Genomic DNA, 568,327 nt, shown 5'->3' with positions numbered 1-568,327 from the left:
CTGGTGTTCTCAGAGAGAAAAGGCCACTTTTCAAATGTGTGACCACGAAGCCATGTTAAAAAAAGTAATCGTTCATCGGGGTCAACCTCTGAGGAGAGTGTGCGCTTGAAAGCAAAGCCCATGAAGTTTATATGCAATGAAAGGTTATTCAAACTAAGTTATATATTGTTATATATGGTAATAACTAACACAGGTTTTATCTTGTGCCCATGCAGCTGCAGATCATGTGCAGGGGTCCACACGAGGTTTGAGTTTTTAAGGCGTATGTGCAACATTAGGTTATTACATTTATCTCAGTCATGCTGAACTCACGTTTCCAATAAGTAACAGCACAAGACTCCACCATAGTCTGTAGGACTAGGATTACGTGCCCTCTCATAACACAATTATCATTTATATGTTAAATGGCTGCATGTTATCCAGGACCAGCCAGGGCGGGCACTGTTCCATTGTGTGCAGCATAACACCTCGGTCTCCAGCTGAAACCTGGTTCCTCAAGCTCCTGGGTGTAAGCCCCGAGACCGATTTCATCAGCCAGCCCTGCCGCTGCAATGATACCGGCATAACGCTAGGGGCGCACCAAAATGTGACCAACTGCGGACATTTGTGACAATAAAAATCATGCAAACCCACTGTAATAAAATAAGCAGTCATTTATCAGTATAACATTCTACACACTACGTCACACTAGACCGGAAAATCGTACATTTAAGCAGGGTGAATATAAAAGCATTCGCTTCAGAGTGGAAAGGAAAGCGCCGAGCACGTCGTTTAAAAAAAAAGTGAGATTAAAATGAGGCTAGCTAAATTACATTTTTAGAGCCGGTGGTCGCACTCACCTCGAGGCGGACGTGTGAAGTCTACAGACTTGATGCTGGGCGTGTTGGCACAGTTTCCTGAGAGTCCTGATCGCTGCCATTGTGGCTGAGGGGAGAAGAGACACCGCGGCCGGTTACGTAACGGAGCAACAGCAGCAGCCGGGCTGACAGAGCGACGTCTGTGGAGGAGGAAGGCGCGAGGCGGAAGGGCTTTATATGCTTCCCCCCGTGCACGTACGGTGCTTGCGTCACTGGTATCTGCTGCCACACCTCTACAGTCACGGTAATTTTCCAAAGGCATCAGAGTCAGAAAATGTCAGTTGTGAAGTTTCAGGTAGATTAAATTGTCAAGTAAAGTGCAAGTAACTCAGAGCTGTACTGTAAAATTGTAGGTTGTTTACAAAGTAGTATTCACACAGTTTAGGCCTACTTATGCAAATGTAGTAACTGTAAAAATAAATACATGAGGAAATGTTTTCAAAATGGAAATGTATGCAGAATATACTAAAGATTATATATTGAACTATTATTAATTATATATTAACGTAGAGACACAATTTAGCTGGACGAGATGGAACTTATTCTAACTACTTTTAAGTACACACACCAGAGTGCACACAGCCCCTGGTTCTTTACTTTGGAACATGTGCTGTGTGACGACAATTATAATCATAACTACAATTACCGGTATGTCTTAAAAGCAGGTGCAGAACCTACATTAGTCTATTGCCACAGTGTCAATGAAAATACCTACATTTTGGTTCAGATGCACTTACATAAAAATCATTCTTGTTACAAAAATGTATAATATCTTTTAATAAAAAATGATCAGGTTACAGAAGTTGGGCATCAGATTAATATGGCGTCAGTGTGTAAAAAGTAGGCTTCTGTGTCTGTTCCCTGTATGCGTGACAGACGTGATATTAGTGAGTTCAGTGAGTCTAGATGGAGAGTGCAGGAGCTTCCTGCAGCCGGGAGGGGGCGACAGTGCCTGCTGCTGGGCTTCTACAGAGAGAAGCCGATAGAGGAAGAAGATCCTCTGTGGGTGCAGCTCATGTTAGCCGAAAGAGCGATACTCTTAGCAGGCATCGCAGACAAGTGGCTCCCCCGTGTCCCGTCGTCAAAACAAAGTTCCGCTTCTTAAACCAGAGCACTAGCTGTAACCGAGGCCTCTCCGACGACTGCTTCGCCAAGATGGCCTTCCTGTTGTAAGTAAAGTTAGCAGTCGCTTGCTAAGTTGCGGACGGAGCCTGCGGTCAACGCTAGCTAACGTTACGAAGTTACATCAAGGGAAGTAAACTGGCGTCAAAAGTAAGACAGCGGTACAGAAAACACGTCACCCGCACTGTACGTTTATCCCGGTACATTTAGGTTAAACTCAATCTGCCCGTTTTTACAACGTATTTGTCGTTTTGTCGTCATTGTGAGAAGGGGGAAGCTGTGTTTATTTTCGTCTCACTGTGCACTCGCCGTCGTTTTAATTAGTTAACTCCTCACTCGGCTAGCACGATAATTAAAGCTAGCTCACGGTTGGCTAGCTTACTCAACACTAGCTCATGTTCCCCCATTAATTCAGATAAGACGAAACATGTTGATGTGAGTCATCGGTCACACCTTCGCTGTCTTGACTCCCGTCGGGAGGTTTCTTAAACGCAGACTTAATGTGATTAGATAAGTTAACGGGTCCGTTGTTTACAGTGACGCCGTCACATTTCCTGTCTGTCGCACCAACTTCAGCAATCACCGCCATAACTTCAGCTACACGACTCGGATTGTACGCAATTGTCACACTGACAACAGGCTGACAAACGTTTGAACATATGACACACGTGGCAGCCATTATCCCCAGTTTAAATGTTAATTTAATAGATGTCCACCATAATGCCTTCCTGCAGCTGCTGATTGCACACAGTAGACAGAAGGGAAACCCCCTAAGAGAAGCGTCTACTCTTACAGGAGCCTGTTTTTTAATGTCACTGTCCTGCCAGCATACAGACAGTTGCTCAGCTCCACGCTTTGTTTCTTCTTCTTCTTCGCAGTGGCAGTCGCTCATCCAAGACATTCAAGCCAAAGAAGAACATCCCAGAGGGCTCCCATCAATATGAGTTACTGAAGCACGCCGAGGCGACACTGGGCAGCGGAAACCTGAGGCAGGCCGTCATGCTGCCCGAGGGAGAGGATCTCAATGAGTGGATTGCTGTCAACAGTGAGTCGATGAATGCTATAAGCCTATTTATAGAAAAACATCACTCGGTCCACAAAACTTAAGTGTTCCTTGTACAGCGGTTGGAACATTTGCATCACCTACTGGTAAAAGAAGAAAAGTGTTTATCAAATGAACGCACACGAGCAAATTGGTAAATTATTGGTCAGAGAATTGTTTATTTACAGAACAAGCGTTGGCAGTAGCAGCGGAATTATTTAAAACAGAAATACAGGACAGATCCATCTTGCATACAGATGCGTAAATGTGGTAATATATGGTTGTGTTCATTAGATCTACAGAAGGTCATACATATGTGCAGGAATTGACAGAAAAACACCCAGATTCCTTGTGGCTGTAGATAATACATAATTCCAATTATAAACTGTCTACATTGTGGGAAAAGACCAGATAGAAAACTTAGACTATTTACGTTCTTATCATTACAAGCATGAACCTTCCTAGGGAACAGAAATATAATCAACCCTTTCTTACAGCGGTGGACTTCTTCAACCAGATCAACATGCTGTACGGCACCATCACAGAGTTCTGCACGGAGACCAGCTGCTCTGTGATGTCTGCTGGACCAAGGTAACGGACAACACTGTCCTTTTTACGCATACAGCTACAGGGCTTCTAACGGGTAGACATTTTGACTTTACCCACAAGGGAAAGTACAGATGTACGACTGATTTCAATCTAGCTGCTTTGTTGTTTGGGTCCTGGTGTCGTGCATGCTGACTCGCTGTCACACTGTCTGGCTCATTGAGACACTTGCATATAATGAGTGGGGTGTAAGGGGCCTTCCAGGACCGCTCTTCAACCCCAACTGAATTATCTCAGTGATGCTTTTGGAAGACTCGGCAGAACCAGATGAGAATGTGCACTTTAATGTACTAAACCTCATGCGTGTACTGGTTCGTCCCAGCCGGTCCATCTCTGTCGGGCTTATTCTCTAGAATCTTCACCCCACTACTTCACAAAGACTCTCTCTTCTGCTCTTTTTCTGCAAGAGAAATAATGAAATTATGTTGAAGTGAGTTGGGTCATGTTTAAGTGTAATTACCGCAGTGTAAAATAGAGAATAATGTTTATTTATGTTCCCTCTGCATGTGTAATCAGGGCCTAACAATTTATTTGAGCTGAAATACTCTGGTATCTGAAAGATCCACATACTGGTTGGCAGTTTCCTGGCAGAAATATAAACCATGAAAACATAATCTTTTTAGTCAAAAGGTCAAGGTAGATGATGAGATAGATGGTAAGCAGAAGACTTATTTATTTATTTTACCAAGACAGTGGCCCCATATGTATATTATTTAATATGTAACATACAATCTTGATCTAATGTGATGCAGCTCAAAATAGGCTAAATGCCATTTGGCAAGTTCCATTGAAACAAGGGAAACGTTTGGGTTGCTGTATGCGTTCACGCAATACAATAAAATATGGAACTTGACACGAGTTGGCCAAGACACGAGATGTGTCTCACGAAGCTGTGAAGAACATTACAAAACGTGGGAATCAATGATGACAGATCTGGGGATGTACAGGCAGTTAAGCATGGCCTTCCACCAGAGGAGAACAGGTTTTAAGGATCAGAAGGGATTACATGTCGTTATGTTTATGGGCTACATATGATCTTTACCTTTTTCATTGTTCTCGCCACGATGAACATGTTTTTAACCTGAGGAACCGGAGCTGAGATGTACGCCTGGTTGATTTATGATTACAGGCGTTCATGAAACAATGGTGAAGAGTCAAAGTACTGATCAGTATTTAATTATGAGTGAATGAAGGTTATAACTCACAGATGTAATACGCTACCATGTGTTGAAAAAAAGTCAAAATAAATCTAAGACTGAACCAAAATGTAGAACTGAATTGAAGCCCTGTGGACTAAACTAAAATGTATCATCTGAGTGTCACATGAGGAAAACAGGAATGACACTTTGCATGCGGCCCCTGTAGAGGCTGTTTAGTTAGAATCTACATTTGGCACTTCCTCTATCCTCTCTCCTGCCAAGACCGTCTGTATTCAGTCTGTAATCAGGAGGAAGAGACCGCGTTTCACTTCCTGTTGACATCACCGCCATCAACAGTATGATTGTAGATACTTGCATGCATTTTTCCCCTCTTGCTCTTTTATTTTTAGCTTGTCTGACTGGAAGTGCGTGTTATCCATAGAGCTTTCATGTTCACGTCTCGTATGTAAGTAAATTACAATTTCTTTTGTTGCTTCTCTGTAGATATGAGTATCACTGGGCTGACGGCACCAATATTAAGAAGCCTATCAAATGCTCCGCGCCCAAGTACATTGACTACTTGATGACCTGGGTGCAGGATCAACTGGATGATGAGACGCTTTTCCCCTCCAAGATTGGTGAGTTTGTAAACAAGCCTTCAGTTAAAACTTTTTCGGGATGATTTTTGTTGCAGTTTTACCTTTTTTGTAAAAACTTTACCTTTTTTTTTACTTAACATTCACCCTTTGCTTCTGCCTTTTTTGCTTCTTCAGTACTCCGTTTATTACTGTCCAACACTCAAGAATCTCATGTTTGTCATTTGATATTTACTGTATGTTCATCTGTGGCGAACATATAAAGTTTCTTTTCTTTGAGTATTTGTATAAAATGTGGGTTTGGCTCATCAAGGGAATAAAAGCTGGTGCATTTACAGGATATAAGAAGAGTGCTAGTATTTAGATGTTTGTGTAGGTCTCATAGCTTGTTTATACATAGTTCCATGCAGAAGAGCTATGATCTTGAACATGCAGAAAAGGCAACCAAACGTAAACAGTGTTCCAGTGTAATGTTTGTTATTGATTCGTTTGAGCCGGTCACCTGACTTCAGTACAGCTGAGCATGTGTCTCACATGCTCAAGACTGAAACTGAGAGCCTCCAAACCAAAAAAGATAAAAAGAAAAAAGATGCCTGCAGTATATGTGTCGTAGACTTCAGATGGAGGTTCAGTAAAAAATACAGGCTCCAAAAAGTCCTGGCACAATAAATCACTATCGACTTAACATGCAATATATAGACATGACCTCAATCATTTTTGCTGACATCGACATTGCTCGTTGTGTTTACATGCGTGTGTGTTTACATGCGTGTGTGTTTACATGCGTGTTTGTTTACATAAGAATGTCACCAACATTTTAGTCAACATGATCAGAATAAACAGCAGGGTTTTCCCTACCATTAACATTGTACATGGCCATTAACAGTGCCAGAGAGTCCATTTATTTTCTTATTTTGGTCATGTGATTTTATTTTATTTATTGAAGATATTTTAATGGTTTTCAAATTCCAATTTCTGAATGTTTTTAAGAATTAAAAGTTCAGCTCATTGCCCTTTTAATAGCGTATACTTGCATTGTTATGCTATTATATCAGCGGCATAAAAGACTCCCAAAAAATGACAATGTAGAAATTGTGGAAATGAAACGTATTCAAACTGAAAGTTTCATTCGATGTGGTGGAGTACGGAGAAAATTCACCACAAATATGTCACTGCTCTAATAGGTCAGACAGCTCTCACTGTATCTCCTTTCTGCAGGCGGTGCATATTACTCAAGTCACTAGTAACTTTGTGTGGCTGCAGTGATTTGTCTGCTACTGAAACGGCACTTCTCTTAACATCAGCGTTTTCCACCACCTTCTATCCCACAGGAGTTCCCTTTCCCAAGAACTTCATGTCCGTGGCCAAAACCATCCTGAAGCGTCTGTTCAGGGTTTACGCTCACATCTACCACCAACATTTCGACTCTGTGATGCAGCTGCAAGAGGAGGCCCACCTCAACACCTCCTTCAAGCACTTCATTTTCTTTGTTCAGGTGAGATAGTCTTGCTACAATGCAGGGTTAAGTCACTGCTGTGTATCTGAAGCCCCCAGTTTCCTGAAGCAGCAGACATGACTGAGGATAGAATTTTTACAAGTTACACTCCTTTTGTTATAATTGCTAAGAACAAGATAACTATACATCTTAATGGGTGTGGCAGTAAATCGTTTTTTTTTTTTACATTATACATAACGTGCTGCCAAGTCCGATCTTTGTCAGATCTAAGTTATTATGCTGGTATGAAACTGGAATAGTCAGGTTTGAACAGAGTCGGCATAGATCTGTTCCATGTGCACGAAGGCCAAAAAGCCAGGACTTGAACAAACAGATTAACTCAGTAATCCCAATTATATCCTCATTCTAAATGATTCCCATAAGGTTGTAAAGATTAGAATTTGGCACTGCAGGTACACTTTTGCATGTGGGGTGTGATAAAGTGTCTATTTACACTATTGTAAGTGAACTACAGTGTAAGTATTGGTATTGAGCCTCTAAACATTTTAATCCTTCTACTTCTATCCTCTTCTTATTTTATACATGTATACAGAACCACGATATCATATTGTGTTCAGGCAACAAAAGGTGTCATTTGAACTCTTTTGAACCATATTAAATGTTTTTTTTTTTTTTTTTTTTTCTTGTAGGAGTTCAACCTTATCGACAGGCGAGAGCTTGCTCCCCTACAGGACTTGATCGAGAAGCTTGGGTCCAAGGACAGATAGACATTTCATCACATCCTCCCCTTTTTTCACAGTTTCTTTTCCTCCTTAGTCCTTCTCAAAGACCTCTGCTACCTCTACGACTTTTAGTCTCAACTCTTAAAATCTGTGCCTTCTACTTTTTTCATTTCATTTTCATGAATGTTTGTACTGTACTTTTCCTTTTACTCCTCCTGACGTCTTTTATGCTGTCTTTGAGCCCTTTTTCCCATTTTGCCACTCTAAATCATTTAAAAATAGTGTAGCGTCGTAAGATTATTTTTTATCAGGACTGTGGTTAACGACTCTGTAAGAGCAACCTAATGAATTTTATTTTGGACCAAGGACATTTGGAAGTTGAAGTCAAAACCGGCTGTTTTTCTTTCAGAAGTTTGCATATAGTGTTTTGATTGTCTAAACACTTTTTTAGTTATTGATAGGTTATTTCCTCTTTGATAACTTTTAGCTATTGGAATTACAATGACTGACCAAATATCCCAGTCTTTTTCTTCCTGTTAGTGTGTTGAGACTAAAGATGGCAAGAAAAGTAGTGACGTGAAACAGGTCTTGGTTGGAAACACGTGACAATACAAATGTGTGGAAGCTTTTTTCAGTCCAACATGAAGATGGGCACAAAATGCACTGGTATATAAAATATAGCTCTCTGTCACAGGCTGGTTGTGTATGTGATATCCCGCTTGCTCCCACATGCTTCCTATTGACACGCTCTTAGACACCGTTACATGTGAAGAGATGCAGTGACAGATGGATGTGAGATGCCTTTGGTATTGCCATTACAGCCATTTAAATTTGGTCATACATTGTGTTTTGCATTTTCTTATATTTTCAAAATTAAAATGGTATGATGCAAGATATGGTGCTTAGATTGCTACTTTTAAACCGCTTGATAGTTATTATTAATAGCCACTCATAGCTTTTGTAATCATGACCCCATAAAATACTTGTATAGTAGAAATCATCCTGTCAACAGCAATAGTCTAATGTGAATTTATTTTTGTTTTACTGTCATTTTAGTTAATTTTTGTGGTGCCGATTTAAGTTTGGAACTTTGCATATTTGATCCGTCAATGCTGGTACTTTTCTTTTTTTTTCTTTTCTTTTTTTCTTAAATATTTTCCCCATGATTGTAAAATAGAGCAATAACTATTGCAACAGTGCACGGTAAGGATGAGTGACCTGAGGAGTAGTTTTTCCTCGGATGTAGTCTTGGTGCATGTATCAAGGTCATTTCCTGTGCTAAAGTCTGGCTACAACAGCAGGGCTGTTTGTACTGCCATCCTTTTATAAACGAATGCAGCTAGTATTCCTGATGAATGTTTCATTTGGCGAACTTCCAGCAAGGGTATTGGTCCAAAACCTTCTTCTCCTTTGACATAAATTCATATCAGACAATCGTGTAACCAATTACGAACTGTTAGATAACGTAATGAATCACCAGGATCCAACCAATGTGATTGGATGCAGTGGCGTGTTCATTTTATGATGTACTACTTTTTAAGAAGTTTTTCAACAATGTGGAAAAAAAAAACATGTTTTTACATTTTAATTAAGATTTATTCACTTTTAGGCCTGTTAACTGCTTGGAGGAGGGGCAAAAACAGTTAGTTATTTCAAAGTTTTTATGTGAATAAATAACTTGTCCTTTCTTTCAAGTCACATATTTTTGAGATGTATTGCTTTTTTCCTCACAATTGTTTTCAAACTTTTGGCATGAATTTACATTTCATATTACATTGTACAATACATTGTTGACTTTACCTTTTCAGATAAGGAACAAGGGCTTTGAAATTAATTAAAAGTTTTATATATGAACAATAATGGTCCAATTATTGGGGTTCTTTTTGACTGGGAGGACATGCAAGGTGTATGTACTGTGCTCCAATTTGCTGTTGTTACCATGAGTGTTTTATCTGAACAAAACTGTGCCTTCCAAGAATGAAAATGTCTGATATGACGGTATTGGTAGATAAAAAAAACTCAATAAACACAAAAGACAATATTGTGTTGATTTGAATCTTGTGTATACTGAATGTTAGGGGGACTGCATACTTGTGCAGTAGAGAAACTATGTAATATGAATTTTACGGATATTTCGAGTAATTTGTTTCTTCTTGGATAAACTCTAATGCATGTCATAGTGTTTGGAAGTAACTAGTTACATCTGACGGTTAGTTACATAATTAAAATACAAAATAAATGTAATTGTAATTAGTTTGCTATTTTTTAACATTCCGTCCACTACACACTAATGTAAAATTGTGAGGGGCATTTTATAAGGCTTTAAAGAAGGTTGAATATTTAAAAAGATTTGATTTGAAAGATAAATAATACACAGAATATGAAAGATGTGCAATATTTTACGGTAACATTTTGGAATTAATTAGATGCAATTTCCCATTTTCCCACACCCGTTTCTTTCTCATCTCCACCACCTTTTTTTCGTTTTCTCCGTGCAACTTCAGAGGGAAGTCAGATTCATGATTGTAAAATCAGAAATTAAAATATCACCGATGGCCAGTCCGCCCCTGTTGCTGGTGTCAACTCGTTGACCAAGTAGCTGCATGAAGCAAACTTCCTTTAGTGCTCGTGAGTGCTGCGGGTGTGTATGTGTGCAGGAAACCAGGAAAACACGGAGTGGATTCCTATTGCTGTGGGTATTCTCTTACTGATAAAGTGGAACGGATTTGATCGTGAAGCAATGAAAAGAGCAATGAAGAGAGCGTCATGCACTACACTACTCAAGACAACTTGTTTCATAACATCACCTTGCTATATACACACACATAATAAAACTATAATAACACAAATCCCACATTCCGACCAGTCACCTGACTATTTAAACAGGAACATGACCAGTTGACGTATGTCAGAGTTGAGCAGCAGAACTGATCTAATTAGCGCCGCTACGTAAATAGGCGGCCGATGTGTGTCAGAGTGCCTCAGAAGAAATAATATCTTCTTCCAGCCCTGACGGTCCTTCACTCTCCAAGTTCTATCATAACACCGGTGAGATATTTGCTCAAATGCAGGCGCAAGCGATCACAGGCCGCATACGTCAACAGACACCATCCTTACTTCCGGTGTGGACAGGAAGTTATAAAGCACAAAGTTACGCAGTCGGAGCACTTGCTCCCTGAAACGATTGTTGTAAGGTCAAGAATGTACATCATTATTACAAATAAAAGAAAATGCGTAGGTAATATAAGATATCGGATAGAGCATTTAAAAAATACAGGGGTGTCACCCGAGATGATTTTAGAAGCGCACGGTTTTTACTCAGCCAATCAGAATCGAGCCTGGAGAAACAGAATGTATAATTTGCCCTGAGTTTGGACTTAGAGTTAGCGTTAAACCCTAACCTCTAAAATATGTAAGCACTGTATGCACTTAGATCACCAATCTATGGCTTTGTGACTAAGTGTAATATTATAAATCGTTACGGTAGGATATGGTTTGGTTGCGCCTATATTAAAGGAGGCGGATGGATGTCTACGTAGAGAGCCTGAAAGGCTGTACTTAGGGTTTAATCACTCATCCCAATGGACAGACCAAGGAGGAAATAGCGAACTGTTTTCCAAGATATCATCCAATAGTTAGCAGTCGCCTGGGCTTTATTGTTGGTTACATATTCTACAGAGGTGAATTAATTGACAAACGTTTACATTGCGACGACTGTCCTCGTTTTCCGTGGACCGGGCGGCACATTAGCCTATCGGGTTGGTAGCTACTTCGTAAAGAGCGTAGCTTTAAAGTTAACGTTAGTCCGGTTAGCTAAATAAACGCTACGTGGTGGTTCCAAACAGGCATTTAATGCAAGTTGCGTAGCTAGCTAAAGGCAACACGGTTAACGTTGTCCAACTTTTTTTGATGTGGTTCGAGATGCTTGTTGATTTAACGGTTAACGTTGACGGGGACTCTCCTTGTTAATCCAGGCCATCGTTGTCAGCTAACGTTAGCTACCTTCTTGGAAACGCTGGGTGAGCAAACCGGGAGAGCTGTCAACCAATCTCATGAAGCTAACGACAGTGGTAGCTATGTGCTCTTTACATTAGTCCTGTTGATTCATTGGGCTGTTTTAAAGGGCGCAGTAAACAGATGTCGGTGCCAGTTCAATAAACGACCGCATATGAACTAGTTATACACATTCGTAAAGATCACCAAAAACGGAGTTAGGCCAAGTGTCACGCTCACCTGACATGTCGTCAAGCTATTTGTGTCATTAATATATAACGTTAACGTTACACTTTGTCCATAGGCTTAGGTAAAGCCATGGCAGATGAAAATACACAGTTCTGTGGCAATTGGTAAGTATGAATAATGTACATTGTACCTACAAGTAATCATTCAATATGACATGGAAACTATTTTTACTTTTATTTTTTTTTTTTTTTTTTTTTTTTTCTAGCAAACATGACATTCCAGAAGCTAACTTTACTACCCATGAGATCCACTGCCGAAGAAACATTGCGTTGTGTGATGTTTGCCAGGAGCCAGTTCCACGGTCAGACCTGCACGAGCACAAACAGCAGGAGCACACTCAGGTAAAATCTGAACAGCAATAATGGAGACTTTAATGTAATTCCTACCACAGAGGTGTGCTGCTTTAAAGAGCAGGCCTAATGCCAAAAAGTGGGAGCTAAATGTGTTATCAGAATAGCCTGAAAGAGCTAACCAAGAAACCACTTAACTTGTGTCTCAGGGGTAAAACGTTTGCCTATTATTTGTTTTCAGCAGGTGTACATGTGATAATGGAGCAGAACAGGGCAGGAAAACACTAGTGGAGTTTGTTAGCTCTGCCTTGTAATCATTTATTATATTGTACATTCTTGTGGATTGCTAATTATTATTATATAGCTATTTATTTTATTTTATTATTTTTTTAAAGAAAACATAATCAGATTGCTACTGGATTGTAACTTTTTATTTTCATTTCAGATTAATTGCAAGTGTGGTTTGAAGATTGAGAAGAATCATATTGATGTTCACCAGGTATTTCTGAAGAGCCCTTCTCTTTCCTATTCATAATATATCCAGCCATTTGTTTTAAATTAAATAATCAAATTGTGTTTCTTCATGGTTGTCGTTTCTCTCAGAGCTCTGAATGCTCTCAGCGGCTGGTCCCGTGCCAATACTGTGAACTGGAGATTGTTTTCAGTCAGTCCAAAGAACATGAGGATTACTGTGGCACGCGCACCGAGCCCTGCCCACACTGCAAGAGCAACGTCATGTTAAGGGAACTAGCTATGCATCCCATCCTATGTGGAAGCCTTACACCGCCCCAAGAGAGGAACAACAGTCGAACAAGTCGCAGCCCAGTAGAATCGCAGCCACCGGGGGCCTGGTTCGAAGCACACTCCATCCGAAATCTCCTCAGAGCCCAAGAGAGAGGCCCAAAGAATAATAACATCAGTGCAGCAGAGCAGCTGGCGTTTCCTCGGCCATTTGATGCCGGAGAATATAACACTTCAAGGGGACCTCAAGGCCCAGCAGACTGGAAGAATACGGCACCAAGAAATACATTTAGCCAACGTGAGTTCATCACTGATCTATTAATTATTACATTTGTTGTGGGGAAGAAGTACATTATTTTATTTGAATAGATAATTATGTATTGGTCAAACGTACTAATGTTGCGTTAAAGGACTCTGAAAGCAATTTAAATGTGCCCTGTGGGGTTTTCTTGTAAACATACATGTTATGTTTACATCCCGTTTTCTTACCAAAACACATTATGTGTATCCATGACGTGTAACAGATATGGTGAAGGAATTTCCTTTTGTCTTTTGTTGCTAGCCATCTTCTTTACTGACTTTGAGGACGTTAGACTTCTTTGCATGTTCTACCACCATGTGTATCGCAACACCAGAATGTATAATACAAACTAAACAGGGACCCACATGTAAAAACATAGCTTCATGTACTACTAGTGGTCAAAACCCCCCACAGAGTACCATTACGCACCAAATTCTTCTACAGTATCGCCTTATTTGAGAAAAACCATGTGTCTGCTACACAAAACAATATCTGACATCAAATGTCATATTTTTCTTCATGTGAGGCCATTTTTATAAGATATGTTTTGTAGGTGGAGGAAGACGCAGTAGATGCCCTGGAAAACATATCAATCAATATACATTTAGAGAGGTTTTAATCATCATAAGGCAAGAAGGTCCATAAAAGAAAGAATCCATTGCATGTTGCTAACCTTGATTTTGTGAATTACAATGTTGTCTTATCAGCAATAGTTAATAAAAAGAACAAATCCTGAAATATTTCTAATGAAAGATTTCCCCCCATTTCTGTGCTTTAATTTGCAGTTAAAATTGTTTTCTGGAATAACTCTTTTTTTCTTTTCTTTTTTCTTGTAGTGATGGAGCAGAGTGATTTCCTGAATAGCAGCAGCAGTAGTGCGTGGCCACAAAGCAATCTCACACTGAACGAGGATTCATCAGGCCTGGACTACATGCTGGCTCTCAGCCTGCAGAGTGATGGAGAATCGGTGGCTGGAGGTGTCGAGGGGAACCTGTGGAGTGGTATCTGGGACCACAAGATAGGGAAGACTTCAAACACCTCTGTAAGCTCTCCGTTCACTCCGCCCAACAACAACTACCCAAACTTCACTCCAGGCACAAGCACAAGTGCAGTCCAGGAACACGATCAAGCAGGTAGATTGGTTTCGATTAGAATACGTTTGAGTTATTGTGTTGTCTTTTTCCTTAATGATTTAAAAATCATTTTTACAGATACCATGCTGCCTTGTGAGTTTTGCGAAGAATTGTTTCCTGAAGAGGACCTAATTTTGCATCAGGTGAGAGATGTCATTTTATTCTTTTGATCGTTTAACATGATGTAAAACAGAGAATCAAGTGGTTGACTAAATGTTGCTGCTATTAACAGAAGAAATAGGGCGTGAGTTTAAAAAACATCTTCCTCTAGAGTAATTAAAGTAATTTGGATTGTCTATATACACACATTTCATGGTTTTTGTGTTTCAGTATATGACTGAAGAAGGACCAAATGCTTCAGATTAAATTGCTTTTTATCCATCCATCATATCCTAGATTTTTTTTCCAGCTGGGTAACAAATGTTTTGAGAATCCATGTCCACATTCAAGTAAAACATACCTATAATGTTAGAGGTAAAACCTGTCTAACCACACATCACTGGACAAAAAGACAAGACCATTTTGTAAGTCCAAGTTAGTGTCATATCTGCATGCATGATGACACCAGGAGCGAAAATACAACCAGAGCATGATTGACAGATAAACCAGCCTTACAGACCCTGTTCACTCTGCGTCATGCAGAAGGCTCAGATCCAGTCAGATATCACATGGCATTCAAACATTTGCATAGCTTTCTTTGTCTTTGTTTCGGATGGTTCACAGTCCAGTTACAGCCTTTACCCGTTTAAACAAGAGGCCCTCACCTCCATTTAGTTAGGGGCATGATGACCAGATTAAAGCAGGTCTCTCAGAGATTTAAACCCTTTTGTTTAGCCCAACCTTCTTCTCTTTGTTTCAGACTGGATGCAGCCCCGCCTCCGCTTTTGCGTCGTACAGCAAGCAGCCTTTGTCTCCACCTAAGGAGGACAGGATGGGCAGGAATACTTCAGGGCTGATGCACAACCTCCCTGACACACTCGCTTCAAACATTCCCACTTTCCCTCGGTCCGTCTCCCCAGCCTCCTACAGTCCTCCAGCCAGTCCTCTAGAGGGCGATGTGGTCATTCCGTGTGAATTCTGTGGCGTTGCTCTGGAGGAGGCAGTTGTTTTTCACCATCAGGTATGTCACATTATTGAAATGACACAAGTCAATGTTAATTTTTGGGCCTTTTGAAGAGAGTTTTTGGTTGTAAAGTTGTAGGAATTTTTAATATGTGTGGTTGAAAAAAAGCAAATAGACATATTTGTAATTGCATAGTGGCTAATGGCCAATCTAATGTGTTTTCTTCTATCTAGGACAAATGTGATATGCGTCCTCAGAATGCCCATCCACTGAATAATCTAACAAAAGCATCTGTTAAGAAACCACTGAGCCCTGCTACAGACACCTTTGGTCAGATGTCTCCAGATTTTCAAATGAGAATGAAGTCCCAAGGTATTGTATATCATTTATTTTGAATATTAACAGATACAAATTTGATGAGAGAGAAAAAAAATGGCATTCCATTCAACACCATCTGTACCAAAGTACAACAGTCGACTTCTACTAAAACATTTTTGCATGCTTTAAATGTGCAAAAACACATAATTATTATTACTGTCTGTCTGAATGTACGTGTATTCAGCCTCTTTCTGCAACGCTGTGTTTAAAGGCCTGTCTCTTGAAGCCCTCCTTTCTGAAAAAGCCCAGTTTATATATAATATGGGACTCCTTTGCACCAGAAGAGTAAAAAGAAATGTCACGCGCCACTTCCCGTCATATCATTGGAGTACAACACATGTACAATAAAATCTGGTTTGCACTTGGAAGGCTCATTAGCTGGCACACAAAGCTGGCAATGTTTGATTTGGAGGTTTTCAGTGTTAATTCACACATATTGTGTGTCCTGTTCCACATACAGCTGACTTCGTAGATGCAAACTTTGGATTCGACAGAGAGACACCACCAGCACTCAACCAAAGGGAATGGCAGAGTGGCTACATTGGACGGCCAAGTCAAAAGAAGACATCAAACTGTGATGCTTCAGTGAAAAACCGACCTCTGCAGGGCGGCCAAGCAGAAGGGGCTCATTCATCTTTCTGTGACGCTGAGATGTCTGGCTCTGCATCGATGAAGGGGTAAAAGCAATCGGCATGTCGTATGGAGATTATTATTATTTGTTTTTCAAATAGGATGGTTGAATATGTTGTTGATATTCTGATTTGAACGTTTGTCCAACAGAGTACATCTACCAGAATATAAGGACGGCAGAGGGAACAGAAGAAATTCATTAACAAAGGTACACCTAATCTTTCTTAAATCACGCACATTCTGTAGGGTTGATGTTACTTTTGTTTGTATGGGGTTTGTGCCTTGACAGTGACATAACTAAACTACACAGTATACAGGCTCTACTTCTTTTATTTGTCCATAAGTGTGAAGCACGTTTGTGTGTATTTCTTCCATTCACAGCTGCCCAAGAAGCAGAATGAAGAGCAGCAGGAAGAGTGAGAGCATGTGGAGAAATACAGAAACCAAATCTCCTTCTTGGCTTTTCATTTATCTCCTTGCAAACCTTTTGAAGACGAAACATAAACCTATATGATAAGTGCCTGTGTGATTTAGTTATCTTGCAGTTTTCATTTTGATGAGTTTTACTATTAAATTTGAAGTAAGCAATTTGGTTTATTAATGCATATTCTGCTTTATAACATGATTCGTTTCAAATGTTTGTTCGTCTAACATCAAGCCTTATAAATTATAAAATGATTTTTTATTTGCGCCGAATTTGATTTGATTTTTCTTTTAGCGTGTAAGTTATGTCACGGCTCGTTAGGAACATTGAAAACATCAAACTCAGACACATGACTTTGTTGGGGTGCGTTTGCATTAACTTAATCTTCATTTTGATACTTCAGCCAGGAGCATTCGGTTTTTACCCCTGTTTGCCAGTTCCTTCAGGGTCCTTCAGCGTTCCTGTTGGTTTCTGCATCTTTATGTTACCTAAAGCACTTTGATAGATTATTTTGTTTAAAAAAAAAAAAAAAAAAGGGCTTGAGGAACAGATTTGATAAATTTATGCATCTTTGACCACGAAAAGAAAAACCTGTATAATTGAACATTTGTCTTTTTATACTGTTGAACGTTTGTCTTTAATACTCCAGTAATATGTAGATTCTTAAAATAAATCATTACTATACATGTGTTGTTGTGATGAGATGGCTTTCGAAGCAGTGTCTCCTGTCCCTTCTGCTCGGAAATAGTATGAAAAATGTTGTGAGCTGCTCCTCCAAATAGGATTTAAGATTGATAAGATGTATTTTGTGTGTAACATAGGGTCCACTTTAGCAATATATATATAACATAGGCAACCTTGTGCCACAAATGGGCGAATCCTTTTAAGAGTATATTCTTAATGAACATGGTAATCAACCAGACTAGTGAGGAGTACATAATCAGTGAAATCTCCTCCTGTGGTGTTTCGTTGGACTTCAGACACTCGCGGCACACGGCTGTCTATTCCTGTTTAAGAACAACTGTCTTGATGCTCTTTGTCTTGTGTGGCTATTAAATGTTTAATAAGGACATCCATGGCTCCAGTTTGTATTCTGTCAGTGTTGTTTCACACCTCCTTAATATGTCATGTTTGCCAGTCATGGCACCAAAACTGCATACAAGTCAGGCTGAAATATCTTATTTTTTCTTTTGAGAAATACCACAGAGGAGGAGAACGAGCTTTGACATTGATGAAGCTATTTTAGATGTAGCTGATGGTTATTTCGGCCTCATTAGGGTAGAGCATAGTATGTTTGTTCTGTTATTACAACTTAAAATGACAGAATATGAAGAGATCGGGATCTTAATCATAACATTAATCAGACCTTATGGCTCCATTAAATATTTAGGACCACATGGGCATAAACGGGGCTAAAATAGATGCTGCCTGAGAAGGCAAAATGGGGAAATAGAATTGAATGGATGCGTGTTAAAGTGGCGTTTATCTGAAGTATTCCACAAGATCGTGCAAATCAGCAATGCAGTTGCCTTCGGATGACTAAGTCTTTAGGAGTTATAAAACAGCAAATGGGACCACTTGTGAAACAGTTCAGACGGGCGGAAGCTTGTTACCACTGAAGACACTTAGGTCATGTCCTGTGTTTATTTTCTTTTTTCTAAGAATTTACTTTCTCCTTTGTAATTAGTTTAAATTTGAATACCTCAGGACAATAAAACATAAATAAACGTACTTTCCACCAGATGTTTATTTCTGGCTTCAAGGATTTGAAATAGACTTCATATAAGGAGATACAATGCTATTGGGTTGTTTTCCAGTGTCATCATTTCCTTATACCTAATCTGGAAAGAATTTGATAGTGATTAGAGGGGAATTAGAGACATGAGTTAGTTTTGTCACGTTTATGAGCAGTATTAAAAAAAACTATGTTAACGACAATATATAAAAGTACTACAGAATGTTAATATATGGCTAAACTGTTCTGTGAAGGATTATACTGCCTGTATTTCTTTCCACACACGCGTCAGCAGTGGCACTAATTGCCCCTCATAGCCTGACGCTGTTTTGCGTCTTCCCACAGAGCGGCGCGCTTTGAATGAGCGCCGGGAGAAGCCGGCGACGGAGAGGGGCGGGGTTACACCTTTCAGTGGGAATCCTCGGTTCAAAAAGCTGCCAACGTCCCCTTTTGAGAGACCGTGGTGCTGTTTCTGCTTTCACCGCCGACTCAAGACGACCAAAGAGCACCGGGATATTATGCTTCACACGAGCGGCACGCGGGCTCATTTCCGTTAGGAGGTTTCTGCTCGTTAACTGCGCTGAAGTTTGAGACAAACTTAAAAAAGAAAAGAAAAAAAAACAGGAGCGAGTAGTACAGGTGGCAGACACCACGTTGACCGCGGGAAGAAGATCACTTCAAGACCCAGCGTCCAGACTTCTAGTCTCACCTGAGCCCGACAGCAGAGGTCAACATGTCCGTGGAGAGTTACTCGTCGCTGGATGAGTCGTCCCTCCGAGCCCTGGTGAGATGCTCCAAGCCGAACGTGCACCACTGTGGTGAACGGGGATACCTGCACGGGTTCGCATGTTTACTGATCAGTTCCTTCATGCGGGAACGAGGTCTTGTAAGGAAAAGTGATGTAAATGTATTTGATCAGCTTGATTCAAGCAGAGCCAACATGTTTGAAATGAATAATATTTAAATAGACTGTTCATTTGATAATTCTGAGTTCTCTTACTCCTCCTTTTGATTTTCTGTCACTTTTTTTCACCATTGTTTGATAAATTGAGAAAATAATAGGCAGATTTAAGGACAATGAGAGTAATTGTTAGAAGAGGATCTGATTAAGTGTGTCTGGCCATGAGAAATCTATCAAGTGGTGAATTTTGGTGTGTTATTGCAGCACCAACAGTGAACTATAGAAGACCATAACTCAATTAATCGATGAGTGAAGTTACCAACAAAAATGCCAAACCCTGAACTCATTCCGATGTCTCGAATCTGAGGATTTGCTAGATTTTTTTTCTCTCTTCATATAATTTGAAATTTAAAATCTCTGGGTTCTCGACCAGTAAATGTCTCCCTGTACTTGGACACGTTATGCTCTAATACAATGATGGATCGATTAATCAAATAAATAACTGACACTGATCCATGAGGAACGGTAGTAACCAGAACTGAATCATGGAAAGGTTATGATGACACATAAGTATACATAGTGTATAATTTCACTACGAGGTGATTCCCAATTATATATTACGTCTTGGTCATAAGTGAAGTAGACACTTTGTCACAAGTGTGAGCAGGAAATCTGTAGTAATACAGTAAACGATGGAAGAAAAAAAGACCTTGGTTCAGTCGCATTACTCATGGTGTTGTAATTATTTCCCGAGGCAGAGGAAGGTGAGACATCAAGAGGAAGTGAGACAGCAGTCTGCCTCCCGTATATCATGACACCTGTAACACAGACACGTTTACGAGGACGTGTGAGTCAGCCCGTCCCTGTTTAGACATAGTTACACTGGGTTGGTCTTAATCACAGTTGCACATACGCGGCAGTCGTGCATGAAGCGTCTGTGCAGCGACGTCACGTTTGATGGTTCCTCATTGTGGAACAATGACTGTTATGAATCCTTAATGACCATTAAAGTCATGGTAAATACAGATGTGTTTAAGACCACATTAGATGAAATTGCACTGTTTAACTTTAAGCTCATCATCCTCACCGGTTGCTTTCCCACGACTGTGCACTTTTAAGGAGAGGTCATCTCAGAAAAACACTTTGATTTCTATCCTTATAGATCAGACGAGCAAAGGCTGTTTACTTTGGAACAAGGCGAGGTATAAATGTAATGTTTTGCTGACCTGCCTGAGGCTATTTCAACATTATTTCCCCTAAAGTCTGGAATTGTCTGGCCAAGAGCTTTCTACTCATAAATCAGACTTTTATCACAAGTGCCATTATTATAATAGTGGGAGAACAGGAGTTTATTGAGGAAATAATATGTTCTTTTGGCATAATGATTTAATTTTAACGAGCGGCTGCTTTGATCAGTTAATTTATGAGTTAAGAAACAAAGCGGGGAGGAGGGAGTCGAAAGGAAGGACTCAAAATTGCCATTACACATTTTGGCAGTGGAAAGAATGAGGACATCTCAAGTGTTTTGCTGGCTGGAGCTCTTTAGTTTTATTAAAATGCTGTAGTTTTATAATTAAGTGAGTGGAGCTTCAGATTTATGTGTGTGTGTGTGTGTGTGTGTGTGTGTGTGTGTGTGTGTGTGTGTGTGTGTGTGTGTGTGTGTGTGTGTGTGTGTGTGTGTGTGTGTGTGTGCGCTCAGTGATATTGTATTTCCCATGAAATTAAATTATGAGGTTAAAAACCTGAGCTTTGTCTAAATCTTCCCACGTGGCCTAAATCCTACAAGATAAAAATGCCGGCATTGTCTGAGAGAGCTGCAGCAGCTGTAGAATATAATTCACCGGGTTCATCACGGTGTGAGGCCGACGGGCGACCCAGTACTGAGCTGGATCTCTTATTAGCAGTGGATTCATGGAGTCGAGCGTCTCCTCCTCTCGCTCAAACTTGACCACCGGCTACGAGGTCGCACAGATCCCACATTTTCACTGATGATGTTCGCGGTGACTCGAGTGTCAGGGTTTTCCACCGTGAACTCAAAGGAAACAAACTCTGATTAAACTCTGTCACTCAGAGGGGAAGTTCACCTCCACAGAGACATGAATGCAGCCTTTTGTGTGTGTTTTTTTTATTAAATCTAACACCCTGTACTGTGGTGTTTTTTATGTAGTAGTTGCTGAGTTTGGAAATGAGGTTTTTCAGGCCTCTAGTAAAGATGATGGACATTCAGAGGGTTTAATGAAACGGCTGGTGAAGCCGAGTGGAGGAGCTTCTGAGAAACAACAGTTGGATAACGAACACAGAACACATGAACTAAAGAGTCAGAAGGTCATATGGCCGCCTCTCTAACGCCACTAATCCCTCCTCTACACTTCTATTCAAAGCCCTAGCTGCCTTTTTATATTGCTCATTTAATCCCCTCCCTGGCAACCAGGAAACGCATTTTCTTTTTTCTTCTCTTGGCCATCACATATTTAAATATCCACAAAAATAATCAGTTGGTGTCCCAGTTTCTTATGGAGATGTTTGTTGTGGGTCGTCTGCCCGACTGGTTGCTTAAGATCCGCAGACACAAAAAGACGAACGCTTTTTTTGGGCCGTTGGAGAAAAGCTCTTTCCGACCAAACCGCTCCAACCACCATTGATTTATAAATAGATTTTAGGATTTTTATCAGCTGATGATTATCAGCTGTTACAAAGCCGCAGGTGTCTGTGGTTGTGGCACCTGTGCTCCTGCCCACTTAGCCGAGATTAGACTTCAGCGTCTGTCAGCCGCTGCACGCTCTCCCTTCTAATTATCTCTGGAACGCCTCAAACTGCATCGTTGGAATGCAGGAACGGTCAAAGTGTGACATCTGACGAGCTCCCATGTGTCAATATATGCATGAAATATTGTCCTATACAGTTTATGGTCTGCTAATGCACAAGTCTGCCTTTTTTTTTTTCCTATTAATTGACCCGACCGCAGGGAGACATGTCCATCAGTGGCGCCTCCTGGGCTGATTTACAAAGCTGGATGTCTCACGTAATGATTTGTAACTAGTCTTGCCAGTCCTGTGACCGTCCGTTCTCCCTGGTGATCGAGAAGCATTCACACATGTTTAAAATAGCAATTTCTCTCTGTGGTCTGACCCTGTTGATATGTGGCCCCCGCGGGCCTTCGTTTTATGGCTCCCTGGACCCTTTGTGCGTTGACAAGGACTCGGCGGTTACAGTCGGAGGGGAAGAATGGGGTTTCTTTTGTGGGCTCTCAGTAAAGTCCCAGGTTCTCCTCACCCCCTGGAGACATGGTCCAGAATGTCAGACTCATCATTAGGAAGAAATAAATCGAAACAATTGGGACTTCTGGGACCTTTTTCAGATATATGTGCAGTTTTATTTATACTGACACTTGACATTTGTTTAAAAATGTCTTCTTTCTTCATTGTTTTTAATCAAGGAATTGTTAATTTTTCCCAAATGTGAAGATTTGAGACTTTGTCATACATAATATTAAACTTTAATATGTGAAGGCACATTTGAACATGTAATGTTGGCCTGTGGGAAACTGTCACAGCACCTAAAGTAACATTTCAAGAGAACATCTTTTGGGAAAGCACTAAACTGCAAGACTGAACCTGAAAACCATTTTATTCAGCCTTCAAAGGGGCTACAGACTGTTTGGGATACAAGCTGTTGCATGCAACAAATCTCCCTTTTGATAATGGCCCCTCCTCGCTTTGCTATTCACATAAAGGGTTTTATGCTCCTGACCGTTGAGGACACCTGCTGCTTCTGGGTTTATGCTGGTAGTTGGTGAACTGCCTTTGACCTCCAGTGGAGGTTTTTGAAAGCGTTTCTGTCCTGAAAAACGAAAAAGCACAGCCTTCACATTGCACACCTGATTTCTCCTTCTTCTGCTGAGTCTGTCATCATTCTTTCAGGTGATCACGCCCTTCACATTTTCCGCATGGCATTTCCTGTATGGTTCGGTTTCAAAAGCGAGGAGCCAATGAAGAAATGTTCCTCCGTCTAAGCCGACACAGCAGTTATCTCCACTTCTGCAGGCTAGTTTAGTTTCAGACTTCAGCCTCTGAATATCCCGCTACACTGCCGGGGGCAGAGAGATAAGGACTCACTTGTTTGTTTGATAAAACAGGAAACTTTTGTTACTGGACACGGCTTTAAATAGGCAGCGACTTTTGGCTCTGAAAGGATGAGAAAGGAAAAGCAGTGAACTTTGGGATGATGTGCATACGAAAGTCTATTTTTGGGTCTGTGGCCTTTAAGTAGTTTGTTGCTCTGGAACAATAATTCTGAGTAAGAGGAGCACACGCTGCGATGTATTTCTGCAAACATTTACTCCATGTTTGAAGTTGAAGTTGAGTTCAGCGTGTCATATTTCCTCATTAAAGCGGACGCTTGATATTTGTTTTGTCATTTTTTTAAACGATGCGCTGGAAACATGAGCTGGCATTTGAATACGAGGAGCTCTATTTCATTAATAAGCAGGAGGCCAGACAATGTTTTGTCATTTTTTAAAAGTCACAAAAGAAGAATGTGGCAGTTTAACGCTTAGTAAAACAGTTGTGAGTTATTGTTAACGCCCGTCGCTCCTCCGCAGTCCAAATATGGTGACTTCTGTTGCAAAAATATGAGATGGCGGCGGGTAAAATGCCAAAATCTACACGATGCCATGTATCATCTATGGAGTTGAATTGCCAGTTTGCAAGTGTGTCAGCATTGGTGTGCTTGATACAACCACTGGTGAAAACATCCCACCTCTAGTGGTGGAAACCACCATGGAGCACTTTTCTTTTTTTTAAGTAGTGAAAGTCAGTGATGAGATGAAGCATGATGGAGGTTAGAGCAGCAGAACTGACCTGTGGTTACTGAGGGAGACCAAAGAGTCACAGTTGGACAAATAGAGGCGAGGATAATTATTGTAAGCATCAGATATGAGACGGAGCTGCTCCGGTATTTTTCGTTTTGTGTGGTAACTAAGTGATCCAGCAGAGAGGGTTTCTATCACTGAGCTCCGTCTGTCTGGATCATCATCATGCCAAATGGAAAAAGGGTCTGGATAAGGGATTGAAGGTGGGTTCCTTCGCTGCCACCAGGCGTCTCTGGCTACAGAAAGCCCACTGCTAGAGTGTGAATGCTTTAGGTGCTTTGGCGAGGGTTTTTGTGTGTGTGACAAATCCTCCGAGCTGCTGTTGAGACTGTTTTCCAGGTGTTTTATAATCAGAAGAAACACTTTCCAGATGTGTCCAATCTGCTTTCTGGCGGCTGTTTCCGTGGTTTCCATGCTCGATCTATGATGTCCCTGTACGGCTTTTTGTTTTGCTCTCATCAAAGAGGATTTAAAGATCAATATTGATTAATTTGTTTAATTAATGTGTGCAAAAATCATGGCACCATTACCTGAATCGAGCTTAATGCCCACTTTAAATGAGGGGAAGAGAACATTGTGACTCACGTAATTGCAGAGATGCTATTAAAGTGCCTTTTGATGTTCAGCACCCGTTAGCTTTGCCCAAACTTTCTGGGCTTTCAGCAGTCTTTGGCTTTACATTGGAATAAAGGTGTGGCTCTGTTTTATAGAGAAACGTACAGGAAGCTGCATCGGCACTCTCCAGGATCAGACGTGTCTTGGGTTTTCTGCCAAGTCACATACTGGATCAAACCAGTAGAAATAAAGCTGCATGCATCACATTGCACAAGCTTAGGAAAGGATGGTACTTTTTTTTTTTTTTACATAAAACAGATGAAAGCGAAGACACAGAGAAATGTAGAAACACTGTGGTGTCTGTCTCTTCTGTGTTGATTCCCTCAGGAAAGAGCCATTTCCTGAGATCTACTAGAAACTGTCCTGCGGATGTTGATGTTTTTCTTTCCTGACCACTGTTGTTAATGTTGTGGCATTCTTGAGATAATAACAGCTGATCTGTTAAATATTGTTTGCCTTTGTCTGTCCGTCACTGTGCGACTCTCTCTCTCTCTCTCTCTCTCTCTCTCTCTCTCTCTCTCCTGTTGTTCGAGGTACTGCAGACTTTCAGAGTCAGCATCTATAGAACAAACGGTCTCTGCAGCCTCCCAAAGTGCTCTGACCACCATCTCTGTTTACTCCTGTGGGACTTCCCTCTCTCGCCTCCTTGCTCTTTGCTCATTTAACCACAAGAGAGGGTCACGCAGGGCTTCAGCTTGACCGGGCGATGTCCCATATTCCATTTCATCACGCTCCAGCTCCTGCCGTGACCTGGCTCTGCTCACGGGACACGGCCAGCTGAAGGGCAGCATCCAGCGTAGTCTTTTCTTATCTTTATTAATGACGGCTCCTTCCTGATGAAATCTGTCAAACTGCATCAGAACTTCTGCTTCTGACCACGAGGTACTAACAAACTGGACTGCTCCCTTCCTTTGTGGGTCTCCTATGATTAAGTGCGATGAGTTAAAATGTTACACGAAGAAGCTTTGAGGAAAAGATCCTTCTTTGGGGAAAAACTTCTTGGATCAACCTGGAGAAAACAAACAAGATCCCAGAGTGAAAATCCCACAAACAAAGTTTGTTGTCAAAGTGAATGCTAAAGTAATGTCTGCGTGTCGGGGTTAATAATGTATTGTACAGCGCCGACAGAATAATGAGACCTTTTTGCTTACGTTTGGCTGATATGAAACTCTTTTGTTGAGGCCAGCTCCAGAAAGTGGGGCATGGTTGTCCCGACCAGGCTGTAAGTGACCTGGATCCTCTCTGTGACGGGACTCGCGCCTCTGAAGCGAGACACATTCAGAGAGCTGAAATGGGCCAGAACGTCTCACGGAGGCAGCCGATGGAGTGAAAGCTGTTCCGCTGTGGACGATGAAGAGATATGCATCAGCATTGCTAGATATGAAGCAATGCTGCATGATTGGAAATTACTTTTGAAGTCCACAGAGCTGGAAAGGTCACTATTTTTGCAGTTTCTGATCAGAGCATTGTCCACGTGTGGGCTAATGAATCCATCAGTGCACTAATGTAAGACTCTACTCGGAGCATGAGGCCACGTCATGCACACGTGAGTTCAGATCTGTCTTCAGTGCATCATTACAGTCCTGCAGAACACAGTGATGCCTGTACCTCTGACCCACTTGCATTCCTCCATGCGTCCGTTCTTTATGCCTGCTACCTCAAGTGTAAAGGGGACACTGTTTTCCCAGGTCTGCTCTGGGCCTCTGTCCTACCATCCGCTTATTAATAAAGGTTAAGCCTTCCCACACGTGTGGCCGCACTCCCATTGCCACATGTGCAGTAATCTTTCTTTCTCCCTTGGCTTGGATATGTTACAGGTACTCCCTCTATTTGAGACGATGAGTGTTCACTGTAGCACAATGGCTTTTAAGCTCGAATCTGGTTCGTTTCTTTGTTGCATTTTTTAGCCGAGAGGTGATTGAAACTCCCACTTCTGAGAATCCAGGAGTCCCATGTCATGCAGGGCTCTCATGTATCCTGATTCCATGTCTCATTATTGAGTGGGTGTGGTGTGCAGCTCCGCTCTATTCCATGCATTGTTTTCTTGAGTCGCTGAGAAAACGATTTATGGGACGACAACCTGAATTCAGATTGGAGGCAATAAAGAGATTTCACGCATTTTTGAACTTTCTCACCCTTTCAGTCCTTCCGGATTTGTTTATTTACGTCCGTCTCGATGTTTGTACCACGCCGGCTTCCTCGGTGGCAGCTGGTAATCCACTTCAGCTCTGCTACCAGGACGGCCTTATAAGGGCAAACTCACTTGTGGGCTTGACACAAGTGAGTTTAAAAGCACTGATCCGATCTGCTGCCTGGCTGCACTTTAACCTTCAGCCTGCTCTGGAAATTATTACTGTAGCCCTCATGTCATGCACAAACACACAGTATCCCCGTACCCGTGCACGTGGAGGAGGTATACATACTGCTTTGTGTCGGGGAATTTGCTCGACGCGTCATCGATCACAAAGTAGAAGTAAGTGTTGGGGGCAGAAACAGCAAATGAGACACATGGACAGCCATTAGCAGTCAAAAGGTCGGGTCTCGGCCTGAGGGGTCATTGTGCTCCCAGACAGGGGTGTGTGTGTGTGTGTGTGTGTGTGTATGCTGACCACATACCAGGCTGTGATGTTTGACCTGACCTTTGTAAACCATGACACACCCACTGGGAAGATGCTTATAATATGTTGGACTGTTTTTTGTTTTAAATTTCACAATAAACTATACTTTTACTACTTTTACTCCAGTAGTCACAAGTTAAACATGAGTTTTAATATTTAAACCAAAGTAATACCTTTTAGCGTTTGCATTTAGCTCAAATGTGGGGGGGCAGAGCCACTACATGGTAGCTTAGTGTGTTTTCACTACCTGAAGAACCTTGACTTCATTGACCACATCTGAGGCCGTTTTCCATGTGTGGCACAATAAATAAAAGCAACCACACCGACTTAAATCTGATTCTTTCATGATGACTCTCAGAGGGTGTTGCTGTCCCGAGGAGTGTGTCACCAGCTGGTCGGGATTACTGCTAAACCATGAACGCTCTAATTGACTGTGATTGATCGGGCTAAGTCAGGCACATGTCTTCGGATGTAGGTCTGAGGTTTTGACTCCATAGAAAGCTGCCGGCCGACAGGAAGTGACTCAGCGGTACAAACACAATACAAGCCTTAGCTGGCCCACTTGGGAAACATTCAAACATTTCTTTGTCTCTTGCGCCACCCCGAAGTACGATTCCTCCTAAATGAGATTATCATCTTCTGGTTTATATCAGTAAAGTGAGGCGAAGACACATCTGTAAGAAGAACCACCTGCTCTATCCTGTTCCAAACACTGGATACCACAGACAGCCAGGTGACTCAACCAAGCAGCTTCCTCATAGACCAGACTATAAGGTGACACCCCCCGTCATTAAAGGTGCTGACAGCCTGGGGATGACGGCATCGTTTTCAGGAAAACATTTTTACATGTGACCTATTTTCTTTTTGTGTGTTAGCCTTCTGTCTGGGTATAACGGCTGCTCTCCGGGTCACAGGGCTGTCGCTGTTCGGAGCCACAGTGACGGTTGGTCTGTGGCTTGGTTTGAAAAATACCTCCAGGGACGGTCAACGGTGTAAAGTGCTGTTACTGTGTAACTGCATGGATGATTGTTTTCCCCTCCCACTGACCCAGCAGCCTCCCAGTAAAGACCAATGCCATGTGGAGGGTTTGTCAAATGGACTCTGTTAGTCTGTGTTTCCGTCTCTGGTACTTTTAACGGTCACTCTGTTTTTTTTTTTTCTTTGGCAGCCAGCCAGCTTTAAGGTGTGTTTTATTTGCTCGGGTTAAGCCCACTCATCACCTTCCCGTGCAGGGACGCTATTGGTCGGCTTTTTTCCAGTCTCCTCTTTTCAAACCCGTAAAGGGAAAAGTCAGTTACGGCCGCTGGACTTGTGCCAGTTGATTTTAGTGTACAAATGTTGCGGCCAATCCAAACTGACTCGACACGCGGCCATCTGTGCACTGATTGGCCCGTTTTATAACTTGGAAAAAAATGTGTGTTCGAGCAGGTAAAAAGTCAAAGTGCTGACGTGCACACGTAGGGTTTGTTTTTCATCTGCCCCTTTCACCACGTCAGGGTTTTAATTCCCCTGTGCGTGCATTTAAACAAGATCACTGTGACTGATTTGGGCAGTTTGTCACATTCTCTCTCTCTTTAGGAGACGACCTTGTCTGTTGAACATTTTCTTATGTGATTTTTGCTTGATGTTTTAAACTGATATGAACAGAAAAGGGTAAAAAAAAAAAACTGCAGCCTGGTTTGAAAATGCTAAGCAGAAGTTATTGTTTTAGAGTGGAGGCCCAGGCCTGAGGCTGCTCTGTTATATCTCAATAGTGAATAAATAAATCAGTCAGTCCAAAAAACTTGGCAGCGTCCTGGCTGTATAATCACATCATGACATTCATTCAGCAGTAAGCTTGACAGTGTGGTAACAGACCGCTCCCCCGGGTGTTTGGCTTGTGTGTGTGTTAGTGTGTGTGTGTGTGTGTGTGTGTGTGTGTTTGAGACACTGGACAATAACAGCAAGTGTGTTCCCATTTCCTTTCTCCTCTCTGAAACTCTGACACTCCTGAGATCATCATCTAGTCTCACTCCTGGGTTTTGACCCGAACCCCCGTTCCTGATCATCCCATTTCACTTCCATCTCTTTTCCTAGTGAGTCAGCAGGAATGTGAGGAATGACCTGAACGAGGCCTGGCCCTTTCCCACCCAGCTCTCATCTGCCCATTTTTAGGCATACCCGAGTCCAGCTTCTCTTTCATTTGACTCTTTTTCACTTTGTCATCCTTTCCCCCCTGTTCTTCGCTTTACTTTCCCCTCTTATCCTTCTCCTCCCTCATATGCTCTCTCCCTGCCTTTTTCTGAACACTTTCTTCTCTTACCCATTATTTTCAGTCAGCTCAGCACTTTGAATTTCCACAAATTATAGTACATAGGAGAGCCCCTCTAAGCTAGCGTAGCTCGGGCTGCATATTTTGTCAAACCGCAGTGAGACCTCAAAACCACTGGCCCTCTTCATCTCTTGTGAGACAGCCCCCCTCTTCCTCCTCCAGGCCCGGTAGGGGGGAGGCACATCAACACAACAACCCCCTTTTCAACCCACCAGGGTGCAAAGCTTAGCTTAACAACCACATCCAGCTTCCTCTACTGGAAACCAGTCGGCACACAAGGGTTGGTTTCTCCACTCGGCAGGTTTTAACTGGTGCAGCAGGAGTGTGTGTGTCTGTGCGTGAAGTGTATCAGGAAAGCCTGCCAGAGGGACGGCTCATCTCTGCATGTGTTGACAGGTTTCCCGCTGTCGAGCGAAAGAGAGATCTGTCTCTTGTATGGCAGGAGAGGGCTCCCTCCGCCCTCGCTAGGCTCGCGGCTGTCGCTGACATGAAAGCATCCAGCTCGCCCGCTGGCGTGTCTGTCTCCAGGCGTGCTTTTATACACACACCCGCACACCTTAATTACTCCTGCTGGGGGGAAAAAAGAAACCCTTTAACTAATAGCCACTCGGAGCGATGAAATGGCTCGGTGAGTGTTTTCAAGTGAGCCGTTTCAACATCTGAGTCTGTGAGGCCTCCTGCAGCCCGGCTGCTACTCAAGAGTAAAGACACCTGATGGACCCGGGGAGCTGAACACACTTCCTTCTTATAGCCCAGGACCAGCTGTTGCCGTGCCTGTTTCTCATCCTCGGCTTCCTGCTCAGGTGGTTCCTGTCTTTTCACATTATGGAAGTCGGATCACTTGTCCTCACCAATCGATAAGCCGCTCATCGCCCCCTGCTGACCGCGTGACTCCCAACCACACATTTAAAACTAAGCCAGGCCCCGTTTAATGCTGTCTGGAAGTCGAGTCACACACCTGAACGTATGTTTGTTATCCGTCAGCTGTGACTCTGGTTAGCACAGCATGACCTTAAGCCCACATCAGCACACTAACATGTTCACAATGTCGAGGCATCCGTCCAATAGGGATTATGTTTCAGTCAGCCGACACACCGACATCGCCGTCCCCGGAGCCAAGCTGCAACCACAGGCTAAAGTCACAAAATAAGAGATTTTGGCTGGACATCTGTATGTTTGGCTACACCGTCCCCCAGCCTGCTCCTTCTTGTGAAGAAATGCGTTATTGTCCTTGTTTGACAACGTTAATTACAGAGGCCAATAGACGACCTCAGGAAATCGGAGCAATGACTCTACGCTATGGGCCCTACAGTTCTGCTTCTCCACTGCCCTGTACTTACACTGACAACAAGCCTGTGTTGTGCTGCTGTAGTGGGTTGTTCTATAACAGTGTGGCCGTGTCCTGACCATGCTTCTGCGGTGTAGGCTACTCGCTCATGGATGCAATGATGGCATTATACGAGCAACAAGTGGCTACACTTTGCAGCCCAAATATGCGGCGTCCTGCAATGTGCACGCTCACATTTGTCTTCATGCCCTTTTTTTTTTGTGTGTTTTTCCTTTTTATGTTGCAGCTGGATGGAACCGTGGATCTGGACGAGAGGCGCGTCATCCGTTCAGCCATCCGGGAGTTAAGGAGGAGGGAGATCGAGGACATGGAGGCCGCTCTGGCCAGCAAGAGATTTCGCCCCATGCGACTCAAACAGCAGGAGGACAAGGAGAACCAGCACAGGTAAGACCACACACACACACACACACACACACAGACGTGTCTCTAATGACAAACACCAGTCCAGGTGAATTGGAGATGCTGGGAAAAAAAACACAAAACCCAGATGCAGCATTCCTCGACTCCAGTGGGAAAACGAGAAATGTCTGGAAAAGTCAAGTCAGGAAATCATAGGGGACTGAGAACTGCAACCACAGCAACTTTTCCATTTTCCATTGTGTATGCAAGATTTCACAGAAAATACATTCACTTTTAGAAAGTGTCCTTATGTCACATCTCTTCTCCTGAGATTCAGATTGAACCACTCGGTTCACTTTGTTTGTCCTCATTGGTTTTACATGGAGCTTTCTCTGTGTTTTTCCACTTCAATTCCCAGCTTCTGTCACTCAGCTGAGGAATGTGGACAAACTGATAACTCGGCTCTAATTCCACCTTTGCCATTTTGTCAATAAACACTTTTTTTTTGCTTACACACTGAATGAGAAACAGGACAAACAGGCTCTAGAAGAAGATCATCTTGGTGTGAGTGTAAACATTTGTACGGCTTAGTATAAAGTCTTCATAAAACCTAATTCTTTTAGTACAAATATTTAAGATAATACAATATTTGAGTAATTTATGTAATAAACTTGCACAAAATGTAAAATAGTATGAGAACTTAAAGCTTTTAACTAAATGAGATGAGCTCTGCAGGTCAGGATGGACTAGGTCTTGTAACAGGTGTAAAATAATAACTGGTAATACCTCGAGTGGAGGTGAAGAATTGCAATAATAATACTTCACGATGCTGCTACAGAAAGTAGGTATGCATACCTACAGTAGCAAATGTGTTAAGACACACGTATTATACACATTACCCGTATGAAAGTTGCCTCTCAGCGGTGGAATGTGAAATATTCCACTCTGGCGTGCCACACGTCCTCTAATATCTAGGTAATGTGGAGAACTGGAGGAGGCTATGAGTAATAGAAACCAGAATAAAAGTGAGCAGTGAAATGGAGAAATATGAGGCTGAAATGATGGGAGGATGAGTGCAGCCTTTTTTTAGGCACTGTGTGTCATTGCTGTCAAATCTATTATGCCAGAATATCACTTTTTCCACACTGTATTTGGGAGCGTTTTCTCCCGGGCTAGAAAGCCGCGCGTTATCTCCAAATTGTCTTCTGTTGCCTTTCAAAAGCACAGAGAGGCCCGACGAAAGAGTCAATGAAGCCCACAATTTGTATTTGTATTTTAATATTCTGTGAAGTTAATGGTAAGACATAATGAGCACCATTATAACCACTTAAACGTCTCTCCCTCTCTCAGGTCTGAAACCAACGACAACTTGGACGTCCTGTCACGAAAACTGCAATCAATCCAGGACATCGACGAGCTCACGAAAATGGTGAGTATTAACATTAAAAAATGAGAAATCATGTTATAGGGTGACACCGCATGCTTGTCCTGCGAGCACTGACATCACGTGTGTTTGTGTGAAGCTCCGTGCCGCCAGCGAGTACGAGGAGAGGAAGATGATCAGAGCGGCCATCCGAACCATCCGAGATGAACAGCAGCAAGGTGAGCTCTTCTATGATGATGATTGTGTCTGTGAGATATAATCCCTGGAAACTTAGAAAGATGCACATTTTCACTGATTAGAAACTCATATGTGAGACCAGCTGTGGGATCGTAATGAAACATTTCAGGATGATTCATCTGTGTTCTGGCAGCTCACACACTTAAACTGACGATGATGCTGTAAATATCAAGTTATATAAATGTAAAAACATATAAGGATGTTATATTCTGCTTTAGTCTGGATGAAAGGAACTATGTGGGTAAATACATAGTGTCAATGTGCATGCATAACTCAAAAGGGAGCGATGGAGGGCTGTCTGTGGTCGCCATAGTTACTGAGGCAGATCTACCTATGATGCTGGATCAGATAGTGGATTCCTGTCATTCCTTAGCGCTGTCTGGTTTGTGTGAGGCCCCTGTCACTCTGATCCTCCTCTGGGGCCGTGTCGGGACACCTCAGACAATCTTCTTTGCTGTCAACTCGGCTCGTGTCCCATCTGTGTTTTCTCTTCTCCTAATTTCACAAATGACCGGAGGTTTGACATCAGATGGGATAACCAGCCCCGGCAACTTGGTTGTAATTATTGTTCTGCTGCCGTGTGTGTGTGTTCTTTAGGGACTGTGGAGCGGGCTAAAGCTCTGGGTCGCTGCCTGGAGCCTGAGAGCGTGGAGCCCCGGAGCAGCATGGGAACTGGGGTGAGTAGATCAGAGTTAATAGAGCGGTTTCGTGGGCGGAGAAATTATTAAATATCACCGCATTATCCTGATAACGGTCTGAACGTCACATTTCAACTGACGGCTCCCTCGTCTAATGACTACTTGTGTCGACTTCCATTTGCAAAGCCGAACGGAGCGCGGACCAATTTGCGGGTGTTGAGTTTGTTTGCGTGGCAACAATGACCACTGAGGTTTTTCTCTGCTGCCACAATGAAGAATGCAGCAAACAACAACCGGCATTGTGACTTGAGTCACACACTGTGTCATGAATGTGGCTGGACCATATGTAAATGCACACACACACACACACACGCACACACTTTGGCTGCCACGGAGCAAAGAATGTGCTTTTGTTTTTTACATCCTCTTCCAGATTTGGCCAAGTATGAGCAGAAAGATAAAAAGTGCTTTGAGCCCGGTGATTAGAGAAGGCAGTAAATAGTTTTTGACAGGGACAGTCTCCCAGACGCTGTCATGGTCACATGTCTTTACAGCCTTTAACACTTTGAGACAGTTGAACAGAGAGACGAGAGGCTCGGAGACTTTGAATCTAATTGAATCTGATTTGATCAAATATTTGAATGGTTTTATTGCGTTTTGACGGCCAACATCACATGTTTCTGAATCCCTCTTTGGCTCTGGAGTCTCCAGAGACGCCTCTCTCAGCCCTCTAGTGGCCGATGAATGACTGTGTCCTCAGAGTTGAACTAAACTTTTTTCAGCGTTATTATTGTCAGTGAACATGAAGCTTGCCTTTTTGGGAGAGTCTGCTAGGAGCCAGATGTTATCTTATCTGCTGTGTGTGTGTGATCGCAGTTTTTTGATGAATGCTCTGTTTCCAGTGGATGAGATTTGGAGGAAAAACAAATTTACCCCTTGTATGTGGCCACCCCTGCTGTAACTCAAGCCTTTAGAGTGATGGAGGTGAAGGAACAGCTATCTAAGCTTTAGAGGAAAATACAATCAGTCGCATTATCAGAGTTCTGGTGGTTCATGTGAAAGCCAATTTTTCCCGCCACAGTGACGTAAAAGGGAGCCATTAGTATCCGTCCCATTGTCTGTTGAAGCCCACGCTTTGCTTGTGTGCATTCCTTGTGTGTGTGTGTGTGTGTGTGTGTGTGTGTGTGTGTGTGTGTGTGTGTGTGTGTGTGTGTGTGTGTGTGTGTGTGTGTGTGTGTGTGAGCGCGCAATGACAGCATGCTGGCGTCACAGGAAGCTTTAACATTCAAGCCTTGTTGCCTCACTTCCTGTATGATAGCTGAGCTGTACGGCGGTGGAGTTGTGAGCTACAGGTGGCATGATGGATCAGGGGGGCGATGGAGGTCTGGATGTTGAGGAGGGGGGGGCAGACAGACAGACAGACAGACAGACGGGACAGGCAGCCCACCAGCTGTGCCTCAGCAGCCTAGTCTGTGCTGGAATGGGGACGTGGCCAAAAACAACATCAACCAGCAGCAGCAGGACTCCTTCCACTCACATCACAGCAGCGGATCTCTTTGAGCTGCGCTCAATTGTCCTGTGGCAGATGGAGGTCCTAGATAGGCCTCCGCAGCAGCCAAACACACACACACACACAATATGTGTATACTGCCAGCAGCTTGAGACAAACAGCAGCTCAGAAACTGAAGTAACAAAAATGTATCATGGAAAATATACCAGTGTGTATGCATGGTCAATTGGTGGATTAATGTCGCTTACCAGAACACATGAGAAGGTGATTTATTTAATGGCCGTGTTTTAATGACACACAAGTAGAGCTCACGTAAGTACAAGTTTCCTTTAGCTCATTTGTGAGAAACCATGCTGTAACTGTGGCTTCTAAAAAACTTTAATTATATGTATGGAGCCAAAAGTGCCAGTAGCAAAAGGTAAAAAAAAAAAAAAAAGTGCTTAATATTCAATAATGGAAAATAGGTTATGGTAGAGTAAAATATCTCATCTTGTCCTAAAGAATTAGGTCAAAACACAGTGAGTCAGACGTTAATGTGTCAAGGCACAACCCTTTAACCTGTGTGTGTGTGTGTGTGTGTGTGTGTGTGTGTGTGTGTGTGTGTGTGTGTGTGTGTGTGTGTGTGTGTGTGTGTGTGTGTGTGTGTGTGTGTGTGTGTGTGTGTGTGTGTGTGTGTGTGTGTGTGGGGGGGGGGGGGGGTCAGATCCCTTCGGAGACAGAATGGGAGGCAGGGGAAGTCAAGGGAGTGGCTTGTTGGTATTATGTGTGTGTGTGGTGGTGGTGGTGGTGGTTGTGGTGTGCCTGTTTGTGGGTGTGTGTGTGGGTGTGCGTGAGAGAGAGAGAGAGTGTGTATGATGTGACTGAGGGAGTAGAGCGACAGAGTAGAGGACGTCCTGACTCCAAGAGGGTTACTGCTGGGAGAGAGAGAGAGAGCGATAGAGAGAGAGCCGGGTCAGTGAGAGAAGGTAAATGTCATTCAGATTGTTTCTGCTGTCACAGACCAAACGCTCCTCTCTTACTGTCCTCCTCTTTCTTTACATTGAACCATTTCTCCTCATCAATCCGCGCTCGTTTCCGTCTGACTGAACAATGAGACGTACCTGCCTCTCTGTTTACCTTTCAGGTTTGTGCACTTAATGATTTATTGCTGAGCTGGAACATATTTGTTGATGGTTAAACTTTTAAGGAAGTAGACGACACCTTGATGATGCGTGAGATGAAACTGGGTCACTTGTAGAATTGTGAAGTAAATGTAAGAATAAGGATTCTACAAAGACATCATCTGGAATATTTAACATTGTATGAGTATTTAAGTCATTTAATGCTGTAATTTGTCTGTGAGGCTTCAGGTTTGCATGCCGGCCGGGTGTGAGCTCAGGTAGGCTGTTCCAGACAGAGTTTTGTTTGCTCTCTGATCTCATCATTAAGTTTCTATCTTACCGGCTTATAGTATTTGCAATATGTTTAGCAGACTTGGAGATGAGTTGTGCTGGAGGGGGAAAAGTACAGTAGACTCATTCTTTTTTTTAAATATCGTAAAGCTCAGATTGGCAAGTGATGACGTGCAGTAAGTACAAATGGGAATGAGGCTAAGGGCTGAGTTTTTTGTGGGTTGTGTGTGTGTGTGTGTGTCTGTGTGTGTCTGTGTGTGTGTGTGAGATGATTGCTACTTCATTCCAGCTACTGGATTTCAGTTATTGGAGGTGAGCCGAGTGTGTGGCTCCTCAGGCTGCAGTAATGGAAAAAGAGCCTCCAGTCATCTCCTCTCTCCCATGTGGAGGTATATGGAGGACCCTCAAATGGTCCGACCATATTCCCGGCGCAGTGATGGGTTTAACTTCCGTGGAAAACTGGGAGCGTTGAAACCCGGCGCGTTGATCTCCAGCTGAACTCTGCTGCCTGAGCTGGTTGGTTGAAGGAGGTGTGCGCCCTCGGTGCTGGCTCGGCCTCATTGTTGTTATTTTTTGTGGCGTTGAGGGTTCGGAGGAATCCAGATGGCCGACGCCTCGCTGTGGTCGCGCAGAAAGGACAGTTGTTTTTGTGTTTACGGGTTCGAGCTTTTTCGCAATTACAGTCCAAAGCAAGCAGGCTCCTGAGGCCACATGGGATGAGTGGTTCGGTGTGGGACGGTGTTCAGGTCTTCACCGTCGGGGCCAGAGGGAAGCCGCTAATGACAGCATTGGTGGCTGGCAGCAGGTTCGGAGCTCTGCTCCGCGTCTCCGGTTCCACTTTATCTTCCCCTTTTTTTCCCGCTCTGCCTCACTGTCTGTGAGAAATATGTTCCCTGTGGTTTAGTGGGAGCTGTGAAATGATGGCTGTCTGTCTGACTCCTGGTAGGAGCAGGAGAGGGAAGAGAGGAGGGCCGGGTGAGGAAAGGCTTGTCCTCTCTAATTGTGTTTATGGCTCAAACGTGATTATCTCCCCCTGTGACTCTTTGATTGAGTGACTCCACTCAGAAGCAGAGTGCCCTTTGTGTGTGACCTGACCTCTCGCGTTATTACACTGTAGTGCCTACAAGTCCTTTGTGTTGTTGCAGAACACCGTTTGTGTCCTCCAAACTCATCAGACGCTGTAATGACTCATCAAATGAGCATTCCACTCAATCCCCATTCTAATTGAGCAACAATTAGCCTCGGCTTTAAAAGTAGTGACTCCTTTTTACACCCCAGAATTTGTGCTGATACTTTTTTTTTTTTTTTGTTGCTCCATATGGAAAAAGTGGAAGGCACCTTCCCCGTAGATTTACACTGCTATGATGTCATATTTCAGTTGTCTACCTTTTTTTTCCTACCAACACAGATTGATCTCTCCCTGAGGATCGTCACTGCACTAATTCAACTTGTTGTTATTTTAATCTCATCTCGCTACATGATGTGATCCACTTAAGTTAATAACCAGAGCGGTGCCGTTCCAGATTCACCTTTCCTGTTTGCGCTCCCGTAACAGTGTCTGATTACATTTTCTCTCAGCGATTGGGCCGCTCCGCCCTGTAATCTGCTCAAGGTGGAGAAGGTCACAGTCGACGGAGCAGAAAGCCTCCCAGTCCGTTCTCACCTCTGCCTCTGGGCTTGTTGTGTTTGAATCCAAGCAGGCTTTGTGTACGGCCTCTCTCTCTCTGATCACACACTGCATTGATTAAATGCCTTTCTAAAAACACAAAGGTGTGACGATTAAGAATTTTCACTGTGCCAGTTCGTGAATGATAAGGTAGTTTACACACAGACGACTGATTGTGAGTGTGTGATTGCGTGTGGCCTTTCTTCGCTTGCTTGAGAGCTGGTGAATATGGTTTTCAGAAGCTTTTTGTAGTAATAGCAGGCTGTAAATCTGGTTTCTATGTTTTTTCAGGATCCACCCAATTTTTTTTTCGCAGGACTATTCTTACACCAGATGCCTCTTGTAAAACACCTTTAAGGAGATTTTGTGGCGTGATAGTTCGTCATTGCAAATCAGCTACAGAATGACGCATACCACCTAAAGCTCCACACGCAAGAGGTTTTTTTTTTCGCCCTTTCAATAGAAAAGCAAGTCCTCGGAGCGCTGTGGATTACAAATATGTGTGGGAGTGATTTAAAGCGTGTGTGCACACATGCTCAGAGGAGCCTTATTTGTGCAGCTGATTCTCCTGTAGAGTGGTTGAAGGTCAGGCACCAGAGGCCCAACAGTAGTACCGGCATCTTCATCTCCCCCCACTCCGTTCTCCCCTCCACACCTCTCCCGTTTCCTCTCCATATGCCAAAATACTCCCGCTTCTCCTCCGAGATCTCCCCCTCTGCTGCCACTTTCCTCTATCAGTGCAGGTTCGGGCCGCAGAAAGGTCTGTATAACGTGCTGAATTCAGACTGAATGTCAAGTATTGGCTTTTTTTGGCACTGAGGGCGTCTCTGTCTGTCTCTCTCTGACATATACAATGGAAAATGAAACAGATCTTTACTTTTCCAGCTGGCCAAACATGTTGCTCGTCATGGCTGGAGCGTTTGACCTCAACCCCCCAAAACAAAAGACTGTTGTGATCACCAGCTGACCTCAGATGATCGTAGGGCTGTTTTGATCAGAGGGATGGGTTGGCAGCGTGTGCTGAAGGAAAAACCTGAAGACATTAAAGGGCATGATACGTCCGGAGCTTGATTGAAAATACTCATGCGTGGTTTTCTTCTTTTCCAGGAGACAGAGCGGGAGAGTTACAGTGAGCAGGAGCATATCAGATCTCCGATCCGGGAGTTACGCGACCAGCAGACACAACAAAGCAGAGAACTGCAGACAATAGGTGAGGAACACTCGTTCAGTGCCAAACTGCCGTTATAACACGTTGTCTGTATGTTATACACACAAAGTTTTTTGGAAAACACAAAATCTTCTGTATGCTGTAAACATTCCCCTAAAGGTCACGTATGGGTGATGGCGTGTAGCTGGAAGCCAACACTGACCGCCTCTGTTGCGTTTACGTGACTGCAGACGTCCACCTTGATGCAATTTCCTCTTTGCTGCCTGTTAAAATAGTCCGCTGAAGGAGCCATTCTCCTGAGGTGGCGGTCAGGAGGTCATATTAGTTCAGGGTTCCTTCATCTGACTTTATTAACCATTAGGGCTCACTCACAGCCATAGGCTTAATGACATTGGCTTAAGTGTGGAGTCATTTCATTAAGTTAGCCCAACCATTAATGAAGAAGTATGAATGCTGGCCTTCAGGAGGTGATGAATGTGCTTCGTTCCTGGAACCCGTGACACTTTGCAGGCTGATGCTGATGAATAGCTTGTTAAATGACAAAAGTGCATTTCTGGCAAGTCATTAAAGTTGTTACAAACCTTCCTTTGACGCGTCCAATTTAAACACACCGGGACAAACAGTTGATTTGACAATCCTCTTCATATGGGACGCCGCATTTCACTTTGATCATCCTTGGCTGTAGATGAAAGTTGTTTTTCTGAGCCCGGATGACCTAAACTTGGCCCTGAGGCTGACAGCCATAATAATGTCATTCTGTGTGGCCTGGCCTGCTCTGGACTTGGCATCCAGTGTTCCCCTGATGGTCCTGGGGTTGGTGGTGGCGTTATGGGAAGAAACGGAGGGAAACCCAACAGCCACACCTCTGCTAAATAAAGCTGATACCAGAACAGAACCAAGGCCCGGTTGACTTGGCGGAGAAATTTCCCACTGTTCCTGATTTAACCTTACAATTTAAACCAGGGTGAAGCTGGGGTGAACAAAAAAAGACCACTATAGAAAAGCAAAGGAGGTAGGTGGTTTTTTAAAGTGGACACCAATCAACAAAGACAGTATGGTTGGGAAAGGCTGGTGGTTCTTGTCGTTTCAGCAGAGGGACTTGGATGGTTCTTTTTGGTCTTTGAACACATGCATACCTCTACTTTCTTCAAAAAAACGTATATTTACAAGCTTTACCTCAATGACCGTGCGTCCAGCTGTACTGAATCCTAGTGTAAACTGTAACTTGTAAGGCTGTGATTTAGGAAATGAAATGTTTGCAGTGGAATGTCTGGTCTTAAGTTCCCAAAAGAGAGAAACGTGTTCACTAATGGCGAATCACAAATGTGTGGGAATTGAAGGACTGAACACAGGTCTGCTGCTATACCATAGAATAGTTAACATTGGTTCCCTACATGGGGGTCGAGAGTGGGGTCATGAGATAAATCTGAGAGGAACACGAATGCAACAGCTTGAATGATACACTTGATTTGTAAATAAAAACAATAAATCTACTACAGAAATCTCATCTACCTGTTACGCCGAAGCGGAGGCGTGATGATGTCACGCCCAGGTCTTCAGCAGGCGAGGGCGGAGTCAAACAAACCTGCGCTGACCCGCCTGCAACACAAGCTTTCCCCGGGTCATTGCTTCACTGTGACGGAGGGATAAAGAAAAGCCTTAGTTTAGCCTTTGTTTGTGTTCTATATATTGAGAGGCTGCTTCTGTAGCTATTTCTGAGCTAAAAGCAAGCCTCTCATTACCCAGCAGCAGCAGGGATTTTCCCAGAAATCTCTGCACAAAGGCCATGACAGCTTCCCGCTGGCAAAAACATGGAACAATAACGTGAGACTTTGTAGCAGAAGCATCGGCGTGTTTTGGCCTTCGCTTCAGTCGAGCAGTAATTGAGTTTAGGTGCATCATTAGATGTAGACACTGCTGTTTAGTGGACTTTAGTGTCACATGGGAGAATGGCAGCCAGTTATTGTCTTAATTGTGTATCATAATCACGTTTTCTATTCAGACTGTATTACATAATCAATCTGAATAAATTGATTGTGCACAATTGAGCATCTTTTTTAGGAGGTGAAAGATTTAAATGAAGCGGTGAACGTCTGCTTTCGATTGTGTCTTGACGTCGAAAGAGATTTCTGCGGCTGCCGGTCCGACCCTTTGATTTGGTTTGTAAATAACAGGCATGCATTCTTGGTGAACCCCGTTTGCAGAGTTGGTGTAAACACCGGTCAAACAGAAGTGTTGTGCACGTGGGATGTGGGATTTCGATACACTCTTGGTTTTGTCTGTTTTCCTTATCCGTGGGTACGTACACAACCTCAGATATTCCATCACTACGTGGGGTGTGAGAGGTAGACGCTGTCGCAGGAGGAGGATGTGGGCAGCCGTGTTGTTTGGAGTGTGGTTTCCTGAGGAGAGAAGGAGCGGTGGAGGAGCTCGGACAGAGGGGACGGGAAGTATTTGTCCCAGTCTCGATTTCACTCCCACTTCCTCCTCGACTTGCCTGTTGAAAGCCACATGCTCCCTGTCATTAGTTGTGACCCCCAGCTTCTCTTTCATGCAAAACCCCTGACACAATCTCACACATCTTGCTCAGGAACTGAGGCCCGTTTGGAGGAAATGCCAACATCCCCTCAAGTCTCCACGTGCCTCCTCTGTGATCCCGGGAGATATTTTCGAGGCGGGGCCTCTTATGAGGGCCTCTGTGCCCACACATGTATTTCATTTCCATCACTTCAATCTCAAAAGTCACCACCTACTGCTTCCTTTGCTCACATACAGTAACACCCTCTTCACTTAGGTTTGCTACTGATGTGAGAGGAAGCATAGAAGTAATATGAGAATCTGTTTTTTTTAAATCGCTCATCTTTCATTTGTGTTTTGTGTTGCAGGCTCCAACTCAGGCATGGTGTTGGTTCTCGATCACCTGGGGAAGGACAATGTCCCCGGACCTCTGCTGATCCAGCCTCAGAGAGAGGCTGTGACCACAGAGCCCGAACTGGTCCTGTCTCATCGCCAAAGGTCCGACTCTTCGGCTTCAGACCGCAGCGTGACCTCTGTGCTTTCCAGGTCCAATCTGGATTCCGTGTCCTCGGAGAAGAGTCTGGGCTCAGCCTACAGAGGCCGGCTGGACTCTGGAGCCTCAGACAGGAGCCAGAGTCCCTTCCAGCGTGTCCGGCTAGACTCTGGGGCATCAGAGCGAAGTGTCGGCTCCCTGTCCTACGTCAGGCAGAGGCTGGGCTCGGATGTCTCCGACTCTGGCGTCCGGCCCCGTTTGGGCTCTGGAGCTTCAGACAGCGTTGGGCTTTTGTCAAGGAAACGGACTGACTCTGGGACATCTGACCAGAGTGTGAGTGTGTCCTCTGAAGGGAGGGGTCCGACGGAGGAGGTGGAGGTAGCCACGAGCGGTTCAACTTGCAGCACCGATTCAGAAACCGAAAGCGGAAGCCAAGGTCCAGCCAGCCTCCAGGCTCAGCCCAACCAGGACCGCATCATTGACCAGGAGCAGCCTGATGGGGCTGTGTTATCCCGGAGAGACCCTGCAAATGGCCTGCTCAACGGCAGCGCCAAGGCAAAAGTGGACATCGACAAAGAGAAGGTACAATGCTCCGTCCTTGATCCATGAATGTCCTTTGAGTCCTGAGTATACAGACAGGTGACAAATTAAAGGAAATCCTGACTACAAAGTCGGAGAAACACAATAAATGTTGCTTCCATTCAAGGCAGGAGGGGTCATTGTCTGGTTTGAAGCCCTTTTAAAGTCCAACTGACGTTACGTTTATTATTTTTTTCTGCCACAGTGTACATATCTGCCCATGATATATAGGCTACAGCGCCAGTTTGTTTATTCCAGTTGGATAAAGAGATTCTCAACACATCTGTTAGACAGACTTGTTTATGCTAAAAGACATTGTAGCTGTCACGACACTGCATGTTGATTCTTCATCTGTATCAGTTTGAGCCAGCTGACCACAGGATGTATCTCAACTGCACCACTAGAGGGTGTTGTTGAGCCACATAGCCATGGCACCACCTGTTCAAGCTCCCCGTGTCTTTCTTCCCATTTGATTGTCTCCTATGAGGAACCCCCGACACGCCATTCTTCAGTGACACCCAGGCCTCATCTATAAACTCAGCGTGCTGAGCTCCTGTTAGGTGCTGTTTAACTTTGCGTCACTCGGCAACACAAACAAACGGTGCACCTGAAGTGTCTCTGCTTCACGTCAGCGGCGTGTCAGTCTCACCTGCTGTCAGAGAGGGATGGACGGCGTTACGGCCCAGAGGTTCTGTCTCTCTTCAGCCCAAAGTACGGAGAGCACACAAACTGCTCTAACATTTCCCATGTCGGGGAGGGGGGGGGGGGGGGGGGGGCTCAGGTCACCATGACGCCGTTGTGTCGCCCCTCTAAATGTGTTTACCCAAGGTTGGCCCCGGACTTCTTTTATTGTTCCCTGCACTATACGGTGATGTTCAGTCTTCTGAGAGAAATGTAAACACTCTGGGGCCCATCATGGCCCCGCTGCCAAAAAAAGAACAGAGGCCCACTGCTTCACTCCAAACACCAATGTTACATAATGAAAACACCACCGGCTGATTCTGTATTTAGGACTGTGAGTGTGAGTGTGAGTGTGAGTGTGAGTGTGAGTGTGTGTGTGTGTCTGTGTGTGTGTGTGTGTGTGTGTGTGTGTGTGTGTGTGTGTGTGTGTGTGTGGTTGTCACCACAGCCATCCATAGTCCCTCGTGAATGTGCATTGCTGCCTGTTAAACATGGAGATGTTCAGTATTGCAGCTCTGCGGTTGTCAATCCACACACGATGCATGTTAACCCTTAATCTGCCCTGCTTCCTCTGCTGATGTTCTCTCATGGGTTTTTGTTTTTTTCCCCCCCTCTTTAGATGACAGGTAACAGTGATCTGCCCTTCACTAATGGCAAAGCAACAGATTCTGGTGAGAAACTAGTCCTTTCTTTGCTCTGACTTGTGAACTGCTTGAATAAATAGAAAATCAATCCAAACATCAGTTTTCATAATCGTTTCAAGGCATTTATCAAAACATTTGTTTCCAGCTCCAGAAATGTGAGGAGTTGCTGCATCTCTCTTGTTTGAGGCATTGTTTATTGAATAGAAAACATTGCGATGGGCATATTTCACCATTATTATTTTTTTATATATATTTTTTTTTTACTTAAAGAAACAACAGATTTATGGATAATGGAAGTGATACTTTGCAGCTCTTATGATTTTATAACACACAATATATATACTTATATGCACAAATTACTTTGGTTTAGTTTAAGGACACAAAAGTGTGTGATATTATCACCAGGTGGTTCATAGCCTGTAGGACTCCAGTATATGGAGGCAGCCATGAGTGTGACTGAGCCACTCACAGGAGAGCGTGCTGAGAAAAGGGAATGTTATAATATACATATTGTTTCTGTTTCCAACAGACAGTGCTCTTTGCTGTGACCACTGTACTGTAAACGGTGGTTTTCCTCGTGAGCAGCACATCTTTTTTCCCTTTGTTAGGATGACCTCAGTGAATATCTTCTCCTCTAATCACTAGTGTTTTTTTCCATTGGAGAGTGTGCCAAATCATGAGCTTTGTACACATTATCTGACGGTATTAGGGATCAGAGAAAGGAAAAAAATATCCATGTGTAGAAACATGTCCTGAAAAGTAAAAAAGATAGAAACTGAAAGGCAGTGAAACTGGGAGGATAAGTTGATTAAAATAAAGGGGCTGGAATAAAACCTAGAATGAGGAGGAAAGGACGAATGGGATTTATAAAGGGCTTTTGATGTAGAGGAGGAGAAGATGACTCTAAGTCAGCTAAATTCAACCTGAATAGTGGAAGGGATCTCTGCTGTACTGAGAGCTTCGCTGCGATTTCAACTCCCATCCTGCATTATGTCGTTACAGCACCCAAGCAGAAAGATGTTGTATTGGAGCAATTCAACCGCACCAACTCCGTACGCGATCGAATGCGCAAGTTTGCGGAGCCCAGCCAGAGCCCGAGCGTACCAGCGTTGAAGAGAGCTCCTCTGAGGAACGGGACCACCTCCGGCCAGACGAACGTCTCCAGAGCCACCGAGCTGTTTGCACACACAGCAGCATCCCTCGGCACATCTGGAGACAGGCCAGCAGGGCCACGTGTGGACTCCACGTCTCACACCTCAGCCGCATCCCAGAGTCATCAGCCAAGAGGCGTGGCCACTAAACCTCTGTCTTCAGCTGGCCAATGGCAGAACTCGATGGGTGGGACGAGGCATTCGGCTGAAAAAGATGTGCATGCCTCCAGTAACTCAAAGGAAGACAGGACCCCAGGGAGAGCAGCTGCACAGCAGGTCACCCAGGGAGAGGCAGACCCGGACATGAAGACTTTCCTGACCATCGAGATCAAGGATGGGCGCACCACGACCTCCTCCACGTCCTCCTCTAGGGGCAACATCGTCCCCATCACCAACATGGCCCCACGCATCACCACCACTAATTCTCTGGGACAGAGAGCAGGTAGGAGCAACAACCTTATCGTACTCAAACGCTCAGTCAGCTCAAATAACTCCCTTAACGGGACACCAAAGTATTAATTCAGGATTTTAAATGACAATAAAATGGAAAATGTAATGGTTTGTTTGACCACTTGGCGTACGGTGCCTTTGAAGTGAAACTTGATTAAAGATCACTGTTGAGTTGGAACAGCATGCAGGTCTGCAACACACTGTGTTTCGGTGTTAAATTAGCGACTGCATGTCTGACATCAACTCTAAGATCACAATGGAATCCCAGTGGTTGTGGGAGGCAACGGCACCAAGGAACCGCTCACAAGTGGGATGATGACGAGCAAAGCACGTGGATGACTGGGGATGGGTGTTACTGCTGAATGTGAAACAGCGTGAATGTACTGAAGGGTATTTGTTAAAGAGCGGGCAGTGCAGAGGGGGCGAGGTCAGCGGTCAACAGAAGCGAGTATATTGGGACAAAGGACACAATAATTGGCTCTCAAGCCAGACTGAATAGTAATACTGTTGTAGTGAAGATGAATCAGCCTGCTCCTCCCACAACACACTACAGTGTTGGGTTTGTTCTATGCTGTGCATGTTTCCGTCCCTGTTTTATCTAAAATGGCACGTTCTTGCATCATTCACTGGTGTGTGCTGTGTACTGCTGTCAACTATCAACAAAAGGTGTTCATGCATTGAATTGTATGTACTGTGAAGAGCAGATGACAGGAAATTAGGGAAGAAGGTAAAGGACATGCTACATCCACGGACCGGACGCTAATGTTGCAGTTTTATGGTCAGCGCATTAAGCTCTAAACCAGCCACAGGGGAGTCCTGTGGAAAAATAACTTTAGATTATCAATAGTTTAGATTAACCCTGTTTTCGAATTAATGAACATGGTTAATATCACTGTGCAGCAGATCAATGCATGGTCGCTCCCCTGAAATAGTTTAAAAAATGAATGTATGGTCTTCATCAGCGCTATTGACCGGACAGCATCTGCTTTTTCTAAATTAGGGAATCTCCATGACACTTTTAAATACAAAAATAAGCAGCATTTTAATTTGGGTCTCTGTATTGTCAAATAAACAATAGGCATATTAAGCAGCAGGACATTAAAAAAACACATTGTACATGTAATCAGAGTGCAAACAGTACCAGCAGGATTCATTAATTGCAAAAACATGAATAGCTGTTTCAGAAGCAGAGCTGCTACAGCTGCTATTATTGCCTGTCCAAACAAGATGTCTTAAGTTTCAGCTCTTCCCAGCAACCGGGACCTCCAACCCAAACAATTTATTTAAAACTCAAGCTGGACCTGTGCAATTACAACCATCACCCCCGGACTCATTCTGGCAGCCCCACTGGGCTCCTTCACAGAGATCGGCTCAATTTTCTTTAATGGTTTTGTGCTCCTTTTTTGGGAACCTGCCTGTCTCCCAACTGACTAAAGGCAGGCCGGGATCGGGTGTGTGCATGGATCCTGTATTTTATGATGTACCTCATGTGTGTGCGTGTGTAGAGACGGGGTGGGGGGTTTGACAGCAGGTCCAAGGACCTACAATACACCATGTGGACGAATAAAGAGATCTGTTTATATGAAAGGTGGCGTCATCTACATTTTCTCGCTTGTCTCTCATTAGACATGAGGCCATGTTGTTTATGGTACTATGGCAGCTTATATAACTGACTAATAGCTACTACCAACTCCGTGCAAGACCATGCACACAACGGGACCTTTTGTTTGACCTTTGTTCTTATTCAATGCATAGCTGTGCACTATAGCTACCTAAATGTTTATTTTGTGCTTTGTGTTAATCTGTGTCTTCACTACGTCTGTTTCAGAGCTGACCCTTGGCCTCAGAGCGACACCATTCAAGCTCTCCTCATCCAGCCTGACCTCCGGATCCTCCATCAAGGTACAGTCTGCCTTTGCAAATTATAATCTGGTAAATGGTCAGAACATTGGAGACAGAACCATGTCAAACATGCACTAAAAGAACATTCCCAGTTCCGTCCATCCATTATCGATCGATGATCGTGGGTGGGCTTGAGTCGATCCCAGTTGAGATTTGGGGCGAAGGCACAGTACAACATGGACAAGGTCGTCAGTCTATCACGCATAAAGACAGACATGGAGACGGACACATTCCCATTTCCTTTCTAATAAAAGATGAAATTTTCCTTCTCATCTATTTCATTCCCAACTGACTCAGTCGAATACCGCTGTGTTTTTGCTGCATCCATGTCATAGCAATCACCTATAAAGGCCTGAAAAGCGAGTGAGCCGGGACAGTGAAAGACAGAGTGTGAGAAAAAGGAGGGGAGCCGAGGGAAGAACCATGTTTATCAAACACGGAGTGGGTAGCCAGTCACATCTGTCCTTGTAGGGTATGTGAAGGAGAGAGAGGGAGAGGGAGGTGCTCGGGGCATTCCTCGTTTTCTCCCGGCAGGACTTTGCCCGCTGAGATTTATCTGGGAAATATTTTCCCAAATCACACCTGTCCCTCTTCATGCGCTGCATCGGAACACATCTTGACTTCTTCATTGCAGCTTTTTCTTGCATGGCCAAAACCTAAAGAGCTCTCGCCTCGCAATTTTTGTGTTGTAATAGGCTGAAAGTGGCCAGAGTCCATCCCTCTGTCACCTCCGGGGTTAGGAAGAACATCCAAACTCCCATGCCTCATTCCTTAACATCCCTTGCTCCTCCATGAAAGGAAGTCTCCACATGAATGGAAAGTGGGGGATTTAGAGGCTGAGGAGAGACGAAGCGGTGTCCTGTTTACTCCTTAATGGCTGTGTAAACCCCCCCCCCCCGTGTCGAGCACAGCTGTAATCTTGTTATGGGATCAAGGAGCTGGTTAATAAGGGCTGGGAGGAGGCTCCACAAGGCTGCAGGGTGAATTTAAGGCCTCTAGTTAGGCCCTTATTGAGACACACACAGGGGCAGGTACAAACTCAGATAGCTTAGCAGAGACTTTCTGGTCGAAAAGGGATTTTGCAGGAAGGGGACAGAGATTCTGCAGGAGTTGAGGTTTTTACTTGTCTGAGCTGAGTGCTGTTACGACCTTACCATAACGGCATGCAGGTAACGGCTTTGTGTGTGTGCTGACATGTGTGACATTACTAAATGTATTTTAAATGATTCTAACAAAAATATATGAAAAATCTACATCAACAAAATCTTATTTTATTTCTGATTTAAATAGTTTTTTTTACCTGCTAAGACCTCCTGGGGGGTCAAGGTGTGTGAGAGGTCCAGGGAGGATTCCTAGTAGTTTATGCAGGTACCCTTTTCACATAATCCATGTATTAATTATAAGAAGAAGAGTGTGCAGATATCAAGGTGGTGTAACACGAGTTAGTGATAAATTAATCCTATTTAGAGGTGCTGATAGTTTGTTTATTGACCACAGTGGTTCCTGTCTGGGACTCTGATCTGTCTGGGTGGTCTGAGCTTCTCCTCGGTGGTCTAACTTGAGCATGCGCAAGTTTTTTTGTCGTTGTTTTTATCCCAATAAAACATGTTCTTGCAGCTTATTGCTTATAAATTACAATCTATTTGAGAGTCAATGGAGAGAAACATGTTCAGATAAAATAAACAATGGAAATACTCTAAAAGAGCTGCTCCGTTTTATTTATTATAAAAGCACGATTACGATCATGTTAATGGTAAGGTCTAGATGGCTGTAGTGTTTCAGTGCAGTGATGACAGTTGATTTTAGACAGGTGAGGCCGGCAGCTGATTATTGATACCTCATGCTCCGAGTTATCGCAGCTGCTGCTGCTCATCTCAGCTGCCCGTCCACGCTCGGCCTTGAACATAAATACAATTAATACCTTAGCTTTATTACCAGGGTGATGACCGGACAGTCACACAGGCAAAGTGCTGTTGTGTGAACATGGACACACAGTCAATGAAAGATTGTCTTACTGTCACACACAGAGAAAAGGACCTCCATTGTTGACATGCTGCTAGTCACACAACCAGTTTACATGTGTCGCGGATTTAAGCCTCGTCTGCAGACATCTGTGCAAACTGGGGAGAAAAGTCATCTCAGAGTTAGATTTTTCCCTCATTGCAATGTTGGTTCTTCTTTTTTTGCTGTGTGTTGGAGCTTTGATTCAAGGTAAGACTATAGTAAAGTCCTTCTTGGGTTTTGATCCATTTTCCTTGCTACCAGTCACATTTCTCTTCACTCTCTTCTTCCTGTCAATATCAGGAGAGACCACTTTTTTCCTTTTGTCAAATTGTTCTCCATTGCACTTTAGTTTAAGTTGAATTTAGAATTAAAGGTTCGTTCTCATTTTGCTATAATCACACCGACTACCACGATACAGTATGTACAGTATCATTTGGTTTCTCTGCATGGTCTGCAATCATCCAATAAATCGCCAGTAGGTATTTAATTGATGCACTTGAGCATCTTACACTATGAACAACATACAGACACAGACTTCTGTCGGCACACTTGGAAAGCTCTTAATCTGTCACCAAAGCACTTGAAGCATCCACATGAGCAGCAGCTGGGCTCCTGCTGCCCTGTCAGGAAGTCTGAACCAAAATCTTGGAAGAGCTACGATGTCCTTCCCAACATCCTTGCCCAGAGACGTGGAGAAGCGGGGCCCCCGGGTCCCCCACACTGGTCAACCAGACTGTTCGTGGCCCTAAACTCCACTCTGTCCTCCGTGGACTTCGATCACAGTCATATAACACAGCTGACCCCATTAGTCCCAGTGCAGTTGCATTTTATCAGAATGCAGGTTTATGAGGTGCGAAACACTAACATGTAAGGCCTAAACTAAACCCTTGTCGCCTGATAATCGAGGTGTGAAGGACAATGGCTGTAAATAAAAAAGGATAGTTGGAAGAAGTAGGGCAAGTTTTATTGTTGCCACTATCACTCCCCCTCCGGCCTCCACCAGTGCCCTAGGACTCACTGGCTCAGTGGAATAATGGCAGGGCTGGAGATAAATAGACGTGTCCACGGCACCTGGAAATCAAGGGGTGGGGCTACTGCTGCCTGGGAAACAGGATTCCTTGCATGCTCATTGGCTGTCAGGGTGTTGACTGAGATTTGCTGGGGCTATAAAAAACTTGCTTTGTTTTGAAAGTCTCTGTAGACAGACGGAGAGCGTGGACACCTTCTACCCTCACGTCTGAGTTTTTGCGACACAAGAAGATTCAAACCAAACGGATTTTAGAGTGTCATTGGGTGCAGCTGGACTTGCCATGCCCGGAGTGAACCTGGACTTCCTCCCAGCCTCCCAGGCTCCAGAGGCTTTGGGCAGCCCAGATAGTCTTTGTGCCGAGTCTGGCCTGGAGGAAGTGATAGGCGATCTGTTCGCGCAGGAGGAGGCAGATGATGAAGAGGAGCCATTTTGCCGGAGCAAATTTGAATTAACATTACAGTGTGCAGTGGGGGAAGTCCATTGTGACCTGCAGGCCTTTGGGAAGAGAGTGGATGCCCGTCTGGAGAAGGCAGCAGCTCAGGTGGATCCTCTGGCCGAGGCCGTTGCCTGGCTGCAGGAGGAGAACCTCAGGCTGAGGATTCAGCAAGAAAGTCTGGCGAGGCAAGTGGAGGCCCTGTGCCAGGTGATGGGGCTCCCCGGTTCCTCGCTAAATGTACTGCCCAGCAAAGACGGCTCACCTTCAGTTCCATGTGAAAACCAAACACCATCTGGTGATTTTCCAACGTCATGCAGTGATTCTCCAGCCTGCACGTCCCAGGACACTGCACCACATGGTACTTCATCCTGCACTCCCCAAGATGTTCCATCCAGTGGGGGCATTCCAGTTCCATCAAGCATACTAGAGGAGCCTTCATCATGCCTCCAGGACTCAGACTCTGCAGGGCCAAGCACACCTCAGAATCCAGAGCCTTCACCTGTCCCCCACCCGCCCACCTTTGCAACCTGCCGCTCCCTCTCTGCTCCCTCTCTGATGGCAAACATTTCTTGCAACAACAGCACGGTACTGCTCTCTGTTAATGGGTCTGTGTGTTATTATCACCTCCCCCCTTTTAAATAAGCTGCACGAAGAATGGCAATGTCTGTTATTCCAGCGTTGACAAGCTTTTACGTGCCATGTCACTGGCTGTTCTTGCTCACATACTTGTCGAGCTGCCGTTCCAACGTTGGCTTTAATCGTACGTTTTGTCCTCACTTCCTTTTTACAAAAAGCTTCCGACCATCTCAGCTGTCAGTCACTTACAACAGATTGTGTTTATGTGGAGGTATTCCAATCCTCTGCCACCATTTGTTTGTGATCCTAGCAATCACTCATGTGTGTCTGTATGCAAGTGGTCAGCTGAGTGGATGCTGATTTTGTGGTGGAGGAAAACATGTTTTTATGAGTAACAGTGGTTCTGGGCTATAGTTTACCATCTTCAGAACATCCATGTTCACTTTTCAGTACAGCTTCATGGCTGACAGGATAACCCTCTCTTTAGCCTTGCTCTATGTACTCTCATACAAATCCCATATAAATCACTGTGTGTTTGTATTCAGTGTTCATATTCCTACTTTTCTACTAGTTTTCCCCCATGCCTTTGTGAAATCTACTATTTCTCTCATGTCAGCGTTTAATAATTCCGCTGGGAGAGACTGTATTGTAGGTCAAAGTGATGAGTCAAAATGTTTTGATTGTTTTTTGTAGCTCGTATTACAGAAGAACCAAACAAAAGAGCATGTGTGTGTCACAGTGACTCAGATGCTGAAGCTGAATTCAGATCGAGCACGGAGGTTATCTTGGATTTTCACACCCCACTCACATTCCCCCCGTTGCCTGAATCAAAGCGCTTGTTTGGGATGTTGTGTCCCAAAACATTCCTCATCGGTCAAGTGCCTCTCAGTCCAGTCTGTCTCGTGTCCAGAAGAGTCTTAAAACCAATGGCCAACTGTGGTCGCTGTGGCCGTGCTGGACATTGTCCCTCCCTGGTGGGATCTGGCCCCGATCGGGCCCCGCGGGGAGGAGGGCTGGGGAGGCTGTGGATAGGGACAAGGCCAGCTGTTTGAGCTATATCTGGACGTGGACTCGGTTACAACAAAAGCATTGAAGCCCCAGCTAGAGCTCACGGTGCGCCACAGGCATTCAGAAACATATGGAAGGAACGTTTAAGAGGTGTTTTTCTGTAGGATTTATGGTGACTGCAAATATGCTGGTAGACGTCCAGGTTTATATCAACAACCTATAATGGTGCGATTGTCCTCTTGGTGCTCTACTTCCTCTTCAGCCTACTCCCTCCACTCCTTCTGTGGTGAACATACCTTTACCTCAGAGTTTATATCTGCTAATGCATTGTTCCAATCCTCCAGCCCTAATGGTGTACCGTACCTGTCACATAAACTCGTGCTCCGCAGCAGCTCAGTATCATTTGGACACTCGGCGTGTCAGTCACACTCCATGAACTACGTTAACAGGAACCTGGCAGCGCTGCTCTCCCTCTCATGTGCTTACTGTCGCCCTCTCTTGCGCGGCTGGGAGGCGGAGGGGGTGGAAGAAATGATGAGACGTGGTGAGCTGGCAGTCTGGTTACAAAAAGAGATTATTAGTGAGTCTACTTCACGCACTCAAGCCTATTAAGGCTGCAGTGTGTTAAACCAGTGTTCTATTGTGCTTTTTACATCCTAAATGTCGACCTAGAAGCCTGAGCTCCAGGTTTGGAGATTCTTCCTGCAGGAGCTCTGAGACGGCAATACACACATCCAACTAACAATGACACACAATCCCGTGACTGTGCTTTATTTTGCATGTCTGGATGTTGTTGCTCACTGCATGTGTTCCTGTTATGTGTCGTGTGCAGATGGAGACGGAGCCCGTCGTGGCCTCTGAGCCGGTGTTTTCGGTTGGACCGTCTGCCCAGGTGGTGTGTCCCGTCCCGGCCATCCCCAACGGCTCCGGCTCTCAGGCCAAACTCGACGAGCACTCTGGAAAACTGACTGCAGAACAGCTGGCTGCCATCGAGGACGAAGAGCTCCTTGACAAAATGGTACTTAACACCCAAGATATGATTCTGCTTGAAATCACCAAATGTAACAAAGTGTATTAACACTAAATCTCACCAGCTATATGGCGGCCCCTGCATGCATAAATACAGACATGCCACTTTAACTTTTTGCGAGGAATGACCTCATTGTTTCCGTTTGTGTTTTTTTTTTTTCTCTCTTCCACAGTTAGATGAGTCAAAAGACTTCGAGGAGAGGAAGATGATCCGTGCAGCCATGAGAGACCTACGTAAGAAAAAGAGAGGTAACAGAACAAAGAAGAAAATCTGTTCTTCCAACCACATGACATTTTTGCTTCTTTTCCCAAATAAAAAAAAACATCAGATGATTTTTAATTTACCAGCCATTTCTGTATGATTTCTATCCATTCTGCCTTCAGAGGCCAAGCTGGGATGTACTCAAGAAGAAATAGGTAGGGCAGGTTGGTGTGCAGTGTGTATTAACTATTGATACGTGCCTGCGTTTGTCTCATTGTGTGCACCATCCTGCCATTGTCGGATCACTCAGACCACTTTAGTAGATGATTGATGTGTTGACGGTTTTCTTAACGTGCATGCATCCTGGTTTCACACTCACCTCAGTGTCCTGCAACGTTGTTATTGAAACGTCCACCACGTTTAGTGCATTCTCTGTTTTGCAGTGAGCACTCACCATGTGGTTTCACCAGGTGTCTGGTTGCATCGAGCTCACAGCTGAACCTCGCCTAATTGGATTCCCAGATCTGTACAAGTTCAGTGCACTCGCTGGCATGGAACATAGGAAGGGCAGGGAAAAAAAGATATATATGGACAAAACTAAACAGAGTGTCTAAGAATAACTGTCTGAATAACTGCGTTGGGTGTTTAATACATTGTCGTGTAAAAGCTGGAGGAAGCACTGCAGGTGGGGAGGTATCTGTATTCTGGACACGGCGCTCCACAGGGAACGATCAGAGTGTGTTTGCTTCTTTGCTCTGTGATGTGCAGCACATATTACTTTGGCTCGGCTGCGATCCTTCACCTCAAATTTGGAAAGCCCTGTTTAAATCCGTCTTTGTGGCAGTCGGATGAGGTGCTGTCAGTTTGTTTAGGACCTTTTGTCCCCCTCCTCCTCCTCCTCTTTTTCCACTGACATCATCTCTCTACCTCTCTGCCCCTTCTCTGCCCCTTCTCTCTCCCCCCCCCTTCAGACCAGAGAGAAAAGGAGCGCGAGACCCGTCTGCAGGAGCTCCGGCAGCAGAGAGAGGAGCGAACGCAGAAAGGCCGTGCTGGGGTCGGAGCCGGAGAGACTGTGATGAGGAAGGTGGAGAAGTCGGCGGATGGCTCCAGCCTGAGCCAAGTCACCAAGACGGACCGCTTCGCCTCGTCTGGTAGTACTCTTCTTTACGTTTCCTGTGCATTTCTGAACTTTGTTTGAACCTTTCTTAGAACCTGTATTTAACCACCTGAGAACAAAGAAGTGATTCTAGTCATTCATACTTTAAAGACACAAAAGACATCTTGTGAGGAAAAAGTAAACAATAGAAGATGCTGACAGTCTGGAAACGGGAAATGTTGAATATGTATTTAATTTAAAGTGTGTGTTTTTGGTTTTAGATGATGGGAGCAGATCGACACGCAGCACTATGGTCGAGGCCAGTTATGTTCAGAAAACAGACAGTGAGTCATTACTTTATTTTGCCCTCAATACTGTATCGTAATTATATATATGTATATAATATATTAATATGTCTGGTTGTTATTATCTCAGGAGGGACACTCCAGTCAAAATCATACAGCTACAGCTCCTCGTCATCATCATCCTCCTCCAACACAAATAAAAAAGTGGGCAGGTAGGTGATGATCAGCACAACGACACAAAATTTAAAGTCAACGCACTTTCACAGATTAACTCCATGTACGCCTCCCTGCCTCAGTGTGTTTGACCGCGAGGATGACGCGTCGTCTCGAGGCGGCAGCGGCGGCTTGGCCGCGGTGGAGCGGAAGCAAGCGGAGCGGCGCAAAGAGCTGATGAGGGCTCAGACTCTGCCGAAGACCTCGGCCATGCAGGCCCGAAAAGCCATGATAGAGAAGCTGGAGAAGGAGGGAGGCGGGTAAGAATTAACGGAGAGGTGTAACCACCAAAGAAAGAAAAGGAGCGGGTCGAAGCATGTAAATATTAACACAAAGCTCGTCTTTCAGCCCTGGAAATCCGGCGGTCGCCAAGGTAAACAAGGTCCAGCGTTCCACCAGCTTTGGTGTACCCAACGCAAACTCCATCAAGCAGATGCTGCTCGACTGGTGCCGCGCCAAGACCCGCTCGTATGAGGTGAGCCGAGCAGCAACGGCAACCAACTCTGTGTTTGGTGCTCATCTTTAATGTCAGCCAGGGAAGCTGAGACTGAACCTGACGAGACAAACCCTGAGATAATATTTTCCTACTCTGGGAATGTTTCCATCACTTATCTACCCGTGATAGATCCGTATTTATTCTGTCTACTCTGTCTTCTCCCTCCAGCATGTGGATATTCAGAATTTTTCATCCAGCTGGAGCAACGGCATGGCGTTCTGTGCCCTGGTGCATAATTTCTTCCCTGAATCCTTTGACTACGACTCCCTGATCCCCAGCAACCGCAGGCAAAACTTTGAGGTGGCCTTCACCACGGCAGAGTGAGTACACAGAGAACATCCCGTTTGTCCTAGTAACATGTCCACTAACCACATCGGTTCCACTATTTTGTTGAAGTTTTGACAGCGAGCGAGAGCGGCAACCAACCTTTTGTTGCAGAAACCACATCAACAGCAGCGAACCTTTTGTTGTTTTGTTAAGCTTGGCAGAGAGAATGTGCAGGATATTAGGAGAAACCAGCGGAAGAAGCTGCTGCAGCCTCTTCTTGTTTTCCCAAACCGTCACATTTCTCCCTTTTTTTTTTTTGCATCATACAGATTTTTCACATGCTTCTCTCGTTAAAAAATCCACCTCCAGCTTTAATTCAGTGTTGCTCTTCGCCAACATGTGCTCGAGCCCGAAGGACAGACGGAAAACACGTGGAAGCTCCTCGACTGATGTCCCGGTGTTAACTTTCCCCCGTCTCTCCCAGGTGTATCGAACCACCTCAAGGCTTCTCCTCTAATTACTCCACCTCTAAACCTCCACTCTCCATCTGTCCTCTACTATGAGTAACTGCTGTGACACCCTCCGTCTGCTCTAAACCAGAGACCCATGAGCAAACCCTCCCCAAACAACCACCAGGTTAAAAAAACGAAACGGACGAGCTCTCGGCTACATCTCCCCTCCTCTTTTTTTACTCCTAATCTCTCTCCTCTTCCTCTCTCTTCCTCATCCCTCTTGCATCACACCATTCTCACTTTGTGATGCCGCGACCCCCCCACCTGTATGTGTGTGTGTGTGTGTGTGTGTGCTCACATGCTCCCAGTAGGATCATGTCTATGCTGATGATGATATTCATGCTCTGAACTCCAGACTCTCACCACAGCCCCCCCATCTTTCCACCTTCTGTGTTGCACTATCACTCCCTTCCCTGGGCACCCCGACCCTCCCAGCAGTTATCTGGATTCCCGACACACACACTGTTTTCACACACACACACTTCATCCTGTGCACCGGTTTGTTTTTAGAGTCACCATTATGTTTTTGTCTTGTGTGTTTTGTTGTGTTGTTTTTTTTGCAGAATCCTTGTTGTTTTTTTCATCGTGTCTTGTGTGTCTGACGGAACGTCGTCAGATCGAAAAGGTCAAAAGTCGCACAGAAAAAAACAACAACAAACAAAAAGGCCAAATGAGCATCACCCGACGCTCATTTGACGTTTTGTTTTGTCTCATGTATGTGTGTGTGTTTGCCACATACTGTATGTATCGTGATGTTCATGAAGCATGTCAACTCATGGATATATTTGTGTACACAGAGAATGTAATGTTATTGTTTCTTTTTGTGTCATTTCTCTCTCCCTCTCTTTTCACCCTGACTCTTTTTTTTTGTTTTTTTGTTTGGCTGCTCACTGCTCTGTTTTTCTTCCACTCTTTCCCACACTTTGTCCACTATCTCTGTCCTGTTCCTTCTCTTCTTCTTATCTGTACGTCACTCTCCTCCTCCTCCTCCTCCTCCTCTTCTTTGTTTCTATCTCTTTGGGTCTGCCTTTCCTTCCTGTCCTCGTCCTCCCCCGTCTCCCCCCCCCTCCCCTCCTGCCGGGTGCGGACACAGGAAACTGGTGGACTGTCCCCAGCTGTTGGATGTGGACGACATGGTGAAGATGCGCGAGCCCGATTGGAAGTGTGTGTATACGTACCTACAGGAGTTCTACAGGGGTCTGGTGACGAAGGGCCTGGTTAAAACCAAAAACTCCTCCTAGAGTCGCACCCCACCTTTAACTGAACCCATGGTGAGAGAGGGGGCAAACCTGCGAAGAAACCTCGCTTTGGTTCTGAGAGATGGGATGGAGGGGGTGTGTGTTTTTGTGTGTGTGTGTGTGTGTGTGTGTGTGTGTCTGTAACTGCATGTTTTAAAGCAGCTGTTAGGATTTAAATCAAGCATAGTGTTTCAGAAAACTCCTTTATTGGCCGGTTTTGGCTATTTGATCCTTCATGTTAATCTGAAGCCACTCAGGCCCAAAGTACCAAACATGGTATGTGTGTGTGTGTGTGTGTCCATGTGTGCATTTCTACATAGTCAGACTATGGCTCAGGCAGAGAGCCAGGACCATCTGCAGCTCAGCGCTTTAAAAGGAACTGCTGTATCACAATGTTTCAAACAGAGAAGTGAAGAAACAAAGCAGAGAACGGAAAGGCCGTGTTGTCCACTGACTTTTAATCAAGCGTGAGTTTACAGGTGTTTATGCTTGTAAAGCCTTATAAAGATAGTGTCACGGTGAAGTACAGAATGACCTCCACGTCTGCACTTAAATTACAACACCAAATTTATGTTGTTGACATTAGTTTTATTTTTTATTTGAGACATTTGCCCTCATGCTGTTACTCTACACTGTTTGTGTAGGACGGCTCACAGGGTTTACAGTATGTGGAGATATAACGCCACCCTGTGGTCACTCTCTGCGTTGCTCACTTGTGACGTCTGTTCCTAAAAATGTTTATTGAAACTGCATTACTGAAGTTTATTTAGAGAGCTTTTGAAAGGGTTTCCACACCGAGTCAGATAAGGATAAGAAGAAGAGAGTCTTCTACCAGCCTGTGTGTTATTTCTCATACTGTCTGTATGCCGTTCCTCAGGACCTACGCCAACTGCATGCCTTTGCTGGAAGTGGAGGACATGATGATCATGGGCAACAAACCCGACTCCAAATGCGTCTTCACCTACGTACAGTCTCTGGTCAACCACCTGCGCAGATATGAGATGTCCATGGGTCGGCCCTGTGACCTCTGACCTGTGCTCGGTGAGCGTTCCCCACCCAGCTCCATCTCCACCTGCTGACCGCCTCCAGGCTGCGTCACAGAGTTGCTCATCTCTGATGGACAAGTCGGGGATTGTGTGTGTGTGTGTGTGTGACAGTTTGCTTATTATCTTTGTTGGTCGTGGTGAAGTGTATTCATTGTTTCATTAACACAAAGTTCAGCTTTCTCCTTCAAGAGAGCGCCAAAGTTTTTATAAGACTACCTATAAAGCTTTAAAAAAAAAATGTTTTGTACTCTGCATCTTTAACATGCAGCAGCTGTCTTACTACGCTAGTGTACTGAAAAACACATCAAGAGACAAAGGACAAATATTTTTATAGTATTTTCCCTTTTAAGTTATTTATACCTACATTTTTCTTGGCTACTTTTTTTGTAATCTGCTCGCATTGCTGTTGGTAATTCCACCAAAAAAAGAAAAATACACCCAACCATATGATGCAGTATTTGGTTTTCATTTCGGTACTTTTTTAACTTTTACCAAACTCTGGCTGCTTGAGGTATTTGAATTAAGTTATTACTATCCTCATGTTGATGTTATCAATTAGCATATTCATATTTAAAACATGAGCACAGGCAGGTTTTCTTCATTGGTCAATAGTTATGATTAATCTCACCTTTTACTCTACAGTGCTACTGAGAACGTGTTTCACTGTATCTTCATACGATTCTTTTAACAGGAAAAATGTTTGCAGTCAGACACGTTTTTATTCCACTAGGAAGAAAACAAGAGTGTGTTGTTGAGCTGAATTATATCATGACTTGCTTCTTGGTGATGACTGACAGCATACAGTATGTCGAGTACAGCGGAGCTGCCATCATCCCTGACTTGCCCTGCCAAGCGCACTCACACAGCTCTTTTTGAGGACTCTTTATTTATGTTTGAGTAGATTTATTTCAAATATATTAATTTTTTATTTCGTTAGTGTGAACATGACACTTTTAAAAGCTTTGTTTAACGTTGGTCAGTAAGCTGAAGATGTTGCGATGTTTTGTGAAACTAATCCGGGTCACATTTTGGATGAGTTAATGGGCCCGATGGAAGCCGGCTTTCTGTTTAAGACGTTCGTAATCATAATTGAACCTAAGTGCAAATTGTATATTTTACAACGTGAAGCTAAAGAAAACATTTTTAAATACTATTTTTTTTTTTTTTCTGCTTGTAAAATGAAGATTCCTTTGAGATGTTGAAAATCGGATGGTTTTGGAGCTGAATGAGCTTGATGAAACTTATTTCTCAATGCTCTGTTTTAGTAGATTTAGGGATATTATTTGAGAATTATTCCACCGCTGCTCACGGAAAAACAAATGCCTTCCACAGAGCAGCGAGTGCTGTAAATACATGCTTAAACACATTATTTCATATTTCTGTGCACCACAGTTAAATGTGAATTAAAATTAAACCAATTTGTGAACTGATTGTGTTTGTTGCTCTGAATTGTCTCATTTAACGTTTGCATTTTCCACACCAGATTATTCTAGAGTGTCAAACATGCTTACATTCACGCATACATGCATGCAAGAATCAGACATGAGAACATGAATATTCAACACAGCAGGGACAGGGGATGATTTTTTTTTTTTTCAAATATTTTATTGTTTTCTTATTTTGCAATGCTTTCGCTTGAATCCTCTTGTGTGCGTCAGTCCAACCCACCAGAACATGTAGCATCAGCCTCAGGCCAGTCAGGCAGTTTTCAGCCCGAGGCTTCATTCAGTTTCACAGCAGGTAGGAAGCAATCAGACACAAGGGGGAGTCAAGTGAGGCAAAGACGCTGGAGACAGTTGACACATGATGGACCAAAATAAAAACACACACACTTACAATCTTTGTGTAGAGAGTAGAAAAGCACTCACAAAGCAGCATGTTTGGTTATTAATGCTGCAAAACAAGAAACAGCAAGATTCATATGTGCAAATTCAGACCGTGGACCTTTTTAAAGGCCTTTTGCTGATGCTAAGATTGTGCCCTTGCCCAAGCGCCGATCCACGATCTGCTGGTTTTATTTGGAAATGACATGCATTTCTGTCATTAACTGCAATAACCAGCCGGTCGTGGAGCAACTCTGGGGCTTAGTGGTTCGGTGAGATTCCTACTTTTCTCCACTCTGGAGGGTTATAGGTCGGTATGCTTGGCGTCTGCACTGGGCTCCGAGGAGGCGTTTTCTGTGACAGGAGAAGAAGTGGAGGGCTTGTACTCGGGCTCGTCTTTAAACGGACTGTCTTTGGCAGGAGAGAAGCGGAACACCTCCGGCACCTCGTCCTCAGGTTCGGCCTTCTTGTAGAAGCCCAGATCCGCCAGCAGCTTGTTGATCTCAGAGCGGGTCATGTCGGACAGGTCGATCCTCTGGAGGACACACATTCGGGTTAAAACACAACTCCAAAACACGACGTTAACGCTGATGTTGCTCTGTGTCTGCTGGATGTGTTAATTGGCAACAGTTTGTGAGCAAATTTGGCATAACAGCTGTAAAACGTGAAGTCAGATGTAGGTTTACAGCTTGGTGTGGAGTCCTGACCCCCAGTGGCCAGAAAATGGTCAATGCAGCTAGGATTTCTTCATGTAGTTCACTTTTGGAAAGTGAAATAACACAGAAAGCTGTTTTAAAATGATGCTTGAAGGCAAATATACTGCGAACATAAAGACTCACATCCAGCTCTTCATGATAGTGGTTCAGGAGGACGAGCTCAGGGTCGGCCCCAGGAATGTGCTTCATCACCAGGTTATGGCTGAGGAAGGGACAGTCAAGGATATTGACATGGAGAGAAAATGCTGCACACATGTATAAAGCAGTTAAGAACAAGTGACATTAGGGCACTTGACTCAAAAGGATACTAAAGAGGAATATCCTGGACCACAAAGGCTTTGACCTGCAGACAGGGGTGGGGGTTAGTGCTGGGTTCAGATCTGTGGGGGATTATGTGAGACTCCATACGTGCAATATAAAATGAGCAACGGCGAGGACTAGGCTTCAGTCTGGGCCCGCAGCGTGTTGTCCATTTAGTTTCTGTTGATCACATGGCCGAGGGTAACTCACCTCTCTGAGCCTGTTCAGCTGTCATCCACCGCACGTCTGGAAAGAGAACAGAAGATGCATGAAAGAGCCACAAGCAGATCTCAGACGTTGAAAACTAGGACATGAGCCACTGAAATGTGCCTTCAGGCGTGTATTTTCCTCATGAAGGTGACTACAACTCTTCAATTAGCCTCCCTGTTCACTTCAAATCCCTTGTGTTCTGGTGTGATTGCAGCGTTGCTTTGAGAGCATCTAGATCTGGGATCCTAACCCAGTTGTGTAGAAATCTGAGCCGTAGGTATCGAGTCGCAGCAGGTGAGTCCAACCCAACAATAGGAACAGATAACACCCTTTTCTTTGATGATGATGATGATGAAGATGATGTGTGGTGATTCGGTGACACCCTGGGGCAACAAGGGTGTCACACAAAAACGAGGGTTGAGTTTCAGGAACTTTTGTGTATGAATCAGAGCTCCAGTTTCACGCTTCAGTCCATTTTCTGCTCAACTACAAATGCCTAAGTCGATTCCATTATCCTCACACGAGATAAATGTATTGTCTTAATTGGGGAGCAGACTCCATGCATCCTCTTCCTCCCCGGAAGAATCACTCACGCATGCGCACAGCTCGGGAAATTTGACGAATTAAAAAAAAAAAAGGCATCCATTCACACATTTAACACAAATCTGAGTGAGAGAATGACGCCGCGGCCTGCCGTCTCCTCCGTGTGATGGACGGTGTTACTGTACCTCCACCCGCGCCCTCGCCATCCCGTCCAGTTTCTCCGCGTCCACGTCGTAGGCCGAGGCGCAGCGAAGTAAACCGGCCAACACGACCAGCCACATTGTGCCTTCTGGTTCAGATCGTGGGACCGGGACCAGTTCTGCTCCAAGACCAGCACCTGCAGATGTCTGTCGGGTAAGTAACGTAACCGAAGTGAGGAGGAGGGGAGGAGTGTGTGTGTGCACGGATGTCACATCCGGATCTCTTGCCACGTCAAGCGCTTCTCCCAGAGGAGAGAGAGAGGGAGAGGGAAAGAGGCGGGGAGAGAGCGCCCATTGGTTATCCGCGAGACCGCCATGCCCATCAGAAATTAATCCTACAGATTTGATAAACAATCTATGGTTAATCCTCACAAATGTTAAAAGGGAAGAAATCACTTTCAAAAGATGACTTTTATATTTAGAAAAAATATGATAGCTACTGTAATAAACATATTATACAAACATTACAGCATAATTGTGAATGTGGTAAAAAATCTGATCTAGAGGGAAATGAATCAGGTGTTATGTTCAGGAGGCTGTCATGACATGTGATCTTTGCCATATTCAAGGACTACATGGTCATATTAGAATCTATGTTCAGTCAATATGTCATATACACGCACAGTGGCTGAAGATTTCAGTGTAATACGACAACAACTGCCTTAAGTGGAAGCTTTGATGAGTTACAAATGAAGATGGAGTAAAAGAACACTGAAGAGATATAATGAGGAAATTATAATAACCACGGCCGCAGCACTGACCTACATACTGCACAAAAGGCTGTGCTGTTGTCAGGTGTGTGATTCATCGCAGAGGAGAAAGACATACGGCACTGCTGGTCCACAATACAATAGGCCCATTGAAAGGATGAAAGACGATTTTAAAAACTCGGATTTTAGCATTTGGCTTACTTCTATAGTAATTTAACTTAAAGTAGTAGTTTAGTAACTAAAAGACTACAACAGCTTTTTGATGTACTATTATGTACTCCATACTTTTTAATGAGAAAACAGGGTTGGAAATGCCTCATTAGTATACATAAAAAATAAAAGCAACAGGCATTTTAGAGATCAAGGAGACTGAATCTGTACTGTACCACCAGGTGTTGCCACGGCAACATCTCATCCCATGCTTTAGCTCAGTGTAGAGATGTTTTTGCACCCGAGAAATAAACTACTGTCAAAAAACAAAGATTTTAATGGTTATATATGACAGTAGGTGTACTAGTTATGTTCTTATTTAGACATGTTTATGTGCAGTAAATATAACAGTATGTTGGTTTATAATCATCCATTAAACTGAAAACAAGCTAAGTGTAGAGGTTACTATATTTATTCAAATTAAATAAAGGTGGTGCAAAGTACAAATTGAATGAAAGTGCAGGTTACCAGTTACAGTGGTCCAAATTACAAGCAAGCAAATTTGATTAATTACTACATCTCTCAAGGGATTTTGCGCCATTAAAGTACATTATCATCCAGAGTGAGTCCTGCAGGAATAGCTAAGTTTGGGCCAGGTCTAGTTTGAAGAGGATGAAGGTGTATCAGCCAATACAAACAGGGTGTCTTAACAGAGCACAGATATGTGTGTATTTGTATCTAGAGCAGGTTTATAGTAAGAGGTTTTTAAAAGCTTATCATTTAGATGAGGACTTAATTTGGGACTTACTGGAGGCCAAACAGGCAGCTCCCTGACATCTTAAGTAAGTTCACAGTGTAGATTTCGCTCACACAATGGTCATCAAGCAAATCTAACTTGACCTTTGACCCAACATGGTGCTCTTTTACAAACTGATCTTATGTCCACAAACATAAAACTCTCACTTAGGGGTTTTCTGACCAAGTGTTACTACAAAGGGCCAATGAAAAATGCAGGAGAGGCTGTAAGGCCAAAGAACATCTTCTGTAATTATACCACGTACTTCGCCGCACTGAACACTAGGCGGCAGTAGTGCTTCACCACTCACGACTCATGCTATGTAGAGCAAACCATTCAAATCGGCACTGTTGAATAGTTAATAGGCAATTAGGCTCGCGCCCTTAACATAGGCTAACGCTAAGTTGTGGTTATGTAAAGCAGTGTCGAGTCGGCGCGTGTAACGGAGGGATTGTCCTCTCGGCTCACAAACGGAAGTCGTGTTCGTCTAATTGCTGGTGTATTTCCTGTCTACCTACTGTAGTTCTGTCAGCCTGGTTACTGTCCTGATCAACCGAACATCAGTGGTCGCTCATTCACGGAATCGCGCGCGCGCTCTCTCTCTCTCTCTCCCTCTCGTGCCGCTCCGGACGTCTTCTTTAATTTGAAGGGCACGAGGAAGGCACGGTACTCACAGGCGTGCGCGTGCTGCCGCAGCCCGTGTCTTTGAACGCAGGAGGAGACGTTTGTGTGTCTGATATTATGTAGCGAATCTGTCCGCCAGCATCGCTCCAGAGACACCTGTCATCTCCCCGCCGAGGAAGGAGGGAAGGCGCTGGGATGCCGATGGTTTCATCGACTGGGAAGGAAAGTTCAGCGTGTTTGCGGTTAACGTTTCACTTCTTCTTCTTCTCCTCGTGGACATTGTAGCCTAAATGCACATCCTCCACCGAGGCTGACTGGACGCAACATTTGTAGAAACGGTTTACTCGAGATCCATCAGCTGTCAAGATCCTCATCACAGAAGAACCCAACACAGGTAAAGGTGAGGCGTGTTGGTCTTTATAATGTAACGGGACGTGCTTCGGTTGTGGTGACAGCAGAGACACCAACACAGGAGAGATGGTTTTGTTTACTTTAGTTTAATCCTGACATCACCTGTAAACATGATCCCTGAAAGCCGATCCTCATACTGGGTGTAGGTGTCCACACGAGAAGGGATATTGATACTGTATACAGCATTTTGTTTGCAACCTAAAACCCTCCTTTTCTTCAGTGCTCTAGATCATGCTTATGGCACTGGCATTTTCCTCCCTCATCTCTCCACACACACACAAATACAAGCGCACGCAGGCACCCATGTGTCTCAGTCTGATGGCAAAACACTGACATAAAATGATTTGGCTTCCTTTTCAGCCAGACACAAATAAAATGCCCTTGAAGCAGGGGTGTAATTAGGCCAGATACTGTGTCTATATCTGCTACTGTCCTCGTTCAGCGGAGGCATCAGACAGTTCAGTATGTAAATATGAACATCTACCCATAGGGCCAAATACCAGTGTCCGCTTCCCTGATAGCAACTAGAACTAGTGTTTACATAACAGAGAATAACCTATCACATGACACCTCCTCTCAAAAAGCCTTCACTTGGCAGTGAGGAATATTTGGATAAATGTGAAGCCAGAAGCTGATTACTGACTCACTCATTGTGCTCTGAAATGGTATAAACATATATGCTTTCCCCTTGCAGCCCTATAGATTTTAGTGCTTGGGGGGCATTTAGATTGCAGTTACATGCAATAATGTAATGTAATGTGATAGATGCACTGCAGGCGGATTCAGCTGCATTCATTACAATCTGTAGCCAAAGCTATTGCAACAGTTTCCACATATTTCTTAATTCTTATTTTAAAAAAACAGTAACTGGGCAGGAAGGAAATTGTGTGCAATGAACCGACCTCACTATAAGATAGTGTTGGTACATTGGGCCTGTTTCACATGCTACTCCAGCCTCTGTAGATTTATTTTTATCGTCCCTAATGAGTTTTTGTCGTTGCGTTTCATTCCTGCACACAGATTACGTTGGGCCGAATGAAAAGCTTTATCCCAATTACTTGACATTGTGCAATGTATGCATGTCAATTATTTGGTGAACCAGATGCTGCTTTCTGCGTCTGATAACAACACGGTGACCATTTTCCTCCACAGCGGGGCTTTTAAACAGAAGCCAAAGTAAATGTTTCCATTTTGCTGATTTCTATAATTGTTAATCGACAGAATCTGAACTTGCATTATAATTTTGCAGTTTCAGACAATATACTCGATGTCGTCAGCACATTCCTTCAGAGTTAAACTGTAAGCACAATCATTTTGACATCCTACAGCCTCGGCTGTGAGCTGATCAGAAAGACGAGCCCCCCTGGATACAGGGGAGTGATGCTCGGTGGCACTAGGACCCCGGAGGAGCCGTTTACAGCTGTGGCAGCAGCTGCCGGAGTCATTCTGTCCGGGTCATCATTAGTATCCCTGTCACAGGGGCATATGGCCCTGGAGGCCCTGAACACCAACACTCTGCCTGGCTGTAACCTCAACATTAAACATCGCAGAGGTCGGCAAAATGTGATCAACACTAAGGTTGGAATCGCTGTAATGCAGCCACGCAAAGCCAAGGATTTAAGATCAAAGATAATGCAAGTATATAGGTGCTTCCCTTTGACATTACCCTCTAAATAAAGAGACATGAAACATGGCTTCTGACCCCTCAAGAGACTCGGTCATCCAAAACTACCAGTGTTGTCAAATAACCCCCTCCATTAGGCTGGCGAGAGCCGGCTGTTTGGGTTCCACTACATCCTTCCTGCCCGGAGGAGGACGCGTGTAAACACCATGACACATTTGTTATGATCAAATCATTCCGCTCTCTTTTCGGTGAATGAGAGTGGAATAAGTAGTGGTGCTCTGTCCTCGCTGTTACCAGAAATATTTAGCCCTTGCTCTGCCATACGTGAAGAATATTAACATGTTTTGTGAGCAAAGGAATAACTGCATTATATGTCGATTTTGGCATGAAATAAGAAGTGTCCCTCCGTGTGCTATTTCCACCTTAATCAGTGTCCATGCAATGTTTTCCTTCTTTCATTTTCACCCGAGTCCGACATACTCTACCTCCCCTTTCTCCAGTTTCCCCCCAATGTTCCTGAGCATGTTGCCACTGATTATGATCAACATTGTTATGGCGGTGGCTGCTGAGACTGTGGCGATGACGTCATTAATAGTGACGGCGAGGTGGTTGGCTGAAGGAAACAATGCAGAGATTGTCGCTGGAGGAGCACAAGTGTCACCTCAGAGTAAGGGCTTGGTAGGAGAGGAAAGGAATGAAGTGATTTTAGGTCAGGAATGATGTAGGCGCTCCTATAAACAATGTAGGATGGGAAGAACTACATTGGTGGGATGAGCAATTCAACGCAGTGAAGGTGGGTAAGAGGGAACAACGGAGTCTGGGAGAAGATGAGGAGAGAGGAAGGATTAGAGAAATGGGATGATAAGAGAGAGAGGGGCGGGGGATTAAAGCTGGGAAAAATAGACAGCGCCAGAAGGAAGTGTGAGAGGATCAATTTAGAGACGTTGTGCAAAGAGACAGTGTTGTCACTGAATGGGCTGTCTCGCTCGGCTCTCGTTTTGCACCCACCCCCTCCCACGTGTGCCCTGCCACCCTCCTCCGCCCCCACCCCCACCCCCCCACTAAATGCCATACATGGACCATATGAATACATTATGCCCAGCCAGGCACCAGGTTATTGGTGGACTGAGAGACCAGCATGTTTCTGGGCACATGTGGAGCACAGAGGGCAGCCTTTCCTCTCGGCATGAAAGCCATGGCCTCCGTCTCTTCAAGGTCGTGTGAATAATTATGCGAGGGCTCTGTTGTTTCTCCATCCCCAAGGAGATAACCCGGTCTCCCTCCTTAACGAAAACATGTCCCTGATGTCGAGGACATCATTCCAAACCATGTAGAGAAGATAATGGGTTAAGGCACCACCTGATGACGAAAGACTAGGTGTCATCTCACCCTCGTAAAAGACTGAGATCATTTTTTCTCTTTCTGTTTCACTCCTACTATAACCGACGGATGGGCTGCTACAGTTTTGTGCTCAAATCAGCTCAAGGATCAAGGATCAGACATATCCACGAGCACAAGGCCATGTCCCCGTCTACTGTATGTGGCTGTTTTTGGTTTGAGGGATTTAACATCTGAGCAACCCTTGCTAGATTTAACTTTGATGATGAACAAGTGAAGTAAGTACAGTGCTCCTTCTTTTTTCCCTTAGATCTTCTATTCACTGTATGGCCATATTTATTTCTTAAGTTCCACTCACTCACCATCTCTTCAACCTTGTTGGATATCATCATAATCACCAAGTACGTTATTGATTTTCCATCTATTCATTGGAGCCGTTACGTCCAATGTAAAATGCTTTATGTTTTTTGCATTTAAGTCGGACATTTTAAATCTATTGTAAAACAAGGTGTGCTATTGAAAACAGAAAAAAAGCAAAGCATTAATTTATTCCTACGATAATTGAATGGATTGTTACTTATATATATATGGGTTTAAATTGCACCTTTATTTCTGTCCTCCTACTGATCTCTCTTCCAGTGTTGTGGTTTGTTCCTGTTGTTGACTTTTGCCGTTCCGGACCGTGCAGCGGTTCCTCATGTTAGTGTAGCAGGTGCTCTGAGCTGATATGAACTGACTGAGTCTCCCTGGTTACTGGAGGACTGGCAGGCAGCTTAGACACGAAGAGAGAGGATGATAAAGTGTGCAGGCTTGCATTTCTTCAAATCGCCCCAACCGAAATAGAATAGGACAGAAATGTCTTCTTCTGTCAATATGTTCGGCTGTATTCATCTATCGTTTTCAAGGCCAAACGAAGGCAGGTAATTGAAAACACCCGATGGTTGGTGCCTGAATGACTCACTCGGAGTCTCATGACAGTCCTGCACTCATCAGCTGAACTGACCTCTCATTTGTGAAAGAGGCTGCATGTCTTCTTGTCCAGTGTTTAGGTGGTAGAAATCCTCTCTGTACCTTCTACTTTCCATATTACATTATATCAATATTTTAAGGCTACAGAGACTCTGCTCCTATTTCTTAAATGAACCCCTCCATATAATTCTGATACTTCAAAATCAGGGTAAGTTGTATATTGGTGTTCAATTCCAAAAATGCTACTCCCTCCCTCTATTTTTTCTTTGCCACAGAAATTGTAAGAAATGGACCAAGACAGTCCGAGCCAAAGCCAGACCCAAGAGAACAACCCAAAGGAGGCAGCAGAAGCTTCAACAACAACAACTCCGGCTCCGGCATCAGATACAGCGGCTCCAGCCACAGATTCTACTGCCGAACGGCCTGCAGCTCATGCCAGGCCCCGACGGCCACAGAGAAGTGCCAGAGTAGAGGGTTCTGTGGACATCTCTGAGCCCAAAGCGGAACCCACTCCATTGGCTACCCAGGACAAGTGCACTCCTGATGGCATTGTGGCAAGTCGCCCAAAACCCTCTCGCCCTGGAGCAGTCAAACCCTCGGGAGAGTGCACCAGGTCCAGCCCTAAGCCTGGACCCAAAGGGCCGGGTCACCACCCGGTTAGGGCTGTCTCAGTCCCCTACCCGCCCTCCAGCCAGTCTGTGGCCCCTCACCTGAACCCTCATGCACAGAGAGCCCTCTCTGTCGCAGGTACAGCTGACACTCAGGCCCAGATTGTGGAAGACTTCAGGCAAGTTCCCAACATTCATGTCTCGGCATGTCTTAACCGCAGCTTTCTTTCCCAGCTGAGAAAAGTGGCACACATGTATTTATATGCACTGACGGTTGACACTGCAAAGCTAAATGATTACAGTGAACACGGAGCCAAACTGTGGTGATTTTTAAAAATTAATATTCCATAATTATTCAACACTGATATTTTTTGTTAAATACATATATTTAGTACTTTTTCTTTCTTTTTTTTAAAGACCAAATAAGTCTAATTCAAGCAATTCTTTATTATTAATAAACATTATCCCAAATGTTGTCAGGATACATATATGTTTTTCTAAATGACATAATGTGATCCACTTTAGAGACAATAACGTTTCCAAAGTGGTGAAATATTTTCACTGTCATACCCTGACTAAGGGTTGTGTCTTTCTTTCCCGTGGGATGTTCCTTCTTTTCTATGGGTGTGTCTATAACCACTTCCTGGTTCGGTAGGTAGTGAATCACTGCATAGTAATCTGGATTTGTTTTTGAGAGAATTAGGTTGCTAAATTGCTGGGAAACCTTTTCACAGAAGTGTCTGCCACAGAAAATAAAGCTGCAGATAATGAGATTGATTGAAGTCTGATTTAATGTCATAATATAACTCATTATATAAGAAATATAAATGCGAATTCAGAAAACCTGAATAGCATTGTTGCAGTGATGTCAGCTCCAGCATGTGGAATGTGTGTGGAGTGGAGAAGGGTGTGTATGAGGTAGAAGTTTAACGATAACACTACATGCACACTGAGCTCACAGTTTTTTATAGAACATTTTTGGAATTGTCTTGGGAGCAGAATCTCAAGGGCCCTGGAACAACTGTGACACTGATGACCCCGAAATGTCCTACATCCTGCTCCTCTGCCAGGAGCCAGCAAACAGAGAAGAGCTCCGTGTTCATTCACGTGTTTAATTTGGGGAATTATTCAATCCCTGCAAATACACGATGAATGCACATTTACACAGGCAAGGTGCACGCTGCACAGGTTTATCACACAGCCAATGTACTGTATTTATATAGACACCCTCGTCTTCATGTTTATATGGTAGATTTGACCTTTAATGACCTATTTTGGCTTGGAGGCACTATGTTCTCGGGTTGTCTGGCTGTATGAATGACGTTTTATTCTTGTGAACATATACAAATACCATATTTGTATGGTATTTGGTGTATCAGAGATGAGGGTTTTTAACACATGTTGCCTCACACGCTTTTTCAACAGGCTGCACATCATCACTTGGAACGTGGGTTCGGCCACGCCACCCGATGACATCACTTCCTTGCTGGGGCTGAATGTGGGGGATGGAAACACAGACATGTACATTATCGGGTGAGTGAGCCTCCTCCGCATAAACGCTGATGTGTCCACTTATGTACACTTGTCCAGCATCGACACAAGACGAGTTCTGAACCACAGTGACGTCTCTCTCCTTACAGCTACGATTTCCCTTCATTCCTTAATCCACAATTACATTATCAAAGCTCGCACTCATCAGCATCTCTGTCAGCTGTTGACCCCTTGTGTGTTGTTCTCTGTCGTTTTTTCTTCAAGGCTGCAGGAAGTGAACTCTATGATTAACAAAAGGCTGAAAGATGTCCTCTTCACAGACCAGTGGAGCGAGGTCTGCATGGAGAGACTCAGCCCCTTTGGTTATGTGCTGGTCAGTAATGGCTTTTTTACCATCAACACATATGCACAGTAATGCTCAACAGCTTCGGTTCATACGCATTTCGCTGATGAGAGCTCCGCTTCGCCGCTGCTGTTTCAGGCTCATTTGGTTCCCTGAGCAACGGATGGTGTGATAATTCATAACAGGCGTATAATGTCAGCGTATCTGCTATCTTCCGCTGTCTGCCAAGCTCTTGATGCAAAGTCAGGGCTCGCACTGTCTCTCGTTCTCCCTTCTGTGTGCCTTTATGACTGCATACTCATACCCCCTGAGGGAAGATGGGTTTAACTTAATGCACATATTGAATTTGATTTAGCAAATACTTCCCACTACGTATTCCACATAAGCTGTAAAAGTGGGGATTTTTATTTTCTAGAGCAGTCTGGCGTGCTGGTATCTTCCAGGTTTTTCAGTTTTAAGGGCACATACCATAGCTGCGGTTGGTGTGTGTCTGGCTACGTCTGAAACGATGCTCGGCTCTGTTGGCATGGTGAGCCAGGGAGTGTGAATCAGCTGTCGAGCTGAGAGAGCTACACAAATGTCTCCCAGGCTGCTGTTTTATTTTTGGATCACCGTGTTGTCAGCGTTGATGGGCCTCTGACAGTGAGACTGATGCTGCCCCCCGGCTATACCTTGGTCTGCTATGTTAGCTCAAACTTCAATCAAATCACTCCAGTCTGACCTTTTAGTGTACTCCATGAGGATATTAATGCTGTTAACAGGTTAAAGGCATGGGTTAGTCAGAGTTTTCCCTGAGTAGAGGGAGATTGTGGCGTCAGTAGGAATGGATCTGCTCATGACATGGTGGACAGACGCTAAGCAACAAGACAGCCCATTGGTTCCTTCTGCTCTGCACCAAGACTAATTGTCACGTTCAAACTGTAACTGCTGCTGCAACGCTTACTGCCCTTCACTGCAGGAACACACACTTTTATTTTGGCTATTCAACACACAGTTGCTGATTGTCACTATAATTAATTCATGTTTGAGTAAGAGATATCATTTAAATACAGAAATGAGCAAAGGCTCTAATCTCTACTTGACCATCTCTACTGAATGTGTTACAGCAGGATTTCTGGTATGCAGTGTGATTTATATTATATTATATTATATTGCAGAAAATATTTTTATAGCATGTATGATTAATGTTTAGGTAAGATCACAATTCATGGATTTATAGACACTGCAATAACAATGACCTTCCTTATAAGGACACCAAGAATTAACATGACATTTAAAACACTCACTTGTTAAGCACATATTTCAATAAATCAATCTATGTTTCCTCAAAAGCAAGTGAGGTCTAATGTAAATATAGTGTGATGAAAAAGGAATGAAGATGTTTCTCTGGTGGTCATCATTATTAGAGCCTGGAAAGGGTATGCTGTTATTTTGCACTGAATTTCTTCCTTCTTTCTTTCTCTTTGTGTCCTGAAGAAGGTAAACAACCCCCCCCCCCCCCCCCCCCCCCCCCCTACTCTCTCCCTCCCTCCCCCTCCCCCCTTCCCTCCCTTCCACACGCACTTGTCTTTGGACTCAAGTGACTTTTCGGTTCTAACCCTATGTAGCATGGCAGCCTTCAGGAGCTCTCCCATTGTTCCCTGATGTTGATAAGAAATGCTTTTCAACCACAGGACATGGGGGCAAAGGTGCACTCTCTCAGACTTCACTCACAGATACACACACTCATTGACAGTGTCCGCGCAGTAAAGTTGGTGCGCTTTACGGTTCAGTTGCCACCGTTACGTAACAAAGTTACGGTTAGTATACAAGCGAGCGGGTCTTCTGTCACGTGCAAAGATGTGTGCCTCCATTTCTGGCCACAGGGCATTTCAGGCGGGGTGTGATCATGCTTCTTCAGCCTGCAGTGGGGGGGTTGGGATGTGCGGACCACTGGAGAAACAGAGAGGGAGGGCTGAACGTAGATATCTGATGAGGAGTTTGACACAGAATGCAAATACCTCATCTTGCCTCACAATGCACGTGTCATAGTCCTGCCCTAAATCACATGCACTTCTTTTTTTTTTTAAACCAGTACATCTACACACATTACATAGCAGAACAAGAAGCAAGAGCATAATGAGATGATGGAGGGCTCGGAGAAAGGAAAGGTCTGACCATCAAGTGCCTACAGCGTGCACATCACATTTCCTCTACAAAGTGGCGTGTCGCCACCGCCAGAGTAGACCCTGAGCTATGGCCTCCTTAATGTGAAGTAGTGGGAGAGCTGGGCCGTCGACTCCTGCAGCTGCAGGGCGAAACAGCATTGCAAGCGGGTTGAAAGAGGAGGGATAGAGGATGGGTCTGGAAAGTGAGGCAGAGCAGCATAAATGGGCACACAGCGAAGTCAGACGCATCTCAGAGAATTTGTTTATTGAAATTTTAGCGCACGTTGCAAAGATATTAATACAGTTCCCCTGAACTTAACAGATGCTCTCTTTTCAGAGTTATGCAAAGTGCCTGCTCATAACTCTCACCATGTACCTTTTTCACGTTATCATACTTTGTTCTTCATGTCTGTCTCTCAGGTCACCTCCCAGCGGATGCAGGGTTTGCTGCTGCTGGTCTTTGCCAAGTACTTCCATCTGCCCTTCCTCCGCGGAGTCCAGACTGAGACCACCCGAACGGGCCTGGGGGGTTACTGGGTGAGACGGCTGAGTTGTGATCAACACTGAGTTATGGACATTTTACACATGGAATTTTAGCTGTTAGTCAAAGATAACGACGTGCTTTAAGACGGCGCTAAATGTTCCCTGAAATGTTATGTAGCACTTTTGTGTTTTAGAGGGTCAGAGCTGTTGGGAGAACAGGGGGAGGAAACCCACAGACTCATCCTGTCCCCCCACTGTGCACTTTACTGTTAGCATTAAATATTGATGAAGCTCCTCACCGGTCCTTAAGGCGTAAACTTCCTGTTTTTCTGTGGCACAGACACACAGTGAAAACGCTGTATGACCAACTCCTGAGGCACTTTTGCCTCACTGACGATAGTGATTTAATAAGTAATGAGGTTAATTATATTATTTAACCTACCTTGTGATTGTCTGTCTCACAGGGGAATAAAGGTGGAGTGAGCGCCCGCATGTCAGCGTTCGGCCACACCATCTGCTTCCTCAACTGCCACCTGCCGGCTCACATGGAAAACTCGGAGCAGCGCATGGAGGACTTTGAGAGCATCCTGCAGCAGCAGCAGTTTGAAGGCCAGTCTGCCACCGGGGTTCTTGACCACGAGTAAGTCAGCACAAACCCGTGACGGGCAATCCCACTTGTTTCCTCTGTGTTCGTGTTTTAAGGGTGGAAATCGTGTTGTTATCAGCATTGCAAAAGGACTCACATACTTGTTTGAATTCATGGAGACACTCCTTGTTTCACAGTGTGGTGTTCTGGTTCGGTGATCTCAATTTCCGCATTGATGACCTGGATATGCAAGTGGTAAAATCCGCCATAGATAACAACAAGTTTCCAGTGTTGTTGGAGAAGGATCAGGTAAAAGATAAAAAGGTTGTCTCCTCTGCATGTGGTATGATCAAATATCTTACTTCTTATCTGGTGGTCTATGCACTGTGTAGGTGACGCCACTAGATGGCACTAGAGAAACACATCCTTTTGTGCCAGTGCCAAAGAGATTCAGTTGAGTGAGTGATGTCTGCCCAATTTTCATTGTTGCAGCTCAATATGGCCAAAGACAGTGAGACGGTGTTGGAAGGTTTCCAAGAGGGGCCACTGAAATTTCCTCCCACCTACAAGTTTGACGTTGGAACAGATACATATGACACAAGGTTGGTGATGCCAGGGGGTGCTGTTAAGGAATTCTAGGCCACTGACCAGATATCACAGCGCCAAGCTGAGTAATATTTATACTGCCCTCTCTGAAAGGTCCTCACTAGCCCCGGGGGAAGCATGAAAGTCTTTTCTTCTCCATGTACTGATCCCAGACAACTTGGTATTTACTTTCCCTTGCTCCATCCGTCTCGTTCTGTCTCCCCATCCAGTGGGAAGAAGCGTAAACCGGCTTGGACCGACCGGATCCTGTGGCGCCTGAGGGCCACGGCTACTTTGAGCGGTGCAGGGAAGCGTGGCTCCACTTTGGGGCTGAGCAGTGGGACCAAAGTGACACAGCACTACTACCGAAGTCACATGGAATACACCGTCAGTGACCATAAACCAGTCTCCTCCATCTTTACCCTGCAGGTGAGGCACAACGGGACACTCTGATAAGATAATAAATCACTTGGTTTGACACTCAGCCCTTGTTATCACTTGAGTTTACCTGAGAGACTTCTTTGTACTTTATAAATGCTTATGGTATATTTTCTTTTTAGTTTCCGTATAAGGTGGATGTCCCCTTGGTCACAATCATAGTGGAGGATGAGTGGAATAGTATTACTGATGCCGTGGCAAAATTCAAACTAGTGCCCAACTACCCTCGCAGCTCCTGGGACTGGATCGGACTCTACAAGGTAGATAGTCTGTACTGGCCAAATAACACGTTAACTCTGAAGAATCCACGTCAGCTAATGATCCTGTTGCATAACAAATATTTCAGTGCGTTACCAATTTGCCCCCCCCCCCCCTAGGTGGGTTTCAAACACCATAAGGACTACGTGGGATATGTGTGGGCCAAGCAAGAGGAAGCGGACTTAAATCGACAAGAACAACAGGTAATCTGGTTGCGTGCTGAATTCTCTTCAGAGACCATTTTCTTTCACATTAAATAGATGTCTGACTAACTGTTTTCCAGGTAACCTTTACTGAGGAGGAATTGCCCAAAGGCTCAGGGGACTTCATCTTGGGTTACTATAGCAACAACATGAGCACCATTGTGGGTGTAACAGAGCCATTTCAGGTATGTATGGCACTCTGGAACTGCTTATCTAGAAGTTAAAACAATCAGTTGCATTAGTAACTCAACACTTTTCATTACCGTTACCAACATCGTGCTGCTCTTTCACTGTATTCTATCCCCCACATCTCACACTCCTGTGCTCTTCTTCATCTGTCTTAAGATCCAGCTTCCCACTTCGGGTCTTGATGCCAGTTCCTCAGACAGCTCTGACGTGAGCTCGGAGGACGACAGCACCGTTGTCCTCATGAAGACTCGGTCCCGCAGTCCCAGTCCACGCAAGGCCAAGCACCGCAGCCGTCACAGCAAAAGCCGTGGCAGTCGCAGCCGCTCGGGCAGCCCCGCACAGGCCAAAATGAAGGTGCTCAACGTCACCGATGAGCCATCCATCACCACGACGACAGGAGAGAGTCGGTCCACAGGATGTCCAGCAGATGGCAGCAGCAGCCAGTTGTCTGCTCCTGGGGAGAAAGAAAAGGACACATAGGGTTCAGGAGACACAGCCGAGCCCTGCTGTTGTCACAGGTCACGCCCAACTGTTGTGTCTTTTATCATACATCCACTACACGGTATGTTTTCTCTAATGAAAATATGCCGTTTCTGATGCCATCCTTTTCAGGAACGGCCGTCTGGTTTGTCCAGAAGGCTTACTTTGCCTTGTGTTGTTCTCTTATGCTGTTCATATTGTATATTTTTGATTTGTAAACCTTTCACCCTGTCCTGTGTTTCTTCTACCTTTGTCCGTTCTCAGGTGTGGACAGTACAGGGAGCTGTCACCTTGCATTAGGAATACTCAAGGATGTTATGTGGAGTGGTTACGCTATACTTTTATAGAAACCATCTTCACCATAATGAGAAAAGAAATTCTCTGCACTGATGTGTTAGTCATATCAGCTGGAGGATGACATACTTGATGCAGACATTGCTCACAAATCATTTGCTGTAGTTGTCAAATATGTATCTATTATGAAACAAATCCACTAAAGGGCCATAGAGACATAGAGAAAAAAGCATTTTACTCCACAACATCCAACGTAAGCATCACCAGCTCTGTCACCAATCACTCACTTTATTCCTTTCGGCAAATCTGCGAATGGAGATAGCCATGAAATCTGACTTGGCGGTGTGCGTCTACTCTTGGGGATAAACCCCTGCTTTGGTAATTAATTAGACAGCAACATGACACATAACAGGCAGGGAGCATTTCAAATGATCCACCAATGGGAATAAAGTCCCTCCAGGGTCCATGAAAAAACCAGACAAGAACCAAAGTAGGTGGGGACAGGTTCAGGGGGCTCAGCTACCAGTGATGGCTGCAGCACAGCACATGTCAGCTTAGAAAGTGGATGCGTGGAGGCCTTTAAATAGATGGACATATCAGTGCGGTGGGATGGGATGGGATGGAAGGTTAGCTGTCAGCTAACACGGCATAGCTGCCTTTCCAGTCCTAGTGGATTACTTGTTGGCCACTAACTCTGCTTGGACACACATATCTTTATGTGATTTAATGAGCATTATTTAACTCCTTTTTTCTTCTTTTTTTTTTAAAGCACAGTATCAAGTATTAAATAAAAATGTGCATGTTGGTTTCAACACAGAAACAAGTAAAACTCTGATAATCAATCTGGATATCTCTGAGGAATGTGAGCAAGAACTCTACTATGTAGAATACAGGGCTTTGCATTGTACTGTAAGTAGTATACAAAGCTCCGCCATTGTGAAATATCACAAAGCTAATGTGATATTTCAAATAAATGATATGATCCTATCTAATGCTTTATTTTTTTGTGTAGGATTTTGACTTTCTTTTTTTTTTCTTTGTTGTTTTTGTGTTTTGTTTTGCTCAGATCATCCCTCACTGACACTGATCCTGGTGGTTAGATGACCGTGACAATAGTCACAATAGTCATGTTGCATTGTTACAGTCTGACCTCAGACGCACCATCGTTGACATGTTGTACTTTTGGGCTGTTAGCGTAGGACAGTGTATACTGTTGTAGCTGTAGGTACGTGTGTATGTGTTTTTATGGACGTGTGTGTATGTTTTGGATGGTGTGTGTGTGTGTGTGTGTGTGTGTGTGTGTGTGTGTGTGTGTGTGTGTGTGTGTGTGTGTGTGTGTGGCTACTGTAGCTATGCCATTGACTGGAGTGTGACTGTGTTTGCATGGTTTGCTGCTGGACATACTCTACATTCCGGTACTGTGATCTTTGTGCCGTAAAGTGCTGTTTTTGACTCCTCTTTGTTATAATCGTGGATGTGAAAAATGTTAGAAAAACTTAAGGAAAGTGTAAAAAAAATGACCTTTGGTGTAAGTGTTAGGTGAAAAAAATGCAGGACAGTTACGCCTGCATCAATCTGAAATTGTTCGAAACATTTCATTGTGCATTCATGTATTTTCTTGTCTTTGAAAATGAAAAATCTAATGGACCTTTGTTTAGATTAACATGTTTAAAAAATGATTAAGATTGTATGACTTTGTCCTACTTTAGGTAATTTAGATAAGTATGGTCAGTTCTGCTGTCATGACCGGTGACTATCTATTGTGAAATGTTAATGAAGAAAAAAAATACTGTCTACAGAATGTTATTGTTTTGTAATATTGTGGCTAAACTAGATGAAATATGTATGTAAAGAACAAATGTTAAGTATGGTAGAAAATACAAAATAGGAGACAATCTATGCCACAAAGATTATTTTACTTAAATTATGTATTTATTTTCTTATTTAATTGTGAAATGAGCCTGAATTCTGCTGGCCAGTGAGGGAGCATTATATCAATGGATATTACAGAATATTGATAGATATTTTCTTGTTCTATTTGGGACTACGAAGAGAGAATCTGATTTCTGCAGTTTCCATTTTAGTAAATCCAGATCACATGTTGCTTTTATTGTGTAGATTGTTTAGTCCGCGGGTCTTTATATGATTGTGAATGAAATGACAAAAAAAAGATATAATCTGTGAGATATTAATTGTCGGTTTATGAGAAATATTGTAATAATCTGATCCGTGAGGTGAGAAGGTTTTTTTAGGGGTTGCTTGCTTTGTTCTCCAACCCCAAAACTAGTGCAACACTGTCCAAAGAAAAAATATACTCTCCTTCAAATTGTGCTGTCTGTGTGTTTACTGGCTCTTCTCATACTTATTGTCATTGCTTGAAAAAGTGGTAATTGCAGCTCTAAAGAAACAGTGATTTAAAACAGAAATATAATAAATGTGCCCCTGAGAGAATGCAGTCTGTGAAAACCTAAGTGCAAGAAATATTTCCATTATTGTAAAAATAATGACAACAGTACTTTAGATGCATTATCTTCAGAAATGCATTCAATGTTTCCAGTGTTGGAATTGACTTCCAGTGTTCTGTAAGCCATCTTTGGACAAAGCATTCAGGTCTTTGTGGTTTATTATTGGACACGGGTAGACGTTGCTTTCTATTTTAGATTTTCTGAATAAATGGGGGCAACAGTCACAACAACACATCCTGCAGAAGGCAACAGCAGGTGCATCTTGCATCATGCTTTTGGACTCTGAAAAGAAAGTGTCCACCCCTGCAAATTCATGGTGACAAATGACTGTACCAATCTGATGCAACACTGGTCAGGGATTGAGCTGCTAGTTTTGGTGACAATGAAAACCATAATAATGTAATTAAATGAGCTCAATAAATGGGCATACACTGGTAATACTAAAGTCCATGTAATGTATATGAATAGCTTATTCTATGGACTATCCATTACAATGTAAAGGTTTAATTGAATTATAAAGCAGGGTGTGTGTGTGTGTGTGTGTGTGTGTGTGTGTGTGTGTGTGTGTGTGTGTGTGTGTGTGCTGAAGGGAACCTATTTTTCTTTTACCTTTTATATCTTGTATGCCACCTGTGTGTGGAATCATCCTTGTCAGTACTGTTAGATATTAATTCTATCTACTTCTTTATCTAGTTTTATGATCATAGAAATTATTCAACCATTTCATATAGTATCTAACCTTCACAGTGACTGATGATTGACCTCAGTTTGGGCCCAGGAACATGTCCTCAGTGTAGGTCATGTTCATATCCAAAGATATGTCAGAAATTCAAAATGACAAGCAGTAGATGTGCATGTGGTCTTGGTAGGGCGGTGGCGGACCACATCCCAATTTCAACATCAGATTATGGACTTTTTTTCTGGCTAAAACACAGGGACCAGAAATGAAACTCAAACTACTCCTCTTCTCAAATTAATAAAATGGTCCTGCTTTGGAGCAAGAACGGCAAAGCAGTCCTTGTAGTGACATTAATTCAATACATCTGTTGCCTACAAAAGGTACAACATGTTCACAATCAGACCTTTTGATTATATTACACAGCAGTACCCGAAGGGTAAGAGGGAGATGGGAGCGTTTTTAGTAATAATCAAGTTATGTTGGGATATAATATCTCCAGCCTCTGCTCTTCTCTCCCTGTCCAGTTTGCACTTTATTACAAATGTGCTGTATTTGCAGGTTAACCTGGTTGTTTCACCGAGGGAACATGCTCAAATGAATGCAGTTTATCAGATTAAATGTAGGTTTATAGAAAACTGTTATGATGGTTTCTGGGAAATATTTACTTGTTATGTGAAATACACTTCTTGTACGAACAAAGACAGATGTTTCACACAAGAAGTCACATCCTGTGGCTGTCAATTTTCAAAACAAATACCACCTAACACAGTGAACTAGATCCTTAAAAGCTATGCAGCCTTTAAACGGAATGTTCCTGTATAAACAACGACAGCCAGCCAGCTCTACTTTAACCTGCTTATCCTGATCATCCCCAACTTCTTATAGAAGCTATTTTATGTTTAGGTATTTCTGTAATTTATTTTATCTTACTGTAAGTATGGAGATTAGGTTCGTTTTTGGGTGGTGGAGAAGTTTGTGATTAAAATCCAGTTGACATCTGAAGTAGGCTACGACAACACGACAAAGGGTGCAACTAACTCAAATATTGCGTCACCACTGTAATCTCACACACACACTAAGGTGCGATGAGGTTATTGCTAAGGTAAAGTGTGCTGATTGGCTGTAATGTTTTGGTGGCACATGGTGGCTGTATGATTCTGCGGTGCAGTCTGGTTACAGTATGTTACAACCCCTCCATAGGCTCAGTGGTATGGTCCGGCTCGTGACGTCAGAGCCTCTGCCTTCATGCATAAATACTGGAGCTCTGCGCCATGAGGCTTAAGCTCGAGGATCAATACACCGAGATACTGAAAGACTGTCCTTTGGTAGAGGAGGAACACGCCGAGACATTGCAACTAGAATAGATACAGAGTGAAATAGTTTTTAACGGGGGTTTTTTTTTTTTAACGTACAATGACAATGAACGGCCAAATGAATGGTTTTCATAACTCCCTCATTGACGAGGACTGCTTCTTGTTCACCTCGGAGTCGGTCGGAGAAGGACATCCCGGTAAGAACCTGATTCTAGGCACCGTTCTAACGAGTTTTCTTTCTGAGAAGCTAAGTGTATAACGGTGGTTTTTACGACGTTGTTTGCAAAACGTACTGTACTTTTCCCCACGCGTCACTTTGATTTAAAAACTGGTATGTAACGTTGCATCATTAAAAAATATATATGTACGTTACGGCCTTTTCCGCTACGTAGCTGGGCCGGTGTCGGGAGCACGCGCTGCTAGCTAACTTTAATGTTAGCAAGCTAGTCTCCGATGAATAGGCGATGCTATCACACGACTGGTCTAAAGACGGCGAACATACCAGCGTTTGAGTCGAGATATTGTAAACGTTGATCTACGTGAATGCTCGTCTCATTACCAAATATGTCTAACATTGTCCTGAATAAACGGGGCTGTTCCTGATGCACAATGACTGCTGGCGTTAGCCGTTCAACTGAACAACAGCCAACGATCGTGGGTGTTTTTATTTTACCAACGTTATATCGTCGCCAGAGGACATTTGTTAGATGTTAAAGTATTGTGTCACGGTTGCCTTCCGGTCCCTGGTTTTTAGTTGCGCGCCTCTCTTCACCACCACATGTGCACATGCTGAAATGGCGACTGTGTTGGAGGCTCCGAGCCCCACCCACCGAGCACGAGACGGATTGGTTTGGCGCTAACGTGCCACAGTTTACACTCAGCCCCGGCTGTGCTCCAGTTATTGTGGCTGCCTCATTGTTGTTCTCGTTTTCGCTTCAGACAAGATCTGCGACCAGATCAGCGATGCCGTTCTGGATGCCCATCTCAAGCAGGATCCTGATGCCAAAGTTGCATGTGGTAAGAAAAACTGTGGTTCCTTTTTTCCCCCCTTTTCTACATTTATGTTGCTTCAGATCAGAAGTTAAAATCTTCCTTGCTTCATGCAGAGACTGTTGCCAAGACTGGGATGATCCTGTTGGCTGGTGAGGTGACATCACGTGCCACAGTGGACTATCAGAAAGTTGTCCGAGACACCATACGGCAAATTGGATATGATGACTCATCCAAAGGTGTGGCATGTTGTTGTGGTACCTTTTTGTTGGCTTCTCTGTTGTTGTCTGGTATGTCTTGTTTTTTTTTTTAAAGTGCTGCATTTTGATCTGCTCCCCTCTGTCTTGTGCATAGGCTTTGACTATAAGACCTGCAATGTTCTTGTGGCCTTGGAGCAGCAGTCTCCCGACATCGCTCAGGGTGTTCATATTGACCGCAATGAGGAGGATATTGGGGCAGGGGACCAGGTCAGTTTTGCCTGTCGACATTGTGAGCTGGCATGTGTGTTCTGGAGTTGGATTCCTCTAGTAAATGTCTCTTTCTCTGCAGGGCTTGATGTTTGGATATGCCACTGATGAGACGGAGGAGAGTATGCCTCTCACAATTGTCCTTGCTCACAAACTGAACGCTAAGATGGCTGAGTTGCGCCGCAATGGCACCCTTCCATGGCTCCGGCCAGACTCTAAGACACAGGTAAAGTTGTTATACTTTTACTCTACTATCAAATACTACTAAGTGTTTTTTGGGAGGATTATTATATTTATATCAATCATTTTTTTTAAAAGGTTACTGTCCAGTACCGCCAGGACCGTGGTGCAATGCTTCCAGTACGTGTGCACACAATTGTGGTCTCGGTTCAGCATGATGAGGATATTTGCCTGGAGGAGATGAGAGACACCCTGAAGGAGAAGGTTGTCAAGGCTGTTGTTCCATGCATCTATTTGGATGATGACACAATCTATCATCTGCAGCCCAGTGGGCGATTTGTTATCGGAGGACCACAGGTAAATATCAAGAGGGTGTGGCTTCAGGACATATTTAGCATTTGAGTTACTTAACTGTGACTCCTCTTCTCAAAGGGTGATGCTGGCCTGACGGGTCGTAAGATTATCGTTGACACTTATGGAGGCTGGGGAGCCCATGGTGGTGGTGCCTTCTCTGGGAAGGATTACACGAAGGTGGACCGCTCTGCTGCTTATGCTGCACGCTGGGTGGCCAAGTCTCTTGTGAAGGCTGAGCTCTGCAGGAGAGTGTTGGTCCAGGTGAGTTGAAGAACCCATGATGATGATTTAGTGAGAGGGGCTGCAAGACACCTGAAGTATTGTGTATTATGCTTGATATAATACATGTGTATATGTTGTATTAGGTTTCCTATGCCATTGGAGTTGCCCATCCCCTTTCCATTTCAATCTTCCACTACGGAACCTCCAACAAGAGTGAGCGGGAGCTGCTCGACATTGTGAAGAGAAACTTTGACCTCCGTCCTGGAGTCATTGTCAGGTAATGTATACCTGAAGCCACCCGTTCTTAGTGACACTGCAGATCCTTCCCGTTTCCCATGCCTTTAGCTTTTTTTCTTTTTTTTTTAGTTGCACTGCTGAGGATTTATAATTACTTTTTAATGTGTTTTAAAAATCTACAAACTGGTACTTTTTCCTTTTTTACAACCGCTTGCATTTTGTGTGGCTTCTGTGATCACATGCGTTGATAATGGCATATTGCTTTCTACTTAATTTGATGGCATGGTGTCGGGAGGTTACTTTTGTAATGAAGCCCCGTGGCTCATAATTGGGTAAGCATCCTTTTTTATGTAAATCGTAGAGTGTGGTTTCCAGCTGCTGTCACCACACTGCTCAGCGATGGGTTTTGTTTGTCAGGGTAAGTGTCGAAGCTTTCCTTTTTACCAGCTGGTCGAGCCGCTAATTTTTTTTTTAAAAACATTTTTTTGGGTGGCTCTCGACACTCCACTGGCTAGTGTGAGCATTGTGCTTGTGTGAGTATGACTGTGTGCATTTACTGTCGCCGAGTGTGACTGTTGCTAAATATGTTGATTATGTATTCCAGGGAGCTGGATCTGAAGAAGCCCTTGTATCAGAGGACTGCAGCCTATGGCCACTTTGGCCGTGACTCCTTCCCATGGGAGGTGCCCAAAAAACTCAAATACTAAACATGTTAAGCTTTTCCCCTCAGGCCTGTTGGTGTATACTACAGAGAAGCCTACAAGGTTCCGGGGGTGAAATGCGCTTATCTCTCTCATAGTAATGGTATCGTTAACACATGACTCCCATCCTCACTCCAAATCCCTCCTTTTTGTCTTCTTGCTGTCTTCTGCTGGTTGTGGTATCATACTGGGTCGTAGGAGGCAAGCCTCAGAAACTTGATGTTTAAAGAATTGGGTGGGTTCCATGAACTCATGCACCATAGTATATCTTGTTCTCCCACGTCTTCAGGCTCCCCTGCTTCTTGTCTTGTTGTGATAGACCTGAAAAGCTGCATTCGGTTGTACTCCTTTTTGGCATTCCACACTTGTCAGCCTTTTATTCAGTGTCAAGGTGATAGCATATTAGGCTGTGTGCGAGACCCCTCTTAATTCACTGGTGCTACTGATGTAAGGAGCCTGCGCAACATCTACATTTTCCTACTACATTTAGAAGCATAATTTGATGGTCGAAGTGTTCTCTGAACTGGCACCTTTCCAAACAAGTTTAGTGTCTTTCTGAACATTCCTCCTTTTGTCAGTCTGGTACAATTATTCTCCGACCAGTCCGTTTTCTTTATCCCTTTTTATTGGCTTTAGTCCCGTCCTTGTGGAGGATGCTAGAATGGCACAATTAAAATTTAAAGTTTGTTGCTGTTTTCACACAAAAAAATGCTATGCATTGCAGGTTAATGGGTGAACCAAATCCTAATTATTAAAGCTCTCAAATGAGTATAAATCCTCAGATGCCCCTACAGACCGTTGCTGTTTTCTGATGTAATACAGAAAAGTCAGAAGCTGCTATGTCACTGCTCTGGTCTGCGGAGGTATTTGTTATACTTGAAAATCATGGCATAAAATGGATTGAATTTTAAATGAGTCCTCTTTTTTTAAATGTAGTTTCACTTGTTTGCTCTTTTATGGTTTGAAGTGAAATAACGGTCCTCTTTACTCCTTCAGTGTATTGATGGCAGGTGTAGCTACAGAGAAACCTGGTCCCATCTTTATTCTTGAAGGAGTGTGTTCTTTGCCACAGAGTCTTATTGGCTTAAAGTCAAACCTTAACACTATTTATTTGTTCTCTGAAACCCGGCGTGGATACAGAGAAGCCGTGGTTTCAGAAGGCAGCTTTCAACACACATGGCTAATGAATCTTGAATTCCTTTTTTGACTTGACCATTATTCAGTGTTTGACTTGAGGCTCCAGAGTGTTGTACAGAAAAGCTTTGGTCCGCCTCAATGACAAAGTGTCACTGGCTACTGTTAATGACTATTTTACATTTCATTTTTTTTGGACTATAGAGCATATTTTTAAGTGGGTTGGTTTTTGAAATCCCGTTAAAGTTTCTGGTGCAATTCTGTAGCGCTTACCTATCCACAATGGCATGGCAATATTTGGTTGGTGTAGTACAGAGAAACCAGCCTTGTTTACATAGCCATCCCATGTGTGGGATAGGTTCAAGTTTTGGTTGTAGTCCCTTTTTACCACTCGGAGGTCATCCTGTTGGCTACAGTAAGTGTAAGAGTGCCTTTTCTATTTCCTCTACTCCCATTTGCTTTTCTCCCTTCCTACCAACATGCGCTCAACTTCCAGAGGATCAAGTTGCTCATACTGTATTGTGTTTCATGTCTAAACTGGGTAGTTTCCTTATGCTCTGTAATAAAGAACTACTCCTTTAAAAGTCTTGATGTGTAATCTTTTTAAAATATTTATTTCACAGGGCAAACCGCACAACACTTTCTTTGTGGGATGTCTTTCTGTTATCCAACTCAGAATTATGCCCGTTTCTTGAATGTTGGCGTTTACAGTTTCCCCTCTATCAGCAATGAGGTCCCGAGTAGCATGCATTTTGGGACCAGTTTTGAGATTAATGGATACAATTATAGTAATGGTGGCAAGAATGCAGGCAATAACTGCAGCTGTATCCTTTCTCTCTTCAGTAACATTCAATCTTCTCTTTCCCATTTGGTGGAATCGCAATGAATTGCAGATAAGACAAAGAAGAATACAATTCTAATATTTAAAGGTATTAATCTATAGTAAATGCTTCTGTGTTATGTGCTACCAGTCAAAGGGAATGCACATTCTGCTTGGTTTAATACAATAGAAATGACTGCTGGTGCTGTACAATTTAGTTTCCACCTTAAAATGAGGTATTAGCTTTCAGTGATAAGTGTGATCATAAAAAAAAAAGAGAGGGGGGAGTTCAGCAGTGCATCTTGGTGCTTGTGGTGCCAATTTGCTTTACAAGCTAATGTTTCCCATGCATTGTGATTTTTTTTCTTCCTTTTTTGGTTATTGGAGTGGAATTCTTAATTGTTCATAATGTCTCTACAAAACAGTGTTTTCTCTGACTTTGAAGTGTAATTATTTCCTTCAAAATGGACACGGTCATGTGATGATAAAACACTGAAGTATCACTATCCACAGATTACAATGTTGCAGTCTATCAATAAGGGGGAGGTTTGCAGCCACCATGCACTTCACTCAGTGATTGTGATAAGTGGAAGTTGTTTCTTAAAAAGGGTTTGTGTTGAGGCCCTAGTGTTTCTTCTTGCCAGAGGCAAAGCTTTTATAGACTTAACAGCACCACCAGCTTTCCGGCAGGCTTTTCCTGTTAATCGTGTCAGGCCGCTCAACTAGCAACTTGACAGAATTAAGGAGTGTGTTTTTTTTTTTATGTATATAGATCGTGTACTGCAATAATACTGACATCAATCTGTAAATGTCCTGAGCATAGTTTATCATCAACAAACGGCCCTTTTTAACTTATCTACCTTCTGAGATGGGGCCAAGATCCTGCAAACAATGGAGTCTGCCTTTATTATCTTTATGTAACACTTAATGACCGCCTTGCAAAACACACATTGATTGCATACCGTAAACACATAAAAAAAATTAAAAAATTCCCTCTCTGAATACCTACTTTAGTCGCATGTAAATGGAAACATGCAGTGAAATTACAGGTGGTTTGTGTATTCACAAACATGAGATTGGCGCTGCATTTAATCCATCCTAAATCTTAGTGCATGAAGCAACTTGGGGTTTAGTGTCTCGCTCAGTGACACTTTGACAAGCGGACATTTGGAGCCTGAGATCAAAACATCAACCTGGTGGTTAATTAATTACCCACTCTACAATAAATGGTTTTTCTCTGATCACATTTTGAAGAGGACTTTAAAAATGTAGCTTTAACTGACTGTCCCGAGACACCATGTTCACAGAATGTCTTTCAGTTAATAAAGAATCATATAATCCCAAATACGTGCACATTCTTACAGGCTGGCCTTCAGATCCCAGCAGACAATGGACATTGTAATTATTTTAGTCTAGTTGTTCATTTTTCAAACGCTTTTCAAGGTTGTATGCCGTCAACCTACAGCTAGGAACGGGAACGATGGGATGGGATTCTGGAGTGACCTTTATACCGGAGGAATTCCATTGTGTCTAAGGTGAATTGATAATGAGATTAGACACAACAGTGCAGATATGCAAGTCTGTTGCCATTTGCCTAGAAGCACAACGTGTTCTTAGTGGCCTTGGTGTTAGTATAGCAAATGTTCCTGTAACAAAACAATACCAACCAGTTTCTCAAGACGGACACTAATTTGAGTAAAGAGTAAAGCAAAGAAGCTCTGTAGACATCCAGTGATCTGCTGGATTCTCCTCATATATAGTGCTGAAGACTTTTCAGATGATCTGCTAGACCTGCTTGTTCAAAAATGATATACAGTACCATCAGCACATAGCCGTGTACTTAAATCAGAAGTATAGACACTAAATTCCTAAAATGCTTGTACCAAGTAGGCACTTATTGGTAGTTGGTGCACCCCATTCATGACAGATGCTAGGCTTTTTGTATAGAGCTACACAGAATGAACAACGGGGAGATCTTAGTGGGTTATTTTCTTTATACAAACCAACACATTCCTTGATGAAATTAAATAATAACGATAGTTAGCTGTGAAAAAACTGAATTCACAGATAAAATAAACACCAGGCATTCCTGTATGGACTGTACATAATTAAACCCTTAAAGTGCAGCAGCTCAATTTCTAGATACTGCCACTTGAGCTTTGAACATGTTGCAGCATATCTTAACCCTAAAATACCTTGCTCACATATTTTAATTTTAACAATCCTACTGTAGGCCACATGGAACTGGTTTGACTGGTTCCAGAAGATTTAAAGATACAGTGTGTTTGACTAAGCAGAGGTAAAACAACGAGGGAATACATTTAGGGAAATATTAGACAAAGGGATTGCACACCAATAAAATATTACATTTCCCAGCAATAATGATTAGACACTTTATCGATAAATACAAGAAGATTTACAGAAGGAAGTTGAACTGTATTTTGAATGCAAACTGCAAATAATATTGTGCAAAATGAACCCACATCAACACAAAACAAATTTGGGCTTTCAGCAATGCTTCCATCTGTTTTTCACATCCTGACTGAAACTCATTTAGTCGGAGAGATTTTAGCATCTAATCCTGTTCTAGCGAAAGACCTGTGGAGCCTTTTCAGTGTTAATCCAGTGAGCTTTTTCACCATAATTGGCTTTGTCACTGTGCCACATAAACCCTGCAGCTTTGTAAATTAATGAGTGGCCGGTTTTATGGGTTTTATGGTCTACACGTGGTCGCTTTTATTATAAGCATGAGTTTGAGTGTTATAGAGACCTGCATACTTCAAGCTATTTTGCCTCCCATTGCAACAACCAAACACTCCGGCAGGATGACACACGCCCACTTCAATTATTGCTAATTATTATTAATTTTGAAAGGGAGTGATTTTTACCATTACTGTTTGTCAAGGGTTGTAATTTCATACATAAACTGTCATGGTTTTCCTATTTTATTTTGAGGTTTACTCCTCGTGAGTCATGTTTGATTTGGCTTCTTGTCTTTGTGAGTTTCCCCACCTTTCTAGATTGTCTGTCCTGAAACGTTCACCTGTCCCTCATTAGTCCTGCACTCGTCTCACCTCCTGCTCACCTGTTCTCACTTTCCTTGTCAGCCAGTCGATATTTATACCACCTCAAGTCCTTTGTTTGCTATTTGTTTGTCTTTCGCCTGTATCTGCCACCTCTACCTGCCGGCCTCCTTGAATCAGTAAGCGTCTTGTGTTATTAAAATCTGCCACTCTCTGCATTTCCTTCCTGCCTGTCGCCCTCCCTGCACCTTGACTCAAGCCTCAATGTGAGGCTGTATTGAAGTGGGTTTTTGGGAGGTTGAATTACAAGCCCTATAAAACTAGTATTACAAATGTCTAGAAGTCCTCCTTGCCTCTGAGAGCTGGCCCAGCTCATTTTACAAAGTACATCACTACAGTTACAGTATATCAGGCAATGAGCAGTATTCACACCCAAGTAACGTCATAGAATTCAGACCTTAAATCCTGTCTGCAGTTTGACTACAGCAGCTGTGCATTTCATCAGACACCTGCTCAGTCAAACGTCTATATATAACTGAGGGGGGTGTTCCACTTTCACAGCCTTGAATGGGCAAGATCATTCACTACTGAACCAGTAACCCGGCACTGACGAGGGACAGCTACACTACACTCACCTTGTGAGGCGACATACCGACAAAGCGTCAAACCTTTACATGCAGAAGGCAGTGCACTTGTCTTCTGGCCCAGGTTTGATGGCTATGTGTAGTACATCTTTGTCCTAGCAGCAAACCAAGATCTCAGAGGACACCACCTGTGCTCTGCTCACATTTGAAAGCAAACAAAGTACCATGGACACCTGAAGAGAGAGAAAAACATTGTTACAGGCCGAAAAGATGTTTCTCACAGCCAACATTCATGAGCCCAACAGTGTAGGGAGTTGTCAGTGCAAAGGGCAGAGGCCAGTCAGCTGTTTGAGGGAGGTCAGTGGAGTTTGTTGTAAGGATTGGATGACAGCTGATGCAATAGCTGTGGGAACTTACGTTTGCTCTACTGTATTTTTGCAAGTGAAATTATAGCCACACTTTTTTTTTTGCATGTGAACTACTTAATTTCTCCTCCGAAATGATTAACATTTAAAGTTTCTTAATTCAATAAGTCATTTGATTTGGGTGTGTTGACTAATAATACCGTAGCACGATATCAACCTTGTTAAAAAACAAAATGCACCTGAGTTCACGTGGCCCAGAACCGGATCTAGACTGTTATTAAATTGACATTAGTCAACCAATTCACTGCTCCCAGCCCAGCCTAAATTCTTCAGAATGTTATCGTCATTCAGTTGAGGATGTTTAAAAAACACTTATGGCGTATATAGACACGTTGACCCTATCTTAAAAAAACTCCAAAAGGTGTGTTTTTGTTTCACCCGATTTTCATGAGCATTTGACAGAAGTTTGAGTTTAGCTCCGTTAAAAAAATAGAGCAAAATCAAAAGATAATGCAAAACGATGAAGGAAAAGGGCCCTCAGTTTGGAGTGGCCATTCTGATCAACATAGACAAATAAGGGTGCTGGATAGCTCAGTCTGTAACATATGCTATAAATGATGCAATATTCACAGACAGCCAATTAACTGCCCGTCACAACAGGGACATCCGTAAGGAGCATGGTTAACATTCTAAACATTTGATAAGTGTTTCCTGGGCGTAAAGAACTGCAAGACCGGTTGTGTGTTATATAACATAGTTAATGCGCACTTAGAGGGGAAGGTATGAAGGTGTGAGCTGTGATTGGATCATTTTCAGCCAATTGAGAATGGTGAAACTGGAGATTCTCTGGCAAGCAGTGGAGGGTGTGACAGGGGAATGTGTCTCCCTGCTCAAAACGTCAGTCATGTGCTGAGTGGGAAATGGAAAGTGAGCAGGAGAAGGGCGTCGACAACCTAAAGGGGAGTGTGTCTGTTGCACCAATAGCGTAGCGGAGACCGCTCCTCCTCTCCTCCTCTCCTCCTCTCCTCCTTGGTGAAGCTTTGCATAACAATGGAGTCTCGGCTGGAGTGTGGTCACAGGATAATCTTTGCATATTTTAATGTAAACAATGAATGAATGTCCACTATGGTGTGGATCAACAGTCCAAATGTGAACTCAAATTAGATTTGGGAATCTGTTTGATCGGCCTTACATCCATTAAACCTGAGTGCTACTGTGTGTCCTGCTGGTCTGATCCACAGCCAGACATCCTTCTCCTTTACATCTTGTTTCAGAGATTCTGAGATTTCGATTGGAGGGGGGTATTATTCTGTCCCAAGTGGGTTGTAACTCTCTGGGTTTGTGCTATCTGACAGGTTGTAGGATGGTCAAAGCAATATCCAAACAGATTCCCAAGGTTTAGCTTTCCAGTTTGTCTCTACCTTTTAGAGTATGAAGTGTCGTCGCCCATAGAATGTGAGTTAGGTAGTGACATTTCAAATGATTGACGGCAACTGTTCATGTTCATGTATAGTAAATGGCCATTTTGTCTTCAGATTTGAACACATTGATATAGTAGTAGTATATTATAGTATGTAGTAGTATAGTATGCATTACTTCGATAATCTAATTTCCATCTCGGCGTGGCTCTGCCTGCTGCTATGGACTACTACTATTGATACTATTGCTTCTGTTAATACTACCACTACTGCTAATGACTATACTACTACCAACACCAAATGCAGTTGGAACCCAAGGGCCTGGGCTGCACGAGATTTCGGCCTAAAAGCCTATTAAGGCAGTTTTGTCTCGCCACTCTCGCTGTAGCGCTTGCCCCTGGGTTGTGTTGGGACTTTTGAAAATGTATTGACTCAAATCTTGAGCGTATTCTAGCTCAATGTTTTAAGTGTCCTGAGATTATCTCTGTCATAGGACACTATACATAAAATTGAATTGAAATTGAATTTGACCAGACGAGAATCTTATTTGATTTAAGATTAAAACCAAAATGTAATCCTAGAATCCTAGAAGCTAGGCCTGTGGATTTGAAACGCTGATTCATACTGCCCCCTGCTGAGGACACAGGAGACTACAGGAGGCTACAATATTTTGCTGTCTCCTCAATACTACCCATGTTACTTTCCCCCACAGATTTGAGCGTTTTTACAACACATCAAAATGCGAAGAAAAAAGAATTCACATTTTATGGCTTTTAAATTCCATAAGTGCACATCCAGACACACTTGGACAGTAATAAATGGCTTTTATATATATATTCATTTTTATACGAAATTGTGTCTTCAAAAAATATTACAGTATCAAAAATAAAAGTATTTCAACAATCCAAAATAAATTAGAATACTGAAGACCATGAAAAACAGTTGCCACACAAACACACTATCATGGCTACATCCAACTAAACTCAAAAAGCAAACAATTTAGATTCTCACATTTCTAAACATAGAACCACTGAGACTGATGTTCCTTTCACAGCATTTACCCCCAAAAAAGTATAAATCCTGTTTATAAAAACTAGATCTTTGTAAACACTAGAAACACAGGACATGTTCAACTGACGAGGAAGGTTAATAATGGTCTCTGTCAAAGAGTCCCTCCTCTTTTCTGCGTTTAATCATTTTACGGGTCCCGTCAACTTGAAGGTGTACGAGGTGTCCTTCAAGTTATGAATGGTAATGAACGAGGTAACAATCCAAGATGAGAAAAATGTCGTAAACATGAACCTGACAGTCACCTCCTATCATACTGTCTTTGAGAAGTGCTGCTCCTCCTTCCTCCAGAAGACATATCGACTGTGGGTCATCAAGTTGGATCTCTGCTGACAGTCACTGTTCATGATCCCGGAGTCCTCATTACGCCCCCAACAATGTCAATAGTGTTCGTTCATTGCAGAACTGCAAATGAAGTATTGCTCCTCTTTGCTTGTCGCCCCCTTTCATCATAATCAACCGTTTGAGAATATCACTCAGCGTTTGTCTCGTCTTTTGTCGATTTCCTTTCGAATTCGATCCACTAGAGCCGCCCTCATGGCCGAATCCAGTATGTTCTTTTCTGTGACACGTTCCACCACCTTCTCGGGCTTATCCTCCTTTAGAAAAAGAGAGAGAGCATGAAGTATTAAAAACAAAAGAAGAAGAAAAAAGCCAGAAATATCAGTCGAAGGGATCTGCATTAACCTTGTGCACAAGGACGGAGGTAATTGAACCAGAGTCCGCCTGATAGTCGAGCCAGAAGAGTTCAGTACCATGGGTCTCTGGCTCTGTGCTAGACCCGCTCTCATTAGACTCTTCAGCCTCAGCACTGGCCCCTGGCTCTGACCCATCTAGAAAATGAGAACACACAGGCATGTTCTTTACAGGATTTACTGTTGGCAAAAACGGTATAATTTTACATACATACATATGTTCACATTTACATAACAAAGCGCATCCAGCTTACGTCTGCGTCGAGGATGGTACACCTGGATATCAGGTCGGCGGGGTCGTCTAGGGGTGGTGGTGTGCCTCCGCCGCTGAAGCTCTTTGGCTTGCTTCACCTCTTTGGCTTGCTTCACCTCTCTATCATAGTCATCTCTTGGAGTCCAAATAAATCAACATTTTGTTATTGCATGGAAATGTACAATATACCATACACGTTTAAAAAAACACATGCAGTACAGCATATCCCTGAGCTTCTAGTCAACTTAACAGCAATTAGGTAATGCTCTTGTTTTACTTTGCAAAAGGATTATAAATTACAATCTGTCCCTGAAAACAAACAAAAAACTGTTCTCCAAAATATATTCATAAGTCTAATTTTACATGCAGTACATTTCTTCAATACGACTATTATCATCTTCTACCAACAACAAGGTATAGTCAAAGTGAATAAATGATATATTTTGTATACATATGGTTTAGTGAAATGCATTTTGAAGACAACTTGTCATTCTCAAATGCATTTTTCTCTGATTAGCTATGCTGTGTCAACGGTTAGTAACAAAGGCAATGTTTTTCAAACACAACATACTCCTTAAAATCGGACGCAATCACCAAACTTTAGAGATAATTATAGCATGAACGATCAGGCTAGCACCAGAATGCTTTATCCTTTTTATTGATCCATCAGTTCCTGTCTGAAGAACGCAGCCGAATCGCCTCTTCTTTTGATATTTTGCAGTAAGAGGTTGACAACAATTTGTTGTTTTGCCCCCATTAAACTAAAGCAAGTATAACTTTCACTGTTAGGCCTGTGCGACCTGTCTTTATATTTCCATTTTGAGCGTCAAAGAATGTGCACAAATCTCCAAGTGACCTTGCCCTCCTACTGAACATTTGTTCACCCAAAGATCAACTTCTATATATTATAAATGTGCGGTCGCAGCTCTAGAAATCGTTGCTGGATGTGGTAAACTAGCCAGTATGCTAGCTAGTAGCATTAGCCAACGATAGTTGAGGGAATCACCTAGCAATCTGGTTCCTCCGGATATGGTGCAGGAAGCCGTGGCTCATATCCAAGCGGCCCCCGCGTTTGTATTGCAGATCGACTTCATCGTCTCTTAAAATATCCATTTCATCAAATAGTTCCAATGTGGTGACAGTATTTATAAGCTAATGGCGCTAATGATTGCAACAAGCCCGAGGCAGATCCACAGACACCACTGACAAAACGCTACATGCTAGGTAATGGTAAGCTGTTGTCCAAATGTAACTCTCCCGGAGTTTAAACATTAGTGATTGAAAATACACACTATGTTCATTAACAATAGTTCACGGTCGCACCAAAAGACAACATGTCCATACATTGATATTAAAAAAAACATCATGTATGCTTTCAAAAAATCGCAAGTTGTCATATTGATGTTGGCATTGAGCTGCTCGTGGATCGATGTTAGCTAGCTTCAAACCCCGTGTTAGTTTTTAGTCTGCTCCTGGGTGATCGCGCGTCCTACACCCGCTGTACCACCGCGAGTTTCGACGCGCACCGTGCTTCACCCATTCATTTTCTTCCAAATAAAGTTGTGCACACTCCATTGTTTGGATATCAAGCTCGCAAGCTAACCGCTATGATGGTTTCTCTGAAGCGAGAAAGAGAGGCTGAAGTGGACGACGATGACAACGAAGACCGGGGTAACGTTACGTTTACTATTTCTAACGTCCGCGCTACATTTGGCTAGCAGGTAGCTCACGAATGCTACTTGAAGCCAGATGGAAGTGCGTTACATTTATTCCACGGGTCGGTCCAGTGACACGCACACACATAGAGGTCAGCAAGTACCACTACTGTATAAATACTTAACTGGCTAAAACGCCCTTGTACTATTTGTATCAAATACATCACCCCTAACAACCTCAATGCTAGGTCAGCTAGCTTACACTCAACTGGTCTGGTACGACTGTGTTCCTTTTGTTTTTGTTTTGCAGTGGCAGCCAAAATAGGCCGAGGACGTGTAGCAGAAGACCGGAGGAGCCGCCACTGTCCTTACCTCGACACCATTAACAGGCAAGATACAGCTGAATGCACATAGCTAATGTTGGTGCTTAATGCTAGTTAGCCCTGCTACTCTCCAGCTGATTCCCTGACTTGTGTGTTTGTCAGGAGTGTGCTGGACTTTGACTTCGAGAAACTGTGCTCCATCTCCCTCTCCCACATCAACGTCTACGCCTGCCTTATATGTGGAAAATACTTTCAAGGTAGGTGAATGATCTGACGTTCAACCGTGGATCAAACACGTTGTTGTGCTCGGACTGATTCACTCGTGTATGCGTCCATGCAGGTAGAGGTTTGAAGTCCCACGCTTACACTCACAGTGTCCAGTTTACCCATCACGTGTTCCTGAATCTGCACACTCTCAAGTTTTACTGTCTGCCAGACAACTACGAGATCATTGACTCTTCACTAGAAGATATCACGGTGAGTAAAGTCATACAGTATATTATAGATCATGCATCACTCTCTGATGGCAATACTTATTTATTATTATTATATTGTTTGAAATCATCAAGGGTCATACTCAGTATCACATGGTCAATTTGAGGTGCTGCTCCAAAAATACTGTACTAGTGTCCACACAGTATCTTTGTGTTAGTAATATGTTGACACTTTCTCTACAGTATGTGCTGAAACCAACATTCACCAAGCAGCACATTGCAGGGCTGGACAAGCAGGGTAAACTGTACCGAGCCTACGACGGTACGACCTACCTGCCGGGCATTGTAGGGCTCAACAACATCAAGGCCAATGACTATGCCAATGTGGTCTTGCAGGTATGAATAACTGCCACAGTGGACCTTCTCTGGACTTGGTCATAATGGTTTTAAAACAATACCAGTCATTTCATGTTTGCCTCTTCTACCTAGGCGTTTTCCAATGTTCCCCCACTGCGAAACTACTTCCTGGAGGAGGAAAACTACAGGGGAATCCGCAGACCACCGGGGGACATCATGTTCCTCTTGGTGCAGAGGTTTGGTGAGCTGATGCGCAAGCTTTGGAATCCAAGAAACTTCAAGGCTCATGTGTCTCCACATGAGATGCTGCAGGCAGTTGTGCTGTGCAGCAAAAAGAACTTCCAAATTACAAAGCAAGGTAAGGCTTCAGTTGCCTGAAAGTGTACTACTGTAGTGTACAATGCTATGGACATGCTGCTCGATGGAAAATAGGGTTGCGATGCTGATTGATTGTTTTCTGTTGAACAGGAGATGCTGTGGACTTCATGACTTGGTTCTTGAATGCTCTGCATGGTGCTCTGGGAGGCACAAAGAAAAAAACATGTGAGTAAGAAGAGAATCAAAGGGGTTTGATCCCAAATTGTTAGGTCATAATATATGCAAATACAGTCTTTATTGTGATATTCAGTTAAGTATTTGGCAATTTAATGGTAAATGCTTCAGAGATGAAGAAAAAACAAATGTAAATTATGTATATTTTTCTATCTGTAAGGGGGGATTAAGAAAGTTTTGTATATTATTGATTGTTAGGAAAATGCAAATCAACCCCTGTCCTCATTTTCCCTCATAGCAATCATTACAAAAGCATTTCAAGGCTCCATGCGGATCTTCTCCAAGAAACTTCCCCACCCAGATTTAGTGAGTTTACTACTTCTTTTACTGGAATATGAAGGATTTTACTAATAGCATAGCTCAGGCTTATTCAATTATCTGACCAGTTTACTAGATATATGTGTTTAGAAAGGCTTATTTTCATTCTGAATTGAACAAATGAAGGCTAAAACAAATCAAATATTTTGCACATTATTAATTGTTTGTTACTTAAAACTTTCTGATGAATTTAGTTTAGTTTCTCTGAGACAATGTTAAACACTCAAAACATGAGTAGGAATAGAAAAAACCTCAAGTGACGGATGATGTTATATTCAGATACAAGGAAAAGGGGCAGAAACAATACAATATCCACATGCTCTTAAACTTAACAGACAATTATTTTTGTTTACTGTGTATACTATTTCAGTTCAATTTCTGTGAAAACATGATTAAGTCCTTTGACAGAATCCACTTCTTTTTTTTTTTTTCAGACACCAGAGGAGAAACAGGCATTGCTTGTCACAGAGGAGTACCAGGAGCAGATGTCTGAGTCCACCTTCCTGTTTCTAACCCTTGACCTCCCAACAGCTCCACTGTACAAGGATGAGAAGGAGCAGCTTATTATCCCGCAGGTCCCTCTCTTCAATATCCTGGGAAAGTTCAATGGCAACACAGAGAAGGTACCGATGGTCTTAAATATATTGTCCAGTATTAAATACAAGTGAGGGGACTTAAAGCTATGTTGCAATGCAGTTAATGCTTTGGTGTTGTTCAAGTATGTAGTCACACCTAGCAACGTTTTTAAGTGGGGGCAAAAGTTATGCATCAACAACTACTTTGCATACACGCAACACATTTCCTACACAGTTTAACACAGGTGATAATGTGAATGGGCACATACCTGCTCCACCTTTTTATATGCGCTGTCAGTTTGTGCAGCTATATTTCCTCTGCCAAGCAAGCCCAATTTTACAATGTTGTCCTGCTGCTTTATGTTTGTTTGTCAAAGATGCCTGAGAGCTTCAAAGCCTGTTGTTGACAACCTAAACAACACACAGGAAGCAAAAGAAGATGACAAACTAGTTTCCTGGAGAAGAACTCCATGTTCTATTGTGGTTTGGTTTAAATATCCTGTGTCTGGTGGGAACTGAGGTCTTTAATCAGGTTAAACTTCAAAAGGCAGCCTTTTAGTTTTGTGATGTAGAAGATTATTCCCATCATTCATGGGCTTCATATGATCTTAAAAACTAATTTCTGACAACTACCAGCAGATGACGACATCAGTACTTTGTTAATCGTCAGATTGCAGCCCCACATCAAATCTATGCTTCCGCTTTCATTGAATTATTATTTTTTTATTGAACACCCGTGCCTGCTTTCCCGTCTCATTTACATTCAGGAGTACAAAACCTACAAAGAGAATTTTCTCAAAAGGTTCCAACTGACCAAACTGCCTCCATACCTCGTCTTTTGCATCAAAAGATTCACCAAGAACAACTTCTTTGTGGAAAAGAACCCAACAATTGTCAACTTCCCCATCACGTAAGTGCTGTTCATATCCCTTAACAAGAAATCAATAGCATTGATCAAAGTGCTTAAAGAACCATGACGTGCTTGTTGAGAATACTAATGAATGGTTATTATTGTAAATCTTGTGAGAAGTTAAGGACGTGTGTTCGTGTGTGTTGTTCTCAGTCAGAATATGCATTTGTTCATGTTGTCCCTTCATATCTGCTTCAACAGGAATGTGGACCTCCGTGAGTACTTGACAGAAGAAGCTCAACTCACAGAGAAACACACGACATATGACCTCGTCGCCAACGTAGTGCATGATGGGAAACCCACCGAGGGAGCGTACAGAATACACGTTCTGCATCATGTAGGTTGCAGCTGGATATTTCTGCATGATTTCTGGTGGCATTTGTACAAATAAACCTGGTAAAGCATCATATTATGTATGTTATGTTGTATGTTTTGTTGTGTCATACGTTCAAGTAATGTCTCTTTGTGTTGAATCAGGGAACTGGGAAGTGGTATGAGATGCAGGACCTGCAGGTGACTGATATTCTCCCCCAGATGATTACACTGTCAGAGGCCTACATCCAGGCAAGTCCCCCCCCACTCCTCCTGTGCATATCTGAAAATGTCAATATTGCAGAAGCTTGGCTCCATACGTTTCTGGTGCAACAAGCAAATTGCATCAAAATACTGTATATATAATAATACTGTATTTTTCAAAAAGTTGTACCAGTTGAATTGTTCTATTTATACCACATTGCAGTTTTAAATAATTATAAAAAAATAATAATCATTTGGCTTTTTTCCTCTCTTTAAGATCTGGAAGAGACAAGAAGGTGACAATGACACAAACAACCACACAGGGGTGTAAGTGAGGCGGATTTTCCTCAGTGAGAACGGACAGAAGTGGTGTCACTATATTGGAACGAACTGGGTATTTAAGTGGCAAAAATAACAGCATAAAGAAATTAATTGCAAAATATTTTTTTCTTTAAAGCCACCTATAAAGGTTAAATAAATGTAAATGACTTCCGTGTCTTTTTTCACTGTTTTATGTTTTTACTATGTGGAAGTTTCCAAATAAACAAACTCAAAGACACACGTCTGTCTGAATGTTGAATTTTAATGACAAGCCTTTTGATTGTAAGTTTTAGGAGTTTGTAACAAGATAATAGAAGCGGCAGCTTTGTGGCTTAGTTGAGTCTTCATTCAAGAAGTCTGTCTTGCATGACTGACTACTGAAAGCTCATCCTATGTAATGAACATTTCTTTTGCAATTTCCACATTCATAACATACATATAGCAATGGATGGAATACCCCCCACCCCCACCCCCAACAAAAAAAATTATAAGTGCAATGCATTTTTTGCATTTTTTTTTTACAAGTTTTAACAGGTGATCAGTGCAATAGATGTATAAAAAGAAAGTAGTTCATATTGTGCACACAGGCTGGCAGTTTGGTTCATTCCTTCCACATGTACTTCTCACAGAAGGCCTGGTTCTGCAGACAGAAACACAAATTGAATTATTCACAAAATCCCATTAGTTCTTTTAAACTGTTTTCCAAGAAGTCACCAGGTCAGTCTGGGGGAGTATTTGGCCTCCATGCAGACCTGATTGTATCACCTGATTACTATAAATACTAACTCATCCACCATGGAACTAAACATTGAAAACAATCCTGGATGAATAGGCTGAAATCTCTACACTAGTGTACACTGTTTTCTTGAATTGAACTTACTCCACACTTCTGAGCCGTTTGAATGTCTTTGCACCAGTAGCTCGGCCCCCAAGTGCACGGACTCTTTCCCAGTGGCTCCAGCTTTTTTGAGGCAACGCACAGATCGGCTCTCTGTGGGACAAAAGATCCAGACAGAAGAATGTTCATGAGTGGCTATGCTGTGATTTATGTCGTGTGGACCAGGGCTCATTATACTGTTGTACATGTTTAAGTCTCCAAAAGAACTGTGCTGCTAGTTTGCTTTATTTGTTAATTGTAAACAAGTTAATTCTTACCTCACAAGCATGTGGGATTTCCATCTGGTTTCCAAAAACCTTCAGCAGTCGGGAGCCATAGATTTTGGTGAAAGCCTCACACTGAAAAGAGCACAAGAGGTGTTTACATTCATGCAAAGTGACAGATTTTATTTTCTTAGTCTACCTGATTAAAAACGGCTAAAAACACTTGACTGAAAACAAGGAGAGTAAGTCTTTAGTAATAGTGATTTGTGTTAGTCGGGAGCAGTAGTAAGGATGGTAAGTTTTAGTGGGAGCTGAGGGTCACACCTTAGGGATAGCATTGGGGTGACGGATACACACAGACTGGAGGAAAGAGGAAGTCTGAGGTTTGGTGGAGTTGACGCCCAGGTGGAGTCGGCTCAACACAGCCAGCGTGCGGCACGACTCACAATCCGAGGGGAGGAACGCCTCTGTGGAATCAGTCGGGTTAGACTTGGTGGCGGAGGTGTGAGTTTCAGGTCAAAAACCGATGGCCAAATGTATTAATTCTGAACGTGACTTACCTGCAAGGGGCTGCTCCTTGAACAGACAGAGGTGCAAAAGAGTACATATCGTATGAGGCGCAGCAGACGATAAGAGGAACTCGACTATCTGCGTGCCGTATTTGTCAACGAAATCATCACATTGGTCCTTGTAGCTGTGTGGCATGAGATCACAGACCTCTTCCATGATCTTCATCAAAGCATCCTGCAGGGCAGAGAGGATGTTTGATGTGACGTATGGTGTATAACATACATATGTTCTTGATTTAATACAAAGTGAAATGGAAAAAAATGGAGTCACCTCAGTCATGTTTTTGGGCAACAAGGTCTCCAGCTTCTTGATAATATACAAACACAGGCTGCAAGTTGGGTTGAACTGCCCCTGGAGAGAGGATATGCTGTTAAGAGGGCCGTATACAGTATGGTACATACAGTACACTTCTGCTTTCTTACACTCACGCGGTGGCTGGTGGCGGAGCCAAGTGCAGAGCTGGATCCGTCTTTGCTGGTTTCATGGTGGGGAAGGTTCAGCTGTTCCTCCTTGTGTGCAGCGCAAAGTCCAAAAACCGTACAGGTCTCAACTGGTTTCTACAGAAACACATCACCTTGGATTAAAAGGTTTCCCCCCACGTGTCTCAGAAGAAGCCTCAATAGAGGGTCGACTCACCAGGTGACCAGGCGTCTGCTGCATGACTTCTGGCAAATACATCTTTACCTGTAAATCACACTCTGATGCCTGTTCTCTTGGGAGGCGTCGGCACAGAGCATGCAGGCTTTCATATACAGCCGCCTGCAAAGGGGCCGGAGTTAGTGCATAGTCCGTGTTGTGGCAAGAACACTGGGTGTAAAGTATAAAGTACAAGGCAGGCGTGTGAAAAATAAAGCCACGTTTCATCACCTCAACATTAGAATATTGTAATTTCTCTCATTGAATCCGTGATTACAACAACCTCGTTACTAATGGCCATTTTAAGGTTTAACAGCTGTCGGGTGCGGCTGTGTCAGTTTCCTGATTAACCAATTCTGCAAATCCAGCACATGTGGTCAGTAAAGTGAAGTGAGAGTAAAAAAAAACCAGTGAAACTGTTGAGCGAGTGAGTCATCTACATCCTCACCTTGGCGTCTGTGCTGGGAATCATGTTGGTGGACAGCTGGATGACTTGGGTGCACTCTGGACACACATCCAGCATCTGATCAGGGGAAGCAACAGTGAGACTGTTTGTGTTAAAAAAGACATTCACGTCAGCAACATTTCATTCACACGTGATGTTGTCAGTGTTCCTGTGGTGATCGATGGCTCGCGATGAACACAATGGAAAGAAATGGTTGTTGCTGAAGCACAGTAGCCGTTGGTGATAATAACATCACCTTGGATAATAAATGCATTCACTGTTAAACACTTGTGTAAAAGGAAGTATTTTTTAATACAGTTTATTTACAGTAGGTTTATTTTTTTTTAAATGAATATAGTATTAGTATGTTGGCCATTGAAACATCTGATAAAAAGGTTATAATATAGAAAATAAAAGTCAGGCTTACGAGAGATGTCTGTTTGATGAACAAGGAGTGTCCTTTAAGGCAGGAAGGGATTCAGATGGAGAGAGAAAGATCGACCATTTTGAAATGTATTTAAAAAAACATATTTAAGCACTGGTCAGAATATACAGTAGCTACACCTATATATATATATATATATATATATATATATATATATATATATATATATATATATATATATATATATATATATATATATATATTTTTTTTTTTTTTACATATACGTGTTTGATTGTAAGTTGCTCCGACAGTGATATTAATGGCGACTCGTCAGGTGACGCCGACATGAACGCTGATCTTACCGGGCCACACGGACACGGCGAGGGTCGCCAGCAGGAAGCCAGACGCTGTCATGGTGTGAAGAAGCATAAAGCAGATGTGAGGAGATGAACAGATGATTTTTGTCTATTATAACATCCCTGCTGCTGCTGCTGCTCTTCTTTGGGAGGGTTTGTACGGCGGTTGTCAAACAGCGCATTAGCCGCATTACCGCCACCTTGTGTGTGGCAGCTGTATTGCAAAAACACAATAATAAAATCTAAACCTGGTTATGATTCCACTGCTCTGCTAAATATTTATAGGCTACAAGTGAAACAATGACCTCAAGTCTGATCACATGTAGGCCTATATTATACTAACTGTATGAGTTTAAACCTTTATTTAATACATAATATGCTACATAGACAAAACTACAGAGCCCCGAAGAGCCCATCCGGAGAAAAATAATATATATTGAGACCACGTTTTACTACACTGAGCGGACGAGATACAATTTGTTTCCACATTTTAATTTGTGGCCACGTTTTAACCAATTAGTTCCCTGTTTTAATAATTTTTTTGTCCATGAGATAAGATTAATTTGTGTGCTAAAAATAGTGTGAAGAAAGGACCAGCCTTTCTATCTGGAACATACCTGCACCTACTTTAAAAGCGTAATAAGTTACGTTTGTCATTAGCTTGCAAGGCAACAATTAAGCTATCAAATTAAGATATGAAAGAGATGACTGGGTTTAATGTGCTAATCTAATTATCATCTGTGTGTGTGTGTGAGCGTGTGTGTAAATGGTAAATGGTCCTCATTTATATAGCGCTTTTATCCAAAGCGCTTTACAGAAATGACTGACATTCACACACCGACGGCGGAGTAAATGGTCCTCATTTATATAAATGGTCCTCAGTTATATAACGCTTTTTATCATTTCATTGTCACCATTCCTGCACACATTCACACACCGACGGTGTGTCAACCACGCAGGGCGACAGCCAGCTCGTCAGGAGCATTTAGGGTGAGGTGTCTTGCTTGAGGACACTCAGCTAGGAGGAGCCGGGGATCGAACCAGCAATCTTGCGGTTACCAGCCAACCCTCTCTGCCTCATGAGCTAATCCCCCTCCCCTTGTGTGTGAAACGTAAATGTAACATACCGTTTTAAAGTAGGTGCAGGTATGTTCCAGGTAGAAAGGCTGGTCCTGTTGTGTCAGTAGTCCTGTCTTCACACTATCTTGAGCACACAAATGATTCTTATCTCGTGGCCACAAATGAATTAAAACGTGGGAATGAGTTGTATCTTGTGTGCTCAATGTAGTAAAATGTGGCCTCAATATATACAAAAACTACTTTTAAAATATTCACTAAGATTTAGCCATACTTTCTGCACATATTTGGAGTTTGTGAGATCTATACTGGATGGTAGAGGAATGTGTTTGTACTTCTATTATTAACTTATGTGCACAACTTCCTGTAGAAACCACCAGCTCATGAAGGGTTCCAATAGATGGTTTTGTTGCCTTGCCTTGCCATCAGAATGTAGAATAAGGCCCCTCTGAGATGTGACAAAGACCTGCGGAGCTAGTTGACCATTTTAGAACAGGTACTCCGAACGGTCACATCCTCAACCGGCATGGCTCTAGAATTCTACTTCAGATTGACTTGTTGCATCGGCAAGTTAATGTCATAATGTTAAACAAAAACAAGAAACAATGCACATTGATGAATTATTCTGTAATTAACAGTTGCACTAAAATCTTTGAGAGCTGCACAGTGGTGTAGTGGGTACCACTGTCGCCTCACAGCGAGAGGGTCCCGGGTTCAATTCTGGGTTCAGCTTCCTTCCGTGTGGAGTTTGCATGTTCTCCCCGTGTAAGCGTGGGTTCTCTCCGGGTTCTCCGGCTTCCTCCCACAGTCCAAAGACATGCAGGATGGGGATAGGTTCATTGGTGACTCTAAATTGCCCGTAGGTGTGAATGTGAGCGTGAATGGTTGTCTGTCTCTACATGTCTCCCTGTGATAGACTGGTTACCTGTCTGTCTCTACATGTCGGCCCTGTGATAGACTGGTTTACCTGTCTGTCTCTACATGTCAGCCCTGTGATAGACTGGTTACCTGTCTGTCTCTACATGTCAGCCCTGTGATAGACTGGTTACCTGTCTGTCTCTACATGTCAGCCCTGTGATAGACTGGTTACCTGTCTGTCTCTACATGTCTCCCTGTGATAGACTGGTTTACCTGTCTGTCTCTACATGTCGGCCCTGTGATAGACTGGTTTACCTGTCTGTCTCTACATGTCGGCCCTGTGATAGACTTGTTACCTGTCTGTCTCTACATGTCAGCCCTGTGATGGACTGGTTTACCTGTCTGTCTCTACATGTCAGCCCTGTGATAGACTTGTTACCTGTCTGTCTCTACATGTCAGCCCTGTGATAGACTGGTTACCTGTCTGTCTCTACATGTCAGCCCTGTGATAGACTGGTTACCTGTCTGTCTCTACATGTCAGCCCTGTGATAGACTGGTTACCTGTCTGTCTCTACATGTCAGCCCTGTGATAGGCTGGTTACCTGTCTGTCTCTACATGTCACCCTGTGATAGACTGGTTACCTGTCTGTCTCTACATGTCTCCCTGTGATAGACTGGTTTACCTGTCTGTCTCTACATGTCGGCCCTGTGATAGACTGGTTTACCTGTCTGTCTCTACATGTCGGCCCTGTGATAGACTTGTTACCTGTCTGTCTCTACATGTCAGCCCTGTGATGGACTGGTTTACCTGTCTGTCTCTACATGTCAGCCCTGTGATAGACTGGTTACCTGTCTGTCTCTACATGTCACCCTGTGATAGACTGGTTACCTGTCTGTCTCTACATGTCTCCCTGTGATAGACTGGTTACCTGTCTGTCTCTACATGTCTCCCTGTGATAGACTGGTTACCTGTCTGTCTCTACATGTCAGCCCTGTGATAGACTGGTTACCTGTCTGTCTCTACATGTCAGCCCTGTGATAGACTGGTTACCTGTCTGTCTCTACATGTCAGCCCTGTGATAGACTGGTTACCTGTCTGTCTCTACATGTCACCCTGTGATAGACTGGTTACCTGTCTGTCTCTACATGTCTCCCTGTGATAGACTGGTTTACCTGTCTGTCTCTACATGTCGGCCCTGTGATAGACTGGTTTACCTGTCTGTCTCTACATGTCGGCCCTGTGATAGACTTGTTACCTGTCTGTCTCTACATGTCAGCCCTGTGATGGACTGGTTTACCTGTCTGTCTCTACATGTCAGCCCTGTGATAGACTGGTTACCTGTCTGTCTCTACATGTCACCCTGTGATAGACTGGTTACCTGTCTGTCTCTACATGTCTCCCTGTGATAGACTGGTTACCTGTCTGTCTCTACATGTCTCCCTGTGATAGACTGGTTACCTGTCTGTCTCTACATGTCACCCTGTGATAGACTGGTTTACCTGTCTGTCTCTACATGTCACCATGTGATGGACTGGTTACCTGTCTGTCTCTACATGTCACCCTGTGATAGACTGGTTTACCTGTCTGTCTCTACATGTCGGCCCTGTGATAGACTGGTTTACCTGTCTGTCTCTACATGTCACCCTGTGATAGACTGGTTACCTGTCTGTCTCTACATGTCACCCTGTGATGGACTGGTTACCTGTCTGTCTCTACATGTCAGCCCTGTGATGGACTGGTTACCTGTCTGTCTCTACATGTCAGCCCTGTGATAGACTGGTTACCTGTCTGTCTCTACATGTCACCCTGTGATAGACTGGTTACCTGTCTGTCTCTACATGTCACCCTGTGATGGACTGGTTACCTGTCTGTCTCTACATGTCACCCTGTGATAGACTGGTTACCTGTCTGTCTCTACATGTCACCCTGTGATGGACTGGTTACCTGTCTGTCTCTACATGTCAGCCCTGTGATGGACTGGTTACCTGTCTGTCTCTACATGTCGGCCCTGTGATAGACTGGTTACCTGTCTGTCTCTACATGTCGGCCCTGTGATAGACTTGTTACCTGTCTGTCTCTACATGTCAGCCCTGTGATAGACTGGTTACCTGTCTGTCTCTACATGTCAGCCCTGTGATGGACTGGTTACCTGTCTGTCTCTACATGTCAGCCCTGTGATAGACTGGTTACCTGTCTGTCTCTACATGTCACCCTGTGATAGACTGGTTACCTGTCTGTCTCTACATGTCACCCTGTGATGGACTGGTTACCTGTCTGTCTCTACATGTCACCCTGTGATGGACTGGTTACCTGTCTGTCTCTACATGTCACCCTGTGATAGACTGGTTACCTGTCTGTCTCTACATGTCACCCTGTGATGGACTGGTTACCTGTCTGTCTCTACATGTCACCCTGTGATAGACTGGTTTACCTGTCTGTCTCTACATGTCACCCTGTGATGGACTGGTTACCTGTCTGTCTCTACATGTCAGCCCTGTGATAGAATGGTTACCTGTCTGTCTCTACATGTCGGCCCTGTGATAGACTGGTTTACCTGTCTGTCTCTACATGTCGGCCCTGTGATAGACTTGTTACCTGTCTGTCTCTACATGTCAGCCCTGTGATAGACTGGTTACTTGTCTGTCTCTACATGTCAGCCCTGTGATGGACTGGTTACCTGTCTGTCTCTACATGTCAGCCCTGTGATAGACTGGTTACCTGTCTGTCTCTACATGTCAGCCCTGTGATAGACTGGTTACCTGTCTGTCTCTACATGTCAGCCCTGTGATGGACTGGTTACCTGTCTGTCTCTACATGTCAGCCCTGTGATAGACTGGTTACCTGTCTGTCTCTACATGTCAGCCCTGTGATAGACTGGTTACCTGTCTGTCTCTACATGTCAGCCCTGTGATAGACTGGTTACCTGTCTGTCTCTACATGTCTCCATGTGATAGACTGGTTACCTGTCTGTCTCTACATGTCTCCCTGTGATAGACTGGTTACCTGTCTATCACCTGTTGAGTCGCACTCACACCCATCATCACAAAGTGCTTTGAAAAAATAATAAGAACCAACATCTCCTCTGCACTCCCCCCTGGTTTCGACCCCAACCAGTTTGCATACCGAGCTAATAGGTCCACGGAGGACGCCATCGCCACAGCTCTGCACTCCACCCTGAACCACCTGGAGGAGAAGGAGAGCTACGTAAGGCTGCTCTTTGTGGACTACAGCTCGGCCTTCAACACCATCATCCCTGACAGACTGGTGTCCAAACTGACAGACCTGGGCCTGTCAAGCTCATTATGTCGGTGGATTATGGACTTCCTGTCTGACCGCCCCCAGAGAGTTAAGCTAGGCTGTCACACCTCCTCCAGCCTTAACCTCAGCATCGGCTCCCCACAGGGCTGCGTGCTGAGTCCTCTGCTCTACTCTCTATACACCCACGACTGCACCACCACCCACCCCTTCACCTCCATCATCAAGTTCGCGGACGACACCACCATAGTGGGGCTCATCACTGCAGGAGACGAGACCAACTATCGACGCGAGGTGGAGAGGCTGGCAGCATGGTGCAGGGAAAACAATCTGGAGCTGAACATCTCCAAAACCAAGGAGCTGATCATCGACTTCAGGAGGAAGAAGAAGACAGACATTCAGCCCCTGGTCATCAACGGAGATGAGGTGGAGATAACCTCCAACTTCCGCTTCCTGGGCGTCCACCTCGACGACGACCTGTCATGGAGCACCAACACCTTGGCTATCCTTAAGAAAGCACACCAGAGGCTATACTTCCTGAGAATCCTCAGGAAGAACAACCTCTCTAGGGAGCTGATGGTGTCCTTCTACCGGTGCTCCATCCAAAGTGTCCTCACATACTGCACTGGAGTGTGGTTTTGGAGCTGCACAGCTGCAGAGAGGAAGTCTCTACAGAGAGTCGTGGACACTGCCCAGGAAATCATCAGATGCCCCCCTGATACCCCCCTCCCCTCCCTGGAGGAACTGTACAGCACACGCTGTCTCAGGTAGGCAAACAGCATCCTGAAAGACCCTACCCACCCCGGTCACAGACATTTCGAACTGCTGCCCTCGGGCAAAAGATACAGAATATACCCTGCATCCACAAACAGACTGAAAAATAGCCACTATCCCAAAGCCATTAAAGCGCTCAACTCGGCCGCTGGAAATAGCAGAGGGAGCAGATAATGCACTATACATGGACAACTGAGAACTAAGAAATTAAGGAACTGTGAACTGAACATACACACTGAACATATATTATATTTAATCCCTGAATGTAAAAAAAAATGTGCAATAACAATGTGCAATAACAACATCTTGAAATAACTGTCCCATGAATATGCCTGATGCCAATAATGTATACAATGTATACCTCTCTGCACTCATCCACTTTTTATTTTTATTCTTATTTTTATTTTTATTTTTCTACATATATATATATATTTCTATATATATATTTATTTGTAAAGTTATGTATAGGTTGTTATGTACATTTTGAAACTGCACCTTGGGGACTGCTGTACATAATCTCGTTGTTCCTGTAACAATGACAATAAAAGCAAGTCTAGTCTAAGTCTAGTCTACATGTCAGCCCTGTGATAGAATGGTTACCTGTCTGTCTCTACATGTCTCCCTGTGATAGACTGGTTACCTGTCTGTCTCTACATGTCTCCCTGTGATAGACTGGTTACCTGTCTGTCTCTACATGTTGGCCCTGTGATAGTTCAGGGTGTACCCCGCCTTCACCCAATGTCAGCTGGGATTGGCTGAGGGTGTGTCCCGCCCCCCCTCCGACCCTGAATACAGGATAAGACTAAAAACTTGACTGACATTGACATGTAATTACTGTATGTGTTTGAATTTGAGTTTGAATGTTCAAGGGTGTTGCTGTAATAATAAGGCATATGAGTGCTCAAACCTCATTAAACCTGACTGTGTTCTGTACTTTTATACTTGGCTTGAAACACAGTTTCATTGTGAACAAGGAACAAACAGTCCACAGTTTGAGAATTTGCATGCACTTATCGATGCTCACAAAAGGCGTTGTTTGAGTGCACATCATTGTTCACCAAAAATCCCAGTGTATTAATAAATCTGTCACTTCTTAATGAGAAGCTCAATCTCTGTAATGAATAACAAATAATTTAAAGTTGTACATTCTTATTTCTCCATACTTTGTCCAAATTTCCAGCCAATCTTTTCCTTTAATGAAGTATTAATCAATAATAATTATAATAATAATCAACAATCTCATCCTTTGGCATTTAAGTATGAGTTTTACACTGCGGTTTCTTTTGAAGCCTCTCTCCATTTTTGTTTTGTTGGGTTTAGTAAATACATCCATTTTGTTTCTTTTGCTGCAGAAATTCAATACAAAAAAATGAATGACCCAACCCAGAGTAGCTTTATAGAATGTACGGTTTATGAAAAAAGAAGACAGAGACACAATTGCTGCAGTTAAGGCTTATTTACAACAAGACATTACAGCAATCATATAGGACTCATCCTCCTCTCCCTTGTCCTGGTACTTGTCTTCCTCTCCCTTGTCCTGGTACTCGTCTTCCTCTCCCTTGTCCTGGTACTCATCCTCCTCTCCCTTGTCCTGGTGCTCATCCTCCTCTCCCTTGTCCTGGTACTTGTCTTCCTCTCCCTTGTCCTGGTACTCGTCTTCCTCTCCCTTGTCTTGGTACTCATCCTCCTCTCCCTTGTCCTGGTACTCGTCTTCCTCTCCCTTGTCTTGGCACTCGTCTTCCTCTCCCTTGTCCTGGTACTCGTCTTCCTCTCCCTTGTCCTGGTACTCGTCTTCCTCTCCCTTGTCCTGGTACTCGTCTTCCTCTCCCTTGTCTTGGTACTCATCCTCCTCTCCCTTGTCCTGGTACTCGTCTTCCTCTCCCTTGTCTTGGCACTCGTCTTCCTCTCCCTTGTCCTGGTACTCGTCTTCCTCTCCCTTGTCCTGGTACTCATCCTCCTCTCCCTTGTCCTGGTACTCGTCTTCCTCTCCCTTGTCTTGGTACTCGTCTTCCTCTCCCTTGTCTTGGTACTCGTCTTCCTCTCCCTTGTCTTGGTACTCGTCTTCCTCTCCCTTGTCCTGGTACTCATCCTCCTCTCCCTTGTCCTGGTACTCGTCTTCCTCTCCCTTGTGCTGGTACTCATCCTCCTCTCCCTTGTCCTGGTACTCGTCTTCCTCTCCCTTGTCCTGGTACTCATCCTCCTCTCCCTTGTCCTGGTACTCGTCTTCCTCTCCCTTGTCTTGGTACTCATCCTCCTCTCCCTTGTCCTGGTACTCGTCTTCCTCTCCCTTGTCCTGGTACTCATCCTCCTCTCCCTTGTCCTGGTACTCGTCTTCCTCTCCCTTGTCTTGGCACTCGTCTTCCTCTCCCTTGTCCTGGTACTCGTCTTCCTCTCCCTTGTCCTGGTACTCATCCTCCTCTCCCTTGTCCTGGTACTCGTCTTCCTCTCCCTTGTCTTGGTACTCGTCTTCCTCTCCCTTGTCTTGGTACTCGTCTTCCTCTCCCTTGTCCTGGTACTCGTCCTCCTCTCCCTTGTCCTGGTACTCGTCTTCCTCTCCCTTGTCTTGGTGCTCGTCTTCCTCTCCCTTGTCTTGGTACTCGTCTTCCTCTCCCTTGTCCTGGAACTTGTCTTCCTCTCCCTTGTCCTGGTACTAGTCTTCCTCTCCCTTGTCTTGGTACTCGTCTTCCTCTCCCTTGTCTTGGTACTCATCTTCCTCTCCCTTGTCCTGGTACTCGTCTTCCTCTCCCTTGTCTTGGTACTCGTCTTCCTCTCCCTTGTCTTGGTACTCGTCTTCCTCTCCCTTGTCTTGGTACTCGTCTTCCTCTCCCTTGTCTTGGTACTCGTCTTCCTCTCCCTTGTCTTGGTACTCGTCTTCCTCTCCCTTGTCTTGGTACTCGTCTTCCTCTCCCTTGTCCTGGTACTCGTCTTCCTCTCCCTTGTCCTGGTACTCGTCTTCCTCTCCCTTGTCTTGGTACTCATCTTCCTCTCCCTTGTCTTGGTACTCGTCTTCCTCTCCCTTGTCCTGGTACTCGTCTTCCTCTCCCTTGTCCTGGTACTCGTCTTCCTCTCCCTTGTCTTGGTACTCGTCTTCCTCTCCCTTGTCTTGGTACTCGTCTTCCTCTCCCTTGTCTTGGTACTCGTCTTCCTCTCCCTTGTCTTGGTACTCGTCTTCCTCTCCCTTGTCTTGGTACTCATCTTCCTCTCCCTTGTCTTGGTACTCGTCTTCCTCTCCCTTGTCCTGGTACTCATCTTCCTCTCCCTTGTCCTGGTACTCGTCTTCCTCTCCCTTGTCTTGGTACTCGTCTTCCTCTCCCTTGTGCAGGCATTTTTCTTACTTTCTTTGTGTTTCTCTATATTGTTCCTTTTCCACACAAGATCAGCCCAAAGAGGTCTTCGTTTGCTGTACTATACAATGTGGTCATGCGATTGAATTAACCTCAACACCTGAATGTGTTTCCTAGATGGGATTCAGCTGTGATTGATCTATTTGTATAACTTTAATCAGCTGTTTCTCAGGAGTAAAGGAAAAAATACAGAGGATATATGTGTGTTTCAATCTACAATATAACAATAAGTTGTTGAACATGATGTTATCTGTTCTGATTAAAAAAAAGAGTTAATTGTATAGCTTGCACAGACAGATGTGCTGCTAACTGTGTTTTGGAAAATTGTTGAACAATGTAACAAGCTGTACAGAGATCAGCCCATTGTCCTCTCTGAATCAGATATGAAACAACACAAATGACTCACACGGCACCTGTTTGTTGAGGTGAGACCTGTGAGACAGGCGTCTCTTAGTTCAGCACATTTTTTGTCATAGCTAAATGGATTAATATGTAGCTGCAGTGAAATGTTTGGCAGAGAGTACTATGAGTCATGAGGTGAGACGTGACTGTTTCCATTACTCATACTTTCTCTTGTCTCCAAGATTAAGGCAGGGACAATGTCATGCTTCTTTAACTTTGAATACATTAACACCTTTTACTTTTATATAATGAATAGTATAATGTGTATAGGCAAGACATGTTGTGTTGCATTACAAAAACAAACAAAGCTGTGTCAATTAACAGGATGAAGCATGAGCATGGAAATATGTCATATGCGTTATTATCATCCAACATGTTTCCATTATTTTTAAAGACACGTCCTCTCTGACAGAGCTTCCCCTGCTTGCTTCTTTACTTTGCCTGCAGTCTTCCTTCATCCTTCTGGTGCCATTTCTTCCTGGTTGCACCGGTCAGGTTTGAGCTGCAGGTCTACTCTATTTCATAAGAAGCATGATTCATGACAATTGGCATTGTGCTCTGATAAATGTGCAGACCAAACGAAAATTGAAGTTAACGAATTCCACAAATGTTAATTTCTAAACAAATGTATGTATGTGTTTTTCATGTAACATCATATGCACATTTTAATTGTCAACCTAAATGGGGAATCACTTTGCAAAGATGTTGAAAAACCTATCAAAGCAACAGGAAAAAAAACGTGGGTTCAACTTCTCTGCATGAGCTGTGTCTGCCGGCAAATACAGCAAATGCAGCTCCTTCTTTAATTTCAAACAAGCAGTTTGTCAGTTTTAAGAAAGTACTTCTTAACAGAGGTAAGTCTTTACTGCTGATGAAGGCAGATGCGATCAAATATGAGGAAGAACTACAAACCAGTGGACTTTTATGTAACACATAATTGATTTCTGATAGATGAATAATTTATCGGAGAACCAACCTGCACTGGAGAGGGTTTTTTTTTTAAACAAAAGAGCAGCTTGACAGGTATATGTTAGGACGTCTTTGCAAGATAAGTCTAACAGATGAAGGAAACAAACTAGGTGATGTTCCCATTCCATCTACCCAGAAACATGCACCGCAAACAAGAGAGAGACAATGACAAAGGAGTGACAAACCAAACCAGCACACAGAGTCCAAGTGTAAGTTGATAAACCACAAACGCGTAACAATTCCCAGAAACAACACACAGACACACACGCACACACACACACACACACACACACACACACACACACACACAAACACACACACACACGCGTCTGTGATTATATCACAGCCTGACGGCTTGGGTGGGCCAACACACAACACAAAGCAATTATTAATTACTCACAAAACCACACGTGTGCTTTTGATCTCTCTTGACAGTAGGCCTATAGGCTGGGCAAGGCGGAGGTCAACAAAACACACAGTTTTAGTATATTACTTAAATTTAAAGTCTTTCAACAATCAAACATACTTCTTTACACACTCTTGCACATGCATATTTTTTAAATTAAGTTATTTTAATGTTTAAACATGTTAAAAAGTTCAACCCATCATTTCATTGGACACAGATACGTCAGGTGATATTATTATTAAAAAAAAAAAAAGCTTAAAAAGGGCCAGTATTTTGAAGTTAAAAATGTGTTTGTTACCTGAGGGCAACACCATGGGTTCAGTGCTGTTTTCTTAACATGACTCTAAGTTGCTACTGTGATCACTTTTCTTTTGTTGTTCTAAACATGGCTTCAAACATGAAACATGGCACAATATAATCACTACTCCATATATCTGGTCCATCCATTACAATGTGGCTAAACCAAAATATTTATTATTATGACGGAAAGCCTCATGTTGTTCTGCAGGGCGGACAGCAGCAACAAGATTCAATATCAGCAGCAACAAGATTCAATATTTTATTCTTCCTGGAAAACTATATATGCTGCATCAGCTTATTCCAACCAATAATACCGTGACATCAATCAATCTACAACCACATCTCTTCCCACGATCAAAACAAATTCCTCTCACCTGCCGATCAGGTTTCACTCAGAAACCCCACACGGAAGCTACATACCGCTTTTGTTCCGAGCTGTTCAACCAGTCAGCTCACGGAGGAATTTCTGAGATGATGTATGAGTGTTTCCCTCCTTGTGCTCACTAGTGAGTGGCGATGTCGCTATTTTGGTAACCTGTAGATGAGGTTGTTTATTGTTGTTATTTGTTTTATTGCAACCTGTCAGTCACTACAAAAGGAAAAAAAAGTTTAAAGTTAAGTTTGCAACTTTTCAACCAAACAACATTGATTATGAATCAGTTTTTTGCCTTGACAATGTAAGAAAAGTCTTTAAAGCAGTAATCCATCTATCTCTCCTCTCACAACATAAGTCTTCTACTAGTAAACCTGAACATTCACTAGTGGAAAAGCATTTATAGACTGTATTTCATCTCTTATTCCATCCGTTTATAATTTTTTTATAACGTTCAAACTGATCATCTGTTGAACGAAACAAATAGCTAGTGAATACTTTGTTTCTGAAAGATGATTGTTTCTCATATAAAATGTGAATGACGTTGATGGAAGGAATAATTTATCGTTTTAGGGAAACATTTGATTTCTTGTGAAGAGTTGGCGAGAAGACCGATACCACTTCCACAGTTAGTCCTGGAATCATCAGGCTGCTTCCAGTCATTGTCTTTGTTTAATATGGACGTATGACAAAATGTTTTGTAAACAAGTCTAATTGACAAGTGCATTGTGAAATGGAAACTCCTCAGAGCTTTTCAAAGTAAAGCAATTAGTCATTATGCAAACTTGAACTTGAGCATCTTGTGGTTTTGTCAGAGTGCATGAAAACGGAGGCACACAACCTGGGAGGACTATGCTCATTTAATAGACTTAATTGTTTACTCAGAATGATGGATTACATTTTTACCGTACTATGCACTCTTAAATGAATGACTCACTCACTAATTACAGTCTCATTACTTCGTAATGCACGTAAATCAAATAATAGTTGACATGTTCTTTAACAATATTCAATTCTTTATTGACATTTCTACATCACAACATGACACACAACATTTATTGAAGATTTATTTTTGCTCATAGGTTGTATTCATGTTAATGTGTATTTTTGGACATATTTGAATTTTTGGAAGAAAAATACACTCAACAAAAATATAAACGCAACACTTTTGTTTTTGCTCCCATTTTTCATGAGATGGACTTAAAGATCTAAAATTCATTCTAGATACACAATATTACCATTTCTCTCAAACATTGTTCACAAATCTGTCTAAATGTGTGATAGTGAGCACTTCTACTTTGCTGAGATAATCAATCCCACCTCACAGGTGTGCCACATCAAGATGCTGATCTGACATCATGATTAGTGCACAGGTGTACCTTAGACTGTCCACAATAAAAGGCCACCCTGAAATGTGCATTTTTTTGCTTTATTGGGGGTCTGGGGACTCAGAACCAGTCAGTATCTGGTGTGACCACCATTTGCCTCATGCAGTGCAACACATCTTCTTCGCATAGAGTTTATCAGATTGTCAATTGTGGCCTGTGGAATGTTGGTCCACTCCTCTTCAATGGCTGTGCGAAGTTGCTGGATATTAGTGGGAACTGGTACACGCTGTCGTATACGCCGGTCAAGCACATCCCAAACATGCTCAATGGGTGACATGTCCGGTGAGTATGCTGGCCATTCAGCTTCCAAGAATTGTGTAAAGATCCTTGCAACATGGGGCCGTGCATTATCTTGCTGAAACATGAGGTGATGTTCATGGATGTATGGCACAACAGTGGGCCTCAGGATCTCATCACGGTATCTCTGTGCATTCAAAATGCCATCAATAAAATGCACCTGTGTTCTTCGACCATAACAGATGCCTGCCCATACCATAACCCCACCACCACCATGGGCCACTCGATCCACCACATTGACATCGGCAAAGCGCTCACCCACACGACGCCACACACGCTGTCTGCCATCTGCCCTGAACAATGTAAACCGAGATTCATCCGTGAAGAGAACACCTCTCCAACGTGCCAGACGCCATCGAATGTGAGCATTTGCCCACTCAAGTCTGTTACGGCGACGAGCTGGAGTCAGGTCAAGACCCCGATGAGGACGACGAGCATGCAGTTGAGCTTCCCTGAGACGGTTTCTGACAGTTTGTGCAGAAATGTTTTGGTTATGCAAACCAATTGTTTCAGCAGCTGTCTGAGTGGCTGGTCTCAGACGATCTTGGAGGTGAACCTGCTGGATGTGGAGGTCCTGGGCTGGTGTGGTTACACGTGGTCTGCGGTTGTGAGGCCGGTTGGATGTACTGCCATATTCTCTGAAACGCCTTTGGAGACGGCTTATGGTGGAGAAATGAACATTCAATGCACGAGCAACAGATCTGGTTGACATTCCTGCTGTCAGCATGCCAATTGCACGCTCCCTCAATGCTTGTGGCATCTGTGGCATTTTGCTGTGAGACAAAACTGCACATTTCAGAGTGGCCTTTTATTGTGGGCAGTATAAGGTACACCTGTGCACTAATCATGATGTCAGATCAGCATCTTGATGTGGCACACCTGTGAGGTGGGATTGATTATCTCAGCAAAGTAGAAGTGCTCACTATCACACATTTAGACAGATTTGTGAACAATGTTTGAGAGAAATGGTAATATTGTGTATCTGGAATGAATTTTAGATCTTTAAGTCCATCTCATGAAAAATGGGAGCAAAAACAAAAGTGTTGCGTTTATATTTTTGTTGAGTGTAGTTTGGGATCAAATAATTTCTGGGATCCCCTGCAGTAACTCTGCAGCAGTGTTGGTAATAACGGCGTTACTAACAGCGTTATTTTTTTCAGTAACAAGTAATCTAATGAATAACTTTTCCCATCGTTGCATCGCCGTTACTGAGCATGTAAAGTGGCTGGGTGGGCGGTATGCCCTGCTCACGCTGTCTCACTGCACGCTCAGACACAACAAGACAGCGACAATGGCGACGAGCCAGGGAAATGCAAAGGTAGCGTTCTCCAACTGGAAGTACCGGCACTACTTGTCACTAATTGAACTTAAAGATTCTTATGTAACATGCACGCTCTGTTTATTGTGCAGTAGGCCTAATATACAGTTACAGAGATTTGCACTACTTAATGCAGGCCAGATTTCCCTTTGTTTCTTTTTACCCAAGTTTACATTTGTGTCTTAAATTTGCACTTGAATTTTATTTTTTTTATATTTATTTTTTTATATATTTTTGTTTCTAAGCATATCGTATGAGAGGCTGCAATCTATTGAGTTCAAATAATACCAAATGTTCTAAAATACTGTATATAGGGTTTTTATTCTTCAATCAGTTAATATAAACATCTTTGACGTTAAAGATGTTATAGAATGTAATAGCGTTATAGAACATAAGAAATAACATCAGTTACGTTGCTGAGTAACTAATTACTTTTACAATGTGCTAACTGAGTTACTAACTCAATTACTTTTTAGGAGAAGTAATTTGTAACTAATTTCTTTTTTAAAGTAAGATGACCACCACACACTTCCTATGTGTCCTACGTCTCCATACTTTGAGAAAAACCTGGAGAACAGTTGAAAAATGTTCCAGTCATTGTAAACGCAGGAGAAAAAAAGTCAAATGTCCTTGAAAATAATTTCAACATTCTCCTATTTTCTTAGTTTTCTGAAAGGCCTATGTTATGTTCAGGGGGATATTAACGTTCATAAGGTTACAAAGATGTAATATCAGTTCAAATAAACATCTGGGTAAAAGAAAAAAAATAAATTCAAAACCGTTTTTGGTTTACTTTCTAAGATGTCAACATTTTCAGCCACCTTCACATCCTTGAACAGGCTGGTTAAACTGCTTTGAGTTAAAGGAGTTTAAACCTGCTTCAATTAAGGCTTTGTAACCTGCAGAACAACTCCTTGGCTAATTGCAAAGAATTTGAGTGACCTTGTTTGCTGCTTTTGTGGGACTTCACAAAAGTGAATCATAAAAACTTTTTGTCAAGGATAAGTTCAGGTATTTAGTTTCCAGTTAAACAACATGTTCATATTTTGTGGAACCTGCTCAACACATTGCTGATGTATGGAAAAGGGGTGTTTCTGATCGCAGAACACAAACCTTTATAAGCGGAAGACGACTCCTCATTGCAGCAGGAACATCGCTTCCAAAACATCACAGGTACTGCAGTCACGCTTCTTGTTTAACGGTTTAACTTCTGTATTTTGTTTCTTCACACTTACGAATAGCAGATGCACTGTGCATGTAGTATTATCAGTTGATTATTATGTATATGTTGATGGACTGTGTTCATATTTTCCAGAGATGAAGGGGTTTTTGTGCCTGATCGCTGCATGTCTTTCCATGTGTTTGCAAAACAACGTGAATGCTGGTGAGTTTGACCTCTAACAAACTGAATTATTACTACAGTTGACTTTGTCATTCAGATAATCACTAAATACAGAAGATCACGGATGCATATATGAGTCGATACAATAGTATTTTGTTGTATTTGCACATGAAAGAAAATCGGCAACACTTCAGGAATCCATTCGACTAAAATCATTAATATTTAATGAGAATGAGAAAAGAAAGAATCTACAGTGAAAGTTGACTGGATTGTAAGGGCAGACTAACTGAAACGTGTTTGGTGCCTTCAGAACAACGTTTGAGCAGAAGCGTGATAGAGAGGGCTGTGATCGAAGCCAAGGCCACGGTGGACTCTGCTTATGAATACTCCAGGAGAGTGTGAGTGGACCAATATTCTCCATTGATTGAAAAGAGGAGTACAAAGACGGTCTATAAACTTGCTGTTGAAGACATTCAGAATGAATTCATAAATCTGACCTCTACACAATACAGGAGCGTTGACCGTGTGAGGAGGCATGCAGTGAGTCCTTCAGACATCCTGCGTTTGTTGAAGCAGCCCGTGGGAGTAACCCGTACTGCTGTGCGTGCTGCTGACTACATGGATAATGCTGTCCGACTGCTCAAAAGGTCTTTGGGAGCGCGTCAAAAGCGCTCAATCAATGCCACAGGTGCGTATCCAAAATAGGTTCTTTGAATTTTCCGTACATGTGCATGTCACAGCTATCTCTTAACCTTGTCTCTGCTAATCAGATCTGATCTCTGCTGAGGATCTGGGGGTCATTGCGGCTCTGACAGGCTGTTCTGCACGGCAACGGATCCCGTCCTGCGCGACCACTCCCAATTTAGACAAGTTTCGCACTGCAAGCAGCGTCTGCAACAACAGGTGGGGCCACTGCAATTTTTAAGATTGTTGTGTGAAGGAGAAGAACAAGTTCTTCACACCCAATTGACCGCTTAATTTGTTTGCTTCTGAGACTTAATTGAATCTTGACAAAAACCATCCCCCAGGTTCTTGCTTTCATTTAAGAAAAACAAAGGCTTGTAAATGAGAGTGGATAGTTTAGTATGGTTATCAATTACTGGTCAACGACAAATACATAAAAATATATGTATCTTTTTCTTGTGTAGAGTAAACACCCGACGGGGATCCTCCAACATACCCTTCACCCGCTGGCTCCCTGCTGAGTACCAGGATAATATCGGTCTGCCCAAAGGCTGGGACACTGACATCAAAATCAATCGGAAATTTCTTCCTTTGGTACTATATCTATCTATCTATCTATCTATCTATCTATCTATCTATCTATCTATCTATCTATCTATCTATCTATCTATCTATCCATCTATCCATCTATCCATCCATCCAGAGGATTGTGTCTGAAAGAAAAAATAAATAAAATAATATATATATATATATAAGCCTTGGCTTCTCCCGCTTTCCCTTTCGGCCATGTGTATTGTATTATTTGAACAGAGATGTGTGATGATGATGATTTAACAGACCTGCCCGAAATAAATAAATAGATAGATAGATAGATAGATAGATAGATAGATAGATAGATAGATAGATAGATAGATAGATAGATAGATAGATAGATAGATAGATAGTGAAAAAGGACAAATTATGGAATAGTACCATTTAATCACATCTGCAGGCAAAGATGTTTCATTGATTTCTTTACTTCACCACGTTTACCAAGGTGCTTATTGTCTACGTCCTGTCCCCAGGTAAGAGAAGTGTCCAACAATATCCTGCGAACGGCAAATGCTGATGTTGTGAGCGACCCTCTCTTCACGTACCTGGTGACGATCTTCGGCCAGTGGACTGATCATGACTTGACCTTCACTCCTCACTCTCCTGTGATCCGCTCATTCAGTAGTGGCATTGATTGTGATGAGACCTGTGAACGCACAGAGCCCTGCTTCCCCATTGGGGTCAGTATGGTTGCATTCAAATACATGAATTTGATTAATACACACACACACACACACACACACACACAGGATACTAACTGATTCTCGTCCTCTGAACAGATTCCCAGGGATGACCCCCGCTTCGGCAGGAACTCAGACAAGTGCATTCCCTTCTTCCGCTCAGCAGGAGCTTGTGGTTCGGGCAACGGAGGCCACGTGTTTGGTGCCAGCACCGTCCGTCAGCAGATGAACTCTCTCACATCTTTCCTTGATCTCGGTCAAGTGTACGGTTCAGATGAAACCAAAGCTCTTTCGCTACGTGACGTCTCCCCAAATAAGGGCCTGCTGAGGGTCAACACACAGTTCACTGACCAGGGCCGTGAGCTCCTGCCCTTCTCCACCATGACTACCAACATGTGTGCCACTCGACAACGCATTACTAATCAAGTTGATGCACAGGAAGTGCCCTGCTTCATAGCTGGTGAGCAAGACCACCGATGTTCAAATGTTTAAAGGTCTAGATTCATTATAAGCATCTCTCAGGGCTGACAGCACTTTTCCCCTCATTCCTTTCTGACTTTGAAGGTGACGAGCGCTCCAATGAGAACATTGGTCTGACCTCTATGCACACACTGTTCCTGCGTGAGCACAACCGCGTGGCCCGTGCTCTGGCCGTCCTCAATCCTCAGTGGGACGGGGAGAGACTCTACCAGGAGACGCGCAAGATCTTGGGAGCGTATTCACAGGTTAGCGATAAGCTGAGCTGCATGGCTGACAGAAATGTTGTATTAATGATTGAAGGGATGGATGGTTTCTCCTCACATGGTTCTGTTAACTCAGTTTATGTTTTCTCTCTTAGGTTATCACTTTCAGAGACTACTTGCAGCACATTGTGGGTCCAGACTTCATTGCCCGGCAGCTGTCAACCTACCCTGGTTACGATGAAAACGTGGACCCCTCCATCTCCAATGTGTTCGCCACCGCTGCGTACCGATTCGCCCACTCGATGGTTCAGCCTTTCATGTTTCGTCTTGATGAGCAGTACCAGGAACACAGTCAATTCCCCAACACATTGCTGCACAAAGCCTTCTTCGCACCATGGAGGATCGTCTTTGAAGGTACGATTTGAGATCTTTAACTTCCCCTGCATTAAAAAGATTAAATTGCTAAACACTAAGTCAGGAGAGAAAGCTTGACTTATTCTAATGGAGTGCAGGTGATTTTCCTCCAACAGGGTGTGTCCTTTCTTACTTGCTCAGAGCACTGTTCTGCGGTCAGTGCTGCCTCTGGTGGTTGGAAACTTAATTACAATAATTTGATGCAGGAACATTGTCTGCTACACTGCCCCCTTGTGCTTTATTCAACCCGTTTATTCTTACGGGTACCATGTAAGCACACAATAGCCTACTTTTTTTTAACAAGCTTGTGTGTATGCATGTGTGTATATATAATATTCTCATTTGGAGCAATTTTAAACAGTTTTTTATTCATGAATGTTGTTTGGGCTCAACTGATAATTCACTCATTCTCTTCCGTGCTCTAATATCTGTAAATATTCTGCATTTAATTTATTTCTGGTGTTGCATACCATATGACCCCGAATATAGGCTTCTTCATCTTCTTCACCTTAGTGAGTCAGATGTTTCAGTTGTATTCAGTTGAAAGGAGTTGTCTATATTTGAACCAACATAATTGAGAAACGTAGGGTTTTGTATCCAAAAACCCTGGCTATGTGGCTTTAAACGCCCTGTAGCTCAGAAAGAGGGCTCATGATTCTCAGTGGGATCAGCTGCAGTAGCCTCCACTTATTCTTTTCCTATCCCTGCATTCTTCAGGTGGTCTGGACCCGCTCATCAGGGGCCTGGTGGGTCGGAAGGCCAAGCTGAACACACAGGAGCAGATAATGACTGATGAACTGAGGGACAGGCTGTTTAAATTCACGGAACAGTTGGCACTGGATCTGGGCTCCCTCAACATGCAGAGAGGCAGAGACCACGGACTCCCTGGTAGAACTCACATTTAGTCTTTAGTCTTTTTATTAGTTCCTTGTATGTTTAGAACTTTGTCTGCATTACCGACATGATCTGAAACATGGCTACATTTTTTATCCTTTGTGTTCCCTTTAAGGCTACAACACTTGGCGGAAGTTCTGTGGGCTGTCGCAGCCAAAAAATAAGAAGCAGCTGGAAAGAGTGCTGAAGAATAAAAATCTTGCCAAGAATTTGCTGGATCTCTATGGAACACCTGAGAACATCGACGTGTGGCTGGGAGGAGTGGCTGAGCCGTTTGTCCGTGGAGGGAGAGTGGGGCCGCTGTTCGCCTGCCTGATAGCCACTCAGTTCCAGAGGATCCGCCAGGGAGACCGGTAAGCAATGACATTATTGACGGACATGTACTCAAGATGCGGAGAGAGCTGTGTTTTTGAACATGAACTGTCAATTTCAGACTTTGGTGGGAGAAACCTGGAGTCTTCACTGAGGCCCAGAGGGATTCCCTGAGGGAGACCTCACTGGCCCGCATCATCTGTGACAACACAGGTATCACTGAAGTACCGGAGAGACCCTTCCAGTACCAGGCTCGAGGGTCCGGTTACACAAACTGTTTGGAAATCCCTGCTTTCAACCTCGGTCCATGGAGGGAGAACACACCCTAGTGTCTGAGTCTTGGAATATTTGCTCTCTCTGTTGTGTGGTACAAATAGTTTTCCCGTACTTACATTTTGAATTTAAATGAAAACTGCTGGAAATGTATTAAAATGCTATGAGTGCTGCTAGCTATCAATTGAAATGTGATATTTCCTCAGTTTCTTTAAATTCTATTTTTTTTTCTTTAAAATGCAAATTTTCATACCTGATGAATCAATCCGAGAATTTCTCAATATTTTAAATGTGTATTTTTCAAAAATAAATGTGAGATTTTTTTTTCATTTTGGTTGTGTGAACTCCAAATGTGCACAGTTTAGTTGTGTGTTTCACCATGAATACAAATTATAAAAACACAGGCCAAGTTATGCTTCCGCATCGACACAACGCAAGGGGGCTAGCGGACCCCTTACGTCCTTGCGGACGCCCCTTACGTCCAACACAAGGGCCTGACGTGTACCTCCCAAAAATCCTAGACGCACGTCGAGGCGACGCAACACCAACGCAACACCAACGCAGCGGCATTGGCTGTGATTGGTCCGCTAACTACATCCGCTGGAGACCGCTATCCGGTTTCCACTCATAAACACCGCCATTTAAACTTTTAAAAGGCTACTTTTATTGTTTTCACCTCGTTTTATTGTTTGCACCTTGTCGCTTTTGCACAAAGAAATAAAACACCAAGTTCTGAAAAATTGTGGACGTTTAAAGCCGGAAAGTAAACAAATAGGCTATAACGAGGCTAACGACAATATACGCCAAGAGTCTCGGTCGGTCGGTCAGTCTTTACAAAAAACATAGCGCCCTTTACCGGTGTGGCATTGAATTGCATTTCGACACGTAAACCCAACGCAGAACCATCACGGTCTCCCAGCAACTGCGTGGCCGTTGCGTGGTCGTTGCGTGATCACTACGCGGAAGCATAATCAGGCCTTAACAAAGCCATTAAAGGCCAAGTTATGCTTCCGCGTTGACACAACGCAAGGGGGCTTGCGGACCCCTTATGGTACAGACACAGCAACTACAACAGACGTCAAGTCAACGGATCCCATTCATTGTCTATGTAGAGCAGGAGCTCCGCATGATGGATACGGCACGTCGAGTTGGCGGCCCAGTCGCCGTATGTGAATTTGCATAAAGTTCGATAGATTGAACTTGAAGTGTAGTTTAACTGTAAAATGAGATCGTTTGTGGCCCGGCCGCCATGTTGGAAACGGCAGAGCGAAACTCAAGTCCCGCCCACTTCGCAGGACGTCTATCCAATTGATCCAACTTGAACACAGAACTGCCCACTCGCCGGTTCGTTCGGCGGTCCGTTGCGTCCATATCCGTCGCTGCCGGAGTTGGTGTGTCTGTACCATTACGTCCTTGCGGACCCCCCTTACGTCCAACGCAAGGGCCTGACGTGCACCTCCCAAAAATCCTAGACGCGCGTCGAGGCGACGCAACACCAACGCAGCGGCATTGGCTGTGATTGGTCCGCTAACTACATCCACTGGAGACCGCTATCCGGTTTCCACTCATAAACACCGCCATTTAAACTTTTAAAAGGCTACTTTTATTGTTTGCACCTCGTTTTATTGTTTGCACCTTGTTGCTTTTGCACAAAGAAATAAAACACCAAGTTCTGAAAAATTGTGGATGTTTAAAGCCGGAAAATAAACAAATAGGCTATAACGAGGCTAACGACGATATACGTCAAGAGTCTCGGTCGGTCGGTCAGTCTTTACAAAAAACATAGCGCCCTTTCCCGGTGTGGCATTGAATTGCATTTCGACACGTAAACCCAACGCAGAACCATCACGGTCTCCAAGCAACTGCGTGGCCGTTGCGTGATCACTAAGCGGAAGCAGTGGCGCCGCCAGCCGGAATCCTGTACGCACTGTGCATACTTTTTTTGAAGGTGGGCTAGATATTTAAAGGAGACATATTATGCTCATTTCTGCTTGTTGACATGGGTCTTTGATGTCTAAATGGAATGATAGTAACATGCTTTGGTCGAAAAAACCCAAGGATTGAGCACAGCAGGGTTCTCAACATACCAGTTTCACAGCCCTGCTTTCAGCGGACGGATTCAGTGACTTTCCCTCTAAATGCTAATGAGCTACTGCGTGCGCCGCCCAAACGGTCTTGGCACCGCCCACCTCTTCCTGCCGGGCGTAAGACGTGAGGACGCCATTTTGTAACCATAACAACGGTTGATTCGGGGGAGAAATGGCTGCCGGACTCGCCACCGAGAATCCTGCCCGTATACAGGCAATCGAACCGGGCCGGAATGTCGGGACCCGTGCCCTCAGACCCGGGCGAAAAGCCCTTGCAGCTCAGTCACGCTCCGGCCGGTCCAGGTCCGCGCCAAGCCACAATTACGCACCGCGAAGCCGGACTTCTGCTCCGCCGCAGACCCGTAGACCCTCGGACGCGTTGCGGGGAATCCAGACGTTAAATAGAGACCTCAACCACGCCGAACTGTCGGGACTCTCACCGTCAGAGCTTGCTGAAAAGCCCTCGGACATCGGTCAAACACCGGCCCGCCCAGCCCCACGCGAGTCCACACAGGCGGACTCTCCGTCGAACGCGAAACGCCAAGACGCGCAGCACGCAAACCAGCCGGGAGACAGACAGCTGAACACGGCCGAACTCGGGCCACTTGTGCCCACAAGGCTGTGTGAAAAGCCCATGCACCTCACCCAAGCACCGGCCGGTCCAGCTCCGCGCCGCGCCACAATGACGCACCGCGAAGCCGGACTTCTGCTCCGTCCGTAGACCCGTAAAACACTCGGACGCGTCGCGGGGATTCCCGCAGGTAAATAGACACAAGAACCCAGCCGAACTCTCGGCCCTGATGCCCCCAGACCATGGTGAAAAGCCCGCGGTCCTCACTAACACACAGGCCCGCCCAGGTCCACAAGAGTCCACACAGGCGGACTCTCCGTCGAACGCGAAACGCCAAGACGCGCCGCACGCAAACCAGCCGGGAAACAGACAGCTGAACACGGCCGAACTCGGGCCACTTGTGCCCCCAAGGCTGTGTGAAAAGCCCGTGCAGCTCACTTAAGCACCGGCCGGTCCAGCTCCGCGCCACGACACAATTACGCACAGCGAAGCCGGACTTCGGCTCCGTCCATAGACCCGTAAACCCTCGGACGCGTTGCGGGGATTCCCGCAGGTTAATAGACGCAAAAACCCAGCCGAACTCTCGGCCCTGATGCCCCCAGACCATGGTGAAAAGCCCGTGGTCCTCACTAAAACACCGGCCCGCCCAGGGCCACAAGAGTCCGCACCGGAGAACCGGGAACTCTGCCGGTAACCCCCCCGATTATAGGCTCAAAACCCCGGCCGAACTCTCGGGCCTGACGGACTCATGGCGAGCTCCAGACGACCCCGGCACCAGGCGGCCCCGTGGACCCATATGAGGACCCGTGCATCCGATGACAGAGCAGCAGTGCTTGGCTTTCGGCTTGTACATGGTGGCGGTTAGGCTGTCGAGTACAAGTGAAGCGAGTAAGAAAAAATGGCGGATCCTTGTTCAGGTAGCCGGCGTAATGTGGGCGGGGATATGCCATGAAAATGCAATGACTATGCAAGAATATGCAAAAGACCGGATTGTGACGTCACAATACGGTCAAAATCCAAACGGCTCGTTTAGAGACTAAATTCCTGACTCTGCCAGTTACTAAATATTGACTTAGTTGTCAAAACTCATGTTTAAGGGGTCGGGAGACACCCCGGATACGCAAATATACAAACTAAAGCAAGGAAAAAGTCAGTTTTGCATAATATGTCCCCTTTAAATTTCAGCGGGTGACACCAAACAACGTCTGCCCAAGCAAGTCAGAGCTTTTCTTTCTCTCACACAGTGACCTGGAGAGACGCAGCCGCATTTGAGAGGACGATCGCGCGTGTGTGCGCAATTGCGCATAGCTTGTGTTGGTCCCTCTCCACTACACAATAGCCTACAGCTCGGCTCTAGTCTCGTCACCTCTCTGCTGCTGAGCACTGTGGGCCGAGATGATGCATGTCTCTCTCCCCGGGCCGGGAGAGTTATCATACCGTACTGTGCGTGTGTGTCCAAGCGTGTGTGTGCGTGCGTGGAGTGCTCACAAGCGTGCGCTTGTGTTTAGGGCGGGGATGGAGGGCACAAAAAAAATATTTGCACCGGGGCCTATCACCATGATATACGTTGTATTTTGCCGTTTCTGTGCGTACATTGAAATTGAATCCTGGCGGCGCCACTGGCGCCACTGGCGGAAGCATAATCAGGCCTTTAAGCCGGTCTGATTACCTGCATGTGCGTGCAATATAATATTTGGCCTCTGGGGGGCAGTGCAATACATGCGTTTGAAAGCGAGGCCAACATAGTACATTCCAGTCGGTTACTGATAGTATGTATCTTGTTACTAAACAGATCTCAGGTTTCACCATATTTTGATATTAATTACATTATGAGAGAAGTTACCCTTCGGTCGTCTAAGCCGAGTGTCTGGTTTGGAAGCAGAAAGGTAACTCCTGACTAGTAGGAGCCCTTCTGAAGCTGATCCCCGGGGGTTCAGTGAGGGGGGCTGGAGCTACCCTACATTGTTCAGAAGCCCCACAAATAATTTGTTTTTGATTTATTTTTCATTTAATTTATTTTAAATTGTTTAGTCTTAATTGTCTGAATAATCTTCTGATGAAAGGGTAAACATAGAGTTTCAGGATTAGGAGAAAGAATATACTTTATAAAGAAGCATTTCTGTAAAGCCTATTTTACATTTTATTCTGTATACTCATTTTGCTGGACTAAATACATACAAATTACCTTTAAAACCTGTCTTGGTTTATTCTACTGTATACTTTATGACAGAAAAATTACTGAGCAAAATCACACTGATTGAACCAATCTACAGTACAGTAATTTGTGTAATTAAAGTACATTCTTTAGACGTGCAGCTTATCTAATGGAGGGAGGAATTAGATAAGGTATCATTTTAAGACACATTTACATAATCAGGGCCTGTTCTGAGCATGCAACTTTAATGTATCTAAAAGTTAACATTACAGTTACTCTTGTTCAACAGAAGAGAATGGAAGAAAACAATGTGCTTTTAACTTGTCACAGTACTAAAAAGATGCTAGCGCAACAATTTTGTATGCTTCTCCTTCTTTAAGTCATAGTGAAGTCCCTGGGTTCAGTAAATATCCCTTGTAAAGAAGGCTCACTTTTAATAATGTCCCAATTGTTCTTCATAAAGCACTTGATCTGGACAGCTTCTCTGCTATATCCAGTGACAACGTAGGGTTTTTTGTTTGTTCCTGGTTGAGGCAGAAACTGAGTTTTATATCCTCTTTGTCTAAAAACGTTGCTGCATGTCCATAGATTGTGTTTGGAACCCCCGATCAGAATCACATGCCTCTGCACATAAGGCATTTTTTAATGAGCAAAATGAGAAATATATATATATATATACACTCACCGGCCACTTTATTATGTACACCTGTCCAACTGCTCGTTAACGCAAATTTCTAATCAGCCAATCACATGGAAGGAACTCAATGCATTTAGGCATGTAGACATGGTCAAGACGATCTGCTGCAGTTCAAACCGAGCATCAGAATGGGGAAGAAAGGTGATTTAAGTGACTTTGAACGTGGCATGGTTGTTGGTGCCAGACGGGCTGGTCTGAGTATTTCAGAAACTGCTGATCTACTGGGATTTTCACGCACAACCATCTCTAGGGTTTACAGAGAATGGTCAGAAAAAGAGAAAATATCCGGTGAGCGGCAGTTCTGTGGGCGCAAATGCCTTGTTGATGCCAGAGGTCAGAGGAGAATAGCCAGACTGGTTCGAGCTGATAGAAAGGCAACAGTAACTCAAATAACCACTTGTTACAACCGAGGTATGCAGAAGAGCATCTCTGAACGCACAACACGTGGAACCTTGAGGCGGATGGGCTACAGCAGCAGAAGACCACACCGGGTGCCACTCCTGGCAGCTAAGAACAGGAAACTGAGGCTACAATTTGCACAGGCTCACCAAAATTGGACAATAGAAGATTGGAAAAACGTTGCCTGGTCTGATGAGTCTCGATTTCTGCTGCGACATTCGGATGGTAGGGTCAGAATTTGGCGTCAACAACATGAAAGCATGGATCCATCTTGCCTTGTATCAACGGTTCAGGCTGGTGGTGGTGGTGTAATGGTGTGGGGGAGATTTTCTTGGCACACTTTGGGCCCATTAGTACCAATTGAGCATTGTGTCAACGCCACAGCCTACCTGAGTATTGTTGCTGACCACGTCCATCCCTTTATGACCACAGTGTACCCATCTTCTGATGGCTACTTCCAGCAGGATAACGCGCCATGTCATAAAGCGCAAATCATAAAGCGCAAATCATCTCAGACTGGTTTCTTGAACATGACAATGAGTTCACTTTACTCAAATGACCTCCACAGTCACCAGATCTCAATCCAATAGAGCACCTTTGGGATGTGGTGGAACGGGAGATTCGCATCATGGATGTGCAGCCGACAAATCTGCAGCAACTGTGTGATGCTATCATGTCAATATGGACCAAACTCTCTGAGGAACGTTTCCAGTACCTTGTTGAATCTATGCCACGAAGGATTAAGGCAGTTCTGAAGGCAAAAGGGGGTCCAACCCGGTACTAGCAAGGTGTACCTAATATGTACGTACGTATGTGTGTGTGTGTGTGTGTGTGTGTGTGACTGGAATGACGAGAGATATCTCCAGTCACGGGATAAACAGTCTATGAACGAGTACAACGACTAAGCTAGTTTAGCTTAATATAAAGTTTACTCCATCACTGAAATAATATTTAAGTAACTAACAAATCATATCTTATGCTCAAAGCAGTTAGCATAAATCATTACAAATATATTACACTGTAAAATATAAAGTGTGAACATTCAAATCATACATTTTCCCGGACTACACAGAATGAAACGTCTTACCGCTTTCACTCTGAATTTCCCCTCGCCACCGCCGCGCCACTAGATGGCAGTGTTGCTCTAAATACTGGTATCATTTAACAGCTATTAGTTACTCACACACACACACGCACACACACACACACACACACACACACACACACACACACACACACACACACACACACACACACACACACACACACACACACACGTTTACAGTTGTTCTCAATTGCTAAAACACTAAACCCTATTGTCAGAACCAAATGCTCCGTTGCCTGAACCCACTGATTGAATCAGTCACTCTTTTGGCCAAACCATAAGCACTTTTCACCTGTTTAGACACAACTTGCCAACACATTTTCATTGTGATGCACCTGTGTTGCATAATGGTGAGCACAGGTGGCAAAAGTCAAACACAAGTAAAGCACAGGTGTCACTGGTTGAACACAACAACTCAAAATTGATCACACTTGTGGCTAACGATGTGAGGGAACATATATTCAGAGAGCACTGGTTTGTGAGGCACTACAATGGACAAAGAACAGTAATATCTGATGAAATCAGAGCTACTGTGATTGACCATGTTCTTGTCCATGGTATGAGCATGAGGGAGGCCGGACAAAGGATACACCAAACATCAGTAGATTCACTGTGTCCACCATAATCCGAAGATTCAGAGAAGAAATTTAGAGATTTAGAGAAGAAATTACCTTTTTTCACATTATAGTATGTAAATGTTGACAGCAATTACTGTATGACTATACTATATACTGTACCACAGTATACTGTAAGTAAATATGTGTTTCAGTACATCACTGTGCCAATGTACTGTAGTATTGTAATGGAGGGTGAGTCTAACTGTTTGTAGGCCTAGTATTCCATGTATATTTTTGTACTTTATGTTTACGTAGGCTTACTGTATACAAGTGCTAAATGCACAAGATTTCTGTTTGTTTTTGTACTGTACAAGTGCTACGTGTAAATGCACAGGATTTCTGTTTTTGGTACTTTTATTTTTTACTATGTACAAGTGCTAAATAAACAGTTTTTTTGTTTTGCAACATGCATTTAGGCTACAGTGAACAATGAACATTTATTTCTACCGCTTCATGTCCTGAGCATTGTGTTTTCTATTTTTCTATGTAGTGTTTAGTGACTGCTCTGTAGTGTTTTTAATTTTGATTGACTCGGGGCACAATTTGACAACATACACTCAACAAAAATATAAACGCAACACTTTTGTTTTTGCTCCCATTTTTCATGAGATGGACTTAAAGATCTAAAATTCATTCCAGATACACAATATTACCATTTCTCTCAAACATTGTTCACAAATCAGTCTAAATGTGTGATAGTGAGCACTTCTGCTTTGCTGAGATAATCCATCCCACCTAACAGGTGTGCCACAAGATGCTGATCTGACATCATGATTAGTGCACAGGTGTGCCTTAGACTGTCCACAATAAAAGGCCACCCTGAAATGTGCATTTTTTTGCTTTATTGGGGGTCTGGGGACTCAGAACCAGTCAGTATCTGGTGTGACCACCATTTGCCTCATGCAGTGCAACACATCTTCTTCGCATAGAGTTTATCAGATTGTCAATTGTGGCCTGTGGAATGTTGGTCCACTCCTCTTCAATGGCTGTGCGAAGTTGCTGGATATTAGTGGGAACTGGTACACGCGGTCGTATACGCCGGTCAAGCACAATTCCAAACATGCTCAATGGGTGACATGTCCGGTGAGTATGCTGGCCATGCAAGAACTTGGACATTTTCAGCTTCCAAGAATTGTGTACAGATCCTTGCAACATGGGGCCGTGCATTATCTTGCTGAGCATTATCCGAGCATGCAGTTGAGCTTCCCTGAGACGGTTTCTGACAGTTTGTGCAGAAATTGTTTGGTTATGCAAACCAATTGTTTCAGCAGCTGTCTGAGTGGCTGGTCTCAGACGATCTTGGAGGTGAACCTGCTGGATGTGGAGGTCCTGGGCTGGTGTGGTTACACGTGGTCTGCGGTTGTGAGGCCGGTTGGATGTACTGCCATATTCTCTGAAACGCCTTTGGAGACGGCTGGTGGAGAAATGAACATTCAATGCACGAGCAACAGATCTGGTTGACATTCCTGCTGTCAGCATGCCTGTCTGTGCACTAATCATGATGTCAGATCAGCATCTTGATGTGGCACACCTGTGAGGTGGGATGGATTATCTCAGCAAAGCAGAAGTGCTCACTATCACACATTTAGACAGATTTGTGAACAATGTTTGAGAGAAATAGTAATATTGTGTATCTGGAATGAATTTTAGATCTTTAAGTCCATCTCATGAAAAATGGGAGCAAAAACAAAAGTGTTGCGTTTATATTTTTGTTGAGTGTAGTTCAGTCTTGAGCACCGATTGAACTGTTTTGAGATGAGAGTTCAGTTTTGGGTACAGATGAAACTGTTTTGAGTTGAAAGTTTGGTTTTGCAAGAAGAGTTTGAGGTTTTGTGAATGTAGCTTGAAAATTGGGTTTTGTGTTCACAGTTAAGAGAAAAGGAGAGCAGCTTTCGAGAAATGTGTCTTAGCAATCGAGAAAAACTGTATATATATATATATTTTTTTTTTCATTTTAATGTATTTTCATGCTTTTGCAACAACCTCGAAATGTTCATAAAGCCTCTTTGACTTTAATTGATCAAATTTGAGTTATCAGGCTGGAGTGGAGGTGTTTCTAGATGGCAACATGCACAAATACTTGGCTAATAAATATGATTTTGATTATCTCTCCTCCTTCCAGACTGATCCCCCTATAGTGATAAAATATAGAATAATAATAATTATTCATAATACTTTGAGTGTTACAATAATCAGAATGCATTTGCAATACATTTGAATTTGAAACTGCCTTTCACAAATTCAAGGAAACTGTACAGTGTAAAAGGAAAAAAAGCACAAAGGGATTAAAAACATAATTGAGTGTCAGAGGCAGTAACCGGTTATGTTTGTCTGAAGGAAGAATGAGGAATCTCCTTCATGGTAAATACAAGTGTGTGGTTCACTGGGTGCTTGGCATCGTTAGCAGCTCAGTTTTGGTAACTGCAGATGTCCATTCAGTTCACAGCAATTGTCTTAACATGAAAACACAAAACTTCATATGAAATATAATGTTTGCAGTAGTCACAATGTAGTAAAATGAAAAGTAATGTATGTTAGCACCTGGACAGTGTGAACCAGCCATAGCTCCAGATAATACTCAACCACACCTCATAACCAGACGACATCCTGGAACGGCGGTCAAATCCACCAGGTTGCTTTTACTTTACTGCTTTATTTGTGTTTCTTCATTATTGTAGATCTGAACTAACATGTGGAGACTCAAAAAGCCACCCATTAGCATACAGCTGCATACAGCTTGGATGAATGAGACCAAACATTAAATAAAACAAATGCACTGGAATATCTGCACAAAGACGATGTCATCTAACCTTCAAAACAGGTTTTGAGCACAAACATGAAAGCATTTGTTGTTTTAAATAGCTTCAAACGTGTTATGACGCACTTCAAACTGCTTTGTAAATGTTTGATATAGAAATACGTTATCAATGAATAAAACTACTTTAAGTGACATACTTCCTCGATGGCAGCCGTCAGGTTTGCGTGCTCTCTGGTGAGGGTGTCTGGAAAAAACTCCAACAAAGGGTTAAATCTTCCATCTAACAGATCGCCTGATGTCAATTTCCATTATAATTCATGTCATATAAATGATCTCACTCTGTCCAATTTATAGTTTGGAACCAGGGCCTTTAGATCCTATGAAAGGTAATCTGTAATATAAAAACACATCGCATGTTTCTTTTCAGCATCCCGGAAATCGTGTCACATTTTATAATAAATTACCCTCCTAATGAGTCATACTAATGAGTCATAATAATAATAGTGTTTCCCTTCAGGGTAACATTCCATGGATTTCTGACAGCATCGCTGAACTTTCCTGACATAACATTTGCAAATGAAATACAGCTGAGTTTGTCATTCTTGTCTCTGTGAGATCTGATTTCTGAGAACGAGCTGACCTGACAGGCTGTGCATGTCTGACTTCCTGCTCCTTCATGCATATCAGCTCACAATAGACAAGTTTCTCACTTGTCACTCCCACTGATGATCAGCCTACTAGGTGGATTCTCCAAATGTTTGGTCTTTTGGCAGCATATAAAATGAAGGAAAATGTGTAAAAATATCATGTTCATTCTTCGAAATCCAGTTTTGGTACTTTGCCATGTTGATTAGCTGCACCAGCTCTCTCTTCATGCTGTTCATTGTTGGGGGCTTGGAGGAATAGTGGGTGTTCTCTAGTGTTATCTACCTCTCTTTGCCTCATACACAGACTGCGCCTCCCTTTTCAGCCCCTTTTATGATAAAGTCATCTCTTCAGACAGTCAGCTGTTTTTAGATAGATTGTATTGGCTTGTCTTATTGTGTGAACTGAACACTTTTTCTACATAAGTCACCTTTTTAGTGTGGTGAGTGTTGGATTTGTAGTATGGTTGGAAAGTGGTCCGAATAAGTGAGTTAGACCTGTGTGGATCCTCAGTAGTGTTGGCAGAATGGACTTTGTTGTACGTGTTGTGGTTCGTGTTGTATGTTGTATAATCCTATAGTGATAAAATAAAGAATAATATTTTTTTAATAAATAATTATTCATAATACTTTGAGTGTTACAATAATCAGAATGCATTTGCAATACATTTGAATTTGAAACTGCCTTTCACAAACTCAAGGAAACTGTACAGTGTAAAAGGAAAAAAAGCACAAAGGGATTAAAAACATAATTGAGTGTCAGAGGCAGTAACCGGTTATGTTTGTCTGAAGGAAGAATGAGGAATCTCCTTCATGGTAAATACAAGTGTGTGGTTCACTGGGTGCTTGGCATCGTTAGCAGCTCAGTTTTGGTAACTGCAGATGTCCATTCAGTTCACAGCAATTGTCTTAACATGAAAACACAAAACTTCATATGAAATATAATGTTTGCAGTAGTCACAATGTAGTAAAATGAAAAGTAATGTATGTTAGCACCTGGACAGTCTGAACCAGCCGTAGCTCCAGATAATACTCAACCACACCTCATAACCAGACGACATCCTGTTATGGTGGCCAAATCCACCAGGTTGCTTTTACTTTACTGCTTTATTTGTGTTTCTTCATTATTGTAGATCTGAACTAACATGTGGAGACTCAAAAAGCCATCCATTAGCATACAGCTGCATACAGCTTGGATGTTTTCAAAAGTTGAGGTGCTGTATGAGACCAAACATTATAAAACAAATGGAATATCTGCACAAAGACGATGTCATCTAACCTTCAAAACGGGTTTTTTGAGCACATACATGAATGCATTCATTGTTTTAAATGGCGTCAAACGCGTTATGACGCACTTTAACGTCTCCTTTCGATTTCAGCCACTCAAAGCGTCCTCAAAGCGTTAACGTGCAGCTGCAGCAGCTATAGCGTACTGTTAGGAGACGGCTGGGGGGATCTACAAGTATAAAAAGCTGAGGATTTATTAGATGTAAATGTCTGATTATACGTTATTAAATAATAAAGGTAGGCCTACTATAAGTATCGCTTTCAGTTACCTTAAATGACACATGACACAACAACTCCAACGGAGGGGGAAATCTTCTAACAGATCGCGTGACGTCAGTTTCTCATTATGTAGCATGCATTCATTTCACCATCATCTCACCTTATCTAAACCTATATATCCGGCTAAAAGATGAAGGGTAATCTGTAATACAAAAACATGTTGCATGTCAAGTAAGGTTCCTTTTGCACCATCCCGGGAAATCGCGTCACATTGCATAATAGCAACAACTGGCCTACTAATGCATAATAATAATGATTATAATTATAGTAATAATAATAGTGTTTGCCTTCAGGTATTTCTGTCAACAAACGCACCTTAAAGCCCAGGTGTGCTTTACTAATTAAATCACATGCTTAGTGAAATGAGGTCAAATAGTCTGTCCCATTAAAACGTGAATCACACGTTCACAATTCACACGAGAGTTATGCAATGTTTGTATGAATTAAAACGACGTTTCTTTTAGTGTATCGTGTGTGTTTGCGGGTGTATCTGTGTGTGTGCGTGTGTGTGTGCGTGCGTGTCATTACATTAGAATGGCATCAGGTGCCGCACGACATCACATACTGAGATGCAGGAAACGCGTGAGAACGAAGTAAATAATATTATTTCCGTGTTGCCCGAAAATAGAAAATTATTTGGTAAATGTATTTATATCCGACTTTTTTTAAAACTCCAATAAACGAAGCAAATGTCAGTTTTCATTGATTAAAAAGCTGGAATTAACTCTTAACTGGATCAGCATATCCAACAGACCCCGACGCGTTTAAATGAATCGATTACAACATGAGTTTAGTCAACAAATCATCACTCGTTTCATAGACACGCATATGTAGGCCTGTTGCATACTGACCTACATGAGTCACGTTATTGCTTTACGGGGTTTTTTTTTTCGCGTCGTTGCTGGAGGATGCCTTAACAGCTTGACAGACATTCCGACGTCAGCTCAAGGAAGTTGGAGGCGCTTGTCGTGTGTGACTTAATCGAACTTTCCCGAAAATGTTCACCTTATCTTTTTATGGCCTACATTGTCATTTTGATTTGTAGACATAGGCTACATAATATTCACGTAGGATTAAAACATAGATATACACTAAATTATGTGAGGATGAAAAAAGAAAGAAGGAAAAGTGAAAAGAAAAATTTCAAATAATGAAATTATTTTTGAATGCAACTTTTATGTCATGCGCTTTATTTCTAAATCGCATGTGTCCGAATAATCTCGAGGTGTAACAGTTTGGCCTAAAAGTCATCACCTTTGCATTTACAAAAAAAAAAAAAAAAAAAATAGCCAAACAAAGAAATACACAAATGCATGAAAATAATACACACATTCTAACGAATTAACTAAAACGACGTTGATTTCCTGCCGAACCTAAACTGAGCTGTAAATCGAGATAAGTTCTCCTCATAAACCAGCACTGAGACGATTGTTTTCCTTATTGCTCGTACCGTAAATGGCACACTTGGAACAGGTGCCGCTGCAATGAGGAACTAGGAAGAAAAAAAATATGGCCTATGAAGTATTGTCTTGGCGAAATTCCTGACAAAAGGCGGCGTTAGATGACGTCCTGCAGAGTATAAGAAGCCTGCGATCCTGAGATCGGCATCACCTTCTCACAGCTGCTGCTACTGCATCGGAAGGGAGCTGCACACCTTTCACAGGTAACCTTCCGACTTTATTTAACTTGATATATACTGAATCAAGTGTGATGGATAATGCATTCGATTGGATGATATTTGTTTTCTGATCTTCAAGTATTTTTTTTTTTTTTTTTAATAAAATGTTTTATTTTACCAGGGCATTACTGTCTGGAGAATATTTGTCTCTTCTGGAAGAGATGTATCGCTTCCTGTGCCTACTGGCTGCAGGCCTGTTCCTGTGCTTACAATGCCAGGTGGATGCTGGTGAGTAAGACCTCCATCATCCCACTTAGAATAAACCGCTTTGATATTTATGTATTTGTATTTGATTATTGCGTTGAAAATAATGTAATGTTTGTTCTTCAGTTATGAAACAATATAAACTACTCAAAAATATTAAAGGAACATATCTGTAGAATGGCACGCATGCTTCATAAAAGTTAGATTTTTTTGGTGGGTTCGTTCACAGAAGAGTTTGAATTGCTCCGTCTTTCCTTTTTAACGTTATTATAAGCTATGGATTTTAAAATGTGTTGCCCTTGTGTGCGTCTTCAAGCATGAAGACACATAAAGCCTACAGGTGTGGCTGCATTAACATTGGCCTCCTCTTACATTAGGCTTGTGATTGCTGGACGTCTCCCGATCGTCGTGATGTCAGCCGACTAGGCGTGACTAAGAAATTGAGCAGACAAAGTCAATCTGATAAGCAAAGGGCTCTATTTCTGGCATTCATCATCATCATATTAAAGCCGATGGGTTCCGAGATGTGCTCTGCCTCTTTTATTCTCCGTTTAAAAGTCAGCTTAAAACTTGACTCGACAATCTTGTGATGTTGCCTTCAGATTGTTTCTGTTTTTTGAGTAGTGTATTTTGTAAAATGCTGTAATTGTGTGGTATGAATCACGAAAGCTAGAAATGATCATGTAAGAAATGCAACCGACCAAACACATCAGTATTAAGAAGGAACCACAAGTACATTAAACAAAATGTTTTATGCTTTCAGAATTGAATAGGAGGGACATAGAGAGGGCTGTGATCGAAGCCAAGGTCACGGTGGACTCAGCTTACGAATACTCCAGGAGAGTGTGAGTGGACCAATATTCTCTTTTCTATTGATTGAAAAAAGGAGTACAACGACGGTCTATAAACTTGCTGTTGAAGACATTCAGAATGAATTCATAAACCTGACCTCTACACAATACAGGAGCGTTGACCGTGTGAGGAGGCAGGCAGTGAGTCCTTCAGACATCCTGCGTTTAATGAAGCAGCCCGTGGGAGCAACCCGTACTGCTGTGCGTGCTGCTGACTACATGGATAATGCTGTCCGACTGCTCAAAAGGTCTTTGGGAGCACGTCAAAGGCGCTCAATCAATGCCACAGGTACGTTGGCTTCACAGCATCGCTGAACCTTCCTTACAAAGCATTTGCAAATCAACCACAGCTGAGTCGCTCCATTCTTGGTCTCTTTTAGATCTGATCTCTGAGAGCGATCTGCAGTTCATCGCTGAACTGACAGGCTGCACTCCCCGACTTCGTCTTCCTTCATGCATGACAGCTCGCAACCTAGACACGTTTCGCACCCCAGACAGTTCCTGCAACAACAGGTGAGGCGACTTTTACATCAAGAACTGTCAATTTGCCTCATTTGGGGTTTGGCTTTGGAATTTTGTTGCATGTAACCATTTATTGTTTTTACAGCCAATTCAATAAATGCTAGGAGCCTTACAAGCAACCTTGAATTAACACAGTATAATGATGGATATATTGTTTTGTTGTGTAGAGTAAACACCCGACGGGGATCCGCCAACGTACCCTTCACCCGCTGGCTCCCTGCTGACTACCAGGATAATATCGCTCTGCCCAAAGGCTGGGACCCTGTCAGCATAAACGGCCACATCCTTCCCTTGGTAATATTCTTCATGATATCATCTTCAATGGCTGCACTGACAATGACAAAACACTTGTAGTTGTACAAATCCTTTTTTCACCAAGGTGCTTATTGTCTACGTCCTGTCCCCAGGTAAGAGAAGTGTCCAACAATATCCTGCGAACGGCAAACGAAGATGTGCTCAGCGACCCTCTCTACACGTACCTGGTGACGATCTTCGGCCAGTGGACTGATCATGACTTGACCTTCACTCCTCACTCTCCTGTGATCCGCTCATTCAGTAGTGGCATTGATTGTGACGAGACCTGTGAACGCACAGAGCCCTGCTTCCCCATTGGGGTCAGTATGGTTGCATTCAAATACATGAATTTGATTAATACACACACACACACACACACACACACACACACACACACACACACACACACACACACACACACACACACACACACACACACACACACACACACACACACACAGGATACTAACTGATTCTCGTCCTCTGAACAGATTCCCAGGGATGACCCTCGCTTCGGCAGGAACTCAGACAAGTGCATTCCCTTCTTCCGCTCAGCAGCAGCTTGTGGTTCGGGCAACGGAGGCCACGTGTTTGGTGCCAGCACCGTCCGTCAGCAGATGAACTCTCTCACATCTTTCCTTGATCTCGGTCAAGTGTACGGTTCAGATGAAACCAAAGCTCTTTTCCTACGTGACCTCTCCACAAATAAGGGCCTGCTGAGGGTCAACACAAAGTACACTGACCAGGGCCGTGAGCTCCTGCCCTTCTCCACCATGGTTACCAATGTGTGTGCCACTCGAGCCCGCATGACTAATGACAGTAGTGCAGAGGAAGTGCCCTGCTTCATAGCTGGTGAGCAAGACCACTGATGTTCAAATGTTTAAAGGTCTAGATCCATTATAAGCATCTCTCAGGGCTGACAGCACTTTTCCCCTCATTGACTTTGAAGGTGACGAGCGCTCCAATGAGAACATTGGTCTGACCTCTTTGCACACACTGTTCCTGCGTGAGCACAACCGCGTGGCCCGTGCTCTGGCCATCCTCAATCCTCAGTGGGACGGGGAGAGACTCTACCAGGAGACGCGCAAGATCTTGGGAGCGTATTCACAGGTTAGCGATAAGCTGAGCTGCATGGCTGACAGAAATGTTGTATTAATGATTGAAGGGATGGATGGTTTCTCCTCACATGGTTCTGTTAACTCAGTTTATTTTTTTCTCTCTTAGGTTATCACTTTCAGAGACTACTTGCGTCACATTGTGGGTCCAGACTTCATTGCCCGGCAGCTGTCCACCTACCCTGGTTACGATGAAAACGTGGACCCCTCCATCTCCAATGTGTTCGCCACCGCTGCGTACCGATTCGCCCACACAATGGTACAGCCTTTCATGTTTCGTCTTGATGAGCAGTACCAGGAACACCGTCAATTCCCCAACACATTGCTGCACAAAGCCTTCTTCGCACCATGGAGGATCGTCTTCGAAGGTACGGCCGAGATCTTTAACTTGTTCTTCCTTCCCTAAACAGAGAATTATTGCAATTGATCACAATTAAATGATATGCTGTGCTCCTCAGGTGGTCTGGACCCGCTCATCAGGGGCCTGGTGGGTAGTAAAGCCAAGCTGAACACGCAGGAACAAATTATGACTGACGAGCTGAGGGACAGGCTGTTTAAATTCACCAAAGCGTTGGCCCTCGATCTGGGCGCCCTCAACATGCAAAGAGGCAGAGACCACGGACTCCCTGGTATTTATTGAGTCTTTATATGTATTTTCCATATCCAAGATGAATTTTGTCTACATATGTAAGATTGTGCAGGCATTACACATCACACATTTACAACGCAGCAATATTTTCACCCTTTTAGGATACAACAAATGGCGCAAGTTCTGTGGGCTGTCGCAGCCACAGAATCTGAGAGAGCTGGCTGAGGTGATGAACAACACCATCCTGGCCAGGAAACTGCTGGATCTCTACGGAACACCTGAGAACATCGACGTGTGGCTGGGAGGAGTGGCTGAGCCGTTTGTCCGTGGAGGGAGAGTGGGGCCGCTGTTCGCCTGCCTGATAGCCACTCAGTTCCAGAGGATCCGCCAGGGAGACCGGTACGTTACAGAGCTGACTTTGTTTTAGCAGTGTCGCTTTTTGTGTCCTGCACCTTTAAATTCACCTTCAAATTCTGAGATTTTAAATGTCACCAAACTGCCCGATTTCAGACTTTGGTGGGAGAAAGCTGGAACCTTCACTGAGGCCCAGAGGAACTCCCTGAGGGATGCCTCGCTCGCCCGCATCATCTGTGACAACACGGGTATCACTGAAGTACCGGAGAGACCCTTCCAGTACCGGCCTCGAGGTTCCGGCTACGCCCTGTGTGAGAACATCAGTACCTTTGACCTGAGTCCATGGATGGAGAATGGTGAGTTGACGTCCTGAAATCCTATCTGACAGACATGACCAAAGACGGTCACTGCTGACGTTTGAATATTTTGAGAATGACTGATTTTTCCTTTAATCTTTCTCTAGGACAAAGTTCACGTGGACCCCCAGGACCACAAGGTAAATCTTCCACTCATCTATAAATACTCAAAATCCTATATGAAAAGTATTACTTAAAACTACTGTAATGGGATATTGTTATAATTGTACTTGTCTTTTTTACAAACAGGACCCAGAGGTCTGAGTGGACCCGCTGGACCTCCTGGACCACCTGGATTTTCTGGCAACTTGGTGAATGTTGCCTTCTCTATGCGACTGGGCAACAGCTTCCCCGCACCCGGTGTGCCCATCATGTTCCATGAGGTCATCTACAATGAGCAGCACTGCTACAACGCAAACACAGGGTATTTCACATGTGAGCATCCAGGTGTGTATGAATTCCAGTTCCACATCACCATCCACCACAGCGCTGCCAGTGTGGATCTGCTCCATAACGGACAGCTGGTTCTGCACTCATTCACCACCCAGCAGAACGGCTACGTCACAGCCAGTGGCAACGCATACATCCGGCTTAACGAGGGGGACCAGGTCTTCCTGGTGGCCAACCACTATGCCAACGGCCTGACCGCCGACTCCGTCTTCTCAGGGCATCTGCTGTTCACCGAGTAAGAGACTGCTCTTGATACAGCTGTTGATCCACAGCATCCCCCTTAAATGCTAAATGAGATAATCCCACTTTCCACTTAACAGTGCAGTGCTTTGCAGTAGGATTAGAGACAGCACATGTGCTCTAAATTACTCAGATTTGACCAAAGAACAGCTTTGCTGAGAGTTTCTTGATACACGGAAAAGTTGCCCAGTTCTAAGGCAATTTAAGGCAAAAATGACATCTTAAAATGAACTTTCGTGGAAAAATATGTTTAAAAACCTGTTGCATTATTGGATTGTTGAAATGATCTTGTTTTAAATGAAGGAATATACTGATGCAGTGATACCTGCATTAGTGCTGTAATATAATGTACATATTATTTTTGTAAAAAAGAAAGCACTGTGAAAATTACCTGACTTTATTTCTAAATCAGTCTTCACTTATTTTCTAAAAAAGTGTAATGTATGGTACAAGGTATGGTCCTTAAATAAGATACAAGCTGTAATTATTTTCTTTTCATTTTGGAAACACACTTTTGTTTTTCCAGAGAGTAAATGTAAGTCACTTATTTTGACACACAACACAACTTCAGAAGATAGCACACGTTTATATGCAGACCCAGAAAAACACAGTTAATGCTGTTCTTAACCAGTCCAGTAGATGGCACCGACATACAATCATTTTAGGACAAGAAAGTGGGCACGACCTGTGGTTTTGGATGGATTACAGTTCCTGCTCTGCCTGCAGGACTTAATGGTTCTCAGGATGACCTGTTGACTTGCAGAGTTAGCTTACTTGTATTTGTCTGAACAAATCATGAAGTTTAATCTGTGAACTAAAATGAACAAATAACAAGAAACTGTTTCTTTATTAAAACATAATGGAGGTCATAAAGACAAGCTATCATTCAGTGATGTTCTGGAACAAATGCTTAACAAAAGATTAACAGCAATATCTGCCTAAAAAAGGCAAAAATGTTCAGAAACAGATATGATGAAGTTGCTAGTTGAGACATCTTTTTTCATTGCTTTTCATTGTTTAAAGGAACTTGTAACCCTGCCACACAGATTTGGGCCTGTTTCAATACTTTGGTACTGAATGCTGGCTCCCTGGAACTACTTTTACTGTGAGAAAACACAAAGTTATTTGTTTGTAATATAATGTATATATACTGTATAAGCTTTGTTTCTGTCTGACAAATGTTGTACATCTAAGATCAAAGTCTTGTCACAATAAACAACAAACACAATGAAAGAGTTGAAATGTCTTTTTTGAAGGTGAAAGCGTGAGTGTAATTCAAAAGGTAAACTTTATTTAAAAAAAAACATGTCACATTGAATGAAATTGATGAAAAGGTGAAATGGAGACTAACAATAATATTGTTATATTCATAACTAACAAACGTTTGCCATATATATTATATATTCCTCTGAGAATAGATCACCCTGTATTTTATTTTCTTTAAAGAAGTGATTTAGCTCTAAATCACAACAGGTTTTATGTCCAGATTTAGGAGCAGATGAAGGTTTTTGATACTAAGAAATGGGGGTAACGGTGCCGAGACTCCACAAGGGGGTCTGGTCTAGATCCTCGCCCCTAGATCCTAAACAGGTTAACTAAAAAGAAAACGCACTATAAGACGATCGATGGAGACTTGGTGGGTCTCGTTCGCTCTGCTGTTTTCTACACATGGAGGAGAAGAGGGACGGGAACCAGCTGCTGCGTATCCACACACGGACGCGCGCACACGCACACACACACACACGCGCGGCCACGCCCCTCGTGACCTCCGTGGACAGTGCCATCCACACAGAGGGGCTCTGGGTGTCCCATGGGAGCAGGGGAATGCTGGAGAGGACGAGCGGCACACGATACCCTATTGTTTGGTTTAGCAGTCACTGATTCCCCCCTCCTCCCCCCCCTAAAACACACGGACTGACCGTCTCAGCGGGTTAAATTGATTAGAAAGACGTTTGTGGTTTGACTAATCCCCCATTTTCGCCCCGACTCTCCGCTCCACCGGTTCAGAAAAGCCACATTGAGACAGCAAAGTCCTGCGGGTCTCGCTGATAATCACGGCCGAGTAGGTCGCACCTGTGGGGCTGCAGCGGAGAGGCGAGCCGGCCCGCAGCGGTACAGCAACCTCATGTAAAACACACACACACACGACAGGCGGATCTGTTTCTCTCAATGTAACCTTCCGCCAGCTCGAGTTACACATCGAATAAACCGACTAATTGATAATGTATAGGCGGAGGTAAGTGAGGTACCAACTTGAATTGTGAATTTATAACCATACACTCTCCAATCGAGGCGTAATAATTGTGATTCATGTCTTTGGCGAAAAAGATTAAACTTTTGTAAACACAATAAATCCATTAAAACAACAAAACAAATTGATGCATATTGGAGAAAAAAAAAGGTCTGTATTAAGATGAACAACTGAGCTGACTTATCCAGACATGATGACTCCAGAAACCTGTTTGATCACATTGACTCTGTCAACTAAAGCTGTGATTGATGACTGACCTGATTTATGCTGTTCCACCCAACATTACAGTCCAAACATAGCTCAGCTTCAACAGACTTGAGTCTTTGCCATCACGCACAGGAAATACAGACCGGCGTTTTACATCTTGTTGGCCAACATTTTTAATTTGCGCAATAAAACATCTGAAGCTTTGATGCAGCAACCGTTCGACTACCTGAGTTTTTGAGCAAGGCACTGGCACACATCCAATGTCTGCACTGGCTGCAATGTTTGTTATTATGCCACCCTTACATAAATTCAAAACAATTAAATCCAAGTGACCTATTTTTTAAGCGAGCACCTCCCTGCATTTCAGTGGAGGAATTTCTTTTTTTTTTTATGAAAGTGTGTCATCAAATACAATGACTCATGGTTAAGTAGAGCTGTCAATCATGTCGGGGAAGTGTGTGAGGGAAGGGCGGAGACTCGGCAGCAGGATTCCCTGAGACTGCTCTCATAATTGGGGGAACATCTGACTTTGTCCCGCGCTGGCAGATGGTGGGTTGAGGCGGGATCCAAGGGGGGAGATTTACGCCCATTGTCCAGGCGCACCAAACTCCACACGGAGACAATAGTATCGGTAAGGGGCAAAGCAGTGTTGGCAAAAAACTTTCCTTTTCAAAGCCAGATGAGCAGGAGCGGAAATTAATTTTTAAGTCTACAAAGGGAAAAATAAATAAATAAACTAAAACATGCACATATTTCTTCTGTTGGGCCTAAACACAAAACGGATTTTGAAACTGAGAATGATATATATAAATACAAAAATATGATTAATCTAAAAATGTAGAACTTATGTTAAATTACATTGACGAAACTTCTGCGCGTTTTTTGGGCGTTTTTTCTCCAAAATCAGCAGCTAAAAAGAAACTTTATCTGTTTATCCAAAATTAATCTCAAGTTGTTTTCTATAGGAGATAAATTGCCAAATCCCTTTAAAAAAAGAAAAGAAATGCAAATAAAGGTTATTTCTAACTGATTTCATGACCACTTCAATAATCTGTTGTATTGATGAAGAACTCATTTCGGGCCACTGTCAGGCTGCGCACCGAACGCCAATCAGAGCGCAGCGCCGTCCGCTGCCGGCGGAGATTGATGGACCAACCAGACGGCCATTGTTGCGGCTGACACTGATGCGATGCCTCCTCAGCGGAATCACTGCGTTCAAAGGAGCAGACGGTCGAGCTGCTGAATGCGCGCCTGTCGAGAGCGCACTTGTGTTCAAATTTGACTTGAATGAAAAGACCAAACAGGATTTGCTGTACAGACTATTAATGACAGCGTGTACGGGGGGATTCAAACCCACGTTTCAACAAGTACAGAGCGCTCAGAGATGAACGACACATAGAAATATAAAACATGTCAACTCTTATAACTAACAAACACCCCCCCCCCCCCCCCCCCCCCCCACACACACACACAAAGAGGACCTTTCATTCCAATCACACACAACTAATAATACACGTTATTTAAAAGTATATGTTTTTGCTTTAAAATGTGTAAAAGTGTGTTTTCCCTTTTCCCCATCACCCTGGTCCAACTTGATGTGTGAAAAGTTGGAGGCTGAATCTGGCAGAAGTCCAAACAACGGATGCACTTTACACCAATGAGAGCATCCATTTCAACAATCGGTCCCCCATATGGCACTGTGGCCCCTCCTCCACGCTCCATCCCGGCAGAGGGTCTCATTCATGCTTCAAGACAGCGGTTCACTGCGAGCTTCCTGGCCCCCCGGATCAACTGTTGTGATCCGATCTGGCCCTCTGACAAAGGAAGACTTTCTGCACACACACTCACACACTCACACACATTTTATTTGACAGATTATTGTGAGACGGACTCGCTCCAAACTGTGCGAGGAGTTCAACCCAGCGAGCAGGTGATCGTTTCTGCTCGAACTGACGCTGGAGGTCTGCGCTTGGACAATGCTCGCAATTAGTGGGGGAATACATCCATTTTCGTCGTTTCAGCCTATAAAGAAAGTGTGCGTGGATTTTTAACTGCCGGCGCCTTCTGAAACATCATCACTCAGCGTCGGTCATTTGTTGTCAAAGCTGCGGAGGAGCGCAGCGCCCTGGGGTGGACCTTCTGTTGTTTGCCAAAGTGCTTTAGCTCTCCAGCTTAGTTTTCTTTCTTCCTTTCTTTTTTTTTCTTTTTTTTTTACTTCTTCTTAAGTTTAAAAAAAAAGTGCACCGAGACGCGCAGGACGTGGCTTAAATGTTCGGGATCCAGGAGCATCTGATGCGAGAAGTGAGCGGATTAAAAGAGAGAAGTCTTGGAGAGGAGATGGATCCGGTCCGGTCCTGGGTGCGTAATGTCGGGGTTGTGGATGCGAACGTAGCGGCGCAAAGGTACAGTAAACCCAGCGGATGGTATATTGACATCACCTTCTCACCATGCATGTTCATCGTGCTGCGTTCAGGCTTTATTGGCAACGTGAACGCACTCCTTTTCGGTTTGATGTTTATACGACCAGTCCTTTCAGACGAGTGCTGCAAACGACTTGTTGCTAAAGATGACACTTTTTAAAAGTCTTTGCCCTCAAGTAATAAAATGTCTTTAAATAGGATGAAAGAACAGCACTTCATATTATTATTGTTTTAAATACAATGTTATGTGCTCAAAAGGAAAGTAGGCCCATATGACTATTCAACTTTAACATTAACTCGCACAAGGAGTATATTAATAATTTGATAATTTACTCTTGTGCAAAAGGTCAACTTACATATTTAGTTCACACAGTTCAACTTGAGATAATTTCTGATTTCTGTGATTAAGCTGAATATATATTTTCCCTGACCAGCTATTTTAGGTGATGCAGCGGAAACGCTTTTATCCTCAGCCATACGCACTTAACATTTATGATTTTTCATCCGCAGTTATTTCTATTGCTTAATATGTTTTTTGTTTTCGACATTCTCCGATCATCATCTTCACATTTCTAATGTCTTCAGCAGCTCCTCTGTGGGTTTATGCCCGATTGAATCCAAAGTTTAGAAAAACAGTGCAAAGTCAGAAACGCGGCAGCAGTGTTTTCAGCAAAATAGAACAAGTTAATTCATATAAAACAGAAGTCTTATTAGGCCTATACATAACGGTAAGTAAGTGATACAGCCAGGCGCGGTTCGAACTGTATCTGGTTATTTGATACAATGGAGTATTATATTAAACCTAAAAATAAAGCATTATTATGCATATCTTGATTGTAATATTTTATTTAAAAAAACAACAAAAAACTCTCAGCATGAGTTCGTTTCCCCTCGGGCTTTTTTTGTTGTTCTCAACAGAAACGTTTTAAGGCTGTGAGAGAGAAAAAATCCATAAACTCCTCAAGTTTTTAATTATCCGAAATAAAACATAGAATGGCCAATTTGAAAGGGAAATTAAATTGACAGAAATACTCCTCAATTCTCAAATAAACCTAAAATCTTTGAGTTATTTAAATCCAACAGTCAGCAGCATATTACCCTCAGTACATTTAACCAAGAATCTCCACCGTCCTGAAGTCTAAAGTGTTGATTTTATTGTTATTGTTGTTATTGTAAATACTAATTTTTAAGCTAAACATGGTTTAAAAAATGTTTTTTGTCCAATCCCTTTGCCTTGTTTTTTGTGTTTATTATAGGCCACGTTAGTTTCTTCTAGACAAGTAAAATGGCCTTCAAGATATGAAACAAAATATTTATAAATTATCTGAATGTCTCTTTATGTGTGAATTATTAATACTATTGTATGCATAAACAAAAGGCCTTAACAATCATTTTTTAATAGTTATCTTTGTAATTATTTAAAAAAAACATTATGATAAAAGTTGTCATGATTTACTGCCTGCAGATACAAGTTGTTGATTTATTTAGATTTAAATATAAAATATAATCAACCACCAATTGATGATATATTACATGGTCACTTTAATTTTTAAATAACCTTTATATTGATTGGTATGAGATGTGGCTGTGTGTGGATCTGACTCTCTCTTCCTCTTGTGTCCTCAGTGGAGTTGCTTTGTCAAGAGCTCATTTTGAGAAGCAGCCGCCCTCAAATCTCCGCAAGTCCAACTTCTTCCACTTTGTCCTGGCGCTCTACGACAGGCACGGCCAACCTGTGGAGGTGGAGAGGACCGCCTTCGTGGACTTTGTTGAGCACGACAAGGTGTGTTACTGTCTCTGAACGCCTGTCAGTCGTAATGACTATTTGAGGATGCCATCAATCCACTCTCGTACCTTGACTATCTGACGCATCGCCTGGAAACCAAATACTAACAGCAACAGAATATATTAGTAATATGCCACATTTCAGCTGTAACCAGGTGCTCAACTTGATCCTCCTCATCCCCAGTAATGCCAAGCATATCGAACAGCTGACGGCTACATGTTTACACAAGCTCTACCCTCAATGAGCTGATGATGTGGGATTGAAAAAGAATATCTAATGACTAATTAGCAGCTTGCCTCATTAGGAGGACATCACTACTTTTTAAAATGCAAATTAAGCTTGCTCCTGTTAAGTTATACAGTGAACTAATCATCAAAGTCTCTTTTCCTTCATGCCCCCCCCCCCCCCCCCCCCCCCTCCATACTCTAAATACTGCTGTGGGGAGGGTGGATTCCTCAGGTTGGACAAGACCAAAATAAGGAAGGGTGCAGTGTGGAGACAGAGTTAGACAGAGACTGCCTGGAGTTGGGAGCCTTATGCCCGGTGTTGATGGATGTTTCTGCCTTGTGGTGAGGGGAGCGAGAGCCTCCTAAACTGGCAACAGATCTCCCCTGTGAGAAAGACAAGAGTCACCGTCCTGTCAGCTGAAGTTCAGGCGTAGTTTTACGATGAATTTCAGGGGGCAGGGAGGGAGGGAGGGACGTGGCGGGCGGGCGGGCGGCGGTGCTAACACCGGGGCTGAAAGCTGTCAGCGTGCTCCCCTTTGTGCCACACAGGCCAACGCAGAGTAATATGACGGCAGCGGAGGAGTTCATTTTCTGCATGGTTAACCTGGCATCTGTTTTTGCTTTGTAATTATGCAGAGGCAGAGTGATGGCAAGGCAAAATAAATGTTCCTCTGTGACTATTCACAAAACTTATGAAGCTAGGCATCCATCTATCTCCAGACGCTCAGTCCCAATCTCACTTTTGATATCACGTTTGTAGCACTCTTATACTTTCCAACCTATCTTCATGCATCTTAATCCCCCCCCCCCCCCCCCTCCTCCTCACAACTGTCTCCTTCTCCCAGTTTCTTCTACTTCTCCAACCTCCTTGTTCTCTCTCCTCCTCTCTCGCGCTCGTCTCTGTGATGCCAGCCTCCTGGGTTATTGGACCAGAGAGCATTCCTTTGAGACCACTTAGAAAGACCAGTAGAAGTAGAAGAAGAGAAAGAAAGAGGGGGAACGGGAGACGGAGAGGGGGGAGAGAAGGAAAGAAGTGAGAAGCGGTGCAGAGCCTGGGGGAGGGAGGTATAGCGGAAAGGAAGTTTTTCTGTCAAGGTCGACTGCTGCTCAGTCTCACATACAGTACTTTCCCCACTTTGCACACTTTGCGCGCACACACACACACACACACACACATGCACGTACAAGCATGCCTTTGCTACCTCGCTGCGAGGAGGACCAATGCATTTGATCCCGAGGTTTTAGGAGTTTGCATCAGACATGATAGTTCAACCCCTACAAAGAACATCCGACTCAAGGTTAAGCGCCGGGCTCTTGAACACAAGGAGAGGTCCCACATGGGCTCTGAGCCTGCAGCCCTCTGATGCTGCTGCTGCTGCCGTCAGGGAAGGGCGAGCTGCAGGATTAGGAGCGGCTCGCTGTGCTCGACACCGCGCGGGGATGCTCAGCTGTACTTATCTGTTCCTCAAGTGTGTTTAACTGCGTGCTTGTCTGTCCCGTGTCTTTCCAAGGAGCAGACGGGAGAAAAGACCAACAACGGCACGCACTACAAGCTGCAGCTCCTCTACAGCAACGGTGAGTAGAGTCGGTCGTGCGTCTTCACATTATGGGTTTGATTCTTTGCCCTTCGAGGTGTCTTGTTTGATCCACGGCGTGTGACGGGAGTAGATAAAGGTCAGCAGTGACACCAACATGACACACACCTTTCCACTAAAGTAACCCTTCTCCACATCCTTACCTCTCCTCTCTGGGCTCGTAAATGACCCTCCGATGGTCGTCTAGTTCCTGGGTTTGTACAATTCAACGTTCATCTCAGCAAGGAGCCACTTCATGTATTGGGAAATGAGGTAGATGTTGCCACCCCCCCTCCCCCCATCCACCACCACACCCCAACCCCCCCCTCCCCCAACTCCTCCAACCCCCCCATGGTGCTTTCACATCAGATCGGGGATACACAGAGAAATTTGGTTCCCATGAGCCACTGCTGCCCCTACTCTGCCATCGCAGTGGCACCCATGGGAGAGAAGATAAAAGACATGTTCCAGAGAAACCCTCTAATACACCCACCCCACACACACACACCCACACGCACACACACACGTACATACAAGCACACCAAAAGCACTTCCTCTGCATCCCCTCCTCTCATTGCCTTCCCTCAAGCGATATCAAAGGCATCTCAATCGAGACTTTGATGAGAGGAACACATTTTGAAAGCAATACTCTCCAAAGTCTCTATAAAAAAAAAAAAATCCTTGGGCAACGCACTCTTCTCTCAAGAAGCAATTCATTACATGTCCTTTCCCTATCTTGTCTCATTTACAGCCTTTTTTTTAAGCATCCAAAGGTTCAGGAGTTTCTAGAAATCTCGCTCAGAGGCACATCTGAGTAAATTAAAGCGAGAGACAATGTTGAAAAACGGAACAATCAGGCGCCGTATTACCTGCTGGCATATAACAACAATCTCACGTCAGTCATGCAAACTTTGGGAATAAATCAGGAATTTACTGAGAACCACAAAAAAAGAACAGTTGAACATGTCGTGAGAATGTGATCATAAATTCTGGCCTCCCAGCTGAACATGACTGATTATCATCAAACATCAAATAACTCTCAATCCCCTCAGAAACCATCGGGGAGAAAATACGAACTGCATGCCAATCGTCTTCCTCCATGTTGGCTGGACAGAGTTCAATGCTTTTTTCTGAGAGCTCGTCCAGAGTTTGAGATAAAAAAAGACTGATGCCATAAATCTTTCCATTTTATTTTTAGAATCCTCGACACCATGTTCGTTTTTAGGAGTTTATATGCAGTTTCAGTTGCTTCGTGTATGGTTATGTATCTTCTAGCTTGATCTGTCCTCTACTCCCAGTTTCCGTTAATCACTAAGGGCAATACATCATACATTACATTTCTTTCTTTAGTAAAAACGACTTGTTATAGTTATTGATATCAACCGATTTCTGTTTTCTTTTGGCAGGGGTTCGCACAGAGCAGGATCTTTACGCACGACTTATTGACTCTGTCACTAAACAGGTGGGTGAACTTTCAGCTATGTATGAAAGAGTGTAATTGATTCTACACGAGTACTGAATCCGTCCCTTGTCTCCTCCTCTCAGCCCATAGCGTATGAAGGACAAAACAAGAATCCAGAAATGTGCAGAGTTCTGCTCACACACGAGGTTATGTGCAGGTGAGTCACACACACACACACACACACACACACACACACACACACACACACACACACACACACACACACGCTCAGTCATTCAAACCTTCGCCCACAGGGACGAAATCCAAATATCCATTACCCTCCTTTACTCCGCCTGTCTCCGTCAGCCTGAAATGTGTTTTTTAGGACTTAAAAAAAAAAAAAAAACTAGACTGCGGTTGAACTATAAGTCTGGCCTGTCTGTCATCATCCTTGTTACAGTGGTAACCCCCCGCTGCTTTCTGCTGTGAGGCAGCATATCCCCGGTCAGCTCCTGTTTCTTCCGTGGGGCTCCTCGCTCTCTCGAGCCTGGAGCTCTGCAGCCAGACCACAGGTGACAGCAGCAGACGCACTTTTGGGGAACGATCCGCCTTTCCCCCTCATCGAAATGTAACTCCAGCACTGAGGCATCAAGTTTGAACTCTTCTCAACTTGTGATGACAAGTATAGTGCTACATTTCCAGCGTCCGGGCCAGTGTTACCAAGAGTTTAAAGAGTCCAGTCGTGGCTCAGCGACCAGAAGCTTCTGGTGTTTGGTGAATATGTGAACACAAGGTTTATGGATGGAGAAGGAGCTGGAGAGAGCGGTCTGGAAGTGGGACAGTGACCCAGGATTCGAGGGCAGCAGGGGGAAGGAAAGGGGGCTGGGACGTGGTAGTGTTGGGGGTGGGGGGGGGGGGGGGGCTAAGACGGAGTGGGTTTTGCCATTGTGTAGCCAGCAGATGCCCGAATGTGACTCACAGCTGGCTAATAACAGAGCCGAAGAGGCAGAGGGCAAGCGTCACAGCTGGGGAGTGAGGCCGTCTGACAGGGGGGCGGAGGGGGGCAGGGCAGGGCCAAGCTGGGACACGAGAGGGGTGAGGCGAGGTGTAGGGGTGGCAGATGGTTAGGGGTGGGGGCACTTTTGTTATGCAGTGAAGGGGACTTTGGGGGGGGGGGGGGGGGGGGCTGGGTGGCCAGCAGGCTCCTCGGACAGGACTGCTGACGAATGGTAGGATGTTGTGGGACGGTGTGTGTGTGTGCGGGTAGGTGTGTGTGTGTGTGTGTGTGTGGGGGTTGAGTTTGATTTCGAAATCAATGTGACAGATTGCCTGGCTGGCTTTTCACTTCTGAATGGTCTGTCACTGTTTGTAGGGTGTGTTGTTGTACCTTTTCTTCCTCTTTTCTTCTTTTGTCTATTCCTCCCCTCCCCTCTCATGCCTCCTTTGTGTGCTCCTGGATCGTGGCCGACCGCGGGGCAGAGTAGTCTGGGCCCGTGGATGTGGAAAGGGCCAGACAAATGATGGCACCTCCTGTTTAATTTGTGTTTTTTTTTCTTCTCCCCCCCGACCCTTCATTGACTTTTTCCTCTTTTCTGTCTCCTTTAACTGCACACTCAGCCGCTGTTGTGAGAAGAAAAGTTGCGGCAACCGAAATGAGACGCCCTCCGACCCAGTCATCATTGACAGGTAATGAGATCAAATCACACCCCGCACAAGTGTCCACCACCTCAAACAAGCACCTCTTCACACTAAATGTCTGTCTTTTGTCTATCTGCACTTACACACTCACAAAAAAACAACAAGAGAGAGAGAGAGATTAGGGGTTGATGGGAAGGTGTAGTGAGGTCTCACCAATCAGCTGTTGCATCTACACAGAAGCCCCAGTTGTAAAACATGGTGCTGTTTGTGTGTGTATTTCACATGTTAATATTTGCATACCTGCATCACAATTAATATGAATGTTTACAACATAAGTGTTTCATGTCAGTTTACGCTGCATCGATGCAACGACATACAGTGTAATATATCCGATGTCTGCCTCCCATGTGTTTCTCTCTCTTCGGCTGTTGGGTATCTGTTCATCTTTCAGCCTGCTGGGATTGGTTTCCGTTTGGTCACTCATTACGTAAAAACGGCCGACATTGCACCTGAAACCTGCCAAGAGCGTAGATTTGTTTTTATCGGAAACATGTGGAGCCTCGGCACCACCAGGCCGTCTCACACATGTAGTGAATGTTCACGCTGACAGCCAGTTATCAGGCTGAAAGGCGGGTGACCCTCGCCGTAATCAGCGTGTGTGAGGGCCTTCACGTCCGAGGGATTTCGTGGGTCTCGCGCTGTCTGCCTGGCATTAACCGCTGTGATGAATGCTCATAAGCAGACTGCATGTGAAATACTTTTCCTGTGATGTCACAGACACAACCTTCATGTCCTCCCTCTCTCTCTGTCTCTCTCTCTCTCCGTCCTTCTCCCTACAATCGACTGTCTAGAAAACACTCACTTCATGTACGTCAAGGACCCTTTTCTTTCCCCTCCTCAGTTCAAGCTGGCTGGCTGTTGACAGTGTGTCTCAAAGGATCTCCGCCGAAGATAGTTTTCATATAACAAAAAAAAAAAAGAAATCGTGCTGTTGTCTTTTGCATTTTCCCAGAATACCTTCGAGCAGCTGCTTTTCTCATTTGCTGTAGCACATTACTCTCCCAATATCTCCCTCCGCGCCGTTTTTATACTTCCTCCTTACATGGCTAAACCTCCTTGAAATTTGTTTGTAAGCATTTAAGGCGGCAGGCTGGTGAGGAAAGATCTATATCTCTTTGTGATTCCTTGTGTGTGTGTGTGAAGGCTGGCTGGTGTGAGGCTGTGAGGATTGATTTAAATGGAATCATTGACCTACTGTACTCTCTAATCACTCTGGGCATATCCCGTCCTGATGTGGGCTTCTCTCTCGACTGCCCTGCGAAATCCTCTCCTCAGGGAGCAGCCTATTAGCAGCCAGTTAATTTCTGATAAGCCAATGGGATTTTTTTTTCTTTTTTTTTGTGTGGCCCTGTGCCCTTTTATCCCACCTTATGTGCACTTTCTCATTTAACTGCATGTGTGTACACATCACACTGAAAAAGTAAAAAAAAAGATAGAGAGACGTGCCCGTGTATTCAGAGCATGTATACACTGTTTGTGTGCACACAAACGGATGTATATTTTTCTGTGTGTGTGGTGATCCTTGCACGTTTATTTATGTATGTATATGGATGTATGTGCGATTGTCTATGTGTCTTTGTGACCCCTGCGTTGACCTTTTTCCCTAGTCACTGCTTGGGTCTTAAATTATTCATGTGTGCCTGTGTGTGTGTGTGTGTGTGTGTGTGTGTGTGTGGAGGAGACGGTCTGTTTCTGTGGCTCCAGTAATCAGCCTCCTGCTCCCAGCCCCAACACCTGTTCTCCAATTAACATGCAGCGTGCTGGGGCCCACTCGCTGCTTTCGCCCAGCCACTGCTTTCTACCCCTTTTTTCTGCCTCCTTTTCTCTCTTTTTTTCTCACCCTCTCAGCCCCACGCTCGCTTCCTCCCCGCCTCTTCTCCGTATCGGTACTTCTGCACAACCCTCTCACTCTCTTCGTTCGCTCTCACGCGATCCGACTGTGCGCTCACTTCTTCACTCACCAATTGCTTAATTCCCCGGCTCGTCTTCTTCCCCCTGTACGTTACCGTCTCCTCCACCACCACCACCACCAACACCCCCTCCACTTCCCTTTAGCCTGTCTAATTTTGCCATAATTAGGCGGTGTCATTAGGACACCTACCCAAGCACAAGGGAGTTTGCAATTCCCCAAACGACCCAAACCCCCTCTTTTCTAATCTCCTTTCCATATTGTTTCAGTTTTCTCTTCCCCCCCCCCTGCTCCTGCTGCTGCCTCACCCCCCTCCGCCTCCTCTTCTCCCTAATCCTGATTTGAGTGAAAGGAGAGAGACGAATTCACAGCTGATCCATAGGGAGGGGTGAAGAGAAAGAGAGGGTGGAGGGACCGAGGGATGAAGAGGGCAAGGGCAGTCGTTGACAAAGAGATGACTCTTAAGTTGCCTATGGGAGAAAAATGGTCTAATGCCCCGCCGCCTGCTGTGTCTAATAGTTTTACAATTGTCTCATCTTAACATTGGTGAACCGCTGCACTCACTGGCCTGACGTGACTTCTCTGTTTGGAGAATGTCTTATCTCTGACTGATGGAGTGGCTTGTTCACTGATTGGTTTGATGATCGATCAATTGACAGATAGATGGATCAATTCCTCCGGGCTCATCACCATTAATCTCCACTAACACGACAAAACTCACTGTTTTTATATATTTTTTTCAACATAGCAAATTAAAATATAATAAATGAAAAGCCCTACAATCCTAATATTGTCCACCATTCCCTGTTGCTGTCATTACTTAAAGCTCCTCTACTCTAAGAAGTCTTAACCCGGGTGGATCTGTTAATGGCGGCATTATTGCCAAGCTGACCTCTGACCTCTGAGAAACTATATTGGTTCAGGGCCAGAGCTGGCCTCTGTATTTATGAGTGAACCATGGGTTTACAATGGAGACAAGCAGATGTCAGTATTAGTATTAGACTGTGGGGTTTGGATGGGAGGGGTCCGTGCTCGGTTGGAGTGCATGCTTTTATATTTGGCTAAGAAGCTGAGATCAATAGTTGGTCATGAGGATTGTGTGGAGGGATCCATCGTAAGGCAGGAGCCCTGTTAGGTGGGGGGGCTCGGGTTGGAGCGGGGGGTGATCAATGGCAAGCACTATCTCACTAATTGATCGTGTTTCCAAGAGGGGTCTTTTTTTAACAAGCCAGAGCGCCTAGAGAAAGAAGAATAATCAATAGGAATTTCCAATGTTGTCAATATGGCTCTACCCTCCCCTCGACTCAATATGAGCTCACCAAGACTCATACATACTTGTGCACATCGGCCTTTAATTTTTGAATACTGAACTAAAAAACACATTGCTGTGTTTTCTTTTCAAAGTTAATGTTGTTTTCTGAGGTGATCATTTCTGAACATTATTAGTTGTCCCGGGCGACGGCTTGACTTCAGACTCTCGGCTCCAAGAGGAATCCATTACTCTTAATCTTAGGTTGTGGGTTGTATTGATCTGTTTGTAGTCTTGGTTCTAGTTATGTCCATGTACCGCAGCTTTGTTTTCAACTAGTCAGCGTAGGGTTTTTTTTTTGTTCAGTCCTAATCGATCTTTTGTTAAATTTAATTTCAGCTCAATTTAAATAGTATTGCAGTTATTGTTTGTTGATTCATTTCACTGATGATAATTCTCTAAATACATTTTTCCTGCAAAAAGACGTCTTCCTGTGTGGTAATGTGCAGACACACATGCACACAGAGTCAGTTCTGCAGAGCAGTAAAACTATATTTATAGTTCTTTACGGATTAACACTGTCTGGATAGTTTGACAATAAACTTTTCAGATATCATTTGTTGCTGTGAGTGTATGGAGTCTCAGAGAGACAGTCTGACCATCTGTTTCCACGTTAGTCCGTCCACCTGCTTGCATCTGCCAGTCTCAAGCTTATTGAAAAAATATCATATAATGATGACGCGGGCAAGTTCCCTCTGTGCCTCTGAATGGTCTTTATCGCTGTTCTTCTAGCAGGACGGATCGTTTCTCCTCGTACTGCTAATGGAGGGGAACACCGGCCTCCTCATTCTTCGGCCTCCACCAAAAAGAAAATAGAAGCTTCAAGTCTTTGGGAAAAGAACATTAAACTATCAGCCAAAGAATAAATGCAGTAACATTTGTTGGACTGTGTCAAGGGTCGAATTCCTCCCCTTTCCCAGATGCATACTCTGCACCGCAGCCAAGTCGCCCTGTTAGTCATCATATATGCACTTGAGAGTTTTATGTGTGAGACAACAATGTCATTTAAGGAGATTGTTTCTCATACTGTTACTCAACTTCTTCTTAGCTGTAATACGACTCATACTGTATCCTTCTCTGTTGATGCTGGCACCCCGTACCTGTACTCCCATTACCTTTCCCATCAAATTTCCTTAAAGACGACTTGTCTTAAAGTCTTTCACATCGGTGAAAATCCTGGGGGGCAGTGAACCATCCCGTCTTGTAGCCAAGATATAATTCTAATTCTAATTCCCTCGTGCTTTGTTTATATATATATATATATATATATATTACTCTGAAACAGGATGTTGGGGTGGAACAACTCATCAGAAAGGAGGATTTTCTGTGAGAAGTAGCAGAAACTGACAGTAACCGTCGACGGCTGCTCTCTTCCGTCATCCAACCTACAGAGGATGTGGAAGAGGTTCTTCTTTATTTGAGTATGGCGGCAGAAAAAGCTGCAGGTGACATCCGATCCTGATATATTTACATATATATCGAAGAATACTAAACGTAGTGTCTTTGTTTACCCAGGGAAAGCTGGCGAAACATTTTTGACATTTGTGAGATGTCACTTCGATCAGTGTTACTGTCGCGTGAAATGTGTTGCTATGGTAGCCTGTAGTTTAGTACAGCTTGCACAGTATTTTATAATCTATAACTTTTCATCAATATATCCCAACTTATCACAAACAAGTATCTTCTAGTGTACTGGATATTATATCTGAGGAGTTCCCCCCACAGACTGATCAGGTCTTCGTGTTCACATCTGACACATTGAACTGATGCAGATATCAATATGTGTGCATTAATTTGCCACATATACACTCATGCACAGAGACAAAGTCAGACACACTGGCCCCCTTCAGTCCACTGTCACAGGTCTCTCCCTGGTGGGGCAGTACTGTCCAGTCCCTCCAGACCCCCTGTCAGCGAACCCCTCAGGCAGGGGGGGGGACCAGGCAGCGTGGCGACAGGGCCCTGAGGCTCCAGTGCACAGCGCCTCACACAGCGGAGCGGCACACAGGCTGGACCAGTGAGCAGCTGGCACAGGACGGCAGGGATGCCTCCTCCCTTGGGGGCAATGCAAACGGGCGAGAATGACACAAAGACAGACAGGGAGAGACGATGTCTAAAATATCAAATTCACTGACAGGTACCGCTTCAAACAGCGAGTCTAACTCCGACTCAGAGAAGAAAAACGAGTTCAGGGACCCTTTTTTTTGCGGGGCTTGAGCTTCCTGCGATGTGGTCTCATGTGAACTGGGAAGATCCTGGACTCCAATGTGCACAGGAAGTGTATAATGAGTAGTAGGTTATGAGCCGAGTTTGTGTTTGGTCACCTTTGCTCCGCTTCAGCCAGTGTTAGCTGTTGTGGCTTGAACCCTGACACGAGGGGTAGGCTCGGTTTGTTTTCTTTGAGAGAGCCTACAGAGGGGGCAGTCGGAAACAGAGAGCAGTGGAGAAATGTTTTGACAGGAAATGGGAATGGACTACTGATGGGCTAATGTGGAGGAACAGCAGGGGTTGGGGGGACTTTGAGAGTGGGTGGGATGCAGAGGGGATTGGGGGGGAGGCGGTGGGGGGGCAAATTAGAAGTTTTGAGTTGCAACTCAATGGCGCTCTGAAAGGCCTTGCAGTCTCAGAGTAGCTGGGGCAAACCCTCTCATTTGTCTGGCCTCTAATAGGGTTCACCTTTGGTTGAGCAGTGGAGAGATTAAGTAGGGCCACTCAGAGGATCAGAAGGGGTGCAGATTAGTGTGATTTAGAGGTACTTCAGATCGCAGGCAAGTGAGCGCTGTTTGCTTGTGTGTGTGAGATTCATATTTGTGGCATTCTTTCATATTTTTTGGGTGCCACTTTTACATTCATTTTGTACAGGCTTCCATCAGTATAATCAGGATTGTGTGTGTGTGTGTGTGTGTGTGTGTGTGTGGAGTCACAGGCCGGTTAGCCGTGGTATTTAGGAACAAGGGCTGTTTTCTTTGGCTGGATGCTGCTGCCGTGGGTGGAGCTGTGTGTGTGTGTGTGTGTGTGTGTGTGTGTGTGTGTGTGTGTGTGTGTGTGTGTGTGTGTGTGTGTGTGTGTGTGTGAGATGAGGATCTCAGGTCTTAAAATTGGTTAATGACTTAACAATGCCCCCTGGAGCTGGGCCGGCCCCGCTGGCCACCTTGTTTGTTTGTTTGTCTATTTATCTTGATTCTGGATGGACTATATTTCTCCCAGGAGTCAGATTTCGCCACACATTCTCCACCCTTTCACTCCTTGAAAACATTTCCCAACACTAATATTTACACATCTGCAGCATTTCTCAAATAAAATGGGATTAAGTTTCCCGTATTGGATAAATGCTTGAGGCAACCGTTATCTCTCCTGTGGGACAAGGATATTGTGAAGGTTTGAATTTTCCTACAATAGATCTACATTTTTAACTTCTACTCGCATTTTCTTTTTTTTTTATAGCATCCCGCTAACAGAATAATATAGCATGGAGTGCAGGAGTGCACTGAACTGCAGTCATATGAAGTAAAAGCAAAGCAGAAATCTTCGCTGGCTCTTTTGTGTTTCGCTGGCTGAATCATTAATGCAGCAGATGTTGTGTTTCCCTCATCATGGAGGAAAAGTTCAAGAAAACAGGAACAGCAATTGCAATATTAAAACAATCTTTTGGATACATGTGTGTGTGTGTGTGTGTGTGTGTGTGTGTGTGTGTGTGTGTGTAATGGTCCTGATGAATCTGTCAGGGCTGAGGGCAGGGGGTGATGTGACTGCTGACAGGCTCCCAGCAGGCATGCTGAGAGCCCCAACAGTCAGCGTGCCCTCCCTTCAGCCTCCCCACCACCCGGCTCCCCTTCTCCTCTCCCAGTCCTCGGCTCCACACATTTGCTGTGTATTAGCCACGCACAGTAAATTACAGCGCCCTGGACCTCTGAGTGATTCCATTCCCATCTCTTCACACGTTCTTCCTCCTCCTCCTCCTGCAGCACCATTACCCAGCTCACCTTCTCCTGCATCCATCTAGCTCCCTCCTCCTCCTCTCTCATTCTGAGAGCTTTTTTTCCTCCCTCTGTCTGTCAAATTCGTCCTGGCTCTTCGACTCCCTCAACCCTGTCAGATTTCTCTCCCCTTTCTGTCTTTCTCTCACTTCTGTTATACTTCTCATCCACCATTCTTCTATTGTGTCACGCTACACAGCGTTCCCTCCCTTACACATCCCCTCCGCTCCCCCTTTACTTTCCTACAAGCAGGTCCCTGTAGTCTCGGCTTCACAGGTTTCTCTGCTGCTTCTCTCTCTCGTTCGTCCTCCTTCCATTCCCCCCCCCCCTTCTCTCTCTTTCTGGAAACAGATGTTGTTTGTCAGATCTTATCATTACTGGCTAATTAAGAAGACATCTCTTCTCCTTCTGTTGTTACTTCTCTTTCCTCTCCTCTCCCTCTTGGTGGCATCCATCCCAGACTCATTGTTCTCCTCGGAGAGAGGTTCAGGTCGAGCTTTGATACACACACCGTTTATTGGCGAATCTGCTCAGTGACTGATTGATTGGAAGGCTATTGAGAAAGCAGGATTAGTGTGGATGTATTGCAGATGACCTCCTGGCATGTTGGAAACTGATTCTGCAGAGGGTGCTCCGTGTCTCCATTTGACAGTTGAGAGTATATCTTGAATGCTTGTCCCCCAGGACGCACCGAGCATGCTGGGAGAGGTGAGGCCGCTGATGGGACTTCTATTCCCTGTCCTGGTTGTGAATTCATGTTCTCCAGACTCTGAATATCTCTCCATATCCATCTATTTGGCAGGCTGACCGCGGTCCCTCGTGGCCGAGCTTTGTATGCAATCTAGGCTTTTGGCTGAGCTCGGGAGACTGCAACATTAATTCATTTTAAATTGTTGCGATGCACATTTAGCAGCTAGCGACAGGCTGCGCAGTAAAACACTTTAGCACCCAGGAGAAACCTCGTTGAAACACTCGAGTGCCTCTTGTGTACGCTTCCCATCATTCCGCTTTCCTCCCCTCAGCCGTCGTTTCCCTTGCAGCTCCGCTGTGCCTCAGTCACTTTTGCGGCGGCAAGCCTGAAGGTTTTACAGCGCTACTAAGCTCTATAAATCAGCACTAGTGGTTTAAATGTTTGGCTTTGTCACAGTTCTCAAGTTTAGTGGCGGGGTGGGCTGGGGCTGAGGTTGCAGGGGTGAAGCCAGCCTGGGAGGCAACGGAGAAGAGGCCAAGAGGGGCACAGTCAATCCACCAGGCAGATTTATAAAGGGCTGAGTTCCCCCATGTGCTCGCTGTCTGCCTGTGGTTTACCCACTGGTTCCATTACATCCCAGTAACAAAGGGGTTTTGAATTAATCAGATACAGCTCATTTATTTTAGTTTACTGATAAAAAAAAAAGAGTTGGTTAGCCGGTTCAAGTTAAGTAGTGAGGTGAATAAAGCATGTCTTCCTCAACTACTGTGCTGAGCAATTTAAAGATATTTCAATTGAATATTTCAATTAGTCCATTGCTTTTCTTTGGCAGCTGCGGTTACTTTGAAGATTATGATTTTTACACCCCAAAACACCCAATTATTCAGCTGCATAAGCTGTATTGTACTTGGCTGGACTTAGGTGCGTGCCTGCATGTGAGTATACAGATGGTGTTGAAAGTCAGGATGTCACTGAGATGCTTTTAGACATCAAGGTAATGACCAGTCACTTCTAGGCAGACAGTGCTTAGAGGTTTCAACTGTGACAGTCTTGTAATAATCAGGAAAGCTACAGTTGTCTTATTGCAGACTGGATGTGCATTTTACAAGCTGTTCCAACAAAAGGGAGTAAAGAGCGTGGAGTCAGCTTGGCTGTGAGACGTTTGCTGGTGAAAGGTGAGAGAAGCTGATGCCACAGATATCCCTGTGTGTTTTAGGAGGAAGAGGAGGAGGAGGAGGGGGTGGTTGGACTGGGAGGTTGGTGTGAAAGGTCCTGTGGTGGTATGCGACAGAGGGGGTATCAGTTCGTGGAGGGTTCTCTGTGCCCCATTAGCAGTGTCAAAGGTCATGTGCCCCGGGTGTTAACCCTGGTGACCAGTCTAGCTTCCAGTCTGCCAGGGGACCTGGGTCCAGGGGTATTTATTACTTTCCTCCCCCCCTTCACCTCCCCGCTCCATCCCCCAAACACAGCTTTCCCTATGGAGGAAAACAAAACACCTCCATCCCTCCCCCCCCCAGCCATTCCTCGGCCAGGGTACATGTACTAATTGGATGCGTCTCCATACGCTGCTGCACGATGACCCATCTGTAGATCTGTGCTTTGGTGTGAAACATTCTCAGGTCAAAATTGGTTTAATCCAAAACCCTAACACATAGCCACGAGCCGCAGCATGTTTTTGAACCTTTGCTTTACATGTTTTATTAGATATCAGCTTGCATGTACATATGTATTTAAGACGCTTGTATTCGAGGCTTCGTTTGTGCTAATGTGTATCATTCTTGCATGATTGATCGTGAGCACATGGTCGCTTGCAAGTTGGTACTTTGTCTTTGTGTATTTCCCTGTGAAATCAGGCATGAACGTGTGTGTGGTTCGTAGCCGGCGTGTGACATGTGCATGCATACGTGCACGTATCGGGGCCTGCTGCATGAGTTAGTGCTCTCTGTGTGTGAGTGTGGCAGAGGAAGGCCCTCAGCATGTCAGTATGTTTTAATGCTTCACATCTGGTTTCCTAATTTTCCTCCCACCCTCGCTGCCCTCCCCTTAGCTCCCCTCCACCACGATGTCAGGACACTGTTTTGTTTTTGCAGTGTTGAGGGGGTGAGGGGAGGGGGTGGGGGGTGTCTGATGAGTGATGGCCCTGAATACAGGACGTCAACATTCTCCTCTGTCTTTGCCTCCCCTTGTCTCCATCTTTTTGTTCCTCCATTGCTCTGCTCTCTCTTCTTATTTCTTATAATCAATACCTATTGAGTTTTATGTGTGTGTGTGTGTGTGTGTGTGTGTGTGGCAGGGGGGTTATATTAGCCTTTCATGAATGGAGAGCAGCTCTTTTCTGTCCAAGCTCTAAGACATCAATGTGTGATAATGTCCTCCCTCTCATTCTTTTCCTTAAAATCCCCCCTAATTTATTATTTTTTTGTATTAAAGCATAAATATGTCATTTTTGGTGCTGTAACCCCAAAATTCGAGGCCAAATCTCAGAAGAGGAGACCGGTGGAGAAAGTTTTCTAGCCGTGTCACTAACTAAGTTGAACTCTGCGCTAAAGCCTTTTGCGTCACATGCTTCAAGCGCCGCTGCTACCAGTAAACTTTCATTTACAATGAGCACAGAGGGCGATGTGTTTTATGTCTATGTGAAAAGGCAGTTTATGTCAACAGTGATTAGTGCTGATGAATGCCTATGAACATTTTTGTTAGGGGTCCTGTGCTTCTTAGGTGCTCTTTGGATGATTAAGGCCATATGTAAAGCCTTATGTGTAACACTTATGTGTACCAGATGCCCCGACGGACTGAGAAACGTGAAACTGAGGGTCCACACCGCGGGGTGAAATATTTACACAAAGTGCATTTCTGCTATTGTTTTTGGTGTCGTGACTTGCTGGTTGGTGGTTGAACTAGTTTTGGTTAAGCGTGTTGTCAACATGGGGACGGCTGCCTCATGCTGCGAAGCCTGTGTTTAGTCTTGGGAACCGAAGCAGATGCAGACAAAAGGGATTGGAGGCCTTGACAGAGATGCAGAAGTGAAGACAGAAAAGAAAAAACAGGCTCTCTGTGGTGCCACAGTGGAAAACGATCCGCGGGTTTCAGACTTGGGTCTACGTTTTGTTTGTGTTTCATGTCTTAAGTGTGTCTGTGGAGAGTCGATGTTGTGGAAGATAAAACTCGCCCTCCATTGCAGACCACAGTAAATCTGCGAAATTCAATTACTTCTCAAATTTGTCATCAAATAAAAATCATGATGTTAGTAATCTGATGTCACAGGAAGATATAATTTTTCTGTAATACGATGATAATGCTTCAGCCAACAGTCCTTTCAGCTGGAACGTACATGACAGTTAAAACGCTGAAGCATGTTTCCCATTAGCTTTATTTGCTCTATGTTACTCCTTTATCGTAAACAAAGAGTAAAATCGTCATTTTACTCCAGCTTCATGAAACGGAATATTCTGTGAACGTAAAGAACAAGACACATGTTAAATATAAACACGCTTCAGCTCGTGGACTTCTTTGAAAAAACAGCCTTTCTCGGCATTTTCCCTGTGACATGCAGATCACCTCCAATTCTTTGCATGTTCTCCTTATCTCCTCCCTCTGGATGGGGAGGTGTGTGGGTGTATTACATTACCCAAACAAAAACAAACAACAGCAATATTAAACTTTTGCAACCACAATAGAGGAGGGGGATAAAAAACAGAGGGTCCTCGACTTCTTATTAATTATGCAAGATTAGTCTAATTATAATTCAGCAAATGAATGTGTGGCAGAAGGTGCGAGGCGACGGGGCTGGGAGATTTGCATGTTAAGTGGGCAGGGGGAAGCGGCTAATGCATGCTAATATATGCGTCAATGTCTCGCTTTAATTTCAGCATTTGCAGCTGTGTGCGTCCGAACTGAGGGGGGTGAAAAGTTGACTCAATGGGTTTTTGGGAGGGGGGGGGCAAAGGTGGGGGGGGGTGTCTGTGTATTAGGAGTGTGCATGCATGCATGTGAATGTGTGTTTTCTGTGTGTGCGTGAGGCATCTGGTGTCATACAAACAGGGGATGATGAGAAGAAGTCAACAAACAAGGTCAAGAACCCTCAGAAAGTGCACAAAGCCTGAGATGGATGCAGACAACCTCTCAATTAGGGCTGTGATATCATATCGCTATCCGAGGCATCCCTGCAACTTGTATCACGTCAGTCAGTGAAATGAAGGATGACTGCTGGTTAGATGAGCGTTAAGTGGCCGACAAGCAAGGGGCGGGCAAATGATTGTAGCTAAACCGCAGCCGAACCGTGGACATGGGTCCCGAAAACCAAAAACTGTGGACTAACCTCCATGTACATGACAGCTAAAGCTTTTAAAATAAGCCATAATGTAAGAATCATTGAAAGTATAAAACATACATACACCCTCAAAGGAGGCAGTAAATGAAACTTTTAGTAGTATAACTTTCCTCGTGTGCACTCTACGTATTGTGATTTTAAATCATGTTAAACCGACACTGTCATGGTAAGGAAGGGCCGATGAGGAAAGAAATGCAGGAAGGAAATGGGAGAGAGGCGCAAATATGTGCTTTCACATGTTTCCACCCAAAAATCCCGAGGTCCGGCGCAGCTTTTGAGGTTGGAGGTCCGAGCTCTCGCTGATAAATTATAACCCCCCTCTGCCAACAACAATATTGATTGTCCTCAGACAAAATAGCTCAAATCAAGAAATATTGGACACACTGTTGGAGCCGAGAGCTACTTCCAAGCCAGGTCCCGTTCGCGAGGGAGAAAGCTGGAGCGAGTGATGGAAGAATAGCGAGTAAAATCTGACAGAATGAGGGAGAGATTAGTATTCGATGGGAGGGTTCAGGGCTGTGGGGCCAATATGAAGTTCCTCTCCAAACAAGCGCTCTCCATTAAGATGACTTATATTTGCAGAGAGCACAGTGTGGGTGGCATTGGAGCAAACCGTGGAGCCCAAAACCTCTGCCTCCCTCTGCAGCATTTTTCTCCAGCACTGTTTTTGTTTGTTTAATTGGAACATTAATGTATGTGTTTTAACATTGGCAACACAGGCGTGTGTTCTCTGTGAAGGGGAAGTGGACATCTGGTTTCAGGGGCTATATATTTGCCGTTTGCCATAATTCTATCACGCCGCCGCATCACCTCCGGGCTCATTTTTCTTCATCTCCTGATTTAACACACGTACCTAATTCCTCTGCACCGTGAAACGTGTGTGCATCTCCTCGTCTGCACCTGCCCTCTTTATATATATACTTTCCCGTATCTCACCTTGCCAAGTCTCCCCGCTCGCCGTATTTCAGTGATGGAATGCACTCTTGTTGTTGGCTTCTCTTTCCCACAACGCTGTCTTTGCCTCTCAGCACGGGGACTTTGGGAATGCGGCAGAGCTGCGTTGCCATGGCAGCGCGCCGTGTTGCCGAACTGTGTACACCTGGGATTTGGAGTCTCTCTCCGTAGTCTCCCTCTCTCCTATTTATTCCACCTTTCTCTCAGGTTTTCTTTTGGTGTAGCCGAGGCTATCAGCACCCCGCTCTCTCTCTCTCTCTCCCGGCTCCTCTCGGTCTCCACAGCCTATCACCCTCCAAAGTACACTCACATACGTAATGAGACACATATATACTTGAAAACAAAATTCATGTCCATACCAGTGCCTGTGCCGCTATCACTACCTTCCTCTTTCCACCTCCTCATTTCACTTCCTCTGTAGTCGTCTCTACTTCGTTCCCTCTCCATTCCCATGTGGGGGTTCAAATACGGCATTGCGGGATACCGCGGTCCCCAGAGTCCCCCGGCATACATCACTGTCTCCAGTTTACTTTGAAACACAGCAGCACGTTTCGCCGGACTGTGCTTCAAATTCTCATTACTTGATTTAAAGTGTAATAACATTGACTTTAATTCTGCGCTAAACAGCTGGGATTGATGTCAGAGCTGTAATCACGCACACACACACACACACACACACACCGTCCATAATACCTGTCTCTGAAAAATAATGAATGTCTTCTTTGATTGCCAGTGTTGCAAGGTAGCAAATAAGCCTTTGCACGCTTCTTTCATGTGCTATCGTGGTTGCTGATGTACAAACATGTGTCCTCTTATCTACCTCTGCAGGTTTTTCTTGAAGTTTTTCCTGAAATGTAACCAGAATTGTCTGAAGACAGCGGGAAACCCGAGGGATATGAGGAGATTTCAGGTACGAAAATAAATGCATGTGTGTGTGTGAATGGGATGGAGACATGTTGGACTGAAAATATATGAATCAAATGATTAAAAAGTATATTTTACAGTCATGCAGAACGTTCCCCCTTCATGCCCCTCCATCATCGATTATACAGTTAATTTCTTGTCTAAGTCGAGTTTATGTCACAAAGCCTGACATTGTAAAGCTCTGGATGAGATTTCCCGATGGAAGACACGGAGGAGGGAGTTAGAGGTGAAAGTTAAAAATCAATAAGGAGCCGGAGAGACGGAAAGACAAACGAAAGGAGTTAGATATGTGGGAGACTTGGACGTTGGGGTGCCGGGGTGCAGGAAATAGGTTGAGGTGTTTCAGGAAGTTGTCAAGAATTGAGTGATTGGCTCCAGATGGAGGAGGTCATGCTCCGTGACCCAGGAAGTGGTCACAGGGGACACTCCCGCCCCACTTCCTCTGCCGTCTTTCAGCACCAGCGGCCCCTGTCTGGCATTCTCCTTCTCCCGGCAAACCCTGCATCCCTTCCCCTTCTTCGTGCTCCCTCTGTCTTCCACCGTGTTTGCTTTAAGTCCTGCGACGTGACACATGCTGAGAAGTTATGAGCTCCCGAGCGCTCCAAGACTCTCATCTCTGGGTTAAAAGGTGATCAGAGCTGGACAGGAGTCTGCTGCTTGATCGATAATTTACAGTTATTTTCCCTTAGGTTCCCCTCCCTTTGCACCGCCTATAGCACATATGCTTTTTTCTCTTCTTTCTTATGTTCCTTCACCTGCAAAATTACTGCCATGTGTTTTGTTTTGAAAGGAGCGTGAGGTTGTATCTTTGCTGTCTGATTTTTCCAAAAAATCCCCCTTATAAATAGCTATATTTTACTATTTAATTTCCCCCAACTCTCAAAAAAATGTTATTACACACACTCTCAAACTCATTATCACTTTCAGAAATAGTATCACATCATCAACGCTCATAAATACCCAAAGGGGGAGAAAAAAAACTCCAAGTATCCTCTCATTAATTATGTGTGTCATCCATGCAAGGCAGATGTGGGAAGGGACACACACATGCTGCGGCCAGAAAATCAAATTAGGCCCACTATATATCATCCACTGTTTTTAACTGCCGGCAAAAATGGGAGATCTGGTCCATATGTTTGGTGTCATTGAAGGATCAGGAGGAGACAGCGATGAGCCTGCTGCAGGCTGTATGAATCAAAAAGTTAGGCAACAGGCAGTGGAGAGGCCATATGGAGACCTGATGGAGGAGGCGAGGGGTGGAGGTGCAGTGGCATCGCCAGAATGCAGACATATTATGAAGATCCCAGGGACGTCACATTACCTATTGAGAAATATTACTATCACCTGTGTGCCGAAAACAAATTGTCGCTCGGGGATTTTGCAGTTGCAAGTGGAGATTGGGACTCGCAGCGTGCTGTCTGAGTCGTGTACACGCACTCACGTGTCTTCGTCTTCCTTCCAGGTGGTCCTGTCCAGCACGGTGAGCGTGGACGGCCACGTCCTCGCCGTGTCCGACAACATGTTTGTCCACAACAACTCCAAACACGGTCGGAGGGCCCGCAGACTGGAGCCAGGCGAGTCTGCGGAGAACACTATGGAATATGGTGAGACACCACAACAGCAGCACAACGTCACAGTCCATTTGTCTTTTATTTTATTGATTGTATCACATGTCTACTTCATCATTCACCATCAGAAACATAGTACATACTGTAACAGCAGGTACGTGAGTTGCTTAATGTCCGTTTATAATCACCGTGATATATCACACATAACCAGTGGTGCTACTGAGGTCATTAACTGAGCTAATTAATGCATTCATTAAATACTTGTCTTCACATAAAGAAGAGATTATAATAAAATATTATCTTAAACACATGGCTTTATGCATGAAAAACAAAAATGTTAGGTAAGATTACTTTCCAGTTGTAATTCAACAAATCACATTTTACTCCAAACCAAGAAACACTACTCGATTTTCATGTGGGGGTTAAGTACTTTTACTTAGTACTAAGTACATTTACTCAAGTACTAAACATTAAAATACCCCTAACACATTTATGGTTCAATAATTATTATCTAATAATTTACACAACTCTACTGCATGTTAGTTCTTTCACATTTTCTGATGATACTTCCATTTCTTTTTTTACTGAAGAATAATTTAGCATCTCTACACTGTTATATAATTACTTTTAATGAAGACTATACTGCTATATGATTGCAGGTCATGTGATTTTACCTCCATTTGATATGGATGTATCACCCTGTTCTTATTCATGGATAAAAGCCAAATAGGTAGAATTAAGTAGCCATGAAATAATGTTAGCTTTTATAATAGCTTTTTATTTTTAGTTCAGCCCTCAACAAATTCTAAACTAAAGAGCATCATCCTCAAAAACAGATTTGAGATCTGCTGTAAGCACTCTGATTAATATTCTGCATAGTAACGCCCGCTCTCTTTGCCCCCCCCCCCAGCCACCCCGTGTATCAAAGCCATCAGTCCCAGTGAGGGCTGGACCACCGGCGGGGCGATGGTCATCGTCATCGGGGAGAACTTCTTTGACGGGCTGCAGGTGGTGTTTGGCAGCATGCTCGTGTGGAGCGAGGTAGGAATTATCTCCAGTACATCTCACTAATGATGCTACAATCTGAAGCGTGGTTTTTTGAAATGATAAATATAGCATATGGCTTGTCTCATTATTTAGATGATTTATGGGCACGCGACACAAATGCATCTTTCCACAGTATTTTGTTAGCCTAAATATTTACAAGGCAATAATGTGTTGCTGCTTTGTGACGCTATTTCCGTCCTTTCTCCTTCAGCTGATCACGCCGCACGCTATCCGTGTCCAGACGCCTCCTCGACACATCCCCGGGGTCGTGGAGGTCACGCTGTCCTACAAATCCAAACAGTTCTGCAAGGGAGCGCCTGGCCGCTTCATCTACACGGGTATTTAGACAACACGTTGTGTGTTTTGTTGAGATTTCACAATGGCACACAGGTGGTCAACGGTCTTTCAGAAGATTTGATGGACAACATGTGTTTCTATTTCAGCCCTAAATGAGCCAACTATAGACTACGGTTTCCAGCGCCTTCAAAAGGTCATCCCTCGGCATCCTGGTGACCCGGAGAAGCTAGCCAAGGTTCGAGACTGAAAGAAATAAAAGACTGCTCATGATGAATTCTCAAGGAATTGCACATTTACACTCTTATTGAGATGTTAATGCAATTAATTCTGTTCTTTGCAGGAGATTCTCCTGAAGAGAGCAGCGGATCTTGTGGAGGCCCTGTATGGAAATCCACACAGTAATCAGGTAAACAGCAGCAGCTTTTTAGAATACACTCTAAAATTACACTATATATATATATACACTCTATAAAACATGCACATATTCAAAAGATCCCACCAGTGGTTTTGCATGTTCTAGCCCATTAATATTAATTGTGTTTACTCTATATTACTGCTGACCATTTTCCAGAGCGTAGAATCATTATTTTTGAGGCAGCCACTGGCATTCCATTCATTTCACTAATTAACTTACAGGGTTTTGAAACCTGCGTGAGATAGGTTATCCATCAGAGTGAATATTTAGGGGGCTTTATTTTTTTTTTGGTAGGTAATGATTGCATGAAAATGTGGTTCTGAGCAGGAACTGTTTGATAAGTGATCCAGTGTCAGGATTCGTCAAGATCGGAGATTTGACTACTAGTGGATTTTTTTTAATGCTTACCCATTTCCTGTCAGGTTATATGTATTTACACAGTAGCACCGTATCTGCCTAAAAAGTGCATCTGTCCTCTATGTGTAAAAAGTGATGCATGGTGTTTCCTGTAGGACATGCTGCTGAAACGTGCGGCCGACATCGCCGAGGCCCTCTACAGCGTTCCCCGTCCCCACAGTCAGCTGCAGGCGCTGCCCAGCTCACCGGCCCACGGCAGCGTCATGGGCCTGGGATCGTACCCTTCTCAGCTAGGCGTCAGCATCGGGGACCATGGACAGAGCAGCCAAGGTGAGCACAATGAGAAATAAACCATTTAATACTTTCGTCCACCCCCTCCACCCACATCTCAGAACTGACCCAACCTTTTCATTTTTACCTCAGGTTACATTAGAAATTCCAGCAGTTTGTCTCCGAGGGGTTACCCATCAGCCTCCACTCCTCAGCAGTCGAGCTACGGGGGCAGCGGAGGGATGACCGGAGGCTATGGGACGGTTCCCATGACCAGTCTAGGAGTACCCGGCTCTCCAGGTTTCAGCAGCGCCTCCCCCACAGGCTCTCCCTACAGTAAGGCCATAGAATCATTAGTGCATCTCCGAGTCCGCTGTGATTATTCAGACCTGAGACTGACTGTCGCTCTCCTCTTCCACAGTAATGCCCTCCAGTCCCACCATACCAGGGAGCTCCAGCTCTTCATCGTCTCTCTTGCCTTTCTCCTCCTTCCCGTCCGCTGCTAAACAGAAGAGCGCTTTTGCTCCTGTGCTCAGGCCCCAGGGCTCCCCCTCCCCAGCCTGCCCCGCTTCAGGGGGGAACAGCTTCAGAGGTAGCCATCCGACTCACTATCTGACCCCCCTGTCTGAACTCACGAATGCAGTCTAACCCCCCCTTATACTAACCGCTCGACAGCTTTGACTGAACAAGACAGAACAAAAAAAAAAGTTGCTGATTGATTAGAATCATAGATTTTTTGTATATTTTTTTCTCTCCAGCAATGACGGGCCTGGTTGTTCCCCCGATGTAGCAAAGCACCCACCCCAATCTACCCCAGACCACTGCTTCACTTAGCCCCCTCTTTTGGCATTCAGAGGGAAGGGAGAATGGAAAATTGATCACTAGCGATCATGTCTAACTCCCCCCCCCCTCCTGAGTCCCCCACCCCCGTCATTTCTTAGTCCCTTGAAAAAGGACGGGGTACGAACATGTCCAAAGACCAGCCATCTTCTCCAGAGGCAGAGCACATTTCTTCACTTACAACTACAGACAGACAAAGCTCCTTAGCTAACGGCACCAGACTGAAACAAAAAGGGAAAACTCAAGCTTCAAAAGCATCTGTCTTTACCTCTGGCCCGCTATCACATGCAGTATCTCAATCTTCCAACAACTTCCCCCAACCTCGGCCAGAGACGTGCAGGACGTGTTGCGAGAGCACCGACGGACAACTTCAACATATTGTTGCGGCTCTAAGAAGCAGAGTGCTAGTTGTCTGTGTATGGACACCTTAATGGCATGTGTGTACACTGTCTGTGAGTTAGCAAGAGTTTTTTTTTTTTTTTTGTAGTAGACTTTTTGAAGACAATTTACATTCCAGGAAAAAATAGACCCTTTATTTTTTTTTTCTGATCTCTACGGTTTTACAAGGGAGAACTCTTTGTCTCAAGGGGTTATTACTAAAGGAATTCATATATTGATTTATTTAAGAACAAGCAATTTAACTTATTATAGGTAGTTTAGGGAATAATATAAACGTGTTTTTATAAAGTGGTCCTTTTCCAATTGTTACCGCAATGAAGTTATCTCAACAATTGCTAATTAATTTGCTAAATGATCATAGGGAATCGATTTTTGTGGTGGAGAACGTAAACTCTAGCACAGTTTTTTTTGGAATAAAACGTCCCCGGTTTTTCAGGTTGCATAACGGAATCTGAATCTTATGGCCGCATCTAAAGGTTATTGTCCTTGTGTAAAGGAAAAATGTTAGTTAGCCTTCTCCTTTTTAATTTCACTTATAATGCATGCTTTGGCACACCAATGCCCTGATATTATTTCATTCCACGTTGCAAATTTGAATATATATGACAAGATGATACGATTTTACAGTTTCATTTTAAAGGTCTGAAACCAGTACAGGTCTCTCGTCTCTATGCAGAACAGTAAACGGAAGCATAAAACTGCTCGATTGAAAAGAATGGGGGCGTATTAGGTGTTCATGAACCCATATCATGCTGTTCTTACTCACTGATTTCTGTCACCACAACACAAACTTCATTCTCAGGACGTGAAAACAAAGAACACAAAGAGTAGATGGCATTTGCAAATTTGTTTTTAGAGTTTGGTTAATTTTATTTATTTAAAAAAAAAAATATTAGCAATTTAATATTATGCTTTTTGAAGCCATCATTTTTTTTTAAACGGTACACAAAATGGTGCAAATGTGATTTGTATATCTCAAGGTGTAATTATATTTTGTGCTCCAAATAAAATAAATGAGAAAAAAGTAACTGAAGGTTTGATTGGCTTGAGTTATTAAGTTACACACACACACACACACACACACACACACACACACACACACACACACACACACACACACACACACACACTGCATTACGAGACAGTTTCCTGGACATTGAGGTTCTCCTACGAGGCTCCACATCTCAGGGTTGAGCTGCATCTATTTCTGACTGTGCCCATCACCTGCGTGCTGGTGCAGCTTGCTACACTGTTTTGTGTACATAGCTGATGAGCCGCAGCATCTTAATTGTGATGCGAGCGTTAAAGACTGAGTAGAGCATGTCAGGATAAACAACAACACTCCCCCCTCCTCCCTCCTCCTCATCCCTCTCCTCTTCAATAAGCCTGCTTTTCTCTGAGGACCAAGCCTCTGGGGGCCCGAGCGAGAACCACATGAGTCTCCCTCCAACGTGGCCTCCTCCTTGCTGTCTCTCTCTCTTAAAACACACATACACACACACACATGCGCTGAGACGTGCCTCACCACTGCCTTGTTTTTTGGTTCTTTGTTCGGTAGCGCTCCATCCCGTCTTTCTCTCTCCCCTCTCCTTTTTGGCTCCCCCGAAATGGCCCTATGCCGCTAATGTAATTAGCACTGGTAAAGAAGGGCAGTTAATTACCCACTCTATTTTGATCGGGTAATTAATGTTATGCCAGGAAACAGCAACTGTTTCATTAACATAGCGCTCAAAGGCAGTGAGGGGGGGGGGGTGGGGGGGCAGGGCAGCACCCGGTGGATGCACGTCTCCGTGGGTCTGTATGATCCACGTGTGGACACCCAAACCCAGACAGCGGGACACATGTGGACTTCAAACCGCTGCTGACACCGTCTGTGATAGGACCTCGACGGAGTCACTGTTTCTCTCTGTGCTGTCTTTGTCACCATCAAGTGGCACGCAGCAAAAAAAAGCTCAAGCTGCTGCCTCTTCCTCCTCCTCCTCCTCCTCTCTCTCTCTTGATATGCTTTTAATTTGACAAGTTTAAGTCAGCTTTGTTCCCGGCACCCTCAGCATTCATCCTGCAGAGTGCTCCTTCTGCCCAGTGGTGCAAGAGCCATATGTTTTCTTCCACGCGACTATTTTGTTGTTTTGCTGCTGCTGATTCCGCCGCGGCGCCATTTACCGTCGTCTGATCACAGTTTGGATAAAGACAGGAGGAGACGCCACCTGCCACCGGAGTCGTTCCACATCACACCGCCTGCACATCTTCAAAGGGAACATCTCGCTGCCGGGGCGCATGAGAGCAAACACCATGTCATCTTTCATTATCGATACTGCTTAAGCACTGATGAGCTTCCATGTTTTAGTTACAGTATTGTTTCTCTAACAATACGGGGAGGATATTGCACAAATAACACCCTTCCCCTCTTTGCCTCTCAAGGGATGTGTTTGTGTTTATATACCCAATTAGCCCTTCGGCCACAGCATGGCCATGCATTAGGCTGACATTAGCCCCGGGTGTATGTAATGTATGTGTGTGTGTAAAATACAGTGCACCCCTTTCTCATTTGGGGCACAATTTCAGGGGTGTGCGTGCCTTATTAAGCAGACCGAGGCAGAGCTTGACAGGGGCGGCCCACTGTTTTGTCAAATAGATGGGTAGATTGGCTTCCACACACCCAGCCGGTGTCCTTTGCCTTTGGCCCGTCACTAAAACCGGCATTGTTGCCCATTAGACCGCTGGACCCCGAATCCTTTTTCCAAAATGAACCCCCCACCCTTTCTGCCATTCCCCTGGGTGTCGGTAGAGTGGGGTGGCAGATGGGACAGACACAGAGCTGCCCCATGAGACCCACCCTCCCCTCCCCTCACCCCACCCCACCCACAACCAAACAAAACACACACATGTAAACACACACACACACACACACACACATATAGGTGCACACACACGCTCAGACATGCATGCATGCACATATGCATAAGTGCACACAGGCAGCACAGCAGAGGCAACACATAGCCCCCCGCCCCCCCAACACAAACCTCATCTGTCAGCCTGCTGCTTTTGTCCAACCCACAGGAGTATTTTCTGTGAATACAGAGTGACGTCTCTGTCCCTGCCTCTCAGTGTACCTGTGTGTTAGTGTGTGTGTGTGTGTGTGTGTGTGTGTGTGTGTGTGTGTGTGTGCGTGACAGAATCGCACATGAGAAGCCAAACTAGAATATAAAGCATGTTCCCCTGTTTCTGTTCTTGTATTCAAACTTCATGAACCTAATAAGTTTTATAATGTTAAACGTATGAATTATTTATCATTTGGGTAGGCTGAATTTAAAGGGCTATCACTCTTTTTTTCATCATATTGATTTTACATAACCTACATTATAGCAAAGACACAAATACAGCAGAAATTCTGTTGCATAATATTCTGATTGTACTTAATATTAAGTCTTATGTGTGAATAGACCATTAACAGCAAGTTGTTGATACAAATGAAAATAAAACCAGTTTGTGGTATTTTAAACCATATGCTGCACCATATTTGTGCTTACCTCTTATTGTTTCACTTTTGATTTATTTCCTATGTGTGTTGGCCTTGTTAGTTAATTCTCCAAACATGAGGGTTCCTCTTATGAAACATGCAGTATGCAGATTCTACTGTAGGATTAGAGGGCTTTTTCTTTTATGTCACAGTCCTCCTCTTCCTCTGGGTATAATATTGACAATTAGCCAGATTAGAGGAGTGGGGATGTAATTTGGGCCAAACGCACGTATTGGCTGCTGGCTGTGAGGTGAGAAGGCCCCACGCTGGTGATTAATTACAGCCAGGCCGCGTGACAGAGGTGGGAGCCGCGCCGGTGCTGCTGTCTGCGGCGACATGCAGGGGGAACCCGGGCCGGCTAATTGACCCGGCTTCTGTAAGGCCATCCATCAACCGTGGCCCGAGTGGCCCCGTAAGAAACACATTATTCAGAGGTAAGTTAGTTAACCAACTAGCGCTCCGCCATTCATGAATGCTATTAGCTGCCCTCCTGTCTGTCCGCGAGCCTGCGCGTCACACAGCGTGCACGAGCAGCCGGGGAATCCAAGAGCGAGCGCGTGGAAAGTTTGATTTCCTGTTTCATAAAACGATCGATGTTTTTCACAACTTGTACCCCCGTTGTTGGCCGTGAAGTAGACTCGTACAGCCAACACGGCCAGGCTCAGAGTAACCAGGGAACACGCCATTTTGAGTCCGGTTTCATGTGGACTAGTCCCCCCCCCCTCGTTTTAAATATAAATCACTAAATGCTGTTTTTTAACCGCCTAGCAAACAAAACTGGTTGTTATGACTCAGCAATTTATTATTTATTTAAGGAGAAACCTGATGCTTTAGTCGAGAAACCCACAGTTTCCTTGTCATGACATGTAGGCGGTGTGTTATTGATCTTCCAGTCACCAAAAACATCCTTACATTAATAAATAATCCACCCATGTGGCAAATAACCACATTTCCCTTATGGGCTATTAATTCTGTAATATAGCCAATAATAATAATACAAAAAAACAACAACTCTGAAACCACCACTGCACATCAGCCTGATGTTTGGTAACTGAATTATTATTATTACTATATTATTATTATTATTGGATTTCCATTCTCTCTTTTGCTAACCTATCCGGACTATGAGGGACGGGTCCAGCAGGGTCCCGATCAGCTGGCAGGCCTGCGTCTGGGTGGTGCGGTTGTGACTGAACGATGGAGAACGCTGGAGGTCTCTGCTCTTCCTGCTTGGGGTCCACATGTGCTTTCACTTGACTTCCTCGCTAAAAACCCACCCCTCCAGATATGTGAAGAGCGGTGATCTCTCTTCCCCCGGAAGGTGACTTATCGTACCGGTGTCTCTCCACAGAGATCTGGCCTCCTGCCTCCCTGCCGCTGCTGCAGAGGAAGAGAGTAATTGCAGCTGGGTCACATCTAGTTGTCACAGTTGACCCTTTGCCAATGAAGTTATAGCTGTGTGTGTGTGTGTGTGTGTGTGTGTGTGTGTGTGTGTCTGCTTTTTGTTGCTCCTCCACAACGGATGTGATTTGTCTTCAAACCAAAATACAACTTCAGACTCATCACACAACTTTTTTTTTTTTTTTTAAAGTGACTTTCCAATTGCATTCATTCATGCAAACTGCTGTTCCTGTGTGTCTGAGAAAGCCCCATAGCGCCACCTACTTGTGAAAGAGCAAGTTTTTTTCCCCATTGGTGTTCTTCACTGGAATAATTTTCACAGTAAAAGTCAGCAAACGTACAGCAGCTTCTTCTTTTTTTTAGTTAGTGCTTTAGTTATTTTTTCTCAGCAAGATTTGTTGGAAACGGCTTCATTTGTGTTTCCGTACGTCAAACTCAGTCACCTTCAGAGTGCCAGTGGTAGCAACACTGTGACAAGCACCACAAACAACCGTTTTATACGTCTCGCTGTCCTCTGTACAGCAGCACACATAAATATGCAGGAGGATATCTAATCAAATAAATCCATTCATTAGGAGAGCTGCTGGTATTTCTGCTTTTGCATTAATTACATAGTCATTACCATATCAATTAGAGAAATCAGAGATCATGTAATTAAGGTTTAACCAAAAGCACCTGCTGCCTCTGAGCTGTGTGTGTGTGTGTGTGTGTGTGTGTGTGTGTGTGTGTGTGTGTGTGTGTGTGTGTGTGTGTGTGTGTGTGTGTGTGTGTGTGTGTGTGTGTGTGTGTGTGTGTGTGTGTCAGTCCTAATCTAATCTCTGGCCTTTGACAGGACTCCCCCTCATCAATCCTGAGCTGTCGGAATTCAGCTTCTTTTTTCTTTTTTGTGTGTTGTTTTTGTTTATAGGGGTGGGTGGCGGCATTGGTGGCGGTGTTTGGAGGGGCGTCATGCGAGATGTTGTCATGGCGATGGAATTGATTGGCAGTGACGCCTGATTAGAAAGGAAGAATAGGAGACAGGTGGAAGGAGGCGGGCTGTACATCTAAGGGAACAGATTGGGACAAAGTGAGGACTCGCCGGGTGTCAGGAGGGGAGTCGCTGTCTGCTTCGGCTCTGGCTATACCTTGTAAAAGAGAACCAGTAATTACTCCTAACGGTCCACGCAGAGAATATGCTCGTACTCTGAGGTTGCGAAACAATATTGCCAGATGCTCTCGTGTTTTTGCTTTAATGTGACTCAAACGGAATGGAATATTTCAGAACTGGGCTGCAGTTTAATAATACCAACACGTTTTAGAGGCTCAGACCACAGAGGGACAAATATGTGTGTGTTTTGTAATGTTAGTTGGCCACCTGTGAGGGAAAAGATGGATGGAGCTGAGAGGAGGATGGAATCATTGTTTTGATGAAGGGGTAAGAGGAAGCCATGTGTAAGGAATCATGGGAGAAAAATACACGACCTCCTCATCCCCTGCACTTCTTCTTCTCTTGACTCTCCCTCTTTTACTCTCGTCCTTCTTACCTGTTTTCATCATTGAGTTCTGCATCTGCATGCACACAGGCCTGCGTAGTTAAGTTCTATTATTTCAAAAGTCTGACAGAGAAAAATAGCCAGTTCATGATGATTACCATCATCATCATCATCATGCGTTTTCATGTTTTAGCCCATAAACTATATAATAATATATAATATCATATAATTCCATCCAGATAATGAAACCTGAAAGTAAACAGTTAGCCACATTCTATTTATTTATTTCCAGAGTAACATTGTTATCATTTAACAATGCAGTTGAAGACGGATACAGTTTCAAGAACGGGTCCCTGGTTGGTGCTTCTTCAGAGATTTTTCTTTTCTAAGTGCAAGAAATACAAGTTATCTGTCTCAGTGTGTGCAGTTCATATTAGCATGAACTAAACGTATTGGCTGTCTGGAAGGCAAGTAACTAAAACTTAGTTTATGTTGATTGTTCGGGGAGACGTCATTTAGATTTTTTGTAATTATAGTTGTTAGTAAAGTGATTAAAACACTCACCTGTATGGTTCAAGAAAGTTGGAGCTGATTAATTCACCAAAGATAGTATGTTTCTGACCATAAAACCCCATTAAACCACTGCTTTTTGCATTTCTTACATTCCATTAATCAGAGCCCTTTTTAATACTTTATCTGAAGTTTTCATACGGTACAGTTGTACAGTTGTTTTTTAACAAATGCTTTAATTCCATTCTACCCATCAGTCAATTAGCATGTATTGATTATTGCATCATCACACCACTAGATGGCAGAAGTGAACTGGATATACCGGTACAGTCTGTCTCTGCAGCCTCAGGTTTTTGAGTACCTCACTCTCTCCTCTTCAACATTATTCTTTGAATGTTCATTTATTAGCTGCAAAAAATACCCCTTTTAGCTCTCTCCCTGAGATTTTAGATCCCAGAAGGTAGCTTGTTGACAGGACATCATTAGATATACAATTATGTGAGCTGTATTTTCAGTTTGTCTGCACTCCTAAACCTGCAGCTGTTGTCACTCCTGGCAGCTTCTGCTATTTGTGGTCAGATAACCTAGATGCTTTACAAAGACAAGGGAATTCAAGCCAATCTATTTCTGTATGTGATCAGGAAATGCTGCAGACTCATCACTTCCCTTACAGTAAATGGATAGTAATTGGTTTGTTTTTTTCCTAAAGGAGGTATTCGGATATCCAACTATCTCAGATGCAGGTGTGTTGAGAGTCTTGAGAGATGAACACCCTGCTCTTTTTCAACGTCTCAGTTTATTGATCATACTAACTTTTCAGTCCCTCTGGACCTCCGTTAAGATTCTTTTACACCATTTTTACAACCCTGATATCAGATATAATGCATGAGTGCACAGGGATTTGACAGTTATTCTCCTGCTGGAGCGTCTCTCAATAAGTTCGTTAGACACCACAACATGTCATTGAGCCTATTTACAGAAATTGCATATCTGATGCATGAGAACCATGCAGCTTTCACAAGTCATTTAAAGTGGTGTGATAAAATGCATTACTTGAATCTGGAGTTGACCATAAGTAGGTCTGTAAAATCCCCAGAGTCCTGAGAGCATGACACGCCACGGCAGCTCATCGTTCAGTCCTTTAGGGAATAGGATGAGATATCCAGTACACTTCTCCTTTTATTAGGTGTTTCATCAATGATGCCACCTCTCTCTGGCAACTTTGGTGTCACCCTTTCAATGCTCTGGAACCTTAATGATGAGTTTTCCTGTTTGAAGTCATTAAGTTGTTTTTAGTGCTACTGGGTCATCATTCCTCCTCATGGAGCGCTTGTTTGCTTTATCTCTGCTTTAATGGACTTCACTACATCATTAGGATGTATGTGTTTTAATAATTGCCTAGTTGGGGTTATAGGCTTTATTAGACATGTTTCTTTTTCTGCGTAAAACGCTGATGAGGGTCCTGCTGGACCGAAACGTAGTGAGCGGGACTCCAGTTATCTAATAATAGACGATTGAGAACAGCAGTGTGCTTTGCCTACACGCTGCTGTGCTGCGCTGTGCCTCGTCAGATCCTCTGTACACAACAGCAGCGATTGTCAGTCTGCCTGAGGCCTTTGCCACTCCCGGCTGGTGTGACGGCGGAACTCACCGCTGACTCTGCATCTTTGAGACAACTCAGGACTGCCGTTCACACGGCCGAGCCGGTGACGGTGCAGCGTCAGTAACACTGGTGGCATATTTACACTGAACTCTGGTCCGCGCGCCTCCCCGAGAATACGGAGCCAGACCGGGTGAGGTGGCAGGCTGCCTGAGCCGCAGCACAGTGTGGATACGAAGCCTGCCCTTGATTTGTTACCTGCCATATGGCTTTCCCAATCAGTGCTCTCTCAGCTGGTGCAGTGCCAGCAGAGAGAGGGAGGGAGGGGGAGCTCTTTCAAAAGGATAATTTTAGGTCTATGAGCTAACCTGCTCTATCGTCCCGTCATGCTCTACTAGCCAAGTTTCAGGTTTATGGGTCTGATTCTGTTTGTGGTGTTAATGTACTGGACTGTAATTACGCTTATAATAGAGGGTTATTGTTCTAATTCTGACCTCATGTGAACCTGCTTATCAGGCTACATCTGTCTTGATAAACTGGGCTTAAACAGAAATAGCAACCACATAGTTGTATCCTTTTTAATTTATTTTTTGTTCAACTACATTGATTTAATTGTTTAGTCAGTAAACTGTCAGAATTGTTTTCCCAAATCCCATCTCAATTTCCCACACAGACCAAGACACATTTTAAATTTTTTTGTCCAAATGAATCACTTATCAAAACAGTAATTAAACCCAAACCTCGTTTTGGAATTAGTTTCATCATCATTTGGACACATGATTATATCTGAAGGGGTGCTGTCTAATCGGAGCAGCGCTGAGCCGTCCTGTGGTGTTGCTGTGTGTGTGTGTGTGTGTGTGTGTGTGTGTGTGTGTGTGTGTGTGTGTGTGTGTGTGTGTGTGTGTGTGTGTGTGTGTGTGTGTGTGTGTGTGTGTGTGTGTGTGTGTGTGTGTGTGTGTGTGTGTGTGTGTGTGTGTGTGTGTGTGTGTGTGTGTGTGTGTACCCATTGTACTGCAAGATCAGCCTACGGGCGGCACTGTGGTCCGGTGTGATCAGAATGATGGATTATTCCCGTACCACACTTGTTGTCTTTCTTCCTGTTAGTCCTGTAATGTGCTCCTATAAACACATTTCAACAGCAGGTTGCTACCAAGAGCCGTCATGTCTGTAAACCCAGACGCATGCAGCGAATGTTCCTGCCTCTCTTTGAAGCAGTACATCCAACTAATCACCAGAGGGCGCTGTCCGACCTTTATTCTTCTCTACTCAATGTTTCTCCGATTGATCTTCTGTGACGACCAACCATAATCGCTTTCACGTGGTTAAAAGGGCAGTGTGATGATGCCGTGATCCACTTGAAAATCACAAAATGGTGTTCATCCATCCTGTAGCAGCACAAGTACAGCGAGGGTGTTTTTTCTCTTCATCCCGTCGTCTCATTTTGGCCGATGGTGACTAACGCTGCTGCTTCTTATAAACCAAAGTTGATTGTGCAGAGGAAGGCACGGGCCAGCAGAGTACTGTATCTCACTGGAGGCTGTGGCCCTCTGCCAGCAAACACTGGAGACTCTTTGAAATATGGAGGTGGACTGAACATGAGCAGCATAGTAAAAAGCAGCTACCGCTGCAGCTGATGGGTTAATATGACCGATGCAAAGCGACGCGTTTGATTATTAGCTCTCTCATGATTAACGGATGTTAATAAAGTGTTTGAGAAATATCCTCCAGACCATGTGACCTGTTCCTGTAAGATTATCCCGAGGATTCCACCTCTGAGTGTGTGAGTGTCAATGAGTGTAAAGCTGACATTTGGCTGTCAAGAATGACTGGCTATACATTAAACACTTGACCTGCAGCATGTGGTATTTCAAGACATGGGGACTTGTTATTTGCTGACCCGCAGTGAGTAAATGTTGGAGCACATTTGTCAGTGTTACACATGGTGTCGTTGTGTGGGTGCAGCCTGCAGAGTTGGCTGGTGTCACAGGAGAAGGGGCTCCAGGCTTGGCCCCGCCTCCTCTGTCGGACCCTTTCCGGGATGCTATTGGTCGAGGGGGATTTAATTGAACTGCTGTATGCAGAAGGGTCAGAATTCGACCAGTGGATGCTGTGTTTCACAAGGTGCATTTTAAATCTGCCTTGCAACTTTTAATGTGGGGATAATAATCCCTAAAAGTAAGGGATTTGTGTCCAGGACTCCAGGATGATTTGGTGTTTCATGTGACGGATCTTGCGTAAGAATAGCCAGTAGATGGTGTCTTAATGCAGTAGTTTCTTTCTCGGCTCAAGGTTAAAGCTTTAGTGAAGCACACACTTGTCAGTCCTCTATGGCTTCAGAACTGAGATGTGTTTAGGTGTTTTACCTTCCATGTGAGCTGCACTGATGGAAGCTTCCTGCAGCATTATACCTTTGTGCTCACCAGCCTAAATTGTTTACATTGCTCATTAATTTTATAACTGCATGTAAATATATTATTTACCTATGTATTTTAAGAGAAAAATGTATTTGTGTGAGACTTTAGAAAACAAAGAAAGATATGAATCTTGGCTCTTGACTACATGTTTCTCACCAGAGAATCTGGATTTGATGGCTGTTCCATATCGTATAGTATGCTTCCATGTGTTGAATAGGCTGCCACTTCTGTGTATGGGTTCATCGTATCCCGTCCACTGTTTCTAGAGGAGCGCTGGAGCGGCTAATATGCCGGCGGGTGCTGGCCGTCGCACTGAAGAGAACTCGGGCAGTAGCTGTGTGTTTAGTTCTCCCCCCGGGTCCACACAACCTGTCCCTTTGTGTCCCAGGCAGGACCACCCCAGGGACAGCTCATTTACACTGGGTGCACTCTGAAGCAATAAATAGGCTTATATAGGGGTTTCCAGTCCGTTCCAGTGTTTTGCTTGAAAAAAATGAAAATATTCTTATAAATTAGCGCATTCAAATTCTTGCCATAGCGTTGTTGCCATTTGTAATCTCTGTGTATACAAAGCTTGATGCTTTTGTGGAACAACTCAGGAGCTTTCAATCATATCACATGATCTTCATCTGTAGATGGAGTTTGCTCAGATATAGACATTTATAGACATGATTGAAAATCCCTCTGACAATTGTGTTGTACTTCATATTACTGCACAACATTTTTTCGATCTTAAGTTTGATTGATTTATTAGCCGTTGGTTTTCCGTTACATTACAACAAGTTACATGATTAACACACAGTAATGCAGTTGCAGAACTGATTGGCTGCCGTTTCATATTTCTGATTTTTTTTTGCCAGTCATATTTACACATGATGGCACACATGTTGGCAGCACAGACAGTCATATCACGGTTCATCGGTGGTTGAAGAAGACATCGCCTGAGGCTCACAGTTTTCAGTCCAAAGTCAGCCGGGGAGCAACATCGTTAAAACATGTGGAACAACTAACTCAATCAGACACTTATTGTATTGTAATTAATTTCCATGCATGCTGCTCAGAGTAATTGCAGTGACCTGTCTGCTGACGTAAACAGGTTCATTATATTGAAGATGTTTTCACAGCAATATGAAATGGATATTATATTGGAATTGTGACATATTTGACATCCTAACTCTAACTCTAAGCAGTTTTTAGTGCATCATTAAATCTACTGATGCCAGAGCATATTTAAAGTAAAATCAAATAATTTATTTCCCATATGAAAATAACCACTATAGATGACAATGATTTTTAAAAAAAAGAATTTCATCTGGATTATTAATGTTGATTATATTTCTTAGGAAAAAAAAATCTGGAGCGGCAGGTCAGACGTCAGATTTTGGAATCAGTCCAGAAAATTGCAATCGATGCGTCTCTAGTTGCAATCAGTGGCTACTTTGAAGACGTCCTTGTTGTTCAGTGAAGCTCATGTCAGGTTTGAAGGTAGGCAGCCAAATAGCACAGCATCAAGGGGTTGAAACAGGTGTTTTAAATAGGCTGTTGAGTTAACGCTACCGTTTCACTCGTCGGTATGTGGTGGGTGTGGAACGCCCTCCTCCCCACAGGGATCATCCAGCTTCGGCCTTGGATGATCCAGCTACTATACTTGAACGGTCCCACTGGCTGTGTTAACAAAACCACAGTAAAAGTGCCCCTCCATTAGCCGAGCAAGAGTACAGCATAACAAGACCATTTTAGTTGGCTAGGCAAAAACCTCCTGATCCCCAGCGCAGTCAGCCCAGCTGGTGATTAATTTAGGCCCCGTTCCCCGGGAGCTCGATATTGTGATGAATCTGTTGCCACGGAGCTGTCAGCTCGTCAGTATTTGTGTTTGTTTGTGTCATAGCTGGGCCACATGAGCGAATGATTTGTGTTGTTGCATTGCAGACCGAAGGCAATATCACCAGCCCTATTCATTAGTATGCTGCAGTATAGAGAGAAGGCTGCTATCAGATCAGGGGAAGCCTTGGCAGGAGAGCAGAGGAAAAACTGAAACATGAGATACGGACAGGAAGCGGTAGAGGATACTGAATGAAATGCACGACGAATGGCTCTTGAACATGGTAACGATCTTAATTTTTGTCAACATAATGTTGCTATTAAATGATGTGCAGAGCCAAGAAATACCCAGGTTTCATTTTCTTAAGAGCACTTTTCATTCAAATTTGGCTCAATATCATGAGTCAATGAACAGTTAAGTGTCAGAAAAGAGCTGATAATTACCTCTGAGAATGGGAGAAGAGGTGACAGATTGAGACCATAGGAGGCGGGGTGAGAATATCCTGCTTGCTTTCGTACATCTTCCAATGTTATCCTCTAAAATGACGTACGGAGGGGAGAACACATTAGTGGGGGAAATTAAGATGTGGCTGCAGAACGCTCTAATAACAGCCATTCACCAGCTGTCTCTCCAAGCACGTGTGTTGGCATGCATGTGCGTGTGTGTGTGTGTGTGTCTACTGTATCAGTGTGAACTGTACGTGTGATGTATAGTGAGCTGGGCAAAGAGAGATGTTAACGGATATTTTTTGCCTGCGTCAGCACCATTGCAGGGAGGAGGGGAGAAGGGGAGGAACAGGCAGGCAGGGAGGGAGGGAGGGAGGGAGGAGAGAGGCAGAGCAATACCAGTAAACAGGTGCTGGCTCCATCGGCTCCTCTCTTTCTCACTGCGCACATATCCACACATGCAATGTACATGAACACTGCACACACAAGCCACTTATACTGTAACACGTTTATTTACACCTCCATGTAGTAAATCTTTTATTGTCTGCAGAACAATAAGGAGGGATGGGAGGGGGGGGGGGGGGGGGGGGGAGTAAAGGAATGCAGGAAAAGATAATGAAGCAAAGCTTTTGATGTTACTCTATCCCACTTTATGATGGATGTTCAGCGGGTGTGATGGGGGGAAAAGCCTTTTATAGCTCGCAGCCTCACTGTAGTAAACACGAGCCCACTGCACCAACATCTTTGCACGGGTACCGATCCCGTCTGCTGCAGCGGCCAAGCAGCAGAGAGGGAGAAGGGAGAGAGAGTGGACGAGTGAGAGGTTCTGTTTTTCCTCATGCATGTTTTAGATTTTTTTTTTATGTTTCCCTGTGTGTGTGTGTGTGTGTGTGTGTGCGCGTGTGTGTGTGTGTGATTGTGGTGATGACGGGTTCCCTGTGCAGCCGAGCGATCCTCCACAGATGGATACACAGCAGGAATATGAGATACTGAGAAATTAAATACAGGAAAAGGAAACAAAATCAATGCCGGGAAGGAGAGCTGACTTTGATTCAAAGCTGCTCAGGCTATTCCTCACAGACTGTCAGTTTATCCTTCTTGAATCTTTGTTGAGGGGTTCGGGGGGGGGGGGGGGGTCGAGTCGATGCAGTTCGATGCAGTTTCACAGAATGTCAAAGCAGTGAAGTGGAGAGAAATGTAGAGAAAGACAACAAGTCAAAAAGAAAGGGGGGAAAAAACGTGTTTGTTCACTGTAATTTACTGTGTTTCCCTCTTCACAGTGAAGGAGGGCGACCGGAGAGGACGGCAGCAGAAAGATTGAAGGAGGGAAGTGTACGTGAGCATTTGAGAGAGGGAGAGTGTGCGAGCACTGAAGAGAGAGAGAGAGAAAAGGGGAGAGAGGGAGAGAGAGAGAGCAACGCTGCAGTAGCATCCCACAGCAGACGGCTGAGGACCGCCGGTGTGTGTGTGTGACTGCACTGCTGAAGAGGAGGAGGAGGAGGAGGAGGCAGAGGGTGAGCACGCTCGCAGTCTCTGCAGGGCTAGAACACGGAGCAGCAGCGGCAGCGCTAGTGTTGGCCGGCACCAGGTAAAAGTCCCCGTGCCGTCGCCCCGCCGCCGCAGGACCTGGACGCGTCAACGCCCGCCAGACCCCGACCACCGCCGCCATGGCACAAGCCGCCAAACATCTCCGCAAGAACAAGGATTTAGAAGCCCAGCTAGAGCAGGAGCGCAAAGAGAAGGAGGAGGAGAGGGTCAAAAAGAGGAGTCGCTCGCGGGATAAAAAGCGCAAGGTACTGGGACTATTCACAGGTGGGGTGGTCGGGGGGGAGGGGAGGGGGGGGAGTGATGGGGTAGGGTGCGGAGGGAGGGGTGGCTGGAGAGTGGGGCAGGAAGGTTGAGTTGCCCCCCCACCACCACCACCCTTTCTTTCTCTTGTCATGCTAAGCTGTGGTCAGAGGTGCCACACATGGAAACTCAGTCACGAGTGTGTTTCTACTGTGTGTACACTCATGTATGTCCGCTGCATACAGACATGGGGAAACGGCGCAACACACTGCATGCTTTCCTACTCCCCTTGACGGCTCTATACCTGCTTTATTGACTGTCCTGTCTAACTTGTCTGATAAGACAGTGTAGTCTCTTCACATCTCTGTCTCTCTCTCTCTCTCTCTCTCTCTGTCTTTGTTTTCACACTGCGGTACGGTGTCAGTGAGCAAAAATTTCACTTCACTACTAATTATTCACGAGGACACTGAGCGTACCAATTTCCGCAAACAGCCCGTTCCCTTTTTTTCCCAGCGTTTCCTCTCTGTGGCGTTTTAATGACTGCAGACGTCTGACGGAGGAGTCCCAGGCAGCGCTGGAGTGACTGGTTCGGGGGCTCGTTGTAAACAATAAATCTCTGCTCCGCCAGTCGGCCGCCTGCGGGGATGTTATCGCCCCGGCTGCAGAGTCTGCTTTTATACCTCTCGTTGGATCCCTCTCCAACTCATTCATGGTCATGAGTCATCGGCAGATTGTGCTGCTGCGTGTCGGTGGGCAAATTGAGTACGAGTCCGGCCGCCCCGCGAGCCTGCGCCGTGCCAGGCTGGCTGTAAACCAATCTGATGCTGATGCAGTAGAGACGGTGTTATGGACAGAAACGCAGGACAGCTTCCACTTTCACAGAGAGGGGGAGGCAGGGCTGGAAGGCCGGTGTAGGCGAGGTGAAGGTGGTGTGAGTCGGATACTCCTGGAGTAGATGTTTCTCAGCCATCGCTCCTTTGGACACACATGCTGACATGAGTAACGGTGTCATATTCTCCACCTCTTAGAGATGGATCTCATTAACCTTTTTTGCTAAAAGGCCCAGGAGTGCAGAGATGCATGTGTGTTTTCTTTAATGCATGTGTGTATGTGCAGTGTGTTCACGTCCGGCAAGATGAGAATCAAGAAGGCAAAGTCTGCAGTTCTGACGGCACAGATAAGATTTCCGGCGAGGGTGCTAATGCATCACCCAACTTTGACTGAAAGTGTATGGTTTCAGAGGATCCCGTATCACTTACGTAACTGTGCAGCTTAAGTCTCTCAAATAAGCTTCCTGACTCCCCTCCAGCTCCCCCTCCCAACCTCTCTTCCTTTTTTTAACAACGGCTTACAGCCATTCCTGGTTTCTGGGGCAGATGTTAACACTGGGGGAATCTCTCTCTCTCTCTCTCTCTCTCTCTCTCTCTCTCTCTCTCTCTCTCTCTCTCTCTCTCTCTCTCTCTCCAGTGCCCTCTTTGTTTCCTCTCTGATGCCTCTGGCTACGTAGTCAAATTCTACTGTCCGTGATTCGGAAGTTTCCTTTATATTGCACGGCGGTTAACAAAACCGCCGTCACACTTGGTGGATTTCTTTCTTCGCCACTCGAGTCCCGTTTTTCAGTAGTTGTTACATCAGCTGTCTGGTGTATCGACCTGCACCTCGGGAGTGTCCCATCCTCACCAGGCAGGCAAGGTCAACACTTTTCTCTGTGACAGAACCACATATTTTTTGTTTTTATCAATGAGCCTATACATTTATCTCACACACATACTAACACTCATCATTTTCCCACCCTGTAACATTTCAACATAGCAGCAAACCAGAGTTTTGTTGTTTAAGCTTCACTTTCCCTCATCGGAGGCCTTTCAGCACTTTATCCTGAACCCTTAACATTCTCACTTAATATATGTTGTATTATTTACTATGTTGACAAATGATTGTGGTTGATTTATTGTTGCTTGGGTATTTTTTTAGTTGGAAAAGCAGGAGTGCGGCGCTCTGGAAGGATGTCGGTGTCAGCAGGTTATTTAAGACTAGCGTTTCTCAACGGGGGTGTGGGGGTGCTGGAAGCAAGGTTTTGGATGAGGGGGTGGTGTTGAGGGTTTGTGTGGGTCTGTGTTGTAATGCCAGTTTTGTTATTCACATGCACATTCTCACAATTTTATCTTTAGACTTGCTTCTACCGCCATCATCTGAGGCTTTATTTGGGCTTTTCCTCTGACCTGTGGCTGTGTGTCATGGCATGAGCTTCTGAAAATCCTGGGGAAGCATCTTTGTGCTGAACTTCACTGGCAGTGCTGAAAGTATTTGCTGTTGGTTTGTTTTTTTTGCTGTCGATTTTTTTGCTTCTCTAAACTTTGAATACATTTGTCTTTTTTTAAATTATTATTACTGTTTTTTTCTCCTCAAAATATATATTATATATATATATATATATATATATATATATATATATATATATATATATATAAAAAAATATATATATTTTGATTATATTTTATATTTTTTATATATATAATATATATTTTTTATATATATTTTTTAATATATAACTTCTGCAAGAACACAGATATGTGGGGGTTTAACACATGCTTAGTGTAACAGGAGCTGCGATGTCGGAGGCTTACATCAGAGCATTTGTTCATCGAGTTTTATGAAAGATCTTTTCAATAATTGCAGAATTGTAATGCTCGCCCATAAAGTAGGCTACTATTGACATCCTCCCCGTCAACGCCTCGGTGAAATGAATCAATCATGCTCATATTCTGTGTTGGAGCGGTAAGTAATGAGCCGGTGCAGACCATCTCCTCTTTTAACCCCCCTCGGTTCAGACTCCGTTGGTCCAGCTGGTCTTGGCCTCTAGGGGCTTTCAGAGACTCGATCCTCATTTATTTTCTAATATTACATTTCATTAAGCATTTTATAAAGACATTGATTTGCTCATCCTCTTGTGTACTTTTTGAGGCTGATGTATGTTGGTGTTTCCCATGATTATTTCCGTCCCCGTGGGTGACACAAATCTTTGTCCACTGATGAATGTCCAGAGACTCGGGGCCAACAATCCATCATCAAAGCATGAAAGTGCCATTTTAATTGGCTTCATGGTGTAGTGGTAATATACAGCACAGGTCAGTTGCTGAGCGGTGGCTAATGCTGTCCTCAAATTACTTTTATTGATGAGTTCGCTCCTCTTGAAAAATGAGCATTGTCAGGATATGAACAAAGCTCTATTGTCCCAGTCAGCACCTAGTTTCACCTCCTTCTGTATGTGGGTCCATGTCCACACCGAGAGCTACTTTGGTGTGAAGTGGTCTACCTGGCAACAATGACCCTGATGTATGAAATGTTTTATTGTTTGTCTCGTATCAGCATGACGGATAAAAATGGGTCTAGTGCGATCTTTATTTCCGGCTGTTTACGTATTTAAAGATTCAGGATTATAACAGGAAATGTGCACCTGGCAGAATGGAAATACATCAACATTTGGTGAATAAAAGCATTTTCAGTCATTGCATGTTTTATTAATGCTTTAAATGCAAATGCAGAAAGATGAGAAGAACACAATTTCCATTCACAAATTTGAGATTTGGCATCTAATTGCAAACTCTGAACAAAACTAGCTACACTTGTCATGTGAGCTGCAAGTAAGATCCATACAATTATTTCAGTTGGACTCCTGATGACCATTTAGAGCTCCGTTTCCTCCTGATACCAGTTGTTTTAGAGCTCCAGCATGTGATCAGGAGTTGGTGAGCCCCCAGGGTGTTAAACAAATCCAATATTCCCATCCAGGCTTTATGTCCAGACCAGTGTTTTGGTATGCAACAATATGGATTTCTCTGGTGACAATTTGCTTATTTGGTTGGAGCCGGATGTGTTTCAGTTAATTTTAATCTGTAACAGTGTTGTGATTTCTGAATGTTTATGGTACTATCTTTACGGGCACCTATTGCTGTTATTACGGCCACAACCAATTTGCCTTTTTTTTATTACTCTTGTTCTCCATAAGGCTGTTTATTTAGATTATCAAAAAAATCAGCAAAATATTGTGGCATTTTTGTAAAAAAGAAACAAACAAATAACCAATTTGTCAATATTGGTGCACATTCATGAATAGATTTCCTTTTAACTCAATGTCTCTAGAATATTTATTGCCAGCCAATGTAACACTGTGGCATGCCGGTAAAAGCTTCTTCTTCTAAAAAAAAAACCCCCCAATAATAATAAAATTGTTATCTGACAAATATTGATAAATTGAAAATGTATTGTCTGGTCTATCAAACATAAATACAGTGAACATTTACAGTCATTTACAAGACAAGACAACCAGGAAATTATCACATTTCAGAAGCTGGCACCTTAAAATGTGAGAAGCAATTGATAAGCATGTGCAAATTAATTTCCTGGCGATTGACTAAATAATTGAAGATCTATAAAAGAGCTGAAGGTTCTGCAGCATCATGTGTGACGCCTGTGTTGGCTAAAAAGGCATCCGTGTGCACTTCTGGTTTCTGTGAAGTCGAGCTCCTGGTGAGGCGATGAAGTGCAGAGAAAGTCATGGCAGCTGAGGACTGACCACTTAGTGGTGCTGCTACTCAGACTCATCAATACAGTAAGTCTGGTCAGGATGCACTATGGCTCCTTTGTTGCTGTGTATTATCTGGCACTCAGAGGTGTTGGCTGCAGCTGGAGATCTCCGCCTATCAGGCGTTTTAAAGATAAAAATCCCCTGCATAGACACTAAGCCTCGGTGCAGGACTGTGCAGCTAACATGGCTGCCGGTGAACATTGCAACGGTGAGAGTGCTATCTAAGTGCAATCTTCTCCTTCATATAAAAACACCAGCAGTGGATCAGCATTCCGGCCTCGTCTGTGTCTGCCCTCCAAAATCTCTTCTCCCCCCCCTTCAGCCTTCGCCGAGGTTAATGTGTCAATGTCTGAGGCAGATTGGTACCGTAGAGCTGGAGGTGTTTTAGTGTGTGTCCAGGTTTGGTGCAGTGGATTAGGGGGGCTGCAGCAGCGACGGATCCCATCGGAGGCAGCACCAGCACCTGTCTGCTTACCGATACCGTCACCAGCTACTTCAAGTCAACCATTCTTCAGGTCAAATTGTTGGGAGAGGCTCATCACTTTCATTATTGGCTGCTTACATCATGTAAAGGTGTGACTCTGTCCTTTCTCTGGACTTCCCTGTCCCCAGTCTTGAAAAGATGCAACTGGAATGTGTATGTATCTGCAGCTCAGGTGGCCCTGTGGAACCCCTGAGACGGATGACTCAGCAGGGCCTCGCCGAGGCACTCACTCATGTTGACGGACGCTGGGAAGGAGTCTCAGTGAGTCCAGCTCCTGGCACTACAATAAGTGCTGCTGGGGCAGGTTGGCCAGGGGGGTGCAGCCTACTCTCCTTTAATTAAAGCAGGACTGGAAGGCACACGTGAGGCCAACCCTCACCTCTCTCCTCCTCCCTTTTTCCAGAGCAGGTCTTAGTAATGAGCTAGCTTAGTGATTCCAAAGCAGATACCCCACCACACCCAGTCAGGTGTCTTTGATGGGAGAGACGAGACGACTCCAGAGTTGCTCTCCAATCTTAAAAACGGAAGAAAATGATGAAATAAATGAGAGCATCAAGCATCCAACAGGCACTCCCTCTCTGCAGGGATTCGGCTTCCCCCAAAAACTCAGAAGCCTGAGGATTGATGGAGAGATTCATCCTCACTGCAGTGATTGATTCCTTCAAGCCGAAAGCCACAAGCATCTGGATCCTCTTATTGTCGCTGTAATTTAAACAAGCCTGCGAGATACGAGAGCATTCATTGGTGTTTCCCTAGCCGTGATTGTAAATGAAGCTGAACTGACACGTAGGACTGCAGCACTTTCAGCAAAGCATAACTCTCCCAATAACAGATTGTGTAAACCTCCAGAAATATGAACAATAGAGGCATCCGTCTGCGTCCGTCCTCCCACTGCATGGTTACATCGAAGACTGCACGTGAAGCCTCGTGTCACATTGTGAGGGGCTTCCTTAGATTTCCCCTCTGTGCCTCCCTCGCTCCCTCCGTTCATCTCCCTCTCTATCTCTCTCCTCGGCCGGTCGTGTTAATCTCCCCTCCCGATTGTTATTCTAATAGTGCAGCTGTTACGTAACTCGCTAAGACAAGAATTGAGAGATCAGGGTTTTTGAAATGGAGCCTCACCCAAATAAAAGACGGGGACAGGAGGAATGAGGCGAGATCTTCTTCTTTACAGGTCGTCGCTGGACAGCTTGTTGTGACAAAAGGAAATCTTTTGGTGTTCGGTACCCAACCTCGGCTCTTTCCCCTTTAAGCTCCTCCTGGCTGAGGAGAGAGGAAAGAACAGGAGGTGGTGTAGGGGAGCTTAGTGTGGTTTGATGATCAGGTGCTCTGAATCCTGCCTAGATATCCTCGGACTCTGCAGCATCCCTTGGGCTGATATTTGCCAAAGCCGGGAGCCTCTGCAATGTGCAACCTACCACTTACTGTATTGATCTGCTCCGTTTTGCTCTCTGGAGAAATAGTGTATTTGTCCTGTGTCTCTGGCTTATACTGTACAACAAGGAGGTGTTTGGTGCCATTTAATGCATTTATCCATCATTCACCTCTCGGGGACCTTGTGATTCGGTCTTTTCATTCATCCATCAGCACACAAAAAGAGAATAAATGTGGAGGTAAGGATGATCACGGTGGGTTTGCAAATTGGTCGGCCCACCACTTTAGACTGGACTGCAAAATCCAAACAGCTATCCGATGGATTGCAATGAAAATTGTACAGACATTCATTTTCCCCAGAGGATGAGTCCTACTGAGCGCGATGATCCCCCTTTCTCATCTTGTGCCACCATAAGGTTGATATTTTTTTTTTTTTCTGTGAAAGGAGATGGATTGTCATGAAATTGGTACACTGACAGTTCTGTTCCTCTCAGGAAGAATTTTATTTAATTTAGTGATACTCCGACTTTTCATTTAACGCCACTATCTTGAGTTCTTTGGTTTATGACCAAATACCTGCAGAACTAAAGGCATTCCCTTGAGCCTCAGCTGTACTTTCGATTCAGTGATAAAGTGCAAATGTTAGCATGTTTTAAATGCTAAACTAAGATTAAGAACATGTCGAACATTAAACCTGGTTAACATGTTGATGAATGATGAATTCAGCTCCAAGTGGCCTCAGAATCGCTAGTCTGAGGTGGCAAAATACAGAGTTAGAATATGTGTTCTGCACGTTTTAATGTATTTTCGTGCTCGAGGCGAGCATGCTGCTGTAGGACGGCGTTTACTTGTGTGTGGGAAGCACCTTATTTGAAGATGAGCACTCAGATTGAAGGAATGGCCCCGAGGTAGAGTCATAGAAGAGGAGAATGAAAGGGGGGGGAAAGGAGTGAAATATCAGAGGAGAGTGGGTGACCCCAGGGTGACTCTGCACCCCTTTCCTCTGGATTGTATGACGGGTGTCTTATTTACCTGATTGATATGAGGATTCCTTTTTTTTTTCTCTCTGTCTACCGGAGGCAAGAGGAATAATTCAATTCTGGACCCAGCAGTGCAGTCGGTCATTACAGCAGCACAGCTTCCCGGCTGTAATTCTCAGTTCCAGTTCTCTGAGTGCGGACAATAGAGAACGTCTGATTCATTTAATGCGATGCGAGGGAGACGATTGACTTCATGATTGGACTCTGGATTTCCTGACTGAATCAAACCTGCATATTCCAAAGTGGCGTGTTGAAATCCAGTGTCTGTATGTTACAGCAGCTTAGTGGGGTTAGTTTTTATGACTGGAGCGGCCCTTTTGGGAAACAAATGATGACATTACGAGGGCAGGTACTTCGACCTAGGTTGGTGCCACGGACTATCGCTCCATGCTCCCCGATGACAAACGTTACTTAGTGCAGGGCAGCTTCGTCGTCTAATCCTCATGTCAAGTGTCATCATAGTGTCGTGGACCCGTTATTAAAAGCTTAGTCATTTGTCAACCCCGTCGTCTGAATCCCCCCGCAGGCAGAGGTGATGTCACTTTGGTTTGATCCTCTTCCTCAAGCCACCCGGCATGCACAGTGATACTGTGCTCTTTAGGACGGCCAACATGTAGATGTACACAGAACTTAACAGCCGTTCATCCATCCAGTCATGTTTGAGATGCTGCCTGTGCAGTCGCGCTAGCAAATATTGTTATTTAATTACCTTGGCTGAAATATTAGGTTGCTTCTTTGCCAAGTCTGCAACAATGTGGCAATGATTTGTTGATGTTTAAATGCTACAAGAATAGTAGCACTTTTTTTAATGACCCTGCATCTCACACACACACACACACACACACACACACACACACACACACACACACACATACACACATGCACACAGGTTCTGATGGCAGGATCCAGTTAAGATACAGTACTTTAAAGTTAAAATGACCACAGTTATTAAAGGGAATCTGCAGATTTTTAACCATCTTCGTATTGTTGCTGTCAGGGCTCCAACTTCTGAACGTCCCGGGGCTGAAAAGAGGATGAAACTTAATTTTTGGACAAGAGAAGACTACAGTGATGCTACATGTAAACAGATGATGTTTGGCTTCCCTCCATGTTTGTTCTATTGATCTTAAAAAGTATCATATCAGAGTCTAATTAATCTCTTATAGAATCTTTGGTTCCCCCCCGTCTTTGTTATTTTTTTGGCGAATAATAAAGTACAAGTAATTCAGCTAAATGGCAAACGGCTTATCTGGCAAAGTTTAGCCGGATATTAACAGATCATTTCATCCAAACCAGGTTTCAAGATTGGAAATGTAATTCCTGACCTTGGAAAATAATCTGAACACGCTCAGTAGCGGTCCTGGACCTGTTTATCATATTGCGAGAGTTCCTCAGCTCTCATGGAAATGTAGATGTTTTCAAATTCCATTTAATCAATTCCAATCATTTCCAAGGTCAAAGTCTTTTATATGCTGAGAATAAATAGCCATGTGAACACTTTCATGACATATTCATCAGCTCCATCTACTGAGAAAGATCATGTATCCACAAGGCTGCGGTGTTGGAACATGTAGCCTCCGTATTTACTGTAAAACACACGTCGGGGTTCCTTGTAACTGTTGGAACGTAAAGCTACACAGATCTTTATAAGGTTTGTAAAGGATATGGGTGATATGGAATCCCAACCCTACACATATTATTACAGTGACCCACCAGGATCCGGCAGGACGGGGTCGATAATGAGCCGTCTCTGCTCATGATGCATGTCTGTCATTCTCAATCTCTCATGCACATCTTCTATTAAAGCAAGTGACCCTGACCACTCAACTACTTAACTGTCCTGCATTTGATTATCTCCAATCTCACTGTCAACTTAAACATTTCCTTCGTGTGTGTGTGTGTGTTCTTGTTTGTGTGTGTGTGTGTGTTCTTGTTTGTGTGTGTACAAGCTCACACGTTTCATTGAACAACGGCAGGATTTACTAACTAGCTGGCAGGACGGTGGTGTCGCCCAGCCTCTAATTGGCCGACCCCAGAGATTTGCAGAGCCATGAGCCCCCTCCCTCCCTTCCCTCCTTCCCTCCGTCCTACAGTACATTCCTCCATCCCTCCCATAATCAATTCTCCTGCTTCAATATAGACTACAACTCCCTCCCTCTCTGCTGCAGTTATTTGCAGCACATTGCAACACTGGAAGACCGTGCTTTCAATTCTTAACGCCTCCCTCTCTTCTCTCAGCCAGTTTAGACTAAACACAATGGATCTCACATTTAGAGACAAACAAGGGAGAATAAGTGAACAACAGAGAGAGGGGAGGGAGGGGAGGATGCTCACTCGTTTTTCCTGCTGTGGCAGTCTAATGTTTTTGGTACGCAGGAGAAGAAAACGGGAGCGCCGCGTTGGTAGATGTGTAATAATCGACGCCCGCCACGCACACAATTCATGCAACGTTTGATGTAGTAAACATCATTTGTCAGATCATGTTTGAGCTGGGTATTCTCCCGCCATATTAAATCAGCTGTGATTGAAGAGGAGGGAGGGGGTCCTCGGGGAGTGGAGGGGTATCGGCTCAGCAACGGGGGAGAACGTACGTGTATGCAGCAGCTTAACAAGGTCAACCGCACCTCCCGCATGATCACATGTAAGCACACATGTATGTTCACTTGGCAAACGCACATCCACCGTCAGCAAACCCTTAGTCAGCACGGGGCTGGCTGCTCGGTTTGAGGGTTGGATGTCGCCACCTAGTGTTTACACAGGGGACTTTCCACTTCTCTTGCTCATCTATCAAAATACTCTGCCGTTCCTACACATATCTGTCCTTACACACATCCATATTTCATTTCCTGTACGACGACATGCTACACTGAAAATCCATCTCAACCATGTGGATCAGGTCACCGCAGCAGAGCCTCTCTGTTTCTGTCTTTTCCAGCCCATTTTGATCAGAAGGACATTAGGATAATCTAACATGTCTTTTGAGGTAAATAATTAATTTGTATTGATAACTGGAGATGGATCCTGTCTACTCTGCATTTGGCCTTATTCACCCTGTCCCCATCTCGTTTGTTGCTCCTTAGCCTACTCGTACAGTAGCGCTTCCCTACTCGCCACTGTGGTAACTCTTCTTTCACCCCCCTCGCCGCCGCCGTGCAGAGTCCAAATGAAAGAGAATATATAGCGGAGCTTGAGGCGCTGCAGTTACGTCTGCTGGTTAATGGAGAAAGTGTTTGTGAGAGCACAGAGCATTGTGACTTTGGCCTGCGTATCCCCTCGGGCAAAGACTGCCTACACATCGGTGAAACGTGTGTGTGTGTGTGTGTGTGTGTGTGTGTGTTGTTTGTGTGTGTCTGTGTGTGTGTGTGTCTGTGTGTGTGTGTGTGTGTGTGTGCGTGACTTCCTCTTTGTATGAACATATTTGTTCTGTGTGACTAAAATAACTGCTGAGATCGATATTTATGCCTGCATCTCTTTTCCTCTTCATCTAAAGAGATCTGACAGATTTACATTGGATAAGTGTTTCTTAATTTGTCATAAGACTTGGATGAACTTCGTCGAGTCTGAATCTCTTGCACTTATTTTTGTAAACTTTTGAAGGATTTTTGTTTTAGCTTTTAAGGATTTAGGAAGCCAACAGTCCGGTGTTTCAGCTGTAAATCTCCTTACCATGTATGCTGTGCATAAATGCACTAATTTGAATATTAAGGCTGGTATTGCCACATATTTTCAGAGAACTAATACTCTAAATTGTACAAGGAGCTATAAAACGGTACAATTTTTTTTTTAATACTGTTTGTTGTATATGTGTAGTTTTAATTCATCTATTGGGTATTTATTTATTTATTTTTTAACACTAGTATCCTTTAACTTCAGGCCCTGTTGTTATGCCATGTGCTCAGAATATCTTGATTTGTCGCCAAGGTGTATGCTTGAATGTGAAATCTCTTTGTATTCGGCTTGAACAGTTGTCATTTTTGTTGTCATAACTCAAAATGACAGAGCCGGCACTCTTTCTCTTCATGCCCACTATTTCTCTGAAGTTTGTCACAAATGCAATAAACAACTTAGATTTTTGAAAACATGAATAATGATAGTTTGAAGCCAGCACTTCAGCACATTGTATTTGTTCTCCCCACTGTGTGCATAATCACTGCCCTCTTCACCTAAATGCAAACTAATGAAGGTGTGAAAAGTTTATTTTCACCCATGGCTTGGTCCTGTCATGCAGACACGTTCCCCTAAATAGGAAGATTAATGATACATGTTCTATATCACAGCAGGGATGAGCGAGAGCAGCCGTTGGAAAGAGAGCTGGGTCTCTGAGAGACAAACCAAGCATTTGCTGTGAAATTTAAAAAAAGTTGTCCAAGATGTGATGTGGAATATCATGTTTAATGTCTCCTAGCTCTTAAAGCTGGGCTGATAACAGAGGACACATGAAGGATGAGCTGGTCTTAGCTCCCTCTGCTGGTCGGAGCAGGGTCAGATCTCATCTGCAATCAACTTCCAATCTGTCTTGGTCAGCAGCATCTGAGCAGGCTTACAATGCAGCAATGATGCAATCGGCAGGCTGACGGCCGGTTTCGTGATCATCCACAAGATGACAGCTCGGCCCTGACGAGTGGAGAGGAGGGAGGACGGGGAGGTGTGAAGGACTCTGCACCGCCTCGAGGAAACCCTTCATGTTGCGTTTTATCCGACACACACGGAGTCACACGTTGGCCCAGATACAAGCCGAGCGTTCAGCACACACACACACACATACACGATGCGTTCACACCCGCCTCCCCCTCTGATCCAGTGCAGCTATTCCATGTTGTTCTGCAATACTGTTACGCAGAGTCATCAATTATTCATTCAAGATTTCTGCGCTTGTTCAGTCATGGGCTTCGGTGGAGGGAGAGATAGAATTCAAGGGTGAAAAGGTTAGAGATTCATATCACTTTCCAAAAAACCTCAAGGAAACTGTATCTTTAGTAATGGCACTATTGAAAAATGATTCATGCTATTAATATTCTTCTTAACCTCAGATCAGTGTGGGGAGATGGATGAGGGTGCAACGTATGATCCATGATTTATTTGTCTTGTGGGAAACATCTGTCTCGCTGTCAATAAAGCATCAGCATCTCTCTGCGACCGCCTCGTAAACCCAACACATGGCTTCATCTTCTGCCCTGTTTATTAACTTCATGTATTTATTATGCAGATGCTTTAGTCCCATGTGACGTACACAGTAGATCAGCAAAGAGTGGTGTTTTACCGGAGACGTTCCGATCAGGTGGACCGGAGGGTTTGGGTGGTTTCGCCGTGTGAAAGGCTGCCGACGGATCCAGTGGGATGAAATGATGACTAGGCGTTTCTTCTCGCTGACCGCAGGGTTTCTTTCACTCACAGCAGTGCAGTATCAGTGTACTTAAAGCTCTTGAAACCAGACTGGTTTGGATCAAGCAGATTATTTCTGAATGAAGAAATCTGAGATTGGATACAAACTAGAATCTTTGTACACTTAATGGATTTAGGCTTAGCTTTTTTTTTAAAAAAAACAACTGGGAGAGATGGGCCTGCTTACACTTTGTGGGGATGTATCCAAAGCCAGCTCTAGAAAAGGGTTGGAGGAAATGTGATCAAGAGTACAAGTGGTGGGACGATTGCAGTAAGTGATGAGAAGCTGCTGCTTTGAGGGAAAAAAGTCAGTCATCAAGCAGATATTTGAGGACAGAGAGGGATCCTTGTTTGCCCTTCAGTGCAGGAAGATGTTTGGTCATGCAACGTCAGCATCACAGCAGAGGGAGGACGATGTCTTAGGTGACCCCCCCTCATGGATATGGACACAAGACAGTATTTTCAACTGCAGAGGCTGATTTTAATGCTTAAAAGTCGGTTTGTGTGTGTGTGTGTGTGTGTGTGTGTGTGTGTGTGTGTGTGTGTGTGTGTGTGTGCGTGCGTGTGTGAGAGACGGATTGGTGGAGGCAGGTCTGTGTGGTCCACAGCACTGCAGGGTCATGAATGATTTAATGGCAGGAGAGGTGAGCGCTGTCCTCCAGCTCTCAGGATGCAACACAGGCATTTATGACCCGCAGAAGTGATTCATGTTCATGACCGGACCAACTGTTGTATCGATATTCTGAATAAATTGGATTTCTAGGGTGATGCATGCGTGTTTATACGTAGCTCCATTAAATGCGCAGTTTTGCTGCAGTTTATTAAAGAGAGAGGGAGTTCACTCCTACAACGTCGATGTCAACCCTGCACATTTTCAGTTTCTGGCTTATGTAAGTTTCAAATACAGAAGAGGAGGCGGAGGACATGCAGGCCCACTTTCTTAAGGAGTGTGTTACAGAAATACTCCTTACATCAATATTTCCCTCTCAGTACAAAACCACACATAGTGTGATTCTTCCCAGTATGATGGTTATGTGAGAACAGTGTCATATTTCGCTGTGTGAGTTTGAATACTGCACCAACACACAGCATTATGACTGTCGATGGAGCGCAGCCGGGGAGCCGAATGTTTGAAGACGACTTAATTCACGTGGAAGGTCACGTGTGAGTCTGTTCTTATTATTCTCTTCATCTCTCTGAACGGCTCCGGTTTCCAGCGATAACGGGGTTGATGGGTCACAGAAACCACTAAACCAGATCCCAAATGCAATTCCAATTCAGACCGCCTTTCCCACAAAATGATTACCATTCGATTACCTCATTCAAGTCTCTGGTCGAGGACCAAAAACAAACATATGTTCACATGTATATGCTTTTGATCTGTTTCAGTTTGTATGGACATCATTAGAATTCGACAATAACTCTTAATGGATAAAGCTGGCAATATTATAATATTTTGTTACAACCTTATTGCAATAATCTGTAACTCAACTTCCCCAACCTGTACGTGTACTAAATGTGATCCATGTTCTTCTACTGGAAGATGTAGATCTCCAAAAACAGGTCTCAAACATGCATCTTCATTTAAAAAAAAAAGAGAGAAGAAAAAAGGCTTAATTACCTCAAAAAGTTGGGCATTGTACCTTTTAAGCAAATGTCCCTTACAGGAATAAGTGGTGTTTTTTTGGGGGACTATTTTCTATTAGTCTCTGTCTGTGTGTGTGTGTGTGTGTGTGTGTGTGTGTGTGTGTGTGTGTGTGTGTGTGTGTGTGTGTGTGTGTGTGTGTCGGTCGTGCTCCATTTATTCAAAATGGAAGCCGATGTGCCGTCTAAGGTTGCAACTATTTTGAGACTTTGCTTCTGGTTATAGACTTTATTTGTTTAAATGCTGATACGGTCATTTTGGAAGCCGTTGTATACATTCAGCACTCTGGAAGCGGAGTGTGTCCCCCTCGTCCTTTCAGGTAAGAATAGTGCATTAACAACACAATAGCATGTCCTTCATTGTACGACTGCCTTCATCTGATATTAGAGGTCATATTCTTTTACTGTTGAGATACTCTTAATTATTGCATGAGGGATGTTTTGTTCAGATGTTTCCAAGCTTTCTATAAAGCCTCCTCCAAATTATTGAACAAATTGTTGATTCAGTCCAAAATATTCGACCCCCTCTCACTAATGATAATTTATTCTCTAATTCTCCAAAGCCTTTTCCCACACATTGTGCCTCCCAGTACAAACCCGTTCCCTCAGCGGGGCCAGCAGTGTATCACCTTTTCACTTTGCACCTTTTTCCCTCCCTCCTTGACCCCTCTCATCGGGTACAGCTTCACTTACAATGTCCGCTCTCATCCCATCCAAACCTTCTCCTCTTTTCTTTTGTACTTCTTTTCTGTGTTTCTATGCAGCTCTCTGGTTTTTAGAGATGCTCTCATTTCTTCTCCTCTCTTCTGCTTCTCCCTCCTTTCAGTCGTTGAACTGACCCCCGACCTCCCCCATGTGTGCTTCTTTATACGTTCTCAGCTTTGACGATCCCTTTGAGCCACTCGAACCCATCGAATCCTCGCTCGAGTGCTCTGTTCCTGTTTCGGAGGGCTTTGCTGAGGGTCGGGGGCTTCTCCGTGGTTGGTATGTGTCTCATTTCGAGGGGGGAACACATGCTTTTGTGAGAGCAGAAGTGTGTTTTTCTCAGCTCACAGGTGTGCAGCAGTGGGGAGTTCCTATTGTCTGCATCTCCTCTTGCTTGAATAATACGCAAGGAAAGTTAATTTAGACGTTGAGTTGTCGTGGCGGTTGAGAGTTTGTGAAGTTTTACCCGAACCCAGTGTGAAGTGGACCACAAAGGGCAGCCCATGAAATAGGGATCTCAAGGGTTTGTTGAAGGCATTAAACCTTTATTTTAACGTCCACCTGACCTGAGCTGGCATGTCTCACCTCAACGACACGGTCGCGCAGGTGATTAGACAAGACTCTAAAGAGCGGAGAAAACCACATGGGACACCACAGAGATGAAAGAATCAAGATGTCAGAACAAGACCGTGTTCACAAACTGTGTGATTCATAGTTTCCCAGAACACTTCATCCCTCCAGATTTCCTCTCAGACTTTCCAGACTGTTGCTCTGACAGCAGAAAATGGATGCTCTCCATTTATATGGAAGTAAACTTCTTCAAAAGAGCACTGTCAGCCAATTGGGTTTTTGTCAGATCATTTTTCAACATTAGGGTTTATTAATCCACTTTAAGTCCATTCACATCTCGAGCCAGCTCCATGCATCATGTCTGGATGTTACAAAGGGACCAAATCTCTTTTTCATCCGTCCATGTACATGTATGTGTATCCTTACAAGTCATACTGTTAAGTCCAAGGTGTTACTTTGTTTATTTGTTTTAGCTTTAGTTCTTTTATTCTCAGGTTTAAAGATGAAACAATTGATAGACTGTTAATTATAACAATTAATCGACAATAAGACTTTGTTAAAACAAAAGGGAATCAAAAACTGAAATGAAAATAGCTGGTCCACCTTAAACTTCAGTCCACCTTAAGTACCCCTTAGCTGGAGGTGTTGCTAGCTCCGGGGTTAACTCCCTTCACTTTAATCAGCAGGTGGCAGGCAAGACACCGAAACTTGGCTTTGGGCTTAAAGAGTTTAAACGTTTATTTACTGACAAATAAAACGTACACACACGTGTGTGTGGATGTGACGGTGGGTGTGACTTCTCAGTGTGTCCCACCAAGCAGGCAGAGAGAGAGGAAGATGAGGAGGAAGGAAGGGTATGAGGAGAGTAACGACAGGCCGACCAGCAAAGCTCCATAAAAGCGGCTTGAGTGTCCACCAACTGAATGAGTCCCACACTGCTGATAAGGACGATGAAAGGAATAATGAGAGTGGGGGTGCCAATAATGTGCTATTTTTAGAATCATTCAGCGCCTGGCGGTGTACTGTATGAGCGAGTGCATGTTGCTTTACATGGATGTCTTTGTGCAAGTGCAGGTCATTTGTGTAAGTGTGTGCAAGGGTGTATCTCCAAGGGTATGTAAAAGTGTGTGTGTGTGTGTGTGTGTGTGTCTTTGCTGCTGTCCTAGTGTGCACATGGGTGTAGGTTTAAGCCACGTGCCATTAGTGCTGACTGCAGAATCAGGGAAGAGCTGCAGTGAGCGACTCGACATGCACTCCCTATGAACACCCTGAAAATGTCTTTTCAACAGCTGTGTGTGTGTGTGTGTGTGTGTGTGTGTGTGTGTGTGTGTGTGTGTGTGTGTGTGTGTGTGTGTGTGTGTGTGTGTGTGTGTGTGTGTGTGTGTGTGTGTGTGAGTGAGAGAGTGAGACAGTGAGAGAGTGAGAGAGAGTGAGAAAGAGATACATTTTTAAGACAAATGGAAGCGGGTTATACATTATGACCCTTTTCCTTTTTATAATCATATAAATGATGCATTTATAATTTTAGTGTAATCGTGCAAATCAAACCAGAAATGGTGTGATTCCAGTTTTTCAAATGCGTTGCTTGCTCCATGTCTGTTTTATACCAGTGTAGACATACTGGGGAACGTCTTCAGACTCTGGACTGTTCGTCTAACATAATAGCAGTAAAAAGATGCCGCATTGGACTCTGGGAAATTAGGGTTTGGATGGATATTCTTTACACTAAATGAGCCATAAACTAATTAACCAGAAATATATTCAACCATAGTTAATAAGGGAAATAATCATGCCCTGCAGCTGTTATGTTGTACATGGTTGTGTCTTCTGTGTCTTTTGACAGTCAATTCCAACCATGTGAATCCCTAACAAGTCTATCACAGTCATATTGTCTTGTACAGTAATTAGTGCAAACATTTGTTTGCAGGAAATACAGGAGATAATGTGAAATGCTGCTCTCATATTAGCTTTTTTATTGATGTAGAATGTGTTTTTTGTTTTTTACGCCTCCACACTAGCCGTTGTCGGAGGCCGTATGTTTTCAGGTGATCCATCCTTTGACTCAAATGTATTCTGATGATGAGCTCTTCATGCCAGCAGGTGTATTTATGAGGATTAACTTGATAATTATATTGGGTATTGTGAATGAATCAAAAAGAAGACCGCTACAATGCTAATGATGCAAAGCTTCACACCAAGCTTGTGGGTGTTTACATGAATTCTCTTCAAATGAAAGGCTGGAAGGACCCGCGTGTGTTTCCGTGGGGTTCGTCAGACTAAATGCTTCGGCTCTCCCCACACGGCTCACTGGCTGCTGTTTTTGTCCTCTTCCTTCCTGAGAATATTACCCTTCAGATTCAATTTGCCCCACTGTGAATCTAATCAAGGATACTTGCAATAAAGTTTTCTCTTAAAGCTATGCAGCAGCCATCTGTGAGATTTTATTGCCAATCCACATCATGGCACCGTGGTGAGAACGGGGCTGCTGCTTGGAAACGCCGAGGCTGTGGGGTGAGGGTTCGTTTCAGGTGTATTTTAAAAACGATGTAACAAGATTGTTTATTCGTCCTTCTCTTACGTGTGTGTGTGTGTGTGTGTGTGTGTGTGTGTGCTCGTGCATGCGTTGTCCATATAGGTGTGAAACATTAACTACCCACAGTGAAGGGGCTTAATGAGCGCTCCATGTGGCAGAGCTAGAGGGGGTATCTGTCTTTCTGTCCCGGGAGGGAGGTGGAGAGGGTGAGAGTCCTGCTCTGATATATGGCCACCGACTGCTGAGGGCACACATATATGCACATATAGCCAAGGACATTTTCATTATCCTTGTGTTTCTGATTTGCAAACCTGCATTAACTGATTTTTTTGGGCTACTCGGGGGAAGTGAAAACTCAAAATATCACTTAGTTACATACATCCATTAGATACGGAGCCACATTAGCATTAATTTGGAGTTGTGCATAGCACCACTTACAGTGTTTATACTGTATATAAACTTTTTTGGTCTCCACCAATTTTGGAGGAAAATATGAGTCTCCAGTTTTGAAAGTTTTCTCTCTAACGCAGCTGCCTGCTGCAGACGGAAACAAGGTTGACGATCCAAAACAGACGTCGAGGGCCATAAAACATACTTGTAAGTCCGTGTGTGTTTGTGTCTGCGATCGTGGCAGAATGTTGTCCTGGAGACGCCTCCTGCAGTGGGAACTATGAAAAAAGGCGGTTTTGAGTACTTCCCCAGATGTTGATACTGTTAATCTCTCCGTCTGCGAGCAGATTTAGATTTTTATTGGGATAGCGTCACAGCTGTGGCAGATGTACGCCCGCCGGGCACGATACGGCGTTGTGGCTTGAGTGATCTAATCGGAAGATGTTCTCGAGTTTGATTCTCTGGTTTTGTCATTAAATTTCAGTCATTAGATCTATTGCGAGGATTTAATATTGATTAGGGCAGCTTCGATATATGGATGTTGTTTTTGATGACCTCTCTCTGCTTCAAACAAATAAATATGACACATGAATATAGAATGTGTGTTAAAAAAAGAGAATAACGAGGAATAATAATGTTTTTTTTCCCACAACATAGTTTTTAACCTTTTGCATTATTGGCAGCAGATGTATGTTTTCCATATCAGCCCTTCATAATGCATTCATTTCAACATGTTTCTTTTATTACAGGCCAAACATTAGGCAAAGACACGCAGCGTGTTGCGTTTATGTGACAAACGAATTCCATCCATCACGTCCACACATGTAATCGTATCGGCGTTCAGCTTGAGGTGCGTCGCTCCGTGTGACGACACGCCGCATGCTGATTATCGGGGGACAGTAACACATTCTGTCCAGTATTATGATGGCCGAGACGTATTGTTCACGCTGATGTGTGCGGCACGCAGCTGTCCCCGTTGTTTTTTTTTTTAAAGTCTTGGCATTGCTCTTTGGCTACACTTATTAAAGCATGTAACGTCCATGCTACACTTGGCAGGGGCGTCCGCTGGAGTGCTTGGTGGTTGTGTGGAAGTGTCGACGCGCGTCTGGGTAATCCAACCGGCTGCTCTGCTATGCTTGTGCACAGCTCTGCGCCGGCCCCCATACAAAAGACCAGACCTGAAAAGCACCATAATGAGGCACCGGCTGAAAGAAAGGGCATGTCTCTTTCCATTTTTTCTGAGCGAAAAGAAAAGAGAAACAAAAGAATAGAGGACAAGAAAGAAAGATGAAAATAAGCCTTACAAATCCAGGTTTTTGGCTGCGCTGTCTCTTTGAGTTTATCTTTTTTTTCATGCATGTGTTTTATTATGTTAATGAAATGTTGGATAAAAATAGTCTGGGATGGAGGAGCAACGGTTTTCAATGGAAAGAGGAGAAACATAAGGTGTGTGTGTGTGTGTGTGTGTGTGTGTGTGTGTGGGGGGGGGGGGGGGGGTGCAGCTAAATGTCATTGATAAATCTCATAAAGAAATGTAAATGGCTTCTCTCCCTCACAGCCTCCATTTCTGTCTTCTCTTTCTTTTCATCTCTTTACAAACATTCGGTTCAAACATCACAACTCCCGTAGTTCACACAAACCATGAAAACATTCTTCACTCTCCTCCATGTCATAGTTCAACTTCATCTACTTCAATCAAGTAATCCTTTTTATCTGATTTATCTTCCACTCTTTACATTATTCAGAGGTTTTTCTTATAAATGTTTGCATTGAGTATACTGGAGTGAGTAGGCACTCATACCCACGCTTTCCAACGGCCCTTTTGTTGGAACAGACTCCTCCACTCCGCCTCAACAATCCCCCGATACTTATTCTCTGAGGAAGACAAAAAAGGTACAAGCGGAGGTGAAGATCAGAAGAGGTTGTACTTTCTCTCAACTGCAGAGAAAATCAAAGCATTCTGTCCTCTGTGTGGTGCGATAATATTTCTGCTTTTACGACCTCTGACCTCCACAGGCTAGGAGCAGAGGGTGGAACCAGGTGGAGTCAGACAATCCAATGTCGTAGGCCTGACGTAACCCAATCTTGAAGCCCGTTGTAGTTTCATCAGTCAGTGCTGTAAAGGGTCAACTGTTGTGACTGCTATTCCCCTTTACTTATTTAGTGTTGGTCAAGTGCATTCTGGGACATGACTTTGACTAATTTGGGGAGCTGCCTTTGTAATTTGGGCGCTATTACAACAAAAAAACAATCTTAAAAAGGGAGCAAGCTGTGTCGGTCACTCAGTTAGCTTTTATAGCAGCCAGATGGCGACTCATTTTGAAAGTGGTTGTAGGTTATAGGAGGCCAGCCTACACAACCAGCAGATACTTGGCAACATAAGGGTTTATTTGGGGGTCACGTTTTTATCCATATGGCCAATTAGGGTCCAATATTCACTCTTTATTTAGCTGCGTTTTTTCGCCCCCAACTCTAGAAGGAAACATCTGGCTTCAGGTACAGTCAGTCTGCTGTTTGATGCAGAGTACAGTGGGAATTTTGAAGATTGTTGTTGTTGAAAACAGCTGTTGAAAAACACATGACTCATGGTTATTGTTGATATACATGCATTGATAATAGCCTCTTTTTACAAAAGTACAAACGGCAGCCTCGAAATGTCCATCATGATGAACCGACATGCTGCTACACGAGCGTGACTGGACAGTGGACACGAGCCCAGATGGGGAGCGAGACGTGTGGAGGTGATAGGTGGACAGGACTGCAGCATCCTTCCCTTTCATCCCACCTGGTGGGCTCCACCTGTGACCCTTCAGAAACCACCTCCCCTCTGCTGATGGAGCTCAGACTGGTTGCTGCCAGCTCTCTCTCTCATGCATTATTTATCACAACTGCAGTGCTCTCTTGCTCATTTTCTCTCTGTTGTTTCTTAACTCTCTCTCTCTCATGTTGACGTCTCCTCTTCTACGTGTATCTGCACTCATTCATACCTGCTTACATGTAAAACGTGTACCTGCTGCTAATACTTCGAGTAGTACTGCTGCAGCAACTACTAGTTCTACTGCTGCTGCAGTTACTTCTACTTCTGCTGTTACTACTATGTATTATGATTATGATAAGTCAAATTCAGACCTTTAAAAAAAAAAATGCAATGCAAGAGAATGCAAGACTTGTCTCAGGTCAATGCTTTCATTGCTTCCATGTGTTTAAATTTAAATGAGAGAGGCGTTGTGGTGTAGTTTGGAAGCTTCACCAGTAATGTTAATAAAATTAATAACAAGATTTCTTCTTGACTTTAGACTACAGTCAGTTTCTCTGCCTGTAATGCTGCAGAGGGGTATGTTGCATACAAAACTAGTCATCTAGTCACCTTCCCGTTGTTGGATCAGATAGTTCCTGCTGCAAACAGCTGGTAAAGTAGTATTGAAACTTGTCAAACAATACCCAGCCCTAGTGTAATATATTGTATACCTGCTTAATCGCTCCTAATGTGTACTTTTATGCACTTTCTTAAGCACCTGTTCAGTTAGTAGACACCCCATTCAGGTATCCTACGTGTACTGTCTTCTCACTTTAATCAGCCTTGTAGTTTATCACATTCGGGCCACATCAGCTGTGATGTGTTCAGTTAAGTCGTGTTGAAATAAGAACCGGAGACGAGATAAATCAGGCTCCTTATGGGATTCTGAGAAGCGCTTACTGTCTTGCACCTCAGTAATGCTGCTGTCTTGTTATAACTTCACTTGATTTTCTTTTCTTTTTTTTTCTTCTTAGCGGCTGAATAATTTAGTAGGGGTCCATTTAGTTTAGATACTGTGTCAGCCTTTCGCAAAGGAACTAGCCAGGCATTGACCTAGTTTGACTCGTGGCATTAGCTTTGATTACTTCACGTCTCCGCTGCACTTGAGGATAATGGACGGAAAGGTGGAGGATGGAGAGAGCGGCCGATGCGCCGCGGTGCTAAAACAAACTGGGCTGATGAATAGATGCATTGAGGAATGTGCTTGGTTCTTAATGCTGCAGTCATTTGTAGATCACAGCTCCTTTTGTACCGTATTGTTCTCACTGAGGGAGTGTGAGTTATTGAAGCTGCAGGTCCGTTGGTGGTGGAGGGTTGTATCTCCCTGTAGAGAAAGCTCGACTAATAACCAACCACATAAAGACTATTAGTATCCTAATGCTGGTTTTGTTGGTATTTTTCTACATTTCTGTTCTTGTATTGGCTTCAGTTATGAAAATACTTTTATTTAATATGAGAAAAGTTTGCCAAAAGTGTGATCAGTCTATAGGTCCATATTGTTGAGATTTGATCATTGAGTAAAATAATTTAGCGTTGTAATTTTCTTCCTAGCTCATGTACTCACGCTGCAAATGTTTTTTCCAGGTCGTTGGGTTTTTTTTTTTTCGATTTAAAAATGGAGCCAACTCCCACACTAACACTAAAAACACAAAGAACTGCTGATCGTTTTCTTTCACTCCTGCTAAACACAGGATGGGTTCTTGCTATCTGTTGCCAAATGTCAAGAATATTTCATCTTATACAGATTTTTGAGTGCGTTTTGACTCAAATGTTTTCATTCATTCCAGTAGTTGATTACAGTAGAACTAGATATAAAGAAATCAAGGTAATTTTGTATTCTTAAGCCTCAGTTCCTTTTTGTTTTACCTATGATTATGTATTTCCGCTGTGAATGTGGAGAGGTAGCTTTTCCTTTTTTGCTCTAGACGACTCATATTGGTTGTTTTGGTGTTTAATGTAAAGTACACCCAAATACCAAGAGACTGCTAGTTAGTTGTCCAGAAACCATGAGTGTTATCCCTTTATCCCTCTAATCTACAGTGTAACGGTTCTGAGTTCCCTCTGTGCGTCTCTTCGACGCCCTGAGGCTCCCAGAGACTCGGCAGCAAATGGCCTGTTACTCTTATCAGCACCTCTCTCCCCCCTGCCTCACTCAAACCCCCCTCCACCCTCCACCCCTCTCTCTCTCTAGCCGTCTGCTACTTAATCCAATTATTCTTTTAAGCTGACACGCTCTCTAACTCGCCACAAACTCTATTGATGACGCTGCTGTGCTCACGTACACACACACACACACACACACACACACACACTTCCATCTACATGCGTAGTTACTGAGCATTTGTTACTGCAAATATTTTCTCAGATGAAGGTTATACAGAGTGCACATTCATGCTGAGAAAGAGAAGAAGGATCAAATGGAGCATATGTATTACATTGCTTATTAGATGTACGTCGTAGTTTTCGCCCTTTCTGCTTGTTTTGTCTATTTCCAGGTGTTCTGACGGAGGGCTCTGGCCTCTGCTGTCACCCTCTGATTCACTGTACCCTTGAGGTGACTCTCTGTGTCTGTGTGTGTCGTCCTCCACTTCTCTTGCTGTGTGTTTAGCAGCAACGCATCTGTCTTCACGGACGCAACACTTGACACAGAAGGTCCCGCTCTGTGTGTCCATCTGTCCTTGCGGGGATCACATGTCCTCGCAGGCGTAGAAAGATGAGGGGAAAAACCTCCTTTTAAAGTTGTTTTTTGTGCGAGTTAGTATGAGACATGTAACCATGTACGTGGCCAATCAACAGTCTTCTCCCTCAGCCAACAGTTTGTGCACGAAATGGCCCATCGGTCCAAAAATAAATGTTATTTTGCAGTGTCATGGTACGACTGCCCGCATCACTGCATCTTAAAAACGCAACACGAGTACCGTAAAATCGCTGGTGTAAAGTAAATAGTAAACGTACAGTGGTTGCCGTGACGGCGTGATTAAATCCCAGCAGTCTGTGATTTCATCCCAGCGTAAAGCTTGACAAGTATTTCTGCCACAAAGGGGCTGCAAGCGTCACAAAAGGAGCTGCACTCAGGGTTTTTTTTTTTTTTTAGGGTGCTGACGCGACAACAGTCAAGAATAACAGATGGGGTTGTGTGTGTGTGTGTGTGTGTGTGTGTGTGTGTGTGTGTGTGTGTGTGTGTGTGTGTGTGTGTGTGTGTGTGTGTGTGTGTGTGTGTGTGTGTGTGTGTGTGTGTGTGTGTCTGTCTCAGGGTGACCAGGACTAGGAGCTGGCTACAGTATGTGTTTGATCTGAAATTTAACAGAGGGCTTATGAGCAGCACTGATCTGCAACCTTCACCCCGTCTGTGTGTTTTTCTGTCTGGATTATGAAATTTGGGAGATTGTCTGTCTGATAAAGACTTGGTTTCTTTGTGGGAAGCGTTATCTGGTTACTGTGTGGAGCTTTTTGTGTTGTTTATGAATTATTGTTTGAACCATTCTTGCTGTTTTTTACACCATCTGGCAGTCCGCAGATGAATTGTGAAGAAAGTTTCTTTGCTATTAGAGAATGCTGAAATCTGTGTGTTTCTCTATGCATCTCGCTCAGATGCCACACTTGGCCTTTATTTATGTTTCTGTCTGTCTTGTGGTGTTAAAGCTATTTCTTGTGGTGTCATTTGTACCGCACAAACGTGGTTGCACATTTGTGAATCCTGGGTAAGTACACTACATCTTGAGTCCAGGTGCCACTTTGCACAAGTGTGATTTGTAACGGAGTCCCGACTCCCTCCAACGAGGAGGTCGCAGCCGATTCCATCCGTGAGCCACGAACCATCAACACCAGATCCTCCTCCATCGCCATCGCCATCGCCATCAGTGTGACGTGTTGCCCAGCGCTCATCACTGTATGTGTGATATCCTCGTGTCGTGCTTTCCACACTCCATACCAGTCATCCTAACCTGACCTGTTTCCCACGGGGGGGAATGTTTTTGGGGGAGGGAGGGAGGTTTCGGACGAGCGAGGTGGGGATGGATGAGGGTGGGGTGGGCTCTCTTCCTCCCTCTCCCTTCCCCCCTCCACCTTGTTTTCTACCTGTGTCTCAATATAATGTTCGCCTGTTCCTGCCATTGTTTACTGTCCGCTCCTCCCCCCCCTCACCTCCCCTCTCCCCTCTCCTCTTCTGTCTCTCCGTCTCTCTGCTGCTCACTGTTGCGATTAACTGGGCTCTGTCTTTATGTCGTATGTCCTTTTAGGCCCACGCCGTGCATCGCTGGCTAATCGATCAGGACAGTAGTGTGAGCTCTGAGATGCCGGATGGCCAAGGAGTATGGCACTATGATGATGAAGTAAATATCTGCAACACGTATATCTGGCTTTTCCTCTTTCTATATATCTATGTGTATATATATTTATATATATATTCTGTATTTATGACCATCTTGTATCACTTAAAGTTTGTGTCACTGTTGTTGCTCTGCTGTTGTTGTTGTTTTTTAATATATATATATATTTATATCTTGTTTTTGTTGTTGTGTTGCTTATGGTATCGTAGTTCTGGTTCCTTTGACTTTCTAGTGTTGCTGTTGTGCTGTGAGCTGAATCAGTCAGGTGTCGTGGGATCAGGCTGGAGCTTTTTCTTTGTTCCCGTCCTTGCTTGACATATTGTACTAACTTGCTGATTTTTAAATTTTTTAATTTTGGTTGTTTTTCTTTTGCGTTTTCCTTTCTTTCAGTCTCACATATTGATGAGTGTGTATCTGTCTCGATATTCACATCTATATATCGGTGTCATGTGATTTCTCTGGAGTTAATGTTCTCAAGCAGCATATTACATGGCAAGAGTCCACGGGCAAAATATAGATTTGACACATTTTCCTATCGGCTGGATATGTTGTTAGCATGTCTGCGTATGCTTCTACACAAATTACTCCACACAACACAGGTTCACAGTAGTGATAACAGACGACAGTCCCAAGTATTTTTCCTGTGGGTTCTTCTGATTTGAAGAATATGCTGGTGTCATTTTGTACCACTGTGTTCGTGTTCAGGATCAAATCAAAACACATGCTGTGTGTGTGTGCGTGTGTGTGTGTGTGTGTGTGTGTGTGAGAGAGAGAGAGAGGGAGAGTGAAGTGGAGGAACGTGTGAGGGGTGTGTGTGTTTTGGGGGTCAAACCTCTTTTATTCTTATCAGTGTGTTAGTGTGCATGCTTTACTTCCATCTGTGCATGGCTTCAGACTGTGTATTGTGTCTGTGTCTGTCTGTATTGTGTCTGTGTTGTGTCTGTGTATTAGAGCCTGTGGCTCTGTCTGTGTTGTGTCTGTGTTGTGTCTGTGCTTGCGTGGTTTCCATTGTTAGCTGTGGATGTCGTGCTCGTCTTTGCCTTTTTGATGTCACTGTTGTGTTTGTGTATTGTGGCCGTGTGTTTCCCGTGTTCGCTGTCGTGTGCCGTGCCCGTGTCTTGTCAGGTTTGATCTGTTTTTAACAGTCCGGCACACGTTTGCCAAAGGCTTCATTGCACCTCTCTGATAGATGATCTCGAGTCCATTTCCACTCTGAGGAGGAGAGATCATCTAAGTGCAATAAAGCTGCTGGGAAACTTGTTCCGGATGACCCTTGCCCATGAAGACTTCCCCTCAAATCCTACCCCCCCCCCCCCCCGCTTACTCTCATGTCAAACTCCCAAACCTACTCTCCACATCTCCATATTGCTCCTAAACACTCTGGAGCATCGTTGGCTTAACCTTTTAACGAATCTCAATTAAGCCATTTCCAGCTGACAAATTGAAACATTTCGAAGGATAGCCATTTGGGTGAACACATTAAACTCAGAACGAAAGGTAACACAGTTTTCCTTGGCCATCGGCCCAACACACAACAATATGGAGTACTGTCTTTCCCTAGGTGATGCTCGTGAATGTGTGTGTGCATTTGGCCAGTTTTCTTTCAACTTTTGTGCGACTGAGTGAAAGAAGATATTTTAATTTGTTTGTCTTTATCTGTCAGTTAGTCCCCACCATCCTGTTAGAAATAAAAACCAGAAGTTCTTAAGATTTCCAAACAATACCAACATAGTAAGCAAGTAGGAATCACTGGTGGTTTGAAAATGACAAGAAAGGGAATATATGCAAACACCTTGTACGTCCCAGAGCAGAGACAGAGAGATAGTGGTGCAGTGATCTATCGTCCTGAAGAGCCCGGGCCCCTTCACTGGCCCCGAGCCAACGCAGCAGTGGAAAACAACAACAGCAGCATAATCCAAATCCCTGCAACAGGGTGTCTGCTTCCTCAACTAGTGATACAGCTCCAAGTCCTGTAGCTCACAGTTTATTATACCTTTTAAATGATTAAAACAACTTTTAAATTTCTATTGTTGCCGCTCTCACATTGCATCAAAGAAATTAATTAAATCTGCAAATTCAAAATTGCAAAAAGAAACACACGTTTTATATAATAATCCCTTTAGTTCACAAGAAAACTGTGCATTCGCAATTTACGATGACCCAGTGGCCAATCACGGTACTGCAAACAAATCCCTTATGATCCACAAAGCATTTTGACCATAGACCGCCATTATTAAAAGAGCTGACTGTAAAACTGTTGACAGGAGAAATAGCAGTTGGGACCAAGGCGACGTGCTGCTCTTTGTTTGCCGCATAACAATCTACATAACAATGTTTAAATAATAAAGTCCAGGAAGAGTGCGTCATTTGGTTCATGCACTTAGTGATCAATTTTCCATCAAATTAATGGGCAGCATCTTGGAGTCTAGTATGGTAACTGCGATGGCTGTTTACAGCGGACAATTGGACAATGACTTTGCCATTTTACTGTTTCTCCTACAAATACATATAGTGGACTTGTTTACATCCTGATCCTCGTTTACTGGACTTATTGATAGCAAAGTTACAGCTTTCAGAGCGCCAACAATTACTGTGGGAAAAACAAATTGGCATGATGGATATAAAGATGTCGGAAGCAGGGAAAATACATTTTTCTTTTAAAATTTGCTCCTGCGAAATGTTATTCTCAAAAAGAATTTAGCATAATGGAGATTGGTCAGTCAGCAGCTTTCCTGATAAAAACCCTCCCAGCAACCTTCAAACTGGTCTCATAAACCAGGACTCTTTCCCTGAGGGCTGATTAAATTCCCCCTTAAAATCTAACGGTTCATCTAACGCCCCGTCCCACCCCCTCCTGTACCACCGAATTGTGAGATGTCAGAGGTGCGTGTAAAGGACCCATCCCCTTTGCCATTGGTAATAGTAAGTGGGCCTAGAGTATATCCCTGATCATCCCACAGCTCTAATTACCCCTCAGTGAGTCCTTGGAGACAGATGCTTAGGGAGCCAAGCCCCATTCGTCACAGTGCGGCTGCATGGCAGACTCGATATGGAAAAAAAAGCAAACTGTCACACTCTGCACTGTCACATAAATTCTCCCCCCGTCTCACTTTCTTTTTTCCAGCTGCTCCCCAGCCCACTGTAGATGCAGACTACATTAGGAAGCCCATTCATGTCCAGCCACCAGCAGTTGGCTGTAATTTGTTTCGGCTGGGGGGGGGGGCAGAGTTTAATTTACATGTGAAAGGCCACGGCGTATTCAAATATTGTAACTCTCAATTTTGTCCCAGGGTTATTGATACCAGCTTCACAGGATTCAGATTAAAGGTACAGGGGGCTTTACTGCTATTGTGCAAAAACTGCAGAAGTCGTGTAATAATGTCTCAGTTGGCCAGATACCAACTTTAGGGAGAAGACAGCAGAGAGGATTCTCCTCCCTTGCTGACCCATTAAGAACTGATCTTTTCTGGCTTTTTGCAACAGTGAGACACCTCATGGGAACAATCTGGCCTACAAAGAATACTTTCAATGGAGCCGTCCAAAGTGACTATTACCTAAACGGCTTTATAAATGCACACCACACCTACGGAACAGGTTCACTCTAATGGGTGGACAATTCCTTTAACATTTTCCCTATCAACACTAATTGTTATGATAATATGATAAAATGACAAGACATTTTAGATGAGTACAACTATGAATGGGGCCCATAACAGGATAAACTTAAGGCTGAAATGAAAAATGTGATTAATTTGCCATCCTCAGGTCACTGTGTCGTAAAACATCGCTTTTACACTCCTGATCTACTTTCCTCATTTTAACTCAACATATTTACCTTAAATTTTATGATTTTACCCACAATTTAAAAAGATTTTACTTTACTTTCACACACTGAAATGTAATATTTTAGGCACCTGATTTATCATCAGTTTTGAGTTTTTGTGTGACAAAAAGAGAGAGAAAATGAGCGACAATCAATGTGCATGCATGCGTGCATGTGCATGTGTTTTAGGTGAATGCGCATGGTAAAGGTTGACGTATACTCCAAAAGAAGTGCTTGTCGGAAAGCCTAACAGATGTAAAAAAAACAACAACAAAAAACACCTTTTGCGATGTACAATCATGATCACTTTCTATTAGTGAGCATTGAAGACCTTGTTACCTGTCTGAGAACGGAGAGAACAGCCGAATTCAAGAAAGGAAAATCCAAACCAGAGCCAGGACGGATGTGCTCAGTTTTACTTTTCCGTAAAAGTGTAACCTGTACGCAGATCACCAGAACAGGAAAGGCAAATATCTCTGCTTCATATTGCTATAATATTACATCATTTTATATGTTCTAATTTGACTGTTGGGAACGGAGGCTACAGATTTACTTTGGCAGTTAAACCATGCTTTTACTTTGTAATTTCAAATGTCTGACTTAGGTGTCCTCCTGTATTTAAGCACCTTTTAATGCCGCATAAAAGTATTTTATTAAACCTCAAACTAAATATGTTTGTTGGTTAGTACCAATAGTCTATAGTGCAGCTATAATTATTATTTGTATTGTTATTATTTATTATGTACTGTAGACCAACTGGATTAGCACAACCAGGAGTTAAGAGTAAACCATTCTGAAAAGAGCACATCATCACATAAAAAATATTCTGCTGCAGAGCGGTGGGTGTATATTGTCAATAAATTAGACATTATTATTATTATTAAAGTGGTATATGTGTTAGGCCAAGGTTGACCTGAACCCTTATTAGCTAAATACTGTACATCATCATCATTACAGACCATCTCTTCTACCAACTTCTGACTCATAATCCAACCACCTCACTATGACAATCAGCTGCTCTACCACCTTAAAAAAAAGGCCTCGTCACAGGGGTCGCACGGCGATTTGCACGACCTTGTTCAGTTTGAGTATACCGCTGCTTGAACTGTTCGCCTGCATATGGAAGGTTGAGCTGCGTACGTGTGTTGAATAGGGGCGAGTGTGTGTGTGTGTGTGTGTGTGTGTGTGTGTGGTGCACCTGCATGTCCTTCACACAGGTGAATGTGTGTGTGTGTGTGTTGGCACGTACGATGAGTGTGTACAATGTGTGTATGATGAGTGTGTGTGTGTTCGACTGTGTTAGGATCTGTATGTGAGGCAGCATTAAAGTATGCAGAGAGAGGCCATGTGAACTGACGCCAGCTTTATAATCTCTCTTTTGACTGCCTTTGCAGTGACTGATAAGAGCATCAACCTTAATTGCTTATATTTAATATTTATTAACATGTCAATCTCAGAAACATATGGCAGCTCAGCGTCCCGCCCCCCCGAGGCAGCAGATATGAACTTTCCCAGTCTTCCAGTTACGTGTTTTTCTGCAGCTTCGGTGTAGAAAACATGATGATGGAAGGTGTGTGTAAGACGTTAAAGAGAGGAAGCGGGGTCTGTAGATGCCATCATACTGTCAACAAGACTGTAAGAAGATGATAAACAACATTAACTTAGCAACACTTAGTTGCCTCTGTGCCGGAGACGTCACCGTTTTTCCATCCGTCTCTTGTTTCCCGGCCTGTTTCCTCGCTGCTTCTGCTCTTTGTGGTGAGAAATGAGGCACTGAGTCGGCCAAGGCAAATGTTTGCCGCTGTCTCCATATAAATGGTAACGACGTACTGTAAGAATAGGAAAAAAGACATAAAGACCTATTTAAAAAATAAAACAATGGGAAAACAATGGACTCATAGAGTGTCACATAGGGATACCTAATATTACTTTGAGCTATCGGAGGTACAGCCTGACTGTAACATCAGCCAAATAGGATTTGCTTATTTTTTGCTTAGCCCTGATTTATCTCTATTGGCAGATAAGTGCAGCAGAGAACAGCCTTTTGGTTAAAGCTCAATCTGTTCTCTTAGCTTGTTTCCAGAAATAATTAATGGTAAATTAAGAACGAATCATTTATTCTTCAACAACTTTTTTAAAGGTGCTTAATACGAGATAGGGAGCATTTCTGTTGTATCGATACGGTGATGGCTGAGCAGGCGGCTTGCAGCTAACAGTGCTAACAATACAAACAACAGCAACTCTGCAGGCAGAGCTAACACTTTGAGACAACACAGATGTAACGGTCTATTCAAGTGCTCGATACCATTTCCTGTCATTTCTCTGCTCACATGATTCAATGGAAAATAAATGTTGAAGTAAGAAGAGCCAACTTTACTGTCGCTTGATGTCTGTTTATGCTGGAAAATATTTCCCGATAGTGTTAGTCTTATCACCTTCCCCATCATCACAAATTGAATTAATCAGGCATGTCGTCTGAGGATAGTCAGTGGATCCATGAAATTGAAATGAATTGGGAATAAAAAGATGATGAGGCTGATTTTTAGGATAAAACAAAAGCGTCTAATCCTTTAGCAATAGACCTCACAGCCCGGTGACAGTAATAACATTTTTCTGGCAGGTGAAGTCCTCCTGGGATTTTATATCTCATAGTTTCAGGACATTAAGTCTGAATCGAGTCGCTTCAGCTCTGCGTCTATTAACCAGACCGATCAAATTATGGTCTGGCTGCTCAGATCCGGTTTGATGCTGACTCAAGCCCGGTTGTGACTGACGGTAACGGCCTTTGTTTTTAAATGATGGAGTCTGTGTTCTCGGCAACTGTACACACGAGAGAGGGAGACGAGTTGTGAGACAGATTCGGTCCACAGTAATGCTCTCTTCTCCCGCACATCTTCCCTCCATTGTATTTCCTCTTCTCTACTGTACCCCTCCACTGATGAAGATTAATCGCAGCCTGCCCCTGTGCTGACTTAGTGCTGCTGTCATTCTTCTCTATTGCCTTCATCTTTTCTGCTCTCAATCGAGTATTTCTAACTCCTTGTTTTTTCTTCCACAGGTCAGTCTGGCTTTATCACACTGAGGCATCTTTATGTATTATTTCTATGATAATATGCATGTATGGGAGCGAGTCGCTACGTGTGTTCTGACGTGTGATATGTAATCTGTCTGCTGAGCGAAGGCAGTTTTACCACCCGCTGATGTTAATGCTAAACCGCTGTCAGTTCAGAGGCCAGGTCAGCTTAATGTAGCTTATGAGGAGGAGCCCAAGCATAGCATAAGGAGGAACAAGTGTGTGTGTGTGTGTGTGTGTGTGTGTGTGTGTGTGTGTGTGTGTGTGTGTGTGTGTGTGTGTGTGTTTATATCAGTGTAAGTTTTGTGCCAGGGCTGCAGTAATCAGCCTGACCCAGCCCTATACCCTCTGTGAAGCTGCTGCAGGCCAACACTGCAGAGCATCATGCTGCCACTAGAGGGCTGTTATGTCAACTTGAAATGAAGTTCAATCTCATAAACAGTATATATATATATGTTAATTGTTCCTTTTTATAAACGGAATAGCCAACCAAGTTAATATGACTAATATTACTAATATTAATATTACAAAGCCAAAACATTGTCGGTGTTTATGTTGATTCCTCCCCCACCTTTTCAACTCTAGTTCCTATTCTCTGAGACATCAGGGCACGGGCAATAAACCGCCACAGGCACCACACGTGGAAAGCTGTAGGCCTTTATCCTGCCAACAAGAGGGGCTCGACACAGGGTGCAGAGGGCACGTCTGTCCCAAACTTAAATCAATCCTGTTACAAAACTGGAGTGTGTCCTGTGCTTTACAATGACCTGCAACCTCCCTGAGACACAGACCCTCTCAGTCAGTCAGGGAGACTCCTGCCTCTCTAAGAGTGTGCTGTATGCATCTTTGCACAGTGGCACTTCCTTTGTGCTAAAAAGATTTTCTCATATAAGCAAAAAGGCCAAAAATATCAGTTTGTATTAATTGCCAATTAAGATATTTTAGGTCTCAAAAGAAGAGATCCCCTCCAGATATCTAAAAAAATATATTCTGCTTCTAATAATCATTGTTTTGGTTCAATTCCGCTATTAAAATTCTTTAAATTACATCTACTCCTTCTATGTCATTGAAAATTGATGAATTTGAAATATTTTTCCATTTAAAAGTTAAATATCCGGACACGTCTCAATGCATCGGGGGTTTGGGTTTTAACACTTCTGTAATATTGGACCAGAGAAAACCTCCGTCACCGCTGACTTGATTCTGCCTCGCCTCCGGCACGTCTTCTCAATTAGGATCTGATATGTTATCTTTCTTCTCCTCGGATGAGCTGAGTGTCCGCCGGCTGAACCAAAGGTGGTTTAGGTCAGGGGATTGTCGTCCGATAATTTGTCATGTCTTCATGGACATTAGTGTCTCACATTCTTTGGCAGCGGAGCTCTCATCACTGTCCAAACTTAGGACAGGAGAGACGTCCCACGTGATGTTTTTGAACAGGTCACGGTCCAGCGGGCGCTGAGGAGTGCGTAGCCTTCTTTTCGGCGTCGCCCCCTCCTTCCCCTCTCCTACGAGCATTTATCTCTCTGCATGGTTTTGGCAGCGATGTGCTTTTCCCAGCATTTAGCCAGGAGAGGGAGAGAGGAGGGGAGAGGCAGAGAAAGGGAGGCCTTTTCAAGCAGGGAATGACGGACGCTTTATTAAAAGAGGCAGGGCCTTTTGAGAGGCTGGCCCCTCCGTGCCCCCCCTACACCCCCCCACCCCATGTGTCTGGCCCATTGTCACGGGGCGGTGCCAGCAACCCCCCCGCCCCCCCTACCCCCCCGCCAGGCGCTTTGTCACTGTAAGTCACCTCACAGACTGAAACAGTCCCGCTCTGGAAAAAAACACACCCATTCTCCACAGTAACTCTACGCTTTTTCTGGTATCGCCTGGTCCGTGGAAGAAAAAAAAAATTATTGTCTGGCTGTCACAAAACATACAGGAGACACAGCGATGGGCGTGACGTGCGGGGAGGACGGGACAGGAGAAAGGAGGGATAAAGTTGGGGGTGACGCAGGAGTGTTTTTTCGGGTGCAACAAAACGTGAAAGGTAGAGAGGGTAGACGAGGTGGAGAGCAGGACATAGTGTGATGGAGGACGGATGAAGGGTGAGAAAAAGACGGGAGACGAAAGAGGAAAAAATAAAAGGAGTTTAAAGTAAAAAAAGCCAGGGAGAAAAGTTAGTGAAATGGGGGAAAGAAACCAGCCTAAATAAGCCAGGATGTTGTCAGGAAGCCCGTGGTGAGAGTGTGAGGCGCCCATTTGTTTTTGGCTGTGTTTGAAATGTGTGTCTTTAGATACAGGCAGCATTCCTCCAGAGATAAACCCCTGGGCCCCCCGTCCCCTCAACCCCCACCCTCCCCGGTCTCTCCACCCACCATGCTTACTCAAGTGTGTGTGTCTGGGCGTGTGTGTGTGTTGGTGTTTACGTGGGACGGGGGTCTGCGTGCCCTGTATCGCAGCACTCGCAGGGGGCAACAGAAAAGACAGCTGTGTGTTTGAGAGAAACAGAAAACGGAAGAAAGAGAGAGTGGAGGGCCAACAGGCATGCCAGTCAAGACCGTCACTTTTGGAGTGAGTACCACCATCTCTGCTGCTCTTCGTCTCCTCTTCTTCTGACTTCATCCCTTCCCCTGTCACTCTCTCTCTCTGTCTTTACAGTCTCTTTCCACCTGTACTCTTGTTTTATTTGCTATTTTTCCGTCTGATATAAAATCCTCGATTGCATTTTCTCAGATGTTCTGCACCTGCCAGCCTCTTCCCTGTCTTTATCCTTTCACATCAGACAGCGATGGGCCGATACCTTCATCACTGGCTTTGTTCCCAGTTTTTAAATCCATTTCTGTCATATTTACTTTGTCTCTAACACATGAATATTGATGTGTCGTATACTCTTTGTCCATTCCGTTCATGCTCTTTTCTTTTTTTTTTTTATGCAACACACGCCTCTCTCCGTGTTTGCTCTTTGGTTGCTAAGTACCGTTCTCTCTCCACATGAACTTGTTTTGGTAGATTTCTCTCCGGCTCTGCTTTCAAGGCTTGTTCTTATTTTCTGAATATGGCCTCGTCTTTAAAAAATGAGGGACAGAAAGAGATGCGAGTCCTGGAGATGTAAACTTTCATCCTTCTTAATAGGAGAGTGATCCGTCACTTTTGAAATATGGACTAACTTGTGTTAATGGAAGTTGTAAAGAAGTGATGGAGCTTTTAAAAACACACAGTAAGTCATTACTTACTGCCGCAAACGTAACCTGTCCCGATGAAACTCATTAGCCTGATCCTCCCAAAGCTACATGGGAGGGAGCGTGATGGTCTGGGAGTTTTCTTCGAGGGCTGCGATGCATGTGTGTCCCAGATTAGTGGAAGTGCGTATATTCGTGGGTGTGTATCGTCTTCTGTTTTTCCTCCTTAATCTTGTTTTTGACCTCGTTTGTTCCTCTGTTTGATGTTCAGATTGTATGATGTCAACCAGGATTAGCTGTGGTAAGTAAACTAGAGGTCAGTGAAGTGATTAGCAGGTCAATTAATGAGATTAATGAGAAGTGTGGCTTCAGTGAAGACTATAGACCATTTAGTCTCCTGAGCCAGCGGAGGTAATAACACACGAGGCCTAAAGTGCCTGGGTGTGTATTTGTGCTCATTTTGTGTCGACCACAGTTTACCTGGGGAAATAGAAGAGGGAATGATGCAATTTGTAGAAATGTGCCCATTGTCTTTACTTTCTCTGTCTCAGGATGACGTGCAGTTTATTTGAGATTTCTGTCAGTAGTTATTGTTGTTGTTTTCCACCTCATGCAGTGTTTCATCATCATTAAGTTCCTCCCAAAAAAAAAGAGATATTTGAAGGTAAACAGACCAACTGGCCAAAAGGAAAAGTATTTTTTTAACAGCCAAGCAACCTTTGTTTTAGTAAGGAGGGTGAGAAGTGGTGGAGGAAGTATTTGCATCCTTTACTTAAGTAAAAGTAGTGTAGAAATAAAAGTAATGCATTCAAAGTATCACACTTAATGTATGAAAAGTAAAGTTCAGCATTTTAACCTGACATTTATAAAATAAACAGCTTTTTTAGTGTTAGCTGGTCAACAAGGAGCTATTTTCCTGCTTTTATATACAGTTGGATGCTTTAATCATTTTATAAACTGATCACGTGTCCTTTCTGTTGGTGAAAGTTAAGAGTGAAACTCTAAAAAAAGTGTTGGAGTCGTTTAAAGTATCAGATAAAATAGAAACACTCGAGCAAAATACAAGTACTTCAAACTTAAACAGAAGTGCAGTATTTGAATAAATGTACTTTCCACCAGTGAACGCTGGGTTTTCTGTTGCTGGTTTAGCAGGTGCGAGGTCCAATTTACAGATGCTTACTTTTACGTTTATAGATTCCAAATCAACCCAATATGTGAACAAATTATACTTTCTTTCTGTCCCTCCAGACAGTTATACTTCGTATAATCACGGTGCAGTAAAAGACAGGATGTTTACCATATCTTGATCCTATCCTCCATAGGTTCCAGACCCCATCTCCTCCCTATGGCTTTCACCCTCTTTGTCACCCCCCACAAAAGATTACACTAACCATGACAATCTCATCTACAGGCACAGAGGCTGCAGCAGGGCCAGCTAGAAAGAGACAATCAATGAGTGGGGCAGGGGCAAACAGTGGAATAAGGGGAGGGGCGAGGCTGGGAGTGTGAGAAAGTAAACAGTAAAAATGGGATGCTTCGCCACATACAGCGCATAGAAGCAGACAGACAGATTTACAGACAGACAGACGGTGATGAGTGAGGGAATGTAACATCCTCATCCCAGTGCCCCGCTCGCTTGCTTCCTGTAAATGTGTCCATAGTTTAACGGTCCCACAGGTCTCATTTACCTCATTTCTGTAGCCGGAAACAGGCCGCTGCCTGCCCACCCTCTCCAAGCAGCTGAGAGATGAATGCAGGGATGGAGGCCTGAGAGAAAAAACAGGGCAGTGATGAAAAAAAAAAATAATCAATCTCCAGAACAAATGCAAGTCAGCAGAAAAAAAAGGGTGATGAAATGGCTGTTTAAACACTCTGCAGTAATTTCCATATCCGCTGTTCAGTGTTCCCCTGAAATGTATAGAAAACGTCCAATCACACTGTTTGAAGTTTAAATACATCGAGATATTGAGTTAAGCAGGGAGGGGACTTGTGACATGCCAAACATACGTAGGCGCCGAATTTTCACCTTTCTGCTGGTTGTACAAATAACTGTGGTGGCACTTAAAATATTTATGATTTGCACCTGGTGCTGAGTCTGCAAATTCATGCGTGTGTGTGTGTGTGTGTGTGTGTGTGTGTGTGTGTGTGTGTGTGTGTGTGTGTGTGTGTGTGTGTGTGTGTGTGTGTGTGTGTGTGTGTGTGTGTGTGTGTGTGTGTGTGTGTTTGTTTGTTTTGAGGGACTGGGTCTGTATTGTGAATTCTATGCTTATTTTAATAGAAATGCTTAGATTCTGTGGATCAGATAATATCCTTCCTTATCCAAGTGGAATCAGCGAGGATCTTTGGTGGACGGATTCTCTGCTTGACGTTCAGTGGAGGAGGATTTCTGTAGCTAAACGGTCTTGGCTGTCTGTTCTGTAGCAGTGACGCCTTTTCTGATGCGACTCAATTGTCTAGACTGTGAGGAGGTACATGATATACTGATGGGTCAAACGATTATCAAATGGAATAGAATCAGAGCGTCTGTAACTGTGTTCATGCAGAAAGGGCCCACTGTCGAACACGTCGCAGCAGGTTCCTCATCCTCATCTTTACAATCACATCACAAACTGTTTTAAGAGTCTTTCTGCTCTCCCATTCATGCCTCACATTGTCTTATTGCTCCCCCCTCTCACACAGACACACATTCAATCTGATTCCATTCAGAACCACACTCACACACACACACACACACACACACACACACACACACACACACACACACACAATGGATCTCTTGTGAAAATGATCATTCTTCAGGTCTCGTCGCTGTAGAGGATCTAAGATGTCGGGTTGTTGATCCCTGACAGGCCTCCTTGTGCATTCCTACATGCATATACATTGAGTTTTCAAACACTGCAGTCGACCGGCGAGGGGGTGATGATGTCATCCTGTCTGCTGCAGCACCAGCAGAGGAGGCAAGCGAGGAGGGGGAGAGAGAGAGAGGAGGGAAGGAAGGCAATAGTAAAGAAGAGCTGAGATGAAGACGGGGAGAGGGGAGTTCAGGGCAGTAGGATTCTTCTGTGATGAGATGGGGGAATAATTTGACTTGGTAATTTTGAGCTTCATTATGAGGAGCCTTGCATATCGCCTTCACCTGAGGACAGCGGGGCCACAGTGTGTTGATATTGCTAATGTTAACCGTGATGCTGCTGAGCGGGTTATTGTTTCTTGTGCTCCCAAACAGTATGATTAATGTGTCCACTCCTTTTTTGTTTAGCTCGGGGCCCCCGAAGCTCGTCCACAGGATAATCAGAGCGGGACTCGTGCATCTAAATGGTCCAGCAGGACGCAGCAGAGGGATTATCACATTAAATAGATCCTCGCGTGCGTTTCGTTTCCTCTGTATGGACTGTACCTGTTTACGTCAGACTCAGTGGATGGGTGTGGTTCCCCTGCATCCTTATCTCACCACACACACTCACTCGGTGACGCATGCAGATGCACACATGACTGAACTCCGGCAAAGTGAAAGCTGACTTGAGTCTTGTAAACTGACTCTTGGGGGGGGTCTAGCAGAGGGGGCTCAGCCAGGGTCACCATGGTTTTACTGTGCAACCATTTGCTGTTGGACCTTGTATATTGTTATAGGTCGTGTGTGTCTTTGCATCAGCTGTATTTGCTGCTACTTTGATGAAAAGACTTTTCTTGTGTCACCATGGCAAAGTCTGCAAACAGTCCACACTCCACTCCGCTGTGTATAGTTGCTGTGTGGGCAGTATATGCCTGTAGTAAAGGATACAAAAGAAGGTCTGCCTCTCTAGTATAACATTCTATACAAATCTTGTGTAACTCTTGTGAAATTGTGATATTTTTAATGCCAAAATGGATTCCCAAACAAGGACACAGCACATGTGTGTCCAAGCAGACACACTCACAAAGATTCATTGGTCGAAACAGGTGTACTGGGGTCAGTTTGTTGCTCTAGAGGGAGGAGGTTACTGGATTTCTCTTAAAAGTGAAAGTGAATGAGAGAGAGAGAGTCTTAAGGGAGTAAGAGAGTAGCAAGAGGGAGAGCATGGCTTCCCAAGGCAGCTTGGCAACTGTGAGTAAATACTGAACAGACCTACGAAGGGTAGTCTGGAAACATTCTATACTTTTCATTTGAAGTGTTATTGTGTCTTCATTTTAAAGCAATTACCCAAATATTATGCTTCACAGTACATCCAGTGTTTCTTGGGTGGCAGCGTGTGAGTGTGACTCAGAGACTACAGAGTCTGTGAGCAAAAGCTAAAAATCATATTTTGGAGAAAATGACAATGACTCAGGCAATTGGCTCTCAGTTGTTGTGCTAAAAAAGCACAGGATGTATTATTTAAACACACAGAATGCTTCGTGCTGTAGGAAGTTCATCTGATAAGTAGAAACTTTGCCGTTGCATACATTTCTTCTCTCGATATGAGGAAGAAGAATCTCTCGTCAGTTACCGTTTTTGGCTTCTTCAACCAGCAACTTTTCCCTTTCCGCTGCCATCATCTCCCCTGCCTTCTTTTAAAGTGACCTCTCTCTTCGCATAGCGCTGTGCCATTGGTGTCACGCTGAGGTTGTGTTGTGTCATTTGTTGCTATGCCTCAACTTCAGGCATGTGGCTCCTTTCTCCCTTTTTAACTCACACTCACTCCGTCTTTGTCAACAGAGGACCAACAACCCTGTCAGCAATAGACAACGCAACGAAAGCACCATGTTAACAAGTTGAGAAAGCAGGTTTTCAGTTGGTGCGTTTGTGACGGCAGCGTTTTCTTTGTGACTCAAAAAAATGAGAATTATACTCAAATGAATTCTGTGTTTGTGTGAAAACATGCACTGAATGGTTAATGATTTCCCTGACCAGCAATGTTGAGATGGCTGGTGAGATGGAGGGGGGGGGGGGGGGGGGACGTGGGGAGGGGGAGAGAGGAGATTATGTAAATGAAATGGGAAAATGTGCAGGCTTTGCCGCAGTCGAGCTTCTCCCTGCGGTTCTCCCTCGCTTGCTGACGCTTCTCCTCTCCCCCACTCTCCCCCGCTCTCCCCCCCGTGCCGCATGAGTGATCCTGTTTCAGCAGCACCACTGCCTGCTTGAGAGGCATGAAGCCCTCAGACACAGACAAAACGCAGACGAAAACACGAGACCATGTGCTGTGTGCTGGCCCGGGAGTCGAGACTCGCCAAACCTCCCCCCCCCCCTCCCCTTCACCTTGTGTCGCTTTCTCTCTCTTTAATTCTCACACATACACACTCTGTTTCCATGCAGTCTGCTGGGCACGACATACACTCCAGTAACTTTAAGCTTGATCACTGTCGCCTTATCACCTGAGAGCAGGGAGCAGACTTGTAGACACACTTTTAGACGCGTCTGTGTCCTCCACTAGTTCACCCGTGTGCCCACTGCACCCTCAGCGACACCCATTTCAAGGTGCTGATGCAGATTGTCACAGCGCGGCGTTGGGCGGAGTGACATGAGAGGAAAATGGATTATGACTGAACGGTTTCAGTCTTTAAATGCCCTGAAAGGAAAAATTAACCAAACTCCGTCTCCCTCTCCATTTTCCCTCTCCACTTTATGTGTCTCTCACTTTTTCTTCCACCCCTCACCCCCTCCCTCTCTTTCCCTCTCTCTGTCACACTTGCAGGCAGATGCTGGCAACAGTTTTCTCCGAGCGGCTCGTTCTGGCAACCTGGACAAGGCCCTGGACCACATCAAAAATGGCATCGACATTAATACGGCCAATCAGGTGAGAGAGCTGCACATTCCCCAGAGTGAGTTGGCTTCTGACTGTAAGCCAGTTATTTCTTTATTTTATCTGGCAATTTGGCCTGAAATGGATCTTCAATTGTACTGTTGTAGTGGCAGGAATAGAAACATTATAAATAATGGACTATTTATGAATATTTGTGTGCCACCGATGGACCACAATCGCATCCTGCCAGGATTTAGTCTTCCCAATCTGCTTTCTAACAGATTAAAAACAAATGCAGGGGGTCGGCCAACTGTACACCTCTCATTCAGAATCAGACCAGCAATGTGTGAATGGAAATCAGAAGTTCAGTTTAGCCAATTACATTTATAAACCATTAAAAGACAAGTCCTTTTTTCATGAAAAAATGAAGAAGGTCCTGCAGAAACATCTATTTTATCCTACAGTTTACACCAAATAATTCATAAAGGTTGTGCATTATGTTCTGCTCAAATATTGTTCATGAAAACCACCATGTGTTGCATTATTTGTTTCTATATAAATGTGTTTTGAGTGTGCGGTGTGCATGATGTGTCTGACTTGATCGCTGTGCTGTGATGTGCCTGTGCAATCAGTCGTCATGTGTGTGCATGCTCAGGTAGACTGTTAGTGGCTGGAGGTGGCAGGTAAAGTTTACAGGGTCTCCAGAGAAGCTGATAAATTGAGCAGGGGCTTCTCCTTCGCCTTGTCTCTTCCATCCTGCCTCCTTTACTCTGACGGTTGTTCCCAGAGTGTCCAGGAAGAGGCAGCAAGTTAGTGGGACTAGGTCTGCTGCCCTGAGGCTCCTGAAACTTGGCCAGAAAACAAACCAAAAAAAAAAGTGTGTATGTGTGTGAAAGATTTGTCCGGCTCATTAATCTAACTCAGTCATGGTTTTCCTTCCATTCACTTCCACTGTAATGCTCTACATTTTGTAATTATTGCTGGTAATGCTCCTGTCAGGATTTCTATGAGGCTTATTTTTTAGGCCCCCACAAAAACAACCAATTATTCATGTAAAGTGACACCGTGGCCTTTTCTGACAGACTCCCTCACCACGATGAAGGGAGACACCCTATGGATTAAAACTATAATTACATGCAGAAATACAGTCTGATACCAGAAAGATGAATTTCATTTCATTTTTTCTTGAAATTTCTTGTATGAAGCTTTGTTATTTTTTTTACTTTTTGTTTCTTTTATTTATAAGCTACCATCGGATGGCAACAAAGTTTTTTTTTTTTTTTCCAAATTTACACATAGTGGCTTTAATGTCAACCCAATAATAAGACAATTTGAAACCAAATGTAGGCTACAGCCTCATATTTATTCACAGTATTCCATATATATGTATTATAAATCAGCGGCACAATTGATTTACCTTCAAAGATTGTTCAATGATCGGATTGATGTGATTTCCTTTTTTTTTTGTAAAGTTGTATGTTGTCACTGAAACCGTGGTGGGTGGTGGGAGCACCGTCGTTCTGCTTGTGTGACTGGCGGCCCCGATGATGTGACAGTCTTTGGCCGGGTCGAGGCTTGACTCTGGCAGCTGTGTTTCCTTGTCTGAGTGGATGCCTCTCACCAGCACACCGCCTCACTCCTGCTCTCCCCCTCTTGTGTTTCCCCTCCTTTTCTATCCCTCACAACCTAACAACTTCTCCTCTACCTTCTGTTTGGATGCTGTTTTCTAACTCTCCTCTCTCTTTTTTTTTTCTTCTTGCTTTCTGCCTCCCCTCCCTCCCCTCCCTCTCTCCTCTGTCTGCAGTAGAGTGATGGTGTGCTGTGGTCTCCCCACTCAGAGGAATAATATCAGTGGTGTGGGAAAGGTCCAACCTCACATGTCCTGTGCGGCTGAAGGAAGGCTGTGTGAGGTCAGACCTATCCCACACGGCTCGTATTCTTCCCAGCCACGAGACCAGCGGCCTGCCATCCCCCTCCCGTCCTCTTCCTCCTCCTCCTCCTCCTCTCACCATCATTAATCAAATGAAAAATGTTCACATCCTGATTTTCATCCCTGTAGACATTGATTTCGCTAATGACCACTTTGATTCTGAGAGTACTGCATGCGTGGTGTCCAGTGTAAGTATTTGCCTGCTTTGGTTTGTGAGTGCTTCAGTCACTGTGATTAAAAAAACAAAACAAATAAGTCGTTTCATTTGGCATGGCCTACATGTGTTAGTATGTGTGGTTATTTCTTTTAGATGTGGTGGTTTCTGTGTGTAAAGTGTGTTTAGGAGCCTTCAGTATGAGGTCTACTCTGCTCTCTCACTCAGAATGGGCTCAACGGGCTGCATCTGGCCTCCAAGGAAGGCCACGTTAAAATGGTGCTGGAGCTCCTCCACAATGGAATCGTCCTGGAGACCACCACAAAGGTAAAAATGTTAAATGAGTGAGATATCCTCTTTCCAGTCTTTATGCCAGCTTCATATTTAGCATATGGACATGAGAGTGGTAATAATCTTCTTATCTTACCCTCTGCAAGAAAGCAAATATTAGCCAGAAATGTTGAACTACAACAATTGTCTCATGTGTCTTAGTGTCATAACCTGTGAAGCATTGAATTTGGCATTTAATGCTTATTTATTTATATCAAATATGTATTGTCTTCTTTGGTTTTCAAAGAAAATTGCAAGAAATTTACAAAAATTGCAACCCTGTTTTGTAAAAAGGTGCCTTTTGTTTGACCAGTTAAACAAATATAAATAAAGCAGCATTCATCTCTGTAAAGTCAGAATGCAACATGAAACCTCTTTGAATACACATGTCGGTGCTCGTTATGACTGTGTATTGTTCTCATGTATCTGTGCTGAAACAGAAAGGGAACACAGCCCTGCACATCGCAGCCCTAGCAGGGCAGGAGCAGGTGGTCACTGAGCTGGTTAACTACGGGGCCAACGTCAACGCTCAGTCCCAGGTGAGACCCGGCGACTCCCCGTGTTAACTTTACTGTCTAGTCATTGCAGAAACTATGGCAATTCCATCTGTTAACAAGTGTCTCTGTTCCTATATATCTGTATTTTTTTGTGTTCATCCATGTGCATACATCTGACTGTTACCGTCTTCCTGTCTGTCCTTTTGCTGTGCTTGTGTCTCCTGCGTTGCTGTGTGTGTGTGTGTATGTGTGTGTGTGTGTGTGTTTCTCTGTGTGTGTCTGTTGTGCGTCTTTCTGAGACAGAAGGGTTTCACTCCACTCTACATGGCCGCACAAGAAAACCATCTAGAGGTTGTGAAGTTTCTTCTGGAGAACGGAGCCAATCAGAGCATTCCAACTGAGGTACTAAAGACTGAGGGACGTAATCTCCCGAATGACTCGGTCCCATCCTCGCCGATCCGGGCGGCACCGTGTTTCCATCCTGCTTCGTTCTCATAAGCCTCTGTCTTTACACGCCTCTAACATTCTCTCCGGGTGTGAATCGGACTCTTAACGCTCTCCTCTGTGCCGCAGGACGGATTCACTCCTCTCGCCGTGGCTCTTCAGCAGGGACACGAGAATGTCGTCGCCCTGCTCATCAACTACGGCACCAAGGGGAAGGTCCGCCTCCCCGCGCTGCACATTGCAGCACGCAATGACGATACACGCACAGCTGCAGTGCTCCTGCAGAACGATCCTAACCCTGATGTACTCAGCAAGGTAAAGGAGTGTGTGTGTGGCTGCACATATGATTGTGTACCTGATAGTGAGAGTGACACGTACCCAACCTGATGTGTGTATGTGCCCCTGCAGACCGGATTCACACCCCTCCACATCGCTGCACACTATGAAAACTTGAACGTAGCTCAACTGCTGCTTAATAGAGGAGCCAATGTCAACTTCACCCCCAAGGTAGGGAAGAATCAGTGTAGTTGGAAGGTTAATCTCTGTCCTTGCGGTCCGTCCTTGCCCCCCCCCCCCTGCGCCGTCTAAGTGCATCTGTCTCCCTCTGCAGAACGGCATCACTCCTCTGCACATTGCAGCCAGACGAGGGAATGTGATCATGGTCCGACTCCTGCTGGACAGAGGGGCTCAGATCGATGCTAAGACCAAGGTGCATCCATCACACCGTTTCATGAACATCTTTCATTCCTTTTTCCTGCTTCTAATTTGATGCATCATTAACTAAATGATCAACAATCCTCTCTCTCTCTCTCCAGGACGAGCTGACTCCTCTGCACTGTGCAGCCAGAAATGGTCACGTCAGGATTATAGAGATCCTGCTGGACCACGGGGCCCCCATCCAGGCAAAGACCAAGGTAATCCACTTGGGTTTAAGTAAAGTGAATTCTGCACTTGTCTTATAAATTGAACAGTATTTGGTTTGCAATGAATGATCCATTAGCCAAACAGCCATAGATCCGTTGTTTGTTTACAAGACAAGCCTCCTGTTTTCAAAGGGATGAGAGAGTCAACACATTTTCTTCCTTTTCCTTTTTTTTTGCAGAATGGCCTGTCCCCAATCCACATGGCGGCACAGGGGGACCACATGGACTGCATCAAGCAGCTTCTGCAGTACAATGCAGAAATCGATGACATCACACTGGACCACCTTACCCCTCTGCATGTGGCGGCGCACTGTGGCCACCACCGCATGGCCAAAGTACTGCTGGACAAAGGGGCCAAACCCAACTCTCGGGCATTGGTCAGTAACACACACCTAATACATCAATTCAGATGAGGCAACGTTTTTTTTTTTTGTAGTGATGATAATTGTTTTTCTTTTTTTTTGTTACAGAATGGCTTTACTCCTTTGCATATTGCTTGTAAAAAGAACCACATGCGTGTGATGGATCTCCTCCTTAAACACTCTGCATCAATAGAGGCTGTGACTGAGGTGAGGGAAATGGAACGAGCCCATAACAGAAACATCTCGCACATTTTATTGAACCTTTAATTATCCAAGATAAATGAGATTTTGAATCTTTTTTTTTACTGGAGAGTCCTGTAAAATTGGCGTGCCAGACCATTTGTAATATTCTTTGTCTCTTCTGGACAGTCTGGCCTGACCCCCTTACATGTGGCGTCATTCATGGGTCATCTCAACATTGTGAAGATCCTGCTGCAGAAAGGAGCTTCCCCCAGCGCCTCCAATGTGGTGAGTTTTCTTCTGAAATCTCAAGCAAAACCTCAACCAACTCACCTCTACACTAATGATGTTGTTGTTACAACGCTGAGTGTCTTTCTGTGCACGAGTAGAAAGTGGAGACTCCTCTTCATATGGCGTCTCGGGCAGGACACTACGAAGTGGCAGAGTTTTTACTGCAGAACGCATCACCGGTGGACGCCAAGGCTAAGGTAGCCATTTCACATACTCCACGTATTGTGCACTCATATAGATTAAATGCTCATTTAAGTGGAATAATGTGACACATTTAAGGATTCATTTAGAAAGTTGGCTCAGCAACTAATCCCTGGCAGAGCTTCCACATACTAATTTCCCTCCTACACACAACAGCCTCATTTCACACTTAATGTAACAAGTTGAAGGCAGTGGAGAAGCTGAGAAATGAAAACAGCATAAAAACAAGTCACGACAGAAGACATTCTCCTGCATTACCTCTTTATTTCATACTTCCTCTCGCCCTCACTGGCCAGGATGACCAAACACCTCTGCATTGTGCTGCTCGGATGGGCCACAAAGAGCTAGTGAAGCTGCTGCTGGAGCACAAAGCCAACCCCAACTCCACCACCACAGCAGGCCACACCCCCCTACACATCGCCGCCCGGGAAGGTCACGTGCAAACCGTACGCATCCTACTGGACATGGAGGCTCAGCAGACCAAGATGACAAAGGTAAAACAACCCACCTGCATAAAAGTCTTAAAACTGTCATATAAAAGCCGCTTACCCAACCTAATATTGTGTCCACTTCTTCGTTGGTGCCTCTGTAGAAAGGCTTCACACCGCTCCATGTGGCCTCTAAGTACGGCAAGGTGGACGTAGCAGAGCTGTTGTTGGAGAGAGGAGCCAACCCTAATGCTGCTGGGAAGGTAGGAGAAACCAAAAGGGGCTTGACTTTATGGAAAAGGATCTCCCACAGTCTGACTCTTGATTCTGTTTTTGCAGAACGGTCTGACTCCGCTGCATGTTGCCGTTCATCACAACAACCTGGATGTTGTCAACCTGCTTGTCAGTAAGGGAGGGTCGCCGCATAGCGCAGCCAGGGTAAATAAACACAAGAGATGCACGCATGTCCACACGTCATTCACGATAAAATGACCCAGTTTTTCTGACCCCGACTCGTATATCTGTGCTCCAGAACGGCTACACCGCCCTCCACATAGCATCCAAGCAGAACCAGGTGGAGGTCGCTAACAGCCTGCTGCAGTACGGAGCCTCGGCCAATGCCGAGTCACTGCAGGGTGTCACCCCTCTCCACCTGGCCTCGCAGGAAGGAAGGCCCGACATGGTCTCCCTGCTCATCTCCAAACAGGCCAATGTCAACCTTGGAAACAAGGCAAGAAACACATACATGATTAAAGGAAGACAGGACATTTATTTGGTCAATTCAATGTAAAAAAAAAAAAATGAAGAGGCAATGTGGTGTTCTGTGTTTGACTTGTGTCTTCTGAATGTGTTTCCCCCAGAGTGGATTAACCCCGCTCCATCTGGTAGCACAGGAGGGACATGTTGGCATTGCAGATATCTTGGTGAAGCAAGGGGCTTCGGTCTACGCTGCCACGCGGGTAAGACCTTTCAGTCTCATGGCTAACTGTTGCAGGACTATCAAAGCCGTATCAGTGTAGAGGCTACTTGTGCCAATCTACTTTGAGCCCTAGCAGATACTGTCTAAGTGCTGTAGCATAAATAGTCACATGTTCTCATCGCAGAGGGTGTTATCATCAAAACATGACCGACCCATAAGGGGTTCAGAGACTTCGAGTGCTTAGAGCTGCTCTACCATTTCACAATAATGTATATGTAATTATTTCACTAAAGCATCAGTAAAGTATTATCTTTATTCATAATATTATTACATCTGAAGAAGGTAAAAAGTACTATATTTCTCCCTGAATTGTAAGTAAAAGTAAAAATGGAATCACTCAAGTAAAGTTCGAGTACCGTAACGATGTACCCGAGTACTTGTAAACAGTACTACACTACTGCACTTACTTTCCACCACTGATTGTGGAGCTCTTGTATTGGAAGTTATCATCATGTCAACATGTTATTATTAGTATTATGTGTATTGTTCCTATCCTGTACACAAGATATAATTGCATCCTCTCTTGTTCATTCCTAAATTGCATGCTGAATGCAGTGATAAAAATGAGCAATCATTTTACTGTGTGAGTTGAAGCTTTTGTTAATATAATACTCATGAGTGATTTGATAAAGAATCTACATAATCTCTTCAAATTAGAAGGTCGTTAAGGCACTTAAAGTCACGCGGCTGCTGTGTGTTTAAGACTTTTTCCCCCCTCTGTCATTGGTAGATGGGTTACACACCTCTTCATGTAGGGTGTCACTATGGCAACATCAAGATGGTGAAGTTCCTCCTGCAGCAACAGGCCAATGTCAACAGCAAAACAAGGGTGAGTGCCTCCCACTGGTTTGAGATAAAAATACATTTAGTCAGGGCGTTCTGTCTCTGATTCATTCATCAGGAAATACAATTACAGTCCATTAAACAGGTGAAAGCGCCGTGCTGCAGGGTTCTCCGAGGTGGAAGCTGTTAAAATGCTTTACTGGAAGGAGGACATTTACTGCACGTACTGTACAAGCATCGGAGAGACTGGGATGCAGTATTTATATTCATATCAGAAAGATTTCAGGCAACAACTCATTATTATTTCCATTATTGAGTAATCATGTTATTAGTAGAATAGTATATAATAGAAATGGAATATTATAGAATATAGTATAGAATAGTATTGTTTTCTTGTTTTTGTTTTTGTCTGTAAAAATGTCAAATAATAGCAAAACAATGGCAGAAGCTTTTAACCATTTTTGATTTTAAATGGACTTCAACGATTGACCTTTTATTTAAATGGCTGCTGATTCATTTCCTGTTGATCAACTAATTGCTCTACACTGTAATAACAGTTTTCTTGACAAGCAATTGCTTTGTTGTGTTGCTATACCAGCCATACTTCAGAATTCAGGAATCTTATTTAATCTTAGAGGCATTATTTTGATGTATCTTAGATCTCTTTTGTACTTTAAATGAGGGAGAATACATTTCCTCTCTCCTCCAGCTTGGTTACACTCCTCTGCACCAGGCGGCCCAGCAGGGACACACGGACATTGTGACACTGTTGCTGAAACATGGAGCTCAGCCCAACGAGACAACAACGGTGAGCATGAACGCACCCCGTCTTCATCCAAACGACTAATTGAGTAATGAAGTACTGCAATCTGACGAATCTGCTCCCCTCTGTCCGGTAGAACGGTACGTCAGCCCTGGCCATTGCCAAGAGGTTGGGCTACATCTCCGTGATTGACGTCCTGAAGCTTGTCACTGAGGAAACGGTTTCCATGGTGAGTAGTTGCCGTCTGGATGCGGCGCCGGCATTATGTGTGCGTGATACTCGCAGGGAAATGAGAAGTTCACACTCGTTGGTTCTTCCTCTCCCTCCTGTGCAGACGACCACGGAGAAACATCGCATGAGTTTCCCAGAGACGGTGGATGAGATACTGGACGTGTCTGAGGATGAAGGTAGAGAACTACGATTATTCTTAATCGCATGAAAGAGCCGGAAAAACGATGCTTACTCGACTACGCCGAGTTTACCTTTACCTCTTGTTTATGAGGCTGATTTCGATGTCTCATCTGGTCACATAAATATTCATTTTTTTCCAATTCCCTTTGCCCTTTTTTAGGGATTGCTCAGCTAACATTAGGTATGAATGACTCTTTCTATCTTTGTGCGGCATTCATAGGTGGTTGTATTAAAGTGTGTGGCTCCATTTCAAGCTCGCTCTCTGAATATTTACCTCTCTCCCTCTCTCTCTCTCTCTTGCGTTCCCTCTGTAGTGGTGCTCACTGTGATAGTGGCTCTGGTTTCTCATTGGCATGCACCCATAGCACCCATGTCTGTAACCTTTATATGTCCCTTCAATAACACCCTCATTCTCTAACTCCCCAGGTACCTTTTTTTTTTTCCTCCATGATATGACGGCAGTGACGGTTATGGCCGATACAAATGCATCATGCCTTATTAATCAGAATCAGATGCCAAGTAGGTTTTCACATACAAGGAATGTGCCTTTGTGTTCAGTGCGCACAATAATTACAAAGAATAAACAAGAAGCAATACTGCAGTCAAGAACATAATCATTAATTTAAAAAATACTATAAATTAAAAAAAGACACTATCAAATCAAATCGAACAAATTTTTGCTAAGTTTAAAATTGGGGTAGTCGACCCGTGTGTCTGCATTTAAATCTGTTTCCATCGTGGTGTCGATCATGTACCACAAACGTGTGAGTGACTGTAATCAAGGTTTTTGTTTTAACAGTTGATCATGTTTCCATAGGGAGTTGGTCAACACCAAAAAGAGGAATGGGGAGTGAATGTTGGACTCACGATGAAAATGCTCTGTGTCTTCTGGTTGTGTGAATGTTTACCCTGTCCACTTAAAGTGATTTCTGTTGCCCCTCAAAAATCGCTTATTGCAGGTTTATCTCTTCCTGCCTGACGTTTACAGCACATATTATGTCTTGACATTTTAGTCCCCGATAATTTAAGTGTCAGTTTCTCACCTTTGCTCAAAATAAAGAACCAAGACGCCGTTTTAAAGACGCGCATCTCATATCCACAACGGTGAAATGATATTGGCAGGTTATGTGATGTGCACACACTTCGCCCACACGTCGTAGCAAACATGCACGAGCCGGAGAACATCCAGGACACGGGCGGACTTGGATGAACCTGTGGGAAGAGCACTCGCAGAGTCAAACATAGTGGAATGACACCTACGACATCACTTTGGCTCTCGACCGCTGACCGACCGCCCACTCGCACACTCACACACACACACACACACACACACACACACACACACACACACACACACACACACACACACACACACACACACACACACACACACACACACAAGCTGCGCTCATAAATAAATACATGCAGAAGACTCACATTTGGTGAATTCTCACAAAGTCCCATGTGTGTTTGGGGGGTCAGTAACCCACCTCTGCTCACATGAACATACACTGTATTTTTTATGGTAAACAGCTTGTACGTTGGTGTGGGTGTGTGTGTGTGTGTGTGTGTGTGTGTGTGTGTGTGTGTGTGTGTGTGTGTGTGTGTGTGAGAGAGAGAGAGAGAGAGGAAGTCTCCTCATGCATCGCTCTCTTAGGCAGTTTATCTTCCAGTTCAATAACAATTTATTCACTAAACAACACATTTTTGGAATGAGTTTATGCTGATGCGTGGACATGGTGCACTGTGCACATCTATAATGCTGTTGTCTCTAACTGAGATGTCATGTTTTTTTGTTTTTTTTTAACTCCAGGCTCCATTTGTACTGTCTCCTCTAGTAATGCATTACGGTTCTGAATGAAAAGTCTCAGATTCAGCTGCCTTTGACTTCTGCTGTATTGATCCTGTCCTCATACCTGATTTTAATACGTTTCTAGCGTACGGTAGAAGCGGCTGCATTCAAGCTTGTGTGATTAGCAAGTAAAGCGTGTTCAGAGCATCCTCATCAATGTCCCATCTCACCAGTCTAACACCTGAATCACAGAGCCATCTCCTACAGTCTAACCCCTCCTAACCCGCTGGTTGACATTCTTGTTTTCTTCTCTCTCTCTCTCTCTTGTGCTGTTTCACCAACCTGACCACTTCGCTCTCTTTGGCATGTTGTTCTCTGAAGGAGAGGAGCTCTTGGGGACAGAAGGGGCCAGGTACATGAAGATGGATGACATGAAAGACCATGATGACGATTTCCTCTCCCCCAAGAAATCACTGGAGTACGAGAGAGGGCTGGGCACAGCGTAAGGGGGGCTGGGTGGGGGAAAGAGGCGAGAGAGCCAAGCTGGTAGCCACAAGCTAAATAGGTGGATGGGTAAAGGGGGATGCACCATAGACACCCACTAAACACCAGGGATGAGCACTTGGGAGGAGATGTAAAGAAACTTTATCGATCTAACTTGTGCTTTTCTCTTTTCGTACAACAGGAATTACTCGCCGGCCATACCCAGAATCCCCAGGGTCTCTCCGGAGACCGTCATCCTCAAAGAACATGAGATGGATCAGGTACGGTACAGTATTGAATTTCCCATAATCCAACATCATAACAACTTTTTTAGACGTCTTTTTGACCTTCCTTGGATGCTTATCATAAAAACTTCAAAATTCAATATTGTAACATAAAAAGTTATTTGTAAATGAGAATCCCTCCTCAACCGTTATTCGAAGGTTAATGATGCACCTTCTCCATGTCCACTGTAAAAAAAAAAAAAAGCACTTTATGCTGATGATAGCATAAGAAATATTTAAACCTTGTGCTGTCTCTCTGTCCGTTGTAGCAACACACTCCACTTCCACTGCCCAAAGAATACGATGACGACTCACTGATTCCCAGCAGCCCGGCAACGGAGACGTCAGACAATGTCAGCCCGGTCGCCAGTCCCATACATACAGGGTCAGCAAAACCTTTCACTCCACTGGATCACCGGCTCTCTATTTAATATCTGATCTGGCTGCTAACCTTTTTTTTTTTTTGATAACAGGTTCCTGGTCAGTTTCATGGTAGATGCTCGCGGCGGCTCAATGCGAGGCAGCAGGCACAACGGTCTGCGTGTCATCATACCGCCGCGGACCTGTGCGGCGCCCACCCGCATCACCTGCCGCCTGGTGAAGCCGCAGAAGCTGACCAGCCCCCCTCCTCTGGTGGAGGGGGAGGGGCTGGCCAGCAGGATCATCTCCCTGGGGCCAGCTGGGATGCAGTTCCTGGGGTGAGGAAGCCATTTTTTAAATGTATTATTATTATTTTAATAAAAAAAGTCATGTGTTCATGTGTGATTTTTCTGTGTGGCAGACCAGTGATAGTGGAGATCCCCCACTTTGCTGCTCTGGGTCGTGGTGACCGGGAGCTCGTGGTGCTGAGGAGCGAGAACGGCTCCGTCTGGAAAGAACATCGTAACCGCTACGGCGACGAGGTGCTAGAAACAATCCTCAACGGGATGGATGAGGGTAAGAGTTCAAACGCTGGATCTCAGGCTGACACTCAAACGTGTCACCGGCTCGTGTTAACACCACCCCCCCCCCTCTCGTCTCCCCAGAATTAGAAAGTCAAGAGGAGCTTGGGAAGAAGCGAATCCGTCGCATCATCTCCACCGACTTCCCCCTTTACTTCGCCGTTGTGTCACGAGTCCAGCAAGAGAGCGACCTGATCGGACCAGAAGGAGGCTCGCTGACAAGTAAACTGGTGCCGTTGGTCCAGGCCTCGTTTCCTGAGACGGCGGTCACCAAACGCGTCCGCCTGGGGCTGCAGGTGAGATGGGACGATCAGGAGAAGGAAGGAGAAGAAAGACAGAATCGTTAGTGCCTGTGTTGCCTGAAAAAACAAAACAAAAAAAAAGCATGTTCTATGTACGTTGACCTTGGAATGACCTGATCGTATCAGCACTTGTGCCAAGTTTTTCTTGATTTAGTTTTCTGTTGTTTGATTTTGCCTTTTTTCACCTTTTTATTTCACATGCATGCACTTGGCACCTTTATGCAACTGTGGACTGCATCTAGTGCTGATATGTTATTGTTTGTTTTATCTTGATGTCTTTCTCACTAATGTATTTATGTCACTGGCAAACGTCCTGTATTTACTATATTTAACACATTCATTTGAGATGAATAAGTATAGTTAGTTAAACACAAGTTAATGGAAAACCTTTTGCAAAGAAATAGTGCTTGAGTTTATACTTTGTACTAATTTTTGGTCTCATGGATGTCTGGAAAATGTGCTAATCTTCTTTTTAGAGGAACTGGACTGCATAAAAAAGGCTGACACTTAGTTTTATAAGCTTTTGAATCTACAGCTACACCTTTAAGGTCTTGGTATTTTATGAAACAGACAGAATAAGAATGAGAGAATCATATTTAACTCCTTTCAGCACTCTGAATTTTACAGTAAAATCAAACATCCACTTATAATTAAGCCCTCCCCATCTAATGCACCAACATGCTGTTTTAAAATAAATAACATTAGACCACATAACATTTATTTATTAAGTACATTGAATGCCATACTTTCTTCCTTCCATAATTCTTTGCATTGAATGTTTTTTTTAATATGAATGCACCATTTTTTTTCATATTCACAGACTTGGAATTTCAAGGCTCCATTTGCACACAATTTCATTTTAACAGGGTAAAAATCCCCACGTTTATCAGTCAGTGTGTAAGTTTCATTGCAGCTCTAGACTGTGATTGAATTAATCCCCATTTCTAACAAAATATTCAAATTTTAAGAAATAAAACCCCAAATCCTCTATGAATGTGTAGTTCAGCATCTTATGAATTGTATCAGATGGAAACGTGTGATTCCAAAGTCAGAATGTGTGTGTGAGTAAACCAGAATGAAAGCTAGATAAAGTATTAATGGACCTTCAGCAGCATGTTTTGGTTCAACAGCTGTCCTTCAGACACATGAACCGATTTATGATAAGATAAAAATGTCTTGTGAACATGCTACCACACATGCCGTAACCTCTACGATGAAACTAGTGAACGTAACTGAATGTAAACTAAAAATAGATATTGTTAAATTTTCTATTAACATATTTTTTTAGGAACATATCTATTTAACTTGAATGATGCTGTAGTAACCGTGTCATGAATGGCCTTGTGAAAACCCACAGTGCCTTTTCTGTGATATCCATTTTGTATTAATGATTGTAAAAGCTTCATGTTAACACACATTGTGACATTTTACAATAAAAAAAGTTAAGTCCTACAACCACTTTGTGTTTCTATTGTCTTTCCAAATGTGTTGTTTAAACCAGGAGGTATTTAATTCACTGTTGACTTCTCTCTTTCTCTCCTCTCTTCTCTTCACCTTTTAATTTTCCCATATTCGGTTGTCTTTTACCCTTTTTTCCCATCATCCCTCTCCCGTTGTCTCATTCTACCTGCTCTCCTATTAACATAATTTTTTGTATCTTTCTTGCCTGTTCATATGTGTCTGTCGTTTGTCAAATTCCCCTTTTTTCCCTTCTACGTTATCTTTTCCTACCCTTCTCTCCATCATTTACTTTCCGCCTCAGGCTCAGCCAGTTCCAGATGAGCTGGTTGCGAAGCTGCTGGGGAACCAGGCAAACTTCAGCCCCGTGGTCACCGTGGAGCCTCGGCGGCGTAAGTTCCACCGGCCCATCGGCCTGCGTATCCCTCTGCCCCCGTCCTGGAGAGACAGCCCGCGGGACGCTGGGGAGGGCGACACCACCAGTCTGCGTCTGCTTTGCTCTGTCATAGGTACTGCATGCCGCGACTGGGACGAAAGATGTCAGTGGATGGTTTAAATAAAAAAAAGTATCTGTTCTTACTTGAGGTTTGCTAAAGCCAGATTAACCAGATTGCCCATTCTGTCTGATTCCCAGGCGGCACAGCTCCAGCCCAATGGGAAGACATTACTGGCACCACCAAGCTTATGTATGCTAAGGACTGTGCCAGCTTCACGACCAATGTTTCAGCAAGGTAAGTTCAGTCATGACATAAAGTTTAAATAGAAGTATTGCCATCGCCCATCATTCTAGCAAGTAGCTAGTCAAGGTTTATAGTGACATCGTGAAAAATTGTGTTGCTTATGAAACCGGGCCAATAATAATGTGTACTACCATGTATAAAAGTACTTTAATGATGTATGTATACAATACTAAGCCATTAAAATAATGATTGTTGACAGATTAATATATTTGTAGGACATATTTTAAATCTATATTGGTATTTCTACATCACAATTTCACAACATAAAATTGTAAAAAATAGGAAGATCTATATTTGCTTATTATAGTGTAATTGCGTTAATGTGTATTTTTTGGACATTTCCATTTTTTAGAAGAAGTTTGGGATCAAATCCTTTCAGGGACCACCTGCAATAACGCTGCCGACCCCCTAGGGGTCCCAAACCCCCTGTTGAAGATCTGTGAGCTGGACGGTTTTATGTACAACGCTGTGATTTCGTGTCGTTGTTCCCTCTCAGATTCTGGCTGGCAGACTGTCCCCGGACAGCCGAGGCCGTCTCTTTTGCCAACCTGCTCTACAGAGAGCTGTCGGCTGTTCCCTACATGGCCAAGTTTGTTGTGTTTGCGAAGATGAACGAGCTGCGGGAGGGCCGCCTGCGCTGCTACTGCATGACCGACGATAAGATGGATAAAACCTTGGAGCAGCACGAGAACTTCACGGAGGTGGCTCGCAGCAGAGACATAGAGGTCAGTTCAGAGTCGAGGCCGGTGCCTCACACTCATGAAATTGTACCGAAGGTTAATGTGTCCCATATCGCAGGTGATGGAGGGAATGCCGCTTCACCTGGAGTGTTCAGGGAATCTGGTGCCCGTGAGGAAGGCCACCCAGCAGCCTCGCTGCTTCAGCTTCCAGGCCTTCAGAGATAACCGACTTCCTGTCTCCGTTAAGGTATCGCCATCTCTTACAGATCTCTCTTCAGTTTTACAACGAACAAACACACACACACACACACACACACGTTATACATGCATGTGCCTTCATGGCTTTCCTTGTGTGTATCAGGTGAGAGACAGCAGTAAAGAGCACACTGGATTTCTGTCTTTCCTGCGCAAGTCCACCAAGTACGAGGACAGCCAACATGTGCTGTGTAACCTCAACATCACCATGCCTCCGTGTATCAAGGTAAAGCTCTTCACACGTGTACGTGTCTGTTTAGTTCCCGTCATTTTCCCTGAGATGACTTCAGCGTTGTTTGCTTTTGACTGGCAGGTTGTTGGGAGTGAAGACCGAAGGCGAACTCTGACCCCGCTGGCTTTAAGAGAAAGATACAGCGCTCTAAATGAACCTGCTATGGGTAGGAGGCGCTCACTCTCCCACAATGAATCATTGGATCACATGTTTTTCCCTTCTTGTGATGATGATATAATCATATAATAGTGTGATGGCATTCGTTTTCCACCATACTACTTCATCTCCATCTCATGATTGAGAAATCCCCACTTCAAGAGCAATAATAATAGTAATAACTGTACATTTAAGCTGGTCAGATGTTAAATAGTCGGTGTTGGTGTGGTTTGTGCAGCATCGATGAGTGCCATGGAGAGGACGGAGTTGAAGATGGCTGTGATTGCAGAACAGTTGGGACTGAGCTGGGCCGGTGAGTGAAATGAGCACATACTGGATCCCTTTTTATACGTTGACAGGCATCCATGTTTACCTTATGTCCGACAAGCTTGCCTAGCTCTCATGCCGATTAAGATCTAACATGGCTGACGGCCAATGAAACTAATTATTTCCTGTTTTCCTGCCAAGAGCCATCGCTGTTTGTTCTGCCTCTGCTGGATGGAGCCACTGTGAAGCACAGTGTCATTTCCAGACTGTGTGGGTCAAATTTTATAGAAATGATTCCCTCCACTCACTTGATCGTCGCTGTCCCGTTTGCCACACAGAGTTGGCACGCGAACTCCAGCTCAGCGTGGACGACATCAATAAGATCCGCGTGGAGAATCCCAACTCGCTGCTGGAGCAGAGCTCAGCGCTGCTCAACCTGTGGGCCACCCGCGAGGGCAAGAGGGCCAAGAGTGAGTACGAATGAGGGCCAAGATTGCTGTGAAGTGTCTTTATGACACTCTTTATTCAAGTCAGAATGTCGTTGTAATGGTTCTGCTGTTTGTCCTGGGAAACCCCCTTCCCCATCTTCTCTTTTGTCCTCGTCTGCTTGTGTCTTCGCTGCAGTGGAGAGTTTGTACGCGGCTCTGAAGAGCATTGACCGTTTGGACATAGTCAACATGTTGGAGGGCCAGCCGCCTCAGACTACCAGACAAGGCGCCCGTGATTTCACCAGACGCCGACACGAGAGAGACAACTCCTCCCCTGGTATGACCAATGGTAAGTTCCCTCCCCCAAATCCCACAATGCAGCCCCTTCCCCGTGTCTTTTGCCTTGACCCCCGAGCCATCTTTCCAATAAACATACCCCCCCCGATCCCTACAACCCCATGAAGGCAAAGGAAGTGTTTGTCCCCTCTGAATTTTCTCCGCTGTCCCCATGTCTTTCTGATTTATTCCCCCGTGATGCTGTTGTGTATGAAAGCTGCCACAAACGTCAAACCTTTGCAGGACTTTACCCCGGCAACATGCAGAGGGACTCAGGACACTCCTCCTGTGCTACGACCTCCGTAGTGCCTTTGGTTATTAAACCTACATTTCTTTGTGTTTAAAGTCAATGTGATGGAAAGTAGAGTGAAGAATTAAAAAAGAAAATGATTAAATGATGTACCTCCAGTTTGCAGGCGACCCATTACTGAATAGCCTTTGAGCAAAACACTCCACATAGAGATAAATAAACTATCCATTCATTAATAGTTATTGTTGACATTGTTGTTATTTTGTGTTCTCCTGTCAAATAATTTGATTAGTCATTATTTGAGTAACATAAGAGTTTAGAGGGCCAACACATTGTCATACATGATCAGTCCACGTAGATCATACTGTAAGTATAGCCTAGCTTAACTGACTCCCTTACTAATTGTCAGTCCTCAGTCTTTTACTCCTTTTCCTCATGGTTTTCCTTCACACATGCATACCCTACATCTTATTGACTCCATTTTCACCTCTGGACTGGCGTGAGCTCCCCCATCTTACTGGACTGGTTTTCTCCTCGCTGTATCGAGTGCAGATGACGAGTCAGTCTGACAGGTGACAGGTCCTATTCTGTGAAAACTGGAGCAATACTCAAGAGATGTAACAATGCATAGAGATACAACCATGAGGGGTTCAAAGGGTGAAAAGGGAGATGTTCAGATCACAGCTGCAGTGAATCTGATAACCATGTATCTGTCTTGTCTGTGTATCTGTCTGGCTACCTGCCTCCCAAAGGCCGTTCCCGCTTTGGCGTTCCTGCGTAAAACGTTGTGCCACTTTGAACATCTGGATATTGTGTCTTCTGCTTCTCTCACAATGATCACAGTGACAGATTTCACGAGGTTTATGATTTACTGTCCCCGTTAAGTGCGTCCTAAAGGAACAGTGACCAAGTGGAGGACCAAAACTGACTTTTTAGACAATAAATAAAATGTGTCAATGAAAGAAAACATGCAAATCCATTAAAAATAAGTATTTAAATGATTCAAAAGTAAAAAAAATAATAATAATAATAAAAATGAAAATAAAAATCAGGCCACATCTTAAATGTTGTGGACAAAAATGTATTTATTTTTCAATTTTATTGTGAATTAGATTTATATATTAATTTTAAATGGTTGATTTATTTCTCAATTTATTTCATAGATTATTTACATCATTTCATATCAAACAAATATGCTAAATTGCTTTCTTACTGAAGACGATCATAACCACTGTCATGTCTGTGCAGTAAATATGAAGCTGCTGCTCCTGTAAGCAGCCGATTGGCTTAGCTTAGCATGAAGACTGGAAACGGGGAAGCTGGTTTCCTGGAAACAAGTCACTGTGCTCTGATTAGTGAACAGTAGAGGTGCTGGGATGTGGATGTTTTAACTTTGGACAGAGCCAGGCTCTTTCCAGTCTTTATGCTAAGCTAAGCCGACTGGCTGCTATAGAGGCAGCTTTGTATTTGCTCTACAAGGATGAAGGTGGCGTCGGTTTTCTAACCTATCTGCAAAAAAAGAAGCAAATACGCATATATCCCTAAATGTGGAACTGCTCCTTAAAGTCAGCTTCAGTCCTCCATACAAATAAGTGGATTTATTATTATTAAAATAGTGTTGTTTTTTTGTTTTCTGGCAATATATTGGCTAGGATAGAGGAATCAGCTCTACTGCGGTCTATCCTTCTCTGTCTTTATCTGTCTTCCCTTCTTTATGTCAGAACAATGCCTGTAGGATTTTACTTATGTATTGTCCTAATAGTTATAGTGCACCTCTATTGTAGGTAAGCACATTCTGAAGGGTTTTATCAAGAACATTTCCAGGTTAGCAAAGATATAGAGAGATAGCACCTCTTCTTTCAGACTTTGATTAGAGGAAACTTAAATTCTCTCTGCCTGTGGCTGCATGGGGGGTAGTTTGAGTCTCTGTTGGGCTCATGTTGAATGTCCTTTTGGGAGCCCTGTTTTCATTCCCTGTGAATCTGTCCCTCTCTCTATGTTTCTCTGGACATGTCATCTGCAGCCTAGCTGCCCTACTCTTCCTCCTTCTCACTCCTCTCCGAACTCTGACCTCATGCCAACCTCATGTTGACCTCTGACCCACATCTTTTATCTTTTTTTTTTTTTTTTTTTTTTTTTGCGACTAGTCGTGCATTTTTCTTTATCTTTGTGCTCTTGAAACCCCCACTTTTTTTAAGTGTCCGCTCTGTGACCGATACCCCTCACACAGACTGTGTACTCAGCACCCACTGGGAGGGGGGAGGTGACCCTCGTTTCTCTCTCGCTCTCTCTGTCTGTGACCATCACCCTTTTTTATATTCCTCTTGCTGCCCCTCTTTCCCCCCTCTCTGTCCTTTTTCTCTTTTCCCATCCCTTCTCTCCCTGCCCTCCTGCCTGTCTGCATGTTGCATGAGGCTGACTTTCACCGCTCATCTCCCCCCTGTGTGTGCATGGAGACACTGGGGCGAAGGGCCGGAGTAACACTGGCCTGTTGGAGATGACGACTCAAACGCTGCATCAGCCCTTAATGCTGCTTGACCAACAGACATGCGTTCTTTGCATGGCATGCATACTGAGAATGCCCCTACAGTCTGTCTCTCCCTCCTCAGTGATCCGTCCCAAGGGGGGGTAAAAAAGGCTACAAACCTTTTTTTGTGAAATGTGACAGTTCATGTATGAATGTTGTGGTTGTTTTGTATGTCACTGATTCTATGTATATTGTGTCCATCTGAAGATAAGTTATTTTGTGTGGAGAAATATGTTTTCAGTGTCTTTGTGTTGTCTGAGGGGTCAATTTGATATTGTTCCTCCCCGTGTTGTGAATCTGCTTATTGTTTAATGTGAACTCATCTATCGGTCTAAGTGTATCACTGTGAGCATCTTCATGTGTGTTTTAAGTACTCTTAAGTGTTTCGTGTCCTCCATTATACATGTGTATATCAGTGTTTAAGATTATGGAGAACATTAGTATTTTTTTCCTTTACATGTATTTTTATGTGAGCTTCACTGCTTTTAATCTGGGGCATCCAGCAATCATTTTTCCTACTTTACACTTATTTTCCATACCTCTTTCTTTCACTATCATTGCCTCATCCTCTAACATGGAGAGAGAGGACTGACCAACTCTTTACACAGTACTGAATACAATGATCGTTGATGTTGTAGTTTGTGTGCAATCATCAAAAACAGAGACAATAATAAGCGTAAAATAACACAATATGTTCAAGCTTCACATCTTGATAAAGTATATTTCATAAACACACGGACTACCTCTATATTTCCAGTACACACACCTGATCCCACACCTCATTTACATGCAAGAGTAATGTGTGTATTTGCTGCAGCTTATTTTACTCCTATTTAATTATATATTTTTTCTCATAGTCTACGTTGTCCTAATAATACAATAAGTTATAACTATGAAGGACAAACGACTCCAGAATCAAAGTCAATTATGTTTTTACAGGCCATTTTTGTCTTTTAAATACATACACCATATGCATACACCATACACAATAAATATATATTTATATATATATATATTTGTGATTGCTATTTTCTATAGACAACAGACAGCAGTTGAGAGAGAAAGTAGGACAAGAGGTCCTTCTGGCCGCTTGGTGTCACAAATATCTCCTGCACCCTCAGCAGTACGAAACAACAGCACTGCCAACCATGAATCAAGTTACATCCTGCAGCTCTGCACAGCTTCCTCATCACTATACAGTCTACACAAACAGTCTCTCTCTCTGTCTCTGTCTCTCTCTCTGTCTCTCTCTCTCATCTCTTATCTATAAACTGTATGGCTCTGCACTACATCTCCTGTTTCATCCTCCGGTTAATAAACTTCCTGATAACACACCCCGTAATGTTACAGTCATAGTGCCGCTCACACTTTGCTTTACCTACATTGCAATTCATCAACACTTTTACATAACCTATTCAACTAATGGTTCACCTAGTTGGTAATTTAGTGAATAATTAATTGACGAATACAAGGCAGATTCTATGTATAGTAGAAGAGCCTTCTCTGTAATCTTTAACAGGGATTTTTATTTATTATCTCAATAAAAAAAAAACATTCCTGCTGCCTTGACACTGTGCTCAATCATGACAGGTCTGCCTTTTTTACAAAAAAGGATATTATTGCAAAGGGTTTTCAAGACAGTTGAAGGAGTGACCTGAGTCCACAGCACATTAACGATGTGCAGCTGTTCTAATGATATAATAGCACTTGAAATACTTGTTGAAATCCTTGTTTGAGGCAGCAACCGTGTGACGGAAGGAAAATCAAGTCTACTGTCGATGTGTTTGCCGTAATATCAGTACTATATGTTTATATAGCTGTGTTATATTAAAATGCGTGTCAATGAGAGAGCAAGCAGCTGTGTGGAATGAGCTGGTGTGTGTGTGTGTGTGTGTGCGGAGGGAATGAGATTGCCTGCGTGCATGCTATCCAGCCTGACAACGATAATAACCTGCCTGTTTTTTTCTTTGAGTGGGTTTGAATGCATGCCTATCCAGTAGAGTGGGAGTGTATGCGTGTGACACGGAGAGTGAGCGTGTGTGTGTTTACGGCATGTGTATGTGTGATAAAGTGTGTCCCTGCTGGACAGGTGTGTGTCCCAGCCCCCCCCAGGTTGTGGGGGGCCGGCGGCAGTAATCCCTGCAGGTGGCAGCCAGCAGAGCAGCATCAGTCACTGCTGGATCCAAACCAAAGTGTCAGTCTCTCAGTCCGTCCGGCTGTGTCTGCTGCTGCTACCGCTGCTGCTCTCACAGTCAGCGCTGGCTGATCGAGCTTGACAAACCCTTCTGAAACCTGCCCTCGCTCTCTTGTCCTCCTTGCACCTTTTTTTCTAGCTCCTATTGTCTTGGCCCCCTCCCCTCCCTCCTTCCCCACTCCTCTCCCATTTGTCCCTTCAGCCTCCTCTACTGCCCCCCCCCCTAGCAGGGACACTTACCCCCTCCCGGGGTCCCGGTGCTGTGGGGGTGAGGTGGGGAGCGAGGCGGGGGGCCGGGTGTCAGTGTGCCTCTCTCTGTCTCGCTCCAGGTTATGGGCTCGCGCAGGAAGAGCTTCTCTCGCCGGCCTCCATGCAGTACAGCCTGCCCTCCCCGCTGGGCGCTGAGCCTTACTGGCAGGAAGTTTCCAGCCTGGACTGTGCGCCTATTGCTACCACAGAAGAAGACACCCTCATGGAGATGTCTGATGTGCAGGTGTGGCCCTCAGGCAACAGCCCGTCCCTGGTGCCTGTGGAAGACTCCTCGTTGGAATGCAGCAATGCCGACGATTCAGAAGGTCTTCTGGGGCTGCCGTATGGAAGTCTGGGTCGGCCGGCTAGTCAGGCCAGCGCAGCCAGCGGAGGGGGTGGGGTGCTGAGTGGCTCCATTGAGCTGCCTGAAGATGATTCAGAGATGGGCGTTGACTCACTCAGCACTGCCACGCCAGCCTCACATGGGGGCACCATCGCTGGGATCAATCTTAACGGGCTGAACAATTGTCAGGGGTCAGAGGCAAGTTCGGAGGTATCAGCAGTCACCGGTATTACTGGTGGAGATGGAGCTGGAGGAGGAGGAGGAGGAGGAGGGACAGGCTCAGAGGAAGGGCTTTCTCTTGTTGCAGGACAGCAAAGGGTGTATGCTCGGCTGAGTGAGTCACCTGGTCTGAGCTGTGTTGCAGACCGGAATGGAGACAGGTGAGTCAGACCGCTGTCTGCCTCTCAGGTGACAAAGTCATGATCACACCAACAAAACAATAGAGCTGTGCTAATGTTTCCTTAATCTTTATTGCATGTCTTCTTACAGAGGAAGTGATCACTATAGGGTTGTGCTACATTGTTTTGGAGTTAGCATGTACGTGTACCACCTCCACATTGATCCGTTCTCTCCTTCCAGGTCAGGTAACGGAGGTGGTGGAGGCTCTTTCCTTTCCTACCTGCAGGAACAGACAGGCCCAGGGTGGAGCCCTGTCACTGACCCCACGCAGGCCTGGGTGGGCAGTCAGCCTAAACCCAGGCAGGCCATGGACACCATGATATCATCAGTATGTAACGCCGTGGATGGAGACCAGTCCCGCGTGTCGCAGGAGGCCTTGCTTCAGCCGGTGCGGGACATGGGCCACTCGGAGATCTTGCGGGGGCACTTCAGAGGCACCCAGCCATTTGAGAAGGGTTTGGGCTTCCCGCACAGGGTACCAGAGCTGAGGGCCTGGGACGACGTGCGCCTGAAGGGCCAGGTGAGTGTGTTGGAATCAGTTATATCAGTTATATATATAACATTTTGTAGGGAGTGATGGACATTTAAAATTCAAATAAACATTAGATTATTCATCCTAAAACACACACACACACACACACACACAGACTTTAGGGCCCAAGATGGGCACAAACAGTCCGGCCAAATATAGCCAACATTCTCAGCGTCTCACTCGTGTTACATGATCCCCGCCCCCAATCATGTCCATGTGTTAACTTTCTGGCACATCACACTGGAAGGGACAATCTCAGGCGTGAAACTGTGAGAGAGCAAAAATAGACGGTTGCTTTTAGGGCCTTTCTGTGCTCGCTTTTGTATGTGGTTCTTCCATGCTGGTGAGGAAAGAGCCCTTTAGTGTGTCTCAGTCACAGCTTTAGCTTTTGGAGCGCTCGGATGCAGTGTGCTGCATAATTGTGACACTCTTTTGACCAACTTTTTGGAAATGTTTCTACAAGGCTGTGTTGATTATAAATGAATGATTTGTAGTTAAAGTCCATGAAGGAAGCCAGGGGACAAGTTTCCCGTGCCACAGCATAGCAGAGCCACATTGGAGAAGCCAGAGGTATTTAAAGCCCACAGACCACGTGGTCAGAAAGAGAGGGAGGTAGGAATAGAAGCCTCCCAAGGTTGCTTCTGCTTGGATTTGATGTCATTGAGTTAGTCGGCGAAGGAATAGACACCCTAGGAAAGGGCCCACTTCCCCCTGCTAATGGAGGACGGACATGAACCGAGAGACAAACAACTAAACCGCTACTGAACCAGTGACGGAAGGCCGCAGGCTGCAGCTGTTGTCTTCTCAGTCGGCTGAGAGAGGCGCCGCGTTGGAAACGCAGTGAGGGCTGAGGGAGTGTATCGTCGAGTGTGTTTGCTGGGGATCAAAGCGGGGCGATGTGGGCCCTGGTGACAGAACTCCTCTTCAGCTTCGTGCTGCTGGCGTTCCTGGTCATCAGCTGTCAGAATGTGCTGCACATAGCCAGCGGCTCCGTGCAGTCTGTGCTCACCTACATGCACGCTCAGCTGGACCGCGAGCTCGGTGAGGTGGAGGGAGTGGCCGATGAAGAGGAGAACGTCACCACGAGAGTGGTCCGCCGCAGAGTCATCCTCAAGGTAGAGAGAGAGAGAGAGGGGACAGTCGAGCAGGGATCTGATGAAAGGATTTACACACTGGAGAGAGATACTTTTTGGGGAAAGGGTGAAGGAAGTAGTGTGTTCGGAGTGATACAAATATAGGTATAGGTTAGTGGTAATAACGGTACATGATTTGTTGTGAGGACTATCTAAGGAAAATACATGAGGAAACTGAATTGCATCAATATGATAATAATAATTCATCTTCCAATTGCTGTGCATATGAGGCTAAATGTATCTTGTGCTGTTAGGGATGTAAATAGATCGTCTTGGGGGAAACAAGTTTGGGCTTGAGTTCTATTAAAAAGCCTTATGGGCTCTTCCCAGTGTATCTCAGACTCAGTTTGTCGTGTTGACATGTTTTATTCAGGTCTACGTGGGCTGCAGTGGCCCTTGTCCTTGCTTCTCTTTGAGCTTATAAATAGCTCTGTAGACCCGCTGCAAATTATTAGGGGCTATAACAGCATTGTCACGACCCTCATGAGCTGTAATTATAAATGCAGCTGAGAAGCTCCTCGGATCCCAAACATCTAACCCTGCATACCGTCTAAATCTGCTTCTCTGTGTTTTAAATTGTTCGAGGGGTTTGTGGCATGCAGACAATCACACTGCATTAGAGCCTGCATTTACTTTACTTCGCTTTTTAAGTCATATCTTCCAGTCATTTCATGATGAAGCAAGTACAGTTTATGGTTTCTCAGTAATAAAAATGTTTAAAAATGCGTTTTTCTGTCCGCAGGGTGATGAGGTTGAAGACCTTCCTGGGGAGCACGTAAGCGAGGAACAGTTTACGGATGAACACGGAAACATCGTCACAAAAAAGGTCAGCCACCGCAGCATGTTTTTATACCGTATTCTTTAAACTGGGGTCTAGTAATTGTTTCAACTTATGTCACAGTACTCATTCAGCATCTCTCCGCTAAATGATTATTAAACTAATAATCATTATAAAGTTCATCACATTACATTACACTGTGGATACAATGTCCCCCAAAAAATATAACAGATATTTTTGAAAAGACTAACCGTTTCTTTTATACTACACCAACTCTTGTCTTTTCACTGCCTTATTCCCACTCTCTGCCTCCATCCATCACTGTCTCCCACCTTCCTGTGTGCATGTGTGTACGTGGTAGATTGTGCGTAAGGTTGTGCGTAGAGGGAAGGGTTCAGGTGAGGAGGGGACTCAGGAGGGGAGCCTGGAAGGTTCCCTGCAGGACGCCAACGAGCTGGAGGTTGATGCTGACCAGTTCATGAGCTACGCCATCCTGGGCCGGGACAGCAGCAAGGTGGGCTTCTGATCTGCAACTGACCGACTGCTGAGGGCCTGTTAGATTACGGACAGTGCGGTGATCTTGAAAAGTGTCCTGTATTCGTGGTTTCGCAGGCTTATCCCGACAGTCTTTAGAGTAGCTAAACCTGCATGAGCTTCAGTACGATAGCCTGAGAACACAGTTTGTTTATGTTCTGAAGAGCAAGCCCTGATTTATTAACCTAAATCATTAGTGAGGGTCGAGTGCAACGTTTGGTTGGGTTAATTGTTTGATTGCTGACCTTCTGTCACATTAATCTCCACCTAAATGTGATCCTCCTGCATGCAGGTGGAACAGATGTGTCCACTTTGCTGCGGCGTTGTCCTTGCTCACAGTTCACCGGCCCATTCAGGGTCTCATCATTCTAGTCATGACTAAGCCGCGCCCACACTTATCATCGTTTGTTTCTTGCATATTAATGACTGGATGAATTGATTGTGGCTCCTTGCAGTGGCTATATTTTCCATTCTGTCCCCATCAGTTCTCTCAATGACTGAATCCTGTCTTTTTCTGCCTTCATTAAAGTTTATAGTCCTTCAACTGTGACTGTGTGCTGTATCACTCAAACCTGCAAGACTCTGAAGCAGAGCTGGGTCAAATATTATTTACAAGCAGGAAGTAGCACAGGATTTGGGGTTTAATACATCGAGACATTTCAGAGTATCAGGTTGCCACTTTGTGTATTGTTTTGTGTGGTCAAATCCCATCTATCGAAATATCAAGACACCAAAAATTAGTTTTGCAAATACTATTTGACACAGATCTACTCTGAATGTCAAAGACTGCAGATGTTTTTGATGCCCTCTTATTATCTTCAACTGTCTTTCCAACTGCCACCCATCATTTCTGTCCTTGCTTGACTGTTTATGCATAATTTCTTCTCTCCCTCTCTTTCCTCTCCCTTCACTTCTTTGTTTCTCACATTTCATCTCACGTCTGTTGTTTTTCTGCCTTCTCTTTCCTTGTGGCTCTATTTCCTTCCTCTGTTGCCCCACTTGTGTTTCCCCTTCCTCATCTGTTTCTTCCTGTCTCCTGTCTACTTTTATTTCACTCTTCCTTACTAATGTTCCCTCAACCCCTTGTTTGGCTCCTGTCTCCTCACTGCTCTCAACCTCTTCTGCTGCCAACCCCTCCCCTTCCCCCCTGATGTAGCCCGATACTATGGATGTGAAGAAAGGTGCTCAGATAGTGAAATGTGCCAGTCTGCGGAGAGTTAAGCAGTGAGGCAGACGAGTGCTGCGTCCCCGCAGGTACAGGACTGACCCACGGCGCCTCGTCTGACCTGTGGGCTAGACCATTTAATCCAGTCTCTCTGGATTAAATGCATCTGAATGTACCTCTAATTCAATACTAATGACATGTAATGTGATGCTGGCACAGCAAAATGTATCTTCAGTTTAACAAATCGTTAAAAATATCAATCAGACACAAGAAGAAGGAAACAGATTAATGCCTGGCATTCATTACAAAAAATATAATAAAATCAGAAAATGGTAACATTCAATGACAACCATGTTAAAGTCTGTCTAATAAAGAAAAAGTGATTTTGATTGACAGAGTTTCAGTTGATAATAATGCAGAGCTGATACCAGGAAGTTCGATACAACTAGATCTTTATCTGTTTGTTAATTTTTTCAGGCCCGTTTATTTCCTTGTGCATGTTTTGCAAAGCTGGAAAAAGGGTTGGCACAGTGTGCACTCAGCAAAACAACCAACCAGTCAAAGGATCTTGTAAAGTGACAGCTCTCAAGGTCAAAGCTGCAAGGCCAGTTGTCCTGGGAATAGCTATCTGGAGCCACTGCAGAGTGTGTGTGTGTGTGCGTGTGTGTGTGTGTGTGTGTGTGTGTGTGTGCGCGTGTGTGTGTGTGACTTGCCCTTTCTAACGCAAAGGCCATGACATTCCTGAGATTACTGATATTTCAAGCGACTCACTACTGACTGTTAAACCACTTCTGCCAACCATTTTTGCTTGAATGCTTCAGCAGAACTAAAGTGCCGTTTTAACATTTTGAGTGTTGCAATGACTGATAAGAATAAGAGAGGAATATAAGTGATTATTTAAATTCCATGGTGGACAGTTAAGCCCAGAGCATTTTAAAGGCTAAACACTCAGATTTGCATCGCCTTACTGCAGCTTGCATGCCACCTCCACCTGCTCTGTAGATTGCTTACGAGTTGTGGCTAAATCGCCGTGTTTCCGTCTCTCCACAGAGTTCTCCACAGGATTCAACCCCTTCACCAAAACCATCCTACATGGACACATGACCAGCAGCAGCTGGCAGGAAGAAGAACACACACAAAAAGGCCGACAGACAGAAATGAACGGCAATGCCATGACAACCATAATGGCTTTGCCGACTTTCAGCACGCACCAGGAGAGAAGGATACGGATTTACTTGTAGTTTTTATTACCTTTTTTTTTTCTTCTTCTTTTTTTAAAGAAACCGTGGAGAAAAAAAAACATCTACTACTAAGCTAGAAGCATGATTTCTTATAAAACAAACCAAACACACACAAAAAAAAAAAAACTAGCAACCAAAACGTGCTTCCTGTTATCTGTATCAGCATGAGTGACTGCTGCCGCATGGCCTGTCTTTAACTACAAAAAAAAAACTGAGGGAATATAAGAGTGGGTCAAAGGGTGGGGAGGGATGGGGAGGACACACTGCTGTATGGGACAGGCATGCTATGTAAGGTACTGGCCCGTTTTCTAAACCCGTGGGGGAAAAGTTTCAGTCAGACTAAAATACTGAGAATGACATAATCTCTAGGCAACAGGTTACTCCCCCTCCTCCCTGTCACACTCTTCCAGCTAAGAGCATCACACATTCGTTCCAAACCTGTCCCAGTGCTCTCAAAGTCCAGTGAAGCTACAATTGTCACCCAAGGATATCAGTGTTGTACATAATATCGTATGCACAAAAATGCTCTACGTGACTGTGTGTTGCGTGTTGTTCATGTTATAAGATCCCTATGCGATGCCACTGATGCTGCTGTTTCAGGTTCATAAGAAACCCCTCCCTGTTTTTCTCGGTTGGTTCTTTCGGTCCTGAACCTATATTATTCTATATATCTCGAGATCTTTGTGGGGTTCAAGAACAATGCAAATGTTTGTGTCGCTCTGCCTATTTTGGAACGTCGGATTTCTGTTTTTTTTTTGTGCTCTTCATGTGCTTTTAGCCTTTGCTTTTTGACATGTCAAACTGTATAGTGAAGACATACTGTAAGTTTATTGTAATGTGGGTTTTTTGGCTTCGGGGGGGCAGGTTTCTGCAGTGAACCTGCCTCCCTGACTTTCCCTCAGAGTGGTTCGCCTTGCAGAGAGGCTGACAGAGATAAATGACAGATTATCATGAGAGATGAACCTACTCTTCCATCCACTCCTCCTTTTCTCGTCCCAAGTGTGCTGTATATGCTTGTGAGGTTTCTGTTAATCAGATGTCTGCCTGAGCCAAAACCCCAATACCATCACCCTCAATCTTGCCCTTATCGCCCGACCTCCTACCTCTCCCCCTTTACACCCCTCCAGTCAGCCTCTCAGAGTAGATGTAGCAGTCCTGTCCGTCTCTAGCAGGGGGCAGGATCCCACCTTCAGTTCGTAGCAGTGTCTGTTTGACGTCATCCTGCAGTATATGACACCACCACAAATAAGGTGCAGTTATAGACCATCTCACCACCGCCACAAGATGTCACTTGATGAGAGCGTAGTAGCTGAAATACTGGTAATAATGTAGCACTGGTTTGACGGGGTAAAAGACGAAGATTGAGCTGGAGGAAGGAAGGTGTCGCGCCGAGGGTCGAGGGCGTGTTGAGCTTTGATGTTTGTCTCCTTGGCAATTGTTTGTAGCAAAGACAGTCAGTCACCAATCACTGTGATGAGAAACTGTAATACTGACCCGCAACTGTGAGCCCGACCCTTCCCGAAGCGGGTCTCCCGTTTCACTCCTTTAGTCACGTCTTTTTTTTTTATTTTATTTTTTTTGACATGATTTACTATCTTAACTGCACTTCAGAAGAAGCAATAACTGCTTACAAAAGGAGAGGATTGTTCGTGTGAGTGTGTTTGAGTGTGTGTTTGTGAATGAGAGAGGATTTTAGGATCGTGGTTCGTATTCTTCCTAAACTCTGGCTTTCAGTCCGTCAATCACAGCTTTAGGCTTCTCCACACTCCACTCAGAAATGATGTCAGTACATTAGAATCCCACATCTCATCACTTTGCCTCTGTGGGGGGAAAAACTATTTAGTTTAAGACATGAAAATATTGGTATGACCGCATGCCAAGCCACCCATCTGCAAAATGCCCATTGTCTGTTTTTATTACTCATCAGGGAATGTTTAGTCATAGATTTTAAACCGTATTAACATCCGTATGCACCTTGACAGAAATCCTATTGAATGTGTGTTTGTGATCTTGGGTATTGGGACATGTCAGTGTTGTGCTAATATCACGGAAAGTAATATTGCAAATAGACAAAGAGCAGAGGCTCTCAGACTATAACCACACCTTTTTTTAAAATTTGATTTACCTCAATAAGTGTGCCATCTCACATATCAATTACATGCATTTATTTCAAACATTATGTTACACATCGAATGCTTTATTATGGGGAAAATATGTCGGTCACAAAAAAAACGTTGCAATAATCACCCATCAATAAGTGTTTGTTTTAGTACGGCTTCACGGCCAGAGATGATGAATGTAAAAGTCTTGGTATACTGTAACTCTTGTTATGAAGTAGCCATCCGTGTTGGCTCTGTACTTTAGTAGATGATAGGGTGTTCACTCTGTTGTATCTGCTGTTGATCATCAACACATATAGCCTACATGCATAGAAATTATAGAAGAGGAGGAGATTTAAAGAGAGAAGCCTCAAATTGCTTTTGGACATTTTAACAAATTCACCTTCATCAGATATTATTTCTATTTTATTCTATTTTTTTAAGTAATCAAAAAAAAAGAGTTAGATGTCAATAAAGATTACACTGCAGTGTAATTGTGTACTACCCCTTATGTCACAGCATACAGTTTGCTCTCTAAGGGCTCATAATTATGGTATGCTTGGGTTGGTTTCTGAAGCAGGGGGCATTTATAAACCCACTGCTGATGTCAGGGCTGGAGCGAGGGGAGGAGGGGTCTGATGACAACACAATATAACGGAGCACTTTTTAGACGGAATTATTGTGGGGAGGCTTCGTGGCTCCGACGGCGTGTCTTTCAAGATGACAAGCATTTTTCCTCAACACAACCCACCCCTTATCTATTTCCGCCCCCTTTATCAGATGTAAGCCCATTCTAAGGCTTTCACACGGTGACAGTTTGAACGCTGTTTGAAAGGAGGAGTCCAACTAAGTGCAAGCAGAGGGAGGAGTGGTTGTATCACAAATACGAACAATGGAAAGCCCTGCACCGAGGGGCCACTGAGATGATGCCATGCACCGAGTTCATGCAAAAATATTAACTGTTGCAAAAACTAGAGAACACATGTATATTCCTTTAGAATGGATTGAAGACATTATTAACGCAATAGCATATTACTCAATACTAAGGAATGCAACTGCGCACATGCACAGAAAATGTTTTTAACATAAAAGGCTATATATATATATGAGATATATGAATATATATATATATATATTTACTTAGAATGCTATGCACCCTTACTTGTCAAATGGGATTCTAGTTATGTTATGGATGTCCTTTTAGCATCATACAGCTGTAGCTACCAAGAGACTGTTGAGTTCTGGGTAATGCCTGCAACCTGGGGGTAAAATAGGGTTCTTGTGGGTATTTTAACCTGTTTTGTTTGCTTTTTTTTATTGTTATTGAGGGTAAAACATGAATTTAAAATATACATGTAAAAGCCTTTTAATCCAATCAAATCCGAGGACATCTATTGACAATTTACTCTGTACACCAGCTCAACATTTACAAAATTAATAAAGAAATGAAATGTCTTTGTGTATAGTGTTGATACTTTTGTGTGAGACACTTGATGGACGTGCACCCAACCGCTGATGATCATTCTGCAGGTTCGAACAAACCAAGTAGACTTTCACCAACATTCTGAATGTTTTATATAATGGTCTCTTTATGTCTCAGCTAAATAATATATATAAATAGGCAAATGAGTGCAACAGTGGCTAGATCCTGCTCTATTTTCAATGTCCACTGAAGAAATGCTGTCCTGCAAAACCAGCAGCCTCACCTGTCATAGCTAACAGCTATATTTTAAACAGTGCTAGTTACTCTAGCAAGGTCATAAGAAGTTAAATTGATCTTATTGCCTTATTTGTCTTCTCAGGTTACAGTTTATAAGATGACATGGATCTATCAAGGTAAGAATAAGAGTTGAAATTTGCACAGCCCTTGCACAGGCGTTATGTACCACAAGGGGGCGCGATAATTTCATTTTTGTCCACCTCGGGTGAGTGTGGGAGTCTTTCCCCCTGCAGCCTGTCTGTCTGCATGTTGTTTTGTGTGCATGTAGAGGGTGAGTGAAAGCAGAGGACCGTGTGCTCAGGTCCTTTTTTTTTGTTGCAAAGAAAGAACACTTTGTGTGCGTGTGTGAGACTGCATATTGTAATGTGACGATTTTTTGCTACCTATATATCATCATTTGCACTTATGAAAAAAAGGTATTTGTTTTGATTTATCCGAAAGTAGCCATTCTGGTAAGCCAAGCTGCCACGGCGTGGCTTTGTTGTATTGCAAAGCCAAGACTCTCCTGCCCGTTTCATGCTATTTGATTAGCTAGTGTTAGTTTATTAAAGTTGAGGCACGATGTCCACTGACTGCCAGAAGACCACTGCCAAGGCCATCCCGTCGACCAGGAAGGTGACCATCAGCGACGCGGCTCACATGCCCCATGACTACTCCACTACTCCGGGAGGGACCCTGTTCAGCACAACCCCGGGTGGTGCGTACTGTTGCTATACGTTGTGTAGACCTCTTGTGTGCCGGAGAGACACGCGGTTACCCCTCATGGATGGTTTTAACCGCTGCTTTGTCAGCGGGCGCATGAAAGGCGCAGGCTAACTCCATGAGGTCGGTCGCTGTCAAACGCCACTGTACGGGGGATCAGCTGCTAGCTCTGCCTAAGCTAGCTGCTAACGCAAGCTAGCAAGTATGGTCGAAAAACACGAGGAGATAAAAGAAGACTGAAGTAATAATGAAACTGTCGTCATATCCAGCTATAAACTCAAATGTCGCTCCTTTTGTCGTTCAATTAGACGTGTTTACTGTGTTTGTGGGGTTTTATCAGCTCGTCTTTGAACGTTAGCGACACCTAACGGGCCTCTGCTGCTAATGACGCTCGTGGTGGTCATACGTCACCGACAGCTAACGCTGTGATTGGTGGTTTCCAGTGTAAACGTTCCTGTGATAGAGGAGGCTGCGGTTTCAGGACCGCATTGCTAGGATCCCTAGGTTTTTATTCCGCTCAAGCACTGCTTTCTGTCCGCTGCAACATGATCTCACGGAAATGGCTTATGTGGCCACGGCCTCCTTAACGTCGCATTACGCGGTGACGGAAACAATTTAGGTTTATGAAGCGAAGCTACTTTGTTTGGTTTAGGACAGAAACGATCCTGGTTCGGGTGCAGTGGGTTTAAGGTTACGTTTCAGTTGTTTTTTTAAATATCATCACATCTGGATCAACGTTATACTTTGCCATCTTGGGATTGGTGCTCATTTGGTCATGTGACGTCTTTTCCACCTCCCTGTATTCACAGCTGATGTACAAACACAATAAGAACCAGCAAATGATCCAGTGAAAGTTTTATTCAGTTAAACTTTTACCCATGCTAGTACCAGTCATACATTACATCTTTAATATGTTTGGTTTGTTGATACACTTGGCATAATATAAGGTTAGATGCATGTCTCTTTTGTGCAAACACTCTTGTGGAAGACCCTTACATCAAGGAATTCACCATTTCTATGTAGTTTATGGTTAGATTTGAAGTTAAAATAGATATAATGTTACATGCATGGATATGGCAGATGGATGCTTAAGTCACTAATGCATGTGCAACCTCAGTGGTCTGTCTGAGCTGACACAGCTCATCTATTTCCTGCTTCTTCAAACAAAAGGTACCAGGATCATCTACGACCGAAAGTTCCTGCTGGGGTGCCGCAGCTCTCCGGTGGCCAACACTCCCCCGAAAGGCCTGCCAAACATTCGAGGGGTGACCAGTCCTGCCTCCAAAGACACCGACGAGAAGGCCCATGATGGAGAACTACTGAACAACAACGTCACTTCACCTGATAGCAGCAATACTGGTATGTTCACACCATTCAGAACTAGATTCAAATGTAAATTCATGTTGCCATTGAAAACTACAGCACTGAGGGATCCTTCACCTAGGTTATGTCACATGTATCAGCCATCAGATGATAGTTGCCGTTATCTGTCTGTCATGGATAGAAGCCTGCATAAGTCTGCATCAACCACTCAGTAGCTAGTGATGTATCGGAACTATCAGTCATCAATCAATCAATCAATTCATCATCATTTGACACAGAAGCCCAGGTCGTGGTTGCAAGGAGCAGTTAACATTTTAAATATGTCGATTTTAGTCGTTATTTCTTGCAGTAACCTGAACAGCTGCATCAATCTTATCTTCACTTGGCAATTTTTCTGTCATCATTTTCCTGCTGTTGACACAAGAAGATGACTTCTCTATTATTACTCCGCCCCCCAAAGCTCTCTTTGGATTTTCTCCAAATGGGGAAATGGACATCTTTGAGCACACAACCAGACCTCATTTAATCACTGAAAATAATATCAGACATGTGCAGCATTTCAGAGGTCTGGATTCCAGTTAAGGCCTGATATGTTCCTGATATGATTTGTTTTATTCTTATTTACTGACTACTTAAACAAAAAGTAGTAGTCGGGTCCGAATTAAACATTCACTTTCAATGTATTCATATGCATTTGAGTTGTTTATTAAAGACTGAAACATATTTTAAGGCATTAGAGTTAAAAACATATTGATTTTTTTATTCTTTGAGTAACTTGTCAAATTAAACATGCGTCAGTGCTTCTTTGGGTGTCAGTCACCCTGTGGTGAACTCTAGTTTACCGTCAGATGTATTTACCAATACTTCCGTCCTCCAGTCTTGATATATGAAATATGACTTGAGTTAAATATGATGGGGAAACTGTTAACAATGTAATATGTAGAAAAAACAATTGTTTATGAAATATGTTCCTTTTTTTGTCAAGGTGATGACTCACAGTTTGAAATGGACATCTAGGTCCTGGAGCGAGTATTAAGATGTCAGACTTACCAACACGATGCTGTGAAGAGAGGCTCAGGAACACCTTCTTATTTCCCATCATCCATTCCACGCAGACGGAAGTCTGCTTGAGTAGATCCAGTGTCTTAGTGTTTTAAAGTCTGTCTTAATCAATCTCATTTGCTTGTTGTGCCCAGAACAAATCTGTTATGAAATATTTTCTGTCTGCCTCGAGGCTTAAAGCTGATTTAAGCTGATTTTTTGTGACAACGTGTGCCTTCCTGTAGTGGCTGTAAGTTTAAAATCAACAAGTTAACACCAACAAAGACTCATCCCTAAGAACTGGGATAAGTTAATGACAATGTTGAGAGAGAATAGTTCAAATTAGCTGAATTTCTAACCATTCCAAAAGGGTTTTTTTTCACTTGAGGTGCTTTTATTTCAACAAGTTTCCTGAAACCTCTGCAGATTTTGCCTTGAAGTTCTCATGTTACTGTATAATTTGTTGACTGTGCTCTTAAAAATAAGTTCTTCACCAAGTGTCATACGGAGAATGTAAAACATAATTTTGTTGATGAAATTTTTGAAACAGATTTTCACACGGTTTGTAGGGTGACAAAGCATTAAAGCAAACACCATTCAAGCAAACACTGTTTTTGTCATGTATTCGATGCCGTGTGTATTGGTTGTGTCCTCTTATTGAGTTCTGTCATGTCAGTTAAATGTGTTTTCACTATAATATATCACTTCACTGGTCTGAATACACATTTCTCTTGGACAATTCCATCTGAAAGAGCAAAAAGCCATAAAAGTTTTCTTATCCTCTTATTTAAAGTGGTAAAGCTAATATACATTTTGAAATGATACATCTTAATCATGTTGCTTAACAGCCTTCGGCACTTCCTGTGCTGCCCTGATTCAGCACAAGTCATATCAGAGGAATTCCTGAAGCAGCTCACTGGCAGCTGATAACCTCCTTCAGTGGACTGAATAAAGAGAGGTCAATATACAACTGTACATAGCTGGGAGAAACTCCCTCCTTCCTACGAGCTAGATGGGATCATGTCATCATTTCTGTTGCACCTCTGGTTCTGGCGTCTTGTTACTTAACTTTCATGTCAAGTTGGGTTCAGTCTGAAGTGGCTCGGCAGGCTCTCACTTTGATGGGTGTGTTATGTAAATGATTCTTAATAATAGATGTGTTTAGGCTTTATTGCACCATGAGGTATTGCTGGGCTGCAGAGTGGGTGTGTGTTGTCCCAGTTTGATCTCAAATGTTTGGCAATAGATAGCATGGCGGGTGGAATTACACAATTAAATGTCAGAAGTGCTCGGTCATTGGTGTGTTCATTAAATGATAAACATGACCTTCTGTAGCAGAAAGGGAGGCATCCTGTAGATCCACAACGCAACTATTGACAAAACTGTTTGGCAGGACTCATTACATCAGTAGTGGTTTTAACCATCCCTAGTAAAGTAAGGGTGCTACAGGCTGACCACCAGGGTGTTCCAGACAGAAAGGTTTGTCCAGGATGGAGTAGATGTGTGAGAACTCACACGTGATTTGGAGGTGAAGATATCAAGCTGCTGTGACTATGATGTGTTTTCTGGACACTTGTCAAGGTGTCGAGGTTCAACATCAGCTACTTCCGAAGGGCTCGCACTGAATATGGTTATTGTATAACTCATACACATACATAGTGGAGGGGATACTTAATACCATTTGTTCTAGTGTAAGCTTGCAGACCTCTGGCATCGTCACTGGCAAGCTCAATGTGAGATGAAACATCCGGTGAATAAAACAGAGTTGTGAGAGACCTGGTCTTGTCTGGTCCTGGTTAGAAGTGTGGATTGAACGGTTTCAGCTGATCAGTTCCAGTCCACCCTGTCCTTCCTCCACAGTAGCTTCAGCATCCAGACGTTGACTCGCTATTCCCTCATTGCTCTCTGTTTGTTTGGGGTTTAAATCTCCCCTCATCACCTCTGCTTCCTGGCACCCCCGCCCCCCTCCCCCAAATAAACAAGTGCTACTGCTTTCCTCCCTCATTGACCCATCCATCAGTATAGGTTTGTGTGGTTCCACTCGGCCTACTTGTTTGATCACAATCAACAAAAGAAGCCTGGCCAGAAAGGACACTAATGATCTCTGATGATGTGCTGTAATAGGCCCAACGATGTGGATTGGAGGTGAGGAAGGCAAATACACTAATGTTAGCTGGTCCCAAGTCAGAGAGAACAATTGGGGTTAAGATGTGGCTGAGTATCTACAAGCTGGTTGAGCCTCTGAAAAGTGCTTTTTGTTAGTGTATTTCATTCTGCTTAATAGCTGTTTCTGCTGAGTGATTCAATGTTCACTACAAATGAAATCCAGGTAAAAATTATTTATGCATGGAAGAAAATAATGGCAATCAAGTTTTAAATCTTTAAAACAATATCTTAATCTTAAAAAAGCAACCAAATATCTTACTGTAAATCTATAGCATTATTGGGTATTTTATTTTGAAAACCATGTGAATTTATTTAAGTTCCCCAATTTCTGTGGTCATTTTCAAGTTGTGCAATTTTAAAAAGTTCTATATTTTTTTGAGTTTATAAGTTCATATAGAAAAGTGATGTACCCAATATTCAAAACCTGTATTCAAATTGCACTTTTATGCAATTGTGAGCATAAAAAAAAAACATAAAACATAATAATCGTGTCAAAATAAATTGTTTTAATATATGTTTTCATATTTTATCTACAAAATATACATCATAATGCATAAATACATACAACTTATAACATTTACATTACATTATTCTCACTAAAGACATATACTATTGCGTACCACCCAGTATGGATGAAATATATTTGCATTCAAACTTAACATCATATCCTGTTTGATGTATGACTAGAAAATGTACATTCAATATTTGAACATTAATGTTTACATGAAGACAATAGAGAAGCAGTTGAATAAAAGTTCAAGATCACACTCCGTCAGTAGCTGCTCTTGTGCCTTCAGTGACATCCACACTCTTCAACAATCATGTCCTCGTGATGCCGCAGCGCCAAATCATCGTTCTCGTAGTACAGCATGGAGAGCGGGCTGAGGCGCGTCGGCACACAGGATGGGCAAGACACTCTTTCTGGATGGTGATGTTGCAAGAGGCTCTGAAAAAGATATGAATAAAACAATAAATGACTCTGTTAATCAGTGACTTTCCCTTCACTGCCCCCGAACAGGTGGTAGCGGATTTGAACCGGCCACCCTCCAGTTTGCAAGCCCCCACAGACTGAATGAGTTTAAAAATCCAGTTGTTATCTCACCTGCATGTATGCATGGTTGGTCGGGCTGAAGGACTCGTCCAGTGGGGAAGGACACTCTCCCTCACAGCGAAATGCATTGTAGCGCTTCGGGTGCACAATCCACTCGTCCCAGCCGATGTGCTCAAAGTCCACCCACATGTCCACCTTCCGACACAGCGGCCTCTGGGCAGGCTCTGCTGCTGGTGCAGGAGTAGGCGTAGCTCCTTCAGCCATCCTCATCCTCTCCATTCTGTTCCTTTTGTGGCGTCGACCCTGACCGTCACTGCTGACTCTGTCCGTCGTCACGTACTTGGAGTTCTCCACCGTGTGAATGAGACTGTACGCCTCCTGGCCTTCCTGGGGCAGGTTATGTTGGGAGAAGATGACCATCATGACCCTGTTCATGGTCGGATGGTGGATTTTTCTTTGCCTCTGTCCCAAATTTCTGAAGAGGGACTTGTTGGTGAGCTCACGTCCATCGCCAGTGCCGCTCCCATGGTCCGCCTCAGCATCTCCTGAGGCTTCCTGGCTCAGTGCTACATCTCCCTGATACAGCCAGTATTTTAACAGAGTGGTCACATTAAACACCTTCCAGGCAGACTTAGTGATGCTGGCCGATGAGCCAAAACTCCCCAGGAAAAGGGTCTCGTCCTGGCAAGTCGTGCTGCCGCCACAACGCTGCTTCCTGGAGTGATAGAGGTCTACGGTGGCATGCTTAGAGCCTGAGAAAGCAGGCAGTCTGATCCGAAGTTCTGCCAGCTGGACAAGCTCACTAGTGGATATGGATGACATGTCAAACGTGACTGTCCATCTTTCACCCACTTGATGGCAACCTGAAAATGAGACGAAACATGTAAAGGAGTGTAACTCAAATCCGCCCACGGCAGTCTAGAGGTTTCTGGGCAAACCAGATCCCTGGACAAATGTCAAAACACTGGAGTGGGAGGGTGAACAGGGCAGGATGTGTATTGACCCCCCCTGTGCAAGGACGTCTGAGGGCTAATATACACACCCTCTCACATAAAACACAGAAAGCCTTTAAAGTCGAATAAGCATTTTGACACTTGCTGGGTTGTAAAAAGGGAGGGTCTGATAACACAGATAATGCACCAACCAAAGAGCTGCTGGAGGACAGAGAGCTAACACGGAACATGCCCTATACCCAGAGATGCATAAAAGCACAATATTTAAGCTGCTTACTCACCTCTCGCCATCAGACTTAGGACAGAGTCAGAGCTGCGTGCCGACGGCTCGTCACCTTGCGTCGTCGCGGTGTTGACAGCTACTGGCGATGAGGACTCGGCACTCCTGAAGGAGCGGTACAGCTGCATCATGTACAGAGGATATCTGCTGCGATGATTAATGGAGAGATTTCTGAATGCTAAACTGGTCTGGAGGCCTGTGAGATATCTGTGCCCCTGAGCGGAGAAAACGACTCCGAAAGAGCAGAGGAGGAATGTGTAGAAAACCGTCAGAACTCTGGCTTCCATTTCAAACTGAAACCCACAAAATCTACTCCAACAATAATAAGAGAGAGGCAAAGATCTCCTTCCTTCCTCCAGCTGCTCTCGCTCTGAAATGATGCTATGTGCAGACGGAGCTCCAGACAGGCCCCTTTATAGTGGACAGCTGCCCTTTGATGACCCCTGACCACTCCAGGCATCTGAACAGCCCCTCTGATCATCAGAGCACACCGGAGGAGGAGACAAAAAGAAAACATTTAGCCAAGGTCATTGTCCTGTCAATCTGCCTTTTACACTCACCCAGGAGCCTAATCCCTTTGATACGTAAAAATCCATTAACAATTAACACTTTAAATGCTGTACAGACGTTAGCACCTTTCTGTTAAGTAACAGTGGCAGAAGTGATGTAAAACTTCACACATACAGAAACAAAGAGTAAAAGGACATAATAACATGGACAATACACCACAAAAAGGAATAGGTTTTTATTTGTTCAATAAATACACTACATGTCTTATTTGCTTGGTCCTTGATGGTCAGGAATTGTGTGTAAAGTACAGTAACAGTAACAGTAAGGAACACAAAAAGTGTGATGCTCAGTAAACCAGGTTTGCTCAGAGTAGAGTAGTAGATAGCACAGACTTAGCTTTGTGGAATTAACAGTACAGTATAATAGCAAACTTTAAGTGAATCTCAGAACAACAAATAAACACAAATAAAAAACAGCAATGTATAGTCCTGCAGCTAAAGAGAAAACCTTAAATATTACTTTAGATTTCCTTCACTTTCTGGCAGGTTCATGTGTAGTTATGCCAGTCTGACTGGTCGGATGACTGGAAGCTGTCTTCTCATAACGCACTGAAGAAGTTCTTCATCTGTGTACGAAAAGATAGTTGAGTATCAAGTTGGATCAGAGACATGAAACACATCAGAAAACAGAAGTTATTCTCCTCAGATCAAAGACTGAGGATGAAACATGATCACATACATACATGAGGACGTTTAGCCCGATAGATTATATCAGCGCAATAGATAAACATACCTTTGCTATAAACTCCTCCTGCACCTCTGGGTCGCTCTGAAACTCCACACTGGCATCGAGTTGTAGCACAGGTATCCGTTTCAACTTGTCAAAATGTATTCTGAAAAGAGAGAGTCCAGCTGTAGTACTTTGCCCACTCGGACCACACACTGCTGTCCGTCATCTGTTCGCAGCCGAGCAACAAACAGCTGTGAGGAAAGGCATTTCAAATGGGGACAACAAACGGAAATCTGTAGAGCATGCTGGGATACAGGGGCGATACCACCACTGGTGATTGTCACATTGGATTTTAAATGTATTTAATTGCAATGGTTTAATACCGGTAGTTAAATACCAATATCAACTGTGCTTTCCTGATATTTTATTTACGCTGCGCCACCTGATTATTGCTAAAAGCGTGACTTTACACTAAGATCATGAGAGTATGACATATCAGCACTCACTCAGTGCTCTTCTCAACAAGCCACCTCTCGTGTTGAACGTGCAGCTTATCCAGATACTCCAGTTTCACTCCTTTCTCTTCGGCCCTTCCCCGGCGCTCCAGACGCTCCATACATTTCTTAGCAACAACAAAGTTACAATTAATGTTTGGAATGTCATTTTTAACGACATCACGTTGCAGTAACAATAATACAAATAACAACAACTACAACAAGATAAAAAATATTGATTGTGTCTCCTGAATGTGACATGAAATCTCTTGTGTTGGTACCTTTGGTGGGGCTCTGAGGTAGATAATGCCCTCCAGCTCCACCTGGTGTCCAAACTGCTCCACCAGGAAGGAGTGCCAGTCCTGGTAGACTGCCCACTCTGTAGAGTTGATGCAACCCAGCTCAAACATGTTCAGGGCAAAGATGTATCTGACAGAACACAGAGTCAGGTTAAATTTGAATTATGCTCAAAAATGTAAATAGTACATACAATATGGCCATTTCATGCTAATCCTATCCTGATCATAATGACTGTTAACAACAATAGTAATGTAGTGATAATGTGTGATTTTGAAGTGTGGAGTAAGAGTACAGCTCACTCTGGATGGAATAGCTTTGGTATATATATATATATATATATTAAAAAAAGACATCAACACCTTCTCGCTCATATAGATGATGGGTCTGACCATAACCCTAGTTCCCTAGTTCCTAGAAATCACGTCTAGTTCCCCTGACGTGATTTCATTTCCTGACTCTCTTACCTGTCGCTGTAGATAGAGCGCTCGTACACCTGGACAGGTGTTCCCTCTGAGCCCAGCAGGCGAGCCGGGGGAGGCTGTAGCTGCGTTCTCAGTCGACTCATACAGGAATATGTCTGAAAGGTGTACGACCAGCGCTGAGGGTCCTGGTACATCATCTGCAGCAGGTTGCTGACTGTCGTCTTGGGGGATGCCTCCCTCCCCTGTCAAAGCGGATAATGGTCAGCTTGGCTTCCTTTGATTTTCTGCTGGGAAAACATGTTGAGGGCAGGAAGTGTGCACACACCTTCATGGTCCCACTCTCAACGTTCTGCCACTTGCTGACAGGTTCTGCCACCACCTCCCAGTCTGGACAAGCAGACTGCAAGAGTCTGGCAAAGGTCGACTTTCCGACAGCTGATATATGTGAGGACATGATGTATATGATCACACGCTCATAGATGGGGACAAAATAACAGCTTATTTTGAAATTGTGTTAGTTGTTACCAATGTTGCCCTCGATAGAAACCCTCTTCACTCGAGTTGCTCCATTCTCAGATGAAGTTGACAAGCACCTTGAACCAGAAACACTGAGCTTCCTTGACTTATCAGCCATAGTAACGCTAGTTATGTTCGTTGTTGCCGGTGTTACGGCTGTCTCCGGTCTCTTCCGCTGCGGAGGCAAATTATACCCAAATGTCATGACCTGCGTCCAACCTGTTTTTATTTTGGAAACACGGTTGAACAGAACGCACCGATTGAGGATAGACATTATGATAGGTGTGAGTACAACTACGAAGAAGGTATCGCATTCACCTGCATGCGGCGAGTCGCAGTCAAGTCTTTACGTTAAGCTCATGACATGCTAGCTGACGTTAGCTCCTCTTCCCCGTGATGTATGCTAACACGACCTTTCGTTATTAATAATCGATTTACGGTTAAATGTGCCTCTAATTCCACACATATAAGCGTCGCTATATTGTTTAACGTGGCCCCGTATCACTCGCACTAAAATTCAGTACATTAGATGCTGTTAAGTCAAATACGTGCGTTTAGTTTAGAAGAAATTATGCCCAAATGCTAAAAACAGAATTATAATTCACTTCCGGTGTCTTGTTCTGTACTTTCACAATAAAGGCATTTAGACAAACGCTATCCAGCCCATTCGAGGGAAAAATGATGGCGAATATACTCAATACGTGATTGGATTTCATACGTTAGCGTCCAGATAAAAATACTGCATTGTTTATAAATACAGTCATACAACATGTTCATTGTAACCCGGAAGTACTTGTGCAATGCTGCTGAACTTCCCCCAAATGAATTAGGCCCGTTATATCTGTTTATTTTTTTACCTGTATATTTAAGAAATGTGAAGATGTTTAATTTTCGGAACTTGACTTTTCCCTCTCAACTAGAGTTTAAGACATCAGGGTTTGATCTTCCTCTTATGCCTCTGAAATTACTTTTCAAACTGGCCAACTGTGTATAGAAAAATCAGTTCTAAGAAAACAATTCATTTCAATACCAATCAAATGATAATAGATATTGGTACTAGTTTGTCTTCCATTACTGCAAGTGTGACAGTGTTAATTAACATTCATAATTCATAATAAAGGTGCTTAACACAAATTCAATAAAAAAAGTAATTGAATGTAAACTAATAAGTTAATCAACTGTCAAATTTCAAATTCAAATTTCGTTTGGAACAAAAACATCAACATTCAAAAACTCTTCTGTTAAAAAGAAATCACAACTTGTTTTAAAAAAAAGCATAATCAGGCATTTGACATTTCACACTCCTTTAGGAATCCATTATGAAAAAAGATGTACAATTTACATACTACAGTTCGAATATTCACAGTAAATGATGTTCAATGAGTTCTAAATTACACTTTAATTCAAGCTTTAAACCTACTTAAAATGCCCAAATTCTGTGAAACTTTCACCATTTATTCACAGATGAGGGCTTCAGACAATTTATTCAATGTTGATTCAACCCACTTTGGATCAATCACTGTTGTATCAGCGATGACTGAATCTCAGTAGCTTGTGTTTTTGACCGTGATCTTTTGAGCCACCTCAATTTTGAAGTCACTGACACCTGGGGGAGAAATGTTGTTTTTATTAAAGTTGAAAAGCAGCAGATCAAAGTAATACAGTGAATGCTCTGGTAGTGAGTCACAAGGTTATAAATGTGTGTGTGTGTGTGTGTGTGTGTGTGTGTGTGTGTGTGTGTGTGTGTGTGTGTGTGTGTGTGTGTGTGTGTGTGTGTCTGTCCTCACCCTGACTGAGTGCAGTGCCATCAGAGGAGAGGTGCCAGTATCGGCGGTCACTCTTTCTGGCCTGCTCTCCGTTCACCACACTTAAGAAAGGCCCCCACAGGCTGGACTCCTTCTCAAACCTGCCAAACAGCATCAAATATTACTCAATGTAATCTTTTTTTTTTTTTTTCAAAGTAAAAAAAACAAAAAACAGACAATGATGTATTTAATGAACTCACGTGAAGCCAGCATTTTTCCCCTTGAGAAGTTCAAGAGCCTCCAACAGAGAGCTGCCCTTTGGGACGTCCACAGAGTAGACAGCAGCTTCCCCGCTGGACTTCACCACTTCCACCATCACGCTGACTTTGGTCTCGCTTGGTAAAACCACCACAGGATCTAGGGGCTCCAGCACCAGAGTGTCTGTAAGAAAACATACACACACAATGACACAAACAGTGACAATTCAGAGGCAGCCTGAAATCGCAGTGACCACGGGGAGTCGGAATAATGCAGCACATACCGTCCTCATTAAGACAATCCTGGCTTTTTACTGTCAGGTAGGATTTCTGCTGGAGAGCTGGTAGGATCTGAGATATGGCCATGGGGTTGTGGTACGTGTTGCTTCTGGCGTCTGTCCTCATGGCCTCCATTGAGGCAGCACATTCTGCCACATGGCTGCCCATTGCCAATAAGGCCTTGAACACAACAATTAAGCGCATTAAAACCGCAAAGGTGTTGTTTTGTAACATTTAATGCAGAGAAAGAGACAAAAGGAGCTGAACAAAAAAAGGAAATCGATCCTTACTTGAACTGCGAGGCCCGTGCTGAACGCATTGCCTATATGACCGTCGGTCCCACGGGCGGCCAAGAGCTTCTGTGTGATCTTGCTGATGGCTGTGTCAAGCTCACCGGCGTTCTGCACATGAGAACCAAAATCCTTCACACACTGGAGCGCCATTCCTGCCATGGCATAGGTATCTATGGCGAGAAAGTAGGACAACAGAGACAATTTATATCCTGAGAATTCGGATCTGTTCATCATGTGTTTGATATTTATTTTAGTAGCTTAAAAGAGAACATTTAGGCAGATCCCACTCACCTATACTCTCAGAGTCATGTGTGAACTGTTCCTGTTCTACCGCCTTGATGAGCTTCTTGCTGACATGAGGGTTGACCCTGATGCCGCTAGCGCAAAGAGCGAGCACACCCAGAGAGTACTGGTAATAGTTGGTCAAAGGGCGGCGGCTGACTGTGCAAAGGACAGGAAAAAGGGAAAGAAACCAAATTGTATAAGAACATGACTTCACAGTTATTGGTAAGAAATAAAAAGTACTCCATTTTCTGCTGATTTTGGGGTGGATGAAATGAGTCAATAGTTGATCAAATGACTAGTTCCATCAAAACTAAAATAGAAATGGTCACTGCAGAATCTTTAGACAAAGTAGAGCGATTTAATTAAGATATACTCAGATATCACATCTATAAGGTGAATTTAGAGCTACTATGGAATTAAAATGTAATGACAATGTTTGCCAATAACATAAATGCTTACCATATATATATTTTACACACACAAGGCAAATAGATTCTTTTTATTTCCTCAATTCAGCCCACGGTATTCTAAACCAGATTTTTTTCTTCTCGACTTTTTACACTTTAACATAATTTTTCCAGGATTTCCTAACAGAAGAAATATCCGCACTAAATAAACTCTGAACTCCTTTTGTAGCACAATGTCAAACAGGATGGTGAACGCTTATTTATGACAACCGTTAAAGGAAAACTTACAGGCAATATTCTCTTTTTCTTGTTCCATCTGCTTCTTCAGGTGTGTCAGCAGCGTCTCACTCTTCTCACTGACTGTGAAAGTGATTGTGTTGAGGTCGTAACAGGATGACTTCAAAGCCAGAGTGTAGAGCGCCAAGGTGCCGACCACAGGCTGGCTGTTGGAGAGAGAGCTGAGAAAGACCCGGGCGACACGGTGAGAACAACAAGGCAAAAAATATCAGTTCAGTGGGAAATACACATAAATACGATTACATTTGTTCTGTCAGGACAGTGTAATACCTTTGAATGTCATTGTGTAAACTATTTTTCAGTTTATTCAGGTGTTCGCTCTCCTTGGCAAGGTTGTGGGTATTAGAAAGCCGTAATGCTAAGTGGACACTGGGATTAGGGAGTCCTTCCTGCGTCTCCAAGGAACGAAGGAGATTCTTATTGAGTGACAGGTGCAACTCCCTGTTGGATCCTTCCACATCTGGATTAAATGAAAAAGAAACAAATATTTATCAAACATGTTGAACATAGGTTATTAAAACCATTTCAGTGACTCTCTCTTGCTGACATTAACTTTACGAACATTGCGAAACCAGATTTGCAGCATCAGCACTCGCAACAAGAGAAAACAAAAATGTAATTATTCAAAGAATTTCACTGCTGTGATTACATACCAAATAGCTCATGTATCTCATTTACATGTTTCCCTCATCAATAAAGACCAAATAGAACTTTTGTCAATAAACAAGCAAGACGAAGGCCATTTAGATACATGAAGTACTTTATTGCAAAATCAGTGAATGTCCACAACAGTGAGCCAGTGTATTTGTCAACTGGGTTATTTCCAGAGTTCAAACGGGTTAGGATAGTCTGTGTGTTCATGTTTGGTGATAACTGGATTTATATTAGAACATAATAATAAAATAAAATAAAAACTTACCACATGGTTTACCTGAGGCAAAAGCCAACAGGCATGTAACTACAACCAATGACAGCATTCTGATAACAAACTGTGGAAATAAAAGTTACAACAAAGACCTGGTAAATGGAGAGATCAAGAAAACAACATCTTAAAAATGATTGCAATATACCTGGATTCTACATAATCTATTAAACGATGTTAGGTAAACATTATAAGATCGTAACTATCATTGTTCGTACCTTTGTCATTATCGTTCAAGCCTTTAACATTTTACAGTAAACAACAAAGTGTCTTACCTCCTCAGGGAGTGACCAGTGTGAAGAATCGGAGCCGAGTAGGTAAGAACAGAAGCAGAGACAACAGCTTCTAGTGTTTCACTGTCACATGACTCGTCATTTGTGATGACAAAGCGATGAAAAAAGCAAGAGGGTCCGCGAGCTATTGGCTGAGGACAGTGCCGTACTGTCAGGGTCATAAACAGGAGGCCGTTAATTATCTTGTCAGTCGCATTTACTCTTCGGTAATGCAAACCAAGCGACAGGTGTCCATCTTTCTTTACACATATCGTCTTCCGGCATGTCGTCTTCCGGTCACTGACAAACTTTTTAACTACCGTCTGCCTTGCTAGCTACACTCGGTGCTAATGTCACAACAAAAACGTCATCTCGTTAACGCTTCTGTATCTCACGGAATGTTGAGACGCACACTTTGTGGTAGTTACGCACGTTTACTTCGGTAACGTTAACTACAATTCCCACAATTCACCTATGTACGCACTTTCTCGAATCTTGACGACTCCTCTGGCGCGACTCACTTTTTCAGAATAGCTAACCTAGCTTACTTAACGTACGTTTATCCCAGCCTACCATTCAAGCAGTTCACACGGCAGCCACTTTCAATGCAGGTGATATGAGAACTTATATTAATGTCAGTGTTAAGTTAGTAAGGTTTGAGCATGTCGAGGTTGTTGCTGTGTGCTAATGTGATTATTCCGAAGGAAAACAGCGTTAACTGACGGAGACTAGCTTACGCTAAACAGCAACAACAAAAATAAGGGGCAGGGCTGCTGCACAGGGCAGTCTGGGACGCTATACTGTTGTATGGCTGGTTTACTTATTCAAACTTGTTATTCAGCTCCTGGAAGAAGCTGTTATTTCCGTGTCATGTTTTGACAATAGCACATTTTATCCGTAACGTCATACTAAGGTTAAAGTTGTGTTCAGCAGTGGCGTTGTTAGCTATCTAGCTAGTCAGCCAGCTGTCTTTGTGTAAACAGATCTATAACTTGTCATGTAACGTTAGGTTAATGAAAATACTAAAATGATTGGTGTCAATACTGCTCTTTCAGATCAGATCCGTTTATCTACCCGCGTGTCTCCTCAAACCATTTCCCCGACTGCACCACCATGCATCACAATGCTCCCCCGAGCAGTGAGCTGGGGTTTCTGCCAGCCATGTATTCCTTTTCAGGCCCCACAAGCCTTCCTGAATTTGACCTCGGATCTCCAAGTACGCCTGGTCGCATACAGAGAGCAACTCTATCGAAGTATGTAGCTGGTGTTTGCCTTCATACATCTGTCTTTAACTGTCATTTTGTATGTTGACACATATTTCCCTCTGTTCCAAAGCAGCTGGGAGACACGATCCCTCAGGAAGCACAGGAGGAGAGTTGTTGATGAGTAAGTGAGAGATACATACACAAAAAAAACAACTTAATTTTTCACAATTCTTGGGATAGTCCCACATGAGTGTTGTGATATTTTCTCAGGGGATGCAGTGCTAAAAGGAGGAAGTTAATGTTCGACACACAAGTGGATGTTTCGGGGAACTCAAACACTAGCACTCATCATGACTGGCCAACGGCAAGCAGCTGCCCTCCTCTACCTGCACAGCAAGCCAGCCCTGCACTTCCACAGCCCTGCTTAGCATCACAGAACCTGACTTTGCCGCAGCCCTCCTCTGCTTCGCCCCGACCTGAGACGGAGAGCTCCTGCATGGAAATAGAGGCAGCTCAGAGGAGACTTCAAGAGATCGAAGACAGGTATGCAATATGCTGTGTGTTGTACCTGCATCTATTTATTTGCTGTGTGTTGAATCTTTGCTTGTTTGAAAGACCTCAAACTGACACCTTATGACCAAAAAATATACCTCCAATTATTCATCCTGGAAACTGTTGTTTACAGGTTAAACAAGTGTGAAAAGAACATTATTACTTGATCCAGCAATTCCAGACTTCCTGGACATTCTTTATTGATGACAACGAAATGGTAAAATGGTAAATGCTGTTGTTCAATTGAAGTTTTCACAAAATCTAGAATGCAAAAGGGAATTTTCCAGCATGCATTTGGAGAGAGGCGTGGTGTAACCTGGCCTGGAAAGGTTACCAGATGTTACAGATCAGAAACTCCACTGAAGTGACTTTGATTAGGCTGACTGATCCTGCTTTAAATTGAACCAGGAAATATGCACTAGTATGCTTTAAGGGTCTGTTTAGTTAGTTTTCCTGGTGAGGAGCTCTATAAATGTGTGATTATTCAATCATAATTCTTTCTTGTGTTATTGTTTTGTTACAAAGGGATTTAGATTGAGATATTGTGGGACACGGCTCTAATGTCTAGACTAATGGTGGTTTAAAATGTGTTACAAGCAGATCTTAAATATTTGGGAAAATATTTTGTTTGAAATACTTAGTTATATCAATATCATCACATACTAGTATTAAGTTAATGCTTGCTTGCTGTGATAATTATCTGGTAATTTCATCATATCACCCACCCCCATGTAAACATATACTGTATATGTCAGTAAACTTTCAGCCACATTTAAAATACAGTCCACAGACTATCCGGTATTTTCAGTTACATTTACTTTCACATGGTCAAGATATTTATTGGTTTCCTGCACCTTTCCCATTTAAGTCAGCCATACTTGTTTGGTTTTGCCATTTGGTGTTGGCTCTGGTTCTTTATGTGAACACAGCAATATTTATGTCTCACAGAATAACGCTGGAGGATGACGATGAAGATGACGATCTGGATGTAGAGCCAGCCCCGAGACGACCTGTGCTGGTGATCTCCGACAGTTTGAAGGAGGGTCTTCAGCGCGGCATCAGTGACATCCTACCGCACACAGTAGCCCAGTCTGTGTATGTCTTTCATATTATTCTCATAGGAACACTTAACCTGAAGAAGTTGACACATTTTTTTCCTGTGGTGTTTATTTTTCATCTCACCTGCTTCTTCCTCCTTTTTTTAGGAGCCATTCCTGCATGGAGTTGGTGTTGTGGCGGCCACCAGATGATCCTTTCTGTCGCAAGCGAAAGGGCTCATTACAGAAACAACGTAAACAACAGACAGTATCTCGGCAACCCCCAACTCCATGTCCATCTCCCACCCCTCACAGTCCCTCCAGTCCACCTGCAGACAAACACTCTTCTCTTTACAGCTTTCCTGTGGCCCTCAGCTCTGGAGAGGAGGACATGGAAATGTAATAGTGCTCGATGACTTGAAAAGCCACGCCAAAGTAAACTTGAGACTTGAAAAGTAGTCGCACAAAAGACTAAAACGGACATGGAACCACTTCAGGTTTGTCAGTTTGGCAAGGCTCAATGGCCTTACATGTATATTGTGCTGTTTTGGACAGTTTGTGGACACATCTTTACACTCAGCTTAGGTTTTTTGACTATAATCTCATGCAACCATATGTAAGATATAACATAAACGCTAACCGAATGAGTTATTGGTATCAGTTTTAATTTTGCCAAAGCCTGGCCAACAACACAGTTTTTGTTCGACATCAGTGTTCATCATCTGAATTTTGTACAGTTTTAATGTCCAGCTTCTGGGCATTGTTAACAGGACACACAATATTGTTCCTGTGTGTTGTGTTCACGTTTGCTCACAGCATGACTTCCTGCTAGCTGTTGTACTTTGATGTTGGTAGAAAGGTCGTCTTCAGCGCTTAGAAAGTACGCCATCTGCCAGTTTTGAGAAAATTGTAAAGAAGTCATGGCACCTTTTGATGATTTGATTGTATTCTCATATATACACGACCAGACATGCAAAGAGCCAAGTGTAATGGCTTTTTATTTGTTTTGTTTACATTGTCCATGTCGACGTTCTGCATGGCATAGTTGGTTTTCTTTGGATGAAAATGGAATTTAGAGAGTGAAATCCTCTCCATTTACTTTGTTCAATGCCGTTGTAAGATTCATTAGTCATTAAACATTTTTGAGGAGGGATTTTTTTCATCAGTTAAACCATCTCAGACTAATGCTGACGGTTATGTTTACTTAAACAGTGGAATATTTGTTTAATACATAGGCATACTTTACTTCTGAACATCTGTCAGCACAGGAAGAGCTGCCAATGCAACTAATCCAGCCTGTTAAAACACCCTATGAACAGAAGTATGGGTAACTAACTGAAAATAACAGACATGTTTTAGACAAACTCTTCAGCAAACTTGCCAGAAATCTTCACAATAGGTTTATTGTACACATCTTGTAACATTTGATTATACGAAGGAATCCCCCAAATACCAGCTTTATGATATTCTATGACATAACTCACATGATGTTCAGTGAAATGTTCATCACTCATTCAGAGTTCATTGTAACCTTAAGCCATAAAACTTGACTGCCTTAACCCATAGGAACATAAACTTAATGACCAAATCTTCAGTCGTGGCATTTGTCACTGTGACCTGCTTGTTAAGCTGCAATCTTCAGCGCATGTAACGGTAAATGATTCATTTCTGTGGCCACAAAAATTGCTTGAAATGCATTACATCAGTGGGGTGTGTAACACACACACACACACACACACAGTAAGGTTTCTTAACTTGAGACTGTCCTGATTGAGGAGTGACTCCCAGCAACATCTTGACCTTGAGTGATCTATAAAGGAGACAGCAGTATTATAATATAATGTAAACACAACCGCTGGAATAATATTGAAATGACAATGTCACATTAACAGTTTTCCCCTTGTCTTTAACAGTTTGAGAAGTACTTTTAGATTCATTTTGACAGGATTTCAAATCATGCCGAGTACAGGACAAGCAGGTAGTTTGTAATGATGTGTCATGTTTCCTGGAGTGCTCCAATAAGGAAAGAGATAAGTCCTTATTCGTCATTCCTAGATGTAAAAAATGCATTCACTACTAATGTCTTTCTTGTTTATCTTCACTGATTGCAGTTAGTGGCCTTTAAAACATGAGTGCACTCACTGTTGAAAGATAGGATCCTGTCAAATCTAAAGGGATTGTAGTTGAAGGCAACAGGCTCCAGCAGTAGGCCTGGTTTTCTACACGGAGCTGCTTGACTCGGCTCTGGAGGTATCGTACAAGCTTAAATGAAGCCACGTCTGAGGGGCTGTGGGAGGCAGCAGAGTCCACAACATGGAGGGAGGCGGAGCAAACTGAAGTCTGAGCTTCCTGAATAGGGAAAAGCGTTGTTGTTTTCAATTAACAGATGAATGTTGAATATCTTTAGGTTGCGTATCTGTTGGCCCACACAGGAACAGTAAAGCATTTACCTTTGCACTCAGTGTCATCTCTCCTTCAGGCCTCTGAGGCGTTCTCTGCCTCCGCTCTCGAGTCTTCGATGGCTTTCTAGAAAACAAACAAAATGCATTTGTAAAGTTGTTAGTTGTAACGTAACGCCATGAAAGAGTTGTACGTTTACATGTGCAGTTAATGTTACATCTATGGTGTAAAATGCAGAGATCATGCTCTAAGTGGGTTAGTATGCCGTTAGAAACCAGTTACCTGTCCATTAACAGCCTTGTCTTGCACCTGGTGGATAGCAAAAATGTGAGCAAAACTTAAATATAGAAAAGAAGAATATCTTGATTTCTATACGACACATTTTATTGGATTCTGGGACATTTATGAGAGTGAATGTTTCACTTTACCAAATAGTATAAAAATCACTGCGTATAACTTAGAACAAACAATATGTACCTCTATCTTTTCTTTTTAACACGTTACCTTTCTAGTTCCGCTGTCAACTCTTCTTCAAACTTGCATGCCAGGCGAGCTGCTGTCCGCTCCTTCCACTGGCCCATGCTCCTCTGAACCTGCCTGAGCTCCTGGTCTTTGGCCTTCAGCTGTTTGCGAAGAAATGCTGCCACTCCTCCTCCGTCAGCTCCTCCGTCAGTCGTATGAGGCCACTTCAGACTGCCTAGCTCCTCAATGTGCTCCTGCAGAAGTGGATGACATTGCATATAGAGAGAGCTGTGAGTGCTGTGAGTTTTCTGTGTCTACTATAGACTTGTGCAAGTTCATACCTGAATGAGACGCTCCTTTAGAGAATCCAAGGCTTGGTCTCTCTCCATCCTCAGCTGTTGCCTCTGGATGCTCAATTCTCCCTCCTGAAAAACATCTGAACTTGTATTCCTGTATATATTTAATGTGCTGTATTTGCAAACGGCCGATAGAGTCTAAACTATACCTTGTCTTTTGCCAGCTGCTCCGTGGTTTGTTTCTGTGAATCCAGCTCCTGCTGTAGATGGTTGATCAAGAGCTTCATCTGCTCTCTTAGTGTTCTCAAGTTTGTAAGAGCATCAGCTGCCGTACGACTGCACAATACAAAGGCACCAGAATTACACCACAACAAAGTATAGTACAGGTATAGTACAGGTAGGTAAACCAGGACGTTGTACCTGTGGGGTAGTTGCACTGTATTCTGTCTGTCTCCACTCAGCTCCTGGGCCCAGTGACGGAGCTGCGTGTCCAGCTCGGCTGTGATTTGGTGATGGCTGCTCTCCTTTTCTTTGAGCATCACCCGGAGCTTGTGGGCCTCCTTCTCTGCCAGCTGAACACCCTGCTCGAGCGGCAGCATTGCCCTCTGACTCTCCTGTGACCACAGACCACACAATGTCAGCCCGTCTCTTTAAATGCCCGAAAGTAATTGCTTTCCGTGGTTTTTCTCGCACCTGTGCCATCTGTCTCTGCAACGTCTGCAGCTCAGCCTGGTGCTCCTCTTTCAGTGATTTGCATACAGCGGCCAGCAAAGACTCCTGCTCTCTCTGCTGTGCACAGATCTCACTGTCCATCTCTGTCACTCTCTGCCAGATAAAAAGAAAAGCCCGGACAGAATGAAATCACACATTTCTGACTTATTTAGGATGGTTATGTTACATGTGAGTCACCTTACAGTTTTTAGTTCCACCACTTTGCGTTGAAGAGTCAGCGCTTTACTCTTCTCCCGCTGCATCTCACTCCTCACGCTCGCCAGACTTTGTCTATTCTGCTCTTCCAGTATCCCACAATGCACCTGCACTGCTTCCATTTTTTCTGCCTCCCACTTCCTCCTCTCCTCCACTATTGCTTTGTGCACCTAAGTGGGAGCATACTGTTCATAACATGCAGTGGTGTTGAAGAATAGTGCATTTTAGAGAGCTGATTGTCAAAGTACCTTTTCCGACGTTTCTACATGCAGCTCCTCTTCACGGTGCTTTGCCTCCTCCTGCTGCTGCTCCAGAGAGTCGCTCAGCTTCTTCACCTCTTCCTCTTTTAGCTGCAAGGAGAGGAGTGTGGGGTGTGTGTGCATTTGTGGAAGGTAGGTACTTTTGATAAAACTTTAAAACAATTATTTTACATTAAGTTTGTGTAAGTGTGGATTCCATCAGGGAAAAACACTGACCTGAATGGAACTTTTCAAGGACTCAGTGTGTCGAGTGAGAAATAGAGCTTGGTCTTTCAAAGCGCTCGCCTTCTCCTCTTCAGTCTGCTTCTTAACCTGAGGAGACAGTCATAGGAATCGCTACATCATTAATCAAACTAATTAATGATGTCATTTGAAGAATCAGTATTAAAGTTTGTCACCTTTTGGATTTGCTGCTCATGAGCCAAAGCCAATTCGTTTTTTTGCTGTTTCAATGCTGCCTTCTGGATGAAAAAACCAAACCAGGAGTTAATGGTTACATTACTGAAGCCATGGCTTGTAGACCGTAACAACACAGCACGTACCACCAGTCTGTGACTTTGCTCGTGGGCCTCCTTCAGTGCACTGCAGTGCTGGGTTTTCAGGTGCTGCAGCTCCCCCCTCAGTCCATCTCTTTCTGCTTGTAAGGCGCCACGTTGCTCATGGAAATCTAGCAGCTGCAGCTCCTTCTGGGCCAACAGCTCCTCCTGAGTGCCCAGTCTGCTCTTGCATTCTCCCAGTTCACCCTGCAGCTCACCCACTTGAAGCTCGATTGTCTGGTGAAAGAAAGATGCATGAAAAATAGTACGGTTGGTTAAATATAACCAGTAAACAAAAAGTGCATGTTGACAGATGCATATTTCAGTCGTTACCTCAATCTGATCCTTTTTCTGCCTCTGTTTCTCCTCCAGGGAAGCACACCTGTTCCTCAGTGAGCCCTCCGCCTCCATGACCCTCTGAAGCTCCTCATGAGTCTCCTCCAACTTCTGTTTCAAAACACAGAGATATTTTCAAACCCAACCAATACCTTCTCCCTGTAGTTTCACTCCACTGTGATTCAAATACCAACAAAAAGGTTGATGTTTCTAATACACAGACATACGTGAAAGTCTATTAAATACATAGAATAACTGACCATTAATCTCCAAACCCATTACTGCTACTGTTGTTATTTCCTCATCTACAAATATAACTAGAGACATCAAATGGAAAATAACATTTGGATGTTTCTTTTAAAAAATACATATTATTTAGAATTGTATTTTTATAGTATTCGATAACATATATTTTAATCTTGTTATGGTTTCTGATTGTGTAGAAGCAGTGATTGATAATGGATGGACAGTACTTCTTGTAAGGACTCTAGCTTCTCTCTTGCATGTCGCTGTTCGGCAAACAGTTCTGTTTTGGCATTATCCAGCTGTCTCGCCATCTCCTCTCTCTCCAACACCGACATGACGACACCGGGCTATTTGTGGAACAGTGGAGCAAAAAAAGGTACCAATAAGAATGAAATATTAAAACATCGGGTGAACACAACCAAGAATTGATCAACACATTGTTATATTCAGGTTTCATTACCCTCTCAGCTCCATCCTTCAGAGTCTGTTTACAGTGACTCGGGGTTGCAAGTTCTTCCATGTCTGTTGCTTCGAGCACACAGGTCTCTCTCTGCCTTTGCAGCTCAATCAGCTGGCAGCTACAACACACTGTATTACTATCCCTTCATACAGCACAGGATGACGTTGATGCAATGTGACATTACCATGTTAATGTATACAGTTTTCTATAATGCAGCTAGTAGGAGTTTATTTGTATACTTAATATAGTCTTTTCCTGCCCTGCTGTCTCTGAGAATGAACTCCAACGTGCTCTTCTGCTTCTCCATCTTTGCCGTCTCTACAGACAGTCGATCTAATTCCTGCAAGGCATGCTGGAACATATCCCAAAAACTGTGAGTATTAGTGAGACTTCTGTATGCACTGTTTGTATATAAGATGCTACACTTTACCTTTTTTCTCTGCTGAAGTTCAGACAGGGAGAGCTCAACATCTTTTACGTAAGCCTTCTTCCTCTGTAGTGTCTTCTCCTCTTCCTCACATTTCTAAACCAGACACACAAACCAGTTAAGCGACGTCTCAAACACAAACTCAGATACACAGGATAATTTACACGGTTGAAATATAAAAACATTTATGATACTAAATATGACCAGGAGACTCATTCTCACTTGTCTGAGTGTAGAGAGCCGCTCCTCCATCTTGGCCCAGTCGGACTGCATCTTCTTTGATTTCCTCTCAGGCCTACATCTCCTGCTCCAGTCATTCATTTCCTCATCTGTGTCATTGTCACCTAAAGAACACACAAGTCTGTGATGCAGAAACATGCAGTGTACTGGTCAGAAACGCATGAAAAATAATCATTGTTTAACGCTTGTTCACAACGCTGAAGACAAGACTAGAACTTTTTTTTTTAATGATTTACCTGTTTGTTTCTCTCTTACGCTGTGCTTTACGGGTAGAAGTCCTTCTGTTTTGTATATTTCCAGAGGATCTCTGGCCTATATTTAAAAAAAAAAAGAATCTCAAATTCTGTGACATAAAGAGAGTTCTTTTGTCACTTTGGACTCATAAAGGAATACACAGTCATGCTTTACCTGATGTAGATCGAGGTTCACTTTCTTCCTGTCTGGGAGTGTCATAGTCGCTGTGGTTGCTACAGTAGTCCTCCATGCCTGTCACAGACTGAATGAGAGAGCGCCACCCTGGGGGATCACACACATGATATTAGCTGTAAATGAATACATATTTTTGTACTCCTGTTACTATTTATTTCTATATTTAAAGAGTTCGTTATCTCTTTAATTTGTTCAGTTTGTGCTCGTAGCTCTTACATTATTGGCTGCTTTAGAGTAATTATAATAACATGTTTGTTCTAAAGAAATGATCCTTTGTTTCATAACCACAGTTTCCTGCCACTGCAATGATTCGATAACATTTGCATTCAAATCGAGCTCCTTAGATCGAATCATTGAATAGAAGATTCCGGGTCAGCCCATGTCTTGTGGTAGACTGGTGTGCTGTAGAGCCTGCATTGTAAACTATAACACTTAAGTGCTGGTACAAACAATATACCTATTGTACTATTCTTGAGGATAGAGTTGTAAAGTGTTTCCTTTGGGTAGCAAGGGTACTGCAAAAGATGATGTCTAGAATGCAAATGGTTCATCCTCTGAGGGTAATGAATGGGCTCAGTAATTTTTAAGGCAATATGCCCATTAGATGTAGCGAGAGGAAAGTTCTGTGAGTTAGATGTAATCCTCGGCACTATAAATATCCACAGCAGGAGTTTGTAAAGAGAGTTACTCACTGCTGCCTTCGTCACCAAGCTTCTGTAGTCTGAAACCATCTCCTGCTTTCTCACTACACAACGCCTGTACTCCATAGCTGCCACACAGACTTCTCTCCAGTTCCTTTCTTTGACAATAAATACTGCTTTTCTCAGCCGTTGCTGTTTCTGATTTGGTGTCGACATTAAGAGAACTGTGTCCTTTTTGTTGACTCTGGCAAGAGTCACAGTAGGATATCACTGTGCTCTCAGCCACTTCTTCTTCTTCTAGTTGCTGTGTGTTGCTCGCTGGCAATACCAATTCCACCATCTCCTCTCTGAAGCGTCTGGCGAAGTCCTCGGTGCAGATGCTGTCTGAAGAAGGTTGGGTTTCTTCTGCCATCCCTCCCTCATTGCAGGTGTCTCCAAGCAGCCTCTGGAGCCTCCAGATGACCTGTTCCCTGTGACACCAAATTTCCTGTTTGTCTCTTGTCTTTCTGTCTAATTTCTGTTTGGTTTCCTCGTGAGTGACAGGAGCTTCCTGGTAACATGTGCTCGTCTCTGGGGAAAGAGAAGAGATGGGGTGTGGTTGTGTCAAGAAAAATAGAGCTTCTGTTGTCCTGCAAAGGAGGTAACACTTTCATATAAGCCGAAATAAATAAGTGCAGCTCCCTGGTCAATAACAGTCATCAGAAACATTAATGTGGAAGTGAAATATATTCTTTTATGCAAGACTTTTTCTTGTGCAGTCACAAATTCTGTGAAAATTACACCAGAATGCAGTGAATAACAACAGTGTGCGATTGATTCCTGCTTTTTGCCCTTTCACTGGTATTTCTTCTCCTTCAGATACACAGATATCGTGATGCATATCATAGATGATTTATTGGAATACATCGTGTATCGCAGTATCATTATTGGGAGCAAAATATTGTTGTATTATCATATTGTGAGTTTCTCTGTGATTCCCATCCTTATATGCTATACAATGGCTTTTTATAATTCTTTTTCTACATGCTATACTTTGACTTTTTTCAACATGCTATATTATGACTTCTATTTGACAATTATAACATGACCTTTTTCCGTCATGCTATAATACACCTTTTTTGTGATAAGTTTCGACATACTATGCCATGACTTTTTCATTACTTTTTAATATTATTCAACATGCTATACTATAAACTTTATACTACTTTTTTGACATGCTATACTATAACCCTTTTAATATATTTACATACTTTATTGTGACTTCTTAATTCCAGGTGCTACATCTTTTTTTTTTATGGACTAATCACACCTTTTGCTATTAAAATACTAATATTGAAATATTACCTGATGTTTGGTACGTTGTCGGAGTGTGTATCAAATCAAGACAAGACATGGGAGTGTCATTTGTTTGAGTTGTACTCCCAAACCCCGTGTCTTTGCTCAGAGATTGACTCCACCTGAGAGGAGCTAGAAAATCAATGTAAAACACAGATTATTACCAGAAAAAAAAAAAATCTAAATTTGGTATAAAGTGTGTTTATCACATAAATTACCTGCATAATTGCAATCATAGGACATTTTCTGATCTTTCTTGGGCTGGATCTGGATACATTAATTACACTTAGTACTTAAAACATTTATTCCAGATGAAGCATACAGACAAGAACACTGACAGAATGAAAGCCACAGACCTGCAGCTGGCCAAGCTGAGCATCAATAGCATCTAGGAGAAGTTCACAGGGGTCTAGTTTGAGAGGAGAGTCCAGTCCAGACACACTGCTGTTGTCGTTGAGATCTGTGAGAACAGACGAGGTGGTCAACAGAAGTGTTTTTTCATCCCCAAAATGGAGAGATGTAAATATAATAAAGATATAATGCTGATTAAACCTGTGTAAAGAAGCTCATCTGTGTCTTCTGTGTCTCTCTCTGCTCCACCATGTCCTCTGTCAGCCATGTCCTATTACTGAAGACAAATATGCAGGCACTCAACAGTACTATACAAACACAACATCCCCAGGAGGGGTGGGAATCTTTGGGTTTCTCGCGATTCAATTTGATTTCTATTCCTGGGGGGTCATATATCAAGTTTTAAATTATTACATGCTTCAGGATCTACTCCAGTCCTCAGTAAGTAAGTAAAGGTTGTGTGGCAAATAATGGAATGAGAGCATAAAATTATATAAGTTTCATTTTTTGATAAAGTCATCGACTATTGCAATACTTTAAATACACAAAGCAATTTTAACTTGCACAAACCTTTAGTATATATCAATTCTCACTCAGTCAGTGGTTTTGAGAATAAGCACAAATAAAAAGGTAGTATATGTTTTCAGAATAAAATGTTGCACACCCAGGCTCATATACAGGATAAATATGGAAATAAGATTAATTGCACAATATTCACATAACTTTTAACTGTGGAATATCAGAATAAAATACCTTTGGATACTTTACAATAAATATTACATCAAGCTAAAAATAATTGAAATTAAACCATCTGTTTCCAATCACTAATTTCACTTAAGGTGCATTCTAGATGACCTCAAGTATCTTCTCACAAACTTACAGAACTTTTCACTGTGGAATATTTGAATAAAAAACCCTTGGATATTTCTTGTACACTAAAATATTACATCAAGTAAAAAATGTATTAAAATTAAACCATCTTTCCATGTTTCCAATGACTAATTTCACTTCAGGTGCATTCTAGATGACCTCAGGTATCGCCCGACAAAATTACAGAATTTTTCACTGTGGAATTTTTTAATAAAACGCTTTTGGATACTGTACAGTAAAATATTACATTTTCTTAAAGAATTAATTAAAATTAAATCGTCTCTTTCCAATGACTAATTTCACTTCAGGTGCATTCTAGACGACCTCAGGTATCTCTTTACAAACTTACAGAATTTTTCACCGTGGAATTTTTTAATAAAACACCTTTGGATATTTCCTGTACAGTAAAATATCACATTTCTTAAAAAAATTATTTAAATTAAACCGTCTGTTTCCAATTACTAATTTCACTTCAGGTGCATTCTAGATGACCTCAAGTATCTCCGTACAAACTTACAGAATTTTTCACTGTGGAATTTTTTAATAAAACGCCTTTGGATATTTCCTGTACAGTAAAATATTACATTTTCTTAAAAAAATAATTACATTTAAACCATCTGCTTCCAATCACTAATTTCACTTCAGGTGCATTCTAGATGACCTCAGGTATCTCCTTACAAACTTACAGAACTTTTCATTGTGGAATATTTGAATAAAAAACCCTTGGATATTTCTTGTACAGTAAAATATTACATCAAGTCAAAAATTAATTAAAATTAAAACTGCGAGCAGTGATAACGGGCCCTCGCATGGCACGTAACTCGGTTAGTGCTACGACCGCCTGACGTGTCGGACCGCCTGGCCTGGCCTGGCCACCGCCACGGGGCGGGTCGTCCCCGGCCACCACCACGCCGTGGGTCGTCACCGGCCACCGCCACGGCTGGCGCCTGTCCAGTGGCGGCGCCAGAGTATTTTTTCTGGTTCAACTACGGTGGGGCTAACTCATAGCCTACGACGGTGGGGCTCAAATCAATGTCAGAATTTCAATGTGAATATATAACAACACCCAGTGGCGCTGCCAGCCGGAATCCAGTACGCACTGGGAGGACTTTTTTTGAAGGTGGAAAAAAAAATTGATGCTGCTGAACCGGGCCGGATGCAGCCGCATTTGAGAGGACGATCGCGCGTGTGTGCGCAATTACGCATAGCGTGTGTTGGCCCCTCTCCACTACACAATACAGCTCGGCTCTAGTCTCGTCACCTCTCTGCTGCTGAGCACTGCGGGCCGAGCCGATGCATGTCTCTCTCCCCGGGCCGGCAGAGTTATCATACCGTACTGTGCGTGCGTGTCCAAGCGTGTGTGTGCGTGCGTGGAGTGCTCACAAGCGTGCGCTTGTGTTTAGGTCGGGGATGGAGGGCACAAAAAACTATTTGCACCGGGGCCTATCACCATGATATACACTACTGATTTCACTGATACTGTAAACATTAGATTTTGTCTTAAAAAAAAGTATTTTTCCATTTGTTGTTGTATTTGCCGTTTCTGTGCGTACATTGAAATTGAATCCTGGCGGCGGCGCTGACAACACCCTCCCACAGCTATAAACACGCACACAGTGAGAGAGAGAGACAGAGACAGCGAAACGTGAATAGTTACGTTAACAGCCGGGACCCGAGTGGTCATCTTCCCCTGCAGGTGTCAACGGTGCGTCCGTAGTTTTATCCAACACGCCCGCCACCGCCATCTGTTGTTCCGTCCGACGACGTTTAAAAACAAATGTATCCATGATCAATTTTGACCAGCTTACTAACGTTAACTTAACGTGAGTGACTATAAGCCGCTACCGCGAACTGCTAGAGCCAGGTAGCTTACAAACTAGTAGCCTGCTGTCTCTGTGTCGAGCATACACTAAAAGCGGGCTCACATGAGTGACGTTTACGTACGGACAGTACAGTCTGTTAATGAACCCAGATCAGTGACAGTTGTCATCGCAGCTGCCTGAATGCCGTTACGACGTGACGTGGTGCTGCTGTTGAACTCCGCACTTTTCTTGGTTATTTTGTTGTTTTTTTCTTGGTGGTTTTATGGTAGGGCTAACGGTAGGGCTGACACAATTCTTGATGGGGCTATAGCCCAACCAAGTCCCTCCCTGGCGCCGCCACTGCGCCTGTTGTCCCCGGCCACCGCCACGGCGCGGGTCGTCCCTGGCCACCTCCACGGCGTGGGTCTAAAATGGCTGATTAACTGTAGCGCCCCCGAGTGGTCAATTTTGATAAAACTTTCAGGATATGTTCCAGGGAGAGATGTCAACACATCCTGCAAGTGTTGAGCAGATTGGACATTGTCTGCTGAAGTTACAATGACTTCCTGTACACTGGCAAAAACGTCACGCACTGGCCACGCCCTTTGACTTATGCAAGACCTTTTGATGACTCTTCATCATTGAAGACTTGAGTACATGATGACCACGTTTGAGGTGAATCTGATAAAGCTGCTAGGAAGAGCCCGCTGAAGTATAAGACTTAACGTTTTCTATAGCCACTAGGTGGCGCTCTGAATATGAGTCAATATTGCAGTGCTGATGTGTTCAGGGTTGGACTCTTGACAAACATGTGAAGTTTTGATCATATCAGACAATGTACATTGAAGTTATAACAGTTTAGATTTTTGTGGTTGAAGCATGGATTTCGTCCATGTTCAGGACGCCGTCCTGGCCACGCCCTTAGACTTATGTAAGACCTTTCGATGATTTTGCATCATTGAGGCCTCTAGAACAGTCTCAGCGAGTTTGGCATGAATCGGATCAACGGTGTAGGAGGAGTTTGTTAAAATATAAAGCCTACAATTAGTTAAAATGGCCTAAAATGGCCCAAAATGGCTGATTTACTGTAGCGCCCCCGAGTGGTCAATTTTAATAAAACTTTCAGGATATGTCCCAGGGACATATCTCAACATACCCTGCAAGTTTTGTGATGATTGGGTTAAATATTGTGGAGTTATGTGTATTGAATTCTAGAGCCCCGCCCCTCTAATGTTCATTGGCTTATAACTTCTGAACGCAACAATATTTGTTGTGATGACACACAGCAATTTTGGTGAGAATCGGATCTACGTTTTAGGAGAAATTAGCAAAAACGGGTTTTTCACAAAATTCAAAATGGCGGAAAATTTCGGTAGGCGGACCCTAATTAAACCGTCTGTTTCCAATGACTAATTTCACTTCAGGTGCATTCTAGATGACCTCAGGTATCTTCTCAGAAACTTACAGAATTGTTCACTGTGGTTTAGGCTGACTGGGTGTAGTGGAGTGGGGGGGGGGGGGGGGTTGCCTGGTTGCCTAGGAAACCAAGACAAGCTTGTTAGCCAAACTGACTTCTTTTCAGTAGAAGACTATAAATTCCTGTGCCTTTCTCTTCTACACCCCAACATAGAGGAGCTGTACAAGTGAGCGCACTTTAACACCGTTATGCAGGATTTGTTCCTTTAACATGTTTAACATGCCATGACTGAAAAAGTTAATATTAGATTTTTCAGCTCACACCGTTAACCCGACTCAAAGAAAGCTAGTTTGTCTGAAACCCACTTATTTTATATTTACATGTAACTTGGTTACAACTTACTTACCTTCAGTGGACAACCGCAGAGATGATGCTGAACTGGACTATTCCGTGCTGAGACTCCAGTGAAGCTCACAGTTGAACCACTTACAGCAGCTTCAGCATGTTGCCTTGGAAACGGCCCAACAGCCCCACACCCGACAGTGGTTAATCTTAGCGCCAAAGTGATCCCAGTAGAGATACTTTAAATTGTCAGAACTATTTCTGCAGCAGTAAGGTCCAAAACAATGTATAGCCATAGCAAATATGGTGTTCACCCCATAAAAATATCTTGTTTACACTACAGCATTATGACAGTAAATTATTTTTAATTAGCTGCTCCTTTCAGTTTTTTCATGCATTAATTTACACATTTTTATACTAAAAGTGGCAAACAATCCCAAATATAATTTAAAACCATCCCACTTTCTGCTGTTCAGAAGAGAGATAATAAAACAGACCGATAACCCAGTGTCAACAATAACAACTTTATTATTTTCTTCTTTCATCATTATGTCTTTCTCATTAAAAGACAATGTTATACAAGTATAAATTAAGGGCGAAAATTCACAATTTAAAAAAAAGAAAGAAGCAAAACTTCAGTTGAATCCGCAGTTACACCTGAATACGCCTATACGTGTATTTGGGGAGTAAGAGTAGTAGTCAAGGCAGATCAATCACCTTTGACCTCCTGTGCCAGGCCGCTGTTGTTATGTATAATAACTTTCATCATCCTACAGATTATCAACGTCACTGTCTCACAATTCAATTATGAGTCACAGTCCGAGGAGAGTTCAGTTCAGTTTAGACAAGGCAAGAAAAATCTCCCCATCTTCATTCGTTTTATTTCTGATTCAAAACTGAGAAGCAATGAGAAGAAAATGTCTACCTCACATGCACACACATCAAGCTCATTGTGCATACAAACAGTATTTAAAAAAAAAAACAAGACATAAGAATAATGGCACTCATGAGAAGGTAGAAATCAGAAAATGATTTAAATAAAAAATTAGATGTAAAAGAATCACATTGTGAATTCAGTGAGATGAAATGAGACAACAATGAGGGTTTACATTAGAACCCTGTGAGATAAGGAAGGCAGATGAAGAGGTTTCTTTGACTCTACAGTAAACTCTCAACATACACTTTGGTTGTTTCTTTCCTCTTGTTTTAGCAACAACAGCCATGAGCTAACACATGTACCCCTCACTGTGTTAATGCTACATCTGTCCGTTGCTGTCCAGGCCCTGCTAGGCCCCCTTCAGTAGGCAAGTCACCATCAAGTACTGAGGTCACGTTATTTGGAAATGCACCATGTTATGATGAGTTCTCCGTTATCATTCAAAATAGAATTCAAATTCATCTCTGAGAAAGGAAAAATCACAGACCGACTTTCCATTTGTTCAATTTCCTCACTGTTTTTCAGTTTTTCAATAAAGCAAAAATCTTGAAGCAACAGTTTCCATCCTTATATGCGACACCTGTGAACTGTGAACTGTGAAGTGGAGCAATAAGAGAACAACCAAAGCAGTAAAGGGATAGTTACACATTTTTTGGGAAATGCACTTTTTCTTTGCCAAATACAAGCTGGTATCAATCCTGTCATATTTGACCCAAAAATAGTGAATAAGTGTATTTCCAAAAATGAATGAATCATTCCTTAAGTATGTCATTCTGGACATGAGATTTAGTGAGTGACAAAAACTGAGTTCATGACAACAACAAATCATAAATGCGCTAAATCATTTCACATAAATGGATAGAAGAAGCATCTTTTGTGCAAACAAAAAGCATCAATCATTAATTCATGGATAAATAGGCTAACATTTTGACCAAAATCAATAATCATACTGAACATCTCCTTTACTCTATGTTAATATTCTATCCGAATGTATTTCTTTTCCAGTGCATTGTATACGTCTTTAGGGCCTGCACATCAGAGGAACTGTCACATTTGTTGATCTATGAAAGCATCACTGAACCATAGTTACTAATGTGCTCGTATCAAGGACTCTATAAAAAATATTTTCAGTGTTAAGACAGTTTTGGAAATATAAAACAATAAATCTGCAGCCAGATTGATGCCCCAGAGGTAATATCCATCTTCTCAGAATCAATCTGGATTAAAAATTAAAATAACAGCAAATCCTTCAGGCTCGTTCAGTCAATTTGCATTCAAATTTGGACTGTACTGTATAGATACCTTAATACTCACATTAGTATAATTATTCTTCATCTTACAATATCATTCATTTATCACAAAATATTCACACAATTAGACTAGACAGGTAGATACAATACCTCCAGCCTCGAAATCTACATTCCTAACAATAATTACAAAAAAACGCTAACTGTTTTTCAAAACACCTGTCTCTGTAGACATGTAGTGCACAGGTCAGGGGACTATTTCCCTTGTTTAGTCAATTAAAGGCAAAATACTGAGGGATTCTTTTGTGAGCTGATCCCAGATCAGCATGTCCACACACACTGAATGAAAGGACTACGCTGCGTTGAACCTGGAGCAGCAGCTGTGGGGAGTCGTCTGTGGCTGGAGCTAATTACACAAAAGGTGTGCCACAGGAACCAGCCCCGTCTGCTTCTATAACCTTTGACCTCCTGTCAGCTGAAGCCACTCTGGACTCCACAGAGAAACGGCTCCAGTCTCGTGTTCTATAGTCCTCCTGGAAACGTCTGAGCTACAAACTACCGACCGACGGAGGCTGTGGAGCTAGTGCAAAGCACACTATAGAAACCCACGTGTTCCTGTATGTACTGGGTGGCCATTGTCTTTGGTGCGGACCTTATACTTCATCAGTGACAATGATGTCACTGAAAATGGTCACCAAGGATACCGTATGTGTTGCTATGGGAGAGCACCAGAGGACAAGGTAAAGTACATGAAACAGAGAGAAAGAGAGAGCGATGCGTTACAACTAAAGGACTCACTAATGCAGAATTTCACCAATCAGAATCACAAATGGAAGATCTGTGAGGCATATTAAGATGACTAAAATGCATTGAAGCATAGAGGCAACATAATGAATAAGCAGCCGTATTATCTCTACGTGGTCTCTAGTCTAATTGACTACTACACAGATTCTAATTTCTGGAGGGAAACTCCGACATTCACACCAAATTAACCTGCTGCGGTAACAATCTTATTAATAAATACAGATAAAATATAACCATTGTCCATTAAGTGATCCAATTAAATTAACAAACAGCTCGCAAATATAAAATGTTATTTCATCCCGCTTATTTTCATGTCATAGATTTTTTGCAGGCCAGTTTTATTTATTTATTTATTTTCAAAAAGATAATTTTATTTAAAAAAAATCCTTTTTCCAAAATGTGTTTATACTATATTTATTTTTTTAAGTATATTTGTGTAATTTTTCTCGATGGCAATTTTACCACCACTTTTCTTGCTTATTCAGAATCCAGTCACATACTATACCATGTTTGTCTAGTCTTTTTGATTTAAAAAATTAATTATAAAACAGGATAAAAATGAATAACTAAAAGTAAAAGTAAAAATGACTTGCAACAGACGACTGTGAAAATAGGCAGCATGAAATAACAATATAGGGGGCGGAGTAAAAAAAATGTTTTGTATTGAGGTCATGGTTATGTTACCTATTTTGTCTGTAGTTATTTATATCATTTTCCAGAATGTCTTATTTAATTAATCTTACACTCTTTGTGTCTGCATAACAACGTCTAACACCATTTTCAGGCCTGAGCCTCTTTCTTAAGCAACTACATTTGGGAAATAATGAGCATGTGAAATCATTCCTATAAAGAAAAAGCAGGAACTAATTTAAAATGTATAAAGTGGGTCTGAAGTAATCTCAGTTGTGCTGAGTAAAACTGAGGATGAGGACACTTTTCTTGCAACTCCTGATATACTGTGTATTCAACAGTTGTCTATGTGCCTGTATCTGATTTTGTCCCTGTTAGTTGTCAGCGTAAAATCAAGAGGTGTTTGATGTGGGTTTCTGTCCAAATTGGTAAAAACTCTTTAATTGGGTGAACACAGAAAAGTGCTTTTTGAGTAAGATCTGTGGATCAGCTGATTTCAGAAGTGTGCAGGTACCTTAAATGTGTGGTGTTACAACTCCAACACCACCTCACATCCACACATTATCTCACAGCTGTTTCAGTATAGTGTCAAAGTGTCAGGGGGTGCCCCTTCTTTTTCCCCGTAGTAAAAACAGACTGACAGCATACATTTGGAGGTAATCTGAGAGTGTGTGAAACAAACACATTCTCACGCTCACTAAAGGTCCACATGGTGCTCATAAGCCAGCTACGCCCCATTGCTGAAGGACCAGAGGCAGAGAGGTTCCCTGTCCGATGAGGTGATGTGTGATCCGGGGTGAGTTCCCGGGTTAGAAGATGTTAGGACACATGCTCCAGTCCTGTTTCTCCTTCGCCTCCCAGTAACCTCCCTTGTACACAAAGTTTGTTTCTCCAGTGACTGAGTTCCTCCTCTGGTAAAACCACAACGGCTGGTAGCCTTCGTACTCTTTCCCTGCAGGAAGAAGCACAGGAGTTACTCAATCGGCGTCATTTGAATCGCATTTTTAGTGGAGAAGCCACACTTGCAGGCAATTCGCTGAGCGATCGATTCAACTTCATACATATGCATATACAGGGGAAGCAAGCAATCACTGTGCACTGCATTTGGGATAGCTCCAAATGTGAACCAAGCTCATTTAACGGTGAATTCAAAGGTGTCAATAAAAAAACATGATGTGTGTGATGCAAAAACGTGGATTAATCATTGCGAAGGGAAAGTTCTAATCACAGTTTTGGATCCGCCGAAACTGAATAATCGATCTGTTTCAGAAACCAAGTCAAAAGAGGGGGAAAGTTGTTCCCTTTATAGAAACATTATGTAGATTTAACTCAGAGGAACAAAGTATAAAGTTACATGTTTACTGTTGGTCAGTGCAGAAAAGTGCTTACAAGTATTCAACTAGACAGGATGGCGATGCAGTGCAAATTAATCACTGGCTAACGTGGCCACACCAGAGTACATTAGGAATACTTGTAGGTTGTAGATTTGAGTTGTATCTGCTATGTCACATGTATGCAGGAAAAAAGTCTTTTTTTTTCCTGAGTCATTAATCTGAAGAAGTTGACATGAAAGGGGTATCATGCAGTTCCCACACAGAGGCAGACTACACAGAGGACACACAAAGGATGGTGTGTGTGTGTGTGTGTGTGTGTGTGTGTGTGTGTGTGTGTGTGTGTGAGATGCACAACAGAGGGGCGCGGGGCAACCCTCACTCACCAGAGTCATAATCACACTCTGACCACCAATAGAGGGAGGAAAAGAAAGACAAGTCATGGGTACATCAAATACAATCAAGCCTTCGCACCACACACACACACACACACACACACACACACACACACACACACACACACACACACACACACACACACACACACACACACACACACACACACACACACACACACACACACACACACACACACACACACACACAGCTTTGGTCTGAGGCCTGGGGTTGTTTACTTCTCAGTTTACGATGCTTTTATCTTTAAAACAAAAAAAATCGAATTCAGTTGCTTATCTTTTGTACTGAAAATCTAACTGGGAGAATGACACGCTCTTCATCTCCGTCATCATCATCATCACACACCGCTCTGCTTTTCATACCTTCATCCAGAGCATCTGAGGCCTCCGCTTCCCTCCTCCTCCTCACAGCCCTTTGTTTCTCCTCTAGCCTCTGTTTTTCTGAGTTTGCCTCATCCCATCGCCCTTCCTCCATCAGCTTCTGGTCGGGTCTCAGACGGCTGTCGGTCACTCCCACTCCGTCCTCCTGCTCGTTCAGGGTCAGTGCCAGTGCTGAGAAGTAGTACATGTTCTCAGCATTCTCCCTGAGAGAGCAAGAGGGAATTTACAGGAGTTATAAGGTGTGATGCTGTACAATCAATGATATTGACTGAAAACTGTTATGCAAACTACTTATTAATCGCAACGCTCTGCCTTATGAGGCAAACGAGTCTTACGGAAGAGGGTATTTCTTCCACAGCAGTTTGGGAGACAACGTCTGATAGACCGTCTTCTGCTTGCCCTCTGATCCCCCTCGGCTGCTCTGAATGATCTTGGCGCTCTCAATTTTATCATCCCATGTACCGGAGAGGATGTAATGAGCCTGGCCACCACTGTCTGCCACCACTCCCGTCACCTGAAAGAGCAAAAGGAAGTAAGAAAACAGACTGTAGGGAATGAAAAAAACAAAAGCAAGCTATCTTTCAGCAAGTCCAAATGTATCACCATGACCTTTGCTCCTAACCTTTAACACATAAATGCACAGTCTCTGAGGAAGGACACCAGTGAAGCAGAAGAGCCCCATTTTTAGATAATTAATACGACTCCAAAGGAGGTTACCTCACTGCAATGTGACCTCATACCTTAAGCTTCTTCCATACTGCACTACTGTAGATATTAATTTATTTGTTGGTACTGTCCAGCAGGAGGCAGCATCAGACAAATTAACTGCATCATATGACGTCATGCCGAGGTCTGGTTGACAAGTGTTGAAAGGAAGCACTTACCTTCCGTGGAACGTCCCTGGAGAAATAACTGTAGGGAGAGAACTTGAGTTGACAGGTTTCTTTGGTCCTGTGATTCACAATCTCAATGTCCCCCGACTGTACAAAACACAGAAACATACAGACACAGTGTGAGACAGATAAACACACAGAGAATGATAGCACCTCAATGCTATGAAAGGTGTGTTTACAGCAGAGACAGACATGTGTCAAAACTGATCCTAATCCTATTTTGTTTGTTTTTTTAACCATGTTTTTGGATGCTTTGAAGGTACCAGGTGGTGCTGTAAGGCAAGGCGAGTTTCTTTATATAGCACATTTCAGCAACGAGCCAATTAAAAATGTTTTACATGAAACACCAAACGACAAAGTGAAAAATAAACACATTTAAAAAGGACATTTAAATTGAAAAAGCAGTTGGAGAATGGAAAATAAAAAACCTAAAATATAACAAGACAGGTACAAAATACAAGAATAAAAGTTACTGGTTAAAAGTTCATTATTTGATTTAACTGTAACGGTAGCTGAATAGTTTCCATAGTTTGACATGCAGGTCTTTGGCTGACCCTGTTCTGCACCAGAGGGCAGCAGAGTGATGTTTGGAGGCGGTGGCAGAAGGTGGAAGTATTTAATACAGAAGGCAAAACTATACAGCCGTTGCAATTATTGTATGAGGTCAGAAAAACACTATTTGTTAGTGTTTTGGTGTGAAATGTTGAAGTTACACAAAACTCCACATCTTTACAGTAATTACATACATCAGCATGAACACTGCTGCTGATATTCCTTGTAGTCAGTATCCAAGGTATATCCTTACTGCACACTAATAATAATAATAATGCAGAGATGATGAATCGGTTACACGTGAAAATAAGCGCACACACACACACACACACACACACACACACACACACACACACACACACACACACACAGGAATGGTAATATAAAGAAAAGAAAGGCAGGGGGAAAAACTAAAAATATACTTCCAAACAAGCTGACACATTTCTGCACAGACAGACATGCAGATGTGACGCCTGCCCCTCCCCCCCCCCTATGTAACTGGGCCACCTCACAGAAGGAAGAGGCTGTTATTTTAGGGTGCTATTAGAGATCAAAGCTCTAATAACAGAAGAAGCCGAAGATAAATCCCTAGAGATGTGAATTCCTGATTGCTGTAAGGCTTTGATTCTTCACAGCACTCGGTCTACTGGTTTGTACCACACTGCAACACGGGAGGAAAAAAACATCTATGGGTTTGCAACAGTGGATGAATGGTTACCAACAAGGCAAACTGACCTGGTCAATCCACAGCTTGCCCACAATGATGTTGTGCACTGTGGAGGTGACCTTTCTCCACACGTAGTGGTTCCCGCTGGAGTGGAAATGCAGGTGGATGGCACCTGGGGAGAGGGACGGGGATGAAAGGAGATATCATTGCTGCTTTGTTACCAATCTGGAAACCTGCGCGTGTGATGGGTTGGATTGTGCGGTGTTAGTGTCTCATTGTAGGTTTGATTTGGGGATTCTAAATCAGTTTGTGAACATGTTCAATTCCATCCACGGCAGCTGAAAAAACATGTCATATAACACATTTATGTCCCTGTGCACAGGCAATACATTTCCACCCATTTCCAGTGTGACCAAGATTGATAACAATAATTTGAACATAAACGCTTTCCACTTAAGAGTTTTTTTTCTCTTACATGGCAGCTCACAGCAGGCATATAATGGGAAGCGAGGAAAGCCAGATAAATACCACTGCATCCCTTGGCTGGACCTCAATTTATCAAATCTCCCATTTATCTGAGCCACCAGACCCCTGCTCTCTGTCAGCCCAGTGCAATAGAGAGCTCCCTTTATATCCATACTTTATGTATGTGTCAAAAGGGTCATAAAACCCACCTGATTCATTCTCTCACCATTCCCTCTGGCTTAAGATCGTGTGGGAGGCGGCATAGTCGTCTATGACTCGGTGGGATGTGGAGTCCTGCTTAAGTAAACTCTGCCTGGTGTGTTTCATTTGCATGATGGAACTGTTATGGACACATATAGTTTGTTTGCTTCCCCGCTGAAAATGAAATGTCTTACCCAGAGGCATTATGGAGAGGTATTTGCCACGGAACTTGCTGGCGATAGTGATTTCCTGCCACAGGGTCCAGCCTCGCTGGGAAATCACATGATGTGCAGCTGCAGGAGGGTGATGGCTCACCTTAGAAGAAAGATATACATAAAGGTAAAGTTATACTTATAAAGTATATTCCAAGCCGACCCTGTGCACAAAACTCCCTCTAGTCTGTTACCTGCTCACACAGCGAGCGGTAGCCGAACTCCTCCTGTCGATCCAGTTCGTAGGTCTCGCCCAGGAGTGGATTGAAGGGCTTGGCTGTCCGGTGGACCGTGGTGGAGTAGGACGACACGGAGAAGGCGGCGACCAGGCACATCTGCTCCAAGGACGAGCCACAGCGCGCCGCCTTGTCCAGAAGCTCATGGTACTCCAGGTCCTCCGTGAGGCGCTGCAGCATCGACAGAGGCTCGTTGAAGTTTACCTGAACGGGCGGATCAAGAAGACAATGAGACACGCACAGATTTAACCAGGCAGCAAGAAGGAGGGCCCTGCCCGTTGCACTTACAGGCATTGGAATTTTGGAGAGCTCCTTGCCGATGCAGTTCTTCATGATGCTCCACAAGTTGAGGGAGTAGTTGGGCTTGTCTGGGACATGAGTACGCCTCTGTCTGCGGGGCTGCACTTCCTTCCCCGACACATCATTACAGGCTGGAGACATCTGGGAGTAGGTGGAAGGGAAGGGGTGAAGGGTGAAAAGGTGGTCTTTTAAACTTTGTGTGAAAAACATATTCGATATATACAATTTTTGAGAAATACTTTCATCTTTACGGACAGCTTGGCAGCACATCACCAAGGGGAGGAGGCAGAATGGCAGAGCGAGTGAGAGACAGGCGTGAGGGAACAGAGGACGCAGATGTGAGTTAGGGAGTGAAGAAGTGAGGGAGAGTTGAGGGGAGAGAAGTGCAGATGTTTGACTGGTAATTAACATTTAGTGGAACGAAGCAGCTGTGTATCTTTGGCATCACAGGGGTGGCAACGACACCGAGGGACACAAACAGATCAAATCTGTGCGTGTGTGTGCGTGGGATGACAAGGGAGGGAGGCAGTGAGAAAGGGAAGTGAAGATAGTTCTATGAATCAATGAGCTGTGAGCTTTCCAAAATACAAAAGTTTGCAGTGTCCTATTAGTCAGAGTAAGAAGGACAGCCACTTACTTGGTCGTCCTGGTTCCAGTCACTGGGCTGACCTCCGCTCGCTCCGCTCAAATTACTCTGAGATCGCCTGGAAAGAGAATGAAAATATATTACACAATAAACGCATACACTAATTAAACACAAGTCACACAAGAGATTGCTGGGTATTGTAGATTAATGCTGTGTTACTCTCTACTGGAGGACATGTTGCAATAATGAGGAAACACTGGTGAAGGTACTCGAGATGCTTTTAAAAAAAAGTCAAGAAAGAAAGCACAAGCTCAGCAAGAACAGGTGGAGTTGCCTGCCAGATACCACTCCAATGCAGCAAACAAATGGAAAAAAAAAATGAAAAAGCAAAAACAAAAATCCGTTTATTTTGCTGCAGGGAAGTGGGTCAGGGGTAGAGTTATATTTTTCTGTATAACTCTATACCTCACAACACCAGAGACAAACTCACTATTATGACAAATTAGAGCATCCACAGAAGTCTTTATTAGTAAATATGAACACTCAAGTAAACCTTCATTCCTGTATCCGTCTTTCAGTTGTCCTGCTAGCTAAACACATACTATGGCTCCCTCTGTGTGACTGACCTGTGCTGTGTGTTCTCAGTGGCAGTCACTGTGATAAATGCAGGGGAATCCTCCATGGCATCAAAGTACTCAGTATCCTCATCTTCATCACTCGCCTCTTCTTTGCGTAGCCTTTCACTCCCCCCTGTCAGGACGTATACAGTAAATGCCAACAGCAGCCAACACTAGCAGAGACATCACATGGTGGTGAGTTTGTATTCTACAGAGTTCAGGAGAGGGCCCTGTGTAATCACATACCCATGGCGATTAATCAAGGAATAATCAGCTTAGCAAAATTGGCAATGTTCCCGCTGGTTAACTAGCCTGAATGATGCAAGCTCCTCGGGGTGTGCTTCTAATATTCAGTATCCAACATTCAGTTCAGTACTTTCTAAAAGGGAATCTATTAAAAATTAGGGTAATAGATGACCTTCACTCATTAAACAACAATCGTATGAACTGTAATGTGTTTTCAGAAAATAGCTGGCACTCTCAGGGTGCTCGGAGGGGGCTCCGGTCGTGTCAGCTTTACAGCCTCTCACCCAGACTTCCTATAGCCCTGATCTTAGTGTTCCCCGCACCCTCTCTCCCTGGGAGGGGTGACCACAATGCTAGATCTGTGGCAATGTCGGCAACCCACCTATCTTTAAACACGGCCCCCTCGTTTACCAATGCTTTGTGAGCATGACTTTTTTCCCCATTCGTACATGTGATATGTAGTATATGTAGTGAAGATAAAAGTTTCCCTCTGAGATGTAGTGGACAAGAAGCACGCAGTTACATAAAATGGATATACTCAAGTAAAGCAAAAGTACCTCAAACTTGTACCTAAGTAGGCCTACAGAACTTGAGCAGCCTAAATGTACTTAATCACATTCCACCTCCGTTAGAACAAGAGCGCAAAGTTCTAGTTCATGGATCTAGCCTCTTAATCTTTACCTCAAATACACCAGACTGATGCATTTAAAAGGGAATGCATCAATCTGTGTGTTTTCTGGTTAATTTCTGTTCATATTGGTTGTGTAAAACCAACACATTTCCTGGATATATTAAGGTAGTACACTAAAGGTAAGGTCATGTGGTCAAAATCAATCAATTTGGTAAACTGGTAATAGGTAAACAAACATGAACAAATGGATGGACAGTTCTTGGTGACGTTATAACCATCTCTAAATTAGTAATAATACAAAAACTTCTGACACAACTTAGAAAATCTTTTCGCAGCGTTAAGACTGTCTGGAATATCGAGCCTGAGGTCACACTTGACTTTTAGCCAGTATAGCGAGGTCCACACTGAGGCCCACTCAGACAGCCAGTCTCACCCTTGTTGGCGGTAGGGGCGCTGGGTGTGGTAGAAGCAAGCGTGGGCGCTTCTCTCCACGCTCGCTCCAGGCTGTTATGCTGCTTGGCTAGCTGCTCAATGGTCTCCTCTAGGTGGGTACGCTGCTCTCGCTCATACTGCAGCGCCCGCTGCCATCTCCTGCTGTGGGTCTCTGCTAGGTCCAAGAAGTCTCGACACGCCTGGGAGAACACAAGTACATAAACACAAAGACAGCATCGAAAGTTTAATATCTATAATAAACAGAAAGAAATGATTTACATCTTGAAATAAAATTTGAGGTTCATAATTCTCAACAAGGTGCAAGTTACTTTCCCCTTGGGGACATTATTTAAAGTGTGTCTTCTTATGGTTCATTTTCAAGTCTGCCACTTCATAAAACTGTTAAAATCATAAAACCTACAGATAATACTATATTGAAGAAAAATAAATAGACATCCGTGCCTATCATAGTAATGAAAGTTCAAGTTAAATTGTGCCTGTCAGCACACTGAAAACAGAGCATACATTAGTGATGAGCTAGAGTTGAAACCTCTGACTGCATAGCAGACTACACTTGAGTCCAGAGGGGGCATCGCTGTTACTGCCTTGCTTTCCCTGCTGAGAGGTTACTTCAGATCAAACATATATTATGTCTCAGCGTTTGTCTGACAGCCTTGCCACATAGTGCACTCAAAAGGTCAATGAACGTAAATAACACCTGACAGAATTCCGTCACAGAGCAATCGCTTTCTAACCTCCGCCCTTTTGATTTGAACACGTTTTCCTTTATGTGAACCTATGACAGTGTGTTAGAATATGGTGTGATTAATGGCTAACCATTCAGGAAGCCCAAGCTGAACCACACTAGTAGATACTTCTTCACTTGCACATCAAAGTGGAGGTTCTGGGAGGCTTTGCAGCTTTTGTACTGCACTGCTGAGCAACCATCTGAGAAGTAGAACACCTTCCCTGGGACTTTTCCTAACTTTGTTTCAAGGAACCGTGCGACATGCCTTTGAGTGGTGAGATACAATGGTGCCTTCTGTCAGGCATTCTGAAATTGCATATGAAACAATTTGAGAGTTTCTCCTGCTGTCGCTCCAATATCAAAATTATGAGATGTCTTTTATTCTGGAAATCTGAAAATCTCCAGTCGCCGAGACTTAATTTTCTCGTAGGAGCCCATCATTATAATATTGACTTTGATGGGGAATCACAGGGGAACTAATTTGCAACTGCTCATTGCAAAGCACCCTGTATTGTGACACTAAAACAGCCATTTAAGGACTAAACACACTTCCACGCAAGAGTGTAACCAAACTCTACATCACACAGATTCAGAAGCATAAGGTGGGTGTTTTAAAATCTCTCCCTGTGGTGTAAATACATCTACTCATGGAGTGTAGTAAATGTCTCCTTGGTTCCAGAACCACAGAGGCGGTTGAGTTAGCTTGAATTAGTTAGATAAGTTGTGGCTGCAGGCAGCAAGCTGGAGGGACGAATGTGTCACTCAAATAATCTCTGTTGTCTGGCTGGTGACAGTAAAGTATCACTTTGAGGCAGCAGGAAGAGAAACAAGGATGCGGTGAGACCTGACTCCTTCCTTGATTTGTTTCCAGACAGCAGGATACCTATCAGCCCCCATCCAAAGTTAGATCATCACGCTCTCATTGTTATCTCAACATTAAGAGGTGCTATTTTAAGTGAATTTTAAAAGGTATTTTGATATGTATCTTTATCTAAATCTGAACCAGAGAAAGTGGTCATTTTGAAAAAGACATGCAGTCATGTAATTCGAAGAAACGTATTTAACAAACTAAAATGAAATATGTTTTTGAATAAAACTATTTCGCTCCAAACAAAGTATGGAAATCACAAAATATCTGATCGTTAAAAACACCCAGTGGAACTCTTACCTGCAGCAGTGTTTCATGAAGTGTCTAAGCATCGATGTCTGACCCTCAGTTTAAATGTTAGAAGTGCATGTGACAGACCATGATATGAAACTAAACGCCCACTTAAAAACTATGATAGTTCCACTTTTTTATGCTGAGTCTCCAGTACAAATGCAGACTGCATGTGACTTCCGTCGGGGGGGAAACGGGGTTGAAAATTGAATGGGGATACAGAAGGGGAAGTGGGGAAGAAAGAGGGGGAATGACCAGCTGACCGCTTCAAATTATAAAGGCCTGAATGAGTGATGTAGCAAAAGGACAACTTGATTAAAGTTCATACAAATGTGACATGTTACATCACCACTAAATTAACTAATGCAACCCTCTCTTCAGGCCGGGGTCAGGTCACAGAGAGCATGCGGTTGTGTCTTGCTGTTATGGCCTCTTTCCCTCAACCCCTCCTCCTTTGCTCCGTCCTACCATGTATACCCATATCCCGCTCTGCCTCTCAGTTTAAGAAGAGCCATTTACAAGCCCAAAAATCACTAAAGCAAGTTTGTGGCAGCACTCCTTTCTCACTAGAAGCGCATTCTTGGCAAACCTAATGACTTTTTAAAGAGTTAGGTAACCCAAGAGGCTCTGTTTCATTGCTCATCCAGTACTTTTCAAGTCCTCATACCAATTAATTAATAAAATGACAGAGAGAAACAAAGGGCTCATCATTTTTGAGCGATGACCCTTCACATAATTTAAACATGTAGTAGATGTTGTAGATGCTTTTTTTCCCTCTTAACAAGCTCTTAACAAGTTCTTAACAAGCGCATGCTTCAGCATATTAAGAGTAATACTTTCCTACTGCCTGATTTCAAAACTTATCTTAAAAACTTTTCTTAAAGCAAACAAACTTGAAGTTTAATCAGGACTGAATCAGACGGAATTATTTTACAGATAAAGTAATTTCAGAGAAAAATAATAAACAATGACAAAACAATGCTATCAACAAAGCCGTATCAAGAGAAGAAGAAAGAAAAGACAAACCTTGTGTGATTGTGTGGTTTAGTCAGGGCAGGTCGGTCTGTCTAACGGTAGTCCAGAAGGCTCTGGCATTCCTCACCGGGCAGGGAGGGTCGAGGGTTTGAGGGGCAGGGGGGGGGGGGGGGAGAGCAGGGACTATTCCTGTCCCCCCAACCCACAATCATATCTAGTATCACTCTCTCTGGACCTCAACTCTCCCTGAACTCTCGTCCACTACGGACACTGTAAATCCCATGGTATTTACCACTGAGGAGAATGGGCCAGGGCCAGATACAGTAGGGCATAATGCTGGCAATCAGATCCCACACAAAGTGGTAACTGAAAACTTGGTTGTGGTTCTTTGGTTGAGGTTAAATGTCGCTGACAAGGTAAAGCTACATTTTGGAAGATTATTTATTTATTTTCTCTTTCAGAGGTTTTGCCTTCTTTTTTGTTTTTTTTAGGGGGTGCATTTACTTAAAAATAATTTAAGCGAAACAAATCAAATTGATAACAGCAGAGATGTTGATATTCTTAAAAATGAATTTAAATTGTATTAGGCTGCGAGCACAGGGAACCACCAGCTTAGTTTTGATTGAGTTAGAAACGGTTATCTAATAGTAGGTTAAATGGGGTCTGGCTTGTCTAGGCCTGCAGTATCCATGCCTGCAGTGCAATGACTCACATTAAAATGCCGCACTGTAAAGTGATCTTATCACTCATCATCATCAAACCAGGGCATCATAGATGACTGGCATTCCTGTCACATTGATCATGCTGAAGCATGCATGACGCACTCTTATTGCTGCTGCATCTTGTAGTCCGACCTGTTCCCAGCGACTTACATTGATCATAGCATTGGAAGTGATGCGGAAGAGGGTGGCTCGCTCATTGACCGCCTTGATCTTCTCCCCTCCCTCCACAGGGACTTTCAGACCCTCGAGTTCGCTCAGAGAACGCTGCAGAGCCGCCCCGTGCTTGGCGATCAGGTCGTTACACGTGCTGAGGTCATCGAGCTTGCTGACGAGTATCTTCAGGGTGCCCTGAATCTCGCTGCGGTCCGACTGGGATGTAGGCTCCTCGTCCCCCGAGTCATCTGGAGGGGGAGAGGAAAGAGATCACATATACACCCTCTTGAACAAGAGATGATTATTGGGGCTTGTGAGATAGCTTTAGGTATTCTTGGGTCATTTTGTGCAACATATCTAACTACACATTTGCTGAAATGCAAAATATGTACACTATAGATTTTGTAAATCAGTGTTAATTGAGCTCATTTACAGATGTTTCCTTTGACACACATAAATACGCCCACTGGACAGTGACACACTAAATATGACTGGCTGACAGCAGAAATCCTTAATAGTTTATCAAATGTGTCAGGACATTTGAAAACGGAAAGCTCGTTCATACCCATGAGCCTTTGCAATAGCAGCTGCCTTTCCTATGACGTCACTATAGAGGGGTTACTCAAGCTTAAACAGAACATATGAGAACAGTGTTGCAGTGTCAGCCTTACATTACACACACAAATGCACACACTGCAGGCACAAGCACGCACACAGAGAGACAGAAATACAGAGGGTGAGCCGGTGGTCCATAAACAGCCAAGTGACAATGTACAAAAAAAAAAAGATTTTCTGAACTAAAATAGATTAAGTATTTGCACACTCAAGTATCAACTCTACATTCACACCAGGCCCGGTTCTACGGGGGTGCATAAGCATGCATTGCACCCCCAAAAAAATAGTTTGCACCCTCAATTAAAAAAAAAAAAAAAGATTTTCATTTTTAGAAATATGATAAAAATAATAAAATACTTGCTCACAAAACAAATTGTAGTTAAAATACCGTTGAGATATGAGCTTCCAACATCACTCTGACTGTTCACCAAACTGTCAAAATCACTCCGCATTTATGTATGGTGTTTTGTTTATATGTTGCTTGGCAACAGTCCGCTCAGTGGGGATCTATTTTTGTTGGCGGAAGCAATTTCATCCGTTTATATGATTAAATAAACAAACAAATCACAATCTATTGTCAATTATTATTATTATTAACAGTACATTTTACGAAATATAACTGTTGTATAAAGTAATATCACGCTCGAGGTCGCAATGTTGTCGCTCTATATCAGCGCTGCTGTGATAGCCTTCGGCGGCCGGTGGCCGGCCGCGTCGTGTGTCGTGTGCAAAATGCGCGCACCCTTAGTATATCTATGGCGCGCACGGCAGTGAAGCACAGTAAATGTTTGTTGTCCCAACATGTCAGTAGAACTACGCAGAAGTGCTTGTCTATGGTAGAGAGGCCTGTGTGTATAAAAGCGAAGTCACTCTGAACTGAAGCTGGGTAGCTGGTTTTAGTAGGCTATAGTACTGGTGCACCCTCTGTAATCTCAGATGCACCCCAAGGCATTCTGTTCTGGAACCGGGCCTGATTCACACAGAATAATATTTCACAAAAGCATCTGTGTTTCTGTTTTACTAAATCCAGTATAAAAAAACAAGCCAATATTGCTGCGATGAATTAATAGAATCAGCTTCAATGGCGGCTCTTTACTCGACACATTACTCGAACATCCCCAAAATCCCACCAGAGGAATGATTAAAACTACTGCTAAAGAAAACAGATGACAGACAAGAAGGAGTGTGGAGAAAATGGAGAAAAAGGTAACTGTTTATCTCAACAAGTTGAATATATTTAAGGGTGCAAGTCTCACCCTTGAATCCACCCTGCTTACCCTAATATGTAGAAACTGTTATTCTGCTGTCTTCTACACCCCACCATACAAAGTACACTTTGCACATTGGAAAGGTCCGTGATGTAATAGATTGAAGACACTGTCATAGTCTTGGTAAGAAGCAACACTTCTGCTAAGAACATGGCAGCTGGTTGTGACCTCACATTGCAGGAGACTATCACCCCTGTCATGCCTATTTACAGAAGCATGCAACACTAAGATGGATCTCCGCCTGGGGGATGCTGGTTGCCTGGTTGTTGTCCCAGGACTCACTCAGGACTACCACTATCATGTAACAGCAATGCACTGAGCTCCACTGGGAAACATGCAGCACAGATACTCTGTACTGGACTAATAGTGAAGAGTGGTGCATATGCAGAAACAATGCTCTAATTATATGTTTTATTTGTATTTTTTATTGAATGCAATGGCAGCACGATAATGTGTACAAGTTCCTCTCTACTCATAAGTTTGTAAAATGAAAGAGCACCAAGACAGGAGTGAGTGTAGAAAGAAGGTGATGGTGTTTGCATTCCTGGACATCCATTTTCACAGGAAATCAAAATTCAGCTAGGAAGAACACACACACACACACACACACACACACACACACACACACACACACACACACACACACACACACACACACACACACACACACACACACACACACACACACACACACACACACACACACACACACACACACACACACTTTTAAAGGAAAGACAAAAACTATACAATCCAGCCAAAGGTCAACCCAGCAGCAAACCCTAAAGCCAACATGGATCAGAACTCCATCTACCCATTACCAGCCATCAAGACAGCAGGAATCAAGTTACACTGAATTTCAATTAAGTCTCTGCAGAGAGAGTCAGGGAAGAAGAGAAAAAAGCTGACTACGTAAAGTCAGAGAATTGACTGGAGTGTGTGTCGAGAGACGAGCAGCTGCAGCACAAAACAAGAGAAATCCAGGAGACAGTGAAAGAGGTGAGTAAGTTCAGAGAGTCGGAGAGGAGAAAGAAGTAAGCCTTGAATTGATTAAGGGTGAGTATGACACAGCAGCTTTAAATAGACAAGTCAGTTGGTGAGTTGATGATGAACTTCCTCCCATGAGGCAACACAAAGCCTGTCCCATATCACATTAGACTGGACTGGATACATTTATGTACATGCCCTTGAATTAAAAATTATTACATCGAAAATATTTTTACACTTTACAAGAACAATTTTCACAGAAAAATACTAAAAATATATATTTTCAGATATTTTTGTCACATAATAAGAGATAAAAGAAAAAATGACAATAATTAAAATGTGGAAAAGGTCTTTAATTTTGCTGACCCCTTCTTTCTGGCCAAATTACTTTTCAGCTACAAAGATAAATTTACATCAATCTGGAACAAAAAACTCATAATAATAATAAAAATGCATCCTGCAGAGGCCCCACCAATCATAAATGTCCCACATCACCCTGGATGATATTCTCTCCAACTCTCTGTTCTGAGATTCGAGAGTGTGCAAGGAGCACACAATAATTGAACATTGGAGACTGACATGCAGTAACCCCCATCCATGAAACCAAACAGAAACATGAGACTGAACTACAGAAAACTCAACCCCAGTGCTCTGTATCACATCCACATCTGATGAAAAAAAATGAAATCACAGAGCAGGGGCTAAATAACACTAGGATAATATCCGGTTACTGCTAGAGGGACACTTGGTGGAGTTTAGATATTTCAAAGGTGATGTGAGGAAAATGCAAGTGGCTCATGGGATCCTGTGGTAATGATAATGTACAGTTGTGACATTTTAGAATAAACTCATACATTGCTGTGTGAACTGTACACTGCAGTGAAGCCTTGCTCTTATTATTCACCCTCATTCTGTCAATGAGTACAGCAGCTCTAAGCAATGGCACTTAAAAATAAACTGTCACATGTACCGGGGCGTATTTGTTTAGAAGAGACTCCGCTTACAGCATGTTGCCTGTAAAATCAAATTCTCTTTCCAAAACCTCACTGAAACATGTTGTGAGCTCTACGGCCCTTAAGACACCCTTCAATGACAAGGAGAAACCAGGACCCAAAGCCTTCTCTGATCTAAAATAAAGTCTCCATTTCAGAGTATGTCAGAAATGTCCTTCACGGTCCACTGAGCCAGACCCATAGAATCGATAAGATATCAAGCACTATCGGACAACTTTTTACTGGATATGAAAACCCTTTAAGTTAAACATATTCTATCAATTATATATTTTACAATAAACCTGTGTCAGTGGAAACCCTGTCTGTGCATCACTGCCAGGTTTGCTCCCTCACATTTTCAACCCCTTCCTTGCCAACAACGGCGGTGGATGGATGGCTCTCCATAGCGAAGTCGACACCACGAGACAAGGCCAGCGGTCCATTACCATGCCAGTCATGCCTCAAGGGCGGTCTGCCTTCCCCCTTCCCCCACAGTCCACCACCTCAGAGAACACCCTGCATCGGCACAAATGCACCTCTGTTCCCTGTTCCCGGCGTGTCTCTACTGAACCCTCATACTCAGCAGACGATGATATCATTTGAGAGAAAATATCTGTGCCTGAGGCAAGCTGGGACACCAGTTTACAGGTGCACAGCTCATTAAATCACAGCATTTCAACATGTAAACAGGCGTCTTCCATCCATCCTCAGCATGTGCATACTGAAGCTTCTTCTCCCTTCATTCCTTCCTTATTTTGCATCCCCGTGTTGAACATAAAAGAGCCAGGGAGAGCGACGGGGGGGGGGGGGGGGGGGGGGGGGGGGGGCTGGAGAATAAGATGTGGGAGAGAGTAATTGGGAGAGCAGTAGTCTCGCTGCCGTCCCACTGTCAGGGCTCGTCTCTCTACTCGTCCCTGAGGACGTGCTGTCAGATCAGTGGAGCCCGGCCTCCGGCTGACAAGATGTCACCCTGTGGGTGAAAGACGTGCACGTCGGACAGCCAAGCACAAGGGAGAAATGTCCTGCCCCCCTGGATTACAGATGCTGTTCGACTAGTGTCAGACTAATTAAGAAATGTTTTAGCAAAGACCTCACTTTTATGTCTCATAGTTATTACAGTTCCTTTTTACAGGTCAGCCATCGTGGTGCTGTGGACTGGATGGAAATTAAACATGGCAGCAGTGACATCATTATATAAATGTTGTCTTTTCTTTCTTAAACTACTAGCAGATTTAATAGTCTCCTTAATATTGTATTTCATGAGTAAAGCTCATGCACACAATCGCATGTGACGTCAGTGTGTAGACAGATAGGTCATTGTGATTCAAGACAACGCATAGTCTAATAAATCAATGAATCAATTACAACAACCCTGCAGTAAATCCTACCCTCTCTCCTTGGAATTCTGTTTATATATTACTCATGTTTGCATTTTTTTTTATGTTGTGGTGACAAATGAAATTGCTGCCTGGATTATGTTGACAATGAGGCATGATTTTTTTTTTCTTGGGGAAGTGCTGCAGCTGAGTATAGCAAGCAGACCAGCACTGACTCCCACGTGAGCTTGAATTTAAGTGACAAATGCTCTTTGGTAACCTTGTGGAAAACTGTATTTTAAATGTTAACAGTGCACATACGGTGTGTCTCATCCTTAAAGTCAGGACTTTTTCTGTATCAAACCACGATTTTACTAACCTTAAACAAGTGATGTGAACATGGCCATAAAAAACAAGCACAAACTGCGTCGCAAGAGTGGATTATGTACGTAAAAAACGAATAGCGATTACAGTTTAATCAACAATGACTTGCCAGATATGTGAATTAACAAAGCTTGCTCACTGTGGTGATAAAAAAAAAAAAAAAACATAATTTAGGTGGCATTACGTTTCATGCAAAATTATTATGTTTGGTGTTTACCAATTATTTGCATACAAACGTAATTTCCAGGAGACCGAGTTCAATAAGTTCTACCTTCATAAACGTAATAATGTTCTTTTTTTTTTAAGTGTTGAATCGACTTCATGGTTATTTTGTAGGCTGTCTTTTGTGGTACTGTTGAATTATACTGTGCTTTAAAAGCTGTAATATTGAGTTTACCCTCATTCATGTAAATATAGTAGACAAAATGTTGTAAATCGGTTTCAACAAAAACATGTGACACAATGAACATGTTACTATTTATAATTTATTTTTGTAGCGGGGATGTTGCATTAACTGCTTTCGTTTTAGCTAGGAGTACCAAATGAACAGGTAACTGAAAGTATAATAAACTATAAAATAGTATATGGTACTTTAAAAGAATTGTGACTATCAGATATTGATTCCAATTACCCACCCTTAATCCATATAAAATCTGGAGGAACACAGAGAGTTGGAAAATATTTCTTTCAGCACTGAGAGCACAGAGAGAAGGAAGAAGGTGACTGTTTTGATTGAGTGTTTAAAAGAAGGAGAGTATATGAGAAGTATATCAGAAACAGGAGAGGGAACCAGGTAGATGAAGAGCAAAGATGTGTCCCAGGGGGCGGGAGTGTAATCCTGGCCAGTAATTGCTAACTGGCTCCATACATCCCCTGAGATACATCACAGGGAGACAAACAGAGGAGACAGCAGGTTAAACCCAGTAACAGGCGCTCGGCTCTCTACAAGCAAATGAGAAACTGTGCAGTGCAACTCATCACTGTCCCCAGAGCGCTGCAGCACAGCTCTGGCCGTGTATCCAATCGAACGCTCTCAGAAAGCAGCGCACAACAAAAGAGAAGATTAACAGCAAAACTGCAGCAACTATGCAATGACTTTTAATTCAGTTACATTTTGTAATGTGCAAGAATAGACAGAAATAAAAACAATCAAGACTGCTGACTACCAAACTGAAGATTAATAGTCTGGTGTGCCGAGTACATTTTATGAATTCCCTGCTGGCGCATCAAACCTGTGAGAGGCAAATGACTGTTGCTTACTGCATAACTTCTACAGCCAGAAGGCTGATGTCATTAATGATCCTACAACCTCAGAATACTGAGATCATCTACACACCTCGTGATATTTTGACAGGATTTCAAGGAAATGACTGCAGTAATAATAAAACATTGGTTACTCTATAGATGTGGAATCCTATCTTTACCATCTGAAGCAGTCTGCAGTGATCTCCTCATTGGAAGATGTACACTAGATCTATTTTTCATCATAGGTAGCCAAAGCGCTTAATTATAACCCATGTATGCCAGACTGGTTTCATTGACATGCATGCACACAGCTGGGCTGTGAGAGGAGGAGGGTATGTTGACAGCTGCCCTGGTTCATGTAAAAAAAAGGGCTGGTATATAAAAAATGAAGATAAAAAATAGTTCGTTTTTTTGAAAGGTCTCATTGACAGGGGTGCAGTTTAACATCACCACATAGTGCAAAGACGTCCAGTCTCAGAACAGCAACACAGGCATACCTCACTATGAAGAGATGTGGAATCTCACACGTCAGTGCAGCTCCAACAGAGGTTTTACATGCACAGTGACTAACACTTCTATTAAAAAGTAGATACAAATAGAGTGATGCGAATGTCCAGGGCCAGGTCTACAATATATGGGACAAGGGAAAACGTGTACACACATTCTGGGATCAATACAGTAAAGAAGGCAGACTTTCTCTGCAGGTTTATTAGTCATTTTACAAGGATATAGCAGATATATATATATATTCCCATAGGACTTTCACATCTGCATGGTGATATTTCAATGTAATTAGACAGAAGTTACAAAATGTTTAAGATGCATCAGATTGCAACCAGGTTTGTTAGCATTATGTAATTAGTTCATCCTAACATTTAGTAATTTCCTGTCTCTGGTAGCTTTCTACTGCTTTCCTCTTCTGTTTTTCACAAATTCCCCGTTCCTGTCTAAAACTGGAGCACTGCCTTCATGGCGGTAACAATGACAGGCCGTCAACCAGATATGATTGTTTGGCATGTGTGTGCCTCCCAGAGTGCTCCATCATGGAGAGCTGCGACATTGTAAAGCATCTTATTATACAGGCTCTTTTATTTGTTACTCTTTTCAGCAGTGGCCCAATTGGAACATTGCGCACTCCAATTTGCTGAGTTAAAGTGGTTTCTTCTGGCCCTGAGCCAACCCCTACCCATTGTTACTGAACTCTGCATAAGTAATTTACATTTAACTGTGTTCTACCAAGAACTGGTCTTTGTTTTGATTGGTACGGACAGAGGAGGGATTTGCTGCTTGGTTAGGACAGCAGGCTCTGATTTTCACTTGTGTATTTAACGTCTTTGTTTGTCTCATGTATCTATCTATTTAACAGCTAAAGTAATGTGTTTTTTTAATAGATATGGAGACAATGAAAAGGTTGATCTAGAAATGTTTTTAAAAGCAACTGTTTAGTCACAGTTTTGACAAGAAGAAAGTGGCCAAGAACTTCTCCTCATGTCTTATATTCCTGATTGGGCTGTGTTTTTGTATCTTACATGCAGAGGTGTCAAAAGAATTGACATTCTATACTCAAGTAGAAGTACAGGTTGCTCAAAAAAGTACTGGTCTGACCTTTTTAATCCAGTTAAAGTGCAAAAGTACAGGCTCTGAAATGTACTCAAAGTAATAAATGTCCCTGTGAAAGACATTTCTAATGGCTGTTTTTTTGCAAGGATAACTGAATCTCGCTTCATATTAATAAGAAAATGATTGCATTAAAATGCATTAAAACTAAAGTAACAAGCCTGTTTTGAAAAAGATAGAAAGTACAGATATTTGTTTTAGGAAGTAGGAGGTTAAAGTTAAAAGTACAGATACCTGAAGATTCTATTTAAGCAGAGTAACAAAGTATCTATAAAGTATATATAACAGTGTATTCTCCTCGGAGGATTTCAGTCCATTGGATCGATGTTCAAAATAGTCATCTTGGTTTCGACTCATTTTCTATGTAAATTAGTCCCACCATTCATATTACAGAGCGTGTGCAGAAGACTACTATGAAAAGCAATTTGGCTCATACCACCTATGCCAAACTCATTTCAGAGAACAAACAGGCAAAGTGAGGAGACAGAGAACCCGAGGCTTGAGAGCACAGCTGCTCAACTCAACATTGTCCAACTTTGCCGTGGGCAACCAATAGATAGATGAAGTGAGACGGGTGGAAAGAAAAAATGAGATGGGCAGTGAGGGGAAAACGTGACATAACATATTTCTTCATTGTTCCTTCAAAAGTACATATTCACACTCCGTGAAGTACACCGCACAGGGGCTGTTCACCTGCCATGAGCAATAATACTCATCTATTTGATAGGTGCAGAATCTTTCACCATTTGGACAACATATTACACAAGCAGATATTGCTTGTGCGAGTCGAAAATGCACAAATGCTATTAATCTGAAGTCCTTACGGCTCTCACCGCTCTACTTGCCCCCGTTGTCCCATTTGCACTTTAGGATCCTGGGAAATACAGCAGGTCACATGTTATACTTTCAGTGCAATGAACTCTACACACAATATGCGAACGCAGATGCAGGTTGCCAACACAACACGTAGGCCTGGCAGGCTGCGACTCATCCATATGCAAATGTGAGGTGGAGCAAGCGCAAAGAAGAGAGGGGAAATGAGTCTGAGAGAGAGAGAGAGAGAGAGAGAGAGAGCAGCACAGGAGGAAGAAGGGAAAGAGGGAAAAGGACTGCATGCAGTCAGGAGTGGGCGAGAGGACACACTGCTCTTTTTTACAGCATGAGGCGCTGCATCGTTGAGGGAGGCTGCAGAGATGTGAGCATCCATGGTGACAGATGACAGATGCCGGAGAGAGAGAGAGAGAGAGAGAGAGAGAGGAGGAGGATGGATGGAGGAATGACAGCTACCTCTCGATACGCGATGAGGAGGAGATAGCAGGATGAGGAAGGCTTTGTCGTTGGACGGATGGAGAGGAGTGTGACAGCTCCGTGCTAATGTTTAGCCTTAGCTGTACTGACCCTGGTTGACTTTACTCAGGCAGCCCGAGTTGCAGAGGGAGCGCACTGTCCCCGGCTCCCAGCAGCTCCGGCCCTTCATCCCACTCTCTGCAGGCCTGATCCCACTCCACGCTTCCTGAGACGCAACGCTGCCCCGGGGCCTCTACATAATCCCAGCGAGAGGGGGGCAGAGGTAGCGACTTCCCCTGCTCAGCATTGCAGCATGCACACAGTTGCATGCATAGTCACACACATACATACAGGACACGGACAGGGGAGCGATGCCGGCGCTCCCTCGTGTAATTCCTATCTCCTCTCGTGCATTGCTTCCCTTCCTTCCGGAAACATACGCGCGCACGGGAGACACACATTCACAAAGCTCGGCACATTTACAATTCTCCTCCACATGCTTCTCTCAGTGCAGTGCAGATTGGAGGAGGGAGGGAGGGAGGACTGGAGGGAGGACGGGAGGGAGGGAGGGAGGGAGGGAGGGAGGGGGGCAGAGTAAGAGAGTGAGTGAGTGAAGCAGAGAGGAGATAGAACTCTGCAGCCAGCAGTCATCAACAAAAATAAGACCAGAAAGCATTGCAGCTTTCGTAGCCTGACAGAAAAAGTACACTATGTCAGGAAAGCGAAACGGCAGAGCTGGTATTAAGTAAAGGTTACGTCGCTGTAAAAATGACTACACAAGGAGCTTAAATATGCTGAGACACGAGGGATGAAAAGATTTCAGATTCATTTCGAACATTTTAACTCAGACCATGGGTGAAAGGTCAAATAAAATAAACTTCAATTCCTTCAATAAAATGTCTATTTCCTCTCCTACTGATTGTGTCCCTCCTCTGTTATCCTCTTCCTGAATCTCTATAGAGTGCTGATCTCCATCTACTGACGGACCACTTTAAATATGACCTCCCACAGACAGTTCAGTGTCCCTGTACCAGTACAGCACAAATTATAGATTTAGATCATGCTATAATAAAAGATATGTAAAAATTATAGTTTTTTTCCACATACAGTATTAAGAGTTTGGTCTCAACAGAGACTATTTGTACATCAATTTGGTTATTTTACAGTGTAGGTATGTGTTTATGTTATACAAATATGTATTTGTTTATTTGCTGTCATTGACATAAATGCTTTCAATAGTTCTTTTTGTTTTGGATCATTTCAGATCATATTTTCAGCCTGAGACAGACGTTACTACTACCACTATAAACACTGTATTTTAGTCGACCATGAAACCTTCTCTTTAGATAAAAGTGTTATTAGGGAAAGGACAGCAGCCTCTCCTGAATCAAATCTATTTTTACACAGAAAAACTACTTGTGTCAGTAATGCTGTGAATATCTCTGGGCCATGGCTTCGAGAAAAGCACTAGCTGTCACAGTGTGTCATGGTGCAACACCAATTCCTTCTTCCATGGGCAACTGCATGGAGGAACTGCACAAAATCCGCTGTCAGTCCCTCCCTTCATTGAACACCACTACACAGTACAAGCTGTGTTGCAGTGGTTCTGTAAAATATCTGATAACAGCAAAAAGATAACACAGGGGAGGGCTGCCGTGGCATGTTACTGAGGTGAAAGAAGTGCTGACAGGGAAAGTTGTTGGACTGTAAATAAATTACATCCACTAAATGTCCCGGGGCATGATGGCGGGGGGCGCCGAGGCATGAAATCTCAATTAATTTCATACCTGACCTTTATTATTTCCTTTCTTCAATATTAATACGTTTAACCTTGCAAAGACAGCCGACCCTGACAGGTGAGAGCAGCAGGCTTTAGTGAACTTGTTTTCAGTCATTACTCTTAATGTTTGAGCTGCATTTTGTGTAGGATAAATTCTGTATATATAAAGGTTTCTATAGTATTATCATCTATGGATTAAACTAAGGATGCACAAATCTGAGTTTTCCGGTCCTAATATGACAGCGATACTTGGACTTTAGATCGTTTTACGGTATCGGCCAACACCCAAACACTGTGTTACGGCAACATACAGTTTTAAGACAAGATGTAACGAATAAAAATAATTTATTTTAGCTTGGAACTTAGCTTGGGTCATGTGATATTGAAGCCATTTATTCACCGACAATAAAAACTGTACACACATTCCACTGTTCACGTTGCACCAGGTTTGCACTGGCAGAAACTAACCAGTAATACAGCCCCACATTTCCATGTTCATTTACTGTAGGAGACAGTCAAAGGCCAAACCATCTGAAAGATAAACTAATGGGAAAGAGGGTGTTTAAAGAGCACAAGTTACAGTCTCATTAAGCCAATTACTGCATTACGATCCAGGAGCCCAAACACTCCACACAGCCTGAATGAAAGCACTGAGCTCATTAAAAGCAGTTCAAACAGCTCAAGAAAACTGTTCCATGCTGGGTGGGAAGTTATTTCAACAGTCAAATGGCAACACAATGCTGCGTCAATTCCAACGGCAGTAGTCAAATAAATGTTATTGATCATGCCAAAAGATTATGCTAGACACTGTGCTGCTTCTATGTCACTGAGGCAACAGGAGACCACTTTCATGTAAGAACCAGAAAGACTCAAACCGACCGCAGTGAACTACAAGCTGAAACTGAGGGCTTCTAATGGACTGATGCTGCTCCTGTGGCGAGAAGAACCCAAAGGAGGTGGAAGATCAGGATTGCTTCCTGCATGAGCCAGCACTGCTCATAGTAGAGAAACTATGCATACACTTGATGAATAAGTTACCACAAGCAGACAAAAAAAATCAATGCCCTAGTGAAATTACAGCTGACTCTCAAAATGCTGGGGCAATAAATCATCCAGGCCTGATTGCACTTAGTCATCACTGACAGATAGACTCCAGTCCAGGTAGCATCTTTGCACAGCAGCTGTTGCTGAGGTTCTTTTAGAGGGTCTGAAAAAATACTTGAGATCTACGCAATGGATGACAAACCTTGTATAAGAGCTCATTAATCATTTAGAAAGGTGTATGCTACACATAGATATTTATTTTTTATGTCATTAAATAAATATGCTACTCATGTCTTTACTCGGGTTTCAAAAAGTATTCAAATGTTGCACTGAATACCCGATAAACCTTCCTCATAAGCAATAACCTCAACCAACCGTTTCCATGTTCGCTGACCAGAGCTGCAGAAATGAGCAGTATTTTCAACATTTGCTCATTAGGGAATGGTTTAAATTCAGTGATATTTGCGGGATGTCTCGCATGAACAGTTTAATGGGCTTGAGGGCAGGACTTCGACTTTCCAAAGAATGGAGAGAAAATGTTATTTTAATTCGAAAGACTTTTCCACTGTGAGTCATTAGGACATTGTGAGAGCTGACCCCACTTTATGATTCAGATCTTAAATGCATCTTTCTAAGTTACTGTATGAGGTTAGATTAATGTCACATATCAAAACATCCAAATTAAGATTAGAGGTACTTTGCAGTTTCAACAACCTTACATTTGTTATTATGCATACCTTATTACAGCAACAGTTAAAAGTATGTATGTACTATAGGTCCAGGCAAATGGGCCAAGAAAGGACATGTTCAATCCGAATCACGTGGGGAGGCACACACTCATGTTTCACTTTTGGAAACAGCCTTGCTGGAGGTCTGCACTCTCCAAGTGCCTTTCCAGTTTGTTATGTGTTCAGCGTTTAAGCATATAACCCAGAGGAAGAACAAGTCATGTTTTACAAACGGAAATAAAGGAAAACGTTTTTTTTATCCATCAAAATTGTGTTTTTTCAGGCTTGGTTAAATGTTATCACAATATTTCGAGCAATGTACCAACCAAGTATTTCTTTTTGAAATGAATGGAAGGAAGACTCCCTATATATAAACCTGTCCTCACCCACTAGTGTGACCTCTCATCCATCATTCCTACAATCTTCATCATCAGTCAAACAACTCCAATGCTATTACTGAACCAACCAATTCACAAGTGTCTACAATGGTCTTTTATAAATTACCCCATCATGGACAATGTTACATTAAAGATACAGACAATAACAGCAGCTCAGACTCTTGCCAACGAAAAAACACATAATAACTAAAAGGAAAGGGAAGGCTGGTATGAAAACTACTGATATCCTGTCATTGTGTTTACTATACTGGCTAAGCTTGGCTGAAAGGGGTATTTCTTTTTTTTTTAAAAGGCACAGAACAGAACAGTACCCAGCCCACTTTGGTAGATGACAGTCCTGTGGGAAGAACACTCAAAGCACTCTTAGCTAGCATAAAAAGCTACACCTCACCAGCAAAAAAGAGGTGTCACATCACAGAGACCCGACTAAGAGGAAGAAAAGGGAGAAAAACGGAAAGTGGAGTACTGCACCTCTCTTTACATAGCTGACTGCCTTGCACAACATTTGACTCATTTCTATTTTAATGAGCTGCCTGTATCCGGGCTCGCAATTTCTCAACTTACTCCTCGCTGCTGATACAGCAGAGAATCTACAGAACGAGTGACAGAGAGAAAATGTGGGTATCAACTGTTAGGGACACAATGTGGGCTCAACAAATAATTCAAGTTTAATGCAGTATGCTGCAGGCCACTGGACACACTGGAGCCCTGCAGAGCAGGTAATACCCCTAGTAATGGAGTGTGGATCATGTAACCATGCATTGCTTCAATAGCACTGTCCACTGACTGTGTGGAGTCATGATTAATATTACTATTTTATTAAAATAGCCTAATATCAAAACAGCCATGTAACAAACAAGTGGCGGACTAATACAAGCACAATATTTCCAACTCACACATAATCACATGACGACACACTTTGACACAAAAAGCATAATACCGGTAATAAAGCGGAAAGGGAAACAGAGTCATATTATATTATATTCTCAGACATGTGTGCCTCCATTTAAAGGATAATTCCAATTATATTCTACTAGGCTATGCCTGATCAACTCAAAAACAAAAAAAATAGGAATACGCAACTACCACACACTTTTTCATCTAATATACATTTTCATGGGAGCTGTGGTCACAACATCCATCTTAACTTCTAAACCTCTTCTACAGCATAATAGCTGCAAGCGGCTGCTCGAACATGCAAAAGACCAATACATGTGCTTGTTACAGGGGATTTAACCACAGCAGATGAGTGGGGGGGGGGAGAAAGCTCTCTTTACTGCTTTAGCATGATAAGATAAGACGGAAGTCGTTTTTTTTTAGAGTCCATTCAACATACGTAGGTCCTGAGTGGTTTTTATATACGCAGTACAAGAGAGGAGATGGTACTTTAGATAGAAAATGCCCAGCAGCTTTAAGAAAACAGGCAGCAAACCCGGCGGAAACAGGACAACCATAATAGATTTGATTCTTTTCCATTGGTTAGAACATACTGTAAGGAAAGACACAGTGGCGTTTCAAAGTTAGACCAGTCAGTGGAAGAGGAAGCGGGTTGCATGTAACTCCAAGATCGATGGTGGGTGGGATGTGCAGATTATAGATGGTTCAGCGTTCAGAAAGGTCAAATCCATTATGAGACAGCCAAGGTTTGATTTCACAGGGACACCCGGCTATTATATTCAGATTTAAGAGACGAAAAGGGAAAATTAAGTAAAAAGTGGCTTAAAAAGGAAACAGATTTGATCATTTGTGGCTGGTTGACTGTTTGTTATGTTTCAAGGTTGGCTTTTATCTATTTGTCATCATCCCCCCCTCGTCACTAGGGACTGAGCTATAGCAAATCAACTTCTACCTCCAAGACAAACAGGGACAATAACGTGTCGATACACAGTCGCTGCAGAAGTAACTGATGAGGGGATGCCATCTGTCATTTCATAGCATCCTTTTCCTGAGATCAGAACAAAGTGCAAGTAATTACTGTACTTCAAAACACATTTTTGGCCCCATTTATATTAATACCGCAGGTGTGAACCTCAGTCAGACTTTATTTTATAGATCTGTCAGGTTTATTTTTGCCATGTAGACTGGGGTAATAAAACCTACGCAGCCTACACTCAGTCCTAGAACCTGTGTCTCCAGCCCTGCCCAGACTCTTATACCTTTCACAATGGGAAAATGAATACAAGAGAGCAAAAACAATCAATTAAATTAAGTGTTTTCAATTCACTGTTGATGGAGAAACATTTACATCACCCGAATGAGCTCTGAGACGCATGTCTTCTGTATACACCCTTTTTTCTAACAATGGAAATCAGAAATCCTTCATTTACCTGCTAAAATCAGCCAATATTAACTAATATGCTGTAATATAACCTACAACATGTATACACAGCTGCATCCAATCATTTTAACCAGATACAAACGCACGCACACAAAAAAGCACACACATTCCGTAAGTGGAGGAAAAGCCGGATACTTACAAGAGGCAAACTGCCCCTTATCCCGTTTCCATTTTCCCTCCAGACTTTGAAGAACAATGACAACGTTTTAAGCAAAGAAATAAGTCAAGAGGAAAGAGTTGGAGAAAGAAGAAGGTCATTCCATTCAGAACTAAAAAAAAAAAAACCCCGCTGGATGAAAAGCAGAGTAAACGGCTTACTGAGAGAGGAGCGGAGAGAAAAAGAGGGAGGGGGCGTGAAAACCAGACAGCGAGTGAGAGGGGGACTGTAAGGGAGAGGAAGAGCGAGTGCCGGAGCAAACGTAGGGGGAAAACAGGAAGACAGACAGGACCAGGAGGGATGGGAACAAATGACAACGCTTGTTTAAGCAGGCTGTCTGAATCTTGATATTCTGTTTCAGGACCATGGACAGAGCTCTGCCTTTAACTGCAAAGGGAGAATTGCAGATGGGATGTGAAATAAAACAAGAAAAGAGAAAGACACAGGAAAAGAATAAGAGAAATATAGCACAAATATGAGTGTAAATAATCTGCAGCAAGCCCCTACAAGTAAATCGTGTGACCAGTTAACTCTCACATGTAATCAGAATCACGTCAAGTGGAACGTCACATGCTGATGCAAATCGAAACGCCGTTGTTCAAGAACTCAAGATCAGCTTGCATGCTGGGAACATCGGGGTCAGGTGCAGGAAGAGATGGATCTGAAGCTGCTGATGTTAGAGCCTACCTCAGCTGTATCTGTTTGAACTCAGCTACACACAGAGAAACCACTAACTGGACGACTGCTTCAGCATTTATACATTTTCCACCATCTTCCACTAAACCTTACCAGATGAAAATTCACCATATAAGTAAATTTCCACATGGTGTTAAATTTAAATAGGAACGCATGTCAGATGCAAAATCAATCCACCACTGGAACCAATGATTCAACGGGCTATAAAGCTCACTTTCACAAGCAGCGGCGAGAACAAGGCAGAGGGAGGTCATGTTGAAGTGAAGGAAAACACCGCCACCTGCTGAACGTTCGCGTCTAGACTGGAGGCACTCTAGCTTCAGTAAACTATGAGAAATACAATCTAAACCTGCAGACCCGCTACTAATGAGAGATTCAAGTAATTGATTCAGGGTTGAGGTGAGTTGTATTTATAAAATAATGTCACGGCTCACAGAAACAGGAGACTTGAGATTCGAGCTGAACTAGGAGTACAGCCAGAGATGGACATAAAAAAAAAAACAAGCCACATCAAGGTTATCAAGTTAAGCCACCTTCACACATGATGGCTTTACTCTGTTCTCCTCCTCTGTGCAGAAGAGATCGATAGGAGCTCTTTGTTCCACTGACAGTGGGGAGGGCAGGTTATTAAATGTCACTGAGCCATGTTTGTCTAACACTGTGGGCAAAGAAGGAGATGCTATGAAACAGCCTGTTGGCAAAAGGACCAACATATATAGTCATTCACTGCGGTATGAAGCATTATTCTCAGTTAAATTAACACACAGTGTCCCCCTTTTACCCCCCACATTATCTTAAATCGTCCTGCCACTCAGAAGTTACTAAGTTAAAGCTTTAACAAAAGGCTAACAATTTGCTGCTTCATAAAATTAAAGTCTAATGCATGGCAGATTAAAGGTTTTGTGATGTAAAGGTTCTGAATTACAGTGTTAGAATCTCCAACCTGCTGTGATTAATGGCGTCAGACTGACTACAGCATATTAGACACACAGAAGCAGGTGTCTTTGTGTGTTTTCATGTTTTTCAGTTAAATGCCGGGATCCGAGAACAGGCCCTGAAGGGAAGGCGTAAAATTGAAGATTTAAAGTATGCATCTCTTTCTGCATTCTGTGCCTGATGAACTGCTCTTTTTGTAAAGTGCAAGAATTCTTCATCACATATGTTGGATGAACAAAGCAAGCATTGAATCAAGAGGTGACAATATATAAATAAAAAAGCACTTCAATCTGTGGTGGGTGTACTGTAGCATCAGCAGACTCTGGTTTAATTTGACAACTGACCACGCTGCAAAAAATATGCACACAAACGCCAACAATCATACACACATCATATATGTGGGAAGTTCAATAGCCTGACCTTTTCAAAATACAAATATACCAACATTCCTCTCCTGCTTCCTGGAACTGGTGAGGTAAAAAGCACTCGCATTCTCCCACAGTCTATATTTAGGGATCTGACTTTCAAATGGAGGCCAGAGGAATATATAGCCTGTCTCAGTCTCTGCAAAAGACTGGGGCAGAGAGGCTTTGGGATGATGCCAGGGTGAAAAGTGAAGAGAAATGGTCCTCCCAGGCTTTTCCCACAGCCTTTGACCTGCACCACCTAATACAACCCCAGAAGAATAAGCCCCCTTGGAAAGGAGAGTGCTGTTCTGTCAGGCTGAATGGAAGCCCAGTTTTCACAGTTTCATTAGCATACTCTGTGTGTTTGTTTGTTTCTTTTCCAACTCCACTAAGCAGACGGCACTGCCCTCTCCTGGCTTAAACTGGAATCTGAACTACATTAAAGAAGGAGGGCGTGAAAACAAAAAAAAAGCTGAAACTCCAGTTGTGTGCTGAATATCAAATGCCAGGGGACACTGAAAAAAAACATGCTCAACTAGTGCTGAACACACCTTTCACCTTGGATCTTATACCATTGTATCATAAGATAAACACACTTTTATATGTTTACCCAAGACTGTATCAGCCCAACCTTTATTTATCAAGGTTAAACGACCAGTAATGTCTTGCATCAGTGCCTCATGGGTGTGTTACACAATTACAGATTGCACCGACACTATAAAAAGATTCCCATGCAGCTTATATTTTCCATATTCAGTAAGTAGCTGCTCGCGGCGGCTGCCCTTACCAGACTGATCGTTCATCATCCGGATGGCTTTAGCTTTGGCCAACTCCAGAGCTGTGACCCATCTCTGCCGCTCCACTTCTGTGCTAGCCTTCAGGTGGTAAGTGCGGCCACCGCTGCTCAGGACAATATTGCAGGCGTCTTCTGTATCGATGTGCGCCGTAGCCAAGTTGATCGTTCCACGGCACGTATGAGCCATCTCTGCCTGCGTCCTGCAACGACATAAGAGAGAAGAGAGATGGAGGGAAACAGGAAATAGATGAAGACACTGGTGTGGGACTTTTCTTGGTCTGTTTTTTTGTATTGTAGGTAGGATAATACAATTGGCATTTCTATGGCCTATATGCACACGCAGGGAGGCAGGAAGGGACAGAGAAATGCCACAGATTATATAAGGATTCACTACTAAAGCTAAGCAGCAGTGGAAGGTTATATCACTAAACACACACATTCTTTATAGCACATGCACCCATTCATAACACCTGTATTTGCTAATGTTTAACAAATTGCATAGTTTGAACTTTGAATTCACTCAGTGTGGCCTGCATGTCCTCCTGTGAGTGTGCTGAATTGTGGGTATTCTGTGGAGCCTCCACTAAGGCCATCTGTTGTACATTTAGTGGGCCACAGTAGTCTAGATAACAAGGCCATTGTCTGCCTCCGAGCCTCTGTAGTGAGCCAAACCAAACAATGAATAACAGTGTGAACAAAGAGAGAACTGAGTGTGAGAGGTGTTACAAAAAAAGAAAAAAGAAAGAGATAGCTAGGGCTAGTGAGCCAAAGCAGCAGAGCAAGAGATTAGAACAAAGAGCAAGGGCAAGAGAGTGCTGCACGTATACTGTACACACTGTGCAAGTCAAGCCAGATGTATAGACTGTATGTTTCCAAAAACACAATAAAACACCTGCATCAAAAATGTTAATACTGTTAAACATCATGCAAAACGGAAAAATACTGTAGCATTTGTTAGGTAGCACAATCATGAGAAAGTTATTCTGCATCATGTGAACTAAAGTTCAAGAGAAACATTGAGAATGGTGTGGTGGGAAGCTGCCTGTCATTCTGTATGATTAGACAAGCTAAGCTGCAGGGCAGGGATGGGACATCACGTCCCTCAGAGTGCTGAGCGTATGCAGGTCTTCACTCCGGGCGCAGACAGCTGATTTCGCTGATTAACACCCTCAACCGGAGAGCAGCGACTAATCAGGGAAATCACATGCTGTGGTATTTCTTTCAAATTAAACAAGCACATCCTCAACCCCCAGTGTCACATGATTGCCCATCCATACTCTTGGAAACAGCCACTTTGAAGCATGCAGCCATGCAATCATGTGGGTGCATCTGTATTTGTCTGCGGGTGCTAACATCCATTCAACCATCCTCAGAGAGCCCTCACTGCCACGTGCAGCTGCCTCTCAGCAGCACTAAACTTAACTCCATCCAGCCTCGGTTGACACTGACAAGGTGGCTGCTGCCTTATTAAGTCAGAGGTTGGAGTGCATTTATAAGTCCTGCCAGGCAGTGATTTCCCTCACACTGCTTCTACAAGCTGAAGTCAAGTCTTGTTATAATGCCAAACCAGAACAAGCACCTCAGTGTACCACTCTTAACATCTACTTCAGTTGTGCAGACGAGATCACACTGGCACCATGCAAAGCCATGCGGAGTCCAGTTTCCAGCCTTTCCCAGCCCGAGCTCAGCTGCAGAGTTCTGGCTGTATGTGGGTCAACAAGCTGCTGATGAGTAAGATGAGATCCACACTGATCGCTGCGGCCCTGTGGGAAGGCGAGGCCATGCAAAGGCCATGAAATATACAGTCAGGGAAACTACAAAAGCTTGGAAAGAGAGAATGAAGAGGGGAGGGGAAGGTGAGCGGGGGCAGCTGTGGGTCCTGCATGTTGCGCTCAGCCAGGAGAGAATGGCAGTGCTTTTACCTGTCAGTCCCCTGTGCACATATCCTCATAAAACACAAATCCACCGATCTGGAGCATGTAATGACAGAACAACAACCAGTGAACGACACAGAACAGACAGCCATAAGCATGAGGACACATACACAGACAGGCAGAGGAAATATAGGACACAGTACCCAGAGCATGAGAATGTAGATAGGTTTGTTGTGGCTTGGGGCTGAAATATCACAAGACATGGAGGGAGAGAGCCAGAGTAACGCTGGGGAACATGTCGTGCTGAAGACAGAGAGGAAACATAAGACAAGAAAACCAAAGCAATGATACTGCAACACTGACAGCATGACATGACCTGCTGAAAGACAGTAAAACAATGAGATGGTGAGAATGTGGTCGGACTCCCCGCTCTATTTAATGTCACTCTGCTGTGCTACCTTTATATAAAAACCACACACACACACACACACACACACACACACACACACACACACACACACACACACACACACACACACACACACACACACACACACACACACACACACACACACACACACACACACACACACACAGTGCTGAGACCAACCAAGAGCCCATTAACATGATAAGATCACCCATCCACATCTCCTGCTCCAGCCACTCCTCTGATGTGCCAGGCTCTACCCGTCAGGTTGGCCCAAGGTTGGCTCGCTCACCACTCTCCCATCACGCCTCCCTGCACCCAGGAGCTGAGTGTGCCAGCAGTAACACAATAGCCCGACTCTCCAAAGGGACAAGAATGGTGCCGAGCCCCCACTGAGCACTTAAACAGAAACTATCTAGTTATTACCCCGCAGCTAAGAAGGAAACGTGGCAGGTCTACTCTCCTATGAAAGTCAAGGCCGGATTCACTGATACGGCAGCTCCAACTGCACTCAAAGCTTTAATGCCCGATAATCCTTCCTCAAGCACCAAGCCGATTTACTTTAAGGGGTGAGTAAGTAGGGTTGAGAGTATTAAAACTGGAAGGAAATGTCAATTAATTAAACATTAAAGTTCCGTGCTAGAGGGAAGACAAAGATCTTGCCACTTGTCCTGCTGACAACGGCTCAATGAGGCTTTTTCAGGTGATCTAAACAAGAAAGGAACGAGGCTGACTTGGTACAAAAGACAGCCAGCTTTGCAGTGTCGGAGCCAAAAGTAATCAATAGCAAGTGCAATGTGGAATCTCTGTAAAACTCATTACACTTTAGCAGGCGCAGGTGCTGAGTCTGCCTACAGTCAAAGCATTGATTATGGTCCTCCGTTGCCCTTTGGCTTCTCAGCTACAAGTTAGAAAACTAAGCCTTTGCTTTGACCACAGCAGGCCATGGGAATGAAGGTGATCTCAGGTTATTGACCTCTAATTGTCTGTCACTGTTGACTGACAGAAACACAAACGGGTCTTTTGAAAACGGCAAACAAATGCAGCATACTGCAAATCAAACAACAGGTCAGTGCATGTTGGGCTACATCTGATGTGCAATGTCTCTCGGGCTTTAAAGGGCATCCTCTAAAGCCCGAGTTTAATCATCTGAAATGTCTATCCATCAAATCATATCATGTACATACTTAGATACACTTATTGAAAGAGATGTGCTTCAACTTTAAGGACAAAAACAATACTCACAATGTTACGTGTAAGAGCAACAACTAAAGTGTTATTATAATAGTGAGCGGCAATCATGTAAATTATATAAGGCTATTTATAACTGGAACATTTATCTGTGCATTTGTCCCATAATTGTATGACAAGACAAAAAAAAAAAAAAGGTTCTGCAGAGCACAATAATCACTTGCTATACAAAAAAAAGACAGTTTAATTAACATGTCACATTTGTCTGACTGTTTCCCTTTCACTTCCCTCACAATAGAAGTGCAGAGAGTCGGCCAGAGGACGCGCACACAGAGGCACACAAAGCCCCGAGTCAGATGCACACAATGTGGTCTGCCAGGAAAAAACATCAGCGGAGGGGATAACTCTTGTGCTTCACTGCCTCGGCGCTCAGATGTCCACAGGCTACCTTTACTGAAAAGACGACAGTCACCTTACAACATAATGGACTATTAATAGGAGGGTAGAGGCGACAGGCGTCTTTCCTTTCACCACAACCTCAGACAGGAGGAGGGCTTTGGCTGCCGTACCGGTGTGTCAAATAGCACTGCTGACAACAAAAGACAAAGGGTGGTTTGGCAAGACCTTGCATGTGATGAAATGATCTCTGAATGTGGTTTTGATTGGATATCTGTAGAGTGTGTTCTCTGTCAAACCTAAAAATTCATGTTTTTAAGATGACATTTAATGTATGACTGTTGGAGTTGCAGGGAAGCATAATGAGTCCAAATAATGCCTCGCAGTCAGGGCAGCCACACTCAAAACACACATACCGACAAGGAATCATTTTGCAGAAAAGCCTATAAAAAGCTGGGCAATCCCTTCGTGCTTCCACCTAATTTTGCTCTCTAACCTCCAAGTGAAAGATGACATTTGAAAAGACAATTATATAAGATAAGTATCACATTAATCATGTGTATTACTGCAAGCTTTAACCATTTCTGTTAACACTTTAAAATAGAAAAAGTCCGATTTTTATCATGTTTGATCGATAAAAGGAATTATCCTTGAGGGTTCAGCTTAGTTGTATTAGTTATTTTTATGCCTACAACTAATAACATATGTGCAAAAACACATTAATCTATGATTTTTTTTAATCATATCTGATTTGTGCAGGCACAGCTGACAAATAGTAATGTTCAAAGAGGAAGGCTAACTCCAGCGGGGGCACCTTCATTCTGCTGTGAACCTTTTAATTAGGAAAATTGGGTGAGACAGGGTGATCAACAGTTGCAACGAATATGTCATCTCTCCTTTTATGTGGACCCCACACAGGTAGTTCAGGCCTTGATGGTGTGGAAACATTAATTACTTCATAGCCTTGGGTTAGTTGATATTCCTGGACAAAAAAATGTTGGCATGAGAGAAAAAAAAAAAGGAAATCAATATTATGTTTAAATTTAGCACACCAGTGTGACCCAGGCGATCCAACATAATATTTGAATGTCGACATAAGTGGTCAAATTAAAGCAAAATGGATGAAGATGCAAGCAGACCTCTCAGCTCTCTCTCTGACTACATCATCTCAATCCAGATGATGGCTCAGATGAAAGTGGATCTTTAAGTTTAAGTACTCCATTTAAGTTCAATCTAAATAATCAACGTCACAGTGTACCAGAACTCTTCTTGTATTGAGACAAGCTGAATGTGTTGAGTGCCGGCAGGATGAGTAAATAAATACGCATTTCTAGTGGCTCTTCACCCACACCTGTGGAGACGCGACTCCTTAGCGAGAAGCACCTGAGCCACAGGTGTTGTTCGCCCGTTATATAGCTAATGTTAGCTCCCAGCTAGCAACTGCGTGGTCGAAGTGAAAACGTAATTAAAATGATAGCGAACATGTGATCATACTGAGGGACGGACGTGGCTGACTCACTCACGTTATTAATGCAACGAATGAATTAATTACAAAGAAAAAAGATACGGAATACCATTTTAAAACAATGTCATTAAAAAAAAAGAGATAACTGACGTCGACGTCACTCGCCAACTTGCAAGTTTAAAAGACGAGTCGTGTAACTGCCACTGAGGCTCGCGACAGCTGGATCACCGACGGAGGCGAGCTAGCTAGCTAGCCGAGGTTGCTAGCTAACGTCTGTACCAACTGTAGCCACATTTCTGACACTTTAATGAGTTAGGAGTGTGCGTGCTATTGCTGCTATTAGTGCGTGTGTCTCTATGTGTCGGCGTCTCTTCGTCACATATAGTCATTCAAAGTCAAACATCTCCCCGTTTTTAAGTCACTGACAGCTTGTAGTAAACAGACAGCTGACTGTTCGTTTGACAGCTAGCTTCAGACCGATGCTAGCCAGCTGACGCGGACAGCTGTTAACGTGCGGACACAGAAATATGACTCTCCGAGTCTGACTTTTTTTTTTTTTAGAAATATTGTACACTGCGTCTTCAAAAATGTACCTGTAGTATGAAAGCAGGCCATTGCTGAGGACAAACCATCGCCGCTGGTACCCTTTCAGATAGTTGGTCCATTTAAAAAGCCAGCCTTTGTAAGTATCCGACCCCGGTGCCGGGGCCGCGGATGAGGCGGACGCCGAGCCCTTCCCTTGCTCGCTCATCCTCCGCTCCGCCGCTCCACCGCTCCGCCGAAGGATGCGGGATGAACCGGGGGGGGCAGGGACACTACCCCGCCGGTGATACCGGGGCGAGGACTGTCGGTACTGACGAATGAGCTCGGGTCTAGGGCGAGAGACACCACCGTGGACCCCCTTTCACATGACGCCGGAATGGAGGAGACCGTTGGAAGAAGGAGGAGAAGTGATGCCAAGACACTTTGCTGATGCAGACTGCAGAGAACTGAGAGCACAGAGCTGGACCGGGTAGAAAGGAAACTCCCGACATGCACGCCATATAATCTGATAACGCTGTCACCACGTCGACAACGAGTTCCACGACGACAGTGGCAAACTGTTTATGGCAGTAATTTTAGAGAGCGGCTGCTGACCTGGCTGACTCATGAAGTGTAGATTTGAATGGGAAATGGCCGCTCTATCAAATCAAGTCTATGATTCCGACCTGCACCACGTGATGTTGTTATCGAAACATTCCTAAACATTTGACATGCGGTCCGGATGCTGATTTTATACTGGTGATACTCAGGCCACAGGTGAGCAGATACCTGTAACGCACAAATGTAGTCTATGTGAGACACACACACACACACACACACACACACACACACACACACACACACACACACACACACACACACACACACACACACAGCGTATCATTAAAAGTAAGGAAACCCTAATTCGGTAGAATTTGGGGTCACATTTGGGGTCAGGTGATGAACTACAGGGCTACTCCCTGTTGATTGTCTTTTTTGGCAATTATTTATTATTACCTAATATCTTAAGACTACATTTTTAAAAAGGTTGCTAATAGCATCATTATTTAGGTTTCTATTGCGTTTGCGTGGTGCATATTCCCAAATAAAATTGTTTTTAATCAAAAAATATCACAAACTGACTTACACTTTATTTCTATATTGGCCATTTGGAGGCAACAGAGTACATACATGATGCACAGGGTCATATGGGGTAAGGGAGATTAATAATAACCCAATAACAAGTTATTTCTCTGGACTCCATAACAAGTCAATGTGACCATTAATCAGGCTGCACATGCAGTATTTTACCATGGAAAGTACTGAGAGATAATTACTCTATTTAAGCCGCCACAATAAATGGAAATTGTTTGGTCATTACATTGGGGAGTTCACCAGATCACCATCTAGTGTTGTTGAGTGCAATCAACAATACATTTAAACAAAACTGTACTAACTGGAAGGGCTCCAGTGTGTGACGCCTTGTCAGATACCGGCTTGTGATTTGGCTCCCGATAACATCGATTTACCACAAGGTGGCAATGTTGTCAAAATGATACAACGTGGTGTAATTGTAGTACAGGATTGTGAAGTGACCAGAGTAAGGTTGCCGTTTTCAAATGCATTTAATATTTCATCATGTGTCAAATAAAATAGAATTACTCACAGTACCAACACAGTAAAAATAAATACAAGTAATGTTTCTGATAAAAAACTGTAGCCCTTTTTATTCGGAAACGCACACACAGACAAACTGATGAGAACTCATGCTACACACAGTTGCTGCTACATATTCCTTTATCTTTTACTAGAAAAAAAACAAACACAGCCATCTGCCCTGACCGAAGGGTTCGACACTGAGAATCGTGAGCTTGTGCTCTCACATGCCAGTGAAAAACGACGACATTCACTCCACTCAGCTGCTCGTTACGGTGTCAGAAATACCATGTATTACAAAAAGGAAACACAATATCAAATTTTCACATCAGTGCAATTAAACCCTGACCCGTTGGCTCTACCAACAAAAGCATGCAAGTCAATAACTCCATGAATCACTCTTATATACATATAGGTCTGCTTACTTCCAGTGCAGCCATGTTCACAAACTAACTAGGCCTAATCAAATGAATAAGCAACTGTTAATCTCACAACATTACCAATTACATCGTATTCAGATACTGATATGAAAGCTTCATTAAGGTTCCCTGTGTGTCTGTGATGCACTCATGTTTTGTGACAGTCATTAAGTGCTGCCTCATTTCTGCAGGATATCTGAGTGGGAGTGGATTACATCTATATGTGAGGCATTGTTCATATAATATGGTTGTACATATAGTCATTCAGGATATCACTATGAGATTTTATTGCTCCTTCCTAAGCTTCTACATCGATCTCTTATCTGGCCGTGTCTGTCCTTTGCTTGCCTGAATGTCAGCTATCAAACCTGCCGCTCTGTCTCCCTTTGTCTCTCTCTCTCTCACACACACGCAAACACACACACACACGCAAACACACACACACACAAACATCCACATTGCGTGTGAAGCTTCTTGTTTCAGGCTCTGCAGCCTCCTGCAGGTCCCCAGTTCCTTGGATTTAATGTATTCATCAGAAACAGACACTGAGTGAGGGGAGGGAGCAGATTAAAGCCCCACAGTACATCATGATAGAGACTGCAGCATTTTCTGCTGCAAGACAACCTTAAAACCCCCTTCAAGTTTGAAATGGGGACAGGGAATATGAAAAAAATAAATGTAGGCTACTTCTCAGATTCTAAAATGAAACACCATCTAATTATACCTGTACATTTTTAGGATAATCCCCCCTCAGAAGTGAGACGTTAGCTATTTTTTGCTCTGTTCTCGTTTCCTTTTAACCCTCAAAGAAATCCAAATAAGTTGGATATGAGCGTCAGCTGTTGACCCTGCTGAATAGGACAAATTCAAAAGGAAGACTCCATGATATTGCTGCCTCTCCATGTTGAGCCTTACAAACACAGCTTCCACCCCATCAGGCCCATCTACAGCCATGAGAAGACCCCCGATAAGACCTGCTGCTGTGTCGTTTGGGAAGCACAGCCTCAGATGAGTGGCTGTCTGGTGGATGTGAGAAGAAATGACTGTGCTATGCTAGTTGTATTGGTTTTTCACTGGCGTTCTCACCTCCTCTCCTTGCATTTACACATTTGGCAGAATCTGACTAGGAAGTGGTTGGATGACCGTGTGTGAAATTTGAATGTCTTTTACAGCGCAAGAGACTAATAAACCTCATTATGAAAATTAGCTCAGTAAAGCAGGAGGCCACAGGGTATTTTTCCAGCCATTTAGATAAAAAGTCCTTTTTTCTCCACTGCCGCTCCACTCCTGAGGTGAGAGGGGTGGAGGGAGCTCTCTGGGTCACATGATGCTGCAGCGATTCCTCTGTAGTGCCCCCTGCAGACGGATGGAGGTGTGGTTCTGGCGCATGCCCCGTGCCACGGCGATGCCCAGCAGCTCTTTGAAGAGCAGGACTACGTGCCAGTTAAACTTGGCAGAGCACTCGACGTAACCACACTTCCAGGTCTTCTTCACCAGGACGGACACGGCCCTGCGAGGCATGAAGCGCTGGCGCTGCAGATCTCTCTTGTTGCCCACCACCAGGATCGGCACCTCACTGCTGCTGCCTTCCCTGCAGGAGCGTGCAAGAGGCAAATTAAAGAAGAAGGGTGATTTAAAAAAAAAAAAAAAGCATTGTTATCATTCTGGTGTTCGTCACAGTGGTTGGCTGGGTGTGTGCAGTTTTTCCCTTCCTTCTGAGGTGTGCGGGGGCGGACTGGAGGATTAGAGCTCACAGGCTCAAGGGGCCTCCCACCACACTCTGCAGCAACCGGTTTACAGCATTATGAACTGTAAAAATTTACGGCAAACCAGAGGTAGGAATACATTAGTGACTGGAGACTATTTAATGCAGGCCTACAGTGTTAATTAAAAACAACAACAACGTCCAACTATTTTCAGTAGCACCTTATTGGTGGTTTGGATATCCAGTCTGACATGCTACTTAAAAAAGAGACGTTTGCATAAAGAATAAAGTGGTTACTAGAGGGAATACTGGATTAGATTCTACAGCAAATACAATGAAGTTAAGAAGGAACATCAATCGGATTTCTTATAAAAGGATTGATTTTTACTTCAATGTTTGGGTGTCAAAGTCAGCGGAGCTGGGATCTTTAATTTGATTTTTTCAGGAAACAAAAAATGAAAGTTGCTGAAATTGGATTCTTTATTAAATCAGATACATTTTGAAACTTGAAGGATCAATTTCTTCTAACTTGCATGCTTATCCATATTTGTATGTCTTCAAACGAGGAAAGACACATAGAGAGACAAAAATTTACAATTTTCAAGCCCCTAAGCAGATGTAGGGTTGAAAAAAACACTTCAAGGTAATCATCTAAATGTTTTATGAGGTTGTGCTCACGTAACATACTTAAAATATCTCCTAGCATATCTACTTGATTAATTAATCAGGGACGAGATATACCGTATCTGTGTTGGAAACGGAGGGACCCTATATAGCGATAGACCCAACACCGTCTTAGTCTTCACTGAGGCTTCAGGAGTCAAAAAACAAACAAATCTATTATGGTTTTGAACTGAGTTTGTTAGCATATCTGTGCAGAATATTTATAGAATGTTTTGTAAAGTAAAATAATACATTATTTACAGTATAGCCACCCTGTGCTGTAACAACCTCTATTATTCACAATTTCAGTATCTGTCCCTTCTCCACTCTTTCCTTCTCTAGTCTGGCTTCAGAGCGCCGCCTTATGATTACACATTCCTCCTGTTCTTCGATTCACCCTTCCTTCCCCAGCTGCTGGTGATAATGGTTTTCTGTCACCATAAACATTCATGGCAATACATTTGCAGCCACAGGAAGGTGCCTTGTCATTGGTCTATTTTCTCCTTCTTGTATCAGTTCAAAGCCAGCCAGGAGACCTTTCCCTGTCGTTCTCAAGCTTCCTGATTTTGATGATGTGCTCTGTTGAATAAAAGCAGAAATATTCCGAAAAGTAATCTTTACATCACCGGTGAAATCTCAGGCGTCTCTCGTGCAGCGATGCCAGAGTTAAATGCCATGACTAACTGTCAGGAAGCAGGGACGAGTGTGCTGAATTAAAATGTATCACCACAAGCAGACCATCTATCACTGTCACAAATTCAAATTGTGCGGCTTCGTGGCAGAGCTGTGAAATTGTGCGCGTTGTGTCGACGGATGAGGCGATATTAGAAATCGGCAGCTGGATGTCAACTCGTTGTACAGTCTGGCCAGCTGAGAGCCTTCGGGTGACCTTACCTGTGCTCCACTATCTGCTGTCTGATCATCTTGACGTATTCGAAGCTCTCCACGCAGCAGATGTCGTACACGAGGATGTAAGCGTTGGCATTGCGAACGCCTCTGCAACGCAAATCCAGCCATTCCTACAGGGCCGACACAGAGAGGGAAACATTAATGTACAAACACACTGCTGGGGGCAGGTCGGTCCAGCACTTTGATCCAGACGCATCTCAACAACTATTGGATGGGTTGCTACATTTGACACAGATATGCATGGTACCTGAAGGACGAATCCTACTGACTATGGTGATCCCCTGACTTTTCCTCAAGCGCCACCATCAGTTTGACATTTGTGGTTTTGAGTGAATGTCTTGACAAGTATTGGAAAGATTGCCATGAAATTTTCATCAGGGTGAAATCTAATAACTTTGATGCTGATCCACCATTAAGACAAATGTAATTTTGACCAACATTTATTGGTATATGACCAAATAAATCAAAAATTCATATTGCATTCAGTTTGATTAATGGATGAGAGAGTCAATTTGACATGCAGATGTTAAGATTTAGCTGAACGCACCACTGTGCCTAAAAACACAGCCTCATCAATCTGCCAGCTTATGATGCACTGACTCATTTAAAACGCTGTGACAGTAGCGAGCAGATAGCGGAGCAGCGTGGGGCATGTGTTTCTGTAATTATCAAACGCAAGGTCGCCTGCCACTGCTGCTTAGCCTCTGTGAAAAGTGCAGAGAGTCAATGAAGCCGTAGAGCTGCCACGGCTCTCGGGGTCCCACAGCCGAGAACAAAGTCATAAAACACGGTGACCACCCGGCCGTACGCACTGAACGGTGTCCTGGCGACACGCGTTCAAGGACACGACTTTACAGCTTAGAAGAGAATCACTAACACAGCCTTCTGTCGGGAGAAGAAGAAATGCATAATGCTGTTAATCTGTTGCTGCTGCTTGGCTACGTGTTGTAGCCTAATGTAGTGCACATGTCTGGTGGTAATGAGTTTCCAACCGTAATTAAAGCCCACAAGTGGGTGCATTTGCACCTTACTGGGGTGCGGTTGCTTCTATAAAAGCACAGTGACCCGTTCTTCTATTCATGCTGTGTCTCCCAGAGCTCTCACCAACCCACCACCACCCTCACTGCCTCTAACAGCATGCGATGAATATATAAGCATTTCATCTGATAAAAGAGGGGGGAGGAAACGTCAGGGGGTGGGAGGAAAAGATCTGCTGAGGGAATGAGAAAACAAACGCAGCCCTGAGAAAATGTGAAAAGATGGAGAAAAAAAAAGCAGCAGTGGATCAAGGGGATGAGAAAACCAGGGTGTCAACATAACCTCTGGTGGGCACACACTGCTAATGAAGGGTCCCGAGACTCGGGGGCTGCCGGTTCAGTTCTGCTCTTTTCACAATTCAATATATCCAGGCAAACAGTGGTCGTACAGAGAATGCCCTCAGGTCAGGTCAGACCACAACTACAAGAGGCAGATTGAGGACCAGAGCATCCAGCACATCACCAACCACCGGGGACGTTCTCGTTCTTGAACTTAGTGGTTTCTTTGCTCATTTTGAGGTGAAAGCAATCCACATCCTGAGGGTCCTCAGGAAACCTGCTGTCCTTCTACCGCTGCTCCGTGGAGTGTGCTGTGGTGCCAACTGCCCAGCAGCAGACAGGAGGGCGCTTCAGAGAGGCATCAATAATGGCCAGAAGATCATCAGCTGCTCCTCTCTGGAGGACTTCCAGCCTTCGTTGGCTCAGTAGAGCAGCCAACATTAAGAGCCATCCCACTCTGGACAGCGAGTTTGAGCCTCTGCCCCTCGATAGCCGCTTAATGCCCATCAAATCACGGGCTAAACAGACTCACAAACAGCTTCGACCCTGGAGCCTTACTCTGTTACAGCAGTAACTTATGTATAAAGGCTGATAGAACTGCACCATAGCAATATTGTGTTATTGCTTTGTCTACTGTCTGCAGAATCCAGAAGTGACACAGTAAACATACATATTTTCTATTTATAATATATATTTTACTCGTCTTTACTTGTATTACTGTTTGATATGTGTGTGAATGCACCGTTCATTTTGTTGTTTGTGCAATGACAATAAAGGAATTCTCTTCTATTATGCATTATGTGCAACAATGAATAATGTATAACTGCATACAGAGATTAGAGGATCTTTCCATCATACAGTTTAGACACAAATATAATCCCAAGTAAGCCCACTGCTGAGGCAGTTTATACTTTCGTATGTAGTCGGGATGTTCAAAGCTGACGTGCTTTGTGTTTTTTTTTTATGTGTCTCTGGCACAAATGATTTGTCCTCTTTGGATCTCTGAACGTTGCTTTGAAACTCGTATCAAAGTGCTGATTATCAGACCTTTTTAAAGCTGATGCTTCTAATTACCATTAAGCTAATATGACCCTGCTTTGTAGCAGTGTTGGGAGTGGATGGCAGTGACTTTCCACATGGTGTTTACATTATTCTACCTCAGGCAACAGCTTGCACAAATTGAACTAGGAATGAGGGAAATCTAATTACATTGCTCACCACGTTGAAGCAAGTATGCTTTTCGAATCAACACAAATACAACTGATTGATAATTTATGACAAGGAAGGCTAAGAGCAGGCGATGATCAGCGTCACTCCTAATGATGATAATGGCGGTTTGGAATCATTTGCCTCTTTTTCCGTTTGGACGAGGGTGTTTGTGGGTTTTATTTTCTAAGTGCGTGTGAGGAAGAAACAGCCTTACATATCAGTGGGGAGATAATGAGGCCGATCAGACACGGAGACAAACATGTGGCAGGAAGATCACTGTCATCAAAAATGAAAGAGAAGACCGAGGAAGAGAAGGGGAACGGGGACAGTGGTTGTGAGAAATGGAATATTTTCTCTGCCTCTATGACTTCTACTGTTATTCTTGTTGCATCTATTTTACAGTGTCAAATACAGTTTAAAGCCATATCAAGCACTTCAGGAAATATTCACCCATTTTTACCAAAGAAAAAACAGACATTGTTCCTGTCAAAACAAATATCATCACAGCTCAATCTTTTCTGATAATTGAGGCCACCGACGACGACGAGGTGCACGCGCTTCAGCTGCAGCCTCACATCCCCGTGAGGCTAAAAATAGCAGCTTGCGTTCTCATCTCATATCTCTTTGTCATCCAAGTTGTGTTTTTAAATGTGGAGGAGGAGCCAGAAACAGCGACACTACTTCTCTGAATCCAAACACGAGGCAAAAATAAAAGAACTTGAGAGCTGAGAGGAAACGACGATGCAGCAGTGCACGGCTGGTAATCTGTCAGATTCATTTCCAATGCATGTGTGGGCATGTTTATTTGTGTGTGCTTGCACAATGTGAGAGTGCGCTTGTGGGAGCGTGAATGTGAAGTGTGGTGTCACACTGTCTGTATCCTCCAGTCGGTCTTCTTAATGCAGTGCAAAAAAAAAAAAAAGAGCATCTCATCCTTCACTCCTCAAGAGCCAAACAGAACATGTTTCCCTGACAACCGCAGGTCGTGGTCAGTTTTAGCAGGCTATGGCAAAGCTGTGGCGTCTCCTGATATTAGTTTAACGGTAATGAGTGGTTGTGATGGATCAATACTCAGAAGGACGGTGGGTATAACCTGTTGGGGGAATGGTGCCGAGCAATTAGAGGTATGTCACCCTGGAAGATCTGCAATGCAAAATAGATGAGACGCCCTGGGGATGAACCTTCCAATACTCAATGGTGACCTCTAGCAGGTCACCATTTATCTCTGTAGCTTTAGTCGTTCTTAAGATGAATAGTTGGAGATGATGTGAGGTGATGGGTTGTTGCTGTTTTCTTGTGCTCACATACTGAATAGAAAAAAGATCAGCTACTACCAACTCATTTACAAGTCTCATTTGTTTAGTTAAAAATCAAAAAGAAAGTATATTATTTGGTGAGTTCTAGAGTTTAAGTGAATTTTGTTTGGACAGAGCAAGGCTACTTCATCTCCCTGTTTCCATGTCTGTATGCTATGCTAAGCTAACCATCTCCTGGCGGTACCTTTTACAACTAAGCTTATTTCCCAAAATGATCATATGTGAATAACAATGATGAGACGATTCACTGAGCTGAGACTTAATTGGATGATTTCTATTCAAAGAACAAATAATTATTCACGTTACCAAAGGAAAGTTGTTTGATTCGTATTTTGTTTCATTTTAAAAGCTAAAACCTACATCTCATGTCCCCAAAAATGTCAAACAAACACTTAAATGGTTGTTTAAATGGACGCACAAATCATATTTCTCCCGCGTCTCCAAGAGTCAGAATTACAAGTCTGACATAAAAAGCAATGATTTCCACCTTGTTGTCACCGACAGTATCGACAGAGATAACGGAGAAAGATGTCCAGAAAGAGCAGGAGAGGGAGAGGGAGCATGTTGTGTGGGAGGAAGTCATGGAGATACATTATGGCTAGAACAAATAATTGAAAAAGAAAAAAACAAGAAAACTCATTGCTGAATCCGCTGTCAGGCTTAAATCCATCTGTCATTGCATCATCTATTGACACACTGTGACAGATGCTCTTTAAATGCAATGCTATCAGCATCAGACAGACTAACCGTGAAGCAAACAAATCATTACACCATCACGGTGATATAATAGACATCGAGCCTGTCTCCGGCATTGGAAAGGACAAAAATGGCCGTCTGCGTGGTGAAAACCGGGTCACAAGGAGACTGACGGAGACCTCACTGCTCTTCTTTCAAATATGATCTCAACTGATGAGAAATCGCCACGCTACATAAGCATGGAGGCGTACTGACTCACTCCATTCTGCAGCTTATTCATCACAAATTTCAGAGGATGTTATAAAACCTAATTTGGTAACCCTTACATCTACGGCGTACGTTACACTCTGTGCAACCTTTCTAATTGACTGCAGCAAATTCCTCTGTTGGGTTTTTATTCCCAGCAGGGAACTTTGCTTTAATTCAATCTGCTGTGTACTCTAAGTAAATTCCAATCAGCTTTCCTTGTGCAGTTCTCTTCTCCTGACCCGGGTTACCGTTCTCTGCCCACGGGGGTAAATACAGAGCGGGGCGGCGAGTCCAAAACAAGCCCCGTGTCTCATTGCTGCGCTCGCTTTGAATAAATTTCCGTCCCCAGAATAAGCAGGAGAATGATGTCACAACAAGCAGTACATGGCAGGAGCGGAGAGGGAAATGTACAGCAGGCCAGGCAGGGTCGTTCCTCAGCCAACGACTCGCCATAAATCTGTCTGATAGAAATGTTGTGGCGGCACTCAGCTAATGGTTTTCTCTGCCTGGCCACGCTGCACTACAGCCTGACATGAGCACGAAATGTTCATTCAACATGATATCGAATGATGAAAGCTATGTGACTCAAACTTTGGGACTCTCACTCCCACGCAAACCCGAGAGAGTCATTCTGCTCACCTACCAACGTGTTCCCTGGAGGACCATTTAGCAGAAGAGAGAAGAAACTCAATCAGAATCTCTTTACAGAGGGTCTCTGTGGAGACGGTGAAGCCCCATGCAGACCTCTTAAAGCTCTAACAAAACGTTAAATCCAGTAGAACGGCTACATGTAATTCTCCAGCAGCCTGACAGGCTGAACGCTCCGGCCTCTCAGCCCGCCCGCCTGTCTGTCTGACGCTTTCGGTGGGATTTCTGAGCGCCCACCAAACCAACACCTCATGTTCGAGCTGCTCTTTTTTTTTTTTTTGGTCTTCTCCTCGGCTTGATCTCATTTTCTCAGTGGCACCTCATCTGTTCAGGGCTAAGTGTGACACAAGGGGGCAGAGAAGCAGCAGCAGAGTCAGGCGTGGTGACCTTGGAGAGATCTATCTTCAAAGCATCACAGTCTTACCACCAATGCTGCAGTGGAGACGAGTCATCTCAAGTGAATAAAGGCTTGGAGGGGGCCACATTGCTTCAATACTGAAGGGGGGCGGAGACGCCCACTAAATCAATAGTTTCTTTGGTTGGTAAGGATAGGAATATATATTTTTTCCAAGTCTTGTCTTAAAACCACACTCACATGAACATAGAAACAGGTTTTGAATGCTGAAAGCGATCCTCCTTTGCATACCGACTGTGAAGACATCTCTAGCAGTCTCAGTCGATCCAATCAAGTGGATATCTTACAAGAACGTTTTATTGTCACACACATGACATTTGACCTCTGCATTGTAAGCGTTAGCAGCAGTGATATGCTGTAAAGTGCTTGAGGTCGCTTCCACATGTGAACAAAAGGAGTGAGGGATCAACCTGCTGACATCTAAGCCATTAGACGACCTGCTCAACCCCCGGAGCCACAGCCACCCTGATGTTTTTCCCTTTCTGTGTTTGCACAGTGTTTCATTGCCAAGCTGCAGTGCGGGGACATTTCACACTGATAAGATGAAGTGAAACAGTCTTGAGGCTTTATTTTGGCTTTGGCTGAACTTTAAATGACATATTATTTGCACAGAATGAGGACAGTGGGGTTTTTCATCATTTAGATTAGAGGTGCTTTAGAATGGTGTCTTTTAAAAGTCAATATTGAAAGAGAAACAATTATAGCATTCAATAATGATGAGATGGACTGTTTTATCATCCGTCTGAATACAGTGCAGTACCGTACAGAGGAATGAAATTGATGTTTCTCCCGGTCACTGGTTCAAAACAAAAATAAATGACGTAAAATAGCGAGTGAAGCAAGGATTAAATTTAAATTTGAATGTACATATGAGCATTTAGGTATTGTTTTAAAACAGACTTGAGCAAATGTGAACCTATCCTTAAAGAAAAAAAAAATCCAGAGACCAAATCTTGAGAGAATACCTCAATATCCCCGATCCTTGGCAATGAGAAGACGAGAAGTGACTTCCAACCTTTGGCATTGTGTAGCAACAGTGCATGTATGCTATGATCCTCAAATGCGTCTCCAACTAATGAGGTGTGGCATATGACCTGTGGCCTTGAATAAAAGGCCAGTCTATTCTATTTTTAAACTGGGAGTTGTGTGGCGGTACCTGTACCACAACCCTGCTCCTATTTTCTGTGCGTACGAGCCAGATTCAACCCAACCTCCACAAAACATATCTGACACTTAGACATGCTATGATTAACAAACAAGGTGCAAGCTGTCATTTCTTCCTCATGAGGGGGGGTTGAGATAGTTTACAATGCGTAAAGTGAGTGAAGCTCTCCAAGGCTTTAAGTCAGTCGGGTCTCCATAGCAACTAGTAGACTAGGGACATCTGATAGAGGAATAAATACAATTGGGGGGTATTTGCTTTTGAGGAATACCATTGGCAGTGAACAGATGGGATATTAAGAAGAGATTTAATACACTTGACTCAGGCATTCTGAGGGTGGATCAGCAAAGCTTGAATAAATCCTTCTCTGATAAAGTTCAACCCAAGTCCTCAGACAGAGACGCCATACCTGACTGGAGCTGGATGGGAAGGAGGAGATTGGCGGGACGTCCAGAATCTTCAGCTCGTACATGTTGCCGTTCAGGATGACGGAGGGTCTGTACACGGATCTGGTCCTGGTCGGCGTGTACACCTCCGAGAAGTCGTTATAGATGAACTGGCGGATTATAGAAGTTTTCCCCACTGCGGGAGCACCGATGACTGCGATACTCAGCGTCTCCACCATTCCTGGAGCACGAGTCCAGCACCATGGACAGCGACGACGACGACGACGACAGATGTGACCGTCCAGACAGAAACACAGCTGGCCGCCGCTGTTTGGATGCTGCTGCTCTGATGCTCTGATGCAATTCAATCCACCGCTGCCCCCTCTTCTTCCCCCCCTCTCTCTCTCTCTCTTTTTTTAACCAGCAGCCTCTGAATCACCTCAGCCGGGTTCAACTGCGAGCAATTAAGACGAATCGGTGGCCGAATAAATCCGCCACCCGTCGAGCAGAGCGAAGAAACTTTATCTCCTGGGAGGAAAGGAAGAAGCCATGCAGCTCGAAGGTTGTCCAAAAGAATGCTCAACCATGATCACGCAGATGGAGGGATTTTCGCTGCCAACGCAATCCAACACACAGAGAGAAACTGTTGGTTTTCAGGGGACATCCCCGGGCGACCTCTTCCCCCCGAGAGGAAGCGTAAAAGTCCGTCCTTGTTGTCCCCGCGTGGACATAATCTCCGCCAGGCTAGACTCTGACCTTGTCCAAACGCACAGGAGCCCTCGGCGTCTTCATTGATTATCTCCTCTGCACCTCTCACTCATTGCCTCCGATGCAGCACCGCCGCGCTCCTCCATCACAGGGAGGACCGGCGCACAGCCGCCAGCCTCGCAAATACGCTTCCCACGTGTTCCGAAACCGCACACAAACCCATAATCTTCCTTTTTCGCCGTGGACAGAAAGACTGATTCACACCTGCGTGACTCAAAGGTGCGGGGGCAATCCACGCAGGCTGCAGACGTGCGTTCTCTGTGAAGGCATCTGGAGCGTATCAACAAGCGCTCTGTGTGTGTGTGTGTGTCGTTGGAAAGACATCCGCTAGTGAAGACTGCTCTCTCTCTCCCCCCCTCTCTCTCTCATTACTTGCAATATCCCCTGCCCCGCGCATCCAATGGGATTATGACGTGCGCGAGGCGTGTGAACGCTTCGCGCTCTCATACGCTGCGAATAAACGGCAAAGGAGAAGGCCGAACGCTATACATCATTTGAGCGCGAGGGTCACGGCGCGAGGCTGAACACCCAGATCTCCCAGGGACACTTAGCATCGAGAGGGTGTTCGGGCAGGGCCGATGTGTCCCATCAATCACTGCTGCCGACGTCACGTTGGGGCCACAAATCCTCTCGGTGACAAGTCGGAGGTATAAACACTGCATGACAGTCTGTGGCCCCTCAGATGAACCGGATCAGCTTCTACCCGACGAGTTTCCACTGGGGCACGTTTTCCTTTAAGCCTCCGTTTAGAAATGGTTGAGGATATTTGGGACTCCAGTCTGAGGTTGATGGAGGATGGATTTTCCAAACAGGCAAAGCAGGCATTTGCTTGGAAATAACACCATTTGAAATGTTGGGAATCCATTAATAACAGTTGTTTTCTTGTAAATATTAATCAAGTCTGCAGTAGTAAATTGTCAATAAACAGATTCCGGGCCAGATTGTTGCTTCCCTGAGGAATTAAATAATCTAAAACAACAAACCAAAGCACTGTTTCACAACCTGGCAGCCCAAAGCTTGTTCTTATTAATGGCTTACCAACCTGTAAAGTATATTAATGGTTCAATATTAATACAGTCAGTTACATTTATACACTCTTTGTAAGTCAATAAGCGTTCCTTTATACAGACTGAGCCTTTACCAAAATGCAGTGCAGTGGCGCCCCCTATTGGAATGCATTCATCACATTGGATCAATATCATAGTTCATTGATTAGTGGGGGGGAGAGGACTACTGACTCATCTCTGTTTAGAACAGAACTCCCCTGTTCACAGAGGAAGAGATCTGAAAGCAGGCGTTTGTGTTCACGAGCAGCTAGAACTTTAAAAACCCCGTCACTGCTACCGAGGAGCTGCTCCGCCTTTAAAGGTGCCCCCAGCTGTGGAAACACGTCACACTTCACTCACAGCTCAAGGTTGAACAACACTGAGAGACTTTGTATGCAAAGCTGCGAGGGCTGCCAAGTCTGTAACACCGGAGCAGAAGCCGAGCAGCCCACGAGAGCAGACGTGAACGTCTCCAAAGGTCATCAGTGATCATAATGCACGGTGTGTAAAAATGAGGCACGTGGGCTTCCAGGGAATTTGCCAAGCAAGTAAAACGGACATGACGTTTTGAAACCTGTGACGCTGGGACTTAAGCACTGGCGGAGCAGTGCAAGAAAAATAAATGGCCCTCGTCATGATGTCAAACACTGAATACTGATTACTTGAATTTATCAAGACTTTTAATAATTATTTTGGATGTACACACAATGAACAAAATCATGTCAATCAAAAACATCTGATTAAACATTTTTAGATATTTTTTTTTTTAAACAGCATTTCATATGAATCAGCCATCACCACACACGCTAAGACACAAACTCATGATACACGGCCTCCTCTGGTGTAAGTTTTACAAGCCGTTACCGTGGGCGAATATATATCCTGTAGAGCCGATAAAAAGGGCTTCAGTGTAATGACTCGGAAAAAAGGAATCCAATTAACGTGGTCCACTCAGCAGGTAGAACACGGCCACTGGGTGTAGACAGTGTGCTACCTACGTGTCATTTACTCAGCGTTTAAAAACCATGGCTTCACACGTTTAGAGTTATCTGACCTGAGCCTTCATCTCAGGACGCCATTGGTACTCGAGAGGCTGCGATGAGAATAGAGAGCAAAGTGGCAGAGAGAGCCCAAGTGGCTGTCACTGACGCAGAAAATCCTCAACACCTGAGGCTCTCTCCCAGCTTGCAACATGAACACCGAAAAAACTACAAACACAAATCAAACCATGGAATGACTAAGCGAGAGAGCAGACAGCGGACAGCTGCTGCTCGTCCAGATATCGATGGAAAAATTAAAGAAATGCACACAGCACACAGACGCTAATGAAAACTCTACAAAATGACAAAGACAACGAGTATGTAGTTGGTAAGTATCTATGCGTCTTTTTTTTACAGCCCAGACAGCCACTTCACACAGGGGAAGAAGCAAGGAGAGTTTAAGCCTTTTTTTTTCTTGTAGCTTCTTCTAGTAGCCTAAATAAATATGCAGACAGTGATGATTTACCTGCTGATTGCAGACGCTAAAAATAGACTCCAATTTGCAGAGAAGTGGGGCTTGATAATGATTAAAAAGCCTCATGCAGAGAAAACAGTCACGGGAATAGAGCCGTCTGTCCCCGAAAAAGAATACAGGTCATCACAGAGTGGAGGACCAACGATGTGATGGTGTTCATTCACAAGGTGAAACTTTTGTATAACAAACATCCAAAGAGGGGACAGGATAGAGCTAGTCAAGAAAGTGAACTAGGATTTTCTGCAGTCTGAGGAAAGGAAAACCAGCGACAGATGAGGACGGAAATCATGAGCCATCCTAATCTAACAGCTGGACTTCCAACGCAGCAGGAAGTGGCTGCGTGAGGTTGTACTACGTCCCGTGGGTCAGGTGAGGGGGGAGCAGGAGGAGGTACTGGGAGTCTGTGAGGGCAGTGGCCGGATCCATGTCTGGTAGCTTTCAGTTCTTCAGCACCAGCTCGTAGTTCTGGAAAACACACTGGGAAACCTCTGGAGCTCTGCACTTCAGAGAGATCTGGGGGAGAGAAGATGAGAGATGAAGATGATTTCACTGTTAAAATGCAAGTTTCTTTACATGTTTCATAAATGTTTGCTGTGGGACACGCGGTACACAAGTCAACACAACAAGATACACTGAAGAAGCCAATATATTGACTTTCAAGATATTATATTAGAACCACTATGAGACATTAAGAGAGATGTGAAGCAGAATCCAGTTAGTAAGATGACAAAAAGCAGGCTAGACTGATGCAGTGACTTCATTTTTAATACAAGGCATTAATATAAAAATAGTACAACTTCAAACAAACGGAAAGAAAAAAAGACAACTATGGGATGGTTTGCCTGCGAGGTCTTTATCAGGCAAACATCAGGCGTAAGCATTCTTAATATTTCTTCATGAGCTTAATAAATGAGATTAATAAGCAGAAATCTCTTGGTCTTTTTTCCCCAGGAGACGAAATTAATTATTAAAAATATATATATATATATATATCTTTTGATTGAAGCTCTTCTAAATTTAGTGAAATCAGACCCAGACAGCCAGACAGAAATAGATGCATAAACACCCCAGAGAAAGCAGAGGCAGCCTCTCCATTCTTTGGTAGTCTCAACTGGGATTTAAGAGGGATTTTATTCAGTCTCACAAAGTGAGTTTTCCCAACCATAATGCAGATGTTATTTCATCACACCCAGAAACACAAGACAGCTGGAATAATTCTATCAGGACAGATAGTGTCATTTCTGAATATTTCAAAATGTTTCACTAATTGATTGCTGCACAATCAAAACCAGCTGTGCTGTCTCCTGACAAATGAAGCCCTTCACACGCACACACACACACACACACACGCACAGTGCAAGTTTGCTTAAGCCAGGATGTGCAGAACCTCCATGTTTAGCTTTGAGTGAAAGATGCAAAAAGCAAAGAAAGAGACAAAACTAAATCTAAGAATATTATTGAATAACAATGCTTAAAATTGTGCATCTCAGTCCTTGCGATAAAAGCATTCGTAGGCACTGGATGTCCTTTATTAAAGAGCAGTGGAGAGCTGACAGGGAAAGAGAGATGAGGAATGACGTGCAACAAGCGTGTCCAGCTGGACTTGAACCAGAGACGTTACAATAACATGACCGACGCCAGGAAGCCCCGCGTTAGTGACCGTGTCCAGAGTTCATTTTACTGGATTTCTTGTGGTGGATACCACAGACCTGCAGTGGAACAAAGCAGTGGTAGTGCACATCTTCTTAAGCGTAGCTGTTGCACACTCTTTACTAATGCATGCAGCTGCTGGCAGCATTTAGGCAGCAGCTCTCCTCTCAGCATGGGGTAAGATGTGAGGAAAGGCGCATGCTCTCGCCACTGTGTAGAGAAGCTGCTATTAAGAGAGTTGGAAACTGCGGCATTCACGTGTTCAGTTCATGCTCCCTGATAAAATATTATTAGTATTATATTAACCATGCATAGGAGGGTCCAGCTTGGTTTCATCATCACAAAACATTAAACTTATGTTATTAATGTGTTGACATGACTATTTCTAATGCTTTGATACAAAAATGGCACCATTCTCCTCAACCAAAATGTCTCCAATGAGAGACAGACAAATGGACTCACAACTCTGATCACGTAATGCGATGAACCAGCCTGAAAACACTGCAGGAGTCTTTGTAAAACCTGCATAAAAAGGAGGAACTGGAGACACTGCAGTATTCTGATGCAGCAATTCAGCACTGCAAAAGAAGAGGAAAAAAAGCCGCTCGATGCATGATAATGGTCTGTAATTTTATCTACTTTTGTCCAATGGTGTAACCCTTGTCCTACATCATTAGGTATAGCCTTTAACATGTCACCTGTGTGTGATAACTAGGGATGTGTAATGTGTGTAAAAACCTCCACTATGGTGTATGTCATTTTGGATTAATACACTGTATATTGTGAAATTGTATATTTTCAGATTAAATCAAGAAACTTTGTTATGGATCATCTAACCGGATAAGTGTGTCTGTTTTCCAGTTTATTCAAGTTAATTTAATAACTGACAATAAAATTATTTCATCATATTGTTACAAAAATCATTTAAAACCCAATAACACTCAGCAGTCCTTCTCTTCGACTACCCACAGCATGTCCAAATCGGAGATATTAACGGGATGGATACCATGGTATAATGTGAATACAGAACATAAGTCATATTTATATAATCTCACAGTAGATACTGTTCCTGGTTTTAACCCTACAACAGTAGCTCTCTGCTTGTATAAAGGGGTGGCAGGTATATGTTTTTGTAGGGTGGCACTTTGGTGTCCATTTCTGTGCTAAAGCTCACTTTACCAAAATCCTCAGAATTACCAGCTCAAGAGTTGAAAGAGAAAATCCGCCGACATTGCTGGTCACATAGTTGCCATGGGGACAGCAGCCCGGCTTCATGTCAGAAAGATAAGCGGTGCCCCAATTCCCCACTATAAAAACTATAAAGTATACATTAATCGATCAGTCAATCAGTTGCTGTTGGTGATGAATCTCCAGACTTCTCACCAAGTTTCAGCTCGTTGTTTAGGTGTCTGACCCTCGACTTCACTGTACAATTCCTGCTCAGCACCAAACGGCAGACAGACCCCGTTCACTAGCTGGTAAACATAGTGGAGCATTTGGAAGCTAAAGAGAGATATTTCCCTCAGGGGTTGGTGACCGAAATAGAGCGTAAAGAGGGTGAATATTTGACTGACATTCATCCAGTGGACAGAAACAGAACGACTCTAATATACATAGTGAGGCATTATTGGAGAGCTGAAAACGATCTCATATTAGAACAGTATGGGTAAGCAGCAGCACAAATCAAACATGCTACCATACGTCTCCACTCATGATGACAAAATATAATTGTTTTCATGTCTTGTCTTCAAAAGCACAATAAAACCCTGGCTTTATTTCTCCAGGTCTAAAAATAGCTGCCAACAAAAGGCGTCAGCAGCTTGGCTTTAATTTACCGTGCCAAGAGAGTGCAGGCACCACGCAGCAACCAGAGAGAGACCAGCATCCCAATACACACTGTACATACAGCACGGTTAACTGGAAAGTCCAGGCTTCTTTTCACTAAACAATTTACATTTGAAGGTTAAGGAGAGAAAAAATAAATAAATAAATAAATAAATCGCTGGATTTAAGAAGATTACGACACAGATTGACTCACAGGGGAAATACATTTAAAAAAGCACACTGCCTGCAGCAGAAAATCTAATGCACTACAAATAATAAATAAGCAAAAATAAGCTTTCAGTCAATTCATCTTGTGCTTTATCTCAAGGAAATTCAAGTTGTACATTTTAAAAGCTCATATGAGGGAAGGCTCAACGACGGCCTACTCAAATAAAAAGGTGTGAATATAAAAACCTGAAGATTTAATGAGTGACCTATAAATAAAAAGAAAATGACGTGACAGCAGATGAGCAGTGAGGAGTCACACACACAGTTGTGGAATATAGTCACGCAGAACTTCTAAGACAATCCATCAAGAGCAGAGGCAGAGAGAGGCAGAGAGAGGCAGAGACAGACGCAGAGACAGACGCAGACAGACGCAGACAGACGCAGACAGACGCAGACAGAGACACACACACACACACACACACACACACACACACACACACACACACACACACACACACACACACACACACACACACACACACACACACACACACACACACACACACACACACACACACACACACACACACACACACACGCACACGCACACGCACACACGCACACACGCACACGCACACGCACACACGCCTCCCCTGGCCACTCATTACTGCATCAATCTCTGTCATGTTCCTGCTTTGTCATTGTCTCTATCCGTGACAGTATTTTGTTTGTCCATCACACGGACTTCATTCAACAAGTCAGGCTGTCATTAGTGCTGAAGTGCCGAATGGAAGAGGAAACTTTCCTACACTGTGTGTATGAATGTAGATTAGTGAAGCCATTCTGGATGAACGCTATGAAGTCTGAAGTGAATGGTTATGTTCAGTAATTTGGGAAAGGATCAATCTGTGCACAGTGGATTAAAAGGTAGATGAGACTTTTTTGGGCTTATTTCAATAAATCTATTTTTGTTATATAATTGTCTATTCCTGTAACACTGACGTCTACTTGCTGCCGTGTACCAACCAAAAAAAAAAAATCAACAACTTGCTAAACTTACCTGTCAAAAGAGAGCAAACACGCATACAGTATGTTGCCATGTCATATTTGTCTTAAATCGGTGGGCAAATATACTCCCCTTAATTCTGACATATATGACAGTTGGCACAACATAGTGAGCATCCTTTAATAAATCAGTAATGGTCTCCACCATCTCTCACCGCCTATTTCTTTGTTAGTAAATAGTTAAGACGGCAGCAACAGCACAACAGCGATACGACTCATGAATCAATACGACGAGCACAGTACTCACCGTGTAGTTTGGGTTTCCTGCCTGCACCCTCAGCTCAGCCAGCACCCAGATGCCATTGGTGAGTTTCATGGACTGATACAGCATGTCCTGACCCTCAACTGTACGCTTCGCTATGGTGAAGATGTTGCTACCCTGCAGTTTGTTGGAGGCTGCATCTGTTGTAAACAAAACGCAAAAATCAACACCGTAATTAACACAGTAAAACGTTAACTGAACTTACACTTTCTTAAGCATCTAAACAAGCTGCTGCTCATTTTGAGTATTCAGTTTCTGTCATCAATCGATCGCTAAATGTTCCAGACAATGCAGGATTTTTTCCCCTTGATCATTTCCTTAAATATCACCACAGGCTATCCGCCAAGCAAAAATTCAGTCACTAATTCTGTGTTGGTGCTGCTTCCCAGTAGGATGTGTAACCCTCTCTCTTTGTTCATGAAGAACAAATTTAATCTAGGGGGGGAAATCTACATTAAGCTGTCATTAGGAATTCTTCTCCAGTTCATCTGCTCTCATGCTTGTGTAAAACTAAATTATCACACATAAATAGGGGGCTGCAGCTGATGAGTTCTCATCAAATGCAATTTGCTTCATTAGCAGGGATACGAGTTTGAGATCACGCTGCTGCCGTGCCATTTCCACAAATAAAGAAGCAGCAGGATGCGACTCTCTCTGTTCCCGATCTGTCATTCTCACCTGAGTTGAGATGGCAGTCTTTGATCTGAAACTGGGCCTCGTTGTCATTGGGAATGTCTTTCCATGTGGCGAGGAACACCTGTCGCTCTGTGGACAGAGGGACACGATCACAGAATGAGTCACAAAGACGGAGCACATACTAAAACGTACACCAGTATGAACACCACAAGTGGATTTGTAGTAGAGGTAAATGTACACACAAAAATGTCAAAGTATCATGGGAGCGGTTTGATTTCACATTAGACACTTGGATTCCTGCTGCGGCTTAGGCTCCGGAGCATTAACTCGGAGCCGCGGGCGGCAGTCCCATCGCTAGCCCCGACAGGAGGCTCCACAGGGACAAATGCCGACACGTTTTCACAGAATAAATCAAAACCGACACACACTCAAAAATAAAACCCAAAATAGCACTGGTGTACCATCTAGGAGCAACTGTGCAGCCGGCGAGAGGCGAGCGAGTACAGTCTCACAAACGCACACATCGACGTCACACACTACGTCACATAATCTTAACAATCACAATAATGCGGCCTCGCTGAATGACTGACGCATGTGTAGGTCGCTGACGTCAGCTGGGGTTTGAGGCATTCAATTGAAGTGGTTTAGCCGAGACACACTCACCCATCTTCCCGTCCTCCACAAACAGCATGCTGATGGGGTACTGGCAGCTGAAGTAGAACACATCGATGTTGTTCTTAACAGCTACCTGCGAGAGTGATTACATCCAAGGAGGACGTAGAGGAGGATGGCAGGAGGAGAAACAAGAAAAAGGTACAAGGGTAATTACTTTTCAAGAGCCCTTCAAGGATGGGCACTGCTGGTGAATGTGTGTTGTTTACTGAACAAGCCACAGTCATCTGGAAATCTCACTCCCGCACAAACACACTCTCAAGGAAGCCCAAACTATATCATCAATGTTCTTCACTAGCCTCCCATCACACTAGGTCTCACAGAAACGACAAGGCTTTTATTTGCCAACGAATATCAGCAAACACTACTTACAAGCTAATAGGGGTGTAATGGTTTGTGCATATACCTCATCATCACAGTGTGGGGTCACGGTCTGGTGCACACGGCTGCACTCAGAATACACAGTATGTAGATTCATGCACGTAATGTTGAAGCACACCATTCTGTTACAACCCTATGAGCTAAATATATCAAAAAGAACTATTTCCACAAAATTTAGAGGTATAAAATAAAGATGACAATATAAGGAGATTAAAATATGTGTTAAAAATAAAATACCAAAAATGAAAAGACACACATACACGACTGACAAGTGAGAGAAAACAAAAATACAACAAACAGCATATATTTAACAAAAGAATGCATTTGTCCTCAGGATATTCTGGAGTCTTTGGGCCCCGGTGGCAAAAGTACAAGATGCTACAACACAAAAACAACTTTGTAATAATGGAGGCACCTGAAGTAACAAGAGGCAGCCGGTGATATTGATCAGGCTGCTGAGTTGAGTGCTCAGAAAAGGACAGTGAGTTGACCCAGAGGAGCGCTGAAGAATGACTTGTGAATAATTCATCAGTGTGCGTCTTATTCCCGTCTGCAATGCAGGACTGCCAGTAATACGACAAGTCATACAAAAAGTATTCAAAGCTTCAGTCTGTATGTTTGTGAACTGGGACGCACCGACACCAATACCAGAATCGGGTCCGATAATATGCTCACGCACTCGTACATTTTTATTTGAAAATTGTGACGGACATGTTCAACTATTTTCTAACATTTTATGATTAAACGTGATCATGAAATAACACATTTATAAACAATGATGAAATAATATGTTGTGGCAGCTGCCTTTTTAATATATTTATAGGATATTGTTATTCAATATTATGCTTCATAGACAAAGATTTATTTATTGATCAATCAAATAGTATGTTTACTTGACAGTCTAGTTATTTGCTGTCGTACCAAAGAACTGTGCTGTAATTATCCAGCACACCAAACAAAGACACCACTTTGATGTCTCCAAATTTACCTGCGCTGTCATTCCAGACGACCCCAAACAGCCACGAAACTTGCACTCAAAGTTACCAAAACTTTTTAATTTAACGTGATGAAAGGGTTTCATTGACTGGGACCACCGTAGTTAAAAGAGCACTCAAAATAAAATTCTGGGACAGTATCTTACATCAAGACTAAAACAACACAGAACCTCTCAAAAATGATATCTGAGGACATTTTTAAAACAGCCAGCAGTACCCATTAAAGTCGAGCCCACAGGCAGCAGAGTAGAAAGGTTAGCAGGGCTACTGAGGCCAGGAGGAACAAAGGAGCCGTGTGTTGTGTGACCACTAATGACCCCCGCCACTATCATCCCCCTCGACAGTCTTATCTTCTCTTTCCAGCTGCACACAGCACCCGTCCTCCATTCTGCCCAGTTAAAAGAACCGCGCTGATCAAACACAAGGCAGCGTCTGTCCCTCTTTTTGATTACAACTGAACACAACCGCTGTGAAGGTTGTTTCATCTTTTAATTCTGGGGAATTCAACAGTATAGATGAATAACAGAGAGCACACGTTGCTAATCGCATAAGACAGATGCTCATATAGTCCAAGGCGTAACTTAAGTGTTCCAGAGAGATAGTCAGGTTCATGAATATCTCAATCATGAAGCATTTTGCCGTTTCACTTCTGTCAACGTAGGATACGTGACTGATAAAGAAGTAGAAATTCTGTCAACTTCAATTTGACCGATTGAGCAAAGTAATGTTAATTACTTTATTACTTTTTGAGTAAGTAATGTTTTGTTCATTCAATTATCCGCCTAATATTCAGCATTTTTACAATTATCTTTTAAAAAATCTTATCTCTGTGTTATGTTTTGAAGATAACGTTAAATGTTTAAAAGATGATGTTGAAAAGTGAGCATTTAATTAAACACATGCTTCACAGCATTCAGAATACGTTTGTGTTATTCTAAAAAGTGTACTTTCATTTTTACAGAAAATGTGCATTGGTTTCAAATATTGGTCATCTGTCACGCTGGAAAAAGCTGTGTTGGTTGCCCCTTTCAAAAACTGTTACATCTTCAACTCTGTTTACATTTCAATGCATCTCTGACAGAGCCGTCACCACATCCAGGCCCTTGGGACCAGTAGGAAGTCATGTTAGGACAGCCAACTTCAGGCATCAGTGGCCTGATAAAACCAGTGTGTAAACGACTGGCATGCACAACATTGTGCTTCTAGTGTGTACTTGACAATTAATAATCATGACAAGTCACATAACTGTCACAAGTGTGATGCTCAAAACGTCTGTCATGAGTCATTTATGGTAAATGGAATCATGGATGCAACTCTACAACCTCGACAAAAACTAGCACAGTTAGGGGATATGAATATTGTGAAGGGGTTACCTGCAGGTTGTTGAGAGGCTCCATCTTCATGACAGGTCCCACAGTGCTGAGGGGAAGGGCCACTTCAATACTCTGGTTTGGGCCAAGTGGTGTGAGAATCTGGAGGGGACCAGCCGGAGCGAGACCAAAGCTATAGACAAACACAGAGCGTAAAATTAAACTCGCAAAATGTGTAATTATTCAGAAATGTCTCTACATTGCGTAGTAGATGGTGTTTACCTGTTTCTGTTAAACTGGATTGCAAAATCAACCATGACACTCATAGCTTTGTTATTCAGGGTCATCTCCATTTGGATGACCCCAGCACGGCGGACAAAAGTGCCCGATATCTCCAGACCCTTGGCCTTCATGGCTGGAAGCCAAACCTGAGCAGAGACAAGATCTGTTGTTTTATTAGGGATCCAACCACAGGTATGACATCATTCTTTGTAAAAGTGCATCAAGACTTACTGTTTTAGGGGGGTTGAAGGCTCCCATAGGCATACCAACTCCACCTCCAAGATCAAACAGGTCATCCAGGCCACCGCCAACGGGAGCATTGAAAGAGGCTGGCATTGCAGCTGGAGGAGCACCGAAAACAGCCCCCACCTGTGTGTTGCAAAGCGTCACGTTACCCAAACACATCCTGTACTTAGCAATCAAAGCCCAACAGAAACTGTGACAAAATGACTTACAGCAGGATTTCCTCCAAGGTCTCCGCCAAGCTGGGTTGGATGGGAAGAAGCGCAAAAAAAAAAATCAATCAGGTTATCTGTTGTTGCAACATATCATAATATTCTGGAGGATGAATGGAGGGGTGTGAGGGTCTAAACATGTCTTTCCATGATTAATGACAGTGAAAAGAAGGAGACCAATACAGGAGACGTTTTCCCTTTACGTAACAGACCTTTTGCTGGCCTCACAAGTCAGGCTTAGTTTGTTATTCAAAACGCTACTCACTGAATAAGTCTATAGTGGTGATGAAAAGGTTGAGAATATAGTGAACAAAACTGGTGGTGCTAAAAAGTAGTGATTCCACACAGTGACAAAGCTTAACTACTGTGCATGGAAGACAAGAAACATCTGCAATATCTACTCATCTCACCTAAGTGGGAAACATAAAGAATGTAACACAAAGTGTAAACAAGCACGGATCACTGCTGGGGAGGACTACTCAGGACACGGTGGTACAACAAGGGACACGACTGGGTTCTAGGATAGTGCTGGCCTTTACTGGTCCAGTGTGGTCCCCTGGACCAACCTCAGTGGGGCTGTAATCTGGGGGCGATGGGGACTGACGTGGGGGCTGAGGTGACTGAGGAGTGTCCGTCCGCAGGGGAATGGGCGGCTGATTGAAACATATCGCAGAGTCCAGGGATAAGAAAAGAGTTGGACTCAAGGATTTAACAACATGCTTACTGTAGATATCACATATCACAAAATAAAAGATGAGAAATTAGGAATGAAAATGTCAGATTGATGCATGAGAAGTACAGTAAAAGAGTGATTAAATCTTGTAAAATGGTCCGACATGGTTTATAAATGTTGTGCCCTCTCCCTCCATGTAGTTACCGGCTCAGACTCATCCCCCATCTGCAGGTGCAGCATTGAACAAAGGAAGGAAAACACACCAGGGTCAAAAGAAAAAGTACCAAAAAACGGTAGAAGAAAAAAAAAAGACATATAAAGATATATTACTGCCAATAAGTCCCATTGACATTAAAGTTATTACTGAAACCAACTAACAGAACCCGGGAGCTTCACTCAGACTGTGACATGTGGAAGACCTACCAGGCTGTCCAGTCCTCCGCCAAGAAGGTCCATAGCACCCATCTGCATGCCAGACGAGGCGGGTGGTGGTGGTCCGGTGGTGGTAGGAGGTGTCAGGTCCAGGTTAAGCAGATCTCCGAGGAGGTCTCCCTGGGATGGGATGACAGCAGGGGGCGCCTCAGAAGCTCCAGCAGCGGAACTTGGATCTGGGCTCTCAGCACTCTCGCCACTAGTAGGAGCAAAACAATTGGAAGAAAATGAAACTAACATTTTAATTTTCGCTTATGCTATTTATGTCATTTATTGGATGCAAACTACATATCAGTTGAATGTAAATGCAGGAAGTAACAATGAAGAACAGCTGCACAGCTCAACACTGCGGATAAGTGTGTCATTCAGCAGATTTGAAAACATAATAGAGTCAAGAAGCTAGATCCAGTCAAGCAAACAAACCCCTCTGTAAAAAAATAAAAAGGGCATGACTCACGATCCAGCACTGCCGGGGAGCCTCTTGTGCTGAACACCACGGCTGCCCTCAACAAAGGCACTGGGAGGCTTGTGGTAGACAGAAGCCAGAGTACCAATGTGGCAGATGAGCTCCTCCAGCAGTGTGGGCTCAATCAGATCCGTCTCCTCTGAGATCAGGGGCTTCTCAGCCAGAACAACCTCCTTCGCAGCCACAGGGTCTGTCGAGAGCAGACGCCAGTAGATGTAACCGCGGTCCCTGAGGTCTGGGTTATCGGAGTCCTGCAGAGAGAGATGGAGGATTATTATTCATGGGGTAAGTTTAATAAATACTTAATGTTAGACCCTGATATGACAGAGCAGTTACTCAAAGTGGTCAAGAACATTTCTCAGGATTTCAACTAAATTAAAAGAGACCTACATTTATGTATGCGGTACAATTTAAAAATACAGATACTATCAAATGACCTCTAAAATTACCTGAGTTCAATTAATAAAAACGTTTTGTCAAAAGATTGTTTTAAATTATGGGGCACATTTTATCCTCATTACTGCTTTCTGCCCGCACATTTCAGGAATAAAAGACCAATTCATGATTTCCATGATGATTTCACAGTTTTATCTCCTTCATACATTAACACATGTACAATGCGCTATATCTTTATTAAGATGAAGCTAAAAAATAGTTGGATCTTTATTTTAGATCAGAAACTGGTATTATTTTACCTAACATAATACTACATAGAATCCTCTAAAAAAAATTATTTTCATTTTGTCAATCAACTCACTACCTAAAACCATTAAAATACAATTAGTGTAACAGCAGGATAAGCTCAAACCACTGCACTACAATACTCCAGTGTCCCCAGAATGATTAAGTAAAAGAGAGCTCCTTGGAAAAGATACAAAAAAGGATCAAGGTCAAAAGCCATGTCTCATTATTTTTTGTTAAATATATCAACATTATTTTTGTGTAAATGTAATGAACATTACGGTTCATAATTTAAGATATTGAGAGGGCTAGAGTCTTAAAAGTGTTTATTTTAACTAGAGGGAGACAAGCAAGTTCAAAGTCATAGGACAGTAAGTGAGAATTGTCAAAAATGAGTCGATAGAAACAGGAACATAAATGTGTGTGTTTTGTTTCTCACCTGTGTGGCTAGGCTTAACACCTGCTGCACGAGCTCCTGGGTCTCTGTCGGCTTTTTCAGGAACAACTTGACAATAGCCGTCAGCAGCTGTAACTGCACCTAAAGGACGCAGCGAAAACATACACGATGATAAAAACTACTCACACACTACATTTAAAAACAGCTAGTTAAAATACAGTTCCGGCTAAAGCTGAAAAGCAGTGTTAAGGTGCATTGTAATGATTACTGAACCACTGAAAACACATAATAAGTAGATAAATGAGCTCTTTTTACTTCCCAGGGCTTGGGTTTCCCATGGATGGCACACCCTGCTAAACAGTAATTATTCCAACTACTAGCTTAATCTGATGTTGTCAGAAAGCACATAAGGGAACATTTGATACATAATGCATTTCTTTCAAACCACAATATAACTTTATATAATAAGAAAAGCATCTCCAAGACAATGATACTGGAATTGATCCATTACTAACCAAGTAGAGCCTGTTGTAATCCCACAACAAACTGTGGCAGAACACTTTCCAGAGTGAAGGCTTTTCTACAAAATGTGCATCCGAGCCAGACACAACTACAATTATAGTGATGTTTTTTGTGAGTTTACAAACCAAATTCTAATCAGTTCATTCCTGTTTCCAAGAGAATGTTTGTGCAGTTGTTCATGAGAACGGGACAGACGGACAAGCCGAAAACATGGGCATGACTGGCACGGAGGAAGTATTCCCATTATCAGTATGAGTAAAACTAAATATAATACTCATCTGGGATCATTCATTTCTTTCATAGAACCACAGATTTGTCAGTTGAGTAGGAATTATTTCTAACTACAGAAACATACATGCACCATTAACTGCCAGCACTGGCTGCATATTATTGGTGCCACTACCATTTAAAAACTAGACACTTTTTTCCAATAACAACCTGCCCACGCTCTCCTAAAACGCACCTGAGTGCTTTCATCATGGAAACCCTCCAAAAAGCTCTCCAGCAGCTCATCAGCGTTGTCGATGCGCTCAGCATACTCTCCCACGATCCAGATCATGGCGGCACGTGCCTCCGGCTCATCCAGGGAGTCCAGGTTTTCACACAGGGTGGCAATTACGCTCTCATACCTGGACACAGTTGCACATTATAGGCACTCATGTATTGCAAATGTATTGGGAGAGATAAAAAAAATTCATCACATGGAGAAAATTATGATAACTTGAATAAACTTCATTAATCTATTAATGAAAATGAGAGGCAGGGAGGGAAAAAAACAGCTACGACATGGCTTATGAATCATGTTAGCATGCAACCGTCTACTTTCACATCAAGCACACACAGAGCAACATTCCCATTACTCTGGTGTTGTGTGTTTTGGCAACCTGACAAATGAGAATCCAATATTCACCGTCCTTTTAGCCTATGGTTTGATCTTTGAGTCTTTCACTTGATGCTCAAACAGTCAATGTTTTCTGCAGTGGTTAATGGTTAGTGGTTCATGTGGTTGAGGCATTTCATGTACGTAATGCCTTTATTACAAGATTTTAGATAGAAATATTTAGTTGATGTCCAATTAACAAGCAGCAACATTGAGAAATTAAGTCAAACCCCGGATGCTTTTTGAGGCTGGCACCAAAAGTGAGTCCATCCCCGTATAATTCAATTTTAAAATGCCCAACTTTATAGCAAAAGTAAACATGTTTTGAGCTTCACAACAGCTCTTCAGGAACCAATGGGTGAAGTCACAGAGACTACGTCCATAATTTATAAAGCTTCTGCTAATTAGTAGAGAAGGCAGAACGTTGAGTGTGTGGTGATTCATATAGCTACAGGCTTGAGCCATGCTAAGCTGGAAACTTTCCAAAGCTGCACACTTCGAGACTCACAACTCCACAGTGATGGTCTACTGCTGAATGTGGGCAAGGTTTCTATCTGGCACATGAATCGAATGCCTGTATGAATCTGCCTGACCTTCTTTGACCAGGTACAATCAAGGCAATCGCTCGCCGTCACTATGGCATTGCATACACTTTCTGTCTGTGTAATGAGTTTTCACTCTACATCTACTATTTAAAGATCAAGACAACTAATTTGAGGGTTAGTGAAATGGAACAAGAAGGATGTCTGCTCAATTTATCATGCATACAGTATACATGCATTCTGCATTACTCTTAAGACTTCAAGAATCCAAGATCCAAGAATTTGGATAATGAAGTGTTAACAAAAAAATGTGCAAAAGACCATAATGATGCTTAAGAGGGAACATACTTGTTGGGGTACTTGCGAAAGATGTCCTTGATGACCACAATGGCCTCCTGCACCACATAGTTAACCTTGGTTTGGATGAGGTCAAGCAGCGTGCTGACACAGCGCTCGGCTGATTGCTAATGAACCAAGAGAAAAAGAAAATCTGTGATGCAAAAATAAACAAAACAAAACAAAACAATACAGACAAAACATAAAATGTTTGCATGAATAATATATGCCACAATGTGGAAGCAGTTGAAAACTAGTTCCATATTGTGGCATATATCACTCAACAAAGCAGTGTCAAGCTATTGTTCTTTGTTCCTTCCAGCTTTTAAATACAGATCATCACAGTGTACACGTTTACAGTGTAATCTGCTTGAGTGACTCCGAGGACTGGTACATATGAAAAATCATATAAACTGATGTCTCAAACACACTAAATGCATTAAATGATGCGCCTCATTTGACGTGCGTCAACTGTTGCTCCCATGATATGAATGAAAGTTTAACTACATAATGTGCAATTGACATCACACTATCTGCTTGATGGAAGACCTATTACTCTGTTGTCGGGATTACAATAACACTCAGTCCACTTGTAGTTGTACAGTGCTGTTACGGCCAATTAGAACAATAACTGTACCTGAAAATGCGGGTGACACTTTCGGGGGAATTTGGGCCTTTAATGTTGAACAACATTGCTAATACAAGGGTTTGAAAAACAACACATCTGGCAAAGTATGACATCATATCCACCCACCTCTACTTTGATGGCACAGCGGCCAATGGCTCTGACCGCTTTACGGACAAAGTCCACATCCACCTCAGTGGCGTACTCCTTCAGCTCTGCCAGGACCTACAGCGAGACAGACAAATATTAATGTCACTCAGATGATCTTCATAAAAGCACCATAACACAACGTTTTTTCTTAATTTTCCAACACAATGAAGTATTGTAGCTGTGGGTGAGTTACCTGGGCGATATTGGCTTGAGATGCTAGGCGAATCATGATGTCCAACTTCTCTAGCTTGACATAGATTGGGTCATTATACTTTACAAAGAAAACCTTCATTTCGTGTTTCAGGATCTCTGGGCTAAAAAGAAAAAGTCATTTTTTTGTTATTGTGGCAATCGTCGTGGACTGAAATACAAGATTCATGCTACAATAAACACAGCTTTTGCTGGGCCTGATATTCCCAAAATATAAAGAATACTACAGAGACCTCCCCAGGTTATCTCCCCACATTTACCGTCTCTGTACGATAAGGTTGATGTTTCTTAGAGCCACATATTGCAACTCGGGCTCAGCAGAGAGGAGAGTGACCAGCGGAGGGGCGAGCTTCTTCAGCAGGGTGCCATAGTAGTCCAAATCTTTGGGTAGCATCTCCATGAACTTCATTAAAACTTTAACAGCCGACAAGACCACCGCAGAGTTTGCGTGGGAGAGTCGTGGGGTGACGCGCTCACAGATGCTAGCAGATGTTGATGGTATTGGTAGAGAGAAAGGAAAATAACACAAGGTTTACTGGGCGAACTTGCCAATAGCGTGCAGTGTTAATGAAGATGGTGCTTTCTCTTACCTTTGGGACTCTCGATCATCACGAGGTGTGTAATTGGCCAGGCAGTCAAGAATGAATATCTGTCCCCACTCTGTACACTCATTTAAAGCTGTCAGTAACTTGTTGATGGTCTGAGGGTTTAGGTCCAGCAGATTACTGTTGGGGTGAGACTCTGCTATCTCAGACAGCGCTGCCACTGCATTTGCTACAACCTTAAAATCAAGAAAAGAGTACAGATAAATGGAGACAGCAAAATAAGAGTCCACAGCTATATGAAGATATAAACAAGAAGTCATTGGACTAACAGAATTCTTGTTCATGTTCAACATTTGTATACAGCATGGCTTATCTCTGAGAAGCAGAGCTGGGGCAGCCGTGTTACCACCCTGAGAAATCTTGCTGGCTCAGTAGCCAGATAGTAGGCTGCCTTAAGGAGACGTACCATGGGGTTGGAGTCAGAAATAAGGTCTTTAAGGGTGTCCAGAAATCCTTGGTCCTCCACCAACTGGGCATTGATATCATGGAGCTTTGCTACACAAACAGCGGCCGTCTTCCTCACATACGGGTCTTCGTCCTTCAGACATTTCCTCAGCGGCTCACAGAGGTACTCAGTAATCTTGTCCACACGGATGCAGCCCATTGTACGAACAGCAAGGGCCCGGATTAGAGGGTTAGGGTCTTCACAGTCCTAGAGGGGTGGTTCAGAGAGGTCATACGTTTTGTCACAACTTTTGACTTACCGTAGATGACCATTTAGTAGCCCGGGCGTTTAATATGCTAAATCGACTTGGAGCCCAGGCGTTTATAAGAACCAGGCGCGTATTTGCAACAGGCTACAATTTATTTTTGCAATGAGCAGCACCAGACCATCATGCAAAGAACAAGGAGCTCACCATAGCACCACTGGAACAAAACTACTTTTTCCCCCCGACGCATCTTTATTGACATCAGACAATAAATACAAAGACAGTTTGTCTGTGTTACCGCGACACAGGGAGCTGATCAGAGCAGTGTTATGAATGATAACGGAAGGGGGGGTCGATCGCGGTAATTTCAACACTGTACATTAGCGCATTTATCTATATCCCTATATCCCTCAGTCTAGCGCGCCTGTGTTTGTGTGTCTGTGTGTGTGTGTGTGTGCGCGCGCCTGCATGCGAGAGAGAGAGAGAGCGCGAGAGGAGGGGCTGACTGACAGAAGAGGTGAGAGCCGGTGAAGTGCTGTTAAAAAAAAACTTTTGTTTTCTGTGCAAGACTATGGTAAACACTTAATCGCCCGGGCGTTTAATTGAACCGGCGTTTATTATGCCAAATGAGGTCGGACCCCCGGCGGCTATTAGAGCACAGGCGCGTATTTGCACGCGGGCGATTATTTGGTCATCTACGGTATTTCTATATCATACTACATCTACATCACCCGAAAGACAATTTTATGCATGTTTATGTAAGAGATGTTTTTAAATATGCGCGACATAATGAGCTTTACCTTTACAAACGTGTTTACAGCCATGATAGCCATGTCTGGCTGACTCTTGGCATAGTTCATCAGGTAGAGGTAGACCAGCTTTTTCAGTTCCAGGTTGTCAGTCTGCATACAGTTTACAACATCTGGGAACAGAGCGCTAAAGAAGGGACAAGGTGTTATGTGACCATTGACTCAAGATTGTTTTGTGACAGTGCATTTTTCCAGTGTACGTTTCGTCCCCTGGCTCACCTGACATCCTTGCCAACTGTCATGGATGCAATGACCTTCTTCACAGCCTCCTTCTTCTTCTCTTTCTTATCACTGTTTAGCTCTGCCTTGAGCTCAAAGATCTCCCCTGTACATAGGAGAGAAAAAAGGCAAACACACATCATGTACTCTTCTTGGGATGTGGGGGTGGAAGGGAGTGCTGTGCAGCATTGACATCTTATCCAGCAGTCTCCGATAATGGTGGGTGCTATTGTTGTGCATATGCTGAAAGCAACCGTCCTGATACAGAATGCATGAGGGATTTTTTTTAAACAACAACAGGGTAGAAGGCGAGACTATATATTAGTCCCCATCACTTGCATTCTTCTTCTCAGTATGGCCGCCGCTTCTTCTACCGTTCTACCCTTGCAATATCTAAAACAAAAATCTTCACTGACTTTTGAGACTAAGGACACTATTTTCAATAGCTGCTACACCTTATGAGCCTTCTGGTGGTCCAGTGATAGAAAGCTTTTATTACAAAGCTGCAGCAGGTCGTGCTCATTTGCCATTGTTAGTAGCTGAACAACAGCAGAATTACAGCTCCAATAACATGGCAAATTAGCTGTTAATGAGTACAGCTTGGGTTAGGGTTATTATTCAATATGACCTTTGCTTAACTTCAAAACAAACTTGGTAATGAGGATCTTGTTGAATGTGCTTTTTCTTTTTTCCAATTTGATTACATGAAATTCTGCATAGCTGGGGATCGTGGTATACATCTGAAAAATATCCTCATTGACATCATGAAGTGGTCACATGCAGATCTTAATGATAGTGGAGATGCCAATAATTGTTGCTATTGTTGCTTTTTCTTAAGACTGGAAGAGGCTCAACTTTAATTATTTAACATTTCAGTGCCTTGTGTGACTGAGGTGTCTACTTGCATGAAGTAGACTATAAAACATACACTGACAGCACACACATTTTGGGCTTAAATTTGAGTCTTCCTACTGCGAGTCTCCAGACATTGTAAACCGCTAATCAGTCCCAATCTCCTTTGATATGTTAACTACAGACTGCACAAAGCAACACTGGTAAGATGCACAGAAAAGGCACAAAGCGAACAAGTATGCTCCGATGTCTATAATGTCAACAATCATAACAAACAGAAGAAGTCGACACGATATCGCTCGTAAGAATCTGTTTGCATTTCCAAAGCCCTGTGTGTGCAAACATGCACAGTTTTGGGTCAGAAGAAGAACTGTTCAAAAAACAACAGGAGGCACAGCAGGACAGTTAAACCTCCAACGGCTAATGCTCAATATGTCTAATCTGATTTACAATAACCAGAGCTGTTCAGTTCTCAGCAACAACATTGATACAAAGCAGAGTGATGATAACAACTTTAGTGTAGTTACTTCTAGCTAGGTCAATTAGGTATTGGTAACGCAGAGAGAGAGAGAGAGAGAGAGAGAGAGAGAGAGAGAGAGAGAGAGAGAGAGAGAGAGAGAGAGAGAGAGAGAGAGAGAGAGAGAGAGAGAAAGAGAAATATATATGGAAAGAGAGAGAGGAAATCTCTGAATATATCCAATTAAAAATTAAAATGTATTTGAAACCACAAAGAAAAGTTAAAGTTTAGGTTTCCTTTTACAGAGATACTTTCCACACCACCCAGCTGGCTCTGCCACAAAATCCACAAATAATTTAATGCATGGCTGAAAGCAATGATTGAGAACGGAATATAATAAGAAAAGTGTTTGGTTAAATAATTTATCTCATGAATTATCAAATAAGCTATCAGACCTTTCTTGGTAGTGGTGAAGTACTTTGAGTCCGTCATCTTGGATCCAAATTGTCGATTCTCCTGGAAAAAGACAGACAGGTCGGAAAAGATGACTGTGAAAACTTTTCAAGAGTGGAAACTCGGGAGCATCACAAGAGCAACAGGAAACAGTAGAAGTGCAAACACATGGAAATAGAAGGAATTCCTGTCTTCTCCTGAACAAATGGCAGCGATCTGAGCAAGAAAAAAACAATGGATAAGAAAACAGACGCTAATCTTTTTCTCCCCTTAATCAAAAATCTTGTTGGTCAGCATGTATGTTACTGAGTCATCTTCTGCAGCATGTAACTACATGCATTTCCTCTTGGTGATTTCCACCCTTGGTGCAGTGCCTTTCTGAAAAGGATCTTCTCCCAATAATTCCTGCTATAACATTTGAGCATGAGTGCTAAAGTTAGAGGAAATACTTGCTCAGTTTTTAGTTTCTCTTGCTCCAAGGAAAACAAAACAGGATTTATTCAAATTGATCATGACAATGTTTGTCTTATGAACTGTTGTGTACTATTAAAAAACATATTGCATTTGCATATAATCACTTCATATTATGATGTTTTTTTAGTCAGCTATGAATATACAGCGAGTGTTTTCTGGTTACAGTGTTAACAACACACTGATATCGCTGAGAAGATCTGTGACTATTTGTTTACTGGGGGGAATCATGTATTGTTATAAATACAACGTTATATCATGATTATGATACTTCATTACAACAACACACACATTGATGTAGTCGCTGGCAGTTGTCTACACTGAAAGAAACAGATGGTATCTCAGTAAAAATGATTATGGGTAATAACTTCATTATTACCCATATGACCCATTACACAACGCCATCCTAATGGCTTTTGATTTAATGAAACTTGCAGGACAGATATGTTGGCAGATAGTGAAGTTAACGGTTACTTGATACCAAACGAATGGCTTATTAACGTTAACTTTACATTATTGACAATATACTGGGTCAACTGATTAGAGCGTTTCATTAGTATAAACAGGTAATTTCATTATTCACTGAGCTTCGTGTAGCTGTCAACAGACAGGCCGTTAGCCCCATGCTAACCAAAACTTAGCTAGCGCTAGCTAACAAGACAGCTAGCTGATGACGTTCGGTTTGTACTATAGTTCACACTTTTAGCACGTCATACTGACACTGGACTAATAATACACCCTTGCATGATTTGCAGCTTGACAACATGACCACTTCACACTAGCTGACTTTAAGTTATGACTGCTAACATAGCCAAAAAAGTAAAGGAAGCGTTCGCTAGCTGGCTAGCATCCGGCTACCGTGACGTTAACGTTAGCATGGCAGGCTCGAGAGAGTATAATTCTGTTGGAAGGAAACTAAAATACGTGACAGTAAAGCTGGTTAAATTAATGCAGATAGCTCTTGCACTTATGTTATTTAACCGGTTTACTCACGCATAATTGATTCGCCCATTCCTGCATGTTTGCAGCAGCTGGATGAATGAAACTGGAGCTAAAAGAGGCTAGATAGTCTGGTGCAGTGTGCCTGTCAGTGTCAGCTAGCGCCCGGCCACTTTTCTAGCTCACACAGCTGAGACATGACCTTCTAAATACAGGCTTAAGGAAGTCTTGACCGGGATAGTTAAGCTCTTAATCTTTCGGCCTGGTTGAAAACTTACCGAACGAATTAGCGCACCTTCCCGAGTTAAAATTAGAGCCGCCGCACGATGAATTTGGAGACAAAATCTTCACAAACACTTACCGTGACAGGCGTAGCAGGGGCTGTGATGGCCTTCGTCCCCTCCCACTTCGTTTACTTCCGTATTTCCACATTTAATAACGTTCGCACACAGACGAGCAGCGTCAGCTTTCATTCAGAGAAGTGGTTGAACAACTCCCTCAACTGTTTGCGGTTTTCCAGAAAACGGTGGACAGTTTCGTAAGATATTATATCAGCTGACGTATAAAAGTTGACAACATGAAGATTACTTGACAAAATATCAAATGTATGCATATAAAATAATTTGAATACATGATTTAAAAAGAGTTCAATGAACGAACAAAAATAATTAGGTTATGTAAATACAGTAAAAGCTCACTCCCAGTTGCAAGGTACATAATTTATGCAAATTAATTGTGTTATACTGAGGTGTTTTGTCCGTGCTTTGCATATCACCTACACTGTGTTAACATTAGTAGCATTTATTATGTTTTCTCCTTCCAATTTAATCAGACTTAATATTAACTGCCTGCTGCCCCTAAAAACAGAATCTTAAATGAAATCACATTGTGCATAAATAGTAATATTGTCATTATCCACATTCACATTTTCAGGCACGTCACAATTTTACCCAAATCCTAAGCCTATATGTTCTGCACACTGTGACCAGAGCTCCGTATGAAAAATTGATCAGATATTTCATAAATTCCAGGGGAAATGTTTATTACAAGAACAACTTTTGACAGCATTTTCAACTTCAAAAAAACCTGTGAAATGTTGCAGTATTGCTATTTCATACATACAAATTCCACAATGCCAAGCAATCTGTACATTTATCTCTGAACATTTAAAAGTGTTAGTGAAAAGTAACATTAGCAAACAAGAAATTGTCAAATTATGAACATTCAAATTTCGCTGATTAGGGATAGAGAGAAGGAGAGAGAGATTCATGAAATTTTCCAAGTTGTAGAAAAAGAGCTGATTGTGAGGGTGATCACACTTTTTGTGATTGATAACCAAATGCTTGTAGGAAGTCACAGTTCTCATTACTGGTCGATAATAAACACCAGTTGATCAAAACACAAATGTCTTCAAATAAGCCAAAATAAATTTAAATTCAAAACAATTAGAATACATGTAAGAATCTGTTTATACAGGTGAATATGACAACGAGCTACATATGTAGCACTATCAATACTGACACATTGTAAATTATTTGTAACAATGAGGAGTCTGCGTTAAATCAAACTGCTGTATCTCTGATTATTGTAAAACAGTCCAAATATGTTTCGTTTCTCTGTTTCATGCTGGTTGTAAACTGGCAACATTTCTAATAGATTGTGTCTCTTTACAGTGTTGAGAAAGAAAAACAAAACTTCATCAAATCAGTGAGCCCCACCTCATTCAGATTTCCCTAAACACCCGCAGCTCATTTAACAGTACTTGGAACACAGGTGTCGCTCGAGTCCAATGAGACTTAATTTTATAAATAAATAAATTAGACCTATCACTCCCCTCTTCACTCCAACTCATTACATATTCTCATACCATATGTACACAAATTTATGCCCTTTTTTTCTACGCTCTTTCTTTTTTACTCACGTCTCCACAATCTCTCTGGGAGAGATTTATCAAACCACCGAACCCTACACTTTTCTTAATTGACAGCGAGTCAAACCTTTCCACTTTCAAATATATTTTACAAAGTCCACACCTGTTAAATACCAAAACAGAAGTACTGTAGCTGGGGCCAGGCCTCTCATACTCTTATCAACTGTGCAAGAGCTCCAGAAGAGAACGTTAATATCCAGTTACAGTATCTATTATTCATGCACTGTTGCACACATTCAGACACTCAAGTCAAAGTCATCATTCATCCATCGAGCTTCGCCTTATGATACCATTGTAATTGGCTCAGAACATGTCATTCCCAAAACAGAAAACAGTATCTCTTTTACTGCGTGCATGTAATAAAACATGTTTTTCTTTAGCCACTAGATGTCACCATATCTTGTGCTGTGTCTTTGAAATCCATCTGCTAAGTAGGTTATCTGGCTTCTTTTTATTTCAAAACAACCAATAGGATTCAGAGGCAATAAATTATATATCTGTATCATGAATTGTACACCTACATCAAGTATAATGTGTGATTGAAATTGGCAATGTTCCACGTTTCACATTCAAAATCTCCAATTGCTATTATCATAAATATAGTTAATGATGGCAATGTAGTGTTACTGAATAGATCTTAGTGATGTTGAGTGAAAAACATTCAAAAAACTAACCTGCGGATACATTTTAAGGCAAAGGGAATTGTCAAGGCATTTCCAACACCAACATTGCATAGCTAAGGCAGCACAGAACTGATTACAGTGAATATGTACATTAAACTGTATATTCAATGCCTTTTTATATATATATATACAAAACACCCACATCTATAAGTGAGCACATCAACATGTATTTACACATTCGTTTTCCTAAGCCTTTGCCTTTTGTATATTTGTAGCATTGTATTCCAGAGTACAGTTTGGTCAGAGGAGGAGCTCCCAACATTACGGTTTCAGTGACGATGACACAAAAGTAACAGAACCTTCACCGCTGGAATTTAAAAACGTAATCCACTTACAAGGTCGAAATAAAAGTTAATATGTTTTACTGCATTAAACATAATCTTGAAATCCTGTAACACAAACATTTAAAAACAAATATCTCACTTGACTATTTCACTGTTGTGAAAAGCTGACATGACCCATTAATAACAGCAGACAACTGTACAGAGATTGGTAGTGCATGTAGTGTTTATAGTCAGAGGAACGATGCAGGAACCTTTACCTATGTTATTAGTATTGTAATATTGTAAATGTGAGTATACCGAGTCATATATGAAGACCACTAATGTGGAGAAACTGAAAATATCAGTTGTCACACCAGTATTTTCACTACCAAGGCAAGCAGAGATGCTGTGGAAAACCACAAGAGGGAGCCATTCCATCTGATTAAAGGTTTAGTGTTTACACTGTTTATGGAGTTGCAGTTTTAAATCCCTGGCACTTCACCATGCCCCTTAGTGGGGCACATGGCAGCACATATGCTCTCTCTCTGTCTCTCCGTATCAACCATGAGAATTTCACAAGTGTCTTTGCAAAAATAAAAACACCGTTTGATTGGCAAAAAAACATCCCCGTGCACACAATAAAATGACAGTAAAAGTAATATCAATGACCATTCCTTTGGTAATAAATAATTTGGCTTGAGTGCAACATAAAAGCAATGTGAACCCCCTGCAGTTATTCGGGGGAGAAACAAAGTGAAAAAGAAGGTGTTAGACATGCAATGAAAACAGTCTATAGCCCAATCTTATGTTGTCTTTTTACACAGTAGTCAGAGTTCATGACAACAAGCCCCTGTGTCGTCTGTGCTACATCCAAGCTTCAGTGTCCAGACTCCCTGACTGTCCAGGGAAGGAGCAATCTTGGTTGCCCATGGCTGGACAACGTGGTTGAGGATGGATCATATCTGTGAAGGCCTGGTGCAGGCTCTTGCATGTGGTTGGACGACCAGTGGAGCGCGAGCTCTGAGGGGACAGCGGTGGCGTGTGGCTCGGGGAAAACGTGTCGTGAGCCTGCAGATCTCTGTAGTTGACTGGGGTGGGGATACGTGAGGGGCTGTTTTCTGGTCTGTTGTCAGTGCGAGGCCTCATCCTGCCTCTCAGTTTGTGCTTGGAGATGAGGGCTACGCTGTCTGCCTTCTTTTGTCCTGTCTTAGTCTGCAGCCCTTCCCCATTGGTATCACCGTTGGCCAGGGGTGAAGTCGGTGGAGGGGAGTCGGAGCGGGATTCGCTCAGGCTGAAGCACATGGAAGAGTTTTCACTGGAGGAATCCTGGAAGGAGCAGTCCTCGGAGGGGGGAAGGGGTATAGGTGACGGACACGCCTCTGGGGGCGGGAGGTCATCACTGCCGTCACTATTTTCTAGGTCGTAAGGTAAGTTTGGCTGGTGATTCTCCAAAGGAACGTCTCCTTCGGGCCCTGTGCCCCAGCCAAGCTGACCCTGCTGACCTGTCAGTTCCCCCGTGGGAGGACAACCTCCATGGTCTCCATTCATATTACTACAGTGGAAAGCTGGTTCTGAGGGGACCTGATTCATCAATCTGTCTGTGTCTCCAAGACCGGGCAGTGAAGAGGGAGGTTCCCTCTCCTCGATGGAGCTAGAGATGGCTGGGAGCTTCCTAAGACCCCCTCCACGGTCCCCCCAGTGCTCAGGCCCTCCTTGACCAAAGTTATGTGTTCCTCCAAGTGTGTGTCCATGAAGTAAATTTAAGGGGTCCTCCAGTGGGAAGTGACGGGGCTTAGTCCTCTTGGATTCCCTGAGGTCAGGCAAAGTTCCTATCTTTGTCCCGACATTCAGCGAGGAGGTGGAGGAGTTAGAAGAGGAATAGGCAGAGTCCGTGACATTAGGGTCAGTGGGTGTTGGCGTTGAATGTATCCCAGCTCCCTGCAGTGTCGTTCCTCCCGGGGCTCTACATGACACTCCTCTAGCCTGCTGCGTGTTGGCCAGAAACTCAGCCTCAAAGCTGCGATACAGGTCCTGCTCCTTCTGGGGGTCTAGAGTTGGCAGCATCTGGAAGCCAAGGCTCGGTCCCTCCTCCTCGGGCTGCTGGCACTCCAGGCCGGACCAATTTCTATGGTGGCCTCGCCCAGCAGCGCGAGGGCCCTGTGATGTCCGAGGGGAGCGGACAGCATGATGGTGAGAGTTGCGGGGAGTTGAGTGCGGTGAACGTCGACCTCCCGAGGTGACTGGTGGCAGAAGTCTGCCTTTTCCTAAGGAGGGCGAGCGAGGGGCAGGAGGTCTGGGAGCAGTTATAACCTTCTTGCTGGGGCTGCTGTTGTTGTTCTGGACCCCTTTAATAGGAGAGTTAGAGCACGAGGTCGACTGCCTCTTGCTGAACCCACCGCCTATTCTGGGAGAGGATGGCGGCAATTGTTTGGCCCGAAGGTCCTCTCGCCTGTCCAGAGGCGGGGGCTGAGGGTCTCTGTAGCAGTTAGAAGGTCCCGGGCTGGCTTCACTGGACCGGGTACGGCTCGTTAACTTACTCTGGCTTTGGGAACGTGCAGCGTGGAGCCTCCTTTGGCCCTCAGTTCCGAGGGAGCGGCCCCTCTCTGTGCGGGATGCTCGTGATCCATCAGTGGATCCTTGTGGTGGGTTCGGTTTGAGTATTGGAGCGAGAGCGGAGCGATCCCGGGACTGGCTCCGTGCACGGGGCAGAGAGGGACGCAGGGATGGGCTCGGATCTCCAGCGCTAGGCCTCTCAATCACATGCTTCCCCTCCTTGCGATTGACGAGCAGGATCACCTCATCGCCAGAGCGCCGTGAGGAACCACCGAGGGAGGGCCGACCTCCTCCCCCCCCTCCTTTAGAGGAGGCCGTAGATGAGTCACTGCCTCCAGAGAGCCGTCTTGTCACTGGTGCCTTTGTCTCCTTATTCCTGTAGAGAAGAAACAAAGAGTAATTTATTCTCATAATAATACCAAAGATCTGCCATCTTGTGTTTTGAACTTTGGTGATGGGGGAGGATACATTTTTGTGTTTATTTAGATCACAGGTGGTGCCTTTAATTAGTGTTCATTACACTGGGCTTCTAAAGTCATCCTCAGGAATGAGATACATTCAGGCGAGCTAATTTGCCTGCACGGAGCCCACCTGTTGACCTACTTCCCTAGTTAGCTGCGGACAGTTGTCTAGGGATGGTTGTCAGATTAGTCTTCATCTAGTCTGGCGCACTTGAAACAGGACGCCCCACCCACACAGGGTTAATTCCAACGAGCTGTTGCTTTGACGTCTGGTCTGAGCCACGGCTCAATGCAGAAATGAGCCACACATTGGACGGGAGCCAAAGTAAACCACCATTCAGCTGCAACTTGTGTTAAACAATGGCGCCCTTGCGCTCTGACGTATAGGGAAGGTATGTGACCAACTGAACCTTTTTTAACCAGCTTCACGAAGAACATGCACCGATTTCATTGTCCTTACGTCCCAAAGAAGGAACCACTTATAAAGGCCTTAACACGCCCCTACTCTGGCTCTGATTCCACAAGGCATGGCCACTACTTCAGAGGCATGTCAGAGAAAAATGATGTGTCACTGGCTTCATACTAATTCAGACCATCTGTCTGCCGTGGCAAAAGAAGAAAGGCACAGGATCACGGCCATCTTTAGGCATGCGGCCGTCTAATTAGCTGGATGAAAGTACAGGAGAGAAGAGAAGAGAGCTGGGTAGATATGTTTGGTGTCCATCTTGTAGCCACTAGGAAGTGCTGTAGGGTGGCTGCGTGAGACGGGTTTATCTGGGCAATGTCACCTGCGATTAGATAAATCTGCTCTGCTCTAATCTGTGGATTTCTGGCATGTGTATTTGTTGTGTATATTCCCGGTTCTTGTGTGCACGTGTGTGTTTTTCCCGTCTGTGTGGTCGCATCAGAACAAGCAGGGGCTGACCTGCCTGGCTACTTGAGAGAGTGAGAGATTAATTGCTTATCAAGGTAACACACTTATCCACACACGTGTTTAGACGCACACACTCACCTGAGAGGATTAAAGTGGCGGGGCTCTGAGCGGTCTCGTGGCGGCCGCGGGACCAGTGCGCGCGGCGGGCCGGAGTCCAGCTCGGTGGGGGCCGGAGGGTTCTGAGAGCGGCCGGGCCGCGTGGAGGAGGAGGAGGCACACGGACCGGAGGGGGGCTCCAGGGAGCGCCTGTCAGGGGGTTTGTACGGGGCGATGCCATCATTTCGCCAGTGTGGACCCGGGCTGGTGGAGCGGGAGGAGTGGGCGCTCGAGGACTTGCTCTGGCCTCCCTGGCCGCTGGCTTTGGCCTGGTGGTAGCGGTGGGCTGTGGAGACGGATCGATAACAAGTGTTGAATACGCACTTCTAATAAACATTGGATAAAAGTCATTCACAAATATATCATAGCTAGCGTTTGCTCCCCTGAGCCAGAGACAGACCAGAGAGGTGCCGATGATCCTATCATTAAGGGGGAACATTTTTAGAACACAAAAGGCAGATGTCTGTAATCACTTAATACTCTATGATCAACGTGGCCTTTTGTTTTTACAAATGTGGCGCCAATTATGTTTTCAGCTCGTGTCAGCTGTCCAGTCCGGCAGTCAGCCATTGTCTTCTCCACTTCAGCAGCAGCTTGGACCCCACAGATAAGGAGGGATGGTCTCCTCCAGGGCCATGTATCACTATAGTGCTGCTAATCAAAATGGTTAGGGTTTATAAGCCCTAAAAAAAGTATTTGTGTTGAGATGAGTTGCTACACAGATGTGTTGTGGTGTCAGGTAGCAAGTGACTTCACATTTTCCATTACGAACTTGATTCATTTTTAAATTTCCTAGCTGGAAGTCATTTTGGTCCGGTTTCAGTATGAAACAGGCTGATTGTTTCTGCTACAACAGTGTTGTATCAGTCAACAGCAAAAATCAGAATGTGTGAAATTTTGGTATTTTTTTATATATCTACTAGAACTGTAAGACAACATTCCTCAACACTGCTGACCTTCACCGTGTCTGCTGTGAATCATTTGTTCATGATCTGAAATGCGTTATGAATTATGCAACACAGGTGCACAACAATGAAGTTGTTTTGTAAGGGGCTGACGGGCAACAAGACGTGACCTCACCGAAAGCAGCGCAGCGACACGGGTCATGCTTGTCCAAATAGTGCTCTAATGTGTCCCAGCCCCCTCCGACGCGCACCATCACATGAGTGCGAAGGACCTGAGGGAGAAACGGAGAAAAACAAGGCTTCAATAGATAAACGGAAACTAACATGGACATTCAAGCGCAAGTAAAATGGCTAAACCTTTTGATATACCGAGCTACCACACACACTGCACAAGTCAATGGATATGCAAATTCCACAAGTGGGGCAGCTTGCTGAAAGGCTGGCCGGTCTTCAGTGTTACGTAACATCTTGCACCCCTGCCTGTGCCTCCGCCTCCCCCCCGCACCTCCTCTTTCTCCCACATCACCCCCAGCTGCTGCCATTATGAGGGCTGCTCATTGCCATGCCAACTCGCAATTAAAAAGAGTACGGTAGCATAAGAAAGAGCCAAAGTGCTATGAAAGACACTATTTTGGGAGGGGGTGAATTAGCATGGTAACAACTCTCTCCTGCTGTCCTCCCTGCTCCTCAGCTGAGACTTCAGTTGCCGTGGAGAAGAAGGGGGGGCTGGATCGCCACAACAGAGGGGGGTTGGTGGATATGTCACTTCCTACTCTCCTCAGCTCTCTGGAGCACACACATCCGCAAGATCAGACCGAAGAGCCTCACTCCCTCCAGGCAGAAGCTGCCTCCACTCAAGCGACACAGTTTGCCTGATGCGAGAGCCCCGTGGACGCTTCCCCCTGCCTTGGGTTGTGTAACAGGGTCTGCCGGCCACATGTTTGAAAGGGCAGGCAAAGCATAGACATAATGGTAGCTCTGTGTGGGCTGGCACAGAGTTTATTTTTCAACAAATCACACGTGGCACAGCGCCTAATCTCCTGGATCCCTGACCGTGGTCAGAGAGGGGCCACGAGTCTGACCCCACCTTCTCTCTAATACAATCCCTGCCAATCCACCACAAGTCTTTTTATTGCCATCACTCCCCCTACTACATCAATTCATTCAACACAGCTGATCAGCTTATCTCCAGCAGACCTGAGAGTATTAACTGCTTACTTAGGAATAGAGCTTCAACACAGAGATCTGCTGCCCCTTCTGATTCTCTCTGATCACTTAATTATTCTTTTTTGCATAATAGAGGTGTTGTTGTGACATATAGAGATATTGTTTAATATTTCTATTTGATTTGTTATTATTAACTGTGGAGGAGGAATAGCTGCCATGACGGTAACGGCTACCGGGAATCCGGATAAATAAATACATGTGTAACTTGAGTGGGATCATTTCATGACTATATTTTTAAACCTTTGTTTTGTGGCTTTGTGTTTCACTTATTTCCACAGCCAACAAGCTCATTATGCACTTCATATTTTATACACAATGCTGCAGCACCGCTGAGGAGTCTGTTGCGGCTAAATGGACGGTCAGGGACCGTGTTCCACTTTAGATCCGTGGCTTAGCTGCCTAATTTCCCGACCACTGAAGGGGTATCACAGTCTTCTGTGCGGAGAGCCCCGATCCCCGTCTCTATGGCAACAGTGAACAGAGAGACTTCTTGTCATCATTGCGGGGGCGTGTTGAACCTTTTTCTCGTTTAAATCTCGCTGGTGAGCTCCAAAAATTAAGCTCATGGTTCATTTCAGCCGTTGTGTCCTACGACTGAAGGCAACTCCCTGGGGACAATGATGCCTTCTTATTAACCCCCCCCCCCCCATTAGCTTTCTCCGCATCAACCCCTCGTTCAGTCCGAGATCCTTGTCAGAGCTTTGGCAGCTGAATAGGGCTTTATTGGCTTTTAAACCGCGGCCCGCTTCCTCCCCTCAGAAGAATAAGGGAAGTGTGTTGGCCGCACTTGTAGCTGCTTGGGCATATGTGTGATCACTGTCATCCCAGTGAGGAATCAGGAGAGGGCGGAGACTGTGTGAAGAGAGCTAATCTGACAAGTAAAAGACTCTCAGACACACACACACGCACTGCAAACAGCCACATTTAAATACGTCTATCCCATTAAGAGGGCGGCTCCATTAGGCAAACATGGGCTTCATTTGATCAACCACTTCACAATCCATTTTAGGGAGGAGGGAAATTATTAGGGGGGGAGGAGGTTATGTTTTAATTTTGCTGAAGAGAGGGATGGAGGTCTTTTATTTTTTTTCCCCCATCCCAAATTTATGCTACAGCCTTCCCTCCCAGGATTAATTTAGCAGCCGCTAATGACGGTTCAGTGCGCCTAATCGCACATAATTGTGCATTTATGAGATGAAGTGAAAATGCAGACAGAAATCCTGTCTGTGTTTCGGGGCTTTGTATGTCACAGGTGACCCCTTTAGTCTGCATCGTGAGAGAAAGCAAAATACATATTACATAGACTCTAAGTGGCTAGAATATGAATCATGTTGTTATATTTGCCATACATTTAGCTAATGTGTGCATTGGTGGCTATTGTTGACCATTATTATTCCATAAATATATGCTATGTTATAATGTTTTAGAGATTACATCATCTCAAATTATTTATGCTTTGCCTCTTTTAGTTATGAACCAATTTGTCTGTACTATGCAAAGAAAATAACCATTACGTTCCATTATTACGTTTCTACAGTACCTTACAGTTACCTCAGTCCACATCACACTTTTGATTAATGTAGAAAAAAACATTTCCCAATTAGGGGAGTGCCAAACAACGCTCTACACAGTGTATATCACATCTCCCCGTCTGGAACGAGTGGTGCCTCTATAAGTGAAGAACGTTAAAGACCTGATAATGATTCAGAGAGTCATTAAAACACATGAATCTGGTTGGGGTACATTTTCAGGTACATTATCTGTAAGTGAAACCAAATCGATCCCTGGTTTTTCCACCAGCCTTCCTGCCCAGACCTGGGAGGCCTGATGTGGGTTCAGTGGCAGCACTTAAACTGAAACGGAGACAAACAGTGCAGCCGAAACAGGCAAGATAAGGGCCAACTCAGGATGTGACCTAAAACCCTATTGTGCCTCAGTGGAAGAGAAGTTCAGTCCTGGGAGTGGGCCGCTTTCTAAACACCCATATGTGAGACAGAAATCACAGTACATACACAGTAGAGTCCTGTGGGCTTGGATGCAGCCGAGCAGCTGAGTCATTTATCTGTTGCTGCATAACCTTGCTCTCCTCGAAGCAGCATATGATGCCATATGCCAACACCGTATGGCTCGTTGCAGTTACTGCGGGCCTCATTCTTCCATGCAATGTGCCAAAGTAGCTTCTATATACTCAGCTGAGCATGTACAGTAGTGTAAAACTGACTTGATGATTCAGGCTTGTTGCAACGTGTGTCTACATTTTTGTAGTTTTAATTTCTCCTGGAGATCTGGCAACATGACAACGTAGCTTCAACGAAGGGGGCAAAGAAACACAAGCTGGTCAGATCAATCAGTCTGTTTAGTCAGATGAACAGCTTTGTGAGATTTTCTGGCAAGTGCTGAGTAAGAGAACATTTACACATCAACACGTTTTTGTCTCCCAACTGACACCAGAATAATAGCCGTCTTTCATTGTTGTGATGTTGCCTTCTTCCCAGAATCCAACAATTAGCACAACAAATACGACCCATGTTGCAATAAGCTAGAACTATTCTTTCAGTGCAAGAGACCTGACAGCATGCAGGAACTTTCCTTTTATCATTTCATTTGGTGTCATTTATACCCCGAGTCATGTTATGTAACTTAATCAAAGGCAGTTTTAGTCTGCCAAGTTGTATTATGATATTTCAGACATTTTTTCTGACGTAAAAACATGTTTTTTAAAGAATGTTTTAATGAAATCCATTAACTTTTATGTTCATGCTTGATTGCTATTCTAAGCATTCATGCAGGTGATCAAAGATCTCGAATGCAACGTTTTCACTGACCACATAATGCACAATTCTTATCCTGTCCACCTTAAGGGAAGAAAATGAACAAAAAAGCCATGCGTCATGGCTCACAGTGACAGATAATTGTGTTGACAGTGATGACGGCCTACCCTTATGAAGATCAATGCACTGGAGTCGCCCACTTTGTACTTTCCCTCCGACACCTTGATCATGGGAAACTGAGCTGGACAGGAACACCGGCCCAGGATCTCACGCACCTGAGGAGAACAAAACAAACGCTGATCAACATCCCCAGCAGAAAAAAACATGACACACACACATCCGAGAGGAACCTGACAGCGATGGCTTCCTGTTCTTCAGGCCAGCGTCCCCACATGAGATCATGTTTAGTCACATACGTCTGTGTCCATGCCAATAAGCGTTATGTGTCAACAACACATCACCGGTTTTAAGGTGTGAGAATTGAACAGCGTATGAGTGTTTTGAGTGCCGATTGTTTGTGCCTCATCTTCCTGCCAACTTTTTCCCCCAAGAAGCCACTGTGTGTTGAGGTGCCCCGCCCCGGGGCTCCCGCCACATTAAAGGCCCCACCTCATCTCATCTCCCCAGAACATTTCGGTTATTTGGTTCTCCGCAGAGTGTCACAAAAGCACAAAAATACATATGTGGACACGCTAATGAATGCTCTCCGTCTGACATGACAATGTTTCTGGTCGTGACATCATAAACATGAGGAGGGAACCAACAGTTCCTCAGAAACCCAGACCGGTGGCGGTGGCGATGATGTCAGCAGGCCTGCGCTGCCAGCTGGGGTTTGAATCGAGGGAGTCAGAGCCGGTGCCCTTGCTGTGGTCGCGGGTGCTTATTAGACATAGACACGACTGCAGGGTGGAGCGAGATCCGCCCCTGTTGCACAGGGCCTGGGCTCGCACCGGATTGGACAACTTTTGATGTTTTTCTTGGCGTCTCTCTCAGACAAAAGGCGTATGCGCACTTGTCGAACCAGGGAGGGAGGGAAAGTAAAGCGGCACAGTGGACGGAGAAAAGCACAGGAAGAGAGGAGGAAGAACTGCCCCATAATTGTGCGTGCAGGAGAAGCCATTACCGAGGGCTGCAGAGCATTTTATTGATATTTGAGTGATAAAATGACGTGTTGGAGGAAAATGTCAGGTTGCGAGCTCCCACCCTTTGGCTGTTTACAGTAGCTTTCATGCTCTGAAGGCATGCAGTGTGTGTGTGTAGACTGGCCTATAACACATACATTAGGGAGGCACCATGTTATTTTCTAGAAACACCACCCCTCACTTTTCCCCTTGCTGATGAAAGAGACTGGGAACAGGACTAAGCCTCAGCACCTCACCCACCTCTCTGCTCTCCCTCTCACCTGCTTCTCTCTCACCTGCTTTGTTCTCCATCAGCCTTTATTCTCAGCTCTTGCATTCACCCACCGGCCCTATATTTGTCTTTGCTTTCTTTGTTTTGCTGACATCTCTTACTCTGCTTGCTCCCTCTCTTTCTCTCCGCTCTGTCACTACGTCTTTCACTCTGTGAGTAGGTAGGTGGTGTTTGGAAAAACCCTGGCCATTGACTTAATGGAAAGATTGCTATGGCAACAGACACACACACAGCCATACACTTCCCTTTTTTTTTAACTGTGTACTTTTTTTTCATTCTCGCTATAGTAAAGCCATTCTCTCGCTCCCAGAACATCCCCGGAGCTGTTTGGCTGAAGTCATACGTTTCCCTCCGGAGGGAAGGTGAAGGAGTCGCCCACTGCGTCTCATACAAAACACTGAGCCGGATACACAGTCATTTAATAATGACCAAATCAATAGCAGCCCTGGCATTTGAAATATTTACTCTGTGGAGCCTTTGGCATTAAATGTGTGCACTTCCCATGTCTTCACTGTGTCAACAATGGCTACACTGAGACCCACTGAAACCCAAACACACACGCACACACAGCAGAGTGAGATAGAAGGGGAGACAAGGTCACGCAGGACACATGCGGTAGTGGAGCTGGAACACTACGAAAAAAAACTGATGGATGAATTATGGATGCATGCTGGTCACATGAGAGACGCTTTCAGCAAGAGCTGCAGATGTTTGAGAAGGAAGAGCGACCGAAACAATCACAGCCCGCCCCGACTCTGAGAATCTGCCATATCTATCTTAAGATAGGAATGCAGGGATGTTTTGAGCAAAGAGAGAGAAACAGTGAGCAGCTGGGTTTGTCTCCAGTCAGTTTAATGTAAAGAAACTACAGTACGTATTGCTTTAATGATCCCACTGCTCAGATCACCTCCTATCTGCTCAGTGTGAGTCAACAATCTCTCCGTTCCTTTTCCTTCCTGACCTGCAAACATGTGACGGCCCATTGGAGATATGAGGGCTGAGTAAACCCTGGGGATGAAGGGAGGAAATGGGAGGGGGAGATAAAGATGTTGTAGGTTTTATTCCCCGTTTTCTTTACTGCGTTGAAACGTGGACTAACTGAGACAGCTTCACATAAAATTGTATAACAAAGGAACACACAAGCTTGCTAATATAATAAGTACATTTGCTGTTGTGTGATTTGAATTTAATAGGCGGTTATTATGCGACTACTCAAACTAGCAGCACATCCGTCTGAATATCAGTCTGTTCTCCTCCTGAGTCATCAACATGCTCCAGTTCCCTTCAGCGCAGTCATCAAACATAGGTGTGCTGGCCTGCTGCAACCGGCTCTTTCATGATTGCTATGCAAAGGATGGTTATTGCCAAAATTCAGCAGTAAACTGACAACTCGGGAATTTACATGAGGGTGTTTCCAGCATTTGACTTCCTGAAGGACGGCTGTAGATTGAAGTGTTTACAGCAGAAACCTCTTCTCAAACGGTAAAAGGAAAATGGTAGGATTAAAGCAGTGGCACAACGCGTACGGTGCTTTCGAGGGGAATTTTAAAAAATGACAACAAGACTCTTCTCTTAGCTTATCTTGTTACCCTGAGGATCGCCTGTCAGTACTGGAAACTTCCCAAGATAAAAACGACCTCACCATCAGATAAGCACAGAGAAACAAGAGAAGATTGCGGGCGCCTGCTTATAGGAGGGAGAGGTTTTGGAGCTCGGGGGGGTTATTGCTTCACCACACACAGGAATTCTTAAACTGAAAATAGCTACATATCGGACTCTTATTAAACCACCGCCCTGACAGGGATCCTCTGTGGACATCTCAGAAACACGGAACAAACGATCCCTTTAAACAACCTGGTGGGTACAGACAGCTGACAAATGATTAGCGATGCTGATTGTGTTGGAGCTGTAGCCTGGAGGGACAAACTAGAAAGATCATCAGACATTTAGAGACTCGTTAGCATGCTGGTTCAACAGGCCAGACCAGCAGAGATGAGACAGAACAACAGAGTACGGCAAACGCCTCGGGATCAGGTGTGTCAGTCAGTGGCAACAACATTCCACAGCAAGAATAGGCAGAATTATATATTAAATATAGCAGGGGTTCAACGTTTTGGGAAATACACTTCCTTCCTGGCTGAGAGTTAAATGAGAAGATCGATACCAGTTTTACATCTCCATTACATGTAAGGATAATCAGCAGCCAGTTAGCTTAGCTTAGACGGGAAGCAGAGGAGACAACTAGCCTGAGTCTATCCAAAGGTAAAAATAAATAAACGCAGCATACAAAATGTCAAACTATTCCTTTATCTGTTAAAAGATAACAACAACAAGCCTTCGTATATTTTGAAATCAGTGCTGTGTGTTTTGATTGAGGTGAAAGATGGAATCACACCGGCTCCAGGGCCTTGACCACCGCTTCCAAGTGTGTTCAACTATTCATGAAAATCGATGCCTGTCGCCGGTGACAAACTGCCCGTTGGGCTGCAGGGAGAATATATCAATCAAATGGACATCAAGTGCTGCAAGGCGAATAACTCTATTATTAATCTGCTGCAGTCAGACAGCAGTGTAATCAGCATGGGAAGTTATATATCAGACCAGCATCTAAGTCATTTGTCGGGTTTGTTTGGACGAGGCTGAAAAAAACGCCAAGGTTAGAGGGACTGATGTCCTTCTCTCTGCTCCTCCTGACAGGCTGCACCTGAGAGCAACATGAGGAGGCTGCAGGCGGGTGCAGAAAACAACCAGACTCATCACACAGACAAAAGCCTGTCCACACGAACGCCCAATTAAATAATAATCATGCAAACAATCAGGGGATAGCTCCAAACGCAACGCAATAAAAAGCGGGCAGATGTGGAGTCAGCTCTTTCCACATGCACCCTGCTGCATGGAAAAAAACTGAGGAGGAGGAGGAGGAGGAGGAGGAGGAGGAGGAGGAGGAGTGGAATCATGCCTTTACTGTGCAACGTCTGGAGGCTAAAAAAAAAAGATTTTTAAAATAGTAAAACCCTAAAAACATGAGTGCATGTGACACAGGATGGAGAAACAGCGAAGGATACCGCGCTCTCTCAGCAAAGCGTACGAGTGTGACCCAATGCAGAGCGCGATGACCTACTTTTCTCTTTCACTCCCGCTCCCCTCTCTACTGTAGCTCTGCCTCTCAGACTAACATCTATTCCAGTCAGGTTTAACAGAGTGTACAGTGAAGTCACTCTAGGCACACTATCTCTTGTCTACTCTCCTTTTTTGATTCCCTGAATGCAGGAATTGGACCATAAGGTTAATGGAGCAGACTGTCCATATAGGCATAATACACACATGTTCTCTCTTTATCCCCCCCCCCCTTTGCTCTGCTGGTGTCTCCATCCGAGGTCGTTTGATTGAGACGCCAGCCTTTGATTGCCTCGCTGTCGACAGTGGCGATCTATTCACATGTCCGGTTCAATGCCGCCAACAAGACATACTGTGCCGCTCTTTGCGTTATCATCTATAGCGGAGGCGGGGTGGGGGATGGGAACGAGGGCTCACACATATATGAACTAAACAAGGGGATGAATGTTGAAGCCCGGGGTGAGAAAAGACATGAACCAATTTATATGACTGAGCAAGAAGAAGGAACGATGCAACTGAAGGAAGGCTGTGAAGCTCCGAATGAATGGTCTGTTGTTTATAAGCTCAAATCTTGCAGTATGGATGCCTATCCATTAAGGATGTGTCCATTAAGGGTCAGTAAGTGTAAGTCAAATTATAACACTTTGCATAGTTCTCTATGTGCCCAGGGCCTGATTGCGAGACCTAGAAAATATACAACAAGGTAGGTGGATGATGATGTTTCTTGACATTAGGCTGCTTGCAACGTATAGGACAACACAGATCCAATCAAAGTCGTTGTCATAATCCCTATGTAGTGCTGATATGAAAGAAAATCCTCCTAATGCAGAGGATAAACTTTGTATGGACATATAGCGACGTGAACCAGCTGCTGTTAAGTATTTCTCACTGAATCATTCTATGACGAAGGAAAACGAGACGCTGGTCACTTCCTCAACTTTAAGTGGAAAATTGCCCCGCAGTGATATGAGTAATAACACGCGTAGTGGCAGGTCAGTGGGAGACTCGGTGGTGGTGGCGAGTGTTTTCATGAGGGCGCGTTGTAACCAACAGCTTCCTTTAGATGAAATGCTTATTGGATCCACAAGGCTGTCGATGAGAGTGGAAGTCTTATTCAAAAACAGCTTTTTTGCTACATTAGTTGAAATTCACATTCCGTCCCGGCAGCAAAAATCTAAAGTTGTGACCAAAAAGAAAAGAAGAGAACAATCCGCTATCTGTGGCTGTTACAGGACCTGAATAAGGCCGTCCAGGTAGACAGGCAGGTAGCCAATCACCCGCCTGTCTTCCTGCCTGCACTCTGCCCATGCACTAATTGCACATCTGACAGCTGTGAGTACCAATAATAGCCATGTTCATTGTTTACATGATAAGTTCATGTTCATAATGATCATTTTGAGTAGCTTTGGTGGGCGGGCTGTCAGTGTTGTCGCCTTGGCAACTATCCTGCTGCTACTTTCATTTCAAAAGCTGGGAACACTGGACTGGGCTCATTTTTAAAATCTAGCTTACTCTTGCTGATCTGTAAGCGTCCCAAGTTTACTGAGAACACATCATTGTTCATTTATAGGCAGAATAGGCTGTCTGTATGCAGACTGTTGCTCTACACTCCTTACAATAATGACCTATTATCACTACACTTTTATTGTCTCATTAGTTTGATCATCCAACAACGAAGAATATGCAGCCGCCAAATGAACAAATCTCACTGAGGTGCTCTGAACTGGACAACAACGCCAAACTTTTTAAAGATAGTAAGAAAGAAGAAAGAAATCATGATGAGCACATCGAAGCTGAACATCTGTATCATTCCAGTTTGCACAAGCATGTGAGGCTGCTGTGCATGTCTGAGTGGGAGTTAAGGGCCTGGTAATTAATTCATGACATTTCATCAATAATGGTATTGCATATGAATAGAGAGGCAGTTCATTGGTTGATAAATTATGCATTTAAAAATTCAAAATGTAGTTATGAACAGACTATGAACTGAGATTTTTTTTTTCCCTAAAAAAAAAAAAAGGAAAGAAAAAAGAAAACAAAAGAGCCAAACCATCCTGTGAAATAGAATCTATGTTGAGTGCAGCGGACACACAGTGTCGGTGTCACAGCTGAAGACCAATGAGACTAAGCCCTTTAACTTTTCCCCTCTCCCTCCCTGTCAGATACTCAAGTCTAGCGAGGAGGTTTCCCGTAATAATGAGACACTAATCTCTTGGTAAGACAGTAATTCAAAGAAATGTATTCTGCAGGATAAACTTGTGACTGATGCTACGGAGGACACACAGGCCTAATGCCGGCTTGCACTAAGAACTACTATATTTAAAGAAACTATGGATTTCATTTAGATCGTTTCTTGGTGGAAAAAAACAAAAACAAAAAAAAACTACAGTCCAGGAAATGAAGAAGTATCCAGTGGAAATATGTCTCGGAATAGGAAATGCTGAAGCCATTAGACAAAATGTGTTACTATTTTAATACTGCATCCTCTCATCTGAGAACCACTGTGGTTTCTCGTTGGAAGAGCCTCAAGTTGCTGATGCGGACTGTTCTGCTCACTTTACATTAAAGCGGTTTTCTGATGGAGAGATTTTCATACACCGGACACATTATGACTGGGAATGACACTTCCTACATCAGTCAAGTCAAATGTGTCTGTCGGCCACTGTCAGTGTGGATGACGGGCCAGGAAAGACAGGCATACGCTCTGAGGCTTTCCTTTCCCCCAAAATGCAGTTGGTTTGTTTAATCCTCGGTCATATGAGCGAGGGCATGCGGGGCTCAGACAATCTGGATACGAGCAGCAGACATCCTCTTGCACATGCTCTCCTATTTCTGTCCGTGGGGGTCACACTGGAGCCGCTCTGCTGCCTGACCAGCATGACTGTGACTGTCTGCCCGCCTCCCTCACTTCTTTGTTGCCTAAGACGGACATTGTTCTCTTCGTCGACATGAAAATATCATCATCTCCCCCGCTCACAAACCCATGCACATGTCGTCGCCGCCGCCACTCTGTCTGTCTGCTCATTAGCTTCGCTCTGACAAGACCTTCGCCTCTCTGTCTCTAACATGCTGGTGTCAGAGGGCGCCGGCCAAGGTCGGCAAGTTCACCAGGACGAATGACAAGAGTCAAATGTTTGAACTCCACGGGACGGGAACCAGTGTTAGTTGTGTTGTGTGTGGTGGTGCTGGTTAAGGAGCAGGACACGGTTAAGAACCGTCCTCCTCGGCAGGATGCTGTATTCATTACTCTTCATGGAGGGGCTCAATGAAAGAGGCTGAAGATGCCTGTCAAAACAAACTTTTCTAGAAGAATGCAGGGGAAATGTCACCTAGTTGACCCCTGACCTTTCAGAGAAAGCAAGAATGTGGGTGTCAAACACACGCTGACCCTACAGGTGAAGGTGAAGAGTCAAAAAACGGAGTTAAGACGCCGGCACACACCCACTCTACGGGGAATCTATAGCACTGACATGATATTTCCACACTTTTTACACCCGTGTGTGAGATTGCTTGCTCTTCTATCAGCAGCTTCACACTGGAAGGTTGTGGCAGACTGTATTTCACACTCATGTAATGAGTAGTGATGATTCAAGGGTGTGAAAACCGAGCATCCACTATGATGACTTCATGATGCAGTTGTGACTCATTAAATATCAGACTTTGTGTTGAGTTTATCTGTTCAACTCACCAATTCATCCAAATTTCGCATGTCACATAGAACTCTCTTCTGCGGCCAGACGAAGGGCTCTGGATCCGGTTCATCTTCATCCTCCACACTCTGACTGCTCTCCTTCCGACCGAAGCACCTGCTGGACGGGATCTCCTGGGCCGGCTCCCGAACCTCGGTCTGTAGGCACTCCTGGTCCCGGATCTCCTCCTCGATCTCCTCCTCCAGCTGGATCAACATGGGGGCCAACATGCCGAACTTGGAGCCGCGTCGCGCCACCTCGAGGAGGCACAGGACGACGTTCTTCTCGTTGCATCGCTCCACCAGGTCGTTGGTCTCGAACATGAGCACGTCCTTGATCCAGAGCTCCTGCCTGCACCAGCTGATGAAATTGGACACGTTATCCCGCGCCACGAACGAGCCGGCGACCACGTTGCGCGACTGAGAGACAACATCTTTGGACGGCACCTTCATGGATTGCGCAGCCTCCGGGTACTCCAGCTGGAAGTCCTGCGCGGCGCGGTTCACGTTGTTGGCGTGCCGACACAGGGCGCAGCCGGTCCCCAGGCCGTCCATGAAGGTGTCCGCGGTGACGTCCAGGTCGTACAGGGTGTTCAGCCATTCCGCCAGATCCTCCTTCATGGCGTACAGGTATTCTTCGCTGGATCGAAAAGGCCGGATGCTCTTGGAGGCGGCGGACTGGATGTTGCTCTGATCAGCCATATTGTCGGAATTATGTCGCCTGTGTTAATAAAGTCTACTGGCTCGTTCCCGATTGTCTCATTGCACAACTGCGCCCCGAAGCCCCGTCCGCAAAACACAGCGAGATAACCGCGTTGACGCACCCATGCCGATTTGCATGCGTGGTTTCTTATGGGAGCTCCTTGCGAGCAGGCTTTGTGTTGTCAGAGGCATGTCGGGATGCGGACTGGCCGTGGCGCATGGATGCGTGTTCCGGATGTCTCTGCGGAGCCCGTTTCCTTCAGACAGCGCATCGCCGGGTCCCGGTGTGAGAAGGAGACGCCCGGGACGCAGATACGCACCCGCACGACAGACCTGTTAATCCCCCGCGGAGGCCGGCGGGTCCTCTCACCCACGACGATCCACGTGTCACCATGCGCGCGCGCGCGCGTGTCTGTGCGTGTGTTTCTGAGGCGGTCGGTCAGATCCGCATCGATGAAATCACGACCACTGAGCCGCGCCGAGTCCACAGCCCGTCTTCCCCGCACATAGACCCGCCTCTTGCACTGAATATGTTGACCTGCTGTAGCTTAGACCAGCAGAGCGACTCGGTGGCACATCCCATTATGAGGGATCAACGCTCGGCAGAGGAAAACTTAACCCCATGTTCACCAAGTTAGGATAGATCCACCCTTTAAAACGGGGACGGGCCTGCTGGATCTCATCAGATATACACCCACATCATCAGGCTGGATTTAGATCAATAAATACATATCAAATACTATTATTGAACTGTCATGTTTAAGGAATAGCCTACATTTGTATGTGTGAACACTTAACCAGACATCTCAATAATGAAGTCTCTGTGTGGCCTCCTCACCAAATAGCCTAAAGTGATAACGGTCGATAAAGCGTACATCTCAGCATCATGGGACAGCAACTCTGCATAACACTGTTAATCTTAGCAATGATCAAATCATGTGATATGCAAGTTAAGCTGTAATTGCCTCGACTAAAACCTCCCCAGTGTTTTGTAATGAATGAATGTGAGATCAGCAGTTAAAGATGCACACCTGGAGATGGCCGAGCTAGTAAACCCTGAGACAGATGATGATGAAGAGTGATAGGGAGAGAGATGATGTAGATGGTGGTGATCCAGTCGAACTGGGCACAAGAACAAAGCAGCCGATTCAACAGCACATGATCTGCTGAGTGCATGACAGAAAATGTGTGTCAAATATTGGACCAGACAACAGTGCTGCTTTAGTGCTACAGTAGTGTTGCATTAACTCAGGAGAACTGGTTCGACGTCTCTCCTTCTCCTATATTATCCCAAAAATATCAAAGTTAGGAGTGAGAATGGAAGACTGGACATTATTGATATTGATGACGGTTTTTACAGCTACAACGAAAGGTTATGAAACTTGGTTCAAACTGGATTTTCAAGTTTTAATGGTATGTTATATTTTTGGGAAAACATGAGTGAAACTTGCTCGAGGGTTTTAAGACACTTGTCTGTAATTTGTCAAAGTGCAAAAGCCTTGCAGCCAAAACTTAAACATCATAAAAATGTTTCAACGTTAACTCAACTTCAGTTTTTTTAATGTTTCCCGATACTGTTGGAAACTTGTTCACAACATTATGTGTATTATATGTACAGAAACACTTATTGGTTTTCACCTAAAAGTTCAACTCTTCAAGTGTATGTAAATTTATCTGGAATTTGCATGTTAAAAAACTTCTCACTGGACCTTTAAAAGTCTTTTCCATCATCTCATTTCCCCCTTTTGACAATCTATTGGAGCGGCTCTCTAAATGTGTGATTGTTTGAATTTTAAGTGAAGCCCACTGCCAAGGAGGGCGGCTTGTTTTCATTTAAAAAAGAGGGATGTCTGTTTAAGAAAGAGAGAGAGAGAGAGAGAGAGGGAGGAAGGGAGGGGGCGGAAGAGAGGTAGAGAGAGAGAGAAAAAGAAGGAGAAGGAGGGGGTTGATGAGATCATTTTCTGGGCCGGGATGAATCAGCTTTTCTGTCAGTAGAGACAGAGAGAGAATTCAGCACTCCATTAACCCAGAAGAACAACTGGCCACAGCAGATGAGAAGCACTTTATCGTGTCAGCTGTAGGTTTGAGGCCCTGAGGGAGAACTTTGAGGGCAACGGGTTTAAACACACACACACAAGCCTTGACTACTGTAACACATAAATAACAACATTGTAAAATGAGACCACTTATTATGAACAAAGCTTGTGATTTCTAAGAGAATGAACTTTTGTCTATTATGAAGAAAATAGTTACTATAGTTACTCCTTTTTTCCCCACTTGAAGCCAACATCTATGAGTATTTAGTAGTGTTGTTGATGGATTCAGGTCGTAATCTCGACATTTAAGGGCAAAGTATTCAAATTCTACATATTCCTATATGAACGTGCATAGAGACTGCCCTCTATTGGTGGGAACCCGGCTATTACAATCGACTTATGCTATTGGGCGTATCTGGAGCCATGTAGAAGGGACAAGTGTTGTGTATTAGCTTTGGCTATCAACACTATGATGCATCAGGTGACTGTTCTAGATATCCATGTTTTTGTATCTGTCCCTACTCAAATAAACCTTAAATAAATAATAGGTGACATGTATGGAGCTGGCTTTCGTCACCAACAAACAACTTAATGCTTCAACAGAGAAAAGGCCTGATATTAAGGGGATGGTTTACATCTGATTAGTAACAGCACATAATTCGATTTGACTGGGAATCGATACAATAAATTACAATAATGAGACCAAAGCTTGAATGCAATTTAAAAAAAAATAATTCGTTTTCTGGTGAGGAGTTCCTATCAGCATTAATGTCATTTTATTGTTCATGATAGTATTGATGGGTATAGCAGTAGTCATGTAGTGATGGAAGGCAGCAAATAAGTTACTGCCTTTTTTTTTTTTTTTTTTTTTTTAAAGACAGTTACTGAAGTCAAAACAAATTAAACAAATCCATTAATAAGAAAAGGTTTGAAGCACTTAATGCTACCGTTGAACAGGACAGTCATTGATCCGAAACACCAGGAACCAGCTCAGTCAGTGCAGTTTCAGTTCAAGCTGCTCCCGTTATTGGTAGCAAAAGTAAGAGCAGCCACCATTTAGATCAGCAGATAAAAAAAATACATAAATGGTAGACAGCCAATGGACTAAAAAAAATAATACCAAAAGTGCTTTTCAGGATATTGTGATAGGAATACAGAAACAAGTAATTCAACATACGTAGGTCTCAGATCTTGTGCGTGGCTTTTGTTGAGGCTAAAGCCAATATGTGCTTAGGCCTCCAGGGAGAGATGTTTTAATTCTTCTGAGAAGTTACCACAGTATAATCTCTCAGGATCCTAAAACAATAGGATTTATGAAACGACAACTGCATAAACAAATCTGTGGCAGTAAATTGTTGTTCATTTAGTAAAGTTGAGTAAAGACCACAATTTTGAAAACATCAAATCAGTAAAATTTTATTTCCCAAATTTGTCATCATACAATTGCCAGTTATGGGAAAGGGTAAGCAATTATGTGAACGTATGAAAAAAGAAAAAACATCTTACAACACTGTCATATCTAAATCAGCATATTTAAAAAAACAAAAACATGCACAATACAAGATGTGGCATAAACATCGGTAAACTAAAAAAATAGAAACAGGAGTTGAATGAAACTGCACAGGATGTTTGAAGGCAGCTCTACCATTGACATATGGAATCATAAATTAAAAATTCTCGTTTTAAAACTCAAATTCCACAAGAGGAACTGTCAAGATGTTCTTTAGTAGGGTCGCTCTCTGCGCTCCTGGCGATGGTCCCTTTAAAAAAATAAAAATAAATAAAAAACAGCACAGGAAAGTAGTAAGTGGCAGATATTTGCTGTGTCTGGTTTTCACACCAATATTCTGGTCACAGGTTTGCATGAATTTAACTTCTTAATAGTTGAAATTATGGTCCACAGTCTTGGAACTACTATCCTACCTCATATCCATCTTGCCACCTGGTGGGCCCATTCCTCTTCCACCTCTGCCACCCATACGGTCCATGGGTGGTCCTCCACGCCCGGCCCCACGGAAACCTCCCCTGTCCATTCCACCTCGTCCTCTGAATCCACCACGGTCACCTCCCCAACCGCCACGGAAACCTCCAGGGCCACCTGGGCCTCCAGCTCCCGCTGGCCCACCACGGTCCATACCTCTCCCTCCACGCATTCCCATTCCACCCCTGCCTCTGTCACCTCCAGGGGGGAAAGGAGGGCCACCACCTAACCCTTCTGGTTTGGGGGCTTTGCACTGGTTACACTCCATCCTCCAGGCAAAGTTCTGGTTGCCACAACCCCTGTGGACACAGACCATTAAATCAATTAAAAATGTATCTTTGATACAAAAAAGGCAAATAAGACAATATTGTACTATAAAGTAATGCATACGGGTTAGGACACTCCCAGTCCCCAGCTCTCTGCTGCATGTTGCCTCCTGTGGGTCCACCTCTGCCCATACCACGAGGACCACCACGTGGGACGAACCCACCACGTTCTCCTCCACGACCCATCATGCCTGATATAAAAAATAAAAAATCAATCATGACCATATTGATTATTTTCATAATTTCTGTAAGTTTGTCACATGAAGCAACTTTCGCAGAGAAAAGAAATCGGCAATTTATGAAGATCAAAGTCAGATCACATAAGCACTCAACAGGGAATAGTGTGAATATGCCCTAAAATATATTTACCTCCACGACCCATCATGCCATCCCGCATGGGCATTCCACCCCGCATTCCACCCATCATGGGCTTGCGGCGTGCCATGGACACTTTAAGCCTTCGGCCTTGGAACTCCTTTCCTAAAAATTGAGATTTAAAAAAAAAAAAGTTAGTTGACGGAATTGTATCGTGCTTTTAGATTCATGTATTCATTCGTGGTTCTGTTCAGGTGTGATGTCCACAGTCAATAAAACATACCATCAAAATGCTCCACAGCTGCTTTGGCACAGACTGGCTCCTCATAGGACAGGGTAGCATCTCCCTTGGGCTTTCCGGAGTCCTTGTCTGTGTAGATGTTAATGGCAGGCTGCCCTAGTCTGCGGTTAATCTTCACAGAGAAAAGACAATTCATTTAGTGCCTACATTAGTTTTGCTTACACCAATACTTGGCGTGACAAGCCATAACATTTAATGTTTAGAGTTGTTCTTACCCTGATTGGGCCAACATGTTTAAAGAATTCAGCCATTTCCTCCAGGTTCGCCTTCTCGGTCAATCCCGTGATGTAGATCGTGCTGTTTTCAGAGTCATCCTGCTCTTCGGGGCGTCCTTCAACAAATCCAGAAAAAATGTTTACCACTTTGAGATCAAAATTTCAGTATAAGGGAGTAATACGGGGTCCAGTGTTGCTCTACTCACCTATTTCACGCTCTTCGCTGTTCGGTCCTGTAGTCCATCAGTCGAGGGGGGAGAAACAGATTGAGAAAAGTCAGATTGCGCAACTGAAGTTCAGTGTACAACACCTGAGGAGCACTACACAAAATAACCCAGACACTCCCTTATAAACGCTGCCAGTCATATTGGGAAGTTGAAAATGGCCCCGTATGGTACACCACAATTCCCACAAGTGATATATTGAATAGAAAATAGAACACCTCAGACCCTTTGGCAAATAATTGTGTGTCGTTTGAAAAGCCTCTAAGACCAGTAAGAAATCCTCAAAAAACCCAGGAATTCGACTCGTGAGATTTGTTAAAAAGCAGTAACACACATTTGAGTGGAATTTTTCATTAACCTGTCAAAAACTCATTTTCAAACCATAAGCAGCGACTGAATTATACCAAGTACCCCAGAGAAAATGGTCTCAGGAATTGGGGGGGAAAAAAATCCACTATTTTCAGATGTGTTCATGTAAATAAATTTTGTATACCACAATGTAAGACACACCAATACTCAAAGCATATTTGCTCAAAAAGTTTAAGGCTTTGAAAGGACTAACCAGTGTAATTCTCGTTAACTTACCACCAGGCTTACTGAAGCCACCTCTGTCTCCAGCGCTGCTATGGGGGAATAAATGGAGATATGAAGGCGACTTCCCTTTTACAGCCACTTCCATGGCTCGAGCAAAGTGGCTTGATTGAGGGAGTAATCAAAACATTCTAACTAGCCCAACAGCAACTCAAAAACTCCCCAAAAATGATTAATACACAATTGATTCGAGAGTATTAACTATGTCCCATTCCTTAGCTAGCTGAGTACAATTTCAGTGACAGTTTTCAGTAGTGGATACATTTGTGCAAAAATTATTAAATCACTAACATATTTTCATTACCTCTGAAAATGTGAAAAAATCCTAACATTTGTACATACGTAGAATTATTTCAGATGCACTGATAGCATATTTGTTCCCAGAAACAAGTTAACACCCAATAACATTAAAAAATAAAAATAAAAGTTTACAGGCGACTCAGATATGTACAAGTGTAAAACAGACAATGCATCTGAAATTTTACAAGATGGTGATCACATTCACCAGCTAATAAAACAAAACAAAAAAATAAATATACAATAGTTCAATATAAAATAAAAACACCAAAAATATATATATTTTTTAACAGTTATTACCAGTTATGTTAAATCAAAAACAAAGATGTTCAGGTCAATTATTATACCCATCATGCTTATAAAAAAAACACCATCCTCAGTTCTTGAAAAAAGGCAGACCCCGAATCTTTGTTTTAGCTCCCTCCTGCTGCTTAAGTTGGCGACTCTGCACCGAGTACAGATACTTTTTAGAGAAAAGATGGATTTAAATGGCTCTCACTGTTACCTGTACGGTATAAATGTGACAAAGCATGTTAAAAAGGTGCTCAAAAGAATGTGATCAAACATTTGTAATCCAAACCACAAAACATTTTCAAACATTTCAAAATGACATGATGTGCCCACTCCCCCCAAACATAGAACTATACCTGTGCGAAGCTAAAATTACACTTAAAGACTTAAGAAATGTCTATGCCAACATAATTTATAATGTATTCAGGTTTGAATTCTTCCATCAAATTTGTAAGTGCATTCTTATTATTTTACTACTTTGTTAATGCAGAGTGTGCCGTATAAAAATGAACGCCTATAATCTGTTTGTGTGCGTGTGTATTAGTTGCACCAAAACCAGAAGAAGTCATGCAGAACTCTTATTTTTTAAAAAGGGGATAAGACTGGTGTACCAAACCAAGTATATACAAAGTTCTTCTGCCATTCCTGATCCAAACCTCATCGTTCATGATTTGGGGAAAAAAAGACTTTCCCAAAACCAAATCCTTCAAATGAAAACCTGTCATGCCAAAGGTTTTTTGTGGCGCGCATCTGCAGTATTTGGAAAACCGAATATTCAGGAATTCAGGAATAAAAAGGTTTTTCAGCTTTTAGTTTTGCAGCAGCAGTGTTAAACCAATCTCAACCAAAGAAAATGTACAGTACAACCCCTGTTCACCTCAACATTCCTTACCTCTCAAGGTAAAACATTTAATTATTTCACTTAAGCAGATTTGGGGTTGGGTCAAACCATTTTAGGCTACAGAGAAAAGTGTCTAATAAGGACTATGTTCAAATGTCCAATCTGCGTTAAGAGCAAATATGATTGGCATGTCAATGAGGGTACCAGAGGTTCTGTGTCTAGGACCAGCTCAATTGAGTTCTAATTCCACTATCAGGAGGAACACACCTACAAAAAAATACATAAATACACCTGGATGGAACTTGTTAAAAGGCTGAGATAAGACTGGATCACACTCCACCAAAACCCATCGACTGAATGTATCTGCACTAAAAAAATCCCATGTCTGTATACACAGCTATAACAAGTTCTTTGTTTTCCTGTGTCCTGTGACTTTTTTCCTCCAACTTTTTTCAGAGGAGGTTTGATACCACAAACTCTACCAGTGCACGTCTGGCAAATTATTTAAACGTGAAAAGCGGGATTTGCATCAAATTTGCTCCCAACGTTTGACCTTAATGCAAGCTTCAATTTTTCACTGATACCATTTTCTGTCTTGGATGGATATTATGACAACAACAAAAACATTTTTAGAACTATAGATGGTATGAAGTGAGAAATTCTACGAGAACATTTATTCAAACTTAAAATAAATAAAAAAAATGAACTGCTTTGTTTAATCATTAGTTGCAGCTGGTGCAATTCATCAATGATGTTTTTACTATAAGGCTTATTTGAGTCGGCTCTGTGTGGTGCAGGCTCATTTTTTTGTATTACTTTGTTAGGCCAGTCAAGTGAGGACAAACACGTATTGCCAGTGACCGCCTTGCAGAAACCCAACCATAAACTGAGGGCAAACCTTATCAAGAGGAAATATATTGACCAAAAATATTGCATTTGAAATATAACAGAATGTATCGCATGTGTTCATTTATAAAAGGGTATATTGGTTATTTTAGTTAAGGGCCTCAACATCACATTAATTGGGAGAAAGAAATCTGCATGATTTATGCAACTGCCACGTGCATTCTTCTTGCAGCATCTGTAAGTGTCACTCTACAAGGAATTATGCACCATAGTGGGAAACTGGTTTCAAGGGTGCTACTGAAAACGAGTCTTTGAACCTACCTTAAGGAAACCCATTATAATTTGGTACTGTGTAGATAAGATATTTTTGCAAAACGATTTTAACACATTCCCTGACCAATCATGAAATGTGCAACATCTCAGTTATCTTGAAGCATTTTGATATCGCTGATACTCTAGGATTTAAGTTGCCCACAACCTAAATGTTTCTGCACAGGTTTCAACTGTCAACTCAGATAAAAAAATAAGGGAACAAACCTTTTTCTTACCTTGGGCAAAATTAGAGGCAGGGCTGAGAGAAATTGGATGAGAACAGCCAGAATGCTGCCCAAGTTGACATGGACTACACCCTCCATCACAGGCCTCAGGGAAATTCATGATTTATCAGCACCGACTTATAAACTAAATCATAAAATAAATCATGACTCTTATATTTGTAAATAAAGCTGCGTAAATATCTGGGATGTTACTTTTAGACTACTCCAACTGTTTCTGATGGGCCTCGTCTCAGCCCTGCCCCAAGCGACCACAGGACCTGTAGAGTTAAAATACATGTGAGGATAAGTGCAAAGGAAAGACACTTACCCCATACCACGACCCATGCCTCCTCGACCACGATGCATCATTCCACCTCGATCAAAACCATCCCTGCCAGGGCCCCTGCTTTCCGCTGACCCTGCGTACCTTGAAGACTCAGAGCCAGAGTAACCAGAACCTCCACCCTGGCCCTCCTGTCTATAATTACCTAGAAAACAGGAGAAGAAACACATTTAAGTATGTTTACATGGACATTAGCCTGAACTGTATCATTGAAGATCAGAAAACAGTAGGCCGGGTTTAGGAAGCTTACTGTAATGGTTGGACTGGTTGTAACTAGGAGGTCCACCTTGCTGGCTGTACTGGCTGGCTGGAGGCTGACCATAGGAACCAGATGCCTGAGGAGGGTAAGCAGGAGGAGCCTGTTGCTGCTGCTGGGTCTGCTGCTGGTACCCCTGCTGCTGACCATAGCTTGCCTGCTGGGCCTGGTAGCCAGACTGTTGCTGGCCATATGCTGCTGGCTGGGAGTAGCTACTTTGGTTGTAACTGGCTGGCTGGCTGCTAGCATTGTAACTGATGGAGAAAAGCAAAGATATAGCATTGAATGGAATGATGAGCATGTCCTTGTGGAACTTCACTTGTTATTTGGTTTCTAGCAGAGTAGCACATACCTCTGTGGTGCAGTGGGAGCAGCCTGCTGGCCATAACCAGGGTAAGCAGACTGGGCAGTATACCCTGGCTGAGAGCCATAAGACTGAGATGCAGCTGGAGCAGCAGCAGCTGGAGTACTTTCATAACCACTGGCTCCATAACCCTGGGTTGACTGGGAGTAGGTGTGAGTGGTAGATTGGGCAGCAGGGTAGCCAGCTGTTGGGAAAAAAACATTTTTAATCTTTAAAATGCTTTTGTGTGTGTGACAATCATGAAAATAAAATTTCAATTCCACTTGAGGGTAGTCTTTGTAAAAAAATAAAATAATAAGTCACTCTAGGTGGCAGATAATCTATTGAATTTCATGTAATCCCCAATGAAAGGTTTGAATTTGAAGGCATTACCAACATACACCAATGTACAATTGCCGTACCAATCGTTTGTGACTGTTTGAAATCTGATCAAATGAACCCTATCCACTGCATGTAGTTTCCAGAAGAACCATATAAAATTAGTCAAACGCTCCTGTTTTAATAACTGACCTGATGCCGGCTGGGCATATGAAGACCCATACTGTTGCTGCTGCTGAGTGTAGCCTCCAGCGGCGGCAGGAGTTGTCTGGGTGTAGGTGCCATCAGCAGCAGCCGGTTGGGCATATGATCCATAACTCTGTTGACCATAGCTTTGCTGTAAAAGAAAAATGCATGCTTTAGCTACTATGGATGAAAACCATCAACTGCACATTGAGGCAGAGTAATATTTAATGTCTTCCTCGCTCTAGTTTATCCTCTTGTTAAAAACAGCACTGTGTGTTGTGGTTTAATGTGTGTATTTAAATCAACAGTTGTTTTATGTTAAATGTAAATTATCACAATAAATCACTAAGACGATAAAAAGGAAGAAAAGGGTACATCACAACAGTACGGGTAACTTTAGCTACAGTTCAAAAGTAGTTTGACCGTGTTTAACCTCACCTGTGCAGACTGCCCATAGGTTTGTGAGGGCTGGGCAGCATAAGAAGCATACCTGTACAAACACAAAGAAGTTTTAGCATCAGAACGTGTAACGATATTGTTTTCTTTAAACCTTCTCCCGACAGTGAAGCTAAGGAGTGGCCGTAGATACGGTTCTCACAAATACATAAAAACATTTACATTTAGTACATTATTACTCTTACCCCTGTTGAGCAGTGGTCTGGTTGTAGGAGCTGTAATCTGCTGAAGAAGAGATGAGTGTCGGTTAGCTAACATCAACGAGTGGGCCTTCGAACCAACGTTATTTGCGCGCGAGCAGCCATGCTAATGCTAACAGCACGCCACAGCGACCCGTTGTTAGGTCGCCATTCAACTACGCCGATGTAGGTTAAGCCATTAATTCAAAAGGACGACGCTTCAAAACTCACTGGGGCTTGTAAAAAATACCAGCACGTGCATTTAAAACATTTGTTGGTAAAACTGGCGTCCATTATCAACCTCTGTTTGAGGCAATGGGAAATTCATCCGGTCGAAAATACAGCAGCGGCTCGATGAGCAAACATTACGAACGTTAGGCCTTGTGCCAAACGGTATTTGAAATCATATAAACCGAAAATCTGGGTTGTGCCGGTACAATATCCTTCTAAATAAACCCAATCACTTCTCTGCTTGAGTTAAATAACACAAATGCATCACAATATGTGGAAATATGCTATAATTCTCCACTCACCCGGAGCCGACGCCATTTTAGTGTGCCTGTAGAAGACGACTGGACAACGCTGGCTGCTGGAGAGAGGTACTTCTCTTCGCAGGAAACACGGAAAATATCGCGAGATAGACTAGCCCTTGCGTGAACAACGTCAGAGCCCCCGAATGATCACGTGCTCACATGATCATTGCTCCCTGTATGTTTTAATGGCATTGAAACATTTTTGATTCAAAAGCAGACAACCATCTTACGATACTATACTACTATCGTCATCTATGCAAAGTATAAATGTTGGTACTGAAGGTCAAGCTTATAAATAATGCTTTGTAAAATATTCAGCCAGAGGTTCCCTACATCTTAGCTTGCAATCCCTTACAAAATAATCTTGTTTGAAATATCTATTTTTAGGCATTTTCCCATTACACTCCTCAGGTGGTTTCATTGAAATAACTGGTTGAGATCTAAAGAAATGAAATTATATACAAACATTATGTTTGTTTAAAAGAAAATAATTAATTTTTACATTTTCAAAAACGAATAGAAATATTTGTAGCCAGTCTTTGTGTTACATATTTTCTTCCTCATCAGTCATCTTAAAACAATAGTTTGTATCCAAAGCCTTACATTTTATCTCATTATATAAGATATATCTTATATACCTCTTAAGTACCAAGAGCCTATCGAGCCATTTTCAAATTACTTGTTTTGTCCGACCAACAGTCCTACACCCAAAGTTATCCAATTTACACATAAAACCTGCAAATGTTCACATTTGAGAAGCTGGATCCACAGAATTTGTGACACTTTCTATAATTTACTTAAACGCCGAATCAGACCTTTTGACAAAGTATTTTCTGTCCTTTGAAATGTCCGTGTTTCAACACTTGTCATATGATTCAGAAGACAAGCCCAAATGCTTATTGTGGATGGGTGTTTTTTTTTTAAATGCTATTAGTAGTGTATCCAATAGGTGGCGACAATGCGCCCGACTCTAGTTGGCCAAGTAACTGCCGGTAAACACGAAGAAGAACAATACGTGACGGAGTACGGAAGTGACTATCTGCTTAGCCTTCAAAATTAAATTTGCTTATTTAAAGACATTATTCACGTGTGGGTGGACTAGTTATTTAATATAGCAGTTCCCCTCACAGGCTTGTTGTAAGAGGACCGTCAATGTTTGACAAGTTAAAGTGTGCAGCCAGCATTCACAGTTGTAGATGCTTGTTTACGAGAATGATGCCACGAAAGTAAAAGTGAGCTCAGAAGCGTACAGCTAATCCTAAATAATGCTTCATCGTTTATTGTGGTTTCGGTCGGACCGCCCTGGACTCCCTCTGGGGACGTCGTTACTGACGACCCTCACGCTGCTGCTGTACGCCGCGGGCATCCAGGCGAGCCTCCGCGTCGGTCCCGCTGGAGACTTCCCAACGGTCACAGGTAAACTGCGGCTTTATCTGTCGTGTTGCACTGCTCTAATCAAAGCATCTAATGTCTCCAAACTCATTTTCTCCCCCCCTTCATCAGACGTGTTCCTGTATGCTTTCAGCCACGATGAGTTGCAGTCGCTGCTGGTCAGTGTCGCGTTGCTGCTGTCGGCCGGACCGTGTCAGGAGCGTCGCTGGGGAACCGTCGCCTTTCTCGCCCTCTCTGTCCTGACTGTGGCCGCGCTGCCTCTTCTGTACGCCCTGCTCCTCTTCATCGGCGGGGCTGATGCGAGTCGGATCTGCGGCCACTCTGGCGTCCAGCTGGCCCTGTTCGCAGCGCAGTGTCGCCAGGTGACACGGAGGAGGCTGCTCAGGTGTCTGCCGGTCTGGTTCCTGCCCTGGCTCCTCCTGCTGGTCGGCCTGCTGCTGCTGCCCGGGACGCCTGCCCTGCTGCACTTCTGCGCAATACTAATCGGGCACAACTGTATCCTTTCCTGTCGATACTAAATATATTCTCCCAACAAACAACATAGCATATCCCTTTCCTCTTCCTGTTTTTTTGTTCTTCTTCATTATTATGACTCATTACTTCTAGATGACCCATATAGGCGTCTGCCCTCCCCACCAAATGAAGCATATTTCACACACACTTTTTTCAAAATTGAATAACCCTTAATGTACCTCTCAGATAATCAGCCCTTCATTGGGATGTTACAGGAGCTGGAGGAGGCCAGGGTCTTGGACTTCATTCCTGATTGCGTGTATATTCGCACTTCAGCCAGGCTGAGGTTGCCCACCTACACTACCTCTCAGAGGTGCGGTTCATCTTGTTTACACATAAAGTCTCACTGAAGTTTCACACTCACCACCTCATTTTAACTTAATCTGTTGTTCCAGATCACCTTCTCAAATGGCGCCTGGAGGTCAGGCAGCTGCTCCAACCAGGAGTGATCCAATGAACAACCACCCATGGGTGGATCCAGTGCCTGCCTGGGTAATGAGAGAGTCTGCTGCACTGTCTGAGGCGGAGGTGTTGGAGGACCAGATGCTGAGGGCAGGAATACTGGCCTCATTGCAAGATGCTCCTGATGACCCCGATGCAAAAGTGGAGGTGCCCAAATCATCAGTTTCCTCTCTGCGGTGAGTAATATAATATCATGTATATAGTATGCTGCATGTTTTTGTGAATTGGTTGATTTCTGTCCAACTTCTCTGCTAATAGTTGTATTTGTTTGTCTCCTCTCAGACTCCAGCAGCTGGAGAAGATGGGCTTCCCCACAGAGAAAGCTGTAGTGGCATTAGCAGCCTCAAAACAGCTAGATGGCGCCATTTCTCTGCTCATCGATGACAGCGTTGGCGAGCAGGCCGTGGTGGTATCAAAAGGGAAGGGCCCTCTGGCACAGAGCAGCTAGACGACCTCACACTCCCATGTTTGCTCTCGTGCAGTAAACTGGACTTCCATTATGCTTGGGTTTTGCTGAGCTTCAACATGAGTTTTTTTCCCCGTGGGCTACTTGTAGAACTAATTTAATGATCAGATTTCATAGGGGGAAGGAAAGATTGAGTTGTTCTTTTTCCACAACTGTGGATCTAATCGAGTGCAGATGCAAAACCTGATTGCTTTGGAGACTATTTCTGTGTCCGCACATAACATGCACAAGGGCGAGCGTTGCTGAACGAACACTGTTGTGTAACACAAATAACGAGGTGACGTGTTAAAAAAAATGAACATTATTTTATTACACCAATCATCTAGACAGGATTATCTTAACACAATAACACATTTGCAAGAAAAAAAAAAAAATGTTGAATGAAATATGAAATGGTTACACAACAGCATACAAAATTAGATACAATTGATCATTTTAAATAGTTTCACAATAAGTTTGATATAAGATGAAAAAACAATTATCAAGTCTTTTCAACAGGACAGTTTAAAAGCCGTCAACAGTGGTAAAAATATGTTCAAGTTCCTTTAAACAGTTTTGCTATTTCCTGTGTGGGTGTGTGTGTTAAAGATCTTGAAATGGACAGTCTGTTTGCAGTCCTTCATTTCCACGTTTTGTTTCCAGAATACAACATCGTTTGACTGTTTCTGTCGATAAGCCAAATGCAACCGTGTGCTTTTTTTTTGCACAGACTAAATGAAGATATACTGTTGTATATCCAATTACTTTATCAGTGTATACTTAAAGGGGGGGGGGGGGGAACACACACACCAGAAAACTACAAATCACTGTTAGCAACACATATCTTAGAGTAGAGATGACTTCATCTTTTTAGTGCACTACATAACATTGAGTTAAACAATATGATAGAAGTATAACAAAATGAATACTAGAAGAAGAGGTTTGTTTGTGTACTTGTGTCCTGCAAACTGTTCATGCTCAATATACTTAAATAGTGGAATCTCTTCAGATCGCAGTCGTGAAAGCAAAACAAACGAATCCAGTTCATTCACTCACAACCGATTCCTCCTTTAATTACTCTACATTACCCCTTATAGTCCAGAACTGTTTGTAACTCGAGCACCACAGAAGATTCAGAATTTCCTTCTTATTTTTTTTTTTTCAAACATTAAACATCATTTTTTTTTCTCCAAGGCTCAACGTCTGGAGCTAATTAAATGAAACACAGAAAGCTGCTGGGTGTGTTATGTAAAGTTAAGTGTTTGGTTATGGTGGTGGGTGGAGGTCAAACTAGTTCTCCGGTTCCCGATGGAGGAGGGCATTGTGGAGTATCAGTGGAGCTTCCCTGAGGTGACCCCCCATCCTAAATCTGATGGTAAACGCCCAGAAAAGGGGATCAGATAAAGGTCTAAATCTGTTGAGTGCCGATGAGACCTATAGGAGGGGGAGTCAACCCAGCCTGTGATCCTCAGGGTGAGCGGTAGGGGAGCTACTTCCCTCGAACCTTGGTGTTGGAGGACAGAGGAGAAGCAAGTCGATATGGAAGCGCACCTGCTCGCTTATCTCTGTAGAAACTAGGGGAGGCTGTGCCAAACGGTCCATCCCCAGACCCTAGATCAGGCTCTGTTGAAGAAAGACAGCAGTTGGAACGGGGCCTCCCTGTCTGTCAGTGTGTGGTGGACACGTGCACGCTGCAGTCCTAATCCAAGTCTAGGTGTCACGAGTGAGTTGTCACTGTGACTGGACACCAAGTGGTCCAGGTTGGGTATCAACGTTATCAATCAAATAGCTTTTTGTTCAAGGGATTTATCAAATTGCTCGTTTCAATATGAAGGCGGTGCTTCTGCAGATCCTCATATTTGAGTAGCAAAAAAACCAGCTATTTTTGAGGGCATTTTTGCTGGAAAAATTACTTAAACAATTTGATGATTTTCAAAATTGTGGCTGATTTATTTTGTCATTTGACTAATTGTTTGAGTGACTATTTATTGCAGCACTACTGGCTAGACTAATATACTGTACATCCATTGGTACACATCCACCTACAAAGCATGATTAATATACAAAAGATTAAAGCCCCTGAAAACGTGGTTTCAAATCTTAGTTTTTTAGTAACATTCATGACTAAATAACATCAATCAATGTTAGGTTCTCTATGATTCTTAAGAGTTTAGCACTCTGCTTCAGCGGGCCTGTGTGCGTGTGGTTTGATCACATGACTGACAGTGCCGGTGACATCAACGATCAAAGAAGTAAAACGTCATCGGATATTGAATCAAATGCTGCTGCATCCTGATTGGTGCTTGGAAGCTTGCCACGTCAACCAATGAAAAGAGCAGGAAAAACTGCACAAACAGAAATATCTGGTGAAATGACTCATGATTGAGTGAATAGGTTTTCAGGGCCTTTAAAGTAAAATCTGCGCTACAACCAAAAAACAATTCATACACAAGAATACATCCGGCTTTTCAGTGACTAGATCAACATTCAGCAGGTACAAGTGTTAATTAGTATGCCACTAACACTCAATCAGTACTTTCTAGAGCTTGTCAAAAAAGATGAGTGAGGGCCGGCAGAGCTGTGGGTGAGGATGTCTCAGCGTTACCTGGCCAGATGATCGCCTCCAGCAGCGTCACCCTGCGAGCCAGAAGCTCAAGATCTGCCTGCAAGTCGTGGAACATCTGCAAGCTAATGTCCTATCAGAGAGCAGTGACAGGAGGGGGACTGTGTGAGGGGGTGGAAACACCAGCCTGAGTCCTGGGGCTGCTCGCAACTGTTCCCACTCCCTGCCCCAGCAGTGAGGCATGGTGGGAGTTTTTTTTTGCCTCCCCCCTCCTCCTTTGACCCCTGCCTAAAGCTGACCCCTGCCTCAGGCCTCCTACTCACCATGAATACCGATCATAGTCTCAAGGATTAAAACCCTCTCGGCTAAGATCTTCAGCGCCTCTCTGATCTGATGTATTCCGTCCCCCTGTGAAGATAGATACAGCCGTCAAGGTAAGGAGCGCAAGCCAAAGAACTGCTCGCCAAGATGCAAGTCACGTCTTCACACAATACAACTGAGCAGTTAGAAGGTTAAAAACAGTCCACATATCTGCCCAGCTCTCTCCGACGTATCTGTTCCCTTGGATTTTATCTGTATCGCCCTCATTCTCTGGCCATGCTGCTATTTGACGTCGGTCTCTGCCATGCCTGCTGGGCAGCATCAGCATGCACGTTACAGAACCAGCCTCATGTCGATGACATAACACAGCTGGATGTCATTATCCCCGTGATTCAGACTCGATCATGCCATCTGCATTCTTGTTGTTGAGTAGCAGTTAAGCCAGGCGATTATTTTTCAGCACCACGGTTTTCATTCTTTACACCGTGGTCAACGAAAGTAACCTAACGTTACCCGACGAAATGAAGCCAGTATCGATTTACACTTAATAGATTTGACTTTTGTGAAAGGATAAGCGGTGGCTTCATGAGTCATACCTTAACAAAAGGAACACAATGTGTTGAAGAAGAGAAGTAAAGCAGACAGAGACGGCTGGAAGCGTCAACATCACACAGGAGGCATGCAGAGAAAGAGCCGGAGCCTTTGGTGCGCAGATGAGTGAAATGCTCTCATTAGTAAGACAAACTTTATATGTTTGGAGAAAGAAGGCAAAGTTTCTGGATCATAAAAAATGATTACATTTTATTTTCATCACAGCCATTTCATGCTGAAGTGGTGCCATGGATTACCATTTAATTTTCTACAGACATTCATGATGCCCTCAGGCCCTGACTTTCTGATTTCACAACTTTCCAATCAACCTCAACTGTACTTTCTTTGTTTAGTGCATATTAGCAGATGCTAAGCTAAGAAGGCAACCTTGGCAAACGTCTTTGTTATTTTGAATGCTGACATTACAGTGCAGCCTCACAGAGAGACTAGCATGGCTGTGAACTCTGTAAACAGATCATTAAAGAGGACCTCTTATTTTCTGATATGTTGCTTTATAGTTTTTTGTACATGTAAAAAATCTCCGGAGTTACAAACCCTGTTAATCCAACCCAAAGGGAGTTACCCCCCACCCCCCTCAATTGAAATCTTGTCTTTTCTTCGGTACAGTTGTGATGTCACCAAGTACCTAATTTTCATAATATCTTCCCAGCCGCTAGTTTGACACGCCCTCAAACGAAGTTAAATACAAGAATGCACCAGAAAAAGAAACTAGGTCCTCTTTAATAACCCCAAATCCAATTTAAAGCTACTTTGCCTTATTTCTGTTTTAATTATATTTTACTCGTTAGATGCATTTTTTTTTTTTTTTACGTCCAAGAAAGAAAGTTGAAGTGGCACTTAGAGGTGAAATCATGCAAGGTTGCATTGTGGAATAAAAGAGGATAGCTGTATCCACTCCACTCACATCAGAGCACACCACCTCTAAACCCAACAGGGACCCCCCACTGACACATATGGAGCGATTTGGCATATACATTTCTGTCGTGCTTTCTGTTAGAAACAGTTTGAGGTCAACTAAAAATCATCCAAAAATTTGCCTCTAGAGGGATTTTTTTTCTATATTCTACATGATTTCACTCAGTCAGAGCCGGTGCGTGGTATCATTACAAGATTGACATCGTTTTTCTTGCATTTTGCATTTCTATGTATATGCCAAAGTCGGATGCTGAAAAGGTGACTGTGAAAGGTAGCCATGGGGACAGCAGCTTGCAGAGGGAGTCAGACAGCTTTAGGGTCAAGAGGACAGTGTCGTGACAGGGGACAGCAGTCCAGAGCAAACCCCGAGGACCAACAAAAACAAAAACACATTAACACAAAAACAGTTCACACATAAAACCAGAAAGAATCCACTACACAAAAACAGAAAACAACAATGTAAAACAGACACTTCGTGACTATCGACAGGGAGGAAAGTACAGACTCGGGAGAAAAAGAGATGAACACCACTCAGTGGAAAATCACAGCCATAAACACGGTGATTGTAAAACAATCGTAACCACAACCTGAGACGTGGGTCATGGTTCGACTTTGTTTAGGTTACGGAATAGATTCGCTGCATTGCAAAAGTGAACACGCGAGGACATAAATAAAAAAATAAAAAAAGATCTTACATTTAGATTGCTCTTGTAAAATGAGAAAGAGGTAAAAGAAAAATTAGGGTTAGACAGACAGAGAAAATATCTAATTCTCAACAAATCTTTAAACTATTTTTTATTTTCTTATAACTTAATGCAAAAACCCTCCTGTCCGTGTCACCATGTGAAATACCACCAACTACTTCCTTACCGGCAAGCCCTTCTCTCCTGGCTCTCCCTTGGGACCCGATACTCCCTATGAAGACATATCAACAAAGCATTTGACTTTAAAACATTGATGAAAGCGTTGCAGCGGTTTACATCGACAGAAAGAGCTCCTTTTCTCTGAGACCGTGTTGATGCCGGTCGGTGTGATTTGTGGCACTGCTGGTTAGCGTAGTTTACAGCAATATAACCAGCTATGACATGTGTTGATTTTCCCAACATAAGCTCGCTTATTGTACTCGTCAAGGCAGCAGGGTAGCGTATCTTACCGGCTCGCCTCTGAAGCCCCTCTCTCCTTGGTAACCTAAAGGACCCTGAAAAAAAAACCAAAGGCACGTTGTTTAAGGATGTAGAGTAAATGAAGAAAGCCTACTGCACATCATCAAGCTGTGACTTCACTCACTCTCTCCCCACGTTCTCCCTTTGGCCCCGCGGGGCCCTGCGTTCCAGGGGCTCCAGATTTCCCCTGTATTGAGTCAGGAATTAAAAGTGACAATGATGAATTTGTGATGCAACAAATCTGACAGTGCTAAACTTAGTAAGTATGCCGTGTGTGAGCTTACATTCTGTCCTGAGGGTCCAGGAGGTCCTGATGGGCCTCTGGGACCTGGTGGACCTGCGTAATAGATAGACTCATATTAGGACCCTCTGGGTGGAGGTGGTGTTGGGTTTTAATTGTGTGAAGAGCACTGAGCTCAACCCAACACATGTTCAGCACCTGCAGGTGATTATGATTTTATTAAGCTTAGAGTAACTTTAAGAGTGTGGACTTAACGGTTTGAGTTTGGTCACCTGGTTAAGAATAAGCGTCAAAAAAAGACCAAAAATGAACCAACATGCATGTGACATTTTTTTGTGCGTGAGATAGAGATGAGATTGCATGTGAGATATTTGGACACTGTGCGTATTACAGCTATAAAGACTATATAGATAGTGATAAAAACTCACCGACAGGCCCAGCGGGACCCTGAGGTCCTGGAACAGGCAACCCTTGTGAGTCATGGAAAGTGTTGCTGTAGAAAAGGTCTTTTCCACGACCTACATTTAAAACAAAATTAAATCGTGTTGACGATCTTTTAAAACAAATCCAAAGTGCCATGACATGAAAATGTAGTGTTTTATGGATAATTGTCTTTGTGAATACAGGTTTGTATTGTGTGTATGCGCTGTACCTCTAACAAGCTCCACCAATCAAATTGTTCTATTTTGGTTATATTAATAGTGATCTATAATGGTTGAATTGTGTTGCTGTATGACGCCCCGTTCAGACACAACTGTCTTGCTGCCTGAGAGCAAGAAGTCCCCCTTTATTACATTAGAGTAACCACTAGAGGGCAGTATTTTCCAACAAATACTCCTACTTAACCCTAATGACTTCAACAGGTTAGTAAACTACACTTAAATGTAGTTTAAGCATTTAATGAATGTGAAAACAGATCTACCACAGTAGTAGATCTGTGTTTCACATTCAGTAAAAAAAAATAAAATCAACTTTCCATACCCACTGTGTGACAACACTGACTGGACGTCTAGAAATAAACATGTCTGCAAGAGGAAGAGGGTGGTGAACTTGTGAGCGATAGAGGAAGTATGCTGTCATTGGGTCGTTTGGTACGGACAGGAAACATAGATCCAATCACAGCATGAGACAGGAGACGCAGAGAAGAAGAGGAGGAGGAGGAGGAGGAGGAGGAGAGCTGACAGCCAGAAACATCCTCCAGCTGCCAGAACGTTGCACACCAGAGCTGACATTCATGACAGAGCCAGTCTCTCTGTCCGTTTCTACAAACTCCCTTCATTTCCTGTAAAGAACGCATCTGTGGCTCAACGAGACGTGAAAACATGTAAACAATGTTTAAACAACAATGCCCCTCCTCCCGACTCAACATTGCGGGTGCTGGTTTAGGAACAGTCTCCTGTTCAACAGAAGGGAATTCCAACCCCCTGATGCAGACGTAAAAAGCCAAATAAGCCAGTGTTTTCCGAAGGAAGCTCGGCACGTCCCCTGCTGTTACTTTGATGTGAAAGAAAATGGCTCGCAGTCTCGGAAATCATCATGCCAACCCCAATGTGCCCACAGCTTTCTCCACACGGGAACCCGGAGCTCACAAATGTGCGCGCGGCATTCTTGGTTTTACCACTGAATCCACATGTAAAAACCCTGGATGATGTGTTGACCTTGAGAGAGCCAGGAGAAGGGCCCCCCATCTGTCTCTCACTCTTCCCCTCAGCTGTCTGAGGGGTCCACATCTGGAAGTTGTTGAGTGACATCAGTGATGGACAGGTTCTCATCCCTGCATGTGAAGTCGGAGTCGATCTCAGACGGTCTCTGCCTCCATTTAATACTCTTTGATTGTGTCCTACTTGGCCGGTGGACAGTAAGGAGCGAGTGGCGGTTAAAGGATTACCACCACCCTGTCTGTTTCTCATTCCCTTTGTTTCCTTTGTTTATCCCGAGTCCTAAAACTTATGAAAGCTCTTACGCGGCGGGGGAGAACATGTCCATGAACTGAGAACAAAGGGTTGATTTAATTTGTGTACATGTGCTCACGCTGGGTTCATGGCAAAAATGATTTTTTAAATATACAGCAGTTAAAGGGAGAGTGAGCTAATTTTACATAGCAAAGCCTGTTTACAGGTCTTGCTCGAGTGCAACTGCAAATATGAAAAAGGTTGCATAAAGTCGTTTGTGATGTCACTTGACATTTGATTCTGAACACGAATAAAACATCGATTTCAAATAAAAATCAGGGAGTGTGTCATTAGATATAAGTGAGTGTAACAGAGCTCTGCAGCTACGAGCATAGTGCATCCAAATCTCGTTAGGTGGTCGAGACACATTGTGGGTAATGTAGGCACCAGGTTTTGAAAAGGGAGTTTCTAGTTTTGCAGTCCAACAAAGACAAAGCTTAATCGGTGGAGTACTTTTTAAAGACTATTTGGTGTGGAATCGATGTCATGGTGACTGTATGAAGTCCAGGGTCTTACTTTGGTCTGGTTCCGGGATGTGGGCACTGGCTGGAGCTGGAGGCCCTGGAGGGCCAGGTGGGCCTGGTAGACCCCTCTCTCCTGGGAGTCCTGATGGACCACGGGGCCCTGAGAGGAGGAATTACAGAAACACGGCTGTGGTGACAGACATATTGTGCGTCGGAGGTATGTCATAGCAAAATATGATCTTTAAATTGCCTCTGGAGAGGCAGAGCACAACAGCAGACTGGTTATGATAAATGAGTCCGGGGGATGCAATAATAGGAGGATAAACTATGACAAAGACCAGAGAGGAAATAGATTAGATAAAGTGCTGAGTGATACAACATCATAGTGTCTGGCAGGAATGTGTGTGTGCTATACAGCATGTATGTGGAGTAAAATCAGCCGCTGGACAGAGGAGGAAAAAGTGAATGAACTGGCCAATTTAGTTTCTCTGTAACTAACAGGAGGAGGGTCTTTAATGGTCCGGTGCTGGGAACTGATTTAGAGACATGGGAAAACTCAAATAAACAGCCTAAAACTCTGCAAAGTGTGACTGGCATCAGTTCATAGGGAATTAAATGCTGCCTACGGTCACACTGCTAGCGTTTGGACATGAGTAACAGCCTGTAGCTGCTCCATATGGGCCAGTCAGTTTAAGTGTCCCTCCTCCTCCTCCCTCAGCCATTTTTTTTTGGAGGTGGAAAAAAAACAACCACATCTGACCTCACTGTTTGGACTCTCCTGAAGTAACGCTACCCCCTAAACACCACCTCCTGCCCTCCGACAGACCCAGACTCATCACCTCTCTGTTTATGTACCGATGCAGCTGACAATGTCATCTCGCTAATTACCGCTTTGCAAAGTAATGTTATTACAGCTCTGATTTGACACCTCTGGACCGTTTTCACTTAGTGTTTTGGCTGCACCGCGGGGAGACTGTAAGCTCTGCGGTGCAACGCTTCAAATGGCCAAACAAAGTGGTCCTTTAGAGTCTATGTGACATATTGGGGGAAACAATTCTAATTTCTCCCTGCAGAATAATTGTTCCCTAGAGCAGCCGGGGGATGCTGTGTCAAAATACGAGACAAAGTTTGTAAAACAACTGTCCCGTAACTTCTCGGTATTCACTCCTCTGAACAACACAAGTTCACGTTTCTCTCATCTCTCCAATAACCTCCGGCTGAAAGAATCCTCGTCTACTTTTTCCATGACACTGGACGCATTCCAGCGCTGTGTTTATCTTTCTCTTTAAAATGATAAAAACCCCAGCACAATAAGGAAAACACAGCTTCGGATGCAACTTAAGACACGAGCTCTGGTTTTGGGGCACTTATGAAGTAATGGAGATAAAAAAAACAATAACACCACAGGCATATGGAAATCATAAGGACCTGGGATTTGTGTATATATAGCTCATGTTCATCTCAGATTGAAGTCACATGGCGCTTCGCGGAAAGCGGGTTTGTAGTTTAGCTTTTGCTCTAAATCTGGTCTTTACCCAGCAGCAGGCACGGAGCAGGGGTCATGTGTTAGCCTGAGAGGCACTCCATTCACGATCCAGAGCAGAGGAATAACAGGCGATAGCGAGAGCAGATGTTGTGACAAACTTATACCACAATTTACTTAGTCATCATTCAAGTCACAGCTGCCCGTGGATTTACTCCCCCCCCCCCCCCCCAAACAGGTCATTTATTATTTGTACATAACCAGAATACATGGAGCAGATTTATGATCCTGGTTTGGGGAGCAGTAGCACATGTTGGGGAGTTTACATGCAGTAAATGAAAACAAATGCTTTTGCTGTCGACTGAAATAACACTTTTAGAAAACACAAAATGACCAGATTTCAGGAAGTTACACGCCGTCTGCTGGAGTCTGGGTCTGTAGGTCGACTGGCTGGTTTAAGAGAAAGACATCAGTCTTTTGTTGGACATCTCTGCTGTTTCCACAGCTCTTTGGTCAACATTGAGCCGTTAAAGTGTCTTGTTCTACAGACAAAAGGTTAAACGGACAACTGCCCTGCGACACCCTCCGTCTCTCAATGACAAACCTTTACAACACGCTTATTAAGGCAAGCTTCATTTGTTTCTCTCAGCTCACAACGGCTAACTGTGTGTATTACTACTTCAGTCCTCTCTTACCTGCAGGTCCTGACGATCCCTTAGATCCAGGGGTTCCAGATGGGCCCCTATTTCCGGTCTCCCCCCGAGGCCCGCTGGGACCTGGCAACCCTCGAGACCCCGGCCTCCCTAAGAGGAGGAAACAGTCATGAGTAATCACAAAGCCTTAACTGATTTATATCTTAAATGGTTTTACGTGGACTGAAAGCAACCATGGCTAGAAGTTACCTTCTCTGCCAGGAAGACCATCTCTCCCCTTCGCACCCTGAGGACCTGCAATGAAAACAGAGGTGGCTTCATTGAGAGGTGTAGCTCTGTGAAGACTTCAAACCACCTGGAACAGAGGTTCACTGAGGGACGAGCAAAAAGACATTATTGTGCTAATCATTGAGGCTGATTTAAATGTAAGATTATGGCTGGTTGAAGTTAAATTAGAAAGAAGTCAGTGTTGTCTGCTCCTAATCTCTGCTTTAGGTTAAATTACATGTTGCATGTTGCATTGTGGGTAATGTAGGTGCTAGGTTTTTAAGTCTGCAACTATTGTCTATTCTTCAGTGGGAAGTGTTTGAATGAATGAATGAGGATGCAACCACTTTCACCAGGATTGGACCATTTTCTTCCTGCAAATGAAAACTTCTGCCATCAGAATAATCTGAAATATTCTATGAGCACATAACATTCCTTCACACTGGCTAAAAGCAGGTACAACTTGTGGCTGAACACATTTTAATCTAACTTTTTAAACGTCTCGTGACAGTGCAGCAGCGCTCGTGAACTCGCCCAGTGCTGGGCTCGACTCCAGGAGAGGAGAGGAGAGAGAGAGTGCTTACCGCGCAGCCACGGAGCAGCGCACACAACTGGCCTCTAACTGTTGCTAAAGGAAATGAGTGTGTGTGTGTGTGTGTGTGTGTGTGTGTGTGTGTGTGTGTGTGGAGGAAATAGGATATGAGCAGATGTGAGCAGGTAGAGGGTAGATTGAAGAGTTGCTGCCCGCTGGGGAAAAGCTGCAAGGAGTGATTTCTGACTCAATTATCCAAAAAACAAGATTCCACTAAATAGAAATATGCAATATGTTTTAACTTAAAACATATCATGCTTGACAGCATGATAGACCTACCTGCAGGCCCCTGCTCACCAGGAGCTCCCTGAGCGGGCACATCCCCCATCAGTAATGAGGCCTCCGGTGCAGTTCCTCCTTTAACCTGAGGGAGGCGATGCGATACGGACGCCGGGGCAGTGAGTAAATGGACCTGGTGCAGGGAGACAGGCGTGGGCAATTAACCAATATGTTTGTTTAATGGATCCTGTTTCTCAGTGATTCAGATACTGTGGCTGAATGAGTCCAAACCTTCGCCTCCAATGAGTTCAGCCTGTCGTTCAAAGCTGTGACTCGACTGCAGTTGAGACAATCTAGGAAACCAAAAAAAGGTTTTCTTTACCTTCAGGAATCAGACACTTAAAAACACAGTGTACCTTTGCTTTTGTGTTTTCAGAGTAGGAACACGTTGTTACCAGAGATGGGCTCTCCTGTGCGTGCAGGCGGGCGGCGTAGCGTGGATGGTTTCCTGACTGCCTCCTGAGCTACAAGCTGGTTCCCACCATCTGTAAAAGCAGATAAAGAGACAGAAAAAGGTCACAACTTCAGATTTATTCACCTAGAAGACCCATTCCATCTTTAGATGTGGAAGTTTCTACCTCCAGTCGTAGTTACGCAGTTGCAAATGGTTCGCTCTGTCCGCCGAGGTAGAAAAGTGCTGTATAAGTGTAGTCCTTTTACCATCATAGGCAACATTGCATTTTGTTTTAAAGCAAAAACACCCAACTTTCTCATGTTTCAGTAACTCAAATGTAAGGAATTGCTGCTTTTCATTCTTGTATGTTTCAAAATTGAGTATATTTGGTTTTTGGATTGTTTGGCAGACAAACACAGCTCACATACAGACAAACATGGATGAATGCAGAGAAGAAAAAAACAGCAGTCCAACTGATCCATCATCCAAATACTGATTCACCGGCTGCAGGTGTCGATTGTGTGTTTAATGTTGTGTCATCAATGATTTGTAAATGACACTGTGCTGTAGGTTGTGTGAAGAAATGTCACTGAGGATGAATTCTGTGCTGTTTCTGTGCACATCCATCCTCCAGCTGAGCTTCTTACTATCAGGACATTAAAAAGCAGCAACAGACAAACAGTTTGCATGCTTCGCCAAGATGCTTTCCTTTTGCTTTGTTTATTTATGCAGTTTAGAAACCGCAAAGAGAGAAGGAGCGTAAAGACAAACAATGATTTCCTTGTGTGGAGAGAATGGGCAGTTTCAGCTCGCATTCTGCATTTTATGAAGTATGGGAGTTTGTCTCCCTGGGTTCTGGATGGTTTGAATGGGCAGACCTTTGGAAAAAGCTAGACTGAACCCTTTGTCTGGCTCGGTCTGGCTCTGGTCGGCCCAGGTGCTCCTGATACAAACAAGAGGCTGGGTTCAGCACCTCATTAGCCGCCAGGAAGCACGTCTTTGCCATTCAGTGGCCAGCGTCCACGGTCAACGCCAAGTGCTGTACTAAAAGAAGTCATGAAATAGCACCTGCAGCACCGAGCTGGAGCAGGCCAGCAATTCTTCTTCTTCAACAGCCTGGCTTATTGTAACGTCAGGTGTCGTGATCCATCTCCATCCACTACAGAGCCACGAAAGGCAAACGGAGAGCTTATTGCCATGAAGAAAAATAAAGGTTTGGGAACTTAAGACAGAAAGCATAACCGGTTTAGTGTCGACCCACTGAGAGGGGAGAGAGAGAGGGCAAAGGAGGAGCATGAACAGTCCGCAGAAGAACACATGGTTGGAGGGAAAAACGAGAGCGCTTCCATCATTTCCCCTCCTCAACCTCTGTGCTCATGATTTCACTGTTTTGGGTTCTGGGTATTTCTCAGAGGATTACAAGTGTAGATGGATTTAAACCATGTAAGACCTGAGACTGAAATGTTATGGCATGCGCTCTAGATTGCAGAAAACTCTCCCACATTTGGATAACAATGGATGTGGAGAACACACACACACACACACACACTCTCATCTGCTCTTCACTCGTCTGCAGCGCACTTCAGTCCACATGGGGACGACTGCAGAGAAAGAGAGGTGTGTGTGTGTGTGTGTGTGTGTGTACGTTTTCTCCAGAGTTCGGCTCATGAGGCTGCATTCAATTACAAAGAGGATTCTGGATAGGAAATCTAGCTCTCACCCCTAACGGCACCTCTTCTCCCTCTAGAGTAAAGAACGTTCAAGCGCCAAAATCCCCCTCACCCACACTGCAGCTATTGTATGCAGCATTAACCCGGCTTTGGCGCAAGGACAACTGTCTCCCACACACACACACCTCTTACAAACACACACACACACACACACACACACTCTCCGTCTTGCAACAACAAATTTAAAATCCTGCAAGACTGCTCTTTTCTTCTGCATCTCCCATGAGAGTGTTTGTTAACTACACTGTGTGTGTGTGTGTGTGTGTGTGTGTGTGTGTGTGTGTGTGTGTGTGTGTGTGTGTGTGTGTGTGTGTGTGTGCAGGCTGCATTTAGAGAATGAAGATGAACTGGATGCCTCCAGTGCGACAACAATAACATCATCACAGTTAATGAATGCCCCCCTGATGGATGCGGTTCATTGTATCCACTCTTTGTTCTCGGTGGGCTAATTGCCCCAGTGTGTGTGTGTGTGTGTGTGTGTGTTTGGGGGGGGGGGGGGGGTGTCAAAGAAAATGTGTGAATGTATTTGACCTTTTGCCCCCATGCTGCACTGGTCCCTAATCAGCAACTGAGTCAGAGCTCTTCACTAGAGAATTACCCCCGCAGAGAGTTCAGTGGGCCAGAGGCTGTCCTGACATCAGCCCCGTCTCTCGTTCTGCTTTATTGTCTCTCACTCGCTCTCTCTCTCTCACACACACACACACACTGTTAACATACACATAATATTTGCCCCTGCTGGAGCAATAATCTCATAGGAAAAGGAGAAAGATATGAGCAGAGGTTACATGGTCATGGTTATCTTCTCCGATTCAGAATTATTTTTTTATACTTAAGTACATGGTTATATACACTGTATATTGTGTACAAAGGTACTTTGTAGCAGCAGGACTCTGGCAGTGACGATAAGCCTCTCAGAACAACTTAAAGATTGTAGACTAGTAGACTTTATCTAAATGAAAGTTTATGTTGGAGCTCTGAAACGTTGAGGGGAGCTCTTACGACATAGTCTCTTCTAAGCATGTAGCTGGGGGCTGAGGTTAGACCGGACCATTAAACGGTTCGCTGAAATCTGAGCATTAGGTCTGCCAAGCCACACGTGTCGCCCCGTGGGCATCGGCTTAAAACCCCGACAGGAGATTTCTCTGCTGCTGGAATAATGGAACTGACCACTAGCTAAAGTTGGTTGCTCGACAGTCCAAAGACATGCAGGTATGAATGCGAGCGTGAATGGCTGTCAGCCCGGTGAGACACACGTCCAGGACGTACGCTGCCTTCGCCCAACGTCAGCTGGGATCTTGAGTGGAGAAGTTATCCCTTGCGATCGCATGTTCCAGGCACACATTAGACAAAATGAAACTTCATACAGAACGAGAGAAAGAGAGTGAATGTCAAACTGTGTTTGTGATTCAACACCAGAGACGCATTCATGCCAAGTGTGAACAAAGCCAAAAGGGGGAAGCAGCGACCCTTTTTTTTTTGCAATTTGGATCCCACGAAAGCATTAACAACCTGCGTTTAGTATTATATCATTATATTACCATTAGGGGAACTTTATTCCAGTTATTGTTATTGGCTCTTTAAAGCCATGTGGAGCGTTGCTGCTGGTGCCGCCACAGTGAGAGCCAAGGGCACAGTGACCAGGGCTGCAGCTGCAACCTCTGAGGTGTGTGTGTGTGTGCGTGCTTGTGTCTGTGCGTGAGAAAGTGTGTGACAAACACACACACACTGGCTGCCTTATTAATGGGCCAAGGTTATTCCTTCAGTGATACTCTCCCAGTGGAAATAAACCAGTGCTCTCATGCTAAGAGCCCAGTTAGGCCTGCCAACCAGAACCCTTAAACACACATCTCACACTCAGCTGCACTGACCGATCCCCGGAGCTCATCACCCACCGACGTTTATTTGCTCTTCTACGGGGAGATTCATCAGCTTGCACACAGACAGGCCTTTAGTTGCTTTGTGGGTGTATGAGACCTCTCGTACAGTCTGCAGCAGATGGTGGACAAATATATAACGGTGTGTGTGTGTGTGTGTGTGCACCGTCTAACTGTGTCATCTCCAAGTTTGCAGCTCCTGTGGGGAGATACACACACACACACACACACACGGCAAGCAGACACAGCAGAGTGCAGCGTCCTGATCCATCTCTGTCGGGTCAATTAGCTGAGCTCAGCGCTGCAGTATCATTAGTGACCAGATGCTGACAGCAAAGCGGGGAAGGCGTTCGTCTCGGTCTCTGCACTGCCTCAGACAGACCGAAGACCGCTGCTGCCTTTAGATAAACACACACACACACACACACACACACACACACTACTGCTCTACTTGAAATAAAGCAAAGTCATTTCTTTTGTCTAAGTTTTACTCCAAACATACAAAAGAAAAATACTTTCTGCTCTTCTAGAAGGTTACATTATTACAGAAGTCAGACAACACACCGGTTTTATATCAGGTTACCTGATCAGAAGCACAACATTCAGGTCATCATTGGACCGGTGTCAGCTGCGGTTTTCACTGAGCAAAGTGAGACTCTTTACAGTCACTCTGGTACCACAACACCAGACTGTACACAATGATTCCAAAGAGTTCCTCACAGTGAGGTATACCGATTTTAGGTGCGGTCAAAAAGGAGCATTGGTATTTAAGAGCTAATATTACAGCTACTATACTGGTTTCAGGTAAACAGGGTTAGGAGATTGGGAGGAAAGAAAAGCTAAAAGGAGAACCATCAACAGCTTCCACCTCCCATACAGCTGACGGGACTCAGTCTGGCCATCAGGACTCCGCCAACCGCCGTGTTTACTGTTCTTTCCCAGGGTTGCAGCTTTATTTTATTAGGTGATTGACTCAAAGGGTGGGACACACTTCATCATTTCCTTCCTTTGGAATTGCCACTCTGCCTCCCCATCAGTCAGCCCACACACCGGACAGGTTCAACTGTAATTACAGGTGAGAAGGAAAGCACCGGCACGCCACAACAATCGGTCGGACAAGTGATTCTGGAGTAAAAAGGTGAGCCGAACAGGAGTGTTTACGTTGAAAACAAGTGCCGGTCTCCATCTGCTCTGTTTTACAAGATCTAGGTGAGGTGTTGCAAAGACCTGCTGAAAATGAAACCAAGCTCTAGCCTCCAGGACCCTGAGGTGAGAGTGTGCAGGGTCAGAGAGGTTCCCACCTCGTGCACACACACACATCGCACCTCATCAATCAGCACAGACACTTGCAGCCAACGGCGCGTCTTGCAGCACACACTCGCCACAACACCCTAAGTACACCCTCCACAGAGCCTGACCTCGATCAGTCACCACCAAGGGAAGTAGACTAGTTCATTACATTATGTCTGGTTACCGCACCTGAGGACATGATTTATGTATTGATACTTTTTGGAGTTGTGTTACAGTCAATAATTACTTTTATTCAAGCTTTTAACTGAAGACGGAACCATCATAAGCTTCACTGCTTTGAGCAATTCTTAGTTTGCTGGGTTTTCTGATTGACATTTCCAGGAGGAAACAATAATTCAAAACAAAACTGCACAATAAGAGTCTGCCTTAGAGAAGACGAGTTGTACGATTGCAACAATTCATATGGCTGTGCTACTCTGGCTTCTACTTAATAATACATCTAAATAAGTAACAGCACTTCTGCCTGAGGAGGACAGTGTTGTAATCCAGACAGTACAGTCTGTGATCAGATGCCTATTTCAGCTGTTGACTTGAGGTTCCTGAAGGCATGTGTGTATCGCAAAACACACACAAACAGACAAAAATGCTGCCAAGGCCAGTTCAGTGCTCAGTTTTGCCTTTTCTGACGCTCACATCAGTCCTTTCAGCTCTTCCATCCAGATGTGCTTGCACACACAACCTCTAATCTTGCACAGGAAGGAGGAGGTTCTCCTGCCTCTCCTCCCGCCTCTCTGTCCCAGACGAGTCTTCAGCTTCACCTTCCCTCTCACTCACTCTCCCTATCACTGTTGTTTTTTTTTTTCCAGCACACGTTTGTATTGATGCTAATGGCAGTGACATCTGCGACCCGCCCCCTCCACAGCAGGCAGTGTGTAATTTACGGTTTGTCTGGCCTAAAGACATGTGCTTCCATTGGCATTCTGGGACAGGAGACTGGCCTCGCTGGGCACAGACGGCTGTGAGGTAGACCTCTCTGCACAGGATGCAGCACTCACCTTCCATAACCCCCACAAACAGGCTTCCTGCTTACTGTATTTCCCAGGTTTCATCATGAGCGACACACCACAACTATGCTCCCCACAGAGGCTTCACCCAGACTTTCGAGAATAACTCCAAGGCACTTAAAGATAATAATTAAAAGGGAAATTGAGCTTTGTTTCACAATCACTCACCACCTCTGCCTCTAATTACTGAGCAGACCGGACCCCCCTCCAACCACTTGTTTGGGGGGCCCTTGTTCTGAGTGTCCACGACAGCATGAGATGCACATTGTGTTAAAAGAGAAAGCCACAAAACAGACAAAAAGGATCTGGTGTTTACACAAACTTGAGAGGGTGAAATAAAAAACAGGAATCTTAAGTGAAGTTAAAAATGGAATAGATGTGATTTGCTGTTGTCCCAGTGGAATCCAAAAAACAAAATAAAAATCGCGAGCATATGGCAAAATGGAAAGAATTTTCTCAGTGCCAATGAAAGCAAACAATGCTGCGGTCTGTGTAAAGTGGCTAAAATCAGTGGTGGGCACATCTGTCAAATTGCAGTGTGCTGATTTGAGATTTGTGTGGTCGGGACAAGGGGCACTACAAATCCACCCGACACTCTTTAAACATTTCCTACTTGAAAGCAGCAGATGTCTAATAAAAGCGTGCAGCGCAGGCTGACGATCCAGCTCGCACCCTTCACTTTTATTAAGAGGGGCGCAATAACACAGAAGCCCCGATGGAACCGGCTCCTCCCTCGCGACCCCGGTTGACCCAAATAAAAACATCTTTGTAAAAACTCTTCCTTGGCGACGCTCTCCCTTCCAGTGACCTCAGTTGGCATCTCATCCAGTGATGTGCAACCCGTTACCCCCATCTCCGTCTCTCCTGTTACCACAGAGGAAACGAGTAAAAACAGGACTCCAGAGTCGCAGATGAACACTGACTCAATGAAACCACACACTCCTCTGCTGTTGCTTTAGTGTGGCAGGGAGGGGTCCGTCTTGTCTGTGACCTTTCCACATAAAACACTCCCTGCACGCCGCTGTAATTAAACCCACTCCTCTCAGCCAAAACACTGCCGCGAGTGGCGGACAAACAAAAGCTCTGAAAAAAAAAAAAAAAAGAACCAGGACCAAAATTAGACCTTCACTCACACGCATGTACTGTAACATTAACCAAGTCACTGCTGTTGACTTGCACTGAGCTGTTGAAAAAGTGCACTTTATAAGCCTTTGTGACTAAAATAAGTAAAGCCCCATCAACGCTATGTGAAGCCGTTTTCCCCTTTAAAGGATAATTCCGCTTTATTACAACTTGGGTGTCACAGGATTTGGTCGTCGTCCAAATTGGCCCCGAAAGTAATTGCTGACATCTGCTGGCGCGAGACACAAGCAGACAAGTTGTAAAGATGCCAACAGTTAGATAAATGATTATCTAACCCACTTAAGTTGAAGGTAAAAACATAAAAGTTTGCACCCAAAGTGTCACTAATTAACCCGAAACAAGACAGGCAAGAAGTATGGCAGGATGCAGGTATTTTACTTTGAATGTTCCTTTTTTCTGTTATTTTCCTCTTCCATTGTTACAAATAGGCTACATCACATGACTGCCCATTCCTCTTCTCATGTTCAGCTAACTTCAGTACAATCTGATTACCGATAGGAAGGATGTCCAAATCTCAGTAAATAATACCTGTGTTTACCAAATTTCCTGGGCCCAAAGCGCCACTGAACGCACCTTCTCTCCAAATCCTGTTAAGACAGCAAACAAGCCAACCTCTCGTATGTCTATAATCAATGCAGCATTAGGATTAGGAATGGAAAAGGTTTCCTAAAAGGTTACTGTTACGTGTTCCCAAGTACGGCATCGCTGGAGAAAACGAAGACATTCCAACAATAGCTTGACTAAGCAATAAAACGATGATGTCTCGGCCGTCTGCAAGCGGAAACAGCAGTGGAGAAGTTTAAACACTGCTGATCTCTGCATAAAGCCGCTGCTGAATTCCTGGCCCTTTGCTCTGACCCTGTTCATTACCATACAGAGGTTGACAAGCACTCCAGCTCTCTGCCCACATCTGCAGCCAAGCAGAGCCAGGCCAATCCACAAACCTCCAGCTAAACATCCTGCCCCATGTTCTCTTAGACACACTCGGCGCTGGGTGAGTAAATCCTTTGCCTCCGAGTGTTTGAAGGACACGTCCAGTCAAACACGCAGTTTATTTGTGCAAGGTTGGTCTGGAGGCTCATTTGTTACGGCTTAGAGGCCCGTCGCCACACCAGCCAAGTGTAATTTCGCTCCCGTGGTACGATTTGTCTGCGAGTGCATAAGAGAGCAGGTCTCGTTAAGGAAAGGGTTTCGATAACCAATATTTTCCCTTCACCACCCATGTTAACAATCAAAACATTGGAGTCCTCTCTGACAACGTGCAGCAGGATCCATGACAACCAAACACAAAAAAAAGCTCCGGGTCAACACAATGACTGCGTGATAGTGACTGCATTCATCCACCCGGAGCCAAGACGTGATTATGATTGTACCCGTTCCAACTCCCTTTAGGACGATATGCTGCTTCAACAGCAAACCGTCAACGTGCCTCACTCTGCAGGGATATAAACGAGACGAGACCATGTGTAGTAAGAAGTAGGCCAAAGCTTTCTTCACTATTGCTTCAATTTTCCTCATGATTCAGCTCCTCTCAGAGAGCATTGTCCATTTCCTCTTACCATAACAAATCATTTGATTTCTCAGTTTCCTTTGGGACATCTCGTATAACACCCTAATCTCCATTTTGCCTTCATGAGTTTGGATCATTTTACCGTGGAGGTATTTCGGCCGCGCTTCGGAGGTTTGTGAGGCTGAAAAATGTTCGATATAACATGCTGGAAAAGCTAAAGATTGTGGTCTCAACGCAAACTTTTAAATAGGACAGAGGCAGCGGAGTCGGTGGGAAGAAATTTTATTCTCAACATCTTCTCATCAGATATTCCCCTCGTCATTGTAAATACACTCGACTGCCAATGTAAACAGCCTGTGGAAACATAAACTGTTGAGTAAAAAAAAAAAAAACCCTCAGAGTTTCAAGAATGACCCATTTATTGTCATTTTAACTGGTGTTAAAATGAAGGAATTGTGCTGCGTGAAATGAGGTACTATAATGGGATTTGAAGCGGATTCATAAACTCAACGGGGACATAAAATTCTCTCAGTTGAACCATATAAACCTTTAACGCAAGAAAGACCATGAAACCCACCAAATACGGCCTCAGTATGCTTCCAACAAGGTATTCAGTGATTCAGTGCATTACCCAATTGCCTGAAGACTGCAATCATTTTGCATCATCGTTAGATTCTGTAATCAAGGGGATTTAAATCTAACGGTATGAACGTGGCAGCAAAAACAAAGTGGATTAGGTGTGTTTCCATCAGCTGGGTATATAAAGCGTCGAGGTTCTATCATCAGGAAAAAAAAACATGGCAACAAGGAGCTGTTGGACCGACTCTTCTCTTTCAGCTCAGACAAGACCATATTTGTTGCTTTCCCGAGGCAACATGATGACAGAGAGGTGCGGCCCTCTTGATTTATAGAGGAGCGTCTCCACGACGGGTGCAGCGGCGTGTTTGACAACTCTGAGGAACGTTGTGTTTTCATCCAGCTTCTCTAATGAGATAAATCACATAAAAGTGTTGGAGTTGTCGGAGTAACGATAGCGAGAGAGAGAGACGGTGGTTGGATGCGCTGAGAGCAGTCAGATGTGGGCGATCCAGAAGAACTGTCTTTAGCTCAGCTCACACAACAGTTTTTAAAATGAACATTTGTGCAGCAGAGCGAGGAGTGAAACATTGTTTCAGGAAACTATTTAAATAATAATTGCAGTGAACAGACATGGACAATTAAAGTGACATGAAACCATCGTCATTCTAACAAGAAGGCATGGAAGAAGAAGAAGACAGCTAGCTGGCAAACACCGGTGTAAACAATGCTGCTTCCAACACATTTTAATAATCTGCCCTTTCAAATGTTTTATGAGCAACCAAAAGCCTTCAACATGTTTGTTAGACCGTAATGATGGAAAAAATATGTTTTGGTCATAAAAAATGTTAATATTAGTCATGCAGCGTTCAGACTTTTTCAGTCCCGCTACGATACCTGGCATTAGGGTGTCGGACGATACAGAGTACTGATCCAGGTACTGATCCGGGTCCCAGTGTTTCATTAAGACCAGATCGACATACTGTCACCGATACTCCATCCAGCTATTTGAGTCAGTAACATCAGTTTATCTCTGTTTTGTTTACCAAAAAACTCCACCGCACACCTTCAACGCCACTGAGCCTTTTATGGTTGATGGTTCCTGCAGTGTATCAGTACAGAGACACAGAAGCATAGCTGCACTGACAGCAGATACATTCATGCATGAAGGCAAAGCAGACATGGAAGTCTGGCTGATAAAAGCACAGCCTGCTCAGTGTGTGTGTGTGTGTGTCCAACATACTGCATGTTTAAAGACATCCTTTGTTGTGGGCCCTGGCTGAGTCACATACTGTCTAATACCGTAGACAGGCCAGACTCAGCAGCAGGGTCTCAAAGCCCCCGGATCTCATATTCGGTCCTCGAATAAAACCTTCAGCGAGGCAGCTCCCGAGAACTCTCTCAGGTAAGAGAGCAGAAGAGATCATTAATCAGACACACGTCTCCTCCATTAGGTGATTTGAAAAATCCACCGACTGTTGCTCCGCCGCTCTATTACATACAAACAGTCACATCTGGGTAAGCTCTCACAGCGGTGGCACGGAGCCAGGATCAACATCGCTCCCTCCACACTCCAGGTTCCTTGTAAGATTGATGAGTCTGCTGCTCAGCGCTCCCTCATTGTCTTCACCGTCAACTTAACGCCAAGTCCGAGCGTCACTCTTTACATCATTATACATTTTAGGTGCAACCGTGCACCTATTAAAACATACACAGGAGTGACCGCCATCCACCAGCCGTCCACCTGATGCGACTGCATCCCTCCTCGCCGCGTGTCGACTCACGGGCCTCAACACTTCTCGTGGACGCATATAATCCTGCTGCTGCAGAAAATGAAACCATAATTAAAGGTTCCAGCTCTAAGCTGTCACCTGATCGAGGATCCAAACATAGAATGTGTTCAGAGGTGTGCTGGTGATCTGCTGCTGGTTTCTTGGTTACAGATGAAACCACTTCAGGTTCCAGACTGACAAATGAAAGTTATTTCATCACTGAGGTCACAGCAAAATCTTCTGTATGGTCTTTGTTCCAACTTACAAGCATTTGGTTCGTGTTGTGAGCATTTATAAAGTGGGCCGGTTTACGATTCAATTACATCATAATTTATCGGCTTACTTAGTTACTATAAATGATCAATTGAAGGTCTTGTTTTCATTCATTATTTTATGTGTAATTATGCTTTGATTTGCCCTTTTGTGAGATTTTGATATCCTGAAAATTATAGGAAAGTTTTGTAAAGTGTTACTGCCTGTATATAATATTTGGAAAAAAAGTTTTTGTATCGCCAAGACTCAATTTGGAAGCAGCTTTCACTATTTTTTTTTTTTTTTTTGGATGAGTGCACCCTCAGCCTTGGCACATATATTGACCTCTTTGCAGCTCCCACTGCTTTGAAAACTCACATAAGCCTAAAGTATCAAAGAGCTGATTGCCAAACCTCTTTATATTATGCTGCTAATTAGCATTCAACCTAATATGACCTGCCTTTGTGGCAGCGTTAGCAAAGGCTTCTTGAGGTTTGAGATTATTCCGTCTAACTCCCGTACGCATGCATATGTGCAGAATTTGCATACATGTGCATATGCACCCACACACACACACACACACACACACACACACAAACCCACGCATACATCCGTGCACAGTGAGTAGAGTAAATGACTGTGTGAAGCTGAGCTCCTCTCAGTCTAATCCCTGAGTGAATGGTATGCTGTGTGCCAGACATTCCTCTGTGTCTTTCGAAAGGCTTTTTGGGGATTAGACCCCACTTACTTCCAGGGGCCGCAGGGTGGGATCAAAGCTGATTGGGCTTTTTGGGTTCAGGGTGATGGCGTGTGGAACAGTGAGCCTCTACTCAGGTAGACTTGCATGGGGAGGCACCGGAGGGAACACGACACCGCGGCCGAGACGTGAGACGGTGACACGGGTCGCGCACACCTGGTGGGGGTCAAACCTGCGCTAATCCAGCGCAGCGCTAACCGGTACCGCGCTGATTGATGGCCGGTGTGGCTTCAACTCCCGCAGTAATCTAGGCTGAGGTTACGCAAACACAAATCACAAACCAGGCCGATTTCGATCGCGGTTCTCTTCCGTCATACGTGCTGTTTACACAGTATAAGGAGCCTTTCACGATGAAGACATAAATGGAAGATGTATGTGTAAGACTAAGCGACAATCTGGACCTCATTCTCCCGGTCGCACCGCGGGCTTTACACCGGATAAATCTTACATCCTGCAAAACAGAAGACAGACAAAACAAACACGATGACTGATGCGTAGTGACCTCAACAGATCAGTACAGCGTCTGACCTTTACCCCTTCCGGCAGGAAAAAACAGGTTTTCTCTAATCCATGTAAGACAACACAGAGGAAGTGGAGTCGTTATCGTGATTCTACAACGTGTTAAGTATTTGTATCACTAAAATATCCCACAGCTAGAGAAATACACAGATACGGCAGAGAGCTCTGGTCTGCTGTCAGAGATACAACAGAGGGATTAACAAGGCTAACACGGTGAGACCCTCTGGGCACACTGAAAATAAACGTGTATCCTCAAATATACTCCATATTAACAGGAAATGTCTGTGCATTTGCAGCAGGGAGAACACCGTGCATGCAGTGGGCGACACTAATGACGGCGTGTAGGAATTTCAAAGGCTAAACGATGTATATCCAGAGCTATCTGCATCATCTCAATCCTGAAGACAAACACTTGGGTACGGCATGTTTTGGAAACTTCCTCGGAAATAAACAAAAAAACGACCTTCAGAGCGTTTCAGCACCCCGCAGCGTAATCACGGTTGAGCAAACAAAAGACAACGTTGATTGTGTGTGTGTGTGCACGGCGGTCGGAGATCCCTGCTCTTGATTTCATCAGCACAGATGGGAGATTATAACTCATGAAGGCTCTTTGTGCGCTTCGTGTGCGCTCAGCACAGGTGTCTCTTTGCATTTACATGTTCTATCTCGGTTCTGTCTGGAGTAAAACAGTCAACCCCCCCCCCCCCCCCCCCGTCCCAAACACCCACCAGCCCAAAATCAGCGAGGACACCTGAGGTCTGGCCAGCGTTACTCCAACATGTGGTTCTGTCTATTGTCTGCTTCCTCTGACAGATGGAAACCCTAAAGCATGAGGGGCTTTGTTTGTGTTTTGCACCATTGGAGATAAGTATGCATGTTCTGTGGGCTCTACAAAGGGATGATAAGCTAAAGAGGTGCAGAGCAGAGGACCGAAATACGGACACGGTGTGTTTCTACAAGGCAGACTCCAGATCAGGGTCCTGCCGGGTTTGGGCACGGAACCAAAAGGAAAGGAAAGAAAGGAAGGAAAATGAAAGAAAAGGAGGAGTCTTTTGTTGTCACACCTGTGTGTGTGTGTGTGTGTGTGTGTGTGTGTGTGTGTGTGTGTGTGTGTGTGTGTGTGTGTGAGTGAGTGTGTGTGTGACTGAATCATGCTGAGTAGGAATTCTGGCACAACTTCACCTTCTTCCACGGTGCATGCCGAAGAGAAACAGCCTGGTGACGTAAAACCGGTCTATTTTTCTTAAAAAGTTGTCTTTCATGTATGACAGTTTAAAAACATACTCACTGAAAGCTAAATGTTTATATACTTCAAGTGTCGCTGGAGTTTTGTATGCGTGACTTACGTTTTCATTTAAAAGCCTAAGAAATGGAAAATCAAAATGACATTCACAGGACAGGTTTCTATTTGTTTCAAATATATGCACTGTTGCTATTTTGTCAGTTTCAAATAGAAAATTAAATGGTCATGCATTGTGTATCAAGAAAAACAATCTGCTTTCTCCCCCAAACCATCATAGCAACTACAGGTTATGTCAAAATTGTTTTAGGGGAACATTAAAATATTTGTTTTCCTTACTAAAATGGTATTTTGTGCTTCAAAAACACGGATTAACTCCAGCTATATGAGTTGTGGAGGATTCTTGGATTTTTTTGGCACACACATCCAGGAGAGGGCTCTGGATGAATCAGTCTAGAAGAGCTCTAAGTGATGCACTATTCCTCCTTCAATGATATTTTATTTCCAACGCTTTCTCGCGATTTGCCAAGTCCGAGATGCTGCTAGGTGATGGAGTGCTCGGCTGTTTATCTGACATCCATTCCCCCCGTAACTCTCAGGCTGAAGCCTGTGACACGGGAACTCTCCCAGAGTGAGCAAGTGCACTACAATTTACCGCCTCTGCTACAGATCACTCAGAGACAGAGAGAGAGACAGAGACAAAGAGAGAGAGAGAGAGAAAAATGAGAAAATTGCTGGGGAAAATGAAAAAGGAGTGAAGATAAGAGAGGAGGAGAAAAAAAGGAGATAGTGGGAGGAAGATGGGATGCTTCTATTCACAGTGTTTTCACACATCAGAATGAGGGTCTTATCTCTGAAAAGCACTTCAACACAACATGCCCACAGACAGAGCTGCCTGTGTGAAGACAGGCCCATGAGGATGAAAGCACACACACACACACACACACACACACACACACACACACACACACACACAGAGAGGAGAGGCTCCCATGGAGGGGAGTGGGAGCAAATTACAGGATCAGAGGAAACGGATCAAAACGAGGCCTTTACAGTGGAGAGAAACAACAGGCCAAACGAGACGCAAACAACGGCGAGCCATCCATCACGTCAGCTAATAAAACAGACCGTGTGATCACAGTTTCAGGTCAACAGGGGTCGGCCGACCCCGAGGGGCTCCGGCAGGGGCCGACGTGGTGGACGCTGCCCTTATCTTAGCAGCGCATTACAAAGGAACACAAGCTCCCCTTCAAACTCCTCCCTGCTGGCATCCACAAAGTTTTCCAACAACAGCCTTCCACTGCACTCCCTCGCACCCACACTGTGAGGAAAACACACTTCAAGACAAACTCCACAGTAGACACCTCAGTAACATCAATCTGTAGTAGGGCTGCAAGTAACTATTATCTTTCTATGATTGATTCATCAATAGTGGTTTGGTCTGTGCAATAAAAACAGAGTAAAAGATATCCATCAGAAGTGTCCTGAGCCCAAGCTGACATTTTCACATTGCTTGTTTTGTCCAGTCCAAAAAAAAAAGACCAAAACTCAAGTTATTCACACAAATATTTACAACTGAGAAGCTGATTTTTTTTGGCACGTTTGCCTAATAATTATGATTAATCGCTCAGCTAATCAACTGCCAGAAAAAAAGACCAGAAAATAAATCTCCATCATAATTATTCAAATAGTTGTTTCGTCCTACAAATAGTCCAAAACTCAAGGATATTCAATATATGATTCTATGAAACAAAGAAAAGCAGCAAAAAGGAATTTTTTGCTTGATAAATGATGTGACAGAATCATTTCCCATTTCTATTTATTAATTCTGGTCAATCAATTAGTAACCAAGACGTTTAAGCACTACAAGAGAAATGATTGTGTCTCATTCAATAACTAAGAACAAGTGATAGAGCACAGCTTCACTGAACTACAACAGAATACAATGATTCATTTGATCATGATTCATGTGCAGCAGGTTAGAGATCTGCTCAAGTCACTAAAGTGAAGATAAAGTTTCATGATCGAGAGGAGGGGAGCGGCCACACTATAGGTCTTTGTGGCTTTTCAGGTCTAAATCGTGCACAGGCAATACCCCCCTTGGTCAGCGTGGTGTAAATGATCAGAGTGCTCCCAGTGCTCCCAGAGCTCCCAGTCACAGCAGCCGTGGCGACGTGCCGAGCTCCCAGCTCCAGAGATTAACACTCCTCCGTCAGAGGGAGAGGGGCGCTCTGACACATACAAACCGAGATAAAACATCTGGGCCGTGTGTGTGTGTGTGTGTGTGTGTGTCCTCCCCTCGTCATCGCCGATGTCTGGCGGTGTGCACGGAGCTCTGGAGCGGACCTGGAGGTCTTGGCCGACAATGACCTGATCTCTCCAGGCGTTTGGCGTTGCCCTAAAAACGGATGGATGTGTCCCTCTGTCTGACTCCGAGCCCAAGAAACGTACAGTATATCAAGATGCTGGAAGATACGGAGGGAGTGTTTGTGCTGCTTCACAGTAGGAGAACACAGATAGGTGAAAGTACAGAGCAGCGGCTTATTAAAGATTTTGAGATTCAGCAGTCGGCCAAAAACCATCACCGGCACCTCTCATGAGCCCTTAATCCTCTTAGCCACCCTCCGTCCTCGGCCATTTAACGCATTTTAACGGATTCGTAAAAGTCACTGTTGAGAGATTAAGTTTCAACAGCTACACACCAGACATGAAAGCTAATTGCCGACTTTGTGGGCTATTTCTAGTTTATCTGCAAAGTCTTCAAACTATTTATGAAAGTTGTTAAAAGCACAAGTGACAATTTAGGGCAGACCAACCTTTAAAAGTCAGTATACTGCCATCTACATAAAACTATATACCAGACCGCTATATAAAGAATTATCCATGACATCACTCGGCAGGGAGATGATCAACACAAGTGGAAAATTAAAGTAGTTTTATGCCGTTTGGCTCTCCTCTCCGTTTCTGTGAGAGGATGAAACACTCAAAAAGTGCAAAGGGTTATCATAATTCATACATGAGATCATGAGATACAGCCGCCGAGGCTCTGGGCTGATTTCAGAGCGACAAAGTTCAGTGATAATCCTTGTATCTGTGCACCGGCTGAGTCATGCAGACTCCACTTCTGTGTCTCCCTGAGCTTTGTGCAACCATGACCTCATTCACACGGTGGCCATGTCGTAGTCCGGGTCAAGTATGGAGCAGTGGTGAGATAGGTAAAACGGCAGACTTTTAGTATGTCAAACAAGTCTTCTAAACTCAATAAGTAAATATGTTTGTCATGGTCTTCCCTTTGAACAAACAACCAAATACAAATTTTTCTGAGGAAAGTCAAAAAGGTCCATTAACACAAATTGCAAACATACATTTTAATAAAACAAATTTCAACACTGTGATCTGAAACCTATAAAGAACATAATAATGTCCAAGTTTACACTGTAAAAGATGTAAACCTATGTCCTCTAAATTTCTTAGACCCAATTGTCCCTGTACTTTTCAATGAGGGATAACATGATGGAGTAAAAACAGTAGCTATTCGTGCTCCAGGTAGTTTTCAAACTCCAGGGTTCAAAATAGTGATTGTGTGATTCGTTTCTGCAGAAAAATGAGATTCAAACAAGCGTAAAACAGCAACACATCCCCTTCCTCTCATACAAGTCCTAAACTTACATACGAGATACTGAAACATTCTGCAAAAGAGTTGACATAGACATTAATATAACTTTGCAAACCGGTTCAGTGATTTTGTAATTGAGGAGTCTATAATGACTTCCGGTCTAGCAACATCTCTGTGGACTTCTTCATATGGTAGAAAAGCTATTCATCCTGTGGCATCATCTGTGGACAATAAGCACGTCCCTCTGCGTAGTCCACTGTATTCCATTTCCCTGTCAACCTTTACACATTTCATTAGCAGCTTCCATTCAAACGTCAGCATCGGAGTCAAACTGCTGATGACAGCCTCTCGGATCGACCGTCCAGACTCTTCCGGAGAAGAAGGGTGGCAGCTCGCTGCTGACAGAAGCTGCCTCGGTCGTGACTCAGAGCCTCCTGAAAAAAAAGTCAGCTGCACTTTTGGAACAATAAGTGAGCTGGCGGTAGCTCGGGCTAAGGTTTCCGCACTGTCAGGTGCAGCTAGGGGAAAGGAATTCCAGCTTGGCGGGGAAAGAGCTGCTCTGATGGATGAATGATCCTGAGCAGTGCTTGTAATTCATCTCCCAGCATTCCCTCTCCCGTCCCGACGCTGATCACGGGAGTGTGTTGAGGCCTCCGTCACAATTAGTCATCCACAGAGAGAGTATTAATCCACGGCTGAGACTTAACAGTCACTCTTAATGAGCTCTGGAGTCTTTTTTATTTCTGGCAGACCCCAGTGTAGCCGCAGAGAAACAAAGGACAGTTAGACCACAACACTACGGTACAAAGTGCACTCAATATTCCCCTGGCTATCTCAGTCAATCATCTTCCTTTAATCATTCTTCTGATTCACCGATCCTCAGGCGCTAAAAGGGACACATTGTCCTCCCTTAGCATGACCACTTCACAACATACGGCTCTGAAGCGTCTCAGAAATTCAAGAAGGAAACGGAATGAGTATTTCCTGCGCTAGTTCTCGATACAGCGCTGCCACTTCAGGAACAATAGTTGCTATTATTCCGCAGGAGAGCGCAAACCCGTGCACCCCTCAACGCTCTGCCCTTTCACCCCTTTGGCGTCCCTTTGGCTACCCACCCACACCCAGAGGGGTAGCGGTGCATGGACTGTGAGACAGAGCGCACAAAAGGAATGGGAGCCTCAAATCTAATTTCACTCCTAAAGTTCAGTAACATTATGAAAAGATAAATTACCTCAAGAGGACCGTTGTGGTTATGGCTCGTAGAGAACGAACCAATGATGCTCATCATGGTTATTACTTCAGCCTGTTCTTTGTCCTTTTAACAGTAACATGAACAGGCCTTTCCAGTTAAGAACACCCCTCCATTTCCTCTTCACGTCCCGTATAATATTTCGCCTTCGCCTGGCTTAACACAACAGGGCCATCCCAGTTTGTGACAACAAGGAAAGGAGGGAAAACACATCCTCTTTTCCGCTCCCTGGCTCTCTTTGTCTACCTGGCAGCGCTCGGAGAAACGTGTCCCGTTGGAGCCGCGCCACCCGTTCATTGTGCGGCCGTTCTCCGTTTACACATTCATCTCTTCCTGCATCTCGCAGAGAGGGAATAGATCTTCCCCTCCTTTGAGCGAGGCCAAAGGGAAGAGGGAGCCGAGCTCCGAGTCTCAGGACAAACTGTAATTCTCCACTTTGTCTCGGGGTCGAGAACCCATCTGGCTGCAGATTTAGTAACTCTGCTTCAATAGGGCTCTGTTTACTCGAGAAGCTAGGTTTACACAGGCAAAGTGAAGGGTTCATATAAAACGCATTAACTGAGAATAATCCTTTTGGTCTTTTGTAAATAGGATGTAATGATGGGGGGATGTCCAAAGAGGGTAACCGCTTTGAAAAGGCTCAGAGAGACCAATTTGAGTGCAGGCAGCGGTTCAGTCCCAGACCCTCAGAAATGTACGTGTGGTTTCTGACATATCGGTATCAATATTTTACTTCATTTCACAAAACTGAGTCACATATTCAGGCAATAAACTCAAAAAGAGAAAAAAACTACAAACATGAAACCGCTGTGAACATCTAAGGAATGTCCACAGCGAAACTCAACCTTTTATTTTCCCCTCCTCGTTTTCTTTCATTCTGTAATGTGTAAAATGAGAAGCATGTCATTTGCTGGATGTTTTATCAAAAAAGTGAGACTTGGACCTCTAAAGGCACATTTATGTTTCACTTTTAGGGGTTTCAGCGTATCAGAGCCTCTATGCAGCTATGCAACAGCTAACATGCTTTCTCCCTTATGCCAAAAGCCCAAAATTATCAACTGCTTCCACATTAGACCATGAAAAACAGAAAATATTGCTTAAATGATTCATTGAGATTGCGAAAAGTGAAGCCAACATGAAGTCATTTGCAAACCTTAATGTTTGCTGTGATCGCTCCCTATCACAGTCGAGCACAATTACATGGGAGAACATAATTAAAGCCCCAAACGATCTGATAATATACAATCGGCCTAATGTGTCTAAATCACAAATCAAGTCTACCGTCAGTCTGTCATACCGCACACATGCAACTCATGTACGGTGTGTATGCGTGCAGAAACGGGGAAGAGAGACGCTTCATTGATTACAGCGAGTCAGCAAGTTCAGCCTTCGTGTGACCCGAGTCATCTGTGGTGTGATTTATGTTGAACACAGTCCGAGTCACGTGTCTGTCTGTACATACAAACCTGATACGTGTGTGTGTGTGTGTGTGTGTGTGTGTGTGTGTGTGTGTGCGTGTGTGTGTGTGTGTGTGCGTGTGTGTGGAAGCAGGTGTTTTTAAACTGTGCGAGTGTTTGTTTGCTGCCAAGCTGTGGCTGCGAGCGCAGGATGAATGAGTGAGAGAGCCATAAACACCTGAGGAAGCAGGAACCCACAGACACCCTCTCTGGACTGTATTTATGGTCCTGATTGAGGCGGGGGGAGGGGGGGGTCGTCATGCACAGCTCGGCTCTGGCTGTGGCGAGGGTCCAACCAAAACAACAGGGCTGTTAAAGCCCCCCTGGATGAGTCCCAGGGGGCAGTGGAGCGGACGGAATGCAGGCCTGGGTTTAGAGGTTCAGGGGTACGTCCTGTTGTTAATGAGCTCACCCCGCTGGGCCTCTCTGGCTCGGAGCCCCTCACCAGCCACACCAGCACACTGCCACAACCTCTTCCTGGACTGATCCTGGACCAGTGAAGCATACCACACTTCCTGAACAATGCGAGCGTCCCTCTGTGGCCCTGCGATGATCCCAACAAGATGTGAACAAGAAGACGGTTAAAAAGGGAAGCGGTGTCTGCGGCGCACTGCAGACCGAACGTGCCTGAATGTGTGTGCAGGTTCATATGTGGGTGGATAGGAAGGGAAGCCCAGACGATGCAGAAAAGGAGATTTTTCCTTTAAATGATCCATGTCTTACATGCTCTGTTACCGCGGGAAAAAGTGCACTTTCTGTGCTTTTGTGTGATATGTCACATGAGGCGGGGCGGTCCTGGGGTGAATGTGAGCTGCTACAGCTAACTGCTAACTAAACACACAATCAATATACCATAATTTAGACACTCAGATTCATTGGAGTGAGAACATTTTTTGAAGCTTGACGTCACTGTGTAAACTTACCTGTTGTGATTTCTATGATGATCACTGTCTCTTGAAACGTATGAGACCTAATAGAACATGGCATCATATACTTTTATCATAATGTTCTAAGCCTTTTTATACTTTCACAATTTAGTTTATTCAATTATTGAATTCTGATTTATGACTAGAATAACTCAAGACACACTGCTGAGCTGCATCTCAAAGTAATCTTTCAGATGAAAGCTTGGAATATGGTCTATGTGGGTCTAAGAGTCCCCCACGTCCCACCACTCCACACATGTATAGCTTCAGCTTTATGGATCACAAATGATCTCCAGAGACGAGTTCTCTCATCCTCCACACTTTCCTCTTCTTGCAAATCCAGTGAGGTCATTTGTCTTTGGTAAAGACGACTGGCTCCATCGAGGTGAGCGGCTGCTCCTCTGTCAGGTTTGAGCCCTGAAAGCCAACCAGGAATGTCTCTAATTAGGCCGGCTGCTGGTGCAGTTCATCCAAGCCTCTTCTCCGATCTCGTCTTCAGTCCAGAACTAATCACAGCCATCAGCACCGCTCTCCTCATCCCCGCCGAGCGCCGTATCACAACCCGATGAGCAAATGGAAATATATGCAAAGACCATCTTGAAACGGAGCTCACGAGTCAGACGGGGGGGCAACGGCTTTCAAATTCTACACGTTATTCAAGAGTGCAGCTTTTAGTGGCTGGGAAACTGAGGCCGTCCCGGGGGGGGGGGTGTTTGGGAGGTCTGTGATACGAGAGGCCATAAATGATGTCACCACGACACACCACAGCAGCATCTCTGTGATGTGGTGGTCTGTTTGTGGTTTAGTGTAGTGGGAGTGGAGGTTTTAGGGTCGGCTTCATAAAATCCCCACCCACTGTGCCACAACACTCCAGCCTCTCTTATGTGGCGTTGTATATGTTTATGAAGTCATAACAGTGACAAATGAGCAGCTAGATCACGAGGGCTACTGGGAGTGTAGAGAAACCACAGACTGATACACTAATAGAATATTTCATCCAAAGCCCACTGTTTTCATTGTATCTTCATGTTTTTGCACCACAAATGGAGAATGGAGACATAACTGGGGTTTAAAGGGATTCACATTACTGACAACAAGAGAATGAAAGAGTGAGTTTGTGTAGCAGAGTTCAAACGTTTAGTCAATTGAGAGAAAATAACACTTGATGGCCGATTAATTGGAGATTTGCGTTATTTTTCTTGGTTTTATAGGAAAGTATATTGAATATATTGAGATTTGGTTATTTGGTCACCAATTTGAATAGACATTTTTTTCACTATTTCCTGACATTACATGTTTTCGTCTCGACTGGTGCTACATTTTTATGTTTTTGTTGTCTCCTTTGCTGTATGTTGAATGACCACAGTGGAAATCGACCTTTATTCATTCTGCGTTTTCTACCCATCAAATGAATTCTAATCAAATTAGTTAAATCAAGAAAATAGCCACCATTAAAAGCCCTGTGTATGTGTAATAGTGAAAGTAAAAGCAAAAGTAGGTCATGAAAAATGCAGCTTTAGGAAGTGAAATACAGAGGAAAAAAGTGGAATTAAAGTGGACTTTTATTATCAGAGAAAAGGTGATTTGCAATAAGCAGCAATTGAACTCATCACAGCATCACAGCATCATACCTACTCCATCAATGCTGCCGATATCTTAACACTGACATCAAAATGCCTAATATGCTACCTTCTCAGAGCCGACCTAAAGACAGTAGGACTGTGTTACACAGTACTACATCACTACAGCCACTCTATACCTGCAAGATAAAAGATGGCAATATGTTGAAAGGCCGGGAGCAGACGGGGATAATGCAGCTTTAATGGTCGCTCAGCGGAGGATCAGAGATGAGGGAACGGAGGCAGAGCTCACAGCTCCAGAAGTGAGGAGGATTCAAAAGGCTTTTCTTATCTGTCTACATGATAACAGCTCCGTGACCAGTTCAGTTGGCCTCATCTTGACCAGGAAGAGCTCGTCTTTCTTCTCTCTGATCCTGATCGCGTGATCCATCAGGCCGCTAACAGCCTGTCTGTTTGTGGGTCACTCCGTCAGCACACCAGTCCAGTACTGGGCGAGGGGAAATGCCTCTGCTTTATTGGGGACAGAAGATAACCCAGCTGCTATGGTGTGTGTGTGTGTGTGTGTGTGTGTGTGTGTGTGTGTGTGTGTGTCTATTTTCATCCCTAGAAGGTTTTGTTTTTTCTAACTGCTGACTCAGCCCACTTTATGTCAGGAAAAACAGTTTTCAATGCACTCCCGGGGGAAGTCTTGGGAAATAATAAATAAATCAGGGAGCAGAAGAGGCATTTCCAGTTCAGGAGCCAAATACATAAAAACTTAACTCAGAGTCAAGGCTAAGTATGTATGAAAGTTTGAAAAAAAGAATTCAGTATCTGCATTTCTTGAAGATTTTATTTTAGATTTAAAAACTAAACTAAACTCCATGAGATGCAAATAAAAAATAGGATATTTACTTCATATATGTCGAATAAACACAATATCAAATCAATACATTAATTAATAAATTAATCTTGATGGAAAATTACATTACTGTTCTTGTCTTTGGCTTTACATTTTTACAGACATAAACCATAAAAAGGCACAGGGAGTCATAATTGTAATTCTTATGCTCTGTTGCACTGCTCTGTTTGTGGTTTGCATGAACCACTTTAAAATTATGTCATAATACTATTACCATAATTATTAGTATATATTCCAATAGTATAATTTGGGGGTTCTCATAAACCTGGCAGATCAACGGACACTTACATAAGACCAGAAAGCTGGAAAGACGGAGGAACAACTCCCCTCCACTCTTTGATTTACTTCATTCTAGGTTGGCTGCTCGTTATCTTCAGTGGCATTGTTTGCTAATTAATGACTAAGGACAATTCCCCTGAGTGGAGCAGCGTGGGTTGAAATGGTTGCACGCTCCCATGTCTAATCTCATCTGGGGCCCTCGGCCCAGTTCGCCTCAACTTCAGCTGCTTCCAATTTGGGCTCGGCACTTGTGCTGCGCTGGCCATTTACATAAGCATGAAGATCTGCTGCTGTGGCCCGTCTGCACACAGGCTGCAGTCCTGCGTGTGATTTATGGGTCTTTGTGGATCTCTGTGGCTAAATCTGACATCGAATCTGTTTTGGTTTTTTTGTTGTTGTTGATGAATTAGAGCAAGAGAGAATAACATATTTAACACCTGTTAATGGGAACACAGGGGGATGGAGGAATGTGACTGGATGAGGAGGAGCTGACTCCCCGTTTCGTCCGCGTAATGACCTTGATGGCGCTGCTCTGTGTGGTCTAAAGAGGTCACCCGCTCTTGTGCCGATCCCTCCCCTCTGACCTCAGGTCCGGGGTCGCCCCCACTCACAGCCACTAAAGCCCGCCGCCATTAAAAGCAGCTAATCACGACGAACAGCTGCCCAAATCCTCGACACCTTCGCTCTTCCACCCACCACACATTCACTCTGGCAGTCAGACATGCACATGCACCGCCGTCCACGCACTCCCACTCTTGCGTTGCTAATGGCAAGCTGCAGCCCGACTGATGTTTGAAGCGCGGGGTTTAGCGTGCAGGCCTGTGATAAGCCACGCTGAGCTGTGAAAACACAGATTACATTTCTGCGGCTTATTACAGACAGCGCGCCTCTGCCTCCCAGCCACACTGTAATTGCGACCCAAAAAACCGCAGCCTCCGCTTGGCTGCGAGATACGGCTTGATGGGGACCCCCGTGGCAGAGCTTTGACAGCCGTGCTAATTCAAGCCTACACCCCCCCGCCCCCATATGTTTTGCTGCATGCCGACCCCCCTCCTGCGCTAAGCTGCAGCCATATTTCTTTTAAGTGCAGTCCTGTCATAAATCAAATTAAAGCAAAGGAATCCACTGCTGTCTCCTAGTGTCATCTTAGTCCATCTTAAGACTCTATCAAATTTAAAATACAGAGGGCAAAGTCCAAAATGTATTTTTACTGATTTCCAAGGCTGAGTGTGCAGTCGCCTTTCATCGCATATTGAAGCCGATGCAACCTGTATGGGATAAAAAACTTTGAGAGGCGGCTCTAATGTAATGATGTCGCTTTTATGGGTTACAGTTGATATTCTCAGATCATGAAATTGCTTCTAAATGTGGTATAATTTGGATATTTGTGTTTGATGTAGCACCGGTTAGGATATCCCATCTGAAAATAAGCATTTACTTACTTGGAATGCCAAAGCCAACCAGGCATACATTAAATCCCCGTTTCTGGCAGGCTATGAAAGTGCCTCCATCTGCAAATACTTTAGCTTTTTTTTCCCCCCTCAAGCTCAATCAGCGATAAAGACCATTGTGTTCCAGGTCCACAAGTAAGACAATATCTCCCAAACCTCATAGAAAACAATTAGGACCCAGTAATTACACCACTGGCCTGGAATTCCAGCCAAGTCCTGAGGTTGGGGTGGGGAAATAAGAAAACGAGTAAATGTGAAAGGTGCCTGTCTGATGCAGTGTTATCTTACTCTGCTTGGACTCTGAAGGACTGAGTTTGTTTATCAGCCTGGGCCTGATGTAATGTTTTGCTTTTGGAGCCCTCACTTTGAGCTTGATAGGCCAAAAAGCCTCATAAGCCGGCGTATGACTGGATGACAGCATGGCGTGAACTCTTCCCATAATGTTCTCTCATTTGTCTCTGTTGCTTTGGAAACGCAAAATGTAAAACTCAAACAGAGACACGTTATCTTTATTTAAGACTGGACCTGTTGATTTACGTATGTTGACCAATCGGCTGGCAGACGGAGGGTGAGGACGGAGGTACACAAGAGAAAACAACTCCCTCATCTCCAGTTAGAAGGTAGACATGTCAAGGTTGTGCTCTCAGCTCATAACGCACTTCTTTTCCTCTCTTGCACCTTAAAGCAGCCCCATAAGATGTGCTGTAATGCAGACCGGCCTCGGGAGTCAGACGTGACCCGGGGCTTTGGGGTCATCCCGGTGAGAGACGGGTTGGAAATGAAAGCAGGGCAGCGGGAGTAAATGAGTGGATCATACACATTTTCCACAGTCTGAGAAGAGCAGACAAGCAGAGGAAAAGGGAGGAGGTATATAACCATCACAGAGGCTCTGAAAGAGGTCTTTAAAGATATATGTGTCTGGTGTTAATTATTTATAAGATGAGATATATTTTTAATGTCTGACCCAGACAGTAGATTTCGAAAGGCATGATAGTCGTTCTTTTATGTAGAGAGGTGCTTTCTGTCCCGAGCCGTTCTGATTCAGCCTGACTCGAGGTCAAACAAGTGCCCGAAGCCGTCTGGAAATCCACAAAGTAATGTTCAGATGGAGCCACAAACGGGGTATTAAGAGCCTGGATTTGAAACTTGCACCCACCGAACTACGCGCGCAGCTTTAACTTCACTTGGCAACACTATGGCAACAGATTTAAGCACAATCCAATCTCCAGCTTTGCCCGTGTGGCAAGCTTTTTATTTCTCCTTAAAGCAGCGAATGAGGCAGACAGCAGCAGGGTATCAGGTTCTGACGCTGGCAAGAGGTTCTGCTCACGCGGCAGGAGCAGAACAAAGCTCCGGTGGCCCTGGATCGCATCCATGGTGCCGGGGAGTAAAGGCCCTGTGAATGGGACCTGTCACTTCCACTCAGCGCCGCCTGTGATCTGAGCCACCCGGAACGACGCTCAGATAAGTGGCTAATCCCAGCATCCCCGCTGGCTCGACAGCCCCCTCCTGCCATGACAACCGGAGGGGAATCTCCTCCAGCAACAACTTAATTGGATAATTTCCTCCCTGTTTGACTGTGTGTTCCCCTGCTTTTGTTAAGTAAAGTCTGGGTTGTCTGAATGTCTATGTGTTCTTTGACTTTGAGAGTGAGGAAGGTCTAAAACAAGCGGAACATTTGGGGGGTTTTGAAGTGAAGAAATGTCTCCAGTGGAGGCCCCACCGCAGCCGCTTCCAGGCCACTGGGAGGCCTGGGAGTTGCTTATAGTTCACCTGGGAGTGGTGGCATCAAAGAGGGGGGAAAAAAAGCCACAAAAATGTGACCACTTTAAACACTGTAAACATTTATTGTCCTTTGTGGAGCAAAGCCTGGCGATTTATGTTACACCCAGCAAAGTCCAGGGTCCCCACATAAACAGACACTCCACCCTTCTCCCCAGACTGCAGAGACACAGGGGCCAGTGCCAGGGGGGATTCATTATACACTGGGAGAGAGAGTGTGTGTGTGTGTGTGTGTGTGTGTGTGTGTGTGTGTGTGTGTGGTGGGCAGCTACTGAAAAATAGCATGGCACTCTAAGAGCATGAAGACTTGGTTCCGTGCCGGACCATAAGAAACTCAAAACCGCACACAAGAATCATCCCTTACGTAGTACAAGCACTCTTACAATGAACACATCAAACTTGATTAATAATGTGGAAGTATCTGACTCACCCCGAAGAGGCTGAAGGATCTTATTTCTTAACCTCATTTAGAAGACAGAAGCTGCCTTATGTAAGCCTAATGGAAATCACTCCTGTTTTAAAGTATAACCCAGACACGTGTATTGGAAGGCGCATACGCAGGCTGTAAGGCAGCCGTCCAAAAACAGAGGGATGCGGATCGGGGATAAATGAGTGAGTTTGAGGAGGTAAAGAATGACAAAAAAAAGAGGAAAACGGAGTCACACTAAACCATTTTTCAGGTTTGTGATAATGGCCCCCTGAAAGAGCGCCAACTGCTGTTCAATTCCAATCAGCTGCTGTGTAGCTAATGTGTGCAAGTCAACACGAGTCCCTCTGTCTTCACTTACCTTCTTCGCAGGCGGCGCCGCTGAATCCCGGACAGCATTTCCACTCCAGAGAGGTCACAGTGCGATACACCACTTTATAGGAAGGTCTGACCACGGTCCTGTAGCTGAAACACACACACACACAAGATCTAAAGCCAAGGTCAGATTCACCAATGATGCTACTCTAATGATGCTGCTCTAATGATATTACAACGCCATAACGTTTTGCAGCTGTGTGCAATTTGCCCTTTTTTCATCTGATTGCAATTATCTATGTGGCAAAGGATAAATGTTGCCTCTGCTCCAAGAACACAGTAGGCAGAACAATGGAGAAGAAGAAGAATGGCATTTTCAGACTGAGCTACAGGTCCTCACCGTTAAGGTGCAAAGACATTCCTGAAAACTAAAAGGGAAGGAACTCGAATGTGACAGAGAATTACCGGATTTTGGATTTAATATCCCAGTCTGTCGGTATAAAGGCACTTCAGTTACCAGTAACTCTCTGAAGGTGCAAATGATTCCACTTTAACAGCGTGTGGCTATGAGCACTTTGTGAAATGGACCGTTTTTTGCGATGAGGCTCACAGAAAGGGGCCGATTTTACGTGGAATGTCGGCGTACTGCTGAAGAACAGGAACACGGAGACCTTATTTGCTCGGCAGCTCAGTTAGGGAGGCTCTGAAAATCCTCTTTGTCGTAAACGTGCAGCTTTATCGGCACCAAAAGACCCACAATCCTTTTGTGAATTCACCCCTTAGTGTCTCTTCTTTTATGTTTACTTCCTTCATTTCCCAGAATGCCTTTAGTCTACACCCTGGGACAGGTGTGAGCTTGACATGACTTAAAAAGCGGCCTTCTCACCTGCCTCCTGAACATCCCTGCGGCCAGCGGCACGTCTGGTAGACCCGCTGCAGGACCGTCCCGTTCTGCACCTGGCACGTCACCGTCTTAGTGACCGTATGAGGACACCAGTTCCTGAAATAAAGGGAGCCAAAGTCAGAAAATGCAAGGTTTAGAATAAAACAACAGCTGTTACTCTTAGATAGAGAAAAAAAACATTCAAAGTAAATTATTCACAGAGGAGCCATTCAAACAAGTGCACTCACGCTATAACACGCTCACAAAAGGAAATTAGCCATGCAGTCTCATTCAATACGCTGTTGTTTTCCCGCGAGTTCACTACTCCCATCCCTTCCCACTCTTTTGTTTTGAAACTTCTTTATGGTGTTTACACGGTTTTAATCAGTCACGAGATTTGAAGGGGTGCATTGTGGGGCTGTATTTACACTGCGGTCTCTCTTTTGTATCAGTACACATCCGTTTGCGTTTGGCTCTCAGAGGTAAAGTCCCTCACGATGGAATAAAGTGAGGGACGAGGTCCCAAACGGAGTTTAGCGTTCTCCCAACACGGTTTTATTCTGGGTCAGGAGTCCACTCCTTTTTCCAGGGAGGCCTCTGGAGACACTGAATCCGGATTCCGTGAGGAGGAAGAAACCAACCTGCTCGGGGAAAAAACACTTATGTAAAGGTCAGAGGTTAAGAATCTGAAAGTGAGGATGGAGTTATTTCTCACGCCTCCACAAGCAAATTCCAATATAAGAACTCGATGCCACCATTAGATTAAAAAACACCAAATTAGGTTAAAATAATTAACAGTGATTTATATGAGAGCTTATTGGTTTAATCCTCACTGAGTGAGCCTCTAACAGGAGTAGATAGAGGATCACATCAACAAAACACTGACGGGTGATTACTCTTCTTCTCGCTCGTTCTAATGTATGGAAACACACTGAGCTGCCATATGTTTCTATTATTTTAGAAAGCCGGAGGAGAAACGAGGACAACATTAACTATAGTCTGTGTTTACACAATCAATAGATGTATAGAAAGGGGGCTCTATGTGGAAAAACCACAAAGGAGACTGTGTGGCACTGAACTACCCGTTGTGTGTTCTGCTGCCAGTGTGTTGGCAGGAGTGGGAGGGTGTTCCCACAAGTCTGTTTGTCAATACGTGAGACCATATGTTTGTGTGTGTGAGAGACGGTTTACACTAAAGGAAACTGCCGACGGCGGAGGATGCGAAGCAGCCCTGAACCAGCTCCCATTAACAATCCCCACATGTGGTGGTGGCCGCACACACAGACCTGAGCACGCTGGGAAATGTCTTTTTACGGTGGGACCATTTCTCCGGTGTAGTTTTGTCTGGATTCTTAATCTTGATGGTTTTCATTCATGTAATAATCATGTCATAATGCCATTCGGAAAAGGTTTTCCAGATTAAGTTACAAATCTAAAAAGTGTTGAGCCAAAATATTTCAGAGACTATTAAAAGAAAAAGGTGTGGTGATACCGTTTTTTATTAATCCTAAAGTTCTCAAGTAAAGGGAGTAGGGGATTTATTTGCCAGATGTGTTGTTAAAATACAAGCCCACCATTCATGTATCTCAGTAAATCCATCAGCCTTCGGCTTACACAAATGAACACAAATCTATATGATTACCCTATGATTGCTTTCCCTTGTCAAGAAAAAAAATTGGCCTAATCATCGTCGGAAAACGTCCCGACACTGTGCTGAGCTGTGGTCAAGGTAGAGCTGGGAGGAGGGGATACTAAGCCCGACTCCTCCCCACCACTTATCCTCCAGACCCAACAGATAAACATCTGAGTTTCCCAGGCCGAGAGGAGGTTTCACCTGGGAACAGCTAAGATCGTCACCAGGGGGTATGAGGCGGGAAGTGCCCCCTCCCCCGCTCTCTTTGCATTGCACTTATGCAATTACCAAAGAGGAAATGCCGAGCGCTGACGCTTCAGTGAATGAAATATCAAAAGCAGTTGGCATAACAGAGTCGACTACTTCCCAGATTGCTCGACAATCGATACCTGCATGACGTACGTGAGTGATTTACACAACACATAATAAGTAGAGCAGCAAGAACAATGTCCACTTTGTCCACTGCAGAGGATGGAGATGCATAAATATATTCAATAGATAACAGCTTTATCTCCTCTGGGAGGTAAAAGACTAAAGGCTAAAAACTTACTTACAAGCTCTACAGCAAATAACCTTCCTCATTCTGTTGCAGGGGAATTATATCCATGGTCTATTGAATTATGTTAGGATTTATTCATACTTGGTGTCTTTCACTCGTTCATAGTCGACACCTTCCTCTTACTGGTGTTATGAAGTGTGAAACCCACCAGCACCATGCTGTTTCACCGAGCAGGCACTCGGTGAGTATCAGGTCTCTAAGCACACATGGCACACGGTGAACCACCGGGTCCAAGCTAAATAAATCATCAACCATCGCTCACAGTCACACACGGCCACGGCCAGCAGTTATGAAAGAAATCCACAATCTTTGAGGGACGGAAAAAAAAAAAAAAAAATCACAGCTTCGGCCCATCTGCTCTTCAAGGCTCCGGACGCCAAAACAGTAAAACGTTGGAGGAAACGAAAAGGTGCCGAACGCAGAGCGCTTAAATGAATGCAAATGCTGACAGAGTTCATGTTCTTGTAAAGGTTATACCAGTACGCTGCATTCTAGGAGCCCTCATTTGGCCTTGTACGCTACGCAGCCTGTGTGTTTCATGATCACACTGAGTAAGTGCACTTTCTGCAGCAGACTGCGTGGGGAGGAAGGCGCTGGGAGTTAAGCTGTGTGAACTGACAAGATTGTGGATGAGGGCAAAAAAAAAAACTGCTTGTGAAAAATATCCCAGTCCTAACTCCCTTTCCATCTACCCATCTATTCACGTGCCGTGGGAGGAGGAGCACTCAGATATGTTTGAAATGCAGCATGGATAGAAATAGGGAGGAATTTCTCTAGATTGCTGTCTGCGGGAAAAACACTCAAGGAGAACAAAGGACAATGGACAGATGTGGCAAACGGCCAGAGAGAGGAGAGGAGACAAAGGTTATTTTATCATAAAAGGTCACAAAAGGGTGCTTCCGATGGGAACAGGGAAATGGAAGGAAAGACCATTATGATGCACTGTTGGTCCCACGGGATACACAAGATCAATGTGGTACAACAACCAATGACAAAGAGAAAAATAGAGAGTCACAGTGGAATTAATGCAGAGAGAGGGAAACCACATCCCTGGAGTCATGATCCGCAGCTTTTTAGGAAAAACGGAAACAAGCAAAGCAGCCTATAAGAGAGGAGTCTAATAATAGTGTTTTGAATGATGAGTTAATAGAGAGTATCGGGGCTGGTAGGCTATCATATTGCAGGTTCAAAGTTGCCGTGTGCAGAGGACAGTGAAGATCATCAAAGCAGCACAGGGAGGCCTCAAAGGTCGGGGCTAAGTGACTCCTCACAGCAGCCTCGGACGAACAAGGAAAACTCTCATTTGTCTTTGTCTGTTTTGAGCTTTCAGACCCGGACACCTGTGAGCTCCGAGGTGTTTGTCAGCGTGCATCTTTAAATGTTTCAAGCTGGAAGTACAAAGGAATTTCCTCTCAACCGAAGAATTGACTAATATCCCACCTATGGATCCATACAGCCGGACTATAAGCCATGAATGGGGCTGAAATGCTGATGTTGTTGACTGGTAAACTGCATGAAACATTATGTAGACTGATAAAGGGCTAATTATATGAATTATTTTCCAGATTATTTGATTAATCCTTCATAAAACAGTGGAAAACAGCCATCAAGATTTCCCCCAAAGCTGAAACTGATGTCTTCACTGTCTTGTTGTGTCCAACCAACAGTCCAAAACACATAAAGATGCAGTTAACAATTGTTGAAGACTTGAGAAGTAAGCAAATATTCACATTTGAAAAGCAAGGTGGTTTTTTTTGCTATGTTTTAAGTGTAGCTGTCAACTACTTTCATCATCAATTAATCTGTTATTACTTTGATTAATTGTTTGATCTATATCAGAAAATAGTAGAACACGCCCACCACAGTTTACCAAGAGTCCAGTGTGTTGTATTAAGTAGATTCTGTCAAGCAAATAGACCAAAAACCATAGATATTCAGTTTATAATGTTTGAAAACAAACTCTCACACTGAGGAAAGGGAATTCATCAAATTTGAGTAATTATTTCTTACAAAATGACGAGCTGCAGCTCGACACTGGTATATGGTCCCAGTCCCAGACATGAAACTGGAATCTCTTTACCTCCTCTGTCATCTGCCGCGCTTAAAGAAAACGCCGATACGGTTAAGATGTATGAGGAATGAGGGCGACCACAGGGTTCAGACTGCCTGTCAGACCATGACAAGTCCTCCGAGGGGGGATAAAGAAGTGGGCTAGACAAGAAATAAAGAAGCAGCTCCCTCCTATGCCCTCAGTGTGTGCTGAGCTCATATAGTGGTGAGGAACAACAAGGGTGACTTTATCAGCTCCTCAGCAGAGCGAATGTGAAATTACTCAAGAGCGGTTAATCCCCTTTGATTTGGGTAATCACTGTGTGAAGACAGCGCTGGTACGGGAGAAGGTTTTCCTGTGACTGAACCCCAGTCTGCTAAAAATGAATATTTGTTCCCTTTGAAGTTCCCCCGAACCCCAGTGACAAGTTAAGTTTCTGTCATTCAGTGTCAGGTTGCTAATTAAACCCATTAGAGAGCCCTTCTGCTCCCTGAAATCTCACCGCCACCGTTTGGCTTTGTTGACACATCATAAACGTGCTGCTTTCACGGATCAGGCCAGACAGCAGGTGGACTGAGCTCCCTCTCGTGTCACCTCAAACCCGCTGACCTCCGTCTCTGAAGACGGTGGCCGACTCACGCCAAACAACAGTTTCCCCTCTCTCCTGAGATTCCTTTTCGCTTGACGCTCACAAACAGCAGCGGGACCCCCACTGTAAACTCATCTCCCCCTTCAGAAGAAGCCCAGATGTGGTGGGAGTCCCAGCTGCTTGTGTTTAGTAAACATGTCCACAAACCTCTGGCTCGGAGGGGGGGGGAAGCCACCTGGACACACCCTGAAGAACCAGCCTCATCGGAGGGACGAGGTCCGGTCACATTCGGCCCACACACCGTCGTCTGCACATACTCTCGACCTGACAGCATAAATATTTGTGAGGGGAACCGTCCTCTCATCATTAAGCCTGGCTAGAGTCCGAGCTAAACACCGGCTCTGTGCCGGACGGGAGAGCCGGTTAGCGCTCTTCTGAGAGTTTAGTCTAACTCTGAGTCAGAAAAGCTCTCGTCAACAACTTCGGCTGCTGCACAGACGATCCATCATTTCCTGACACCATCTCATCCCCCCACCACACTTTTTCATTCAATGATCTCTCCTTAAGCCATCAATCTCGTGCACTTTATTACCTGCCTAAAAAAATCATCACCTCGTTCACCGTCTTGTAACACTTATTCAAGATGCATCCTGTCTTCACCGCTGGGATCCACGCAGGGAGCGTCTTACACGGACAGATGTGAGGAATTAAGGCTTGCGCTTAGAAGACGACTGAGAGGGAGAAGATGATGAAGGAGATGAGGAGCACGACAACACAGAGGCATAGTGGAGGTGCTGTCAGGGGAAACAGAGAGAGGGTGGGTGACCTGGGACACAACAGAGCAGTGTGTGCTGCCAGCACAGGAAAAAGGAAACCAACTGTCAGGAAGACAATAGGAGCCGGTGGATGGATGGAGATGGGAGCAGCTCTGCAGTCAAACTGACATGAGGATGTAAAAAAAAAAAAAGCTGCCAAGTTTGAAAAATAGACAAAACATGGGGAGAATTAACACACAGTGGTGTGTCCATGCATTGGGGTGACATATAAAGTGACTGTGAAGTGCTTCTCCTTACCTCTTCTGGTAGACTGACGTGTGAGAGGCTGCCGTCTGCGAGCCGGCTGAGTAGGTTTTGTAAAGTCCCGTCTTCCAGGTCCCGTCGACTAACGCCGTCAGCCCGAGTATCAGCAGCGTCCACAGCACACTTCTGGTACAAGGCGCGGACACGCTCTCCCGTTGGCGCGGTCCCATGTCCGTGGCATCAAAAGTACCGACACAAAAGTTTGAAAGAGCCCAACTTCCGCCGGTAGAGGAGACGCACCGGTTAGCGGCTCCAGCTCGATGCGTGTGTGTGTGTGTATGTGTGTGTCAAACAGCAGCGGCTCGGCTGGAGAAGACGCGCATCACTAAAGTGGCAAACATGCGCTTCTTTTAGACGACGTCCAACACTCACGTGCGTCTCACGTCCCGACTTCAAAAGTGAAAGAAAGCTGCTGCCCCGTAAACTCCCGCCTGTCGTCGGTCTCTAGCTGTGACAGAGATGTGGAGATGCAGCTTGAATGCTGCTGCGTGTGTGTCAAGTGTGTGTTGTCCTCCGTCCTCTTATCTGTTCTGCCTACCTCCCTGCCTGTCTGTCTGTCCGCCTGTCTGTCTGCCTGTGCGCATACCGAGCCCAGCCTCGACTGAAGCGGGCATGAAACCACTTTTATAGTCTCCTCGGGTCTTTTAAACGCGCAGCCTGCTGGGTCTCTTTTCCTCCTGCCCCGTTTCAACCCCTCTCTGCGTGCTCAAGGCGACGACACATTACGCATTGTAGGCTATTTTCTTCCAAATGAATTATGGGCTGCTGCTGCTGCTTCTCCGAGGCTCCTCTGAAATCCGGTGATGAGCAATTGTTTTGTTTTTTTGTTGGTGAACACAACTGAATATAGAAACAAATCATGACTAGCTCCTGGCCCAATTATATTTGAAAAGTTATATTTAAAAATTAAGTTCCCCCTGTCTGTTTAATCTGTCGTCTGAGATGTTTTTGCCTTTAGCAGTCAGTCTGAAGCCTCGCTGTCAGAGCCATCAGTACCCAGGCACAGTGGCAGCAGAATAGCTGAGGTTTCTGTAACCGCCATCAGCCCCATACATGTGGGACATGTAGGTTTACAGTGCAAAGCAGCCAGAAACCACGGGGCTGCGGTCCTGCTCCAAACTAAACACCTGGCACTGCAACCAAAACCCCGGGGCCCATGATGTATATCTGTGGTCGGCTGTGACTGCACCTCTCAGGCCCCATGAAGGGCTGAGCTGCAAGCCCTGCCAGCTGAGAGCTCTTATGGAATTGGCTTGTAGACTATAGTTTTGGTGAAGTTCTCAGCTAACGAGAGATGGCATTGAGACTTTGACACTCGCAGACAGGCATGGCACTAATCGCACCCATACTACAGGGGGAGAGAGAGGCAACATGCACTTGAATGGGACTGAGGAAGCCCACCTGCTCTCAATCACAACCAACGGAAACGGTTTGGGACTGGGGGAGGGTTAGAAAATGATGTGTCAAGAGTTTTGGGTTTCAGGGCACCCGTGGCATTCTAGGTGCAGCCAATAGTGCCAACAGGAACTGGAGCAGTAAGGGTTAATGTAAATCCCTCCAGCCATGAGCAGCTGAAAATAATTTTTGACCTCTGAGGTGGGAGACGGGGGTCGGTTTCCATTCAGGATTTTTTTCTCCCCTGCTTCCATAATTTCCTTCCCTTCCTGTACAGTGCAAACGGAACGAGCAGCATTACCCATTGTCTGTGTAGGTATGCGTTTAGGTTCATTCAACAATATGAGTTCCCACTTTTCTACAGAGAAAACACAATTCCTCTCCTCCTGTGTTTGGATATAACTATGTCCTGATGTTCACTCTTAATGATAGTTGCACCAGTTGAAGCCGAGAAGCCCCCCCTTGGCTTTAACTGGTGCAACTATCATAGGAGGGGGGGGCTTTAAAGGCAACAGTAATGAGAAGCATGACAGCGATCAAATATGAGGCCATGGGCTATAACGCAAAGAGACATAAATGTAGAATATGTTCATGTTGCTTGTTGTTTAATGATTCCAGTCTATATATTATAGTTTATATAGACTATAAGTCTAACCAGCACATCCCTGATTACAGCTGCACTCGCACAACACACGCTACATGATGCACACTTTATGGCACAAAACTGTTGTTATTTCAGTGTTTCTGTGACCTCACTGCCACGTCAGCTGCCAGACCCATCAGGGCTATCTGATTTTTAGAGCATCAGCTTTGGCACGCTGACTTCAGCAGCCTTGATTACTTTGTGTTGCACTAGATGTGTTCCTTAAATACTTCAGTAAAGCAAACACTGCTACCTATACTGCAGAGGACAGTTGAAAAGCTACTCGGACAAAGTGGAACACTTTAGAAGCCCTTGGTCAATGCTACATTTTCCACTGTATGCAGCAGATTATGTGATTCTTTAGAACATCAGCAGAAATATTAAGCATCTACTGTCCTTTTTAGGAATGCACTGTATGAAAATGGATGCAATTGTTTATTCAATAATAAAAAAAATAGTAGACTTTTAAGCTTGACAGATTATGACCCACCAGTGCCTGTCTGCACTTTTGCCCACTGTAAAACCAAAGATAAATCCCTGGAGCTACTGCCCTGACTTAAGGCTCAGTACTGTTGTGTGCTGCCATCTAGTGAGAAAAAAGTAAGTTGAAATCCTTTCGTGTCTCTGTCAATTTATTTTTTTTAAAAACATGTACAATCTTTCATCGGTTTCCTGCAATCATCCCATAAACCAGAGGTATCAACATTTTTTTTATTTCTCTAAAAAAGAAAGCATCTTGTTATTTATTCACATGACTGTATGAAAGCTAACCAGCTCAGTGAGGCTGACGGCTCTCTTCAGTCAGCGTTGAGGCATAAACAGACTCCCTGGAGCACCCAGTGGGAGATGTGCATGGTGGTGTATAGGTCTGCCTCAAAGACTAACCCCACACCCATCGCATTCCTCCGCAGAGATGTGGTGTACACTGGTGTCCGGATGGTATTCTGCAGTACAAAACACATAAAACACACATGGCAGTTAGGAAAAAGCATTGAGTGAAACAGTGATGTAGAGTAATGGATGCATGGAGGCCTGTGGTGCCTGTGATCCACACCTGTAACCTGAGGCGGTGTGCCTCTATAGGGATGACTTTGAGAAGGGGCAGTTCAACAACCAGAGCTTTTGGTTTACTCTTGACCAGGCAGCCCTTCTCCGTGTCCCAGTCGGCTCCCTCCAGATACAGGCCAGACACTAAGCAGCCTGCACGGGGAAAACACTATCAGTTTCCACAACTCATGACTGATCATGCTGCAAACGGTGAGTGTCCTTACCCTGTCCAGGTCGGTCACTGACTTCATCCTCACTGCGGTATTGCGTCACCTGTGTGTACAGGGTGGAAAGATCCAGAGGCCAACCGTTTTTCCTGCATGCAGCTTGGACCAGGGCAGTCAGGTAGGACTCTGGGATATGAAGTCCTGACAGCCACATAACTTTTGGCTCTCCCTCATCCACCTGGTGGACACCAGATACACAGATACATCAGACTTAAAGACACCGTACATTCTCAACTTGTTTGTTAAAAATAAAAGAGGCCACAGAGATGAGGCTATCTGTGATGGCGTGGGTCCATCCTCACCCAGGAGCTGTACTGCTCATAACGCCTCTTGAAATGGCTCATCCAGTTGCCGAGGGACATGAGTGTGTCAGGTGCCAACTTCTTCCAAATGGCGGGGATGTGACCATTAAAAAGGGCCCGGGCGACCTCATCCAACTCACTGCTCATACCCACCTCACCAGCCAAGGCCTAGGAGACATACGACAATCAGAACAATGATAATGATGCGTGAAGCACAAGTAAACAGCACCTGGCTCTTTGTTGCCTCTCCTTCTCACCCTCTGCAGCTCAGCCAGGGATCGCTGCATGCGGACCACTAGCTTGTTGAAGCGCTCCAGTTCCTGAAGCAGCACCACTGAGGTCGGGGAAATGTCTGTGCCAAACTTTTTAAGGATCACATCCATGTCGAATAACTTGGGCAGCTTGTTCTGAATGTCCTGGGCCACCTGGCTGATATACTGATCCCTGCAGATGCTTCCACCAGATTCACCTGAGGCAGAAGAGAGTCTTTAAAGGCCATAACAGAGGAAGCACTTGGCAACATGGGGGCAAAGAGAGGAAAGCAAACAGCCTACACCAGTATAGAACAGCTTTTCTTTCTGAAAAATATTTAAAACATATTACCTCCAAGGATGCTCTTTGGCACTAAGGACTCAATGTGGAAGTGGGCAAGCAACGTTACAATTCTTCTATTAGAATCAATTAAGAGGGAAAAGAGATAAACAATGCATAATCATACCTGTCTGAGGCTGCAGGTCTATTAGGTGAGCCCACATGTCTTTAGCTGCCTGTGTGTAATATCCTATCTCTGCATTGGAATGAAGACCCATCACCTCTGGTGTGTTTGCCAGTGGCAGGGTCTCAATCTCATCTGGAACAGATAGCAGGGCAAAGCTTTGAGTGATGACATGACATGTACTGTTTAGCTGCTACCAGAAGCATGTGTGTGTGTTATATATATATAAATAATGACTGACCAACATATACTTTCTTTGGCCCATTTGGAGGGATCTTGTAATCTACGTCCATGTTGCTGAAGAAGTGGAAGTGCCTAAAGGTGTAGAAGAGGAAGTCTCCAAGGTACTCATCCATGTAGACGGTCAGGATCCTGCGGTCAAAGCTATCTATGGCCCGACCACCATACATCACCTACGGAACATTATACAGAGATGTAAAACCTCTGCTAGCAAGATAATATATATTTACAATATATTAAAACACAATGACTTTAGCCTAACCTCCCCAATAAGGTATTTGAGACTTCCCCAGGGAACATTGCTTTCTCCTTGGTTGTGAGCTTTGGTCAGGTAGGTGTTTAAGATCTCCATACATACCTGTTGAACACAGTTACACTGTTTAAACCGTTGAAATATAACTGATATTATACAACATAAATAGAGATTAAAATCAAACAAAATCACTTATTTCTAACATTTTGAACATAACACTTACAAAGAAGTCGGACTCATTGAAGTCGTAGGGGACGTTCCAGCCAATCTTGCCGTACTTGCGTCTCTCTTGCACCACAGCATGGAAGAAGGCCAGCACATATACCAGGCTGCGGAAGGCAGGGTGAGGGCATGCAGTCAAGGTCTCGAGGGAGATTTTAGAGTATGTGGCTCTCATGTTCAGCTTGAGACCGTTGGGAGGCTCCGTCACAACCTGCACACAAGATTAAAGTGGATGTAAACACACTGACATTTTTTTTATATTCTCTCTCTATCTGTAGTGTTTTTCCCTGTTCAATCTACAAACAATCTCTAAAGAAAACACTGCTGGACCGAAAGAGAAAAAGTGTTTCACCTTGAGAGACTTTTGCAGTATGCCAATGGGGAAATCCTTAATGGGGTTTGTGGTGACCCACAAACGGAAGCCGGGGTTTGGATTGGTGATTCTCTCTAAGGATTTCTCCAGTTCCTTCAGCCACTTTACCAGCAGGTGGCAGTTCTGAAGCATCAGCCACTGACCACGGGACACTGCCCTCTCCAGCAACTGCAGTGCAACCTTTGTCACAGGTAGAAAAGACGGTTACCCTCAACTTCCACTTTTAATTATTACTTAGTGTGACTCAGTTCCTCATTCTACTTGATCACACTTGCAGCCGTGGGATAAAAGAAAAAAAGTCTGCAGTACCTTCTCTTGGCCTTGGCCCATCGCAAGGAACTTGAACTTGTTGCCTCCGAAGCCTGACCTCTCCGCTAGTTTCATGAGGTCAGTGGCGGGGTCAGAGCCAGGGCTCAGGATGAAGACAATGGGGGAGGAAGGTGTGCTCTGTTCATAAATTGCATCAAAGCTGATCACAGGGGGCTGCACATATCTGAGGAGACAGCACGTAGAAACTCAGGTCATGTTTTATCCGTATGCTAATTCTCACATCCTCTATAAACATTGTGAACAGTGCAACAGAAACCCTCTCACTTCTCGCCCATGGTGACAGTGACATAGTCCGTCACAGCTCTGTAGATTCGATCAACACGGAAGCAGCGCAGCAACAGCAGCTTCTGAAAGGCGGACAGGTTCTCCTGGTATTTCATGGGGAATGGAGCCTGTTCTGGTCCATCTAGGTCATACCACTGAGGCGATAAAGAATGAGGGTTAGAGTCTTAAACAATTAAGTAAGTGTCTTTGGTGATTCCTGTCATTGTGGTCACTTACAGACTTCCAGTCAGTGGAGTTTTTCTCCACATCATCAGGCAGAGAGCCAAACTGCTCAGGAAAGAGCTCTGCTAGTTTTACTACGTCCTCCCAGCCCTGGTCTGCAAGCCACTCACAAGGCTTTTCACGTGTGCTCTTTTCCAGGGATAGATTACCTTAACACAAGAGGTGGAAAACAAGCTGCTTTCAATATTGTGTGCATACACATATTTAAACATTTTAGATGAGTTCAACTCACCCTTGATAAAGAATTCCAACTCCTCCTGAGGGGAGCGCCCTTCAGCCTGCTCAATCTTGATGGTCATGTTAAAGGAAAAGAGTAGCTTGTGTCTCTCAAACAGACCTAAGGAGATACAGTCGGTTCAGGTTAGAATATCTACAAAGTCATCAGAAATACTGTGTTTTATCTTTCCATCCGTTCCTTTATTCGATCTTTATTATTTTACCTGTGCAGCCATAGTTATAAACACTGTATGTCAGAGTGTTTATGATGTTCTTCAGTCTTTGGAGCAGGACGGCGTTGGGTTGAGATTTGCGCAGTGAAAAGTTAAAGACGTCCAGGTAGGAGGCGAGAGAGTACTGGTACATGCTGTTCACCAGAGCCATGTCTGTCAGTACGAAGAACAGGATAGCACCGCGCTTGGCAGCAGGACGGTAACCGTCTCTGAGGTGATCAATGTCCACAGATGTCTTCTCAGCCAACTGTAGTTTCTCAAAAACCTAGTGATAAAAACATCAAACCAATAAAAAAGTAGGATTTATGACTAAAGTAAAAATGCTATCTTCCATGAGTTCAATGATGCTTGCTGTCGCCAAACTGACCTCACTGGCTTTTGACTTTGTTTCCTCCAGCGTGTGAACCAGCTCCGTGTTATCCAACATGTTGCCTGTCGATGTGGCCAGCTCTCTGAGCAGGGAGTCCCCGAGGTTCTTCAGCAGCTTCTTGTTGTTGCTCGTCTCTTGGATCAAACGCTCGCGCTGCTCCTCCAGCTCCTTCTTCTCAAAGCCCATGATAACACTCAGCAGCTGGTCCTCCAGACCCTTTAGAGTCACTACACGTAACATAGATACAATGAATGGACACAGGCAGACAAAGCATTTAGATCATGCCGTTCAAATGTTACGGCCAAAACTACGGATGCGACAAATGATCTTACCGGTATAGTTTATGACCATGGTTTTTCCAAACACTGATGGGGAGTATTTGGGGTTAGCCAGTTTGGTGTTGAGGTACAGTTTAAAGTTGGGATCATAGTCCACCTCCTGGTCGCCGAGCATGAGGACCTGTCTGCCCTCTGCTCCATTTACGTTCTTCTCCAGGACGTTGTCAATCACAGGGTCGATGTACTCGTCCACATCTTGAAAAAGAAATGGGAAGCCATATTTGATGGCCATCTCTAGCTGCTTCAGAAAGTCTGGATCATTGAAAGATGAGATCTGGGTGGGAAAAGTATGATGACAGTGTCAGCACAGTGTGTTGTGATTCTTTCTAAAGCGGTAGCCATGTGGGTGCTTCCTGGTCTGAGCACCCATGGAGAAGGCGCCAGCATACAGTGAGGGCTAAATTTACATTGATTTAATAACAAACCCAGCATATGCTGCGTGACTAACCCATGTTGCAAAATAAGTAAAAACGTTCCTTGTAAAGAAAGGCCATCAATAGAGAGTGGAAAACAAATCCAATCTTTAATATTTAGAAGCTACTAAGACTTGTGCGATAATTAAGCATATTATACCTTGAGGTTATTGTTTTCTTCCTTCTTCTTAATCCAGTTTAGGGCTTGCTGTTGTGGGTCAATACACATAGGAAATCGGCTCCCGCTGCTTGTGAGGATCCCATTCTGTACTGACAGCTCATCTGGAGGCAAGCCCTCTGAGCCCCACCTGCCACACAGGGTTTATTTAACACATTGTTAGCCCCATAATCGATGTACAGCCATATAAGTGCATCAAGCACATAGCCTGCTACCAAAACACCCAAATCCCATCATTGATTGGACAAACTCCCAAAATCTGTCGTGAAAACACACTCACCTGCTGATTTCTACCTCATCAGTCAGAAGACTTTCCACTGTGAAAGGCTGGCTCAAGGGGATCCCTCTCTCCTGCGCATCCTTAACCCATACTTGGTACACCATTTCATTCCTCAACTCCCAGCTGAAGGCCCCGACATAGCTCAGGAACGCAGCAGAGATCAAACAGTCACCCAGGAGACGAACTCGCTGCTGCTTCAACTCCTCCAAATCTTGCGTCCATCTGAGTGGCAATAGTTTAAAGAGGGAATGAAGAAAAGGAGGTTAAAAAGAATGAAATAAGCAACTTTTAGCAGGGTCGCAAGTGTTGTGACTCCATTCATGTATAGCCTCACCGTTCATTCTCAGAGCTCAGGCCAGTGATGAGTTTGTCAGCAGCTATCAGTCTCCTCTCCATGAGCTCAGCCTCCTCCTCTAGCTGCTTTTTCTCCTTGGTAGCAGCTTGGTACTTCTCTCCAAGAGCCTTCAACTCTTTTTGGATATCATCAAGATCACTCTGAATGCGCTCCAGTTCCCGCTTACTCTGAAAGAAGTTCTTCTCTAGTCGTGCTACCTAAAATACATTTGGAAACAAGGCTGTTTTAAAAGGTGTTCCTTTTTTAAAGAGCATGAAGTTAACGTGTACAAACCTAACATTACCTTCTCTCTCTTGGGTTTTATCTCCCTGGCAACCTCACAGTAACCCATGATGGCCTCCACAAACTTGAGCATTCCTGAGCCGGCCTTACTGATGGCTTGCATCTCCTCGAAGCTCGTCTGGAGGTTCTTTAGGAAGCCTAGCAATTAAATAAAACAACAGTATCATAGTGGCAAACGCAAATGTCACTGTCATATACAGTAGATGCAGATGGGTATTATTATTACCGGTGTTCATAGATCATGAAGCCCACTTACCTTTGACAGTCCTGACCTGGTTATTATTTATGGAATCACAGTCCATTTCCATCAGCGAGCGCAGGAAGTTAGCCTCTGACATCATGCCCTTGGCTGACTGCCAACTGATCTCCTTGTAGCCGCGCAGAATCAGGATGCATTCACAAACCACCTGCACTTGTTTGGGTGGCTTGGCAAAGGATCTGCACAATGGACCAAGAGAAAAATGCAGATAGAGGGACAGTACTGATGACCAGATGCCGATGTTAAGTTTTGATGATAATTGATCAGTGCTTGATTACACATTTGAGAATATTAATCAACCCAACGTACAAAGTACATTTTCATTTGCTTTACAGAGGGTTCATATGGGTGTGTGCATTACAGATGACACTGTTTATTTATTCATCCTGATTAATTTGGCCATCATCACTAGCTTTTTCAACAACAGAATGAAAACAATGGCGTGAGTAAGGAGGAGAGTTTACCGGATCTCCGTGACATCAGATTTTTCCAGGTCTTGCAGGGCGTTGCGGGCTGCCTCTAATGCTGGCAGAGCCTCAGCCAGGGAACTTTCAGCTTCTTTCTTCTCCACAGCTATCACTTTGTTCTGCTCTTCAATCTCCTTGGCTTTGTCTTCGGCCAGGGTTTTTTTCTCCTCAGCTAGGAAACGAAATGTTATGGCTTGTAACAGCTGTGTTTAGTTTCAGAAGCCTACAGTACACTGTGTTTATTATAACCCCGGGTTTATAGACGCAGGTACTCACGGACCTACAGTCCTGTTTGTGGTGATCTCATTCAGCATGGCCTCACAGGCTGTAGACTTCTCAGCGAGGACCACCTTCTGCTCCGCCAACTTGACATTCAACTCGGCCAGCTGCACACTAGCCTCCTTCAGTTTATCCAAACCTCCGTCTAAATGCTTGCACTGAGCTGGAACCGGAGAGAACAAGTAAGCAAAACAAAGCCTCTCAAATAATCACAAACATATCGATGCACAGTAGCCGTGTAGCACCAGCCTAACCCTTCACACACAAGCACAGACTTCACAATATGTTCCGTCTTCTCACCCAGAATATATTGGTCCTTTTCCTCCAAGAGTTTAGAATAGGTGCTAATGAAGTCCAAGTAGTTCTTTGGAGTAACATAGTTACAACGCCTGAGCTTCTGCTGGAATAGCTTGCTGTAGTCACCCACAGAGCTATGGACCATGCATACATGATCTATCACTGCTGCAGAGTGTGCCTCGGGAATCATTGGGCTTTCACCTGTAGAAAAAAACAAATTAAAACATATGAAATGTAATCTTTACAAAAAAAATATACATATTCCAGCTGTAGGTCTCATAACAGTGAAATACAGTAAAGAAAGCCCTTAAATGGTTATCTGAAAATCAACTTTACATGCATTTAAAAAGATATAAATGTGTGTAATTACACACCGAGGAAAGACTGAGCCACTGCAAGTAAGGCCTGTGGAGGCCATGGCAAGAACCAGTCTATCACAGTGTTGTTCATCAGTCCTGAGGAAAAAAGTACAGTTAGTGAAATAAGAAATGATAATAAAATACAATAACATCAAGTGATGCCTGACACCGCATTTCACCTGGGAAGTTTCTGCAGCGTGTCCTCAGGGTGTCTCCCACCGGAGACATGCCTAATACAATGTGTAGATTGTTGGCACTCTTGTTGATAAAGTACTGCCACACACTCTCTTTTGAAGGACCTGCTCCCATCGTGAGAGCCTCATCACGGAGCTGGTTGAGAATTGACTCCTTCTCGTCATCAGGAAACAAGGCAGGGACAATGCCTGGAGAGCATGATCAGTAAGTACTACAGCTGTAGTTTTAAAGAGAAATAAATGTAGTGTGAGCCAGGAGGTTAGAGTGATATCCAACCTGAGGTGAGCATGTTGTTAATGAGTTCTAAGAAGCCTTCCTCAGCGACATGAGCATCAGTGAAGAGGAACACTGTCTTCTTATTTTCAATGCCAAGCTTCATGTACAGTGCCTTCAGGTCATCCCGGAGGTTTGACTCACTGTATCCTCTGCTTAGTGTTATCTCGAACACCTGGGGAAAAAGCACCATGCATGGAAAGTTAGTGGCAAATATTTCTCCATACATGATGTTTTAGAAATCAGAAATCAGAGTTAAGAACCACTTTAAAAAAGATGATTATAAAAGGTATAGTTTAATGCTGCTTAACCTGTCAATAAAAAGTCTATTTGATCTGCCTTGAATGTAACTGCTGCATATGTGACTTTTATCTTTATAACTGTAAGCTTGAAGAAATTTGTCACTGAGAAAAAGTTGCCCTCGGCCACACTCATCATAGTGATTTACGACCTCGCAGCCGGCAGTGAAGGCAGCGAGCTTGGTGAGGGATTGCTTGCCAGAACCCCCCACACCGACAAGCAGTGCATGACCACGATCGATGCGGATGATGCGCTGCACACGGGTCAGATGTTCCAGAGCATCGTCAAACAGTACAAGGTTCATCCTGGACTTGTTCTCATTGTATTCCTCCAGAATTTCCTGCAGAATGCAAAAACAGAATTCAGTATAGTTAATTTGTCAATAATGGCAACACATTGTTGTATTATTATACTATTGCATTTCAAAGTGAACTTCAGACTGAGACCACCCATTAATAAAACTGTTAATAACTACCTGAAACAGGGCTTTTGACGCATCATAGTCCTGTATGTCCTCATAGACCCTTGGTTCAGTATCACTGAGGGCTGTCCTGTAGTCTCCAAACAGAATTGGGTCCCTCATGACTGCCTCCATGTCTGACTTGAAATGCTCCTCAATCAGGTTCTTTATGTGGCCTTGAAGCTGGTGGAAAAACACATTGGGTAGAGTTCAAATACAACACTACACAACTATTCAGTATATAGTGGATGAGTCTACATTTGTAATTACAGGCGGAACCACAAATACACATATTGGATTTGTCCCTGCAGTCAATACAAAGAAGAATAAATGGTAAATACTAGTATTATTAATAATTATTACCAAGGCTTTGTCAGTTTCATCAATAAGTCTGTCATGGAAGATTCTCAGGCACTCATTTCTCCAGACTCGAACAAATTGGTTAACAGTCAAAAACCTGTTAGAGAGAAATCAGGTAAAACAAAACAAATCATGGACTTCTAACTGCAAAGTCTTTGTTAATCTGTTAAAAGAGTGGATGTGCTAGATCAAACCTGTCAGGTTTGGTGAGGGTCAGTCCATTGTAGACTCGTGACAGGTCCCTCAGGTTGAAGATGTAGTGGAACTTGGAGGGAGTGGGTGGCAGGTCTCTGATGATGCAGTTGTACAGTTCCAGTGTGCAGAAGGTGACTTTATCACAAACCGTCTGTATGGCGTCTTCAAATGCCTAAAATCATGAATAATAATTCACTAAGGTTATAAAATCTGAGTGATATGGATGATTGGGATTTTCATTTATGTGGGAAAGAGATACTCACTGTGGTGTGGCCTTTGATAATGGAGGCATAGATAAGGTGGAGGGAGTCCACAGCAGGGAACGGGATGCTGAAGACACTGAAGAGCGAGATGAAGCGAGGATCAACCTCGTTCCTCCCGCCTCCTGCTATTCCCATGGCAGCAATAAAACCAAGGTCCTTGAGGATTTTGTAGTTAAGATCCTTCCCTCTGTTATATATGCCTCCTCGGTCCAATAACAACTTCAGAAGTGCGATGGGCTGCTGTGTGCCGTAATTATCCACCTGGATGATCATACAGTGTATTACATTAATGTCAAGTATACAGGCGCCGTCAAAGTGAAGGAAATAAGAGACTTGATTGAGAACTTGGAGTAGGTACCTTTGGCATATTCATGTCATCCATAAAGACCAGCAGTCTCTTCCCCATAGGAGGCCCATAGGTCTCTTTGGTCCTTTTCTCCACGTTAGCCTCCAAGTTCCTCTGCAGGTCCATTGAAGTTGTTCTGGATGAGAAGTTGATGATCAAAGTAATCTAGAAAAATGTAAAAAAAAAATGGCATAATTAATGTAAATAATTCAAACCCAAGTGACATAACAGATGTGTGTGGAAAACTCACCGTTGAATCAGCATTGAGGTTCTTCAGGAAGTTATGAATGGTGGCGGTCTTGGAAGTGCCAGACTCTCCAACCAGAAGAACCGACCTCTTTATCTTCACCATCTGTTCCAGGATCCAGCTGGCTCTCGTGGTATCGATGGTTGGTACTAAAGCAAAGATGGAGAAAAAGGGAATCGAAGGGAAAGGAGGAGCTCAGAAGGGCCAAAAAGTTTGAATTCGATATGTAAGCAGGACACGTGATTTGTCTGCCTCACAGCTCACAGAGTTGACCTTTACCGAGAATATCAGCAAACTTCCTCTCAGGGTTGTGGATGTATTTGGAGACCAAGGAACTCCAGGGAACCCACTTCTCCTGCATCCCATCAAAGTGGAAATCATAGAGAGTCGAGAGGTATCCTGTATGAAGGCAGGCACCTTGTTATCAATGATAAGTGTAACATAAACTTGTAATAGCACTTGAAATTATTCATGTGGAGAATTTTAACATGATATGTATTCATCCAACCTAAAACCATGAAGCTGTTTATGTATTTTTAAAAGTGTCAACAGTGACGGACAATCTCACATTATATAAAGTCCTACCTCCCATCCCTGTTTTTTAGTATACCACAAACTGTGGGTAAATGGTGAAAGCTGCATCATTTTGATAAAGAATGGTAATTTCATAATCACCAAATACAATGTCTTGCTTTTTACCTGGGATCTCACCAGGTCCAGCGAGGGATTTCTCATCCTCCACTAATGTTAAGCAAGAAAGCCTTTTGATGAACTCATCAAACTTGATCCTGTCGCTCTCCAGCAACGTGGCCCCCAGTGAGCAGTAGAGAGCTTCCAGGAAGTAACACTCCAGGACTTCAGCCCTTCTGCTCTCACTCTCAAGCAGCGCATCCAGTGTCAAGCACAGTTGAGTCACCTGAACAGACAGCCAACATATGCTGATTTCATTCAAGTCTGAACAAGGGACTATACTAGTCTTCACGCACAGATACAGACTGGTACTTGAGACCGTTTCATCAGGATGCCATTAACCTACCATGTTAAGATCTGTCTGAGGGACTACAGTCTTCAGTTTCTGGCCCTGCTTGCCAACAACAATACCATCCACAATCATGTCTATAGAGCTGGGCACGTATTTCTCAAAAAGTTTGTTGAGCACTTCTTGTTCCTAGAAAAAAAATTGTTGAGATATTATCAAGTTAGATGCAAAAGCAGTTATTACAATGTGTAAATGTATTTTCTCATACCCCCTCAGGTCTGTTGTTCACCCATCTCTGCCAGTATGGGGTGTATCGCAAGTTTTTGGGGTCAACAAAAACCATCCCACTGCGGGAAACAGTAGCAGGGGAGGCATACTGCAGATCTCCAACCTATGACGGTGAGGTTTCCTTACATTATAGCTCTGAAAGTTGCTTTGCAGAAAAGTGTAGGGAATGGTATTCTGCTGACAAGCCATCTTGAAATACAGACAAACCTCGAACAGCAGGGCACAGTGGTTCTGTAAACGGATCCGCTCTCCATTGGCTAGAGTGAGGAGTTTGTTGTCATCCATCACTGAGTTCATATTCTCCACCCACAGAGCGTCAACATCCCCATCGAACAGAATGTACCTGCAAGTCAGAGTTCATGTAGAACATGAATGAAGAACATCAATGGGATATTGGACATCTTAGTAAACTGATTGAGTAAATCTCGCCTTTTTTTCTTTTTTAAATACCTCCGCTCTTTTTTGTCAGTAGGCTTGTTGATGTCTCGGAAGATGTTGGATAAGATCCCATCAGTCCAGTCTCGAGTCTCAGGGTCCAGAACACCGTAAAGTTCAATGACACTCATGGCTTTGGGGTTTAGGGGATACATCTTGGTTTGAAATCCCAATCTGATGGCGAAATAAAATAAAAGTTACTATTGGCCCACACAAAAAAATCCGTAAGGTGGTGTAAATGTAGGTAAACTGACTTGGTCTGAGCTTGACACAATGTGCTGATCACAACCGTTTTCCCTCCACCTGTTGGGCCCACAATCATAGTAGTGTGTCTAGTCATCATCGTCTCATAAATCTGCACCACTTTGTCCACCTGAAACCACAGACAGCACAAAGATTAAGTATATCGACATCTAAAAGAAATCAATCTTTGCCACTGTAAGTCAACAAACTGTAAAATGTGTAGGAAAGTCTAGAACTCAGAGAATCAGATTCAAGACCCGGATGAGACACCTGGTTAGGCAGCATGACATATTTGTTGTCTTGCAGGATCTCTTCAACGGCATCATTGAAGTTGGGATAGCGAACACGAGGGCAGTCTAGCCCAGGGAACAGATCTGAGATCAGCCCAAGGAACAGGGGCACGTCCTCAAACACAAACTTTGGAAGGTTCATGTCCCTGAGAGCACGCATCAGCACCACATCCTGTGGAGATGAAATAGTTAGACCACAAAGAATTACTAAATCTTGAAATAACAAAATAAATATGTTCACAAGGATTAAAATGGAAACTATTTTCAAGATTAAAAGACTATCGTCAAATGAAATAATTAACTCCTTCATACCATATTGCATATAAGCAACAGTTTTCTATTGACTATGTGAAAATGAAACACGTGTTTGGTCTCTACCTCACTGAGGTCGGGTGAGCCTCTCTTCAGCTCTCCTGCCATCACGAGGACAGACTTTAGAGCTCGCAGGCCAAAGTCATAATGAGACTGCTTCGACAGCTGCTCACGTGACAGTTTATACAGGACTGTCATCTTCTTTGCAAGCACCTGAAATGTAAAAAAAGTGTATGGATGGAAAGCTTCATCATTTATTTGCATGTGTAGCAGCAAGCAGTGTAGCTACACTGTAGATTGTTCAGTTTTAAAACGGTCTTTCTACACATTTTCAAGTATTTCATTATAAATGATCCTTGCATTTCTGAATCAACTAATGAATCTTGTGAATTATAGTCATATTTTCTATACACGGTGTTCATTATATATTACTTACTAGGATGAGAGTATAAGCTAAATAATAACAATGATACTTGTACTTTGTGTGTGTCTGGTCCTAACCTTGGCCATTAAGAAGCCCTCAGAGAAGAGCATGATCTCACAAATCTGCTGCAAGTCCGGCACAATGACCACCACAGGTCTGAAGAGTGCTTTGACTGATTCTGGCAGCTCTGTGCGTCCTGCATAACCCGGGTTCATGGTGATGAAAATCCCCATGCGGCCGTCCAGGCTGATCTCTTGCCCTTCAAACTGTGCATAGTGAGAAGGAGTTGGTTAAGAGGTGGCTAGCATATAGTAATATTATTGTATAGGCTAAAAAATATAAATCCTTGTGAAATATCCATGGATTTATATGAAAACTGGAATTATTTTCAATACACTCTTAAATGTATCTGCAAAACTACAACAGACTTACATGAAACCTTTTAAGGTGCAGAATGAGAGCGTTGCGGATAGTCTGGATTTGGGAGGAGATAACTGACAACACCGAGGCATCGATGCGATTGAACTCATCAAAGCAGCCCCACGCTCCACACTGGGCAAGGCCAGAGAGGATCTTTCCCACAGCCTGCACATAGAGAAGAAAGAAATTCAAGCAAAAGCTGGTAACACATGAAAAACAAGAGTCAAATTTGCACTCAGCAGACCATACAAATGATTAGTGGAACTTTTGGCCACACTGTATACTTTAAGCATGCGCATATAAGTGCATAAACATACCATAAGCTGCAGACATGCCTGATCAGTACAGGTTTGTGGTCCTCAGATATTTTTCAGTAACCGTTTGCTCTTTAAATGAAAGCTTCTTACCATGTAGTCCATGCCCTCGCCACAGTTTGTAACCACACAGAGCAGGCCTAAAGCCTTGGCCAGATCTTTGGTGGACTCTGTCTTTCCTGTACCAGCCGGTCCAGCAGGAGCTCCGCCGAGGTACATGGAGAGAGCCTGTATCACAAAGACACACTCAGATACAGACATCATGGTGTCGAAACAAGCTGACAGAACAATGTACGTTTCTGCATGGGTGTTGCAGAGCTTCTCAGACCTGTGTGAGGGTGAGGTAGATTCGGTCCGTCAGTGGGGTTATGACCAATCGACCGTTTAACCCCATGTACTCATAGCCGTACGAGAATGAAGCGCTGCACTGATGCACAAAGAGGTTGTCATGTTCCCGGACCCAGTAGAATCTCAGCTGGCTTTCCCACTCAAACTCTCTTGCGTCCATGATACTGGAAATAGAATTTAAATTGTATTTTTAGTTTAGTTCACCTCAAACAGAAGTCTTACACCGTCATGTGCGATTTTTACCTGTTTAATACAAAGCTGTCCACAATGTCTCTTGCATGGACGTCGATGATAAGCACAGTGTTTATCTTTCGTCTGTCATTTTTCTTCATCGGTTGGGTAATGCGTGTTACCAGCTCATTAATCTGCTGATGCATCTTCTTCGCATATTTCTTCAGTGCGTGCTTCTCTCCTTTGTTCACATTTTTAAAGACGTCCTCTACCTCCCAGGTCCACCACGCTTGATTTGCAGCCAGCACCACCATGCCCTGGTACAGCAACATCCAATCAACCCTGAGAGACAACGGAAGCACAAATCTACTGTTGCTCATTTGCACAACACTGGCAAAATGACTCACAATCATGTAATATACTACACACACCTGCTCCTGTCTTCACAGTAGTGGAAGATTGCTTCCTTGGTGATAAGTCTGTTAGTCCTCCTCATCTCATGTAGTATTCCCGTCATCCACTCCTCCACCCTTCCCTCCACTGGGATGGGCTTCTTCAGCTCCATCACCTCGCCCTCAGCTGACACCATGGCTCCAGCTGCTGTCTCTCCATTGCTTTCCACATCAAACCTCAGAGATGCTATGTTGTCATACATCTTGTGGAACAAAGAAAATAAGAATATCTTGAAAAATATTTCACACACAAGCATTGATTCTCCTCATTTCTACTTTGAAGAATAATGGCTTATGTCTTTTTTATCCGTCCTGCTTTGTAGTGGTGTGATACCTTGATCATGTGCTCCTGGACACAGGCAGGGTCATTACTCCCCAGAATGCTGAGCAGTTCATCATCAGAGATGAAGAAGAAACGTGGAAATGCATTTCGCTTGGAGTCCAGGTAGTCATTAAGACTCTTCTGGCACCTCTCCAGACCATCACTCAGGGCTTGCAGGTCCGTTAGTCGGTTGGGAATCAGGCAACACCGCTTAATGTTTGGACCCTTCATTGTGTCGCTCATTATCTACACAAAGAAAAAAGAATATGAGATTATTTTCAGATGTCCAGTAACAGAGTAGTTTGCTTCCATCAAGCTAAAATAATGGCAACACTTACTTCTTTAAACTTTATGTCAATTTTATCAAATTTCTCAGCTTCTTCTGGTAACTGTGTGCGAATGTCTCCACCAATGAATATGCTCTCCAGGTACATCCATTTCCGTTGTACCAGCAACGATACCTGTGCAAGAAATATTTCTTCATTATTATATTTTATGGAATCGGTTCACGTGGTGGGACATGTGATGGGAGATTTGGCCGTCCTCACTGACCTCTATGGTCTCACTGATAAGAGACAGGTCTTTCTCCCATTGTTGTATGGTGCCAAGGAAAGGTCCAACAAAACGACTGCCCGCCATGCTCTGTAAGTTCATGGCATCGTTGTCCACGTTCAGCAGGATCTCGTCCACTGCACCGAGAATAGAACCGCGTTCCTGGGTGCCTTTAAAATAGGGCAGCACACTGAACTTCATGTTTTCCCAGGTCTCGACCACCTCCTTCACTCCCTGGAAGTTCACACACAAACATAAATAATGAAAAGTCTCTAATTTCAGTTTGAGATAAAATTTAAAAAAAATAATAATAAACTTGCCTTCTCAATACTGAGCTCTTTTACAGCAGAGGTGACAATATCTCCAATGACATTTGCATAATTGTGCAACTCCATAGCAAACATGTTCTCCAGAGTGAAGCTGTCGGGGTTCATCTCAAAGCTTGTGCAGGTCCTTTCCATCAGTTCCTTCCAGTGTCTGTAGCCCCAAATATAAAAAAAAAATGCATGTTCATTTGATGTTGTTCTACTCATCATATTTCTATCCTAGCCAACGTTTATATTTCATTCCCTCCTCTCATATTGTTTTGGGGGTCAGATTTGTATTCCAGTTAGGTTCTGGTGCTGCAGACTCACCTGTCTCTGAGGGCTTCATTCTTCAGGTCCAGCAGAAGGGGCAGAGACTCTCTGAACTCCTTCATGCGTCCGTCTAGGAAGAAGGCCACAGGTAACGCCCGCACATCTTTGGGCAGCTGCCTCAAGCTTTTGATGAAACCCTCGACACCGTCCTGTAGCAGCTGGATGTTTAAATCCACCCACAACGTCTGGGACCACTGCGTCTTTGCGTCCTAAAAGACGTAAGGACAAATACATTAAATACAAAAAAAAACACGTTGCCCGGAATTAAATATAATTTCCCCCAATATTAAATCACATCTGACCTTGTGAGCTTTATAGACATCGTATATCTGTCTCAAGCCCTTCATGTCCTTCTGCATGCTGATGACTTCTGGAAACACACTGACTGGTAGGTCCAACAACTTCTCAGCATTAGCTAGCTCCTGCCGTTCTGCCACTATCTTGGCAAGGTCTTCCTCATATTTTCCCAAAATGCTCAGTCCTGCAAAGAACAAAAGAGAGAGACTGGTTTCTGGACTGCATTTTAAAATTCAACACCATTTATAATTGCTCTGGATATGAAAACTGAAGGCAGGGTTCAAGTGCACAAGTACCTTCCTCCAAATCATCTCCCACAGCTCCAGGACCGTGCATGTTGTAGCTTTCAGCAAAGATGGACAACTCCTGATTAAACTCTTCAATCTTCTCCTTTGTAGTCTTTGAGTGTATGGGAGGCAGAATAGGAAACGTAAACGTACATTTACTTTTCGTTTGATGTTCTTTTCGTGCTATGTTTAAGCAGATCAGTCGGGTTTGATGTCATACCTGAGTAAATGATATCTTGACACCTGTCAGACTTCTATCCACTTGTCTGGATTCTGCAAACAGTTCGTTCCACATCTCGCCAATATTGGCTACCAGCTCCAGTTCATCCCCTCCGACCTACACATGAAAAATAGAACGCAAGACTTTCAACAAGAGAAACAACATCAACGTACGCTTTTAAAGAGCAATAACTTCAATTTTAACACACAGTACCTCCACTTTGTACATGGCCATTGTTCTGTATCTTTCCTGGATATCAGTGAATCTCATCTCCACATCTAGAGACATGTCCCTGATGTCCGATATGGTGCCAAGAACAGACATCAAGTCTTCAAAAGTGTCAGGGTTTTGTTTCAGCTTTTCAGAATGTTTCTGTTGTATCAAATAAGCAAAAATCACACATACAAATAAAGAAAATACTGTAAATCACATGACACAGTGTAGAATGATTCAATACCGTGAGTTCATCTCTCAAGTTGAAGAGATCCTCTTTGGCAGGCTTGTTGAGCAGGAGACCCAGTGAACTGATCCAGGACTTGGCAGCCTCCTGCACTGTGTGAGCCAGAGGCTCCAGGTTCAGATGGATAATCTGTTCACTCTTACAGAGAGGCTCCAGCATCACCTCCTGGCTCATTCGAGAAAGGTACTGCAGGTTATCATCGTACGCGACACAGGATGGTTTTCTTGCGGCAAACTTCTCATTGATGACGGTTTTGTTCTTTTCCCAAAGGAGCCGATAGCGTTTCCAGTGGAGAAGATACTGATCCACAGAGAAGAGCAGACGCTGGATGTTCTGGGACACGGTCATGGCACTTTCATTCACCTGAGGATGCTGCCACACATCACTATAAAAGGTAAATGTCACCACCTCATCTTCACCCATCACACGTTGAGGAGGACACTCAATGCAGGTCCCATGCATCCAACGCACAAATTGCTGAAACAACAAAATGGGCATGATCAAGTTACATCGTCAGTGTTACATCACGAATAATATATATTTTTTAAAAGGGAGAAGGAGAATCATGGTGATCCTACATTGGTGCTCTGTATACAGTCTCGGATACACTGCATGATCAGCCAGTAGATCTCATTGCTTTGGGGCTGCAACGCAATCTTAGGCGCACACAGGGTTGCATCAATTTTGAAAAGAGCCATACTTCCCCTCAGCCCCATGTTGAAGGCCTGGGTGTTCCTAAATGTCAACAAGAAGGATGTCACAGTAGAGCCTGTATTTCGAAGGAGTAGTGATTATTACTGCTCATAAAGTAGAAAACTTCAAAACATTAAAATCATGTATTTACCTCAGCACCATCTTTATAAGGGAGTCTAGCACCTTGCGCTCCCAGTACATGAAATAAGCTGCCATACATTTGGCTTTGCCGGTGCTGGTTCCAAAGATCAAATGTTCTATCTTAGTGATGAGGGGTCCGATGTCGGCATACTTCCTACTCAAAAAATGAACAGTCTTGGCTCGCTCTCGTTGGATATGTTCACAGAACTCCTTGACACCTTGAAAAAAAACATGCACTTAAGTCAATGAAATTAAGTTCAGTCATATAACGTAATAATAATAATAATATCCTACTTGGTAAGTCGTTTGCTTTGTCTGGGACTGGATATTTCAGTAAGTTGGCCATCACCATGGATTTCAGCTTGGCCTCAATGTCCCTCTCATTCTTCTGAACCTGACTGACCACGAACTCAAACTTAGAGACAGCCTGAGTTCCTCGGCTGATGAAGTCGGCGATGCCTAAAACCAAACTCATATTATCAGATTTCAGTTTCACAGACAATAGTAATTCCATCAGACCATGAGTGTGAATAAATCAGACATTTCAGGATCTGCATGCAACATACCCAAAGAACTCCAGTTCAGTCTTTTGCATCCAAAATACAGCTCTGTTTTGACAGCTTTGATCTGTTGAGCCAGCATGATGAACTGTGCCTCACTCAGGCTGTCTATTACAGAGTGGTAGCAGTTGACGAGGTTTTTCAGATCATTCACATACCTAAAGTCAATGTGAAAACGGGTCAGACTTGAGATTACATCAATCCGTGATTTTGTGTCTTGGTATTCCGCTGCTGGTACCTGATGAATGTGTGCTTTTGTAAAGCAACACTCCGAGCCGTATTTGGCACGGAGAAGCCCAGTGACACAAGGTGGATTGTCTCAGAGATGATTTCATTGATCTCTGGAGCAAAGCTTACAACGAATCCAACATTCCTCTGTAGGCTGCTTTCAGTTGCTGGGACATCCTTAAAATGAGCAAAATAAAAAAGAAATGCAGGGAATTAAAGATATAGTTACAGTATCTGTATTTTGCACAATATTAAATGTCAGTTATAAGTAAGTAAATACTGAGAGATACATACCAGTTCTGCCTGGATTTGGTTTTCATTGGTAATCATTACCAGCAGGTTCTTTTTCATTAGCGATGGCAAGTTGCGTTCCATCCCTGCTAGCCAGTACTCGTATTTCTTCAGCTCATAGTCCCTGAGCTGCATTGCCATTTCCACGTACTTGTCCTTGGCCTGAGCAGAAAAAGTCGGAAAAAGACTTTCAAACGTAACATTTACACCGACTTATACAGCTGTGCAACAGCAAAATAACTCACCACTTTGCTCTGTTCACTCTCCTGCATCTCCTGCACTTTCAGGAAGGGAAGGAAGGTGTGTTTGATGCGGTGGAAAAGAAATCGAGCCCAACCGATGGCTCCTGCCACGGGGGGCTCGTTGTTATTTAATGGTGGTTTGTCCTTCTTTGCCTCAAATATTTCTTTTATGCTGTCCACCTACAACAAAAAAGACGAGCCATTCGAATTCTAATGATGAACTGGCACAGCAGCACAATATGAAATATGGTTTGATTGCATAACTTTTTAAAACAGTGTTGAATGATGAGGGTTTGTGCACCTTTCTTTGATTTCAAAGTAAAGTACCTCTTTGCAATACTGGGCCAGGATGTCATGAAACTTTCTCATCAAATGGTTGAAGATGGCCTCTCTGGAGCGGATGTGTTTGAATTTCAGGACCATGTCAAAGGCAGCAGCTGAAGAGCGCAGTGTCTTAAAAGACTGATCGATGAAGTCGATGGTCTCTTCCTCAATAGCCTGAACGGACACATGTGAGACAGGAATCAGCTTGTTACCTGCGGTACAGCCCAAAGAAAATCATGCAGTTGTATTTGTGCAAACTGACACATCGATACTTCCATGATTAAAGGGAAAATGCCCAAACTTATAGTTTAGGTATGTTGTGTGAAAAAGATCTGGAGTTGTTACTAATGTTCTCCGTTTCTCTGGCGCACAGCTGTAAAATCTGCTGTTCTTCTGTATACCAGTGACGTGACAGTGATGCACTTGTTATACGGAATAACTATTTAATCAAATTGTTATAATAGTTTAGAACTTATATTTACAACTTCTGCAACTTCTCCACGTCCTAAACTCACCTGAACCGTAGTGTCAAAGTCTCGTATGATCATCTTCCAGCTGCTCATCTTACAGATGTTAAAAGGGTTAAAATCGATGTTTTCAATAGGCAGAACCAGACTATCCACTCTGCACAGCAGTTCGTCAATGCGTTTTGGATTAGCCGTCACTCCTTTTAGCTCTGGACCAATGATGTTATAGAACTCCTCTAAAATCTGCACAACACAAATCAGGAAGAACTCTTTCAAAAACCTTCGTTGCTTTGAATACATTCTCAAGGTTTAGTAATTGAGTGAGGGGTCAGTATGCACAAAGTATTTGTATACAGACCTGCAAAACATTGTAGTAGTCCTGACAGATGGAGGCCATGTAATCAGTCCTCTCAAACAGTCTCTTACGGTCAAATTCCCAGCGTGGACTCCGGCCTGATTCCTCAATTTCAGCGCGCACCTCAAAGTACGATGACTTCCACTGGTCAAGGACCTGCTTGGCATCATGCACCTTGGATTTGGACACTTCCCCTTTATCTCTGTTCCAAGTCACAGCACATTGTTCATATGTAGTTACACTGAAATCAAATGTAAACTCATTCTAATATACCTCCAAAGTAAAAATGAATTCTATCCATACATACGTGAATAGCTTTTGGACATCAATTACTTGAGTCACACGATCACACAGCTGCCAGGCGATGCGCTCCATTAGAGGGACCATTCGCTCATTTGTGTTATAGTGATAAGAAATGACCCAAATGATTTGCAGGCTGTTCATCATAGGAGGGATGGTCTTCAGGATCACACTCAAAGTTGCTCCAGTGCCCAGATTCTACAACAGAAAATGTTGATTTTGATACAAGTGAAGGTGAAGACAGCAAAACATTTATGTAGTCACAATTCTGATTTAAAATTTGTTTTATATATATATATATATATCCTTGCACTAGCTCTTGGCAGTAACAGTGTTGATTTTTAACAGAGAAAAGTAAAAGTAGATATAAAGAATATTCAGTAATAATGAATTCTATAAAATGCAGCTCACCATGAAATGTCTTTGCAGTGTGCTGAGGTAGCGCAAATTATCGTCTGACTCCTCCCAGTATTTAACGAGTTCACCAACTGTTCTTCCCAGGGTCTGGACAACGCCTGCATCTGCTTTGGTCATCACCTCCAAGATCTTCTTTACTACAGGCTGTTTGAGTTGCTCACTCAGGATACTCAGGATGGACGCACGCTCCTGCCAAAAAGCTATCTCTGCCAAAGGGCCAGGTCCCTGGAGGAAAATTCACATTGGCCCAGTGATATCACTTGTATATATTCTGTTTCTACTACACAATACATTTTTAAGATGACAGGGATTTCATTTTGTTGTAATATTTCAGACATTTCAGTAGCAACTAATACATGTGAATGCTGGGCTTTAAGCCAAATCCTTCAGCTGACACCAAGCCTGCATGAGTTAAAACTCGGGATATTAGGTGTCACAAACCTGTGGCTTTTTGTCTTGCTGCGACTCAATGACAATGGTAATCTGAGCCTGCCAGTTCATCACACACTGCTCCAACTTCTCTACCATCTCTGGATTAGACAGCAGTACTTCCAACGCCGGCTCCAGGTCAAGCTCAGGGATGTGCAGAGTTATCTCATCTGCAACAAAGAGATTTCAAGCACCCATCCATTAATCCCAGACGTTGGGAGAAGGCAGGGCTGACACATAGACACCAACCACTCCTGTTCACATTCACACCTACAGGCAATTTAGAGTAATCAATTAACCATAACTGCATGTTTTTGGACTATGGGAGGAAGCCGGAGAAAACCCACACTGACACGGGGAGAACATTGAATTCTTATAAGCTTGAGCACTAAATTTCTATTTGTATGTAGTTGATTTGTATCTCTTGTTCTTCTCTTCGTTATCGTTTTGCTGTGATTTGTTTCAACCCACGAGCTAAATATCAGATACTGACTGATTCAAACTGAATTTTTAATCTGTTTATGATTAATAATTAGAAATCATTATAAAAAATAAGAGGGGGTAGGAGCAGAAACGTTTTTTTAACTTCTTCCTATCCCTTTTGAACATGAACTGTATTATTTTCAGTCTTATATTTATTACTTAGGATTCTGAGGATCCCATTTGCTCGTTTTTCTTTTTTGCTTTCCATTTTACTGCTCATACGCTTTATTTAATTTGTATTATTTTTATTATTTTAACATGTTCAATAAAGAATTAAAAAAAAAAACATGCAAACTCCACACAGAAGGATAAACAAGCATGAACAGTACATTTAAGGCTTTTTTGTTTCTGGCCCCTCCAAAACACTCAACTGATGTTCATGTGATGGGGAATCTCAACATGTTGTTGATTATTCAGCAGATTTAATAAACATGTTTACTTGTTTTGTAATTAAGAAATAAATTCCTGCATCTAATAAACCAACCTTGAATCTGAAGCTGTTGGAGAGTTGTCTTGACCTTTTCCAAATACTTGTATATCCAATTGAGCAACTCGTCACGAATCATGAGTTGCCCACTTGACTTCGCTGGACTCTCCTCTTCACTGGTTTCTTCCTGAGGAGAAACTGCCCCGCTTTCATAACCTGCACCACTTATCTTCATCCGTTGGGCAGAAATCCTCGGTATAAACTCCTGACAAGAGAAGTATCCATACAGAGAGAAGAGAAATATGCATCACATATTAGTTTGTCAGAGAAGTTTTTGACGTACATGGTGACAGTTTTTCTGTTTTTGATGCATTACGTTCTGTTATTGCTGGTTGTTTGTTGTTATTCATTTTACTTACATGGGAAAGTTTGTTCTGCAGCACAAGGGAGATATGTTTTTTATTCATGCCAATGTCAAATAGCCTGGACATTAGCATATTGGCCTCAGTCATGTCCAGTGGTTCAACAATGGACTCTATTTAAAACACAAATATAGATATATTTTATTATATAGCGTTTTTTTTACATTCAATCGAGGCATGGACGTGTATCACTCTTCTCACCCTTTGTGTTCCTGAGAAACCAGAACTGACTGGATTTCAAAAATCTCTCTGGGTATTTGTCAACAGCCACATGAAGCTCAGGGTGATAAACCACTTGAACCTCAACCCTCTGAAAGCACAAAAGCAGGAATGGGTTATACATTTGTCCACCTATATCAACAAAACAATACGCAAATAAATACTACAGTGTAAACATTTTTTAACAAAAGTAGGTTGGAAATAAAGTTGGATCTCACGTTGCTGGGACTTTCGTGCGTCTCCTCTGAGCCTGAGGTCGTCTCTGCTCCACTTTGAGTCCTGGACTCTCCATCTTTGCTCCTTCCTGTTGTTATACACACATGGACAGACACTTAGACTGCGTCTAATTAGCAACATTAATTATGCTAAAACCTAGCCCCATCGCGTGCTACGTTGTTGCTAACCGTTACAGACACACACTGGGGGCTAAACGTTGCACCTTCGCCACCTTACCGGCTGGAGATTCAACTTCAATTTCTTCCTCTCTGATGGTTTTGAAGAACAGAAGACACGACAGACAGTCTTCTTCGGTGACAACGTTCAAATAACGGACAATCTTATCTTCTTCTTCTCCGTCTCCCCGAGACAGCAGTTCATCGAAACAGTTGGGACTGTCCGGTAAGTTGAACCCGGCAGACACGCACTGGCGGATCCACTCCACGCGTAAATCGTCGTGGACCATATTATTAATTAGTTATCATTAATATAATGACAAATTTAACTTCAGTTTGAATCTTTGTAGCCAGCGGGGTCCATTTAACACGTTTCTGCGCTGTAGCTTAGCAGGTTTGTGGTTACCGTGGAAACCAGGAAAGGTCTCGCGCTTGCTGCCTGTCACCATGGATGAGGGAGACAAACGCTGGGCTACTCTGTCCCTGAGTGAGGACTGAAAGGCAAGCTGCCGATCACTTTGACGTTACAACTATTTCTTATGCACGCGTTATCTTACTCGCACTATTCATTGCACTGAATTGAGAATGTCTACTGAAAAAAACAAGGTAGCATATATTTTTCAGTGTAAAGAAAACTGTTATACAGGTTTCGTGGGAGGCTGAATGAATGTGCAGCTCCCTGAAACCTTGGCTATGAAAGAAGCCTTCCCCAGGGTTATTAGACATGATATATAGCATAACAAATCCAAAGACAGTGGGTGTCTGTGTGCACACATTTAATACAAATGACATCAAAATAAAGCGATGTTTAAAAAAAATGAGCACAAAGGTCCCAGAATGACAGATTGTGCTTTTAAAAACAAGGCTTATTTCACACTGAAAGGATGCAAACACAGAATGCAGCTACACGAAGAGACAAATGTCTCGACACTGTCTTTTCGAAATCTTATACAATAAGGAATGATGTTTTGGGCTTTGACGAAGAAAAAAATTACTCAAACTAAATTTATTATTGACATGAGGATGATTTTCTCAAAAAATAATTAGAACATGGAGTGTTTGTCAATGTAAAAATACAATTCTTGGTATTAAAATGAATGGCAAAATTAAGGCTGCATTAGAAGATATTACAATACCCCATTCAACCAACCCATGTAACATTTCAATGTTAACTACACAGGCAAATAAATGCTCATCAAACATTACACGCTCCAATGAAACAGTGACTGCCATTTGAATTCAACACCATATTGTTCAAACTTGACACACAAGGTCTTTCAGAATGTGTATCTTGAATGAGCCAGTGAATAATCTCAATATTGCAACAGTGGACACAGTTAAGTCTCCTTCCCTTGCCAAAATACCCCAAACCAACTTCACAAAATACTAGGATTGCCTGATATTAGCACATCATGTAATGTTCTCCTAATAAGATCAAATACAGCCCGGCCACTGTGTTGAATATGGATGTAATATGATTCAAAGTAAGGGATCCTGACCAGCAGAGCTGAGTCAACAAATGCATGGAATGTTAAATTGTACAGTAAGTGGCAGACGCATAGGCAACACTGTGAATGCATTAAAAAAAATAAAAAAAAAGAATTCCCATTAACATTCATCTTTAATTCTGATACAACATTTTAAAATATAATAAATTAAAAAAATGATTCTGTAAAAGTATGTACACGTCTCATCACACACTTGCCCTAAGACATTTCAATACTGACAACTCAAACATCCTTTGCAGCGTTTTGGTACCACAAAGTGAGAACACAAGGAGAGGTGAAGAATGATAGAGTATGCTTTCATTTGGTTGTGCTTCTGTAAGGCAGTCAGTGCAACAAAAACTGGAACAGGAACTATGGAACTGAAATGTGTCTCACTACCCAAATGAAAATCCCATCTGCCAAAACTAGAAATAATAGTAATATACACAATTGTGCCAAAATTAATGACAAAAAAAAAAATGAAATGGAGGGTAATAAAATAAAGTATTTTTCTTAAAAAGGAAAAGGAGGATGTTATTTTATCCTTATCTTATTTAATGAACAACTCCTGTGAAAAGACCAAAATCAGCAGTTGAATTTATCAATTATTGTTGTTTAAGTTATGTCATACTAAAAGCATATATCTTTTACTTATTTATTCCAAGTTTGGCTGATGTGGTATTCCATACAATCAACATTTACAGCCGTTACGAATAATGCCTCATTAGAAAGTTGATGGTTTTAGGTACATGAGATACATTTTTAATTTGAATCTTTGAAATGTTTCAACCTATAGTCAAGCAAACTGATCCCGGTACAGAATACCCTGTTACAAACAACCCTGTTGCAATAGGAAAACATTTCTCAACTTTATACTCTGCACTTGCTGAGTTCTTGAAACTGATTGGAAGGCAGCGGTTTCAGTCCAAAGTTTGCGTAGCTAGCCATAGAACGTCTTAACATCATTTTTAAAAGATGACGAGAAAAATCAAAATCCCCTCACGACTTTTCTGGAATATGTCTATATGTGTGGCAGTATCTTTTGGCTCTATTTACTACTTTATTATTAGCAGATCGTCTCTTCACAGTAAGCCCTCATGCTCAAAGCTGGAGGGCAAGAGAGAGAAGGAAAAGGGGCAAAACTTCACTCCAGTCCCACTGTAGAATTTATTCTGAAACTCCACCCTGAGGAAGAAAGAAGTCGCTGCTATAAATATAAAATACAGAGAATTCAAGGCACCATTAATGACACTATTACATGACAAAACTTGAGTGTTAATAGTTATTTTACCAGTGCAGCCGGAGGGCGTGAAGGAATGCAGACAGACCCTCCATTACCAGGAGGATGGACACAGTAAGAACGGCAAACAGGCCGAACACAGGCACCAGGAATAAAACCCCGAGACTGGTGTCCATTTTTAGTCCAACTCGCATCACCATGGTCCACAGTACCTCTGACAGCTCTGTGAAAGCAGAGAAAAGAGCATGTACACCATCCATTTAGGGCACTGCTTGCAGCGTCCGAGACTTGTTCCTCATGGTTCTTGTCACACAGACAGGCAGAAGTTCCTTGTTTTATCAAAATCTTTGTCCGAAGCCAATAGGGTTATTATTTATTTTGTACAGGCTTGAACGAGGGACACAGTACCTGTATGTTGAATTATAAACATCATACTCACGGGCATGGGCCAGGCTCAGAGCCCAGAGCCTTAGGTAGGAGGCTGTGTTGGAGATGCAACCCAGGCAATACTCTATAGTGTGGATAGCCTGATGTAGGAACTCATCTGCAAAGTCAAACTAGCACAAGAACAAAACAAAACTCAGAATGACTGTAGGAAACCAGTAACGCATAACAAGGGTTTCTGGAAGTTTAGGATTAATGAGTAACTCTCTGACTACTGCGCTGACCTCCGCCGTCTTGCGCTCTCCGCTAGTTGAGAGATCACTGTGACTGCTGCCCTCTTCCATGTCATGAGCCATCATCAGGTAGAGCTCCTCCTCACTGTTACGCCGCACACGCTCATATCCCTAAGAACACACAGAGGAACCACTCATGTTTGGATAGGGTTGTACAGTCAGAGAACAAATATTTCAAAAAGTATGTCACACAGTATGTAAATATTCACAGACAGCCACACATTTCAGACTCTCACCCTGTACATTCCTATGTGGAGGCTGGAATTGTGAAGCCAGTAAAGGTAGACGGGTTTCCCCAGGAGTAAGACAGGCACAGAGAGTACAGCAATGACCACCAGAAATACCTGAAGGCCAGTCTGGAAGAAGCAAATCAAAACCCCATTACATTGTTATGATCTCTTTCAGTGACATTTGAAATGTATTTTAAACAACATAGTATGTATTATGAACACAAACACACAAACACACACGAACACAAGGACGCTCCATCCATTGAGCCACACACACTTCAGCATTAGCTTCTCACCTGCCCAGGGTAGAGGGGCTGCACTCCATCCCCCTGCATGAGGAACATGTTTATGAAATGGATGAGGATGCTTGGAGCCTCTCTGGAGTCCTTAGCAGTGAAGACCAGCCACTTGTAGAATATCATGAACACCAGGTAGCCAAACAGAGACAGCAGGAAGAGGAGCTCAGGGAGAAATACCAAGTACAGGTTGTGCTTCTTCCTAAAGTGCCTGTTTTTGTTGACAGAAAATAAGGCATGCTATTAAAAACTATAACATCTAATATTTAGAGCATTACAAGGTTAAAGATAAACGAGAACTTACAAGTGATTATAAGTGCTGAGGATGACCCCAAAGCTCATGTGTATGACACCCAATATGACGGACATCTTCATCTTATAGGAGTTCAGAAATGTAAGGCGGTTGTTTGCCAAGTTCCAAATCTGCAATGGAAAGATGACAGAAATGATAAAATAGGTAGTTTTTATTGATAAAAAAAATGTCAAACAACAACAACAGCCAGCTTCTTGGTTTGGTTATAGTTGGTTATTAAAAAACTTTATTTTTTCATTTTCATTTGAAAAGGCAAAAAATAAAATTTAAATACATGTCTCGCTTTTTTTTTTCATATCCAGAGACCAGCCTTAAAATTAATTTTCATGAATTCATTCAAATTCATCCAGTCATGGGAGCACACAGCCCTGGGGGACTCCACTGTACACTGGAGGTGTAACTGCCAATCGGAACTGCCTGGGATCCGTTTGTGAGGAGAACCGGTTGCAGAGTTAGCTCCTCACAGCTGACTCTTTGTTGAGGAGATTACAGAAAGCATAAAAAGGTTTTCCGGTCGTCGGGCAGCGTGGCTTCACACATGACGGTGGCACTCCTGCTCTTGTGACATTCTGGATCGACTGACATATCTTTAGTGTTGTTGTTGTTGTTGAGGTCTCTCACCAGTCTCTCCTGACATCTCAACTTTGCCTCTTCATCTGGTTGTTTAGTCATGTGTCTGATGATGGCACACTTGTTGTAATAACCTTATATAATATTATTTATATATTAGAAGATTATGGTATGGAAGTCTTCCATTTCAACAACCAGACACGCATTCTCTGACATGATGAGCAGCTCCGGAGAAGCTGCGTCCTTTCGGTCCCCATGTAAACCAATGGGGCTATTCCCACAGTATGCGGCCGCAATCAAGCCACGATAACACCCATGCAAAATGAGGTATAATATGACCAATTGTGTCATTCATGATCACAAGTTTTCAATATTCTCTACTCACCGGGTCAATTCCCAAAGGGTACGGCCCTTTGAAAACTCCCGTAACATTTGGATCCAGAGTGAGCAGTTTATTCCCATGGATATCTTCCATCCTGTCAGGACACAAATAAAACCACCAGGGTGTGTTAAATGTAGGTCATCATGCAATAAATCATCACAGTCATCTCGTCTTTATGTCTCCAAACAGGTATATTAGGTTGTTCTAACGATTCCCTCGTCATTAAGTACTCACTTCCACACCTTGGCATCGAACATGGCCTTCACACTCCATCCGGAACCAAAGATGTTCAGCGACTTAGAGAAACAGTCATTGTATATAAGTCCAGTGTAGATTGAGAACAGGCCCATCATCAGGATGATATAACGCCCCTCAAAGAATGTGTTCCAGATCTGCGCAAACACATCAAATCATTCAGTTATCCTTTACACACACTGTATGCATAATGAGTATTAGGTAAATAATTGCTTCGGTGTACTCGCTCACCTCATTCCTGGTGTTTTTAAGTTTGCGATTGTTCTCATACAGGACCATCCAGAAAGCAAACGCAGCCATGATAGCTCCGTGACCCAGATCCCCGAACATCACAGCAAACAAGAACGGAAAAGTGATGATTGTGAAAGGAGCTACAAATGAAAAGGAGAAAGAAAAAAAAAATCAAGATATACTGTAAAAAACAAACAAACCCTGAAACAATTAGTAATTAAAGACAACAAGGAATTTAAATTCAGCAATAGACAGGACACAAAACCAACAAAATATAAAACTGTAAAGTGATTATAGAAAGACATAAAAGTAGCTGTTTAAATGGCAGCTTCCTGTTTAATATCTTGGTTACATTGTCCAACATGTGTGTTGTTTATTACGCCCTCCTGTGATGTTATTTATGCACCACAGCAGGAAGTATTACACAATTATAATGAGGCTATTGTGCAACACATTCATGTTGCCGTCACATCTTTGATACAGAAGTTCACAGAAAGCCAAAGGCTGCCACCCACCAGGGTTAACCTCTCTGTAGTTGCCCACTCCATAGGCGTCCACAATGTTCTGGAAGCCAGAGGTGAATTTGTTGGTCCTTATCAGGGTGGGAGGGGTGTCGTTGGTGGGGATGCGATTGACAAAGGATGGAACTGTCGCCCCACTTGTTCTCTGAAATGTCAAATCAAAATGTCAACGCGTTGCCGTTAAAGGTGCTATTGACAACATCCATAACATCCAGCCACTAGATGTCACAACAGCTGTTGCTCTAAGCGCATGCACCCCCAATGGGTTGCCAGTTCACTCTGGTCTTGCTCCTCCTCTTGTCACTTTTAGCACTTGGGACTGGTACCCGAAAGCCTCTTGACCCCTGACTATGCAGAGATACCATGTGATACCAACGCCGTTATTCTATTGGCTCACAAGCCTTGCTAAAGCCGCAGCCACACGTCACACATCTACACAGACGTAAAAAAAACATTCATTTTGATGTAAATTATTAATTCACAATCAAACATTTTTTTTTATGAGAAGTGATACTTTGATTCTAAACCTTTCTAAAAGCTCTGGGGATGTATTATTATTAAAGAAATATTCTTTTAAATGTTATAAATATGACCTTTAACTTTAAAATTTGAGTAGCAGTGCAAAATGTAGGGAAAAAAAATATATAGAAGAATAAATTATATAGAAAAAAAATATGTATATAAAGAAGAAAATAATAGAATGTCCCTTTGTGGTTCAATAGATTTGGCAAAATCTAATCATTAGAGAGACTAAAGAGGGAAAAATAAAAGCAATTCCTTCGTCAGTACTTGCTTTTATGATAACAATACATCGGTTCATGAAGCAATTGGCCCTGTTAAATAAACAGAAAAGGAATGCCTGCAGGGAAGCCAAAGTCAAAAGTAGAGTAGCATTTACTCACCGATGCATCTTCTAGGGCCCTCCGCAGCGTGGGGATATCATTGACAGGACACCACACCTCAGCTATCAGACACTTGTTAGTGACATCAAAACTACACAGGTTGAGAATATAGTAGATAGCCTTCATCTTCTTGACCTGGATGACCCAGGTGTAGACAGATTCTGAGGCCTTAATCAAGACCTGTTTCAAGTAGTCCTCTGTCCTATGAAGTACCTGCACAAGAGGTAAGAGATATACAGGACTCTTAGTGTTGTACCTCATATTAAAAAGTATTCAATACTTAAAAAAAAAAGAAAAGAAAAGGGAAAGTTTACAACATTGACATTTTTGTATTTCTACGAATATGTATTGAAATAAACATTTACTTTTGAAAGTAGAGGGAATTGTGAGTGTTTTGTGTGTGAATGAGAGACAAAAGGCAAAGAAGCGGTCAAGAAGGGGGGAGGGGTGAAAAAAGCAGGCATGAAAGAGAGGGAAAAAAAGACGTCTTTCAGCCGAGGTCTCATGTTGCTCATGTGCTACAGGGGGAGAGAGCAATTTTCAGTCACAGTGGGTTAAAGCTACCAAATGATTCACTCAACTGAATCTATAACTGCCAGGTCTGACTCCCAATAAAAGAAAACTGGGTTAATCTGTTAGAAAACAAATCAGCCATTTAATGTTATTCTTGGACCACAAAATACTAGTTCAAATGAGAAACCCTCACTGGGTCTACTGTGATCCACGAAAAACAACATTTCCTGCAGCTTATTTTGGAAACGGTTGCATCCTAAACCACACCGCCACGAAAAAAACAGACAGTTGATATTTGAAATAGCTTATGTTTTAACAGAGGGAGGATTTCAAATACATTTACATATCAAACATTGAGTGAATGTTAGACAAACAGTAACTTTTTTTTCTGTCACTAATTAAACATCGGCATAATTGGATAGACCAGACAATAAACATACTGTGTGCAGGTCTTGAATGCGAGTTCTTAGTCCTTCCACCACATCATTCCTCTCATCGTTGCTACTGGGGTAGGGATACAAGTGGCAGTGGTAGCTATGGAGGGAGAACGTGTGTTATTGACACCTATACAATTATTACAAACAAAAAACAACTTAAAAACACACATATCAGCCCATTTCTGAGCAACCATGAGACAAAGTATTATGGGATATTTACCAGTCACAGATCTTTTTCACTTTCTGACCAATTTGGTCTCCCCAGTAAGAGATCAGGAAGACCACACTTTTTGTAGGCTCACCCTGCAGACGGAGAATAAAAAGAAGCATTTTATATCAATGATAACACCTAGAGGCAGAAAACAGGAAGTGTCAATTTTAAATTTATGGTTACATTTTCTGCATATTTCATAAAAAAAAAATTACCTGAAAAAATGTACTTATATTTGTTTGTAAAATGCAGCCATTTGTGACGGAAACAATAGAACAGAAATTCGCTCCTGTCCTTGGAAACAGCAGCTGAAAAGCACTGCTGTCTCTCCCGGATTTGTTAACAAGGATGACCGTTTTCTTATCTCTGTTTGTTTAATGTCGAGCCTCTTCTTTCCACACCATATAATAGCATGTTTATTGCTGCTAAACAGTCAATCAGTGAAAGTATGTCCTGACATTTCACTAGTGATCAGTCAGAGCCCTTCATGCGTCCATCCGTTCATCTGCTCGATGGATAAGTGGATTAGTTTGGTCACTATGTGAACCAACAACATCACATTTATAAGAACAGCATAAGGACTTGAACAAACTTCACAATTGTCCATGACAATATTTAAAAAGGGTACTAATTTCATCCGACCAAACGCACTAGTCGGCATTTTATGCACATATGTCAATCATTATCAGCCAGAAAAAATATCCATTCACCGTTTAATATTTTTTACGATACCAGCCGCTAATCAAACTTCAGGACAAATCATGGACAAAGTGAGCTTTGAGTATCCTACCGTGTCAGGATCTTCCAAATACTCCTCTATCTCAGCGTAGCTGAGGATGGTGAAGCCTTTACATACTCTCCAAAGCATCCGCTCAAAGGCCTCGATCTTCGTCCTCTTAATAAGCCCAGAAATGAAACTGTAAGAGAATGAGAGCAAAGAGACGTCACATATGACTACATGGCTGTACGAACCTTTAATCTATCTATAAAACATAATTCACAATGAATTTTATATGTCCTATTTAATGCAATTAAATATTTAACTGCATCACACAAGAAAAACTTTTGTATGAAATAAGATTTTAAGTCAGAATACTGACATTTAACCTCCAAAGCCCCCCCAACCCCAACCAAATACGAACACAATCAAAATGCTGATACGGCGAGCATAATTTCATCCCTCACCCTAGTTTGGCTCCGAGTCTCTGCATGCTGCTGTAGTCCATCATTGTGTCTTTTTCTAGGAAGGGAAACTCCTCATATTGAACTTGCAGGGGCTCTCGCTAATAAGAAAAAGCAAAAGGCATGGAGGGTGAATAACAAAATAAAACAGACCAGATTCTAATTGCCATATTGTGAAAAAATGATTGCTGTATAAACAAGAATGACACACCGACCTCCGCTGTCCTCTGCACAAAGTTGCGGCTGATGCGGAGCATGTGTGTGTACTCCGTCAGCTCCAGCAGGTTCCTCTGCAGCTTCTCTTTATTCCTGGTGACTTCACCTAACTCTACTTCTAATCGCTGCAGCTGCTCCTGTGAACGCACGCACAGACATGCAGGGATAATGGGCATTACAGCAAAAATAATATCTCCGGGAATATTTCCATCAACAGAAATTAAATAAAAAATATATATAAATGATGATACATGAGTAAGTAACTTACCATTATAGCCATGACATGCTTGGGTAAAGGAGCCACTGGGTTCACGTCTCCTTCTGGCAGTGAAATGTCTGCTTTCTTGACTTCCCTCAGAAGGTATCCTGGTCAAAACATAAAGAGCAAACAGTTAAACATTGCTGCCAAACACAATGAATGTCCTCTGAATAACACTGGATTAGAAGCAGAGTCTGACAGTGGGTTATTCTCTTATCTTAATCTAATAATAAAGGCTTTAGTTGATAAGGGATGGCGTTTCATTCAACTAAATCTACAACCAGCTGACATCTCTCATGACTGTTGAGACACTAACTCCCAATTCACTCGAGAAAGATTTCTGTGGCTTCTTGCCCTCTACAGTCCTCAGTCCTCAGCCTGTCTGGGGCAAAATAATTTAATTACCAGCACAAAGCTCGACTACAATTCAGTGAATAGACGAGTACCTTACTAGCAAACTGTATATTAAAGATCAATATATGCTTACCAAGGATCCTCTCCATCTCCTCACATTTTTTAATCTCATTGACATGTTTCCGCTGGAACACGTTTACACTGGGGTTGAGCTGAAACAGGTGGAAGAAACATATTCAGTCAAGAACTGCAGGAGCTCCCCACTCATCACTGACACAGTGTAAAACATGAACATACGTGCAAGACTGCCCATCATAAACCATACAGTGAGTTCTAGTATGGGCCTCTTTACGACATAATTTATCCACAACTCAAAGATATTTACAGTCATAGAGGAGTAAAGACACGATGACACACATTTAAGAAGCTGGAATCAGATAATTTGGCCGTTGTTTCTTTTAAAAAGTGCTCAATCATGCTGATTAATTCATTATTTGACAACCAATCGACTAATCGTTGCAGCACTAAATTGTTGAGATGAGATAATCCTTTATTATTCCCACAGTGGGGGAACTTTACAGAGTTACAGCAGTAAAAGAGGATAGTGCAAGTAACAAAAGCATCAATAGCAGATGCAAAATACAATAAAAGACAATGCACACAGTATGAAACAAATAAACATTTAAAAACAGCAGAATGCAAACTTGATAAATAAACAGACTGGACAACAATGTGTGAACGCGTTTGTCAACAGGGAGAGCAGAGCTGATTGTAAAGTCTGACACTTAGAGCTATGACTTCCTTCCTGTAAATTATAAGAAGAAATGAGCACGTCTGCTTTCATACAATGCATAATTCAGTGATAAATGCTTAACCTCTGACAAACAAACAAGTATGGTTAACCTAAACTACACTTTTCCCAAGTGCTTTCGATGTTTGCAAACTCGGCAGTAAGTTTTCATAGTGAGACCTTCCTTCGTTTCAGGAGATAATATACAGTCTTGTTTTTCGGGACTTACGTCTCTGAACTCCACGAGCCCCAGTTCTCCAAGTTCACTGATGCAGTCGTACGCCGACCCAGACTGTAGAAACAGCTGGGCCAGACACATCTCTTCACCTCGGAGCACGGAGCACATTTTGACAGCAGGCTCGGATCCTTTCTTATCCTACCTGCAAACAGTGAGCCGACGGGGCTAATATTAGCAAGCTAACCGCTGCGGTTTCTCTCAACTGTAGCACGTCAATGGCGGTCGGTGAAGTCCTTCCTCGTGCTTTTCATGTTTTGGCTCCGGTGGCGAAACGATGTTTGCCTTACATAACGCTGACTTTACATAGCTAACGATACCGCTATAGCAGACGCTGTTCCTGGTAGCTATAAGCTAACGTAGCCGTCGGCGAGCGCTGTGTTGTTAATTCTAGGATCAAAAACTTGTTCTGCCAAAGTTAAAGGTGAAACGGCGGAGCAGCTGGCATTGAGACGGCTAACACAACATATCCACACATGTAAGCACGACTCTACTGATAGTTTATGAAGTTTTTAGCAGACATCCGCTTGTCATATCCACAGGACTCCACGTCACTTGACTAACTGTTGAATATAAGAAGAGTTCAGACCACTTCCACGCAGCAGTGCGCTAGACCAATCACCACAGCCCCCTGGAGTTTGCGCAGTACACATTTATATGGGCTTTTACACCCTCAGCAATGTCCGAAGGCGAAAGTTAACACCATGCAGGGCCACAGTATCCTGTATCCTCCTTCAAGTATCCTCATTGATAAGTAAACATAAGTAGTATACCAGTCAGCGTTCGAAAAAAAATCTCCATGGCTGTTCATTATCCCAAAACACATTTTAAAAGTATAATACTCCTAGCACAAGTATCTGGAATATTTTAAATCAGTAAATCATCTTCTAAGGGGTAATGAAGTTATCAACCACACAGTGTCTTATTTTTCTTTGAATGTGATTTTGTTACTCTTTAGAAATATACACTTATATTAGCTCGGCTAGATTAACCTGTGACTGATGACGAGGAACCAGGAGAAAGACAAATAAGATAGAAATTAGTCTTATGGAACAAAACCTGTAACCAATAGAATGATTCAGATGTTTGAAATATTGGGTCGTTCATATAGTGAGCTCAGATATAGTTACAATAGTAAACAATAAATGAATGACCCCCTTGTAGTAACATCTAAAACCTGAATAAACAGTGAACCTGAATTGATCCCTGAGGTACTTGATAAGAAAGAAACACGGGTGAGTGAAATCTGGTTAGAGGAATGCATAAGAAACTCAAACTCATCATTAAAATATTGTTTTAGTCCAAAAAAGTCACAGAAAAATATATGTTTTATTTCAAAACGCAGCAATATAACTATTTACATTCCCACAAACATATTATAAATGTGTAAAAACTATATCATTATAAATAATATCTAATGTAAACAAGTTGTAATCACATTTCTGTGACATTTAAATACATCATCTTGTTTAGTCTCATTCTCAGCAGCACGAGTTCCATGCCTGTCGGATTTGTCTCCATGGAGTCCCAAGGATCGAGGCAGTAATAAAGAAGAAAACTAAGATGAGGCCCTTAGCCAGTGACTGAGAATATGGCTCACCTGATGGGATAAAAAGGTGAAATAAGTCAGTAATGGTACCGTCAGGATTCATATTCATACTCAGGACACAATAAAACAGTGGAGAGATTTGCTGAGGTCTCGATGAATCCCCACCTGTGTAATACTTGGTAATGGGGAAGGCGAGCTCAGGCCAACACACATCATTCCTATTACAGTCATACTCTGTGAAGTTGATCTGAAACCTGGGATTAAAAAAAAAAAACATTACCCTCTGGGTTCGGATCAGTCTGGCAGCTCATAAATAAAGTCACTGATTTGGCTCGAGCTAACAACGGTCAGTCTTGCCTGGTTTTTGGGGGTCCTGTGTTGATGGGAATGTCAGTAAAGGTGACTGAGGAGGTGATGGGAAACAGCTGAGTCTCCGATGGGTCCACACAGGAAGAGATATCACCTCCTCCACAATCCAGTGCCCAGGGGGACAGGCTGTAGCTACACATTACCAGTAAGATCAGATCCATGAGTCACAATGACTTACAATACTAATGAATAACGACATATGGTGACCAATAATGAAAAACTGCTGAATTCTGAATAGAGAATGCCACTGTGTACTGCAATGAGTAAACACCTGATACACACCTGACTTGCAAACCATGGATATCCCTTTGAGGTATGCCTTCTACAGTGCCAGTGACGAGACTCCAAATGTGAATATGCTGGTGGGATGGAACATGGCATGAACTTGGGACGTCTTCCATAGTTGTGCTTGAGTTCAGTGTCACAACTGAAATGTAACATATAGTTAGAACAAGTACAGCAAAAACAAGTGTATAGCCTCATCACACAAACATACATGAACTTTACAAAAAGAAAACTCTGCATGAATAGTTGCTCTGCAGCGTTTACTTACATGTTATGTTCATCCAGTCTGTCACTGTTTGAGAATCTGGGTTTCCACTCTTTGCCACATATGTGGCTGTAATCAAAGAAGCCTGGAGAGAAGTAACATACTCTCTAAAAGGAGAAAACACATTATGTGTTACTTCAACATCAATGCCTATCGATTTAGATCAAACATGAACTCATGCCTCGCTACTGACCTCAGGAGATTGCACTCAGTCAGATTATGTCGGCTGACGGGGAGCAGACACCCAGATGTTGAATTCTCCCCAAACAGAACTGGCTTCATCACAGCAGTGGAACAGAGTCCATCACTCACTGTGAGCGACATAAGAGAATGGTGTTATGTTGTTATGATTCTTATATAGATAATTCACTATTATGCTAAATGCAGTGAGTCAATAATCAACAACATGACTTAAGATTTTTTACCTGGTTGCCAAAGATTGATGGACGTCCTCTGTACTGAGCCTGTATTATTGTCCAGATTGTCCACTGTTCCAGCAATAACAGGCCTTCCCACCTGGTAACCTGTCATTTAAGGTGTGTATGTGTTACCCACTGTCACAGGTACTGTGAACCATTCCTAGGACAAAGTGTTACATCTTACCTGGGTTCCCTGAGTTGGGCTCACCCATTAATTCTCCATTCAGAAACACAGCAGAATATCTTGTAGTTAACGCCACTGTTTGGGAGTCAGAATAGCAGAAATTAGCCAAAACTACATAAAAAATATCTATCAACTATGACTGGTGATCAAATCATGTACACGCGTGACGGGCACTTACCACTACTATTTAGAGTGATAGTCCCAACAACGTGAGTCAGTGTGATATTTGTGATGCCATTTCCTTCCCAGTAGAATTTGTAATCCAGCGCCAAGGTCACATTCTCACATACCGGCCCCTCATCTTTAGAGAAATATAAACACGTTTCTATGTTAAGATGAATTGCCACTTTAAGTTGTTTTAGTATTGATATGTTGTAATCTCCATACCTGAGGAGGCATCTGTGCTTAAAATAAACTGACTTGTGTCAATGGCCACTTCATCAATAACATCCACTCCAACATCACCTGGAATATATATATAAAAAAAATTAATTAATTAATGGCACATGGATTCAAAAGCTCCAGAACGTGTCAAAGCATTGTTATAATGCGTTTGGCAGATAAAACATACCTCCTTGGCCATCCTTCACTCTTATCCTCAAATCTGTTGTCTGTAAGGGTGACCCAGTTGGACAGGAGCGTAGCAGAGTTACACACTTGACCTTGAAATTGTTCAAAAACGCGACAGGAGCATTGTTTACACACTGCCCGAGCACCTTCTGTGGAGCAGAAAAACAAAAAGGCATTCGCTGTTTGAGCTTTGGTTACAAAAACAAAGCAAAATATGATCTAAAAACTTCAACATACACACGACTAACCTGTGGAATAGTGAAGTACTGGTCATTTACTGAGGAAATGGGGCTTCCTTGAATATAAACATCAAGTGGCACTGGAGCCGACAAAGCAGGCCTTTGGAAGGACGGGCCAGGTTTAGATGTGCTAGATAAGTTAAAAGGCAAGAGATCAATTAGAGCAAATCACACAATCACACAATCAAAAAAATAAAACATATATTCAATAATTTCTCACAGTGTGTTTCCCTGGTAAAAGAGCCCAAGGTAAGGGTTGTTTTCAGATGGAGAATGGACACACAAAAATGGAAACCAATCTGGGTAGTTTTCAGAGGTCTGCACAGAGCACTGGTAGTCTGGAGCAGGAGAGACCTGCCCACCAAAGGGCCCTGGGAGACAGTGGGACGCAAACAGCTTCAAATCTTCAGTGGAACAGTCCTGTTAGAGTGGAAGACAAATCAGCCATTGTTGATTAATACAGAAGGAAATACATGTGTCGAAAATGCACTGCAATGTATATAAGGGATGTAAATACCTTATCACAGCAGCAGCGTATGTCACAAACTCTGAATGTCAGGTCACAGGGACACGAGCCCAATGGTTGGTACACTTGGTTTGGAATTACCGTTTTATTATCTGAAATTGACAGAGTGTATATGTATAACGTGAAACTCTGTGAGTCCTTACATCCTTAGCATTGAAGGTCCATTATGATGAGATGAGATTCATTTGAATTACCGGATCCAGCATTAGCGGGAAAGAACAGGGCGTGTATCTTGGCCTGGATCAGCAGTGATGCCTGAGGCGTGCCGGCAACACAGGCAGACACCTGGAGGGTCTCCAGGACACACAGCGGCTTAGGACAGCAGTCTGCGTCCGTCTCATTCTCACCACACAAGCGCAGGCTTTTATCCAGTCTCAGCTGAACCTGGATTACAGTCTGGGGCAACAAATTAAACAAACGTGAGACATAATATCAGCTCTATTAAATGAATTAAAGGATTTAATTTTATTTTTCATTCACAGTAAGACTGGCATCTTCTCACCTTTCCCACCTGCTCCCTTGTGAGAACCCACTGTGTTTCATCAGCTACACACGATGGAGAACCAATGCTTCCTGTTCCAGAAAACAAACCATAAGTCCATCCAAAACCACACCACACAATCACAATGCAGCCACATCGTTGTATTCCTTCTTGCTATTTAATAAATAAACAGAATAATTGCATATTCTGGCCACTTAATGTTTCAAATAACACTCATTTCAATACATAAAACTTGGCATTCTCTTAGAAAACAGGTCCCAGAGCAGCAGCATGGCGCTCCTAAAGGTACGAGGAGGTATTTGTTTGGACGTTACCTGTTGTATTAGATGGAGATACTCTCCTCACATTCAGAGAGATGTTCGACGTGTCTCCGAGCAACAGTGCGGTGACCGTTGGTCCAGTTGCAGTGAGGCGTGACGGCTGGAAAACTGTTCAACAACAACGGCAACATTTCGGTTTAATGCTTCACATCATCATTTAATGAGTAATTCCACTAACGTGTGCACGATTGTCTGCCAGCTTCCGGCTAGTTATTTAGCACTAGCTAGCTTTGTTTAGCTAACGTTAGCAACGTAAAACTGGATGAGCTGTGCGTGAACATATAAATGTATATATAGGTCTTACCGACAACGTTTTGAGAGTGAGCCAAGGACATTAACAGTAAAACACACGCGAGCTGGCGTGAGATGGATAAAGGGGAGAATAATATATCAACCACATTAGCCATTTGAGTCACTTCGGATTATAAAATCGACATGTTTGTAAACTGTTAGCGATGTCTTGGCAACGCAGTAAACCAATCACAGTCTAGAAACGCTCTTCTTCTGGGGATATTAAATTGTTTTAATGCACAACAGCGACCCTGGTCCGGAGTGGTAGATACACGTTATGGACAGTTATGAGAATGGTTCAAATGAATAGAACATCCTACACAAAAAAAAGGCAAAACAATGACTGCTAGATATTCTCCTAACAGAATTTGAAGTTCTGATTTAACTTTTTTTTTTATATATATATTTAAAGGCTATATTGCAAACAAATTTGTAATTTGAAATACAAGAAAACGGACAACCGGCCTCTAGGTGGCAGTATGTCACAGTAATTGTACGATAAGCACTGGTGAAACAACTGTAGAAAGAGAGTCATGTCACGTGACCAGCGTGCCAGCGTGCTCCAGAAGTGAGCACAGTGAGGTTAATACAATGATGTTGTCCTTTGAAGACCTGATGACAAGTCTACAAGACTGTGTGATCACCGAGGATCAAGCACCTGGCAATGTCAACCAAACACTCAGGCTCTTTATTGATAAACTGTCTGAATCCTCCAGGTTGGTACCTGTAAGCTCAGCATGTTTGATCACATTTCCCACATAAAGCTGTGATAATGACTGAATGATCATGCTTGCGTTGACAGGAGTAATGGGAAAAGATGTAAGGAGCGCTGTTTGGAGGAGGCCCTCCAGCTGCTGAGACGCATTTCAGAGGCTCAGCTTCCTGTTTTAGAGGAGAGTCGTCTCCTGCTTCTTGTCAGACTCCTCATTTCCATGCAGCTACAGATGGCCAACATCTCCAACGCCTGTCGTAAAGTGGACCAGGTCAGGCTTATATTGTGGCTATTTACAATACAATGCTTTAAAACCAAATGAATCTCATTGAAACCTCCTTTTTGCTTCACAGATGTTGCAACATTTGGGAAAAGTGGACCACCAATTGGTTTTTAGAGAAACCCATCGCTGCTTGCAATCCATAGTCGACACTGACCAGGTCCAGACCTCTCACTTTTGTCATATGTTTTCATAAAAAGGCACTGACAATAACTCTTACCTCATCTTCTTTTCAGGTGTTGTCTTATGAGGATCTGCAGAGAGGTTGGTGCAGACTAAAGATGATGTGTTATTACCATGTCAGTAATTATATATGTACATTTTTAATCAACTTTTTCAACTTCTTTTGTAGCCTGTATGTTCCTGGAGGATAGCACGGTCGGCCGCGAGGTGTGGCGAGAGTCATTCCGGTCTTTGCTGACCAAAGTGTCCGAGTTATTCCTGGTTGTCCTGCAACAAGAATCCCTGAGAGACGGACCGCTGTGTTACTTGGCCGTCAAGGTACACGGAGAGCAGGGTGCTTCATCATTCACTTCCTGTGTAATCTCTGTTACTGGACCTGACAACTGTGATCTCTCCAGGTGTGTTTGCAAATATTCCAGCTGTTGTCCAATGAAGTGGCTCCTCTGGTGTGGACCAATGAGCACAGGGGCCCAACAGTGCAGAAGATCCTCCAGGCTCTTATGGAAATACTACTCGGACAGGTTTCTTATTAATTCATCTGTTCGGGGTCACTTATTCAAAAGATAAGATACCTTTTCAGGTGTTGCCTCGGTTTCGTCTCACCAGTCAGGGCGTCTTGTCTTGCAGTGCTGCAACAGGGACACTCGTCTCTTGGCAGGCACCGCCGTGGCCATGCTGATCAACTCTGCATCAGAGAGCAGGGCTGGAGAAGCTGCTGCCTGGAGTCTGCTGCAGGTCTCTCGCTTAGGTAGGTAACCACCAAAGCTGCGGAACAAATAGAACGGGCATGGCAAATTTGGGAATCTGACCCAGATATGTGCCAGTGTGGGTACAAAGGTAAAAAGATGTGGTTGTGTCTCATTTGTTTCTCCATTGAACTACATCCAAAAAAAGCATAAAAGCTACACATTCTACTGCTAGTATGAGTGTAAAGAGTGAGTATGAATGCCTAGAGATTCCTGACAGAATAACTGTTACTCCGGTTATTTCTCAGAGCCCTGGCTGCTGACTGTTGGTGCTCTCCAGGTAGAGTGCTGTCCTACGGGGAAGGACGGAGTGGACAGACTGGCTGTGAGCAGAGGCCTCCTGACCTGCTCTCCACCTCACATCCTGCTCAGTTCACATGCAGATGCCACAGAAGTAAATGGAGTAAAAGCTCAGGTTAAAAAAAAAAAAGTTTTCCTTTTGGTGTTTTCATGACCAAATCCATCACACCTTTCTTTACAGATGTGTTTACTGCTGGACGGTTTGTTTCCTCTGGTCTGTGCTTTGTGTGAGGAGAAGCTGGAGTGTCACTACTTTGCCTTTGAAGGTGAGTAATTCCCAGGTTCTGCATTCATATGTTGCTGAAACAGACTTATCATCCGTTCACATATGACATGTTGTCGCAGCATTGACACTGTGGCTGAGGAGAGTTAAAGAGTGCCTGGCCGATATCTGGAAGATGACGGGCATTCGCCTTCTGCCTGACAACAGCAGCCTGCAGCAGAAGCTCATTCACATTATCTGGACCAATGCAGAAAGCCCAGTGAGTCCAATTAACATTCTATTTTACAAAACATATAAATGTATAGTAATTTACCATAGTAACACCTGACGTCTGTCTTCCTTCGCAGGTGGAAGGCGTGTCAGATTTTGTGCGTAGTGCCTTTTGTCTCCTGCTGGACCTCTACGAGATGGACTGTGAGCAGTTTGGTGACACAAAGAAGACTCTATATTTCACTCTCCTTCAGCGAACAATCAAGCTGCCGTGGGAAGCCAAAGCCAAATACCCCCGCCTGTGTGCCCTGCTGCCATATCTGGGTACTGCCACGGTGAGGATTCCGGGTTATTACAGTGTTAATAACGTTAGAATGTTGTGCTCGTGATGACGTGACATCTTTTTTTTTCTTTATCTATCAGGTGCTCGATCAATATGCTGAAATACACAATCATCTCCTGAAGTGTTTGTCGACCAATCACTTGTACCCATCTGGATCGGAGCTCTACAAGTGTCTGATCCAGCAGCAGAGGAGAGAGCTATGTGACGCCTCCATCTCCGAGCTGGATCTGGCCCATGAGTGGGCGAGGCGTTGGGGGCCCTTCCTTCACGAGGCGCTGACGTCTGATGTGACTCTTCTACAGAACAGCAGCTTAACGCACTTATTACCCTGCACCTTTCAAGTCTTCCCCTCTTCTGTGGATCCTCTGCTGGCCTCTCTGGACCCATTCGACCCGGCCCACCTCCACGCCTGGGCCTGCATCGTGAGCTCCTATCGAGGCATAGCCGGAGGCTCTCCTTGGGATCTGCAGGGCTCCTCCACCCGCGAAACCCTCCAGCTAGCTCTCGGATCTGCAGATGACAAAGTCCGTCTCGCTGCCCTCAACGTCCTCTGCTGCAGCCCGAAGACCAAAGACACTCCGACCACGGAGGAGATGTCAATAATGAGGGCGTTTATTCCTCAGAACTTAAACTGCGAGTCGTCGCCTTTCCGTCAACATCTTCAGGCTGCGGTGAAGAGGTTTCTGGTCCGTATCAGAGACGGTTGCTTGGCACACGTCAGAGGACAGAAAGGAAAAAAGAAAGGTGAAGCCGGCCACTCAGAGAGGACACAGGACTTACTGGAGCATGGAATAGGTGAGATAACTGCTGCCGCTATTCCTAAAAAAGGTATAGATCTCTACATTACAAGTCATATCAGGAAACAGTCAACAGAGAAAGGCACTTTCCATTCAGCCTAATATTATCTACCTTTACTTTGTGCACTTCAATACCTTGTTTCATATCGTGTAGGGTTCGTTGAATGGTTGGGTCAGCTTCCATACGGCTACCTGGCACCAGGTCACAGTTTTCAGAGGAAGAAGACCGTGTTGCTGTTGCTGTCGGCGGTGCTGGAGACCTGCACGGACACCTGGAGCCCCGACAAGAAGAAGGGACAACCTCCAGGTACGTTTGGAAAACAAACCTGGAGTTCCCGTGAATTGTGACTTTTTATATTGTTTTGGCTTGAACTTTAAATGAGCTTTGTGAAATCCATTTTTGCAGCGAGCATGGGCTCTCTTATTACCTGTGCCAGACTAAGAGGACAGTGGGATTTTGTCTCCAGGACAAAACAGCTGGTCCTCATCAGCTGTTTAGAAGATTCTACAAATGAGGTAGAGCTTTTATAGAAATCAAAGAGTTGAAGAATATTTTTAGAGAATGGATGAATGTTTTTTTCTTCTTCTTACAGATTCGGGAGCTCTCAGCCGCGTTGTTGTTGAGGTTTTTCCCACCCAGTTTTCCCGATGACATCGCTGCAGTGCTGCTCACGCGAACCAAACAACTTCTGTGCAGTCCTCGGGTGCAGGAGGCTCAGATGGGAGCGCTGATGATGAAGGTCCTCCTCCAGAAGTAAGCCCTGCCTCCTACATACCCTCATACAGATGTATGCCTGCTTTAGATGCAACGGGTAATCAGTTCTATTTGTAGATCACAAGACCAGCCTGAGGGCGGTGGAAGTTACCCCAAGGCCTCCTGCATGGTCAAGTTTCTGGTGAAGGAGCTAGAGGAGCATTATCTGACAGCCAAGGCCGACCTGATGCTTGCTGCCAGAACCAAGCCAATACATGGTGAGTCTCAAGAGCCACATCTCCCATAAATCAGATTTAGCCCAAGAAACGTCGATCAGTTCTATAAATCCTGCCATGAATCATGTTCCAGGTGTACTAAATGCCCTCCAGAGGTGTTTGCTTGAGGGAACCAACAGTATATGTGACACACTTGAGCACAGTCTGACCGTTGAGCTGCTGGTCCTGCTGGAGAAGACGTCTCTGCTGCTGCTGGGGGTTCTGTATGGAGACCAGGATGCTTGTGCCACAGAGAAGGGTATTGGAGCGATCTGCAGAAACAAGACGGATTTGGGGATGAAGTACACTCCTTCAGATTTACCTCATTTTTTTTTATCACTCTTCCATCTTAGATGCACCTCCTTCTTTTTGTGATATGGGAAATGCCATCAACTCTCTAATAGCCCAAGAGACTGGAGGAGGCCACGGAGATGGAGAGGAGTGTGTCCTGCTGTCTGAGGAGCACAGCCTCGTCCTCACCTGCTGCTGGGTCTCCCTCAAGGTAAAGCAGAATGTAACTGGATAAACATTTTAGCTAAGCATGTGTACCTTTTCCTCAAAATGACTTGCTTTCATGTTTCCAGGAAATTGGAATCTTTTTAGGTTCTCTGGTGGAGAAACTTCTCACTGAATCCAAACCCAGCCTTCTAACAAAAGAGGATCTAACGAGAGCGTCGACTGCGTTCAAGAATATTTTTCTCAAATGCCGTCACTGGGTGAGTTCTATGAATCCATTCGGAGGCATGCGGTTTCTAAATCACCTCAACATAAAATGTGTTTGTAAAAAAAAAGGCATTTCTCTCCACTAGGGGGCAGTAGAGGGGTGTTGTGCAGGCTTCACCAAGTTCTGTGCCTCTCTGTTGAGCAGCGATGATCCAGACCTGAGAGATATCCCGGCCCACATGCTGAAACAAGTGAGTGGTGATGCATGCTGGTATGTGGTTTCCATCAGGGAATGACGACGCCAGACTGCTGGCCACTAGACATACTTCCTGTCTCTTTACAGGGATTGCAGGTTGTGGGCTCCCCTCGATCCACCTCAGTGACCCGGCGGGCTGCAGGGTTGCCGATGCTCATCCTGTGCGTCGTGTCTGCAGAGGACGCCAGTAAAGCAAGACCACTGTTATCCCAAAGTATGCAAACCTTACTGGAGACAGCCGAAACACCTCTACCTGAGAACTGGGACCAAACGCTGGACCTGCCTCAGGTGTGTCGACGCGGCAGCAAGAGTGAGGATAGATTTTTTTTTAAAACCACAAAGACAGATGTGGTCAAGTTATTGTCTTTTCTCTTACAGGTGTGTGCGGTTCACACTCTACAGGCACTGGTTCGTGGTTCTGGTCTGGGAAAGGCGGTCCTTCAGTTTGCTCCTGCTGTAGCCATCTTATCACTCACTCTGCTCAGTTCTGCCTGCTGGGCCATGAGGAACGCTGCGCTGCAACTTTACAGTGAGACACAATGACGTGCTGGAACCAGTGATTTAAACAATTGGTCAATTATGAAAATAGTTCATTAATCAAACATTTGTTCAGCTCAAAACATACCCCTGATACTAGTTATTATGTGTGTTTCCAGGTTCTCTGTGCTCACGGATGCTCGGCCAGCGGCCCAGCAGTGAGGAGGGTGGCCCCACCCAGCACGGCTTGTCCCCCTTGGCCTTCTTCTTCCACTACCCTGCGCTCCAGCCCTTCCTCCTTGGCGAGCTGAGGGGGGCGGCTCAAGACCTCCAGGGTCCACCTAATGAGGCCAAGCTTCACCTCCAACCCTCGCTCTTCCCAATCCTCACGCTGTTAGCCCAACTCCAGCCTGGAGTCCACGACTCGACAGAGTGATTACTGTTTTCATTCCACATTTGTAGTGTGTATCTCTCAAAATGTTCGCGAGCATTGTATAGTATGTTTAAACAATGCAGTGGGGAAGAAGGACATAGTTGTGTGTCTATGAATCTCCATACTGAACGTCATTTAATTCACTGAATGTCTTCTCCCGACTTCTCAAACCAGAACTTTGTCAGACTTCCTGCCTCCTTTGCTCCAGCTGTCTGCCAGTCCCGTTTACAGTGTGAGAGTGATGGCCTCGAAGGCGTTGGTTGCCATGACTCCCCCCTCGGAGTACATGAACATCCTCACCAAGTTGACGGCTCAACTGCCCAGAGCACAGGAGCGCTGCTGTCACAACCGGCTCCACGGACAGCTGCTGCAGATCAAAGCTATACTAGAGCGAGCCCTCTGCTCAGTCAGGTGAGACGACAAGGAGCCGTTTACTCACCAGACACTTTCAGGCTTTCTGGAGGTCGGCTGTATTCATCCATCAGGCACGCTCTTTGAAATCCTGCACCCTTTCTCTTCCCAGTGCCCCCTCAGCTGACCTGTGTGAGGTGCTGAGCAGGATGGAAGCCTCCATGTGGCTGGTGACTGAAGCTCAACGCTGCCCCCTAGTGAGAGCGGCCTACCTCGGAGTGGCAGACGCCCTGAGAAGACTCTGCTGCGAGACCCACCTGACAAAACTCGGTGACACGCTCATGCATGACCTCCAAACTCCTCAACAAGAGCTACAGGTGCTTAATGTTTAGCCATTTTAGCCTTCTAACTTTGGCTGAAAATACAACATAGGTGTAGGATTCCAATACGTTTTCAGGGGCTTTTAACCCACAACGCTACCAGGAGGCCCCAACAGATTGTTGTTCTCATGCTTTATCTGTGTCACCTCCACAGGTCGGGTTGTCAGCCTTCCATCAACAAGCCATCCACTTTCTATGTGCAGATCAGAAGTGGGCACGTCGAATCTGGGCCAACTTCTCTGCAGTGGGCCCTGATCTGAGGCTCTCGTTGGTGACGTGGGTGGTGGATGGGCTGGGTTCCCAGCAAAACAGCTTGAAAGAGGAGATCCAGAAGGCGTTGCAGGTGAGACGTGATCTGCTCCGGCGAGTTCAGCTTAAAGAAAACAACCTTCCCTGAAACCTGTCCGACAGCTTTCAGTTTAATGAGCCTTCCTACAGCACAATGTGAGGAAATTGTGTAAGCTTTAATACAATACCGTCTGAAATCTGGTTCGAGATTACTTTTCCCTCTCTGATATAAGAAAGGGTGTGTCTACAAGCTTTTATTATGTTGGTCATTTAGATAAACTCCCCAGCATGTTACATTACCGAGACCACCCAGTTTACCCTTCCCATGCATATCCTGTGTGGTGTTTAATCCACTCTTTTTAAGATATGCCTGATAAGAAGGGCTACGGCCTGTCTACATACAGTGGGTACAGGTTGGGGCTACTGTTAATGTGGCCAAGTTGTTTTGCTTTCATTTATGATGTCATGTGATTTAATGTATCTGATTTTAGTTTTACTTTAATAATGCTAAATATTAAATAGTTAGTGATTTATTAAGGAAACCACTGATAGTCCAAGTATTGTCCTCACATTGATGTTTATATTTGCAGAAAAAGATGATTCTTTGTTGAAAACATATCTAATTCTACATCTCTTGTATGATGCCTTGTTGTACCTGGTTGGCATAAAAAGAAGATTGATCTGATTTGACAAATAGATTAAAAGGACTTTATCAATCCTCTCTATTCCCAGTCAAACCTGAAGGAGGCACTGTTGAGCCACAGTGTGGAGTACCGCAGGACCTATCTAGCAGCGCTGGTCGCAGTGATGGTCGGAGGCGATTCTACTTTACCCCAACATCTTCCTCAGTCGGCCCCACTGGAGGAGCCACTTCTACGTGAGTGTCTGGATCTGTTACTCGGGGACCTTGAGGACCAGCGAGGAGGCCCAGAGTTTCTGTCCCAGGCTCTGTATGCTGCTAGTCTGCTGCTTTCACAGTCTCCAGACTCCAGGTTTTTACACATGTTCTGGCTTGTTTTACTTCAGGGTAGAGTCACATACTGTACAGGAACACTAGCACCTGCAGCTCTGACTTTCTTCTCATCTTTGTGTAAATCAGCGTGAAGATATCCGTGTTCCAGCGCTGGTGTAGCGTCTTGGAAAGCCACCGATCCCCAGACGCACCTGAGGTGCTCAGAATGGCGTGTGCTGAGGCTCTGTGTGTTGCTGGAGTTCCTCTTGTGATCCACAGCGCTCTGCCTGCCATCATGATCAGGTGTGAAGGAAATCAACTAGCGTCGTCCATCAAATGATCCTCTCTGATGAACAGAAATGAGAAATGTCAAATCTTTCTGGTTTAGGTCCATCAACACAGGCCTCTACTTGCTGCAGGACCAAAACCAGCAGGTGAGAATGAAGGCGGCCTGTTTTACTTCCATGCTGCACCATGCGAGAAAAGGAGAACGCTGGAGGAGCATCTACCTCATGCAGGTCAACCAGGCTCTGCCTCTCCTACTGGACCTGCTGGTGGAGCAATGCTGGGATGCTCCTGGCACACTGGAGGTGCTGCTGTGTCACCTGCCCCAGCCTGACCTCAGATCTGTGCTGAGACAGGCCTCAGAGACCGGGTACGTTACCTCACTGAATCAATGCACTTGTCCAAATAGAGCAGCCTTGATTCATTGTTCCTTAACTGTTGTTATCGCTCTCATTCAGGTGTTCCACTCTGTACGAGCAGGATGAGGCCAATGTGTTTGCAGAGCCCTCTGTCATGTCTGCACACATGCTGCCGTACCTGCTGCAGATGGCTGACAAATCCCATGAATCCTCTGCTGTGTCGCAGAGCCTGAGTGCATGGGCAGAGGAGAGTGTTGCACAGGTGCTAGACAGCCTGGCTGTCTGCAAAGAGCTCCAGACAGGTACCACGTCAGCATGGATACGAGAATGTGTTGCATTTTCATAATCGCCTGTGTTACAATGCGCTCATTTATTCTCTCTAGGCGAGACCCCGGCCTGGCTGGCTCTCCTCATGGACCCCCGATTCCACCACACCCTGTGTGGCCTGTTCACCCGGGCTGCCTTTCTCCTCCGGCTGTTGAAAACATCGGATGGCGTGCGACATCTTTGTGATCCTTCAGCATTGCACATGAGTTTACAGGAAGTCTGTGGCCTGCTCAGCCAGAACGGTGTGCACTTTCCCTTTAATGTAACAGCTGCTGAGCTGCCGCGATGACGGAACATGGGGCTTTTTCTGTTCAAGCCGATGATGATGATGACTGAAAGTACCTGAAAGTACCTGTGAACATTTCTTAAGACTGGGTATCTACATGTGCAGCCGTCGTCTTGAATGTGTAGTGCAACTGCTGATGCTGCAGTAAACCAGCACTAAGTTATATAAGAGCTCAGTGGTTGCAGTCGGGGAAGAGACCCACCAGGCATCAAGTTCCTCATAAGCTCTAGAATTATGTATTTGCTACAATATTAAATAAAACGTTTTTTTAATGCAGAGGTACAGCCACCAGAACAGGCCCAGGTCTTTCCTTCCCATCACCATCACCGCAAAGCAACATGCGTCTCCTCCTGCCTCGTCTCCGCGGCAACAGTAGCAGCACTCAAACCGATGCAGCGCTGTAATGCGATAGTGTCTGGAGAAGCGGGCCGCTCGGTGCCCAGTGGGGGAATATAATGTATGTTTTGATGTTCCATTAGGGATGTTCCGCCTGGATAAGTGTCCATTTTCCAACCACAGGGGGGGCTGAAGGTGATTGAGTGGAGCTGATAGAGAGCTGTCGGTTGCCCCGCAACAGACCACACACTCAAGCAGTCTTACATCACCAGATAGCCCACTGCTTTTGTTTGAGCTGGTTGACTCCCAGCATTCAGCAAACACGATATGACTATTGTACATGCTATGGTTGGACAAATGCACGTGGGATATACATAATATTGTCAGAGGTGATCCTATTCTCAACCAAGTAACGTTAACTTCTATTTCAGTTCAGGTTTCCATTGTGTTTGAATGAAGCATTGTGCTTGTGAGCATCTACATTACGCAACAGCCATGACATCAAGCTTGTGTTGATGATTCATACATAAAGACGTTCATGCAATGCGTTTCTGGACGACAAGCAGCTGGTGTGCAGAGCTCTGTGGGAGGAACACAGGAAGCTACAGGTGGTTCTCCTCATGCTCCTGACGCAGACTACGAGCCCATACTAGATCATGATAATGATGACGTCAAACCTTGGATCTTCTTATCAAGAAGTTGCTTTGGTGGGAGTGTGTCATCCGGGACCCGGATGCTGCGTCACGCCCACTTCACGTGTTTTCCATTGTTATTATAAGTGTCTGACAGCATCGTGGAAAGAAATAACAGTTTTTTACCTTTCGCATGATCCAGGTGTAGATGTGACGTCAGAACATCGGGCAGCAACAGGTCCCACTCCCTCCGTGGTGTTGTTCCTCTGTGGGCCTCACAGCCGGGTCACAGCACCCACGGGGACGCTACGAGCTCACCCATCCGGGTATTCTGGCTCAAATACACACGGGCACCCATTGGATTTAAATACCTTGTCCACATTGTCCCAATCATCTCAATGTGCATTAATAACAGGCATGCATGGTGTCGTTAAACACAAAACTTTACCTGATCGGCATGTCTTCCGGGCCCCGCAACACGTCACCTCGCGAGATTTCACAACGAGACAATAATGTCAGTAGGGATAGGCGATACTGGGCCAGAATTTTCGATGTCGATACCGATACTTATTATAAATAATAAATGATGTTATGTCATGCAGGGGAAAGAAGGGTCTGTGAATGCATCATCAATAAGCCAATACATCAATAATCAGAATGCATTTGCTAACCGCTTAATGATTTACCAAACGATCATTGAAGCTGAGTGGAAGAACTACCAACCAGTCAGACACAAAAACATGGGGAATAGGGTTCAGGTTGAAATATACCGAAGTTGCCCTTCACCTGAACCCTTAATGGCACCATGATGCATTTATTGATCAGTTTGCTACTGATCACAGTATCAGTCAATATGCCTGGAGACATGATTTTAATGAAAATACCTAAATCTCATCAGAATCGGCTAAAACAATGTGTGCAAACTTGAAAACACAGTGTGAGAGTTTAAAAGCAAGGTTGGGAATTTTCCTGAAGACAAGACTGGAAAATGACCACGAAGAAGACTCTTTGAATGGTAACTGAGAGTTTCTTGGGTCATAAGGTTATGTCCTGCTAATTAAATGATTAACGAACTAGGGCGCCAAGGAATAAGGTCAGCAGGTACAGCCACTTGTATGTAAATATGAGCACCGATTGGAGCAGGAAGAAGTGTTTTTCCACCGTCGCATCACAAGAAGCAAGTGGTTTCAATTCAATTCTGAAAAAATAAAAATAAATGATTATAAGTTTGTTGCCTGAAGGCAATCTAGAGGGTTAATAATGACAGTTTTTATTTGTTTTATCATAACTGTTTTCTTCCATAAGTATTAGTTGGCTCATATGGCTTCACCCTTTAACGGTGTAGCACTTGTGGTTTCACCCAGTGCATGATGGGAGAGGCTCCTGCCCCCGTAACCCTGAATGAGCAGAGTGTGATGGGGTGCCAGACAGATGCTTTGTGTTTGCTCTAGTAATTGCCCGAAAAAGCGTCTATTTGAAACGTGGCTTTGTGAACATGGACGGACTCAGGCATTGGCTGCCCTCTTTACCAGTCAGCCAACAACAACAACACGGGGGCCTCTCCGCTGTGAGCATGCAGAAGTGCACCGGCACATGCAGGAACATACTATTTGCAGCTGTCCTTTATCGGCCTCTGTAGGGTTGCCTTCTTCTGAGCAGCGGAAAAACAGGCCTCCTGCGTTGGAGAGGAAGCCTGGGAAACAGGACGGTTGGGTTTGGACACCAAGCACTCCGACTCTGCATCGAAAAGCAGAGCAGTTATTTATAGACAAACGTTGAAAAATTGAATACATGTGGGAAATGATTGTGGGACAGGGAGAAGGAAAGAGGATGGATTATAGAAGTAACCATGAAGAAATGCTGCTTAAACAGAAATTAACAGTTTTGACAATGTGTTTATTCTCACAAGGGCTGCATGTCAGGATACAAGTTGCCAGACTGTTTTGTAGCTGCTGCCTTTTCTGTGTGTGTGTGTGTGTGTGTGTGTGTGTGTGTGTGTGTGTGTGTGTGTGTGTGTGTGTGCGTGTGTGAACCTGGTGAGGCTTTAGGACCGTGAGGTTCGTGCTGCAGACCAGACTGCAGCTCCTCCTCCCCAGAAGGCTGTTTACCAAGAAATCTGAGCTCTTCTGACAAAAACAAGGGCTGGGACTCCGGCGAGAGGAGCAGTTTGTAGATGCGAATCTAGCATAGGCTCTTCGTCCATTTTAAACATTTTCTCCATGTTGTTTTTCTAAGAGAAAAAAAAAGGCACAGTCGCGCACCATGTCGACGGTGAAGTCAGCCCGTCAGCTCTGCAGGATGTTGTTCTCCTTGCACGCCGTTTTGCTGAGCGTGGCCATGGTGGAGAGCAGCGCTGCACATGGACAGGAAAAAGGTAAAGACGTACATTAAGGACTATTTTTATGTGTTTTATTAGTCATTTCTTGTAATAACTGTATACAGTGTAGCCTGATCTACTTCAAATCCGCATCCATAATAATAATAATCATCATAATGTATCATTCTTTTTGATTGCACAATAACTTACTTTGTTGTGTTCACGTGTTATATTGTTGTTATTCTCAGAGTGCATGAGATCCAACGGCGTGACGTACAGAGGGGAAGCCCAGAACTCCTCCTCGGGTCTGGCCTGTCTAAACTGGACCAACACCAGTAGAGACTATGATGTCGAAAAATATCCTGATTCGCAGACAGGTAAACAACTTGTATAGATGTGTGTTGAAATGTCAGGTCAGTGAACGCCTCATTAAAGGAATCATTCCATTGTCTGAGACTGAACAATGATCCTGCTGTTGAAAGGCACAACAGTTTCCTGAGAGAACAACAAACAAACACCTGTGTTGAGATGTTGATGCGGTGTACTTATACAGTTTGCCTCAGGATCTTACAAACACAGAGGAATAAACACAGGAGGTATTATGTAGATGTTCTGTTTACAGCCACTGAATTATAGGTTGATGGTGATAAATGCCTTCTGTTATACATCAGCTGCCATTTCCTATTTGTGCTCAGGGCAGCCTGTTCGTCGTGGTGTGATGAAGTAGTGTTAATGATTAATGGATCCAGTGGTTTACAGACGGACAGAGACGGGCCGATGTTTCCAGGAGGCATCAGTAACAGACGTGTGCTGTTTTTATCATTCTTCCTGTAGATGTGGGAGATCACAACTACTGCCGAAATCCCGACGCCGCCGAGAGACCTTGGTGCTACATTGCTGGCCCAGATGGGACAGTCCAGAGACAATTCTGCGCAGTTGACCCATGCAAAGGTAAGTGAACGCTGTACACAACCACAATTCATGGCCGTTTGGATAGCACAACACTAAAACACGCGCATTAAACAACAGACTGTGCTCTCTTGATGCTGCCAGCAAATACTTTATCTTCCCTACAAAGCTCCTGCTATTTTTAAGAATTGGGTTATGCTTGGGGGAAATAATGATGTGAATATTTTTGCAGATATGCAAATGTTCCAATTAGTCAACACACCAAAACAAAAAGATGAGGATGCAGTCAAATTGGAAACTTTTATGGGTCAACAAAAAAGTTTTTCAAACTTTTTTTTTTACTTTACATCCGCGTTCCCATGCAGGATTAGTTGTTCAGCCAACTGAAGCTTTGTTGGCTGAACAACTAATGTGAGAAGTTTTGTCTACTTTGCTCTTTGTTTCCTCCTCGTCTCCGAGGCCAAACCAAGTCACACAATAACAGCGTGCTGCAAATCACAAAAGTTCAGTTTGCGGAAAGCTGTTGACCCCGCCCTAAACCATAGCTCATTGGCAGAGAGGAGATCTTTGCTTAGAGACAGCAGCTAATTGGCCGCTTCGATATATGGCTCCATGCCTGTAACTCCTGAGTTCATAAACAACAACCACCGTGGAGGAAATGGAAGAGATTTAAAGAGCAGATGTTGACATCTGCGAGCTTCCTGTCACGTGATGAAGTCAAGCATGCAGAGCCTGTTTGAGTCCGCCACACATGAGAGAGAAAAACAATGCGTTTACCTCCGGCTGCCTTTTACGCTCTCACTTCACGAGAGCAGCGTCACGGCTTTCGTCCTGCTGGTTAGGAGCTTTTCTGTGTTAGTGGAACTGTGTTGAACCAGCAGTAATTGGTAACCACATGGTCCAGATGATGCACCAGTTAGTCTCTCCACACACTATATTATTAGTACCAGTAAATCTTATTATGTGATAAAGCAACATTTCCTGGAAAATCAATTGCTGAACTGTTTTATCCTCACAGACTCAACCTTTCAGGCTAACTCACCAAATTCAGGAACTCACTGATGAGAGGAGCTTTGTCACATTCCATAAATGAAATTAAATCCCAGCAATGAAGCAGCTGATTTCTGATACAACCTAACAAAGATCTAATGCAACAGGAGATATTGAAGTTACTTTGCTCCAACTCTGTGTGGTAAAAGTTCAAAGTTAAGAGTCAGAACATCCCCAATTAAAACTCGTATTGTCTGTGTCTGTAGAAGAAGCCTCTGTGGTACCAGGAGACGCCGACCCCCTCAAGCCAGCAGGAAGCGTTCCCCCCACAGAGAGCTTTGAGCCGGCCAAGTCAGGAGCTTCTCAGGGAGGAGTCGCTGCAGTGCAGCCGGTGATGGGAATCAGCCAGCGAGTACGCACGACACCCAAAAAGAAGAAGGACCTCGGCACCACCGGTGTGTTATTATTACTCTGAAAACATATCTCACTATTTGAATTCATGTTGTAATTAATGCATTGCTACATGAACATAATATCTCTGTGTTTATACAGTTTTTCACTTTTTATGATTTTTTTTTTAGGTTACGTCATCGGAATCCTCATGATGGCCATTATAATCATTCTGGGAGTGGGCATCACATTTGGCTACTTTTATAAGAGGTCAGTATCTAAAGCACAACAAGATCATCAAGCATTTGGTTCAATCTAAATAGAATTTGAAGAACAGTATTTTTTTCTCTTTGAAGAGGCATTCTTACCTTGTGACAGTTAACTTCTTGTGGCTTCCTGTTCACTTGCACATGTAGCGTTGCACGAGGTATGCCAGTACGATCAGCTACAACACGTGACGCCATGCTCGTTTAATGGGCTCTTTAAATCAGGGCATCAGCTGTTGTTCACATTCCCCAGCCACGCAATCTGTTGTTCTGCTTGGCAGCGATTTAAATGCCTTTATCACACAACAACTGCAGCAGGAGATGAGGTGGAACGCGGCGGGAGAGGAGATGCCTGCAGTCTATTTTAAGCATTATCTTATTTCATAGTCCTGCATGGGGAGAGAGGGTCTGATTTGAATGGAGGAGCACTGCACATTCACTGCGCTTATGCAACGTGCAAAGTGATGCCTCTGATGTTGCGATTCCCTTTGGCACAGCACAGAATGCCCTCACTCTTCTGTGTTTGGCTGTCAATCTGATTAGCGGTGCCCAGGTCTTTGTTTTCTATTTTAGGAGGTGATTATTAATAAAGGAGGAGCAGCGTGTTAGGTCAGAGGGTTTATACATGCCCTCACCGTTCAGTGACATCACCTTCAGTAATGTGATAGGTGTGTGGCAGGAGGCATGGCCAGATTCTTAGAAATCCACTGCCCCTCTACTGGCCCTCTACTGGTCCTCTACTGCCCCTCCACTGGCCCTCTATTGGCCCTCTACTGGCCCTCTACCCCTCCACTGCCCCTCCACTGGCCCTCTACTGCCCCTCCACTGCCCCTCTACTGGCCCTCCACTGGCACTCTACTGCCCCTCCACTGGCCCACTACTGCCCCTCTACTGGTCCTCTACTGCCCGTCTACTGGTCCTCTATTGCCCCTCCACTGGCCCTCTACTGCCCCTCCACTGGCCCTCCACTGCCCCTCTACTGGCCCTCTACTGCCCCTCTACTGCCCCTCCACTGCCCCTCTACTGGCCATCCACTGGCCCTCTACTGGCCCTCAACTGCCCCTCCACTGGCCCTCTACTGCCCCTCTACTGCCCCTCCACTGCCCCTCTACTGGCCCTCTACTGGCCCTCTATTGCCCCTCCACTGGCCCTCTACTGCCCCTCTACTGCCCCTCCACTGCCCCTCTACTGGCCATCCACTGGCCCTCTACTGCCCCTCCACTGGCCCTCTACTGCCCCTCCACTGCCCCTCCACTGCCCCTCTGCTGGCCATCCACTGGCCCTTTACTGCCCCTTTACTGCCCCTTCACTGCCCCTCTACTGGCCATCCACTGGCCCTCAGCAGTGGCTGCAGACTACCATACAACGTAACTGAAGTTGACTCTTTTCACTTCTCCAAAGAGAGTTTAATGCAAGCACAATATTATACTATTCATCCACTGCATACATGCTCTTGACAGACCAGTACAAGCTGGTATACTGACAGAGATCCCACGCAGGCTTCCCTTGGACACACTACAAATAGCACCCTGTCAGCTAAAGCCTGTGCGTGTTGAATCTATGCCATTTGGACGGCCCCAGTGTTAAAAATATACCCTATCAGATTGTGTTTTAACATCTCTTCATGACCATCTGTAATCATCATTTATTTAAAGCATTTTTGAATGAGGGAAATCTGAGGGAAATCTAAAAAAATATTTTGATTTGGATGAGAAGATTAGAACCAATCTCATATCTGTCTGTTAAGGTGTAGCCAGCAGACTGTTAGCTTAGCATTAAGACTGAAAACAAGGGGGAAACAGCTAGCCTGCGAGCTCCAGGATGTTTCTGGTTCCAACCAAGAAATAGTCTGGTACATAACCCCCCCATAAACCGACAAGTTGGTGGAGCTTTGATGTTTGCACAGATTAAACCGATTTCGCACAGAGCCAGGCGAGCTGTCCCCTTTGTTTCCAGCCTTTGTGCTAAGCTAAGCCAGACTCGCTGCTGGCTCTTGCTACGTACTGTTCTAACATAAGTGGTATTAATCTTCTCAACCAATTCTTGGCAAGAAAGCAGAAACGATTCGGCTGACTTTGATATGCATGAAGCTAGAACAAACCACACCCTAGTGTAAAGAATCAGTGGTGGCGAGTTGCAAAATATGCTGAGCTGACGCTTGCAGGTAAGAAATGTTCTGGCTCCAGATCAGTAGAAAGCAGCCCCATGTTGCTCTCCATCACTGAGTTGCCTTGGAGCAGATAAGCTGCTTGCCAGCTCTCTGTTCCCGTTCACCAGCTGTCCCTCGCGTTTGCTGCAGACCTGGCGCTTGTTCTGACAGGCCCTGTTATCTCCATACAGTATGTTATCTGAAGCTCCTTATCATGAATATTTAGCGTTGGCGGCCTCCCCCAAAAATGGCCTTGCACATAGTATCAGCCACATGACTGCTGAAGGCCTCACTTTAGCTCGTACTATGATTATTTAACAGTCAATATTATTTCGATCCCATGACTGCTGTTATGTGAGGAGTCCACGCTGGAATCGATGAGCATAACGAATGGCTGTCGTTTGTGTTTAGGGGTCGGGACTTAAAGAAGCAGCATGAGCAGCGGGTGTATGAGCGCGAGATGCAGAGGATCACCCTGCCCCTGTCGGCGTTCTCCAACCCCACCTGCGAGCTCGTGGACGAGAATACCATCGTGATCACGGCAGAGCACGAGATGACCCCCGTCCAGGAGGGCGTGGAGGGCGGGGACCCTCTCATGGGCCAGCAAGCTGGCACCCCCGGAGCGTGAGGAGCCGCGTCGTCCTCCGACGCAGGACTGTGATACATTTTTGTGGACCAAAACACTTCTTCACATGTTTGTTCGTCTCTTCTGCCTCCCTGATTAACCCTCTGTTTTAAAAGGAGTAGGGGAGTAGTGGTCACTCCAAAGACTGGAATGCTGTGTCCTTTGTGTCCCCTTTCCTTTGGTTGTCTCTACACCGGAGGCACAAACGGGACAAGCCGGGGACACAGTCCTCACAACTAGACACCGTTAAGGTGACTCTGTTGTTAATGAAGCCATGTCATGAAGTCTTTAATAGTCATTTTTTGATACAATCGAAGAAAAAAAGGTCACGTCCCGTTAAATAACAGTATGAATATCTAGCCTAATGGACTAGCCAGTGTTTATAATGGTGAAAAATGAAACAAATTCTTTATAAAGAAACAATGTTTGAAATGGGGGGTTTATAACCGTTTTTTTTTAGTATGTTTCCATGTGGAGAAGATGCTCGCCACAGGATGTTTCATTTCTATTGACCTGTTGGCTGTGTGGAGGGAGACGTGGATAAGGAACTTGTATAAATACCGCTTTGTCTTGGAGACACTGGTGTGTCTAAAAATATCCTCCTCTATGACAGGATGAGGTGAAACAGGCCCACTAAAGGACAAGGAAGCCCTCGTACTCTGCCTTAGCATGATACTTCTGAATGTATTTGCTTATCTTTAGCCCGGATAACCTTCTTCTGTCTCCTTGTACTCGAGTGACGGGCCGATGTGGCTAAAAAGCATGACGGGGCATTCAGGTCGTTGACATGAAAAGAGGACTTGCGCTTTTCTTCCACAGGTTAAGGAGTGACAGGAAATATGCTCTCAGGATGCATGTGAGAGTATATCGTCCTCAGGACAAACAGAACAGAAATCAGGAAAAAGAAAAAGTGTCTTTGCAGAGCAGGACGACGAGTGTGTTGAAGTGCTAAGAAGTCTGGCGATCAGACAGATTTGAGTTGTGCACTTGATGCTTCAGCGTCGAGACAGTGATGGAGTTGAATAGAAACAGTCCAAAGTTTGGTGTTTTTCCGTCGTTCAAAAACATGAGTGCATGCACGTGGTTACCTGCTGTATGTTTGTATTCAGGGGCCATTTTTCTTTTGCATCTTAAAAAGTACAACTACTGATTGAACGAGACATTTTATAGTATACAGAGGACATTAAGTCTGTTACACACGATGCACCGTTTGCTTGTTATCGCGCCTTCACTCCACACGATCTCGTCTTGTGATTATTGCTGGTCAACATTGGTTACTGCTGCTCCATCATTTTAAGTGTCCCATGTGCTGGTTTGTAATTATGACTTTCTTCATAGAAGCAACATGTTCAACATACTGTTTGTTCAGCATTTGAATTTAGTACTTGTATTTGTATGAATGCAGATTTTCACTGCTGAGACTGAAATAAATCATCAAACTCAGACACTATGATGTGACGTTATATGTACATTTAAAGTTATAGAGATAAAACAACATAATAACAGCATCAAAGCTTGGATTTTAAGTGTTATTCAAGGTTTGTTCACAGTAACAACAGCTCCCTCTGTTGGCCATTCTTAAATACACCAGTAACTGGAGTCACCTGAGAAAGTAGGTTCATTAAGATAATAGGGTAAGAAGTACAAGTAGGACAAAGAGATTCACCTTAATTCGATGAGCCACCGCTCTATTCCAAGGTGCGAAAAGAAGCAGATATAAATACCAGTCGATGAGAATTATTTTAAGGGTGTAAGTAATAATGGGTAAAATTAACTATTTAATAGTCATTAAGCTTCTAAGCATTTACTTTAATGTGAAAAGTGTCAACGTGAAGTCTTTAATCTGCTTTTGTCTGATCAAAAAGACAAAGTATTCAAAAATAATACAACAATTGAGCTTTTCAAAATTAGATATCATTAACCAATTAGTTCCCTGACAAATGATTTAGCTTTGATTCTAAATTGTGATGGAAGAGCCGATTCTTAGGACACTTACGGATATGCAAAACATAAGAATGACAATAGAAATAGCCAGATTTTAGAAGGTTTAATTATGAAACACTACAGCGATATAAATAATAGTGGTTACACCTGGTCGTCAGTACCTTGCATGATAATAGCAAAAAGGCAAAAAACGTCCATCGTTGACGAAATGTCTTAAAATCTACAAATCTAGAGTTCCCGTTAGAAAATGACATCCAATTAGAGGCATGATATGTACATATGTATATACATCGCTTCAGAAAAAAAATCCAGTTACTCTGTACAAAGCAACAGTTTATGGTCAAGTGTTGCATGATTATGTCTGACAATTATTAATAACAGCCCTACTTCCCAAAAGAGATTCTGCCCTGTTTTTTTTTTTAATTATAGACAAGACGTCACTGTGGCAAAATGCCAGAAAATAGAGTTCATTCTAAGGAATTAATTAAAATCGTTAGACTACAAAGTACATAACCATACTTGTAACCATCTCGTCAAAAATTAGATAAAAATAAACCAAAACATTCCTTTGCCATCTTGTGCCAACGGGGTCAGTATTCAGGGTTCAGTGTGTTTGGCTTCACACCTGTTTGTTCACTTGGTCTCTGTGTGACTGTGGAGCTTCTTTGCTGCTGCAGTAAAGTGAAGTGAGTCCTCTGGTGGACAAGGACTGATCTGTGCATTCCACACAAAGCAACTTCATATCGTCTTTATACACAGTAAACTAAAGTAAAGCCCTGTGTATTGAATGGGGGCTTAATAGGGTAAAAAGATTGTTAAAAAATGAAATGTTCTCCGCACACACATTCTCTCACACACACACACACACACACACACACACACACACACACACACACACACACACACACACACACACACACACACACACACACACACACACACACACACACACACACACACACACACACACACACACACACACACACACACACACACGCACACGCACACAAAGCAGTTCACTGGCGCTCTCAGAGTTAAGGTCCCACACAGAGAGATTTGTTCCAGCTACCTCAGGTAATCCAGTTCTAATATGGCTCGGGTTCAATGCAATTTCCCTCCTTTTCTCATCCACTGTATTAGTGCAGGTCGAGGCACAGGTTCTAGGTGCCGCTGTCTGCCGCGCTGCAAGAATCTGGAGAGGCCGCTGTTGAGGTTGATGACTGATCCGTGCTCTGGGCTGGGGATCCGTCCTTAGGCCAGTAGAGTCTACTGGCTCTCTGGTGCAGTTCATCCAGTTCGGTTGGCAGGGGGATCCCCAGCTCCTGGTTGAGGGAGAGAGCATCAAACCAGTCCTCCAGCTTCTGGAAAGGTGGGCTGAGGGACGAGGGGGGAGGAGGGGGAAAGAGTGGGGGTTGAGGTTAAAAACTAGACTGACAAGGTTGAGGGAAAACATGAGGAAGCAATCTGGCGGCAGAGGCGTGCCCCGGTGCAGGCAGGTCGAATGTTGTTTTCTCCCAACTGCTTCTACAGCCTCCTGAGATCAAATAACTGTCTGGATAATATATCTCCAGGTGAAGGCGGACACATGTTCATGTGACCATTTGAGAGAGTGATGAATATGTATATATTATTCCAACTGTATCCAAGTTTTCTTTTTAAATCTCCATATTTGATATGTCTTTCACCTTGCTCTGGATATTACAAAGATCTACTGCAGCTTTTCATGATAAATAACAAGTTTTTATCCGACACCATAACAGCAGGTGCTCACCGGTTGTCTGGTGTGAGGTCACAGCAGGCCACAGTCAGTAGAAAGAAAGCTGGTGGACAGTCTTCAGGGAGGAACTTCTCCACAAACTTGCAGACATTCAGGCCAAAGTCCAGAGTCCTGGGGAGGCACTCGGGGTCCGCATAGACTTTTCCAATGATCTGGATCGGGACAGAGGAGGAGCTGAGCATCAATCCTCTATGAGTAGAGACACATACTTTGGAAATATCAGGGTGAATAAATAAAGTACAGGCCCTAACGCGTTTCAGCCCATTAACTATAATGGCGTCCTCGTATTTCTAAAGACTTCAACGTTGCTCGGCAAGCCAATATTGTGACAAGGGTGTGTTGTTATGATGTGAGGGGAACCGGTTTTGAAAATTCTTATTTCTCTTGAAGCTCCCACTGGCAGGATTTATGAATTTCCTGTCAAAAGGCTATGTTGTCATCAGAAAATCAAAGCAGATAATCAGCATTTTCTCACCTCACAGAGCACAATTCCAAAGGAGAAAATGTCCACCTTCTCGTCATAGCGTTTACCTGAAATAACATCAAGTCAAAGGCTAGTAAGTAAATGCACTCATTGACCCAAAGAATGAATCGTCTTCGAGTTGGTAACTAATGTTGTGTCAGCAGCTCACCATTGAGCATCTCTGGAGCCATCCAGTAAGGGTTTCCCACGACGGTGTACCGCTTCTTCCGGTCGATGCGTCTGAACAGCCTCTTCTTAGTGGTGGGTTTTTCAGGCGCAGGCTTAACTTTGTCCTCTAGTATGAGTCGGGACAGTCCAAAGTCAGCGACGACCACAGTGTTGTCCTGTTGATAGATGGCTCTTAATGGTTCGGTTTTAACTATTTATTTTGCTCATGATTTTAACTCTACATAAAAGAACAAACAAAAAACTTCTCATCAGCCTTTAATTCAGTGCTAACTCGTGTACTAGTAGAAAAGCTGGTATCTTATTTCCATTCAGATTATCACAGTAGTAAGTAATTCAAAATCAGAGTAAATCAGACTCGTAGACTTGTCTAGAGCTCACATGCTCAAAGTTTTTCCAACTATGAGCAAATCACAGAGCTGGAAACGTCCTTTACTCACAAATGAATGCATGCCAACTCACTTCATGCAACGTACAAATCAGGTTTCCACCCTTTTAATCTCATTGTTCAGATTTTATGATGTGTAAAGGCTGGTGAGATGCCACGCCACCTACCAGCTTAACCAGGCAGTTGTGAGAATTGAGGTCTCTGTGTATGATGCTCATCGAGTGAAGGTAGGCCTGAAACAAAGAGGGAAGACAATAAGAGAACAATTCACTTGCATCGTGTGCAAGAAAAATCCCTTTTGATTAGTCAAACTTTTCTTTCGTGACTGACTCCATCTTTAATCTTTCCCCTGTGCCATAGAGCACATTTACACACATTAAAGGCAGCTGGAAATTGCAGCCAAAGATTACACTAATAGTAAAGTCTTTGCAAGAGGCCAACTCACCATGCCAGAAGCGATGCTCTTTGCAAAGCTCACCCTTTGCTCCCATGGAAACGGATCCTGTTAGTCCGCAGAAAAAACAAGAGAAATAAATGAATAGAAGCTCCCTCAGAGGCTGTAATGCATAACAGGGGGTAAATACAAAATGAGTTTTCTCAAGGTAGAGACAGGGAAAGTATTTAAGAAGAACAGTAAGCAAGGTTAACCCTCAAAACTGGCCCTCACGCTAATAATACTCATAATTAGAGACCAGCCGACTTTCCCTCCCCTCATACTGTGTACCGTGACGGCTTCTCAAAACCAGTCGGCTGTGGGAGGAGGGGGGAACAAAGCTTTTCAAATTTCACCTGGGAACACTTTCTACAACTTTGCTCATTCCACGTGTCAGCCCACTTATGAGCCCAGAGCCCCCAAACTCAGCGCAGGGTTCACTTCAGGTCAGCCCCCTCTCACATGACTGAGCTCTTTCTGTGGCCACTGAAGGGTGTTTTCTGCTCCACTGTGCAAGCAGACGAGGTCAAGTGAATCAACTCCTTCAACTCACCGTGTCTCTGACGTAATCCTTCAGGGTGCCTCCCTCGATAAACTCGGTTATCAAATTGAGCCTCTTGTCCTTGTATAGCACGCCGATGAACTTCAAAACGTGGGGATGTTCGAGGCATCGCATCACTTTGACCTGGTCACGGAGACAAACGGTTTATAAAACATTAATACAATAAAAATCAGACCGATGTTTCCCCACAACAACGGGGGCAAAACCCTCACAGTAAGAAGGCACAAAGAGGATTGTGGGAACATGTGACATGCTAGTTGGGAGTATAACAAATAGCTTAATAAGGACCATCTTGTCTTGTGAGGAAGCTCAGGCCTCCTGCTGCAGATTACCCACCTCCTTTAGGAAAGTCCTCTGGGTCTCCTCATCACAACGGATCAGCTCCTTCATCACCATCACTTCTCCTGTGGCTTTATGAGTCACCTGTTAAATGGGACACAAGCAACAATTGTACTTGAAGTCCATTGCATGAGAAAGGAAAAAAAAGCTCCAAATGGGAGCAGTTAAATTCACATCAGGAGAACTCGCTGGAGGCTGACCTTGATAGCTTGTCCGAAGAAGCCTTTCCCTAAGATCTCTCCGTGGATGAGGTCGCACGGCCGGAAGATGCGATGAGAGCAGCTACTGGAGGATCTCAAAGACTCAGAGCGGCCGATGTCGTGTGAAATAAACGGCATCTCTTTAGGAGAATTTGGCCCGGGTGACTTACATATGCTGTTACTGCGCCTGGAAGGGAGACAGAACATGGTTGATTAAAAATGAAAGAAACGACGAACTCATCTCCCGCTCTCTCTCCGGCTGCTGGAACATACCTCAAAGACCTCCTTTTCAGTGTGCCGTCATCAACCACGTTGGTTCTCTCCAGGACGGCGTTCGAAGGCGAGGACAGGCGCATGCGGGAGGTGGCTGGGACTCCCAGGTGGGTTCTTGGTGATCCCAGCCTGAGCCGGTCTAAACGCTGCCTGACTGGATCATACTCCATAAGAAGCTGCAGCGTTTGACTGGTGCGGTGAATAAGATCATCCACCTGGAGCAGACAAACAAACCAGAGTTAGGGTTGAAGGCGTTTAGAACGATTGGCATCTTTCTGATAGTCTCAGAATTCAAACTCAATTTTAAGTATGGATATTTTTTCTAAATTACGTTTATTCTAATTTACTCAAACTAACAGAGGTGTTTCTATTATTTTATTATCTATTATCTACCTCATTGCTATGGTATACACAACAGCACCACAAACTACAGCCTCCAAAATGATCATAAAGTTGAAAATCACCTCTCTAAACCAATTTCAACACAAGCACATTATAACCCTCATAAAGCTAGAATGTATTGCAGGGTTTCAGTATTAGACTGCATTCGTTTTAGCTGTGTCTCTCACACCTAATTGTATTTCTATTACAAAAGGCAGAGAGCAGAAGAGATGGATTAGTACACAGCTTGGAATGAGATAAAACAGTCAAAACTAATTAGAAAGCATGACTTCATTGGAGCAGATATAATGCAACCTGAGAGATGAGATACTAAGTGCTGTCGTACCACATACCGTCTGTCTGTCGCAGCTAGAGAATGTATAATAATGACAGTAATGACGGGGAATGTGAGGAATGGCAAAATTTGCATGTGTTGTAGAACAAGAACATAGTTTTGCAAATTGCACTCAAGGAATGTATTCATCATTAACTCATGAATAAGTTTTATTTGAAGAATTTCACATCACATATAATTCGAGGAGTATCAGAGATACGCGTTTGGTAAAAACCCACCTCCTCTTGCATCAATGTCCCGACTGGAAGGCCGTTAATCTCCAGGATCCTGTCCCCAACGTGGATGGCATTTCGGACCTCTGGACTAATGAGCATTCCTCTGACTCTGGAACGACACAGCACAGACTACGTGTGGGTAAGACGGACTGCTAAAGAGAACTGGGTCACACGCTCTTAAATGCTCAACAATTATCCTTTCTTGCAGTGACACACGTATACACACACACCATTGCCCTGCTATTTTACAAACCTATAATCAGTTTTACAATACTCACGCTACAAGACAGAGCAGCCTCCACTTACTCTTTGACTTGAACGCTCGCCGTGCCGTTCACGTCCCTCAACACTGTGACGGAGAAGCCCCTCTTGCCGTTGGCCGCGGAGGGCATTGAGATGAGGGTCACGGTGTGGGGCAGGGAGTCTAGGATGGAGTCGTGTGAGCGCTTTTCCAACATGGGCGTAAGAACCACCTGCTTGTAGCACTTTCCACTGCACACAACAGAAAAACAGGGGGTGAATCACTGCACGTGTGGACTCGTTACTTTTCAATTACATATAATTCATCACATTTATTAACATTGGCTGAACATTAACTTGTTATTCATGAAAGTCCATCTGTAAATAACAACCTCACATGGTAATAATACCAAGAGAAAGAGTACTACTTGCTATCTTTACTTCTTCACGATATAATAAGCACGTATATTGACAGTGGGGTTTAAAGGATGTTAACCCACACCAATAAAAACCTGCCGGTTACTCCATAGTGCAAGAAGCTTTAGAGAGGAGAGTGAGTGTCTTACCAGTACAGTTTGGATCGCTCCACTAAGGCGTAAGTATCCCTGTCCTCAATCACCACCTTGCAGCTCAGACACACAAAGCACTCTGGGTGATACTTGTGTTCTCCGGCCACCTGGAACCACAAACAAAAACGGGCTGTTCTTCAAAACGATTGCGCGGCTCAAAACAGAAAGAAGTCATATGCAGACGGTGAGGCAGCCGTGTTGTTCCGCTGCGCTTGGCTGGTCAGAGATAAGTGTGTTAATGCTGCGTGTTGCTCTGTGATCTCCTCCTACTTGGGAGCGATGACACGGTCCCGACACCTGCTTTACTCTCACGCTGTCTGGGAACCTGCTATGATGTCACCCTCCAGGTCTGAGCCACTTGTCTCTGACGCTCTCGCTTTCAACCCCCTGAAACCAGCTCATAATCACGTGCTTTCTCTCTCATTTTCAATTTCGAAAATGTATGTTACATATGTCACTTCTATCTCTCAGGCAAGATGAGAGATGTGTCTGCCCTTCAGCATTCGGGTACTCTAATACCATAGAAAGGTTGATACACGTGCACCTTAGTGATGTGGAGTGAAAAGAGAGGCAGGAAACACCTATTTACTTGAACAAAAACTGGTAAAATAGCATAATTACAGGAAGGCTAAAAATAGAGATTAAATTGAATGGGAAGTATTTTACACAGGATGTGTTGCATACGACATACTTGCAGTAAATCAACAAACACTTAACATTTTCATATAAACTCGAAATTATAACTTATGTGCACCGTTGGATGTTAATGAAACTGCGCCTTTATAATTATAATCATTTCAGAAGCCGTTTCATTCTTATTTTGTTTTCATTTTTTCCCAGCTGTGAGCTCTCCTCCATTTCCTTAAACATCGTCCATCAACGACACACTTAATTAGAGAACAACTTACAATGGGATCACACAGCTCCTACTTCCGCCAGAAACACCTGGCAAAGTCCTCCCAACCCATTCTGTGGTAGTTCTCGATACAGTATCACCACATTTTAACATGATGAGTCACACGCAGACAGACAAGGTGAAAACAATACCTGCCTCACTGTCATGGCTGCTAAACAATAAAGTCATCTTGAGTGTTTTGAGTGTAGTGTATTTTTTCACTTTTCTGGTATTAATACACAACATATTCAAAACCTGCTTAGAATTAGGATGTGGTATGAATAGAGGACACATCTAGAGAATCGCTGTTTTGTTGTGTGCAATTAAGGGACATTGAAAGACGGTTGAAACCAATATTTTTTTCCCCACATTTTCCACAGCTCTGAGTCAGTGAGGCAGTGGTGGGAATGGAGTCCCTGCTGCGACACAGAGATTAGAGTGATGTCAGCCAAATCGCTGTGACTTGTCGGGAGCCTGTCTGCAACTCCCTGTCTTCAAGCCAGGAGCAGAACCACCGACCACAGTCGCAACCTGCCTCAGGCTTTGACGACAGAGACGTTGCAATGCAAGTTCAAAGTGAACAACAGTTAAGTAGGTCTCATTCCGGAGCGGTGGAAAGCAGATGAATCGATGAAATGCAAATCAAAAACAGTGCCTTGAAATACAACAACCTTCTCCAATCAACCAATAAGCCAGCTCATAATCAAAACCAGGACAAAAACAATAGTGTTGTGGACTTGAATGCCTAAAAAGCAGCAGCAGCTCAGCGTGACCCTCCTCCGCTGATGGCCCACAATGATTCTCTTTCTGGCTGAGAGGCTCAGAGTGCCAAATCAGCTCTGCCAAAAACACTTGGCGTGGCCAGCTGATGAAGCAGGATGCCAATACTAAATAGAAGAGTCCATTGTGCGTGTTACTTGGTGGCGAAAAGGAAAAACTCCCGTCTGGCTCCATGTTAGACAAGTGACCCCGGTGGTGAGCAGCGAGAGCTGCCGCCACCTGAAATTCATGTTTCAACTCGTCGATACTAAATCAAAGCTGGCTGACATTTGGATTAAATTCAACATATGCCAGTTTCTCCCGTGCTACATTTCATTTTACTGTTATGTATCGGTTACTTCAAAAATCTAGCCTGACTCATAGTGTATAATTATTAGATCATAAAATAAGGTTACAAGGCGCATTGGCCTCTACATCTGACTCAATCCTATTTTCCCATTCCCAGTTTCTTTAGGACTTTAGCAGGAATGTATTGCTTGTCAATCAAGTTTTTACTTTGTAAAGGGCTGTTAAGAAGTGCTATTTCTTCTTTTTACAGTTACATAGTCCTGGAGTAGCCAAATGGTTACAGCACAGAATGGTTACAGCACAGAATGGTTACAGCACAGAATGGTTACAGTACAGAATGGTTACAGTACATGCCACATTAGTGCAATGTCCCGGTTCCAGATTCAAGTTCAGATTCGAGATCTTTGTTGCATGTCATACTCCTCTCTCTCCCCCATTTCCATTCTCTGTCTCTGCACTGTCAAATAAAGGCAACCCCCCAAAAAAATAACCTAGTTAAAAGTGACAGTCTTATACTGAAAACTCATCGTTACAGAGTGAGTGGTTTTTATCTACAAAGCTACCTCACCACAGAGGAGTGAACATGATGGACTCCAGAACCACCCCATGTTCTAGCATCTTCCCACTAGATCCTCTGTGTCCTTGGGGGGAAATGAACTGTGGCCAACTTCTGTACAGAGAAGGAATCACTCATCTGTAAATGTAATAACGGCCACAACCCCCCCCCCCCCCCCCTCGGCCTTTTACTGCACGTTAGTATTAATCTGAAGCAGTAGGGAGAAACTGGAACACAGAGAGCATTGACACGCTCCGCTGGCATTCTGGTATTATTTAAGTAGAGGAGGAAATTGTTGGCAATTGTTGTTGTACAATCACGGCAAGGCAGACTTTGAAAGCTTGGCAATCGCATGTAGCAACAGGCTAATAGTCCTGACCCAGACTTTGTGAAACTGAAGCCTCACATTCACAAACTAGCAAACGCCAACAGCCTGAAAGGTTGTTATGGTCATTATGCAACAGAAATAAAATCTTAAATAGAAGGAAAGGAACAAATACACAACTTTGCCATGAGGGTAGTATAAGAGCAAGTTATCATGCCAAGTTAAAACAGTACTTTTTAGTACAATTTAGCATAGCACTTGCATGAAGTTGGGAGACTTTATGCAAGTTTGTTTAGAAACGAATGGCCATAATTGAAGATATACTTCAAGACTTTTTTTAGTTACATCCTCACTGCCTGGTAAATGCCCATGTCTTTCATATGCCACCGATATCTTAGCTTTATAATATATAAATATGTTGCCAAAAAATGTCAAAACATTATTTAATACACTTTTCAGGGGCTGGGGTTGTCATTTCACATTTAAGTTCCACTTAAACCTCAACTGAAGTTGATTAGATTTTGATTGAGAGGGAATTTTATTACATTTGAGTCCGAAATTGCCTCAAAATCTCCTGAACGGGGTTAAGAGTGCAGCAGACTCACCATGGTAGGTCCAGTCATGAGCAGAGAGCAGCCATGACAGAGCTCGCCAAACTTCTCCCAGTAGTGTTTGCGACAGTACAGCTTGCCTTCCTTCTCATAGTACCAGTTAGTCAGGTGGTCACAGCAAACGGAGCACCTGAGAGGACAAAAAATGTCTTAGTCACGTTTGCACAGAACAAAGTAGATGAACAGAGAAGAAAGAAGAGGTGAGGACTGTCAACGGGGGGCTTTTCCCAACTGTAAAACTATCTCCTTCAAGAGGATACGGCAGGGTGTAATATTTCAATTCATGATAATTTCATAAAAGGTCAGACACGATCAGAAATTGATGAATTGGTGTGAGTAAAGAATTGGAGCACAATGAGACCGAATTAAGTACGAGCTGAAAAAAAGACAGAAAAGGGGACATTTGTTTAGTTGGAGTTGCACATTTGAAGCTTCTCCAAACTAGATAACCAATCCATAAAACACATTCCTCATATTACATACCAGTGAATGGTGTAAAATATTAAAATAGAGCTCATGTAGAAACCATAAATCACACTGCTGAAAGCAAAACTTTCAACTCCGAGATGGGACGGGAACATTAGCTTGGGGACATGTTCCTGTCAATGACATATACTTTTCTCTGAGTTGAACAAGTCGAAGGGCAAGGTAAATAAATACCTCGTTGCTGAGATGAGCTGGGTCTTGCACGGGTGCTGTTATTAAAGTTATAGTGTAAGAAAAACACACCGAACAAAAACAGACTATGAGTAATGAGAATCTTGCAAGCCTTCGCAGCCTGTGGATGCAACAGACTTCGCCAGCACCTTAAAGGGAGACCAGTTGTTTGAGGCAAAACTACACTTCCACTTTGACAACAACATATAGCCTGTTAAAAGGGGCGTAAAGATCTCTACAGGGGCAAAGTCTTCAGCTCTTCGGATTGTTTATTTTTGTTTGCTCTTACTTAAAGAACTTCTCATTGTGCATTTTCTTATCTAGGTCAATGTGACAATCACAAAGCATCCTGTTAGGCTTGTGGTCAAAGGTGCAGACGGTATACAACTAACATCATGGGTTCAGTCGGGGACACTGATCATATGATGCATATCAATCTGCCTCCTTTTGTCCGTCTAATTAAGGTGAAATGCTCCATAAATAACAGTTTAAAGTCTAAGTGTCATACCTAATTCCATTTTATTGCATTATAACACTGATTGACACAAGCCGTCACCTGGAAAGATACCGATTTTTTTTGGGTGCGACTTTGGGGGAATTGAAAGTGAGGAATGCTGAAGTTGCCCTCAGACTGGAAAGCACCTAAAAGCTACGAACAAGCTGCACTGGTTATGCAAAATGGTGGGAGCAGGTTGAACTGCCAGAGTAGAGTCAGGGATGAACTGCTTACTGCTCTGCCAGAGAGAATTTGAGCAAAGATGCAAAGAGAGAGTCCAGATGATGAAGTGCACACAGATGAATCACAATAACTTATGTGTGCCAATACGGTCTGGATATTGTTGCGTTACTGAATGGGGGTCCAAAACTGTTCACAGGACTAATTAAAACAAAAAATTGCAACATAGCAGGTGTGCGTTTCAGGAGCGACCACGATAATACGTTTTCAACTGAGACACAGTACTTACTTCCTGATTAACAACTATTTCAAAATACAGGGCTATTATTTTCTGTTTGCTTTTCTAGCTCTCAGAATGGTCACACGCTCATATCTATGAGGTGAGGATAATAAGAGTATCACATTCATGTCTTAAGGCAACGATTTCAAGTAAGTAAAGAAGAAGAAATGTGTGAATGTGTTGTCTTATTTGCATCAAGTGGCATCCATATTAATGCATTTACAACAAATAATATATGTGGAAACAAACTGCATGCTCTCCTGAGATGAAAGCAACAAATATTGAGAATGAACACACGTTCAGTGTAATAAAGACTCCAGCCTGATTCATCACACTCTGACATGATGAGGGGAAGCAGAGCTGAAGGTTTGCTGAGGAAGACATTACATGAGTAATGGTAGCTGTGCTGCGGTGGTCACAGCTGGTCTAAAGGACACTCAACTGATCCGTCAGTGTTGGAAAGATGTCAACATTCTAGTTTCTGTTTGTGAAACTATTTAAAAAAGGGCCCTAGATAATTGAAATAATGTATAAAGCATGGGGGAATTCTACAAATTGGTGAAAACTAACAAGAAATTGCAGTCCTGAAATTCTGAATATGTGTTTCCTGTCATTTAGAAACAGTGTGTGTACTCAAGATATATTAGTCAAAATGATTTAATATGCAAATCTAAGGAATCCAGATAAAAAATATAGGTTATGTTAGAAAATCCACTATTGGTCATGCTACATCATACACAACTGTATAAGTAGGATATCAGTATTTCCTGGTGGTCATACCAGTGCACCCATTTGGTTCAATCAGATAACAGAAACACAGGCGCTAAGAAGAGAAAGACTCGTTAAAAAGTGCAGTATTCAAACTGGTATGTCATTCAGGTCATATCTGTCCAGGTTCGGCAGGAAAAAACAAAAAGCATTCCTAGACCAAACCAGCCGATGCACTATAATTATTGTCCATTATGTTCGTTATGATAAAGTGATGTAAGGGTGCTTATAAAAACACCTGACTTCCCTCCGGGCAGACCGGTGGTCAATGGGGGGCGTGCACACTCAGGTGGTTCTTCAAATGAACAATGCAATGGTCCTGCCTGCACAAACACTACAAAGTAAACATGACTCGTTTCCTTAATTCCACATTCCTGCCGGAGTCTTCCTTTGTTGGAGCATGAAGTGGAGATAGTAAGGGAGGGACATCGAGTTGTGGCCTTGAACGCCTTAAGAGGAAGTGTGTTTCACTTAAAATGGGGCCTTATCTTTTGGGTGTGTGACTAAATGTGTCTCCACAACAAACGTCTTTCCAAGGAGTGACATCTGTTTCTCCATTCATATCAGAAGGACTGCGTGTTCATAATGTTACGAGGCTTAGATTACATGCCACAGGAACCCTTGAAAAGCTAGAACCAACAAACCAACTCCACCTTTCAGAATAATGTAATTTTAATTTTATTGTCAATCATCCAATAGATTAATCAGGTTTCCCGTTCTACTATGTAAGTTTAAAGAAAAGACGAGGCACCAAAATGTAAAAGAAGCAATAAAATTAAAAGTTTCTCCAAATGTATATGCAGGTTTTTATGCATGTTCACACAAATGTGGTATTTGGAATGTCTTATTTCACTGCAGAAGAATGTAATTAAATGACAAGATGACTACACATCTCCCTACCCTGTGTTATAAATAAGAAATACAACACTATTTCTTGAGAGCCAAGTATGATGATAACATCTACAGCTCTATACACTTCCAGTGGAGTGCATGAATGGAAATATTGAGCTTCCTTTGGGATTAAAAAAAAAACAAAAGTATTCTGCAGACGGTGGACTCACATCTCTGAATCGCCGTCTAGGAATGCAGAGCTCAGCAGAGTGGAGCGTGTCGTTACCTATAGGCCTCAATAGCGCTGCCAGGTTTACTGGAACAAGAGTGATGTCAGCTTGTAAGAATGTTACACAAGGTGGAGGTACATGGAGGGGAGAGTGGCAGCATGTGGACAATGGACAATAGGAACACCACAGGGGTCACCACACTAACAAGGACATTTCTTTTTGTTTTTGCTGGCCAATTTTTCTTAAGAAGTCTTGAAGAATAATCGCGAGAGGACTGATTTGAGTGAAGATATCATAACCCTGGTAATGAAAAAAAGACATTTTGGAACACAAACCCCCCAGAGGGACAAACTGCAGCTTATTCAGATTCCCGACAACCCTGCAGTCTGGCTTCCCCCGCTCATGAAACGAGGAGCGTGACTGAAGACATTTCAGACAAAGATGCTGCGATAAGGAGGATGGACTCATGTGAGGGAGTATGAAAATACAAAAGGAGGGAGAGAATGAAAGGTCAGTCACACAGCTCCGTCAGACCGCTAACTTCCAAGATGACACAAGGAGCAGTCTCTACTGAAAAGTCAGTGTTTGGAAAGAGTGAAATGCCAAGTTATGTAATGACAATGTGCCGCTGCTGGATACTGGCTCAAAACTTCAAATGAGCTATTTTCATACTTTGGTCAGAAACAGAAAACACAGACAGCAATATATTAATTATATTCTTAAGGCTTTTCACTAGAGATCTTCAACCGGATCCCCGAAATTATTTGATCTCAAAACTTATTTTCTACCAAAAATTTAAATATGCCCAAAAATACACCTTAACATAAATACAACCTAATTAAGCAAATATAAATCTTCCTGTTTGTTTGATATTTTGTTGTGAAATCATGATGGAGAAATGCCAAAATGTAATTAAAATATGAATCTGTCAACAATCATTATTTTAATGGCTCTTCATTGTACACTCATACATAATTACAAAGTACTGTTATACATGGCACTATAGGCAGCACTACACATTATTACTGGCTGCTGTTAATTTTTGTACAATATCATGTTTATATGTATATAACAAGTCTACTCTATTTCTATTCTATTTTTTACATTTTTTTTAAATTGATATGTTAATTTTTGCTATTGTTATTATTACTATTGTGTTTTTTGTAACATACTGTCCTTTGGCTGCTGTGGCAAACAAATTTCCCTGTTGAGGGACAATAAAGGAATTCTGATTCTGATTCTGATTCTGAAATTTGGCACGGTCACTATTAAACTCTTGTGATTTAATGCAGCTGTGATCAACAGTTTCAGTCGGCTAGTTTGATCTTCAAGTGTCATCAGCAGGCGAGAACCAGTGAATGTAACGGCTAAGAGAAGGGAAACCTTATAGGTGAAAGATGGCGTTGGCATGTACTGTACGTCAGCATCCAGCTATGGGTTCACTGCCCTGCAGAAATATCTCTCCCTACGGGCCGGTGACCTGTGAAACACAGAGCTCACGCCAGCTCCGGTGTGGCAATCATTAAGCCTCAGCTCATAGGCAGAGAGGCTGGGCAAAGTCCCCCAGGACGGTATGCCCATTTAACTGACCAATCTGTATTAAAGAACCTGGGTTGTCCCTGGTGCAGAGGTTTGTATGATGAACATCCTACATGGTGCATTTTGTGCAGAGAGGCACAAAAACAATGGTGAATTGTTAGGAAAAGATCTGGGGGGGCCCATGTTGAGGCTACAAGACAGAAGCTTCTGGGATTGTCCACAAGGCCATTTGTAAGTACACCCAAACAGGGAGAGCAGCCAGCAGGTTGACCAACAGTAAAAAAACAACAACAATAGTGTCCATGTCAGTGCAAACTGGTCCCCCCCTCTTCTTTCCATGAAAACAAAGCATCCACTTATGCCTGAGCTCATAGCAGAGAGTACTTGCAGCAGGCATGTTTAAAATCACAAACTGGAAACACTTACTGAAAGCAGGCGTTGTGCCAGGTGTCCTGGAGGACTTTCATGTGAAACGAGTCTTGGATTTCTCCTCCACACCCCGCACAGTAACAATTATCTGTATGTGTAAGAGATGACACAGAATTCACTTAAAACTGGGGGTCGCAACACACAAAAAACACAGCAGGGGTTAAGTAGACACAACTGGTAAAAGGGAGTATCTGGGGAGGGAAAGTCAGTAAACAACAGGTATTTTCGACGTATCGCCGAAACTGCAGAAAAACAAAAGTGCAACATCGTTTCAACCCGCCGTGTAAAAACGGACATACTTGTTACCTCTCCTCGGTGTAAAGTTACAACCTGAGATATTCCTCACCTTCTGCTTCATCCATCTCCTTTCTGAGAGTGTCGTCGATATTCAAATCCTTTTTTTTCCCTTTTTTTTACAAAGTTCTCATACTGGAGCGGTAGAGCTGCGACGCGCCGCTTCAAACTTTCATCCCCCGTCGTTCTACCGAGACTCCCGACTCTGAATACCTTAGGGGGAAAACACACAAATCCCTTTAATTCCCCACAGAAAATGTAAAAAAGGAAAAAAAAACCTCTTCACTCCTACTGGACGAAGCTACTTTCTTGCCGCTGGCAGGATAACTGACGTAATGCGGTCTTCACATTCCTGTACGGAGAGCGGAAGGGCTCAACTGCAGCACCTGGAAGCAGGAGAAACCCCGAGGTTCGGGAAGAGGACGACAGTGGCGCCATCTGCTGCCAAGATGACCGCACTGCACAGTTTCTCTACCAGGCAACAGTCATTTCTACATTTATTTTTATGTTTGTGTTGTGTCTGAAACTGTGTGACTTCTGCTGCCGCCTGTCTAAGCCAGGACAATCTGTCAATTAATCTTTTTCCGGATTAAATACAGTTTACATTTATTGACAAATGTCCCCCGTTTGACCTAGAGACGATAAATTCAACCATACAGAATTCTGATTCAAAATTATTCAACAGCGACACCTACAGGTCAGTCAAGAAAGTAACGGCGGGGAGCTCTCAAAATGCATGGCGTGAGGTACAACAGGGGGGCAGTACACATACAGACTATTAATTAACAATGGATAATTAACAGGTGTTCATTTATGTTAGGCTGGGAAATATATCTGGATTTAATATCGACTACGTAATATGGCATATTGTCTTTTTTCTATTCTGAAAGGCTACATTACCGTATAGCTTTTATATTATTTGCCTTAGCCCACTAAGACATTATAACTGCATTACTGATATATGTATACATATATACTGAATATGCTTCAAAAAATGCATTTTTTTTTTAATGTTTTGTGAAAGCACCAATGGTCATCCCTATAACATTGTCACGATATCGACATCAAGGTGGTTGGTAACAAATACTGAGACACTTATTTTATTTTGTCGAACTTCTGACAATGTTGAGAAACACTGTAACATGAGAGTAGACTGAGCGTATAGTTTATCTGTAATCAGGAGGGTGTTCCTGATAAGTGAGAGCTCCCACAAACCACAGATTGTGACAAATAATACTGTATACATACGATAAGGAGAGGGATTTAATGAAAACATGCAGTCATTATACCATGTGGCACCTCTCCATTACTCACTCAACGTCACCTGACGCAATAGAGTTGAGAGGTTTGTTTTCGGTTACATGCAGTTTCCTCTTTTACGAGCTCGGTCAGCTGACTTTTGCCTGAGTTTGTTTCTACTTCGTGTTATTCGGTGTTGTTGCCATAGAGTCTGTCTACATATTACAGCCTTTGCTGTCAGGCTCTTGACCCCATTTCCAATTAACTTTCAATAATACATAAATGTCACCCCGACTAAAACACACATAGTCAAATTTATGGTTTCTAGTTTTGCCTCGCCTCTGGTCTGGTCTTCTCAGGTTTCTACGGTCCCCACATGATCATCATCCATCATCAAATTCTGCTTAGTAACTGAAACAGAATGATTGTTTCATGTAAGCATATCTAAATGCAAAAGTGGTGTAACTGATATCAAGATGAAGCCAGGCCGAATGGGAGCTGACTCACCTGAACTCATGTATTTGGCGTGACGGTGATGGTTCCTCTATATGTGTAAAAACAGAATGTTGATATCTTGACGCATTCAGGAAACACAAATATAATCACATTGATTTTTTTATCGGTCATGAATTCTAAACAAACCTTTATTCTAGCCCCCACTATACCCAGACACCAACCAGAACCACCTTGTTGTTATTTGATGAGACAGAAATTAACCGTTTATATTTCACTCATGGACCCCATGACACATAACATGAAATTATGCACAACCAATGAAAAGACAGTGAGGGTGAGACTTGAGGGGACCCTGAGGGCTGGTCCTCACTGTGGTTTTGTCCACTTTGTAATCTCGACACTGGCACATTGTAGTCATATAACAGATAGACAGGCCAACTCCACAACGTGCTGTTGTTGAAGCGTTGCCGCCCCAAAAAACTCCATATCTCTCCACCACTGTGAAAAGTGCAACTCGTGCTGAGAATTAACATATTTGTCGTCTCCAACGCCAAGGGACATTTTCACGAGTGGATGAGTGTGACACGGCGATGCTTTTATTTTGAAAAGACGTGTGCCTTAATTCTGTGACTTGACAAAAAGCCGGGCCGCTAGGACGAACATCTGCACTTATGTCACAGTACACAAGACCGAGTCGGTCAATGAGGAAGGAACGTGGTCGGCTTTGTACGCGCAGGTTGCCGGTCTTTGTCCTGCTGCTCATCACAGGCGGAAATCGCGAATCTTGAAGTAAGCAGGCAGCCAGTAAGTCCACCCTCTGTGTGTGAGTAAACCACCGTAGACTTCTTCTTTTTTTTACCTGAGGACAGTTACGTACTCGCGGGGGATATTTAAACGGATTCGGTGCCGCTGGTTTGGTCTAGACTACATTTAACGGTCATCTGTCGGATGGGCGCGCCACCTCCTAATTGCTCTAACGAACAAACCGTCAATCTGCCCCCATCGCTTACAGAACCGCGATGGAGGTCGGCGTCGAGCAGTCGAAGATGCCCCCCGGAGAGAGAGATTACGCTCTGAAGCCGCTGGAGCTCAGGGCGGTCGCCGAGAAGAGCGCGGATGCGGAGGCGCAGAGACCCACATGGAGCGGCCGGCTGGAGTTCATCCTGGCGTCGGTGGGCTACGCGGTGGGACTGGGCAACGTCTGGAGGTTCCCCTACCTGTGCTACAGCAACGGCGGAGGTAAGTCCTTCTTCAGTCCGACAGCTGAAGGAGGTTGGCTGGAGTAAACCTGTCCCCTCAGCATTGGTGCAATACCATACACATAATACACATTGTATTTACAGTGAAATAGCTTTTGGGTTCTGCAAAACCATCTAGTGTTTTGCCCCTCCTTGTGTGTGTAAACACACTCAATATAATGTGCAACACTCGTTTTAATGGCCTCACTGATAAACAGATAGTTTAATTTACACAACATCACCAAACATTGCAAAGGTTTACGCCTGAGCTGTTTGTGTGAAATTGTAATAATACCTAATAAATACCTTTTATAAAGCGAGTATGTGTAACCAGTAAAAATGTAAAAAAAATGAGGCCATTAAAGTTGACTGAAAATGGCCTCCCACAGCCCTTTAAGTCGGTCACATGCAGGATGAGTGATATCAGCTACATGAATGCCTTTTCACAGAACAATAGTCTCAGTCATAAGCAGGGTGGGTGGTAACAACAGATGCAGCTCCTTGGCGAGGGTATCCTCAACACACTTTTATTTTGAAGTTTAAATTGAAGCGCATGTGTCAATTAAGTGGTGAATTTCATAAGTAATGTCTTTTTTTTGTCATCCACCCCATCCACACCTGTTGAACAAGTCTGTCTGGAGAGCAAACACACAGGCAGAGACATTCACACCTTTTTTGTAATTAATTATTTTCACCTGTCAGTCATTTACACCATGGGGATAAATGGCAGCGTACCAAACTGATCCACTACTTTAAACGGATACATCCAAGTTTTGCACTCAACACACCCGACCCGAGAATTGTGATGTCTGAGATTTAACTGCTTGTTCACTAACCAACACTCTACAGACACATCATATAAGTAAATCTTGCCTCGCAGGGATGACACAGCATCTATCTTGCAGCCAACAATGACTCAGCACAATTCAGCACAACTATGAGGATGTTGGTTAACAAGAGTTCTACTTGGTTGATTCAGGCTTCACTCATATATTATAGTGTTCAGTTTTACTTTATAAAAAGACATAAAAAGTGTGTTTTTCATGATTACATTTATCCAACTATTCAGATATTTGCTAAGCATTAATACGTTTTTACAAAGTCATGAAAACTGGTTATACACAAAGCATGCTAATTAATTAATGACACCACTTTATGTATACCCGAGGAGGCACCATTATGACTTCACACTAAGGAATGCCCAGATTCAGCCACGCACTGTTCGTTTCTGTTCTTCTGATTCAGGTGCCTTCATGGTCCCTTATATCACCATGGTGCTCCTGTGTGGCATTCCTCTGCTCTTCATGGAGTTTTCTATTGGGCAGTACACTCGTTTAGGGCCAGTGCATGCTCTCGCCAAAATCTGTCCCTTGTTAAAAGGTGAGTGACTCTCCAGGCCAAAGGGTGACGGGGATAAACATCCGATGGACTTTCCTTCATTTTCACATTTTTGGGGACAGTCTTTTTTTTTTGCTGTTGAAGATAATCTTTCATTTAGATCATGGGTGTCAAACTGATCCAGTAAAGGGCCGTGTGGCCTCAGGTTTTCATTCCAACCAAGCAAGAACACACCTGATCCAACCAATCAAGGTGTGAAGGCCAATCAGGTAGGTGAATAAGTCGAGTCAGGTGTGTTCTTGCTTGGTTGGAATGAAAACCTGCAGCCACACGGCCCTTTACTGGATCAGTTTGACACCCCTGATTTAGATTGTTCTTTAAACTGGTTTTATCAAGCAACAATTCTGAACACAAATGTCAGGGAGTGCTGGTTCATTGGGCCTCATTCACCAATATCTTCCTTTTTTCTTAAATTTGTTCTTAAGAAACGTCAGAAGAAAAGTCACATTCATGGCCTGTTTTCTGTGCCTGTGTTTTTATAACAATCATGTAAATTGAAGGCGGGTATCAGCTGATCCTAATTAACACAGCTAAGCGCCCCGCCGATCCCTGTAAAAGGACGTGTTCCAGGGTCATGTGCAAATACAGGAATTGAAACGTGCAGACAGAATTCTACATTGGAGTGTTATTTTTAAAAGACCACATGCTTTGTAAAATACAGTGGAAACCTCTTTTAGTGATCACGTTTGTCTGAGACAATTATTATAACTTTCTCTTTATTTTGGATGCAAATCACCTGATGTTTGTATATTTGTTATACAAGTACAAACAAATACTGTATAGTGTACACTGGTATACACTGGTAGTTCAATTTATAATTAGGATAAGGATTAGGATATAATTAGGCGATGATAACATACTACTATAAAAACTGTTGTTAATTTTTCCATGTCATGTATGAAAACCCCCCAAATGAACACCGTAAGCAGACAACTTGATTACTTAAAGTGGCAGTCTGTAACATTTCCATCTATTTAATTGTCTTTTAAGTTACTATCTATCAAAGAGAGAGATAAAACAATGGTGATTGATCATGTGACCCACTAATGAAAGTGCTTGTAATGCTGCTTTGCCCAGAAGTAGGATCTCTATGTCTGTGGTGACATACCTGCGCAAAAATTCTAACCGAGTGACACTTTTTACGTCAGTCAGCAGCGGTTTGTCTGCCAGGTGGAGCTACTCACGGAAGCGGATACTGCATTTCATTGTAACTTCCAAATGCTGAGTCATGCTCCCTCTAGTCTAAAGTGTATGAATCAACAGGCAGAGGAAGAAGACCATTAAATTTCCAGTCCCAAGAATAAGAAACGATGTATTACAATCCATTGTTGAACAAATTACGTCCCAAAAAAGTGAATTATTAACCAACAGTCATAGAAATCCCAGTTGATCAATACAGTATGTAAACAGAAACATTTCTTTAACTAGAATTACCTGGAGACGACAAATCCAGCTCACTTGTTAGAGGCTGACACATTTTTTTTGTGTTTAATATTTGCAGCAACATCCAAGAAAAATCAAATAATGCACACTGCATCAAAGTGCAGGGTCCATTATCTCCTTGTTTAAGGGAGACATGCAGCGTGATCTTGCACAGTCTTGTTTGCAAAAGAGGAACAGGCCCCCTTTATCCCCTCAGGAGTAACAGTGAGCTATCCCATCCATTTTAAACGAAATGCTGAAGAAGAACAAGTTCAACTAGTAGGAGAGGTGCTCAGTCGGAAGAGGCGGCCATTCAATCCCTCACTAATACTTAGGGTGGATTCAATGTAGAGGTCAACTTTCATGCATGTACTTGTTTGTATATGACCATAATTAAGTTTTAAGTGTGCCCATCAAAAGGGCAACTCTCATGTTCTCTGAAGCCTTTTCTCTTCTCCAACACATTCACTAGTCATGTTGAGTCATGTAGATTTAATGCTCACTACAGTTTAAATTACAGCAAATTCTAACACTACGAAACAAGGACTCTCTGTATGCCTGTTCTTCTCAAGAACTGCTCATCCGATCCACTTCACAAGGGATTGTCATCGTCTTGTTCTTAAACTCACTTGGTTTCTCTTCAAGGTGGCGCTTTAAATGGAAATTTGTTGTAATTCAAGTCAAACCTGCAACATAACCAGTAAAAATTCCTCTACTGTAGAAATACACAGCGAGTAGTATCCTGTTGACGCTGTTACTTATTTTTAAACATGCTTTGTAGGTTATTTAGGGCACAGCTCCTTGCGGCCCCTGGGGAACCAGAGTGCATTTCACCCGTGTTCCCGAGTAGTCGTGAGATGAAGGTGCACGGGTCACGACTCTGTGTAATAGCGTGCCTGGTCCGACCTTGATAGGGTAGCAGGAGACGCGTTACTCCCTACGAGGCACACTGACTCTGAAACTGTAGATTCATAGTAACGTCTCGCCTCCCTTCCACTGCTTGTACTCGCTCAAGGACAGCGTCTGAGTGCTCCATGCCCTAAATCATAAAATACACATTCCCAGGCTATCAACAATCCTCTCACTAGATATAGAGGAGGTCCAGTCATCTGCCGCTTATGCCTGGTTTGCCTAGCGTGTCATAGACGACAACCGGAATAATTTTTTATAATGCCTTCTATGACATCGTCAACCGTTACTTTGGCGGGAGACCAAAGCGATCTGCCGCACAGGCGCTAACAACTTTAAACAATGGTGAAGCAAAAAAAAAAAAAAAAAAAGGAATGATGCAAGGCGGAATTTTGAAATGGAGGAAAAACGTATGCAATGGCAACAACACCCCGAACCCTTTGACGTTTCCTCGGGGGACTATCGCAACAGTGCTAAGAAAGGTAAAAAGTCGTCAAACATTAGCAGCAGACTTCAGTAACCCGTTGAGTAACGATGACATCACAAATGTCACGGGGACCGACGTGTAGTCCTGTCATGTCTCTTGGCAAAGCTGCGACATGACCTCACATTTCTGTTGGAGTCTGCTAATGGCCTCAGGAGATTCCCACCACACCAAGGGAGCACGGCGTTGACTGTGAAGTTGTTTGTATGAGCGGTTCAAGAGAACGCAGCAACACATTCAGCCCGTTCTGAACAGACACCGTACATATAAGATGCACATTTTTCAAGTAAAAAGGTACAGTGGTGTGAAAAAGTATTTGCCCCCTTCCTGCTTTCTTCTTTTTTTGCATGTTTGTCACACTTAAATGTTTCAGATCATCAAACACATTTTAATATAAGGCAAGGACAACACAATTAAACACAAAATGCAGTTTTTAAATGAAGTTTTCTTTTATTAAGGGGGGAAAAAAATCCAAATGTACATTGCCCTATGTGAAAAAGTATTTGCCCCCTAAACCTAATAACTGGTTTGGCCACCCTTAGCAGCAGCAACAGCCATCAAGCATTTGCGATAACTTGCAATGAGTCTTTGACAGCGCTGTGGAGGAAGTTTGGCCCACTCCTCTTTGCACAGTCGTTGTAATTCAACCTTATTGGAGGGTTTTCGAGCATGAACCGCCTTTTTGAGGTCATGCCACAGCATCTCAATAGGATTCAGGTCAGGACTTTGACTAGGCCACTCCAAAGTCTTAATTTTGTTCTTCTACAGCCATTCAGAGGTGGACTTGCTGGTGTGTTTTCGATCATTATCCTGCTGCAGAACCCAAGTTCGCTTCAGCTTGAGGTCTCAAACAGATGGACAGACATTCTCCTTCAGGATTTGTTGGTAGACAGCAGAATTCATGGCTCCATTTATCCCAGCAAGTCTTCCAGGCCCTGAAGCAGCAAAACAGCCCCATACCATCACACTACCACCACCATATTTTACTGTTGGTATGATGTTCTTTTTCTGAAAAGCTGCGTTACTTTTACGCCAGATGTATTGGGACACACACCTTCCATAAAGTTCAACTTTTGTCTCGTCAGTCCACAAAGTATTCTCTCAAAAGTGTTGGGGATCATCAAGATGTTTCCTGGCAAACATTAGACGAGCTTGTGGTCTAATGTTTGTGGTTTTCGTCTTGGAACTCGGCCATGTAGGCCATTTTTGCCCAGTGTCTTTCTTATGGTAGAGTCATGAACATTGACCTTAATTGATGCAAGCGAGGCCTGCAGTTCTTTTGATGTTGTTCTGGGGTCTTTTGTCACCTCTTGGATGAGTCGTCGCTGCACTCTTGGCGTCATTTTGGTTGGCCGGCCACTCCAGGGAAGGCTCATCACAGTGTTATGTATTCGCCATTTGTGGATTATGGCTCCCACTGTGGTTCTCTTGAGTCTCAAAGCTTTAGAAATGGCTTTATAACCTTTTCCAGACTGATAGATCTCAATTGCTTTCTTTCTCATTTGTTCCTGAATTTCTTTGGTTTTCACCATGATGTCTTGCTTTTGAGGAGCTTCACTTTGTCAGGCAGGTCCAATTTAAGTGAATTCTTGATTGGGAACTGGTGTGGCAGTAATCAGGCCTGGGGGTGGCTAGAGAAATTGAACCTTGAAGTGATAAATCTTAGTTAAGTTATGTTTTAACTGGAGGGGCAAATACTTTTTCACACAGGGCCATGTAGGTTTGGATTTTTTTCTCCCTTTATAATACAAACCTTCATTTAAAAACTGCATTTTGTGTTTACTTGAGTTATCCTTGACTTATATTAAAATTTGTTTGATGATCTGAAACATTTAAGTGTGACAAACATGCAAAAAAAGAAGAAAGCAGGAAGGGGGCAAATACTTTTTCACACCACTGTATTTCTGTTCCATTATTCTGGGAAACGACTTAGGCAATGTATCAGATTTACATTTAACTGTGAAGCCAGGAATGTTTTGTTTTATGATTTCTTAATAATATAGGGTCATTCATGAACATTGTTCTCAGGACACTTCAGTGAAAGTACCTGGCACATATCCATGCTTATCTTTCTCTGTACATTTGGAGATCTGGATTCAAATTCAGACTAAACAGCAGTGTTTTCCATTTCTTTAAAAAAAAAAATGAAATCTGTCCTTTTCTGTCTGATAAATGGATTGTTTTCATGTTGATGGATGGGAACTTGTCACGTGAACATTTCAATCACTGATATAATCACTGTCCTTTTTGATCACTTTAAACAAGAGATTTTAGTCAAACATTCTCTGGAAAAGAACATGAAAATATATATATATATATATATATATATCAGCATGAAAAAAAACATCAAATCTATGAACCAAGTAAATTGATCTGAATGATAATTCAATCAAATATGGGTCACTGGAATCTACATCAGTTCTATAAATCCTGTAAACATCAAGGAAATCATGTGAATCAGTATATTTGTTTGTATATTACAAATATATATATATATTACAGCGCAAATCATCCTCTACACAGGAGCTATTTGGAAAAATAATTAACCAAACATGATGAATAAAGTGAAATCTGTGGACTCAGACGGCACAAGCAAGACCCCAGCCATCAACAACACAATATGGGTGTGAATTGAAAAATGCTGTCTGTCTTGTTCTAACGTAACATTTTTCTCCATAGTTTTCTTATCTCCTAAAAAACAGAGATTATCTACCCGGTCAAAACGTATGGGTCCTTCCCTTGATTTATCACTCATTTCTTCCTGGTAAATGCTCTGTGCTAAGCAAGGGCCGAAAGCAGGTAGTTCTTTCTGTATGTTCTTTTGAATGATTTCCCTGTTCAACTCGGTGCACTTTTCTGTGATGAACCTGTGATCTATGATTTAGATGCCCACATCTATCACTAATCAACAAATATGTTTGTGTCTAAATCACTGCAGTATGCTTAATAACGTCATATAAATGTTGCCAAACAGGCCAGTCTTCGGAAATGAACAGTGAAGCGCCAATCAATTTAATAGGATTATATTATATTATGATATCCATCAGCACACGGCGTCACAGACCATAACCTGACAGCCACACACACGCCGCATGTTGCTGGAAGTTCTGAGAGAATTTCTACGACCGAGAGTTCAAAATAAGAAGTAGAGGAAAAACTGGAAAACATTTGGAACAACTGAGTGAATCAGACACGTATTATATTGTAATTCATTTTGATACATGCCATTTCAGCTAGACTTTAAAGCTGATTAGTTTGAGCTCTTCAGTAAAAACACATATTAGGTGAATGTAAATTCAAATAATATAATATATATGTGTAATATAATTCTAATTTTTCAGAGCAATAGAAAATAGATATTTTATGGAGAATAGACTGATATTGATATGCAAGTGACATTGACACTAGCTCTAAGCAGTTCAGAATACATGATTAAAACAACTGATGACAAAATAAAAGGAAGTATTTAAATACAAATAATAATTTAATTCCTAACCATTTGATATGTGTTTTGCAAATAACCAATATAGATGCCAATAACCAGTAAAATAATAACAATAATAATAATAATAATAATAATAATAATAATAATAATAATAAATAATAATAAAAGATAACATTAATAACCATAGATGGTTTACACTGACTTTGTGATGGTTGAAATTATTCTTCGAGATGCTGGTGATAAATGTCAGTCCGGCACTTTGCTGTTAATTATACAGCAAGGTTCCATTAATCGGACTTGGCAGGTCAGACTTTAGTAAAAAATAGAAAATGGATATCAGAATTGGCCAAGAAAAATGCAATTAGTGTATCTGTAGTGATAAACAAATGAAGAAGAGGATGGGTCTGACTGATGGCCACCATCTTTGTCAGCTCTGGCTTGTTTTTTGCCCCTGGCAGAGTGGTATGTTTTGGCAGTTTGAAATGACTTCACCACTTGGAGTGTGTCTGGTGTACCAGTGGAGCATTCAGCCATGTGAGCTAGATGTGCAGCGTGAAAGAGGAAAACAGGCAATTACAAAGGAAGGAGCGCTTAACGTGGACCATACAAAGTGGTTCTAGCTGATCCTAGAGCTCAGAAGGGGTTTCCTTTGGGTCAGTCATTATGATGACACAGACCTGTTTTTCAGGCGCCTCTCCTTCCAGTTTATCAGATAGCCAAACTGGATCCACTGGAGCACGGCATTCCAGTCCACAATGACGAGAACAATCCAGGAGTCCAAATGTTTACATTCTGCTGATAAACAGAGAGCCATTACCTTCAAAGACAGTGTTGCCATCAGTTTCTCTCACCTTCTCAAATGCCAAAGTTGGCAATCATAACATGATGCAAAATATCGAGAATGGGAATATTCATATAAAAATAATATATATATATATAGACATTTTTGGAAATGTGTTTATTAGCATTCTTGCTGAAAATTTGATGAGAAAATCAATGCCTTTCTACCCTGTATGGTGACTTGTAACCGGGGCTAGCAGCCAGTTAGCATAGCTTAGCATAAAGACGCGAAACAGCTAGCATGACTCTGAACAAAAAGTCTAAAAATTACCTTATGTGCTGGACTTCTTGTTTGATTTCTTGATTTCCAGGAAACTTAGTTGATGATGATGATGATGATGATGATGATGAGCTTTTCAGGTGCTGGACGGCAAATTATGCCATAGCTTAGCAAGTTGTTTCCCCATTTTCAGTGTTTGTGCTAAGCTAAACTACCCTGCTGCTTCCTACAGCTACATACTCCTACATGAGAGACTCTCAGCAAGTCAGTATAAGCACATTTCCCAAAATGTCGACCTGCCGTTACAGGTTAAGTATAAAAAGTAGTGCCATGGAAATTACAGTCTATACGGAAGAAACAAACAGTAAAACATGTCATAGAAAATAATTCAACGCTTCAACGTTTAATTATCCCGGTCCTACCCTACTGACGTGTCTTTCAGCACAATATGTACCTCTACCCGCTCTAGATGCAAAGATTTTAGCTGAGTCATTCCCCTCAATTCTCCGAGTGGCAGACAGGTGAAGTAGATCGAAACACACCTACGCCAAACACAGACACACACCCCAACGGGTCATCCGATACGCCGCTAACAATCACAGGTGTTAAAAGACTGAATAATTTACATCTGTTGGAAGACTTTGATCTCACATTTACCCATTTGGTCAAGAGCCTGCTATATTCACAGGTCAAAATGACCCAGTGGAATTTGTAATCCTTCAGGAACGCCTTTTATCCGCGGCCGAGGGTGCTCTGCCACGACCGGCCCGAGATTAACCCGCGATACCGGCTCTTCTCTGCCCCCTATCTTGATGCGATATGTAGACTATACTCATGACTGCAATACTAGGCCCCCAATATTTGACACTTCACTGCAGAATTTGGAGTATGAGAGAGATTTTATAACAAGTGTACAAATTCTTCCCCACAGATGGTATTACCTCTGTGTACTCGTCTCTCACATTGTGTCCTCGCTCCCTACGTGTCACTCTGCAGGTGTCGGCCTGGCCACAGTTGTTATCTCCTTTGTGTTCTCCACGTACTACAATGTGCTCATGAGCTGGGCACTTTACTATTTCTTCAACTCGTTCGGAGCGACCCTCCCATGGACTTCCTGCAACAACACCTGGAACGCTGTCGAAAACTGTTCCAGTGGTTTCCCCGGCAACACCACACTCCTGCAGTCTGCGAGCCAACAGTTCTTTGAGTGAGAATTACTTCACTGCTTTTTCCAACTGTATATTTAGACTATTTATGGCAATGCTCCAGCTGTTTCTTTTTTTTTTACACTTTCTGGAGGAAACTGCCCTCACTTGAATCATGTGGTGTTTTTCTTGAGGGCAATGAAAACCCATTTTCTGAATAATGTTCTTTTTCACACGAGAGATTTATGTATTTGGGGTCTGAGTGGGGCTAAGCATGAAAAATGTGATGTCACGATCTACCAGAGAGGATTTTTTTGGTGCAGGATTTAGCAACAAAATTTGTGGTCTTTTGATTAAATCTGACCAAAAGTCACTCACACACACACTCACACTATTTTACTTTTAGTTTCCTAAATGTTCAAGTTTTCAGGGGCTTTAAGGATAAAATAATCACTTGCTATTTGTATTTTCATGCTTCTTTTTTCTTTTTTCCAGTTACAGACTTCTGCAGAAAACAAGTGGCATTGAAGATGCTGGTGGCCTCCGCTGGGAACTCTTTGGCTATCTCATTTTGTCCTGGGTCATCGTGTATTTATGCATATTTAAAGGAGTCAAATCCACTGGCAAGGTCAGAAGATGTACTTATGCACCGAGGCAATTACGCTTATGCCATGTTGCCATTCTTTGTTTGAAAACCTTATGTCCTCTGACATTTTGTCACAGTTAATATTTGCAATTCAGCATAGTCAGACATAAAGACAGTAAAAGCATTTGGACTATACACGTTTTATGCACCATATTCTTTGTTATGTGTTATTTCTTTTGCAAGCGGGATACATTTGTGGCATAATCATGAAGAAGATAAATATACTTTTACGGAAAACACACTTCAGATGCAAAACAAACATGTTAGCTCAGCCAACTCAAGAATCAGAACAGGATTAAATAATACTGGGTATCCTATCAACATGCATGCAATTTTATGTCTGACGGAAAGTTTTGCCCTGACCTGTTCAAAATAACCTTGAAATGTTCTCTTGAATGTTAAACAAATCCTCCTCACTGGTGTCACAATATCTGACTTGTTGCAACTCCCCCCTACACAACAACCCACACATTGATCAATTTCTGCTTCTCACTGTTTGTGTCACACAGGTTGTGTATTTCACCGCTGTATTTCCGTACTTCATTCTGTTTGCCCTGCTCATCAATAATGTGCAGCTTCCTGGAGCCAAGAATGGTATCCTCTACTTTGTGACACCTGTCTGGGGCAAACTCTTTGAAGTTAAGGTGAGACTCTGTTAATGTATTGGTGAACAACGTAGGCTAACCCGGAAGACTTTGGTTACACATTGGCATCTGATAGTTGAAACTATACTTTTAGTTGTTTAAATCAAATTAATTATTGTCTCAACTCTGCAAAAGTCAGAACTGCAAGAGGGGAAAAGAGGAACAGGTCTCAACAAACAGCTTAGGTTTTACACAGGACATCTGCCAAAGTAAAGAATTTGGCTTTGAAGATTTTAGGGATAACTTGCCAGAATAATAAACGAAAGCTAAATGAGATCCAGAGCAGGAGCTTGAGATCTGTCAGAAAATTCTGGACCGGCTACAGCTGGGCCTTTCTTGATACTTGCTAAACATAGGTTTAGTACTGCAAATAAAATAAAAAAAGTGTTGCTCTTGGTAGACCCCATCCTTCATAGTAACAAGCAAATAGGATTGGAAGCTAAATGAAATGAAACTACCCTGAATGAATCCTCTTGCTCTCCTTTATGTCATCATAGGTTTGGGTTCATGCAGCTGCTCAGGTGTTTAACTCCATTGGAATAGCATTTGGCTCCATGCTTTCGATGGCTAGTTACAACAAGTTCAACAACAACATTGTCAGGTAATAATATAACACTCTCTGTTTGGAAAAGTGTCTTTGATATATTGTATCAATATCAACTGTATTGATTTCTTATTGGTTTCCTCAGTGTACATATTAGGACGCCATATCAGACTTCCAAAAAATACCACTGACTCACTAAAAATACAGTTAATGTTCACTCTTCTTTCCCACAAATTACAACAAGACCATCCACTATAAAACAGACAAAGAGCTGCGAGTTGAACAGCTTCCATACAGCTGGTTTTCCCTCACAGCAGCAGAGGAACAAAGAGGGCAAATTGTTTATGGAAGAAGCTCCATTTTTGGTCTTCTCTTTCTACATTTCCTGAGATGATGTGGTGACTGTGGGGCTTTAAACTTCAAATACTCTCGAAGAAAGGTTATTCCCAATCCTGCAGAGAACTGAAATGAATACTGTGTGCTAGACCCAACACTATCCACATCGCCGACCAGGAAGAAATGCTATAAATATAGTATGGAAAGCCCTCAGCTTCTATAGGGTGTAGAAAAAACACCACAGCTGCCGTACATGACGTACCTGCTAGAGACACCTTCTAGTTTAATTTCCAATTTTTACAAACAGCTTGTTGATCCAGTACAAAAGCTTAAAATAGCTGTCTTGATTTGCTGCTTCATAATCTCAGACCTTTGTTTCCCACAGTTTCTTGGATACTGTTACTGTACTAACGTTTATTTGTTTTAATGTTTATTTCTCCTTCTCTCCCAGGGACTCTTTAATTGTATCATTTACCAACACATTCACCAGTATCCTGGCTGGCTTGGTGATCTTCTCAGCTATTGGCTACATGGCTCACATACATAACCTCCCTGTGGAAAACATAGCTACAGATGGTAAGCATCAAACTTGGAGAGACCATCATGCCACAAGCTCATAGCTTTTGTTTTATTTTGGACTTAATTTGATGTATAAAATGATGTCATGGTGTTACAGAAATAGAGATGGACATACCCAAACTCCTCCCCACAGCATGTTATTTTTCTTCTGAAGGGAAAAACAAGGCTGAGACCAAGATGTGCACATCTGCTTTCAATATCTGAAGTGTGGAGTTCACTCAGGGATATTTAGTGGAATTTCTTAAAGTGGCACTCCACTGATTTTACACATGAAGTTCAGTGAGGCCACATCTTGTGGCCTGCTGTGCAATGTGTATGTGTAATATAAAGTTTGGAAAGTAACCCTGTTGTTGTCATTAGGGTAAAACCTGCAAGACAAAGTGAATGTGTGGGGACTGAAAGTAGACTTTTAAGAGGCAGGGGACGTCTAAGGAAATTACACTATTAAGTTGCATTATAGGAATTGTTGAATCCTGTGTTTTTGGAGATTGATCCATAATAAGAGCTTAAAAGTAAGGTATTTTCTGCCTTCATTTTAATCTGTCTCTTGTTTATTTCACAGCAACACACAATAGCTAGAGTACAGCTTTAAGTCCCTGTTATGAATTATAGCCATACACAGCTGCAACATGAAACATCCCTCAACCAAATATGCCAGATGTCTGGATCATTGGTTAAGATAAAAGGGGTTTAGGTTGCTTGAATAAAAAAAATGGGTTCTCAAATAACATTGGAGGAGTTTCGTCAGTTAAGTAATGCATTATTAAAAGCAGCGACACCTTCCTGGTTCAGATAAGGAGCGAGGTGACCAAAACACTGGATCACTGTCAGTTCCAATTGTTCTTTGAGATCTCACCCCCGTGTTATGCATCATTGTGTAGTTTCTTCATTAGAGTAATGTTACACATGTGGTTGTAGACGTGGTTTACTACCACATGTAGAACAGAGATTTTGGAGCTCAAGTTTTACCCACAAAGTTTTGGCAGCGCATCAGTTGTTGCACGTCCGGCTTTGAGAAGTGAAGCCAATGTGGAAGTGACTTAAACTTTCTTTCTTCTGCAAACCTCTTATAGTGATGAAATGTCTCTGGGCCAAATTAATTACTACAGGCAGATGATTATATGATACGTTTAAATGACTTTTGTTTATTTATGATATGAAAGTATATTTTAGTTTTAAAGTAATCAGTCAGGCAGCTAAACTATTTACTGATTTTACTGACAGTTTTAAACACTTTGCAAATGACACCGTACCGTGGATAATTCAAATATGCTATAATACAGTACTTCCCTGTATATGTAGCTTGTATGTATAATGTAGCTTACTGTAGTTCAAACTCTAATTAGGCTATAGCCTAAAACAGGATTGTGATATTTATAAATTCAGTAACGTCAGTAATTCGATAACAAAGAGCTACTAATCCCTTTAATATAGGGATAAATCCTATATTAAACTAATAAAAAGCAAATACAAATTATTTTGCACCAACATGTCAGCACTCAAACGTGCATGTGATTCTATTCTAACCTAAGGACAAATCCCAAATAAGAAAACTAAATAAAAACTGCTTAAGTTATATATAGGAAGGCTATAGGAAGAATTTCTTCTTGGGAACAGTTGGTGAATGAGGCCAGTGTTCAGATGAAATTTTCTGGATACATTATTTACAAGGTAAAACTAACCTGTATTCAATCTTCCTCATGTAGACGTCACTCATTCATTCTTTATTAGGCTTAGAGCTCAACAAAGGCTTGGTCTCATCACATTGTCCTTCCATGAAACAGTATACCCCGGTGCTCTTTGACACCTCATGTCTGGCGCCAAGCCTAAATTAATCGGCTTTACAATATATCCCAGAAGCCTATTCCACAGGTACGCTTTTTGGGGTTTTAAATTAGTGGTTGTGAAGACAAACTAAATGGGATTTAAATTATTGAAGTCACTTCGCATTTCACCAAATTAGCTGTTGATAAGCTGCAGATTAATGCACTATGAAGTCAGGCCAACAGCTGACTCAAAGGAATGTCATATGGTGATAGTGCAGGTTTACTTTTCTCATTTGATCCCAGACTACAGCTGCTCTGGATGTACAGTAGTGCTTTTTAAGACTAGTTTTGGGATATTTGCTGAAAAATGTAGCTGAAGGCAGCAGTTGGTTAGCTTGAAAACATCTAGCTCTCTGCAAAGGTAACAAAGAGCGCCTACCAGCACCAACGTCATTTGTTTAGTCTGTACAAAAGCCTACTTCTTGGTAGCCATCAGCTGTGTTTGTGTATATTTGTGTAAATTTGCATGTTACAGCACTAACAACACCTTTACGGTGTCGTGTTTCAGGTCCTGGTCTGGTGTTTGTTGTGTACCCTGAAGTCCTCTCCACCATGCCGGTCTTTCAGCTGTGGGCCCCTCTGTTCTTCTTTATGCTGCTGTGTCTGGGCCTGGACAGCCAGGTAAACATCTCTAACACTCATACAAACGCAGCCACCCGGCTTAGTTTGTCAACACAAAGGCAAAATTGTGAGGAAATAGGGGAAAAAAGGGATGTTTTCATTACTCACCTCATGTAGTCAAAGCAAATACAGACGATTTAATCCCACTTTCCAAAGCTGTGTACATTCAGGACTTTCTCTGTAACTGTTTACCTAACTGTGCCGCGGCAGTGATTACTCACTTACAATAAAGTACGTTTGTGTGGTCATAATAAATAAGTGACCGTCAGACTCTTAACATGCATAAATGTACAAATAAGCATAAGTCTTAGTGTGAATATTAAGTTAAGTTATAGTATAATCTGTGTGAGTTTGGATGATTGATATCTCATTCATTTTGCCATTTGCTAAGAGATGAACACGCCATCCAACCAGACCAAATAACAAGAGTCTACAGACGTGCTGCTAATGCCTCTGTGAGTCTGAACATAATGCATAGCGGTGCTTTGAGCTAACTGCTAACATAACATGCTAATATGCTCACAATGACTAAGCCCGAAATCACTGACTACTAACGATATAATGTGTTTAGTGGAGTGTTTAGCGAGAAATATTATACTGTATATAGTGAACTCATCTTGAGTTGTGGCGAGAAAATACTATATTTAATGTGAGTAGAGCACTGCATCGTAACACGACAGACGGTCAAGTACTTGCCGCAGTGAAAATGAACCGACAAGTGGTTTTTTTTTGTGTTTCATTTTACAGATGAGCTCAATATATAGTCCTATAAAACTCTCTGGAAAGAGAGCAGGTTGTTGTGAGTAAGTCAGTGATTTCGGACACAATCAGTGACAACACTGAACTGCTTATGTTTAGCAGGTATATTGTTCACCATCTTAGTTTAGCATGATAGCATGCTAACACCTGCTAAAAAGTCACATTTGCATGTTGTAGAGTTTCTGTTGTAAACACAAATACTGCAGAAATGAAACATGTTAAGACCTTCATATTTAAAACACCTCATATCATAATACGGCTAAATACACCGTTTACATTTCGAGCCCTTGCTGTGGGCCGCTTACATTTGTCAACAACAACCAACCAACGGTGTTTAAATTCCTTTGAAAACCGTCTCTGTCGCCGTGGTTACCAAGCTCTTTTCACAGCCTCATAACTGCACCCTAAACAAAGACGCTAGAATGCCTCAAACTCCTAATAAGTCAAGAGAATACCACTTTTTACACGTGGATTTTGTTTTTAAAACGTGTGTTTTCTGTGTGTCTCAGTTCGCCAATGTCGAGGTGGCTATAACGTTCATCAAAGATGAGTTTGGTCCCCAAGTGCTGCGTTTCCTAAAGAGAGAAGAGCTGCTCACCCTGATTGTGTGTATAGTTAGCTTCCTCCTGGGGATTCCTCATGTAACCAAGGTACAGTATCCAACAACACAACCTTTTTACATTTCAGAGAAACATATCTGAGGCTGTTTGGTAGCCTGCATCTCGTCTTCTTCTTTTTCCTGCACAGGGAGGCGTCTATGTGTTTCAGCTGATGGACCACTACACCGCTGTGGTCTCCCTCATGATCCTGGCTTTCTTTGAAGTCCTCGCTGTCTGCTGGATCTTTGGTAATTTTAGTGCCAATTTTAGACTTCTATGGCTTTAGACAACAAGATTATCTGTGGCAGGTTAGTTTTAGTGTTGAATCCGTTCCTGTCTTTTTGCATCAGGTGTCCCACGTCTCAGCTTAATGGTCGAGAGGATGCAAGGAAAAACCCCACACATCTTCTTTCGTGTCTGTTGGATGCTACTCAGCCCTCTATTGGTGCTGGTGAGGTTTAAAGAGGATCATCTGTGCAATCATGTTGATAGTAATTTAATTTATCACTTCAAGACCATCCTTTTTCTCCACATAGATTATAATGATCGCCAGCATCGTCCAGTACACTCCCGTTCGCTATGGGAAGTACACGTACCCAGGGTGGGCTGAAGGGATGGGCTGGGTCATCTCGCTGGTCTCCATCATATGGATCCCGCTTGGAGCCATTCACGAGATCTACATCAACAAAGGCTCACTTCTTCAGGTGAGTTCAAGAGTCGTTTATTCAGACAAATGAATGAAGCCTGCGAACAGCTTAATGCCTGAAGCCAAGCTAGCGGCACTGTGGGGTTGTAAAGCCCTAAACAAAACACACAAAAACCATAACAAACAGCTGAGTTCCAAAGTATAGAAAGAAATTCATATGTTGTCCTCCTGGTGATGATGCGACAGGAAAAGTCAGTGGATCATCAAAGTTTCGGTCCCCCTCAATCAAGGACAAGTCATCCAGTTCTTGTCAAGACATTTCCCTATAAAACCCAAAATGTCAACCTCATGGCATTTAGGTCAGTAGGCATCATCCTGAATGTCTGTAAAATATGTCACAAGTTGATAAGATATTTTGGTGCGGACCGACATCGACATCCGTACAGTTGCAGGTTTGTAAATAAAGTGTTATGTGCAAAGCTGTGGTTAATACCTGTGGATGAGACGAGTTAACTGTTCTGTGCTGAGCTGACAAGCACATGTGTTTGAACAAAGCTCAAAGGTTTGTTGTCTAAAATATTGCCTTCTCTAACCCTCAGCGACTTAAAACAGCTATGACTTCCACATTAGACCTGGATGCTGACGATCCCCTGCCGGAAAAACTCAATCTAGACAATCCGGCGTCTGAAACCTTGTTAACGTCAGTGGCGTGACCGGGACGGGACGCACAGCCAGCGTCCTTTTCTACATACCAAGTCCTGTGATAGGCTTTTCAACCCAGGGTACTGTTGAGTTTGACTACATTTACACTGAGATACACAATCTTCACATTTCTATCATAATAGAAAGTATATTTTTATCCTAATTGTTCGACCAAAGGGTCACTTCTTTACTGTATATTACTATTATATCAATTAAGCTCATCTGTAGTACTTTAAAAACTCAAGCTGCAGTCGACTTCTGTAGCATGAAAATATCCTTTGTACCTTGTACAAAGCGTATCATGACATTTTGCCCACCAAATAAAGCTTAATTTATTTTAATTTAGATATGAGTGGTCGTGTGCCCTGTCTAGACTATGCAGGTGTTTATCCCAACCAAAGATTGAAATTCTAAATTATTTTTTCCTCCCCTTTGGATAATTTATTGGTAAAAAAAAAGAAATGCCTGATGCAGAGATTTTTTCTCTTGCAATGTGTAAATAATAGTGTATTATGTTTCTATGGTAGAGGCATTCAGAACCTTGTATCTTAAAACATCTCAAGAAAGAATACTTACAAAGAGGCTGAGTCTCTTCCAAATGCAAGCAGGAAAATGCACATTCTTTGAGTTATCTTTGCGGCCTTTAAACCCCCAAAAACGTACTGTTCTGTTGTGTGATCTACTTGTTAAGTTGAAAATTTAAAATATTTGCTAAATGTTTTAGTTTTGGTGGTCAGCACCTGAAATAACCCATTAAAATAAAACTCCAAAACACTGCAATGTGTGTATTACAGAAGCGAGAGGTAACCTCTCCACGGTTGGTTCTTGATCACAGCCTGTGTGTTGTTAATTCCAAGGTATAACAGTAAAAGTTAAAAAGTTAAAATGTAACTTCCCCCCCACAACTGACCCACCGCATCATTTTGAGGGCAAAGGGAGGGTAAGGGGCTGAGAGATTAAACCACGCCCCCACTTCCGTCAGCCAAAAACCAATATGACAGCTGCAGTAGCTTGGTTATCATTGTGTATGGGGCACAAATTTGATGACTTTACTGTTAATCAGACCCCAAATGAGACAAGAATGACAGCCGGCGGCCCCTCTGCCTCCCTCCCCGCCGCTGGGAGACGTATAGCTGGGAGGAGAGCTGGTGCCAGCTTTGAGTCAGCTTCTAATTGAGAACAATTAAACAACTCAATGCTTCATCTGCACACCCGTCACAGCAAGACATCGCCAGATAATCAGACGTTTACACTGATTCGCCACATTGTGTAATGTGCTCATAGCTTAATTTCTAGTACAGAAGAGTGATTGTAATGCTGCACAGTGATTACTAAAAGAATAAATGCGATAGATGCTGTGGTGAGAGGCGACATGACGTAGATTAGTCCCAAAAGTCGACTCTCAGATCAGCAAGGTTGAGGCTGATTTAAAACACTAGATAGCATTTTTAGCCATTTCCAACCATGAAAGGCCGTTTTTTTTTCATTTGGTAAGAAATGTTAACATTAACAGCAACATTGATGCATTTCCTCACACTAAATCATATACGTTTGTTTATAGTTTAAACAGCACATGTAATTGTGTAGTCAGTCTTTAAATGGATATATTTACTGTCGTTCTCTAACTCTTGTTTGCCTTGTGAAACACAGCTATCTATTTGTTTGTCTGCATTCCCCATTCAAGGGCAGTTGCCTGTTCAAACGTTAAAGTGTTTGACTTTAAAACTGACGTAGACTCCCTGAATGCATCACTTAGACCTCTGCATTTAAAGGAGCGGGTTCAGGTGGTCCTCACATGTGGGCCTTAAGAGGGTCAGCCTCTGGACCTGGACACGGATCGTGTCTCAGCCTGAATAGAAGGGAGATGCATACGATGACACTTGAGTGTTTGGATGTATTTTAGCGTTTTTAAATTTCCAGTGCCTGACCAGCCTTCACGTGAACAGCCTTCACATGAACACGCATAAGCAGAGGTGTTCAAATAAAAACAACAAGCAGAAAAAGACAAATTTGAATTGTAGATTTCTCTCAAATGCACTATTTTACGTTTTTTGTTTTGTTTTTTTAAATCCAGGCACTAGGTTAATGTTATACTGATGTGTACTGAGCTCATACGAGGTGAACTATCTTGGAGGAGGCAACTGACAAGAGCTATGGAGATTAGAAATGGTGCCTTTGATCTGCTTCCATAAAGCTGAATTGGGCTAACAAGGGTGGATAATCTTGAAGAGGGCAACACTTATCTGGTAATCTGGTCTCCATTCAGTGTTCCACTTTATATTTTAACTGAGAAGTTAATTGCTGGTTGATCTCACACTTCTTAACAGAGAAGCTTTCACTTAGACATTGGTCTCTGCTGTTAAGTAATGTTTTTTGTTTTGTTTTTTAATGATTGACCTCGTGTCTCAACATGTAGTTTACAGTTTACAAGTTTGTACCAGATCCATGTTTGGTCTAACACTGGGAGCAAGGGGTTCAGTTGGTGTTGTACTCTAAGTTGACGTGAAAGATTGTCTAAAATGTTGTGCCCTGCATTGGGTTATTTATTGGCCTTTTCTGTCTAATTAGGTAGCTTATCAAACAAAGCCTCATTCAGGAGTGCCTTTTATCCAAAGTACTGAAAACGTGCTCTGATAAAAAAAAAAAAATGCTCAAAACACAGGTATATTATTTTAAAATGATGCAAAGAACAATTGAGTATTTTCCTCCACAATGATGCATGCATTATATACCATAACATAAAGGTGGAAATGCTGTCACTCCAGTTTTGTATTTGTTTTTGTGCAAAAAAAATAAAACAAATAAATAATAATAATAATAATAATGATCCAAGGCTGAAAATACGAGAAGAATCATGGAGCTTAATGTTACCTGCCTCAAGTGCCTTTTCTGATGTATTGTTGTTTTTTTAAATGATCTATATTGAATGACAACCAAAGTTTTTATTTAAGATGTTGCATGTATATTTTGTTGTTGCATTATTTTACTTTGTTATGAATTGTATCGGCTGTTCTAATGTGCAATGGTGATTTATAAGCACTTTAACCGCATAATAGTTATTATGCTATGCGTTTATGCTTTTAAATCATCTTGTTTAGAAATGCACAATGTCTGGGTTATTTTAAAAAACTGCCACACCTGCTGCTTTCACCGATTAGTTTCAGGTGATCCTCTCAGGCAGTGAAGTCAGCTGCTGCAGTTATTGGCTGAATGAAAACCTGCAGACTCTCTTTGCTCATCCCTCATTTAAAATATCCCATAATAATACACAAGCACATTTAAATGTGTGACTCAATGCTGTAACGGTTTCATGCTGTTGCTCTTACTGACTGCAGTGGAACCTGCGGTGTCGTCTCCACACTTTAGCAGTGAGCGTGCTTATCAGACTTGATGAAAAACAACTATATATTTGTATGACGATATATTTTCTCATGTTTTATGTTTGTGTTTGTTAATTTTTTTGTTATCGGTAACCATGTTTGATTTTTCTTACTATTTTTTTTTTTTTTATCCTATTTCTACTGTGTTGCTATTGCTGTGTTGATTGGTGCTGTCTTAACATTTTGTTAAATAAAAAGCTTTCACTCTTACTCAGGTGTCAATGAATAACTGCCTACGTCATCAGGATCACTGCCTCGGGGGGTCACTAGGTGGCAGCATAGCAGCAAAAAAAGCATTATCACCACCAACCAAGTATATAGAGATTTTAAGGTTGCTTTTTTTAACTCTTTGGGATCAGCCTACATTGCATTGTTTTATGAGCCTTCACACACTCTTCTACTAATTTAAGCAACACTCCCACGTGATAATGTTGACAAGCACACTTTACAGACCTGCTCTCTTGCCTCATGCCTTCGATTTGGACTCTGGTGGCTTTGTGCTTTGTTTGCATTTCTATTTTAATCCGGACAGAAGTGAACACAACTTTCACAACGATTGTGTTAAGAACAGAATCCCCCATGATGCTCTTCCATGAGCATATTGGTGTCCCCATACACTTATTATTTACACTTATTACTACAGTAGGATTTGCTGATGTCTTTTTTTAACAATGTATTCGATGTTAATAAATGCTATTGGCAATGGTAAGACATTTTTATGCACTAAGGGAGTGTATGGAATTGAGAAGTGAGTTGATCCTTTCATTGAAACTGCCTACGAGCACCATCAGTACATATATTTTCAGAATTGATGACTGCACTGGGAACTGAATCACATCCACTGACTCTGCAGGGACACTATGAGTGTGAGCGAGAGCAGAGCCAGGACATGAATGCAGTGCTCTAAGAGCTTCACTAGTTAATTAGACTCCTTGTCGTGGAGTGGTGCTCCAGTAGCACCCTTAGCAGAGCTGTACGTTAATCAATACCCCCTTCCTGCTTCCCCCCTGACACAAGCGATCATAGGCACTAAATTAGCGCTGGTTGATCAATATCCATAGACAGTGCTGCTCAAGGGGCAGTAAATGAATGGTTGTACATGGCAGAGGGGATGCGTTTGTGAGCCTGAGTGAGCAGTGAAGGGGCAGATGGGTCACTGTCGGACTCCTGTTGTGGGGCGTGAAGACGCTTATCTGTGCCAGGCAGAGAGTTCAACCAGCAGCTATTCTTCAAGTCACTGAGGTCGCAGATGAGACGTACGGTGGTCCAGGAAACCCACTGATCATTACTACTCCGCATATATACACATCACACGTGTTCTAACAACTGCACTTGAAAAAGAGGGCAAAATTGGCTGCCTGTTAAAAACTTGCAACGGCAAAGAAATCACTCTGATCTTAAGGTTTCTTTTATCCCCCCCCCCCCCCCCTCCACTCTTGTTTTCGATGTTTACTTGCATCCTAGCGTGAGGAGGAGAGAGGGTACCATCTGCTTTAATTTGACTGAGCGTGTGTGAAGATGATAAACTAAGGAAGGACAAGATCAAGGCTGATTACATACTGCTAATGTTCAAATACTACAGTTTTGCCCATCATTAACCACTCCTCTCACATACATGGTGCGACTGCCTCAATTCTCCCACCGAGGAATCCACAGCAGCCGCTTTATGCTTTCATTAAGCTCTTTGAGGTCGTACGTATGCTTGTGAGGAGGAATAGGATGAGGAAGATACAATGAAAACTCCCGTATCTCTTGTGAATATTACAGCAGACAATTATAGTTTATGAGATTCACCAGCTTTAAAAGGTCACGGGTCAAGAGTGATATAATAATATAATAATCTAGAGCTGCCATGCGTAAAGCTTCTACAACATTTTTTGTCTAGAACTAAAAAAGGAGCCACAATTATAACATTAATAAAAACAATAAGACTAAGCTTGGATGTACCATTGATTCTGTATAGTAGTGAAGTACTGAATAACAGCGCTAGTGAACAGAGGCAGTTATAGACACTTATCTTGCTTATTCCCAGCATCAGAAGAAGAATTGTGAATCTGATCATACAACATATAACAGGTCAGATATTCTATAGCAATGAGCAAGTTGAGCATCCGCTATACTTTTCCAACATCAGACACATAAAACACCGTCAGGTCGGTCCATGGATTCTCTCCATGTTTTTGTGCAGTATAGTAGGATTTCACTTCTCTGTGGCATATGCACACTCTTAAATAGTTTATTTGCGGTGGTGGAAACAAATCTCTGCATCACTGCACCTGCAATCGTCACTCTCTTGTGGTGTTATGTGATATGCATTTAGCTGCACAGGCAGATAAGACACATCTGGGTACTGTGTGATGGCCTTTAGTGAGACAGCAATCAACATAGAAATACATGACAAACAAAGATTCAAAGCTTTGTATCTACATTGCAGAGGATGAGGAGGAAAACTTCTGGCGGCTTTAATCCCGATGGTTTTGAATAAATTCAAGCTATTGCATGCACAGCCTGTTTAAAGCTTTAACATGGCGGTCTTTGCGTTTAATGCACATAGGATTTGTTGGAATAAGCATATTTGTTTTTTATGCTTTCCATTTCAAACCATTAAAATGCTAATGAGTGCATCTTGCCAACTATTCACATGCAGATTAGAGTGTTTGCGGCTCGGATGCTACAGTGTGCCCCTGATGCCTACTTGCCTTTGTTTAATGAGATTTTTGGGGGGGGGAGCTTTCTTTCTGTTTGGGATGTGCATACATAACAAATCTGTCCCTAAATAGAGTTCACCTCCTGCTGGTAATGAGGCCACAGCTCACGGCGTTAGTTGGCCTTTCTCCAACTGCTGTTGCACGCTTATAGATTCTGTTTTCTTTTGAAGGAAAACAGTGCTCATACCGCTCCATTTTCAATATCCAATGGAGTCAAAACAGTCTAGCAGCTAAATGGTAGATCAGCAAGGTTTCACTGAATAGAAGAGATGTGTTTTGGATATGAAATATTTGATTTTTCTTGGCTTATTTGACTTTATTTGGAAGGAGTTCCCGCATTCATAACTTGTTTTGCCAGATCCCTTTTGGGTTATTGGATTGCCTAATTATACATTTGATAATAGTGTGTTGTCAAAAAGTCTCATGACTGAGCTCAAGGCTGAATGTGACCGAGTTCAGAGTCATATGCATATAAATGATTATGCACTGAATATGCCTATGCCTTAGTGGTCTACAGCCCAGAGCTGATAGCTGGGAGGTTGTTTTGATTCGAACAAAGAACTTCCCATGAAGCATTCCATTGGGTTTTGGACGAGGCTGGAATAGATGTTATTGGTGTCCGCATGCATATAACTAAAGGCTGTCTTTTATCTCCCAAAATGTTGCTGCGATAAAGACCATCTTTTCTTCTTTGTCTCTTATGACGCAGGACGCTCCTACCATGCTAACCTAATGAGCCGGCAGAGACATTTCAATATGTCTAGTCTGCTTTCATAAAGCTGGCAGGGAATTGAATTTGGCTCTGAGGCTGATGAGGCTTCTGCATGCCTTTCCATCGCAGCCCTCTCGACTTGAGGATGGTGGGTGTGTGTGTGTGTGTGTGTGTGTGTGTGTGTGTGTGTGTGTGTGTGTGTGTGTGTGTGTGTGTGTGTGTGTGTGTGTGTGTGTGTGTGTGTGTGTGTGTGTGCCTTGATTCATTTAGATGGATTTTTTGGTCAAACACCATCTTGTTATTTCTGCCCTACAATTTCCCCAAATATGCCTCCCTTGTTTGCAAAATGTTGTTAACCTCTCTTTGCCATTTATTTGCATATGGAGGGTAGCACACTGACAGATGCTTACCTAAATCATTTGTGTCACCCATATAATGACATTACAGTTGTTTTTCTCGCAGAGATAGATGTGCTTGTACCAGGTGACTAATATTAATATAAATGGATATCAACATCAAAGAATGACAAAATCCCCAAAGTATTAGTGATTACCATAATCTAATAAGAAGGGCCATCATGAATGGTCAATTAAAAATAGTGAAGTCCAGCTCCATGTAGAAGTAATTCACATTGTAGAGACAGAGGCACATCAGCTAAAACTCTGGGGGATTACTTACTTTTTTAACTTCTAACTTTACATTTGTTTAATTTAATGGAGATTATTCTCCTAATTTGTGATACACAAGGACATCTATTCTAACACGAATACCCACATTTGATTTATCCTCACCACAGGGCTTGTTAAGACCCCATGCAGAGCTTGTCTGAAGTTCTGGATGGGCCGTTAAAGCAAGCCTGTTTCAACGGTCTCGCTAAAAGTTTTCCTTTGGGTTTTAAAAAAAATTCTGCATTTGGATGACATTGTTTTCAAAACGATCCGCATGCACACGGAACCGTAAAAACGCTGTGATATGCATGCCGGGCCAGTAGTTGGCGGTGAAACTTCGTGATAGATAGACCTTCAGGTGCATGTAAATAAGGAGCGTTAACACATTTATCAGCGATAACAACACAAACGCAGCTCGGTAACCTGCCGTTGTTGATGTTGTCTTCTTACTCGTGCACGGCTATTTGACTGCAAACCTAACACACGTGCTGCGAAGTGGAGCTGTGATGTCACAGGTACCACAGGGACCAGGTCAATTCCAAATGGATCCGTATTGATGTTTTACTCTATTACACGGTCTATATGGACAGGAAAAAAAAAACCCACAGAAGGTAACTCCCCTTCCCTTTTGAGGTCACCTAAACTCATTTATGGTGACAGTGGCAGGAAAAGACGTGCAGGAAGTGAAGGAGGATGTCACTGAGAGGAATTGCACCATGAAGTGGGTCAACTCTCCTGGGCATGCTCAGAATGGATGATATTGACACAACTGAGCTGCCATTTGACAGCTGCTTTCAAATCTATGTCTTTTTCCCCCTCCGCCCAGTCCAAACAAACAATGGACGTCAGTGGAAACAAAAACAGTGATTTTGACTATTATTGCCATGCATTTGAGCATATGTGTGTGTGTGTGTGTGTGGATGACTAATCATCAGTAAAGGACTGGTGTTCTGGGCCCGACTAAACAATTTAAAACCCTGCAATTTCCCGAAGAGACACAAACCCTAATTACCAGATGGAGTTTTTGTTACATGGTTTGCTTGCATGAACAAACAAATGCCTAAATGAGCGCAGAAAGAAAATCTCTCTGTGAAGTAGGTTAATGCACCGTAGTCCACGTTTGGCAAATGTGTTTAAGTCAATACATTGGTTTTGGATCAGGAAACATCATCACAATTACAGTAGTTTTTATAAACACATGAAGCGTCATTATTCTTTGGTCACACTAGAGGAGCGTTCCCTTCTTTGCCCACTGTTGCTCAACTTAAGAGGATAATATTAAATGTCAGGGAGTTGTTAAGTATCTTGTCTTCTCGGATTGGCACAGAAATTCAGACAGCAGCGTATCTGAATTGGTATGTGAGGCAGTTTATTTTTAGTTACTATCCCCCGGGGGCGGATAGGGAAATAGTTTAATGCTGGATTTTATCCAGTTACATCAAACAGTCTAAAATTAATTAGTAAAATACAAATAGGGCAGCCGTGGTGGAATAAAAGCCCTTAATGAACCCCAGAGATCAGACTGTGCTTGTACTGGACAGCTTCCAGGTGTGGATGTGTTACTGTGTGAATGCGATCACGCCATTCCTGGAAAAAAAAAGTCAAACTTCCTGCCGAATAAAGGTGAACACAAACATACTATTCGTTGTGGTAACATTTGCCACGGGCTATTCCTAAAACTTTCTATAATTCTCCAGTGTTATTGTTGTTCTAAAAGAGATATTACTAAATATAATATTCCCTGCCATCTCTCTCTCTCTCTCAGTCAAACAACACTGTTTGTTTGTGTTGTCACTCATAATGCAGACGGCAGTCATTAATAATACAAGACAAGTCAGTTCGGAGCTTCTTGACACTTTGGCAGATATGAGGGACAAAGCCACTTGATGCATGTGTCATATAGTCCTTTATCATTGTCTGCAGGATCAGTATATATTCTATATTATCACAGAAGGAAGTATCTCATTATAACAATTGGGGAATGTAGCTTACATGATATTTAGCTACACTGCTTTTAATAGAGAGCGGGAATGTGAAATTAGAGCCTTTCATAAAATAAGCGCATCCGTACCGTGAAGGTGATTGCTTTGAAGTATTGTGTGTCACACTGATAGCACAGGACCAAAACATCCCAGACTGTGTCAGACGCCTCTAATGAGATACGACAGGCAGCAGAGTCAAAAGGATCAAATGAAACTCAGCGAAACAATCATTATTTTTTCATGGTGACTGAAAGATGTAGGTCTCCGGTAGTAGTTCTACCCCGGGCTGCAGCGACGACTCTGAGACGCACCCTGAATAGCAATTACATCGCCTGGCTGATTTCACAGCCTCAGCCTTCCAAGCAGAACACTTTTTATTTTTTGGTGTGTAAAATCTAACGTAAAAAAGGTGATTCGTCCTTGATTGGTGGGGTGTAACAGCCGTGGATTTCAATTGAATGCTTAGGATAATCTCATCATTAATTCAGATTTCTAATTAATTCAGTGTGCCCTTTTAATAATGCAGGATCTATTTTTTTGTCGTAGTTTAAGAGAGATCGCTGAATTATTAATGCCAACAGCCTTCACCCGGCTTAATAGAAGACTGCTACCTCGGTAAATCCTGCTACACCTTCTCCTTCCTTTATGAGAAAGCAGACCAGCAGACGGCATGTCATCACTGTTTGTTATAATACAAAACCAATGTATGCTGCTGCCACGTGCCGTCTCAGAGAGCACTAATCACTTTGTCAGTGCTGCCACATTTTACATGAAGGCAAACGTGTTTCACAGAGAGGACAGAGAGGACAGTTCCATCACATCCATCTGAACAGAACATAGTCGCAATTAGACGTCGTCAAATCTTAATGTGACAAAACACAAGGACTTCTATTTTTATTAACGGAGCAAAATGATCATCAGTCTAGTCCCGACGCCACGCAGCTTCACTGAAGGACATGGTTTGACATAAAGTAAGTCAGTGTCACCAGGACTTGATGTACAACTCAGTCAGTCGCATCATTACGGCTCGTTCAGATTGTCACGATCGGCACATAAAATAGGAAATGACTGTGTTATTTATTTTGCAGAATGCAGATTAAAATCATGGTGCAAGCAGCCGCTCAACAAGACCCAACGGTCTTGGGGTTTTCGTGGGCGTACTGCAGGCTGACTATATGATGACAGGAAGCTGGAGGATGTGCATGTGTGAAAGCCTTCTCTTCGGAACATAAGGAAACCGTCACTGTTTCACCAGAGAACAGACGGCAGCAATGCTGCTCTTGAATCCCTCATCAGGTGTCACTTAATGGTCGTCAAGGAAAACATTCTGGGAGTTGGAGCAGTGTTTTATTTATTTTTTTGCTTCACAATGTAAGACTTCAAGTCCAATTAGAGTTCAGCACGCCGTTTTGTGAGCTGAAGAGCAAAAAAAGAGCAAAAGGTTCTCTCAGTGCTACACAAAACAAATGTTCATGGGTCTCTGAATTAAAGGCGACATTTAAATATACATAATCAGATTAAAAAACTCAAACAAAAGAATTGCTGATGACTTGCTTATGTAATTGCAACTGTTGTCAAAAAGCTTCCTGCAGATTGTGAAACAATTGCTTATTGGTTTAAAGGTCAAACAGAGTGCACAGACAGCAACTACACTCATCGATTGTGGTATTCCGGAGTCAAATCAATAAAAACTATTCCAGGAAATAACTGGAAGGTTTCTCGTCAGCGAGAAATGATTACTACTGTAAAGAAAAAGAAAAAAAAGGAGGGAAGAGAGAAGTCTTTTTTTCTGAAGACTCAAGAGGTTTCACTGTTGATCCCATCGAGAATCGCTGATCGGCCCCCATGCGTGTTTGGCCACCAGGCAGATAATAAATCATTACTCAGATCGATAAACACGACACGTGATTGTCAGCTGATGGATAAAGAGAAAGCAGCAGTGGCATCCCAGTGGAAAATGAAGAAAGGAAAAACCAAATCAATTGCGCTTGTTGTTTGCGTCAACTGTTGGCCTGCAATTGTTTTGATGGGAGTTAGATGGATGGTTATTTTCTCATAGACTTCTACACAACATGCATGCTATTAGAAACAATGCAAGTTCATGGCAGTTCTGCTTTACCTCCAAGTACAATGTCACAGAGCTGCTACTGTGGCTGGACACTCTGGTCTTGTTCAAGCAAACATGTCAAACAACTGCTGCTTCAATTTGGGTTTTACTTGCTTTTCTCTGTTTTACATCCTTGTACTGTAAATATTTAGCTCCTTGCATAGGTTCCTGCCTCTCTGTGACATGCATGTTGAAATGTAACCGATGTCAACTTTGTTCCCGATGTGCTGGAGGCAATACTGACAGTTCGCAAGTGCATTTTACCTGATCCTAATCTCATGCGACAAATAATGCGAGCATCTGCACTTCAAAGCAGACGCAACGTCACTCTTAAAAGGATGCTTTAGGTGAGAGTTTCCATTAAGCAACCTGAAACTGAATAATCATAACTGACAATGACGCACACGTTAACGTCTGACATCAGAGGACTTGGCATGCATGACAGCTAACTTTAAGAGACTCCCATTCTTTCAGCATCGCGTCAGCGTCTGAATATCTTCTGCCTGTCACGCCGCAAAGACGTGACAAATAAGTAGCGACGCTATTTGTCTTATGAGACTCACAATAATGACGTTGAGCAGATTCTCACGAGGCTCCGTTTGCAGCGCAAAAACTAGACTAAATGATGTGTTGGGCGAATCCTCCCTTTGCATATAAACAGGTGAGGTGTTGGATTCTGCACAAGATTCTGCTTTGTGCTAGATGTTGACACGAAACAGGCCCACCAGAGGAACAGTTTAAGCCATCCCATCTGAAAATAAAAGAACATTTTGTCCCTCCATCGCCTACTTATTCCTATGAGAGAGAGCAAAGATTTCACACAATGAGCCCATTATGGTCTATTTACTTCCATCTTCTGAATCCAACAGGCAGATAACACAGCAGTGGTCACACACAGGCCAGTGCACAATGGACATGACGGAGCAACTGCTGGCTTGTGATGAAGATGTATGAGGGTCCGCTGGCCTGGGCTTTTATCTCTTGCACCACATGATTTAGCCCCCCTCTTCTAACCTCTAGCAATGCATGCATGAGTGTTTATATCCTTGGAAAAAATACACACACAAACATACCAGAGACATTCTGCATCTATCTGAAACACTCTGCCGAATAGTTTGACTTCCTCAAGCATCGGCCTGAGAGGCTGAGGATTCTGTTGTTTGGCCGCTGTCCCGACCTGTCGGCCCGATTCAGCACGAGTCACATCACCGCTGCACGCTGGTGATTTCAAGAGTGTTCCTTAGAAGTTGGGAGTCCGTTGCTGAGTCACCATGGAGAGGAGAGTAATTGTAGGTGACAGCGCTACGGGCGACAGACAGCACAGACAGCAACCCACAAATTGATGCCCCGGAAATATGCAGAGTCATCCTCTGTTGTGTCAGCAAACCAGCCCTTAAGGCCAGACCAGCGTTGAGCTTGTAATAACCGAGTGGCTTATTCAGACTGCAGGTGTTTGAGGAGAAAAGACTTAGTAAGCTACCTCACAGGTGAGACAAGCCCACGGTATTCTTTCATCAAAACTTGACCACCGGCCAGGTGCGTCTAAACTCCCTGTGCACCATCTACACTGTGCATGTGAGTGTCTATTTGTGTACATGCCCTTTAAGAGATCTGTGTAATGCAGTTGCTCTAAGCCATTGATTTAATAGCCGTGACTGTCAGGGACAGAACGATAAAACTGATTGAAGCGCACAGTTTACACACAAGGAGATCTGCAGTTAAACAGAATGGATGATCACCGCAGATCTGCCCGCAACAGGGAAA

General features: G+C 43.5%; 34 protein-coding genes across 74 annotated transcripts in view; 15 read left to right on the top strand and 19 right to left on the bottom strand.

The window, feature by feature from the left end:
• Positions 1–1,012, bottom strand: part of mthfd2 (methylenetetrahydrofolate dehydrogenase (NADP+ dependent) 2, methenyltetrahydrofolate cyclohydrolase) — a 3,965-nt gene extending 2,953 nt beyond the window's left edge. Inside the window, exon 1 of the mRNA XM_084025938.1 lies at positions 840–1,012. Within this exon, the coding sequence (XP_083882064.1) occupies positions 840–919 (80 nt within the window). The 5' untranslated portion in view covers positions 920–1,012. The remainder of the gene's footprint in view (positions 1–839) is intronic.
• A 736-nt stretch (positions 1,013–1,748) lies between these two features.
• Positions 1,749–9,588, top strand: LOC311022808 (MOB kinase activator 1A). The gene is made up of 6 exons (XM_084024371.1): positions 1,749–2,026; positions 2,858–3,024; positions 3,519–3,612; positions 5,271–5,404; positions 6,694–6,857; positions 7,508–9,588. Exons 1-6 carry the CDS (start codon positions 1,764–1,766, stop codon positions 7,583–7,585), a joined length of 900 nt encoding a protein of 299 aa, XP_083880497.1. The 5' UTR covers positions 1,749–1,763; the 3' UTR covers positions 7,586–9,588.
• A 1,523-nt stretch (positions 9,589–11,111) lies between these two features.
• trafd1 (TRAF-type zinc finger domain containing 1) lies at positions 11,112–17,814 on the top strand. Of its 2 annotated transcripts, none has more exons than XM_084025848.1 (12): positions 11,112–11,220; positions 11,838–11,886; positions 11,988–12,123; positions 12,518–12,571; positions 12,676–13,111; positions 13,951–14,247; positions 14,326–14,390; positions 15,107–15,367; positions 15,544–15,682; positions 16,149–16,365; positions 16,469–16,526; positions 16,700–17,814. In XM_084025848.1, exons 2-12 carry the CDS (start codon positions 11,852–11,854, stop codon positions 16,736–16,738), a joined length of 1,737 nt encoding a protein of 578 aa, XP_083881974.1. In that variant the 5' UTR covers positions 11,112–11,220; positions 11,838–11,851; the 3' UTR covers positions 16,739–17,814. The 2 variants fall into 2 exon arrangements, with proteins under 2 accessions (XP_083881974.1, XP_083881975.1); XM_084025849.1 differs by lacking the exon at positions 11,112–11,220 and adding an exon at positions 11,326–11,559.
• Positions 17,815–18,932: 1,118 nt separating this feature from the next.
• smtnb (smoothelin b) lies at positions 18,933–59,320 on the top strand. Of its 6 annotated transcripts, none has more exons than XM_084025096.1 (21): positions 18,933–19,261; positions 31,367–31,524; positions 32,830–32,908; positions 33,003–33,081; positions 33,698–33,777; positions 39,413–39,515; positions 42,371–43,065; positions 44,363–44,414; positions 45,390–45,980; positions 47,817–47,890; positions 53,777–53,962; positions 54,147–54,222; positions 54,358–54,390; positions 55,147–55,326; positions 55,553–55,615; positions 55,707–55,788; positions 55,873–56,049; positions 56,138–56,264; positions 56,454–56,605; positions 58,158–58,335; positions 59,180–59,320. In XM_084025096.1, the coding sequence occupies exons 1-20, from the start codon at positions 19,211–19,213 to the stop codon at positions 58,303–58,305; spliced, it is 3,186 nt and encodes a 1,061-aa protein (XP_083881222.1). In that variant the 5' UTR covers positions 18,933–19,210; the 3' UTR covers positions 58,306–58,335; positions 59,180–59,320. The 6 variants fall into 6 exon arrangements, with proteins under 6 accessions (XP_083881222.1, XP_083881221.1, XP_083881223.1 ...); XM_084025095.1 differs by having other exon boundaries at positions 42,359–43,065; XM_084025097.1 differs by lacking the exon at positions 54,358–54,390 and having other exon boundaries at positions 18,935–19,261; positions 42,359–43,065.
• A 1,620-nt stretch (positions 59,321–60,940) lies between these two features.
• On the bottom strand, positions 60,941–63,314 carry selenom (selenoprotein M). The gene is made up of 5 exons (XM_084025102.1): positions 63,126–63,314; positions 62,398–62,433; positions 62,196–62,230; positions 62,011–62,089; positions 60,941–61,706 (listed from the first exon to the last, which is right to left on the bottom strand). The coding sequence occupies exons 1-5, from the start codon at positions 63,219–63,221 to the stop codon at positions 61,476–61,478; spliced, it is 477 nt and encodes a 158-aa protein (XP_083881228.1). The 5' UTR covers positions 63,222–63,314; the 3' UTR covers positions 60,941–61,475.
• Positions 63,315–65,359: 2,045 nt separating this feature from the next.
• Positions 65,360–80,197, top strand: inpp5jb (inositol polyphosphate-5-phosphatase Jb). 2 transcript variants are annotated; one of them, XM_084025556.1, is made up of 13 exons: positions 65,360–65,814; positions 70,038–70,549; positions 71,796–71,903; positions 72,126–72,234; positions 74,772–74,888; positions 75,299–75,474; positions 75,618–75,729; positions 75,913–76,022; positions 76,236–76,434; positions 76,566–76,703; positions 76,821–76,904; positions 76,985–77,089; positions 77,250–80,197. In XM_084025556.1, the coding sequence occupies exons 2-13, from the start codon at positions 70,050–70,052 to the stop codon at positions 77,571–77,573; spliced, it is 2,082 nt and encodes a 693-aa protein (XP_083881682.1). In that variant the 5' UTR covers positions 65,360–65,814; positions 70,038–70,049; the 3' UTR covers positions 77,574–80,197. The 2 variants fall into 2 exon arrangements, with proteins under 2 accessions (XP_083881682.1, XP_083881683.1); XM_084025557.1 differs by having other exon boundaries at positions 65,360–65,820.
• Positions 80,198–82,300: 2,103 nt separating this feature from the next.
• On the top strand, positions 82,301–87,192 carry mat2ab (methionine adenosyltransferase 2Ab; the record flags this gene model as incomplete). Of its 2 annotated transcripts, XM_084025056.1 has the most annotated exons (9): positions 82,303–82,521; positions 83,264–83,341; positions 83,431–83,553; positions 83,669–83,781; positions 83,864–84,007; positions 84,100–84,318; positions 84,394–84,576; positions 84,681–84,814; positions 85,379–87,192. In XM_084025056.1, the coding sequence occupies exons 1-9, from the start codon at positions 82,425–82,427 to the stop codon at positions 85,479–85,481; spliced, it is 1,194 nt and encodes a 397-aa protein (XP_083881182.1). In that variant the 5' UTR covers positions 82,303–82,424. The 2 variants fall into 2 exon arrangements, with proteins under 2 accessions (XP_083881183.1, XP_083881182.1); XM_084025057.1 differs by lacking the exon at positions 85,379–87,192 and having other exon boundaries at positions 82,301–82,521; positions 84,681–84,818.
• Positions 87,193–93,637: 6,445 nt separating this feature from the next.
• On the bottom strand, positions 93,638–96,194 carry cUnh2orf68 (chromosome Un C2orf68 homolog). Its single transcript, XM_084025060.1, has 4 exons — positions 95,842–96,194; positions 94,837–94,970; positions 94,575–94,720; positions 93,638–94,486 (listed from the first exon to the last, which is right to left on the bottom strand). Exons 1-4 carry the CDS (start codon positions 95,946–95,948, stop codon positions 94,364–94,366), a joined length of 510 nt encoding a protein of 169 aa, XP_083881186.1. The 5' UTR covers positions 95,949–96,194; the 3' UTR covers positions 93,638–94,363.
• A 132-nt stretch (positions 96,195–96,326) lies between these two features.
• usp39 (ubiquitin specific peptidase 39) lies at positions 96,327–101,034 on the top strand. Its single transcript, XM_084025055.1, has 13 exons — positions 96,327–96,506; positions 96,801–96,879; positions 96,976–97,074; positions 97,158–97,290; positions 97,491–97,643; positions 97,737–97,962; positions 98,073–98,147; positions 98,395–98,462; positions 98,909–99,097; positions 99,817–99,959; positions 100,161–100,296; positions 100,437–100,523; positions 100,753–101,034. Exons 1-13 carry the CDS (start codon positions 96,443–96,445, stop codon positions 100,804–100,806), a joined length of 1,506 nt encoding a protein of 501 aa, XP_083881181.1. The 5' UTR covers positions 96,327–96,442; the 3' UTR covers positions 100,807–101,034.
• Positions 101,035–101,038: 4 nt separating this feature from the next.
• On the bottom strand, positions 101,039–104,461 carry sftpbb (surfactant protein Bb). 2 transcript variants are annotated; one of them, XM_084025058.1, is made up of 11 exons: positions 104,296–104,461; positions 103,976–104,007; positions 103,552–103,626; positions 103,104–103,226; positions 102,890–103,024; positions 102,738–102,818; positions 102,458–102,641; positions 102,222–102,364; positions 101,952–102,032; positions 101,677–101,787; positions 101,039–101,436 (listed from the first exon to the last, which is right to left on the bottom strand). In XM_084025058.1, exons 1-11 carry the CDS (start codon positions 104,360–104,362, stop codon positions 101,398–101,400), a joined length of 1,071 nt encoding a protein of 356 aa, XP_083881184.1. In that variant the 5' UTR covers positions 104,363–104,461; the 3' UTR covers positions 101,039–101,397. The 2 variants fall into 2 exon arrangements, with proteins under 2 accessions (XP_083881184.1, XP_083881185.1); XM_084025059.1 differs by having other exon boundaries at positions 102,896–103,024.
• Positions 104,462–120,210: 15,749 nt separating this feature from the next.
• Positions 120,211–145,410, top strand: LOC311023304 (eosinophil peroxidase-like). 4 transcript variants are annotated; one of them, XM_084025052.1, is made up of 15 exons: positions 120,211–120,225; positions 120,368–120,436; positions 120,705–120,792; positions 120,907–121,082; positions 140,638–140,770; positions 140,947–141,073; positions 141,187–141,393; positions 141,565–141,925; positions 142,023–142,183; positions 142,298–142,556; positions 142,647–142,817; positions 142,939–143,176; positions 143,288–143,487; positions 143,595–143,627; positions 143,737–145,410. In XM_084025052.1, the coding sequence occupies exons 2-15, from the start codon at positions 120,370–120,372 to the stop codon at positions 144,174–144,176; spliced, it is 2,661 nt and encodes an 886-aa protein (XP_083881178.1). In that variant the 5' UTR covers positions 120,211–120,225; positions 120,368–120,369; the 3' UTR covers positions 144,177–145,410. The 4 variants fall into 4 exon arrangements, with proteins under 4 accessions (XP_083881178.1, XP_083881177.1, XP_083881180.1 ...); XM_084025051.1 differs by lacking the exons at positions 140,638–140,770; positions 140,947–141,073; positions 141,187–141,393; ... (2 more) ...; positions 142,298–142,556; positions 142,647–142,817 and adding exons at positions 121,165–121,297; positions 121,543–121,672; positions 122,143–122,349; ... (2 more) ...; positions 123,188–123,446; positions 124,164–124,334; XM_084025053.1 differs by lacking the exons at positions 120,211–120,225; positions 120,368–120,436; positions 120,705–120,792; positions 120,907–121,082 and adding exons at positions 139,111–139,187; positions 139,324–139,430; positions 140,170–140,251; positions 140,371–140,546.
• A 3,337-nt stretch (positions 145,411–148,747) lies between these two features.
• ebf2 (EBF transcription factor 2) lies at positions 148,748–176,041 on the top strand. 4 transcript variants are annotated; one of them, XM_084025916.1, is made up of 16 exons: positions 148,748–149,037; positions 150,682–150,838; positions 152,586–152,643; positions 154,049–154,104; positions 154,188–154,261; positions 155,662–155,730; positions 169,741–169,822; positions 171,299–171,440; positions 172,315–172,445; positions 172,663–172,789; positions 172,895–172,983; positions 173,089–173,154; positions 173,676–173,850; positions 173,944–174,126; positions 174,212–174,382; positions 174,549–176,041. In XM_084025916.1, the coding sequence occupies exons 1-16, from the start codon at positions 148,904–148,906 to the stop codon at positions 174,578–174,580; spliced, it is 1,746 nt and encodes a 581-aa protein (XP_083882042.1). In that variant the 5' UTR covers positions 148,748–148,903; the 3' UTR covers positions 174,581–176,041. The 4 variants fall into 4 exon arrangements, with proteins under 4 accessions (XP_083882042.1, XP_083882041.1, XP_083882040.1 ...); XM_084025915.1 differs by having other exon boundaries at positions 148,749–149,037; positions 152,580–152,643; XM_084025914.1 differs by having other exon boundaries at positions 148,749–149,037; positions 174,212–176,041.
• Positions 176,042–189,674: 13,633 nt separating this feature from the next.
• On the top strand, positions 189,675–263,522 carry ank1a (ankyrin 1, erythrocytic a). 7 transcript variants are annotated; one of them, XM_084025777.1, is made up of 45 exons: positions 189,677–190,007; positions 215,748–215,840; positions 231,546–231,647; positions 233,906–234,004; positions 234,448–234,546; positions 234,808–234,906; positions 235,078–235,263; positions 235,357–235,455; positions 235,559–235,657; positions 235,764–235,862; positions 236,051–236,248; positions 236,342–236,440; positions 236,603–236,701; positions 236,803–236,901; positions 237,202–237,399; positions 237,498–237,596; positions 237,673–237,771; positions 237,866–238,063; positions 238,194–238,292; positions 239,043–239,141; positions 239,805–239,903; positions 239,995–240,087; positions 240,193–240,265; positions 240,430–240,450; positions 242,443–242,539; positions 242,747–242,825; positions 243,098–243,213; positions 243,302–243,526; positions 243,610–243,764; positions 243,854–244,065; positions 245,834–246,038; positions 246,164–246,260; positions 246,766–246,994; positions 247,068–247,196; positions 247,311–247,430; positions 247,518–247,602; positions 247,831–247,905; positions 248,198–248,329; positions 248,484–248,636; positions 253,924–254,566; positions 254,766–255,105; positions 256,993–257,076; positions 257,390–257,542; positions 258,719–258,816; positions 259,778–263,522. In XM_084025777.1, the coding sequence occupies exons 1-44, from the start codon at positions 189,882–189,884 to the stop codon at positions 258,788–258,790; spliced, it is 6,075 nt and encodes a 2,024-aa protein (XP_083881903.1). In that variant the 5' UTR covers positions 189,677–189,881; the 3' UTR covers positions 258,791–258,816; positions 259,778–263,522. The 7 variants fall into 7 exon arrangements, with proteins under 7 accessions (XP_083881899.1, XP_083881900.1, XP_083881903.1 ...); XM_084025775.1 differs by having other exon boundaries at positions 189,678–190,007; positions 242,443–242,563; XM_084025773.1 differs by having other exon boundaries at positions 189,675–190,007; positions 242,443–242,563; positions 247,068–247,430.
• Positions 263,523–264,050: 528 nt separating this feature from the next.
• Positions 264,051–267,442, top strand: eif4ebp1 (eukaryotic translation initiation factor 4E binding protein 1). Its single transcript, XM_084025798.1, has 3 exons — positions 264,051–264,484; positions 265,660–265,848; positions 266,798–267,442. Exons 1-3 carry the CDS (start codon positions 264,349–264,351, stop codon positions 266,827–266,829), a joined length of 357 nt encoding a protein of 118 aa, XP_083881924.1. The 5' UTR covers positions 264,051–264,348; the 3' UTR covers positions 266,830–267,442.
• A 2,201-nt stretch (positions 267,443–269,643) lies between these two features.
• spaw (southpaw) lies at positions 269,644–271,947 on the bottom strand. The gene is made up of 3 exons (XM_084025789.1): positions 271,305–271,947; positions 270,122–270,933; positions 269,644–269,965 (listed from the first exon to the last, which is right to left on the bottom strand). The coding sequence occupies exons 1-3, from the start codon at positions 271,588–271,590 to the stop codon at positions 269,813–269,815; spliced, it is 1,251 nt and encodes a 416-aa protein (XP_083881915.1). The 5' UTR covers positions 271,591–271,947; the 3' UTR covers positions 269,644–269,812.
• A 103-nt stretch (positions 271,948–272,050) lies between these two features.
• dguok (deoxyguanosine kinase) lies at positions 272,051–274,910 on the bottom strand. 3 transcript variants are annotated; one of them, XM_084025793.1, is made up of 8 exons: positions 274,593–274,910; positions 274,284–274,449; positions 274,084–274,193; positions 273,801–274,000; positions 273,318–273,465; positions 273,049–273,164; positions 272,606–272,705; positions 272,051–272,438 (listed from the first exon to the last, which is right to left on the bottom strand). In XM_084025793.1, exons 1-8 carry the CDS (start codon positions 274,596–274,598, stop codon positions 272,412–272,414), a joined length of 873 nt encoding a protein of 290 aa, XP_083881919.1. In that variant the 5' UTR covers positions 274,599–274,910; the 3' UTR covers positions 272,051–272,411. The 3 variants fall into 3 exon arrangements, with proteins under 3 accessions (XP_083881919.1, XP_083881918.1, XP_083881917.1); XM_084025792.1 differs by having other exon boundaries at positions 274,284–274,493; positions 274,593–274,905; XM_084025791.1 differs by having other exon boundaries at positions 274,284–274,905.
• A 611-nt stretch (positions 274,911–275,521) lies between these two features.
• On the bottom strand, positions 275,522–279,165 carry tcn2 (transcobalamin II). Its single transcript, XM_084025788.1, has 10 exons — positions 279,035–279,165; positions 278,757–278,826; positions 278,108–278,297; positions 277,829–277,998; positions 277,140–277,289; positions 276,846–277,018; positions 276,561–276,735; positions 276,280–276,460; positions 276,062–276,180; positions 275,522–275,880 (listed from the first exon to the last, which is right to left on the bottom strand). The coding sequence occupies exons 2-10, from the start codon at positions 278,812–278,814 to the stop codon at positions 275,819–275,821; spliced, it is 1,278 nt and encodes a 425-aa protein (XP_083881914.1). The 5' UTR covers positions 278,815–278,826; positions 279,035–279,165; the 3' UTR covers positions 275,522–275,818.
• On the top strand, positions 277,923–282,868 carry ccdc117 (coiled-coil domain containing 117). Of its 3 annotated transcripts, none has more exons than XM_084025796.1 (6): positions 277,923–278,021; positions 280,087–280,284; positions 280,367–280,417; positions 280,507–280,779; positions 281,737–281,883; positions 281,994–282,868. In XM_084025796.1, the coding sequence occupies exons 2-6, from the start codon at positions 280,145–280,147 to the stop codon at positions 282,226–282,228; spliced, it is 846 nt and encodes a 281-aa protein (XP_083881922.1). In that variant the 5' UTR covers positions 277,923–278,021; positions 280,087–280,144; the 3' UTR covers positions 282,229–282,868. The 3 variants fall into 3 exon arrangements, with proteins under 3 accessions (XP_083881922.1, XP_083881923.1, XP_083881921.1); XM_084025797.1 differs by lacking the exon at positions 277,923–278,021 and adding an exon at positions 279,298–279,642 and having other exon boundaries at positions 280,370–280,417; XM_084025795.1 differs by lacking the exon at positions 277,923–278,021 and adding an exon at positions 279,298–279,642.
• Positions 282,869–283,072: 204 nt separating this feature from the next.
• Positions 283,073–287,630, bottom strand: LOC311023756 (uncharacterized protein). The gene is made up of 14 exons (XM_084025784.1): positions 287,516–287,630; positions 287,040–287,153; positions 286,569–286,943; positions 286,387–286,482; positions 286,159–286,260; positions 285,898–286,080; positions 285,677–285,808; positions 285,404–285,597; positions 285,193–285,319; positions 285,029–285,112; positions 284,730–284,941; positions 284,276–284,351; positions 283,968–284,174; positions 283,073–283,635 (listed from the first exon to the last, which is right to left on the bottom strand). Exons 1-14 carry the CDS (start codon positions 287,621–287,623, stop codon positions 283,576–283,578), a joined length of 2,070 nt encoding a protein of 689 aa, XP_083881910.1. The 5' UTR covers positions 287,624–287,630; the 3' UTR covers positions 283,073–283,575.
• An 8,482-nt stretch (positions 287,631–296,112) lies between these two features.
• osbp2b (oxysterol binding protein 2b) lies at positions 296,113–336,414 on the bottom strand. 4 transcript variants are annotated; one of them, XM_084025781.1, is made up of 16 exons: positions 336,081–336,412; positions 332,212–332,311; positions 332,057–332,104; positions 330,126–330,334; positions 311,141–311,391; positions 307,388–307,586; positions 306,087–306,210; positions 305,512–305,578; positions 304,863–305,015; positions 304,533–304,778; positions 304,321–304,441; positions 303,529–303,632; positions 302,233–302,328; positions 301,684–301,862; positions 301,331–301,551; positions 296,113–300,172 (listed from the first exon to the last, which is right to left on the bottom strand). In XM_084025781.1, exons 1-16 carry the CDS (start codon positions 336,100–336,102, stop codon positions 300,030–300,032), a joined length of 2,283 nt encoding a protein of 760 aa, XP_083881907.1. In that variant the 5' UTR covers positions 336,103–336,412; the 3' UTR covers positions 296,113–300,029. The 4 variants fall into 4 exon arrangements, with proteins under 4 accessions (XP_083881907.1, XP_083881906.1, XP_083881908.1 ...); XM_084025780.1 differs by lacking the exons at positions 332,057–332,104; positions 332,212–332,311 and adding an exon at positions 300,938–300,955 and having other exon boundaries at positions 336,081–336,414; XM_084025782.1 differs by lacking the exons at positions 332,057–332,104; positions 332,212–332,311 and having other exon boundaries at positions 336,081–336,410.
• Positions 336,415–337,242: 828 nt separating this feature from the next.
• rasl10a (RAS-like, family 10, member A) lies at positions 337,243–349,877 on the bottom strand. Its single transcript, XM_084025600.1, has 3 exons — positions 348,782–349,877; positions 341,347–341,471; positions 337,243–339,675 (listed from the first exon to the last, which is right to left on the bottom strand). The coding sequence occupies exons 1-3, from the start codon at positions 348,995–348,997 to the stop codon at positions 339,405–339,407; spliced, it is 612 nt and encodes a 203-aa protein (XP_083881726.1). The 5' UTR covers positions 348,998–349,877; the 3' UTR covers positions 337,243–339,404.
• Positions 349,878–351,234: 1,357 nt separating this feature from the next.
• ap1b1 (adaptor related protein complex 1 subunit beta 1) lies at positions 351,235–373,540 on the bottom strand. 5 transcript variants are annotated; one of them, XM_084025957.1, is made up of 24 exons: positions 373,518–373,540; positions 371,749–371,809; positions 369,985–370,090; positions 369,757–369,892; positions 368,713–368,958; positions 368,292–368,482; positions 367,962–368,183; positions 367,685–367,805; positions 367,471–367,566; positions 366,729–366,844; positions 365,422–365,587; positions 364,479–364,577; positions 363,350–363,609; positions 362,884–363,091; positions 362,665–362,685; positions 362,354–362,440; positions 361,788–361,817; positions 361,564–361,701; positions 361,333–361,478; positions 361,114–361,243; positions 358,356–358,440; positions 357,735–357,821; positions 357,042–357,196; positions 351,235–352,600 (listed from the first exon to the last, which is right to left on the bottom strand). In XM_084025957.1, the coding sequence occupies exons 2-24, from the start codon at positions 371,783–371,785 to the stop codon at positions 352,526–352,528; spliced, it is 2,958 nt and encodes a 985-aa protein (XP_083882083.1). In that variant the 5' UTR covers positions 371,786–371,809; positions 373,518–373,540; the 3' UTR covers positions 351,235–352,525. The 5 variants fall into 5 exon arrangements, with proteins under 5 accessions (XP_083882083.1, XP_083882082.1, XP_083882081.1 ...); XM_084025956.1 differs by lacking the exon at positions 373,518–373,540 and adding an exon at positions 373,435–373,510; XM_084025955.1 differs by lacking the exon at positions 373,518–373,540 and adding an exon at positions 373,211–373,331.
• A 641-nt stretch (positions 373,541–374,181) lies between these two features.
• gas2l1 (growth arrest-specific 2 like 1) lies at positions 374,182–394,452 on the bottom strand. Its single transcript, XM_084024227.1, has 5 exons — positions 393,198–394,452; positions 385,147–385,254; positions 381,157–381,253; positions 380,059–380,362; positions 374,182–378,961 (listed from the first exon to the last, which is right to left on the bottom strand). The coding sequence occupies exons 1-5, from the start codon at positions 393,897–393,899 to the stop codon at positions 376,897–376,899; spliced, it is 3,276 nt and encodes a 1,091-aa protein (XP_083880353.1). The 5' UTR covers positions 393,900–394,452; the 3' UTR covers positions 374,182–376,896.
• A 2,883-nt stretch (positions 394,453–397,335) lies between these two features.
• ewsr1b (EWS RNA-binding protein 1b) lies at positions 397,336–405,402 on the bottom strand. Of its 4 annotated transcripts, none has more exons than XM_084024871.1 (15): positions 405,335–405,402; positions 404,808–404,847; positions 404,605–404,656; positions 404,173–404,317; positions 403,651–403,846; positions 403,293–403,552; positions 403,028–403,187; positions 399,883–399,920; positions 399,280–399,306; positions 399,074–399,189; positions 398,841–398,970; positions 398,612–398,722; positions 398,307–398,433; positions 397,859–398,215; positions 397,336–397,695 (listed from the first exon to the last, which is right to left on the bottom strand). In XM_084024871.1, the coding sequence occupies exons 1-15, from the start codon at positions 405,348–405,350 to the stop codon at positions 397,659–397,661; spliced, it is 1,812 nt and encodes a 603-aa protein (XP_083880997.1). In that variant the 5' UTR covers positions 405,351–405,402; the 3' UTR covers positions 397,336–397,658. The 4 variants fall into 4 exon arrangements, with proteins under 4 accessions (XP_083880997.1, XP_083880998.1, XP_083880999.1 ...); XM_084024872.1 differs by having other exon boundaries at positions 399,883–399,917; XM_084024873.1 differs by having other exon boundaries at positions 404,808–404,844; positions 405,335–405,365.
• A 1,021-nt stretch (positions 405,403–406,423) lies between these two features.
• rhbdd3 (rhomboid domain containing 3) lies at positions 406,424–408,172 on the top strand. Its single transcript, XM_084025790.1, has 5 exons — positions 406,424–406,750; positions 406,838–407,221; positions 407,426–407,552; positions 407,635–407,877; positions 407,984–408,172. Exons 1-5 carry the CDS (start codon positions 406,600–406,602, stop codon positions 408,147–408,149), a joined length of 1,071 nt encoding a protein of 356 aa, XP_083881916.1. The 5' UTR covers positions 406,424–406,599; the 3' UTR covers positions 408,150–408,172.
• A 22-nt stretch (positions 408,173–408,194) lies between these two features.
• emid1 (EMI domain containing 1) lies at positions 408,195–455,200 on the bottom strand (the record flags this gene model as incomplete). 3 transcript variants are annotated; one of them, XM_084025785.1, is made up of 17 exons in its annotated part: positions 454,504–455,200; positions 448,603–448,716; positions 447,763–447,866; positions 420,047–420,136; positions 419,883–419,944; positions 419,652–419,784; positions 418,763–418,807; positions 418,556–418,663; positions 416,430–416,537; positions 414,390–414,479; positions 414,005–414,057; positions 413,845–413,907; positions 413,711–413,755; positions 413,428–413,472; positions 413,253–413,264; positions 411,033–411,117; positions 409,636–409,769 (listed from the first exon to the last, which is right to left on the bottom strand). In XM_084025785.1, exons 1-17 carry the CDS (start codon positions 454,677–454,679, stop codon positions 409,636–409,638), a joined length of 1,467 nt encoding a protein of 488 aa, XP_083881911.1. In that variant the 5' UTR covers positions 454,680–455,200. The 3 variants fall into 3 exon arrangements, with proteins under 3 accessions (XP_083881912.1, XP_083881911.1, XP_083881913.1); XM_084025786.1 differs by lacking the exons at positions 411,033–411,117; positions 413,253–413,264 and adding an exon at positions 410,752–410,842 and having other exon boundaries at positions 408,195–409,769; positions 454,504–455,194; XM_084025787.1 differs by lacking the exon at positions 413,253–413,264 and having other exon boundaries at positions 454,504–455,198.
• A 2,019-nt stretch (positions 455,201–457,219) lies between these two features.
• dnah10 (dynein axonemal heavy chain 10) lies at positions 457,220–474,066 on the bottom strand. Its single transcript, XM_084025835.1, has 55 exons — positions 473,914–474,066; positions 473,595–473,755; positions 473,279–473,508; positions 473,065–473,187; positions 472,739–472,972; positions 472,384–472,607; positions 472,025–472,294; positions 471,762–471,945; positions 471,527–471,661; positions 471,132–471,284; positions 470,777–470,965; positions 470,342–470,488; positions 469,944–470,135; positions 469,685–469,803; positions 469,446–469,604; positions 469,203–469,338; positions 468,976–469,098; positions 468,765–468,896; positions 468,428–468,644; positions 468,008–468,127; positions 467,732–467,877; positions 467,494–467,646; positions 467,136–467,396; positions 466,872–467,044; positions 466,681–466,774; positions 466,333–466,500; positions 466,009–466,197; positions 465,561–465,732; positions 465,269–465,472; positions 465,105–465,185; positions 464,734–464,931; positions 464,435–464,596; positions 464,152–464,326; positions 463,685–463,866; positions 463,430–463,566; positions 463,126–463,343; positions 462,792–463,013; positions 462,494–462,641; positions 461,915–462,194; positions 461,580–461,809; positions 461,204–461,477; positions 460,996–461,100; positions 460,758–460,912; positions 460,521–460,675; positions 460,236–460,419; positions 459,906–460,106; positions 459,555–459,764; positions 459,341–459,436; positions 459,080–459,251; positions 458,842–458,973; positions 458,381–458,592; positions 458,124–458,291; positions 457,819–457,999; positions 457,602–457,747; positions 457,220–457,491 (listed from the first exon to the last, which is right to left on the bottom strand). Exons 1-55 carry the CDS (start codon positions 473,976–473,978, stop codon positions 457,345–457,347), a joined length of 9,444 nt encoding a protein of 3,147 aa, XP_083881961.1. The 5' UTR covers positions 473,979–474,066; the 3' UTR covers positions 457,220–457,344.
• LOC311023708 (dynein axonemal heavy chain 10-like) lies at positions 474,035–481,860 on the bottom strand (the record flags this gene model as incomplete). Its single annotated transcript, XM_084025700.1, has 22 exons — positions 474,035–474,074; positions 474,316–474,397; positions 474,510–474,612; positions 474,721–474,837; positions 474,934–475,092; positions 475,178–475,657; positions 475,759–475,915; positions 476,025–476,232; positions 476,309–476,473; positions 476,581–476,732; positions 476,813–476,979; positions 477,097–477,255; positions 477,339–477,515; positions 477,663–477,833; positions 478,175–478,369; positions 478,485–478,683; positions 478,789–478,979; positions 479,193–479,423; positions 479,640–479,797; positions 481,161–481,269; positions 481,397–481,482; positions 481,632–481,860. The coding sequence occupies 22 exons, from the start codon at positions 481,858–481,860 to the stop codon at positions 474,035–474,037; spliced, it is 3,735 nt and encodes a 1,244-aa protein (XP_083881826.1).
• A 1,009-nt stretch (positions 481,861–482,869) lies between these two features.
• atp6v0a2b (ATPase H+ transporting V0 subunit a2b) lies at positions 482,870–493,420 on the bottom strand. Its single transcript, XM_084024670.1, has 20 exons — positions 492,866–493,420; positions 491,980–492,058; positions 491,502–491,599; positions 491,233–491,370; positions 491,021–491,118; positions 490,626–490,752; positions 489,845–489,927; positions 489,628–489,721; positions 488,675–488,887; positions 487,767–487,917; positions 487,252–487,391; positions 487,000–487,157; positions 486,769–486,859; positions 485,805–485,923; positions 485,501–485,711; positions 485,211–485,330; positions 484,966–485,085; positions 484,737–484,854; positions 484,349–484,520; positions 482,870–484,242 (listed from the first exon to the last, which is right to left on the bottom strand). Exons 1-20 carry the CDS (start codon positions 492,980–492,982, stop codon positions 484,140–484,142), a joined length of 2,550 nt encoding a protein of 849 aa, XP_083880796.1. The 5' UTR covers positions 492,983–493,420; the 3' UTR covers positions 482,870–484,139.
• Positions 493,421–494,199: 779 nt separating this feature from the next.
• On the bottom strand, positions 494,200–498,602 carry tctn2 (tectonic family member 2). Its single transcript, XM_084025353.1, has 18 exons — positions 498,404–498,602; positions 498,094–498,207; positions 497,780–497,850; positions 497,472–497,673; positions 497,269–497,369; positions 496,972–497,171; positions 496,761–496,881; positions 496,514–496,661; positions 496,330–496,407; positions 496,121–496,243; positions 495,943–496,017; positions 495,765–495,863; positions 495,533–495,650; positions 495,343–495,446; positions 495,072–495,216; positions 494,778–494,921; positions 494,586–494,674; positions 494,200–494,471 (listed from the first exon to the last, which is right to left on the bottom strand). The coding sequence occupies exons 1-18, from the start codon at positions 498,504–498,506 to the stop codon at positions 494,353–494,355; spliced, it is 2,154 nt and encodes a 717-aa protein (XP_083881479.1). The 5' UTR covers positions 498,507–498,602; the 3' UTR covers positions 494,200–494,352.
• A 352-nt stretch (positions 498,603–498,954) lies between these two features.
• LOC311023485 (tRNA (32-2'-O)-methyltransferase regulator THADA) lies at positions 498,955–508,900 on the top strand. The gene is made up of 31 exons (XM_084025352.1): positions 498,955–499,106; positions 499,193–499,373; positions 499,456–499,542; positions 499,619–499,646; positions 499,735–499,883; positions 499,964–500,086; positions 500,193–500,313; positions 500,560–500,705; positions 500,793–500,877; positions 500,957–501,093; positions 501,182–501,379; positions 501,468–502,182; positions 502,339–502,491; positions 502,591–502,700; positions 502,778–502,938; positions 503,017–503,156; positions 503,248–503,412; positions 503,507–503,655; positions 503,738–503,869; positions 503,963–504,067; positions 504,160–504,360; positions 504,451–504,601; positions 504,729–504,981; positions 505,157–505,393; positions 505,506–505,710; positions 505,868–506,056; positions 506,734–506,993; positions 507,101–507,256; positions 507,342–507,608; positions 507,697–507,899; positions 507,981–508,900. The coding sequence occupies exons 1-31, from the start codon at positions 498,982–498,984 to the stop codon at positions 508,211–508,213; spliced, it is 5,565 nt and encodes a 1,854-aa protein (XP_083881478.1). The 5' UTR covers positions 498,955–498,981; the 3' UTR covers positions 508,214–508,900.
• Positions 508,901–511,289: 2,389 nt separating this feature from the next.
• pik3ip1 (phosphoinositide-3-kinase interacting protein 1) lies at positions 511,290–517,876 on the top strand. The gene is made up of 6 exons (XM_084024535.1): positions 511,290–511,552; positions 511,744–511,872; positions 512,330–512,446; positions 513,661–513,849; positions 513,976–514,054; positions 516,611–517,876. The coding sequence occupies exons 1-6, from the start codon at positions 511,441–511,443 to the stop codon at positions 516,825–516,827; spliced, it is 843 nt and encodes a 280-aa protein (XP_083880661.1). The 5' UTR covers positions 511,290–511,440; the 3' UTR covers positions 516,828–517,876.
• A 980-nt stretch (positions 517,877–518,856) lies between these two features.
• limk2 (LIM domain kinase 2) lies at positions 518,857–534,597 on the bottom strand. 3 transcript variants are annotated; one of them, XR_014598152.1, is made up of 17 exons: positions 534,361–534,597; positions 534,012–534,102; positions 528,599–528,734; positions 525,147–525,256; positions 524,647–524,832; positions 524,344–524,449; positions 523,390–523,604; positions 523,117–523,303; positions 522,914–523,000; positions 522,569–522,700; positions 522,028–522,084; positions 521,750–521,815; positions 521,178–521,352; positions 521,021–521,076; positions 520,540–520,697; positions 519,703–520,142; positions 518,857–519,600 (listed from the first exon to the last, which is right to left on the bottom strand). XR_014598152.1 is itself a non-coding variant. In XM_084024519.1 (16 exons), exons 1-16 carry the CDS (start codon positions 534,374–534,376, stop codon positions 519,929–519,931), a joined length of 1,992 nt encoding a protein of 663 aa, XP_083880645.1. In that variant the 5' UTR covers positions 534,377–534,597; the 3' UTR covers positions 518,857–519,928. The 3 variants fall into 3 exon arrangements, 1 of the variants encoding a protein (XP_083880645.1); XR_014598153.1 differs by having other exon boundaries at positions 519,715–520,142; XM_084024519.1 differs by having other exon boundaries at positions 518,857–520,142.
• Positions 534,598–536,697: 2,100 nt separating this feature from the next.
• Positions 536,698–558,612, top strand: LOC311023126 (sodium- and chloride-dependent GABA transporter ine). Of its 2 annotated transcripts, none has more exons than XM_084024796.1 (14): positions 536,698–536,807; positions 537,016–537,242; positions 538,487–538,621; positions 546,956–547,166; positions 547,600–547,732; positions 548,260–548,394; positions 548,892–548,995; positions 549,726–549,850; positions 552,188–552,300; positions 553,569–553,709; positions 553,807–553,906; positions 554,009–554,109; positions 554,195–554,362; positions 554,904–558,612. In XM_084024796.1, exons 2-14 carry the CDS (start codon positions 537,023–537,025, stop codon positions 555,015–555,017), a joined length of 1,800 nt encoding a protein of 599 aa, XP_083880922.1. In that variant the 5' UTR covers positions 536,698–536,807; positions 537,016–537,022; the 3' UTR covers positions 555,018–558,612. The 2 variants fall into 2 exon arrangements, with proteins under 2 accessions (XP_083880922.1, XP_083880923.1); XM_084024797.1 differs by having other exon boundaries at positions 536,704–536,826.
• The last annotated feature ends 9,715 nt before the right edge of the window (positions 558,613–568,327 follow it).

The sequence above is a fragment of the Eutrigla gurnardus genome (assembly GCF_963514095.1).
Source record: "Eutrigla gurnardus genome assembly, chromosome: 13".
Lineage (NCBI taxonomy): Eukaryota > Metazoa > Chordata > Actinopteri > Perciformes > Triglidae > Eutrigla > Eutrigla gurnardus.
The sequence above is the reverse complement of the archived record's forward strand: the minus strand, read 5'-3'. Positions and strand labels throughout refer to the sequence as shown.

Coding starts and splice junctions, on each gene's coding strand:
- osbp2b (XM_084025780.1), bottom strand. CDS start 336,238: ATGAGCGAGCAAGGGAAGGGCTCGGCGTCCGCCTCATCCGCGGCCCCG. Junction 304,442..304,532: donor ACCGCTCGCTGTGTGAGCAG/GTAACAGACTAG, acceptor CTTTCTTCTAAG/GTGAGCCATCACCCTCCTGC. Junction 302,329..303,528: donor GCAAGCTGTGGATTGACCAG/GTCAGTTTGCCT, acceptor TGTTTTGTACAG/TCGGGGGACATTGAGATTGT.
- dguok (XM_084025791.1), bottom strand. CDS start 274,548: ATGTCTATCCTCAATCGGTGCGTTCTGTTCAACCGTGTTTCCAAAATA. Junction 274,001..274,083: donor TTGAGAGTGGGACCATGAAG/GTGTGTGCACAC, acceptor CCGCTTTGACAG/GGGAGGGAGGCATCCCCCAA. Junction 273,165..273,317: donor ACCTCAGAGCCCCACCAAAG/GTACCAACACAA, acceptor GTTGTTGCTAAG/AAATGTATGGAGCGTCTGGA.
- ap1b1 (XM_084025955.1), bottom strand. CDS start 373,237: ATGCAGGAATGGGCGAATCAATTATGC. Junction 367,567..367,684: donor CTCAAGCCAATATCGCCCAG/GTAACTCACCCA, acceptor GTCTCGCTGTAG/GTCCTGGCAGAGCTGAAGGA. Junction 364,578..365,421: donor TCCATGATGAAAGCACTCAG/GTGCGTTTTAGG, acceptor TGCGTCCTTTAG/GTGCAGTTACAGCTGCTGAC.
- ank1a (XM_084025773.1), top strand. CDS start 189,882: ATGGCACAAGCCGCCAAACATCTCCGCAAGAACAAGGATTTAGAAGCC. Junction 236,249..236,341: donor AACCCAACTCTCGGGCATTG/GTCAGTAACACA, acceptor TTTTTGTTACAG/AATGGCTTTACTCCTTTGCA. Junction 248,330..248,483: donor CGAGGGCAAGAGGGCCAAGA/GTGAGTACGAAT, acceptor TCTTCGCTGCAG/TGGAGAGTTTGTACGCGGCT.
- smtnb (XM_084025095.1), top strand. CDS start 19,211: ATGTCCGTGGAGAGTTACTCGTCGCTGGATGAGTCGTCCCTCCGAGCC. Junction 43,066..44,362: donor TGGACATCGACAAAGAGAAG/GTACAATGCTCC, acceptor CCCCCTCTTTAG/ATGACAGGTAACAGTGATCT. Junction 55,616..55,706: donor TTATGTTCAGAAAACAGACA/GTGAGTCATTAC, acceptor TTATTATCTCAG/GAGGGACACTCCAGTCAAAA.
- eif4ebp1 (XM_084025798.1), top strand. CDS start 264,349: ATGTCCACTGACTGCCAGAAGACCACTGCCAAGGCCATCCCGTCGACC. Junction 264,485..265,659: donor GTTCAGCACAACCCCGGGTG/GTGCGTACTGTT, acceptor TTCAAACAAAAG/GTACCAGGATCATCTACGAC. Junction 265,849..266,797: donor ACCTGATAGCAGCAATACTG/GTATGTTCACAC, acceptor TTTTTTGTCAAG/GTGATGACTCACAGTTTGAA.
- tctn2 (XM_084025353.1), bottom strand. CDS start 498,506: ATGGCTAATGTGGTTGATATATTATTCTCCCCTTTATCCATCTCACGC. Junction 496,018..496,120: donor TATCACTCTAAATAGTAGTG/GTAAGTGCCCGT, acceptor ACTCCCAAACAG/TGGCGTTAACTACAAGATAT. Junction 494,472..494,585: donor CATTACCAAGTATTACACAG/GTGGGGATTCAT, acceptor TTATCCCATCAG/GTGAGCCATATTCTCAGTCA.
- tcn2 (XM_084025788.1), bottom strand. CDS start 278,814: ATGCTGTCATTGGTTGTAGTTACATGCCTGTTGGCTTTTGCCTCAGGT. Junction 277,290..277,828: donor AGAAAAAGAGAATATTGCCT/GTAAGTTTTCCT, acceptor TCCTTTGCACAG/TCAGCCGCCGCCCTTTGACC. Junction 276,736..276,845: donor GCACGGGCCTCGCAGTTCAA/GTAAGGATCGAT, acceptor GTTGTGTTCAAG/GCCTTATTGGCAATGGGCAG.
- gas2l1 (XM_084024227.1), bottom strand. CDS start 393,899: ATGGCTGATCAGAGCAACATCCAGTCCGCCGCCTCCAAGAGCATCCGG. Junction 385,255..393,197: donor TGCGAAATTTGGATGAATTG/GTGAGTTGAACA, acceptor TGTTCTCCTCAG/GTGCGTGAGATCCTGGGCCG. Junction 378,962..380,058: donor CGCCACTTTAATCCTCTCAG/GTGAGTGTGTGC, acceptor TCTTCTCTACAG/GAATAAGGAGACAAAGGCAC.
- limk2 (XM_084024519.1), bottom strand. Junction 528,735..534,011: donor TGGCACAACGCCTGCTTTCA/GTAAGTGTTTCC, acceptor TTGTCCTCTCAG/GTGCTCCGTTTGCTGTGACC. Junction 521,353..521,749: donor ACAACTGCCTGGTTAAGCTG/GTAGGTGGCGTG, acceptor ATCTATCAACAG/GACAACACTGTGGTCGTCGC.
- rasl10a (XM_084025600.1), bottom strand. CDS start 348,997: ATGGTGGAGACGCTGAGTATCGCAGTCATCGGTGCTCCCGCAGTGGGG. Junction 341,472..348,781: donor TCCCATCCAGCTCCAGTCAG/GTATGGCGTCTC, acceptor TCGGCCCTGTAG/GAATGGCTGGATTTGCGTTG. Junction 339,676..341,346: donor CAGCAGATAGTGGAGCACAG/GTAAGGTCACCC, acceptor ACGCTCCTGCAG/GGAAGGCAGCAGCAGTGAGG.
- spaw (XM_084025789.1), bottom strand. CDS start 271,590: ATGGAAGCCAGAGTTCTGACGGTTTTCTACACATTCCTCCTCTGCTCT. Junction 270,934..271,304: donor CCTAAGTCTGATGGCGAGAG/GTGAGTAAGCAG, acceptor TCTCATTTTCAG/GTTGCCATCAAGTGGGTGAA. Junction 269,966..270,121: donor CCAACCATGCATACATGCAG/GTGAGATAACAA, acceptor TATCTTTTTCAG/AGCCTCTTGCAACATCACCA.
- usp39 (XM_084025055.1), top strand. CDS start 96,443: ATGATGGTTTCTCTGAAGCGAGAAAGAGAGGCTGAAGTGGACGACGAT. Junction 97,075..97,157: donor GGAAAATACTTTCAAGGTAG/GTGAATGATCTG, acceptor CCATGCAGGTAG/AGGTTTGAAGTCCCACGCTT. Junction 98,463..98,908: donor AACTTCCCCACCCAGATTTA/GTGAGTTTACTA, acceptor TTTTTTTTTCAG/ACACCAGAGGAGAAACAGGC.
- pik3ip1 (XM_084024535.1), top strand. CDS start 511,441: ATGTCGACGGTGAAGTCAGCCCGTCAGCTCTGCAGGATGTTGTTCTCC. Junction 511,873..512,329: donor ATATCCTGATTCGCAGACAG/GTAAACAACTTG, acceptor TTCTTCCTGTAG/ATGTGGGAGATCACAACTAC. Junction 514,055..516,610: donor TTTGGCTACTTTTATAAGAG/GTCAGTATCTAA, acceptor GTTTGTGTTTAG/GGGTCGGGACTTAAAGAAGC.
- LOC311023304 (XM_084025051.1), top strand. CDS start 120,370: ATGAAGGGGTTTTTGTGCCTGATCGCTGCATGTCTTTCCATGTGTTTG. Junction 123,075..123,187: donor TCTTGGGAGCGTATTCACAG/GTTAGCGATAAG, acceptor TTTCTCTCTTAG/GTTATCACTTTCAGAGACTA. Junction 143,488..143,594: donor GAGTCCATGGATGGAGAATG/GTGAGTTGACGT, acceptor ATCTTTCTCTAG/GACAAAGTTCACGTGGACCC.
- inpp5jb (XM_084025556.1), top strand. CDS start 70,050: ATGGACCAAGACAGTCCGAGCCAAAGCCAGACCCAAGAGAACAACCCA. Junction 71,904..72,125: donor ACAGACATGTACATTATCGG/GTGAGTGAGCCT, acceptor TTTTTCTTCAAG/GCTGCAGGAAGTGAACTCTA. Junction 74,889..75,298: donor CGGGCCTGGGGGGTTACTGG/GTGAGACGGCTG, acceptor TCTGTCTCACAG/GGGAATAAAGGTGGAGTGAG.
- sftpbb (XM_084025058.1), bottom strand. CDS start 104,362: ATGCTTCTTCACACCATGACAGCGTCTGGCTTCCTGCTGGCGACCCTC. Junction 102,819..102,889: donor CCACCAGCCACCGCGTGAGT/GTAAGAAAGCAG, acceptor TCCTCTCTCCAG/GGGCAGTTCAACCCAACTTG. Junction 102,033..102,221: donor ACCCCAATGCTATCCCTAAG/GTGTGACCCTCA, acceptor TGCTCTTTTCAG/TGTGAGGCTTTCACCAAAAT.
- LOC311023126 (XM_084024796.1), top strand. CDS start 537,023: ATGGAGGTCGGCGTCGAGCAGTCGAAGATGCCCCCCGGAGAGAGAGAT. Junction 547,733..548,259: donor GAGTCAAATCCACTGGCAAG/GTCAGAAGATGT, acceptor TGTGTCACACAG/GTTGTGTATTTCACCGCTGT. Junction 553,907..554,008: donor CGCTGTCTGCTGGATCTTTG/GTAATTTTAGTG, acceptor TTTTTGCATCAG/GTGTCCCACGTCTCAGCTTA.
- LOC311022808 (XM_084024371.1), top strand. CDS start 1,764: ATGGAGAGTGCAGGAGCTTCCTGCAGCCGGGAGGGGGCGACAGTGCCT. Junction 2,027..2,857: donor GCCAAGATGGCCTTCCTGTT/GTAAGTAAAGTT, acceptor TCTTCTTCGCAG/TGGCAGTCGCTCATCCAAGA. Junction 3,025..3,518: donor TGAGTGGATTGCTGTCAACA/GTGAGTCGATGA, acceptor CCTTTCTTACAG/CGGTGGACTTCTTCAACCAG.
- LOC311023485 (XM_084025352.1), top strand. CDS start 498,982: ATGATGTTGTCCTTTGAAGACCTGATGACAAGTCTACAAGACTGTGTG. Junction 500,314..500,559: donor GCTGCAGGTCTCTCGCTTAG/GTAGGTAACCAC, acceptor GTTATTTCTCAG/AGCCCTGGCTGCTGACTGTT. Junction 503,157..503,247: donor CAGAACCAAGCCAATACATG/GTGAGTCTCAAG, acceptor ATCATGTTCCAG/GTGTACTAAATGCCCTCCAG.
- cUnh2orf68 (XM_084025060.1), bottom strand. CDS start 95,948: ATGGATATTTTAAGAGACGATGAAGTCGATCTGCAATACAAACGCGGG. Junction 94,971..95,841: donor CGGAGGAACCAGATTGCTAG/GTGATTCCCTCA, acceptor TTGGACTCCAAG/AGATGACTATGATAGAGAGG. Junction 94,721..94,836: donor GTACCATCCTCGACGCAGAC/GTAAGCTGGATG, acceptor CTCATTTTCTAG/ATGGGTCAGAGCCAGGGGCC.
- ccdc117 (XM_084025796.1), top strand. CDS start 280,145: ATGCATCACAATGCTCCCCCGAGCAGTGAGCTGGGGTTTCTGCCAGCC. Junction 280,780..281,736: donor CTTCAAGAGATCGAAGACAG/GTATGCAATATG, acceptor TATGTCTCACAG/AATAACGCTGGAGGATGACG. Junction 281,884..281,993: donor CACACAGTAGCCCAGTCTGT/GTATGTCTTTCA, acceptor TCCTTTTTTTAG/GAGCCATTCCTGCATGGAGT.
- atp6v0a2b (XM_084024670.1), bottom strand. CDS start 492,982: ATGTGCTCCGTGCTCCGAGGTGAAGAGATGTGTCTGGCCCAGCTGTTT. Junction 491,371..491,501: donor AGCATGTCATGGCTATAATG/GTAAGTTACTTA, acceptor GTGCGTTCACAG/GAGCAGCTGCAGCGATTAGA. Junction 491,119..491,232: donor TTGTGCAGAGGACAGCGGAG/GTCGGTGTGTCA, acceptor TTTTCTTATTAG/CGAGAGCCCCTGCAAGTTCA.
- rhbdd3 (XM_084025790.1), top strand. CDS start 406,600: ATGCTTCATCGTTTATTGTGGTTTCGGTCGGACCGCCCTGGACTCCCT. Junction 407,222..407,425: donor AATACTAATCGGGCACAACT/GTATCCTTTCCT, acceptor TGTACCTCTCAG/ATAATCAGCCCTTCATTGGG. Junction 407,878..407,983: donor TCATCAGTTTCCTCTCTGCG/GTGAGTAATATA, acceptor GTCTCCTCTCAG/ACTCCAGCAGCTGGAGAAGA.
- trafd1 (XM_084025848.1), top strand. CDS start 11,852: ATGGCAGATGAAAATACACAGTTCTGTGGCAATTG. Junction 12,572..12,675: donor ATCATATTGATGTTCACCAG/GTATTTCTGAAG, acceptor CGTTTCTCTCAG/AGCTCTGAATGCTCTCAGCG. Junction 13,112..13,950: donor AAGAAATACATTTAGCCAAC/GTGAGTTCATCA, acceptor TTTTTCTTGTAG/TGATGGAGCAGAGTGATTTC.
- ebf2 (XM_084025913.1), top strand. CDS start 148,904: ATGTTCGGGATCCAGGAGCATCTGATGCGAGAAGTGAGCGGATTAAAA. Junction 152,644..154,048: donor GCAGCTCCTCTACAGCAACG/GTGAGTAGAGTC, acceptor TTCTTTTGGCAG/GGGTTCGCACAGAGCAGGAT. Junction 173,155..173,675: donor GAAATCCACACAGTAATCAG/GTAAACAGCAGC, acceptor TGTTTCCTGTAG/GACATGCTGCTGAAACGTGC.
- dnah10 (XM_084025835.1), bottom strand. CDS start 473,978: ATGAAGGAGTTCAGAGAGTCTCTGCCCCTTCTGCTGGACCTGAAGAAT. Junction 463,867..464,151: donor TCTGATGTCACGGAGATCCG/GTAAACTCTCCT, acceptor TCCATTGTGCAG/ATCCTTTGCCAAGCCACCCA. Junction 457,748..457,818: donor CAGTGACCGACCTGGACAGG/GTAAGGACACTC, acceptor TTCCCCGTGCAG/GCTGCTTAGTGTCTGGCCTG.
- LOC311023756 (XM_084025784.1), bottom strand. CDS start 287,623: ATGTCGGTGTTGGAGAGAGAGGAGATGGCGAGACAGCTGGATAATGCC. Junction 286,261..286,386: donor CCTTGAAAAGTTCCATTCAG/GTCAGTGTTTTT, acceptor CTCTCCTTGCAG/CTAAAAGAGGAAGAGGTGAA. Junction 283,636..283,967: donor CAGGATCCTATCTTTCAACA/GTGAGTGCACTC, acceptor TCTCCTTTATAG/ATCACTCAAGGTCAAGATGT.
- ewsr1b (XM_084024871.1), bottom strand. Junction 399,921..403,027: donor GGCATGGGTCGTGGTATGGG/GTAAGTGTCTTT, acceptor ATTCCCCCATAG/CAGCGCTGGAGACAGAGGTG. Junction 398,723..398,840: donor AGCTGTGGAGCATTTTGATG/GTATGTTTTATT, acceptor CTCAATTTTTAG/GAAAGGAGTTCCAAGGCCGA.